Raw genomic sequence first — 489,226 nt, 5'->3', positions numbered from 1 at the left:
GTGGATGACCTCACACTTTTCGTTATTTAGGGTCAATTGCCACTTTTCGCACCATTCAGATATCTTTTCTAAATCGTTTTGCAGTTTCTTTTGATCTTCTGACGATTTTATTAGTCGATAAACGACAGCGTTATCTGCAAATAACAGAAGACAGCTGCTCAGATAGTCTCCAAAATTGTTTATATAGATGAGGAACAGCAAAGGGCCTATAACAATACCTTGGTGAACGCCAGAAATCACTTCTGTTTTACTCGATGACTTTCCGTCAGTTACTACGAACTGTGACCTTTCTGACAGGAAATCACAAATACAGTCACATAACTGAGACGATATTCCATAAGCACGCACTGCTTGTGTGGTACAGTGTGAAAAGCGTTCCGGAAATCCAGGGACACGGAATCGATCTGCAATCCCTTGTCAATAGCACTCAACACTTCATGTGAATAGTGAACTAGTTGTGTTTCACAGGAACGATGTTTTCTAAACCCATGTTGACCGTGTGTCAATAGACCGTTTCCTTCGTGGTAATTCATAATATTTGAACATAATATATGTTCTGAAATCCTGCTGCATATCGACGTTAATGATATGGGCCTGTAATTTAGTGGATTACTCCTACCACCTTTCTTGAGTATTGATGTCACCTGTGCGACTTTTCAGTCCTTAGGTACGGATCTTTCGCCGAGCGAACGGTTGTATATGATTGTTAGGTATGCAGCTAATGCATCAGCATACTCCGAAAGGAACCTAATTGGTATACAGCCTGGACCAGAAGACTTATTTTTAGTAAGTGATTTAACTTGCTTCACTACTCCGAGGATATTTACTTCTACGTTACTCATGTTGGCAGCTCTTCTGAATTCGAATTCTGGAATATTTACTTTGTCTTTTTTTGTGAAGACATTTCGGAAGGCAGTGTTTAGTAACTCTGGTTTGGCAGCACTGTCTTCTATAGTATCTCCATTGTTATCACACAGAGAAGGGATTGATTGTTTCTTGCCGCTAACATACTTTACATACGACCAGAATCTCTTTGGATTTTCTGTCAGGTTTCGAGACAAAGTTTCGTTGTGGAAACTGTTATAGGCGTCTCGCATTGAACTCCGAGCTTCTGTAAAGGATCGCCAATCTTGGGGTTTTTGCGTCTGTTTAAATTTGGCATGTTTGTTTCGTTGTTTCTGCAACAGTGTTGTAGATATTGTCAAGGTCAAGGTCTTCATTTCTTTGTCCACATGATTTGCGTAAAAGGTCACAGAGTTCGAGTTTTTTCTTTTGGTAGGTTTTCAGTTCGTAGAATTATTCTATTTGCTCAGTCGTGGGGCAACATATAGTGTCGCCCAATGTGTGATTCAGTGTTGTTGCCAGTCTTAGCGCAGTTTGAAAAACTCCTTTCTTTTCCAGTCGATTTAGGCGCAAGTTCACTTCTAGGTCATCATAATCTATTTTGTTTCTTACTTCATGGTTCTTCACGGTTTTGTAACTCTGATTAACTGGGTCGTGGTGCGTATCTCTCGGTGGAGTTTCCGCCTGGGGGGAGGGGGATGTGAGTCGAACGTTGTTGATAACATCGTCCTGTTGCTGATAGCACTGACAACTGTGATTTTCGACCACGAAATGTGTCGGAGTCAATGGCCCAAGAGAAGGGGTGGTTTCATTGACGCCGTTTGTGTCCCTCCCCCCTCCACTCAGTAGGTCATTTCGTGTCGATTCTAAAGGGTGATGTGTCTGAAGTGTTTTCCTCGGCCACCCACAGGAAAACCACGTGACTTCTGCGCTGGGCGTCGCATTTCTGACCACCACCGCAGAAGCGTCAGAAGAAGAGGTGAAATGTCTGGTAAGAGGGTTGTGACGACCTCCCCATCGTAGGACACATCCACGGTGGCGCTGGGCAGCACTGTGGAGAAATTTGGTGCAGATGTGACACCATTAACCCACGTCACGTGAACTTATGAGCTGTAGCCTTTTTTTTACATGTTTCGGCACCTTACTGTTTGAAACGTCGCCCACACCGAGGGCGACGCCGCAGGGGGCCACGCTTTGGCACCACCACGGAGGGAGATTGTACTCACCTTTGAGCCAAATTTCAAGCTTCTGCGTCGCAATGGCAGGCATTGACGGTGTTGCAGAAAGCGTGCCTTCAGTTGAATTGCACAGGGTAGTTTTCGCGGAGTCGTCTCCTCAAGCCTCGTTGCGAATAACCTCGAATTATGAATACTATCGTCTGTAAGATTCTATTCTTCTCTAAGTGGTCAAACATTTTTGTGGCTAAATACACTACTGGCCATTAAAATTGCTACACCAAGAAGAAATGCAGATGATAAACGGGTTGGACAAATATATTATACTAGAACTGACATGTGATTACATTTTCACGCAATTGTGGGTGCATACATCCTGAGAAATCAGTACCCAGAACAACCACCTCTGGCCGTAATAACGGCCTCGATACGCCTGGGAATTGAGTCAGAGCTTGGAGGGAGTGTACAGATACAGCTGCCCATGCAGCTTCAACACGATACCACAGTTCATCAAGAGTAGTGACTGGCGTATTGTGGCGAGCCAGTTGCTCGGCCACCATTGACCAGGCGTTTTCAAATGGTGAGAGATCTGGAGAATGTGCTGGCCAGGGCAGCAGTTCGAACATTTTCTCTATCCAGAAAGGCCCGTACAGGACCTGCAACATGCGGTCGTGCATTATCCTGCTGAAATGTAGGTTTTCGCAGGGATCGAATGAAGGGTAGAGCCACGGGTCGTAACACATTTGAAATGTAATGTCCACTGTTCAAAGTGGCGTCAATGCGAACGGACGGTGACCGAGACGTGTAACCAATGGCACCACATACCATCACGCCGGATGATACGACAGTACGGCTATGACGAATACACGCTTCCAATGTGCGTTCACCGCGATGTCACCAAACACGGATGCGACCATCATGATGCAGTAAACAGAACCTGGATTCATCCGAAAAAATGACGTTTTGCCATTCGTGTACCCAGGTTCCTCGTTGTGTACACCATCGCAGACGCTCTTGTCTGTGATGCAGCATCAAAGGTAACCGCAGGTATGGTCTCCGAGCTGATAGTCCATGCTGCTGCAAACGTCGTCGAACTATTCGTGCAGATGGTTGTTGTCTTGCAAACGTCCCCACCTGTTGACTCAGCGATCGAGACGTGGCTGCACGATCCGTTACAGCCATGCGGATAAGATGCCTGTCATCTCGACTGCTTGTGATACGAGGCCGTTGGGATCCAGCATGGCGTTCCGTATTACCCTCCTGAAGCCACCGATTCCATGTTCTGCTAAGAGTCATTGGATCTCGACCAACGCGAGCAGCAGTGTCGCGATACGATAAAACGCAATCGCGATAGGCTAGAATCCGACCTTTATCAAAGTCGGAAACGTGATGGTCCGCATTTCTCCTCCTTACACGAGGCATCACAACAACGTTTCACCAGGCAACGCCGGTCAACTGCTGTTTGAGTAAGAGAAATCGGTTGGAAACTTTCCTCATGTCAGCACTTGTAGGTGTCGAAACCGGCGCCAACCTTGTGTGAATGCTCTGAAAAGCTAATCATTTGCATATCACAGCATCTTCTTCCTGTTAGTTAAATTTCGCGCCTGTAGCACGTCATCTTCGTGGTGTAGCAATTTTAATGGCCAGTAGTGTAACTTAGTCCTTAGTGCGTCACACTGAAGCTAAATGATGCATAGTTTAAGTCATTTTGCTTACTAGTGCATCAGACAAAAAATTAGTCATCACCAGAAGACGTCACGCTTATACCGCGCAACACCGTCCCTGAGGTAGTTAATGTCCTGAACTCGGCGAGGAAGAGAGCCCACTAGTTTCTTCAGGTATACCACCCTCAGCTGAATCCTTTCAATGATGGTAAGATTCCGTAGAGCTACGAAATTGTGGGGACGCCGATTGCTACATTTCACCTGTCGTTCCATTCAGCCTCGAACATTTTCTTTGGGAATGAGATCGGGAGCTTCAGTGCACCAGTCCAGATGCGATCGCCTTCCTGAGTGTTTGTTAGACAGGGAGGTATGCTTGCAACTTTGTAGTCTTGTTAAGTTGGCAGTGTCCGTGAAAGTGCGGAAGAAAGAGCAACAGCTGGCCATCGAAAATATTGGAATGAACAACTTGGTTCATGTTCACAGCAACCTCGATGAGTACGTTTGTCACCACAGAAAAACACCACCAAAACAACAGTCAACTCCAGCCAGATTCGTACCATTTGCGTACAGTGGGTTGAACGCTTTTCTGGACCGTCGGTGCGCTCGACACGTCATTTGAACAGAGGGAAAATGGCGACGCATTGGACCGCAGTACACGCCTGTATTCAACTCCATCCAACTTAAAATTGAAACAATTACAGCCCTACGTTCCCGCAAATGAAGTGTTTTTGACCTAGGTTTCTGCCACTTAAGACTAGGTTAAGAAAACTAGATCAAAAGGACTTCATTTTCACGACCGAGGGCTATAATTACCTTGTAATGGTCGCTGACAACGCAGCCATGTTTAAATTTTCATCCAATTTGTCGTTTCTGCTCTCACGTGCAGTTTGAAGTGCCGCTGTGAATAATGGTCTTTTGCGCGGTACCGTACTCCAAATGTCCACAGCGGGCAGTTTCCTTCACATTGTTCCCTCTTAAATTGGGAGGTAGACCTGCATTCACTGACAGCGGCAATTCGTGTACGGTCTGAAACCGATTACCGATGACAGGGCGAGAGCGCCGCTGCCCGCCTCCTTCGGTGAGTGTGTGTGTTTTTTTTTTTTTTTTTTTTTTTACCGCTGTTCTTACGCCGTGTTACGCGGCTGTGATTGGCACAACGGGTACAACGTTGCTTGTAGACACGTTGGACAACCAGCGATGATACATCGACAAATCGGGCTTCTTCTTTCACGGCGAGTTCCTGGACACGTCCATATACCATGTCTCTTTCCTTTCATGCCGTCAAGTCTCCACACTGACACACCTTTACTGAACTGATTGCACTCAACCGACTGGAAGACACTCAGCACTACACTGTCGTGACCTAGGACTACTTTGGAGAAACACGTTACCATATAACAACCTGTGACTACAACAAATTGACTTTGTATGCTGAATCTCATAATCGAGAGCGTCAAAAGTTACCTAAAATTATTTAATAGGTTTGTTTATAGATAAATAAATCTTCTCCTGCCAGTCACGATTTTTCTTTATTTTACTATTCGCACGACGCGTTTCAAGGAATAATTCCCAATTTCAAGTGCGTTTTTTTGGTGTGTATTAAGCCATTTCTTTTGATGTTGTCAGTGTGTGTGAGTCTGCTTCATTTTGTTGACTTTTACTGTAATACATAAGAAACGCGATTTTTAGTTGGGTATCAATTCTTTTTGTGAGGTTAGTGGCTAAAATTTAGAACAATTTGTACTCACAGTTTCCTAATGGTCCATTTGTGTAGAGTCTCACACACACTTAACATCACACACAACTTGTTGTACACTTTACGCATCGAAAATATCTTATATAAAACAAAACAGTTACAAAGATCTTCTTACAGGTAGTTCACAGAGATAACATTACAGACTCAAAAACCATTTATAATGGATCAAATAAAATTATTTACTCGAATTCTGTTCTTACCCTGTAACGCTATAAGAAAATTGGGACCAAATTATATCTTTGATTTAGTCTCATTTACTTTCGTAAAAGTCAAGGATGATAATAATGCTATTAACTTTCATTTACTTTAAAACTGCAAAAGATGTATGGTCACAGTTATCTGAAACAATTCGTTTGCTAATTTACTGGCCGTCAAATTAAGTGAAGCTTCCTTTCGGAATATCGCACTCAGAAAAGTTATCGGACTTGGAGAAAAATAAGTGATTGCAGCTTCTAATGAATGTGATGTGCAAATAGTAACTACGCAGAAACTAGCTTTTGGCATAATCGTAAACCAAAGGAAAAATTTCATTATTCAATTATCTCACTTGAATCGAATAAAATTTAACTTTTCTTTTTATCTAAAATGAAAGAGGTTCTTCAGTTTCAGCATTTTGTTGACAGGGAACTAGCAACTTTATTAAATTTTTAAAGCATTTACTAACGATTCTGTCAATTGCAGCAGGTATGTTACGTGACTAGTTTCGAACCTTAGAGGTTCATTTTCAATCTAGCCTACTGACAGTGCCTAGTGACAGTGCCTTATCTTAATAATAAACGTCAAAGTGGCAAGTCATGCGTTATAAATGTTTGGAGAATGAGTGCCACAAACCACACATGCCTCTTGTGATAAACCTTTTGCATTTCCTTTATGTTTTCGTCTTCCTTAAGGGCAAAGAGACAAGATGAAGCGGTAGCCCATCATAGAGCCTATGGCTACCGTCATGTATTTTTTGACTTTCAGTTGTTAATAAACAGAGGATTTTTTCTGGTACCTGTAGGAGGAAGAAGGGGATTCGCGCTCAGCTAGTGAAAGAGTGAGAAGCACGTCAATTTTTTAGCGAGTAATTGTAGACCGCCATTTTGGGGTCGCTATGAATAAGTGAGGAGTGTGGATTTCATATGTGCACCGTTTAGAAAAATACAGTATTGTTTTATTAACAGAAAGGTCGTGTGAGTTGTTATTTCAAATAGTACAATAATTACAATAACTGAAGCCCACCTGTGTACTTTGGAAAATTACGAAGATCCGATAAGCTTAATAGGAACACGGTCAAGGCTTCAAAGGTGAACGCGGCGACCAAACGTAGTATTATAAAGAATGGTAAGCACAAATCTACAGCGGAGAAAGAAACTACTCCGCCCTGCAAAATAATATGAACTAATACGGACTTATTTCCAGGCATAGCTCAGCTTATTGTGCTTGTCATTCACGCCGAAAAATTAATCTCATTAATTCAATACATTTTAAAAAGCCACGCATTTTATTATCATCTATTCCATTATTTTATTATACTATACTCTTAACAACTCAAAATCAAGATGATTGACTTGGTGAGAGGCACTTGTGGATTTTGGCGTTCATTCTGCAGATATTTATGAGCCATGTGTTGCCACTTTGATGTTTATTATTAGGATCGGGCACTGTCTGGACTGCCTCAGTAGGCCAGGCTTCAAAATGAACGAAACTATTCGCCTCATGTAAATATTGCAACTCTTGATAGAATCGGTAATAAACGCTTTAAGGAAACAGGTCCTTCATAAGACGTGATCTTAACACAACAAAATACCTTTAATGCTTTTAATGACGTTCAGTGTACACACACATATAAGATTCGCATTTAATAATTCAGCTTAGCTACATCGATCAAGAAACACCTTATTCCAAACAATATCTAATCGCCTACGGGACTTAGTAGCAAGACAGCTTTTTTTACACCGGTCCATTACATTTCATAGCCATTAACATCTTTGTTCTTACAACAGATAATAATAACAAGTTTCACATATCGCTGTCTTTCACAGATGACAGATTTTCAGAAATTTAAATACTATTTTTACTGCGCATACTTGACGCCGTTACTCATTTGGAGAAAAGGGGGGAACCTTTAATTACGGGAGTGACGTCCAGTGTGGTTCTACGCCGTCTTTTTTTTTTTTTTTTTTTTTTTTTTTTTTTTTGGTCATCAGTCTACTGACTGGTTTGATGCGGCCTGCCACGAATTCCTTTCCTGTGCTAACCTCTTCATCTCAGAGTAGCACTTGCAACCTACGTATAATGCTTGACGTATTCCAATCTCTGTCTTCCTCTACAGTTTTTGCCCTCTACAGCTCCCTCTAGCACCATGGAAGTCATTCCCTCATGTCTTAGCAGATGTCCTATCATCCCGTCCCTTCTCCTTATCAGTGTTTTCCACATATTCATTTCCTCTCCGATTCTGCGTAGAACCTCCTCATTCGTTACCTTATCAGTCCACCTAATTTTCAACATTCGTCTATAGCACCACATCTCAAATGCTTCGATTCTCTTCTGTTCCGGTTTTCCCACAGTCCATGTTTCACTACCATACAATGCTGTACTCCAGACGTACATCCTCAGAAATTTCTTCCTCAAATTAAGACCGGTATTTGATATTAGTAGACTTCTCTTGGCCAGAAATGCATTTCTTTCCATAGCGAGTCTGGTTTTGAATTCCTCCTGGCTGCGTCCCTCATTGATTATTTTACTGCCTAGGTAGCAGAATTCCTTAACTTTATTGACTTCGTGACCATCAATCCTGATGTTAAGTTTCTCGCTGTTCTCATTTCTACTACTTCTCATTACCTTCGTCTTTCTCCGATTTACTCTCAAACCATATTGTGTACTCATTAGAGTGTTCATTCCGTTCAGCAGATCATTTAATTCTTCTTCACTTTCACTGAGGATAGCAATTTCATCAGCGAATCGTATCATTGATACCCTTTCACCTTGTATTTTAATTCCACTCCTGAACCTTTCTTTTATTTCCATCACTGCTTCCTCGATGTACAGATTGAAGAGTAGGGGCGAAAGGCTACAGCCTTGTCTTACACCCTTCTTAATACGAGCACTTCGTTCTTGATCGTCCACTCTTATTATTCCTTCTTGGTTGTTGTACATATTGTATATGAGAAGTCTCTCCCTATAGCTTACCCCTACTTTTTTCAGAATCTCGAACAGCTTGCACCATTTTATATTGTCGAACACTTTTTCCAGGTCGACAAATCCTATAAAAAAGTGTCTTGATTTTTCTTTAGCCTTGCTTCCATTATTAGCCGTAACGTCAGAATAGCCTCTCTCGTCCCTTTACTTTTCCTAAAACTGATCGTCACCTAGTGCATTCTCAATTTTCTTTTCCATTCTTCTGTATATTATTCTTGTAAGCAGCTTCGATGCATGAGCTGTTAAGTTGATTGTGCGATAATTCTCGCACTTGTCAGCTCTTGTCGTCTTCGGAATTGTGTGGATGATTCTTTTCCGAAAGTCAGATGGTATATCGCCAGACTCATATATTCTACACACCAACGTGAATAGTCGTTTTGTTGCCACTTCCCCCAATGATTTTAGAAATTCTGATGGAATGTCATCTATCCCTTCTGCCTTATTTGACCATCAGTCCTCCAAAGCTCTTTTAAATTCCGATTCTAATACTGGATCCCCTATCTCTTCTAAATCGACTCCTGTTTCTTCTTCTATCACATCAGACAAATCTTCACCCTCATAGAGGTTTTCAATGTATACTTTCCACCTATCTGCTCTCTCCTCTGCATTTAACAGTGGAATTCCCGTTGCACTCTTAATGTTACCACCGTTGCTTTTAATGTCACCAAAGGTTGTTTTGACTTTCCTGTGTGCTGAGTCTGTCCTTCCAACAATCATATCTTTTTCGATGTCTTCACATTTTTCCCTGCAGCCATTTCGTCTTAGCTTCCCTGCACTTCCTATTTATTTCATTCCTCAGCGACTTGTATTTCTGTATTCCTGATTTTCCCGGAACATGTTTGTACTTCCTCCTTTCATCAATCAACTGAAGTATTTCTTCTGTTACCCATGGTTTCTTCGCAGCTACCTTCTTTGTACCTATGTTTTCCTTCCCAACTTCTGTGATGGCCCTTTTTAGAGTTGTCCATTCCTTTTCAACTGTACTGCCTACTGCGCTATTCCTTATTGCTGTATCTATAGCGTTAGAGAAAATCAAACGTATCTCGTCATTCCTTAGTACTTCCGTATCCCACTTCTTTGCGTATTGATTCTTCCTGACTAACGTCTTGAACTTCAGCCTACTCTTCATCACTACTATATTGTGATCTGAGTCTATATCTGCTCCTGGGTACGCCTTACAATCCAGTATCTGATTTCGGAATCGCTGTCTGACCATGATGTAATCTAATTGAAATCTTCCCGTATTTGCCGGCCTTTTCCAAGTATACCTCCTCCTCTTGTGATTCTTGAACAGGGTATTCGCTATTACTAGCTGAAACTTGTTACAGAACTCAGTTAGCCTTTCTCCTCTTTCATTCCTTGTCCCAAGCCCATATTCTCCTGTAACCTTTTCTTCTACTCCTTCCTCTACAACTGCATTCCAGTCGCCCATGACTATTAGATTTTCGTCCCCCTTTACATACTGCATTACCCTTTCAGTATCCTCATACACTTTCTCTATCGGTTCATCTTCAGCTTGCGACGTCGGTATGTTTACCTGAACTATCGTTGTCGGTGTTGGTCTGCTGTCGATTCTGATTAGAACAACCTGGTCACTGAACTGTTCACAGTAACACGCCCTCTGCCCTACCTTCCTATTCATAACGAATCCTACACCTGTTATACCATTTTCTGCTGCTGTTGATATTACCCGATACTCATCTGACCAGAAATCCTTGTCTTCCTTCCACTTCACTTCACTGACCCCTACCATATCTAGATTGAGTCTTTGCATTTCCCTTTTCAGATTTTCTAGTTTCCCTACCACGTTCAAGCTTCTGACATTCCACGCCCCGACTCGTAGAACGTTATCCTTTCGTTGATTATTCAACCTTTTTCTGATGGTAACCTCCCCCTTGGCAGTCCCCTCCCGGAGATCCGAATGGGGGACTATCACGGAATCTTTTGCCAATGGAGAGATCATCATGACACTTCTTCAATTACAGGCCACATGTCCTGTGGATACACGTTACGTGTCTTTAATGCAGTGGTTTCCATTGCCTTCTGCATCTTCATGTCGTTGATCATTGCTGATTCTTCCGCCTTTAGGGGCAATTTCCCACCCCTAGGACAAGAGAGTGCCCTGAACCTCCATCCGCTCCTCCGCCCTCTTTGACAAGGCCGTTGGCAGAATGAGGCTGACTTCTTATGCCGGAAGTCTTCGGCTGCCAATGCTGATTATTTATCAAAATTTAGGGAGTGGTGTGGATCAAAACCGGGACCGAAGACGTTTTGATAATGAATCAAAGACGCTACCCCTAGACCATGCCGTCTGTAATGCTCCTGAATTCCTAGTGCGCTCTCTTAAATGCGTGAATAATATTTTGAGTGGTGCGCTTATTTGAACATTGCCTTCGTTTTCTAAGTGACACTGATATGGCAGCAAAAGCGTACTGTGAGGCTGCTGTGAGCACACCCAAATACTTAGTGGACACCACACATTATCCTACTTACACCCTTCTCTGCAGCAAATAGTTTATTCGTAACTGAAGGCTTTCCATTTGAATATGGCGTCACAAGTCGTTAGTGATAGAAAATAAAAAAATCAAGTTAACTTGTGATATTTTTGTCTACATCTACATTAACATGTATGCACATACTCCGCAAGCCAGCTTATGGTGCATGACGGGAGGTACCCTGAACCGCTTATTGCGATGATTACCTTTACTGTTGCCGTCGTAAATGGAACGACGGAATAACGACTGTCTATATGCCTCCGTACTAGTCCTTTTTTCTCTTATCTTTTTCCTCACGGACGTTACCTGAAATGTACGCTGGCAGTAGTACAATCGTCCAGCATTCAACCAAATGGCTCAAATGGCTCTGAGCACTATGGGACTTAACTGCTGAGGTCATCAGTCCCCTAGAACTTAGAACTACTTAAACCTAACTAACCTAAGGACATCACAAACATCCATGCCCGAGGCAGGATTCGAACCTGTGACCGTACGGTCGCGCGGTTCCAGACTGTAGCGCCTAGAACCTCTCGGCCACTCCAGCCGGCAGCATTCTACCCCTAGTTTCAAAAACTTTCTCAATAGCGTTTCGTGAGAAAGACAGCATCATTCCTCCAGGTATTCCTATTTTATTTCACGAAGCAAGTTCGAACCTACCGGTAATAGATCTATCGGCAGACCTCTGAACTGATTCAGTGTCTTCCTTGAATCTGAGCTGGTGGGGGTCACAAACACTTGAGCAGTACTGAAGAACGGGTCGCACCAGTGGTGGCGTTTTAGACGAGCTACACTTCCCTGAAAGTCTCCCAATAAACCCAAGTCAAACACTCGCTTTCCCTACTGCCGATATTACGTGCATCTCCCACTTCATATCTCTTTGCAATGTTACACATGACGTTTCAGCACAACACTAATATTGTATTCGAACGCTAATGGATTATTTTTTTCTACTCAACTGCATTAAGACCCGCCAGGTTGGCCGAGAGCGCCTCGGGTTGGCGCGCCGGCCCCAGATTGAATCCGCCCGGCGCATTAACGACGTGGACCGGTGTGCCGGCCACTCTAGATTTGGTTTTTAGGCGGTTTTCCACAACCCACTTGGTGAATACCGGGCTGGTCCCCACATCCCGCCTCACTTACACGACTCGCAGATATCTGCAATGCGTTCGCTCTATTTCATGGTTTACAGTAGATGCAGACAGCTGGGGTACACTGATTCCGTCCTGGGGTGGTATGGGGTGACGGCAGAAAGGGCATTCGGCCACCCATTTAAATTAACCATGCCAAATCCGAACCTGCAAAAACTGCGGGATAAAGGCACAAGTGAAAGAAAGAACTCAACTGATTTAAGTTACAGTTTTCTACAGTTAGAGCAAGATGTCATTAATCTCAACAAACATAAATTGTGTCTGACAATCAGATCACACTGCGGTCGGGTTTTTGTAATTTTTCATGTTTATGGTACGTCAAGTTCAGGCCTCAAATTTCAATTTCCCAAAGCAGTTTGATACATCTCTCAAAAATTATTTTTGCAAGCATCTTTAATACCATGAATCAAGCACACATTTTCGGTGGGTTCCGTGGCTCTGCCTAAGAATGCTCGGCCGTCTTATCAGCGGTCAGGGTTCGATACCCGCCCAGTGAATATTTTTAAACAAAGGTGTATGTTCTACGACCACCCTCGGTGAAGCGTAAAATACATAAAGGTCGAAAAAGAATCGGTAGCGCTCGAGACTGGTAAGCACTTCGTCGCTGGTTCGAGCCTCGTTTTGTTCATTGTTTTTCTCATCTTTTTCCTTTTCAGTTTGAATTCGTATACCTACATCATTTAAATACAAAATTCATCTATTGTATGCTAATCAAGTCATATGTAATTGTAATTTTTATGAAAAATCCACGTCGTTTTATTTACAATTACTTATCACACACAAAATTACCGTTGTCATTGGAAATATAAATTCTTAATTACCAATCAGTTATAAAATATTGTTAATGTAGGTTTATTTAGATTAAAATCATTAAAAATTACATTATTTGATATTTGTGTATGTTACGCTGTACGGAAATGATCGTAGAACATGTACCATTTCCAGAATGAGATTTACACTCTGCAGCGGAGTGTGCGCAGATATGATACATCCTACAGATTAAAACTGTGTGCCGGACCGAGATTAAAACTTGGGACCTCCGCCTTTCACGGGCATGTGCTCTACCGGCTTTTTTTGTTGATCTCATTTTGTGCTATATTGTTCGTTGAATTTGTTCGTGGCGGACGTCCGATGACACTCGTTCAGGTTTTTCGTTGATCCGTTCACTCAGTTTTTTTATTGGAGAGGGTAGCTAAACCCTCTGGCCGAACACGCTGAGCTACCGTGTCGACATAACATCCGCTAGGAAAAACGGCCATGAGAAATTTTCTAATCTCAGCCCAGAAAATTCACGTTCCCGTACCGGGAACTGAGCTACCCAAGCACAACTCACATCCCGTCCTCACAGCTTCAATTTTGCCAGTACCTCGTCTCCTACCTTCCAAACTTCACAGAAGCTCTTCTGCGAACCTTGCATAACTAGCACTCCTGGAAGAAAGGATACTGTGGAGACATGGCTTAGTCACAGAGTGGGGGATGTTTTCAGAATGAGATTTTCACTCTGCAGCGGAGTGTGCGCAGATATGAAACTCCCTGCAGATTAAAACTGTGTGCCGGACCGAGATTCGAACTCGAGACCTTTACCTTTCGCGGACGAGTGCTCCTTCTGTGAAGCTTGGAAGGTAGGAGGCGAGGTACTGGCGGAAGTAAAGCTGTGAGGACGAGGAGCTAGTCGTTCTTGGGTAGCTCAGTTGGTAGAGCACTTGCCTGCGAAGGGCAAAGGTCCCGCGTTCGAGTCTCGGTCCGGCACACAGTTTTAATCTCCCAGGAAGTTTCAACATGTACCATTGTTTGAAGATAAGCATCGACCGGGAAACAGACCAAGCCCGCCCACGGGGCAGGAATGCAATCTACCGCAAAGCCACCCTTCCGTAAGTTGAGCTTTATTTAGGTTGTCTACGACGTTCACAAAACTTCAAAGGAGATTTTCCCGAGAATATTTGAGTGATGCATCGATATGGTTGAGTAATTGATGTCTGAGGTCTGAATTTCACGAACCATAAATATGATTATAAAAATCCAAGTGTCACCTGATCTGCTTGTACGACACCATCCCGTGCACCACAGAGTCACCAGCAGACAGTCGCATACTGCCGGTTACTCGGTCTGTCACATTTCTCAGTGGCACTGCTGACCACCACTCGCCATTCAGAACGACGTACTGGATTCTGTTAATACACTATCTTCTGCCACTCACATATATGGAAGCCTCTTCCTTATGCTCGGACCTTCGTTAGCAATTTTCAGTCTGGCACCTGTCAGTTGCTCTCCATCTATAGTTCGCAGTATGCCCTGTGAGTAAAGGGCAAGCTGAGTTTCGCACGAGCGACGCTTTCTAAATCCATGCTGATTTCCGCATGAAGAAAATTTCTGTGTGAAGAAAATTTGTTACATCCGAACTTAAGAATATGCTCATTAGCTTTGTTGTTGTTGTTGTTGTGGTCTTCAGAGATTGGTTTGATGCAGCTCTCCATGCTACTCTATCCTGGGCAAGCTTCTTCATCTCGCAGTACCTACTGCAACTGACATCCTTCTGATTTTGCTTAGTGTATTCATCTTTTTGTCTCCGTCTACGATTATTACCCTCCATGCTGCCCTCCAGTACTAAATTGATGATCCGTTGATGCCTCAGAACATGTGCTACCAACCGATCCCTTCTTCTAGTCAATTTCTGTTACAAATTTCTCTTCTCTCCAACTCTGTTCACTACTTCCTCATCAGTTACGTGATTTACCCACCTAATCCTCAACATTCTTCTGTAGCATCACATTTCGAAATCTTCTACTATCTTCTACTCTCTTCTTGTCTAGACTGTTTTTGTCCATGTTTCACTTCCATACATGACCACACTCGATACAAATACTTTCAGGAAAGGCTTAGAGAAAGCTTTCGACAATGTTGACTGGAATACTCTCTTTGAAATTCTGAAGGGCAGCAGTGGTTGAGAAAGGAGTGACACCTCCATCTATACTTGATGTTAACAAAATTTTCTTCTTCAAAAATGCTTTCCTTGCCATAGACAGTCTACATTTTATCTCCTCTCTACTTCGACCATCATCAGTTATTTTGCTGCACCAATAGCAAAACTCATCTACTACCTTCTGTGTCTCATTTCCTAATTCCCTCAGCATCACCCGACTTAATTCGACTACATTCCATTATCCTCTTATATCCTCCTTTCAAGACAGTGTCTATTCCGTTCATCTGCTCTTCCAAGTCCTTTGCTGTCTCTGACAGAATTACAATGTCATCGGCAAACCTCAAAGTTTTTATTTCTTCTCCCTGGATTTTAATTCCTACTCCAAATTTTTCTTTTGTTTCCTTCACTGCTTGCTCAATGTTCAGATTGAATAACATCGGGGATAGGCTACAACCCTGTCTCACTCCCTTCTCAACCACTGATCCCCTTCAGAATTCCAATGAGAGTATTCGAATCAACATTGTCAAAAGCTTTCTCTCAGCCTACAAATGCTAGAAACGTAGTTTCGCCATTTCTTGATGTATCTTCTAAGATAACTCACAGGGTCAGTATTGCATCGCGTGTTCCAACATTTCTATGGATTCTAAACTTCCCCGACGTTTGTAAGAAATTCGTGTTAGTATTTTGCAACCAGACTTGTTAAAGTGATAGTTCTGTAATTTTTACACCTGTCAACACCTATTTCTTTGCGAGTGGAATTATTATATCTAACCCTACAGTAAAGCTGCATGCTCTCGGGAAAAATTACGGCTGTAGTTTCCCCTTGCTTTCAGCCGTCCACAGTACCAGCGCAGCAAGACCGTTTTGGTTAGTGTTACAAGGCCAGATCAGTCAATCATCCAGACTGTTGCCGCTGCAACTACTGAAAAGGCTGCTGGCTCTCTTCAGGAACCACACGTATGTCTGGCCTCTCAACAGATACCTCTACGTTGTGGTTGCACCTACGGTACGGCTATCTGTATCGCTGAGCCACGCAAGCCTCCCCACCAATGGCAAGGTCCATGGTTTATGGGGAGGTCGTGAACTTTATGTATTATGATCTCATGTCAGTAGTTAATTTCCATCAGCTTCTTTTGAGAGAGTTCAGCACAGACCTGAATATCAAAGTAACTGACTGCTGATATTTACATCTACACACGCCACAAGTCAGCGTACGGAGTGTGGCAGAGGGTACCCTATACCACTACTACTCCTTTCCTGTTTTCCCACTCGGAGAGGCAGCGAGGAAAGAACGGCTGTCTGTATCCTCTGTATGAAGCCTAATTTCTGGTATCTCATCTTCGTGTTCCCTACGCGAAATGTATGATAGCAGCAGTAGGATCGCAGCGCAGTCAGCACCAAAAGCCGGTTCTTGAGTTCCCGAAGCATCTTCATAACACCTGAGTGTTCCAGAATGAGATTTTCACTCTGCAGCCGAGTGTGCGCTGGTATGAAACTTCCTGGCAGATTAAAACTGTGTGCCCGACCGAGACACGAACTCGGGACCTTTGCTTTTCGCGGGCAAGTGCTCTACCAACTGAGCTACCGAAGCACGACTCACGGCCGGTCCTCACAGCTTTACTTCTGCCAGTATCTCGTCTCCTACCTTCCAAACTTTACAGAAGCTCTCCTGCGAACCATGCAGAACTAGCACTCCTGAAAGACAGGATATAGCGGAGACATGGCTTAGCCACAGCCTGGGGGATGTTTCCAGAATGAGATTTTCACTCTGTAGCGGAGTGTGCGCTGGTATGAAACTTCCTGGCAGATTAAAAATGTGTGCCCGACCGAGACTCGAAATCGGGATCGGTAGCTCAGATGGTAGAGCACTTGCCCGCCAAAGGCAAAGGTCCCGAGTTAGAGTCTCGGTCCGGCACGCAGTTTTAATCTGCCAGGAAGTTTCATATCAGCGCACACTCCGCTGCAGAGCCAAAATCTCATTCTGGAACCGCAGATCAAAAATGGTTCAAATGGCTCTGACCACTATGGGACTTAACATCTTAGGTCATCAGTCCCCTAGAACTTAGAACTACTTATACCTAACTAACATAAGGACATCACACACATCCATGACCGAGGCGGGATTCGAACCTGCGACTGTAGTAGCAGTCGCGCGGTTCCAGACTGAAGCGGCTAGAACCGCTTGGCCACCGAGGCCGGCCCCTTCATCCATAGTTCGCAGCATATCATGTGAGAAAAGGACAAGTTGATGTTCACGCAAGCGATGCTTTCTAAAATCTTGGTGATTCGTGAACATGAACTTTTCCGTCTCTAGGAAATTTATTATATTCTAAATCAGAATATTTTTCCTGGTCTGTTCTTTTACGCTTCGTATACACAGCGGAGTCACCTGCGGTTTTTTTTCCATTCGCTTGGGACATCGTTCTCGGCGAGAGACTTGCGATAAGTGCAAGCTAAGTAAGCGGCCAGGGCAGCAGAGTAGTCTTCGTAAAACCGAACTGGGATTCCGTCCTGACATGGCGACTCATTTGTTTTCATCTCTTTCAGTTATCAGTTGTTTCTCTGCGCCAGGGATGCTTACTACTATGTTGTCCAGACGGGAGTCTTTGCGATGGTCAAACGATGATATGTACGTTTGTACGATTCTCCTGCGCGTACGATCTCTTAAATGGGGTACGTTAAACTTCGACTTTGGTTTTGCTGTCTTCAACTGCCACTCCAGACTGGTCAACGAATGACTGTAAGCACAATAGCTACTTGGTGAGAAAATAATGCAGTGCGTCTAGACCCGCCAGGGGTAAAATGTTAGTAAGTGACCTTGACGTGGCTTCTTTTGTGTGGAAAGGAGTCAGTTTTACTTCTATGTGCGCGTGCCTCGGTTACCGGCTAAACACATCGGACTTTTACTGAAGAGGCAATACTGCGGCCTCATAGAAAGCTATAAAACCGTCCTGCTGAAGCGGTTGGAGTTATAAACTTAGAGCGGCCCCTCCTCCGCTTGTCCAGAGGTGGGTGGGGGAGGGCACTCACGGCCCGGCCAGCGCTACACGGGACCCCTCTCTGTTGACACTGCAGCGCGGCGTCTGGCAACAGGCAGGGACGGGAAGAGGTCGGCCTGCAGCGTGGAACCCATCAGCGCTCAATCAGCCAGATGGACCGCGCACGCCGCGGACGTTTACTTTGCCTTAATAGGGCCAGCCGATCGCGGGAGGGTATATAGGCCGCTGTGTGCGCCAGATGCCGCGTAGTCTGCCCGCAGCCATGGCACCCTCGACTGCAGCACTGGCCGTGGTCGCGCTCCTAGCTCTCTCCGCCTCTGCGAGCGACTCTCACCCGTCCCACAGGTATACTCTCTCTATCCTGATTAAAACGCAAGGCTTGAAACTGTAAGTCCAGCTTAGCGAAAGGCAGCGGACATCTAAACTTCTACTAAACTCGTCCCCGATGGGCCATGAAGGCCGAAAGGCACCAACCGACCACCGTGTCATCCTCAGCCCACATATGATGCGGATATGGAGGGGCATGTGTGGAGCACACCGCTCTCCCGGAGCCGCTACTTCTCGATCAAGTAGCTCCTCAGTTTGCCTCACAAGGGCTGAGTGCACTCGACTTGCCAACAGCGCTCGGCAGACCGGACGGTCGCCCACCCAACTGATAACCTAGCCCGACAGCGCTTAACTTGGGTGAGGACATAGAAGCATTTCACAGGCGGGCTGCTAGATTTGTTACTGGTAGGTTTGATCATCACGCGAGTGTTACGGAAATGCTTCAGGAACTCGGGTGGGAGTCTCTGGAGGAAAGGAGGGGTTCTTTTCGTGAATCGCTGCTGAGGAAATTTAGAGAACCAGCGTTTGAGGCTGACTGCAGTACAATTTTACTGCCGCCAACTTATATTTCGCGGAAAGACCACAAAGATAAGATAAGAGAGATTAGGGCTCGTACAGAGGCACGTAGGCAGTCACTTTTCCCTCGTTCTGTTTGGGAGTGGAACAGGGAGAGAAGATGCTAGTTGTGGTACGACGTACCCTCCGCCACGCACCGTATGGTGGATTGCGGAGTATGTTTGTGGACGTAGATGTAGATCTGACTAGAATAGGTGTTACAACTGCGGCAAGGTCGTTGACATCTAAACTTCTACTTATTTTTAATATTTTTTATGTCTGTCAATTGACCTGTTCTCTATGTATGTATATGTGACTTACACTTGCACCTGCTGCGGTGACACTGTCTATTTCTTTATTCTGCTCTATTTTGGAGTCAGAAAATGACTGGCTGAAGTTGACGAAATATGATTTTAACTGAAGAAATGCACTGAGATGACAAAAGCCATTAGATACCTCCTAATAAGGTGTCGGAGCTCCTCTCGCACGACGTAGTGCAGCAACTCAGCGTGGCAGGGACTCAACAAGTCGTTGGAAGTCCCCTGCAGAAGTACTGAACCATGTTGCCACTACAGCCGTCAATCATTACGAAAGTGTAGCAGGTGCAGGATTTTGTGCACAAACTGACCTTTCGATTATGTCTCATAAATGTTTCATGGGGTTCGTGTCGGACGATCAGGGTGGCCAAGTCACTCGCTCGAATTTTCCAGAATGTTCTTCAAACCACTCGGAACCAGTTGTTGCCTGGTGACATGGCGCATTGCCAGCCATAAAAAATCCATCGTTATTTGGAAACATGAAGTCCATGAAAGGCTGCTAGGGGCCTCCAATTAGCCGAACATAACCATTTCCGGTCAATGATCGGAACAGCTTGCACAGTGCCTTGTTGACAACCTGTGTGTATGGCTTCGTCAGATCTGCGCTACACTCGAACTTTACCATCAGCTCCTGCCAACTGAAATCGGCACTCATCTCACCAAGTCTCGATGTTCCAGTAGTCTACGGTCCAACCGATGTGGTCGCGGGCCCAAGAAAGGGGCTGCAGGCGATGTTAGCAAAGGAATTCGCGCCATAAGCCAATAATACCAAATTTCACCATACCTTTCATATTGATTTGTGCGGTTATTTCACGCAGTGTTGCTTGTCTGTTAGCACTGACAAGTGTACGCAAACGCATCTTCTCTCGGTCGTTTAGTGGAGGCCAACGGCCCCTGAGTCGTGAGACTTAATGCCTGAAATTTGTGTTTTTCGGCACACTCTTCGACACTGTGCATCTCGGAATATTGACTTCCCTAACGATATCAGAAATGGAATGTCCGATGCATCTAGCTCCAACTACCATTTAGCGCACATAGTCTGTTCATTCCTCTCATGCGGGCATGACTACATGAGTACAAATGGCAGGTCTGCCAACAGACAGCCGTTTTTACCTTGTGTGTGCGATGCTACTGCCATCTTTTTTGTGACGGCTCCATAACCCAGGCTCCTCGGCGGTACTTTTGGGGCAGCCACCACAAATTGTATAAAGCGTGGGTAGTGACCAGGACGTAGCTATGTCTTCTGGCCGAAAAATAATTAACGACAAGAATTGCGATAGCTAGAATGGAGAGGTAACTTATCTTTATTTCCGACGAAAAATGCACCAGCAATACAAGTAATTTCCGAGAGTAATCCGTGTAATGAGCCTAGTCGAATAGAATAGCAAATATCACACTGCAATCGTTCCGCTATAAACTCCACGAAAGGCTAGCAATAGACAATCGTCAATACACTGTCCGTCTCGGGGCCAGCGCTCCTCCTTACATGCAAAAGGCAGAGGGCGCTGCGGACCGGAGACCAGCCATGGCGCGACCTCTTCCGTCGGCGGTAACGCCCTGAGAATGCGACGGCCGCGACAGGAACTGTGGCCAGCGATGTCACGGTCTGGGCGCGCGTGCGCGAGTTGGTTGGTTGGTTGGGTCCGTGGATACAGGTCCTTTGTATGTACATATCGCTATTTCATGACTTTTGTCATCTCAGTGAAGAATGCAACAAGCATTATGAAACAAAACTCAAATTTCTTCCAAATAGGCCTTGCCGGCCCAAAGCTATTGACAGATCGCCGGTTTATCCACTAGATGCGCATATGGAGGGGCATGTGGTCAGTGCCTCTCTCTCCCGGAGCCGTTGTCAGCTTCTGTGACCAGTCGCTAATTCTCAATCAGGTAGCTCCTCAATTGGCCTCGCAAGGTCTGAGTACACCCCACTTGCGAACAGCACTCGGCAGACCCAGCCAGATGCTAGCCAAGCCCGACAGCGCTTAACCTTAATGGGAATCATTGGGACCACTGCGGCAAGGCCGTGGTCTACTTTCCACTGTCATATGTATAAAAATACATCCAGACTATTGCTGCGAGCTGCTACTACGAAATTATCACAGCAGAGAGAAGCTACATTTATCTCCTGACAGGGGTGTCGCTCACCGAGAAGTGACGTCTTTTTCCTCTTTATCTGCTGTGCTTCCTGACAGGCATTGTTGGAGTCAGGGATAAACTTTGTATTGTAGGGTATAATGCATACTGTAAGAGACAGCAAAGGACCTGGAAGAGCAGCTGAACGGAATGGACAGTGCCTTGAACGGGGGATAGAAGATAGACACCAACAAAAGCAAAACAAGGATAATGGAACGTAGTCGAATTAAAATGGGTGATACTGCGGGAATTAGATTAGGAAATGAGACGCTTAAAGTAGTAAATGAGTTTTGCTATTTGTGGAGCAAAATAACTGATGATGGTCGAAGTAGGGAGGATATAAAATGTAGACTGGCAATGGCAAGGAAAGCGTTTCTGAAGAAGAGAAATTTGTTAACATCGAATATAGATTTAAGTGTCAGGAAGTCGTTTCTGAAAGTATTTGTATGGAGTGTAGCCATGTATGGAAGTGAAACATGGACGATAAATAGTTTAGACAAGAAGAGAATGGAAGCTTTCGAAATGTGGTGCTACAGAAGAATGCTCAAGATTAGATGGGTAGATCACATAACTAATGAGGAGGTCTTGAATAGAATTGGGGAGAAGAGGAGTTTGTGGCACAACTTGACTAGAAGAAGGGATCGGTTGGTAGGACATGTTCTGAGGCATCAAGGGATCACCAATTTAGCATTGGAGGGCAGCGTGGAGGGTACAAATCGTGGAGGGAGACCAAGAGATGAATACACTAAGCAGATTCAGAAGGATGTAGGTTGCAGTAAGTACTAGGAGATGAAGCAGCTTGCACAGGATAGAGTAGCATGGAGAGCTGCATCAAACCAGTCTCTGGACTGCACAACAACTACTATGCACTCGCATCCTGTACAATCATAATGTGTAAGGGAACTGTACCCTTACGCCTAGCTGCCAACAGGTCATACCCCAACACTCTTTAAAGATTCCTGCCTGGATCAATAAAAAATAGAGAAAAGTTAAAATTGTGTTTTTTGAGTACAGTGCAAGGAACGTTCGTAAAACATATGAACAGTCCGGTTCCAGATGTTGTTCAACTTACGCATGAAAATCGACGTTGGTTGCGTCCTGGCGAACCACCAGAGGCGTCTTCTGCAGTTTCTCGTTTCGTGGAAGTTTCGTAGTTACATCATCAAGTCCTGCCATCGGTGATGATTTTTTCCGGGAAAGAATTTCCGCATCTTTCATTTCAGATTTCCACGTCTCGTCGTTTCTGTTGAGGAATCACCGTGTGCGGGACGCACTTGGCACAAACACGAATTTTTCTCTTCTTCAAAATGTTCTTGGCAATATTTTGAACGGATAATTTACAAACGTTCAGATCGTTGCTCCACTGCGGTTTGTGACACAACAACGTTAACATACTTCGGCCGCCCGTTCACTACTGAACGCTGCCTGATAATATAATGGGTATCCGTTGTTTACTGTTGTTAGTTCAAGCTGCCATCGTTGTTACTGCACTGACTACACTTACGTCTCTGCACAGCGCGACCCTCGCGTGTTTCGCTTTGCGGGTCGCGTGAGGTTGGGAGGACGTTCAAATCTCGCCTGCTCGTGTTCCGTGGACCCGCAGTAGTAGGTTGGAGGTAGTAGTGTTACGCGGTCACTGCAGCTGTTAGTTGTGTTATCGTCTAGTTCTTGTAAGACCTGAGTCTAGTGCGAATGCTTTCTGTTGCAGAGAGAGCGGTTTTAATGGAAGAGGTTTTCCGTACAGGAGATAACTTTGCGGTGTATGTCAGGCGGCAACTTAGATTGCGTTTTCCTGCTTCTAGATGTTCACATCGTGACACTATAAGTGATTTAATTTGCAAATTGCAGACAAAAGGTTCAGTTCTTGAATCACCACGAACTGGTAGGCTCACAAGTTCAACAGAACGGAAGTTTCACGATATTTCGGACGTAACGTTGCAGAGTCCATCAAAATTAGTGAGAAGGTTATCGCAAAATCCTAAAGGCTGCCGTACGGCAGCACAGAATGACGTAACCAAAGAGCTATGTATGTGTCCGTATAAAATTACTGCTGTGCAAAAGTCACGCTGTATGGACCATGCGAAGCGAATAGCGTGTCGTGAATCGTTTCAGGGGTTTATAAACCGACATGGTGTTTTAGATCGAACTTTTTCACTTTTTAGGCTTGATTTCACCTATCTGGTTACATTCCCAAAATCCACAAATATTGTCATCAGAAAATCCACATGCCTTAAGATAAAACGCCCTTGCACGGGATGTCGCAGAGAAATGTAGCCGCGTCGGCATGGCGGCAACCTGCCGGGCAGTCCTGCGTGTTGTGTTGCTGGGTCATCAGGCGCTCACCATACACTGTGTACGCAGGGCGGTCGTGAACTATCTAATAAGCTGAGTGCTGAGTAATAATAAGAAAAAAATCGATAAGTTACGCCGTTACCTAGTTATTTAGCATCGAAGTCAGCGAATCAGGTCGCCGTACGTGCAAGTTGCTGCAGCCTGCCGGAAACAGTGTCGTTCGCTTTCCGCAAATCGAACAAACGTATCTTTCGCTCAACTAGCTTAAATTTATCATTTTCAAAAAAAGGCATATTTTAGCTGGTAATGTGAATTGTGGTAACTCACAGACCATTAGATGTGTTACGCGCACGTGCGAGTGTATGAATTTGTGCACGCAACGACCTTATTGCCTAATTTCAATGCTAAATAAGTCGGAAACGGCGCATAAAAGAAACCTGTTTGCACGATATCACAGGTTTGTCAGCGCCTTCAGTTTTGTGTTTACTGCAGGCAGGGAATCAATCTGCGACATGTCGGTTAGAACAGAGTCTTCTACAATGGAGACCAGAGCTTTCAATGTGAATAACTACACACAGCATAATAGTAGACGCAGAAACGTATCTAGCAAAGCATATCTGAAAAAGCACGGGTACACTTCGAAGCGGACGGTTACACATCGAAGTGGTGTTATAGCCTTTCACGCCTTTTACAACTCAATAAAACACTGAAAGACAAGAGATGAAAGTAAAATCATCTGGCAATGCCATACGTGGATCAGTCTTAACTTACTTGAGAGTGCACAGCCAACGAAAAGTGATCACGATATCGGCACAGAAAAGAAGTATCTACATCTACATCTACATCTACATTTATACTCCGCAAGCCACCCAACGGTGTGTGGCGGAGGGCACTTTACGTGCCACTGTCATTACCTCCCTTTTCTGTTCCAGTCGCGTATGGTTCGCGGGAAGAACGATTGTCTGAAAGCCTCCGTGCGCACTCGAATCTCTCTAATTTTACATTCGTGATCTCCTCGGGAGGTATAAGTAGGGGGAAGCAATATATTCGATACCTCAGCCAGAAACACACCCTCTCGAAACCTGGACAGCGAGCTACACCGCGATGCAGAGCGCCTCTCTTGCAGAGTCTGCCACTTGAGTTTGCTAAACATCTCCGTAACGCTATCACGGTTACCAAATAACCCTGTGACGAAACGCGTCGCTCTTCTTTGGATCTTCTCTATCTCCTCCGTCAACCCGATCTGGTACGGATCCCACACTGATGAGCAGTACTCAAGTATAAGTCGAACGAGTGTTTTGTAAGCCACCTCCTTTGTTGATGGACTACATTTTCTAAGGACTCTCCCAATGAACCCCAACCTGGCACCCGCCTTACCAACAATTAATTTTAGATGATCGTTCCACTTCAAATCGATCCGCACGCATACTCCCAGATATTTTACAGAAGTAACTGCTACCAGTGTTTGTTCCGCTATCATATAATCATACAATAAAGGATCCTTCTTTCTATGTATTAGCAATGCATTACATTTGCAGCTAACTTTAAAAGATGAATACAGGGTGTTCACTTTAATTGAAGACACAGAAATATCTCAAAATCCACACAGCGGATTAAAAGAAGTTATAATTCCAATATGTTTAAACTCGGAGCCGGACAGCCAATGATACCACTCTCGACCCCCGCCGACGTCATCCCATCCCGTGTATCCGAGGCTCGTGGAAACTTTGAAATATACAATGGGACCCTCGTTTTTTATTGCAGATTACGATTCTACTGCAGAATCTACATAATTTTGTCTCAAGCATTTTCTTCGTTTCGTCACAGATGGCACTGTAATCGGAGGAACAGAAATGGGCACTCAATCGTAATTTAAAATATGCTACTCAATGGCCCTTGAATATCCAATGGGACGTGAGACTTTATCTCCATCCTACGAAGGTAGAAAAGGCCATTATTTCTTAACCGGAAACCCCATTCGCAACGCTGTATTCCTCAGACATATCGAACAGGGGACAACTCGACGTAGCACTGTGGTCATGGCTCGAGGCGAAAGCTACTCTGCTTTTCCAATTACAGTAACTGTTCAAACATAGCGCCGCCAACTTCAGTATACTTAGTGATCCGCTTTTCACATGACCATCGCAGGAGAGAAGCATATCTACGGAAATGCCTGCACACGTGTTTCTGATGTCCTGCAGTGGTACCGGTGGTTCCTTTCCAAAAAACAGTCGATATCTGCGTCTATTCAACGTGCCGTCTATAAAAGACGGACCATTAAGTTTGTTCCGCATCATGACACACCATACATTAACCCACCAAAGACGTTGATGGTCAACTTGCCGTAAGCAGTGGGGATTGCCTACACTCCAGTAATGCACCTTATGCTGGTTAACGCTACCATGGTTTGTGAATGTAGACTCACTGGAAAATAGTACCTCAGCAAAGAAAGTGGGGCTCTTTTACACTTGTAGACGTGCTCATTTATATGCTTGAGATCTGCAGCACCACCATGAGACACGGATACAGCACAGTTACATATGTTACATTTTGCTGAACAGTCATTGTCTGTAGCAGTGAAGCAAGGAAATTTCTTCTGAAGCTCTTCCGAAAACTTTGATTTTCGTTTCGGCATCACCACGACGTCCTACACGAAACTGATACTGAGTGCTGACAACAATGGCAAGCAAAAGCAAGAAACAAATAAGAGTACGCAACAATTACAGTGGTTAAGCTGTACACTATCAGGGGGTACCAACGTACGGAATGTCAGTTTCAATTGATGGTTTATAAAATCGACACTCAGAAATTATTTTAACCACTTTGTAAATGTCTGAAAATAATCCTTGAAAATCGGGACAAATTGCTTGTTTTAAAAAAAAAAGTCGGGAAAAACTTTTGAGCCTCAAGAAACGGGACAATTCCGATTAATCAGGTCGTATGGTCACCCTATATGTAAGGAGATCATGCATAAAATGTGAAGTGCAAAGGAATAAGAAATAATAAAACGAAAAGTATCAGGTAGTGTGTTGTCTAGAGTGAAGGAGCACTGTAAGGACTATCTGAATTATCTTGTTTACTCTCTGCGCAATACGCTCACACATCTACATCTAAAAAGACACGTGTAGCGACAGTGAACAAACTATTACAGATAGTACAGATAGCACAACATTACCCAGTTATGGAAATCGGCGTCATGTATTTCTTTATGCAGTAACACGTGGGTTGGATGATACTTATGACGAAGCGGTATTGTGACAACACCACCTACGAACATACCGGAATCACGGTGTAGTAGCCGGGCGTTTATCTGTGGGTTCTGCTACACTGCCGCTAGTACAGCTATTTCATTAGCTTCTCCTGTAGACCGTTTGCTTCGTTTCCTTTTCCAGGTGTGTACGCTGGCATTAGTCATAAAGGCGTTCACTTAAAAAAACCAACGAGAGAGAGCTTTCTCTGGAAAGCACTCGGCATACAAGGCAACAACAGTCTCAACATTTCTCCTACATCCTCCATAAATCAGCATTATTTCAATTTTTTCTTCTGTGATTGTAACATTTATCATCCCCTTGCACGTCTGTTCTCAAAATGATAAGTAGGTGTGGAGGCAATAAAAACTGGGCAAGTACTGTAATGTTTAGGGTCGCTACGTCTGCAGGATACGTGAGCTCCGGTCGCAGTGTACTGCCTGTTATGATAGTCGTAGTTGTCTACACGGCCACCGTGGCGTGACGAGTGGTCCCCTGTTCGATATATTGGAGTAATACAGAATTGCGAATGGGGTTTGCAGTTAGAAGATATAAAAAACTGGTCTGTCCTACCCTTGCAGCATAGAGGTGGTGTCCCACGTGCCACTGGATATTCAGTGGTCATTGAGTAGCATGTCGGAAATTACGATTGTGTACCCATTTCTACGCCTCCGATTACAGCGCCAACTGCGGCGAAACCAAGGAAATGCTTCAGACAAAACGGATGCAGATTTTCATGTAGAATCGTAATCTGCAATAATAATCGGGGGTTTCCAGTGAAGATTTCAAAGTTGGGACCCATCACCCACGCACAAGCCGGGTGTTGTATCGTTGCATATCGCATCCGAGACAAACAAATTGGAATTATTACTTTTTTTAATCCCAAGTGTAGTTTTCGATATATTTCAAAGTATTCAGTTAAAATGAACATCCTGTATGTCATAAGAAATATCAGTTTGTTTGGTATGTTCGCCAACGTAAGCATCTTTGCACACCCGAACACATGAGTTCTAACAATCTGCGTGGTGTCTGTTCTAAGTCGTGTCTCCCTACCACTTTCGCGCAACGACACTCTGAGCATATTTTTTTTATGGAATTGACTAGTTTGAACCTGGGACCTGTTGCTGGTAAGGAGACGCCAGACCACACATGACATGTAGAGTTCAGAAGAGATCAGTGAGACTAGCGATGATATAATCAAATACTTAATGATTTCAGTGTCAGCTCCACTGCACTCCCTGTAAAAGAATCTTAATACTAACTAAATTTAGTGGAAGGGGTTCAAGGCTTTCCTATTTTTAGTTAGCTGGTAAAATAACGTCGAAAAAGCAGTTAAGTTTCCCATTGGAATTTTTATTCTACCCACAAAACATTGTTTATAAATTGTACTATTGATAAAAGGAAATATTTTAATACAGGATGATAAAAACCAACTGCGTTCAACAAAAATGTGAACGAATATTCCCTGAATGGGTTTCCAAGGTCTATAATGGATCGAAGGATGACCTATGCCATATCACATCTATAAAGAGAAAACTATCAAAAATGGTCTACAGTGACCCTCAATTGTCTTTAATTACTTATTTAACTTTTCGTAAATTATAGTGGCTGATGTAGCTTCTCAATAATTATATAACAGAAAAATCATCACGTTTCAGATTTTAACTTCAAGTAACAAATGTGAATACCACGAAGTTTAATTGACGATCGACACTATTATTACGTAAAAAGGGAATGTAACAGATGAGACTTCTGCTGTTCTGAGTGAAGCCTTATGCACTCTTATGCGGCTGCGCGTGCATTCATTACCTCGTCGGTGGTTAGGCAGCGTCAGGGGCGACTGGCGGCGCAACTCCACACACCTCGCTGTCTCGGTAGAAACTCTCTCGAACTTATCCTTACTACTGTTTACCGAAGTTGGTTTAACAAAAAAGTGTCTGGCTGTGTTTTCAACTGACCAATCAGCATCTCAATGTTAACCTTAAGCTCTGCATACAAAAATTCTGTCTATCCAATGAGAAACGTTATACGTTTCATGGTGGGGCAATGTTTTTAATGTTTGCTATGTAACAGAGATGCGTATAGTCTCACGCGAAAACTTGCAGCTGGTGTGGCCCTTTTAGTGTTATCGTAAGATCTATACTGTTCTTCTGGAGGGCTGGGGGATGGACCTCTTGGCGGTCGGTCGGCGATGCGGGTGTCCCATTGTCCCGCTCTTATCGTAGAGCCTGCTAGCCTACACGGCTCTACTCTTGGCTTCTGTTCTCGTTTCTCCCCTCGGAACTGCGTCTGTTTAACTGTGGGAAGGTATGACATGCATTTAGGGGTTCTTGTGTTAGTCTGTGGTATTTCATTTGCTCACTCGTTGATCGTATTACTTTGGTTGATTTAATGTCAGGATTTATTCGGAGCTATGTGACATACTGCCAGATTTGCTATCATGTCAGGGTTTTCATGGAAGGTGTTGGATTTGCCTGACACCTTACAGAATGACGCGTATTCTTTGGCTGTCAGAGTTGCTGTAGAGTAAAGTTGTCATTGTGTTTAACAGTATTTACTACTTGGTATCCAGGGTGAATTATCAGTCATGTGTTCAGCATTCAAATTACCTTTCTACCTCCACTGTTAGTAAAAAATATTTCCATTAGGAAAGCAAAGAGTAAATCTTGCGTTACTTAATATCGTGTGTAAAAATAATTTTTGTGGTGTATGGCAATGTTGAGAAAAGGTTATAGGGCATGTTTGAACAAGTTACTTGTGTGTCATTAAAGGATTACGCACTTAATACTTTTGCAATACGCAGATAGAGTAGAGCCCAACTGTCCGTTGCGAGGTAGCAAACAACTGTAGGGTCTAAACGAATATTTGAGAGAAAATTGGAGTCAGCTTCCATCTGCAAAAGTTTCAAATAAATTCAGTAGAGCCGTTTTCTAACGGCGCTTAGTTTTTGATGTACAACAGTTAGCCATTGTGTAATTGTGACAAAGCCATTCAGAATATTATTGACAATTATTCTCTACATTTAATTTTATTTGCAGATAGCCAGATTCACTTTAGATTAAGTAGTATCACACATGTCGTGTTGAGAAGCATGATAGCTGTGACTATTCTAGACAAAAATATGTTGATCAGCCAGAACATTATGGCCTCCGACGTACTATTGACAGAAAACCGTCCAGACAATAGCAGCGTCACCTGTAGAGCAATGACTGCTAGTCAGACACACCTACGATGTATGCAGTGTCAGTGGGCGTGTTGTCCGTGTGTAGAATGGGGACGGAGCGCGATCCGTCTGAATTGGACCGAGGGCAGATTGTGTTGGGGTGGAGGCTCGGCAAGAGAATTTCCGAAACTGCACGACTTGTCGGATGTTCAAGGAGTGCTGTGGTGAGTGTCTTCAACACGTGGTGAAACCGCGTACAGATGTCGTGGGTTGGACGGCCACCCCTCATTACAGATGTCGGACGTCGGAGGCTGGGCAGACTGGTTAAATAGGACAGGCGGCGATCTGTGCGCAGCTAACATTAGACTTTAATGGTGCGTAGAATACAAATGTGTCTGAACACAAAGAGTAGCGAAGAGTACTAATGATGGGCCTCCGCAGCCGACGACCCATTCACGTGATAATGTTAATACGACTGCAACGGGCACGTGACAATCGGCACTATAATTTGGCACAGCGGCAGAGCGTTGGATGGTCTGATGAATCTCGATACCTACTTCATCGTGCCGACGGGAGACCACGATACACTCATCTTCCAGGGGAACAGCTCCTTAATACCTGTACAACTGGACAAGCTAGCGGCGACTCCATTATGATCTGCGAAAAATTCATGTGGGCATCCATGGCTCCAGCGGAGCCCATTCAAGACACCATGACGGCCAAGGAGTATCGTACACTGGTTGAAGAGTGTAATGGCATGGCTCGAGAAACACAGTGTCGAGTTGCCCCTCAGAGCCTTTTTAAAGGGACCAAAAATGTCGTAATCACAGGCAGAGAGGTCCGGACTGAACGGAGGGTGCCCGACAACATCCCTTTGGAATTTCTGCAGGGGTGCCTCGACTGTGTTGGCCGTATCAGGCTTTGCACTGTCGTGGAGCAGAATGACCCCACGGGTGAGTTTGCCTGCCCGTTTTGGTTTAATCGCTTGGCGAAGAGTGGTCAAGGATTGCGAGTGACGCTGGACGTTCACTGTTGTCCCGTGGTGCAGGAAGTGAATGAGAAGGGGGCAATTTTAGGTCCCCTTAAAAAGTCTCTGAGGGGCAAACGATTCACCTCAGACGACGACGTCCACCTGTACGTGCGGAACTGGTTAACATCACAGCCCCGGAAATTTTATGAGACAGCCGTTCACCGCCTCGTGACAAATTGGGACAAGTGTCTCAACAGCCAGGGTCAATACAGGTAGTGATTTCTGTAATTACACCTCCGGCTCGTTTCTTTTTGAACGCCCCTTATAGCTCTCAGTTTGCCTCACAGGGGCTGAGTGGATCCCGCTTGCCAACTGCGCTCGGCAGACCGAATGGTCACCCAACCAAGTGATAGCCCAGCCCGACAGCGCTTAAATTCGGTGATCTGACCGGAACCGGAGTTACCACTTCGGCAAGGCCGTGTTATTCAGAAATTAGTCCCAAAAATGTGTATTACAGTAAAAGATGTTTATATTAACGATTCTACTGTAAAACAATTAACTCAGTCTTAAAATTAATTTGAATACCCAGTGTACTGCAGAAAGGGAACATGTCCAATAAACAGATTCGTCTCTCTCTTTCCCCTTATGCCATACTTGACATTTACATGTACACTACTGGCCATTAAAATTGCTACACCACGAAGATGACGTGCTGCAGACGCGAATTTAACCGACAGGAAGAAGATGCTGTGATATGCAGATGATTAGCTTTTCAGAGCAATCACACAAGGTTGGCACCAGTGGCGTCACCTACAACGTGCTGACATGAGGAAAGTTTCCAACCGATTACTCATACACAAACAGCAGTTGACCGGCGTTGTCTGGTGAAACGTTGTTGTGATGCCTCGTGTAAGGAGGAGAAATGCGTACCATCACGTTTCCGACTTTGATAAAGGTCCGATTGTAGCCTATCGCGATTGCGGTTTATCGCATCGCGACATTGCTGCTCACGTTGGTCGAGATGCAATGACTGTTAGCAGAATACAGAATCGGTGGGTTCAGGAGGGTAATGCGGAACGCCGTCCTGGATCTCAACGGGCTCATATCACTGGCAGTCGAGATGACAGGCATCTTACCCGTATGGCTGTAACGGATCGTGCAGCCACGTCTAGATCACTGAGTCAATAGAAGGAGACGTTTGCAGGAAACCAACCATCTGTACGAAGTTCGACGACGTTTGCAGCAGCATGGACTATCAGCTCGTAGACCATGGCTGCGGTTACTCTTGACGCTGCATCACAGACAGGAGCGCCTGTGATGGTGTACACAACTACGAACCAAGGTGCACGAATGGCAAAACGTCATTTTTTCGGATGAATCCAGGTCCTGTTTACATCATCATGATGGTCGCATCCGTGTTTGGCGACGTGGCGGTGAATGCACATTGGAAGCATGTATTCGTTATCGCCGCACTGGCGTATCACCCGGCGTGATGGTATGGGGTGCCATTGGTTACCCGTCTCGGTCACCTCTTGTTCGCATTGCCGGCACTCTGAACAGTGGACGTTACATTTCAGATGTGTTACGACCCGTGGCTCTACCCTTCATTCGAATCCCTGCGAAACGCTACATTGCGGCGGGATAATGCACGACCGCATGTTGCAGGTCCTGTACGGGTCTTTCTGCATACAGAAAATGTTCGACTGATCTCTGACCAATTGAAAACGTCTGGTCAATGGTGGCCGAACAACTGGCTCGTCACAATACACCAGTCACTACACTTGATGAACTGTGGTATCGTGTTGAAGCTGCATGGGCAGCTGTATCTGTACACGCCATCCCAGCTCTGTTTGACTCAATGCCTAAACGTATCAAGGCCGTTATTACGGCCAGAGGTGGTTGTTCTGGGTACTAATTTCTCAGGATCTATGCACCCAAATTGCGTGAATTGTAATCACATGTCAGTGCTAGTATAATATATTTGTCCAATGAATACCCGTTTATCATCTGTATTTCTTCTTGGTGTAGCAATTTTCCTGGTCATTAGTGTGTATATTAAGGAAAATTACCTACATAAAGAAACCAGAAATGCATGTCAGGATATAAATTTCATTAAATTGGTTTTATTTAGTTTTTTTTGCCTGTAATTGATGGTAGGATATGTGGACACGTTGCCCTTCTGCAGTAAGCGGTCGCTACAGGCGGGCAGCTAGCTATGTAACGCTGGCGTCTGTTTGTGTGCTCAGGTGGAAGCGGCTGTCGGACCAGCGGCTGGCGGAGCTGGAGACTCTGGTGGCGCTGGAGGCGATGGGCCACACCGTGCCCGTGGGCGCGGGCGTTGTGGACCCCAGGGCCGTGTGAGTGCCGCGCCGATACTTTCAACGTTTCACGAGGAATAGTAAGCATCTTAGGAGGTTGTAGTGCAGACTAATAAACGAAAACGTTCCATATAACATGTGTTCCACTGTTACTGGTTACAGAGGTACAGCCGTCACAATATAACCTAAAGGAATACTCACAGTCCAGAATGAGATTTTCACTCTGCAGCAGAGTGTGCGCTGATATGAAACTTCCTGGCAGATTAAAACTGTGTGCCCGACCGAGACTCGAACTTGGGACCTTTGCCTTTCGCGGGCAAGTGCTCTACCATCTTTTTTTTTTTTTTTTTTTTTTTTTTTTGAGTCTCATTTTGTTCGTTTTTGTTCGTTGCATCTGCTCGGGGCGGACGTCGTGAGACATCCGTTGAAGTTCGTTGTTGATCGATTAGCTCAGTTTTTTTTATTACAGAGGGCTGCTAACCGTCTGACCGAACACGCTGAGCTACCGTGCCGGCAGCCATCTGAGCTACCGAAGCACGACTCACGCCCGGTCCTCACAGCTTTACTTCTGCCAGTACCTCGTCTGCTACCTTCCAAACTTTACAGAAGCTCTTCTGCGAACCTTGCAGAACTAGCACTCCTGTGAAGTTAGGAGGACGGGGCGTGAGTCGTGCTTGGGTAGCTCAGATGGTAGAGCACTTGCCCGCGAAAGGCAAAGGTCCCGAGTACGAGTCTCGGTCCGGCCCACAGTTTTAATCTGCCAGGAACTTTCGAATACTCATAGTGTCGTAGAGTTGTGTACGACTTCCTACACAACGGTAAGCATTGGTGGCCTACAAAGTTGTGTGGCAACCGTCGTAGTACAAAAGCTGCACAGGAGCAGAATAATTGTAACACCCCACCCGTTGCTTGTCCCACTTTTGCGTGTGTTCGCCGCTGACAAACAACTTACAGAGAAATTGGGAGTGGAACTATACGCAAATATGGATAACGCTAGATTAAAATGTGGCCCGGTCATCCCTAATTAATCTGCGGTGGTAGTGTTGACGATAAATCACACCTATTTTTACTTCCGAACATGAACGATGACGGACACTTAGGGTGTTCAATGACATCAAACACATACCCAAAATAAAATAAAGCAAAAGGGTGAATTCAGGATCAACTACTGAAAGTAAAGGCTCTACTGAATTTATTATAACCTTAAGATCAATGCTGAATAAAACATAATGAACAATTTACAAATTATCCTCCTATCTGGCATTGGCAGTAACTGTGTTAAAATCGGTCCAAAACGCGATCTCTTATAACACTCCAAAGTACTGTGAAACCTCTGTGGAAACAGCAATTCCAATTGATCCCACTATTTAACGTTACTCCTAACACAGGCTGAAGCGCGAGCGATCTCACCGTAACATTCCTGTTGTAACGCCGGTCTCCGACGGCGATGCGCAGCCGTGCGATCGGCGTGTGGCGTCTCGCAAAGTACAATCCTACTCTATTCGAACACCAGACTGCTGTCCGTAAACTTCCCTAATTGCGACAATGTTTCCGCCAGCAATGAGATGGCGCGGCTAACGTCCTTTCAGAACGAAAGACCAAGAGGGGAGACGACTTGGCTAACGTCCTTTCAGTACGAGAGCCCAGAACGGAAGATCTCTACCAAGAGTCCAGCAAGATCGCTCTTCATCCTTATTTTCTCACCTCAACTTTTACTGAGCGAATCACATCACTAGAAGCTTTCAAAATACCCAGTTTGCCAGTGCCGACCAATGTACGGCCTGCCACAATTCTTTTATTTCTACAAAATTTCACAAGTAAACTCCGCCCTCGTCGGCTGGGAAGAACCAAAGCTGTGGGTAATAACGCGTTTACTGGAAGTTTCCTCCCAAGAGACCACTCGAGATTCCCCATCGTAGCGAACACAGATTCTTGCATTGAATGTTTGTTATTCGCAACTCCTGGCCTGCTCCACTTGAGTTACTCGTAGGTGTAAAATTGGTGGGACATAGGCGAGAGCACGCACAGGAAAGCCCTTCCAGCTATCCACCGCTCTGTTTTGGTAACCACTTGAAGACCTGCCGCCGCACGTCCCTCAGAGGCCGACCGCTGTGGCCTCTCTAACGGATTACAGAAATCCCCCAGTTCACCATTCATACCGCCAAGCTGTGGACTTCGGCGGTTAGGCGGGGATGTAGCCGAGCTCTGTCTCGCGTACTGCCTTTCCGCAAAATCTTATAATTACAAAATCGCGGAATTCTCGCGTGCCGATGCCTTTCCACATAGATTTCCTACACCGTAATTTAAAGTATTACTCCAACAAAACCTAGTGTCACGTTAAATGGACTCATGTAAGGTGCAAGGCCGTTGCCATCTTACATAATCATTAAACGAGTTAACACAGTAAATATGAGATTTACTTAACTTGTCTATCTCCGAGTGTGCAAAGACTCAATACAAATAATGCAGCACAAAATAGGGTCCAGCTCTCAATGTCAACAAGTAAGAGGTACTACCAACCAAAGCACAAAAGGTGGGGCCCGCATCTCGTGGTCGTGCGGTAGCGTTCTCGCTTCCCACTTCCGGGTTCCTGGGTTCGATTCCCGGCGGGGTCAGGGATTTTCTCTGCCTCGTGATGGCTGGGTGTTGTGTGATGTCCTTAGGTTAGTTAGGTTTAAGTAGTTCTAAGTTCTAGGGGACTGATGACCATAGATGTTAAGTCCCGTAGTGCTCAGAGCCATTTGAACCATTTGAACAAAAGGTGGGGCCGGCCCTGGTGGCCGAGCGGTTCTAGGCGCTATTGTCTGGAAGCACGCGACCGCTACGGTCGCAGGTTCGAATCCTGACTCGGACATGGATGTGTGTATGTCCTTAGGTTAGTTAGGTTTAAGTGGTTCTAAGTTCTAGGGGACTGATGACCTCAGCAGTTAAGTCCCAAAGTGCTCAGAGACATTTTTGAACAAAAGGTGGTGTCGGAGTCGCGACTAGGCCGCGTCTGTCTAGCGTCAAGTAGCAAAGTGGCTCCGAGTGTGTGTGGACTGTGTGCTGCTGCTGGCCATTGTACACTCCTGGAAATGGAAAAAAGAACACATTGACACCGGTGTGTCAGACCCACCATACTTGCTCCGGACACTGCGAGAGGGCTGTACAAGCAATGATCACACGCACGGCACAGCGGACACACCAGGAACCGCGGTGTTGGCCGTCGAATGGCGCTAGCTGCGCAGCATTTGTGCACCGCCGCCGTCAGTGTCAGCCAGTTTGCCGTGGCATACGGAGCTCCATCGCAGTCTTTAACACTGGTAGCATGCCGCGACAGCGTGGACGTGAACCGTATGTGCAGTTGACAGACTTTGAGCGAGGGCGTATAGTGGGCATGCGGGAGGCCGGGTGGACGTACCGCCGAATTGCTCAACACGTGGGGCGTGAGGTCTCCACAGTACATCGATGTTGTCGCCAGTGGTCGGCGGAAGGTGCACGTGCCCGTCGACCTGGGACCGGACCGCAGCGACGCTCGGATGCACGCCAAGACCGTAGGATCCTACGCAGTGCCGTAGGGGACCGCATCGCCACTTCCCAGCAAATTAGGGACACTGTTGCTCCTGGAGTATCGGCGAGGACCATTCGCAACCGTTCCATGAAGCTGGGCTACGGTCCCGCACACCGTTAGGCCGTCTTCCGCTCACGCCCCAACATCGTGCAACCCGCCTCCAGCGGTGTCGCGACAGGCGTGAATGGAGGGACGAATGGAGACGTGTCGTCTTCAGCGATGAGAGTCGCTTCTGCCTTGGTGCCAATGATGGTCGTATGCGTGTTTGGCGCCGTGCAGGTGAGCGCCACAATCAGGACTGCATACGACCGAGGCACACAGGGCCAACACCCGGCATCATGGTGTGGGGAGCGATCTCCTACACTGGCCGTACACCACTGGTGATCGTCGAGGGGACACTGAATAGTGCACGGTACATCCAAACCGTCATCGAACCCATCGTTCTACCATTCCTAGACCGGCAAGGGAACTTGCTGTTCCAACAGGACAATGCACGTCCGCATGTATCCCGTGCCACCCAACGTGCTCTAGAAGGTGTAAGTCAACTACCCTGGCCAGCAAGATCTCCGGATCTGTCCCCCATTGAGCATGTTTGGGACTGGATGAAGCGTCGTCTCACGCGGTCTGCACGTCCAGCACGAACGCTGGTCCAACTGAGGCGCCAGGTGGAAATGGCATGGCAAGCCGTTCCACAGGACTACATCCAGCATCTCTACGATCGTCTCCATGGGAGAATAGCAGCCTGCATTGCTGCGAAAGGTGGATATACACTGTACTAGTGCCGACATTGTGCATGCTCTGTTGCCTGTGTCTATGTGCCTGTGGTTCTGTCAGTGTGATCATGTGATGTATCTGACCCCAGGAATGTGTCAATAAAGTTTCCCCTTCCTGGGACAATGAATTCACGGTGTTCTTATTTCAATTTCCAGGAGTGTATATTGGGGGGCGCTTATCGTACGGAGCCATTGGAGGAGTGGTTCAGTGAGCGTGCACCATTGGGTCCACCAGTTACTGCATGATCCCTAGCGGCATCTGACGTAAACTTGCGTTGCCCTTGCCAACTTTGAGACTCCAGTAGGTATCAACACGTAATATCACACACAGAAGGTGTTATGCAAATGATTAAGCTGCAAGTTGACTTTTGTAAATTCACTCTTCCAACTTCAATGAACTACTGCATTCTCTTGTCAATGTGTAGCTCTTCTGGCGTCGCCTGACGTCTTTTATCAAGGAGCAGTATTCATAATCCGAATCATAAGTTCGTTTGTCGCCTTTAAATTTTCTTCGCAAACTTCGCCTTTCAATCATCCTAACAGACACTGATATGAAAGGGTAAGGTCCGAGGACCTTGGCAGTCAAGAAACGTTACCATTTTTTCAAATACATCTTATGAGGAATGTTGGATTTATTCATTAGCTGACAACCAAAACGTGTAGAGGCCTGTTAGGCTGCAATAACATGCCGATTCTTGTAGCCAGAAATGCCTTCCCCGATAAACATGAGAACTCGTTTTTGAGGACTTCCGGATTACGGCGCCCTGTAAGACGACACGGTAACACAGCAGGCCGAATTAACCGATTGCCTGTCATATCACACAACAATCTTAAAGCAAAGTGCTCTCTATAGTACACTGGTGTCCAAAATTAAAGTAACAAACCGAAATTTAGCTAGGTTGCCACAAACAGTAAATCAGGTGAAATTAAAGCAGAATGAAAATAAAAAATGCATAACGGTGGACAAAAATGTTCTTCGTTTTAATCCAACCCAGCGGATTTACACACACATTCCGACAACTGGTTAATGCGCTCAGTATGGTGTGGGACCGCTTCTGGCAGCAGTGCAGACAGGGCATTCTGTGGCTGATGTGATGTCTCTTGTTGAGACAATAATTCAGCTTCTTTTTGTGTAGCTGCTCGCAAGTCTTGGAGAGTGGTTGGTGGATGCTGACGTGATGCAACCCGTGCTCTATGGGATTCAAATCAGGGGAGCGTGCAGGCTAAGCCCCGTGTGCAATATCTTCCGTTTTCAAGAAAACATCATCCACCCGTGCTCTATGAGGTTCAACATATCCTTCATCAATACGAAGTCTGGGTCTGCAGCACTTCACAACGACAGTACATGAAGTCCTAAATCTCGCCGGCCGGGGTGGCCAAGCGGTTAAAGGCGCTACAGTCTGGAACCGCGCGGCCGCTACGGTCGCAGGTTCGAATCCTGCCTCGGGCATGGATGTGTGTGATGTCCTTAGGTTAGTTAGGTTTAAGTAGTTCTAAGTTCTAGGGGACTGATGACCTTAGAAGTTAAGTCCCATAGTGCTCAGAGCCATTTGAACCATTTTTTTTCCCAAATCTCGTCACGATATCTGACAGCTGTTAAACCTTGTCGATTTAAACATAGAGTTTCATGAAGAGGAGGTTAAGTGGTCAACATAATCACCGCCCACACAATTAAGGATCATCCCCGATATCGGTCTCTTTCCATAATGACTGGTTCCAGAAATCGTGCTCCACGTTCCCTCCATCGTCGAGAGTCACTGTCCAGACCAAATCGGGATTCATTTGTGAGAAGAACGTTGGCCCCTGTCCGACAGTCCAGGTGGCGTAGTGACGGCTCCACTCTAGACGTTCCCTTCTGTGAAGACGCGTCAGAGGTACACATACAGCAGGTCTCTGAGAATAAAGGTCACTGCCGAAGCCTTCTGTACACCGTTTGCTTCGCTTCAACACGTCCAGTCGATGCTGTGAGCTCAGATGCCTGTTGCCGTGCACTACTAAGGCAGTAATGTCGTATCTTTACAACAAAATAACGGTTTTTTCTCTCTGATGTTACACGTAGTCGGCCCCGCTCGGTCTTCGGGATACAGTTACGATCTCTAAAAACTGTCGCCACATCCGAAAAACAACAGAACAATTCACATTAAGCCATCGGACTACATCAGTCTGCTACTGTCCTGCTTCCATTCTTCCCATGGCCCTCCACCGTAGAGAAACTCGTAAGCGTCTTCTCTGTGCCGTACAGCACTGTCTGTGACTGTGTACACAGTGGTGTGTGGATGTGGGAGTACACGGCAGACATAGGTGCCCTCACATCATTGTTGGCGTAGTTGCCCATTGACCAGAATCCCATCATCCGTGCAGGACACGATCGTACGGACTCCTGTTGGCAGTTTGTATGATTATATCGTGAGATAGACACCACACTGGGAAATAGCGGTTTGTTGTTTTAATTTTGGAACCCAATGAGTATGTCGACAAAGCCTCGTGGGTTTACGTCAGACTATAGATGTGCGTTACGAATGCGTTACGTGCGTTACGAGTGCGTTACGAGTCATGGGATACCGCCAGATATCGGTCGGATGTCCTTTTCCTCGCGTAGTGCAGTAACTCGACGTGGAATGGATCCACAGTTGTTGGGAGTACCCTGCAGAAATACTCAGCCGTGCTGCCTATATAGTCGTCCATAACTACCCAAGTGTTCACGAACTGACATCTCGATTGTGCCACATAAATGGGACTTATGCCCGACGATCTGGGTGGCCAAATCATTCGCTCGAGATGGCCAGAACGTTCTTCAAACAAATCGGGAACATTTTTTACCTGGTGGCATGGCACGTAGTTATCCACGAAAATTCCATCGTTGTATGGGAAACTGGAAGCCTATGAATGACTGCAAATGGTTTACAAGTAGCCAAACATAACCATTTCCAGTCAGTTATCGGTTCAGCAGGTCCAGAGCACCCAGTCAATTCCATGTAAACACAGTCTACAGTATCATGGATCTATCACCAGCTCGCACAGTGTCTTGTTAATAAATTGGGTCCATGGCTTCGCGGGGTCTTCGTCACACTTGAACCCAGCCGTCATCTCTCACCAGCTGAGATTGGGACTCAATAGACCAGGCCACGATTTTCCAGTCGTCTCGGGTCCAACTATGTAGTCACCAGCCCAGGAGAGGCGCTGCAGGCGATGTCGTTCTGTTAGCATAGGCACTCCTAACGCACACGTACGTCGTACGCTGCACACTGACTTCTGCGGTTACCCCAGGCTGCGTTGCTCGTCTGTTAGCACTGACAACTCTATGCAAACGCCGCCGCTCCGGATCGTTAAGGCCGTCGGCCATTGTGCTGGGAGTGGTGTGGGACAATGCTTGAAATTTGGTATTCTCGGTATACACTTGACGCTGTGGATCTCGGAGTATTGAATTCCTAACGATTTCCGAAATGCAATGTCCCATGCGTCTAGCTCCAACTGCCACTCCACGTTCAAAGTCTATTAATACCCGTCGTGCTGCCATAATCGCCCCGGAAACCTTTCCACATGAATCACCTGAGTACAAAAAACAGCTCCGCCAATGCACTGGCCTTTCGTACCTTGTGTATGCGATACTACCAACTTCTATAAATGAGTATATCACTATCCCATGACTTTTGCCATCTCGGTGTACATCAAACTATCTAAGTGAGTTATGGGTGTTATCGATAGAGTCAGGAGTGAAACTAGCTGTTGTGTACATAGTTCCGCGTAGTGAGCGCGTACACAACTTTCCCACTAGAGCACAACAGCTAAGCACAACAGCGCAGGCGCAGCGCTCGTCCGTCAATGCACTACGAGATGGCGCTGCCTTAGAGATGGACCAAATTCTGCTTCCGCCGATCTGTGTATTAATATGTAACGCAGCCAATGAGATTGCTGCTAACGTAGAACGTTTTCTCCTCGCGGATCACACTCGCACAGTGATACGTGAACGCATGAGGTATTATAACGAGTGTACAGACCTCTGATTGGCCAGTCTGCATTTGTCTGCACCAATCTGTACCAGTCTGCATTAGTCTGTACCAGTCTATAGTCAAGTTTCAGTCTGCGCCTAATAAGATTATCATATTCCTGTACATTGCCATGAAGATAAATGTAAACACTTTGTCAAGTTCAAAAAATGGTTCAAATGGCTCTGAGCACTATGGGACTTAACACCTATGGTCATCAGTCTCCTAGAACTTAGAACTACTTAAACCTAACTAACCTAAGGACATCACACAACACCCAGTCATCATGAGGCAGACACTTTGTCAAGTATCAGAGATATGTGAGAATATGATTAACGTACCAAGACCAAAGGAACTTCAGATTGTCAATTGTAAACAGCATCCAGAATCAAGTTACGTAACATCTACGTTTTTCTGTTATTTTAATAAATGTTTGTGAAACTTAATCAAGTTCTGTTTAAAGTTGGTCACCGCCAATCTGCTACTCTAAGCGTGCAAGTGGCATTTCTATCGTCTGACCTAACGGCAGAAGATAAACACGCCACGATAAGACCACGAGACATGTTGCTGACACTCGCCTACTTCGTTAGAGCGACAAGTCAAATAATCTGATGGTGTGTGTACCGAAGGTCTTACAGTATGCACACCACACTAGCCTCATTAGTTAGCAGTATTCATGAGACTCCTCAATGATTTACAACTAGGCACTGACAGGATCCTAATCGTCCTTTAAGTTCCTCTCTAAAGTTGTATGTGGAACACTGGTATGTCTAGCAGTTCTGTGTGTGGTTGTTGAAGGACTACGAGTATATTCACCCAATTGAACAACGTCGTCTGCTTCACGCACACCACGTTCAGGTGAGGTATGACTGTAGGGCAGTGCACCAACCTCACTCTAATTATCAAACTACGAGAAATCTGGTAGTCTGCCATAAGGAAATCATGTTTTGTATTATCTAAAAGCAGTGTTTCCACTGGAAAACTCGCACACATGTGACATATCTTGTGTTACATCAGCCAACACATAATTCTAAAGACACATGATATGCTTAAATGATACAGCAGAAGTGGCCAACAGGTCACAGTCACAGATGAAAAATCCTCTACTTAGAACTTAAAAACAAAAATGCCATTCCATAAATAAACCTATAACAAGAAACTTTCCTGTGTAACCAGCTGTATCTCTGTAACCAATAAAAATAGCACCACATGTTACATGTAATCTTTCGTTTGAATTAGTCTATAGTACAATTTCCTAAAATATTTACTCATCCTCGTGAAACGCTCTGTATAGGCATCATTGTCCTAAGAACTAAGGGATATTAAAAGAAATCATTCTTGCACCTTGTTTGATACTGTCCTGAATCTTTTCTTTATCTTCTGCTAAGCTTTTAGTCAGTATTTAACTATACTCTCAATATCTTCTAACAGTAATATGTTTTGAACATTTTACTCTCTACTCTACTTTTCTTATCTTGTGCTAAGCTTTCCTCTCTACTTTTCTACTACACGTCCCTGAAGCAGGGACTCATGAAACCATTACCCAAGAAGAAATCTGCCAAACAACTTCCCGACTCCAGACCCATTTACATTCTACCTGCATTATCCAAAGTTTTAGCATATACAGTGTACCAACAGGTTTAACATCAAATAACCTTGTAAACGTATACCAGTCGAGTTTCCAGAAAAATCGCAACATTACGATCACTCCTATAATAGTGACTGACGAACTGAAACAATCTATGAACGAACAACAGCTACAATTATGCACTTTTTTGGATTTCAGCGATGCTTTCACCACTGTCGATTTTGACGCTGTAATTGCTAAACTCACAAGTCAATATTTTTTTCTAGTGCTGTACAATGGTTTCACTCACACCTTACATATATACATACATACAGAATTAAAAGGTCGCAATATGGGGATGTCATATCAGAGTTTCCACAAGGATCAGTATTGGGACCATAAGTTTTCTCATTATACATTAATGATGTATTAACCATTCTCTCCTATTGCAGAATCACCTACACACTCACGACCTCCAGTTATATCTGAGTCCAACAAGTTCAATACAGCCATCCATCATGTGAATGCTGATTTACTTGCCTTATCTATGTGAGTGTGGAGAAAGCAAACTTAGTCCCTCACAAAAGACTTATTACCAGTTCAGAGAATGTTCTCCACCCTCACTTCAGGAATAACCTTTTACTCTTCTGCAAAGAACTTCGGGTTAATCCTGGACAATCACTTAGACTGCATTGATAATAAAACTTTAATTTGTATGAAGACTCAACATCACTTCGTTCACTACAGAAACATAAAAAAGTATTTTCTTTAGAACTTAAAAAGAAGATGGGTCAGTCGGTAATACCACTCAGACTTGACTATGATGATGCTATTGTCCAGGGAGTTCCCTACGAAAGCTGACGCAGGCTAGAATGGCGATGAATGCTTGTGTGCAATATAGTTGTGATGTGCGCTATTTCGAGCTTATCACCTCTGCCTATGAACCGTTACCATGGCTGCGTGCTGATAAGCGTAGAGACTATCATACGCTACGTTTGCTCTATCGTCTTCTCAACCATTGCCCTCGCTCTTATTTAGCTTCTGCTCTTACACTACTATCTGAACAATGTAAAATTCTCTCTGTACCATCACATAACACTGCCATGTTCTCTAAATCATTTTCTGTGTCAGGAACCCGACTTTGGAACAATATTCCTCAAAACATAGGAGAAATTAAATTCCTTCAAAACTTCAAATCGTAGTTAATGACCACCTTCTGCCACAACAGCCATCTCTCCAATATACTGGTCTGCTGCTTAGACTTGTGAATACCCCCTCCCCCACAGATCTTCCTTCACACATGTTGACAGAGTTCTTTATGTAAATTCTATTCTCTCCTAATAGTCGCTGTCAGTGTCATTCGACTCTTCTCCTCTTTCTTTCTCCCTTCCGCTTCTATAATACTGAACATGTATTCAGAGGTGTTAAAGCAATCTGTATCATTCTTAATGCCTACTGCTGTTGTTATCATGGTTATCATTAGTGTTATCTATTATTTTCATTAGCGTTATTATTGTCATTTATTATTTTTATTACTACTACTACTACTATTATTATTATTATTATTTATGTGAATGTTTGTGCAATATCTTTTGTGTTGTTCCTTGCCAGATGTAATGTAGCTGGGCCAAATAAGCCATAAATAAATCACTAAATAATACTTTGATACTCACAAACAAACCCAACAATAGCCGTAAGTCAGGGCGGCCAAGATTTCAACTCGCAGCCAGTGCCTTGGCATTTATGCCCGCTGCATATTTCCACCACTATCATGCCACGTTCCCTGAGCGATTGGAGAGCGGAGAAGGGAAAACAGCGAACGTGACGAATGTAAATGGCAGCGCAGTCTCACTACATAAGACTTGGTTTTACAGTTCACATCTCGGAACGACATAGAAGACAGTGAAAGAAATTTTCAATGTTATTTAATTATTTTTGGCGTGTAGAAGACATAATATAATTTTTATCTGGTTGAAACCGTCGGCATAGGACAGATGCAGACAATGTCGCAGACTATGGCACTTGAGTTGCCACGTAGTCATCACTTATTTAATTTCATAATCGAGAAAAGATCTTTCTCATAAATATGTCGATCGAAATAGTGCAACACGTTTGGAGCCTCATTATGGAGACGTGAAAACTCTGAAACGAATGCAGAAGTTCTGGAAATTTTTAATGTAAAAGAGTTTGACATTAAAACCATCAGTTCCATGTGCACATGTGTGGCGCGCTTTCACCTGAAACGGCGAGCGGTTTCGAAAACAGACTGAAAACAGATGTAAGACTGATAGTGTCCTCGTAACGTTTAGGGAACCACCGTTGTAATTAGGACAGGGTCACAATGAATTCTTTAAACGTAGTGTTTTGTTTTAACTGCAGTGAGATTAGGGAACTGGATTTGTTTGTCAGAATGCGTCGCTTCTATAATGCTATTTCTCAAGATCGAAGAAGACATCTACAAGCTGCTGTCTGTGTAGATTGTTGGATTTCCTTCGCTAGCAGGATGTTGTTTTCAAAGGTTGAACGATACCTCCGAAATCCACACTGGAAGCGACTAAGTAGGACCGATATCAGTTGACCATGTGTTCTCGTGTCTTTCCTATACATCTAGTGAGGGCCATTTTGCGATAACTATTGGCCAACATGTGGCCTTTCGCTAGTTTTGGAAGGGACACTAACCTCCACGAGTCAGGAAAGTCCCCGGTCAACCGAGTCGCATTAAAAAGGGACAAGAGTATTCCCTTTGAGTCCTGGTGCTATAACATGCTGTATCGGATTCGATCCTTACCTGGGGCAGTATCCTTGACCCGAGACAGGGTACAGTAAATCTCTCACATGGAGAAAGGGCGATTGTAATCTTCGGTGTCGGTAGAATGAAAATTTGAACCAGCTCTCTCCACCAATGCTCGATGGCGGCGGAAAGCTGGATGTCGATTTCCATTGGCAGTGATCGAACCACAGTAATCCGCTGTGGCATTCGCTATGTTTCCATGTGTAGATTGTAGATACCCCTGCCGAAATACAGCAGTTACAGGTCGTCTGGAACATTTGCCAAATATCCTTAGTATGGCTTCCCATACCTTTGAAGAGTTAGCGGAACGATTGATCGAGCCCAGAAACACTTGACTTGTTCTCACTGATTTTCTATCGTGCCTTTTCGCTCACGATTCAGAAAGCTGAGAGGTTCATAGCCCAAGGTTGACGTTTGAATCGTCACAGGGCCATGCGTCGCTCCCTGACGGTGGAACGACACTCATTGTTGCACCGTGGGACATGCCGCCTCCGAGGTCGGTTTGAAGACTTGGGGATGGACGCATCAGTAGCATGGTGGTGAGCCATCCAGTCCTGTACCCTACCTCGACGTTCAAAAACAGTCTCCAGTCCGCTCTGCTTCCTTTCAGGGACAGCTCTATCTGAGAGGTGAATCCAGATAGGGGAGTGGCAACTGGAATCCACGTCAGCGACCACTTTCCAGTGTGCAGCATCGACAAGGGCTGGAGAACAGAAAGCAAAGGCTATGGCCGAGAAGACCTCATGATAGTCCAAAAGTATGTACTACCACCAGCATTAAAATAGGCATAACTCCTCTGACATAGTAAGGCTTTCGACAACCCTACGCCTGGGGCATGTTGATGAAGATCCACATAGCACATTGTGAGCATTAAAATCTCCTACAAGTAGGAAGGGTGGAGGGAGTTGTGAAATCAGTTAAGAAAGACCGACCCTATCCCAAATTTCGTTGGACGGCGGATACACACTACAGATGGTAAGAGCAAATGGAATATGCACCGTGAGAATAACTACCTGAATAACTGCACTGAGGGAGAGAGAAGTGATGACATGTCATTCACAAAGATAGCCCCTCCATCTTCAGCCCTGTCTCCACCGCAGTAATCTTTCCGATGAGGACTGTATCCCTGAGCATAGGGATGTTTAAAGTGCCTTTCCTGTAGACGCAGACAAAGGGGCTCCTCCTGTGCCAACAGTCTCAGCTCCTCCGTTTGTGTTCTGTACTCGTTCATGTTCCACTGAAGCACAGAAGCCATTTGTCTGGGGGATTTATGTTTTCCTCTTGCTTGAACCCGCTTCAGAAGGTAGAAAACCGAGTAGACTCAAAGGTTCATCGAAGCCGTGTCGTCATCTTCTAAGTGTTCCTGGACCTGACGATCCATCTGCTTCGATTTTGCCTTCTTGTTAGTTCACTTAACCTTAGTCTTCTGCTTCAGATTCGACGACGCCGAGGTATGCTGTGTCGTCCCAATGTGTAGCACTTGCCCTGCCAACGTAGTAGCAGCAGCACCAGGAGAGGGAGCAGTGGTCACTGTTGGAGATCACGTGAAGACAGCAATATCAGGAGCGAAGTAGTGTTCACTGTTGGAGTTTGGATGGAGACAGCAACGGCAGGAAATGAAGCAGTGGTGACCGTAGGAGTGTGCGTGGAGACGGCAACAGATTCATCTGAACTGTCGCTGCCACAGATGTCCTTGCAAAAGCATTTCTTGGTATGAGGGTCCACAGGTGACGTCTGGGTGGAAACATTCATAGTCGAGGGTTTCTTCGAGAGTACTGCAGCAAATGATGTGAGGGGCTTTAGGTTTGAAGCGATTTGCACATCATTTTCGCTCCAGCGCATATACACGTTTAGTCACCTTTAACTCTTCGATTTTCTTTTCCTCCTTTTATTTTCCTCCTTGTACACCATACACTCTCTGCTCCAAGCTGGATGTAGACCTTGAACAATTGACATAAAGGGCAGGGAAGGTGTATGTAGTTCCATCAGCATCGGTGCCTGTACCACACTGTACCACGCGTAGCTCGTCTGTTACACGCGAGAGTCGTGTGCCCGAATTTCTGGCACATGAAACACTTCATAGGGTTGAGGAAGTATGGCATGGCTTTATTAAAAACCCAGCCTTAATATGATCCAGCAAAGACGGCGATCTCAACATCAGTGTAAATGAGTCTGATTTTCCCAGTTTTTCATCAACATGATGCATTAATTGCTTCACCTCAGTGACCCCATCGTCAGCCCATTCCTCCTGTTGCTCTGCAGTGTTCATGTGCATAATGTCACTGCATGTGATCACTGCCTGACAGTAGTTAGGGGCGCGGTGCTGTTCAGCTGCAGTTGTTGTAGTTGTGGTCTTCAGTCCTGAGACTGGTTTGATGCAGCTCTCCATCCTACTCTATCCTGTGCAAGCTTCTTCATCTCCCAGTGCCTACTGCAACCTACATTCTTCTGAATCTGCTAAGTGTATTCATCTCTTGGTCTCCCTTACTATTTTTACCCTCCACGCTGCCCTCCAATACTAAATTGGTGATCCCTCGATGTCTCAGAACATGTCCTATCAACCGATCCCTTCTTCTGGTCAAGTTGTGCCACAAACTCCTCTTCTCCCCAATTCTATTCAATACCTCCTCATTAGTTATGTGATCTACCCATCTGATCTTCAGCATTCTTCTGTAGCACCACATTTCGAAAGCTTCTATTCTCTTCTTGTCTAAACTATTTATCGTCCACGTTTCACTTCCATACATGGCCAGACGCCATACAAATACTTTCAGAAATGACTTCTTGACACTTAAATCTAAATTCGATGTTAACAAATTTCTCTTCTTCAGAAACGCTTTCCTTGCCATTGCCAGTCTACATTTTATATCCTTTCTGTTTCGACCATCATCAGTTATTTTGCTCCCCAAATAGCAAAATTCCGTTACTATTTTACATGTCTCATTTCCTAATCTGATTCCCTCAGCATCACCCGACTTAATTCGACTACATTCCATTATCCTCGTTTTGCTTTTGTTGATGTTCATCTCATACTCTCCTTTCAAGACACTGCCCATTCCGTTCAACTGCTCTTCCAAGTCCTTTGCTGTCTCTGATAGAATTACAATGTCATCGGCGATCCTAAGTTTTTATTTCTTCTCCATGTATTTTAATACCTACTCCGAACTTTTCTTTTGTTCCCTTTATTGCTTGCTCAATATACATATTGAATAACATCGGGGATAGGCTACAACCCTGTCTCACTCCCTTCCCAACCACTGCTTCCCTTTCATACCCCTCGATTCTTATAACTGCCATCTGCTTTCTGTAAAAATTCTAATAGCCTTTCGCTCCCTGTATTTTACCCCTGCCACCTTCAGAATTTGAAAGAGAGTATTCCAATCAACATTGTCAAAAGCTTTCTCTAAGTCTACAAATGCTAGAAACGTAGGTTTGTCTTTCCTTAATCTTTTTTCTAAGATAAGTCGTAGGGTCAGTATTGCCTCACGTTTTCCAACATTTCTACGGAATCCAAACTGATCTTCCTCGAGGTCGGCTTCTACCAGTTTTTCCATTCGTCAGTAAAGAATTCGCGTTAGTATTTTGCAGCTGTGACTTATTAAACTGATAGTCCGGTAATTTTCACATCTGTGAACGCCTGATTTCTTTGGGGTTGGAATTATTATATTCTTCTTGAAGTCTGAGGGAATTTCGCGTGCCTCATACATCTTGCTCACCAGATGGTAGAGTTTTGTCAGGACTGGCTCTCCCAAGGCTGTCAGTAGTTCTAATAGAATGTTGTCTACTCCCGGGGCCTTGTTTCGACTTAGGTCTTTCAGTGCTCTGCCAAACTCTTCACGCAATATCATATCTCCCATTTCATCTTCATCTACCTCTTCTTCCATTTCCATAATATTGTCCTCAAGAACATCGCCCCTGTATAGACCCCCTACATACTCCTTCCACCTTTCTGCTTTCCCTTCTTTGCTTAGAACTGAGCTTCGTTCTGAGCTCTTAATATTCATACAAGTGGTTCTCTTTTCTCCAAAGATCTCTTTAATTTTCCTGTAGGTGGAATCTATCTTACCCCTAGTGAGATAAGCCTCTACATCCTGACATTTGTCCTCTAGCCATCCCTGCTCAGCCATTTTGTACTTCCTGTCGATCTTATTTATGACACGTTTATATTCCTTTTTGCCTGCTTCACTTACTGCATTTTTTAAACTCTCCTTTCATCAATTAAATTCAATATTTCTTGTGTTAGCCAGGGGTTTCTACTAGCCCTCGTCTTTTTAACTACTTGATCGTCTGCTGCCTTCACTATTTCATCCCTCAAAGCTACTCATTCTTCTTCTACTGTATTTCTTTCCCCCATTCCTGACAATTGTTCCCTTATGCTCTCCCTGAAACTCTGTACAACCTCTGGTTCTTTCAGTTTATCCAGGTCCCATCTCCTTAAATTCCCACCTTTTTGCAGTTTCTTCAGTTTTAATCTACAATTCATAAACAATAGAGTGGGTCAGAGTCCACATCTGCCCCTGGAAATGTCTTACAATTTAAAACCTGGTTCCTAAATCTCTGTCTTACCATTATATAATCTATCTGATACCGTTTAGTATCTCCAGGGTTCTTCCATGTATACAATCTTCTTTCATGATTCTTAAACCAAGTATTACCTATGATTAAGTTATGCTCTGCGCAAAATTCTACCAGGCGGCTTCCTCTTTCATTTCTTATCCTCAATCCGTATTCACCTAGTATGTTTCCTTATCTCCCTTTTCCTACTGACGAATTCCAGTCACCCATGACTATTAAATTTTCGTCTCCCTTCACTACCTGAATGATTTCTTTTATCTCATCATACATTTCATCAATTTCTTCGTCATCTGCAGAGCTAGCTGGCATATAAACTTGTACTACTGTAGTAGGCGTGGGCTTCGTGTCTATCTTGGCCACAATAATGCGTTGACTATGCTGTTTGTAGTAGCTTACCCGTACTCCTATTTTTTATTCACTATTAAAGCTACTCCTGCATTACCCCTATTTGATTTTGTATTTATAACCCTGTATTCGCCTGACCAAAAGTCTTGTTCTTCCTGCTACCGAACTTCACTAATTCCCACTATATCTGACTTTAACCTATCTATTTCCCTTTTTAAATTGTCTAACCTACCTTCCCGATCAAGAGATCTGACATTCCACGCTCAGATCCGTAGAACGCCAGTTTTCTTTCTCCTGATGTCCTCTTGAGTAGTCCCCGCCCGGAGATCCGAATGGTGGACTATTTTACCTCCGAAATATTTTCCCCAAGAGGACGCCATTAGCAGTTTAACCATAAAGCTGCATGCCCTCGGGAAAAATTACTGCTGTAGTTTCCCCTTGCTTACAGCCGTTCGCAGTACCATCACAGCAAAGCCGTTTTAGTTACGGTTACAAGGCCAGATTAGTCAATCATCCAGATTACTGAAAAGGCTGCTGCCTCTCTTCAGGAACCACACGTTTGTCTGGCCTCTCAACAGATACCCCTCCGTTGTGGTTGCAAGTACGGTACGGCTATCTGTATCGTTTAGGCACGCAAGCCTCCCCACCAACGGCAAGGTCCATGGTTCATGGGGGAAGCTGCAGTAGGACTCCCAAAACTTCAAGAGGTTGTTAACTCACTGTGATGTGGCTGTTTCGAATAGCAATGTGCCGTTACGCAAATGTTTAACAGATTTGAGACTGCAGCCGATACATCAAGGTCTTTCTGGGTATAGAAGGGCGATACCTTCCCAACCATCTTGTCCCCTGATCACAACAGACATTTTGACACTCTGGGTGCTCCGTGTTACGACACAGTGCCTGAACGTTTGAGGGAGATTTCGCACGAGGTCTATCTCCTGTCTCGCTTTGAAGGATGATTGTGCGTACTACCTAACAGACAACCAAAATTTTCGGGAGGAAGTTCATAGAAAGTCGTGGATGCCATAGTGATCCCACCAGCAGTTGAGAAACGAACAGTTCGCCCAGACAAAGCATGACTGAGTAAACCTTATATAACTAAGGCGCGGCAGGTGCACCAGAGGTTGCCCGCTAATGACTGTTCCACCACAACAAGTATGTATCACACTGGCACGCAGGACATCGTAAGACTGAGAGTTTTTGTAATCCTCGCGACCTCGGAGGTCAAGCCAAGATCCCCATTCCCTGTGGTACACGACGTTCCACCGTCTCACCGGACAGTGATCGCTGAAACATGCCCAGAGCTTCGCGGTTTGCGAGTCCCCACCTCAGGAACCCTGGGGTCGCCAGAGCCCTTAACCAGCAAGCAAATGCTGAACTACTGAGGGTGATTTTAATTGTGTTGTACGTCCAAGCAATCAGACCTCACATTATAATTTTTGTCCCGATTTAAGTGAATTGGTTCAAAATCGCTCTGAGCACTATGGGACTTAACTTCTGAGGTCATAAATCCCCTGGAACTTAGAACTACTTAAACCTAACTAACCTAGAGAAAACATCACACACATCCATTTCCGAGGCAGGATTCGAACCTGCGACCGTAGCGGTCGCGCGGTTCCAGACCGTAGCGCCTAGAACCGCTCGGCCACCCTCGCCGGCCCGGATGGTCTTTCTAAGCAGTTTTATACCCACTTTTGGGCCCTCTTGGGTGCTACGTTTACGACGATGTTAAACGAGGTTACGCAGGGGAGAACTGTGCCTGTAGACTTTAATATTAATACCGAAGCAACACGGCCGTGTCTCTGTGAATTCTTTTCGTCCTCTCACTTTGCTTAATTTTAACTATAAAACTATAGCGACGGCAATAAATAGCAGGTTATCTTCTGCGTTGGCGAATGTGACTGACGAACATCACAGTCGTCTTTCTGCTCGCTCAATTTTGACTCCAGTATCGGAGAAGTGATTTCAGCTTGTGCAGCCATTTCTGCCCACTGTGCCCTGCTTTTCTAGATGTTAACATGGCATCTCACCATGTTTCTCATAGTTATTTTACCTGTGCGTTGCAGGTAATCGATTTCACCCTGAGGCTCGTGTAGTTCTCTCCCATCGTCGCAAAGACACTTGCCGGTGGTCAGCTGACGCCTTGGATCGCGTTTAGTCCATGTGTGCCCTAGGGCACCCCGCTTTCCTTACTTGTCCCGTCTCTGGAACTACTGCTTCGCCGTCTCCCATTACAGTTACGTAGAATGAGTGTTTCTGGTGCAACCATTACAGTTCAGGCGTATCCAGACGTGGTGGTCCTTCTCCGTCGTAGTGAGTTTCCAATGTAAAATTGTTGTTGAGTTCCTGACGGGGGCAAAAATAAAATTCTCGCACTAGCGAGCTTCGATGACGTTGCTGCCCGTGGGCTACTGCTGTAGGCTGGCGTACGCCATTGGGTGCCATCGTTGATTGTTACCCTCTTAAAATGGTGACACCTAACTGGAAAATTGACAATGTCTAGGGGGGAACAATGGGCCCCATGTTACAGTTCTCCAAGACGTTCGCATCTTGGATGCATATGTCTTGTGTAAGTTATTTTACATTGCCCAGTTGGTACGGATCCCTGCGATGATGGAAAAAAAAAATCCGCTCTTGTCTGGCCGGTTTTTATGGAGACGTTACACATTTAGGTTGCGCTATGCGATCACGACGCGAGAAACACTTACTATCTTACGGGGGTTTCCCTCTAGTTTATACATTCGGTACACGGGTTTGATTATTATCCAGGAATCATATAATTTCAAGACTTGCTATTCTGACATGTGCGCCCACCACGTCTTGCTCTACCTGTTAATATTGGTCGCCTTGATTTTAAACTACGACACGTTAGAGAATCTTACCTTGCCGTGGGCTGTTCGGGTTCCGATGTACTGCAGCGGCCGGTACCTGCGAGCTGGTCTCTGCTAGCTCGCTCGGAAAGGATTGTCTGTCCCACTCCCATAGAACTGCTGTCCTCTGGAAGACAGTGTGGAACAGTATTAGTTTCCCGTTTCTTTCCACGACAGTGGTCTCTTCTTTGTACAGAGCGGTAAATAATTTGATCCCCAATGATGACCGTTTGCATCGGACTGAATCGGTAACACAGACAAATGTAGCAGTAAATTTTCAGAGTGTTCGGAATAATGTTCCTGAATTTACTAACCTCCAGGAAGCGTGTGGCGCGCAAATTATTCTCGGGACTGAGACCTGGCTGAACCCTGAGATAGGAAGTTCTGAAATATTTAGTGAGGGTTGGAACGTGTATCGGAAAGACAGATTACACACCGTATGACGTGGTGTCTTCATTGCGGTTGACAAAAATATTGTGTCTACTGAGGTCGAAGTAGAGTGTGATTGTGAAGTTATCTCGACATGTTTAACAGGGCTAGAAGAAATAAAGTTAATTGTTGGGTGTTATTATCGGCCTCCAGGTTACACCGTGACAGTTCTAGACTCATTCAAAGGGAGTCTACACTCTGTACCCGGATCATGCTATATTAGTCGGAGGCGACTTCAACCTACCTAGTATAGACTGGGATGTCTATGGATTCATTACAGATGGTACAGACAAGCCGTCGTGTGAATTACTTTTGAACACATTGTCCGAAAACTGTCTTGAGCAGCTAAATCGACAGCCAACGCGTAATGGAAATATTTTAGATCTGGTAGCCACGAACAGACCAGACCACATCGACGGTGTCAGTGTTGACACAGGGATTAGTGATCATGATGTTGTCATTACGACTGTGGTTACGTAAGCTTAAAAGTCGGTCAAGAAGGCTAGGAGAGTATTCTTACTAGAAAGAGCAGATAAGCAGTTGTTTGCATTCCACTTAGTAAATGAATCGACTTTATTTACTTCCGGTACGATGGAGGTGGAAGAATTTTGGGCAAATTTTTAACACATTGTAAATCACGCATTGGAGAAGTATGTGCCGAAAAAGTGGGTTACGGACGGAAAAGACCCACCGTGGTTTAACAGTGCAATTCGGAGAATGCTCAGGAAGCAAAGACAGTTGCACTCGCGGTACAAGAAAGATCGGGAGAATGAGGACAGGCAAAAGTTAGTAGAGATTCGTGTTGCTGTAAAAAGAGCGATGCGCGAAGCATACAACCACTACCACCGTCATACTTTAGCAAAAGATCTTGCTGAAAGCCCAAGGAAATTCTGGTCTTACGTAAAATCGGTAAGCGGGTCGAAGGCTTCCATCCAGTCACTCACTGATCAGTCTGCCCTGGCAACGGAAGACAGCAAAACGAAAGCTGAAATTTTAAATTTAGCATTTGAGAAATCTTTCACGCAGGAGGATCGTACAGATTCCGGTATGGAGGACATAGTGATAGACATCCCTGGGGTTGTGAAGCAGCTGAATGGGTTGAAAATAAATAAATCGCCAGGTCCTGATGGGATTCCAATTCGGTTTTACAGAGAGTACCTACTGCATTGGCTACTTACTTAGCTTGCATTTATCGCGAATCTCTTGCGCAACGTAAAGTCCCAAGCGACTGGAAAAAAGCGCAGATGACGCCTGTATATAAGAAGGATAGAAGGACGGATCCTCAAAATTACAGACCAGTATTCTTAGCATCGGTTTGTTGCAGGATTCTCGAACATATTCTCAGTTCGAATATAATGAATTTCCTTGAGACAGAGAAGTTGCTGTCTCTGCATCAGCACAGCTTTAGAAAGCATCGCTCCTGCGAAACGCAACTCCCCCTTTTTTCACATGATATCTTGCGAACAATGGATGAAGGGTATCAGACGGGTGCCATATTCCTAGACTTCCGGAAAGCGTTTGACTCGGTGCCCCACTGCAGACTCCTAACTAAGGTACGAGCATATGGGATTGGTTCCGAAATATGTGAGTGGCTCGAAGACTTCTTAAGTAATAGAACGCAGTACGTTGTCTTCGATGGTGAGTGTTCATCGGAGGTGAAGGTATCATCTGGAGTGCCCCAGGGAAGTGTGGTAGGTCCACTGTTGTTTTCTGTCTACATAAATGATCTTTGGGTAGGGTGGATAGCAATGTGCGGCTGTTTGCTGATGTTGCTGTGGTGTACGGGAAGGTGTCGTCGTTGAGTGACTGTAGGAGGATACAAGATGACTTGGACAGGATTTGTGATTGGTGTAAAGAATGACAGCTAAATCTAAATCTAAATAAACGTAAATTAACGCAGATGAATAGCAAAAAGAATCCCGTAATGTTTGAAGACTCCATTAGTAGTGTATCGCTTGACACAGTCACGTCACAGTCACGTCACAGTCACAGTCACGTCGATTTGGGCGTAACATTGCGCCGGCCGCGGTGGCCGTGCGGTTATAGGCGCTTCAGTCCGGATCCGCGTGACTGCTACGGTCACAGGTTCGAATCCTGCCTCGGGCATGGATGTGTGTGATGTCCTTAGGTTAGTTAGGTTTAAGTAGTTCTAAGTTCTAGGGGACTGATGACCACAGATGTTAAGTCCCATAGTGCTCAGAGCCATTTTTCGCAACATTGCAGAGAGATATGAAGTGGGACAAGCATGTAATGGCAGTTGTGGGGAAGGCGGATAGTCGTCTTCGGTTCATTGGTAGAATTTTGGGAAGATGTGGATCATCTGTGAAGGAGACCGCTTATAAAACACTAATACGACCTATTCTCGAGTACTGTTCGAGCGTTTCGGATCCCTTTCAGGTCGGATTGAGGAAGGACATAGAAGCAATTCAGAGGCAGGCTGCTAGATTTGTTACTGGTGGGTTTGTTCATCACGCGAGTGTTACGAAAATGCTTCAGGAACTCGGGTGGGAGTCTCTGGAGGAAAGGAGGCGTTCTTTTCGTTAATCGCTACTGAAGAAATTTAGAGAACCAGCATTTGAGGCTGACTGCAGTACAATTTTACCGCTGTCAACTTATATTTCGCGGAAAGACCACAAAGAGAGATTAGGGCTCGTACAGAGGCATATAGGCAGTCATTTTTCCCTCGTTCTGTTTGGGAGTGGAACAGAGAGAGAAGATGCTAGTTGTGGTACGAGGTATCCTCCGCCACGCACCGTATGGTGGATTGCGGAGTATGTATGTAGATTTAGATGTAGATGTAATAAACGTGCTCTTATAGACAGCATCCAGTATCGACTTACCTGCATTTGGCAAACTGGAACTGGCTCCGTAACACTTGGCTTTCCATACCCGCTCTGCTGACCCCGTCTACACCACTGATATCATTCGGCGGCTTGTAACTTTATTTTTTCAGAAAACGAAAAACAATACAGTAATCTGGGTGCTCGGTTATTTTGTACATTCCGTGGTCTCTGGTTATGGGGAACCCTCACTTTGCGTTTCACCAGTACATGAATACCGCCTATTGGAGCAGCCAGCCACTTTAAGGACTCTTTTGACAACATGCTCACCCCTACGTTTCATCGGGAGGGCATAGGCTGAAGCCAGGTGCGAATGCTAGAAGCTTGTAATGCCATGCTCTGTAGCATAACTGTATACGAACACTCATGTGAGAGATGACTTGACTTACAGTGCTGTCTGATGGGTAGTGGATACATAACACTACAGATGTTCAGCATTAAACAATAAAATAAAATGAAAATAAATAAATGAAGTGTAGTGAGTAGAGATTTCGTTGGAGGGCTCGAGTTGGATAGTTCACTAACAGGTCTGGATGTAATGTTTTTTATTTTATAATTTGACTCTGCATAATAAACAAGGCAGCTTTGGCTCGATTAATAATAATATAATAATAATGAAAAGGACGGAAAAACGTCTGGTCAGAAGCCAATAAGTTGTAGGATCGAATACAGACTGTGTCAATTTCTTTCTCTCTGCTTTTTAACCTAGCATAGGAAAGCGGTAAAATGTCTGGCTAGGAAACGAAGGATTGTTGGATCGAACGCTACCTGGGTCACGTTTTTACACTCTAGCTTTCAACAAAAGAAAAGGCGGAAAAGGGCGTGCCTGTAAACTGAGATGCTGCTAGATCGAATCTCGGTCGAACCACGAATTTTTCAGTCTTCGTTTTAACCTAGCCTTCACCTCTCAACAATGTGAGACATCGCCAGCAACGACTCGGATTCCACGTTACTCTGTCAACTTTCACCACGTGGGCAACTGGCGTAGATTAAGGACTCGTAGGTCGCCGATGTCGTCTCCAACAGAAAAACTTGCATACTGGTCCACACGAAATTATAATAACAACAATAATGATTATTATTATTATTATCTATATACATACAATTAAGTTTGCACAGAACCCTCAGAGCACGAATCCTACTCGCAGTTGTCTGTTGTTTGTTTTTAATTAAGATAGTCGGAAGCAATCAATTTACAATTCGTTTCCTTAGCTAACTTTGCTAAAAAAATTATTCCTGTCTTAATCTACTACTATTTACCTTAAAACCAGCAAATGTAGATCAAGTGTTTGGTTCTGGGGAGGAGAAAGAGCGTTCATGCTTTTTTATTGTTTCTTTCCCCCTCCCCCATCGCGAAATTTATCTTGCTGTCATCCCCACATGTAATACGCTACATGCATACTATTTTAATAACAATATCAGTGCTGTATATAAGGGGCAGTAAAACGAAAAGGTGAAAGATTGAAAAAAATTAAGTAAACTGTGGAGTTCAGTGCCTTCATGGAAAAAGTTTGCACTTGTCTACCGAATCATGTTAGTCCCCAAGAGCGCTCTTTTTCGTCTGAAGCAAATCTATGGCCTCTAATGACCTTCTTGACAACTCTAAAAATATGGAAATCGAATATTGAGGTATGCAGGATGTGTAAGAGTTTCCCAGCGAAACATTTCTAGCATAGTCAAAACAACCTGCCAGCAAAATGTCAACCCACTTGTTGGCAAGATCGTTTCGAGTGTACTGGAAAAATTTCACTGCGAATCTTTTACACATTCTCCATACCTCACATATTTTTCCACGAAAGCAATGTTCTCCTCTTTTTCTTCTCTTTATTGCATTCCAACTCCCCATCTGAGTTGGCTGGCAGCAGTGTAGGCGCCGCTCTTCAGACGCGAGACACTAAGTACAGAAGATGGAGACATTTAAAACAACAAAAAGAGGAAATATGGTAAGACATAGGTTTAAAAAAGGGGGTTACATAATGGAATATAAAATACAAAGGGGATGACTGTAAAAATGGAGATAAAAATCTAAAATAACCACTCACTGTCACGATTAAGAAACACAAGGTAAAGTACAGCTGGAGCATAAAAGTGGCGACGGGTGGAATATCACAAAACAATCACAGACAGCAACACTATGTACAAGTCCAGCACATGATTAAAGTCATAGCACTTGATGTCATTGTAGAACAGCACCAGACACACCGATGACAAAGAACAAACTGGGAGGATCTCCTAGCAGTACGGATACAAGGGAGAAGGGAAGAAAGGTGGGGGGGGGGGTGTTAGAGGGGGAAGGGAGAGAAGGGGAGACGGGATAGGGGGCGCACTGAAGGGGGCCTGGGAGGGAAGAATGGGAGAGGGAAATGGCTGCGGAGGGGATGCAGAGACTCAGGGGAGGGGAAGGACGAGAAACAGCTCCAAGAGGAGGAGGGGAGAAGAAAGGGGGGCCCTAGGGAGGGGAGGGGGAACAAGGCCAGGCTACAGTTGGTAGGAAGGGTCGAGATCCTGGCAAGGTTCATCATACGTAAGTGAGAGGTGCTGGAAATTGGCCTTATGGAGGAGATGGAGGGTGTGGAGGTAGAGAGGGGAAGGAATACAGCGATAGAGGCACGGCAATGGGAGAGGGGCGGAGAGGAAGGAGGAATCCAGGTGGTGAGGGGGGGGGGGATGAAGGATGTGGACAGTGTAAAGGGTGCGGAAATGTAGGAGGAAAAGGAGGAGGTGCGGGAAGTGGATGAGGTCAGAGAGGAGTCATATGGGGGACGGAAGGCGGGTACAGAAGGCGACCACTTCGTCTCACTTTGGGATAAATATTTTAACAGTTGCGTCAGTTACTTTCAAAATAATGAAGAGTTGAGTTCCTGTTTTCGAACTGTCTTGTTTTCATTTTGCTGTCCCTAATATGTCTAAAGTACAGCAATATAAGAAAGTAATTCATTAACTAGAGGAAACTGAAAAAGGAGCAAATCAAAATTTTTGCAACATGGTGTGTAGGAACAGTATTATAGGATATATATCAAGACATCAGGGAGTAACCTCTATCGTAGTAGAGGGAGCTGTAGAGTGTAAAAATTGTAAGAGAAGACAGAGATTGTGACTTCCTATTATGTTTTCATGCGTAATTGTTCTCTGTTATGGTAACTAAGCATCACTGCCTAGCGAGAGTTTCACAAAGGATTACACGGAAAGGGTGAGGGAAACACGTGTCGTCACTTTAAGCTTCGAACACCATACACTGCTGTCCAAAATTAAAGCAACAGACCACTATTTCCTCGTGCTGTATCTAATTCGCGATATAATCATACAAACTGTCAACAGGTGGCCATACGATCGTGTCCTGATTGAAAGATGGCACTCTGGTCTACATACAACCAAGCCAGTGATGACGTCAGGGTAGCAATCAAACGGGATAGTGTTTGCCGAGAAGTCCCACATCCACAATCGCTGTGTATACAGTCACAGACGGTGCAGTATGGCGCAGAGAAGATCCCTACCAGACTTTCTACGGTGTAGAGCCATAGAATGCAGGGGAGCAGGACAGTCGCAAACTGATGAGGCCTGATCTGCATCTACATCTACATGGTTACTCTGCAATTCACACTTAAGTGCGTGGCAGAGGGTTCATCGAACCATTCTCATACTTCTTCTCTACCACTCCACTCCCGAATGGCGCGTGGGAAAAAGGAACACCTAAATCTTTCCGTTCGAGCTATAATTTCTGTTATTTTATTATAATGATCATTTCTCCCTACGTAGATGGGTGTCAACAAAATATTTTCGCATTCGGAAGAGAAAGATGGTGATGGAAATTTCGTAAATAGATTTCGCCGCAAAGAAAACCGCCTTTGTTTCAGTGACTGCCACCCCTATTGCGCGATAACACGAAACGAGCTGCCCTTCTTTGCACTTTTTCAATGTCCTCCGTCAATCCTACCTGGTAAGGGTCCCATAACGCGCGGCACTATTCCAGCAGAGGACGGACAAGTGCAATGTAGGCTGTCTCTTTTGTGGGTTTGCCGCATCTTCTAAGTGTTCTGCCAACAAAGCGCTGTCTTTGTTTCGCATTCCCCAGAATATTATCTACGTTGTCTTTCCAATTTAAGTTGCTCGTAATTGTAATTGCTAGGTATTTAGTCTAATTGACAGCCCATAGATTTGTGCGATTTATCGTATATCCAAAATTTATCGGATTTCTTTTAGTACCCGTGTGCATGACTTCGCACTTTTCTTTGTTTAGTGCTAATCGCCACTTTTCGCACCGTACGGAAATTCTCTCTCGATCAGTTTGTAAATAGAATTGGTCGTCTGGTGATTTTACTAGATGGTAAATTACAGCGTCATCTGCAAACAATCTAAGGGGGCTGTTCAGATTATCACATAGACAATTTATGTAAATCAGGAACAGCAGAGGGCCTATGACACTACATTGCGGAACGCCAGATATCACTTCTGTTCTACTCGATGATTTACCGTCTATCACTACTACCTGTGACCTCTCCGAGAGGAAATCACGAATCCAGTCACACAACTGAGACAATACTCCATACGCACGCAATTTGATTAATAGTCGTTTGTGAGGAACGGTATCAAAAGCCTTCTGGAAATCTAGGAATATGGAATCGATCTGATATCCTTGTTGATAGCACTCATTACTTCATGGGAATAAAGAGCTAGCTGTGTTGCACAAGAACGATATTTTCTGAATCCGTGTTGGTTATGTATCAATAAGCCATTTTCTTCAAGGCGATTCATTATGTTCGAGTACAGTATATACTCCAAAATCCTACTGCAAGTTGAGGTCAGTGATATGGGTCTGTAATTCAATGGGTTACTCCTATTTCCTTTCTTGAATATTGGTGTGACCTGTGCTACTTTCCAGTCTTTAGGAATAGACCTTTCGTCAAGTGAGCGGCTTTATACGATTGCTAAGAAAGGCGCTATTGTCTCTGCATACTCTGAAAGGAACCTGATTGGTATACCCATCTGGACCGGAAGACTTGCCTTTCTTAAGTGATTTGAGTTGTTTCGCAACACATAAGGTGTCTACTTTTATGTCACTCATGCTAACAACTGTTATGGTTTCGAATCGTGGAGTATTTAGTTCGTCTTTTTTCGTGAAGGAATTACGGAAAACTGTATTTAGTGACTCCGCTTTAGTGGCACCACCATCGCTAACATTTCCATCGCTATCGCGCAGTGACGGTATTGACTGTTTTTTGCCACTGGTGTACTTTACATACGACCAGAATCTTTTTGGGTTTTCTACCATATTTCATTGTGGAAACTATTAAAAGCATCTCGCATTGACGTCCGCACTAAATTTCGAGCTTCCGTGAAACTTAGCCAGTCTTGGGGATTTTGCGTTCTTCTGAATTTGGCATGTCTTTTTCTTTGCTTCTGCAACAATGTTCCGACGTGTTTTGTGTACCATGGTGGAACAGTCCCGTCTCTTATTAACTTATGCGGTATGAATCTACCTATTTATGTCAATACTGTATCTTTGAATTAGAGCCATATCTGGTCTACACTTACATAATTAGCTTGGAAGGAATGGAGACTCTCTCTTAGGAAGGCATCAAGCGAAATTTTATGTGCTGTTTTAAACAGATATACTTTGCGTTTATTTTTAATGGTTTTTGTTGACATGGTTTTGAGCATCGCTACAGTGACCTTGTGTTCACTAATCCCTGCATCCATCATCACGCTCTCTATTAGATCAGGATTATTTGGGGCTAAGAGTTCAAGTGTGTTTTCGCAACCATTTAAAATTAGTGTGGGTTCATGAGCTAAGTGTTCAAAGTAATTTTCAGAGAAAGCATTTAGTACAATTTCGGAAGATGTTTTCTGCCTACCACCGGCTTTGAACATGTATACGGAACGCCGTGCTGGATCCCAACGGCCTGGTATCACTAGCAGTCGAGATGACAGGCGTCGTATCTGCATGGCTGCAACGGATCGTGCAGCCACGTCTCGGTCCCTGAGTCAACAGATGGGGACGTTCACAAGACAACAACCATCTGCACGAACAGTTCGACGACGTTTGCAGCAGCATGGACTATCAGCTCGGAGACCATGGCTGCGGTTACCCCTTATGCTGCATTACAGACAGGAGCGCCTGCGATGGTGTACTCAACGAAGAAGGTGGGTGCACGAATGGCAAAACGTCATTTTTTCGGATGAATCCAGGTTCTGTTTACAGCATCATGATGGTCGCATCCATGATTGGCGACTTCGCGGTAAACGCACATTGGAAGCGTGTACTCGTCATCGCCATACTGGCGTATCACCCAGCGTGATGATATGGGGTGCCTTTGGGTACACGTCTCGGTCATCTTTTGTTCTCATTGATGGCACTTTGAATAGTGGACGTTACATTTCAGATGTGTTACGACCCGTGGCTCTACCCTTCATTCGATCCCTGCGAAACCCTACATTTCGGCAGTATAATGCACGACCGCATGTTGCAGGTCCTGTACGGGCCTTACTGGATACAGAAAATGGTCGACTGCTGCCCTGGCCAGCACATTCTCCAGATGTCTCACCAATTGAAAACGTCTGGTCAATGGTGGCCGAGCAACTGGCTCGTCACAATACGCCAGTCACTGCTCTTGATGAACTGTGGTATCGTGTTGACGCTGCATGGGCAGCTGCACCTGTAAACTGTTGACTCAATGCCCAGGCGTATCAAGGCCGTTATTACGGCCAAAGGTGGATGTTCTAGGTACTGATTTCTCAGGATCTATGAACCCAAATTGCGTGAAAATGTAATCACATGTCAGTTCTAGTATAATACACTCCTGGAAATTGAAATAAGAACACCGTGAATTCATTGTCCCAGGAAGGGGAAACTTTATTGACACATTCCTGGGGTCAGATACATCACATGATCACACTGACAGAACCACAGGCACATAGACACAGGCAACAGAGCATGCACAATGTCGGCACTAGTACAGTGTATATCCACCTTTCGCAGCAATGCAGGCTGCTATTCTCCCATGGAGACGATCGTAGAGATGCTGGATGTAGTCCTGTGGAACGGCTTGCCATGCCATTTCCACCTGGCGCCTCAGTTGGACCAGCGTTCGTGCTGGACGTGCAGACCGCGTGAGACGACGCTTCATCCAGTCCCAAACATGCTCAATGGGGGACAGATCCGGAGATCTTGCTGGCCAGGGTAGTTGACTTACACCTTCTAGAGCACGTTGGGTGGCACGGGATACATGCGGACGTGCATTGTCCTGTTGGAACAGCAAGTTCCCTTGCCGGTCTAGGAATGGTAGAACGATGGGTTCGATGACGGTTTGGATGTACCGTGCACTATTCAGTGTCCCCTCGACGATCACCAGTGGTGTATGGCCAGTGTAGGAGATCGCTCCCCACACCATGATGCCGGGTGTTGGCCCTGTGTGCCTCGGTCGTATGCAGTCCTGATTGTGGCGCTCACCTGCACGGCGCCAAACACGCATACGACCATCATTGGCACCAAGGCAGAAGCGACTCTCATCGCTGAAGACGACACGTCTCCATTCGTCCCTCCATTCACTCATGTCGCGACACCACTGGAGGCGGGCTGCACGATGTTGGGGCGTGAGCGGAAGACGGCCTAACGGTGTGCGGGACCGTAGCCCAGCTTCATGGAGACGGTTGCGAATGGTCCTCGCCGATACCCCAGGAGCAACAGCGTCCCTAATTTGCTGGGAAGTGGCGGTGCGGTCCCCTACGGCACTGCGTAGGATCCTACGGTCTTGGCGTGCATCCGTGCGTCGCTGCGGTCCGGTCCCAGGTCGACGGGCACGTGCACCTTCCGCCGACCACTGGCGACAACATCGATGTACTGTGGAGACCTCACGCCCCACGTGTTGAGCAATTCGGCGGTACGTCCACCCGGCCTCCCGCATGCCCACTATACGCCCTCGCTCAAAGTCCGTCAACTGCACATACGGTTCACGTCCACGCTGTCGCGGCATGCTACAAGTGTTAAAGGTTGCGATGGAGCTCCGTATGCCACGGCAAACTGGCTGACACTGACGGCGGCGGTGCACAAATGCTGCGCAGCTAGCGCCATTCGACGGCCAACACCGCGGTTCCTGGTGTGTCCGCTGTGCCGTGCGTGTGATCATTGCTTGTACAGCCCTCTCGCAGCGTCCGGAGCAAGTATGGTGGGTCTGACACACCGGTGTCAATGTGTTCTTTTTTCCATTTCCAGGAGTGTATTTTCGCTAACAAATCGTAGGTAGATTGAAGTATCCACCAATTATAGCTGTATGAGTGGGGTTCTAATTTGTAATGAGATTCAAGTTTTCTTTGAAGCGTTCAGCTATTATATCATCTGAGTCGGGGTGTCGATAGAAGGAGCCAATTATTATTTTGGTACGGATGTTGAATATAACTTCTACCCATAGTAATTTGAAGGAACTATCTATTTGAACTTCACTACAAGATAAACTACTACCAAGAGACACAAACACAACACCACCTACATTATTTAATCTATACTTTCAGAACACGGTTTGCACCTGTGTAAAAATTTTGGCAGAATTTATCTCCGGCTTTAGCCAGCTTTCTGTTCCTATAACGATTTCAGCTTCAATGCTTTCTATCAGCGCTTGAAGCTCTGGTACTTTCCCAACACAACTACGACAATTTACAACTACAACACCGACTGCTGCTTGGTCGATTCTCATCGTTTCTTTGCCCTGTACCCTTTGAGACTGGAGCCCTTTTTGATCTTTCCCAAGTCTGTCTAACCTAAAAAACCGCCCAGTCCACGCCACTCAGCCCACCTCCTGTGTGTAGTGGACACCTGACCTATTTAGCGGAACCCGAAACCCCACCACCCTATGGCTTAATGTGAGTCGTCCTGTTATTTTTCGGATGTGGCGACAGTTTATAACTAAACTATCCTGAAGACCTTGGACGCAGCCGACCACGTGCAACATCTGAAAGACAAAATCGTTATTTGGCTGTACGGACACGACGGTACCGCCTTAGTACTGCAGGGCAACTGGCATCTGACCTCCCAGCATCCACTGGACGAGTTGTAGCGAGGAAGACGGTGTACAGAAGCCTTCGGCAGAGTGCACTTTAATGTATGTGTACCTCTGACGCGTCTTCACAGAAGGGAACGTCTACAGGGAGCTGTCAACATGCCACCTGGACGTTCGAAGAGTGGGCCAATATTCTTTTCATGTCTAGTTGCTGCACTATTTCGGGCAAAAGGAGGTCCGACATGGTATTAGGGGGTGTCCCCTGTCTTTACTCAGCGCAGTGTAATGTGCATTATAATTTTCAATACACGATACTAATTCTGGCACCTTTCCCTGGATGCAACTGCAGTTTAGTAGTATAATAACAATCCCCTCTACGTCGGATCTGCAATGACGAGAATTCTCTGAGGACATTGTTGCGAATGTATTTTCGAATTAGGTAGGCAATTCGGCTCTAATCCGTAAAGGGGGATTTCTGTAACCCAAGAAACCTCCATGCGCACGCCACACGTAATCCACCACCCCAGTAGCCACTTTCTGCGTGCAGTGCACGCCGGACCTATCAAGGTGAACCCTAAAATCCTTTTCCTGATGGCGGAGATGGACTAATTCGCATCTGATACCAGCGTTGAATTGTCTCAGTCTCTGGATTAGACCTTGCAATCTGCTCCAAGGTCCAAACCAGACGGTCAGGTGAGTCTTTTACACGTTTAATTCTCTGCATCAAAGAGCACAGTGAACTGTTCGAGTCTCAGTCCGAAGCCTTTCCAGCCAAGTGGCAGACGAGCCGACGGTAAGGTAGGAAGTGGCTGGGAGGGGGAAATGTTTCGAAGGGGATTCCTTTTTCTGGCATTCACCTGTGCAATCAACAGAAACCTCCCAATTACGTGTTTGGAACTGCAGTGCTGAATCTTTCTTAGGTTTCAGGAACGATGCCTCTAGCTCCAAGTAGCATTTCGTCAAAGCCCAGCCCTTTTATACCTTGTCGTAGCCAAAGATATAAATGCTATTGTGTGTCTGCGAACGTGTTTGTTTCTTACACATGTTCATAGGGTCGATTACTTGCTTCGGATGTGTAGTGTGCTTGCTATTTCTGAATGTTGCAATTTTTACAAAGGAAGTGTAGGCAAGGTTTGTGTGTGTGCGTACGCGTTTGGGAGCCTGTGTGTGTGTGTGTGTGTGTGTGTGTGTGTGTGTGTGTGTGTGTGTGTGTGTGTGAGTGAGTGCGTCGAGGACTAAAGTTTATGGTTTTCTTGACTCTCACTAGAGTACTCAAACTTTCCGTTAGCTCTGTGTGCCATTTTATAAGTGTGTTCATATTTTTCGGCCGTCGCGCCATGTGTTTCAGTGGTCGCAAACGTTCTGATTGGGATGACACTTGGCGACCGCAAGGCGAAGCAGACGTGCCGCTGGCTCTGTACGGTGGAACCCAAGGAGTGTGGCCGGCGCAGCAGTAACTGCAAGACGAGCCGAGACACTGGCCGCACAAAACGGTAACTCACTCACTTCTTGTTACACGTCAATTGTAAGCTTAACATATTTATCACAATCGGTTTATCAGGCATTCGAGAAGAAAAATGAATGATTAAAATGTAGCGAGGGAGGAGAGAGAGAGAGAGAGAGAGAGAGAGAGAGAGAGAGAGAGGTGGGAAGTTTACTGAGAAGCAACGATCATAATACGATGGGCGTTAAATGAGTAATGCAACACTTTTTTTTCTGAAAGCAGGATCGCAATACTCCATATTATTATATTAGAACAAATAAGTCCTCGGTCACAAATATTAAGTCAAAATTGACCAGGTTTCGACGCTACTATGAGCGTCGTCTTCAGAATTAAACTAACTGTTCTAAAACGTAATAGGTATATAAGACATTAATAAACTAAAGTGTGTACTGACTAGAAAGAGATGCGGTATTTACTAGTCACATTCTAAAAAATCTGAGCCGAAGGGTGACCTCATGAAGAGTTGTAAATAAGATAAGATGGTGAGCCGCTAAGGGCTGCTCGTACCTGAGTGAACACGGGCTGCAACAAAACTGAGGTGCCCACGTTAGAAAGTGTGGGCAAGTAAACATGGTGTCGCTACAAGCGCCATCTAGTAGCCGCAGAAACAACTAGGCTACTGTACATTCAAAATTACACACATGGAATTGTAATGAAGCAGATTCAGGTATAACGTAAGCAATAATAATAATAGGATGAAGTTACATATTTATGTGCTTTAAACAGAGATGCATTTTGTAAAGTAAAAAAACCTCAGTTATGACATACAAGAAAACGGCAAAAACGTAACAGGAAAATAACATTTCGGCAAACTGCATGAGGAAATCTGAATCAAAGATCAAGCAAATGGCTTTATACAATCGAAAAAGTTTTTATTTCGCAGCTGCAGCTGTTCTTTGAGAATGAGGCCATCATGACGAGATAGAAGTTTGAAAATCTCCAATTCCTCCAAAACATCTAACCTACGTCCCTTCTTTTCGGTATGCAGAATATTGCTATCGCCAATGGCTTTAGGCACGTGTCCAGTAATTAAGAGATGATCGGCAAAGGATGAATTTAGGGGACTGGTGCCGTTCTTTCTCAAAAGATGTTCTTTATGTCTGATGGCGAAAGCACGTCCAGTCTGCCCTATATAATAAGAGGAGCAGGTATCACATATGATCTTATAAACGCCAGAACTTTCTGTAGGGGAGCGAATAGATTTCAGATTATGAATGAAGTTTCTCTTCAGATTATTATTAGTAGAGAAGGCAACATTGCAGTTGTATTTGTTACGAAGCATGCGCTGAATCTAATAGGAAATGGGTCCTACGAAAGGAATAGAAAAGCGTTTTTTTTGGGGGGGGGGGGGGGGGGGTTAACTTCAGCGCGTGAGGTGTTGAGCGTAGTAGTTCTTGCAGTTTTCTTTTTGTGGATATCGTCCACTATGTTAGGCGTATATTAATTATTGACTACTATGGTTTTAAGTAAATTAATCTCCTCATTAAACTTTTCTGTTGAAAGTGGTATAGAGGTGACTCGGCGGATGGCACTATTTTGGCTACAAAACCCAATTTTCCAGGATAATCTCCGTTCAATGCCTGGTCTTACGCCACCTTATTGTGGGGGCCTGCACGCCTGCATGGTAACTCCACAGGTCGACGTCAGGGCTGCTTGAATAACCTCTCCGTCATCCCCCTACTGCCCCCTGTGGCGAGCATACTTCATTGGGCCAAACAGATGGAAGGTGCGAGATCTGGGCTGTAGGGTGGATGAGGAAGAACTGTACAACGAAGTTTAGTGGGCTCCTCTCTGGTGTGCAGGCTTGTGTGAGGCCTTGTTTTATCATGGGGAAGGAGAAATTTGTTTGCATTTTTGCGGCGACGAGCACACTGAAGTTATTTCTTCAGTTTCCTGAGGGTACCACAATACATTTCGGATTTGATTGTTGCACCGTGAGGAAGGCCATCAAACAGAATAGCCCTTTCAGAATCCAACAACACCGCCGCCATGACATACTGGCTGAGGGTGTGGCTCTGAAGTTTTTCTTCCAAGAAGAGGCGGAGTGGCGCCGTTCCATAAATGACCGCTTTGGCTCTGGTTCGAGGCGATGAAGCCAGGTTTCATCGCCTGTAACGATGTCTGATAAAAAATTTGCACTATCTGCCTAGTAAACGTGCAAGCAATTCCGCATAGATGGTCATTCGTTGCTCTTTATGGTCTTCTGTTAGGCAGCGAGGAACTCAACCTACACACACCTGTGAGTACCCCCTCTGGTGGACGAGCAGTCCTGGCTGTTGTGTAAGAGCGCAAGAGCACGTGAGCACCCCAACTTTTACACCATGCTATTTTATTAGTTATTTTTCTTTGGATTCTGTTAAAAGTAATGTAGATTCTGCAATCTGAAAGATACAGCACTTAAATCTACCGCGCTACAGCTCCTCTAGACTCGGTGAAACTTCGCATCAGGGTCGTGAGCACACCTTCCCTTGTGCTCATTGTAAAGGAACCTGTGCACGTGCACAACTGACGTGACGTAATTGCCTTAAGGGCCAAATATACACGGACTTGATAAGCAATGTGCACGGTTTACGGCGGTCACAGCTAGCCCTCAACACTCAGCTACAAGTTTACGTCAGTGCCACCAGGGGGTAACATACTGCAGCAGACTTTTATCCACGTTCGCTTGGCATAAATCCCGCTAGGCAATAGCAAACTCCATAGATTTCCAATTCATTCACTACATAGTAACACTAGATGAGACATAAGTATATGTTACATTTATACTGATAGAGAAACCTATTTTGTGGGATTATGAAAGAGATGTAGCACAATAAGTTCTGAAAGTTAGCATACAGTAATCTATTTGGGGCGGTGAGAATCATAAAGCACATCATCGTCGATTGGGGGACTGTAGCATTTTTTCATGCTTCTGACATCTGTTGATCTTATGGTGGGTTAAGTTTGTCTGTACTGCAAATAAGCATGACTACCAGCGAACATTTAACAAAGAAGTGTATAGTAAACCTAAGTTCCTGTGTGGGTGCAATGTAAGAGCGCTCGATTTTCAACCTGGAATTTAATTCGTTAAGTAATACATGAATTAGAGACCTTGTACATTTTTCCGAAGAGATTAAAAAGCACTGCCAGGCACTTAAATGTGATTTGCAGAGTATCCATGTAGATGTAGATGTAGAAATATCGGCGGTATGTGTTGTGTATTTTGTTTGTAAACTGGGTTTTTACATTCAGATACTGTTGACAACAGTAATGCCCACTCTGTTCTTGGCCATGGAGCTCGTATTCAGTAGCCAATAACACAACTGTATTGCAGGTGCGTTTATATTTTTACAGATGTAATAACAATATGATTTTTACACCCATTTTTATTCTATAGTTAGGATGATTACTGTTTCCGGTATATTGTACATAAGGGTGTCTACACTATTTTTGTTCTTAACGAGACGACTGAACCCATGAAATTGTGTGATTCAAATTATTTACATACGTAATGACGACAGGATACTTGTATTTCCCTTTTTTATATCAAACAATCACGACCCGTATTATCGCAGTTACTGTTTTACTTGTGTAACGACTATACGACTTTTGGTAAGCACTGGTTTTTGTTCCTCTTGTGTTGTACATAGTCGTTCTGTTCTACTTTTGTTTGTACGAAGTTTCTGTTAATTGACTGAATAACTATATGGTGTCTTTTACGCTTGATTGTCATATCTGTAGTCCGTTCAACTGAATATTTCATTTATGTGTTCGCAGCGTAATAATTGTAAGTAATTTTTGCATTCTGCTGTTAAGGTGAGCTTGTATCTATAGGTATTTTTCAGTTCAGCCTCTCGCAGCTAAGTCATTAGCTTTGGTTGAAACGAATATGATAGCATACAACCGAAATACTGCAGTAGACAGATGCCGAGCAGGATGTTTACATGTTAACATCTTTGGTTAAGGGGCCGTGCCTGGACAGTCCAGTACAGCACAGCACGTTGGTTTGTTCCCTGAATCCACTGACGGCTGTGCTTCTGTGAGGCGATCGACGAGTGTTTAAATGTGTTCTTCGTGTTCCAGAACGTGTGTCTTTCGTTTTACGTATGCAATATTTCTCCGGAAAAAGTTCTGTTCAATGCTCCATGGACGAATTTCTGCCTAAAACTGATAGATTTTTAACCCTATGTGCGTCACATTTAGAAAAAAATTGGGGAAAATTGTTTTGCGATGAATATTTACTGTATATGTTGCACATATGCCATATCCATTGCAAAAGATCTTTTGAAGCTATTGGTTAATAAATAAAATAATGATTCCAAATGGCATCATTAGAAATTACATAATAATTACTCAAAAAAATGCCTACGTAACTGTACTGTAAACTTACCGTATTTCTTTCCCTTGCCCTTGAGGAACTACATAAAGTTGATTCCACAACCAAGAATTTCAGTTTACACAGAATAAAACTAAACACAACAGTTATTGTTCACTCACAAATGCAGTAGCACAACTCACGACACTTCTCTGTTCTGCACTTCAAACAAACGGCGAGTCATGAAAGGAAACGCCACTGTCATCTGTTGGCCAAACTTGGAACTACGTGAAGCGATGCCAAACGGTATCATTGAAGCATTGGGAAGCTCAAGAAAAAACCAGGAATATTTAATGATGCCATTTGGAATCGCAGACGCAGAAAGGGTTAAGTACGGATTCCTCAACAGGACGTAAATTCCCACTTACAAAAAAGTGCGAAACGGATAGTAATGAAAATTTAAAAATTATTTCGTTCTTGCATAAACCGTACTCAATTATTGAGCCATGGCTGGCTCGCGTCATGCCTTGTTTTTTAGCATTGGTTGCAGTCCAGTGGTGCCTTATTTCTTCTTCGGTTCCTGCCATAACGTTGCAGTCTTCTCTCCGTGAATGGCAGCTGCAGAGTGTATCGATGCTAGTACTGCTGTACTATCTTTGGTGTGGCGGATATATTTTCCGGGTGTGCTGTGTGTGGCAATAGGGATCTCAGTCGGGGCGCAGCATCAGTGAGGTCCAGATAGCCATGATTCGCCCGACCGTTGCCGACACACATAACCTGAGTGGCGATGGCCTTGCTTGGCCGTTCGGTCGGTCCTCTGATCAGACGACATGTATTTGGTCGCCGACCGACTATCGGCTCTGTGTGTGAGTCGACTTGTGATTAGCCTTTGTTGTTGTTCAGTGAAATCACTGGGCTAGCAGGACAGAGCGGATGCGGTTATATTTGTGGAAAGGGGCCAACATAAGTTACTGTCAGTTGCACTCAACATATAAACTTTATTTCTTAAAACACACAATCACACAAGCAAGAACCAAAACTCTCAAAGTTTTAACGAAAGACCTCCTTTGATTAAATTTAGATCAGCTGAAGGCCACATCGAAAATGCAAGGCACAAGGACTAAGCAAGGAACTGAGATACAGGAGTTCTTCTGGAGGTTTCACTTCTTTAGAATTTTTCTTTATCTTCAATGTAAATAGGCGGAAAGCCATAGCTTAAATTTTTTCCGTAGAACTCGGCTGAAGGCCTCACATTAATCACGAAATGTGTTACAGCTTAAGGCTGAGACAAAGATTTTCAAATTTTAAATAGGCTGAAAACTCGGCTAAAGGCCGCATATCAACAAAACAATTTAATGGCTTAAGGCCTAGGAAGAAGAGCTTTCAATTTGAAAAGGCGGAAAGCCTTATCTTGAAATATTTCGTATGAAATTCGGCTGAAGGCCTCATACTAAGGAATAAGAATCGTACGACTCAACGGCAATTAATTTAAGAGAGTTAAAACTCGGATGAAGGCCACATACCATGCTGAAAACAATTTTATGGCTAAAGGCCTAATGGGAAGAGCTTCTAAATTTCAACTAAAATATGCTAAAGGCCTTATCCTAAAATGCTTCACATAACTCTCAGCTCAAGGCCACATACGACACCCAAAAAATCTCATGGCTTAAAGGCCAGACAAAGAAATTTCCAATTTTCAATTTAAGCTGGAAACTTCGGCTGAAGGCCACATAAAAACTAGAAAATATTTCTTACGGCTTAAGGCCTAGACAAAAGTGTTCAACTTTAGAATTGAAAAGGCTGAAAACACGGCTGAAGCCCACATACGAAACTGAAACCAATTTACAGCTTAAAGCCTAGGCACGAGGAAGTTTCATTTTTAATTTTGAAATGCTGAAACTCGGCTGAAGGCCACATATCAAACAAGAAACAATTTTTTTTACGGCTTAAGGCCTAAGAAATGGTTCAAATGGCTCTGAGCACTATGGGACAACTGCTGAGGTCCCCTAGAACTTAGAACTAGTTAAACCTAACTAACCTAAGGACATCACAAACATCCATGCCCAAGGCAGGATTCGAACCTGCGACCGTAGCGGTCTTGCGGTTCCAGACTGCAGCGCCTTTAACCGCACGGCCACTTCGGCCGGCTAAGGCCTAAGAAGAAAAGCCTTGCAATTTTAATAAGCTCGGCTGAAGGCCATACAGAGTACTTAAGACTATAAAGGAAATCACTATGTGAAACACAAGGAGCGGCGCTCAGAAAGTTCGAAGGGTCGGCCTGGGAAAGTAACACTAACGCACGTTTAGGTAAGACAGGCAGCCAGACCGACAACCTCTTAATTGGAAGGCAACCCAACCGAAAGCCAGTCGACGAACCAACCAAAAAGATCAATTCTGCTCCACCAGACCAGCAAAACGACAACAAGATGTCAATAGCACAACGTTCTGGATACTGGTGCCCAATCCAGCCAACTCAGAATAAACGCCTAAAACTACCAAAAACACCTGAGCTGTCGAACTACATGCCGTGCTGGACAGCATCAACACGCCGAAGAAAATACACTGTCAAAAACTGCATCAACTACCAGGGCAGGTCACCGGAACGTCAACGGCCACAAGTCAAAAGAGACCGCTGGTATACTTCATTAATGAAGGAATGAATTAAATTAAGTTAAAAACCACACAGGAAGACGGCTGCAATTCTAGCCAACTTCAGTGCACACACGTTGTCGGTCGCGGGAATCTCCCAGAAAGCGACAACCAGACTCAAACGAAGAGATGTGATAGCAGCTGAGGCTTGATAGTAGGATGAGTGAGCACTCAACCTTAGTGTCCAGGATCGGTGGGCGACGATTTGTGTAACCCTCGCAAGAAGCGCCTCACAACTCCAACCGCGCGAGCACGCCGCCAGCGGCTCCGTCCTGACCACGCACCACGGAGACTTCCTCGCTGCTCTGCCCCAACCGACCGACTGTCACAGACCGCTCAGCCGGAAAATATATCCGCCACACCAAAGACAGTACGGCAGTACTAGTATCGATACACTCTGCTGCTGGCACTCACGGAGAGAAGACAGCAACGTGATGGCGGGAACCGAAGAAGAAATAAGGCACCACTGGAGTGCAACCAATGATAAAAAACAAGTCACGACGCGAGCCAGCCACGGCTCAATTATGTTCAAAACAACAGAATTCCACAAAACAATTCATTCTTTTTTTCAGACAAATTATAGACATTATTAACATTATTATTAATGTTATTATTATTATAATATTATTATTATAATATTATTATTATTATAATTATTATTATTGACAGCAGTTGAAGCTGTACAAATATGTTGATAAGCATAACTGTTATACAGCACTTGACAGGCCGCTGTGACCGAGCGTTTCTAGGCGCCTCAGTCCGGAAACGCGCTGCTGCTATGGTCGCAGGTTCGAATCCTGCCTCAGGCATGGATGTGTGTGATGTCCTTAGGTTGGTTAGGTTCAAGTAGTTGTATGTCTAGGGGACTGATGACCACAGATGTTAAGTCCCATAGTGCTTAGAGTCATATGAACCATGTAGAGCACACGCTAATTCAGAGTATACAACTATGAGCCGCCACTGTGGACGAATGTGTCAGCACTGCCAACAGAGACATCCAGTAGATCAGCGAGGTGTTTGGTCGTGATTAGTTGATCACCTCGAATGAGAATTGTCGCATATTTAAAAAAGGCAACTCCTGGAAGGTTGCCGAATAGCAGCCAGAACGAATAACTTACCTTGAAAGTTCTGAGAGTTCAAAGGAGACGCCACAGGAAAGGCGTGGGTTTGGGAATTGGCCGTAAATGTTATGTACACTCACGAGGTATCACGTGAGCTGACTTGTTGAGCCCCGAGGGCCGCAGTGCACTGGTTGTGACCATGATGTGGTCGTACCTGAGGCCGCACAGGGCAGTGTCCAGAGGCGCCAGCAGTGTGGTCTGCCCGCACAGTACAACGGCGGAGGTGGCGTAGCTCGTGGGACAGTTCAGAACAGACAGCGGTCCAAGAGGGACCTGTATAGCTCTGGCCTGCGAGCTGGACTTTTTGTATTTGCCCTGGCTCTCCTCACGCTCATACGTAGCCGTGTACCTCCCTCCATTGGACTTTGATATCAGGACTAGTGTAATTTCATCCAAGTCATTATCCAAAGTGACTCAGATGAGCAATTAAAGACTGCAGTTAATCAAGTCTTACCTTTGCTCGATTATTACCCGTCAGCGTTCTATAACTCTTTCAGACTGCCCGTTAGCCACCTCCACGTTAGTTGACTGGACGTACCTTCTCCAGTCTCCAGTGCACTGAGTGTCTGTACCGCTCCCTGGACGCGACACAGTGCCGCTCGTTCCAGCACTGCTGGAGTCAAAGCTGTGTGCAGCCGGCGGGCGCACGGGAGATGGACTGGTTTGCGCGACATTTTTTGCGATGACGACGTACGCCTCACCCAGCGGTTCACTCTGCAAGCGTCTGTGAATATCTGAGTGCTCTTGTTTTCCGCTGAAAGAAACACAATGACACGTCTCTGCTTGGAACGCACATCCGCTACAGACACTATTTTGAAAACCATATACAGGGTGGTCCATTGATAGTGACCGGGCCAAATATCTCACGAAATAAACATCAAACGAAAAAACTACAACGAACGAAACTCGTCTAGCTTGAAGGTTGACCCGCTAGATGGCGCTACCATATATCAAACGGATATTAAATGCGTTTTTTTAAAAAATACGAACCCCCATTTTTTATTATGTATTGTGTAGTACGTAAAGAAGTATTAATGTTTTAGTTGGACCACTTTTCTCGCTTTGTGACAGATGTCACTGTAATACTCACAAACGTATAATTACGTGGTATCACGTAACATTCCGCCAGTGCGGACGGTATTTGCTTCGTGATACATTACGCGTGTTAAAATGGACCGTTTACCAATTGCGGAAAAGGTCGTGTGCTATATATGCTGCTCGGTATCCTGGACGACATCATCCAACTGTCCGTACCGTTCGCCGGATAGTTACGTGATTTAAGGAAACAAGAAGAGTTCATTCACATGTGAAACGTCAACCACGACCTGCAACAAATGATGATGCTCAAGTAGGTGTTTTAGCTGCTGTCGCGGCTAATCCGCACATCAGTAGCAGACAAATTGCGCGAGAATCGGGAATCTCAAAAACGTCGGTGTTGAGAATACTACATCAACATCGACTGCACCCGTACCATATTTCTATGCATCAGGAATTGCATGGCGACGACTTTGAACGTCTTGTACAGTTCTGCCAGTGAGCACAAGAGAAACTACGGGACGAAGACAAAAAAAAAAAAAAAAAAAAAAAAAAAAAAAAAAAAAAAAAAAAAATCATATGTGTGTGAAATCGTATGGGACATAACTGCTAAGGTCATAAGTCCCTAAGCTTACACACTACTTAATCTAAATTGTCCCAAGGACAAACAAACACACCCATGCCCGTGGGAGTACTCGAACCTACGCCTCGACCAGTCCATGACTGCAGCGCCTTAGGCCGCTCGGCTAATCCCACGCATTTAACGACGAAGCGTCATTCACCAACAGCGGTAACGTAAACCGACATAATATGCACTATTGGGCAATAGAAATCCACAATGTCTGCGACAAGTGGAACATCAGCGACCTTGGCGGGTTAATGTATGGTGCGGCATGATGGGAGGAAGGATAATTGGCCCCATTTTATCGATGGCAATCTAAATGGTGTAATGTATGCTGATTTCCTACGTAATATTCCACCGATGTTACTACAAGATGTTTCACTGCATGAGAGAATGGCGATGTACTTCCAACATGATGGATGTCCGGCAGATAGCTCGTGTGCGGTTGAAGCGGTATTGAATAGCATATTTCATGACAGGTGGATTGGTCGTCGAAGCACTCTGACATGTTTCATTATTCACTTCTTTACAATAGTAATCTGTCCAAGGAAAATTGAAAATATGTAGGAGAAATAGAAAACACATTTTAACTCATCTTGATAATTTAATAATATTTTTATGCCGCCCCACCATGAACCACACATCTCATTGAGAGGAGTTTGTAACGCGCATCAATACAGACAGACGTACCGTGGGTGTAACCACAGTTGGCAGGAGTCGCAAAGAAACAGTCTTCATGAGTGACGCATGTAGCCTTGCAGCATTAACCAAAATCGCATTCAGGGGCGAACCTGCTGTATTTTGGCACCTGAAGTCGAGTTTAAAGTCGCCACCCCACTATCCTGCCGGCAACAATTGTACGAAAACATCATATGATAATTTTTTGGTTGGGTGCAAGCAATTTTCTGATGCAAATGATTAAATAAGGTTACATATTTTTAAATAGTTTTTGTCTATGGAAAAAAAATTAAAACACATTTTTGTAAATAAATCACTTACTTGATGATTAATGAAGCAATACAAAACCCAAACACTTTCTTACTAACAAGCGAATTCAACATGTAGCTTAGAAGTCCCTCTTATGGTTACTGGTTATAAGTTCCACCTGTTATACAAAAACACTATTTTTTATTATCGAAACATGTTTTGACAACTCTGTGCCATCACCAGTGAGTTTTGCTTATAGAAAACTGTAAAAAGTGATTTTGGCTTGTAACTGGTCTAACAAAGTGAGACCTAAAGAAAGGTTCTGTTCGCTTTTCTTCTTACCGCGATTTTACATTATATAGTTTTGCAGGACCATCTGTATGATGTCCTGCACTGATACCTTGTCGTCTGTAAACTTAAGCGATGTAAATGTGAATTTCACTGCAAGTTAACACATCCCTTGTTTTTAAGAAACGTTAGTTTGGAATGGCAAAATGCTTTGCGTATATATTCGTTATTACTCACGTTTTGTTGTGCCTGATCCTTCTTCTTTCGCATTCTGAGAGCACTGCACACACATATTAATGTACTTTGCGTAATTTCGGTTTTACAAATGCCTTTTCACTTCACAAACCGCAGTGAGCACTATGTTGTAGTGTTTCCCAATTCCATCGGCGTTCATTTGCTAGCGAGAGTGTTTGGCGCCGAATTTGAATTTTGTTTGCTTTTTTTTCTCTTTCTGCGGGCGCGCGCGCGCGCGCGCGCGCGCGCGCGCGCGTGTGTGTGTGTGTGTGTGTGTGTGTGCTCGCGCGCGCGTGTGCATGTATGTGTGTATGTGTGTGTGTGTAAGCTCCTTTAGCTGTTTGTGTTTCCTTTTCTGTAAAGTTCCTTCAGTGTGTTAAACATTGTGTCTTAACAGAGTGTAGTGTTTCATTTAAAACTTGTTTACCTTCTGCTGTTGCCTCTTATATGTGAAATTTCTTTTCTACTGTCAGTTTGTGGTGTAGACTGTGGCCGGACGTAAGTATTTTAAAATCTGTTGCTATTGTAATTGTGTGTTGGTTACGGACTGTTAGGTGGTCAGCAAACGTGCTCTAGGTACTGTTACTTTTTAGGGCTCTGAGGTGTTCTGAGTGTCTTGTTTAAAAGTTTTGCATGTTTTTTCTATCTCATTGGCAAGTGTTGCGTGTGAGTTAATATTTCCTGATCTGTTGAATTTATCTGCGTGTGTCTTCTGTTTTTTGAGTTTTTCTTTGTTGTGTTGTCTGTCCTGTATTCTATCTGAAGTCCGCGTTTCTTCAATATGTTGACTATTCTGTGGACAGCTCTGTTATTGTAAGCGAGAATGTGCCATTTTATTTTGTGTGTGTATTGTTGCAGTCTTGTATCTTGCATGTGGTCATTGTTTACAAATATTGCATCGCTTGGTTTGCAGATGATAAGGTATCAATGCAGGACACCATGCAGATGGTCCTGCAAAACCATATAATGTAAAATCACGATAAGAAGAAAAATGAACAAAAATTTTCTTTAGGCCTCACTTTGTTAGATCAGTTACAACCTAAAGTATATACACTTTTTGCAGTTTTCAATAAACGATACCCATGATGATGGCATAGAGGTGCCGAAACATCTCTGGGTAACGAAAAAATAACGTTTTTTTCATAAAAGGCGGAACCTTCATCCAATAATTTAACTGCAAACACGAAAAGAAATACAAGAGCTACAGATCCAAAAGATGAATCTCCCTTCCAACTTTGAAGCAAATTTTGAAACAGTGGGTAAAAATCGTCACCTGTAGCTGGATTTCTTTCGATTGTCAAAACTAACAAACTAGAGAGCACAGCCGGCCGAAGTGGCCGTGCGGATCTAGGCGCTTCAGTCTGGAACAGCGTGACCGCTACGGTCGCAGGTTCGAATCCTGCCTCGGGCATGGATGTGTGTGATGTCCTTAGGTTAGTTAGGTTTAAGTAGTTCTAAGTTCTAGGGGACTGATGACCACAGATGTTAAGTCCCGTAGTGCTCAGAGCCATTTAGAGAACAGAGCTTGACTCATACTGGACCTAAGATGATTCTTAAATGGTTCGAGTTTTTAAAAACTCATCTCTCATGATCCTACTAAACCACACAAAGTTAAGGTAAATCTCTATGTCAAAATGAAATTCTGAACGGTTTCGGAAAAATATTCAGTAACGAACAGTAAGACCCTTAAATATGTCCAACCATCAGGCTCTGTTTCTTAGAACTTTGGTAGCTAACAAGATACCTTGTTAGGCGTGGAATTTATGCGATGATACCATCTACAGAAATCTCATTATAATTGTAAACTATACTTTTTTCCAGTAGTGGGAAATTTACGCTTCACAGATTTGATCAGATAGCTGTGCTTTAAAAGAGCAGAACGTTCTGATATACGTTTCAGGATTTTGTAACGTGTACCGGTTTCTCGCAGAAACCTGTCGATGCACTCTGACGTTGACCTTCCCCGTTCCTGTTGCAAAGGCACTGTAGCCTTCTGTCCAGGCACAATTTTTTTTCTTGTTGATAGTTATACTTTTTTGCCACAGTATTACCCACCTAATCATACGTATCCTTCGCAAAACGAAGCTTTTAAGTTTCTTCGCGTATGTCCTATCTCTCTGGTTCTTCACTTTCGTGTGTTTTTACGTTGTGTACGTATCCACTCCAGAATTGAGGTAATTTTATACCTTCCGCATGTCGTTTTGGTCTGATGCTTTTTGAAAACTTGATGCTGTAGGGATGAAGGGTGTAGAAGGTTTAACAACATTCAGCACTCAGGTTACCTGCGACTGGTCTCTCACAACTTTGCCGCTCTCTTTTTTGACAACTGTGCTCCACTTGGGAGATGTTTTATGTTTATGTATATATTTTAAATTATATTTATGTAATTTTATTTAAAACTATATTTTTAGTCAATAAGAGCAATTGTTCGTTGATAAAAAGGAAATAATTAAAAAAACTGAGTTCTTTAAACACAGGCAGCATTTACTCATTGGAACTTAATGACACGTTACGTGCAAAATAAAGGAAATACTAGTACCGTACGTAAACAGTGTTTACGAATTATAGCCCAAAAGTTTTGTAGCATCAAAATACCTCAGTTTGATAAACATTTTTGGGAAGCGTTTCGCACACACTTCCCCTACAAGTAGCACACAATGTTAAGGGCAGTGTGACGTCACTTTATTTTCTGCAATATTTGGCCCAGTTCGTATCTCCGCGTGTTTTTGATGCTCCTCCTGCTATTGCTGATTTGGTGCTTTTGTTTCTGTACCCATCAGACACAACTTCATCCTCTCTAATAATGTGGGATATTTAGCTATTGCTAATTGCCTGAGAATCATTCCATTATATATTAGTATTAAGCTCCTTAAGAAATATGCTTTTACTTTATCTTTTTATTGGGACCATTTTGTAAAGAAGATAAGACTTAAATGAGCAGACGTTAAAAAATTAGAACATAGCGAGGGGCCATGTACTTATTTTGCGCGTTGCACAGATGTTCGCACACGTCCAGCTTTCCCTTAGTGCAGTTATAGACTCACATTTCTTTGGACACACCTGTATCTTCACATATGTCAACATTGCTTATATTAGAACTAAACAGTGAGACTTCATGGGAACGTAAAACACATAAACATTGTCTTGTTAAACAAAGCAAACTTGAATTCAACTTCTCTGTATTTATTGGGCAGGAGCTCAGGAGGAATTTCGCGTTTATTCTTGTTCAGTCTCGCTTTAATCAGTTTCAAGTTGATCAAGGGCCTGCCATGCCAGACACAACTATGCCAGCTGTCAATGGTTGTATCTCTTCCTGAGCCTTGTATGTGGGTAACAAGATGTTTAAGAACATTTGAAAGGCATATACCTTTAGCTGAAATGTGCGCGACAAGAAACTTCCGTTTCTACTACGGCAACCACCTTTAGTTCCAACTTTCTTTGTATTTTCAGGCAAATAATGGTTAAATGAGCAACACCCTCGAAATGGAGTTGCTTAGCAGTCATCAGATAGTCTTTAGGACTTGTAAGGTCCTGGGCCGAGACGCTTAGGGTTGCATGATTTCAAAGCGAGGAGTTCGGTGGTAAAGGCCTGTCCTGTTGGCGCTCTGCTCACTAATGAAATGGCGTGAGTGAGACATACATTTATTCCACTTAAGTGTTACCATAAAATCATCTCCGTGACCGTGAGGGCAGTGGGCGCAGCATGCAGCCTTGGAACACACTGACTCATCTACCCCAGCAAATTCTCGAGGTGCATTCTGGACTATTCAAACCCATGTCTGGCCATACTGATTTAGGTTTACCATGATTTCCCTAAATCGCTTGAGGAAAATGCCGGAATGGTTCCTTTGAAAGGACATTGCAGATTTCCATCCCCAGCCTTCCCTAATATGCTTGAGCTCTGTCTCTAATGGCCTTGTTGTCGATGGTAGGTTAAACACTAATCTCTTTCTCCTACTCTTCCTATTCTCAACGTTCTTGTCTCTGTTGTGGCTGCTCAAGATACATTGCGGTGCCATGCAGGGCTGCTCATGTTACACTGTGGCACCATGTAGGGCTGCTCACGTTACACTGTCGCACCATGCAGGGCTGCTCATGTTACACCATGGCGCCATGCAGGGCTGTTCATGTTACACCATGGCGCCATGGAGGGCTGCTCACATTACACTATGGTACGATGCAGGGCTGCTCACGTTACACTGTGGCACCATGTAGGGCTGCTCACGTTACACCATGGCACTGTGCCGAATCATTAGTTTAATTTGTCATGGGTGTAAAACGCTGAGACTAATTAATTATTTGTAGAAGAATGGGAAACCTGGCAGAGGCCGATTGTGGGCAACTTAGTTTGGGTTCTGGAGAAATGTAGGAACACATGAGGCAATACTAACCCTACATATTACTGTAGAAGATCAGATGAAGAAAGGAAAACCTACGTCTACAGCGTTTGTAGATTTAGAGAAAGCTTTTGACTTTGTTGACTAGAATGCACTCATTGAAATTCTAAATGTAGCAGGGGAAAAAATACAGGTTATTTACAGCTTCTACAGGAACCAGATTACAGTTATAACAATCGAAGTACTTGAAGGGGAAGCAGCGATTCAGAGAGCAGTAGCACTGAAATAAGGATGTAGCCCATGCAAGATGTTTTGAGTCTGTACGACGAACAAACAGTACAGTAACACAAGGAAAATTTGGAAAGGAAATTAAAGTTCAGGGAAAAGAAATAAAAACCTTGAGGTTTGTCGACGGAACTGTAATTGTGTCAGAGACAGCAAAGGACTTGCAGCAGCAGTTGAACGGAATGGTCAGTGTCCTGGAAAGAGGTTATAAGATGAACACCAGGCAGTTTAAAAGAATGTAAAAGAATGTAGTCCATATAAATCAGACAGTGACGAAGGAATTAGCTAGAGAATGAAATACTAGTTGATGAGTTTAGCTGTTTGGACGGTAAAAACTGATGATACTCGAAAAGAGGGGATATAAAAATATGTAAACTAACTATCGCAAGAAACGAATTTATGAAAAAGAGGAATTTCTTGACATCGCTATGTGTATGTAAACTGAACTTGCTTCCTCGTCCGCAAGTATCTGTGGAAACAAATATGGGGATTGTGATCCGGTTTCGATTAATAGATACCCTGATTCACGAGCATTGGTTTTGTATATTATTTATAAATATTTAGTTCAAGTTGAAAGAATTATGACGCATTATAGTTGAATTGTGAAAGTGATACCACTGGGGCCCAGCGAACTGCCGCCATTACTCGAGAGAGTAGCAGTGTCTTGTGGCAGTACAAAGCGTTACCAAATTCGCATTTCGTGTGATGGTCTGAGGGTAGAAGCTGAAAGGTTGTAGATTCGAATCCTGGCACGGTCACTTGTTTTTCACATTGCCTTTTAACCTAGTATTCACCTCTTAGCGATGTGGAGGTTCGCCAGAAACGAAACGTGGCTCGCATTCGAGCTCCCATTCGCCGGCTGGATAAGTGGTTAGGGACATGCAGGTCGACTGAGTAACATCCAGTTGATTACAATCGTTTCAGAACAACTGCAAAGCGAAAAAAAAACATATGAATCCGAAATCTGTGGTTTTCAATTATTTATGCGTAATGTTAAACGCAGCATGGTATGCAGTTTTATTTCGTACGTACAAAGAAAGTTTTCCAGCGGCGCAGCAAACGACTCAACTTCCAGATTTCTTTTTCCCTTGAGTCAATATCAAACATGCATGGGAACTCGATTCTTCGCGTGGTAGGGCGAAAGATGTTATTTTTTTGGATACTTCGATATAATTCAGAAGAGTGGTAAACGAGTCTTCACTAGCGAGAAATAGGTAAAGGTCTTTTAAAGATCATATAGACATGGACGTTACCTCCTTGAGCCGTCCGCGAATCGTGTTCGTGCCGTTTATTACTTGACATCTTGTCTTTGCGGTATTGTCGTCTCGTTTCTTATTCGATTTACGGGCGCCACTGAGTTGTTGGCTTGCCTGCCCGTGAGTGGCAGCAGCAGCGATTATCGATGAGAGCGCTGTCGTACTATCTTTGATGCGACCGCTAGTATTTCCGGGCCGTCGTGTGCAGTGAGTTCAGTCGGGGTTGAGTACCAGTGAGGTCTGGACAGCGAGTACTCGCCCGACCGTTTCCGGTCCCCTTCAGTTGGTCATCCTGTGGGACGTGGGTCGGTTCCTTGCTTGTGCGCAGATGTCAGGTGGCCAACGGCCAAGTGTTCCCTCTGCATGGTTGGGTCCTAGACAGTGTCTCTGGGTCGGTGTGCGTCCGAAGGGAGACGGGAAGCAGCAAGAGTGAGGTCCGGACAGCCATGACTCGCCCGACCGTTACCGACACACATCACTTGAGTGGGACCACCTTGGTGGGTCGTTCGGTCGGTCGTCTTATCGCTCGACGTGTATTTGGTCGCCGACCGTTTCTGGGTTCTCCGCGCGCGTCGACTTCTGATTCGTCCTTGTTGTTCCTCAGTGACTGCTTTTAGTATCGTTCGAGTTGTTTGTGGAAGTGTTCCCACGGAACCGTGTGTAGCTTGTGGTTTTGACTGACCAGTTATTGTAACGATGTCTGCGTGTTGGATGCAGTGAGTCGGTTGGGACGGAGCAGCAAGCAAGTCTCCGTGGCGCTAGGCCAGGTGAGGGCCGCTGGCGGTGTGCACACGCTGTCGGATCGCGAGGCGCTAGCTGCGAGAGCGACTAGTTCGTTGCCGACGGAACCTGGACGCTGAAGTTGAGTGATAAGTTAATCTGTTATGAAACCTCAACTATTGTGACACCTCTCCGTTCATTTGCGGGTTGTTGTCTCCTTGGTCATTCGGGCTAGCAGCGTCGTATGATGTGTTGGAGTCAGCGAAATCTTGCAGACATCTTCCTATGTCGTGACTAATTACTAAATTGACTGATACTTATCAGTGAAGTGAACTAGCAGTGTTTTCTGCCCTGTGGCCGTTAACGCCCCACTTTCCTGCCATGGTCGTTAGCGTAGTTTGTAGGCAGTGTCCCTTTTCCTCGTCGCGTTGTTGCAGTCCAGCACGGCTTGTAGTTCGACAGCCCTTTAAGTTGTTTGGTTCGTATTTGCTTAGAGTGATTATTGTTCCCCTGGCTGTTTTTAGACGCCAATTTCTAGAGGCGTAGTGCTGTTCGTATTCTCGTCCTCGGCCGACATTCTCCACCATCGCGCCGTTGGTCGGACAGAAGGAAATTGGTTAAATTGTTGGTCGGTCCTTGGGCCGTCCCTATTTTAGGTTGCCATCAGATTACCTAACTTCAACTCTTGACTGCCTGTCTCACCTCACGTTTTAGCTACCTTCACAGGCCGACCCTTGGAACACTTCTGAGCACCACTTGTTCTGTTTGTTTTAAATTTTGATTTTCATTTTAGTTTAACTATTGTACAAGGCCTATGGCCGCGTATTAATTCCGTTTTTTTAAATTTTACATGAAGGCGTTCATCCGTGTTAAATTAAAATTTTGACCACTGACTGTTCTAGAGAAAAATTTTTTTTCTTAGAAATTGTTCTATCTGAAATTGTTTTTAATTCAGGCCGTAAGCCGTTAGTTCTTCCATGTGTTATGTGTGGCTTTCAGCCGAGGATTGGCGTGAACCCCTTAATAAGGCCTTCAGTCACGTGTATTCTCTAAGGGAATTTTCTTTTAATAAGAAGCAAGGGGTTTATTCTAAATTATTTATCTGACTTGTTGTTCAGGCCTTTAGCCGTTGTTTCAAATTTGTTTGTGGCCTTCATCCGTGCAATAAGTTAATCAGGTTTCGGCCGTTTTAAAAGAAATTTTCTTGCTTAAAAAGATTGTTTATTAATGTGCCTTAATTATAGTTGTCCTTCAGACGTGTAGTGTAGGCCTTCAGCCATTAATTGTTTTTATTGCATGTTTTTACAATTTTTTCTACCTTCTACTTTTAATTGTTTTCGATTTCTAAGCCAGGCCTTTAGCCGTTCTTCGGTTTGCTGTATGGTTTTGGGCCTTCAGCCCAGAAAGCATCTCAAGTTTTTTTAAAGTAGGCCTTCAGCCGTATTGTTTAATTGTCATCTTTAAGCCAATGTGTAAATCAGTGGTTCTCAGAAAAATAAAGTTATATGTTTGATTGTGCAACTCACAGTAACTGTTTGCGGCCCCATCCACAACCTTAACCTTATCCTGTGCGCTCTCTGACCACCTACCCACCAGGTACCACTCCTTGAATGGCATACAGAAATTTCTTGAGGAGTAATATACAAAATTTTAAAACACTTGTACAGATCGTTGAGAGACGCATTTAGAAATATGACGACAATTTCAGACTGCCAATTTCTGCTTCCCTCAGATTAGCTGTCGTAATTCAGATTCTTAATTGACTGCAAATTATTCGAACAACGGGCAGTGAGTTACTCAGTTTTGAAGTATCGTAATAAAGATGAAGAATAACGAAATGATAACCACCTCGTCGTCATGCTGCGATATGAGACTTACAATTTGAAATAATCAAGCTTTTTAACCAATAGTTTCCCTGCAATCGTAAGTTATACGAGATGACATTCACTTACTTAATGTTATTCTCTGAATTTTATTCGCGGCAACCAAACAAAATACGCTACTCCAGTGAAGTAGTTGAGGGTATTTGTAGTGTAGCTTTGTACGGAAGTGAAACGTGAATGGTAATCAGTTTAGACAAGACGAGAATAGGTTTTAAACTGTAGCGTTACAGAAGACTGCTGAATATTGGATGGGCAGAGGGTATCACTTACTAAGGGGTGCTGAATCGAACAGAGAAAAAAAAGCAATTTGACGTACAACTTGAATAAAAGAAGGGGTTGGTTGACAGGATCAGATGGATGTAGGCTGCAGTTTTCAGAGATGAAGAGGCTTGCACGGGATAGACTTGTGTAGAGAGATGCATCAAATCAGTCCTTGTATTGAAGAGCACAACAACAACTACTACAACAACAATGTCGATACTTCAGAGACCCTTAACTTCAGTGAACATTGTACGTTTTGGTCCCACAAATGATACATTCATTTCTGTATACTTATAAGGCAGATTTTGTCTAGTTATGACACCAGCTTTTCTTTTTGAGATATAGAAAAAATATATTCGCATTTTAAATCCAATGAGCCACTTTTTACAAATATTTATATATTTTCATTTGGTTTTTAGTAGGGGTAAATGAAAACAGTCTCTTCATTTTTTCAGGTATACTACGACAAAGAATGCCCAGAAAGTTCCCAGCGAAATGATCAGCCGACCAAAGAGATTCCAGCTCCACCACTTCCGTAATGAAGATGGCTTCGCACACTGCGATTACTGCAAGACTCAGCCTCAAACATCGATACTAATGTTCGGAGCTTCTATGCTTCACGTAGCCCTCATAACTTCGTATTAAGTAGACTTTCTTCCGAAAATAAAGTTTAATCTAAATTACTGTTTCTGTGTGATTACTGTTTTCCTGCTGCTTCCCAGCCAGTTCACTTATGCTGTCTGATAAAGCCTCAAGTGTCATCCAAACTGTATGTTTTCTCCTATTCTTCGGTAAAGCGGTCAGGCAAAAGTTTCATTTGTCGTGACATAACAAAATATTTGCAGAATTACTAAAATATAAGGCAGATTAGAGAAGACCGACTTGATAAAATCCTTTTTCGGATGTACCAGTTTTATTTCTTGCTGATTACAATTTTGGTACGTTTCTAAGATCAGTCCACGTTCAGAAGATTTCTGGGTCTGACAATGAGATTTGTTTGGTTTAAAGTTCGCCCTCTTAGTAGCAGATCGATTTATATGATGGCTAGTTTAGATCAGTATTCAATAATCGATAGATCTGCTCAGCTGCATAAGCAACCAATCATATCCATATGGAACCACATATCAAAATATCACACATAAAATATCCCAGCGAAAAAACTGTATTCTGGATGCAAAAGGACAACAGAAATGCGAAATTTTTTTGTATTATATTGTAATTGTAACGCGGAATCTCTAATGACGAATATGTCGGCAATGATGATTTGATTGTTTATCTGATTTCAAAGAAAGAATAAAAACGTTGGTAAGTGTGTAGCAAGAAGACAGCCTATTGTGTTGGAAGTACCAGTTCAGAGATCTTTCGTACTGTTGTTGCAGTGGAAAGGTGTGCACAGCGTTAGCTTAATGGAGAAAAGTCCAAAGTTGGAAATATAAATAACATCACCATTTAAATAAGTAACTATTCTCTGCAGACGGACCATCTAACCATCATCTCATGCATTTATGTTGAATAAAAGAATGGCTGTAGTAAGAAAATAAACTATCCTTTGCGCGATCTTTCACTCGTTGCCAAGGAATACTGTTCTGATCGCTTGGCATTGACATATAACGTGTCGATCTCCTCAGAAGGGACTGAATTTGAGTTATTGCAGAATCAGTAACAGGAAGCAGCAGACTGGGGGAAAAATGTTGTCACTTAACGTAAAAAATCGTGGATCGTAATGTATTTCTCACCGCCTGTCCTAGAAGCATCGAAGTAATCAAGTCTGGAGATGGTTGCTCCAACAACAAACACTTGACCACTCATGTGAGTTATCAGAAAGTTACCTCACAGTAATCCGCTGTGGCTTTCTTTGCAGTAGATTTTCTCACAGTCTGAAATGAAGTAAGAGAAAAACTTACATTATCTCTATATTAAAATCGACATTATAATAAAATGAACATTGTTCACGTAAGTCGTATTGACAGTCCATCAGTGGCCATTCTAGTTCTTGTTACAGGCGTCTACTTGTTCATTCCTGCTTGGATAGAGGAATCCAGCTTTCCGACTAAACTTATGTACAGTGCTAACTGAATCTTTCACTTTTTATTCAGTCTTTTGTACTGTCTCACATTATTACAACGCATCATTAACACATACAAGTCTTAACCCACAACTCCTTTACAATGAGTCGTCATTTTACTTAGCTGAAACACGATAGTGCAAATCCGCATCGCCCAAGGCTTGCGAGTAACGTTACAAATAATGTACGACGGAAAAAAAGCAATTGAAATAGAATATTCTAAATTCTTTGGTGCTTATATTGGTGAGACTTTGAACTGGAAGTCACATGCCACATATCTTAAATGACTTAGTTCTGCAACTTTCGAATTTCGGATTACAGCAGATTTTGGAGATAAGTGTCAAAATACTGACTTTCATTTCCTGTCCTCATTCAGTAATGTTTTATGGCACCATATTCTATAACAACTCTTAGTCAAGAAGGAAGGTTTTGGTTGCACACGAGCCCTTTAAACAGTTGTGCATACTGACCAACTGTCCCGCAGTACATTTACTATTTTACGATTTTTGTTATCAGCGATCTATCGGTTTGAAAGCTACAGTAACAATCATAAATCCGATACTTGAAGTAGAAGTAACTGACACTGCCCGTCACCGGACCTTAGTGGTACACAGAGAGGAGTGACGTATTCAGCCATAAAAAAATCTTTGACCGGCTGCCAAGTTAGGTGAAGCATTTAATGGAAAATAAAATTAACTTCAAAAGCAAACTGAACTGTTCGGGAACTTCTTCAACTCCTTCCTAAACAGAAAGTTTTTCTTACTTAATATCAACAGGTTCAACCAGCGTAGACGACGTTTATAAACAAGATCAGATCTTGAAAGTTCCCGTCGTATTACAACTTAGTGTCGGACCGGGACTCGGACTCGAGGCCTTTGTCACGGGGCAAGTGTTTTACCTACGGAGCTACCCAAGAACGATTCACGAGACGTCCTTAGAGCTTTATTTCCTCCAGAATCTCATATGCTACCGGGTCGAGAATCGCGGTTGGGTAGCTCATATGGTGAGGCACTTGCCCGCGAACGACATAAATTCCGATTACGAGTCTCGGTCCGGCACATAATTTTAAACAGCTAGGAGATTTCGTTTCAGCGCACAGTCAGTGACGAGAGTTTAGCCGGCAGCAGATAGATGACATACGCACTGTTTTATGTCTGGCCCCTGAAGTGCATCTTCGTACCGTATCTTTCACGGGAATGGCCGAAGATCCACGAGACTTCCGATGAAAACACGCACTGTTCTGTTGCTTGATATCTGACGCCTTGTATTGTAACTGATCTCTTCTATACGCACCGACTGAGCAGTTTTCGTTGATGTCCTGTGATTTTGTTGCGAAGCAAGGTTCTTCTCCTTACTCAACCCGAACTAGATCACATTATCACAAACATGATGAGTGAAGGTAAAAAAAAAAATACATGTTCACAATGCGGAGAAAGCTACGATTAAAACAAGAATTAAAAGATAAACGGACAGTAGGCATATCAATTTAAGTGTATCGCCCGACAGTTAAAGGGGCAAATATTTCTGTAGTTTATGAGGAAAACAGTTTAACCGACATCGTAATTTAATGTTCCACGGAAGAACGCACAGGCATGACAGAATGCTTTTAGTAAGAAAATAAAATACCTATTGCGCGATCTTTCACTCACTGCCAAGAAATACTGTTCTGATCGCTTGGCATTGAGATATAACTTGTCGATCTCCTCAGTAGGGACTGAATTTGAATTATTGCAGAAAATCAGTGACCGGAAGCAACAGACTGGAAGAAAAATATCGTCACCTAACGTAAAAAAGCGTGGATCGTAATGTACTTCCCAGATAATATCACATGATACCTATACCGTGTGAAAACTCAAGGGAGCAACAAAATACAAAGTGCCTGTCCTACAAGCACCGAAGTAACCAAGTCTGGAGATGGTAGCTGCAACAACAAAAACGTGACTACTCATGTGAGTTATCAGAATGTTGTAAGTGATTTAGGCGTGACAGATACTGGAAGAAACTTGCTAGCTATTGACATAGCAAACGGAACTCGGTTCGATGAAATACATAACACAATAAGAGACACACTATCTGATTCCAAAATCTAGCAAATTCATGTGGCGACAAGATACATTTGTAACACATTCGGTTCCATGGAATACATAACACAATAAGAGACACACTATCTGATTCCAAAATATAGCAAATTCATGTGGCGACAAGATACATTTGTAACACACTGAGCAATATAATAAACTACATCGAGATGTCTTGAGACGGAACGACGATGGTACCAGTGTAGAAGCGTGGATTAACGAGAGCAGCACTTACGATAACCTGTGTGTGTCAAGCCACAAGACGTAAGCAGCCCAACGCGTTGACTCCTAGAAAGAGAAGACTTTGTTCTCATTATTACGGATAGTGTTCGACGCGAAATGTTGATAAAGTACCGCAATGACTGCATTTGCATCGATAGAACGAACTTCTATGGTTTTGAATGAATTACGCCTCGTAGGCTTGACGACGTGGGAGAATGTTTTCCTTGTGTTTTCTTTATTTGAAACAGATCAGCAGCTCAAGAGGGGCCATGATTGTTTTTTAATGAAATAACAGTAGAAAGTAAAACAGAGGGTCAGATGTGTAAATCAGATTTAGCTGAATCATTTTACAATGCTTGACTTCCAGTGAAAAGACCGTGTCAAAAGACCATTTTTTGGGTACAGAGACAAGGTATGGATAAAAAATATTTGCAAGGAAATTAAATCGGAAAAGGAGAAGCCGACGTGCACAATCTCAGGGGACGCCTGATTCAGTAAGGACAAGTTATTTTTTGTGAAGAGCTTCTACTTATTCTTTGCTCTCTGCAGCTCAGTACTGTACTTTTTTATATTTTCTGCTGATCTCAAAATTCAAGCCGTAAAAAAAATGATTTCCATAAAGAAGCGATTGTGTGTTGCATGAGTTTGGAATCAGCTCCTGCCATCAGCACAGAGCGAGTGCGTAACATAAAAATACCTCACTTTTGCAGATGCACTTAGTTTCAGAGAGTTTACTTATTCTTTCAAAGATAATAGAGTGTTATTTTCTGCTACCAAGATCAAGTTGACGCTAAAATCACCGAACGTCGTACACTACTGGCCATTAAAATTGCTAAACCACGAAGATGACGTGATACAGACGTGAAATTTAACCGACAGGAAGATGTTGTGATATGCAAATGATTAGTTTTTCAGAGCATTCACACAAGTTTGGCGCCGGTGGCGACACCTACAACGTGCTGACATGAAGAAAGATACCAAACGGCAGTTGGCCGGCGTTGTCTGGTGAAACGTTGTTTTGGTGCCTCGTGTAAGGAGGAGAAATGCCTACCATCACGTTTCCGACTTTGATATAGTTCGGATTGTAGCCTATCGCGATTGCGGTTTATCGTATCGCGACATTGCTGCTCGCGTTGGTCGAGATCCATTGACTGTTAGCAGAATATGGAATCGGTGGGTTCAGGAGGGTAATACGGAACGCCGTGCTGGATCCCAACGGTCTGGTATCACTAGCAGTCGAGATGACAGGCGTCGTATCCGCATGGCTGCAACGGATCGTGCAGCCACGTCTCGGTCCGTGAGTCAACAGATTGGGACGTTTACAAGACAACAACCATCTGCACGAACAGTTCGACGACGTTTGCGGCAGCATGGACTATCAGCTCGCAGACCGTGGCTGCGGTTACCCTTGACGCTGCATCACAGACAGGAGCGCCTGCGATGGTGTACTCAACGACGAACCTGGGTGCATGAATGGCAAAACGGCATTTTTTCGGATGAATCCAGGTTCTCTTTACAGCATCATGATGGCCGCATCCGTGTTTGGTAACATCGTGGTAAACGCACATTGGAAGAGTGTATTCGTCATCGCCATACTGGCGTATCACCCGGCATGATGGTATGAGGTGCAATTGGTTACACGTCTCGGTTCGCATTGACGGCACTTTGAACAGTGGACGTTACATTTCAGATGTGTTACAACTCGTGGATCTACCCTTCATTCGATCATTACGAAACCCTACGTTTCAGCAGGATAATGCACGACCGCACGTTGCAGGTCCTGCACGGGCCTTTCTGGACACAGAAAATGTTCGACTGCTGCCCTGGTCAGCACATTCTCCAGATGTCTCACCAATTGAAAACGTCTGGTCAATTGTGGCCGAGCAACTGGCTCGTCACAATACGCCAGTCACTACTCTTGATGAACTGTGGTATCGTGTTGACGCTGCATGGGCAGTTGTACCTGTAAACTGTTGACTCAATGCCGAGGCGTATCAAGGCCGTTATTACGGCCAAAGGTGGATGTTCTAGGTACTGATTTCTCAGGATCTATGCACCCAAATTGCGTGAAAATGTAATCACATGTCAGTTCTGGTATAATATATGTGTCCAATGAATACTCGTTTATCATCTGCATTTCTTCTTGGTGTAGCAGTTTTAATAGCCAGTAGGGTAAGTCTAAAGATCGGATGACTTTCAACGCTACCATTTCACGGTGTGGTACAAAATGGTGGAGCTGCTCAATGCTTGTATCGAGAATGGTTTTTCGGATCGCCTCAGTCCATCACATGGCATTTTCTTGTAACCACAACGACGGCAGCGACGAACTAGTACGTTCAGAATAAGGAAGGTTGACTAGAGTGCTGCCTGGATGCTCACCGAGTGTTGTGCGCCGAGTGTACGACAGCTTGCGTCACTGATACACAAGGCCGGCATCAAGCTCAAACTGCGCAAGCAGCTACTGGGGGAGCCAAGTTATGAGCAGTGCCAGAGGTGTCCTAGTCCAAATCTGTACATGAAATGGATGATGATTAGTAACGAAACCAACTCAGTACCACACCCAATAGATCTTGCTTTATTTTTAAATGCCTTAACAAAAGCGCAAGGAACATCAGCTAATGTAGGGTACAAGGTTCGGCCCCAAATGATTTGCTGCTCGTATGGAAAAATGTTCTACAAACTTTCTTGCAGATAATGTTGTGAAACGAATATCAGGCAGAAGAAATGCAAAAGTGATTCAGCGCCAGATCCACTCGACTAGCATGAGGCATGTAGGCTGCCTACATGTCAGGGGCAATGACGTCGTCAATTACCTTGGATGCCTGATGCCAGCAAGATGTTGGAGGCGGGAAATTTAAAAATTCAAGATGGAGCATCTAACACGGTATTTCTAATGAGAAATTGGGAAAAAAATAACAAACTGAAAAAATACAAGATTGCTGAACTAGCTCACATGTGCTAATAGCCTTTATGACACCTTGGTCGAAATTATACCATCTGTCTGTAGTTCGCGTTATGTTAAAAATAAGGAAAGATGTTGATAACACTGCGGTATTTCCAGGCCAAAAATATGTAAGCTTTACCTGAATTTTGCTTAAGTTGGCGCCATGTTTGAAAGAGTCCTATTATTAATCAAATACATAAAGATACTGATAATACCAGTGTAACTTGAGACAGGGGTATCGTCAGGAGTGTCCCAGGGAAGTGTTCCATCAAATGGATGGGGTGAGTAGCAATCCAAAACACTTGGTAGATGACGCCATGGTATGTGCAATAGTATCGCTATCGAGTGACAATTGAAGGATACAGAATTTATATTTCGATTAATGAATGAGAGCTTTCTTCAAATGTAGATAAATGTAAGATAATGCAGATGAGTAGGAAAAACAATCCTGTAATATTCGAGTACAGCATTAGTAGTGTGCTATTTGGCGTAGTTACGTCGATTAAATATCTAGTTGTAACGCTGCAAAGCAATATGAAATGGTATGAGCACGTAAGGACGGTAGCAGGGAAGCGAACTGTCAGCTCCAGTTTATTAGGAGAATTTTTGAGACGTGTAGCTCATCTATCCCATTGCTCGAGGTATCTCCACCATGTCGGATTAAAGGAAGACATCGAAGCAATTCAGAGGCGTGCTGCTAGATTTGTTACCGGTAGCCGGCCGCGGTGGTCTAGCGGTTCTAGGCTCGCAGTCCGGAACCACGCAACTGCTACGGTCGCAGGTTCTAATCCTGCCTCGGGCATGGATGTGTGTGATGTCCTTACGTTAGTTAGGTTTAAGTAGTTCTAAGTTCTAGGGGACTGATGACCACAGATGTTAAGTCCCATAGTGCTCAGAACCATTTTTTTTGTTACCGGTAGGTTCGATCAACATGTGAGTACTACGGAGATGCTTTATGAACTCCAATAAGGTTCACAGATGCTGAAGACAATGTTATTTTTGTGATACAAAGTAAGAAAATTTAGCGAACAAACTTTTGAAGTGGACTGCACAACATGTCTACTGCCACTGACGTGTATTTCGTGTAAGGATTAGAAAATCAAGATAAGGCAAATTAGAACCCGTATGGAGGTATATAGGCAGTCGTTTTTCCCTTCCTTTATTTGCGAGGGAAACAAGGAAGGAAATGAGTAGTAATGATACGTAGTACCCCCAGCCGTACACCATATCGTGGCTTGTGGAGTATGTGTGAAGATATAGATGTATGGACAATTAAATATTGTTCCATAAAACATATGATGCTTGTCGAGAGTTACAATGTTAATTCAACGTCTAACATATCTGCAAGAAGACTTAAACTTCAACATCAATACAATGTTTATGTCAACGTTGTTTTCGCATCTTATAAATAATATATCATCAATTCACACACACAGACACACACACACACACACACACACACACACACACACACACACACACACACATTTAAGAGTTACAATGATATCTCCACATCTAATGTGTATGTCAGACTACGTAAAGGAAATTGGCATTCCTGTCAAAGGCTAGGTTAGTGTTGGTACGAAGAACGAAGTATCAGCGCCTGTATCGTCTTCTCGTGTTCTATGCTGCAAAAATGCAATCGATGATATTGTCTGACTGTTATTACTTTTTATGGCATTTATTCTAACCCCACGAGAGATAAAGTACAAAACGAAGTTTTGCTGAAGGCTGCGACATTTACCAATCGGCCCAATGGTATCAAGGCTTTCTAATACATCTATAAAATGTATTTTCGCAACCAGCTACTACCTAATAACAAAACATAATTGTAATGCTCCCAAAAAAGAGATGTAAACACACAACATAACCAAAGATAAACAACCTGACCAAGAAACGTATGGGTAGAAGGCATTTTGATGAAATCTCTATTCCGTTGTTAACACTTTTGTATTGTATAGACTACAGAATGGCCAAAGACAATAGTGGAACAAGTTATCACACTTGATATTCCTTTGCACCACAGATCTCTGGTTGCAAACAAAAATTTGATTGTTACACCAAAATAAAATTGTTTATCAAAATAAGAAAAGATATCGAGTAGAAAAACTTACACACAGGTACCTTGCCATAATACGTAATTAAATATCTCTAATATCAAATGAAAATGTGTTCTTTGCACCAAAATAAAATTGTTTCTCAAAATAGTGAGATTTCGAGCACAAAACGTGCATGGTTCTACTGTCATAACTTCGTTGTTCTGTAACATATAAAACACATATGGCTTGCATATTGGCTGATTACACTTACACCTTAAGGTACACTGGCGACAGCCGAAGTTAGATTATTGTACATAGCTTTGCAAGGCGCAATAGACCCTCAAATTAAATATTAACACTTCTAAATTGTCTGTATTACTTATCAACATAGTAGTGCTTATTCGCACTACTGAAAGAATTATCGGTTTGTTGTCGGCTTGTCGACGAGCTTTGTTCGATCTTTGTGCCATGCATTAAATTTATAAAATAACACAAAAATTTGATCTCCAATATTACTAAACACACATGAGCACTGCTTCTGTTCTAACTTTCAGCTGAAAATGGACATATTGATGAGAACGGTTTGATATTTTTAGGAAAGTAAACAGTGGCATTCCTTTGCCTAAAATTGACAAAAACTTACTTAAGATAAAACCGTTATCAAAGTCAGCCAAACGTTATAGTGACTCCCATGGTAGGGTATTTAGTTCACCCACCAGTACAAAATGTTTTTCATCTTTCGCTTATACTGCTGGCTTACACTATCACACAATAAAGACTACACGACTCTTTAGCCTCCATACATCAGCACATTAATGAAAATTGTAGCAAACAGCCCAATATATAGCAACATTACACCAGAAATGCAACAAATTCACATTATAACAGCAAAATTATAACAAATTCTCCACAAACTGACATCACAGCAAAACTGTAACAAAAATCACCATGCAATGACATCTTCTATCAAAATCTGCCCCATTAGTTTAGTGATCTTGAATGGTAATGGGCGATCTATAATAATTTCTTGAGAGACGCCGAACTTCTTAACTAATATCGCCTGTAAACGACCTTTATTGTCGATTACCAGTTTCAGTAAGCATGGATACAATATCAAATTATACAGAGATAAAATTAAGTATAATAGCAGGTGCACTGTAATAACAAAACTGTGGTACAAGATACCTTGATGAAAGGTTATTACATGTCTCCTATACCAGCTGTCCAAGCACGCTTTTTTAAAAAAGTTCCGGGTATATGACGGACGAGGTGAATATCGCACAAGTGCGCCTATGTAGAAGCTACTTTACAATTTGGTGCAATTTCCACAAACTGATAAGCAATAAATTGCTGTTTGACGATATTTTGTAATTTATAGAAAGCTGCAGACATAATTGTAAACTTATTACAATTTTAAAAGTTATAAAAATATACAGAAGTAAAGTTACAAGTTGCGCTGCATATGACAACCTAAGTAGTTACCACATATGCAGGTAAAAAATAATTGCAGTGATAGTGGATAACACACTTAAGTCACATAGCAACAACGGTTAAACAATGTGACTGCTAATGTCAGCGTCACAGAATCTGGAGTCTAGTACTTAAAAAATATCGGCTCACCACGGTGACATTAACGGAAAGGCTAAAGTCGATGAGTTAACAACACATTAAATAAACGTAAAAACTCTAGGTAATGGACAACACAAATTCACGTGTAAGACACTTGACACAGCCACAAAATTCTCGTTTACTATGTTTCGTTAAGGGTATCTCACCATGAGCTGTATTTCCCGTACGACCATGTCGCAAGTATATCAGGAATCCGGTAAAACATCGACATCGGTGCGCCCGGAAGAAGATCCTGCAAGAACGGGACCAACGACTATAGAAGAGCATCGATCAACGTGACAGAAGTGCAATCTTTCCGCAAACTGCTGCAGATTTCAATGCTGGGCCATCAGTAAGCGTCAGCGTGCGAAAACTTCAACGAAACATCATCGATATGGGCTTTCCGGAGCCGAAAGCCCACTCGTGTTCCTTGATGACTGCACGTCACAACACTTTACGCCTTGCCTGGGCCCGTCAACACCGATGTTGGACTGTCGATGACTGGAAACATGTTGCCTGGTCGGACGAGTCTCGTTTCAAATTGTATCGAGCGGATGGACGTGTACGGGTATACAGACACCCTCATAAATCCATAGACCTTGCATGTCAGGAGGGGACTGTTCAAGCTGGCGAAGCGTCTGTAATGGCGTGGGGCGTGTGCAGTTGGAGGGATATGGGACACCTGGTACGTCTAGACACTACTCTGACAACAGGTGACTCGCACTTAAGCACCCTGTCTGATCACCTGCATCCATTCGTGCCCATCGTGCATTCCGACGGACTTTAGCAATGTCAGCAGTACAATGTGACCAACCTACACGTCCAGAATTGCTACAGAGTGGCTCCAGGAACACTCTTCTGACTTTACACATTTCTGTTGTCCACCAAACTCACCAGGCTTGAATATTATTGAGCATACCTGGGATGTCTTGCAACGTGCTGTTCAGAAGAGATGTAAACCCACCGTACTCTTACGGATTTATGGACAGTCCTGCAAGGTTCATTGTGTCTGTTCCCACGAGCACCCCTTTGGACATTAGTCGAGTCCATGCCACGTAGTGCTGCGGCACTTCTAGTGTACTCGCGGGGGTCCTACACGATATTAGGCAGGTGTACCAGTTTCTTTGGCTCTTCAGTGTAATATCTGAGTCTTTTTGGACAATGTTGTTAGGCGCTCGCCAGTGGACGCAACCGGAGCTGGCGCACTGAGTCAGTTTCCCACTGGCGCCACGGGCGGCGCTTTTGAGTTCGCCACCAACCGCAAGCACAGATCAATCAGCAAGTGGATGACTGGGCCGCACTTAGGTGGGCGGCGAACTTCAAAGAGCTGCCTGTGGCACCAGTCGGATAATTCCACTGAATATCTAATTAGGCATCCCTACAGTGATACTGGTAATAAATTGTCAGTGCTGTCACGACTGCGCAAATGCACATGTGTACGAGGCGAGCGTTTCCTTGTGGAAATATGCAGTGCTTTGATCAAAAGAATCATAGTTACTGCCAATTACAAAATTATCTGCCACAGCGTGATTATATTTTGTCCAGGATTGAATGCAAACCCCAGCCTCATACGAGATTGATCTCATAAACCACGCATTATCATCTAAGGACAACATCAAGTAACTCAACATCAATTAAGGGAGTTGACATATGGTGTTACACAAGGTGTAATAGAGTGACGTTTTAAAAATCTGGAAGATTGTAGGCGATGAAATTTTGAGGAACCTATAGCCGCAAATGTAAAATAAATTTTTACAGAACTACGCAGTTTCCATGCATTCGGTAGGCTACTCGAAATACTAGAGTATTGTAATTTCGAAAAGGTTTATCGACAGTAAAGTACGATCCAATACTATAAACCGAATCTGTGACTTCATTACTTCAGTATGGCGACCATGAACTTCGTTACACGATGTGGGACGACGCATTTTGTTTTCTCTAAGATCTCGCGCTCTCCTCTGAGGGTATCAAATGCTGTAAAGATGTGCTCAGTAAGCACAGGTATTGCTCCTTACTGGGGTTTACAACGCTATGCCCAGGCCTGACGATCATAGTGCGCTTGAGCACCATCGTTCTGAAACCGCAAACAACAGCTGGAAGGGAATGTCTGTAAAGTTCAGGTATGCATTGCTCAGAAAGTACAAATACCATTCGTTGTTCAAACGATCTGGTAAAGTGCGTGGTCCAATAAAGTGACCCCACGAATTCTAGCGCAAACGTTCACTCACAATCTCACGTTGGTAACTTCTCGGACAGATTGTGTAGAAGCTTTATTTTATGCTTCCATCTATATGTTTCTTATATGGAAAAGTTCAAAATTTCATCCTCTACAATGACCCAAATTTTTAAACCATGATTCTGTTGCAGTCTATATACTGATGAGTGAAAACATTATGACCACTGCATATGCTGAAGCAGGGGAAGTATGAGGGGCGTTCACTGAATAACGGAACGCACTGTTTCCTGTCGACCAGTTTCGGTAGAAAAATGCAGAATTTGTTGTGGGACATCGTGGAACACTCCCACTTCAGCCTCTATAGTTTAAGAAGTATCGATAGGTGGCCGAGCTTACGTAGCCTTCAAAATGGCGTCTGTACCGGAGGTGTGATCTGAACAGAGAGCTGTCATTGAGTTTTGACGCAAAACCAGACAGCAGATATCCATAGGCGCTTGAAGATGTCTAAAGAGACCTGACAGTGAACAAAAGCACGGTGAGTCGTTGGGCGAGGTGTCTATCGTCACAACAACAACTTCGCGCAGACCTTTCAGATATCCCGCGTGCCGGCCGGCCGCATTCGGCTGTTCTACCTTCAGGTAACTGAAGAAACTACTTCTGCGTGTTTGGCCCCACAAAAATGGAAACGAAATTCTCCATGACATAGCAAGGCCTCATACAAGTGTATGCACCAGAGAGGAGTTCACATAATTTCGTCGGAATGTTGTTGCTCATCCAACCTACAACCCGGATCTCGCACCTCCAGATTTCCATCTGTTTGGCCTAGTGGGTGATGCACTCCGTGGGCAGCAGTACGTGCATGTTGGGGAGGTTATTGTTGCAGCAAATCATTGGCTCCGACGTCAACCGGTGGAGAGGTACAATACTGACATACAAGCCCTCTCATTAAGGTGGCGCATGCTTGTCGGACTGAACTTAGACTGTGTTGAAAAATAGGATTTTGATGCCAGAAGAGTGGGAAATGATATGTTGTGTTGGAATGATTCATAAAACCAGCCTGCTTTTAGAAAAAAATGTGTTACATTACTTACTGAATTCTCCACGTATACAGGGTGGTCCATTGATCGTGACCAGGCCAAATATCTCACGAAATAAGCGTCAACCTAAAAAACTACAAAGGACGATACTTGTCTAGCTTGAAGGTGGAAACCAGATGGCGCTATGGTTGGCCCTCTAGATGGCGCTGCCATAGGTAAAACGGATATCAACTGCGTTTTTTAAAAACAGGAACCTCATTTTTTATTACATATTCGTGTAGTATGTAAAGAAATACGAATGTTTTAGCTGAACCCCCTTTTTCACTTTGTGATAGATGGCGCTGCGATAGTCACAAACACATGGATCACAATTTAGTTGGTAACAGGTAGGTTTTTTAAATTAAGATACAGAACGTAGGTACGTTTCAACATTTTATTTCGGTTGTTCCAATGTGATACATGTACCTTTGCGAACTTTCTGAGAACGCATGCTGCTACAGCGTGATTACCTGTAAATACCACATTAATGCAATAAATGCTCAGAATAATGTCCGTCAACCTCAATGCGTTTGGCAATACGTATAACGACATTCCTCTCAACAGCGAGTAGTTCGCCTTCCGTAATGTTCGCACATGCATTTACAATGCGCTGACGTTGTCAGGCGTTGTCGGTGGATCACGATAGCGAATGTCCTTCAACTTTCCCCACAGAAAGAAATCCGGGAAAGTCAGATCCGGTGAACGTACGGGCCAATCCACCAATCCACCTGACATGAAATATGCTATTCAACACCGCTTCAACCGCACGCGAGCTATGTGTCGGATATCATCACGTTGGAAGTACACCACCATTCTGTCAGGCAGTGAAACATCTTGTAGTAACATCGGTAGAACATTACATAGGAAATCAGCATACATTGCACCATTTAGATTGCCATCGATAAAATGGGGGACAATTATCCTTCCCCCATAATGCCGCACCATGCATTAACCCGCCAAGGTCGTGATGTTCCACTTGTCGCAGCCATCGTGGATTTTCCGTTGCCCAATAGTGCATATTATGCCGGTTTACGTTACCGCTGTTGGTGAATGACGCTTCGTCGCTAAATAGAACACGTGCCATCGTCCCGTAATTTCTCTTGTGCCCAGTGGCAGAACTGTACACGACGTACAATGTCGTTGCCATGCAATTGTTGGTGCATAGAAATATGATACGGTTGCAACCGATGTTGATGTAGAATTCTCAACACCGACGTTTTTGAGATTCCCGATTCTCGCGCCATGTGTCTGCTACAGATGCGCGGATTAACCGCGACAGCACCTAAAACACCTACTTGGGCATCATAATTTGTTGCAAGTCGTGGTTGACGTTTCACTTGTGGCTGAACACTTCCTGTTTCCTTAATTAACGTAGCTATCCGGTGAACGGTCCGGACACTTGGATGATGTCGTCCAGGATACCGAGCAGCATACATAGCACACGCCCGTTGGGCATTTTGATCACAATAGCCATACATCAACACGATATCGACCATTTCCGCAATTGGTAAACGGTACATTCTAACACGGTTAATGTATCACGAAGCAAATACCGTCACCACTGGCGGAGTGTTACGTGATACCACGTACTCATACGGTTGTGACTGTTACAGCGCCATCTATCACAAAGCGAAAAAAGTCCAACGAAAATATTCATATTTATTTACGTACTACACGAATACGTAATAAAAAATTTGGGTACCTATTTAAAAAAAAAAAAACAAAAAAAAACGCAGTTGATATCCGTTTGACCTATGGCAGCCCCGTCTAGCGGGCCAACCATAGCGCCATCTGGTTTTCTCCCTTCAAACTAGACGAGTTTCGTTCTTTGTAGTTTTTTCGTTTGACGCTTAGTTCGTGAGATATTTGGCCCGGTCACGATTAATGGCCCACCCTGTATAAGCGAAGCAGAAAAGAAAGGGAAATTGTTGTAACGATGATACGGATTCCATATGCGAATATGTACAGAGATAGGTGGCTTTGGGAGAGGGATGTTGGTAAGTGTCAGCTTATGGGACAAGCATATTAATCTTATCCTCCGGTCCAAACGCAATACGGCCCCTGGTCACGACTGTGTCACCTACCGCCACCATCGAGAAAGCCCCTATTCCTTCCTGACTGTCCTCGCCCATCTCTATAATGTCATCCTCTCTACTGGCTTCTACCCTGACCTGTGGAAGACCTCCTGTGTCCTCTTATTCCTCAAACCCAACAAGCCTCCTTCTGCCGCCTCTTCCTATCATCCCATATGCCTCACCTCCATCTTCAGTAAAGTCTTCGAATCCATCCTCTCCTGCCGTATCCGTCAGCACCTTACTCAACTCCACCTCCTCCCCCTTACCCAGTGTTGCTTCTGACCCTCCTTCTCCGATGAAGACCAACTCCTTAACCTTGTACACCTTCTGTCCCTCCAGATCAACTCCTGTTGCTCCACCATTTCTGTTTCCTTTGACCTCCAAAATGCCTATGACCATGTATGGCATCCCGGTCTCCACTTTAAACTCCAAACCTACGCCCTACCTATCAATTTTGTCCGTCTGGTCGCCTCCTTCCTCTCGCACCGTCCTTCCTATGTCACCCTCCACAACACCAACTCCCGTATCTTTTATCCCACTGCCGGTGTCCCCCAGGGCTCTGTCCTCTCCCTTCTCTTTCATCTCCTGTACACGGCTGATATGTCCAAGCCACCCCCCGTCGTCCTGGCTCTCTGTCCTACCCTTCAACGGTCCCAACGTACGCTCCAAACCTACCTTAACCAGTTCACCACTTGGTGTAACCAGTGGTTCCTCCATCTCAACTCCTCCAAAGCCCAGGCAATCATCATAGGCCGCACCACCTGCTCCTTTCGTCTCCATGATTTCTACCTCACCCTTTATGGTCGTCCAATACAGCTGACCGCCACCCTGAGATACCTTAGCCTCACCCTCAGCTGACGCCTCACCTGGACCCCTCACCTCCAGACCATCCAGCAGAAAGCCCATTCCCGCCTCCACCGTCTGAAAGTTCTGTGTGGCCGGACATGGCGATTGCATCCTCTACACCGACAAATCCCTCATCCGTCCTATCCTCTGTTATGCCAGTGTTGCCTGGATCTCCGCACCCACCCGATTTTACAAGGCCCTCCAAATTCTTGAATGCCATGCGCTTTGCCTTGCCTTCCATATCTGCCTTCCTTCCCCACACAGCTCCTGTATGAACTCATTCCCTTCCCCCACCTCCTCCTGTTCCTCCAACATCTCCACATCCTTTACATTGTCCGCAGGCTTGATCCCCCCCACCCTCTGGTTTCCTCGTTCCTCTCCACCTCCACACCCTCCATCTCCTTCATCAGGGCAATTTCCAGCGCCTCCCCATCCTGGATGATGATCTTCACCGTGACATCTACCCTTCCTTCCAACTATAACCCGGCCTTGTTCCCCCCCTATCCAGGCCCCCCTTTTTCCTCTCTCCTCCTTCTCCCAGAGCAGATTTTCCTCCCCCCCCCCCCTGAGACCCTGCACCCCATCCTTGCCTCATCCCTGGCCCTCTTCAGTATGCCTCCCACCCATCTCCTCCCTTTCTTCCCTTCCCTCCCTTCCTACCTCCCTCCCTTCTTCCGGTCTCCCTCACCTCCTTGCGCCTGGCAGATCCTTCGTTTTGATCATCATCAGTGTGCCATGTCAGTGTTCTGTTTAGTGCTGTTTCTCCTGTGTGTCAAGGGGTGTGATTTTAATTGTGTGCTGCCTTGAGGCTCGCTGACAGTGTTTGTTACATGCTACGCCATCCGTCAATACTTTTATGCTCTGGTCATACTGTGCCTAGTGTTCTTTTAATTGTGCCAGTGTGTGGTCTTTTGTGTGCGCTACTTTTTTACGGCTTTTATCTCCATTTTACAGTCACCCTTTTTTTGACTATTGCCTTCCATGATGTTCCACCTTTTTTATATTTATATTCATCATATTCTCTCCTTTGTATAATTTTAACTTCTATTGTTTGTTCTATGTCTTTCGGCTGAAGAGCAGTGCATATGCTGGTGTCAGCCTGCCCCGATGGGGAATTGAAATACAATAATGAAAAAAAAAAGAAGGAGGACAAGCATCTCAGGATAAGAGAAACCGGTATGCGACTGCCAGGAACGTCTGTGGGAAATGGCTGAAGGACGGTGAAACGACGCCTCATCACAGGGATCGGAGGCTTGTCCGCCTCGTAAAGCAGGACGGAGGGCGATCTATGGCAGACACTGTGCTGGTGCAGGCACGAGTGTTTCGTAGCATACCATGCAGCCCGCACCGTTGAACATGGAGTTCAACAGCAGATGACCCCCTCCACGCGGACATGTGCTCAATACGTGTATCGCGCCACTGGCAGAGGCCGGCTGTGGCAGTGGGGGACATTCACCTGAGCTTCCGTGGGACTTGTGGTAGTAATCGAAGGCGCCGTGATAGCTACAGGCTGCGTTAATGCAATATTTTATGAAATTTTATCATCTGACTATGTACGGAACGTAGCTCTCCTGCAATGCTGCTGTATTATTACAGTGGAAAGAGGCAGTTCCGACGAAGATATGTATACATGTCCGAGGTTTTAAAAGTTTGACATTTATTGAAGCAAAATGTACTACTGTATACATGGTATGTGCGTGCAGTTCTATTTGCACACTCTTCCTTCATTTTTTAATTATTAGGTTTTGCAGTACCACTTGATAATGACCTTAAAGCCGAGATTGTAATTGTGAAATAAATCATCTTTACACTCAACGGCGAATGAGATCTCCTTTAAAATGTTCTATGCGACTGTTAAGCCCAACAATGAGAAGTTGTATCGACTCGGTTTTAGGAGCAAGAAATTGGGTTCTTTAACGATCAGAGAGAAAATTGTTGATTGCCTTGAAGCGTTATATCCCCACAGCGAAAAAGTACAAAGGGGGCACTTGGTAGAGAGTTGCAAGTTAAGGTTTATCCAGCTGGACTTCACATGGTGACAAGCACACCAGCAAGCGGCGCCGACTGCAGCTCACAGCGAACGCTTAGGAAGCCAGGCTGTGCTCAGCTCGAGGGCAACATTGTTATCTCACTCGCGATGCTCCCGGAATTTTCCGTTCTCGTGTTGTGTTGGAGGATTTACGATTATTAGGAAGCTGAGGAGTACAGCATAAAAAAAAACAGCGTCACGGTTTATGGGCTTTTAATCGTCTCTCTAATAAACTTATGTATTCAGCAGCACTCAAAAAGGTTTCTTGTAACTACTGCCTGCAATTACCACATCCGGTACACTCTCTATTAGTATAGCGGCGGTAACGACTTCCGCGTGAAATCCGAGCTTCCAGGAGGGTTTCAAGGTTCTGATGTCGATGACACAGCAGCTAAAAAGAGCAGAAAACCAGTGGCCTTGACTCTTGTTGGAGAGGGAACAAAATTCAGGCTACTCGGAAACGTATGTGTAGTCACCATCAAAAGTATTCCTTTCACAGGTGGCTGGAACTGCAACTGTGGACTACCTTCTTGCTTTCTTTTGTCAGGACTCGAGCTTCCCTCAAACATCAACAGCTCTAGTAAGACGAGGAACAAAAACCGAGAAGGAGCCCCGTTCGTGTGAGGTAACTACTGTCCCGCACGGTCGCTGAGTGTGGACGTGGTCGCCTGTCCGCTGCCATTGGAAAAGCAATAGTTGTCTCAGAGGAAACACTGAACATGCACTGATGGGACAAAACATAATGATCACTCAAATGAAATGATTCGAGAGCCGGCCGGAGTGGCCGTGCGGTTCTAGGCACTACAGTCTGGAACCGCGCGACCGCTATGGTCGCAGGTTCGAATCCTGCCTCGGGCATGGATGTGTGTGATGTCCTTAGGTTACTTAGGTTTAAGCAGTTCTAAGTTCTAGGGGACTGATGGCCTCTGCAGTAAATTCCCATAGAGCCATTTGAACCATTTTGAACCATATGATTCGAGAGACTTTTTCAAGTCTCAAACATCTATGATGTACATAAGCAGACTGAAGCGACGAATAAAAATTTGCACCAAGGCCAGGAATCGAACACATGGGCTAACCGGACGAATCTAGCACGCCTCACTCGTCAGTGCAAATTCCCACTCACACCTCAGTCCAATTGGTACTCCTCCAATAATCAAACAGTATTACAGAAACTATCCAATTGTATTGGAACACCATCGAACGAAAATGGGAGATCCTTCCTGAAACCCAGGTTCAAATGGTTCAAATGGCTCTGAGCACTATGGGACTTATCATCTGAGGTCATCAGTCCCCTATAACTTATCACTACTTAAACCTAGCTAACCTAAGGACATCACACATGTCCACGCCCGAGGCAGGATTCGAACCTGTGACCGTAGCGGTCGCGCGGTTCCTGACTGTAGCGCCTAGAAGCGCTCGGCCACCCCGGCCGGACCCTGAAGCCCAGGCATAGGTGCTTTAAATCATATGTAATTATATGGTTCCAGAGTCTCAAACAACTATGATATGCAGTTTGAAGTGATGAATGAAAATTCGTACCAAGGTCCGGATACAGCTGGAGAGCTTCAGCAATCCTTTTAGAGTTTATGGCTGAGGCGTGAGTAGCTGTTTGAATTGAGGAGGACGCGGTGCTAGGGTAGTCCATGCACTTATGAAAAGCCACTTCGCCAAAGTGGTGTATTGGTTAGCGCATCTGCCTCCTGAGGCGCAGGTCTGCGTTCTAATGCCAGTCTTGGTAACATTTTTCATTATTCGTCAATTTATTTTGCATCACAATGAGCACCTGCTTAATAACGTGTTATTCCATCTCTGGAACGCAGTAGAATGGTAACTTTGCATCGCAGCATCTCGACAAGTCCGAAGGTCTGTGGCACCAGTTGTCTACGGACAGATCACGCAATTCGGTAAGTTACGGACAGGTGGAACGTGGGTGTGGAGATGAAGTCTACCAGAAGGGGTCCATCGGGTTCATATCAGGCGTTATTTCGTGATCTAGACATCTACATCTACATCCGTTCTCCGCAAGCCACCTTACGGTGTGTGGCGGAGGGTACCTTCAGTACCTCTATCGGTTCTCCCTTCTATTCCAGTCTCGTATTGTTCGCGGAAAGAAGGATTGTCGGTATGCCTCTGTGTGGGCTCTAATCTCTCTGATTTTATGCTCATGGTCTCTTCGCGAGATATACGTAGGAGGGAGCAATATACTGCTTGACTCCTCGGTGAAGGTATGTTCTCGAAACTTCAACAAAAGCCCGTACCGAGCTACTGATCGTCTCTCCTGCAGACTCTTCCACTGGAGTTTATCTATCATCTCCGTAACACTTTCGCGATTACTAAATGATCCTGTAACGAAGCGCGCTGCTCTCCGTTGGATCTTCTCTATCTCTTCTAACGACCCTATCTGGTATGGATCCCACACTGCTGAGCAGTACTCAAGCAGTGGGCGAACAAGCGTACTGTAACCTACTTCCTTTGTTTTCGGATTGCATTTCCTTAGGATTCTTCCAACGAATCTCAGTCTGGCATCTGCTTTACCAACGATCAACTTTATATGATCATTCCATTTTAAATCACTCCTAATGCGTACTCCCGGATAATTTATCGAATTAACTGCTTCCAGTTGCTGACCTGCTATATTGTAGCCAAATGATAAGGGATCTTTCTTTCTATGTATTCGCAGCACATCACACTTTTCTACACTGAGATTCAATTGCCATTCCCTGCACCATGCGCCAATTCGCTGCAGATCCTCCTGCATTTCAGTACAATTTTCCATTGTTCCAACCTCTCGATATACTACAGCATCATCCGCAAAAAGCCTCAGTGAACTTCCGATGTCATCCACAAGGTCATTTATGTATATTGCGAATAGCAACGGTCCTACGACACTCCCCTGTGCCACACCTTACTTCAGAAGACTTCTGCGTTCTGCTATCTAGGAACTCTTCAATCCAACCACACAATTGGTCTGATAGTCCATACGCTCTTACTTTGTTCATTAAACGACTGTGGGGAACTGTATCAAACGCCTTGTGGAAGTCAAGAAACGCGGCATCTACCTGGGAACCCGTGTCTATGGCTCTCTTGAGTCTCGTGGACGAATAGAGCGAGCTGGGTTTCACACGATCGTCTTTTTCGAAACCCATGCTGATTCCTACAGAGTAGATTTCTAGTCTCCAGAAAAGTCATTATACTCGAACATAATACGTGTTTCAAAATTCTACAACTGATCGACGTCAGAGATATAGGTCTACAGTTCTGCACATCTGTTTGACGTCCCTTCTTGAAAACGGGGATGACCTGTGCTCTTTTCCAATCCGTTCGAACGCTACGCTCTTCTAGAGACCTACGGTACACCGCTGCAAGAAGGGGGGCAAGTTCCTTCGCGTACTCTGTGTAAAATCGACCTGGTATCCCATCAGGTCCAGCGGCTTTTCCTCTTTTGAGCGATTTTAACTGTTTCTCTATCCCTCTGCCGTCTATTTCGACATCTACCATTTTGTCATCTGTGTGACAATCTAGAGTAGGAACTACAGTGCAGTCTTCCTCTGTGAAACAGCTTTGGAAAAAGACATTTAGTATTTCGGCCTTCAGTCTGTCATCCTCTGTTTCAGTACCATTTTGGTCACAGAGTGGCTGGACATTTTGTTTTGATCCACCTACCGCTTTGACATAAGACCAAAATTTCTTAGGATTTTCTGCCATGTCAGTACATAGAACTTTACTTTCGAATTCATTGAACGCCTCTCGCATAGCCGTCCTCACACTACATTTCGCTTCGCGTAATTTTTGTTTGTCTGCAAGGCTTTGGCTATGTTTATGTTTGCTGTGAAGTTCCCTTTGCTTCCGCAGCAGTTTTCTAACTCGGTTGTTGTACCACGGTGGCTCTTTTCCACTATCTGTACCTGAGACAAAACTTTTGTGTTGAGCCATCAGGTACTCTGAAATCTGCTTTTTGTCACTTTTGCTAAACAGAAAAATCTTCCTACCTTTTTTAGTATTTATATTTACGGCTGAAATCATCGATGAAGTAACCGCTTTATGATAGCTAATTCCCTGTTCTGCTTTAACTGTTTCAAATAGTTCGGGTCTGTTTGTCACCAGAAGGTCTAATATGTTATCGCCACGAGTCGGTTCTCTGTTTAACTGCTCAAGGTAGTTTTCAGATAAAGCACTTAAAAAAATTTCACTGGATTCTTTGTCCCTGCCACCTGTTATGAACGTTTGAGTCTCCCAGTCCATATCCGGCAAATTAAAATCTCCACCCAGAACTATAACATGGTGAGGAAATCTACTCGAAATATTTTTCAAATTATCCTTCAGGCGCTCAGCCACAACAGCTGCTGAGCCAGGGGGCCTATAGAGACATCCAATTACCATGTCTGGGCCTGCTTTAACCGTGACCTTCACCCAAATTATTTCACATTTCGGATCTCCGTCAATTTCCTTCGATACTATAGCACTTCTTATCGCTATAAACACGCCTCCCCCTTCACTGTACAGCCTGTCTCTGCGGTATACATTCCAATCTGAGTTTAGAATTTCATTACTGTTTGCATCTGGTATCAACCAACATTTTGTCCCTAGTACTATGTGGGCATTGTGACCGTTTATTAATAAGAGCAGTTCTGGGACCTTTCTATAGACGCTCCTGCAGTTTACTATTAGCAGATTAATATTGTTATTCCCTGTTGCATTTTGCCTACTCCTACCCTGCCGCGTCTCAGGAGGCGTCTTGTCGGGCCTGTGGAGGGAATTCTCAAACCTAAAAAACCCAGATGAGCACTCCACACGTACTCCGCTACCATTGTAGACAATTCCTGCGTGTAGTGCACGCCTGACCTATTCAGGGGGACCCTACATTTCTCCAACCGATAGCGGAGGTCGAGAAATTTGCACCCCAGATCTCCGCAGAATCGTTTGAGCCTCTGGTTTAAGCCTTCCACTCAGCTCCAAACCAGAGGACCGCGATCGGTTCTGGGAATGATACTACAAATAGGTAGTCGGGAGTTTACTATCCAGCTGCTACACCACGATTCTGACCTCGTGACACTGACAGTTAGCCTGCTGGACGAGGCTATCGCTGTCAGAGACGCATCAATCACGAAGATGGTTCAAATGGCTCTGAGGACTAAGGGACTGAACATCCGTGGTCATCGGTCCCCTAGAACTTAGAGCTACTTAAACCAAATTAACCTAAGGATATCACACACATCCATGCCCGAGGCAGGATTCGAACTTGCGACCGTATCGGTCACGCGGTTCCAGACTGAAGCACCTAGAACCGCTCGGTCACAACGGCCGGCCAATCACGAAGAGATGCAGGTGGTCCGCATTGGTGTGTACGTAGCCCACAGTTGTCTTTATGACCTCGAACTGCCAGAATTCCAAAGGGAGCCAACGGAAAGAAATAGGTGTTCATTCTTTCCGGGCGCTATACGAGATTGGAATAATTGTGAAGGTGGTTCGATGAACTCTCTGCCAGGCACTTAAATGTGATTTGCAGAGTATCCATGTATATGTAGACGTAGACGTAGATGAATGTCCCCCTTTCTCCCTCTCTCCACAGCATAATACTGCCAAAACCGACCTGGTCTGTAGAGCGGTCCACATTTTGACGTGAACCAGCCGAGTGCGTTTCCATTGATCCACGGCCCACTTTAGATGATCCTCTGCCCAATGAAATCGTAAATGATGGTGTTGGTGGGTCAACAGCGAACATACTGGGGTCCTGTGCTGCGGAGACACTTCTTGCAAAAAGTTGCGTTGAACAGTGTGTCCCGAAACACTTGCTCCTGCGGTAGCAACGTACTCTGCCATCGTTCACCGACTAGCCTACTTTACAGAGCAGGCTAGTCTTCGATCTCGAGGTTCTGTGATGAGGTGTAGATGTCGAAAACCGTGTCGCCTACAGGTGGATTCACAGTCCTTGAACTACTTTGCACAGATGCTCACGACAGCAGTATGCCAACACCTGGCCAACATAGTTTTTGCTTTTTGTATGTTTTAAATATCTAAACTACCAGTCAAAAGTTTTCGATCACTCGTGATAAAAAGTATATTCTTTATTTCAGTTGACATACATATCGCACGAACTAAATAGACAAACAAGTGTATTTTCTCTCTCTGTCATGAAGTATAACACAGTATGATTTATATGTTAGCTTCTTCGAAGTACTTGGTTGGTTGTTGTGGAGGAGGAGACCAGACAGCACGGTCATCGGTCTCATCGGATTAGGGAAGGACGGGGAAAGAAGTCGGCCATCCCGGCATAGGACGGGGAAAGAAGTCGGCCATCCCGGCATTTGCCTGGAGCGGAAATCACGGAAAACCTAAACCAGGATGGCCGGAAGCGGAATTGAACCGTCTTCCTCCCGAATGCGAGTCCAGTGTGCTAACCACTGCGCCACCTATCTCGGTCTTCGAAGTAGTCATCCTTTGCCCTCAGAGCAACGGCACAAACTCTTGGAGTTCTGGAGATAAGATTTTGTAGTCTTCTTGCAGATGCTGCAGTCCAAGAGTTTAGTGGGATTTAAGTCAGGTGACTGACTTGGCCAAATAATATTCTTCAGTTTTCGACATTTCTTTTCCTATTGACGTACCCTTTGTGCAGCTTAGAAGCGTTTTTGGGATCACTGCTCTGCAGCTGAAGAAACTCACTACCAGGTGCTACTGCGTTGTTCAGCAGTATCAAAATGGTTCAAATGGCTCTGAGCACTATGCGACTTAACTTCTAAGGCCATCACTCGCCTAGAACGTAGAACTAATTCAACGTAACTAACCTAAGGACATCACACACATCCATGCCCGAGGCAGGATTCGAATCTGCGACCTTAGCGGTCACGCGGTTCCAGACTGAAGCGCCTAGAACCGCACGGCCACAGCGGCCGGCTCACCAGTATCCTCTGATAGTCTTACTTGTTAAATATTCCATAAATCATCGATTTTATTACCGGCAAATCATCCCCACACCATGACCAACCCTCCGCCATGCTTTACCGTTTGCGTCACACCCTGACCACCCATATGTTATCCACGAAGTCGCCGAACGAACATTTGATGATGCCTTTCAGATACTTCAGGCTTAGATTCGTCCGTGAACGACAACTTGGACCATTGCTGCGCTCTCCAGTTTTTATGTTGCTCTGCCCATTGCGATCTTTTCACCTTATTTTGTTAGCGTATCAACGTTTTTGACCTCCATGCACCCATTTCAACCAGGTTCAGGTAGACGGCATTGCAGTGTTCATTGGAACTGCTCACATACTCATACTTCGTCGCGAATTTTAGGTGCAGTACGAGTCCTCTCACGTTTATTCTGAACTGACCTTTCCTGTGTGATGTTATTCGTGGTGTTCCAGATGGTGAAACGTTTGTGTTGGCACCAGTTTGCGTGAAGTGCTGGAATGTGTACACCACTGTAGATTGTGCTGTGGTCCTACTAGAAAAGCCTTTCTGATGCAGAGCTACAATTACAGGACGTTTTTCAATTCCAATGTCCCACTTCCGGCCCAGTAAGAGGTATGAAACTGATCAGCTATACAGACTCAATGCTAGATGGACACTATGTACTGTAAACGAATGTGAACTGGCTGCTAGGCAGACAGCTGAAGAAATGAGGCCCGTTCAAAAGGAACTGTGTTATGTAAAGGGGATTCATTGCTGTTGTGGACAATCATCAGCGCCGCTCCATGTGAACAATCAGTCAAATACACAAAAGAGGCGCTTGGTCTTTACATGTTATAATCAGAACGGCAGTACGATGTAATATTCAAATCCCTAACCCTGTTGTATCCACAAATTCTTACTTGTTATAAGTCACCAAAAATATTTTGACCTGTAGTGCTCTTTTCATATACCACATTTGTTGTTGTTGTGGCCTTCAGAGATTGGTTTGATGGAGCTCTCCATGCTACTCTATCCTGTGCAAGCTCCTTCATCTCCCAGTACCTACTGCAGCCTACATCCTTCTGAATCTGCACTCTCCCTCTACGATTTTTACCCTCCACGCTGCCCTCCAATACTAAATTGGTGATCCCTTGATGCCTCAGAACATGTCCTACCAACCGATCCCTTCTTCTAGTCAAGTTGTGCCACAAATGTCTCTTCTCCCCAATTCTATTCAGTAGCTACGCATTAGTTATGTGGTCTACCCATCTAATCTTCAGCAATCTTCAGCATTATTCGGTACCACCACATTTCGAAAGCTTCTATTCTCTTTTTGTCCACACTGTTTATCGTCCATGTTCCACTTCAATACATGGCTACACTCCATACAAATACTTTCAGAAACGATTTCCTGACACTTAAATCTATACTCGATGTTAACAAATTTCTCTTCTTCAGAAACGCTTTCCTTGCCATTGCCAGTCTACATTTTATATCCTCTCTACTTCGACAAGCATCAGTTATTTTGCTCCCCAAATAACAAAACTCCTTTACTACTTTAAGTGTCTTATTTCGTAATCTAATTCCCTCCGCATCGCCCAACTTAATTCGACTACAATCCATTATCCTCGTTTTGCTTTTGTTGACGTTCATCTTATATCGTCCTTTCAAGACACTGTCCATTCCGTTCAACTGCTCTTCCAAGTCCTTTTGCTGTCTCTGACTGAATTACATTGTCATATTGATACAATCTTATTTCTTAGATTATTCTACATAAAAATCAAACTGTGTACGTGGGACGTAATAAGTGGGTCGTAGCGCTAGGTCTAGATGGGTATGATGCTTTCCTTCAAAATGGATTGCATATTTTATTACATTAAAACCTTCCCTTAAAAAAAAACAATACCCATGGAGTCCCATAGTGTCACAATAAACAACTTTAAGCAGTTAAATGGATATACCTCCCCAACTTTCTGTGCAAATACAAATTTCAGAAAAAGCACCATAATAAAACAATATACTTAAAACTCATATTCTACAAATCCTTGATCTTCCACACACAGAAAATACTTCCACGAAATGAAATGCGCTAAACCTCTATAAAACTAATTTTTACATAGACAAACAACCACCCACATTTCTCGACATAGTTAATGAATGTTATACGATATTGATCATGACTTATCCCACAACCACAGGAAACCAGAAAGACGATATGGATCTGCACTCACAAACTCATAAATGAATGAATTTGCCTTAGGCTAGTGACACCAACGTTACCTGAATCATGATCAAAATCTTCCTGGATAATAATCGAGGCCGCCCAACACATCCTCCACATGCAGCGAGGTAGATCAAGGTCCAGAACCACAACATGTTGTCAGTTCGAATATAATAGATGTTATTGAAGCCGAGAATCTTATGTCCACGAATCAGCATGGTTTTAGAAAGCATCGGCCATGCGAAACTCACTCTTTACTCACATGATATACTGCGAACTGTGGATGAAGGGCAACAGACAGATGTGTTTGACATAGTACGTCACTGCAGGCAGTTAACGAAGATACGAGCATATGAAAAAAGTTTACAGATATATGAGTAGTTCAAACATTTCTTAAACAATAGAACCCAGTATGTTGTCCCCAACGGCTAGTGTTCATCAGCGACAAAGGTATCGTCAGGAGTGCCCTAGGGAAGTGTGATAGCACCGCTGCTGTTCTCTCTATACATAAATGATTTGGCGGGCAGAGTGGGCAGCAATCTGAGGTTGTTTGCTGATGATGCTGTGGTGCGCGGTAAGGTGTCCCACCGTGTAGGACGAACAGAATATGCCACCACATGTTCTGATTGACCGACGCATCATCACGTTATAGGCTGCCACTAGCTTTTTTTCATCATCCGGCAGACTTTTAGACTATTTGATGTCATGGCATACTCCAGATCTACTTATAACCAAAGAATCAACTTGATATGTACCATATTTTTAAAAATTATGCATTTGATATAAGTCACTATAAAGTCGAAAGTCTGTCGGATAATGATGTAAATTTAATTAAAGTAGTTGCGGAATAATAGATATTCCAACAGCATTGTGGTCGTGTTCATGAAAATGTGTATTAATATATTGTGGAATAGATTATTATGTATGTACCATTTTGAACGTTTACAATCATAATTACGGATTTATTTGTTTACACATCTAGTTCCGAAGGACCAAATACAGGAGCAAATCTCCAAAATCATGGAATGTGTCAGAACATGAAATTACATCATAAAAGTAATAACAGATAAAAATAAATATTTATGAACCCGAAAAAAGTGAGTCCATAAGATTAAGTAAATGCAATCAAGAATACAATAAGAACCAGCTTGATTTTTCAAGGAACTCCTCGACAGAATAAAAGGAATGACCCATGAGGAAACTCTTCAGTTTCGATTTGAAAGCGCTTGGATTCCTCCTTAAATTTTTGAATTAGGCCAATGTCAAAATGCCCAGACTCGTAAACGGGGGTCGACAAGAGGTTCGTGAACTTGCACCACTTATTGCCCGAACCGTCCGTTTCTGAGGCAAAAATATCATTTTAGAATGGGAAGATTACCCCAAAATATAATACCATACGACATAAGCGAATGAAAATAAGTAGACTAATTTTCGTGTCGAACGGTCACTCACTTCAGATATCATTCGAACAGTAAAAATCCCGAACGTGGGCTATCCACGAAAGCTTACTATCTATCTGAACACCTAGATATTTGAACTGTGAGGTTCACTAATCATATGCTCGTTCTGTGAAATTAAATCGTCAGGTTTTGCTGAATTGTTTGTTAGAAACTGTAAAAACTGAGTCTTACTGTGATTTAGCGTTTATTTTATACAGGCCACGAACTTAGGTCGTGTACTCCACTATTTGAAGCCCAGACAATGTTGCACACAACATCCTTTGCTACCAAGCTAGTGTCGTCAGCAAACAGAAACATTTGAGAGTTACCTTTAATACTAGAGGGCAAATCGTTTATATTATGCTGATTCTTATTGAATTGTTGACTGCATTTACTTAATCTTATTGACTGACCTTTTTTGGGGTTCATAAACATTTATTTTTATCTGTTATTACTTTTATGTTGTAATTTCATGTACTGACACGTTCCATGACCTTGGAGATTTGCTCCTCAATTTGGTCCTACGGAAGTTGACGTATAAATAATTATAAATCGTAGTCCATACTATACCAGATCAAGTTGAGTCCTCCAACATGTATGAGCTTCCACGGCAGTGGTGAGCTGAGGTGTGTTTCAGCAGCTTCAGACTGAGTCCACTCTTCCCACTTTCTGACAGAGACGCTCAGGAAGTATCCTCCGCTGCCTTTCCTGAACCACGACTGCGTGGAGCCCTACAAGATCCCGGACAGCGACGTCGTCGTGGACAAAGGAATTGCAGTCGTCGTCAGCCTGTTCGGCCTTCACTACGACCCGGAGCACTTTCCTGATCCAGAGCGCTACGACCCCGAGAGGTTCTCCGAGGAGCAGAAGGCCAAGAGGCACCCCTACGTGTACCTGCCGTTCCACGACGGGCCTCACATCTGCATAGGTCTGTATTGGCTACTGTTGTTAGTGATACACATTAACATAGGTATACAACTATAGTCAGAAGCCGGAGTAGAGTAGGCAACGAAACGTGGACGAAAAAGTATACTCTACAGTTAAGTGTAGTTTGTTAGGTTGTAAGGTGTCAGGCAATTCCAACACCTTCCATGAAACCCTGACATGATAGCAAATCCGGCAGTGTGTGACATAGCTCCGAATAAATCCTGACATTAAATTAACCAAAGTAATACGATCAACGAGTGAGCAAATGGAATACCACAGACTAACATAAGAATGCCTAAATGCATGTCATACCTTCCCACCGTGAAACAGACGCAGTTCTGAGGAGAGAAACGAGAACAGAAGCTGAGAGCAGAGTCGTGTAAGCTAGGAGGCTTTACGATAAGGGACACCCACATCGCCCGCCGACCGCCAAGACCACCCACCAGCCCATGTTAAAAGATAGAGCCCTCCAGAAGAACAGCATAGATCTTACGATAACACCAAAAGGGCCACACCAGCTGCAGGTTTTAGCGTGAGAATATACGCGTCTCTGTTACGTAGCAAACTGTTGTGTACATAGTTCCGTGTAGTCAGCGTGTACACAGCTTTCCCACTAGAGTGCGGCCCGCTGAGGACAACAGCGCAGGCACAGCGCACATCCGTGTCCGCACTACGAGATGGCGCTGCCTTAGAGACGGACCAAATTCTGCTTCCGCCGATCCACGTATTAATATGTAATGCAGCCAATGAGATTGCTGCTAACGTAGAACCTTTTCTCCTTGCGGATCACACTCGCGCAGTGATACCTGAATGCGCGAGGTATAATAACGAGTGTACAGACCTCAGATTAGCCAGTCTGCATTGGTCAGTACCAGTCTATAGTCAAGTTTCAGTCTGCGCCTAATAAGATTATCATATTCCTATACATAGCCATGAGGATAAATGAATAGACACTTTGTCAAGTATCAGAGATATGTGAGAATAAGATTAACATACCAAGACCAAAGGAACTTCCGATTGTCAATTGAAAATAGCATCCAGAACCAAGTTAAGTAGTTTTTAGGCTTGTTATTATTTTAATAAATGTGTGTGAAAATTAATCAAGTTCTGTTTAAAGTTGGTCACCGTCAATCTGCTACTCTAAGCGTGCAAGTGGCATTTCTATCGTCTGACCTAACGCCAGAAGATAAACACGCCACGATAAGACCACGAGACATATTTCTGACACTCGCATAGAGCGACAAGTCAAATAATCTGATGGTGTGTGTATCGAAGGTCTTACAGTACGCACACCACACAAACATTAAAAACATTGCCCCACCATGAAAAGCATAACGTTTCTCATTGGATAGACAGAATTTTTGTAGGCGGAGCTTAAGGTTAACATTGAGACCCTGATTGGTCAGTTGAAAACACAGCCAGATAGCTTTTCTTAAACCAACTTCAGTAAATTGTAGTAAAGAGAAGTTAGAAAGAGTTGCTTCCGAGACGGCGAGGTGTGTGGAGCTGCGCCGCCCGCCGCCCTCTGACGCTGACTAACTACCGACAAGGTAATGAACACACGCGACGCCGCATAAGAGTCATAAGGCTTCAATCAGAACTGCAGAAGTCTCATCTGTTACATCCCCTTTTTGCGTAATACTAGTGTCGATCGTCAATTACAGCTCATGGTATTCACATTTGCTACTAGAAGTTAAAATCTGAAACGCGATGATTTTTCTGTTATATAATTATTGAGAAGCCACATCAGCCACCGTAATTTACGACAAGTTAAATAAGTAATTGAAGATAATTGAGGGTCACTGTAGACTGTTTTGATAGTTTTCTCTTTTATGAAACTTAAACCTAGATTATAGATGTGATATGGCACAGGTTATCCTTCGATCCATTATAGAACTTGGAAACCCATTCAGAGAATATTCGTTCACATTTTTGTTGAATGCAGTTGGTTTTTATCATCCTGTATTAAAATATTTCCTTTTATCAATAGTGCAATTTATAAACAATGTTTTGTGAGTAGAATAAAAATTCCAGTGGTGAACTTAACTACTTTCTCGACGTTATTTTACCAGCTAACTAAAAGTAGGAAAGCCTTGAACCCCTTCCACTAAATTTAGTTAGTATTAAGATTCTTTTACAGGGAGTGCAGTGGAGCTGACGCTGAAATCATTAAGTATTTGATTATATCATCGCTAGTCTCACTGAACTCTTCTGAACTCTACATATCATGTATGGTCTGGCGTCTCCTTACCAGCAACAGGTCCCAGGTTCAAACTAGTCAATTCCCTAAAAAACAGGCTCAGAGCGTCGTTGCGCGAAAGTGGTAGGGAGACACGACTTAGAACAAACAGACACCACGCAGAATGTTAGAAGGTGTTTCCCTGGATAAAATACACTTTACAATGCGTTACTTTCATTAGCCTACTTGATTGCTACTTACACGGCTGTATACAGGCCCACTTATCATTGTTTGTGATGAGAAGTAAACCACTTCCAACGTTACGACAGAGGATATAATACCGTAATTTTTAAAAGAGATCATACAGGGTGGCGCACAAATGTGTTACCATTTTGTTTCTGAATATAAACTCTGTTGTCAATACAATCTGAAAGGAATATATACTGCAATGATGAGCCGTCCATGGAGATTTGTTCTAACTCAGCACATGCTCAATATGTCCAACATTTCGTTTCCTAACTTCCTTCAAACGAACACGGAAGTTAGTGATTACCCTATGGCACATGTCTTCCGTAATTTCACTGCAAGCTTGAAGAATAAGTCTTTTGAGCTCCATTAAATCACGTGGACGTTTCGGGAAAAATTTTTCCTTCAGGTACCCGCAAAGAAAAAAGTCACAGTGATTGAGGTCTGGACTATTGGGGGGCGAATTTTGTCTGTCATTGAAGCGACCTGGAAACCTGAGTGAAATGATCCGCATCTCGAAATGTTCGTGTAAAAACTCCAACACAGTGTTTGCAGTATGTGTCCTTGCTCCATCTTGCATGAACCACTGCGTGCTGAAGGGCAAGGCAGTAGCAAGAAGCTGTGGAATGAAGCTATTGCGAAGCATGCTCAAATAACGCTCGCTGTTCACAGTTTCTTCAAAGAAAAAGGGTCCAATAAGTCCGTGACTGGAAATTGCTGCCCACGCTGTAATCCACGGAGTATAATGTTGTCGTTCATGAAGCACTTGTGGGTTTTCAGAGGCCCAAAAGCGTACATTTTGTTTGTTAACCACACCGTCTAAATGAAAATGCGCCTCATCTGAAAACCAAACGTTGAGAGTTTCGTCCCTATACTCCGCCCACTGAGCAAACAGTAGTCTCTGCTGCTTGTGTTCTTCAGTGAGCTTCTGTGCACACGTCATCTTGTATGGGTACACATGAAGGTCACTTTCAAGAATGCATTGAACGGAGCTTCTGGATATTCCCAGTTGCACTAGCTGCCTTTCTTCACGATTTCCCGGGACTTCTCTGTACAGCAACTCGTACCGCTTCAATATTCTTCGGCGGCGAACAAACAGGCTTAGGCCGAGGTCGCTTCGCTTCCAATACTGTTCCTTCCTGTACAAATTGATCGCACAACCTGTGGATGGTCTTCTTGCAAGGGACCCATCGTGTGTTAAACTGTTGTCGAAAACAGTCACAACAAGGCCTTTCGTTTCATGAGAAAGTAACACAATTGCCGATCGTTGCTGTGTCGTCAGTCTTCCATTGTCAGCCATTGCTGCTTACTAGTCTTCTAGCGGCAGTATCGTGAATTACACGTCATTTCCTAACTCATTTGTTTTTTCAAGCTCTACTGGTACTGCTCTTGAGTTCCAAGAGGGATATCTGATGTGCGTCGTAAATTGTGAAAGAAACAATTGGTAACACATTTTGTGCGCCACCCTGTAAATTTACATGACTGTGTACTCCAACGATGAGAACTGGCACAGTAATAATATCATTTGTTAGAAATATTTTATGCAACAAGGACGCTGGGAAAAAGATCAGTCACCCCCTCAGAGACGTCGCGCTGTAATACCGTGTAACACCGGACCACGCCTGATGGTGACGTGTTGTTCGTTCTTAAGCTGTTTGAGATGGAAACGTTACAGTTCTGCGACCGATTGTCATTGACAAGGCGTGACATTCACCTCCTGTCTCTATCGGTTAGGATGTTCTCACGACCACTATTCTGAAGCCGTCTTCATATTCTGTGACTGGTACATCATTCATTGTAGACAGGTTCCACCGTCCGCGCTGAGCTACCAACAAATCGTGCAACCGTATACACGGTGTGGTCGCGATCACGTCAAAACACGATAGCTCTTCTCTGTCACTGTGTATCTCTCTGCTTCGATTTACAAGGAACTTCTTGACTGTGAGGTCGTAAAAGGCCAACAATATTTGCGGCATGCGACGCCCCACATATTGTCTACTACGCAACCACAATATTGACGGCTAATGGCAAAAGGGGCGGTACTGAAGGAATCCAATGGTGAGTGCAGCACGAGACGAGTACCTCACAGTGCTAGTGGTGTTCGTACAAAGCAGAGTGATGACAACGATAAAAAAAGCAAACATTGCATTTTATCTGTAATAACAGTTGCCGAAATTGACATTTCGTCACAAAGGAACCTGAGGAAACGCAGAGTGAGAAAGAAGTAGCAGATGAAAGATTAGCGTATATGTAAAATGAATCAGTGAAATGTGTGGTATCGTATATAATCGACTGTGGGGACAATGTACATGAGGAGTACAATGATGACGGTACGTGCTTAAGTGAGAGTGGTGTTGAAACAGGTAGTTCATCAAATGGTTCAAATGGCTCTGAGCACTAAGGGACTTAACATCTGAGGTCACCAATCCCCTAGAACTTAGAACGACTTAAACCTAACTAACCTAAGGACATCACACACATCCATGCCTGAGGCAGGATTCGAACATGCGAGCGTAGCGGTCGCGCGGTTCCAGACTGTAGCGCCTAGAACCGCTCGGCCACTCCGGCCGGCATCAGTGTCCAAGCAGCGAGTACTAAATGTAATCACGTACATGGAAGATCATCCGCTGCATAGAAAAAAAAAGGAGTAGTTTTCGAGTAAGTCAGCAGCAGTATCATCGTGTAGTATGAAAGGAAAACTACCGATATTCAAGCGAGGACAAGATGCACGTCTTACGAAACCCAGTGTTTCCGCTTTTCAGGGATGCTTGATACAGCTTACAGGATGTGTGTGTTAGTAATCTACAACTTTATGGACATCAGACTGCGCGCGTCACTGAGTGTAATGATTTCAAAGGAAGCAGTGAATGGTTGCATAACTTCAAACAGAGCTACAGAATGGAAAGACGTAACATCAAGAAACTTCAAAAAAAGCGTCAATTTGACGATGCACAACAAACTGCGGAATCACCCCAAAAATTTGTTGAAGAGATAAACAAATTTATCCCATTGATCATAAGGAAAGAGTTTTCAACTCTGACGAATTGGGATTTGAAGAGGAAATGCATATGAAAGGAGCCCTGGAAATCAGAGGTACAAGAGAGTTGTATGAAGATCGTTTAACATCAATGCCACAAAGCACTCGCATACAATTATGCTGACTGTTAATCTGGGTGGTAAATTGACTGCAAAGTTATTTATTGTGTTGAGAGAGGTTGGTGGTGCTCTGCCCCTACGATTCATTCTCGTGTACGTGAGCTTGCAAGGGCATTAGGGAATATTTACGTCACAGCAAGCAAGAGTGGGAAAATGGGCGTAAGAGAACTACAACTATGGTATGACCACTGTCTCTGACCAGTAATTGGTCAAAATAACTTGCTTCTGCTTGAATCCTGGTCTGCATATAAAAATCATACTCCTTAAGAGCAAACTATCCTTCCTGAAAAGTGTGTGACATTGCAATTCATACACCTGGCACCACTTGATAAATTCAGCCTCTGGATGTCTGTTTTTTCCGCACCTATAAAGCACATTATCGCATTGTCTGCAGCTGCGCCTTAAAAGATAGCCAGTTTCATGATACACTACAAGCCGTTTCGTATTCCGTTGCATGTCATCACATTCCATCAGTTCTCGTCACCCTGTTACACCAGTACGATTCTATATGCATTCTTTAAGAGTGGACACCTGGCTGAAAGTCCTCCTCGGTTTGTAACTCCCAAGGAGATCGCCTTCGAATCTGATGGTGCGAACCTTTGTGATCACTGTAGCATGTGACTTGATTCCGCGTTCATGGTGCAAGCTAATGATTTGTTTCGAAGATTTCTTAAGTGTCAACTATGTCCATGTTGTGAAGTGTGGTACATATATCCCGTAGAAGGTTGATCTCTGCACCTCCTGGACACTCATTTTCTGTCGCCCTCACGATGCACATGGTGAGTCATTGTCAGCTAATATTTTTCCTGTCATAACTGTTAACACAACAATTTCAAATGACACTTACCGAAGATTGAGCTTGCTACTTTGCACTCAAGAGCTTCCTTGGTTGTGCTCTAATCCAGAAAAGCGGCTCTAACGTACACATCACACCACTACCATTACTTATGTCGTGGGTCGAGGGTCACATGACTGCCAGGTATCCGGCCTACAGCACTCCAAAACGGGCAGTGCGCTGTTTTGTGTGGGCGCCAAACATCTAGTCTGGTGGGATTACATTGTAAAACAGTAACGACCCTTAACACTCGCTAGATGTACTCCCAAATTTACAGTCACATTTGTACATTTTGTTCCGTTAAGAACGACATGTAGTGATCTCTTTGCAACGAATCTCCGAATCTAGCCACTAATATGGTCTGAGTGTTGGTAGGCTCGTGTTATGATCGCTAAACGACACTGCAGAACTGTGACGAATGCCTCTCGGAAGGCAAGGAAAAGGAGATGGTGTGACAAGTAGTCTAACTATATTTCACAAGAAGCATTGGACCAAAGGTATTTGGGGAGACCTTGGAAGACACAAATCTGGATGTGCACATCTGTATTTGAACTACCGTCCTCCCATATGTGAGTACAGTGTCTTACTGCTATGCCACTTGGCACAGTGGGAGGGTAGGAGGACGCCGAAACCCCATCCCACTTGCCCTCGGGGCGCTGCCCAGCAGATTGTGGAGACAATCTGTTGTGGGAAACGACAGGTGTTGTCAGTGGGATCATGACGATCCTACCCTTGCTTCTCACCGGCGAATGATCATCTCACTATAATTTTTGTCGACTACTCAATTTCTGAAGATTAAATTTAGTATTTTAACATTCTCTCCGTCGACCTTCATTTTAGTGTATCTTCACTGAGCTACTGTATTCCATCAAAAGTTTTATCCTCCAGTAACAGCGCTAGAAAGTTCCTGAACTTGCACACAAACCAGACGGCGAAAAAAATCACCGGGAATGTCATCAGAACCTCTTGACGTGCACTGTGGTTAAGAAGTACAGTACAGTGAGAGTTCTTCGTATGGTAATGAATTCCCAAAATCACGGATCATGAACAGTTGTGTAACTCTAATAACTAGTTTTTCCCTGTACCTACTTCCTGATGTCAAGTGTACTTCACTCACATTTAGTCTTCTTAGTTCCGCAATTTTCAGAAACATTAATGTTCTTAAATATTTTACACTTTTCAGAATGTTAAACAAAGGCGAAATGTGCAATCTGAAGTGCTTCACTGTGAAACCCCATGGAATCTTGATCTGCTGTAATAAAGTTTTTGATAATCAGGGTGACACCCTCTTTTCGATTTGCAGGTATGAGACTCGGCTTGCTGCAGACCAAAGTGGGTCTTGCGAACATCCTGTCCAAGTGTTGCGTGCGACCATGAAGAACACAACCAGGCATGTCACCTACAACACCAGAAATGTACTGCTGCTGCCCACAAAGGAAATCGAGCTGCAATTTGTGGAACGATGCTAGGAGATTCACTAGCGCGATAACATGACATAAAGAGGATCTTTAAAGACTGTACATGGCTTAATCGCCTGCCTATTGTGCAGTAGTAACATATGATTGTTTCATTTTGTAATAATAAAGTTATAATACTTAGGAATCTTTTTTTCACACATTTACTTCCTTCCTCGCACTATGGACAGAGTATTGCCAAAATTCACAGTGATAACTACACAGCTCTCATCACAGGAAAGCCCCTCGTTTTATGAACTCTGAACTTTCCGGCTGCTTCCATCATGTCACTCTGGAAACAAAAACCCTGCCGCTCTTACAATTTGCATACCATGTTTTCAACCCATTTATGCGTCTACTGGCAGTTATTTATGGTATGTTATCTATTGGTGTAATTATCTACATAACATTACACTTTGTGGTCATTATTCAATTTAGCATCTGAAGCCATCTGATTTTTATAAATACCTGCTATTCAGTAAAATATGTGTAACATTTACAATAATATTGGTTATAATTAAAGTAATAACCATAAAAGGCATAGTAATAATAATAATAATAATAATAATAATAATAAACCCCGTGGAGGCCCGGGAAAAGAATAGGCCTCCGGTATGTTGTGCCAGTCGTAAAAGGCGACGAAAAGAACAAACCACTAATAGGGCTAACCCCCCTTTTAGTGTGATTAGTTGGTTCAGGACAGAACTAATGAAGCCTCGGACAAGCACTGTCATGGTCGGGGACAACACTTGAACCCTATGCGCATCCACAATGGTAACAACATGGAAAATGATTTAAATCCAAACAGAGATGTTTTGTAGGATATCCTTCCTGCAACCACTCTAGAAGGAAAACAAAGACAGAGGATGAGATGGTCAGATGAAGTTAACCGACGCATCATGTTCTGTTATTACCAAGCAACAAACTTAGGAACCAACACAACTGGATACAGATCACGAGTATACACAACATTTATTACCAGATACCCAGAATTAACATTTTTAACAGAACAATGACTAGTTGATCTGACCCGTGTAATAATCAAAAATAACAGGATACCCCAGAATTAGAAAACATCAAACAACAAGTACAACAAATACTGGAACAAAATAATGTGCAATCAGAAGAAGAAGAAAATACAGTAATGGACTCAAACATCCCAGAACAAACAGACAAAGAACAACACACATCAATTAAACAATTAGAGGAAAACGAAATCTTAAGACAGCCACCAGAACAAGCACAAATACACTCCTGGAAATGGAAAAAAGAACACATTGACACCAGTGTGTCAGACCCACCATACTTGCTCCGGACACTGCGAGGGGGCTGTACAAGCAATGATCACACGCACGGCACAGCGGACACACCAGGAACCGCGGTGCTGGCCGTCGAATGGCGCTAGCTGCGCAGAATTTGTGCACCGCCGCCGTCAGTGTCAGCCAGTTTGCCGTGGCATACGGAGCTCCATCGCAGTCTTTAACACTGGTAGCATGCCGCGACAGCGTGGACGTGAACCGTATGTGCAGTTGACGGACTTTGAGCGAGGGCGTATAGTGGGCATGCGGGAGGCCGGGTGGACGTACCGCCGAATTGCTCAACACGTGGGGCGTGAGGTCTCCACAGTACATCGATGTTGTCGCCAGTGGTCGGCGGAAGGTGCACGTGCCCGTCGACCTGGGACCGGACCGCAGCGACGCACGCATGCACACCAAGACCGTAGGATCCTACGCAGTGCCGTAGGGGACCGCACCGCCACTTCCCAGCAAATTAGGGACACTGTTGCTTCTGGGGTATCGGCGAGGACCATTCGCAACCGTCTCCATGAAGCTGGGCTACGGTCCCGCACACCGTTAGGCCGTCTTCCGCTCACGCCCCAACATCGTGCAGCCCGCCTCCAGTGGTGTCGCGACAGGCGTGAATGGAGGGACGAATGGAGACGTGTCGTCTTCAGCGATGAGAGTCGCTTCTGCCTTGGTGCCAATGATGGTCGTATGCGTGTTTGGCGCCGTGCAGGTGAGCGCCACAATCAGGACTGCATACGACCGAGGCACACAGGGCCAACACCCGGCATCATGGTGTGGGCAGCGATCTCCTACACTGGCCGTACACCACTGGTGATCATCGAGGGGACACTGAATAGTGCACGGTACATCCAAACCGTCATCGAACCCATCGATCTACCATTCCTAGACCGGCAAGGGAACCTGCTGTTCCAACAGGACAATGCACGTCCGCATGTATCCCGTGCCACCCAACGTGCTCTAGAAGGTGTAAGTCAACTACCCTGGCCAGCAAGATCTCCGGATCTGTCCCCCATTGAGCATGTTTGGGACTGGATGAAGCGTCGTCTCACGCGGTCTGCACATCCAGCACGAACGCTGGTCCAACTGAGGCGCCAGGTGGAAATGGCATGGCAAGCCGTTCCACAGGACTACATCCAGCATCTCTACGATCGTCTCCATGGGAGAATAGCAGCCTGCATTGCTGCGAAAGGTGGATATACACTGTACTAGTACCGACATTGTGCATGCTCTGTTGCCTGCGTCTATGTGCCTGTGGTTCTGTCAGTGTGATCATGTGATGTATCTGACCCCAGGAATGTGTCAATAAAGTTTCCCCTTCCTGGGACAATGAATTCATGGTGTTCTTATTTCAATTTCCAGGAGTGTAGAACACAAAGTGACACGCATGTTAGATATAGAAGAAAAATTATAGCTGACATATATAGAATACAAAGACACAAATACAGACATTAGATCATTCTTGCATAGACCACCAAATAACCCACAAGTCTAAACAACAATAATAACTATCAACACAATCATACACAACAAAATAATTGAAAATACAACTATGGAAGAGTTGCAACTAGTGGTTTATATAGGAGCACTCACAACACTAAATATACACAATAGGCAGAGATCAGAACCAACCAACACACAGAAGAAACTCACAAAACTAGCATGGTAACACAGACTACAGATCAGAATAGAGAAACTGAGAAAAGACATCGGACAGCTAACACAATTTATAAGAAATGAAATATCAGACAAAAAACGAAAAAGGCTAGGTAAAATTTCACAACAAGAAGCAATAGAGTTATTAGATGAAAAGAAGCAGAAATTACAAGCATTGGCCAAACGACTTAGAAGATACAAAACAAGTGAAAATAGAAGGAAACAAAACCAAACATTCAACACAAACGAAAGATGTTTTACCAGAGAATAGATAACAAACACATTAAAATAGACAATCCACCAAACATTACACACATAGAAAACTTCTGGAGCAACATATAGTCAAACCCAGTGCAACATAACACACATGCAAGGTAGATACAAGCAGAAACAGACACATACAAGATGATACCACAAATGCCTGAAGTGATAATTTTGGAACATGAAGTCACCCGAGCAATTAATTCTACGCACAATTGGAAGGCCTCTAGAAAAGATAAAATAGCAAATTTCTGGCTAAAGAAGTTCACCTCAACACATTCACATCAAACTAAATTATTTAACAGTTACATTACAGACCCATACACATTCTCTGATACACTTACACAAGGAATAACTAATCTGAAACCTAAAGATCAAGCAGACACAGCAAACCCAGCAAAATATCTCCCCATAAAATGACTTCCAACAATATACAAAATATTAACTGCAGTCATTACACAGAAATTAATGACACATACAATACAGAACAAAATTATAAATGAAGAACAAAAAGGCTGCTGCAAAGGAGCATGAGGATGTAAAGAGCAACTGATAATAGATGCAGAGGTGACATATCAATCTAAAACTAAAGAAAGGTCGCTACACTACGCATACATTGAATACCAAAACGCTTTTGATAGTGTACCCCACTCATGGTTACTACAGATATTGGAAATATACAAAGTAGATACTAAATTGATACAGTTGATAAAAATAGTAATGAAAAATTGGAAAACCACACTTAATATCCCAACAAATTCAAATATCATCACATCACAGCCAATACAGATTAAGTGTGGAATATATCAAGGAGACTCATTAAGTCCTTTCTGGTTCTGCCTTGCCCTGAACCCACTATCCAACATGCTAAATAATACATATAATGGATGTAATATTACTGGAACATACCAACACAAAATCACATATTTTCTATGCATGGATGATCTAAAACTACTGGCAGCAACAAATCAACAACTCAACCAATTACTAAAGATAACAGAAGTATTCAGTAATGATGTAAATATGGCTTTTGGAACAGACAAATGTAAGAAAAATAGCATAGTCAAGGGAAAACACACTAAACAAGAAGGTTACATATTGGATAACCACAGCGACTGCATAGAAGCGATGGAAAAACAGATGCCTATAAATATCTAGGATACAAACAAAAATATTAGTAGATAATACAAATATTAAAGAAGAACTAAAAGCAAAATATAGGCAAAGACTAACAAAAAAATTGAAAACAGAATTGACAGCAAGAAACAAGACAAAAGCTATAAATACTTATGCTATACCAATATTGACCTACTCATTTGGAGTAGTGAAATGGAGTAACACAGACCTAGAAGCACTCAATACACTTAGACGATCACAATGCCACAAATATAGAATACATCACATACATTCAGCAACAGAAAGAGTCACATTAAGCAGAAAGGAAGGAGGAAGGGGATTTATCGACATAAAAACCCTACATTATGGACAGGTAGACAATTTAAGAAAATTCTTTATAGAACGAGCAGAAACTAGCAAAATACACAAAGCAATCACTTATATAAATTCATCGGCTACACCACTGCAATTTCATAACCACTTCTACAACCCTTTGGATCATATAACATCAACAGATACGAAGAAAGTAAATTGGAAAAAGAAAACACTACATGGCAAGCGCCCGTATGATCTAACACAGCCACACATCGATCAAGACGCATCCAACACAGGGCCAAGAAAAGGCAATATATACAGTGAGACGGAAGCATTCATGATTGCAATATAGGATGAAACAATAAACACCAGATATTACAGCAAGCATATTATTAAAGATCCCAATACCACGACAGATAAATGCAGACTTTACAAACAACAAATAGCAACAGTAGATTTCATCACAAGCGGATGTACAATACTGACAAAGACAGAATACACCAGAAGGCATGACAATGGAGCAAAAATAATACATCAACAACTTGCCATACAACATAAACTAATAAAACAACACGTTCCCACATACAAGTATGCACCACAAAATGTACTGGAGAATGATGAATACAAATTATACTGGAACAGAACCATTATAACAGGTAAAACAACACCACATAACAAACCTGACATCAAACTCACCAATAAAAAGAAGAAATTAACACAACTAATCGAAATATCCATACCCAATACAACAAATATACAGAAGAAAACAGGAGAAAAAATTGAAAAATGCATCCAACTGGCTGAGGAAGTCAAGGACATGTGGCATCAGGATAAAGTTGACATTATACCAATTATACTATCAACTACAGGAGTCATACCACACAATATCCACCAGTACATCAACGCAATACAGCTACATCCAAACGTATATATACAACTACAAATGTCTGTAATTATTGATACATGTTCAGTTACCCGAAAGTTCCTAAATGCAATGTAACATATACCATACAGTTAAGAGGAAGTCACGCTTGATCAAGGTCTGCATCACTTTCCATTTTTAACCAGACATAACGTCTGAGAAAGGAAAGATAATAATAATAATAATAATAATAATAATATTGAGGGTTTTGCCATGCCAGTGCAAGACAGTGTGGTAAGTATACATAACAATTGGAAACATATTATTCAAGTGTAAATGTATGAAATATGTAGTAAAAATGAGTAATCGGGCTCATAGAAGTATATGCAGTGGCAGGCTGACCTGCTTAACAACTTACCACGTTTGGATGATAAACTGCCGGCCACTGAAACTGTAAAGTCAGTTTTGACGGGAAATACCTAAATTTTTATTTTATGAATGTACACTTTAGTAGGAAGAGTATATGATTAAATTTGTAGGGTATATACAGCGCAAAACGTGGCACCGACCTTACGTAGCTGTTTATGACCAAACAATCTGCAACAAACTGTATGACGTAACACGTGCACTCCAATAGTCAGAGTAGTCAGTCCTTTAACACTGCATCATAACTGCAGCCAATATTTAATACGGCCAGTGATTGCACATCTGATTACTTTTTATCTTCCCTCATCTTTTATGACAGTGAGAGGAACCTGTTATTTTCTGCAGCCTTGGAGCTCTTTCTAGCAGGCCCATGCAACACGATATGTTACTTAAAAGGACTAGGAGATGTCATAAACGTGCTCATGGCTGAAAGCTGTCTTCCTGAGCAGGAGAAGATGCAGAATTCACTATGTCCCATCTCAGCACTGCAGGAAATGTAGGGCAGCCTATCTGTCACAAGACTCTATTGTGTGAGACACTACGAATCCTTTTGGAAAGGACAACATATGAATCTACCTGTAGGCATCAGAGCGGGGGAAACGTAAGACTGGCCATTGACCAGTGATCGTGCCATGAAAGAATGTTCGCTTAAAATGTTAGTAAAGGGCACTCTGTTTGGCTCACAATAGTTATTTCTGTAGAAGGCACGCTTTCCCGCACGTGTCTACATATAAGTTCCTCAAATGGCCATGGTTCGAAAGCTATCGTGGAGTGGTAGAGATTTTATGGCTTCCTACTCACGTCAGACCACTACTGGTTAACCATGAGAAAGGGTCCGTGAGAGTAGGAGTTCAGCTTATTTAGATAATTATTATTGTTCTGAATTCGCAAGGTCTATTCCAATTGGCCAGTGAGGTTCCTACGCTGGCAGAAGCAGCGCAGTTTCAGAGAGCTGCCAGAAGCCGCTCGCTGGCAGGATGGGTAAATCCTTGCTACCACATGGTCGAAGAGAGGGCACTATTGCTGCTTAGGGATCTCGCAGATGGATGTCTCCATGTTAGAACTGAGCACATAAGTCGACCAGGACTCATAATTTCCAGCCAATACCGCCTCCGTCTTTCACATTAATACCGTATAGGAGTGGTAAGAGAAGGTAATGAGATCACAGAATCGAGGGGCAACCAAGACTTGTCAACTGAGGCTTTTTGGTACAATTTTGCCGTGAACAGCCAACTAGTTACTTCCACTACGCTTCTTTGTAATTCTTCTGGAGTCTGTACTTAATTTTTTCGGTTCTTTCTTTAACCTCCAATCATTCCCTCAGTCATTGGCCGTATCTGCAATAGAGTTTCATGTTATATTTTCACATGTCCATCCGCCTGTGTCAAGGCTATACTCCATAATTGCATTCTTTTGTCCACCTATTAAATGGTTACGTTCTTTTAAAATGGCTCTGAGCACTATGGGACTTAACTTCTATGGTCATCAGTCCCCTAGAACTTAGAACTACTCAAACCTAACTAACCTAAGGACATCACACAACACCCAGTGTTATGTTCTTACCTCAGTGGCTGATTCATTTGTTCGTTGCTTTATGGTAATAGTTTCTTTCGTAGTTTATATGAACCTGTAGTACATATATCCATGTGTGACGCAGTACCCATATTTTCGTCCTTACTGGTCCACCCTGAGTAGTCTTTCTGCAATACGATGTTTCTGCTACGTGATACAGTTTTTCTTAAATTTTCATAATCTTATGGGGAACTCCCCTTCCCTGTAAGTCATCAGGAATCAGATTTAGGGGAGAATCGTGCAGTATCAGCCGGCTTAAATTTTTTGACTTTACTGTGCTACTGTGGTAGTTAATCGAAATACTGAAGACATGTTCTATGAATTAAACAATGTATTTATTTTTATTTTTTATTTATGTCACTTACTAAACTGAAAGAGCTAAATTACTAGGCTGGTAGAAAGGTTGTTGCAGTGTCAATATCGGTTGTTAATGACTGATTGCACTGATAATTTTTGAATAATAGTAGAACCCGTAAGCATGGGTACTTATTGTTACTATTTCAACTCAATTCACCAATGTTTAGCTCTCTTGCGCCCTGCTGAAACCTACAGCTCTTTGGAAGCTTGTAGATTCTGGCTTCCCGGGAGAGAGACTGGATGTGTCGAAATGAGATGATACTGGTTTATAGCAACCTTGTTCGGTCTGCTATCTTCTAAGATAACTCATAGGGTCAGTATTGCATCGCGTGTTCCAACATTTCTATGGAATCTAAACCGATCTTCCCCGAGGTCGGCTTCTACCGGTTTTTCCATTCGTTTGTAAGGAATTCGTGTTAGTATTTTGCAACCAGACTTGTTAAACTGATAGTTCGGTAATTTTCACACCCGTCAACACCTGCTTTCTTTGGGATTGGAATTATTATATCTAACCATACAGTAGATCTGCATGCCCTCGGGAAAAATTACGGCTGTAGTTTCCCCTTGCTTTAATCCGTTCGCAGTACCACAAAAGCAAGGTCGTTTTGGTTAGTGTTACAAGGCCAGATCAGTCAATCATCCAGACTGTTGCCCCTGCAACTACTGAAAAGGCTGCTGCCCCTCTTCAGGAACCACACGTTTGTCTGGCCTCTCAACAGATACCCCTCCGTTGTGGTTGCACCTACGGTACGGCTATCTGTATCGCTGAGGCACGAAAGCCGCCCCACCAACGGCAATGTAAATGGTTCAGAGGGTGGTATCAAGTAGATAAGATTTGAGTTTTACCGCACCTCCACGTTTTTCACAAGACCTCTGCCCAAAAACTGCAAGACAAGCAGAAAATACACACATGTCTGTGGATACAGTTTCCATCCAAGTTTGTAACTCAAGTTACAGGCGTTCAATAAGGACACCTTTTGTGACAATACAGATGTCAATGTGATAGTCAAATTTTTGACACGGTCGACATTAGAGACTGCTCCATTATCCTTCCTTGGGACTCTTTCTTATTAAGTTGCAGTGGAGGCAGAAATGCACTATCTCTGACATAAGCTCATGTGCACATACGTCAGGTGACGGTGGGGGCAACCTAGGAAGAGGAAAGTCACAATAGGAATTTCGTCCAAACCAACAGTGAGGCAGTTCAGCAATAAGATAATCACTAGCGTCTGTGAGAAACTATGGTGGAGACCCTCCTGTTGTGGAACGAAGTATCCACTACCTTGCTGTATTGCTCGCACTATCCATTGCTGCAGCATGTTCATGTGCACGAAACAGCCAGAAGTATCTCCGCAAAGAAAAAATGGTCCGTAAATGTTTGAAGAGGACAGAGAACGGAAGATGTTAACTTTAGATAAATCACGAATGTGTTATGTGTCTGAAACAAAGCTCGTCAAGGCGATTTACTCTTCCGGACGGATGAAACTTGGCGACGTTACCGCAAACCCATTTCTAAGGAAAACCGTCTTCTTCCATTAGCCTATGCAGGCCACACGCAGCACCTTCTCTGCTTGCGATCTGATTTCTTCGCACCACATAAGCGGCCGGTCTCTACCAACCATAGATTGTTTCGTCTGTAGTACCTTTTACGTGAAATTGTTTTATGTGATACTTCGTTCGCAGTAGTCTCTGAACAGTCACAACTGACTAACATGTAGCGAATTTAAGGACACAAAAGAGACGCATCGCTACATTATAAGGAATATGACTGGATTGAGGGTTTTTTGATACAGAGGACCAAGCATATTGTTTCGGGTGGAGCATTGCCAGCAGATGTAGAAATAACTTCAGGTGTGCCCCGAGGAAGTGTTTGGGGCCACTGCTGTTCATGTTGTAAATTAATGAACTTGTAGACAATATTGATAATAACCTCTGACTTTTCGCAGATGATGCAGTTATCTACAATGAAGTATTATGTGAAAGAAGCTGCATAAATGTTGAGTCTGATCTTGAGTGCAAAGATTGGCAACTTGCTTCAAATGTCCAGAAATATAAAACTGTGTACTTCGTACAACGAAAAAAAAAAAACATAGCATCCTATGAGTGTAATATCAATGAGTCACTGTTGAAATTGGGCAACTCATACAAATACCTGAGTGTAACACATTGCAGGTATATGAAATGGAATGGCAACATGGGCTTAGGCGTGGGTAAAGAGGGAGGTAGACATCGGTTTATTGGTAGAATACTGGGGAAGTGTAATCTGTCTACAGAGGAGATTCCAAATTCCATACAAATCACTAGTGCGACCGCTTCTAGAATATTGCTCAGGCGTGTGGATCTCTTACCAATAGAACTAAAAGGTTATATTGAACGTATACGGAGAAGGGTAGCACGAATGGTCACAGGTTTATTTGATCCGTGGAAGAGTGTCACAGAGAAACTGAAGAAACTGAACTGGAAGACTCTTCAAAGTAGACGTAAACTGTCCCGAGAACTCCTGTTAACAAAGTTTCAAGAACCGGCTTAAATGACGATTCTAGGAATATTCTACAAGGCTTTTAACAAAGCTTTAAGAACCGGCTTTAAATGATGACTCTAGGAATATACTACATTCTCCTAAGAATCGCTCATTTAGGGATCGTGAGGAGAAGATTACAATAATTAGTGCTCGCACAGAGGAATTCAGACCGTCATTCTTCCCGCGCTCCGTACGTGAATGGAACGGGACGAAACCCTAATAAGTGGTAAGGTGGGACGTAACCTCTGACACGTACCTATGGCTGTTTAAAAAAAAAAAAGCCCGCCACAGCTTAGAAGTTCGTGTGCATCAGATCATGTTCACTGCGTTTGACGCCACATGGTGTCTTTAGAGGAGGGGATGTTATTTATTTACTATTTATTTACTTATTTCTCAAGTAAAGACATGCTGCTTGTTTTATATAGCAGTTCGTACATCGTGTGATTTTACATGTTATGTCATACAAATTCAGCTTCATTACTAGTACATTTTTTGATGAAAATTTTACAAAAGGACAAATTTAAAAAAAACAGAAAAAATATTTGTGTATAATAAGTACAAATGCATATACACAATTCTGTTTAAACTTGTGCTAACTTAGATTATGATAATAAATAAGATACATAATAGGTTGTGGATGTAGTTTAAATTTATTAAACGTGTATTTAATGGAAGGAACAGGAGATAGCAGTTTGACTTAGATATGATCCAACAGTTTTTCCCTTTATACCTTCTGCGTGTATGGTTACATCTGTTACACACGTTGTCTTAGTAGTGGTAAAGCTGAGTCCACTATATTGATTAGTTAGGTCATAATTTATTCCCGAGCTTGCGGTAACAGTGGGGATTTGGAGTAGATTTAAAAAGTCATAGTCAGCTACATCATCTCTCTAAGTCTTCCAAAGAGCGCCGTCCACCAAAGGTTGTCGAAAGCACCACCTACACTGTGTGATCAAAGCATCCGGACACCTGGTTGAAAAGACTTACAAGTTTGTGCCGCCCTCCATCGGTAATATGGGAATTCAATATGGTGCAGGCCCACCCTTAACCTTGATGGCGGCTTTCACTCTCGCAGGCATACGTTCAATCTGGAGCTGGAGGGTTTCTTGGGGAATGGCAGCCAATTCTTCACGGAGTGCTCCACAGAACTCAGTGCAGGTCAGTCCATTAAAGGGATTTTATTGTTGTGTAACCACTCCACTACAGGCCGTGCATTATGAACAGGTGCTCGAACGTGTTGAAAGATGCAGTCGCCATCCCTGAATTGCTCTACAAAATTGGGAAGGTGTTTAAAAAATCAATATAGGCCTTGCTGTGATAGTGCCACGCAAAACAACAAGAGGAGCAAGCCCCTTCCATGAAGAACACGACAAAATTATAACAACACCGGCTCCAAATTTTACACGCTGGCAGATGACGATCACCGGGCATTCGCCGCCGGCCGCGGTGGCCGAGTGGTTCTAGGCGCTTCAGTCGGGAACCGCGCGACTGCTATGGTCGCAGGTTCGAATCCTGACTGGGGCATGGATATGTGTTATCTCCTTAGGTTAGTTAGGTTTAAGTAGTTCTAAGTTCTAGGGGATTGATGACCTCCGAAGTTAAGTCCAATAGTGCTCAGTGCCATTTGAACCATTTTTGGGTGAATGCCATACACACACCCTGCCTTCGGATCGCCACATTGTGTACCGTGATTCGTCACTCCACACTGTTCAATCGTCCAATGTTTACGCTCCTTACACAAAGCGAGGCGTCGTTTGGTATTTGCCGGCGTGATATGTGGTGTATGAGCAGCCGCTCGACCATGAAATCCAAGTTTTCTCACCTCCCGCCTACCTGTCATAGTACTTGCAGTGGATCCTGATGCAGTTTGGAATTCTGTATGACGGTCTGGATAGATGTCTGCCTATTACACATTACGACCCTTTCAACTGTCGGCGGTCTCTGTCAGTCAACAGACGAGGTCGGCCTGTACGCTTTTGTGCTGTACGTGTTCCTTCACGATTCCATTTCACCATCACACCGGAAGCACAGGACCTAGGAATGTTTAGGAGTGTGCAAATTTCGCGTACAGGCGTATGACACAAGTGACACCCAATTACCTGACCACAGTCGAAGTCCGCGAGTTGCGCGGAGCGCCCCATTTTGCTCTCTCACGATGTCTACTGAGGTCGCTGATATTTAGTACCTAGAAGTAGGTGGCAGCATTATGCACCTAATATAAAAAACGTATGTTTTTGGGGTGTCCGGATACTTTTGATCTCATAGTATGAGTCAATTAGGATTACTACTATGTATTTGTCTTGTATTGTCTGTGTCATTTCTATGACCCTATTTACTGCCTCGTCGATGGATTTATGTGCTCGAAAACCAAACTGATGTGGCCTATTGGTCTGTATGTCTTAGAGTCAGTCGGGTCTTTGTCCTCCGTTTTCTTTATTATAACTGCATTTGCCATCTTCCATATGTTCGGTATTCGTCCTTCTAGAAGAGCATCATTCAGTAAGTCTGTCAGGTATGGTACGATAAGTGGAGCAGCTTGTTTGACGGTTACGGGGTGGATGCCATCAGGGCCAGGAGACATTTAGTTTTTTATTTTGTGTGTTGTCAGTGGAACTTCTTTGCGAGCAAAGGGGATGGTGATACCTTCGTTTTCATATTGGTGAGACAGTAGTCTGCACCCATACTCTAGAGGTAGCGTCTTTGATTCTTATTGAAAAAACGTCTTTCGGTCAGGGTTCGAATCCCACCACTGCTTAAATTTTGATTAATAATCAGCATTGGCGGCCGAAGACTGCCGACAATAGAAGTCACCCTCATTCTGCCAACGGCCTTGTCAAAGGGGGCGGAGGAGCGGACAGAGGTTCAGGGCACTCTCTTGTCCTAGGCGTGGGAAACTGCCCCTAAAGGCGCAAGAATCAGCAATGATCAACGGCATGAGAATGCAGAAGGCAATGGAAATCACGGCATTAAGGACACGTAACGTGTATCCACAGGACATGTGGCCTGTAACTGAAGAAGTGTCATGACAAGGCCGGCCGCGGTGGTCTAGCGGTTCTAGGCGCTCAGTCCGGAACCGCGCGACTGCTACGGTCGCAGGTTCGAATCCTGCCTGGGGCATGGATGTGTGTGACGTCCTTAGGTTAGTTACGTTTAAGTAGTTCTAAGTTCTAGGGGACTGATGACCTCAGAAGTTAAGTCCCATAGTGCTCAGAGCCATTTGTAGATGGCAAAAACTGTAGAGTTCTAGGGGACTGATGACCACAGATGTTTAGTCCCATAGTGCTCAGAGCCATTTGAACCATTTTTTTGTCATGACGATTTCGCCGTTGGCAATGGATTCCGGAATAGTCCCCCAATAGGATCTCCGGGAGGGGAATGCCAAGGGGGAGGTTACCATGAGAAAAAGACTTAATAACCATCGAAAGGATAACGTGCTACGAGTCGGAGAGTGGAATGTCATAAGCTTGAACGTGGTAGGGAAACTAGAAAATTTTAAAAGGGAAATGCAAAGGCTCAGTCTAGTAGAAGTCAGTGAAGTGAAGTGGGAAGAAGAGAAGGGTTTCTGGCCAGATGAGTGTAGGGTAATATCAAAAACAGCAGAAAATGGTATAACGGGAGTAGGATTCGTTATTAATAGGAATGTAGGGCAGAGAATGTGTTACTGTGAACAGTTGAATGATAGGGTTGTTCTTATCAGAATCGAAAGCAAACCAACACCGACAACGATAGTTCAGGTATACATGTCGCAAGGTGAAGACGAAGAGATAGAGCAAGTGTACGAGGATATTGAAAGGAAAGTGCAGTGTGTAAAGGGAGATGAAAATCATGGGTGACTGGATTGCAGTTGTAGGGGAAGGAGTAGAAGAAAAGGTTACAGGAGAATGTGGGCTTGAGACAAGGAATGAGAGAGGAGAAATTGAGTTCTGTAACAAGTTCTAGCTAGTAACAGCGAATACTCTGTTCAAGAATCACAAGAGGAAGAGATATACCTGGAAAAGGCCGAGTGATACGGGAAAATTACAGTTAGATTACATCATGGTCAGACAGAGATTCCGAAATCAGATACCCAGGAGCAGATATATAATCAGATCTCAGTACAGTAGTGATGAAGAGTAGGCTGTAGTTTAAGACCTTAGTCAGGAAGAATCAATACGCAAGGAAGTGGGATACGGAAGTACTAAGGAATTACGAGACACGCTTGAAGTTCTCTGAGGCTATAGATAGAGCAATAAGGAATAGCTCAGTAGGCAGTACATTTGAAGAGGAATGGACGTCTCTAAAAAGGGCCATCACAGAAGTTGCGACGGAAAACGTAGGTACAAAGAAAGTAAATGCGAAGAAACCATGTGTAACAGAAGAAATACTTCAATTGATCGATGAAAGGAGGAAGTATAAAATTTTTCCGGGAAACACGGGAATACATAAATACAAGTCGCTGAGGAATGAAATAAATAGGAAGTAAGGGGAACCTAAGAGTAAATGCGTGCAGAGAAAATATGAAGAAATTCAAAACGAAATGATTGTCGGCAGGACAAATTCAGCTCACAGGAAAGTCAAAACAACCTTCGGTGACACTAAATGCAAGGGCGATAACATTAAGAGTGCAACGGGAATTACACTGTTAAATGCAGAGGAGGGAGATGATAGATGGAAAGAATACATTGAAAGCCTCTATGACGGGAAAGATTTGTTTGATGTTATAGAAGAAGAAACAGGAGTCGATTTAGAAGAGATAGGGGATCCAGTATTAGAATCAGAATTTAAGAGAGTTTTGGGGGACTCAAGATCAAATGAGGCCGAGCCGATGAATAACATTCAATCAGAATTTCTAAAATCATTGGAGGAAGTTTCAAAAAAACGACTATTCACGGTATTGTGTAGAATATATGAGTCTGGCGATATACCATGTGACTTTCGGAAATGCATCATGCACACAATTCCGAAGACGGCAAGAGCTGACACGTGTGAGAATTATCGCACAATCAGCTTAACAGCTCATGCATCCAAGTTTCTTACAGGAATAATATACAGAAGGATGGAAAAGGAATTTGAGGATGCGCTAGATGTCGATCAGATTGGCTTTACGAAAGGTAAAAGCACGGGAAAGGCAATTCTGACGTTGCTGTTAAAAATGGAAGCAAGACTAAAGAAAGATCAAGATACCTTCATAGGATTTGTCGACCCGGAAAAAGCGTTCGAAAATGTAAAATGGTGCAAGATGTTCGAGATTCTGAAAAAAGTAGGGGTAAGTTATAGGGAGAGACGGGTCATATACAATATGTACAACAACCAAGAGGGAATAATAAGAGTGGACGATCAAGAACAAAGTGCTCGTATTAAGAAGGGTGTAAGACAATGCTGTAGCCTTTTGCCCCTACTCTTCAATCTGTACATCGAGGAAGCAATGATGGAAATAAAACAAAAGGTTCAGGAGTGGACTTAAAATACAAGGTGAAAGGATATCAATGATACGATTAGCTGATGACATTGCTATCTTGAGTGAAAGTGAAGAAGAATTACATGATCTGTTGGACGGAATGTACACTCTGATGAGTGCAGAGTATGGATTGAGAGTAAATCGACGAAAAACGAAGGTATGAGAAGTAGCAGAAATGAGAGCAGCGAGAAATTTAACATCAGGTTTGATGGTCACGAACTAGGTGAAGTTAAGGAATTCTCCTACCTAGGCAGTAAAATAACCAATGACGGACGGAGCAAGGAGGACATCAAAAGCAGACTAGAACTGGCAAAAAGGGCATTCCTGGCCAAGAGAAGTCCACTAATCTCAAATAGCGGCCATAATTTGAGGAAGAAATTTCTGAGAATGTACGTCTGGAGTAGTGAAACACGGACAGTGGAAAAACCGGAACACAAGAGAATCGACGCATTTGAGACGTAGTGCTAGAGGCGAATGTTGAAAATTAAGTGGACTGATAAGGTAAGGAATGACGAGGTTCTGCGCAGAATCGGAGAGGAAAGGAATATGTGGAGAACACTGACAAAGAGAAGGGACAGGATGATAGGACCTGTTAAGACATGAGGGAATGACTTCCATAGTACTAGAGGGAGCTGTAGATGGCAGGCCGGCCGGGGTGGCCGAGCGGTTCTAAGCGCTACAGTCTGGAACCACGCGACCGCTACGGCCGCAGGTTCGAATCCTGCCTCGGGTATGGATGTGCGTGATGTCCTTAGGTTAGTTAGGTTTAAGTAGTTCTAAGTTCTAGGGGACTGATGACCTCAGAAGTTAAGTCCCATAGTGCTCAGAGCCATTTGTAGATGGCAAAAACTGTAGAGGAAGACCGAGATTGGAATACATCCAGCAAATAATTGAGGAGGTAGGTTACAAGTACTACTCTGAGACGAAGAGTTTAGCACAGGAGAGGAATTCCTGGCGGGCCGCATCAAACGAGTCAGAATACTGATGACAAAAAAAAAAAAAAAAGAAAAAGTCTACGAAGCATTACAGGCGCTCCTGTCTGTGATGCAGCGTCAAGGGTAACCGCAGTCATGGTCTCCGAGCTGATAGTCCATGCTGCTGCAAACGTCGTCGATCTGTTCGTGCAGATATTTGTTGTCTTGGAAACGTCCAGCCATGCGGATACGACGCCTGTCATCTCGTCTGCTATTGATACGAGACCGTTGGGATCCAGCACGGCGTTCCGTATTACTCTCCTGAACCCACCGATTCCATATTCTGCTAACAGTCATTGGATGTCGACCAACGCGAGCAGCAATGTCGCGATACGATAAACCGCACACGCGATAGGCGACAATCCGACTTTTATCAAAGTCGGAAACGTGATGGTACACATTTATCCTCATTACACGAGGCATCAGAACAACGTTTCACCAGGCAACGCCGGTCAACTGCTGTTTGTGTATGAGAAATCGGTTGGAAACTTTCCTCATGTCAGCACGTTGTAGGTGTCGCCACCGGCGCCAGCCTTGTGTGAATGCTCTGAAAAGCTAATCATTTGCATGTCACAGCATCTTTTTCCTGTCAGTTAAATTTCGCGTCTGTAGCACGTCATCTTCGTGGTGTAGCAATTTTAATGGCCAGTAGTGTAACTTAGTCCTTACTGCGTCACACTAAAGCTAAATGATGCATAGTTTAAGTCAATTTGCTTACTAGTGTACCAGACAAAAAATTAGTCATCAGCAGAAGACGTCACGCTTATACTGTGCAACACCGTACCTAGGATCATTAATGTCCTGAACTCGGCGAGGAAGAGAGCCCACTAGTTTCTTCAGGTATACAACACTCAGCTGAATCCTTTCAATGATGGTAAGATTCCGTAGAGTTACGAAATTGCGGGGACGCCGATTGCTGCATTTCACTTGTCGTTCCAGTCAGCCTCGAACATTTTCTTTGGGAATGAGATCAGGAGCTTCAGTGCACCAGTCCAGATGCGATCGCCTTCCTGAGTGTTTGTTAGACAGGGAGATATGCTTGCATCTTTGTAGTCTTGTTAAGTTGGCAGTGTCCACAGCATATTCTCCGTGAAAGTGCGGAAGACAGAGCAACAGCTGGTTATCGAAGATGGAATCGACAACTTGGTTCATGTTCACAGCAACCTCGACGAGTACGTCTGTCACCACAGAAAAAAACACCACCTAAGCAGATTCGTACCATTAACGTACAGTGGGTTGAACGCTTTTCTGGGCCGTCGGTGCGCTCGACACGTCATTTGAACAGAGGGAAAATAGCGACGCATCGGACCGAGGTAGACGCCTGTATTCAGCTCCATCCAATTTAAAATTGAAACAATTACAGCCCTCGCTCCCGAAAATGAAATGTTTTTGACCTAGTTTTCTGCCACTTCTAAGAAACCTAGATCAAAAAGACTTCATTTTCACGACCGAGGGCTATAATTGTTTCAATTTTACCTTTTAATGGTCGCTGACAATGCAGCCATGTTTAAAGTTTCATCCAATTTGTTGTTTCTGCTCTCACGATGACGTTCAGTTTGAAGTGCCGCTGTGAATAATGGTCTTTTGCGCGGTACCGTACTCCAAATGTCCACAGCGGGCAGTTTCCTTCACATTGTTCCCTCTTAAATTGGGAGGTAGACCTGCATTCACTGATAGCGGCAATTCGTGTACGGTCTGAAACCGATTACCGATGACAGGGCGAGAGCGCCGCTGCCCGCCTCCTTCGGTGAGTGTTTTTTTTCTTTCTTTTTTTCTTCTTTACCGCTGTTCTTACGCCGCGTTACGCGGCTGTGATTGGTACAACGGGTACAACGTTGCTTGTAGACACGTTGGACAACCAGCGATGATACATCGACAAATCGGGCTTCTTCTTTCACGGCGTGTTCCTGGACACGTCCATATACCATGTCTCTTTTCTTTCATGCCGTCAAGTCTCCACACTGATCCACCTTTACTGAACTGATTGCACTCAACCGACTGGCAGACAGCACTACACTGTCGTGACCTAGGACTACTTTGGAGAAACACGTTACCGTATAACAACCTGTGACTACAACAAATTGACTTTGTATGCTGAATCTCATAATCGAGAGCGTCAAAAGTTACGTAAAATTATTTAATAGGTTTGTTTATAGATAAATAAATCTTCTCTTGCCAGTCACGATTTTTCTTTATTTTACTATTCGCACGACGCGTTTCAAGGAATAATTCCCAATTTCAAGTGCGTTTTTTTGGTGTGTATTAAGCCATTTCTTTTGATGTTGTCAGTGTGTGTGAGTCTGCTTCATTTTGTTGACTTTTACTGTAATACATAAGAAACGCGATTTTTAATTGGGTATCAGTTCTTTTTGTGAGGTTAGTGGCTAACATTTAGAACAATTTGTACTTACAGTTTTCTAATGGTCCATTTGTGTAGAGTCTCACACACACTTAACATCACACACAACTTGTTGTACACTTTACGCATCGAAAATATCTTATATAAACAAAACTATTACAAAGATCTTCTTACAGGTAGTTCACAGAGATAACATTACAGACTCAAAAACCATTTATAATGGATCAAATAAAATTATTTACTCGAATTCTGTTCTTACCCTGTAACGCTATAAGGAAATTGGGACCAAATTATGTCTTTGGTTTAGTCTCATTTACTTTCGTAAAAGTCAAGGATGATAATAATGCTATTAACTTTCATTTACTTTAAAACTGTAAAATATGTATGGTCACAGTTATCTGAATCAATTCGTTTGATAATTTACTGGCCGTCAAATTAAGTGAAGTTTCCTTTCGGAATATCGCAATCAGAAAAGTTATCGGACTTGGAGAAAAATAAGTGATTGCAGCTTCTAATGAATGTGATGTGCAAATAGTAACTACGCAGAAACTAGCTTTTGGCATAATCGTAAACCAAAGGAAAAATTTCATTATTCAATTATCTCACTTGAATCGAATAAAATTTAACTTTTCTTTTTATCTAAAATGAAAGAGGTTCTTCAGTTTCAGCATTTTGTTGACAGGGAACTAGCAACTTTATTAAATTCTTAAAGCATTTACTAACGATTCTGTCAATTGCAGCATGTATGTTACGTGACTAGTTTCGAACCTTAGAGGTTCATTTTCAATCTAGCCTACTGACAGGGCCTAGTGGCAGTGCCTTATCTTAATAATAAACGTCAAAGTGGCAAGTCATGCATTATAAATGTTTGCAGAATGAGTACTACAAACCACACATGCCTCTTAACAACTCAAATTCAAGCTGATTGACTTGTTTGTTTTTGACTTGGTAAGAGGCACTTGTGGATTTTGGCGTTCATTCTGCAGATATTTATGAGTCATGTGTTGCCACTTTGATGTTTATTATTAGGATCAGGCGCTGTCTGGACGGCCTCAGTAGGCCAGGCTTGAAAATGAACGAAACTATTCGCCTAATGTAAATACTGCAGCTCTTGATAGAATCGGTAATAAACGCTTTAAGGAAACAGGTCCTTCATAAGACGTGATCTTAACACAACAAAATACCTTTAATGCTTTTAATGATGGTCAGTGTACACACACACACATCAGATTCGCATTTAATAATTCAGCTTAGCTACATCGATCAAGAAACACCTTATTCCAAACAAGATCTAATCGCCTACGGGACTTAGTAGCAAGACAGCTTTTTTTACACCGGTCCATTACATTTCATAGCCATTAACATCTTTGTTCTTACAACAGATAATAATAACAAGTTTCACATATCGCTGTCTTTCACAGAAGACAGATTTTCAGAAAGTTATATACTATTTTTACTGCGCGTACTTGACGCAGTTACTCATTTGGAGAAAAGGGGGGAACCTTTAATTACGGGAGTGACGTCCAGTGGTGGTTCTACGCCATCTTCCTTTTTTTTTCTTTTTTAGGTCATCAGTCTACTGACTGCTTTGATGCGGCCCGCCACGAATTCCTTTCCTGTGCTAACCTCTTCACCTCAGAGTAGCACTTGCAACCTACGTCCTCAATTATTTGCTTGATGTATTCCAATCTCTGTCTTCCTCTACAGTTTTTGCCCTCTACAGCTCCCTCCAGTACCATGGAAGTCATTCCCTCATGTCTTACCAGATGTCCTATCATCCTGTCCCTTCTCCTTATCAGTGTTTTCCACATATTCCTTTCCTCTCCGATTCTGCGTAGAACCTCCTCATTCCTTACCTTATCAGTCCAGCTGATTTTCAACATTCGTCTATAGCACCACATCTCAAATGCTTCGAATCTCTTCTGTTCCAGTTTTCCCACAGTCCATGTTTCACTACCATACAATGCTGTACTCCAAACGTACATTCTCAGAAATTTCTTCCTCAAATTAAGGCCGGTATTTCATATTAGTAGACTTCTCTTGGCCAGAAATGCCTTTTTTGCCATAGCGAGTCTGCTTTTGATGTCCTCCTTGCTCCGTCCGTCATTGGTTATTTTACTGCCTAGGTAGCAGAATTCCTTAATTTCATCGACTTCGTGACCATCAATCCTGATGTTAAGTTTCTCGCTGTTCTCATTTCTACTACTTCTCATTACCTTCGTCTTTCTCCGATTTACTCTCAAACCATACCGTGTACTCATTAGACTGTTCATTCCGTTCAGCACATCATTTAATTCTTCTTCACTTTCACTCAGGATAGCAATGTCATCAGTGAATCGTATCATTGATATCCTTTCACCTTGTATTTTAATTCCACTCCTGAACCTTTCTTTTATTTCCATCATTGCTTCCTCGATGTACAGATTGAAGAGTAGGGGCGAAAGGCTACAGCATTGTCTTACACCCTTCTTAATACGAGCACTTCGTTCTTGATCGTCCACTCTTATTATTCCCTCTTGGTTGTTGTACATATTGTATATGACCCGTCTCTCCCTATAGCTTACCCCTACTTTTTTCAGAATCTCGAACAGCTTGCACCACTTTGTATTGTCGAACGCTTTTTCCAGGTCGACAAATCCTATGAAAGTGTCTTGATTTTTCTTTAGCCTTGCTTCCATTATTAGCCGTAACGTCAGAATTGCCTCTCTCGTCCCTTTACTTTTCCTAAAACAGATCGTCACCTAGCGCATTCTCAATTTTCTTTTCCATTCTTCTGTATATTATTCTTGTAAGCAGCTTCGATGCATGAGCTGTTAAGCTGACTGTGCGATAATTCTCGCACTTGTCAGCTCTTGCCGTCTTCGGAATTGTGTGGATGATGCTTTTCCGAAAGCCAGATGGTATATCGCCAGACTCATATATGCTACACACCAACGTGAATAGTCGTTTTGTTGCCACTTCCACCAATGATTTTAGAGATACTGATGGAATGTTATCTATCCCTTCTGCCTTATTTGACCGTAAGTCCTCCAAAGCTCTTTTAAATTCCGATTCTAATACTGGAACCCCTCTCTCTTCTAAATCGACTCCTGTTTCTTCTGCTATAACATCAAACAAATCTTCCCCGTCATAGAGGCTTTCAATGTATTCTTTCCATCTATCATCTCAGTCCTCTGCATTTAACAGTGTAATTCCCGTTGCACTCTTAATGTTATCGCCCTTGCATTTAGTGTCACCGAAGGTTGTTTTGACTTTCCTGTGAGCTGAATTTGTCCTGCCGACAATCATTTCTTTTTCGATGTCTTCACATTTTTACTGCAGCCATTTCGTCTTAGCTTCCCTGCACTTCCTATTTATTTCATTCCTCAGCGACTTGTATTTCTGTATTCCTGATTTTCCCGGAACATGTTTGTACTTCCTCCTTTCATCAATCAACTGAAGTATTTCTTCTGTAACCCATGGTTTCTTCGCAGCTACCTTCTTTGTACCTATGTTTTCCTTCCCAACTTCTGTGATGGCCCTTTTTAGAGATGTCCATTCCTCTTCAACTGTTCTACCTACTGCGCTATTCCTTATTGCTGTATCTATAGCGTTAGAGAACTTCAAACGTATCTCGTCATTCCTTAGTACTTCCGTATCCCACTTCTTTGCGTATTGATTCTTCCTGATTAATGTCTTGAACTTCAGCCTACTCTTCATCAATACTATATTGTGAACTGAGTCTATATCTGCTCCTGGGTACGCCTTACAATCCAGTATCTGATTTCGGAATTTCTGTCTGACCATGATGTAATGTAATTGAAATCTTCTGTATCTCCCGGCCTTTTCCAAGTATACCTAATCCTCTTGTGATTCTTGAACAGGGTATTCGCTATTACTAGCTGAAACTTGTTACAGAAAGTTAGTCTTTCTCCTCTTTCATTCCTTGTCCCAAGCCCATATTCTCCAGTAACCTTTTCTTCTACTCCTTCCCCTGCAACTGCATTCCAGTCGCCCTTTACATACTGCATTACCCTTTCAATATCCTCATCCACTTTCTCTATTTGTTCATCTTCAGCTTGCGACGTCGGCATGTATACCTGAACTATCGTTGTCGGTGTTGGTCTGCTGTCGATTCTGATTAGAACAACCCGGTCATTGAACTGTTCACAGTAACACACCCTCTGCCCTACCTTCCTATTCATAACGAATCCTACACCTGTTATACCATTTTCTGCTGCTGTTGATATTACCCGATACTCATCTGACCAGAAATCCTGGTCTTCCTTGCACTTCACTTCGCTGACCCCTACTATATCTAGATTGAGCCTTTGCATTTCCCTTTTCAGATTTTTTAGTTTCCCTACCACGTTCAAGCTTCTGACATTCCACGCCCCGTCTCGCAGAACGTTATCCTTTCGTTGATTATTCAGTCTTTTTCTCATGGTAACCTCCCCATTGGCAGTCCCCTCCCGGAGATCCGAATGGGGGACTATTACGGAATCTTTTGCCAATGGAGAGATCATCATGAGACTTCTTCAATTACAGGCCACATGTCCTGTGGATACACGTTACCTGTCTTTAATGCAGTGGTTTCCATTGCCTTCTGCATCTTCATGTCGTTGATCATTGCTGATTCTCCCGCCTTTAGGGGCAATTTCCCACCCCTAGGACAAGACAGTGCCCTGAACCTCTATCTGCTCCTCCGCCCTCTTTGACAAGGCCGTTGGCAGAATGAGGCTGACTTCTTATGCCGGAAGTCTTCGGCTGCCAATGCTGATTATTTATCAAAATTTAGGCAGCAGCTGGGATCGAACACAGGACAGAGAACGTTTTGGTTATGAATCAAAGGCGCTACCCCTAGACCACGCCGTCTGTAGCGATCCTGAGTTCCTAGTGCGCTCTCTTAAATGCGTGAATAATATTTTGAGTGGTGCGCTTATTTGAACATTGCCTTCGTTTTCTAAGTGACACTGATATGGCAGCAAAAGCGTACTGTGAGGCTGCTGTGAGCACACCCAAATACTTAGTGGACACCACACATTATCCTACTTACACCCTTCTCTGCAACAAATAGTTTATTCGTAACTGAAGGCTTTCTTCCGAATATGGCGTCACAAGTCGTTAGTGATAGAAAATAAAAAAATCAAGTTAACTTGTGATATTTTTGTCTACATCTATATTAACATGTATGCACATACTCCGCAAGCCAGCTTATGGTGCATGACGGGAGGTACCCTGAACCGCTTATTGCGATGATTACCTTTACTGTTGCCGTCGTAAATGGAACGATGGAATAACGACTGTCTATATGCCTCCGTACTAGTCCTTTTTCCTCTTTTTCCTCACGGACGTTACCTGAAATGTACGCTGGCAGTAGTTCAATCGTCCAGCATTCAACCAAATGGCTCAAATGGCTCTGAGCACTATGGGACTTAACTGCTGAGGTCATCAGTCCCCTAGAACTTAGAACTACTTAAACCTAACTAACCTAAGGACATCACAAACATCCATGCCCGAGGCAGGATTCGAACCTGTGACCGTACGGTCGCGCGGTTCCAGACTGTAGCGCCTAGAACCTCTCGGCCACTCCAGCCGGCAGCATTCTACCCCTAGTTTCAAAAACTTTCTCAATAGCGTTTCTCGAGAAAGACGGCATCATTCCTCCAGGTATTCCTATTTTATTTCACGAAGCAAGTTCGAACCTACCTGTAATAAATCTATCGACAGACCTCTGAACTGATTCAGTGTCTTCCTTCAATCTGACCTGGTGGGGGTCACAAACACTTGAGCAGTACTGAAGAACGGGTCGCACCAGTGGTGGCGTTTTAGACGAGCTACACTTTCCTGAAAGTCTCCCAATAAACCCAAATCATACATTCGCTTTCTCTGCTACCAATATGACGTGCATCTCCCGTTTCATATCTCTTTGCAAAGTTAATCATGACATTTCAGCACAACACTAATACTGTATTCGAACGCTAAAGGATTATTTTTTCTTACTCAACTGCATTAAGACCCGAGAGCGCCTCCGGAAGCCGCGCCGGCCCCAGATTGAATCCGCACAGCGCATTAACGAAGTGGGTCGGTGTGCCGGCCATCCTAGATCTGGTTTTCAGGCGGTTTTCCACAACCCACTATGTGAATACCGGGCTGGTCCCCACATCCCGCCTCAGTTACACGACTCGCAGATGTCTGCAATGCGTTCACACTATTTCATGGTTTACAGTAGATGCAGACAGCTGGGGTACACAGATTCCGCCCTGGGGTGGTATGGGGTGACGGCAGGAAGGGCATTCGGCCACCCCATGCCAAAAACCGATTGTAACAATGCCGGCCCAGAGAAAACTGCGGGATAAAGGCACCAGTGAGAGAAAGAACTCAACTGATTTAAGTTACAGTTTTCTACAGTTAGAGCAAGATGTCATTAATCTCAACAAACATAAATTGTGTCTGACAATCAGACCCCACTGCGGTCGGATTTTTGTAATTTTTCCTGTTTATGGTACTTCAAGTTCATGCCTCAAATTTCAATTTCCCTAAGCAGTTTGATACATCTCTCAAAAATTATCGAGAAAATCGACTTTAAAGTTTTGCAAGCGTCTTTAATACCATAAATGAAGCACAGATTTTCGGCGGGTTCCGTGGCTCTGCCGAAGAACGCTCGGCCGTCTTATAAGCGATCTGGGTTCGATACCTTCCCAGTGAATATTTTTAAACAAAGGTGTTCTACGACAACTCTCGGTGAAGCGTAAAATACATAAAGGTAAAAAAAAAAAAAAAAAAAAAAATCGGTAGCACTCGAGACTGGTAAGCACTTCGTCACTGGTTCGAGCCTCGTTTTGTTCATTATTTTTCTCATCTTTTTCCTTTTCAGATTGAATTCGTATACCTACATTACTTAAAGATAAAATTCATCTATTTTATGCTAATGAAGTCATATGTAATTGTAACTTTATTGCAAAATCCACGTCGTCTTATTTACAGTTATTTATCACACACAAAAATACCGTTGTCATTGGAAACATAAATTCTTAATTACCGATCAGTTATAAAATATTGTTAATGTAGGTTTATTTAGATTAAAATCATTACAAATTACATTCTTTGATATTCGTGTGTGTTCGCTTTACGGAAATGATAGAACATGTACAATTTCAAGAATGAGATTTTCACTTTGCAGCGGAGTGTGCGCTGATATGAAACTTCCTGGCAGATTAAAACTGTCTGCCGGACTGAGACTCGAACTCGGGACCCTTGCCTTTCGCAGTCAAGTGCTTCTTCTGTGAAGTTTGGAAGGTAGGAGACGAGGTATTGGCAGAATTGAAGCTGTGAGGACGGGTCGTGAGTCGTGCTTGGGTAGCTCAGTCGGTAGACCACTTGCCCGCGAAAGGCAAAGGTCCCGAGTTAGAGTCTCGGTCCGGCACACAGTTTTAACCTGCCAGGAAGTTTCGACATGTACCATTGTTTGAAGATAAGCATCGACCGGGAAACAAACCAAGCCCGCCCACGGGGCAGGAATGCATTCTACCGCAGAGCCACCTTTCGATAAGTTGAGCTTGATTTAGGGTGTCTACGACGTTCGCAAAACCTCAAAGGCGATTTTCTCGAGAATATTTGAGAGCTGCATCGATCTGGTTTGGGTAATTGATGTCTGAGCTATGAATTTCACGTACCATAAGTACTATTACAAAAATCTAAGTGTCATGTGATTTGCTTGTACGACACCTTCCCGCGCACCACAGAGTCACCAGCAGACAGCCGCAGACTGCCATTCACTCGGCGTGTCACAGTTTCCGGTGGCTCTGCTGACGACCACTCGCCGTTCAGAACGACGTACTGGGTTCTGTTAATACAAGATCTTCAGCCACTCACATATATGGAAGCCTCTTCCTTATGCTCGGACCTTCGTTAACAATTTGCAGTCTGACACCTGTCAGTTGCTTCAAATGGTTCAGATGGCTCTGAGCACTATGGGACTTAACATCTGTGGTCATCAGTCCCCTAGAACTTAGAACTAGTTAAACCCAACTAACCTAAGGACATCACACACATCCATGCCCGAGGCAGGATTCGAACCTGCGACCGTAGTGTCAGTTGCTCTCCATCCATAGTTCGCAGTATGCCCTGTGAGAAAAGGGCAAGCTGAGTTTCGCACGAGCGACGCTTTCTAAATCCATGCTGATTTCCGGATGAAGAAAATTTCTGTGTGAAGAAAATTTGTTACATCCGAACTTAAGAATATGCTCATTAGCTTTGTTGTTGTTGTTGTGGTCTTCAGTCCAGAGATTGGTTTGATGCAGCTCTCCATGCTACTCTATCCTGGGCAACCCTCTTCATCTCCCAGTAACTACTGCAACTGACATCCTTCTGAATTTGCTTAGTGTATTCATCTCTTTGTCTCCGTCTACGATTATTACCCTTAATGCTGCCCTCCAGTACTAAATTGGTGATCCCTTGATGCCTCAGAACATGTGCTACCAACCGATCCCTTCTTCTAGTCAATTTCTGCAACAAATTTCTCTTCTCTCCAACTCTGTTCACTACTTCCTCATCAGTTACGTGATTTACCCACCTAATCCTCAACATTCTTCTGTAGCATCACATTTCGAAATCTTCTACTATCTTCTTGTCTAGACTGTTTTTGTCCATGTTTCACTTCCATACATGACCACGCTCGATACAAATACTTTCAAGAAAGGCTTAGAGAAAGCTTTCGACAATGTTGACTGGAATACTCTCTTTGAAATTCTGAAGGGGAGCAGTGGTTGAGAAGGGAGTGATACCTCCATCTATACTTGATGTTAACAAATTTTTCTTCTTCAAAAATGCTTTCCTTGGCATAGACAGTCTACATTTTGTCTCCTCTCTACTTCGACCATCAGAAGTTATTTTGCTGCCCCAATAGCAAAACATTCTCATTTCCTAATTCCCTCAGCATCACGCGACTTAATTCGACTACATTCCATTATTCTCTCGGTTAAAGGCGCTGCAGTCTGGAACTGCAAGACCGCTACGGTCGCAGGTTCGAATTCTGCCTCGGGCATGGATGTTTGTGATGTCCTTAGGTTAGTTAGGTTTAACTAGTTCTAAGTTCTAGGGGACTAATGACCTCAGCAGTTGAGTCCCATTCTGCTCAGAGCCATTTGAGCCATTATTCTCTTTTTGTTGTTGTTGACGTTCATCTTATATCCTACTTTCAAGACAGTGTCTATTCCGTTCAACTGCTCTTCCAAGTCCTTTGCTGTCTCTGACAGAATTACAATGTCATCGGCAAACCTCAATGTTTTTATTTCTTTTCCCTGGATTTTAATTCCAACTCCAAATTTTTCTTTCGTTTCCTTCACTGCTTGCTCAATATACAGATTGAATAACATCGGGGATAGGCTACAACCCTGTCTCACTCCCTTCTCAACCACTGTTCCCCTTCAGAATTCCAAAGATTCCAAAGAGAGTATTACAGTCAACATTGTCAAAAGCTTTCTCTAAACCTACAAATGCTAGAAACGTAGTTTCGTCATTCGTTAATCTGTCTTCTAAGATAACTCATAGGGTCAGTATTGCATCGCGTGTTCCAACATTTCTATGGAATCTAAACTGATCTTCCCCGACGTCGGCTTCTACCAGTCTTTCCATTCTTTTGTAAGGAATTCGTGTTCGTATTTTGCAATCAGACTTGTTAAAGTGATAGTTCGATAATTTTCACACCTGTAAACACCTATTTCTTTGCGATTGGAATTATTATATGTAACCTTACAATAAAGCTGCATGCCCTCGGGAAAAATTACGGCTTCCCCTTGCTTTCAGCCGTTCACAGTACTAGCGCAGCAAGACCGTTTTGGTTAGTGTTACAAGGCCAGATCAGTCAATCATCCAGACTGTTGCCGCTGCAAGTACTGAAAAGGCTGCTGCCCCTCTTCAGGAACCACACGTTTGTCTGGCCTCTCAACAGTTACCCCTCCGTTGTGGTTGCACCTACGGTACGGCTATCTGTATCGCTGAGGTACGCAAGCCTCCCCACCAACGGCAAGGTCCATGGTTCATGGGGAGGTCATGAACTTTATGTATTATGATCTCATATCAGTAGTCAATTTCTATCAGCTTCTTTTGAGAGAGTTCAGCACAGACCTGAATACCAAAGTAAATGACTGCTGACACATCTACATACGCCACAAGTCAGCGTACGGTGTGTGGCAGAGTGTTCCCTATACCACTACTACTCGATTCCTTTCCCGTTTTTCTACTCGGAGAGACAGTGAGGGAAGACCGGCTGTCTGTATCCTCCGTATGATGCCTAATTTCTGATATCTCATCTTCGTGTTCCCGACGCGAAATGTATGATAGCACCAGTAGGATCGCAGCGCAGTCAGCACCAAAAGCCGGTTCCCTAAATTTCTCAATAGTGTTCCTCGGAAAGGACGTCGTGTGTCCTCCAGGGATTTCCATCTGAGTTCCCGAAACATCTTCATAACACCTGAGTGTTGTTCGACCCTACAAATCTGGTAGTCCGCCTCTGAATTGCTTGCATGTCTTCTTCTAATCCGACCTGGTGCTTGTCCCAAACACTGGAGCAGTGCCCAAGAATAGGTCGCACTAGCGTCTTGTATGCGGTCTCCTTTAAAGCTGAACCACTCCTGCCTAAAATTATCCCAATAAATCGAGTTGGACCATTCGCCTTCTGCAGTGCAATCCTCACATGCGTGTTCCATTTGAAATCGCTTTGCAATTTCTGGGCAGATATTTAAACGACGTGGCTGTGTCAAGCGGAACACTACTAATGCTTTATCCGGTCATTGCCCGTTAGTTTTTTCCTGCTCATCCGCATCAACTTACAGATTTCTACATTTAGAGCTTCCTGCCATTCATCACACCAACTATACATTTTGTGTAAGTCGTCTCGTATCCTTCTCCAGTCACCGCACACTACAGCATCATCAGCAAACAAGCGCAGATCGCTGCCCACCCTCTCCGCCATGTGTGTAGAAAATGAACAGCAGTCCTGTCGCACTTCGTTTGGACACCCGTGACGACACCCTCGTCGCTGAAAGCACTGGCCATCGATGACAGCATACTGCGTTCTGTTACTTAAGAAGTCTTCCAGACACTCACATGTCTGGCAACCTGTTCTGTATCCTCGTACCTACGTTAACAGTCTGTAGTGGAGTACCGTACCAAATGCTTTTCGGAAATCTAGAAATATGGAATGTGCTTATTTCCCTTCATCCATAGTTCGCAGCATATCATGTGAGAAAAGGACAAGTTGATGTTCACGCAAGCGATGCTTTCTAAATCTTTGGTGATTCGTGAACATGAGCTTTTCCGTCTCTAGGAAATTTATCATATTCTAAATCAGAATATTTTTTCTGGTCTGTTCTTTTACGGCTGGCCTTTGTGCCCGTGCGGTTCTAGGCACTTCAGTCTGGAACCGCGCGACCACTACGGTCGCAGGTTCCACTCCTGCCTCGGGCATGGATGTGTGTGATGTACTTAGGTTAGTTCCAGGGGAGTGATGACATCAGATGTCAAGTCCCATAGTCCTCAGAGCCATTTGAACCATTGTTCTTTTACGCTTCGTATACACAGCAGAGTCACCTGCATTTTTTTTTTCATTCGCTCGGGACATCGCGCTCGGCGAGAGATTTGCGATAAGTGCAAGCTAAGTAAGCGGCCAGGGCAACAGAGTTCTCTTCGTAAAATCGAACTGGGATTCCGTCTTGACATGACGGCTTATTTGTTTTCAACTCTTTCAGTTATCAGTTGTATCTCTGCGCCAGGGATGCTTACTACTATGTTGTCCAGACGGGAGTCTTTGCCATGGTCAAACGATGATATGTACGTTTGTACGATTCTCCTGCGCGTACGATCTCTTAAATGGGGTACGTTAAACTTCGACTTTGGTTTTGCTGTCTTCAACTGCCACTCCAGACTGGTCAACGAATGACTGTAAGCACAATAGCTACTTGGTGAGAAAATAATGCAGTGCGTCTAGACCCGCCAGGGGTAAAATGTTAGTAAGTAACCTTGACGTGGCTTCTTTTGTGTGGAAAGGAGTCAGTTTTACTTCTATGTGCGCGTGCCTCGGTTACCGGCTAAACACACCGGACTTTTGCTGAAGAGGCAATACTGCGGCCTAACAGAAAGCTATAAAACCGTCCTGTGGAAGCGGTTGGAGTGATAAACTAAGAGCGGCCCCTCCTCCGCTTGTCCAGAGGTGGGTGGAGGAGGGCACTCACGGCCCGGCCAGCGCTACACGGGACCCCTCTCTGTTGACACAGCAGCGCGGCGTCTGGCACCAGGCAGGGACGGGATGTCGGCCTGCAGCGCCCAATCAGCCAGATGGACCGCGCGCGCCGCAGCCGTTTACTTTGCCGTAATAGCGCCAGCCGCTCGCGGGAGGGTATATAGGCCGCTGTGTGCGCCAGATGCCGCGTAGTCCGCCCGCAGCCATGGCACCCTCGACTGCAGCACTGGCCGTGGTCGCGCTCCTAGCTCTCTCCGCCTCTGCGAGCGACTCTCACCCGTCCCACAGGTACAATCTCTCTCGATCCTGATTACAGCGCAAGGCTTGAAACTCTAAGTCCAGCTTAGCGAAAGGTGGTGGACATCTAAACTTCTACTAAACTCCTCCCGACCGACCACCGTGTCATCCTCAGCCCACATATGATGCGGATGTGGAGGGGCATGTGTGGAGCACACCGCTCTCCCGGAGTCGCTAATTCTCCATCAGGTAGCTCCTCAGTTTGCCTCACAAGGGCTGAGTGCACCCGACTTGCAAACAGCGCTCGGCAAAAAAACATGGCTCTGAGCGCTATGGGACTTAACATCTGACGTGATCAGTCCCCTAGAACTTAGAACTAGTTAAACCTAACTAACCTAAGGACATCACACACATCCATTCCCGAGGCAGGATTCGAACCTGCGACCGTAGTGGTCTCGCGGTTCCAGACTGTAGCGCCTAGAACCGCTCGGCCATCCTGGCCGGCGCTCGGCAGACCGGACGGTCACCCACCCAACTGATAACCCAGACCGACAGCGGTTAACTTGGGCTGATCTGACTAGAACCGGTGTTACAACTATGGCAAGGTCGTTACATCTAAACTTCTACTTATTTTTAATATTTTTTGTGCCTGTCAATTACAAGACCTGTCCCCTGCGTACGTGTACCTCATCCTTTTACACTTACACCTCCTGCAGTGACACTGCATATTTCCTTATGTTGATCTATTTTGGAGTCAGAAAGTGACTGGCTCAAATGATGAAATATGATTTTAACTAAAAAAATACACTGAGATGACAAAAGCCATGTGTTGTTGTTGTTGTGGTCTTCAGTCCTGGGACTGGTGTGATGCAGCTCTCCATGCTACTCTATCCTGTGCAAGCTTCTTCATCTTCCAGTATCTACTGCAGCCTACATCCTTCTGAATCTGCTCAGTGTATTCATCTCTTGGTCTCCCTCTACGATTTTTACCCTCCACGCTGCCCTCCATTACTAAATTGGTGATCCCTTGATGCCTCAGAACATGTCCTACCAACCGATCCCTTCTTATAGTCAAGTTGGGCCACAAATATCTCTTCTCCCCAATTCTATTCAATACCTCCTCATTAGTTATGTAGTCTACCCATCTAATCTTTAGCATTCTTCTGTAGCACCACATTCCGAAAGATTCTATTCTCTTCTTGTCTAAACTATTTATCGTCCATGTTTCACTTCCATACATGGGCACACTCCATACAGATACTTTCAGAAACGACTTCCTCACATTTAATTCAATACTCGATGTTAACAAATCTCTCTTCTTCAGAAACGCTTTCCTTGCCATTGCCAGTCTACATTTTATATCCTCTCTACTTCGACCATCATAAGTTATTTTGCTCCCCAAATTGCAAAACTCCTTTACTACTTTGTCTCATTTCCTAATCTAATTCCTCAGCATCACCCGACTTAATTCGACTACATTCCATTATCCTCGTTTTGCTTTTGTTGATGTTCATCTTATACCGTCCTTTCAAGACACTGTCCATTCCGTTCAACTGCTCTTCCAAGTCCTTTGCTGCCTCTGACAGAATTACAATGTCATCGGCGAACCTCGAAGTTTTTATTTCTTCTCCATGGATTTTAATGCCTACTCCGAACTTTTCTTTTGTTTCCTTTACTGCTTGCTCAATATACAGATTGAATGGCATCGAGGAGAGGTTACAGTCTCACTCCCTTCCCAACGACTGCTTCCCTTTCATGTCCCTCGACTCTGATAACTGCCATCTGGTTTCTGTACAAATTGTAAATAGCCTTTCGCTCCCTGTATTTTACCCCTGCCACCTTCAGAATTTGAAAGAGAGTATTCCAGTCAACATTGTCAAATGATTTCTCTAAGTCTACAAATGCTAGAAACGTTGGTTTGCCTTTCCTTAATCTTTCTTCTAAGATAAGTCGTATGGTCAGTATTGCCTCACGTGTTCCAACATTTCTACGAAATCCAAATTGATCTTCCCCGAGGTTGGCTTCTACCAGTTTTTCCATTCGTCTGTAAAGAATTCAAGTTAGTGTTTTGCAGCTGTGACTTATTAATATGATAGTTCGGTAATTTTCTCATCTGTCAACACCTGCTTTCTTTGGGATTGGAATTATTATCTTCTTCTTGAAGTCTGAGGGAACTTCGCCTGTCTCATACATCTTGCTCACTGAATTTTCCTTCCTTTTCCCACCTTTTTGTAGCCATTAGATCCTCCTAATATGGTGTCCGGGCTCCTCTTGCACGACGTAGTGCAGCAACTCAGCGTGGCAGGGGCTCAACAAGTCGTTGAAAGTCCCCTGCAGAAGTACTGAACCATGTTGCCACTACAGCCGTCAATCATTACGAAAGTGTAGCAGGTGCAGGATTTTGTGCACAAACTGACCTTTCGATTATGTCTCATAAATGTTTCATGGGGTTCATGTCGAACGATCAGGGTGGCCAAGTCACTCGCTCGAATTTTCCAGAATGTTCTTCAAACCACTCGGAACCAGTTGTTGCCTGGTGACATGGCGCATTGCCAGCCATAAAAAATCCATCGTTATTTGGAGACATGAAGTCCATGAAAGGCTACTAGGGGACTCCAATTAGCCGAACATAACCATTTCCATTCAATAATCGGTTCACCCCACAGGACACAATTATCCAGCCATAAACAGCTTGCACAGTGCCTTGTTGTGTATGGCTTCGTGGGATCTCCACTACACTCGAACTCTACCATCAGCTCTTACTAAGTGAAATCGGCACTCATCTGACCAAGCCTCTATGTTCCAGTCGTCTACGGGCCCAAGAAAGGGGCTGCAAGCGATGTTAGCAAAGGAATTCGCGCCATAAGCCAATAACACCAAATTTCACCATACCTTTCATATTGATTTGTGCGGTTATTTCACGCAGTGTTGCTTGTCTGTTAGCACTGACAAGTCTACGCAAACGCCTCTGCTCTCGGTCGTTTAGTGAAGGCCAACGGCCTCTATGTCGTGAGACCTAGCGCCTGATATTTGGTTTTCTCGGCACACTCTTCGACACTGTGCATCTCGGAATATTGACTTCCCTAACGATATCAGAAATGGAATGTCCGATGCATCTAGCTCCAACTACCATTTAGCGCACATAGTCTGTTCATTCCTCTCATGCGGGCATGACTACATGAGTACAAATGGCAGGTCTGCCAATAGACAGCCGTTTTTACCTTGTGTGTGCGATGCTACTGCCATCTTTTTTGTGACGCCTCGCTAACCCGATGTCCTCGGCGGTACTTTTGGGGGAGCCACCATAAATTGTATAAAGCGTGGGTAGTGACCAGGATGTAGCTATGTCTGTTGGCTGAAAAATAATTAACGACAAGAATTGCGCCAGCTAGAATGAAGAGATAACTTATCCTTATTTCTGACGAAACGTGCACCAGCAATACAAGTGCAAGTAATATCCAGGAGTAATCCGTGTACTGAGCCTAGTCGAATACAATAGCAAATACCACACTGCAATGGCTCCGCTATAAACTCCACGGAATGTTGACAATAGACTATAAGCGATAGACTGTCCGTCTCGGGGCCAGCGCTCCTCCTTATACGCAAAAGGCAGAGGGCGCTGCGGACCCGAGCTCAGCCATGGCGCGACCTCTTCCGTCGGCGGTAACGCCCTGAGACGCCGACGGCCGCGACGGGAACTGTGGCCAGCGATGTCACGGTCTGGGCGCGCGTGCGCGAGTTGGTTGGTTGGTTGGTTGGGTCCGTGGATACAGGTCCTTTATATGTACATATCGCTATTTCATGACTTTTGTCATCTCAGTGAAGAATGCAACAAGCATTATGAAACAAAACTCAAATTTCTTCCAAATAGGCCTTGACGACCCAACGCTATTGACCGATCGCCGGTTTATCCACTGGATGCGCATGTGGTCAGTGCCTCTCTCTCCCGGAGCCGTTGTCAGCTTCTGTGAGCAGTCGCTAATTCTCAATCAGGTAGCTCCTCAATTGGCCTCGCAAGGTCTGAGTACACCCCACTTGCGGACAGCACCTGGCAGACACAGTCAGATGCTAGCCAAACCCGACAACGCTTAACTTTGATGGGAATCATTGTGACCACTGCGGCAAGGCCGTGGTCCACTTTCCACTGTCATATGTATAAAAATACATCCAGACTATTGCTGCGAGTTGCTACTACGAAATTATTACAGCAGAGAGAAGCTACATTTATCTCCTGACAGGGGTGTCGCTCACAAGGAGGTGGCGCATTTGTCCTCTATAACTGCTGTGCTTCCTGACAGGCATTGTTGGCGTCAGCGATAAACTTTGTGTTCTAGGGTATAATGCATACTGTCAGAGACAGCAAAGGACCTAGAAGAGCAGCTGAACGGAATGGACAGTGTCTTGAAAGGGGGATACAGGATAGACACCAACAAAAGCAAAACAAAGATAATGGAACGTACTCGAATTAAAAGGGGTGATGCTCCGGGAATTAGATTAGGAAATGAGACGCTTAAAGTAGTAAATGATTTTTGCTATTTGGGGAGCAAAATAACTGATGATGGTCGAAGTAAGGAGGATATAAAATGTAGACTGGCAATGGGAAGGAAAGCGTTTCTGAAGAAGAGAAATTTGTTAACATCGAGTATAGATTTAAGTGTCAGGAAGTCGTTTCTGAAAGTATTTGTATGGAGTGTAGCCATGTATGGAAGTGAAACGTGGACGATAAATAGTTTGGACAAGAAGAGAATAGAAGCTTTCGAAATGTGATGCTACAGAAGAATGCTGAAGATTAGATGGGTAGATCACATAACGAATGAGGAGGTATTGAGTAGAAATGGGGAGAAGAGGAGTTTGTGGCACAACTTGACTAGAAGAAGGCATCGGCTGGTAGGGCATATTCTGAGACATCAAGAGATCACCAATTTAGTACTGGAGGGCAACGTGGATGGTACAAATCGTGGAGGGAGATCAAGAGATGAATACACTAAGCAGATTCAGAAGGATGTAGGCTACAGTAGGTACTGGGAGATGAAGAAGCTTGCACAGGATTCAGTAGCATGGAGAGCTGCATCAAAGCAGTCTCTGTACTGAAATCACAACAACTACTATGCACTCGCATCCTGTACAATCATAATGTGTAAGGGTACTGTACCCTCACGTCTAGCTGCCAACAGGTCATACATCATCACTCTTTTTGAGGATTCCTACTTGGAGTAATAAAAAATAGAGAAAAGTTAAAATGGTGGTTTTTGAGTACAGTGCAAGGAACGTTCGTTTATACATATGAACAGTCCGGTTCCAGATGTTGTTCAACTTACGCATGAATATCGACCTTGGTTCGGTCCTGGCGAACCACCAGAGACGTTTTCTGCAGTTTCTCGTTTCGTGGTAGATTCGTAGTTATACCACCAAGTCCTGCCATCGGCGATGATATTTTCCGGGAAAGATTTTCCGCATCTTTCATTTCAGGCGTCCACGTCTCGTCGTTTCTGTTGAGGAATCACCGTGTGCGGGACGCAGTTGGCGCAAACACAAACTTTTCTCTTCTTGAAAATTTTCTTAGCAATATCTTCAACGGATAATTTATAAACGTTCAGATCGTTGCTCCACTGCGATTTGTTACACAACAACGTCAACATACTTCGGCCGCCGGTTCACTACTGAACGCTGCCTGATAATATAATGGGTATCCGTTGTTTACTGTTGTCAGTTCAAGCTGCCACAGCGCGATCCTCGCGTGTTTCGCTTTGCGGGGCGCGTGAGGTTGCCAGCACGTTCAAATCTCGCCTGCTCGTGTTCCGGGGACCTGCGGTGGCAGGGTGGAGATAGTAGTGTTACGCGGTCACTGCTGCTGTTAGTCGTGTTATCGTCTACTTCTTGTATGACCTGAGTCTAGTGCGAATGCTTTCTGTTACAGAGAGAGCGGTTTCAATGGAAGACGTTTTCCGTACAGGAGGTAACTTTGCGGTGTATGTCCGGCGCCAATTTAGATTGCGTTTTCCTGCTTCGAGACGTTCACATCGTGACGCTATATGTGATTTAATTTGCAAATTCCAGACAAAAGGTTCAGTTCATGATGCACCACGAACTGGTAGGGTCACAAGTTCAACAGAACGGAGGTTTTACGATATTTCGAACGTAACGTTGCAGAGTCAATCAAAATTCGTGAGAAGATTATCGCAAAAGCCTAAAGGCTGCCGTACGGTAGCTCTGAATGCCGTAACCAAAGAGCTAGGGCTGTGTCCGTATAAAATTACTGCTGTGCAAAAGTCACGCTGTATGGACCATGCGAAGCGAATAGGGTGTCGTTCATGGTTTCAGGGACTTATAAACCGACATGGTGTTTTAGATCGAACCTTTTTGACTTATGAGGCTTGGTTTCACCTATCTGGCTACATTAATTCCCAAAATCCACAAATATTGTCATCAGAAAATCCACATGCCTTAAGATAAACGCCATTGCACGAGATGTCGCAGAGAAATGTAGCCGCGTCGGGTTGGTGGCAACCCGCCGGGCAGTGCTGCCTCGCGTGTTGCAGAGTCATCAGGCGCTCACCATACACTGTGTACGCAGGGTGGTCGGAAACTATCTAAAAAGCTGAGTGCTGAGTAATAATAAGAAAAAAATCGATAAGTTACACCGTTATCGAGTTATTTAGCATCGAAGTCAGCGAATCAGGTCGCCGTACGTGCAAGTTGCTGCAGCCTGCCGGAAACAGTGTCGTTCGCTTTCCGCAAATCGAACAAACGTATCTTTCGCTCAACTAGCTTAAATTTATCATTTTCAAAAAAAGGCATATTTTAGCTGGTAATGTGAATTGTGGTAACTCACAGACCATTAGATGTGTTACGCGCACGTGCGAGTGTATGAATTTGTGCACGCAACGACCTTATTGCCTAATTTCAATGCTAAATAAGTCGGAAACGGCGCATAAAAGAAACCTGTTTGCACGATATCACAGGTCTGGCAGCGCCTTCAGTTTTGTATTTACTGCAGGCAGTGAATCAGTCTGCGACATGTCGGTTAGAACAGGGTCTTCTACAATGGAGACCAGAGCTTTCAATGTGAATAACTACACACAGCATAATAGTAGACGCAGAAACGTATCTAGCAAAGCATATCTGAAAAAGTATGGGTACACTTCGAAGCGGGTGGTTACACATCGAAGTGGTGTTATAGCCTTTCACGCCTTTTACAGCTCAATAAAACACTGAAAGACAAGAGATGAAAGTAAAAACATCTGGCAATGCCATACGTGGATCCGTCTTAACTTACTTGAGAGTGCACAGCCAACGAAAAGTGATCACGATATCGGCACAGAAAAGAAGTATCTACATCTACATTTATACTCAGCAAGCCACCCAACGGTGTGTGGCGGAGGGCACTTTACGTGCCACTGTCATTACCTCCCTTTTCTGTTGCAGTCGCGTATGGTTCGCGGGAAGAACGACTGTCTGAAAGCCTCCGTGCGCGCTCGAATCTCTCTAATTTTACATTCGTGATCTCCTCTGGAGGTATAAGTAGGGGTAAGCAATATATTCGATACCTCATCCAGAAACGCATCCTCTCGAAACCTGGCGAGCAAGCTACATCGCGATGCAGAGCGCCTCTCTTGCAGAGTCTGCCAATTGAGTTTGCTAAACATCTCCGTAACGCTATCACGGTTACCAAATAACCCTGTGACGAAACGCGCCGCTCTTCTTTGGATCTTCTCTATTTCCTCCGTCAACCCGATCTGGTACGGATCCCACACTGATGAGCAATACTCAAGTACAGGTTGAACGAGTGTTTTGTAAGCCACCTCCTTTGTTGATGGACTACATTTTCTAAGAACTCTCCCAATGAATCTCAACCTGGTAGCCGCCTTACCAACAATTAATTTTATATGATCATTCCACTTCAAATCGTTCCGCACGCATACTCCCAGATATTTTACAGAAGTAACTGCTACCAGTGTTTGTTCCGCTATCATGTAATCATACTATAAAGGATCCTTCTTTCTATGTATTCGCAATACATTACATTTGCAGCTAACTTTGAAAGATGAATACAGGATGTTCACTTTAATTGAAGACACAGAAATATCTCAAAAGCCACACAGCGGATTAAAAGAAGTTATAATTCCAATATGTTTAAACTCGGAGGCGGACAGCCAATGATACCACTCTCGACCCCCGCCGCCCTCATCCCATCCCGTGTATCCGAGGCTCGGGGAAACTTTGAAATATACAATGGGACCCTCGTTTTTTATTGCAGATTACGATTCTACTGCAGAATCTACATACGTTTTGTCTCAAGCATTTTCTTCGTTTCGTCACAGATGGCACTGTAATCGGAGGAACAGAAATGGGCACTCAATCGTAATTTACAACATGTTACTCAATGGCCCTTGAATATCCAATGGGACATGAGACTTTATCTCCATCCTACGAAGGTAGAAAAGGCCATTATTTCTTAACCGGAAACCCCATTCGCAACGCTGTATTCCTCAGACATATCGAACAGGGGACTACTCGACGTAGCACTGTGGTCGTGGCTCGGGGCGAAAGCTACTCTGCTTTTCCAATTACAGTAATTGTTCAAACATAGCGCCGCCAACTTCAGTGTACTTAGTGATCCGCTTTTCAAATGACCATCACAGGAGAGAAGCATATCTACGGAAATGTCAGCACACGTGTTTCTGATGTCCTGCAGTGGTACCGGTGGTTCCTTTCCAAAAAGTCGATATCTGCGTCTATTCAACGTGCCGTCTATAAAAGACGGACCATTAAGTTTGTTCCGCATCATGACACACCATACATTAACCCACCGAAGACGTTGATGGTCAACTTGCCGTAAGCAGTGGGGATTGTCTACACTTCAGTAATGCACCTTATGCTGGTTAACGCTACCATGGTTTGTGAATGTAGACTCACTGGAAAATAGTACCTCAGCAAAGAAAGTGGGGCTCTTTTGCACTTGTAGACGTGCTCATTTACGAAACATTACCCAGTTATGGAAATCGGCGTCATGTATTTCTTTATGCAGTAACACGCGGGTTGGATGATACTTATGACGAAGCAGTATTGTGACAACACTACCTACGAACATACCGGAATCACGGTGTAGTAGCCGGGCGTTTATCCGTGGGTTCTGCTACACTGCCGCTAGTACAGCTATTTCATTAGCTTCTCCTGTAGACCGTTTGCTTCGTTTCCTTTTGCAGGTGTGTACGCTGCCATCAGTCATAAAGGCGTTCACTTAAAAGAAACCAACGAGAGAGAGCTTTCTCTGGAAAGCACTCGGCATACGAGGCAACAACAGTCTCAACATTTCTCCTACATCCTCCATAAATCAGCATTATTTCAATTTTTTCTTCTGTGATTGTAACATTTAACATCCACTTGCACGTCTGTTCTCAAAATGATAAGTAGGTGTGGAGGCAATAAAAACTGGGCAAGTACTGTAATGTTTAGAGTCGCTACGTCTGCAGGATACGTGAGCTCCGGTCGCAGTGTACTGCCTGTTATGATAGTCGTAGTTGTCTACACGGCCACCGTGGCGTGACGAGTGGTCCCCTGTTCGATATATTGGAGTAATACAGAATTGCGAATGGGGTTTGCAGTTGCAAGAGAAGAAAAACTGGTCTGTCCTACCCTCGCAGCATAGAGGTGGTGTCCCACGTGCCACTGGATATTCAGTGGTCATTGAGTAGCAGGTCGGAAATTACGATTGTGTACCCATTTCTACTCCTCCGATTACAGCACCAACTGCGGCGAAACGAAGGAAATGCTTCAGACAAAACGGATGCAGATTTTCATGTAGAATCGTAATAAAAAACGGGGGTTTCCAGTGAAGATTTCAAAGTTGGGACCCATCACCCACGCACAGGTCGAGTGTGGTATCGTTGCACATCGCATCCGAGACCAACAAATTGGAATTATAACTTTTTTAATCCGATGTGTAGTTTTCGATATATTTCAAAGTATTCAGTTTGTTTGGTATGTTTGCCACTGTAAGCATCTTTGCACACCCGAATTCATGAGTGATGCGTATTCTTTCGCTGTCATAGTTGTTTAACAGTATCTACTATTTGGTATCCAGGGTGAATTATCAGTCATGTGTTCAGCATTCAAATTACCTTTCTACTTCCACTGTTAGTCAAAAATATTTCCATTACGAAAGCAAAGAGTAAATCTTGCGGTATTTAATATCGTGCTTAAAAATAATTTTTGTGGCATATAGCAGTGTTGAGAAAAGATTATAGGGCATGTTTGTACAAGTTACTTGTGCGGCATTAAAAGGATTACGCACTTAATACTTTTGCAATACGCAGATAGAGTAGAGCCCAACTATCCGTTGCGAGGTAGCAAACAGCTGTAGGGTCTAAACGAATATTTGGGAGAAAATTAGAAACAGTTTCCATCTACAAAAGTTTCATATAAATTCAGTAGAGCCGTTTTCTAACGTCGTTTAGTTTTCGATATGCAACAGTTAGCCAATGTGTGATTATAACAAAGCCAGTCTGAGTATTATTGACAATTATTCTCTACATTTAATTTAATTTGCAGATAGCCAGATTAACTTTAGATTAAATTGGGAAGCGTGATAGCTAAGACTATTCTAGATAAAAATACATTGATCAGCCAGAAAATTATGGCCTCCGACATACTATTGACATAAAACCGTCCAGACAATAGCAGCGTCACCTGTCGAGCAATGACTGCTAGTCAGACACACCTACGATATATGCAGTGCCAGTGGGCATGCTGTCCGTGTGTACAGGATGAAAAGTATTTAAACCGATAAACTCTGGGAGATTGTAGGGGACATCAAAACAAATATTTTTCCCTGATGTCATTTTGTCCTATGAGGATTATTTAATCCGGTGGAGGTCGTGTTACGCTCTTCAGTTGTTAGAGTTCGTATTACGATCTTCAGTTGTTAGAGGGCGTATTAGGCTCTTCAGTTGTAGGCAACTGCTGTCCACCAGTATAGTAGTGCATTCTCTCTGTTTACTAATGGAGCGATACACCTGGTTCGTGCGTACTACTTAGCGCACCACAACGGACGAGCTGCACAGTGGGTTTGTCAACAATAATATCCTAATCGCCGTATCCCGCATCTTTGCAAAACAGTTTTTAGCATGGATAGGGACTGCAACTGCTGTGTTCGGATGCAGGCTGAGTTGGCATCCCTTCGCTCCCAGCTTCAGGCAGTGTTGGCTTCGGTCACACAGCTTGAGGCTGTTGGCAATGGGCATCACTGTGGGGGTCGGGATGGGGGTTTGTCGGGGACGGCCAGCTCGTCCCACGCATCCCCTGATAGGACTACGACTGTGGTTGCCCGGGATACTGCCCGCATTGAGGCTGATCCCTCACCTGTGGTAGAGTGGGAGGTCGTTTCAAGGTGTGGCAGGGGGCGAAAGACATTCCGGAGGGCTGAACGGAAAGCCTCTCCAGTTTGTCTGACGAACCGGTTTCAGGCTCTGTCTCAGGCTGATACTGATCTTCGGCCTGACATTGCTGCTTGTCCTGTTCCAGAGGTTGCCCCTCAGTCTGCAAGATCCGGGCAGTCGCAGAGGGTGGGCTTACTGGTAGTTGGGAGCTCCAACGTCAGGCGCGTAATGGGGCCCCTTAGGGAAATGGCAGCAAGAGAGGGGAAGAAAACCAATGTGCACTCCGTGTGCATACCGGGGGGAGTCATTCCAGATGTGGAAAGGGTCCTTCCGGATGCCATGAAGGGTACAGGGTGCACCCATCTGCAGGTGGTCGCTCATGTCGGCACCAATGATGTGTGTCGCTATGGATCGGAGGAAATCCTCTCTGGCTTCCGGCGGCTATCTGATTTGGTGAAGACTGCCAGTCTCGCTAGCGGGATGAAAGCAGAGCTCACCATCTGCAGCATCGTCGACAGGACTGACTGCGGACCTTTGGTACAGAGCCGAGTGGAGGGTCTGAATCAGAGGCTGAGACGGTTCTGCGACCGTGTGGGCTGCAGATTCCTCGACTTGCGCCATAGGGTGGTGGGGTTTCGGGTTCCGCTGGATAGGTCAGGAGTCCACTACACGCAACAAGCGGCTACACGGGTAGCAGGGGTTGTGTGGCGTGGGCTGGGCGGTTTTTTAGGTTAGATGGCCTTGGGCAAGTACAGAAAGGGCAACAGCCTCAACGGGTGCGGGGCAAAGTCAGGACATGCGGGGACCAAGCAGCAATCGGTATTGTAATTGTCAACTGTCGAAGCTGCGTTGGTAAAGTACCGGAACTTCAAGCGCTGATAGAAAGCACCGAAGCTGAAATCGTTATAGGTACAGAAAGCTGGCTTAAGCCAGAGATAAATTCTGCCGAAATTTTTACAAAGGTACAGACGGTGTTTAGAAAGGATAGATTGCATGCAACCGGTGGTGGAGTGTTCATCGCTGTTAGTAGTAGTTTATCCTGTAGTGAAGTAGAAGTGGATAGTTCCTGTGAATTATTATGGGTGGAGGTTACACTAAACAACCGAACTAGGTTAATAATTGGCTCCTTTTACCGACCTCCCGACTCAGCAGCATTAGTGGCAGAACAACTGAGAGAAAATTTGGAATACATTTCACATAAGTTTTCTCAGCATGTTATAGTCTTAGGTGGAGATTTCAATTTACCAGATATAGACTGGGACACTCAGATGTTTAGGACGGGTGGTAGGGACAGAGCATCGAGTGACATTATACTGAGTGCACTATCCGAAAATTACCTCGAGCAATTAAACAGAGAACCGACTCGTGGAGATAACATATTGGACCTACTGATAACAAACAGACCCGAACTTTTCGAATCTGTATGTACAGAACAGGGAATCAGTGATCATAAGGCCGTTGCAGCATCCCTGAATATGGAAGTTAATAGGAATATAAAAAAAGGGAGGAAGGTTTATCTGTTTAGCAAGAGTAATAGAAGGCAGATTTCAGACTACCTAACAGATCAAAACGAAAATTTCCCAGTCGGTTTAAATACTTTTCACCCTGTAGAATGTGGAAGGAGTGCGATCCGTCTGAATTCGACCGAGGGCAGATGGGCCGGAGGCTCGGCACGAGCATTTGGGAAACTGCACGTGTTGTCGGGTGTTCGAGGAGTCCTGTGGTCAGTGTCTTCAACACGTGGCGAAACCAGGGTGAAACCCCGTACAGATGTCGTGGGGATGGGCGGCCACCTCTCATTACAGATGTCGGACGTCGGAGGCTGGGCAGACTGGTTAAATAGGGCAGGCGGCGAGCTGTACGCAGCTAATAATAGAGTTTAATGGTGCGCAGACTACAAATGTGTCTGAACACAAAGTGTACCGAAGGCTACGAATGATGGGCCTCCGCAGCCGACGACCCATTCACGTGCCAATGTTAATACTACGACATCGGCAGCTACGACTGCAACGGGCACGTGACCATCGGCAGTATAAGTTGGCGCAGCGGCAGAGCGTTGGATGGTCTGATGAATCTAGATACCTTCTTCATCATGCCGACGGGAGACCGCGATCCCGTCATCTTCCAGGGGAACAGCTCCTTGATACCTGTACTACAGGACGGAGAGAAGCTGGCGGCGACTCCATTATGATCTGAGAAAAATTCACGTGGGCATCCATGGCTGCAGTGGAGCTCGTGCAAGACACCATGACGGCCAAGGAGTATCGTACACTGGTTGAAGAGTGTGATGGTGTGGTCCGAGAAACACAGTGCGAGTTGTTCCAGTTGATATGGTGCCTCCCCCCCTCCCCCCCCCCCCCCAGAAGGTGCTCACCGTTCCCCTCCAAGAAATTTACGAGAATTAGCAGACTTGTGTTTGTGTAGATGGAGCGCCAACTCCCTCCAGAGACCTACCAAGGCCTCACTGCTTCCAAGCCACGACGTTCAAATGGTTCAAATGGCTCTGAGCACTATGCGACTTAACTTCTGAGGTCATCAGTCCCCTAGAACTTAGAACTACTTAAACCTAAATAACCTAAGGACATCACACACATCCATGTCCGAGGCAGGATTCGAACCTGCGACCGTAGTGGTCGCTCGGTTCCAGACTGTAGCGCCTAGAACCTCACGGCCACTCCGGCCGGCAAGCCACGATGTGTCGCGGCTTGAATCCGAGATATGGGCTATTAGGTAGGAGGTGCTCATAATGTTCTAGCTGATTAGTGTACACTAACGACATTGTAGTCGGAATTTAAAAGTACTTGCTTTGCCATTGCTAGCGAGAGACCGAGCGAGGTGGCGCAGTGGTTAGACACTGGACTCGCATTCGGGAGGACGACGGTTCAATCCCGCGTCCGGCCATCCTGATTTAGGTTTTCCGTGATTTCCCTAAATCGCTCCAGGCAAATGCCGGGATGGTTCCTTTCAAAGGGCACGGCCGACTTCCTTCTCCGTCCTTCCCTAATCCGATGAGACCGATGACCTCGCTGTCTGGTCTCCTTCCCCGAAACAACCAACCAACCAACCAACCAGCGAGAGACTTTGTCACACGAAGTTTTAAGTTAACAAGTAAAATCATGTAAGTTTCAACCTTTATGTACAAATCATACGTAACATGTTTATGAAAAAAGAAGATGACTTCGTTAACAAAACTCTAGAAAACGGGAAGAAACTTTCTTATAAATATTTATGACTCTTTGCAATGTAAACTACGTCCTTGCTTTTGATAAATCTGTGAAGGATGCCTGTGTAACATGCGAGGAACTGAATTTAAAAAGTGGAAGTCTCTTTCCGGATGAGAATGTGAAAAGAGTGGCGTCGCCGAACTTCTGGTGCATAAGCGCAGAGCCAAAAAGTTTTAGACTTCCATTAACGATATCATTGCCAAACGTGTGTTGGAGCCTAAACAAAATGTTGGAAGTCTAAAACTTTTTGGCGCTGCGCTTATGCACTAGAAGTTCGGCGACGATCACTCTTTTCACATTCTCATCCGGAAAGAGACTTCCACTTTTTAAATTGATGCCATGGTTAACATCTCTTTACCTCACATTCCTGTTGAAGACACCTACTATTTCAGACAATTTACGTGGAAGTTTCTGCTGTGCTTAACCACACATCAGGGGATGACGGGATGACGGTAAGAGAGGAAAGAGTTCAAATAATGTGTGTGCGATTTTGAACTGGTGCATCAAAAATATGATAGGCAAGAATGTAAAAATGTTATACAGAACAAAAATTAATACTCTGGTTAGGATGATGACGGCACTGTGTGAGATCATATGATTCAATGAAATTAAAGTCTTTTCCAATTACTCGTTGATGCCGAATGATAGGGATCTCGGGATTGTTAGCAGGAAGCTAATGAAGGAGCAAAGATAGTATACAGTGGCAGACGTAGCTGAACTGGTGAAGCATTCCTAAAAAAATGATAAGTTATCTTCAAATGCAAGTGGATTAATTTACCGACTACGGTTCCTGATGGCCCACATTGCGTTGATTTGTACGGTAAAATCGTTCATAGACACCTGAAAAGGGTTCTCAAAATACCATGAGCTGTACAAACTTTGGAACTCCCTTCAGAGAAAGTCAACATATCTTTACTGCCTACATATAACAACAAAAGGGATGACATTGCGAAATATTTAGACTGTATCCCTCAAGACTAGATATAGTTTTAGAGTTCAGTCGCATCATGGCGAACAACAACGGCATCTCGTGATGTAGATGAAAATGATTGAGTAATGCAACCTTGTAAAACGTCTAGTATTATTCAGAAAAAAACTCCGTCCGAACAGGCCTTCGGAGGCCCAACGGTACCGACCGGCCGCCGAGTCTTCTCCAGACTACAGGCGGATATGGAGAGGCAAGTGGTCAGCACACCGCTCTCCTGGCTGTTGAGACACCAGTCCCACTGTGACACAGCCGGCCGGAGTGGCCGAGCGGTTCTGGGCGCTACACTCTGGAACCGCGCCACCGCTACGGTCGTAGGTTCGAATCCCGCCTCGGGCATGGATGTGTGTGATGTCCTTAGGTTAGTTAGGTTTAAGTAGTTCTAAGTTCTACAGGACTGATGACCTCAGCAGTTAAGCCCCATAGTGCTCAGAGCCATTTGAACCCACTGTGACACAAGGCGGTGAATGGCTGTCTCATAAAATTTCCGGGGCTGCGATGTTAACCAGCTCCGCATGCGAAGCTGGACATCGTCGTCCAAGGAGAATCGTTTGCCCCTCAGAGCCTTTTTAAGGAGACCAAAAATGTCGTAATCACAGACAGAGAGTTCCGAACTAAACGGAGGGTGCCCGTCAACATCCCTTTCGAATTTCTGCAGGAGCGCCGCGGCTGTGTTGGCCGCATCAGCCTTTGCACTGTCGTGGAGCAGAAAGACCCCACGGGTGAGTTTGCGTGGTCGTTTTGATTTAATCGCTTGGCGAAGGGTGGTCAAGGATTGCGAGTGACGCTGGACGTTCACTGTTGTCCCATGCTGCAGGAAGTGAATGAGAAGGGGGCCAATTTAGATCCCCTTAAAAAGTCTCTGAGGGACAAACGATTCACCTCAGACGACGACGTCCACCTGTACGTGCGGAACTAGTTAACATCACATTTTATGAGGCAGCCATTCACAGCCTTGTGTCAAATTAAGAAAGTGTCTCAACAGCCAGGGTCAATACAGGTAGTGATTTCTGTAACTACACCTCCGGCTCGTTTCTTTTTGAACGCCTCTTATAGCTCTCAGTTTGCCTCACAGGGGCTGAGTGGATCCCGCTTGCCAACAGCACACGGCAAACAGGATGGGCACCCAACGAAGTGCTAGCCCAGCCCGACAGCGTTTAACTTCGGTGATCTGACGGGAACAGGTGTTACCACTGCGGCAAGGCCGTGTTATTCAGAAATTAGTGCCAAAAATGTGTATTACAGTAAAAGATGTTTATATTAACGATTCTACTCTAAAACAATTAACTCAGTCTTAAAATTAATTTGAACACCCAGTGTACTGCAGAAAGGAAACATGTCCAATCAACAGATTCGTCTCTCTCTTTCGCCTTATGCCACTGATGACATTTACATGTATATACACTACTGGCCATTATAATTTCTACACTACGAAGATGACGTGCTACAGACGCGAAATTTAACGGACAGGAAGAAGATGATGTGATATGCAAATGATCAGTTTTTCAGAGCATTCACACAAGGTTGGCGCTGGTGCCGACACCTACAACGTGCTGACACGAGGAAAGTTTTCAACCGATTACTCATTTACAAACAGCAGTTGACAGCCGTTGCCTGGTGAAACGTTGTTGTGATGCCTCGTGTAAGGAGGAGAAATGCGTACCATCACGTTTCCGACTATGATAAATGTCCGACTGTAGCCTATCGCGATTGCGGTTTATCGCATCTCGACATTGCTGCTCACGTTGGTCGAGATCCAATGACTGTTAGCAGAATATGGAATCGGTGGGTTCAGGAGGGTAATACGGAACGCCGTGTTGGATCATATCACTGGCTCATATCACTGGCAGTCGAGATGACAGGCATCTTACCCGTATGGCTGTAACGGATCGTGCAGCCACGTCTAGATCCCTGAGTCAATAGAAGGAGACGTTTGCAGGAAATCAACCATCTGTACAGTTCGACGACGTTTGCAGCAGCATGGACTATCAGCTTGTAGACCATGACTGCGGTTACCCTTGACGCTGCATCAGGCTCGCCTGCGATGGTGTACTGAACGATGAACCTGGGTGCACGAATGGAAAAACGTCATTTTTTCGGATAAATCCATGTTCTGTTTACAGTGTCATGATTGTCGCATCCGTGTTTGGCGACATCGCCATGAATGCACATTCGTCATCGCCGCACTGACGTATCATCCGGCGTGATGGTATGGGGTGCCATTGGTTACACGTCTCGGTCACCTCTTGTTCGCATTGACGGCACTTTGAACAGTGGACGTTACATTTCAGATGTGTTACGACCCGTGGCTCTACCCTTCATCCGAATCCCTGCGAAACCCTACATTTCGGCAGGAGGTCCTGTACGGGTCTCTCTGGATACAGAAAATGTTCGATTGCTGCCCTGGCCAGCACAGTCTCCAGGTCTCTCACCAATTGAAAATGTCTGGTCAATGGTGGCTGAACAACTGACTTATCACAATACGCCAGTCACTACTCTTGATGAACTGTGGTATCGTGTTGAAGCTGCATGGGCAGCTGTACCTGTACACGTCATCCAAGGTCTGTTTGACTCAATGCCCAGGCCGTTATTACGGCCAGAGGTGGTTGTTCTGAGTACTGATTTCTCAGGATCTATGCACCCAAATTGCGTAAAAATGTAATCACATGTCAGTTCTAGTGTAATATATTTGTCCAATGAATATCCGTTTATCATCTGCATTTCTTCTTGGTGTAGCCTTTTTAATGGACAGTAGTGTATATAATAAGGAAAATTACCTACATAAAGAAATCAGAAAAGCATGTCAGGATATAAATTACATTAAATTGGTTTTATTTAGTTTTTTTGTTGTCTGTAATTGATAGTAGGATATGTGGACACGTTGCCCTTTTGCAGTAAGCGGTCGCTACAGGCGGGCAGCTAGCTATGTAGCGCTGGCGTCTGTTTGTGTGCTCAGGTGGAAGCGGCTGTCGGACCAGCGGCTGGCGGAGCTGCAGACTCTGGTGGCGCTGCAGGCGATGGGCCACACCGTGCCCGTGGGCGCCGGCGTCGTGGACCCCAGGGCCGTGTGAGTGCCGCGCCGATATTTTCAACGTTTCACGAGGAATAGTAAGCATCTGAGGAGGTTGTAGTGCAGACTAATAAACGAAAACGTTCCATATAACATGTGTTCCACTGTTACTGGTTACAGAGGTACAGCCGTCACAATATAACCTAAAGGAATACTCACAGTCCAGAATGAGATTTTCACTCTGCAGCGGAGTGTGCGCTGATATGAAACTTCCTAGCAGATTACAACTGTGGGCCGGACTGGGACTCGAACTCGGGACCTTTGCTTTTCGCGGGCAAGTGCTATACCAACTGAGCTACCCGAGCACGACTCACGCCCCCTCCTCACAGCTTTACTTCCACCAGTACCTCGTCTCCTACTTCTCAAACTTCACAGAAGCTCTCCTGTGAACCTTGCAGAACTAGCACTCCTGTGAAGAGCACTTGCCCGCGATAGGCAAAGGTCCCGAGTTCGAGTCTTGGTCCGGCCCACAGTTTTAATTTGCCAGGAACTTTCGAATACTCATAGTGTCGTAGAGTTGCGTACGAATTCCTACACAACGGTAAGCATTGGTGGGCTACAAAGTTGTGTGGCAACCGTCGTAGTACAAAAGCTGGACAGGAGCAGAATAATTGTAACACCCAACCGGTGCTTGCCCGATTTTTGCGTGTGTTCGCCCCTGACAAACAACTTACAGAGAAATTGGGAGTGGAACTATACGCAAAAATGGATAACGCTAGATTTAAATGTGGCCCTGTCACCCCTAATTAATCTACGGTGGTAGTGTTGACGATAAATCACGCCTATTTTTACTTCCGAACATGAACGATTACCAACACGTAGGGTGTTCAATGACATCAAACACATACACAAAATAAAATAAAGCAAAATGCTGAATTCAGGATTAACTACTGAAAGTAAAGGCTCTACTGAATCACAATAATTTTATTATAACCTTCAGATCATTGCTGAATAAAACATAATGAACAATTTACAAATTATCCTCCTAACTGGCATTGGCAGTAACTGTGTTAAAATCGGTCCAAAACGCGATCTCTTATAACACTCCAAAGTACTGTGAAACCTCTGTGGAAACAGCAATTGCAATTGATCCCACTATTTAACGTTACTCCTAACACAGGCTGAAGCGGGAGCGATCTCACCGTAACATTCCTGTTGTAGCGCCGGTCTCCGACGGCGACGGCGCAGCCGTGCGATCGGCGTGTGGCGTCTCGGAAAGTACAATCCTACCCTATTCGAACACCAGACTGCTGTCCGTAAACTTCCCTAATTGCGACAATGTTTCCGCCAGCAATGAGCTGGCGCAGCTAACGTCCTTTCAGAACGAAAGACCAAGAGGGGAGACGACTTGGCTAACGTCCTCTCAGTACGAGAGCCCAGAACGGAAGATCTCTACCGAGAGTCCAGCAAGATCGCTCTTCACCTTTGTTTTCTCACCTCAACTTTTACTGAGCGAATCACATCACTAGAAGCTTTCAAAATACCCAGTTCGCCAGTGCCGACCAATGTACGGCCTGGGAATAGAACTCTTTTCCACAGTTCTTTTATTTCTACAAAATTTCACGAGTAAACTCCGCCCTCGCCCTCTGGGAACCACAGCTGTGGCCAATAACACGTTTACTGGAAGTTTTCTCCCAAGAGACCACTCGAGATTTTCCCGGCAAGATTCCCGTCGTAGCGACCACAGATTCTTGCATTGAATGTTTGTTATTTGCAATTCCTGGCCTGCCCCACTTGAGTTACTCGAAAGTGTAAAATTAGTGGGACATAGGCGAGAGCACGCACAGGAAAGCCCGTCCAGCTATCCACTGCTCTGTTTTGGTAAACACTTGAACACCTGCCGCCGCACGTCCCTCAGAGGTTGGTGGCCGCTGTGGCGCCTCTAAACGGATTACAGAAATCCCCCAGTTCACCATTCATACCGTCAGGCTGTGGCCTTCGGCGGCTAGGGTTGGGACGTAGCCGAGCTCTGTCTCGCGTACTGCCTTTCCGCAAAATCTTATAATTACAAAATCGCGGAATTCTCACTTGCCGATGCCTTTCCACATAGATTTCCTACACCGTAATTTAGAGTGTTACTCCAACAAAACCTATAGTGTCACGTTAAATGGACTCGTGTAAGGTGCAAGGCCGTTGCCACCTTACACAATCATTAAATGAGTTAACACAGTAAATATAAGATTTACTTAACTTGTCTATCTCCAAGTGTGCAAAGACTCATTACAAATAATGCAGCACAAAATAGGGTCCAGCTCTCAATGTCAACAAGTAAGAGGTACTACGAACCAAAGCACAAAAGGTGGGGCCGGCCGGGGTGGCCGAGCGCTTCTAGGCGCTACAGTCTGGAACCGTGCGGCCGCTACAGTCGCAGGTTCGAATCCTGACTCGGGCATGGATGTGTATGATGTCCTTAAGTTAGTTAGGTTTAAGTGGTTCTAAGTTCTAGGGGATTGATGACCTCAGCAGTTAAGTCCCAAAGTGCTCAGAGACATTTTTGAACAAAAGGTGGTGTCGGAGTCGCGACTAGGCCGCGTCTGTCTAGCGTCAAGTAGCAAAGTGGCTCCGAGTGTGAGTGGGCTGTGTGGCTGGTGCTAGCCATTGTATATTGGGGGGCGCTTGTCGTACGGAGCCATTGGAGGAGTGGTTCAGTATGCGTGCACCATTGGGTCCACCAGTTACTGCATGATCCCTAGCGGCATCTGACGTAAACTTGCGTTGCCCTTGCCAACTTTGAGACTCCAGTAGGATGGTATCAACACGTAATATCACACACAGAAGGTGTTATGCAAATGATTAAGCTGCAAGTTGACTTTTGTAAATTCACTTTTACAACTTCAATGAACTACTGCATTCTCTTGGCAATGTGTAGCTCTTCTGGTGTCGCCTGACGTCTTTTATCAAGGAGCAGTATTCATAATCCGAATCATAAATTCGTTTGTCGCATTTACATTTTCTTCGCAAACTTCGCCTTTCAATCATCCTAACAGGCATTGATATAAAAGGGTAAAGTCCGAGGACCTTTGCAGTCAAGAAACGTTACCATTTTTTCCAAAAACATTTTATGAGGAATGTTGGAGTTAGACGATTCGTTAACTGACAACCAAAACGCTGGAAGAACATACCGATTCTTGTAGCCAGAAGCGCCTTCCCCGATGAATATGAGAGCTCGTTTTTGAGGATTTCCAGATTACGGGGCCCTGTAAGAAGACACGGTAACACAACAGGCCGAATTAACCGATTGCCTGTCATATCACGCAACAAATTTAAAGCAAACTGCTCTTGATAGTACACTGGTGTCCAAAATTAAAGTAACAAACCGAAATTTAGATAGGTTGCCACAAACAGTAAATCAGGTGAAATTAAAGCAGAAACAATATAAAAAAAAAACGGAGGACAAAAATGTTCTTCGTTTTAATCCAACCCAGCGGATTTACACACACATTCCGACAACTGGTTAATGCACTCAGTATGGTGTGGGACCGCTTCTGGCAGCAGTACAGACAGGGTATTCTGTGACTGATGTGATCAGTCTCTTGTTGAGACAATAAATCAGCTTCTTTTTGTGTAGCTGCTCGCAAGTCTTGGAGAGAGGTTGGTGGATGCTGACGTGCTGCAACCCGTGCTCTATGGGATTCAAATCAGGGGAGCGTGCAGGCTAAGCCCCGAGTGCAATATCTTCCGTTTTCAAGAAAACATCGTCCACCCGTGCTCTATGAGGTTCAACATATCCTTCATCAATACGAAGTACATGAAGTCCTAAATCTCGTCACGATATCTGACAGCAGTTAAACCTTGTCGATTTAAACATGCAGTTTCATGAAGAGGAGGTTAAGTGGTCAACATAATCCCTGCCCACACAATTAAGGATCATCCTCGATATCGGTCTCTTTCCATAACGATTGGTTCCAGAAATCGTGCTCCACGTTCCATCCATCGTCGAGAATCACTGTCCAGACCAAATCGGGATTCATTTGTGAGAAGCACATTGGCCCCTGTCCGACAGTTTAGGTGGCATACTGACGGCTGCACTCTAGACGTTCCCTTCTGTGAAGACGCGTCAGAGGTACACATACAGCAGGTCTCTGAGAATAAAGGCCACTGCCGAAGCCTTCTGTACACCGCCTGCTTCGCTTCAACACGTCCAGTGGATGCTGTGAGCTCAGATGCCTGTTGCCGTGCAGTACTAAGGCAGTACTGTCGTGCCTTTACAACCAAATAACGGTTCTTTCTCTCTGATGTTACACGTAGTCGGCCCCGCTCGGTCTTCGGGATACAGTTTCGATTTCAAAAAACTGTCGCCACATCCGAAAAACAACAGAGCAATTCACATTAAGCCATCGGACTACATCAGTTTGCTACTGTCCTGCTTCCATTCTTCCCATGGCCCTCCACCGTAGAGAAACTCGTAAGCGTCTTCTCTGTGCCATACAGCACTGTCTGTGACTGTGTACACAGTGGTTGTGGATGTGGGAGTACAGGGCAAACATAGGTGCCATGACAACATTGTTGGCGTACTTGCCCATCGACAAGAATCCCATCATCCGTGCAGGACACGATCGTACGGACTCCTGTTGGCAGTTTGTATGACTATATCGTGAGGTACACACCACACGGGGAAATAGCGGTTTGTTGGTTTAATTTTGGAACCCAGTGAATATGTCGACAAAGCGTCGTGGGTTTACGTCAGACTATAGATGTGTGTTACGAATTTTACTGATAACTTCACAAGTGAAACTGGTTTCGTCATTTAACAATATTCATGAGACAACTCGTCAGTTTCAAATTAGCCAGTGACAAAATTCTAATCGACTACCTTTATCTCCTTCTCTAAGGTGCTGAATCTGCTGTAAATGATAAGGACGGAGGCTCTGTATCCAATGTGTATGCCATATTCTTATACACTGAGGTGCAAAGAGTCATGGGATACCGCCAGATATCGGTCGGATGTGCTTTTTCTCGTGTAGTGCAGTAATTCGACGTGGGATGGACCAACAGTTGTTGGAAGTACCCTGTAGAAACACTGAGCCGTGCTGCCTATATTGCCGTCCATAATTACCCAAGTGTGCACGAACTGACATCTCGATTATGCCACATAAATGGGATTTATGTCCGACGATCTGGGTGGCCAAATCATTCGCTCAAGATGGCCAGAACGTTCTTCAAACAAATCGGGAACAATTTTTACCTGGTGGCATGGCACGTAGTGATCCACGAAAATTCCATCGTTGTTTGGGAAACTGAAGCCTATGAATGACTGCAAATGGTTTACAAGTAGCCAAACATAACCATTTCCAGTCAATTATCGGTTCAGCAGGTCCAGAGCACCCAGTAAATTCCATGTAAACACAGTCCACAGTATTATGGACCTATCACCAGCTCGCACAGTGTCTTATTGATAAATTGGGTCCATGCCTTCACGGGGTCTTCGTCACACTTGAACCCAGCCGTCATCTCTCACCAGCTGAGATCGGGACTCAATAGACCAGGCCACGATTTTCCAGTCGTCTCGGGTCCAACTATGTAGTCACCAGCCCAGGAGAGGCGCTGCAGGCGATGTCGTTCTGTCAGCATAGGCACTCCTAACGTACACGTACGTCGTACGTCGCACACTGACTTCTGCGGTTACCTCAGGCCGCGTTGCTCGTCTGTTAGCACTGACAACTCTATGCAAACGCCACCGCTCTGGATCGTTAAGTGAAGGCCGTCGGCCATTGTACTGGGAGTGGTGTGGGACAATGCTTGAAATTTGGTATTCTCGATATACACTTGACGCTGAGGATTTCGGAGTATTGAATTCCTAACGATTTTCGAAATGAAATGTCCCATGCGTCTAGCTCCAACTACCACTCAGCGTTCAAAGTCTATTAATACCCATCGTGCTGCCATAATCGCCCCGGAAACCTTTTCACATGAATCACCTGAGCACAAAAAACAGCTCCGCCAATGCACTGCCCTTTCGTATCTTGTGTACGTGATACTACCAACTTCTATAAATGAGTGTATCACTATCCCATGACTTTTGCCATCTCGGTGTACATCAAACTATCTAAGTGAGTTACGGGTGTTATTGATAGAGTCAGGAATGAAACTATCTGTTGTGTACATAGTTCCGCATAGTCAGCGCGTACACAACTTTCCCACTAGAGCGGCCCCACTAAGCACAACAGCGCAGGCGCAGCACTCGTCCGTATCCGCACTACGAGATGGCGCTGCCTTAGAGACGGACCAAATTCTGCTTCCACTGATCTGCGTATTAATATGTAACGCAGCCAATGAGATTGCTGCTAACGTAGAACGTTTTCTCCTCGCGGATCACACTCGCGCAGTGATACGTGAACGCACGAGGTATTATAACGAGTGTACAGACCTCTGATTGGCCAGTCTGCATTTGTCTGCGCCAATCTGTACCAGTCTGCATTAGTCTGTACCAGTCTATAGTCAAGTTTCAATCTGCGCCTAATAAGATTATCATATTCCTGTACATTGCCATGGAGATAAATGTATAGACACTTTGTCAAGTTCAAAAAATGGTTCAAATGGCTCTGAGCACTATGGGACTTAACACCTATGGTCATCAGTCTCCTAGAACGTAGAACTACTTAAACCTAACTAACCTAAGGACATCACACAACACCCAGTCATCATGAGGCAGACACTTTGTCAAGTATCAGAGATATGTGAGAACATGATTAACGTACCAAGACCAAAGGAACTTCAGATTATCAATTGTAAACAGCATCCAGAATCAAGTTACGTAACATCTACGTTTTTCTATTATTTTGATAAATGTGTGTGAAAATTAATCAAGTTCTGTTTAAAGTTGGTCACCATCAATCTGCTACTCTAAGCGTGCAAGTGGCATTTCTATCGTCTGACCTAACGGCAGAAGATAAACACGCCACGATAAGACCACGAGACATGTTGCTGACACTCGCCTACTTCGTTAGAGCGACAAGTCAAATAATCCGATGGTGTGTGTACTGAAGGTCTTACAGTACACACACCACAGTTCCTCTCTAAAGTTGTATGTGGAACACTGGTATGTCTAGCAGTTCTGTGTGTGCTTGCTGACGGACTACGAGTACGTTCACCCAGTTGAATAACGTCGTCTACTTCACGCTCACCACGTTCAGGTGAGATATGACTGTTGGGCAGTGCACCAACTTCACTCTAATTATCGAACTACGAGAAATCTGGTAGTCTGCAGTAAGAAAATCATATTTTGTATTCCCTAAAAGAAGGGTTTCCACTGGAAAACTCGCACACATGTGACAGGTCTTGTGTTACATCAGCGAACAAGTAATTCTAAAGACGCGTGATATGCTTAAATGATACAGCAGAAGTGGCCAACAGGTCACAGTCACAGATGAAAAATCCTCTACTTAGAACTGTAAAACAAAAATGCCGTTCCATAAGTAAACCTATAACAAGAAACTTTCCTGTGTAACCAGCTGTATCTCTGTAACCTATAAAAAATGCATCACATGTTACATGTAATCTTTCATTTGAATTAGTCTATAGTACCATTTCCTAAAATATTCACTCGTCCTCGTGAAACGCTCTGTATAGGCATAATTATTCTAAGAGCTGAGGGACATTAAAAGAAATCATTCTTCCACCTTGTCTGATACTGTCCTGAATCTTTTCTTTATCTTCTGCTAAGCCTTTAGTCAGTATTTAACTACTACTGTCAATATCAACAGTAATACGTTTTGAACGTTTTACTCTCTACTCTACTTTTCTTATCTTGTGCTAAGCTTTCCTCTCTACTTTTCTACTAAACGTCCCTGAAGCAGGGACTCATGAAACCATTACCCAAGAAGAAATCTGCGAAACAACTTTCCGACTCCAGACCCATTTACATTCTACAGGCATTATCCAGGATATTAGAATATACAGTCTACCGACAGGTTTAACATCACATAACCTTGTAAACGTATACCAGTCGAGTTTCCGGAAAAATCGCAACATTATGACCACTCCTATAATAGTGGCTGACAAACTGAAACAATCTATGTACAACAAGAGCTACAATTACGCACTTTTTTGGATTTCAGCGAAGTTTTCACTACTGTCTAAATGCTAAACTCACAAGTCAATTTTTTTATTCTAGTGCTGTGCAATGGTTCCAATCGCACCTTACATATATACAGTATATAATGATTGGAATTAAAAGGTCGCAATATATTGATGTCATATCAGAGATTCCACAAGGATCAGTATTGGGACCATAACGTTTCTCATTATACATTAATGATGTGTTAACCATTCTCTCCTATTGCAGAATCACCTACACACTCACGACCTCCAGTTATATCTGAGTCCAACAAGTTCAATACAGCCATCCATCATGTGAATGCTGATTTACTTGCCTTATCTATGTGAGCGCGGCGAAAGCAAACTTAGTCGCTCACAAAAGACTTATTACCAGTTCAGAGAATGTTCTCCACCCTTACTTCTGAACGGTATAGAAATAAACATTTGCTGTTCTGCAAAGAACTTCGGGTTAATCCTGGACAATCACTTAGACTGCATTGATAATACAACTTTAATTTGTATGAAGACTCAATAACACTTCGTTCACTACAGAAATATAAAAAAATATTTTCTTTAGAACTTGAAAAGAAGATGGGTGAGTCGGTAATACCACTCAGACTTGACTATGATGATGCTATTGTCCAGGGAGTTCCCTACGAAACCTGACGCAGGCTAGAATGGTGATGAATGCTTGTGTACAATATAGTTGTGATGTGCGCTATTTCGACCTTATCACCTCTGCCTATGAACCGTACCATGGCTGCGTGCCGATAAGCGTAGAGACTATCATACGCTACGTTTGCTCTATCGTCTTCTCAACCATTGCCCTCGCTCTTATTTAGCTTCTGCTCTTACACTACTATCTGAACAATGTAAAATTCTCTCTGTACCATCACATAACACTGCCATGTTCTCTAAATCATTTTCTGTGTCAGGAACCCGACTTTTGAACAATATTCCTCAAAACATAGGAGAAATTAAATTCCTTCAAAACTTCAAATCGTAGTTAATGACCACCTTCTGCCACAACAGCCATCTCTCCAATATACTGGTCTGCTGCTTAGACTTATTTTCATTAGCGTTATTATTGTCATTTATTATTTTTATTATTATTACTACTACTACTATTATTATTATTATTTATGTGAATGTTTGTGCAATATCTTTTGTGTTGTTCCTTGCCAGATGTAATGATACTCACAAACAAACCCAACAAAAGCCATAGGTCAGGGCGGCCAAGATTTCAACACGCAGGCAATGCCTTGGCATTTATGCCCGCTGCATATTTCCACCACTATCATGCCACATTCCCTGAGCGATTGGAGAGCGGAGAAGGGAAAACTGCGAACGTGACGAATGTAAATGGCAGTGCAGCCTCACTACATGAGACTTGGTTTTACAGTTCACATTTCGGAACGACATAGAAGACAGTGAAAGAAATTTTCAATGTTATTTAATTATTTTTGGCGTGTAGAAGACATAATATAATTTTTATCTGGTTCAAACCGTCGGCATAGGACAGATGCAGACAATGTCGCAGACTATGGCACTTGAGTTGCCACGTAGTCATCACTTATTTAATTTCATAATCGAGAAAAGATCTTTCTCATAAATATGTCGATCGAAATAGTGCAACACGTTTGGAGCCTCATTATGGAGACGTGAAAACTAAAACCAATGCAGAAGTCCTGGCAATTTTTAATGTAAAAGAGTTTGCCATTAAAACCATCAGTTCCATCTGCACATGTGTGGCGCACTTTCACCTGAAACGGCGAGCGGTTTCGAAAACAGACTGAAAACAGATGTAAGACTGATAGTGTCCTCGTAACGTTTAGGGAACCACCGTTGTAATTAGGACAGGGTCACACTGAATTCTTTAAACGTAGTGTTTTGTTTTAACTGCAGTGAGATTAGGGAACTGGATTTGTTTGTCAGAATGCGTCGTTTCTATAATGCGATTTCTCAAGATCGAAGAAGACATCTACAAGCTGCTGTCTGTGTAGAAAGGATTGTTGGATTTCCTTCTCTAGCAGGATGTTGTTTTCAAAGGTTGAACGATACCTCCGAAATCCACACTGGAAGCGACTAAGTAGGTCCAGCCATTCTAGGACCCAAATCAGTTGACCATGTGTTCTCGTGTCTTTCCTATACATCTAGTGAGGGCCATTTTGCGATAACTATTGGCCAACATGTGGCCTTTCGCTAGTTTTGGAAGGGACACTAACCTCCACGGGTCAGGAAAGTCCCCGGTCAACCAAGTCGCATTAAAAAGGGACAAGAGTATTCCCTTTGTGTCCTGGTGCTGTAACATGCTGTATGGGATTCGATCCTTACCTGGGGCAGTATCCTTGACCTGAGACAGGGTACAGTAAATCTCTCACATGGAGAAAGGGCGATTGTAATCTTCGGTGTCGGTAGAATTAAAATTTCAACCAGCTCTCTCCACCAATGCTCGATGGCGGCGGAAAGCTGGATGTCGATTTCCATTGGCAGTGATCGAACCACAGTAATCCGCTGTGGCATTCGCTATGTTTCCATGTGTAGATTGTAGATATCCCTGCCGAAATACAGCAGTTACAGGTCGTCTGGAACATTTGCCAAATATCCTTTGTATGGCTTCCCATACCTTTGAAGAGTTAGCGGAACGATTGATCGAACTCAGAAACACTTGCCTTGTTCTCACTGATTTTCTATCGTGCCTTTTCGCTCACGATTCAGAAAGCTGAGAGGTTCATAGCAGAAGGTTAACGTTTGAATCGTCACAGGGCCATGCGTCTCTCCCTGACGGTGGAGCGACACTCATCTTTGCACTGTGGGACATGCCGCCTCCGAGGTCGGTTTGAAGACTTGGGGATGGACGCATCAGTAGCATGGTGGTGAGCCATCCAGTCCTGGACCCTACCTTGACGTTCAGACATAGTCTCCAGTCCGCTTTGCTTAACATCACCTTGGCCGGCCGGAGTGGCCGAGCAGTTCTGAGCGCTTCAGTCTGGAACCGCGCGACCGCTATGGTCGCAGGTTCGAATCCTGCCTCGGGCATGGATGTGTGTGATGTCCTTAGGTTAGTTAGGTTTAGGTAGTTCTAAGTTCTAGGGGACTGATGACCTACGATGTTAAGTCCCATAGTAATCAGAGCCATTTTAACATACATCTTGGTGCTTTCCTTTCAGGGACAGCTCTATCTGAGAGGTGAATCCAGATAGGGAAGTGGCAACTGGAATCCAAGTCAGCGACCACTTTCCAGTGTGCAGCATCGACAAGGGCTGGAGAACAGAAAGCAAAGTCTATGGCCGAGAAGACCCCATGACAGTCCAAAAGCGTGTACTATCACCAGCAATAAAATAGCCATAACTCCTCTGACATAGTAAGGCACTCCACAACCCTACCCCCTGGCGCATGTTGATGAAGATCCACATAGCACATTGTGAGCGTTAAAATCTCCTACAAGTAAGAAGGGTGGAGGGAGTTGTGAAATCAGATAAGAAAGACCCACCCTATCCCGAATTTCGTTGGGCAGCGGATACACACTACAGATGGTAAGGGCAAATGGAATATGCACCGTGAGAACAGTTACCTGAATAGCTGCGCAGAGAGAAGTGGAGTATTACGTGTCATTCACAAAGATATCCTTTTCATCTTTAGCCCTGTCTCCACCACAGTCATCTTTCCTCTGAGGGCTGTATCCCTGAGCATAGGGATGTTTAAAGTGCCTTTCCTGTAGACGCAGACAAAGGGGCTCATGTTTCACTGAAGCGCAGGAGCCATTTGGCTGAGGGACTTGTGTTTTCCTCTTGCCTAAACCCGCTTCAGAAGGTAGAAAACCGTGTAGACTCAAGGGTTAATCGAAGCAAAGTTCTAAGTTCATGGCCGTGTCGTCATCCTCTAAGTGTTCCTGCATCTGACGATCTACTTCGATTTTGCCTTCTTGATAGTACGCTTGACCTTAGTCTTCTGCTTCAGTTTCGACGACACCGAGGTATGCTGTGTCGTCCCAATGTGCAGCACTTGCCCTGCCCAGGTAGTAGTGGCAGGAGAGAAAGCAGTGGTCACTGTTGGAGTTCACTTGAAGACAGCAACATCATGAGCGAAGTTGCGTTCACCGTTGGAGTTTGGGTAGAGACAGCAACAGCGGGAACTGAAGCAGTGCTGACCGTAGGAGTTTGCGTTGAAACACCCCCGTTTAAATTCCGTTATTGGGTTTTGCGTGATTTACCAAAGCCACCAAACAGTTAATTATTATAATTATATGACCGTGTGCTTAATGGTTGAAAGGCTATCGGTTTTTTCTGCTGTGGTTTCGGGGGTATTTCAACCGAGTGCGCCTGTTCTGAGACGGAATAGTTAATGATTGAAAGTTTGTCTATAACTAAAGACGAAAAAGGTTGCGATGTACAAACTGATATCTATTTTCTACTAACACACAAATTCTGAAGCAGTTGATACCTTCGCCTTACACTTTTAATTACGGTTATATCTTTTTATTGGTTGCTGATTTCAAGTACTTCGTCACAACAATCCTCACTGCAATCCATGGTTGTTGCTGGCCGACGCGGTTGACGTGAAACACGTAATTCAGCACTTGTCACTGTAGGTTTCATATCACTTGCGAATCGGTATCGATCAGGGTCCACCTCACGACAATCAGGGGGACGCGCTCATTTGTCATACTCACTCGACCACCATTATTGCCCGTCACTCCGGTACAACTCCTCACTCACACACTTGTCTCACTGCCTCCTGCAGCGCTCGACAATCGACTCCTGTCTGCTATCGACCTGGGTGTCGGATACTAGCATCTATGTTTGTGGGATCACGGACGCCTTACAGTGTGGAGACGGCAACAGTTTCATCTGAACTGTCGCTGCCACAGATGTCCTTGCAAAAGCATTTCTTGGTACGAGGGTCCAGAGGTGACGTCTGGGTGGAAACACATAATCGAGGGTTTCTTCGCGAGTACTGCAGCAAATGATGTGGCAGACTTTGGGGTTGAAGTGATTTGCACATCAGTTTCGCTCCAGCGTATATACACGTTTAGTCACCTTTAACTCTTGGATTTTCTTTTCTTGCTTGTACACCATACACTCTCTGCTCCAAGCTGTATGCAGACCTCATCGATTGACACAAATGGCAGGGAAGGTGTACATAGTTCCATCAGCATGGGTGCCCATACCACACTGTACCACATGTAACTCGTCCGTTACACACGAGAGTCGTGTGCCCGAATTTCTGGCACATGAAACACTTCATAGGGTTGGGGAAGTATTGTCTGGCTTTATTAAAAACCCAGCTTTAATATAATCCAGCAAAGCCGGCGAACTGAACCCCAGTGTAAATGAGTCTGATTTTCATCCACACGAGCATTAATTGCTTCACCTCGGTGACCCCTTGGTCAGCCCATTCCTCCTGTAGTTCTGCAGTGTCCATGTGCATGATGTCACTGGATGTGACCACTGCTTGACTGTAGTTAAGGGCGCGGTGCTGTTCAACTGCAGTAGGATACCCAAAACTTTGGACTTCAAGAGGTGGTTAACTTGCTGCGATGTGGCTGTTTCGATCAGCAATGTGCCGTTACACAAATGTTTAACAGGTTTGAGACTGCAGCCGATACATCAAGGTCGTTCTGGGTATAGAAGGGCGATACTTTCTCAAACATACCATCTTGTCCCCTGATCACAACACACATTTTGACACTCTGGGTGCACCGTGTTACGACACAGTGCCTGAACGTTTGAGGAAGATTTCTCAGGAGGTCTATCTCCTGTCTCGCTTTGAAGGATGATTGTGAGTACTACCTAACAGTTAACCAAAATTTTCAGGAGGAAGTTCATAGAAAGTCGTGGAAGCCATCCATAGTGATCCCACCAGCAGCTGGGGAAACGAACAGTCCGCCCATACAGAGCCCTGCATGACTGAGTAAGTCCGGCAGGGGTGCCCGAACGGTTCTAGGCGCTACAGTCTGGAACCGCGGGACCGCTACTGTCGCAGGTTCGAATCCTGCCTCGGGCATGGATCTATGTGACGTCCTTAGGTTAGTTAGGTTTAAGTAGTTCTACGTTCTAGGGTACTGACGACCTCAGCATTTAAGTCCCATAGTGCTCAGAACCATTTGAACCATTTTGACTGAGTAAGCCTTATACTTGTACAGCCGAGGAGTGGCAGGTTCCCCAAAGGTTGCCCGTTAATGACTGTTCCTCCTCAACAGGTATGTATCTTATTGGCACGCAGGACATCGTAAGACTGCTAGTTTTTTAAATAGACTTTTTACTATCCTCGCGACCTGGGCGGTCAAGCCAAGACCCCCATTCCCTGTGGTACACGACGTTCCACCGTCTCACCGGACAGTGATCGCTAAAGCATGCCCAGAGCTTCGCGATTTACCAGACCCCAGCTCAGGAACCCCGGGGTTGCCAGAGCCCTTAAGCACCAAACAAATGCTGAGCTACTGAGGGAGATTTTAATTGGACCCCACATTATAAGTTTTGTCCTGATTTAAGTGAATTGGTTCAATACGTTTGCGTGACGTGTGGGAGTAGAAATATCCCACATTGATTAGATTCACGTTTCTTACCGCCACTTATTGTAGTATCGACAAGTTTTATTTGATTATTTATGTTATCACCATTTCATATTGTGTCTATTGTGCTGTGGCTGCTATTGTAAACCTTGAACGGGAACCTCCGAACATGTTCAGGGCTCAATGGGTGCTGATCTTCCCCCATCTCACGGATAGCGCGTTGGATGATGGGGTCTGGCGCCGAGTGGGAACGTTGCCCTTACCGCTTGGCGTTATTCTTCACTGCTGGATTGGTGCACAGATCTAGCGAAACCGAAGCTCCGCCAGTCCTTGGTATCATACTGTGCTGCTCGAGGAAGGGACTTTAGGAAAACTTACGACATTTGTTACTTTCTTTCGCATCAATTATATAAAGAGGAGGGTTACACTCCCCTCCTGATCCAAGACGTTCAGCGAATTAAAGCTGCTGCAGGTCAAGAGGTATCAGATGGAGGGTTTACAGCTCAGGTCTAAGCGTCGGTCGCTGGTTGAATCGGCACTGACATCACTGTATCACCTGCTTCGCTACCAGTCGCGACGTCGTCAATCGTTCGTTACGCCCCTCACAGTTGCTGCAGGCCGTCAAGTGACTGAACGAGGTGAAGACGTTCGCTCTCTCCAACAGTACCTCTCAGAATTATGTGCAATTAATAACGATACGAGGCCCTTTCCCCATGATGCTTATGGAGCCCTGTGTGGGAGGATCATTTGGCCGCCCTTTAGGCAGATGAGGTGTTTACTTAAAAGAGCTGCTTCTTCCTCCCTTTAATCACCTCGGATGGTCTCCCTAAGCAGTTTTATCTCCGCTTTTGGTCCCTCTTGGGTGTTAAACGAGGTTACGCAGGGGAGAACTGTGCCTGTAGACTTTAGTATTAATACCGAAACAACACGGCCGTGTCTCTGTGGATTCTTTTCGTCCTTTCACGTTGCTTAATTTTGACTATAAAACTGTAGCGACGGCAATCAATAGCAGGTTATGTTCTCCGTTGGCGAGTGTGACAGGCGAACATCAGAGTTGTCGTTCTGGTCGCTCAATTTTGACTCCAGTATCGGAGAACTGAGATGTGATTTCAGCTTCTGCAGGCACCTCTGCCCACTGTGCCCTGCTTTCCTAGATGTTAACATCTGACCACGTTTCTCATAGTTATTTTGTCTGTGTGTTGCAGGCAATCGGTTTCACCCTGAGGCTCGTGTAGTTCTCTCCCACATAAGGCATCGTTGCAAAGACACTTGCCGATGGTGAGCTGACGCCGACGATCGCGGTCAACCGGTGTGTGCCCCAGGGCAGCCCGCTTTCCATTTCCTTACTTGTCCTGTCTCTGGAACTACTGTTTCGCCGTCTCCCATTGCAGTTATGTAGAATGAGTGTTTCTGGTGCAACCCTTACTGTATCCCGACGTGGTGTTCCTTCTCCGTCGTTGTGAGGAGTTTCTAATGCAAAAGGCGAAATTAGCTAATTACTGTTGAGGTCCTGACGGGAGCAAAAGTAAAATTCTCAAACCAGCGAGCTTCGATGATGTTGCTGTGCAGTGGGCTTCTGCTGTAGACTGGCGTACGCCATTGGGTGCCATCGTTGATTGTTACCCTTTTAAAATGGCGACACCTAACTGGAAAATTGACAAAGTCTAGGGAGGCACACTGGAACACGACTGGCCCCATGTTACAGTTCTCCAAAACGTTCGCATCTTGGATGTATATGTCTTGTGTAAGTTATTTTACATTGCCCAGTTGGTCCTGATTGCTGCAAAGATGGCAAAAAAATTTCCGCTCTTGTCTGGTTGCGCTATGCAATCAGGACACGAAAAACAGTTACGTATCTTATGGGGGTTTCCCTCTAGTTTATACATTCGGCACACGGTTTTGATTATTATCCAGGAATCATTTAATTTCAAGACTTGCCGCTCAGACTTGGGCGTCCACCGATTCTTGCTCTACCTGCTGATATTGGTCGCCTTGATTTTAAACTACGACATATTGGAGAATCCTACCTTGCCGTGGGCTGTTCGGGTTCCGATGTACTGCAGCGGCCGGTATCTGTGAGCCGGTCTCTGCTCGCTCTATCGGAAAGGATTGTCTGTCCCAATCCCATAGAACTGCTGTCGCCGCGGATCCTCTGGAAGACAGTGTGGAACAGTATTAGCTTCCCGTTTCTTTCCATGACAGTGGTCTCTTCTCTGTACAGAGCGGTAAATAATTTGATCCCCAATGATGACCGTTTGCATTGGAGTGAATCGGTAACACAGACAAATGTAGGAAACGTGCTCTTATAGACAGCATCCAGCATCGACTTACCTGCATTTGGCAAACTCGTACTGGCTCCGGAACACTTGGCTTTCCTTACCAGGTCTGTTGACTCCGTCTACACCACTGATATCATTCGGCGACTTTCAACTTTATTTTTTTCAGAAAACAGAGAACAATGCAGTAATCTGGCTGCTCGGTTATTTTGTACATTCCGTGGTCCCTGGTGATGGGGGAATCATCAATTTGCGTTTCACCAGTACATGTATTCCACCTACTGGAGCAGCCAGACGCTTTCAGGACTCTTTTGACAACATGCTCACCCCTACGTTTCATCGGCAGGGCATAGGCTGAAGCCAGGTGCGAATGCTAGAAGCTTGTAATGCCATGCTCTGTAGCACAACTGCATACGAACACCTATGTCAGATATGAATTGGCTTACAGTGCTGTCTGATAGGTTCAAATGGTTCAAATGGCTCTGAGCACTATGGGACTTAACATCTGTGGTCATCAGTCCCCTAGAACTTAGAACTACTTAAACCTAACTAACCTATGGACATCACACACATCCATGCCTGAGGCAGGATTCGAACCTGCGACCGTAGCAGTCGCGCGGTTCCGGACTGAGCGCCTAGAACCGCTAGACCACCGCGGCCGACCTGATAGGTAGTGGATACATAACAGTACAGATGTTCAGCATTAAACAATAAAATAAAATGAAAATAAAATGTAGTGAGTATAATTTTGCGTGTGATGGCTCGAGCTGAATAGTTCGCGTACAGGTCTGGGTGTAATGTTTCTTATTTTATAACTATGCATAATAAACAAGTAAAGGCTGCTTTGGCTGAAATAATAATAATACTGGGTGTTACAAAAAGGTACGGCCAAACTTTCAGGAAACATTCCTCACACACAAATAAAGAAAAGATGTTATTTGGACATGTGTCCGGAAACGCTTAATTTCCATATTAGAGCTCATTTTAGTTTGTTCTTACACCTACGCTCAATGGAGCACGTTATCATGATTTCATACGGGATACTCTACCTGTGCTGCTAGAACATGTGCCATTACAAGTACGACACAACATGTGGTTCATGCACGATGGAGCTCCTGCACATTTCAGTCGCAGTGTTCGTACGCTTCTCAACAACAGATTTGGTGACCGATGGATTGGTAGAGGCGGACCAATTCCATGGCCTCCACGTTCTCCTGACCTCAACCCTCTTGACTTTCATTTATGGCGGCATTTGAAAGCTCTTGTCTACGCAATCCCGGTACCAAATGTAGAGACTCTTCCTGCTCGTATTGTGGACGGCTGTGATACAATACGCCATTCTCCAGGGCTGCATCAGCGTATCAGGGATTCCATGCGACGGAGGGTGGATGCATGTATCATCGCTAACGGAGGACTTTTGAACATTTCCTGTAACAAAGTGTTTGAAGTCACGCTGGTACGTTCTGTTGCTGTGTTTTTCCGTTCCATGATTGATGTGAATTGAAGAGAAGTAATAAAATGAGCTCTAACATGGAAAGTAAGCGTTTCCGGACACATGTCCGTATAACATATTTTCTTTGTTTGTTTGTGAGGAATGTTTCCTGAAAGTTTGACCGTACCTTTTTGTAACACCCTGTATAATATTAATGGAAAGGACGGAAAAACTTGTGGTCAGAAGCCAGTAAGTTGTAGGATCGAATACGGACTGTGTCAATTTTTTTCTCTCTGCTTTTTAACCTAGCATAAAAAAGCGGTAAAATGTCTGGCTAGGAAACGAAAGGTTGTTGGACCGAACCCTACCTGGGTCACTTTTTTACACTCTAGCTTTTAACAAAAGAAAAGGCGGTAAAGGGCGTGCCTGAAAACTGAGATGTTGCCAGATCGAATCTCGGTCGAACCAGGAATTTTTCAGCCTTCGTTTTAACATAACCTTCACCTCTCAACGGTGTGAGACGTTGCCAGGAATGACACGTGGTTCGGATTCCACGTTACACTGTTAATTTTCACCACGAGGGCAACTGGCGTAGATTAAGGACTGGCAAAATGGTTCAAATGGCTCTGAGCACTATGTGACTAAACATCTGTGGTCATCAGTCCCCTAGAACTTAGAACTACTTAAACTTAACTAACCTAAGGACATCACACACATCCATGCCAGAGGCAGGATTCGAACCAGCGACCGTAGCAGTCGCGCGGTTCCGGACTGAGCGCCTGGAACCGCTAGACCACCGCGGCCGGCAAGGACTCGCAGGTCGCCGATGTCATCTCCAACAGAAAAACTTGCATACTGCTCCACACGAAATTATAGTAACAATAATAATAATTATTATGATTATTATTATCTATATACGTACAACTGAGTTTGCACAGAACCTTGAGAGCACGAATAAGGATTATCAGAGGCAATCAATTTACAGTTCGTTTCCTTAGCTGACTTTGCTAAAAATTATTCCTGTGTTAATCTACTACTATTTACCCTAAAACCAGTAGCCATAGATCAAGTGTTTGGTTCTGGGGAGGGGAAGGAGCGTTCATACTTTGTTATTGTTTCTTTCCCCCCCTTTGCCCCCTCCCACATCGCGAAATTTATCTTGCTGTCATCCCCACATTTAATATGCCACATGCATACTATTTTAATAACAATAACAGTGCATTGTGTTCCATCATCTTTCGGACGTGGTCTCGGGACAGCGACAATTCTTCTTGCGATATTTCGGCTAGAAACCTCCCAGCCATCTTCAAGGTGAGTCAGAGACAGTATATCTACATCTACATTTATACTCCGGAAGCCACCTAACGGTGTGTGGCGGAGGGCACTTTACGTGCCACTGTCATTACCTCCCTTTCCTGTTCCAGTCGCGTATGGTTCGCGGGAAGAACGACTGTCTGAAAGCCTCCATGCGCGCTCTAATCTCTCTAATTTTACATTCGTGATAAGGGGCAGTCAAATGAAAAGGAGAAATATTGAAAAAAATTAAGTAAACTGTGGTGTTCAGTGCCTTCATGGAAAAAGTTTGCACTTGTCTACGGATTCATGATAGTTCCCAAGTGCGCACATTTTCGCCTGAAGCAAATCTATGGCCTCAAATGTCCCTCTTGACAACTCTAAAAATATGGAAATTGAATATTGAGGTATGGAGGATGTGTAAGGGTCTCCTAGCGAAACTTTTCTAGTGTAGTCAAAACAACCTGCCAACAAAATGTCAACCCACATGTAGGCAAGATCGTTTCGAGTATATTGGAAATCATTCACTGCGAATCCTTTACACATTCTCCACACCTCACATATTTTTCCATGAAGGCAATGTCCGCTTCTTTTTTTTCTCTTTGTTGCGTTTCAACTCCCCATCTGGCGCACGCTGGCAGCAGCATAGGCGCCGCTCTTCAGCCGAGAGACAGTAAGTACAGAACATGGAGACATTTAAAACAACATAAAGAGAAAGTATGGTGAGACAGAGATATAAAAAAAGGAGGTAACATAACATAATGGAATATAAAATACAAAATGTAAGACTGTAAAAATGGAGATAAAAATCTAAAATAACCACTCACTGTGACTATTAAAAAACACGAGGTAAAGTACTGCTGGAGCATAAAAGTGTTGACAGGTGAAATATCGCAAAACAATCGCAGACAGAAACACTAGTACAAGTCCAGCACATGATAGAAGTCACAGCACTTGATGTCATTGTAAAACAGCACGAGACACAACAATGAAGTAGCCCCCCGATGACAAAGAACAAACTGGGAGGATCTCCCAGCAGTATGGATACAAGGGAGGAGGGAAGAAAGGTGGGGGGGGGGGGGGAATGGGTGGTGTTAGAGGGGGGAGGGAGAGAAGGGGTGACAGGATGGGGGGCTCGCTGAAGGGGGTCTGGGAGGGAAGAATGGGAGAGGGAAACGGCTGAGGAGGGATGCAGAGACTCAGGGGACGGGACAGACGAGAAACAGCTCCAAGAGGAGGAGGGGAGAAGAAAGGGGGCCCTATGGAGGGGAGGGGGAACAAGGCCAGGCTACAGTTGGTAGTAAGGGTCGAGATCCTGGCAAGGTTCATCATAAGTGAGTGAGAGGTGCTGGAAATTGCCCTTATGGAGGAGATGGAGGGTGTGGAGGTAGAGAGGGGAAGGAATACAGCGATAGAGGCGCGCAATGGGAGGGGGGTAGAGAGGAAGGAGGAATCCAGGTGGCGAGGGGGGGGGGGATGAAGCATGTGGAGAGTGTAAGGGGTGCGGAAATGTTGGAGGACAAGGAGGAGGTGGGGGAAGGGGATGAGGTCACAGTGGAGTCATATGGGGGACGGAAGGCGGATACAGAAGGCGACCACCTCGTCTCACAGTGGGATAAATAACAGTTGTGTCAGTTACTTTTAAAATAATGAAGAGTTGAGTTCCTGTTTTCGAACTGTCTTGTTTTCATTTTGCTGTCCCTTATATGTCTAAAGTACAGCAATATAAGAAAGTAATTCATTAACTCGGGAAAACTGAAAAAGAAGCAAATCAAAGTATCTGCGATATGGTATGAAGGGACAGGATTATAGTATATATATCAAGATATCAGGGAGTAGCCTCCATCGTAGTAGAGGGAGCTGTAGAGTGTAAAAACTGTAGGGGAAGACAGAGTTTGTGACTTCCTTTTATGTTTTCATGCGTAATTGTTCTCTGTTATGGTAACTAAGCGTTACTGTCTAGCTAGAGTTTCACAAAGGATTACACGGAAAGGATGAGGGAAACACATGTCGTCTCTTTCAGCTTCGAACAACATACACTGGTATCGAAAATTAAAGCAACAAACCAATATTTCCTCGTCCTGTGTCTAATTCACGATATAATCATACAAACTGTCAACAGGTGTCCATACGATCGTGTCCTGCACGAAAGATAGGATTCTGGTCTACATACAACCAAGCCAGTGATGACGTCATGGCAGCAATCAAACGGGATGGTGTTTGCCTAGAAGTCCCACATCCACAATCGCTGTGTACACAGTCACAGACGGTGCAGAATGGCGCAGAGAAGAGCCCTACCAGCCTCTCTGAGGTTGAGGGCCGTGGGAAGAATGGAAGCAAGGCTGTCGCAAACTGATAAGGTTACTCTGCAATCCACACTGAAGTGCCTGGCAGAGGGTTCATCGAACCATTTTCGTACTACATCTCTACCATTCCACTCGCGAATGGCGCGTGGGAAAAAGGAACACCTAAATCTTTCCGTTCGAGCTCTGATTTCTCTTATTTTATTATGATGATCATTTATTCCTCTGTAAGTGGGTGTCGACAAAATATTTTCGCATTCGGAAGAGAAAGATTGTGATTGAAATTTCGTAAGTAGATTTCCCCGCAAAGCAAACCGAATTTGTTTCAGTGACTGTCATCCCTATTGCGCGATAACCCGAAATGAGCTGCCCTTCTTTGCTCTTTTTCGATGTCCTACCTGGTAAGGATCCCATACCGCTCAGCAATATTCCAGCAGAGGACGGACAAGTGTAATGTATGCTGTCTCTTTAGTGGGTTTTCCCATCTTCTAAGTGTTCTGCCAACAAAGCGCAGTCTTTATTTCGCCTTCCCCACGATATTATCTATGTGGTTTTTCCAATTTACGTTTTTCGTAATTGTAATTCCTAGGTATTTAGTCGAATGGACAGCCCCTAGATTTGTGCGATTTATCGGATACCCAAAATGTATCGGATTTCTTTTAGTACCCTTGTGGGTGACTTCCCACTTTTCTTTGTTTAGTGCTGATTGCCACTTTTCGCACCATACATAAATTCTTTCTAGATCATTTTGTAATTGGAATTGTTCGTCTGATGATTTTACTTGACGGTAAATTACAGTGTCATCTACAAACAGTCAAACAGTCTCAGGGGGCATCCCAGATTATCACCTAGATCATTTATATAAATCAGGAACAGCAGAGGGTCTATGACACTAACTTGCGAAACGCCAGATATGACTTCTGTTCTACTCGATTTACCGTATATCACTACGAACTGTGACCTCTCTGAGAGGAAATCACGAATCCAGTCACACAACTGAGACGATACTCCATATGCACGCAATTTGATTATCAGTCGCTTGTGAGGAACGGTATCAAAAGCTTTCTCGAAATCTAAGGGTATGGAATCGATCTGAGATCCCTTGTTGACAGCACTCATTACTTCATGGGAATAAACAGCTAGCTGTGTTGCACAAGAACGATATTTTCTGAATCCGTGTTGGTTATTTATCAATATGTCATTTTCTTCAAGATGGTTCATAATGTTCGAGTACAGTATATGCTCCAAAATCCTACTGCAAATCGAGGACAGTGATATGGGTCTGTAATTCCTATTTCCTTTCTTGAATATTGGTGTGACCTGTGCTACTTTCCAGTCGTTAAGAACACACCTTTCGTCAAGTGAGTGGTTGTATATGATTGCTAAGAAAGGTGCTATTGTGTCTGCATACTCTGAAAGGAACCTGATTGGTATACCATCTGGACCGGAAGACTTACCTTTCTTAAGTGATTTTTGTTTCGCAACACCTATCTTCTTTTATGTCACTCAAGCTAACAGCTGTTCTGGTTTCGAATCCTGGAGTATTTACTTCGTCTTCTTTCGTGAAGGAATTACGGAAAACTGTATTTAGTCACTCCGCTTTAGTGGCACCGTCATAGGTAACATTTCCATCGCTATCGCGCAGTGACGGTATTCACTGTTTCTTGCCACTGGCTTACTTTACATACGACCAGAATCTCTTTGGGTTTTCTACCATATTTTGAGACAATATTTCATTGTGGAAACTGTTAAAAGCATATCGCATTGACGCCCGCACTAAATTTCGAGCTTCCGTGAAACTTAGCCAGTCTTGGGGATTTTGCGTTCTTCTGAATTTGGCATGCTTTTTTCGTTCCTTCTGCAACAGTGTTCTGACGTGTTTTGTGTACCATGGTGGATCAGTCCCGTCTCTTATTAACTTATGCGGTATGAATCTACCTATTTATGTCGATACTGTATCTTTGAATTTGAGCCATATCTGGTCTACACTTACATAATTAGCTTGGAAGGAATGGGGACTCTCTCTTAGAAAGGCATCAATCGAGTTTTTATCTGCTGTTTTAAATAGATATATTTTGGGTTTATTTTTAATGGTTTTTGTTGACATGGTTTTGAGCCTCGCTACAATGACCTTGTGTTCACTAATCCCTGTATGCGTCATGACGCTCTCTACTAGATCAGGATTATTTGTACCTAAGAAGTGAAGTCTGTTTTCGCAAACATTTACAATCAGTGTGGGCTCATGAGCTAATTGTTCAAAGTAATTATCAGATAGCATTTAGTACAATTTCGGAAGAGGTTTTCTGCCTACCACCAGCTTTGAACATGTATTTTCGCCAACAAATCGGGGGTAGATTAAAGTCTCCAACAATTATAACTGTATGAGTGGGGTACTAATTTGTAATGAGATTCAAGTTTTCTTTGAAGCGTTCAGCTATTATATCATCTGAGTCAGGGGGACGGTAGAAGGAGCCAATTATTATTTTGCTACGGCTGTTGAGTAAACCTATACCCATAGCAATTCGAAGGAACTATCTATTTCAACTTCACTACAAGATAAACTACTACCAACAGACACAAACACAACACCTCCTAATTTATTTAATCTATACTTTCTGAACACGGTTTGTACCTACGTAAAAATTTCGGCAGAATTTATCTCTGGGTTTAGCCGGCTTTCTGTTCCTATAACGATTCCAGCTTGAGTGCTTTCTATCAGCGCTTGAAGCTCTGGTACTTTCCCAACACAGCTTCGACAATCTACAACTGCTATACAGACTGTTGCGTGGTCGATTTTCGTCTTTTATTTGCCCTGTACCTTTCAGACAGGAGTCCTTTTTGATCTTTCCCGAGGATATCTTACTTAAAAAACTGCCCAGTCCACGCCACACAGCCCCTTCTACCCGCGTAGCCGCCTCCTGTGTGTAGTGGACACCTGACCTATTTAGCGGAACATGAAACCCCACCACCCTATGGCTTAATGTGAGTAGTCCCGTTATTTTTCGGATGTGGCGACAGTTTATAGAGGTCGAAACTATCCCGAAGACCTTGGACGCGGCCGACGACGTGTAACATCAGAAAGACAAAATCGTTATTTGGCTGTAAGGACACGACGGTACCGCCTTAGTACTGCAGGGCAACTGGCATCTGACCTCCCAGCATCCACTGGACGAGTTATAGCGAGGAAAACGGTGTACAGAAGGCTTCGGTAGAGTGCGCTTTACTGTGTGTGTACCTCTGACGCGTCTTCACAGAAGGGAACGTCGAGAGGGAGCTGTCAACATGCTAACATCCCACCTGGACGTTCGAACAGTGGGCCGATATTCTTTTCATGTCTAGTTGCTGCACAATTTGGGGCAAAACGAGGTCCGACATGGTATTAGGAGGTGTCCCATGTCTTTACTCAGCGCAGTGTAAATGCGCATTATAATTTTCAATACACGATACTAATTCTGGCACCTTTGCTTGGATACAACTGCAGTTTAGTAATATAATATCAGTCCGCTCTACATCGGGTCTGGAAGAGAAGAATTCTCTGAGGACATTGTTGCGGATGTATTTTCGAATTAGGTAGGCAATTCGGCTCTAATCCGAAAAGGGGGAGGGGGATTTCTGTAACCCAAGAAACCTCCATGCACACGCCACACGTAATCCACTACCCCAGTAGCCACTTTCTGCGTGTAGTGCACGCCTGACCTATTAGGGTGAACCCTAAAATCTTTTGCCTGATAGCGGAGATCGACAAATTCGCATCTGATACCTTGGTAGAATTGTCTCAGTCTCTGGCTTAGACCTTGAAATCTGCTCCAAGGTCCAAACCAGACGGTCAGGTGAGTCTTTTACACGTTTAATTCTCTGCATCAAAGATCAGAGTGAACTGTTCGAGTCCCAGTCCCAAGCATTTCCAGCCACGTGGCTGACGAGCCGACAGTAAGTTAGGAAGTGGGTGGGGGGAGAGTCACGATTGGAAATGTTTCGAAGGGCTTCCCTTTTCTGGCATTCACCTGTGCAATCAGCAGAAACCTCCCAATTACGTGTTTGGAACTGCAGTGCTGAATCTTTCTTAGGTTTCAGGGACGATGCGTCTAGTTCCAAGTAGCATTCCGCGTTCAAAGTCTGCGAATTGCCATCGTGTGGGCATAATCACGTCAGAAACCTTTCCACACTAATCACTTGAGTACAGATGACAGCTCCGTCTAAGCCCAGCCCTTTTATACCTTGTCGTAGCCAAAGATATAAATGCTATTGTGTGTCTGCGAACGTGTTCGTATCTTATACATGTGCGTAGGGCCGATTACTTGCTTAGGATGTGTAGTGTGCTTGCTATTTCTGGATGTTGCAATTTTTACAAAGGAAGTGGAGCAAGGTTTGTGTGTGTGCGTACACGTTTGGGAGCCTGTGTGTGTGTGTGTGTGTGTGTGTGTGAGTGAGTGCGTCGAGGGCTAAAGTTTATGGCTTTCTTGACTATCACTACAGTGCTCAAACTTTCCGTTAGCTCTGCGTGCCACTTTATAAGTGTGTTCGTATTTTTCGGCCGTCGCGCGATGTGTTTCAGTGGTCGCAAACGTTCTGACTGGGATGACACCTGGCGACCGCAAGGCGAAGCAGACGTGCCGCTGGCTCTGTACGGTGGAACCCAAGGAGTGTGGCCGGCGCAGCAGTAACTGCAAGAGGAGCCGAGACACTGGCCGCGCAAAACGGTAACTCACTCACTTCTTGTTACACGTCAATTGTAAGCTTAACATGTTTATCACAATCGGTTTATCAGGCATTCGAGAAGAAAAATGAATGATTAAAATGTAGCGAGGGAGGAGAGAGAGAGAGAAAGAGAGAGGTGGGAAGTCTACTGAGAAAAAACAATCATAATACGATGGGCGTTAAATAAGTAATGCAACAGTTCTTTTCTGAAAGCAGGATCGCAATACTCCATATTATTATACTAGAACAAATAAGTCCTCGGTCACAAATATTAAGTCAAAATTGACCAGGTTTCGACGCTACTAAGAGCGTCGTCTTCCGAATTAAACTAACTGTTCTAAAACGTAACAGGTATATAATACATTAATAAACTAAAGTGTGTACTGACTGGAAAGAGATGCAGTACTTACAAGTCACATTCTAAAAAATCTAAGCCTGAAAGGCTTCATTCAAAATTAGACACATGGAATTGTAATGAAGCAGAGTCAGGTATAACGTAAGCACTAATAATAATAAGATGAAGTTAATATTTATGTGCTTTAAACAGAGATGCATTTTGTAACGTAAAAAAACCTCAGTTATGACATACAAGAAAATGGCAAAAACGTAACAGGAAAATAACATTTCGGCAAACTGCATGAGGAAATCTGAATCAAAGATCAAGCAAATGGCTTTATACAATCGAAAAAGTTTTTATTTCGCAGCTGCAGCTGTTCTTTGAGAATGAGGCCATCATGACGAGATAGTTTGAAAATCTCCAATTCCTCTAAAACATCTAACCTACGTCCCTTCTTTTCGGTATGCAGAATATTGCTATCGCCAATGGCTTTAGGCACGTGTCCAGTAATTAAGAGATGATCGGCAAAGGATGAATTTAGGGGACTGGTGTCGTTCTTTCTCAAAAGATGTTCTTTATATCTGATTGCGAAAGCACGTCCAGTTTGCCCTATATAATAGGAGGAGCAGGTATCACAGATGATCTTATAAACGCCAGAACTTTCTGTAGGGGAGCGAATAGATTTCAGATTATGAATGAAGTTTCTCTTCAGATTATTATTAGTAGAGAAGGCAACATTGCAGTTGTTGTATTTGTTGCGAAGCACGCGCTGAATCTAATAGGAAATGGGTCCTACGAAAGGAATAGAAAAGCGTTTTTTTTTTTGGGTTAACTTCAGCGCGTGAGGTGTTGAGGGTAGTAGTTCTTGCAGTTTTCTTTTTGTGGATATCGTCCACTATGTTAGGCGTATATTAATTATTGACTCCTATGGTTTTAAGTAAATTAATCTCCTCATTAAACTTTTCTGTTGAAAGTGGCATAGAGGTGACTCGGCGGACGGCACTATTTTGGCTACAAAACCCAATTTTCCAGGATAATCTCCGTTCAATGCCTGGTCTTACGCCACCTTGTTGTGGGGTCCTGCACGCCTGCATGGTACCACTCCACAGGTCGACGTCAGGGCCAACATCTTGCTGCTTCAATAACCTCTCTGTCATCCCCCTTTTGCTCCCTGTGGCGAGCATACTTCATTGGGCCAAACAGATGGAAGTAGGAAGGTGCGAGATCTGGGCTGTAGGGTGGATGAGGAAGAACTGTCCAACGAAGTTTTGTGAGCTCCTCTCTGGTTTGCAGGCTTGTGCGAGGCCTTGTTTTATCATGGGGAAGGAGAAATTTGTTTGCATTTTTGCGGCGACGAGCACACTGAAGTTATTTCTTCAGTTTCCTGAGGGTACCGCAATACATTTCGGATTTGATTGTTGCACCGTGAGGAAGGCCATCAAACAGAATAGCCCTTTCAGAATCCAACAACACCGCCGCCATGACATGCTGGCTGAGGGTGTGGCTCTGAAGTTTTTCTTCCAAGAAGGGGCGGAGTGGCGCCGCTCCATAAATGGCCGCTTTGATTCTGGTTCGAGGTGATGAAGCCAGGTTTCATTGCCTGTAACGATGTCTGATAAAAAATTTGCACTATCAGCCTAGTAAACGTGCAAGCAATTCCGCACAGATGGTCATTCGTTGCTCTTTATGGTCTTCTGTTAGGCGGTGAGGAACTCAACCTACACACACCTGTGAGTACCACATCTGGTGGACGAGCAGTCCTGGCTGTTGCGTAAGAGCGCAAGAGCATGTGAACACCCTAACTTTTACACCTTGCTATTTTATTAGTTATTTTTCTTTGGATCCCGTTAAAAGTAACGTAGATGCTGTGATCTGAAAGATACGGCATTTAAATCAACCGCGCTACAGCTCCTCTAGACTCGATGAAACTTCGCATCAGGGTCGTGAGCACACCTTCCCTTGTGCACATTGTAAAGGAGCTTGTGCACGTGCGCAACTGACGTGACGTAATGGCCTTACGGGACAAATATATACGGATTTGATAAGCAATGTGCACGGTTTACGGCGTGCACAGCTAGCCCTCAACACTCAGCTACAAGTTTACGTCAGTGCCACCAGGGGGCAGCATACTGCAGCAGACTTTTATCCACGTTCGCTTGTCATAAATCCCGCTAGGCAATAGCACACTCCATAGATTTCCAATTCATTCACTACATAGTAACATTAGATGAGACATCAGTATATGTTATAGTTATACTGATAGTTAAACCTATTTTGTGGGGTTATAAAAGAGATATAGTACATTAAGTTTTGAAATTTATCATACAGTAATCCATTTGGGGCGGTGAGAACCATGAAGCACATCATCGTCGATTGGGGGACTGTAGCATTTTTTCATGCTTCTGACATCTGTTGATCTTATGGTGGGTCAAGTTTATCTGTACTGCAAATAAGCATGACTACCAGCGAACATTTAACAAAGAAGTGTATAGTAAACCTAAGTTGCTGTGTGGGTGCAATGTAAGAGCGCTCGATTTTCAACCTGGAAGTTAATTCGTTAAGTAATACATGAATTAGAGGCCTTGTACATTTTTCCGAAAAGATTAAAAAGCACTGCCAAGCACTTAAATGTGATTTGCAGAGTATCCATGTAGATGTAGATGTAGAAATATCGGCGGTATGTGGTGTGTATTTTGTTTGGAAACTGGGTTTTTACATTCAGATACGGTGCTTGCTGTTGACAACAGTTCTTGGCCATGGGGCTCGTATTCAGTAGCGAATAACACAACTGTATTTCAAGTGCGTTTATATTTTTACAGATGTAATGACAATATGATTTTTACACCCATTTTTATTCAATAGTTAGGATGATTACTGTTTCCGGTATATTGTACATAAGGGTGTCTACACTATTTTTGTTATTAACGAGACGACTGAACCCATGGAATTGTGTGATTCAAATTATTTACATACGTAATGACGACAGGATACTTGTAGTTCCCTTTTTTATATCAAACAATCATGATAGTTCTGTATTTTCGCAGTTACTTACTGTTTTACTTGTGTAACGACGATACGACTTTTGTTAAGCACTGGTTTTTGTTCCTCTTGTGTTGTTCATCGTGGTTCTGTTCTACTTTTGTTTGTACGAAGTTTCTGTTAATTGACTGAATAACTATATGGTGTCTTTTACGCTTGATTGTCATATCTGTAGTCCGTTCAACTGAATATTTCATTTATGTATTCACAGCGTAATAATTGTAAGTAATTTTTGCATTCTACTGTTAAGGTGAGCTTGTATCTATACGTATTTTTCAGTTCAACCTCTCGCAGCTAAGTCATTAGCTTTGGTTGAAACGAATATGATAGCATACAACCGAAATACTGCAGTAGACAGATGCCGAGCAGGATGTTTACATGTTAACATCTTTGGTTAAGGGGCCGTGCCTGGACAGTCCAGTACAGCACAGCACGTTGGTTTGTTCCCTCAATCCACTGACGGCTGTGCTTCTGTGAGGCGATCGACGAGTGTTTAAATGTGTTCTTCGTGTTCCAGAACGTGTGTCTTTCGTTTTACGTATGCAATATTTCTCCGGAAAAAGTTCTGTTCAATGCTCCATGGACGAATTTCAGCCTAAAACTGATAGCTGTAAAAAAAACTTTTTTAACCCTATGTGCGTCACATTTAGAAAAAAATTGGGGAAAATTTTTTTGTGATGAATATTTACTGTATATGTTGCACATATGCCATATCCATTGCAAAAGTTCTTTTGAAGCTATTGGTTAATAAATAAAATAATGATTCCAAATGGCATCATTAGAAATTACATAATAATTACCCCAAAAAATGCATACATAACTGTATTGTAAAGTTACCGTATTTCTGTCCCTAGCCCTTGAGGAACTACATAAAGTTGGTTTCACAACCAAGAATTTCAGTATACACAGAATAAAACTAAGCACCTCAGTTACTGTTCTCTCACAAATGCAGTAGCACAACTCACGACACTTCTCTGTTCTGCACTTCAAACAAACGGCGAGTCATGAAAGGAAACGTCACTGTCATCTGTTGGCCAAACTTGGAACTACGTGAAGCGATGCCAAACGGTATCATTGAAGCATTGGGAAGCTCAAGAAAAAACCAGGAATATTTAATGATGCCATTTGGAATCGCAGACGCAGAAAGGGTTAAGTACGGTTTCATCAACACGACGTAAATTCCCACTAACACAAAAGTTGCGAAACGGATAGTAAAGAAAGCTTAAAAATTATTTCGTCCTTGCATAAACTGTACTCAATTATTGACCCATGGCTGGCTCGCGTCATGCCTTGTTTTTTTATCATTGGGTGCAGTCCAGTGGTGCCTTATTTCTTCTTCGGTTACCGCCATAACGTCGCAGTCTTCTCTCCGTGAATGGCAGCAGCAGAGCGTATCGATACTAGTACTGCTGTACTATCTGTGGTGTGGCGAATATATTTTCCAGGTGTGCTGTGTGTGGCAGTTGGGAGCTCAGTCGGGGCGCAGCAGCAGTGAAGTCGGGAGTCGGGATGCAGCAGCATTGAAGTTCAGTCGGGCACGGAGTTCAGTCGAGGGGACGAAGCAGTCGGGGACGGAGCGCCAGTGAGGTGCGGACAGCCAGTACTTGCCGACCGCTGGCCACACACACGTGCTGTCCGACGGAAGGAGACTCGAGCGGGAACGACAGTTGGTTGGTCGTTGGGTCGGTCGTCTCATCGGGCGACGTGTATTTGGTCTTTTGTCCATTTCTGGGCCTCGTCAGTTGGTCATCTTGCCAGACGTGGATCGGTTCCTCCCTTGTGCAGAGATGTCGGGTGGCCAATGGGCCAGTGTTACCTCTGCATGGGGGTTCCGAGCCAGAGCGCCCGGGTCGCCGTGTCTCCGAGTTCCGAACGGACATCGAGTCGGGGCGCAGCATCAGTGAGGTCCAGATAGCCATGATTCGCCCGACCGTTGCCGATACACGTGAGTGGCGATGGCCTTGCTTGGCCGTTCGGTCGGTCGTCTGATCAGACGACATGTATTTGGTCGCCGACCAACTATCGGCTCTGTGTGTGTGTGTCGACTTGTGATTAGTCTTTGTTGTTGTTCAGTGAAATCACTGGGCTAGCAGGACAGAGCGGATGCGGTTATATTTGTGGAAAGGGGCCAAAATAAGTTACTGTCAGTTGCACTCAACATATAAACTTTATTTCTTAAAACACACAGTCACACAAGCAAGAATCAAAACTCTCAAAGTTTTAACGAAAGACCTCCTTTGATTAAATTTAGATCAGCTGAAGGCCTCATCGAAAATGCAAGGCACAAGGCCTAAGCAAGGAACTGATATACAGGAGTTCTTCTGAAGGTTTCACTTCTTTAGAAATTTTTTTTTATCTTCAGTGTAAATAGGCGGAAAGCCTTAGATTAAATTTTTTTCCGTAGAACTCGGCTGAAGGCCTCACATTAGTCAAGAAATGTGTTACAGCTTAAGGCTGAGACAAAGATTTTCAAATTTTAAATAGGCTGAAAACTCGGCTAAAGGCCGCATTTCAACAAAAGAATTTAATGGCTTAAGGCCTAGGAAGAAGAGCTTTCAATTTGAAAAGGCTGAAAGCCTTATCTTGAAATATTTCGTGTGTAATTCGGCTGAAGGCCTCATACTAAGGAATAAGAATCTTATGACTTAACGGCAATTAATTTCAGAGAGTTAAAACTCGGATGAAGGCCACACACCATGCTGAAAACAATTTTATGGCTAAAGGCCTAATGGGAAGAGCCTCTAAATTTCAACTAAAATATGCTAAAGGCCTTATCCTAAAATGCTTCACATAACTCTCAGTTCAAGGCCACATACGAAACCCAAACAATCTCATGGCTTAAAGGCCAGACAAAGAAATTTCCAATTTTCAATTAAAGCTGGAAAGCTCGGCTGAAGGCCACATAAAAACCAGAAAATATTTCTTACGGTTTAAGGCCTAGACAAAATTTTTCAACTTTAGAGTTGAAAAGGCTGAAAACACGGCTGAAGCCCACATACCAATTTGAAACCAATTTACAGCTTAAAGCCTAGGCACAAGGAATTTTCAATTTTAATTTTGAAAGGCTGAAACTCGGCTGAAGGCCACATATCAAACAAGAAACAATTTTTTTTATAGCTTAAGGCCTAAGAAGAAAAGCCTTGCAATTTTAATAAGCTCGGCTGAAGGCCATACAGAGTACTTAAGACTATAAAGGAAATCACTATGTGAAACACAAGGAGCGGCGCTCAGAAGGTTCCAAGGATCGGCCTGGGAAGGTAAGACTAACGCACGTTTAGGTGAGACAGGCAGCCAGACCGACAACCTCTTAATTGGAAGGCAACCCAGCCGAGAGCCAGTCGACGAGCCAACCAACAAGATCAGTTCTGCTCCACCAGACCAGCAAAACAACAACAAGATGTCATAGCTCAACGTTCTGGATACTGGTGCCAATCCAGCCAAATCAGAATAAACGCCTAAACTACCAACAACACCTGAGCTATCGAACTACACGCCGTGCTGGACAGCATCAACACGAAGAGGAAAATACACTGTCAAAAACTGCATCAACTACCAGGGCAGGTCACCGGAACGTCAACGGCCACAAGTCAGAAGAGACCGCTGGTAACTTCATTAATGAAGGACTGAATTAAATTAAGTTAAAAACCACACAGGAGGACGGCTGCAATTCTAGCCAACTTCAAAGCACACACGTTGTTGCTCGCGGGAATCTCCCAGAAAGCGACAACCAGGCTCAAACGAAGAGATGTGATAGTAGTTGAGGCTTGATAGTAGGATGAGTGAGCACTCAACCTTCGTGTCCAGGATCGGTGGGCGACGATTTTTGTAACCCTCGCAAGAAGCGCCTCACAACTCCAACCGTGCGAGCACGCCGCCAGCGGCTCCGGCCTGACAACGCGCCACGGAGACTTCCTCACTGCTCTGCCCCAACCGACCGAATGCCACACACCGTACCGTAGAAAAATATATCCGCCACACCGAGGACAGTACGGCAGTACTAGTATCGATACACTCTGCTGCTGGCTCTAACGGAGAGAAGACAGCAACGTGATGGCGGTAACCGAAGAAGAAATAAGGCACCACTGGACTGCAACCAATGATAAAAAACAAGGCACGACGCGAGCCAGCCACTGCTCAATTATGTTCAAAACAACAGAATTCCACAGAAACAATTAATCCTTTTTTCAAATTATGGACATTATTAACATTATTATTAATATTATTATTATTAATGATATTATTATTATAATTATTATTATTGACAGCAGTTGAAGCTGTAAAATATGTTGATAAGCATAACTATTATACAGCATATGACAGGCCGCTGTGACCGAGCGTTTCTACGCGCATCAGACCGGAAACGCGCTGCTGCTATGGTCGAAGGTTCGAATCCTGCCTCAGGCATGGATGTGTGTGATGTCCGTAGGTTGGTTAGGTTCAAGTAGTTGTATGTCTAGGGGACTGATGACCACAGATGTTAAGTCACATAGTGCTTAGAGCCATATGAACCATGTACAGCACACGCTAATTCAGAGTATACAACTATGAGCCGCCACTGTGGACGAATGTGTCAGCACTGCCAACAGAGACATCCAGTAGATCAGCGACGTGTTTGGCTCTGAGCACTATGGGACTTAACTGCTGTGGTCGTCAGTCCCCTAACCTAAAGACATCACACACATCCATGCCCGAGGCAGGATTCGAACCTGCGACCATAGCGGTCTCGCGTTTCCAGACTGTAGCGCCTAGAACCGTTCGACCACTCCGGCCGGCAGCGAGGTGTTTGATCGTGATTAGACGATCACCTCGAAAGAGAATTGTCGCATATTTAAAAAAATGCAACACCTGGAAGGCTACCGAACAGGAGCCAGAACGAATAACTTACCTTGAAAGTTCTGAGAGTTCAAAGGAGACGCCACAGGAAGGGCGTGGGTTTGGGCATTGGCCGTGGAAATGGAAATGAGCGTTTGGCGTCAATGGCCGGGAGGCCCCTCGCGGGGCAGGTCCGGCCGCCATATCGCAGGTCTTATTACATTCGGCGCCACATTGGGCGACCTGCACGCCGGATGGGGATGAAATGATGATGAACACAACACAACACCCAGTCCCTGAGCGGAGAAAATCTCCGACCCAGCCGGGAATCGAACCCGGGCCCAGAGGACGGCAATCCGTCACGCTGACCACTCAGCTACTGGGGCGGACAATTGGCCGTAAATGTTATGTACACTCACGAGGTATCACGTGAGCTGACTTGTTGAGCCGCGAGCGCCGCAGTGCGTTGGCGGTGACCATGATGTGGTCGTACTTGAGGCCGCACTTGACAGTGTCCAGAAGCGCCAGCAGTGTGGTCTGCCCGCACAGTACAACGGCGGAGGTGGCGTAGCTCGTGGGACAGTTCAGAACAGACAGCGGTCCAAGAGGGACATCTGTATAGGTCTGGCCTGGAACCTGGACTTTTTGTATTTGCCCTGGCTCTCCTCCCGCTCATACGTAGCCGTGTACCTCCCTCCATGGGACTTTGCAATCAGGACTAGTGTAATTTCATTCAAGTCATTATCCAAAGTGACTCAGATGAGCAATTAAAGACTGCAGTTATTCAAGTCTTACCTTTGCTCGATTATTACCCGTCAGCGTTCTATAACTCTTTCAGACTTCCCGTTAGCCACCTCCACGTTAGCTGACTGGACGGACCTTCTCCAGTCTCCAGTGCACTGAGTGTCTGTACCGCTCCCTGGACGCGACACACTGCCGCACGTTCCAGCACTGCTGGAGGCACAGCTGTGTACAGCCGGCGGGCGCACGGCACATGGACTGGTTTGCGCGACATTTTTTGCGATGACGACGTACGCCTCACCCAGCGGTTCACTCTGCAAGCGTCTGTGAATATCTGAGTGCTCTTGTTTTCCGCTGAAAGAAATACAATGACACGTCTCTGCTTGCAACGCACATCCGCTACAGACGCCATTTTCAAAGCCATATACAGGATGGTCCAGTGATAGTGACCGGGCCAAATATCTCACGAAATAAGCATCAAACGAATAAACTGCAACGAACGAAACTCGTCTAGCGTGAAGGCGGAAACCGGATGGCGCTATGCTTGACCCGCTAGATGGCGCTGCCATAGATCAAACGCATATTAACTGCGTTTTTTTTAAAATAGGAACCCCCTTTTTTTATTACAGTACGTAAAGAAATATCAACGTTTTAGTTGGACCACTTTTCTCGCTTTGTGGTAGATGGCACTGTAATACTCACAAACGTATAATTACGTGGTATCACGTAACATTCCGCCAGTGCGGACGGTATTTGCTTCGTGATACATTGTTGTTGTTGTGGTCTTCAGTCCTGAGACTGGTTTGATGCAGCTCTCCATGCTACTCTATCCTGTGCAAGCTTTTTCATCTCCCAGTACCTACTGCAACCTACATCCTTCTGAATCTGCTTAGTGTATTCATCTCTTGGTCTCCCCCTACGATTTTTACCTTCCACGCTGCCCTCCAATACTAAATTGGTGATCCCTTGATGCCTCAGAACATGTCCTACCAACCGATCCCTTCTTCTGGTCAAGTTGTGCCACAAACTTCTCTTCTCCCCAATCCTATTCAATACTTCCTCATTAGTTATGTGATCTACCCATCTAATCTTCAGCATTCTTCTGTAGCACCACATTTCGAAAGCTTCTATTCTCTTCTTGTCCAAACTATTTATCGTCCATGTTTCACTTCCATACATGGCTACACTCCATACGAATACTTTCAGAAATGACTTCCTGACACTTAAATCAATACTGGATATTAACAAATTTCTCTTCTTCAGAAACGCTTTCCTTGCCATTGCCAGCCTACATTTTATATCCTCTCTACTTCGACCATCATCAGTTATTTTGCTCCCCAAATAGCAAAACTCCTTTACTACTTTAAGTGCCTCATTTCCTAATCTAATTCCCTCAGCATCACCCGACTTAATTAGACTACATTCCATTATCCTTGTTTTGCTTTTGTTGATGTTCATCTTATATCCTCCTTTCAAGACACTGTCCATTCCATTCAACTGTTCTTCCAAGTCCTTTGCTGTCTCTGACAGAATTACAATGTCATCGGCGAACCTCAAAGTTTTTATTTCTTCTCCATGAATTTTAATACCTACTCCGAATTTTTCTTTTGTTTCCTTTACTGCTTGCTCAGTATATAGATTGAACAACATCGGGGACAGGCTACAACCCTGTCTTACTCCCTTCCCAACCACTGCTTCCCTTTCATGTCCCTCGACTCTTATAACTGCCATCTGGTTTCTGTACAAATTGTAAATAGCCTTTCGCTCCCTGTATTTTACCCCTGCCACCTTTAGAATTTGAAAGAGAGTATTCCAGTCAACATTGTCAAAAGCTTTCTCTAAGTCTACAAATGCTAGAAACGTAGGTTTGCCTTTCCTTAATCTTTCTTCTAAGATAAGTCGTAAGGTCAGTATTGCCTCACGTGTTCCAGTGTTTCTACGGAATCCAAACTGATCTTCCCCGAGGTTGGCTTCTACTAGTTTTTCCATTCGTCTGTAAAGAATTCGTGTTAGTATTTTGCAGCTGTGACTTATTAAGCTGATAGTTCGGTAATTTTCACATCTGTCAACACCTGCTTTCTTTGGGATTGGAATTATTATATTCTTCTTGAAGTCTGAGGGTATTTCGCCTGTTTCATACATCTTGCTCACCAGATGGTAGAGTTTTGTCAGGACTGGCTCTCCCACGGCCGTCAGTAGTTCCAATGGAATATTGTCTACTCCGGGGGCCTTGTTTCGACTCAGGTCTTTCAGTACTCTGTCAAACTCTTCACGCAGTATCGTATCTCCCATATCATCTTCATCTACATCCTCTTCCATTTCCATAATATTGTCCTCAAGTACATCGCCCTTGTATAGACCCTCTATATACTCCTTCCACCTTTCTGCTTTCCCTTCTTTGCTTAGAACACATTACGCGTGTTAAAATGGATTGCGGAAAAGGTCGATATCGTGTTGATGTATGGCTATTGTGATCAAAATGCCCAACGGGGGTGTGCTATGTATGCTACTCGGTATCCTGGACGGCATCATTCAAGTGTCCGGACCGTTCGCCGGATAGTTACGTTATTTAACGAAACAGGAAGTGTTCAACCACATGTGAAACGTCCACCACGACCTCAAACAAATGATGATGTCCAAGTAGGTGTTTCAGCTGCTGTCGCGGCTAATCCGCACATCAATAGCGGACAAATTGCGCGAGAATCGGGAATCAAGAAAAATTCGTTGTTGACAATGTTACATCAACATCGATTGTCGCCCGAACCATATTTCTATGCACCAGGAATTGCATGGCGACGACTTCGAACGTCGTGTACAGTTCTGCCACTGGGCACAAGAGAAATGACCGGACGATGACAAATTTTTCGCACGCGTTCTATTCAGCGACGAAGCGTCATTCACCAACGGCGGTAACGTAAATCGGCATAATATGCACTATTGGGCAACGGAAAATGCACGATGGATGCGACAAGTGGAACATCAATGACCTTGGCGGATTGATCTATGGTGCGGCATTATGGGACGAAGGATAATTCGCCCCCATTTTATCGATGGCAATCTAAATGGTGATATGTATGCTGATTTCCTACATAATGTTCTACAAGATGTTTCACTGCATGACAGAATGGCGATGTACATACAACATGATGAATGTCCGGCACATAGCTCGCGTGCGGTTGAAGCGGTATTGAATAGCATATTTCATTTCGTCGAAGCACCATACCATGGCCCGCACGTTCACCGGACCTGGCGTCCCCGGATTTCTTTCTGTGGGGAAAGTTGAAGGATATTTGCTATCGTGATCCACCGACAACGCCTGACAACATGCGTCATCGCATTGTCAATGCATGTGCGAGGACTACGGAAGGCGAACTACTCGCTGTTGAGAGGAATGTCGTTATATGTATTGCCAAACGCATTGAGGTTGACGGACATTATTTTGAGCATTTATTGCATTAATGTGGTATTTATAGGTAATCACGCTGTAACAGCACGTGCTCTCAGAAATGATAAGTTCACAAAGGTACATGTATCACATTGTAACAACCGAAATAAAATGTTCAAATGCACCTATGTTCTACATTTTAATTTAAAAAACGTACCTGTTACCAACTTTTCGAGTAAAATTGTGGATCATATGTTTGTGACTATTACAACGCCATCTATCACAAAGCGAAAAAAGTGGTGCAACTGAAACATTCATATTTCTTTACGTACAACACGAATATGTAATAAAAAAATGATTGTTCCTATTTAAAAAAAAAACGGAGTTGGTATCCGTTTGACCTATGGCAGCGCCATCTAGCGGGCCAACCATAGCGCCATCTGGTTTCCCCCTTCGAGCTAGACAAGTTTAGTTCTTTGCAGTTTTTTCGTTTGACGCTTACTTCGTGAGATATTTGGCCCGGTCACGATCAATGGACCACCCTGTATAGAACCGCCACCTCTCGGAACTCCGTGAAACAACAAGGGTGGAGGATGGAATATTCCACGACGTGCCACAACAAATTCCGCATATTTCTTATTGAATGCCAAACGTATGCAATATTCATTAAGCAAAGGCCACCCAAGACTACAAGAACTAACCTGGGACTTATTGCAATACCAAATAGTGCATCATAGTTGGAGCGGGACATTACGCTTTGGGCGAAGTGAATATTAAAGCAGTCATTAATTAATATATATGTGCCTAAATAAACTCTGACATGTTTCATTACTAACTTCTTTACAATAGTAGTCTGTGAAAGGAAAATTGAAAATATATAGGAAAAATAGAAAACATATTTTAACTCATCTTGATAATTTTTATAATATTTTTATGCCGCCACACCATGAACCACAGATCTCACTGAGAGGAGTTTGTAACGCTCATCAATACAGACAGACGTACCGTGGGTGCAACCACAGTTGGCAGTACTCTGCGTAATTTCGGTTTTACAAAAGCCTTTTCATTTCATAAAAGGCGGTAAGCACTAAGTTGTTGTGCTTCTTAACCCCGTCGGCGTTCATTTGCTCCCGAGAGAGTTTGGCGCCGAATTTGAATTTTGTTTACTGTTTCTCTCTCTTTCTGCATGTGTGCGTGTGTGTGCGTGTGCTCGCGAGCGCACACGTGCCTGCATGTATGTGTGTAAGCTCCTTTAGCTGTTTGTGTTGCCTTTTCTGTAAAGTTCCTTCAATGTGTTAAATAGTGTGCCTTTACAGAGTGTAGTGTTTTCATTTCAAACTTGTTTACCTTCTGCTGTTGCCTTCTATATGTGAAATTTATTTTCTACTATCAGTTTTTGGTGTAGACTGTGGTCGGATGTGAGTATTTTTAAATCTGTTGCTACTGTAATTGGGTGTTGGTTACGGACTGTTAGGTCGTCAGTAAATGTGCTCTAGGTACTGATACTTTTTAGGGCTCTGAGGTGTTCTGAGTGTCTTGTTTAAAAGTATTACATGTTTGTTCTATCTGATTGGGCAGTGTTGCATGTGAGCTAATATATTCCTGATCTGTTGAATTTATCTGTGTGTGTCTTCCGTGTTCTGAGTTTTTTCTGTGTTGTGTTGTCTGTCCTGTGTTCTATCTGAAGTCCGTGTTTCTTCAGTATGTTGCCTATTCTGTGGACAGTTCTGTTATTGTAGGTGAGAATGTGCCATTTTATTTCGTGTGTGTATTGTTGCAATTTTGTATCTTGCATTTGGTCATTGTTTGTATGTTGTGTTGATAAGGGTTGTGTAAGATTTTGTGTCTGTCTTGCGTTCGTTCCTTTTCTGTTTACAAGTGCATTGATTTAATTTCTCTATCGTATGAGGCTTGTAACCAGTTTCCTCTACTACACACCAAGCATTAGATCATTTGATGCCACATCATTGTAACTTGTTTTCCAATAAATGATATTCTGTTCAGTCTGCGGAGCATGATCTGAAGCTTCTTGTTTGTGTGCTACTGGGCGGTTCGACAGATTGTGAATGGTGATGCTTAGATGCTTATAGTTATCGATTTACAGAATATTGTGAAGTCATGGATGTTGCTCGTTATTCGTATGGGGATATCTATAAAATTTAGTGTGTTGTCTGTTTCTTTTTCTAAAGGGAATTGCAGTTTTGGGTGTAAGTTGCTTATTTCATTGTGTAGCTGTTCTATATGTATGTATGGTTCATTAGTCAGGCATATTATGACATCGATGTGACAGTACCAGTATATACGTTGGACTTTTTTGGTCTTATTATGTATCTGGAGATCCTGTTCTGTAAATTGTTCATGAATATGTTGACCACCAGGTAAATAATTGGTAATCCAATTGACAGGCCTTTATTTTGGGAATAAAATTTTTTGTTGAACCTGGGAATTTTGTGCTGTTACAGACTTAAATGTGGTTGCTGTTTCATTAATGTGTGGTACTGGTGGATACAGAAGCCAACCTCGGGGAAGATCAGTTTGGATTCCGTAGAAATACTGGAACACGTGAGGCCATACTGACCCTACGACTTATCTTAGAAGAAAGATTAAGGAAAAGGCATACCTACGTTTCTAGCATTTGTAGACTTAGAGAAAGCTTTTGACAATGTTGACTGGAATACTCTCTTTCAAATTCTAAAGGTGGCAGGGGTAAAATACAGGGATCGAAAGGCTATTTACAATTTGTACAGCAGAAACCAGATGTCAGTTATAAGAGTCGAGAGGCATGAAAGGGAAGCAGTGTTTTGGAAGGGAGTGAGACAGGGTTGTAGCCTCTCCCCGATGTTTTTCAATCTGTATATTGAGCAAGCAGTGAAGGAAACAAAAGAAAAATTCAGAGTAGGTGTTGAAATCTATGGAGAAGAAATAAAAACTTTGACGTTCGCTGATGACATTGTATTTCTGTCAGAGACAGCAAAGGACTTGGAAGAGCAGTTGAACGGAATGGACAGTGTCTTGAAAGGAGGATATAAGATGAACATCAACAAAAGTAAAACGAGGATAATGGAATGTAATGCAATTAAGTCGGGTGATGCTGAGGGAATTAGATTAGCAAATGAGACACTTAAAGTAGTAAAGGAGTTTTGCTATTTGGGGAGCAAAATAACTGATGATGGTCGAAGTAGAGAGGATATAAAATGTAGACTGGCAGTGGCAAGGAAAGCTTTTCTGAAGAAGAGAAATTTGTTAACATCGAGTATAGATTTAAGTGTCAGGAAGTCGTTTCTGAAAGTATCTGTATGGAGTGTAGCCATGTACGGAAGTGAAACATGAACGATAAATAGTTTAGACATGAAGAGAATAGAAGCTTTCGAAATGTGGTGCTACAGGAGAATGCTGAAGACTAGATGGGTAGATCACATAACTAATGAGGAGGTATTGAATAGAATTGGGGAGAAGAGGAGTTTGTGGCACAACTTGACAAGAAGAAGGGACCGGTTGGTAGGACATGTTCTGAGGCATCAAGGGATCACAATTTTAGCAGTTGTGGAGTGTAAAAGTCCTAGAAGGAGACCAAGAGATGAATACACTAAGCAGATTCAGAAGGATGTAGGTTGCAGAAAGTACAGGGAGATGAAGCAGCTTGCAGAGGATAGAGTAGCATGGGGAGCTTTATCAAACCAGTCTCAGGACTGAAGATCACAACAACAACGTGCAAAATAAAGGAAATACTAGTACCGTACGTAAACAGTGTTTATGAATTATAGCATAAAAGTTTTGTAGCATCAAAATACCTCAGTTTGATTAACATTTTTGGGAAGCGTTTTGCACACAGTTCGCCTACAAGTAGCACACAATGTTAATGTTTGCGCAAGGGCAGTGTGACGTCACTTTATTATCTGCAATATTTGGCCCAGTTCGTATCTCCTCGTGTTTTCGATGCTCCTCATGCTATTGCTGATTTCGTGCCTTTGTTTCTGTATCCATCAGACACAACTTCATTCTCTCAAATAATATGTGGTATTTAGCTATTGCTAATTTCCTGAGAATTTTTCCATTATATATTAGTATTAGGCTCCTAAAGAAATATCCTGTTATCTTATCTTTTTATTGGGACCATTTCGTAAAGGAGATAAGACTTTAATGAGCAGACGTTAAAAAATTAGAAGATAGCGAGGGGCCATATACTTATTTTGCGCGTTGCACAAATGTTCGCACACGTCCAGCTTTCCCTTAGTGCAGTTACAGAGTCACTTTTTTTGGAGACACCTGTATCTTCACATATGTTAACATTGCTTATATTAGAACTAAACAATGAGACTTCATGGGAACAAAAGCACATACACATTGTCTTGTAAAACAAATCAAACTTGAATACAACGTTTCTGTATTTATTGGGCAGGAGCTCAGCAGGAATTTCGCGTTTATTCTTGTTCAGTCTCGCTTTAATCAGTTTCAAGTTGATCAAGGTCCTGGCATGCCGGACACAACTATGCCAGCTGTCAATGGTAGTATTTCTTCCTGAGTCTTTTATGTGAGTAACAAGATGTTTAAGAACATTTGAAACCATATACCGTTACCGGAAATGTGCGCGACAAGAAATTTCCGTTTCTACTAACGCAACCACCTTTAGTTCCAACTTTCTTTGTATTTTCAGGCAAATACTGCTTAAATGAGCAACGCCCTCGAAATGGTGTGAGTCGCTTAGCAGTCATCAGGTACTCTTTAGGACTTGTAAGGTCCTGGGCCGAGGCCCTTAGGGTTGCATGATTTCAAAGCGGGGAGTTCGGTGGTAAAGGCCTCTCCTGTTGGCGCTCTGCTCACTAATGAAAAGGCGTGAGTGAGACATACATTTGTTCCACTTAAGTGTTACCATAAAATCATCTCCATGACCGTAAGGGCAGTGGACGCAGCATGCAGCCTTGGAACACACTGACTCATCTAACTAGAAACATGACGACAATTTCAGACTGCCAATTTCTGCTTCCCTAAGATTAGCTGTCGTAATTCAGATTCTTAATTCACTGCAAATTATTCGAACAACGGGCAATGAGTTACTCAGTTTTCAAGTATCGTAATAAAGATGACGAATAACGAAAGGATAACCACCTCGTCGTCATGCTGCGATGTGAGACTTACAATTTGAAATAATCAAACTTTTTAATCAATACTTTGCCTGCGATCGTAAGTTATATGAGATGACATTCACTTACTTAATATTATTTTCTGAATTTTATCCGCGGCCCCCAAACAAAATACGCTACTCCAGTGAAGTAGTTGAGGGTATTTGTCTGTAGTGTAGCCTTGTACGGAAGTGAAACATGAATAGTAATCAGTTTAGACAAGAAGAGAATGGAAGGTTTTAAACTATAGCGTTACAGAAGACTGCTGAATATTGGATGGGCAGAGGGTATCACGTACTAGGAGGTACTGAATCGAATAGAGAAAAAAAAGCAATTTGTCTTACAACTTGAATAAAAGAAGGGGTTGGTTGACAGGATCAGTTGGATGTAGGCTGCAGTGGGTTTTCAGAGATGAAGAGGCTTGCACAGGACAGACTTGTGTAGAGAGCTGCATCAAATCAGTCCTTGTATTGAAGAGCACAACAATAACTACTACAACAGCAATATCGATACTTCAGAGACCCTTAATTTCAGTGAACATTATACGTTTTGGTCCCACAAATGATACATTCATTTCTGTATACTTATAAGGCAAATTTCGTCTAGTTATGACACCAGCTTTTCCATTTGAGATATAGAAAAAGTATATTCACATTTTAAATCCTATGAGTCACTTTTTACAACATTTTATATATTTTCATTTGGTTTTTAGTGGGGGTAAATAAAAACAGTCTCTTCATTTGTGCAGGTATACTACGACAAAGAATGCCCAGAATGTTCCCAGCGAAATCATCAGCCGATCAAAGAGATCCCAGCTCCACCACTTCCGTAATGAAGATGGCTTCACACACTGCGATTACTGCAAGATTCAGCCTCAAGCATCGATGCTAACATTCGGAGTTTCTGTGCGTCACTTAGCCTCCACAACTTCGTATTAACTGCACGTTCTTCCAAGAATAAAATTTAATCGAAATTACTGTTTCTGTCTGATTACTGTTTTCCTGCTGCTTCCCAGCCAGTTCACTTACGCTGTCTGATAAAATTCCAAATGCCATCCAAACTGTATGTTTTCTCCTATTTTTCGGTAAAGCGGTCAGGCGAAACTTTCATTTGTCGTGACATAACAAAATATTTCCAGAATCATAAAAATATAAGGCAGATAAGAGAAGACCGACTTGATAAAGTCCTGTTTTCGGATGTAGTGCCAGAGTACCAGTTTTATTTCTTGCTGATCACAATTTTGAAACGTTTCTGAGATCAATCTAGGTTCAGAAGATTTCTGGGTCTGACAATGAGATTTGTTTGGTTTAAAGTTCGCTCTCTTAGTTGCAGAACTGTTTTTTTGATGGCTAGTTTACATCAGTGTTTAATAATCTACAGACTTGCGCAGCTGCATAAGCAACCAGTCGTATCAGTATGGAACCACATATCACAATATCACACATGAAATATCCCAGCGAAAAAACTGTATTCTGGATGCAAGAGGACAACGGAAATAACGACATTTTTTTTATTATATTGTAATTGTAACGTGGGATCTCTAGTGCCGAATATGTCGGCAAATATGATTTGGTTGTTTGTCTGATTTCACAGAAAGAATAAAAACATTGGTAAGTATGTAGCAAGAAGACAGCCTATTGTGTTGGAAGTACCAGTTCAGAGATCTTTCTTACTGTTGTTGCAGTGGAAATGGGTGAACAGCATTAGCATAATGGAGAAAAGTCCAAAGTTGGAAATAGAAATAACGTCACCATTTAAAAAAGTAACTATTCTCTGCAGATGAACCGTCTAACCACCATCTCATGCTATTATGTCGAATAAAAGAAAATTATATAGCAAACCTCACAGTAATCCACTGTGGCTTTTTTGTAGTAGATTTTCTCGCAGTCTGAAATGAAGTAAGAGAAAAACTTACATTATCTCTATATTAAAATCGACATTATAATAAATGAACATTGTTCCCGTATATCGTATTGACTGTCCACCAGTGGTCATTCTAGTTCTTGGTACAGTTGTCTATTTGTTCATTCCTGCTTGGATAAAGGAATCCAGCTTTCCGACTAAACTTATACACACTGCTAAATGAATCTTTCACATTTTATTCAGTCTTTTGTACTGTCTCACATCATTACAATGCGTCATTAACACGTACAAGTCTTAACCCACAACTCCTTGACAATCAGTCGTCATTTTACTTAACTGGAACACGATAGTTCAAATCTGTATTCCCAAGGCATGCGAGTAACGTTACAAATCATGTACGAGGGAAAATAAGAAATTGAAATAGAATTTTCTAAATTCTTAGGTGCTTATACTGGTAAGACTTTGAACTGGAAGTCACATGCCACATATCTTAAATGACTTAGTTCTGCAACTTTCGAATTACGGATTACAACAGATTTTGGAGATAAGTGTCAAAATACTGACTTTCATTTCCTGTTCTCATTCAGTAATGTTCTATAACAACTCTTAGTCAAGAAGGAAGGTATTTGTTGCACACAATCCCTTTAAACAGTTGTGCATACTGACCATCTCTCTTGCAGTATATTTACTAGTTTACGATTTTTGTTATCAGCGATCGATTAGTTTGAAAGCTACAGTAACAATCATAGATTCGATACCAGAAGTAGAAGTAACCATCACAGGTCCTTAGTGTGGCACAGAGACGAGTGACGCATTCAGCCATAAAAAATATTTGACCGGCTACCAAGTTAGGTGAAGCATTTAATGGGAAATGAAATTAACTTCAAAAGCAAACTGAACTGTTTAGGAACTTCTTCAGCTCCTCTCTACAGTTAAACAGAAGGTTTTTCTTACTCAATATCAACAGGTTCAACCACCATATACGACGTTTATAAACAAGATCAGATCTTAAGAGTTCCCGTCACATTAAAACTTAGTGCCGGAGCGAGACTCGAACTCGGGGCCTTTGTCTTTCGGGGGCAAGTGTTTTACCTACGGAGCTACTCAAGAACGGTTCACGAGTCGTCGTTAGAGCTTTACTTCCTCCAGTACCTCGTATACCACCTGGTCGAGAATTGCGGTTGGGTAGCTCATCTGGTGAGGCACTTGCCTGCGAAAGGCAAAAATTCCGAGTATGAGTTAAGCAGCCAAGAGATTTCGTTTCAGTGCACAGTCAGAGACGAGAGTTCAGACGGAAGAAGATAGATGACATACGCACTGTTTCATGTCTGGCCCCTGAAGTGCGTCTTCGGACCGTATCTCTCACGGGAATGGCCGAAGATCCACGCTGTTCTGTGGCTTCATATCTGACGCCTTGTATTATAAATGATTTCTATACGTATCGACTGAGTAGTTTTCGTTGATGTCCTGTGATTTTGTTGTAGAGCAAGGTTCTCCTCCTTACTCAACCCAAGCTAGGATTACATTATCATAAACATGACGAGTACAGGTAAAAAAAAATACATGTTCACAATGCGAAAAAAGCTACGATTAAAACAAGAATTAAAAGCAAAACGTACAGTAGGCATATCCATCAAAGTTAAGTGTATCGCCCGACAGTTAAAGGGGCAAATATTTGTGTAGTTTATGAGGAAAACAGTTTAACCGACATCGTAATTTAATGCTCCACGAAAGAACGCACACGCATGACAGAATGCTTGTAGTAAGAAACTAAAATACCCATTGCACGATCTTTCAGTCGTTGCTAAGAAATACTGTTCTGATCGCTTGGCATTGACATATAACGTGTCGATCTCCTCAGTAGGCACTGAATCTGAGTTATTGCAGAAAATCAGTGACCGGAAGCAACAGACTGGTAGAAAAATATTGTCACTTAACGTAAAAAAGCGGGGATCGTAATGTACTTCCAAGATAATATCACATGATATTATGCAACCGTCCAGGTCATTATGTATTTGAAAGCAAGCGCGTACCTACACCAAGTGAAAACGCAAAGAAGCAACCAAATACAAAGTGCCTGAGCTACAAGCACCGACGTAACCAACTCTGGAGATGGTAGCTCCAACAACAAAAACGTGACTACTCATGTGAGTTATCAGAATGATATAAGTGATTTAGGCTGGACAGAAACGGGAAGAAACTTGCTAGCTATTGACATAGCAAACGGAACTCTGTTCCATGGAATACATAACACAATAAGAGACACACTATCTGATTCCAAAATCTAGCAAATTCATGTGGTGACAAGATACATTTGTAACACACTGAGCAATATAATAAACTACATCGAGATGTCATGAGACGGAAAGACGGTGGTACCAGTGTAGAAGCGTGGATTAACGAGAGCAGCACTTACGATAACCTGTGTGTGTCAAGCCACAAGACATAAGCAGCCCAACGCCTTGACTCCTAAAGAGAGAAGACTTTGTTCTCATTATTACAGATAGTGTTCGACGTGAAATTTTGAAAAAGTACCGCAATGACTGAATTTGCACCGATAGAACGAACTGTTACGGTTTTGAATGAATTATGCCTCTTATGGTTGACGGCGTGGGAGAATGTTTACCTTATGTTTTCTTTATTTGAAACACATCAGCAGCTCAAGAAGGGCCACGATTGTTTTTTTAATGAAATAACAGCAGAAAGCAAAACAGAGGCTCAGATGTGTAAATCAGATTTAGTTGAATCATTTTACAATGCTTGAGTTTCAATGAGAAGACCGTGTCACGAGACCACTTTTTGGGTACAGAGACAACGCATGGATAACAAATATTTGCAAGGAAATTAAATCGGGAAAGGAGAAGCCGACGTGCACAATCTCATGGGACGCCTGATTCATTAAGGACAAGTTATTTTTTGTGAAGACCTTCTACTTATGCTTTGCTCTCTGCAGTTCAGTACTGTACTTTTTTATATTTTCTGCTGATCTCAAAATTCAAGCCGTAAAAAAATGATTTACAAAAAGAAGCGACTGTGTGTTGTATGAGTTTGGGATCAGCTCCTGCCATCAGCACAGAGCGAGTGCGTAATATAAAAATACCTCTTTTTCGCAAATGCACTTAGTTTCAGAGAGTTTACTTATTCTTTCAATGATAATACAGTGAAATTATCTGCTACCAAGATCAAATTGACGCTAAAATCACTGACCGTCGTATTTTGCGCCTAAAGTCGGCGTGGCTCTTCAGCCTGGAGACGCAGTTGCAGGTAGTGGGCTGGGCAGAAATAACGCAATGTCGTTCGCTCAGCGCGACTTGCCCTTAGGAAGGGCGTTCGAAAACAGAATCAGGCACCAGAGCTGCAAAGAGCGAAGTCCATTCCGCTGTTGAACGTGCTACTGTAGCCAAACGCCAGGGGGTAGGACTTTCCGTATACTGCGGCATCCCCCACTAGGTTCGTAGCCTCAAAAAATCATATTTTCTTACTCAAGCAAGCGTTTTCAGATGAAATAAATGTTGTGATTTGTAACTTAAAAGTGCAAGGGTAATAATAGAAATCGAACATCTCATACTTCAGTGATGTTTCAAAAGTATGAGAATCTGTGATAGGAGTAGAAAAAATCGGTTCAATGACGGAGATGCTATTGATAATGTTATGTGAATAAGAGCAGCTGTAAAACATAAATATTCCTTTTTTAACAGAGGTTTATCTTACCAGATATCGGAAATAGACTGCACCGCATTGGTCGTCTGGATCTTTGACTATTGAGCCCCGAGCCTCGTCAAGGTTTAGTCCTTGGGGACGTTTGAACATTATCTATTAGGGAGTTTCACAGTTTCTACTCTAGGCTCCGAGCGGTTGTAGAGGAGACTTAGCAGATAAAGGTTTGATATGGAACCCACTAGAGGTAAGACAGATACTGCCTACAGGAAAATTAAAGAGACCTTTGGAGAAAAGAGAACCACTTGTATGAATATCAAGAGCTCAGATGGAAACCCAGTTCTAAGCAAAGAAGGGAAAGCAGAAATGGGGAGCGAGTATATAGAGGGCCTATACAAGGGCAATGTGCTTGAGGACAATATTTTGGAAGTGGAAGAGGATGTAGATGAAGATGAAACGGGAGATACGATACTGCGCGAAGAGTTTGACAGAGCACTGAAAGACCTGAGTCGAAACAAGGCCCCGGGAGTAGACAACATTCCATTAGAACTACTGACGGCCTTGGGAGAGCCAGTCCTGACAAAACTCTACCATCTAGTGAGCAAGATGTATGAACAGGAGAAATACCCTCAGACTTCAAGAAGAATATAATAATTCCAATCCAAAAGAAAGCAGGTGTTGACAGATGTGAAAATTACCGAATTATAATAAGTCACAACTGCAAAATAGTAAAGCGAATTCTTTACAGACGAATGGAAAAACTGGTAGAAGACGACCTCGGGGAAGATCATTTCGGATTTCGTATTAATATTGGAACACGTGAGGCAATACTGTCTCTACGACATATTTTAGAAGAAAGATTAAGGAAAAGGCATACCTACGTTTCTAGCATTTGTAGACTTAGAGAAAGCTTTTGACAATGTTGACTGGAATACTCTCTTTCAAATTCTAAAAGTGGCAGGGGTAAAATACAGGGATCGAAAGGCTATTTACAATTTGTACAGAAACCAAAACAAAAGAAAGAATCGGAGTAGGTATTAAAATCCATGGGGAAGAAATAAAAACTTTGAGGTTCGCCGATGACATTGTAATTCTGTCGGAGACAGCAAAGGACTTGGAAGAGCAGTTGAACGGAATGGACAGTGTCATGAAAGGAGGGTATAAGATGAACATCATCAAAAGCAAAACGAGGATAATGGAATGTAGTCGAATTATGTCGGGTGATGCTGCGGGTATTAGATTAGGAAATGAGACACCTAAAGTAGTAATGGAGTTTTGCTATTTGGGGAGCAAAGTAACTGATGATGGTCGAAGTAGAGAGGATATAAAATGTAGACTGGCAATGGCAAGGAAAGCGTTTCTGAAGAAGAGAAATTTGTTAACATCGAGTATTGATTTAAGTGTCAGGAAGTCGTTTCTAAACGTATTTGCATGGAGCGTAGCCACGTACGGAAGTGAACCTTGACAATAACTAGTTTGGGCAAGAAGAGAATAGAAGCTTTCGAAGTGTGGTTCTACAGAAGAATGCTGGAGATTAGATGGGTAGATCATATAACTAATGAGGAGGTATTGAGTAGGACTGGGGAGAAGAGAAGTTTGTGGCACAACTTAACTAGACGAAGGGATCGGTTGGTTGGACATGTTCTGAAGCATCAAAGGATCACGAATTTAGCATTGGAGGGCAGCGTGGAGGGTAAAAGTCATAGAGGGAGACCTAGAGGTGAATACACTAAAGATATTCTGAAGGATGTAGGTTGAAGTAGGTACTGTAGATGAAGAAGCTTGCCCAGGATAGAGTGGCATGGAGAGCTGCATCAAACCAGTCTCAAGACTGAAGACCACAACAACAACAAAAACAACAACAACATGGAACCCACATCCTCAAATGCACCGCTTGGATATAAAATAAGTTTGAAGATCGGATGAGTTTCAAAACTACCACTTCACGGTGTGGTACATAATGGTAGACCTGCTCAATGGGTGTATCGAGAGTCGTTTTTCGGATCACCTCAGTCCATCTCGTGGCAATTTCGTGTAATCACAACGACGACTGTTAGGAACTAGTACGTTCAGAATAAGGAAGGTTGACTAGAGTGCTGCCTGGATGTTCACCGAGTGTTGGGCGCCGAGTGTACGACAGCTTGCGTCGCTGATACACAAGGCCGGTATCAAGCTCAAACTACGAGCAGCTGTTGGCGGAGCCAAACTATGAGCAGTGCCAAAGGTGTCCTAGTGGAAAATCTGTAAATGAGATGGATGATAATTAGTAACGAAACCAATTCAATACCACACCCAAGATATCTTGATTTATTTTTAAATGCCTTAACAAAAGCGCAAGGAACGACAGCTAATGTATGAAGCAGGGTAGAAGGGTCCGCCCCAAATGATTTGCTGCTTGTGTGGAAAAATGTTCTCGAAACTTTCCTGCAGATAATGTTGTGGAACGCATAGCAGGGAGAAGAAATCCAAAAGTGATTCAGCGCCACTCGACTAGCACGCAAGGGGACGCATGTGGACTGCCTACATGCTAGGAGCAATGACGTCATCAATTACCTTGAATGCCTGATGCCAAGAAAGATGTTGAGGGCGAGAAATTTAAAAATCCAAGACGGAGGATCTAACACGGTATTTATAATGAGAAATTGGGAAAAAATAAAAATATAAGATGGCTGAAGTAGCTCACATGTGCTAGCACCCATTATAACATCTTGGGCGAAAGTATACGATCTGCCTGTAGTTCGCGTTATGTTAAAAATAAATGAAGATGTTGATAACACTGCGGTATTTTCAGGTCAAAAATATTTAAGCTTTGCCTGAATTTTGCTTAAATTGGCGCCATGTTTGAAAGAGTCCTATTATTTATCAAATACATAAAGATACTGATAATACCAGTGTAACTTGACATTCGTGATCTAATTTATAGGTCAAGCAGCAAATATCAATGTCCACAGTTCCCTTTGCTCAATGAAAAGACCTAAGGAACTGGTAAAAAGAGCAGGTGTCTCCTATGTATGAAAAGGGTAAAAGAACGGACTCGCAAAATTACAAAGCAATATTCCTAACACCGGTAGGCAGCAGACTTATTGAACATATTCTGATTTCGAATACAATCAATTTCCTGGAGACGAAAAAGCTTGCGTCCACAAATCGGCACGGATGTTAGAAAGCACCACTTATGCGAAACTCAGCTTGTCCTTTCCTCGCATGATACCCTGCGAACTAGCGTTGCGGCCTCTGGATCACGGGGTCCAGTGTGCGATTCCCGGCCGGGTTGGACATTTTCTATGCGAGGGGTCTCGGTGTTTGTGTTGTCCTCATCATTTCTTCGTTATAATCACTGTCATTCGTGACAGTGGCTAGACTGGACTGTGTAAAAAATTGAACTGTGAAACAATTGGGAGTCTGAACGGGCACTGATGACCGCGTATCTGAGCGCCCCACAAACCAAACATCTAAAAAACATCCATCCTGCGAACTACGGATTAAGAGCAACAGAAAGATTCCGCATTCTTAGATTTACAGAGAGCTTTTGTCAAGATGCCCAACTGCAGACTGTTAACGAAGTTACGAGCATACAGAATAGCTTCCCAAATAGGTACATGTGACTGGCTTGAAGACTTCTTAGGTAACAGAACCCAATACGTTCTCCTCGACGGAAAATTTCCATCAGAGACAAGGGTATCGTCAGGAGTGCCCCACGGAAGTGTGACAGGACTACCCTTGTTCCGTATGTACATAAATGATCTAATGGATGGGGTGAGTAGCAATATAAGACACTTGGTAAATGACGCCATAGTATGTGCAAAAGTATCGCTCTGGAGTGACAATAGAAGGATACAGAACTTATATTTTGTATGACGAATGAGGGTTTCCTTTAAATGTAAGATAATGCAGATAAGTAGGAAAAACAATCCTGTAATATTCGAGTACAGCATTAGTAGTGTGCTATTTGACACAAGTCGATTAAATATCTAGGTGTAACGTTGCAAAGTAGTACGAGCACGTAAGGACGGTAGCAGGGAAGGCGAACTGTCAGCTCCAGTTTATAGGGACACTTTTAGAGAGGTGTAGCTTATCTACAGACGAGTCCCTGTCCCATTCTTGAGTACTGCTCGAGTGCTAGGAATCTCCACCATGTCGGATTGAATGAAGACATGGAAGCAATTCAGAGGCGTGCTGCTAGATTTCTTGACGATAGGTTCAATCAACATGTGAGTATTACAGAGATGCTTCATGAACTCCAATAAGATTCACAGATGCTGAAGACAATGTTGTTTTCGTGATACAAAGTAAGCAAAATTTAGCGAGCAAGCTTTTGAAGTGGACTGCGCAACAAGTCTACTGCCACTGACGTGTATTTAGTGTAAGGATTACAAAAACAAGATAAGACAAATTAGAACTCATATGGAGGTATATAGGCAGTCGTTTTTCCTTCGTTTTATTTGCAAGGGAAACAAGAAAGGAAATGTGTACTAATGGTACATGGTACCCTTCGCCGTACACCATACCGTGGCTTGTGGAGTATGCGTGAAGATATAGATGTATGGTACAATTAAATATTGTTCTATAAAACACATGATGCTTGTCGAGAGTTAAAATGTTAATTCAAAGTCTAACATATCTGCAAGAAGACTTAAACTTTAACATCAATACAATGTTTGTGTCAACGCTATTTTCGCATCTTATAAAAAATATATCATCAACTAACACGCACGCACACACACACACATACACACACACACACACACATTTAAGGGTTACAATGATATCTCCACATCTAAAGTGTATGTCAGACTACATAAAGGATATTGGCATTCCTGTCAAAGGCTAGGTTAGTGTTGACACGAAGAACGAAATATGAGCACCTGTACCGAGTTCTCCTGTTCTATGCTGCAAAAATATAATCGATGATATTATCTGGCTATTATTACTTTTTCTGGCATTTATTCTAGCCACACGAGAGATAAAGTACAAAACTAAGTTTTGCTCAAGGCTGCGACATTTACCAATGGGAACTATGGTATCAAGACTTTCTAAAACATCTACAAACTGTATTTCCGTAATTCAAATGCTAAAAGAAAAAGATGTAAACACACAACATAACCAAAGATAAACGACCTGACCAAGAAACATATAGGTAGAAGGCATTTTGATGAGATCTCTATTCCGTTGTAACACTCCTGTAATGTATAGAATACTGAATGGCCAAAGACAATAGTGGAACAAGTTTTCACACTTGATATTCCTTTGCACCACAGATCTCTGGTTGCAAACAAACATTTAATCGTTACTCGAAAATAAAATTATTTATCAAAATAAGGAAAGATATCGAGTAGAAAAACTTACACACTGGTAGCTTGCCATAATACATAAATAAATATCTCTAATAACAAATGAAAATGTGATCTTTGCACGAAAATAAAATTGTTTCTCAAAATAGTGAGATTTCGAGCACAAAACGTGCATGGTTCTACTGTCATAACTTGGTTGTTCTGTAACATAGAAAACATACATGGTTTGCATATTGGCTGATTACACTTACAGATTAATGTACACTGGCGACAGCCGAAGTTTGATTATTGTAAATAGCCTTGCAAGGCGCAATAGACCCTCTAATTAAATATTAACACTTCTAAATTGTCTGTATTACTTATCAGCATACTAGTGTTTATTCGCACTATTGAAAGAATTATCGGTTTGAAGATTACATTTATTAAATTTATCAACTTACACAAAGATTTGTTCTCCAATATTACTAAACACCCATGAGCACTACTGCTGTTCTAACTTACAGCTGAAACTGCACATATTGATGAGCACGGTTTGATCTTTGTAGGAAAGTAAACACTGTTATTCCTTTGTCTAAAATTGTCAAAAACGTAGTTAAGATAAAACCGTTATCAAAGTCAGCCAAACGTTATAGTGACCCCCAAGGTAAGGTATTTAGTTCACCCAGCAATACAAAATGCTTTTTCGTGTTTCGCTTATATTCCTAGCTTACACCATCACACAATAGAGACTACATGACTCTTTAGCATCCATACATCACCACATTAGTGAAAATTGTAACAAACAGCACAATATATAACAACATTACACCAGAATTGTAACAAATTCACATTGATGATGATGATGATGATGATGATAGAGTCCCATACTTCTTTTACAGAGCGTAGGGGAGCGACTCGGGAGAACCGCGCCGCCTTACTAGGCAAGGTCCTAGTGGAGGTGGTTTTGCCATTGCCTTCCTCCGACCGTAATGGGAATGAAAGATAATGATGAAGACGACACAATAACACCCAGTCATCTCGAGGCAGGAAAAATTCTTGACCCCGCCGGGAATCGAACCCGGGACCCCGTGCTCGGGAAGCGAGAACGCTACCGCGAGACCACGAGGGGCGGACAAATTCACATTATAACAGCAAAATTATAACAAATTCTCCACAAATTGACATAACAGCAAAACTGTAACAAATTTCACCATGTAATGACATCTTCTAGGAAAATCTGCCCCATTAGTTTAGTGATCTTGAATGGTAATGGGCGATCTATAATAATTTCTTGAGAGACGCGAACTTCTTAACTAATATCGCTTGTAAACGACCTTTACTGTCGATTACCAGTTTCAGTAAGCATGGAAACAATATAATATTATACAGAGATAAAATTAAGTATGATAGCAGGTGCAGTGTAATAACAAAACTGTGGTACAGCATACCTTGATGAAAGATTGTTACATGTCTCCTATACCAGCTGTAAAAGCATGCTTTTTTAAAAAAGATCCGGGTATGTGAGGGACAAGATAAAGATCGCGCAGGTGCGTCTATGTAGAAGCTATTGAAGCTACTTTACAATTTGGTGCAATTTCCACAAACTGATATGCAATAAATTGCTGTATGACGATCAACATCATCATCATCATTTAAGACTGATTATGCCTTTCAGAGTTCAGCTGTATGACGATATTTTGTAATTTATAAAAAGCTGCGGACATAATTGTAAACTTAGTTCAATTATAAAAGTTATAAAAATATACAGAAGTGAAGTTACAAGTTGCCCTGCACATGACAGCCTCAGTACTCACCACATATGCAGATAAAAAAATAACTGCAGTGATAGTGGCTCTGAGCACTATGGGACTCAACATCTGAGGTCATCAATCCCCTAGAACTTAGAACTGCTTAAACCTAACTAACCTAAGGACATCACATACATCCACGGCCGAGGCAGGATTCGAAGCTGCGACCGTAGCGGTGGCGCGGTTCCAGACTGAAGCGCCTAAAACCGCTCAGCCACTCCTGCCGGCAGTGATAGTGGATAACACGCTTAATTCACATAGCAACAACGGTTAAACGATATGACTGCTCATGTCAGCCTCACAGAATATGGCTACACTGTGTTCCTGGAGTCTAGTACTTAAAAAATATCGACTCACCACGGTGACATTAACGGAAAGGCTAAAGTCGATGAGTTACAAACACAGCAAATAAACATAAAAACTCTAGGTAATGGACAACACACATTCACGTGTAACACACTTGACACAGCCACAAAATTCTCGTTTACGATGTTTCGTTAAGGGTATCTTACCGTGAGCTGTATTTATCTTCACACACTGCAGTTCCTATTGTCGTTTGTTGGTACAGGCGAATGCGCAATACCTGGAGACTGTTAGGCACGGAATAATGTCTGCAAAGGTACCGCCACACTTTATTAGGGCACGTTATCTTCATAAGCCAACAAATGACCTGAAATCAGTAGCGCCTGGGAAAGTATCACAAGCTGCAGTGGTCGAATTCTGAAGAGGCCATCTTGGAAGACGTTGTCACACTGTGAGTTAAACAGCTCCCAGCACAAAATTTAACGTCCTGTTTCATCTGGTTAGCAAATACTAAAGGTATCTCTTGTATCAATCTCCTGAGCAAGCCAACGACACTATAAAGTACATACTGGGTCACGTATGCAATGAGATAAGTAATTCACCAGCTGATTAAAAGCAACATCACTAGACACGACATAGATGGTCCTCTGATTTCAAAAAACGTGCAGTGTATAGAGGGGGCTGACAGTTACACGTAACTCGTTTCAGAGGCCCCAGACGATCCTGATGCAGTGATTGCTGTACAGCTCGGCCTCAGTATATGGGAGTCGAGGTTGCACGCCGAACCAGCTGACCGCCAAACCGTCATATTCGCCATCTGCCAGCTACAGCGATCAACACTGTGGTCTGTTTAATTTCAGTTACCACGGTAACGTTTATTGTGTATGTGATCAGCAGAGAAGCCGTGCTTGAAGCGTACTGGTCCCGCATCGCTGTGTTTCAGCGCTCATCACTACAGCATCGACATTCACGAGGCCCTCGCAGCCTACTGTGCTACCTGGCACGACGCTATGATGCACGCCGCAACAGCGCACCCCGCAGCAGGTGATATCCAGCTGGCCACGTAGGCAGTTAGACAGACGTTTTAACGAACCAGAGTACAGTTGAAACTTCCCCTTAGAAAAATTTATACATGACTGTGCTTAAACTGACACAAAATATTTTTAGCGCAACGCAATCTGACTTTCAAAAATCCCTACAAAAGAATGGCCCTGACTAACATTAACCTATACCTTTCACAAATCACTTACCTCACCAAAAATCTTCGTTATTCGAACTACTGCAATACAGCGAGCGCCACTACTGCCAGCTAAATAAAAGATTCAAACTACTGAAGGCACTAACTACTAATAGGCATAGTTAGCAAATGAAAGATTTTGATAGAGAACAAACAATGTATTTACCTCAATAGTGTTTAAAAGTCATAATGTATATAGCAGTTCATGACATCCAGTCTTACAAATTTCAAAACTCCGCCATCTCTCTCCCCACATCCACCACTGCTGGCGGCTCACCTCCAACTGCGCAACGCTACGCGCTGTTCACATCCAGCTGCCCAACGCTACAATGGCAGACAACAATGCAAACTAGCCACAGACTGCGCACAGCACAGCCAGTGATTTTCATACAGGGCGCTACGTGGCGTTACCAATAAGAAAACATAAACAGCCTACTTACATAGCCCCATGCTCCCCACAAAAAATTTACAAATTGTTTTGGGCAGTGGCCAATAACGATTTGATAAAATTTTTCATAATTACAATAACAAAGATATAAAATGCACACACTTATTGATACAATGTTGGTCAAAAGCTAAAATTTTCTCACAGTCCATAAAGACAATCCTGATCGTTCATCACAGTAAAATAGCAGTGTTTTTCTCAAAGTCTGAGCAGCAGAAGAAAATGCACGCGGAAGTAGTGGATTTCCATGCAGTCTTGAAGAAGTAGTGTTGTCCTTCCAATGAAAAGACAGTGCTGACTCTTGACATGCAGACAGGTAATGGGCCACAACAGAGCAAACCCACAACAGAGTCATTCGAAGTTTTGAAGACTATTGGTAGGTAGGTCATCACAGAGCAGACCCACTGTAGTCCTGGTAGAGATTATGGTATTGGTGGGCCACCAGAGGTGCAGACCCACTGTAGTCCTGGTAGAGATTGTGGTATTGGTGGGCCACCAGAGGTGCAGACCCACTGCAGTCCTTGTAGAAATAATGGTACTGGTGAGTCAGCAAAGGTGTAGACCCACTGTAGTCCTTGTAGAAATAATGGTATTACTGGGTCATCAAAGATGCAGACCCATTGTAGTCCTTGTAGAGATGGCCAGCAGCCATCTGTTGTGACTGTGCAGGTGCACAATCACCATTGAAGAGTCTTGCGGATAATATAGCAAGTCCATAACCACCACTTGTGCACTCACAAAGTTTTTGGAATTGTCCTTAGAACCAGCAATGCTGTTATCCAGTCCCTTGCTGAATTAGTAACACACGTGCAAACACTAACAGTCCCTACTTCTCACATATTGTGCATTACTATGACCAACAGAAACGTGTGCAGTGAAATGTAACTTAATTTGAAGAACTGGTGTCTATACAATTACAACATAAGAATACAATTACAAAGGTACAAAATACACCATTAAAGAACATAACAGTACAGATAACATTTGTAGTAACACAGACTTTACAAAAGAATAGAAATAAACATATACATCAGTGTTACAGGAATTATGAAATAAGTAAATAAATAAAATAATGAGAACAGTTTTCGAAACATTAATTTCATCCATGATCATTAAAACAAAACAGAATAAATAATGTCTAAACATCTTTACGAAGAAAATAACATATTATCAGAAAAATTCTACATTGTAGCTCTCATCAGATAAACACATAAAGACAGGAAGAACACAAATACCCAAGGGTACACAAACACTTAGTGGGATAACACAAGGAAAGGACAGGGTTTGATTTACTGCAGTATTTTGCAAACAAGGCTTTCTTTACTTCTCGGAGATCTCCCTTCATTCTTCATTATTTCCAAGAAAGTCCTATCTATACCTGCTTTCTGTACTTTTTTCGCCTGCCGGTGTGGCTGTGCGGTTCTAGGCGCTTCAGTTTGGAACCGCGTGACCGCTACGGTCGCAGGTTCGAATCCTGCCTCGGGCATGGATGTGTGTGATGTCCTTAGGTTAGTTAGGTTTAAGTAGTTCTAAGTTCTAGGGGACTGATGACCACAGATGTTAAGTCCCATAGTGCTCAGAGCCATTTGAACCATTTTTGTACTTTTTTCATATAACTTCTCAATGCATTTCTTCCAATTCATCGCAACTCATTCTCTTATATAGTCTACCCCCTCTTTAGCTAACTTAAATCTACTGAGCTGAGATGCTAAACTAAGGGACGAGGCAATGCAGCAGCATAAAACAATTAATAAAAATAGCAATGAAAAAAAATGCAAACTGGCAAAGCAAGCACCAATATTACAACTAATACAAGGCAATGAGCAGCAAATGAGAAAAATAAATCAGTAGTAAAACTGGCTTAACAGAGTAATGTAAAGTGAAATTTAGTAGCACTATGCCTGGCAAACAGCAGCAGCAAATGCAGTAACTTATATCTAAACATGACAAAGCTCAAGCAGAAAAAATATTACAGTAAAGATGGCCATGTCTAATACCTATGTCACATCTTAGTGTCTATGTAATTAAACTGGTGCACCACAACAACTTATTGTAAAAAAAATATTACCATGTAATTGAAAAGTAAATTATGTATGCAGTTCCTGTGAAGGGAAATGTCTTTGTGCTCACTCATTTTTTTGGGAAGTGTATTACAAAATTAGTATTTACTGGATCTGTAGGCAGAAAATATTTATATTAGTACATCTATAAAATTCTATTTTAACCAATGCTGCAGTGCAGCTAGAAACTAGATATTAAACAAAATGAGCAAATCTCTCAACTAGAAAGACAGTAGATGTAAAATGTTTCTAATCATTTCATTAGGCATTTTAGTAAATATCATAAATTAAGAGCTCCACAGTGTAATTATATGTTTTCAAGTTTGAGTGTGTCGTATTTGCGATGCTTTCGACGAAGAAATGTCAATAGCGAGGATAATGGCCTCTTTCTTTTTCTACCTGTGCCTCTGAAAAGGCACACACTAATGGCTTTTTCTCCAGGTGTCTGACACAGCTGGCTGCTCAAGGCGCATTACGTCAAGGTCACTTGGCTTTCTTACCGAAATATTTACGAGACCAGTTTGCACTACAGTGACAGTCTCATATACAAAATTTCACAGGTCTAGAATTTGCGTTACAAATCTGTAGAAACAAAATCCTATTGATATAACAGTGTCCAAAAAATTTTCGTCGGCATTGTACTACATTCACCCATTTACATATATTTCATAACTCTTAAAGTATGATTCTTGGTGTCCAACAACCTTTTTCACAAACCAGAGTCCCTAACCACTACTCATTATTCCTTACCTTATTATACATATACATATCGTCGACACTTCTACAATATTTCATCATAACAGATACGTAGCATAATCAAATTCCTCATATAGCATCAGCTTATTGATCATAAACATACTGCAACAGCATAATACACATAGTCATCGTAATAATAACATCATAACACCTCAGTCAACTCTCAAAAACGTCATAGCTTTCTGCAATAATGTCAAAACCTAAAAAAGTCCTCTGCTCATTTCAATAGTGTCATCTACCTCAAACGTACTTGAAAAATCATGACCCCATACCAAATACATCATTCAAAGCTCTCATAGTATCACAATGGTTCTGAAAAAATATGAACAGTTCACTAAGTACAGACAAAAATACAATTCCATAAGTATGAAGTTTTCCAACTGTGTAATTGCGTAAACATTTGTCACTGACTTAGTAAAAAAATGTTTGTTTCTCTGTTAAATAATCAGATAGCTGTGTAATTTATGTGTTAGAGAAATATGGTACTGATGTGTAAAGTTGTATAAGCAAATACCATATTAGCTAGGGCTCCTTGTGCTTGCCAAACACATGGTACACAAAGTAGGCGTGTACCCCCTGAGGATTAATGTAATTATACCCGCAGGAGTTACAGATTACAGCAATGGAATCAAATGAATCACGGAAAACCTTTGTATCATTGTACTTCAAATATCTTTAAAAATAAATGATTTAAGTACAAAATTAATTACTCAAATACGTGTCCTGTAGCGCTAAATGTGCGTCTTGCTGTAAGATAATCTCTGTGGAAGTGTCGTAGTTATTGTCCTCCGAAAGCTAAGTTCTGCAGAAGTCAATGTACTTACCTCATGATACACAAAAGTGAAATGCTTTGCATATAGATATCTTAGTTATTACGCTTATTGCCGTGATGAAGAAAGTACTGTGCTGTAATGTATTGTTGTCCTACAGAAAAGGCTGTCTCCTTGTAGCTATACCACAAAAGTAAAACATGTTTTACTTTACAGAAGAATTCAGAAAAACTGTGCAGATATAAAACAGATACACATTAAAAACAACATTGGAAATTGTCACTCATTAGTAGCGTCGTGATAAAATCGTGTAGCTGTCACTTAAACTAACCACTGTGTCATCTGGTATCTCACAGAAAGTACTTTAAATCCAGAATGTATTTTCAAGTAAACCAAAATGTTGCATTAAAATCTCATTAGCAGTACTGGTAAATGTTCTAAGTATGTGAGCCTTATAGTCGTTACGTAATCGTGCAACTAACAAGCAAGAATGTACACACACAATAACCCTGTGTCGTCTGTTCACAATAACAATGCATACGTAATTTCTGTTTAAATAAGTTCTCTTGCTTCTTGACTGGATATTTAACTTCATTGTTGCATATTAACAGATTCTAAGTCTGACAAAGCATACTAGTAATGTAAAGTGAAAAGTTATATGGTAAAGACAAAGTTAAAAAGCAGATTATCTTTCAATAAACGGTTTTACATGTGAAATGTGGTGTAAACCTTTACTCTTCCTAGTATGCAGAGTTTTAACTTCAACGCATTTATCATGTTGTATACGTCGGATTCTGTAAGGTCCATTGTAAACTAGAAAGAATTTGTGACTCAAGTGTTTCTTCTTATGTGACAATGAATGAGCTTTAATGAGAACTTTCTGACCAATATATAATTCCTTTGGATTTGCTTTACCGTGTAGTTTTCTCCTTTTGTCTGCTACAGATTTTATATTTATAATAGCCAAATCAATTATGTCTTTGCGTCGAAGTTGACGTGTATTCGGGAAAGGTACAAGCTCTCTGATTCTGTTCGGTGGTTCTTCATTCTTCAGTACAAGAGTAGGTGGTAAAGCAGTGGAGTCATGAGGCATTTCATTCAGCACGTTTTGAAATAAGTGTAAATATCTGTCCCAATGCTGATGCTTTCTGTGACAATAAAGTCTGCAAAGCTTATTGATTTCTTTCATAATCCGTTCGGAGGTGTTACAATGTGGTGAATACAATGAAATAAAAACGGGTTTGATTTTATGATTCCGAAGCATGCGTGCCCAAACAGCAGATCTGAATTGCGGTCCGTTATCTGAAATGACTTTACTAACGTGTCCAACTTCACGTAAGAAATTTTTAACAAAGGCGTTGGATACAGACCGTCCAGTGGCTTTACGTAACGGTGTGAAAGAAACAAATTTTGAAGTAAGTTCAACAGCGACTAGAACATACGAAAATCCATTAGATGTTCTGACAAGTGGTCCCAAGAGATCAACAGCAGCAAATTCTTTTAATTTTGACGGGAGATAGTAGATGGTTTCGCCTTTTGACAAAGTTTACAAATAGACAAGACTCTTCGAATTCTCTTTTCCATATTGTTAAAATAACAAGTCGTTCGAAGAATATGATAACATTTTCGTGGGCCAAAATGTGCATAGCTGAAATGAATGTACCAAATGAGCTTATTAACAAAATCGTCAGGAATGCAAAGTACCCACAGCTTGTCAATTAACAGTGCAGCGTTTGAACAGTATGTTGTTTCTAACCAGATAATAATGCCGAATCTGTGTGTGTGTCTTTTCGTGCCATTTGCTCTTGATGCCTTTCCAATTCGGATATTTATCTTGTTCATGAGCAATGTCCTTTAAAGATGTGGTGATGAAGTTTTCAAAGGCGACTTTCTGAATGTAAAGAATACTGAAATTTTTCTCGAGGTTGCCTTCTGTGTTACTTTTCTCAAGCCCAGCCGGTGCGCGTGACAGTGCGTCCGCAACAATGTTCTCCTTACCGGGAATGTAGACTATTGTGAAGTGGAATTCTTGCAGAAACAATGCCCAACGTTTTAACCTGTCATGATTTAATTTTGAAGACATAAGAAATTGTAATGCACGATGATCACTGTATACTTTTACGTGCTTACCAGAAAGAAAGAAATGGAATTTGTTAAATGCCCAAACGATAGCTAAAGCTTCTAATTCAGTAACGGAATAATTTTTTTCAGATTTTGTTAGCACTCGGCTAGCAAAAGCAATGGTTTTCTGAATGGTAGTGTCATTTTCTGTGGCTTCTTGAAATAAATGGGCATCAGGACCGACTTTAGAAGAATCCGTGCTAAGGCAGAAATCTTGTGACAGATCTGGATGAGGTAGTATTGGCGCGTTAAGTAGCGATTCATTCAAACAATTGAATTCCAACTGTGCTTGTTCGTCCCAGTTCCAAATAGTATTTTTTCCAGTGAGAGAACAAAGTTTTGGTGTAACAAGAATTTGCATATTCAGAAAACGACGGTAAAAATTTACGAGACCTAGAAAAATGCGGACTTGTTTTTTTGTGGATGGAACTGGAATGGCTCGGATTGCTTCTAACTTTTCAGGATCCGGCTGAATGCCTTCAGAAGAAATAATACGTCCCAAAAATCTCACCTTTGACCTACCGAATTCAGACTTTTCCAAGTTAACTGTAATTCCAGATTTTGCAAAAATACGTAACAAACTGTTGAGGATGCGATTATGTTGTTCCCATGAAGCTTCTGCTATTAGAATATCATCCACATATAAGGTGATGTGACGTTTTAAGAACTCAGGTAGTATGGAATTTAGACCGCGAATGAATGCTGCCGAAGAAATGTTCAAACCAAAAGGAAGTTTCCGAAACTGATAACAAACGCCGAAACAAAGGAAAGCTGTGTATTTTCTACATTCTGGATGAAGTTCGATCAGATTGAAGCTGGATCTGAGATCAATGGAAGACAACACTTTTACACCATTAAAATTTTGAAGAAGTTCTTCCAACGTTTGCGGCCTGTCTGTTTCAGGAATAATGATAGTGTTGATTTGTCTCGAATCTAAGACAAACCTGATCGATCCATTTTTCTTCTCAACAACATGTAATGGATTGTTGTATGAGCTTACTGCAGGCTCAATAATGCCCTCGTCAAGCATAGATTGTATTTCTGTTCTAACACAGTCCCTATAATGTGCTGGAATTACGTATGGTCTAACAAAAAATTTAGTATGCTCACGAACACGAAATTGGTATTGAAATCCCTTGATTGTTCCTGTTTTGTGAGTAAAAACTGTGGAATGTGCTTGTAAAATCTCAAAAAGGTCCTGCCTATCAGTGTCATTACAATTCTCAAATGTTTGAATTTTATTCTGAATTAACTCATTGGTTTCAAATATGCCGTCGATATCATCCCTGTCAGTACTTGCAGAGTGATTGTTAATGTCTAGTTCCATAGAAAATTCCGAACTGTTGTCTAACAGAAGGTAAAGCCGATTAATTTCCTCGTCATGGTTTGAGAGCCAGTCTTCAAATTTTAAAGCTATTGACTTACCATCTTTCTCTAAACTTATTTCAGCATCGTGAAAGTTTAAGATTGCTTTGTATTCATTCAAAAAGTCTACTCCCAGTATAATTTCCGTCGACAATAATGGAACAATAAGAAAGTTCATAGAGAAGCTGTGGCTTTGACAAAAGAATTCTAAGTTGGTTTGTTGGCGTACATCTACACTTTTTCCAATGATTGCACCTTGTAATTTAATCTTACGTAACGGAAGTGTGGGGCAATCGTTCAATTTGTTGCATTTGCTAAAAGCTGTTTCACTAATTACTGAAATGGGACTGGCAGAGTCAAGTACTGCCGTAAATTTTACGTCATTTACAGTAATGTGAATCACAGGATATGCAATGTTGTTATGTTTTACGTCGTGTTCCTGGAGTAAGATGTCCATAATGTCTTCCATTTTTACGTAATTACTAGCTACGGCAGCTGCGTCGTCAGTTTCATAAGTACGTTTTGTGGCTGCCAGCGGTATGAGTCATTGCCTATTGTGTCTTCGTTGGCGCTCGTCGTTATTGGGATTTGGAGACCTAACTTCTACAAATTCACCTTGTCGAGAGGGCCCTGCTCTGTTTGAATCCCGCCAGTTCTGATGCAATTCAGGTCTGTCATTTTGATCATATCGTCTGTTGTCATGTCGGTAGATTCCATAGTTTCTTTCTTGTCGGTCACGTGGTGGAGAATTTCTTCCTGAATCGTAACTGCGCGCTTGACCGTTGCATCTGAAGTTATTCTGTCTCCCTTGATAATAATTGTTTTGGTTCCCATATTGTCTGTTTCTCTGATTGTCTCTGTGATAGTCATTACTGCGGAGAGGTGATCTTTCCCTGTAATTATTACTATTCTGCCAACGGTTGTCATACGGGTGGTGTCTGCTTTGGTCACGATTTACGTTATAAGAATAGCCTTGTCGTGTATTATTTCTGTCGTCGCGAAATTGTGACAGATGTGACCTGTAATTGTTGTGCTCCTGTTTTCGCGTTCCGCGATTGTCAGTGTCAATTTCCAGTTCTTGGAACAGTCCCTGAAAAGCTTCAATGTCGTCTTTGCAACGTCCTGCTAAAATAATATGTCGTAAATGTTCAGGCTGTTTGATTAAGCAAATGCAGATGAGTTCTAAGGGGCTGTATGGGTTTGAAAGATACTGATTCTTACGCAACATGTCTTCAAAATATTTCATAAGACTGGAAAATTCAGATTGTTCGAAACTTTTCATCATTATGATGCTATGTTTTACTCGGTGTTGTGTCGCTTGAGACCAATACGCTGAGAGGAAGGCATGATAAAATTCTCCTTCACTGTGACAATCGTGAATGACCAATCGCATTCTTACAGCTGGTTCATTCTCCAAATAGCCACACATAAATTCTAACCTGTGCTCCAATGACCAGTTGGGAGGAAAACAATGAGAGAATTGATGAAGACATGCTTGTGGATGAATGTCGTTGTCAGAATTCTTAAATGTTTTGAATTTACGTGTAGTAATGAACAGCTTATAGTCGAAATCATCGTGTCGGCGAGTCGCACATCGCTCATTGTTACTTCGTTTCGGCGGTTCCATCTCAAAATCCAATGCGCCTTGCTAATTTCTTTCATAATTTCCGAAGTGTCCTGTGTTATTATTTTGTGGTTGTTCCGTATTTCTATGTCCCTCTTCCCGTACTGGCGCGCGAGTGTCCTCTGAAATATGTAATTCTTGTATTACCTGTGTCAACTGATCTTGTACTTCCCGGATTTCTCTTTTGTACTGTGTATTGATTTGATTTTGTTTGAATTTTCTAATTTGTTCATACTCTTCAGTGTCCGTGAAGGCTACAGGTCTAGTGTCATTCAGATCATCATCTACCTTTGTAGATAAGTTAGTGAACTGATCCGAAAGTTCGGCTACTTTCTCCGATAGTGAACACATTTCCTCAGTGTGTTTTTATGAATCAAGTTTCAGAGTGTCCATTTGTGTTGAAATCGAATCTACTGTGTCCTTTAAGTTTTCCTGAGTTTTTGCAAGTTGCGTAACCGAATCAGTAGATGCAACTGAGTCAATTTTAGCCCACAAGGTCTCATGATTTTCATGAACAATGGTTTGTAGTTCTTTTATGGCTGCTTCGTGATTCTGTAATGCAAAAAAATAGGTTGAAAATGCTCACTAATTTGTGTTTTTACGTCATTACAGACTTTTTGACATTTCGATTCAATGTTATGTAACTCAGTAGTTAAATCTTCACGTGTTTGTTCAAGTGTGGTGTCTAACTTCCGAAGATTTTGTTCCATTGCGTCTAACTTTTGAAGCTTTTGCTGTGTTTGTCTCTGATTTTGTTCCATTGTGTCTAACTTTTGAAGCTTTTGCTGTGTTTGTCTCTGATTTTGTTCCATTTGTTGCATTAATTGCAATAATAATGTATTAGTGTCTGGAATCTGTTCCTCTATGCTTTTCGGCAGAGAATTTGCACCGGCAACATTCACATTTTGACAAGCAGAAAATGTGTCTTGACTTATTTGAGAAAACGGTGAGGACGCAAAACCTGAATCTACAGTATTTGCATGATTGTGTCCTGTCATTTCGGATTCCTGAGGCAAGCTGTTGCCGACCGAACGATCGATAATGCTTCCCTGTTCACTAATTGTTTCACTGCCTACAGCATTATTTGCAGCCCACTCCATTTCCCTATGCACAATTACCAGATTACTACTTTGAACATTAGTTAATTCATTACTGGCGGCGCTGATAAGCTACGCTCGTCGTCACTATTATTTCTCAGTTTACTTTGGAGCCTAGTGTTACGTTTTTCACACGCCATTATTGTCACAATATTTCACATGACAACACAGAAAAGCACAATTTGAAGAGCAAAATTAGAAAACACATTAACATTGCACTGAAAATGATATCTAGTTAATTGCAAGCGCAGCTGCGAAATACTTGGTGCAAATCTACATGCATGCCACACCTGTTTTACTGTACAACAATGAAAGACTGCAACTACAAAGGAGATTCTCTCTACAATTACACGCTAGCAATAAACAAAATCTACACTAATTACACAAACTACAAGAAAAAATCAGAAGATTCCAGTGAGGTTCCTCGGAGAAGTGTCGACATATGAAACTTCCCCTTAGAAAAATTTATACAAGACTGTGCTTAAACTGACACAAAATATTTTTAGCGCAACGCAATCTGACTTTCAAAAATCCCTACAAGAGAATGGCCCTGACTAACATTAACCTATACCTTTCACAAATCACTTACCTCACCAAAAATCTTCGTTATTCGAACTACTGCAATACAGCGAGCGCCACTACTGCCAGCTAAATAAAAGATTCAAACTACTGAAGGCACTAACTACTAATAGGCATAGTTAGCAAATGAAAGATTTTGATAGACAACAAACAATGTATTTACCTCAATAGTGTTTAAAAGTCATAATGTATATAGCAGTTCATGACATCCAGTCTTACAAATTTCAAAACTCCGCCATCTCTCTCCCCACATCCACCACTGCTGGCGGCTCACCTCCAACTGCGCAACGCTACGCGCTGTTCACATCCAGCTGCCCAACACTACAATGGCAGACAACAATGCAAACTAGCCACAGACTGCGCACGGAACAGCCAGTGATTTTCATACAGGGCGCTACGTGGCGTTACCAATGAGAAAACATAAACAGCCTACTTACACAGTCAACACCATGGACGAAGTTATATGTCTCGTTTACGCCATGCGGCCAAGCTGACATCGTCCCATGCTGTGGACAATCCGAGTGACACAGAAACCATTCAACACTGAGTAAGACATTTTTTTCCGCATGCGGGCACCTCACCTGCCTCACTGTCACGGCAGAAAGTCCTGTGGGAATCTAAATGGCGATATTTCAGTCTGTTTCGAAGAAACAAAGGAGACTCACGATTTGATACAAAGATGACCCAAAACATTACGACCATTACTGCTAGTAAACTTTTTGAGGTACAAGGTCGTGGTCCACGAAACTATTGTTCCTAACGTTTCGTCCAGAGCTGCGCTGGTCATCTTCAGAGGCGTTGCTCCTCTGCTGAGTCTTACCGACTGACGGGTCGGAAGTCTGAGAGCGACCTATGTACCGTAGAACAAGGTGTACACGTGATAAGCAGAAATTATCCTTGTCAAATATTTCAACTATCGATTGTCGTCTTGTCAAAGATAAAAAAAAAACTCTTTAGTGATTTTGTAGAGCTACTGTCCATATGTCGCTAAGTTTCATGCTCTCTTATTCCCTATTAAAATTATGCCAATGTTTACATATTTCAATGGCTTCAATGACTTCATCGATCCAAGAATACAGTTTCTCTCTCTTTTATTAAAAAAGCAAGAGATTAGATCGGAAAGATTTTACAGCAACTTGGTATTGGACCGGTTTTAGACTAACAAAGAAAATAGATCAAGCACTTCGACCTGTAAAGGATAAACCCCTGTTCTATCAGCGCGCACTTGTCGTAAATTTTATATCAGAACAACCAAAATAAGCGTGATTAGATGAGTATACAACGACGAGCTATGTTCCACGCTTATTTAGAGAAGGCATTGAAATGCATTGAAGCGCAAAAAAAAAAAAAAAAAAAAAAAAAAAAAAAAAACTGGCGTAGGCGTGCAAATTCAAATACAGAGATATGTAAACAGGCACAATATGGCGCTGCGGTTGGCAGCGCCTATATAAAACAACAATTGTTTGTCGCAGTTGTTAGATCGGTTGCTGCTGCTGCAATGGCCGATTATCAAGATTTCAGTGAGTTTGAATGTGGTGTTACTGTCGGCGAATGAGCGATGCGGCACAGCATCTCCGAGGTAGCGATGAAGTGGGGTTTTCCCATACGACCATTTCACAAGTATATCAGGAATCCGATAAAACATCGACATCGCTGCGGCCGGAAGAAGATCCTGCAAGAACGGGACCAATGACGATAAAAGAGCATCGTTCAACGTGAGAGAAGTGCAATCTTTCCGCATACTGCTGCAGATTTCAATGCTGGGACATCAACAAGTGTCAACGTGCGAACCATTCAACGAAACATCATCAATACGGCCTTTCGGAGTCGAAGGCCCACTCGTGTACCTTGATGACTGCACGACACAAAGCTTTACGCCTCGCCTGGGCCCGTCAACACCGATATAGGACAGTTGATGACTGGAAACGTGTTGCCTGGTCGGACGAGTCTCGTTTCAAATCGTATCGAGCGGATGGACGTGTACGGGTATGAAGATAATGTCTTGAATCCATGGACACTGCATGACAGGAGGGGACTGTTCAAGCTTGCGAAGCGTCTGTAATGGTGTGGGGCGTGTGCAGTTGGAGGGATATGGGACACCTGGTACGTCTAGACACTACTCTGACAACTGGTGACTCGCACTTAAGCACCCTGTCTGATCACCTGAATCCATTCGTGTCCATTGTGCATTCCGACAGACTTTAGCAATGCCAGCAGTACAATGTGACACTCCACACGTCCAGAATTGGTACAGAGTGGCTCCAGGAACACTCTTCTGACTTTACACATTTCTGTTGTCCACCAAACTCACCAGGCTTGAATATTATTGAGCATACCTGGGATGTCTTGCAACATGCTGTTCAGAAGAGATGTAAACCCACCGTACTCTTACGGATTTATGGACAGTCCTGCAAGGTTCATTGTGTCAGTTCCCACGAGCACCCCTTTAGACATTAGTCGAGTCCATGCCACGTAGTGCTGCGGCACTTCTAGCGTACTCGCGGGGGTCCTACACGATATTAGGCAGGTGTACCAGTTTCTTTGGCTCTTCAGTGTAATATTTGAGACTTTTTGGACAATGTTGTTAGGCGCTCGCCAGTGGACGCAACCGGAGCTGGCGCACTGAGTGAGTTTCCCACTGGCGCCACGGGCGACGCTTTTGAGTTCGCCGCCAATCGCAAGCACAGACCAATCAGAAAGTGGATGACTGGGCCGCACTTTGGTCAAAGAGCTGCCCGTGGCACCAGTCGGATAATTCCACTGAATATCTAATTAGAAATCCCAGCAGTGATACTGGTAATAAATTGTCAGTGCTTTCACGACTGCGTAGATGCACATGTGTAAGAGGCGAATGTTTCCTTGTGGAAAGATGCAGTGCTTTGATCAAAAGAATCATAGTTACTGCCAAATTACAAAATTATTTGCTACAACGTGATTATACATTGTCCAAGATTGAATGCAAACCCCAGCCTCTTACGAGACTGACATAATAAACCACGCATTTAACATCTAAGGACAACATTATAATCACAAAAGTAATTCAACATCAACTAAGGGAGTTGACATATGGTGTTATACAAGGTGTAATAGTGACGTTTTAAAAATCTGGAAGATTGTAGGGGATAAAATTTAGAGGAACCTATAGCCGCAAATGTGAAATAAATTTTTACAGAACTACGCAGTTTCCATGCAAACGAAACCAGAGTATTGAAGTTTCGAAAAGGTTTATTGACAGTAACGTACGATCAAATACTGTAAACCGAATCTGTGACTTTATTACTTCAGTATGGTGACCATCAACTTCGTTACACGATGTGGGACGACACATTTTGTTTTCTCTGATTGTAGGATCTCGTGCTCCCCTCTGATGGTATCAAATGCTGTAAAGATGTGCTCAGTAAGCACAGGTATTGCTCCTTACTGAGGCTTGCAACGCTAAGCCTAGGCCTGACGATCATAGTGCGCTTGAGCACCATCGTTCTGAAACCACAAACAACAGCTGGAAGGGAATGTCTGTAAAGTTCAGGTATGCATTGCTCAGAAAGTACAAATACCATTCGTCGTTCAAACGATCTGGTAAAGAGCGTGGTCCAATAAAGTGATCCCCACGAATTCTAGCCGAAATGTTCACTCACAACCTCACGTGGTAACTTCTCGGACAGATTGTGTAGAAGCTTTATTTTAAGCTTCCATCTATATGTTTCTTATATGGAAAAGTTCAAAATTTCATGCTCTACAATAACCAAAATTTTTAAAACATGATTCTATTGCAGTCTATATACTGATGAGTGAAAACATTATGACCACTGCATATGCTGAGGCAGGGGAAGTATGAGGGGCGTTCACTGAATAACGCAACACAGTGTTTTCTGTCGACCAGTTTCGGTCGAAAAGTGCAGAATTTGTTGTGGGACATCGTGGAACACTCCCACTTCAGCCTCTATAGTTTAAGTAGTATCGAAAAGTGGCCGCGCTTACGTAACCTTCAAAATGGCGTCTGTACCGGAGGTGTGATCCGAACAGAGAGCTGTCATTGAGTTTCTTTTGACGTAAAAACAGACAGCAGATATCCATAGGCGCTTGAAGAATGGCTAAAGAGACCTGACAGTGAACAAATGCACGGTGAATCGTTGGGCGAGGTGTCTATCGTCACCACAACAACTTCGCGCAGACCTTTCCGATATCCCGCGTGCCGGCCGGCCGCATTCGGCTGTTCTACCTTCTGGTAACTGAAGAAACTACTTCTGCGTGTTCGGCCCCACAAAAATGGAAACGAAATTCTCCATGACAAAGCAAGGCCTTATACAAGCGTATGCACCAGAGAGGAGCTCACAAAATTTCGTCGGAATGTTGTTCCTCATCCACCCTACAACCCGGATCTCGCACCTCCCGATTTCCATGTGTTTGGCCTAGTGGGTGACGCACTCCGTGGGCAGCAGTACGTGGATGATGGGGAGGTTATTGTTTGCAGCAAATCATTGGCTCCGACGTCGACCGGTGGAGAGGTACAATACTGACACACAAGCCCTCTCATTAAGATGGCGTATGGTTGTCGGACTGAACTTAGACTGTGTTGAAAAATAGGGTTTTGATGCCACAAGAGTGGGAAATGATATGTTGTATTGGAATTATTCATAAAACCAGCCTGCTTTTAGAAAAAAATGTGTTACATCACTTACTGAATTCTCCACGTATACAGGGTGGTACATTGATCGTGACCGGGCCAAATATCTCACGAAATAAGCGTCAAACTAAAAAACTACAAAGGACGATACTTGTCTAGCTTGAAGGTGGAAACCAGATGGCGCTATGGTTGGCCCTCTAGATGGCGCTGCCATAGGTAAAACGGATATCAACTGCGTTTTTTAAAAATAAGAACCTCATTTTTTATTACATATTCGTGTAGTGTGTAAAGAAATACGAATGTTTTAGCTGAACCACCTTTCTCGCTTTGTGATAGATGGCGCTGCGATAGTCACAAACACATGGATCACAATTTAGTTGGTAACAGGTAGGTTTTTTAAATTAAAATACAGAACGTAGGTACATTTCAACATTTTATTTCGGTTGTTCCAATGTGATACATGTACCTTTGTGAACTTTCTGAGAACGCATGCTGCTACAGCGTGATTACCTGTAAATACCACATTAATGCAATAAATGCTCAAAATAATGTCCGTCAACCTCAATGCGTTTGGCAATACGTATAACGACATTCCTCTCAACAGCGAGTAGTTCGCCTTCCGTAATGTTCGCACATGCATTTACAATGCGCTGACGTTGTCAGGCGTTGTCGGTGGATCACGATAGCAAATATCCTTCAACTTTACCAACAGAAAGAAATCCGGGAACGTCAGATCCGGTGAACGTACGGGCCAATCCACCAATCCACCTGACATGAAATGTGCTATTCAACACCGCTTCAACCGCACGCGAGCTATTTGTCGGACATCATCACGTTGGAAGTACACCACCATTCTGTCAGGCAGTGAAACATCTTGTAGTAACATCGGTAGAACATTACATAGGAAATCAGCATACATTGCGCCATTTAGATTGCCATCGATAAAATGGGGGACAATTATCCTTCCTCCCATAATGCCGCACCATGCACTAACCCGCCGAGGTCGTGATGTTCCACTTGTCGCAGCCATCGTGGATTTTCCGTTGCCCAATAGTGCATATTATGCCGGTTTACGTTACCGCTGTTGGTGAATGACGCTTCGTCGCTAAATAGAACACGTGCCATCGTCCCGTAATTTCTCTTGTGCCCAGTGGCAGAACTGTACACGACGTACAATGTCGTTGCCATGCAATTGTTGGTGCATAGAAATATGATACGGTTGCAATCGATGTTGATGTAGAATTCTCAACACCGACGTTTTTGAGATTCCCGATTCTCGCGCTATGTGTCTGCTACAGATGTGCGCATTAACCGCGACAGCACCTAAAACACCTACTTGGGCATCATCATTTGTTGCAAGTCGTGGTTGACGTTTCACTTATGGCTGAACACTTCCTGTTTCCTTAAATAACGTAGCTATCCGGTGAACGGTCCGGACACTTGGATGATGTCGTCCAGGATACCGAGCAGCATACATAGCACACGCCCGTTGGGCATTTTGATCACAATAGCCATACATCAACACGATATCGACCGTTTCCGCAATTGGTAAACGATACATTCTAACACGGTTAATGTATCACGAAGCAAATACCGTCACCACTGGCGGAGTGTTACGTGATACCACGTACTCATACGGTTGTGACTATTACAGCGCCATCTATCACAAAGCGAAAAAAGTCCAACGAAAATATTCATATTTATTTACGTACTACACGAATATGTAATAAAAAATTTGGGTTCCTATTTAAAAAAAAAACAAAAAAAACGCAGTTGATATCCGTTTGACCTATGGCAGCCCCGTCTAGCGGGCCAACCATAGCGCCATCTGGTTTTCTCCCTTCAAACTAGACGAGTTTCGTTCTTTGTAGTTTTTTCGTTTGACGCTTATTTCGTGAGATATTTGGCCTGGTCACGATCAATGGCCCACCCTGTATAAGCGAAGCAGAAAAGAAAGGGAAATTGTTGTAACGACGATACGGATTCCATTTGCGAATATGTACAGAGATAGGTGGCTTTGGGAGAGGGATGTTGATAAGTGTCAGCTTATGGGACAAGCATATTAAACTTATCCTCCGGTCCAAACGCAATACGGCCCCTGGTCACGACTGTGTCACCTACCGCCACCATCGAGAAAGCCCCTATTCCTTCCTGACTGTCCTCGCCCATCTCTATAATGTCATCCCCTCTACTGGCTTCTACCCTGACCTGTGGAAGACCTCCTGTGTCCTCTTATTCCTCAAACCCAACAAGCCTCCTTCTGCCGCCTCTTCCTATCATCCCATATGCCTCACCTCCATCTTCAGTAAGGTCTTCGAATCCATCCTCTCCCGCCGTATCCGTCAGCACCTTACTCAACTCCACCTCCTCCCCCTTACCCAGTGTTGCTTCTGACCCTCCTTCTCCGATGAAGACCAACTCCTTAACCTTGTACACCTTCTGTCCCTCCAGATCAACTCCTGTTGCTCCACCATTTCTGTTTCCTTTGACCTCCAAAATGCCTATGACCATGTATGGCATCCCGGTCTCCACTTTAAACTCCAAACCTACGCCCCACCTATCAATTTTGTCCATCTGGTCGCCTCCTTCCTCTCGCACTGTCCTTCCTATGTCACCCTCCACAACACCAACTCCCGTATCTTTTATCCCACTGCCGGTGTCCCCCAGGGCTCTGTCCTCTCCCTTCTCTTTCATCTCTTGTACACGGCTGATATGCCCAAGCCACCCCCCGTCGTCCTGGCTCTCTGTCCTACCCTTCAATGGTCCCAACGTACCCTCCAAACCTACCTTAACCAGTTCACCACTTGGTGTAACCAGTGGTTCCTCCATCTCAACTCCTCCAAAACCAGGCAATCATCATAGGCCGCACCACCTGCTCCTTTCGTCTCCATGACTTCTACCTGACCCTTTATGGTCGTCCAATACAGCTGACTGCCACCCTGAGATACCTTAGCCTCACCCTCGGCTGACGCCTCACCTGGACCCCTCACCTCCAGACCATCCAGCAGAAAGCCCATTCCCGTCTCCACCTTCTGAAAGTTCTGTGTGGCCAGACATGGGGATTGCATCCTTCTACCATCCTCTACACCGACAAATCCCTCATCTGTCCTATGTTATGCCAGTGTTGCCTGGATCTCCGCACCCACCCGATTTTACAAGGCCCTCCAAATTCTTGAATGCCATGCACTTCGCCTTGCCTTCCATAGCTGCCTTCCTTCCCCACACAGCTCCTGTATGAACTCATCCCCTTCCCCCACCTCCTCCTGTTCCTCCAACATCTCCACATCCTTTACATTGTCCGCAGGCTTGATCCCCCCCACCCTCTGGTTTCCTCCTTCCTCTCCACCTCCACACCCTCCATCTCCTTCATCAGGGCAATTTCCAGCGCCTCCCCATCCCGGATGATGATCTTCACCATGACATCTACCCTTCCTTCCAACTATAACCTGGCCTTGTTCCCCTCCTATCCAGGCCCCCCTTTTTCCTCTCTCCTCGTTCTTCCAGAGCGGATTTTCCTCCTTCCCCCCCACCCCCCCCCCCCTGAGACCCAACACCCCCTCCTTGCCTCTTTCCGTCCTATATCCCTCCCTACCTGGCCCTCTTCAGTACGCCTCCCACCCATCTCCTCCCTTTCTTCCCATCCCTCCCTTCCTTCCTCCCTCCCTTCTTCCGGTCTCCCTCACCTCATTGCGCCTGGCAGATCCTCCGTTTTGATCATCATCAGTGTGCCACGTCAGTGTTGTGTTTAGTGCTGTTTCTCCTGTGTGTCAAGGGGTGTGATTTTAATTGTGTGCTGCCTTGAGGCTCGCTGTCAGTGTTATATGCTACGCCATCCGTCAATACTTTTATGCTCTGGTCATACTGTGCGTAGTGTTCTTTTAATTGTCCCAGTGTGTGGTCTTCTGTGTGCGCTACTTTTTTACGGCTTTTATCTCCATTTTACAGTCACCCTTTTTTTGAATATTGCCTTCCATGATGTTCCACCTTTTTTATATCTATGTTCATCATATTCTCTCCTTTGTATAATTTTAACTTCTATTGTTTGTTCTATGTCTTTCGGCTGAAGAGCAGCGCATATGCTGCTGTCAGCCTGCCCGATGGGGAATTGAAATACAATAAAGAAAAAAAAAGAAGGAGGACAAGCATCTCGGGAGAAGAGAAACCGGTTGGGTGCTTGCATTCGACTGCCAGGAACGTCTGTGGGAAATGGCTGAAGGACGGCGAAACGGCGCCTCATCACGGGGATCGGAGGCTTGTCCGCCTCGTAAAGCAGGACGGAGGGCGATATATGGCAGAGCACAGTGCTGGTGCAGGCACGAGTGTTTCGTAGCACACCATGCAGCCCGCACCGTTGAACATGGAGTTCAACAGCAGATGACCCCCTCCACACGGACATGTGCTCAATACGTGTATCGCGCCACTGGCAGAGGCCGGCTGTGGCAGTGGGGGACATTCACCTGAGCTTCCGTGGGACTTGTGGTAGTAATCGAAGGCGCCGTGAAAGCTACAGGCTGCGTTAATGCAATATTTTATGAAATTTTATCATCTGACTATGTACGGAACGTAGCTCTCCTGCAATGCTGCTGTATTATTACAGTGGAAAGAGGCAGTTCCGACGAAGATATGTATACATGTCCGAGGTTTTAAAAGACTGACATTTATTGAAGGAAAATGTACTACTGTATATATGGTATGTGCGTGCAGTTCTATTTGCACACTCTTCCTTCATTTTTTAATTATTAGGTTTTGCAGTACCACTTGATAATGACCTTAAAGCCGAGATTGTAATTGTGAAATAAATCATCTTTACACTCAACGGCGAATGATATCTCCTTTAAAATGTTCTATGCGACTGTTAAGCGCAACAATGAGAAGTTGTATCGACTCGGTTTTAGGAGCAAGAAATTGTGTTCTTTAACGATAACGGCGAATGATATCTCCTTTAAAATGTTCTATGCGACTGTTAAGCGCAACAATGAGAAGTTGTATCGACTCGGTTTTAGGAGCAAGAAATTGTGTTCTTTAACGATCAGAGAGAAAATTGTTGATTGCCTTGAAGCGTTATATCCCCACAGCGAAAAAGTACAAACGAGGCGCTTGGTAGAGAGTTGCAAGTTAAGGTTTATCCAGCTGGACTTCACACGGTGACAAGCACACCAGCAAGCGGCGCCGACTGCAGCTCACAGCGAACGCTTAGGAAGCCAGGCTGTGCTCAGCTCGAGGGCAACATTGTTATCTCACTCGCGATGCTCCCGGAATTTTCCGTTCTCGTATTGTGTTGGAGGATTTACGATTATTATGGAAGCTGAGGAGTACAGCATAAAAAAACAGCGTCACGGTTTATGGGCTTTTAATCGTCTCTCTAATAAACTTATGTATTCAGCAGCACTCAAAAAGGTTTCTTGTAACTACTGCCTGCAATTACCACATCCGGTACACTCTCAATTAGTATAGCGGCGGTAACGACTTCCGCGTGAAATCCGAGTATCCAGGAGGGTTTCAAGGTTTTGATGTCGATGACACAGCAGCTAAAAAGAGCAGAAAACCAGTGGCCTTGACTCTTGTTGGAGAGGGAACAAAATTCAGGCTACTCGGAAACGTATGTGTAGTCACCATCAAAAGTATTCCTTTCACAGGTGGCTGGAACTGCAACTGTGGACTACCTTCTTGCTTTCTTTTGTCAGGACTCGAGCTTCCCTCAAACATCAACAGCTCTAGTAAGACGAGGAACAAAGACCGAGAAGGAGCCCCGTTCGTGTGAGGTAACTACTGTCCCGCACGGTTGCTACGTGTGGACGTGGTCGCCTGTCCGCTGCCATTGCAGAAGCAATAGTTGTCTCAGAGGAAACACTGAACATGCACTGATGGGACAAAACATAATGATCACTCAAATGAAATGATTCGAGAGCCGGCCGGAGTGGCCGTGCGGTTCTAGGCACTACAGTCTGGAACCGCGCGACCGCTATGGTCGCAGGTTCGAATCCTGCCAAATGATAAGGGATCTTTCTTTCTATGTATTCGCAGCACATTACACTTTTCTACATTGAGATTCAATTGCCATTCCCTGCACCATGCGTCAATTCGCTGCAGATCCTCCTGCATTTCAGTACAATTTTCCATTGTTACAACCTCTCGATATACTACAGCATCATCCGCAAAAAGCCTCAGTGAACTTCCGATGTCATCCACAAGGTCATTTATGTATATTGTGAATAGCAACGGTCCTACGACACTCCCCTGTGCCACACCTGAAATCATTCTTACTTCGGAAGACTTCTCTCCATTGACAATGACATGCTGCGTTCTGTTATCTAGGAACTCTTCAATCCAATCACACAATTGGTCTGATAGTTCATACGCTCTTACTTTGTTCATTAAACGACTGTGGGGAACTGTATCAAACGCCTTGTGGAAGTCAAGAAACACGGCATCTACCTGGGAACCCGTGTCTATGGCTCTCTGAGTCTCGTGGACGAATAGCGCGAGCTGGGTTTCACACGATCGTCTTTCTCGAAACCCATGCTGATTCCTACAGAGTAGATTTCTAGTCTCCAGAAAAGTCATTATACTCGAACATAATACGTGTTTCAAAATTCTACAACTGATCGACGTTAGAGATATAGGTCTACAGTTCTGCACATCTGTTTGACGTCCCTTCTTGAAAACGGGGATGACCTGTGCTCTTTTCCAATCCTTTCGAACGCTACGCTCTTCTAGAGACCTACGGTACACCGCTGCAAGAAGGGGGGCAAGTTCCTTCGCGTACTCTGTGTAAAATCGACCTGGTATCCCATCAGGTCCAGCGGCCTTTCCTCCTTTGAGCGATTTTAATTGTTTCTCTATCCCTCTGCCGTCTATTTCGATATCTACCATTTTGTCATCTGTGTGACAATCTAGAGAAGGAACTACAGTGCAGTCTTCCACTATCTGTACTTGAGACAAAACATTTGTGTTGAGCCATAAGGTACTCTGAAATCTGCTTTTTGTTACTTTTGCTAAACAGAAAAATCTTCCTACCTTTTTTAATATTTCTATTTACGGCTGAAATCATCGTTGAAGTAACCGCTTTATGATAGCTAATTCCCTGTTCTGCTTTAACTGTTTCAAATAGTTCGGGTCTGTTTGTCACCAGAAGGTCTAATATGTTATCGCCACGAGTCGGTTCTCTGTTTAACTGCTCAAGGTAGTTTTCAGATAAAGCACTTAAAAAAATTTCACTGGATTCTTTGTCCCTGCCACCCGTTATGAACGTTTGAGTCTCCCAGTCCATATCCGGCAAATTAAAATCTCCACCCAGAACTATAACATGGTGAGGAAATCTACTCGAAATATTTTCCAAATTATCCTTCAGGCGCTCAGCCACAACAGCTGCTGAGCCAGGGGGCCTATAGAGACATCCAATTACCATGTCTGGGCCTGCTTTAACCGTGTCCTTCACCCAAATTATTTCACATTTCGGATCTCCGTCAATTTCCTTCGATACTATAGCACTTCTTATCGCTATAAACACGCCTCCCCCTTCACTGTCCAGCCTGTCTCTGCGGTATACATTCCAATCTGAGTTTAGAATTTCATTACTGTTTACATCTGGTATCAACCAACATTTTGTCCCTAGTACTATGTGGGCATTGTGACCGTTTATTAATGAGAGCAGTTCTGGGACCTTTCTATAGACGCTCCTGCAGTTTACTATTAGCAGATTAATATTGTTATTCCCTGTTGCATTTTGCCTACTCCTACCTTGCCGCGTCTCAGGAGGCGTCTTGTCGGGCCTATGGAGGGAATTCTCAAACCTAAAAAACCCACATGTGCACTCCACACGTACTCCGCTACCATTGTAGACACTTCCTGCGTGTAGTGCACGCCTGACCTATTCAGGGGGACCCTACATTTCTCCAACCGATAGCGGAGGTCGAGAAATTTGCACCCCAGATCTCCGCAGAATCGTTTGGTTTAAGCATTCCACTCAGCTCCAAACCAGAGGACCGCGATCGGTTCTGGGAATGATACTACAAATAGGTAGTCGGGAGTTTACTATCCAGCTGCTGCACCACGATTCTGACCTCGTGACACTGACAGTTAGCCTGATGGACGAGGCTATCGCTGTCAGAGACGCATCAATCACGAAGATGGTTCAAATGGCTCTGAGCACTATGGTACTTAACATCTGTGGTAATCGGTCCCCTAGAACTTAGAACTACTTAAACCAAATTAACCTAAGGATATCACACACATCCATGCCCGAGGCAGGATTGGAACCTGCGACCGTATCGGTCGCGCGGTTCCAGACTGAAGCCCCTAGAACCACTCGGTCACAACGGCCGGCCAATCACGAAGAGATGCAGGTGGTCCGCATTGGTGTGTACGTAGCCCACAGCTGCCTTTATGACCTCGAACTGCCAGAATTCCAAAGGGAGCCAACGGAAAGAAATAGGTGTTCATTCTTTCCGGGCGCTATACGAGATTGGAATAATTGTGAAGGTGGTTCGATGAACTCTCTGCCAGGCACTTAAAAGTGATTTGCAGAGTATCCATGTATATGTAGACGTAGACGTAGATGAATGTCCCTCTTTCTCCCTCTCTCCACAGCATAATACTGCCAAAACCGACCTGGTCTATAGAGCGGTCCACATTTTGACGTGAACCAGCCGAGTGCGTTTCCATTGATCCACGGCCCACTTTAGATGATCCTCTGCCCAATGAAATCGTAAATGATGGTGTTGGTGGGTCAACAGCGAACATACTGGGGTCCTGTGCTGCGGAGACACTTCTTCCAAAAAGTTGCGTTGAACAGTGTGTCCCGAAACACTTGCTCCTGCGGCAGCAACGTACTCTGCCATCGTTCACCGACTAGCCTACTTTACAGAGCAGGCTAGTCTTCGATCTCGAGGTTCTGTGATGAGGTGTAGATGTCGAAAACCGTGTCGCCTACAGGTGGATTCACAGTCCTGTCCTTGAACTACTTTGCACAGATGCTCACGACAGCAGTATGCCAACACCTGGCCAACATAGTTTTTGCTTTTTGTATGTTTAAATATCTAAACTACCAGTCAAAAGTTTTCGATCACTCGTGATAAAAAGTATATGCTTCATTTTAGTTCACATACATATCGCACGAACTAAATAGACAAACAAGTGTATTTTCTCTCTCTGTCATGAAGTGTAACACAGTATGATTTATATGTTAGCTTCGTCGAAGTACTTGGTTGGTTGTTGTGGAGGAGGAGACCAGACAGCACGGTCATCGGTCTCATCGGATTAGGGAAGGACGGGGAAAGAAGTAGCCATCCCGGCATAGGACGGGGAAAGAAGTCGGCCATCCAAGCATTTGCCTGAAGCGATGTAGGGAAATCGCGGAAAACCTAAACCAGGATGGCCGGAAGCGGAATTGAACCGTCTTCCTCCCGAATGCGAGTCCAGTGTGCTAACCACTGCGCCACCTATCTCGGTCTTAGTAGTCATCCTTTGCCCTCAGAGCAACGGCACAAACTCTTGGAGTTCTGGAGATAAGATTTTGTAGTCTTCTTGCAGATGCTGCAGTCCAAGAGTTTAGTGGGATTTAAGTCAGGTGACTGACTTGGCCAAATAATATTCTTCAGTTTTCGACATTTATTTTCCTATTGACGTACCCTTTGTGCAGCTTAGAAGCGTTTTTGGGATCACTGCTCTGCAGCTGAAGAAACTCACTACCAGTAAGCCTCTTGCCAGGTGCTACTGCGTTGTTCAGCAGTACCAAAATGGTTCAAATGGCTCTGAGCACTATGCGACTTAACTTCTAAGGCCACCAGTCGCCTAGAACTTAGAACTAATTCAACGTAACTAACCTAAGGACATCACACACATCCATGCCCGAGGCAGGATTCGAATCTGCGACCTTAGCGGTCACGCGGTTCCAGACTGAAGCGCCTAGAACCGCACGGCCACAGCGGCCGGCTCACCAGTATGCTCTGATAGTCTTACTTGTTAAATATTCCATAAATCATCGATTTTATTACGGCAAATCATCCCCACACCATGACCAACCCTCCGCCATGCTTTACCATTTGCGTCACACCCTGACCACCCATATGTTATCCACGAAGTTGCCGAACGAACATTCGATGATGCCTTTCAGATACTTCAGGCTTAGATTCGTCCGTGAACGACAACTTGGACCATATTTCACTCTCCAGTTTTTATGTTGCTCTGCCCATTGCGATCTTTTCACCTTATTTTGTTAGCGTATTAACGTTTTTGACCTCCATGCACCCATTTCAACCAGGTTCAGGTAGACGGCATTGCAGTGTTAATTGGAACTGCTCACATACTCATACTTCGTCGCGAATTTTAGGTGCAGTACGAGTCCTCTCACGTTTATTCTGAACTGACCTTTCCTGTGTGATGTTATTCGTGGTGTTCCAGATGGTGAAACGTTTGTGTTGGCACCAGTTTGCGTGAAGTGCTGGAATGTGTACACCACTGTAGATTGTGCTGTTGTCCTACTAGAAAAGCCTTTCTGATGCAGAGCTACAATTACAGGACGTTTTTCAATTCCAATGTCCCACTTCCGGCCCAGTAGGAGGTATGAACCTGATCAGCTATACAGACTCAATGCTAGATGGACACTATGTACTGTAAACGAATGTGAACTGGCTGCTAGGCAGACAGCTGAAGGAATGAGGCCCGTTCAAAAGGAACTGTGTTAGGTAAAGGGGATTCATTGCTGTTGTGGACAATTATCAGCGCCGCTCCATGTGAACAATCAGTCAAATACACAAAAGAGGTGCTTGGTCTTTACATGTTATAATCAGAACGACAATACGATGTAATATTCAAATCCCTAACCCTGTTGTATCCACAAATTCTTACTTGTTATAAGTAACTAAAAATATTTTGACCTGTAGTGCTCTTTTCATATACCACATTTGTTGTTGTTGTGGCCTTCAGAGACTGGTTTGATGGAGCTCTCCATGCTACTCTATCCTGTGCAAGCTCCTTCATCTCCCAGTACCTACTGCAACCTACATCCTTCTGAATCTGCACTCTCCCTCTACGATTTTTACCCTCCACGCTGCCCTCCAATACTAAATTGGTGATCCCTTGATGCTTCAGAACATCTCCTACCAACCGATCCCTTCTTCTAGTCAAGTTGTGCCACAAATGTCTCTTCTCCCCAATTCTATTCAGTACCTACGCATTAGTTATGTGGTCTACCCATCTAATCTTCAGCAATCTTCAGCATTATTCGGTACCACCACATTTCGAAAGCTTCTATTCTCCTTTTGTCCACACTATTTATCGTCCATGTTCCACTTCAATACATGGCTACACTCCATACAAATACTTTCAGAAACGATTTCCTGACACTTAAATCTATACTCGATGTTAACAAATTTCTCTTCTTCAGAAACGCTTTCCTTGCCATTGCCAGTCTACATTTTATATCCTCTCTACTTCGACAATCATCAGTTATTTTGCTCCCCAAATAACAAAACTCCTTTACTACTTTAAGTGTCTTATTTCGTAATCTAATTCCCTCAGCATCGCCCAACTTAATTCGACTACAATCCATTATCCTCGTTTTGCTTTTGTTGACGTTCATCTTATATCGTCCTTTCAAGACACTGTCCATTCCGTTCAACTGCTCTTCCAAGTCCTTTTGCTGTCTCTGACTGAATTACATTGTCATATTGATATAATCTTATTTTTTAGATTATACTACATAAAAATCAAACTGTGTACGTGGGACGTAATAAGTGGGTCGTAGCGCTAGGTCTAGATGGGTATGATGCTTTCCTTCAAAATGGATTGCATATTTTATTACATTAAAACCTTCCCTTAAAAAAAACAATACCCATGGAGTCCCATAGTGTCACAATAAACAACTTTAAGCAGTTAAATGGATATACCTTCCCAACTTTCTGTGCAAATACAAATTTCAGAAAAAGCACCATAATAAAACAATATACTTAAAACTCATATTCTACAAATCCTTGATTTTCCACACACAGAAAATACTTCCACGAAATGAAAAGCGCTAAACCGCTATAAAACTAATTTTTACATAGACAAACAACCACCCACATTTCTCGACATAGTTAATGAATGTTATACGATATTGATCATGACTTATCCCACAACCACAGGAAACTAGAAAGACGATATGGATCTGCACTCACAAACTCATAAATGAATGAATTTGCCTTAGGCTAGTGACACCAACGTTTCCTGAATCATGATCAAAATCTTCCTGGATAATAATCGAGGCCGCCCAACACTTCCTCCACATGCAGCGAGGTAGATCAAGGTCCAGAACCACAACATGTTGTCAGTTCGAGTATAATAGATGTTATTGAAGCCGAGAATCTTATGTCCACGAATCAGCATGGTTTTAGAAAGCATCGGCTATGCGAAACTCAGTCTTTACTGACATGATATATTGCGAACTGTGGATGAAGGGCAACAGACAGATGCGTTTGACATAGTACGTCACTGCAGGCTGTTAACGAAGATACGAGCATATGAAAAAAGTTTACAGATATATGAGTAGTTCAAACATTTCTTAAACAATAGAACCCAGTTTGTTGTCCTCGACGGCTAGTGTTCATCAGCGACAAAGGTATCGTCAGGAGTGTCCTTGTGAAGTGTGGTAGCACCGCTGCTGTTCTCTCTATACATAAATGATTTGGCGGGCAGAGTGGACAGCAATCTGAGGTTGTTTGCTGATGATGCTGTGGTGCGCGGTAAGGTGTCCCACCGTGTAGCACGAACAGAGTATGCCACTACATGTTCTGATTGACGGACGCATCATCACGTTATAGGCTGCAACTAGCTTTTTTTCATCATCCGGCAGACTTTTAGACTATTTGATGTCATGGCATACTCCAGATCTACTTATAACCAAAGAATCAACTTGATATGTATCATATTTTTAAAAATTATGCATTTGATATATGTCAGTATAAAGTCGAAAGTCTATCGGATAATGATGTAAATTAAATTAAAGTAGTTGCGGAATAATAGATATTCCAACAGCTTTGTGGTCGTGTTCATGAAAATGTCTATTAATATATTGTGGAATAGATTATTATGTATGTACCATTTTGAACGTTTACAATCATAATTACGGATTTATTTGTTTACACATTTAGTTCCGAAGGACCAAATACAGGAGGAAATCTCCAAAATCATGGAATGTGTCAGAGCATGAAATTACATCATAAAAGTAATAACAGATAAAAATAAATGTTTATGAACCCGAAAAAAGTGAGTCCATAAGATTAAGTAAATGCAATCAAGAATACAATAAGAACCAGCTTGATTTTTCAAGGAACTCCTCGACAGAATAAAAGGAATGACCCATGAGGAAACTCTTCAGTTTCGATTTGAAAGCGCTTGGATTCCTCGTAAAATTTTTGAATTAGGCCAATGTCAAAATGCCCAGACTCGTGAACGGGGGTCGACAAGAGGTTCGTGAACTTGCACCACTTATTGCCCGAACCGTCCGTTTCTGAGGCAAAAATATCATTTTAGAATGGGAAGATTACCCCAAAATATAATACCATACGACATAACCGAATGAAAATAAGTAGACTAATTTTCGTGTCGAACGATCACTCACTTCAGATATCATTCGAACAGTAAAAATCCCGAACGTGGGCTTTCCACGAAAGCTTACTATCTATCTAAACACCTAGATATTTGAACTGTTCAGGTTCACTAATCATATGCTCGTTCTGTGAAATTAAATCGTCAGGTTTTGCTGAATTGTTTGTTAGAAACTGTAAAAACTGAGTCTTACTGTGATTTAGCGTTTATTTTCTACAGGCCACGAACTTAGGTCGTGTACTCCACTATTTGAAGCCGAGCCAATGTTGCACACAACATCCTTTGCTACCAAGCTAGTGTCGTCAGCAAACAGAAACATTTTAGAGTTACCTTCAATACTAGAGGGCAAATCGTTTATATTAAGCTGATTCTTATTGAATTGTTGACTGCATTTACTTAATCTTATTGACTGGCTTTTTTTGGGGTTCATAAACATTTATTTTTATCTGTTATTACTTTTATGTTGTAATTTCATGTACTGACACGTTCCATGACCTTGGAGATTTGCTCCTCAATTTGGTCCTACGGAACTTGACGTATAAATAATTATAAATCGTAGCCCATACTATACCAGATCCAGTTGAGTCCTCCAACATGTATGAGCTTCCACGGCAGTGGTGAGCTGAGGTGTGTTCCAGTAGCTTCATACTGAGTCCGCTCTTCCCACTTTCCGACAGAGACGCTCAGGAAGTATCCTCCGCTGCCTTTCCTGAACCGCGACTGCGTGGAGCCCTACAAGATCCCGGACAGCGACGTCGTCGTGGACAAAGGAACGGCAGTCGTCATCAGCCTGTTCGGCCTTCACTACGACCCGGAGCACTTCCCTGACCCGGAGCGCTACGACCCCGAGAGGTTCTCCGAGGAGCAGAAGGCCGAGAGGCACCCCTACGTGTACCTGCCGTTCGGCGACGGGCCTCACATCTGCATAGGTTTGTATTGGCTACTGCTGTTCGTGATACATATTAATATAGGTATACAACTATAATCAGAAGCAAAAGTAGAGTAGACAACGAGACGTGGACGAAAAAGTATACTCTACAATTAAGTGTAGTTTGTTAGGTTGTAAGGTGTCAGGCAATTCCAACACCTTCCATGAAAACCCTGACATGATAGCAAATCCGGCAGTATGTGACATAGCTCCGAATAAATCCTGACATTAAATTAACCAAAGTAATACGATCAGCGAGTGAGCAAATGGAATACCACAGACTAACACAAGAACGCCTAAATCCATGTCATACCTTCCCACCGTGAAACAGACGCAGTTCCGAGGGGAGAAACGAGAACAGAAGCTGAGAGCAGAGTCGTGTAAGCTAGAAGGCCTTACGATAAGGGACACTCACATCGCCCGCCGACCGCCAAGACCACCCCCCAGCCCATGTTAAAAGATAGAGCCCTCCTGAAGAACAGCATAGATCTTATGGTAACACTAAAAGGGCCACACTAGCTGCAAGTTTTAGCGTGAGAATATACGCGTCTCTGTTACGTAGCAAACTGTTGTGTACATAGTTCCGTGTAGTCAGCGTGTACACAGCTTTCCCACTAGAGCACGGCCCGCTAAGCACAACAGCGCAGGCACAGCGCTCGTCCGTCTCCGCACTACGAGATGGCGCTGCCTTAGAGACGGACCAAATTCTGCTTCCGCCGATCCGCGTATTAATATGTAATGCAGCCAATGAGATTGCTGCTAACGTAGAACCTTTTCTCCTTGCGGATCAGACTCACGCAGTGATACCTGAACGCGCGAGGTATCATAACGAGTGTACAGGCCTCAGATTAGCCAGTCTGCATTAGTCTGTACCAGTCTATAGTCAAGTTTCAGTCTGCGCCTATTAAGATTATCATATTCCTGTACATAGCCATGAGGATAAATGAATTGACACTTTGTCAAGTATCAGAGATATGTGAGAATAAGATTAACATACCAAGACCAAAGGAACTTCCGATCGTCAATTGAAAATAGCATCCAGAACCAAGTTAAGTAGTTTTTAGGCTTGTTATTGTTTTAATAAATGTGTGTGAAAATTAATCAAGTTCTGTTTAAAGTTGGTCACCGTCAATCTGCTACTTTAAGCGTGCAAGTGGCATTTCTATCGTCTGACCTAACGGCGGAAGATAAACACGCCACGATAAGACCATGAGACATATTGCTGACACTCGCATAGAGCGACAAGTCAAATGATCTGATTGTGTGTGTACCGAAGGTCTTACAGTACGCACACCACACAAACATTAAAAACATTGCCCCGCCACTTAAGTATAACGTTTCTCAATGGATAGACAGAATTTTTGTTGGCGGAGCTTAAGGTTAACACTGAGACCCTGATTGGTCAGTTGAAAACACAGTCAGATAGCTTTTCTTAAACCAACTTCGGTAAATTGTAGTAAAGAGAAGTTAGAAAGAGTTGCTTCCGAGACGCGAGGTGTGTGGAACTGCGTCGCCCGCCGCCCCCTGACGCTGACTAACCACCGACAAGATAATGAACGCACGCGATGCCGCATAAGAGTCATAAGGCTTCACTCAGAACTGCAGAAGTCTCATCTGTTACATCCCCTTTTTGCGTAATACTAGTGTCGATCGTCAATTAAAGAAATGATTTTCACATTTGCTACTAGAAGATAAAATCTGGAACGCGATGATTTTTCTGTTATATAATTATTGAGAAGCCACATCAGCCACTGTAATTTACGACAAGTTAAATATGTAATTGAAGATAATTGAGGGTCACTGTAGACCATTTTGATAGTTTTCTCTTTTATGAAACTTAAACCTAGATTATAGATGTGATATGCCATAGGTCATCCTTCGATCCATTATAGAACTTGGTAACCCATTCAGGGAATATTCGTTCACGTTTTTGTTGAACGCAGTTGGTTTTTATCATCATGTATTAAAATATTTCATTTTATCAATAGTGCAATTTATAAACAATGTTTTGTGAGTAGAATATAAAGTCCAATGGTGAACTTAACTACTTTCTCGACGTTGTTTTACCAGCTAACTAAAAATAGGAAAGCCTTGAACCCCTTCCACTAAATTTAGTTCGTATTAAGATTCTTTTACAGGGAGTGCAGTGGAGCTGATGCTGAACTCATTAAGTATTTGATTATATCATCGCTAGTCGCACTGAACTCTTCTGAACTCTACATGTCATGTGTGGTCTGGCGTCTCCTTACCAGCAACAGGTCCCAGGTTCAAACTAGTCAATTCCCCAAAAAACATGCTCAGAGCGTCGTTGCGCGAAAGTGGTAGGGAGACACGACTTAGAACAAACAGACACCACGCAGAATGTTAGAAGGTGTTTCCCTGGATAAAATACACTTTACAATGCGTTCCTTTCATTAGCCTACTTGATTGTTACTGACACAGCTGTATTCAGGCCCACTTATCACTGTTTGTGATGAGAAGTTAACCACTTCCAACGTTACTACAGAGGATATAATATAGTAATCTTTAAAAGAGATCATACAGGATGGCGCACGAAATGTGTTACCATTTTGTTTCTGAATGTAAACTCTATTGTGAATACAATCTGAAAGGAACATATACTACAATGAAGAGCCGTCCATGGAGATTTGTTCTAACCCAGCACATGCTCAATATGTCCACCATTTCGTTTCCTAACTTCCTTCAAACGAACATGGAAGTTAGTGATTACCCTATGGCGCATGTCTTCCGTAATTTCACTGCAAGCTTGAAGAATAAGTCTTCTGAGCTCCATTAAATCACGTGGACGTTTCGGGAAAAATTTTTCCTTCAGGTACCCCCAAAGAAAAAAGTCACACGGATTGAGGTCTGGACTATTGGGGGGCCAATTTTGTCCGTCATTGAAGCGACCTGGAGACCTGAGTGAAATGATCCGCATCTCGAAATGCTCGTGTAAAAACTCCAACACAGTGTTAGCAGTATGTGGCCTTGCTCCATCTTGCATGAACCACTGCGTGTTGAAGGTCAAGGCAGCAGCAAGAAGCTGTGGAATGAAGCTATTGCGAAGCATGCTCAAATAACACTCGCTGTTCACAGTTTCTTCAAAGAAAAAGGGTCCAATAAGTCCGTGACTGGAAATTGCTGCCCACGCTGTAATCCACGGAGCATAATGTTGTCGATCATGAAGCACTTGTGGGTTTTCAGAGGCCCAAAAGCGTACATTTTGTTTGTTAACCATACCGTCCAAATGAAAATGCGCCTCGTCTGAAAACCAAACGTTGAGAGTTTCGTCCCTACACTCCGCCCACTGAGCAAACAGTAGTCTCTGCTGCTTGTGTTCTTCAGTGAGCTTCTGTGCACAGGTCATCTTGTATGGGTACACATGGAGGTCAATTTCAAGAATGCGTTGAACGGAGCGTCTGGATATTCCCAGTTGCACTGGCTGCCTTTCTACACGATTTCCCGGGACTTCTCTGTACAGCAACTCGTACCGCTTCAATATTCTTCGGCGGCGAACAAACGGTCTTAGGCCGAGGTCGCTTCGCTTCCAATACTGTTCCTTCCTGTACAAATTTATCGCACAATCTGTGGATGGTCTTCTTGCAAGTGACCCATCGTGTTGTCGAAAACAGTCACAACAAGGCTTTTCGTTTCATGAAAAAGTAACACAATTACCGATCGTTGCTGTGTCGTCAGTCTTCCATTGTCAGCCATTGCTGCTTACTAGTCTCCTAGCGGCAGTGTCGTGAATTACGTTTCGTAACTCATTTGTTTTACTAAGCTCTACTGGTACTGCTGTAGAGCTCCAAGAGGGATATCTGATGTGTGTCGTAAATTGTGAAAGAAACCATTGGTAACACATTTCGTGCGCCGCTCTGCGAATTTACGTGAGTGTGAATTCCAACGGTGAGAACTGGCACAGTAATAATATCATTTGTTAGAAATATTTTATGCAACAAGGACGCTGGGCAAAAGATCAGTCACCCCCTCAGAGACGTCGCGCTGTAATACCGTGTAACACCGGACCACGCCTGATGGTGACGTGTTGTTCGTTCTTAAGCTGTTTGAGATGGAAACGTTACAGTTCTGCGACCGATTGTCATTGACAAGGCGTGACATACACCTCTTGTCTCTATCTGTTAGGATGTTCTCACGACCACTATTCTGACGCCGTCTGCATATTCTGTGTCTGGTACATCATTCATTGTAGACAGGTTCCACCGTCCGCGCTGAGCTACCAACAAATCGGGCAACCGTATACACGGTGTGGTCGCGATCACGTCAAAGCACGATAGCTCTTCTCTGTCACTGTGTATCTCTCTGTGTCGATTTACAAGGAACTTCTTGGCTGTGAGGTCGTAAAAGGCTAACAATATTTACGGCATGCGACGCCCCACATATTGTCTACTACACGATCACAATATTGACAGCTAATGGCAAAAGGGGCGGTACTGAAGGAATCCAATGGTGAGCGCAGCATGAGGCGAGTACCTCACAGTGCTGGTGCTGTTCGTACAAAGCAGAGCAATGGAAACGATAAACAAAGCAAACATTGCATTTTATCTGTAAATTGACATTTCGTCACAAAGGAACCCGAGGAAACGCAGAGTGAGAAAGAAGTAGCAGATGAGAGATTAGCGTATATGTAAAATGAATCAGTGAAATGTGTGGTATCGTACAAATCGACTGTGGGGACAATGTACATGAGGAGTACAATGATGACGGTACGTGCTGAAGTGAGAGTGGTGTTGAAACAGGTAGTTCATCAAATGGTTCAAATGGCTCTGAGCACTATGGGACTTAACATCTGAGGTCACCAATCCCCTAGAACTTAGAACGACTTAAACCTAACTAACCTAAGGACATCACACACATCCATGCCTGAGGCAGGATTCGAACCTGCGAGCGTAGCGGTTGCGCGCTTCCAGACAGTAGCGCCTAGAACCGCTCGGCCACTCGGCCGGCATCAGTGTCCAAGCAGCGAGTACTAAATGTAATCACGTACATGGAAGATCATCCGCTGCATAGAAAAAAAAGGAGTAGTTTTCGAGTAAGTCAGCAGCAGTATCATCGTGTAGTATGAAAGAAAAACTACCGATATTGAAGCGAGGACAAGACGCACGTCTTACGAAACCCAGTGTTTGCGCTTTTCAGGGATGCTTGATACAGCTTACAGGATGTGTGTGTTAGTAATCTACAACTTTATGCACATCAGACTGCGCGCGTCACCGAGTGTAATGATTTCAAAGGAAGCAATGAATGGTTGCATAACTTCAAAAAGAGCTACAGAATGGAAAGACGTAACATCAAGAAATTTCAAAAAAAGCGTCAATTTGACGATGCACAACAAACTGCGGAATCACCCCAAAAATTTGTTGAAGAGATAAACAAATTTATCCCATTGATCATAAGGAAAGAGTTTTCAACTCCGACGAATTGGGATTTGAAGAGGAAATGCATATGAAAGGAGCCCTGGAAATTAGAGGTACAAGAGAGTTGTATGAAGATCGTTTAACATCAATGCCTCAAAGCACTCGCATACAATTATGCTGACTGTTAATCTGGGTGGTAAATTGACTGCAAAGTTATTTATTGTGTTGAGAGAGGTTGGTGGTGCTCTGCCCCTACGATTCATTCTCGTGTACGTGAGCTTGCAAGGGCATTAGGGAATATTTACGTCACAGCAAGCAACACCTGGCTGAAATTCCTCCTCGGTTTGTAACTCCCAAGGAGATCGCCTTCGAATCTGATGGTGCGAACCTTTGTGATCACTGTAGCATGTGACTTCATTCCGCGTTCATGGTCCAAGCTAATGATTTGTTTCGAAGATTTCTGAAGTGTCAACTATGTCCATGTTGTGAAGTGTGGTACATACATCCCGTAGAAGGTTGATCTCTGCACCTCCTGGACACTCAATTTCTGTCGCCCTCACGATGCACATGGTGAGTCATTGTCAGCTAATATTTTTCCTGTCATAACTGTTAACACAACACTTTCAAATGACAGTTACCGAAGATTGAGCTTGCTACTTCGCACTCAAGAGGTTCCTTGTTTGTGCTCTAATCCAGAAAAGCGGCTCTAACGTACACATCACACCACTACCATTACTTATGTCGTGGGTCGAGGGTCACATGACTACCAGGTATCCGGCCTACAGCACTCGAAAACGGGCAGTGCGCTGTTTTGTGTGGGCGCCAAACATCTAGTCTGGTGGGATTACATTGTAAAACAGTAACAACCCTTAACACTCGCTAGATGCACTCTCAAATTTAAACTCACATTTGTACATTTTGTTCCGTTAAGAATGACTTGTAGTGATCTCTTTGCAACGAATCTCCGAATCTAGCCACTAATATGGTCTGAGTGTTGGTAGGCTCGTGTTATGATCGCTAAACGACACTGCAGAACTGTGACGAATGCCTCTCGGAAGGCAAGGAAAAGGAGATGGTGTGACAAATAGTCCAACTGTATTTCACAAGAAGCATTGGACCAAAGATATTTGGGGGGACCTTGGAAGACATAAATCTGGATGTGCACATCTGTATTTGAACTACCGTCCTCCCATATGTGAGTACAGTGTCTTACCGCTGTGCCACTTCGCACAGTGGCAGGGAAGGAGGACGCCGAAACCCCATCCCACTTGCCCTCGGGGCGCTGCCCAGCAGATTGTGGAGACAATCTCTTGTGGGAAACGACAGGTGTTGTCAGTGGGACCATGACGATCCTACCCTTGCTTCTCACCGGCGAATGATCATCTCACTATAATTTTTGTCGACTACTCAATTTCTGAAGATTAAATTTAGTATTTTAACATTCTCTCCGTCGACCTTCATTTTAGTGTATCTTCACTGAGCTACTGTATTCCATCAAAAGTTTTATCCTCCAGTAACAGTGCTAGAAAGTTCCTGAACTTGCACACAAACCAGACGGCGAAAGAAATCACCGGGAATGCCATCAGAACCTCTTGACGTGCACTCTGGTTAAGTACAGCGAGAGTTCTTCGTACGGTAATGAATTCCCAAAATCACGGATCATGAACAGTTGTGTAACTCTAATAACTAGTTTTTCCCTGTACCTACTTCCTGATGTCAAGTGTACTTCACTCACATTTAGTCTTCTTAGTTCTGCAATTTTCAGAATCATTAATGTGCTTAAATATTTTACACTTTTCAGAATGTTAAACAAAGGCGAAATATGCAATCTGAAGTGCTTCACTGTGAAACCCCATGGAATCTTGATCTGCTGTAATAAAGTTTTTGATAATCAGGCTGACACCCTCTTTTCGATTTGCAGGTATGAGACTCGGTTTACTACAGACCAAAGTGGGTCTTGCGAACATTCTGTCCAAGTGTTGCGTGCGACCTACGAAGAACACAACCAGGCATGTCACCTACAACACCATAAATGTACTGCTGCTGCCCACAAAGGAAATCGAACTGCAATTTGTGGAACGATGCTAGGAGATTCACTAGCGCGCTAACATGACATAAAGAGGAACTTTAAAGACTGTACATGGCTTAATCGCCTGCCCATTGTGCAGTAGTAGCATATGATTGTTTCATTTTGTAATAATAAAGTTATAATACTTAGGAATCTATTTTTCACACATTTACTTCCTTCCTCGCACTATGGACAGAGTATTGCCAAAATTCACAGTGATAACTACACAGCTCTCATCACAGGAAAGCCCCTCGTTTTATGAACACTGAACTTTCCGGCTGCTTCCATCACGTCACTCTGGAAACAAAAACCCTGCCGCTTTTACAATTTGCATACCATGTTTTCAACCCATTTATGCGTCTACTGGCAGTTATTTATGGTATGTTATCTATTGGTGTAATTATCTACATAACATTACACTTTGTGGTCATTATTCAATTTAGCATCTGAAGCCATCTGATTTTTATAAATACCTGCTATTCAGTAAAATATGTGTAACATTTACAATAATATTGGTTATAATTAAAGTAATAACCATAAAAGGCATAGTAATAATAATAATAATAATAGTAATAAACCCCGTGGAGGCCCGGGAAAAGAATAGGCCTCCGGTATGTTCTGCCAGTCGTAAAAGGCGACGAAAAGAACAAACCACTAATAGGGCTAACCCCCCTTTTAGTGTGATTAGTTGGTTCAGGACAAAACTAATGAAGCCTCGGACAAGCACTGTCATGGTCGGGGACAACACTTGAACCCTATGCACATCCACAATGGTAACAACACGGAAAATGATTTAAATCCAAACAGAGATGTTTTGTAGGATATGCTTCCTGCAACCACTCTAGAAGGAAAACAAAGACAGAGGATGAGATGGTCAGATGAAGTTAACCGACACATCATGTTCTGTTATTACCAAGCAACAAACTTAGGAACCAACACAACTGGATACAGATCACAAGTATACACAACATTTATTACCAGATACCCAGAATTAACATTTTTAACAGAACAATGACTAGTTGATCGGACCCGTGTAATAATCAAAAATAACAGGATACCCCAGTCAGAATTAGAAAACATCAGACAACAAGTACAACAAATACTGGAACAAAATAATGTGCAATCAGAAGAAGAAGAAAACACAGTAATGGACTCAAACATCCCAGAACAAACAGACAAGGAACAACACACATCAATTAAACAATTAGAGGAAAAAGAAATCTTAAGACAGCCACCAGAACAAGCACAAATAGAACACAAAGTGACACGCATGTTAGATATAGAAGAAAAATTATAGCTGACATATATGGAATACAAAGACACAAATACAGACATTAGATCATTCTTGCATAGACCACCAAATAACCCACAAGTCTAAACAACAATAACAACTATCAACACAATCATACACAACAAAATAATTGAAAATACAACTATGGAAGAGTTGCAACTAGTGGTTTACATAGGAGCACTCACTACACTAAATATACACAATAGGCAGAGATCAGAACCAACCAACACACAGAAGAAACCCACAAAACTAGCATGGTAACACAGACTACAGATCAGAATAGAAAAACTGAGAAAAGACATCGGACAGCTAACACAATTTATAAGAAATGAAATATCAGACAAAAAACGAAAAAGGCTAGGTAAAATTTCACAACAAGAAGCAATAGAGTTATTAGATGAAAAGAAGCAGAAATTACAAGCATTGGCCAAACGACTTAGAAGATACAAAACAAGTGAAAATAGAAGGAAACAAAACCAAACATTCAACACAAACCAAAAGATGTTTTACCAGAGAATAGATAACAAACACATTAAAGTAGACAATCCACCAAACATTACACACATAGAAAACTTCTGGAGCAACATATGGTCAAACCCAGTGCAACATAACACACATGCACGGTAGATACAAGCAGAAACAGACACATACAAGATGATACCACAAATGCCTGAAGTGATAATTTTGCAACATGAAGTCACCCGACCAATTAATTCTACACACAATTGGAAAGCCTCTAGAAAAGATAAAATAGCAAATTTCTGGCTAAAGAAGTTCACCTCAACACATTCACATCTAACTAAATTATTTAACAGTTACATTACAGACCCATACACATTCTCTGATACACTTACACAAGGAATAACTTATCTGAAACCTAAAGATCAAGCAGACACAGCAAACCCAGCAAAATATCTCCCCATAAAATGACTTCCAACAATATACAAAATATTAACTGCAGTCATTACACAGAAATTAATGACACATACAATACAGAACAAAATTATAAATGAAGAACAAAAAGGCTGCTGCAAAGGAGCACGAGGATGTAAAGAGCAACTGATAATAGATGCAGAGGTCACATATCAATCTAAAACTAAAGAAAGGTCGCTACACTACGCATACATTGAATACCAAACCGCTTTTGATAATGTACCCCACTCTTGGTTACTACAAATATTGGAAATATACAAAGTAGATCCTAAATTGATACAGTTCCTAAAAATAGTAATGAGAAATTGGAAAACCACACTTAATATCCCAACAAATTCAAATATCATCACATCACAGCCAATACAGATTAAGCGTGGAATATGTCAAGGAGACTCATTAAGTCCATTCTGGTTCTGCCTTGCCCTGAACCCACTATCCAACATGCTAAATAATACAAATAATGGATATAATATTACTGGAACATACCAACACAAAATCACATATTTTCTATACATGGATGATCTAAAACTACTGGCAGCAACAAATCAACAACTCAACCAATTACTAAAGATAACAGAAGGATTCAGCAATGATATAAATATGGCTTTTGGAACAGACAAATGTAAGAAAAATAGCATAGTCAAGGGAAAACACACTAAACAAGAAGGTTACAAATTGGATAACCACAGCGACTGCATAGAAGCGATGGAAAAACAGATGCCTATAAATATCTGGGATACAAACAAAAATATTAATAGATAATACAAATTTTAAAGAAGAACTAAAAGAAAAATATAGGCAAAGACTAACAAAAAAATTGAAAACAGAATTGACAGCAAGAAACAAGACAAAAGCTCTAAATACTTATGCTATACCAATATTGACCTACTCATTTGGAGTAGTGAAATGGAGTAACACAGACCTAGAAGCACTCAATACACTTAGACGATCACAATGCCACAAATATAGAATACATCACATACATTCAGCAACAGAAAGAGTCACATTAAGCAGAAAGGAAGGAGGAAGGGGATTTATCGACATAAAAACCCTACATTATGGACAGGTAGACAATTTAAGAAAATTCTTTATAGAACGAGCAGAAACTAGCAAAATACACAAAGCAATCACTTATATAAATTCATCGGCTACACCACTGCAATTTCATAACCACTTCTACAATCCTTTGGATCATATAACATCAACAAATACGAAGAAAGTGAATTGGAAAAAGAAAACACTACATGGCAAGCGCCCGTATGATCTAACACAGCCACACATCGATCAAGACGCATCCAACACAGGGCCAAGAAAAGGCAATATATACAGTGAGACGGAAGGATTCATGATTGCAATACAGGATGAAACAATAAACACCAGATATTACAGCAAGCATATTATTGAAGATCCCAATACCACTACAGATAAATGCAGACTTTACAAACAACAAATAGAAACAGTAGATTTCATCACAAGCGGATGTACAATACTGGCAAAGACAGAATACTCCAGAAGGCATGACAATGGAGCAAAAATAATACATCAACAACTTGCCATACAACATAAACTAATAAAACAACACGTTCCCACATACAAGTATGCACCACAAAATGTACTGGAGAATGATGAATACAAATTATACTGGAACAGAACCATTATAACAGATAAAACAACACCACATAACAAACCTGACATCATACTCACCAATAAAAAGAAGAAATTAACACAACTAATCGAAATATCCATACCCAATACAACAAATATACAGAAGAAAACAGGAGAAAAAATTGAAAAATACATCCAACTGGCTGAGGAAGTCAAGGATATGTGGCATCAGGATAAAGTTGACATTATACCAATTATACTATCAACTACAGGAGTCATACCACACAATATCCACCAGTACATCAACGCAATACAGCTACATCCAAACGTATATATACAACTACAGATGTCTGTAATTATTGATACATGTTCAGTTACCCGAAAGTTCTTAAATGCAATGTAACATATACCATACAGTTAAGAGGAAGTCACGCTTGATCAAGGTCTGCATCACTTTCCATTTTTATCCAGACATAACGTCTGAGAAAGGAAAGGTAATGATAATAATAATAATAATAATAATAATATTGAGGGTTTTGCCATGCCAGTGCAAGACAGTGTGGTAAGTATACATAACAATTGTAAACATATTATTCAAGTGTAAATGGATGAAATATGTAGTAAAAATGAGTAATCGGGCTCATAGATGTATATGCAGTGGCAGGCTGACCTGCTTAACAACTTACCACGTTTGGATGATAAACTGCCGGCCACTGAAACTGTAAAGTCAGTTTTGACGGGAAATACCTAAATTTTTATTTTATGCATGTACACTTTAGTAGGAACAGTATATGATTATATTTGTAGGTGATTGAGGGTATATACAGTGCAAAACGTGGCACAGACGTTACGTAGCGGTTTATCACCAAACTATCTACAACAAACTGTATAACGTAACACGCGCACGCCAATAGTCAGTGTAGTCAGTCCTTTAACACTGCACCATAACTGTAGCCCTTATTCGATATGGCCAGTGATTGCACATCTGATTACTTTTATCTTCCCTCACCTTTTATTACAGTGAGAGGAACCTGTTATTTTCTGCAGCCTTAGAGCTCTTTCTAGCAGGCCCATGCAACACGATATGTTACTTAAAAGGACTAGGAGATGTCATAAACGTGCTCATGGCTGAAAGCTGTCGTCCTGAGCAGGAGAAGATGCAGAATTCACTATGTCCCATCTCAGCACTGCAGGAAATGTAGGGCAGCCTGTCTGTAACAAAACTCTATTGTGTGAGACACTACGAATCCTTTTGGAAAGGACAACATATGAAGCTGCCTGTAGGCACCAGAGCGGGGGAAACGTAAGACTGGCCATTGACCAGTGATCATGCCATGAAAGAATGTTCGCTTAAAATGTTAGTAAAGGGCACTCTGTTTGGCTCACAATAGTTATTTCTGTAGAAGGCACGCTTTCCCGCACGTGTCTACATATAAGTTCCTCAAATGGCCATGGTTCGAAAGCTATCGTGGAGTGGTAGAGATTTTATGGCTTCCTACTCACGTCAGACCACTACTGGTTAACCATGAGAAAGGGTCCGTGAGAGTAGGAGTTCAGCTTATTTAGATAATTATTATTGTTCTGAATTCGCAAGGTCTATTCCAATTGGCCAGTGAGACTCCTACGCTGGCAGAAGCAGCGCAGTTTCAGAGAGTTGTCAGAAGCCACTCGCTGCCAGACCATTGATGGGTGAATCCTTGCTACCAGATGGTCGAAGAGAGTGCACTATTGCTGCTTAGGGATCTCGCAGATGGCTGTCTCCATATTAGAACTGAGCACAGAAGTCGACCAGGACTCATAATTTCCAGCCAAAACCGCCTCCGTCTTTCACATTAATACCGTATAGGAGTGGTAAGAGAAGGTAATGAGATCACAGAATCGAGGGGCAACCAAGACTTGCCAACTGAGGTTTTTTGGCACAACTTTGCCATGAACAGCCAACTAGTTACTTCCATTACGCTTCTTTGTAATTCTTCTGGCGTCTGTACTTAATTTTTTTGGTTCTTTCTTTAACGTCCAATCATTCCCTCAGTCATTGGCCGTATCTGCAATAGAGTTTCTTGCTATATTTTCACATGTCCATCCACCTGTGTCAAGGCTATACTCCATGACTGCAATCCTTTGTCCACCTATTAAATGGTTACGTTCTTTTAAAATGGCTCTGAGCACTATGGGACTTAACTTCTATGGTCATCAGATCCCTAGAACTACTTAAACCTAACTAACCTAAGGACATCACACAACACCCAGTGTTACGTTCTTACCTCAGTGGCTGATTCATTTGTTCGTTGCTTTATGGTAATAGTTTCTTTCGTAGTTTATATGAACCTGTAGTACATTTATCCATGTGTGATGCAGTACCCATATTTTCGTCCGTACTGGTCCACCCTGAGTAGTCTTTCTGCAATACGATGTTTCTGCTACGTGATGCAGTTTTTCTTAAATTTTCATAATCTTATGGGGAACTCCCCTTCCCTGTAAGTCATCAGGAATCAGATTTAGGGGAGAATCGTGCAGTATCAGCCGGCTTAAGTTTTTTGACTTTACTGTGCTACTGTGGTAGTTAATCGAAATACTGAAGACATGTTCTATGAATTAAACAATGTATTTATTTTTATTTTTTATTTATGTCACTTAACTAAGCTGAAAGTAAAAGAGCTAAATTACTAGGCTTGTAGAAAGGTTGTTGCAGTGTCAATATCGGTTGTTAATGATTGATTGCACTGATAATTTTTGAATAATAATAGAACCCGTAAGCATGGGAACTTATTGTTACTATTTCAACTCAATTCACCAATGTTTAGCTCTCTTGCGCCCTGCTGAAACCTACAGCTCTTTGGAAGCTTGTAGATTCTGGCTTCCCGGGAGAGAGACAGGATGTGTCGAAATGAGATGATACTGGTTTATAGCAACCTTGTTCTGTCTGCTATCTTCTAAGATAACTCATAGGGTCAGTATTGCATCGCGTGTTCCAACATTTCTATGGTTCTAAACCGATCTTCCCCGAGGTCGGCTTCTACCGGTTTTTCCATTCGTTTGTAAGGAATTCGTGTTAGTATTTTGCAACCAGACTTGTTAAACTGATAGTTTGGTAATTTTCACACCCGTCAACACCTGCTTTCTTTGGGATTGGAATTATTATATCTAACCATACAGTAGAGCTGCATGCCCTCGGGAAAAATTACGGCTGTAGTTTCCCCTTGCTTTCAGCCGTTCGCAGTACCACAAAAGCAAGGCCGTTTTGGTTAGTGTTACAAGGCCAGATCAGTCAATCATCCAGACTGTTGCCCCTGCAACTACTGAAAAGGCTGCTGCCCCTCTTCAGGAACCCCACGTTTGTCTGGCCTCTCAACAGATACCCCTCCGTTGTGGCTGCACCTACTGTACGGCTATCTGTATCGCTGAGGCACGAAAGCCGCCCCACCAACGGCAATGTAAATGGTTCAGAGGGTGGTTTCAAGTAGATAAGATTTCAGTTTTACCGCACCTCCACGTTTTTCACAAGACCTCTGCCCAAAAACTGCAAGACAAGCAGAAAATAGACACATGTCTGTGGATACAGTTTCCATCCAAGTTTTTAACTCAAGTTACAGGCGTTCAATAAGGACACCTTTTGTGACAATACAGATGTCAATGCGATAGTCAAATTTTTGACACGGTCGACATTAGAGACTGCTCCATTATCCTTCCTTGTGACTCTTTCTTATTAAGTTGCAGTGGAGGCAGAAATGCACTATCTCTGACATAAGCTCATGTGCACATACGTCAGGTGACGGTGGGGGCAACCTAGGAAGAGGAAAGTCACAATAGGAAGTTCGTCCAAACCAACAGTGAGGCAGTTCAGCAATAAGATAATCACTAGCGTCTGTGAGAAACTATGGTGGTGACCCTCTTGTTGCGAAACGAAGTATCCACTACCTTGCTGTATTTCTCGCACTATCCATTGCTGCAGCATGTTCATGTGCACGAAGTAGCCAGAAGTATCTCCGCAAAGAAAAAATAGTCCGTAAATGTTTGAAGAGGACAGAGAACGGAAGATGTTAACTTTAGATAAATCACGAATGTGTTATGTGTCTGAAACAAAGCTCGTCAAGGCGATTCACTCTTCCGGACGGATGAAACTTGGCGACGATACCGGAAACCCATTTCTGTGGAAAACCGTCTTCTTCCGTTAGCCGATGCAGGCCACACGCAGCACCTTCTCTGCTTGCGATCTGATTTCTTCGCACCACATAAGCGGCCGGTCTCTACCAACCATAGATTGTTTCGTCTGTTGTACCCTTTACGTGAAATTGTTTTATGTGATACTTCGTTCGCAATAGTCTCTGAACAGTCACAACTGACTAACATTTAGCGAATTTAAGGACACAAAAGAGACGCATCGCTACATTATACGGAATATGACTGGATTGAGGGTTTTTTGATACAGAGGACCAAGAATATTGTTTCGGGTGGAGCACTACCAGCAGATGTAGAAATAACTTCAGGTGTGCCCCGAGGAAGTGTTTGGGACCACTGCTGTTCAAGTTGTAAATTAATGAACTTGTAGACAATATTGATAATCACCTCTGACTTTTCGCAGATGATGCAGTTATCAACAATGAAGTATTATGTGAAAGAAGCTGCATAAATGTTGAATCGGATCTTGAGTGCAAAGATTGGCAACTTGCTTCAAATGTCCAGAAATATAAAACTGTGTACTTCGTACAACGAAAAAAAAAAAAAATAGCATCCAATGACTGTAATATCAATGAGTCACTGTTGAAATCGGCCAACTCATACAAATACCTGAGTGTAACACATTGCAGGTATATGAAATGGAATGGCAACATGGGCTTAGGCGTGGGTAAAGAGGGAGGTAGACATCGGTATATTGGTAGAATACTGGGGAAGTGTAATGTGTCTACAGAGGAGATTCCAAATTCCATACAAATCACTAGTGCGAGCGCTTCTAGAATATTGCTCAGGCGTGTTGATCTCTTACCAATAGAACTAAAAGGTTATACTGAACGTATACGGAGAAGGGTAGCACGAATGGTCACAGGTTTATTTGATCCGTGGAAGAGTGTCACAGAGAAACTGAAGAAACTGAACTGGAAGACTCTTCAAAGTAGACGTAAACTGTCCCGAGAACTCCTGTTAACAAAGTTTCAAGAACCGGCTGTCTAGGAATATACTACAAGGCTTTTAACAAAGCTTTAAGAACCGGCTTTAAATGATGACTCTAAAAATACACTACATTCTCCTAAGTATCGCTTATTTAGGGATCGTGAGGAGAGGATTACAATAATTAGTGCTCGCACAGAGGAATTCAGACCATCATTCTTCCCGCGCTCCGTACGTGAATGGAACGGGACGAAACCCTAATAAGTGGTAAAGTGGGACGTACCCTGTGACACGTACCTAGGGCTGTTTTAAAAAAAAAAAAGCCCGCCACAACTTAGAAGTTCGTGTGCATCAGATCATGTTCACTGCGTTTGACGCCACATGGTGTCTTTAGAGAAGCGATGAATCGTCTGGGGGGGAGGGGGGGTTATTTATTTACTATTTATTTATTTCTCAAGTAAAGACATGCTGCTTGTTTTATATAGCAGTTCGTACATCGTGTGATTTTACATGTTATGTCATACAAATTCAGCTTCATTACTAGTACATTTTTTGATGAAAATTTTACAAAAGGACAAATTTAAAAAAACAGAAAAAATATTTATGCATAATAAGTACAAATGCATATACACAATTCTGTTTAAACTTGTGCTAACTTATATTATGATAATAAATAAGATACATAACAGGTTGTGGATGTATTTTAAATTTATTAAAGGTTTATTTAATGGAAGGAACAGGAGATAGCAGTTTGACTCAGATATGATCCAACAGTTTTTCCCTTTATACCTTCTGCGTGTATAGTTACATCTGTTACACACGTTGTCTTAGTAGTGGTAAAGCTCAATTCACTATATTGATTAGTTAGGTCATAATTTATTCCCGAGCTTGCGGTAACAGTGGGGATTTGGAGTAGATTTAAAGCGTCATAGTCAGCTACATCATCTCTCTAAGTCTTCCAAAGAGCGCCGTCCACCAAAGGTTGTCGAAAGCACCACCTACACTGTGTGATCAAAGTATCCGGACACCTGGTTGAAAAAGACTTACAAGTTTGTGCCGCCCTCCATTGGTAATATGGGAATTCAATATGGTGCAGGCCCACCCTTAGCCTTGATGGCGGCTTTCACTCTCGCAGGCATACGTTCATTCTGGAGCTGGAGGGTTTCTTGGGGAAAGGCAGCCAATTCTTCACGGAGTGCTCCACAGAACTCAGTGCAGGTCAGTGCATTAAAGGGATTTTATTGTTGTGTAACCACTCCACCACAGGTGCTCGATCGTGTTGAAAGATGCAGTCGCCATCCCCGAATTGCTCTACAAAATTGGGAAGGTGTTTAAAAAATCAATAAAGGCCTTGCTGTGATAGTGCCACGCAAAACAACAAGGGGAGCAAGCCCCCTCCATGAAAAACACGACAAAATCATAACAACACCGGCTCCAAATTTTACACGCTGGCAGATGACGATCACCGGGCATTCGCCGCCGGCCGCGGTGGCCGAGTGGTTCTAGGCGCTTCAGTCCGGAACCGCGCGACTGCTACGGTCGCAGGTTCGAATCCTGACTGGGGCATGGATGTGTGTTATGTCCTTAGGTTAGTTAAGTTTAAGTGGTTCTAAGTTCTAGGGGACTGATGACCTCCGAAGTTAAGTCCCATATTGCTCAGAGCCATTTGAACCATTTTTGGGTGAATGACATATACACACCCTGCCTTCGGATCGCCACATTGTGTACCGTGATTCGTCACTCCACACTGCTCAATCGTCCAATGTTTACGCTCCTTACACAAAGCGGGGCGTCGTTTGGCATTTGCCGGCGTGATATGTGGCTTATGAGCAGCCGCTCGACCATGAAATCCAAGTTTTCTCACCTCCCGCCTACCTGTCATAGTACTTGCAGTGGATCCTGATGCAGTTTCGAATTCTGTGTGACGGTCTGGATATATGTCTGCCTATTTTACATTACGACCCTTTCAACTGTCGGCGGTCTCTGTCAGTAAACAGACGAGGTCGGCCACTACGCTTTTGTGCTGTACATGTTCCTTCACGCTTCCACTTCACTATCACACCGGAAACAGAGGACCTAGGAATGTTTAGGAGTGTGGAAATCTCGCGTACAGGCGTATGACACAAGTGACACCCAATGACCTGACCACAGTCGAAGTCCGTGAGTTCCGCGGAGCGCCCCATGTTGCTCTCTCACGATGTCTACTGAGGTCGCTGATATTTAGTACCTAGCAGTAGGTGGCAGCATTATGCACCTAATATGAAAAACGTATGTTTTTGGGGTGTCCGGATACTTTTGATCACATAGTATGAGTCAATTAGGATTACTACTATGTATTTGTCGTGTATTGTCTGTGTCACTTCTATGACCCTATTTACTGCCTCGTCGATGGATTTATGTGCTCGAAAACCAAACTGATGTGGCCTATTGGTCTGTATGTCTTAGTCGGGTCTTTTTCCTCCGTTTTCTTTATTATAACTGCATTTGACGTCTTCCATATGTTCGGTATTCGTCCTTCTAGAAGAGCATCATTCAGTAAGTCTGTCAGGTATGGTACGATAAGTGGAGCAGCTTGTTTGACGGTTACGGGGTGGATGCCATCAGGGCCAGGAGACATTTTGTTTTTTATTTTGTGTGTTGTCAGTGGAACTTCTTTGCGAGCAAAGGGGATGGTGATACCTTCGTTTTCATATTGGTGAGACAGTAGTCTGCACCCATACTCTAGAGGTAGCGTCTTTGATTCTTATTGAAAAAACGTCTTTCGGTCAGGGTTCGAATCCCACCACTGCTTAAATTTTGATTAATAATCAGCATTGGCGGCCGAAGACTGCCGACAATAGAAGTCACCCTCATTCTGCCAACGGCCTTGTCAAAGGGGGCGGAGGAGCGGACAGAGGTTCAGGGCACTCTCTTGTCCTAGGCGTGGGAAACTGCCCCTAAAGGCGCAAGAATCAGCAATGATCAACGTCATGAGAATGCAGAAGGCAATGGAAATCACGGCATTAAAGACACGTAACGTGTATCCACAGGAAATGTGGCCTGTAACTGAAGAAGTGTCATGACGAGGCCGGCCGCGGTGGTCTAGCGGTTCTAGGCGCTCAGTCCGAAACCGCGCGACTGCTACGGTCGCAGGTTCGAATCCTGCCTCGGGCATGGATATGTGTGATGTCCTTAGGTTAGTTAGGTTTAAGTAGTTCTAAGTTCTAGGGGACTGATGACCACAGATGTTTAGTCCCATAGTGCTCAGAGCCATTTGAACCATTTTTTTGTCATGACGATTTCCCCATTGGCAATGGATTCCGGAATAGTCCCCCAATCGGATCTCCGGGAGGGGACTGCCAAGGGGGAGGTTACCATGAGAAAAAGACTTAATAATCATCGAAAGGATAACGTGCTACGAGTCGGGGCGTGGAATGTCATAAGCTTGAACGTGGCAGGGAAACTAGAAAATTTTAATAGGGAAATGCAAAGGCTCAATCTAGTAGCAGTCAGTGAAGTGGAAAGAAGACAAGGATTTCGGGCCAGATGAGTATAGGGTAATATCAAAAACAGCAGAAAATGGTATAACAGGAGTAGGCTTTGTTATGAATAGGAATGTAGGGCAGAGAATGTGTTACTGTGAACAGTTCAATGATAGGGTAGTTCCTATCAGAATCGAAAGCAAACCAACACCGACAACGATAGTTCAGGCATACATGTCGCAAGATGAAGACGAAGAGATAGAGAAAGTGTACGAGGATATTGAAAGGATAATGCAGTGTGTAAAGGGAGATGACAATCATGGGTGTCTGGAATGCAGTTGTAGGGGAAGGAGTAGAAGAAAAGGTTACAGGAGAATGTGGGCTTGGGACAAGGAATGAGAGAGGAGAAATTGAGTTCTGTAACAAGTTCTAGCTAATAAGAGCGGATACTCTGTTCAAGAATCACAAGAGGAAGAGATATACCTGGAAAAGGCCGAGTGATACGGGAAGATTTCAGTTAGATTACATCATGGTCAGACAGAGATTCCGAAATCAGATACTAGATTCTAAGGTGTACCCAGGAGCAGATATATAATCAGATCTCAGTATAGTAGTGATGAAGAGTAGGGTGAAGTTTAAGACATTAGTCAGGAAGAATCAATACGCAAAGAAGAGGGATACGGAAGTACTAAGGAATGACGAGAAACGTTTGAAGTTCTCTGAGGCTATAGATACAGCAATAAGGAAGAGCTCAGTAGGCAGTACAGTTGTAGAGGAATGGACGTCTCTAAAAAGGGCCATCACAGTAGTTGCGAAGGAAAACGTAGGTACAAAGAAAGTAAATGCGAAGAAACCATGGGTAACAGAAGAAAGTCTTCAATTGATCGATGAAAGGAGGAAGTATAAAAATTTTTCGGGAAACACGGGAATACATAAATACAAGTCGCTGAGGAATGAAATAAATAGGAAGTAAAGGGAACCTAAGACTAAATGCGTGCAGAGAAAATATGAAGAAATTCAAAAAGAAATGATTGTCGGCAGGACAAATTCAGCTCACAGGAAATTCAAAACAACCTTCGGTGACACTAAATGCAAGGGTGATAACATTAAGAGTGGAACGGGAATTCCACTGTTAAATGCAGAGGAGGGAGATGATAGATGGAAAGAATACATTGAAAGCCTCTATGACGGGGAAGATTTGTTTGATGTTATAGAAGAAGAAACTGGAGTCGATTTAGAAGAGATAGGGGATCCAGTATTAGAATCAGAATTTAAGAAAGTTTTGGAGGACTTAAGATCAAATGAGCCGAAGCGATAAATAACATTCAATCAGAATTTCTAAAGTCATTGGAGGAAAAGGCAAAAAAAGGACTATTCACGGTATTGTGTAGAATAGATGAGTCTAGGGACATATCATCTGACTTTTGGAAAAGCATCATCCACACAATTCCGAAGACGGCAAGAGCTGACACGTGTGAGAATTATCGCACAATCAGCTTAACAGCTCATGTATCCAAGTTTCTTACAGGAATAATATACAGAAGGATGGAAAAGGAAACTGAGGATGCGCTAGATGACGATCAGTTTGCCTTTAGGAAAGGTAAAAGCACGAGAAAGGCAATTCTGACATTGCTGTTAAAAATGGAAGCAAGACTAAAGAAAAATCAAGATACCTTCATAGGATTTGTCGACCCGGAAAAAACGTTCGAAAATGTAAAATGGTGCAAGATGTTCGAAATTCTGAAAAAAGTAGGGGTAAGCTATAGGGAGAGATGGGTCATATACAATATGTACAACAGCCAAGAGGGAATAATAAGAGTGGACATTCAAGAACGAAGTGCTCTTATTAAAATGGGTGTAAGACAAGGTTGTAGCCTTTCGCTCCTACTCTTCAATCTGTACATCGAGGAAGCAATGACGGAAATGAAAGAAAGGTTCAGGAGTGGAATTAAAATTCAAGGTGTAAGGATATCAATGATACGATTAGCTGATGACATTGCTATCTTGAGTGAAAGTGAAGAAGTATTACATGATCTGTTGGACGGAATGTACACTCTGATGAGTGCAGAGTATGGATTGAGAGTAAATCGAAGATAAACCTCATACCTTCGTAGCAGAAATGAGAGCAGCGAGAAATTTAACATCAGGTTTGATGGTCACGAACTAGATGAAGTTAAGGAATTCTCCTACCTAGGCAGTAAAATAACCAATGATGGACGGAGCAAGGAGGACATCAAAAGCAGACTAGCACTGGCAAAAAGGGCATTTCTGGCCAAGAGAAGTCTACTAATATCAAATACCGGCCTTAATTTGAGGAAGAAATTTCTGAGAATGGAGTACACAATTGTATGGTAGTGAAACGCGGACTGTGGGAAAACCGGAACAGAAGAGAATCGACGCATCTGAGACGTAGTGCTACAGGCGATTGTTGAAAATTTAGTGGACTGATAAGGTAAGGAATGAGGAGGTTCTGCGCAGAATCGGAGAGGAAAGGAATATGTGGAGAACACTGACAAAGAGAAGGGACAGGATGATAGGACATCTGTTAAGACATGAGGGAATGACTTCCATAGTACTAGAGGGAGCTGTAGATGGCAGGCCGGCCGGGGTGGCCGAGCGGTTCTAGGCGCTACAGTTTGGAACCGAGCGACCTCTACGGTCGCAGGTTCGAATCCTGCCTCGGGCATGGATGTGTGTGATGTCCTTAGGTTAATTAGGTTTAAGTAGTTCTAAGTTCTAAGGGACTGATGACCTCAGAAGTAAAGTCCCATAGTGCTCAGAGCCATTTGTAGATGGCAAAAAGTGTAGAGGAAGACCGAGATTGGATTTCATCCAGCAAATAATTGAGGATGTAGGTTACAAGTGCTACTCTGAACGTAGAGTTTAGCACAGGAGAGGAATTCCTGGCGGGTCGCATCAAACGAGTCAGAATACTGATGGCAAAAAAAAAGAAAAAGTCTACGAAGCATTACAGGCGCTCCTATCTGTGATGCAGCGTCAAGGGTAACCGCAGTCATGGTCTCCGAGCTAATAGTCCATGCTACTGCAAACGTCGTCGAACTGTTCGTGCAGATATATGTTGTCTTGGAAACGTCCCCATCTGTTGACTCAGGGATCGAGACGTGGCTGCACGATCCGTTACAGCCATGCGGATAAGATGCCTATCATCTCGTCTGCTATTGATACGAGACCGTTGGGATCCAGCACGGCGTTCCGTATTACTCTCTTGAACCCACCGATTCCATATTCTGCTAACAGTCATTGGATCTCGATCAACGCGAGCAGCAATGTCGCGATACGATAAACCGCACTCGCGATAGGCTACAATCCGACTTTTATCAAAGTCGGAAACGTGATGGTACACATTTCTCCTCATTACACGAGGCATCACAACAACGTTTCACCAGGCAACGCCGGTCTACTGCTGTTTGTGTATGGGAAATCGGTTGGAAACTTTCCTCATGTCAGCACGTTGTAGGGGTCGCCACCGGTGCCAACCTTGTGTGAATGCTCTGAAAAGCTAATCATTTGCATGTCACAGCATCTTCTTCCTGTCAGTTAAATTTCGCGTCTGTAGCACGTCATCTTCGTGGTGTAGCAATTTTAGTGGCCAGTAGTGGAACATAGTCCTTACTGCGTCACACTAAAGCTAAATGATGCATAGTTTAAGTCAATTTGCTTACTAGTGTATCAGACAAAAAATTAGTCATCAGCAGAAGACGTCACGCTTTTACTGTGCAACACCGTACCTAGGATCGTTAATGTCCTGAACTCGTCGAGGAAGAGAGCTCACAAGTTTCTTCAGGCGTACCACTGTCAGCTGAATCCTTTCAATGATGGTAAGATTCCGTAGAGTTACGAAATTGCGGGGACGCCGATTGCTGCATTTCACTTGCCGTTCCTGTCAGCCTGGAACATTTTCTTTGGGAATGAGATCAGGAGCTTCAGTGCACCAGTCCAGATGCGATCGCCTTCCCGACTGTTTGTTAGACAGGGAGGTATGCTTGCAACTTTGTAGTCTTGTTAAGTTGGCAGTGTCCACAGCATATTCTCCGTGAAAGTGCGGAAGACAGAGCAACAGCTGGTCATCGAAGATGGAATCGACAACTTGGTTCATGTTCACAGCAACCTCGACGAGTACGTCTGTCACCACAGAAAAAAAACACCACCAAAACAGATTCGTACCATTAACGTACAGTGGGTTGAACGCTTTTCTGGACCGTTGGTGCGCTCGGCACGTCATTTGAACAGAGGGAAAATAGCAACGAATCGGACCGAGGTAGACGCCTGTATTCAGCTCCATCCAATTTAAAATTGAAACAACTACAGTCCTCGCTCCCGAAAACGAAGTGTTTTTGACCTAGTTTTCTGCCACTTCTAAGAAACCTAGATTAAAAAGACTTCATTTTCACGACCGAGGGCTATAATTGTTTCAATTTTACCTTTTAATGGTCGCTAACAAAGCAGCCATGTTTAAAGTTTCATCCAATTTGTTGTTTCTGCTCTCACGAAGACGTGCAGTTTGAAGTGCCGCCGTGAATAATGGCCTTTTGCGCGGTACCGTTCTGCAAATGTCCACAGCACGCAGTTTCCTTCACATTGTTCCCACTTAAATTGGTAGGTAGACCTGCATTCACTGACAGCGGCAATTCGTGTACGGTCTGAAACCGATTACCGATGACAGGGCGAGAGCGCCGCTGCCCGCCTCCTTCGGTGAGTGGTTTTTTTTTTTTTTTACCGCTGTTCTTACGCCGCGTTACGCGGCTGTGATTGGCACAACGGGTACAATGTTGCTTGTAGAGACGTTGGACAACCAGCGATGATACATAGACAAATCGGGCCTCTTCTTTCACGGCGAGTTCCTGGACACGTCCATATACCATGTCTCTTTCCTTTCATGCCGTCAAGTCTCCACACTGACCCACCTTTACTGATCTGATTGCACTCAACCGACTGGAAGACACTCAGCACTACACTGTCGTGACCTAGGACTACTTTGGAGAAACACGTTACCATATAACCACCTGTGACTACAACAAATTGGCTTTGTATGCTGAATCTCATAATCGAGAGCGTCAAAAGTTACGTAAAATTATTTAATAGGTTTGTTTATAAATAAATAAATCTTCTGCTTCCAGTCACGATTTTTCTTTATTTTACTATTCGCACGACGCGTTTCAAGTAATAATTCCCAATTTCAAGTGCGTTTTTTTGTTGTGTATTAAGCCATTTCTTTTGATGTTGTCAGTGTGTGTGAGTCTGCTTCATTTTGTTGACTTTTACTGTAATACATAAGAAACGCGATTTTTAGTTGGGTATCAATTCTTTTTGTGAGGTTAGTGGCTAAAATTTAGAACAATTTGTACTTACAGTTTTCTAATGGTCCATTTGTGCGGAGTCTCACACACACTTAACATCACACACAACTTGTTGTACACTTTACGCATCGAAAATATCTTATATAAACAAAACTATTACAAACATCTTCTTACAGGTACTTCACAGAGATAACATTACAGACTCAAAAACCATGTATAATGGATCAAATAAAATTATTTACTCGAATTCTGTTCTTACCCTGTAACGCTATAAGGAAATTGGGACCAAATTATGTCTTTGGTTTAGTCTCATTTACTTTCGTAAAAGTCAAGGATGATAATAATGCTATTAACTTTCATTTACTTTAAAACTGTAAAATATGTATGGTCACAGTTATCTGAATCAATTCGTTTGCTAATTTACTGGCCGTCAAATTAAATGAAGTTTCCTTTCGGAATATCGCAATCAGAAAAGTTATCGGACTTGGCGAAAAATAAGTGATTGCAGCTTCTAATGAATGTGATGTGCAAATAGTAACTACGCAGAAACTGGCTTTTGCCATAATCGTGAACCAAACGAAAAATTTCATTATTTAATTATCTCACTTGAATCGAATAAAATTTATCTTTTCTTTTTATCTAAAATGAAAGAGGTTCTTCAGTTTCAGCATTTTGTTGATAGGGAACTAGCAACTTTATTAAATTCTTAAAGCATTTACTAACGATTCTGTCAATTGCAGCATGTATGTTACGTGACTAGTTTCGAACCTTAGAGGTTCATTTTCAATCCAGCCTACTGAAAGTGCCTAGCGACAGTGCCTTATCTTAATAATAAACGTCAAAGTGGCAAGTCATGTTTTATAAATGTTTGGAGAATGAGTGCCATAAACCACACATGCCTCTTAACAAAATCAAGCTGATTGACTTGATTGTTTTTGACTTGGTAAGAGGCACTTGTGGATTTTGGCGTTCATTCTGCAGATATTTATGAGTCATGTGTTGCCACTTTGATGTTTATTATTAGGATCAGGCACTGTATGGAGGGTCTCAGTAGGCCAGGCTCGAAAATGAACGAAACTATTCGCCTCATGTAAATATTGCAACTCTTGATAGAATCGGTAATAAACGCTTTAAGGAAACAGGTCCTTCATAAGACGTGATCTTAACACAACAAAATACCTTTAATGCTTTTAATGACGTTCAGTGTACACACACACATCAGATTCGCATTTAATAATTCAGCTTAGCTACATCGATCAAGAAACACCTTCTTCCAAACAAGATCTAATCGCCTACGGGACTTAGTAGCAAGACAGCTTTTTTTACACCGGTCCATTACATTTCATAGCCATTAACATCTTTGTTCTTACAACAGATAATAATAACAAGTTTCACATATCGCTGTCTTTCACAGATGACAGATTTTCAGAAAGTTAAATATTATTTTTACTGCGCATACTTGACGCCGTTACTCATTTGGAGAAAAGGGGGGAACCTTTAATTACGGGAGTGACGTCCAGTGGTGCTTCTACGCCGTCTCTTTTTTTTTTTTTGGTCATCACTCTGCTGACTGGTTTGATGCGGCCTGCCACGAATTCCTTTCCTGTGCTAACCTCTTCATCTCAGAGTAGCACTTGCAACCTACGTCCTCAATTATTTGCTTGACGTATTCCAATCTCTGTCTTCCTCTACAGTTTTTGCCCTCTACAGCTCCCTCTAGTACCAGGGAAGTCATTCCCTCATGTCTTAGCAGATGTCCTATCATCCTGTCCCTTCTCCTTATCAGTGTTTTCCACATATTCCTTTTCTCTCCGATTCTGCGTAGAACCTCCACATTCCTTACCTTATCAGTCCACCTAATTTTCAACATTCGTCTATAGCACCACATCTCAAATGCTTCGATTCTCTTCTGTTCCGGTTTTCCCACAGTCCATGTTTCACTACCATACAATGCTGTACTCCAGACGTACATCCTCAGAAATTTCTTCCTCAAATTAAGGCTGGTATTTGATATTAGCAGACTTCTCTTGGCAAGAAATGCCTTTTTTGCCATAGCGAGTCTGCTTTTGATGTCCTCCTTGCTCCGTCTGTCATTGGTTATTTTACTACCTAGGTAGCAGAATTCCTTAACTTCATTGACTTCGTGACCATCAATCCTGATGTTAAGTTTCTCCCTGTTCTCATTTCGACTACTTCTTATTACCTTCGTCATTCTCCGATTTACTCTCAAACCATACTGTGTACTCATTAGACTGTTCATTCCGTTCAGCAGATCATTTAATTCTTCTTCACTTTCACTCAGGATAGCAATGTCATCAGCGAATCGTATCATTGATATCCTTTCACCTTGTATTTTAATTCCACTCCTGAACCTTTCTTTTATTTCCTTCATTGCTTCCTCGATGTACAGATTGAAGATTAGGGGCGAAAGGCTACAGCCTTGTCTTACACCCTTCTTGATACGAGCACTTCGTTCATGATCGCCCACTCTTATTATTCCCTCTTGGTTGTTGCACATATTGTATATGACCCGTCTCTCCCTATAGCTTACCCCTACTTTTTTCAGAATCTCGAACAGCTTGCACCACTTTGTATTGTCGAACGCTTTTTCCAGGTCGATAAATCCTATGAAAGTGTCTTGATTTTTCTTTAGCCTTGCTTCCATTATTAGCCGTAACGTCAGAATTGCCTCTCTCGTCCCTTTACTTTTCCTAAAGCCAAACTGATCGTCACCTAGCGCATTCTCAATCAATTTTCTTTTCCATTCTTCTGTATATTATTCTTGTAAGCAGCTTCGATGCAGGAGCTGTTAAGCTGATTGTGCTATAATTCTCGCACTTGTCAGCTCTTGCCGTCTTCGGAATTGTGTGGATGATGCTTTTCCGAAAGTCAGATGGTATATCGCCAGACTCATATATTCTACACACCAACGTGAATAGTCGTTTTGTTGCCACTTCCCCCAATGATTTTAGAAATTCTGATGGAATGTTATCTATCCCTTCTGCCTTATTTCACCGTAAGTCCTCCAAAGCTCTTTTAAATTCTGATTCTAATACTGGATCCCCTATCTCTTCTAAATCGACTCCTGTTTGTTCTTCTATCACATCAGACAAATCTTCACCCTCATAGAGGCTTTCAATGTATTCTTTCCACCTATGTGCTCTCTCCTCTGCATTTAACAGTGGCATTCCTGTTGCACTCTTAATGTCACCACCGTTGCTTTTAGTGTCACCAAAGAATGTTTTGACTTTCCTGTATGCTGAGTCTGTCCTTGCGACAATCATATCTTTTTCGATGTCTTTACATATTTCCTGCAGCCATTTCGTCTTAGCTTCCCTGCACTTCCTATTTATTTCATTCCTCAGCGACTTGTATTTCTGTATTCCTGATTTTCCCGGAACATTTTTGTACTTCCTCCTTTCATCAATCAACTGAAGTATTTCTTCTGTTACCCATGGTTTCTTCGCAGCTACCTTCTTTGTACCTATGTTTTCCTTCCCAACTTCTGTGATGGCCATTTTTAGAGATGTCCATTCCTCTTCAACTGTTCTGCCTACTGCGCTATTCCTTATTGCTGTATCTATAGCGTTAGAGAACTTCAAACGTATCTCGTCATTCCTTAGTACTTCCGTATCCCACTTCTTTGCGTATTGATTCTTCCTGACTAATGTCTTGAACTTCAGCCTACTCTTCATCACTACTAGATTGTGATCTGAGTCTATATCTGCTCCTGGGTACGCCTTACAATCCAGTATCTGATTTCGGAATCTCTGTCTGACCATGATGTAATCTAATTGAAATCTTCCCGTATCTCCCGGCCTTTTCCAAGTATACCTCCTCTTCTTGTGATTCTTGAACAGGGTATTCGCTATTACTAGCTGAAACTTGTTACAGAACTCAATTAGTCTTTCTCCTCTTTCATTCCTTGTCCCAAGCCCATATTCTCCTGTAACCTTTTCTTCTACTCCTTCCCCTACAACTGCATTCCAGTCGCCCATGACTATTATATTTTCGTCCCCCTTTACATACTGCACTACCCTTTCAATATCCTCATACACTTTCTCTATCTGTTCATCTTCAGCTTGCGACGTCGGCATGTATATCTGAACTATCGTTGTCGGTGTTGGTCTGCTGTCGATTCTTATTAGAACAACCCGGTCACTGAACTGTTCACAGTAACACACCCTTTGCCCTACCTTCGTATTCATAACGAATCCTACACCTGTTATACCATTTTCTGCTGCTGTTGATATTACCCGATACTCATCTGACCAGAAATCCTTGTGTTCCTTCCACTTCACTTCACTGACCCACACTATATCTAGATTGAGCCTTTGTATATCTGTTTTCAGATTTTCTAGTTTCCCTACCACGTTCAAGCTTCTGACATTCCACGCCCCGACTCGTATAACGTTATCCTTTCGTTGGTTATTAAATTTTTTTCTCATGGTAACCTCCCCCTTGGCAGTCCCCTCCCGGAGATCCGAATGGGGGATTATTCCGGAACCTTTTGCCAATGGAGAGATCATCATGACACTTCTTCAATTACAGTCCACATGTCCTGTGGATACACGTTACGTGTCTTTAATGCAGTGGTTTCCATTGCCTTCTGCATCCTCATGTCGTTGATCATTGCTGATTCTTCCGCCTTTAGGGGCAATTTCCGACCCCTAGGACAAGAGAGTGCCCTGAACCTCTATCCGCTCCTCCGCCCTCTTTGACAAGGCCGTTGGCAGAATGAGGCTGACTTCTTACGCCGGAAGTCTTTGGCCGCCAATGCTGATTATTTATCAAAATTCAGGCAGTTGCGGGGATCGAACCCTGGACCGAAGACGTTTTTGATTATGAATCAAAGACGCTATCCCTAGACCACGGGCTAGGTTGCACCTACGGTGCGGTTATCTGTATCGCTGAGGTACGCAAGCCTCCCCACCAACAGCAAGGTCCATGGTTCATGGGGAGGTCATGAACTTTATGTATTATGATCTTATATCAGTAGTCAATTTCCATCACCTTCTTTTGAGAGAGTTCAGCACAGACCTGAGTACCAAAGTAACCACTACTACCCGATTCGTTTCCTGTTTTCCCATTCTGAGAGACAGCGATGGAAGAACGGCTGTCTGTATCCTCCATATGAGTGCTAATTTCTGGTATCTCATCTTCGTGTTCCCTACGCGAAATGTATGGTAGCACCAGTAGGATCGCAGCGCAGTCAGCACCAAAAGCCGGTTCCCTAAATTTCTCGATAGTGTTCCTCGGAAAGGACGTCGTCTTTCCTCCAGTGATTCCCATTTGAGTTCCCGAAACATCTTCATAACACCTGAGTGTTGTTCGATCCTACTGGTAACAAATCTGGTAGTCCGTCTCTGAATTGCTTCGATGTCTTCTTCTAATCCGACCTGGTGCTTGTCCCAAACACTGGAGCAGTGCCCAAGAATAGGTCGCACTAGCGTCTTGTATGCGGTCTCCTTTAAAGCTGAACCACTCCTGCCTAAAATTATCCCAATAAATCGAGTTGGACCATTCGCCTTCTGCAGTGCAATCCTCACATGCGTGTTCCATTTGAAATCGCTTTCCAATTTTATGCCCAGATATTTAAACGGCGTGGTTGTGTCAAGCGGAACACTACTAATGCTTTATCCGGTCATTGCCCGTTTGTTTTTTCCTGCTCATCCGCATCAACTTACAGATTTCTACATTTAGAGCTTCCTGCCATTCATCGCACCAACTATATATTTCGTGTAAGTCGTCTCGTATCCTCCTCCAGTCACCGTACACCACGGCATCATCAGCAAACAACCGCAGATCGCTGACCACTCTCTCCGCCATCCTTTGGACACCCCTGACGACACCCTTGCCTCTGTAAGCACTGGCCACCGATGACAGCATACTGCGTTCTGTTGCTTAAGAAGTGTTCCAGACACTCACATGTCTGGGAACCTATTCTGTATCCTCGTACCTATGTTAACAGTCTGTAGTGGAGTACCGTACCAAATGCTTTTCGGAAATCTAGAAATGTGGAATCTGCTTATTTCCCTTCATCCATAGTCGGCAGCATATCATGTGAGAAAATGACAAGTGGGTGTTCACGCAAGCGATGCTTTTTAAAACCTTGGTGATTCGTGAACATGAGCTTTTCCGTCTCTAAGAAATTTATTATATTCTAAATCAGAATATTTTTCCTGATCTGTTCTTTTACGCTTCGTATACACAACGGAGTCACCTGCTTTTTTTTCATTCGCTCGGGACATCGCACTGGGCGAGAGATTTGCGATAAGTGCAAGCTAAGTAAGCGGCCAGGGCAGCAGAGTTCTCTTCGTAAAACCAAATTAGGATTCCGTCCTGACATGGCGACTTATTTGTTTTCACCTCTTTCAGTTATCAGTTGTTTCTCTGCGCCAGGGATGCTTACTACTATGTCGTGCAGACGGGAGTCTTTGCGATGGTCAAACGATGATATGTACGTTTGTACGATTCTTCTGCGCGTACGATCTCTCAAACGGGGTACGTTAAACTTCGACTTTGGTTTTGCTGTCTTCAACTGCCACTGCAGACTGGTCAACGAATGACTGTAAGCACAATAGCTACTTGGTGAGAAAATAATGCAGTGCGTCTAGACCCGCCAGGGGTAAAATGACGTGGCTTCTTTTGTGTGGAAAGAAGTCAGTTTTACTTCTATGTGCACGTGCCTCGGTTACCCGCTAAACACACCGGACTTTTACTGAAGAGGCAATACTGCGGCCTAACAGAAAGCTATAAAACCGTCCTGCGGAAGCGGTTGGAGTGATAAACTAAGAGCGGCCTCTCCTCCGCTTGTCCAGAGGTGGGTGGGGGAGGGCACTCACGGCCCGGCCAGCGCTACACGGGACCCCTCTCTGTTGACACAGCAGCGCGGCGTCTGGCACCAGGCAGGGACGGGAAGAGGTCGGCCTGCAGCGTGGAACCCATCAGCGCCCAATCAGCCAGATGGACCGCGCGCGCCGCGGACGTTTACTTTGCCTTAATAGCGCCAGCCGCTCGCGGGAGGGTATATAGGCCGCTGTGTGCGCCAGATGCCGCGTAGTCTGCCCGCAGCCATGGCACCCTCGACTGCAGCACTGGCCGTGGTCGCGCTCCTAGCTCTCTCCGCCTCTGCGAGCGACTCTCAGCCGTCCCACAGGTATACTCTCTCTCGATCCTGATTACAGCGCAAGGCTTGAATATCTAAGTCCAGCTTAGCGAAAGGTGATGGACATATAAACTTCTACTAAACTCCTCCCGGATGGGTCATGAAGGTTGAAAGGCACCGACCGACCACCGTGTCATCCTCAGTCCACATATAATGCGGATATGGAGGGGCAGGTGTGGAGCACACCGCTCTCCCGGAGCCGCTACTTCTCAATCAAGTAGCTCCACAGTTTGCCTCACAAGGGCTAAGTGCACCCGACTTGCCAACAGCGCTCGGCAGACCCGACGGTCACCCACCCAACTGATAACCCAGCCCGACAGCGCTTAACTTGGGTGATCTGACTAGAACCGGTGTTACAACTGCGGCAAGGTCGTTGACATCTAAACTTCTACTTATTTTTAATAAGTCAATTACAAGACCTGTTCCCTTTGTATGTGTGCCTGATCCTCTTAACACCTGCTTATTTCTTTATTTTTGTCTACCGGGTGATCAAAAAGTCAGTATAAATTTGAAAAATTAATAAACCACGGAATAATGTAGATATAGAGGTAAAAATTGACACACATGCTTGGAACGAGATGGGGTTTTATTAGAACCAAAAAAAAGGCAAAGTTCACAAGATGTCCAACAGATCGCGCTTGGCAGCAAAACTGCTACCGTCATGGTTGAGAGGTACGCCGATATGTTACAGAATCGCATCATCCCCAGCCTGGCTGATAAACACCTGCTGGAACGTACGATGTTTATGCAGGATGGCGCAACACCCCATATTGCTAGACGCGTGAAAGATCTCTTTCGCGCGTCGTTTGGTGATGATCGTGTGCTCAGCCGCCAATTTCGTCATGCTTGGCCTCCCAGGTCCCCAGACCTCAGTCCGTGCGATTATTAGCTTTGGGGTTACCTGAAGTCGCAAGTGTATCGTGATCGACCGACACCTCTAGGGATGCTGAAAGACAACATCCGACTCCAATGCCTCACCATAACTCCGAACAGGCTTTACAGTGCTGTTCACAACATTATTCCTCGACTACAGCTATTGTTGAGAAATGATGGTGGACGTATTGAGCATCTTTGATTTGTCTTATTTTGTTATGTTAATTATTGCTATTTTGATCAGATGATGCGCCATCTGTCAGACATTTTTTGAACTTTTGTATTTTTTTGTTCTAATAAAACCCCATGTTATTCCAAGCATGTGTGTCAATTTGTACCTCTCTATCTACATTATATCGTGATTTATTCAGTTTTCAAATTTATACTGACTTTTTGATCACCCTGTATTTTGGAGTCAGAAAATGACTGGCTGAAGTTGACGAAATATGATTTTAACTGAAGAAATACACTGAGATGACGAAAGCCATTAGATATCTCCTAATATGGTGTCGGAGCTCCTCTTGCACGACGTAGTGCATCAACTCAGCGTGGCAGGGACTCAAGTCGTTGGAAGTCCCCTGCAGAAGTATTGATCCATGTTTCCACTACAGCCGTCCATAATTACGAAAGTGTAGCTGGTGCAGGATTTTGTGCACAAACTGACCTCTCGATTACGTTCCATAAATGTTCGATGGGATTCATGTCGGACGATCAGGGTGGCCAAATCACTCGCTCGAATTTTCCAGAATGTTCTTCAAACCAATCGGTACCCATTGTTGCCCGGTGACATGGCGCATTGCCAGCCATAAAAAAATCCATTGTTATTTGGAGACATGAAGTCCATGAAAGGCTGCAAGGGGCCTCCAATTAGCCTTCTTTTTCCAGTCAATAATCGGTTCAAGCCACAGCACACCATTATCCAACCATAAACAGCTTGCACAGTGCCTTGTTGACAACTTGTGTGTAAGGCTTCGTGGGATCTGCGCTACTCGAACTCAACCATCAGCTCTTGCCAACTGAAATCGGCACTCATCTGACCAGGTCTCGATGTTCCAGTCGTCTACAGTCCAACCGATGTGGTCACGAGCCCAGAAGAGGGCGATGTTAGCAAAGGAATTCGCTCCATAAACCATTAACACTATATTTCACCGTACCTCCCATATTGATTTGTGCGGTTATTTCAAAAAATGGGGGTCAAATGGCTGTGGGAACTATGGGATTTAACTTCTGAGGTGATCAGTCCCCTAGAACTTAGAACTACTTAAACCGAACTAACCTAAGGACATCACACACGTCCATGCCCGAGGCAGGATTCGAACCTGCGACCGCAGCGTGCGGTTATTTCACGCAGTGTTGCTTGTCTGCTAGCACTGACAAGTCTACGCAAACGCCTCTACTCTCGGTCGTTTAGTGAAGGCCAACGGCCTCTGCGTCGTGAGACCCAATGCCGGAAATTTAGTTTTCTCGGCACACGCTTCGACACTGTGCATCTCGGAATATTGACTTCCCTAATGATATCTGAAATGGAATGTCCCATGGATCTAGCTCCAACTACCATTTAGCGCACAGTCTGTTCATTCCTGTCATGCGGGCATGACCACATGAGTACAAATGGCAGGTCTGCCAATAGACAGCCGTTTTTACCTTGTGTGTGCGATGCGAAGAGGGCCTTCTTTTTTGCGACGGCTCCATAACCCAGGATCCTCGGCGGTACTTTTGGGGCAGCCACCATAAATTGCATTAAGCGTGAGTAGTGACCAGGATGTAGCTATGTCTGTTGGCTGAAAAATAATTAACGACAAGAATTGCGCCAGCTAGAATGAAGAGACAACTTATCTTTATTTCTGACGATACGTGCACCAGCAATACAAGTCCAAGTAATATCCAAGAGTAATCCGTGTACTGTGCCTAGTCGAATACAATAGCAAATATCACACTGCAATGGCTCCGCTATTAATTCCACGAAAGGCTAGCAATAGACAATCGACAGTAGACTGTTCGTCTCGGCCGGCCGGAGTGGCCGAGCGGTTAAAGGCGCTACAGTCTGGAACCGCACGACCGCTAAGTCGCAGGTTCGAATCCTGCCTCAGGCATGGATGTGTGTGATGCCTTTAGGTTAGTTAGGTTTAAGTAGTTCTAAGTTCTAGGGGACTTATGACCACATCAGTTGAGTCCCATAGTGCTCAGAGCCATTTGAACCATTTTTTTTTGTTCGTCTCGGGGCCAGCGCTCCTCCTTATATGCAAAAGGCAGAGGGCGCTGCGGACCCGAGCTCAGCCATGGCGCGACCTCTTCCGTCGGCGGTAACGCCCTGAGACGCCGACGGCCGCGACAGGAACTGTGGGCAGCGATGTCACGGTCTGGGCGCGCGTGCGCGAGTTGGTTGGTTCCGTGGATACAGGTCTTTTATATGTACATATCGCTATTTCATGACTTTTGTCATCTCAGTGAAGAATGCAACAAGCACTATGAAACAAAACTCAAGTTTCTTCCAAATAGGCCTTGACGACCCAACGCTATTGACCGATCGCCGGTTTATCCACTGTATGCGCATGTGGTCAGTGCCTCTCTCTCCCGGAGCCGTTGTCAGCTTCTGTGACCAGTCGCTAATTCTCAATCAAGCAGGTGCTCAACTGGCCTCACAAGGACTGAGTACACCCTACTTGCGAACAGCACTCGGCAGACTCAGCCAGACGCTAGCCAAGCCCGACAGCGCTTAACCTTGATGGGAACCATTGTGACCACTGCGGCAAGGCCGTGGTCCACTTTTCACTGTCATATGTATAAAAATACATCCAGACTACTGCTGCGAGCTGCTACTATGAAATTATCAGACCAGAGAGAAGCTACATTTATCTCCTGACAGGGGTGTCGCTCACAACGAAGTGGCGCATTTGTCCTCTTTATCTGCTGTGCTTCCTGACAGGCATTGTTGGCGTCAGCGATAAACTTTGTATTGTAGGGTATAATGCACACTGTCAGAGACAGCAAAGGACCTGGAAGAGCAGCTGAATGGAATGGACAGTGTCTTGAAAGGGGGATACAAGATAGACACCAACTAAAGCAAAACAATGATAATGGAACGTAGTCTAATTAAAAGGGGTGATGCTGCGGGAATTAGATTAGGAAATGAGACGCTTAAAGTAGTAAATGAGTTTTGCTATTTGGAGAGCAAAATAACTGATGATGGTCGACGTAGGGAGGATATAAAATGTAGACTGGCAATGGCAAGGAAAGCGTTTCTGAAGAAGAGAAATTTGTTAATATCGAGTATAGATTTAAGTGTCAGGAAGTCGTTTCTGAAAGTATTTGTATGGAAGTGAAACGTGGACGATAAATAGTTTGGACAAGAAGAGAATAGAAGCTTTTGAAATGTGATGCTACAGAAGAATGCTGAAGATTATATGGGGAGATCACATAACTAATGAGGAGGTATTGAACAGAATTGGGGAGAAGAGGAGTTTGTGGCACGACTAGAAGAAGGGATCAGCTGTTAGGGCATATTCGGAGGCATCAAAGGATCACCAATTTAGTACTGGAGGGTACAAATCATGGAGGGAGACCAAGAGATGAATACACTAAGCAGATTCAGAAGGAAGTAGGTTGCAGCAGGTACTGGGAGATGAAGCAGCTTGCACAGGATAGAGTAGCATGGAGAGCTGCATCAAACCAGTCTCTGGACTGAAACCACAACAACTACTATGCACTCGCATCCTGTACAATCATAACGTGTAAGGGTACTGTACCCTCACGCCTAGCTGCCAACAGGTCATACCTCATCACTCTTTTTGAAGATTCCTACTTGGAGTAATAAAAAATAGAGAAAAGTTAAAATGGTGGTTTTTGAGTACAGTGCAAGGAACGTTCGTTTATACATATGAACAGTCCGGTTCCAGATGTTGTTCAACTTACGCATGAATGTCGACCTTGGTTCGGTCCTGGCGAACCACCAGAGACGTCTTCTGCAGTTTCTCGTTTCGTGGTAGATTCGTAATTATACCACCAAGTCCTGCCATCGGCGATGATATTTTCCGCATCTTTCATTTCAGGCGTCCACGTCTCGTCGTTTCTGTTGAGGAATCACTGTGTGCGGGACGCACTTGGCGCAAACACAAACTTTTCTCTTCTAGAAAATGTTCTTAGCAATATCTTGAACGGATAATTTATAAACGTTCAGATCGTTGCTCCACTGCGATTTGTGACACAACAACGTCAACATACTTCGGCCGCCCGTTCGCTACTGAACGCTGCCTGATAGTAGCTGAGTCGTCGAATGGGTATCCGCTGTTTACTGTTGTCAGTTCAAGCTGCCATCGTTGTTACTGCGCTGAATACACTTATGTCTCTGCACAGCGCGATCCTCGCGTGTTTCGTTATGCGGGGCGCGTGAGGTTGCCACCACGTTCAAATCTCACCTGTTCGTGTTTCGGGGACCTGCAGTGGCAGGGTGGAGATAGTAGTGTTACGCGGTCACTGCTGCTGTTAGTCGTGTTATCGTCTACTTCTTGTATGACCTGAGTCTAGTGCGAATGCTTTCTGTTGCAGAGAGAGCGGTTTTAATGGAAGAGGTTTTCCGTATCTTTACGGTGCATGTGAGGCGGCAATTTAGATTGCGTTTTCCTGCTTCGAGGTGTTCACATCGTGACACTATATGTGATTTAATTTGCAAATTCCAGACAAAAGGTTCAGTTCATGATGCACCACGAACTGGTAGGGTCACAAGTTCAACAGAACGGAAGTTTTACGATATTTCGAACGTAACGTTGCAGAGTCCATCAAAATTAGTGAGAAGATTATCGCAAAAGCCCAAAGGCTGCCGTACGGCAGCACAGAATGCCGTAACCAAAGAGCTAGGGCTGTGTCCGTACGAAATTACTGCTGTGCAAAAGTCACGCTGTATGGACCATGCGAAGCGAATAGGATGTCGTTCATGGTTTCAGGGATTTATAAACCGACATGGTGTTTTAGATCGAACCTTTTTGACTTATGAGGCTTGGTTTGACCTATCTGGCTACATTAATTCCCAAAATCCACAAATATTGTCATCAGAAAATCCACATGCCTTAAGATAAACGCCATTGCACGGGATGTCGCAGAGAAATGTAGCCTCGTCGGTATGGCGGCAACCCGCCGGGCAGTGCTGCCTCGCGTGTTGCTGAGTCATCAGGCGCTCACCACACAGTGTGTACGCAGGGCGGTCGCAAACTATCAAAAAAGCTGAGTGCTGAGTAATAATAAGAAAAAAATCGATAAGTTACGCCGTTATCGAGTTATTTAGCATCGAAGTCAGCGAATCAGGTCGCCGTACGTGCAAGTTGCTGCAGTCTGCCGGAAACAGTGTCGTTCGCTTTCCGCAAATCGACAAAACGTATCTTTCGCTCAACTAGCTTAAATTTATCATTTTCAAAAAAAGGCATATTTTAGCTGGTAATGTGAATTGTGGTAACTCGCAGACCATTAGATGTGTTACGCGCACGTGCAAGTGTATGAATTTGTGCACGCAACGACCTTATAGCCTAATTCCAATGCTAAATAAGTCGGAAACGGCGCATAAAAGAAACCTGTTTGCACGATATCACAGGTCTGGCAGCGCCTTCAGTTTTGCATTTACTGTAGGCAGGGAATCAGTCTGCGACATGTCGATTAGACCAGAGTCTTCTACAATGGAGACCAGAGCTTTCAATGTGAATAACTACACACAGTATAATAGTAGACGCAGAAACGTATCTAGCAAAGCATATCTGAAAAATTACGGGTACACTTCGAAGCTGACGGTTACACATCGAAGTGGTGTTATAGCCTTTCACGCCTTTTACAACTCAATAAAACACTGAAAGACAAGAGATGAAAGTAAAAACATCTGGCAATGCCATACGTGGATCCGTCTTAACTTACTTGAGAGTGCACAGCCAACGAAAAGTGATCACGATATCGGCACAGAAAAGAAGTATCTACATCTACATCTACATTTATACCCGCAAGCCACCCAACGGTGTGTGGCGGAGGGCACTTTACGTGCCACTGTCATTACCTCCCTTTTCTGTTCCAGTCGCGTATTGTTCGCGGGAAGAACGTCTGTCTGAAAGCCTCCGTGCGCGCACGAATCTCTAATTTTACATTCCTGATCTCCTCGGGAGGTATAAGTAGGGGGAAGCAATATATTCGGTATCTCATCCAGAAACGCAAACTCTCGAAACCTGGCGAGCAAGGTACACCGCGATGCAGAGCGCCTCTCTTACAGAGTCTGCCACTTGAGTTTGCTAATCATCTCCGTAACGCTATCACGGTTACCAAATAACCCTGTGACGAAACGCGCCGCTCTTCTTTGGATCTTCTCTATCTCCTCCGTCAACCCGATCTGGTACGGATCCCACACTGATGAGCAATACTCAAGTATAGGTCGAACGAGTGTTTTGTAAGCCACCTCCTTTGTTGATGGACTACATTTTCTAAGGACTCTCCCAATGAACCTCAATCTGGTACCCGCCTTTTCAACAATTAATTTTATATGATCATTCCGCTTCAAATCGTTCCGCACGCATACTCCCAGATATTTTACAGAAGCAACTGCTACCAGTGTTTGTTCCGCTATCATATAATCATACAATAAAGGATCCTTCTTTCTATGTATTCGCAATACATTACATTTGCAGCTAACTTTAAAAGATGAATACAGGGTGTTCACTTTAATTGAAGACACAGAAATATCTCAAAAGCCACACAGCGGATTAAAAGAAGTTATAATTCCAATATGTTTAAACTCGGAGGCGGACAGCCAATGATACCACTCTCGACCCCCGCCGCCCTCATCCCATCCCGTGTATCCGAGGCTCGGGGAAACTTTGAAATATACAATGGGACCGTGGCTTTTTATTGCAGATTACGATTCTACTGCAGAATCTACATACGTTTTGTCTCAAGCATTTTCTTCGTTTAGTCACAGATGGCACTGTAATCGGAGGAACAGAAATGGGCACTCAATCGTAATTTACAACATGCTACTCAATGACCCTCGAATATCCAATGGGACGTGAGACTTTATCTCCACCCTACGAAGGTAGAACAGGCCATTATTTCTTAACCGGAAACCCCATTCGCAACGCTGTATTCCTCAGACATATGGAACAGGGGACTACTCGGCGTAGCACTGTGGTCGTGGCTCGGGGCGAAAGCTACTCTGCTTTTCCAACTACAGGAACTGTTCTGACATAGCGCCGCCAACTTCATTGTACTTAGTGATCCGCTTTTCAAATGACCATCGCAGGAGAGAAGCATATCTACGGAAATGCCTGCACACGTGTTTCTCTGATGTCCTGCAGTGGTACCGGTGGTTCCTTTCCAAAAACAGTCGATATCTGCGTCTATTCAACGTGCCGTCTATAAAAGACTGACCATTAAGTTTGTTCCGCATGTTGACACACCATACATTAACCCACCAAAGACGTTGATGGTCAACTTGCCGTAAGCAGTGGGGATTGTCTACACTTCAGTAATGCACCTTATGCTGGTTAACACTACCATGGTTTGTGAATGTGGACTCATTGGAAAATAGAACCTCAGCAAAGAAAGTGGGGCTCGTTTGCACTTTTAGACGTGCTCATTCACAAAACACTACCTAGTTATGGAAATCGGCGTCATGTATTTCTTTATGCAGTAACACGTGGGTTGGATGATACTTATGACGATGCAGTATTGTGACGACACTACCTACGAACATACCGGAATCACGGTGTAGTTGCCGGGCGTTTATCCGTGTGTTCTGCTACACTGCCGCTAGTACAGCTATTTCATTAGCTTCTCCGTTTGCTTCGTTTCCTTTTGCAGGTGTGTACGCTGCCATCAGTCATAAAGGCGTCACTTAAAAAAACTAACGAGAGAGAGCTTTCTCTGGAAAGCACTCGGCATACAAGGCAACAAAAGTCTCAACATTTCTCCTACATCCTCCATAAATCAGCATTATTTCAATTTTTTCTTCTGTGATTGCATCATTTATCATCCACTTGCACGTCTGTTCTCAAAATGATAAGTAGGTGTGGAGGCAGTAAAAACTGGGCAAGTACTGTAATGTTTAGGGTCGCTACGTCTGCACGATACGTGAGCTCCAGTCGCAGTGTACTGCCTGTTATGATAGTCGTAGTTGTCTACACGGCCACCGTGGCGTGACGAGTGGTCCCCTGTTCGATATGTTGGAGTAATACAGAATTGCGAATGGGGTTTGCAGTTACAAGATATGAAAAACTGGTCTGTCTTACCCTCGCAACATAGAGGTGGTGTCCCACGTGCCACTGGATATTCAGTGGTCATTGAGTAGCATGTCCTGAATTACGATTGTGTACCCATTTCTACTCCTCCGATTACAGCCAAATGCGGCGAAACGAAGGAAATGCTTCAGACAAAACGGATGCAGATTTTCATGTAGAATCGTAATAATAAACGGGGGTTTCCAGTGAAGATTTCAAAGTTGGGCCCCATCACCCACGCACAGGTCGAGTGTGGTATATCACATCCGAGACAAACAAATTGGAATTATAACTTTTTTAATCCGATGTGTAGTTTTCGATATATTTCAAAGTATTCAGTTTGTTTGGTATGTTTGCCACTGTAAGCATCTTTGCACACCCGAATTCATGAGTGATGCGTATTCTTTGGCTGTCATAGTTGTTTAACAGTATCTACTACTTGGTATCCAGGGTGAATTATCAGTCATGTGTTCAGCATTCAAATTACCTTTCTACTTCCACTGTTAGTCAAAAATATTTCCATTAGGAAAGCAAAGAGTAAATCTTGCGTTATTTAATATCGTGCTTAAAAATAATTTTTGTGGCGTATAGCAGTGTTGAGAAAAGTTTATAGGGCACGTTTGTACAAGTTACTTGTGCGGCATTAAAAGGATTACGCACTTAATACTTTTGCAATACGCAGATAGAGTAGAGCCCAACTATCCGTTGCAAGGTAGCAAACAGCTGTAGGGTCTAAACGAATATTTGGGAGAAAATTAGAAACAGTTTCCATCTACAAAAGTTTCATATAAATTCAGTAGAGCCGTTTTCTAACGTCGTTTAGTTTTCGATATGCAACAGTTAGCCATTGTGTGATTATGACAAAGCCAGTCTGAGTATTATTGACAATTATTCTCTACATTTAATTTCATTTGCAGATAGCCAGATTAACTTTAGATTAAGTTGAGAAGCGTGATAGCTAAGGCTATTATAGAAAAAAATACATTGATCAGCCAGAAAATTATGGCCTCCGACATACTATTGACATAAAACCGTCCAGACAATAGCAGCGTCACCTGTCGAGCAATGACTGCTAGTCAGACACACCTACGATGTATGCAGTGTCAGTGGGCGTGCTGTCTGTGTGTACAGGGTGAAAAGTATTTAAACCGACAAACTCTGGGAGATTGTAGGGGACATCAAAACAAATATTTTTCCCTGATGTCATTTTTTCCTATGAGGATTATTTAAACCGGTGGAGGTCGTGTTACGCTCTTCAGTTGTTAGAGGCCGTATTACGATCTTCAGTTGTTAGAGGACGTATTACGCTCTTCAGTTGTAGGTAACTGCTGTCCACCAATGTAGTAGTGCTTTCTCTCTGTTTACTAATGGAGCGATACACCTGGTTCGTGCGTACTACGTAGCGCAGCACAACGGACGAGCTGCACAGCGGGTTTGTCAACAATAATATCCTAATCGCCGTATCCCGCATCATACGACATTTGCTGCTGTGTACCAACGTCTGAGTGAGACCGGGTCATTTAGCAGATTACCTGGACAGGGACGCCGTCGCTCGGTAAGAACGCTGCTTGCAGTGCATCAATCAGCACTGGTGCAATTGCACGTAACATGGGGACGAATCAGACGAATGTAAGAACAGTCCTTCGAGAGCAATTGTTACGTCCATTTCACTTACAGTGTGTCCACAACCTGAAACCAGTTGATTATCCACCCAGAGCACAGTTTTCGCAGTGGTACCTGGAACAGTGTGAAATGCATCCTACATTTCCATCCTTTCTGTTGTTTGCCGATGAAGCAACGTTCGGGCGTGATGGAGTCTTCAACATGCACAATTCGCATGTTTGGAGTGAGGATAACCCACATGCCACAATTACTAGCGCTCAAGTGCGGTTCTTCGTTAATGTGTGGATCGGTGTTGTTGGGGACTGTTTAATTGGGCCGTATCTGCTACCTAGACCATTAAATGGCAGACACTATTACAATTTTCCCGCCAGAGCATTGCCAGACTTGCTGGAAGACGTCCCGCTCTCTGCAACACAACGCATGTGGTTCCAGCATGACGGGGCGCCGCCACATTTCAGTCGTCGTGTGCGTCGATTCCTGGACCGACGGTTGCCAGAAACGTGGATTGGCAGAGGTGGTCCTGTACCATGGACAGCTCGATCCCCAGATATGTCCCCTCTGGACTTTTTTAGTGTGGGGAGAGATGCGCAACCTTGTTTACGCAACTCCTGTTGCATCAGAAGATGATCTTGTTGCACGGATAGTAGCAGCAGCAGGAATAATTCAGGATACTCCTGGGATTTTTGCCCGTGTCAGACAGAACATGATCCGACGGTGTAACCTTTGTTTACGTGTCAATGGAGACATTTTTGAAAATCTACTGTAATTGAAATTGGGTTGAGTTAATGTGTTGTCTCTTGGTGATAAAAAAAATGGAAAAGTGTTTGTTGGTTTAATTAATTTGCCGCCAGAGAAATCTTCCTCTACCGGTTTAAATATACCTCATAGGAAAAAATGACATTAGGGAAAAATATTTGTTTTGATGTCCCCTACAACCTCCCAGAGTTTGTCGGTTTAAATTCTTTTCACCCTGTAGAATGTGGAAGGAGCGCGATCCGTCTGAATTCGACCGAGGGCAGTTTGTGATGGGCCGGAGGCTCGGCACGCGGTGAAACCAAGGTGAAACCCCGTACAGATGTCGTGGGTCGGACGGCCACCCCTCATTACAGGTGTCGGACGTCGGAGGCTGGGCAGACTGGTTAAATAGGGCAGTCGGCGAGCTGTACGCAGCTAACAATAGAGTTTAATGGTGCGCAGAGTACAAATGTGTCTGAACACAAAGTGTACCGAAGACTACGAATGATGGACCTCCGCAGCCGACGACCCATTCACGTGCCAATGTGAATACTACGACATCGGCAGCTACGACTGCAACGGGCACGTCGCCATCGGCAGTATAAGCTGGCGCAGCGGAAGAGCGTTGGATGGTCTGATGGATCTAGATACCTTCTTCATCATGCCGACGGGAGACCGCGATCCCGTCATCTTCCAGGGGAACAGCTCCTTGATACCTGTACTAGAGGACGGAGACAAGCTGGCGGCGACTCCATTATGATCTGAGAAAAATTCACATGGGCATCCATGGCTGCAGTGGAGCTCGTGCAAGACACCATGACGGCCAAGGAGCATCGTACACTGGTTGAAGAGTGTGATGGTGTGGTTCGAGAAACACAGTGGCGATTTCCAGTTGATGTAATGCAGCCACCCCCTCCCCCCCGAGTCAGTGCTCACCGCTCTCCTCCAAGAAATTTACGAGAATTAGCGGGACGTGTGTTTAGGTGGGGCGCCAATTACCTCCAGCGACCTACCAAGGCCTCACTCCTTCCAAGCCACGACGTGTCGCGGCTTTTATCCGACTCGGAGGTGGACATACGGGCTGTTAGGTAGGTGGTCATAATGTGCTGGCTGATCAGTGTACACTGGCGACTTGTAGTCGGAATTTAAAAGTACTTGCTGGCATTGCCAGCGAGAGATTTTGTCACACGAAGTTTTAAATTAACAATTAAAAGCATGTAAGTTTCAACATTTATGTACAAATCACGCATAACATGTTTTGAAAAAGAAGACTTCTTTAACAAAACTCTAGAAAGAGGGAATAAACTTTGTTATAAATATTTATGGCATTTTTTCAATGAAAACTATGCCCTTGGTTTTCGTCAATCTGTGAAGGATGCCTGTGTAGCATGCGAGGAACTGAATTTAAAAAGTGAAAGTCTCTTTCTGTGTGAGAATGCGACAAGAGTGGCCGTCGCCAAACTTCTGGTGCCTAGGGGCAGAACCAAAAAGTTTTAGACTTCCAGTAACGATATCATTGTCAAACGTGTGCTGGAGCCTAAACAAAATGCTGTAATCTTCATTGATGTCATAATCAACATCTCTTTACCTCACTTTCCTGTTGAAGACACCTACTATTTGAGACAACTTACGTGGAAGTTTCTGGTGTGCTTAACCAAACATCAGGGGAAACGATAGTTTTCATCTACTATGAAGGAAAGAGAGGAAAGAGTTCAAATGAAGTGTGTACGATATTGAAATGGTGCATCGAAAATATGATAGGCAACGATGTAGAAAGGTTATATAGAACAAACATAATACTCTGGTTAGGATAATGACGGCACTGTGTGAGATCAAATGATTCAATGACCTTAAAGTTTTTCCAATTAGAGGTTACTCGTTGATGCCGAACGATAGGGATCTCGGGATTACTAGCAGGAAGTTAAAAGAAGGAGCAAAGATAGTATACAGTCGATGACGTAGCTGAACTGGTGAAGCATTCCTCAAAAAATGAGAAGTTTTCTTCAAATGAAAGTGGATTAATTTATCGACCACAGTTCCTGATGGCCCACATTCTATAAAATAACCTGCTTGAGCGTGCGTTGATTTGTACGGTAAAGTCGTTCATAGACACCTGAAAAGGATTCTCACAATATCATGAGCTGTACAAACTTTGGAACTCCCTTATCTTTACTGCCTACATATAACAACAAAAGGGATGACATTGAGAAATCTTTAGACTGTATCCCTCAAGACAAGATATAGTTTTAGAATTCAGTCGCATCATGGCGACCAACAACGGCATCTCGTGATGGAGATGAAGATGACTGACTAATGAAACCTTGAAAAAGTCTACCATTATTCAGAAAAGAAAACAGGCCTTAGACGGCCCAACGGTACCGACCGGCCGCCGTGTCTTGCTCAGGCTACAGGTGGATATGGAGAGGCATGTGGTCGGCACACCGCTCTCCCGGCCGTATGTCGGTTTACGAGACCGGAGTCGCTACATCTCAGTCAAGTATAAGGCTGCCGTGGCTGTTGAGACACTAGTCCCACTGTGACACATGGCGGTGAATGGCTGTCTCATAAAATTTCCGGGTCTGCGATGTTAACCAGCTCCGCACGTACAAATGGACGTCGTCGTCCAAGGAGAATCGTTTGCCCCTCAGAGCCTTTTTAAGCGGACCAAAAACGTCGTCATCACAGGCAGAGAGGTCCGGACCATACTGAGGGTGCCCGACAACATCCCTTTTGAATTTCTGCAGGAGTGCCGCGACTGTGTTGGCCGTATCAGGCTTTGCACTGTCGTGGATCGGAATGACCCGACGGCTGACACTGCCAGGTCGTTTTGATTTAATCGCTTGGCGAAGGGTGGTCAAGGTTTGCGAGTGACGCTGGAAGTTCACCGTTGTCCCGTGGTGCAAGACGTGAATTAGAATGAGGCCATTTTTCGTCCCCTTAGAAAGGCTCTGAAGGGCAAACGATTCACCTCGGACGACGACGTCCAGCTGTACGTGCGGAACTGGTTAACATCTCAGCCCAGGGAATTTTAGCCATTCACCGCCTTGAGTCACAGTGGGACAAGTGTCTCAACAGCCAGGGTCAATACCTCTAACATACAGATACTGGTTTCTGTAATTGTACCTCCGGCTCGTATCTTTTTGAACGCCCTTTATAGCTCCTCAGTTTGCCTCACAAGGGCTGAGTGGATCCCGCTTGCCGACATCGCTCGGCAGACCGGATGGTCACCTAACGAAGTGATAGCCCAGCCCGACAGCGCTTAAATTCGGTAATCTGACGGGAACCGTTGTTACCACTTCAGCAAGGCCGTGTTATTCAGAAATTAGTCCCAAAAATGTGTATTACAGTAAAAGATGTTTATATTAACGATTCTACTGTAAAACAATTAACTCAGTCTTAAAATTAATTTGAATACCCAGTGTACTCCAGAAAGGGAACATGTCCAATCAACAGATTCATCTCTCTCTTTCCGCGTATGCCATACGTGACATTTATATGTACACTAATGACCATTAAAAATACTACACCACGAAGATGACGTGCTACAGACGCGAAATTTAACCGACAGGATGAAGATGCCGTGATAAGCAAATGATTAGCTTTTCAGAGAATTCAACCAAGGTTTGGCGCCGGTGGCGACACCTACAACGTGCTGACATGAGGAAAGTTTCCCACCGATTTCTCATACACAAAAAGCAGTTGCCTGGAGAAACGTTGTTGTGATGCCTCGTGTAAGGAGGAGAAATGCTTACCATCACGTTTGCGACTTTGATAAAAGTCGTATTGTAGCCTATCGCGATTGCGGTTTATCGTATGGCGACATTCCTGCTCGCGTTGGGCGAGATCCACTGACTGTTAGCAGAATATTCAATCGGTGGGTTCTGGAGGGTAATACGAAACGCCGTGCTGGATCCCAACGGCCTCGTATCACTAGAAGACGAGATGACAGGCATCTTAACCACTTGGCTGTAACGGATCGTGCAGCCACCTTTCGATCCCTGCGTCAACAGATGGTGACGTTTGCAAGACAACAACCATCTGCACTAACAGTTCGACGACGTTTGCAGTAGCATGGACTATCAGCTCGGAGACCATGGCTGCGCTTACCCAAAACTCTGGATCACAGACAGGAGCGCCTGCGATGGTGTACTCAACGACGAACCTGGTTGCACGAATGGCAAAACGTCATTTTTTCGGATGAATACAGCTTCTATTTACAGCATCATGGTGGTCGCATCCGTTTTGGCGACATCGCGGTGAACGCACATTGGAAGCGTGAGTTCGTCATCGCCATACTGGCGTATCACCCGGCTTGATGGTATGGGGTGCCATTGGTTACACGTCTCGGTCATCTCTTGTTCACATTGACGGCACTTTGAACAGTGGACGTTACATTTCAGATTTGTTACGACCCGTGGCTCTACCCTTCATTCATCCCTGCGAAATCCTACATTTCAGCAGGATAATGCACTACTGCATGTTGCAGGTGCTGTACGGATCTTTCTGGATACAGAATATGTTCGACTGCTGCCCTGGACAGCACATTCTCTAGATCTCTCACCAATTGAAAATGTCTGGTCAATGGTGGCCGAACAACTGGCTCGTCACAATACGCCAGTCACTACTCTTGATGAACTGCGGTATCGTGTTTAAGCTGCATGGGCAGCTGTACCTGTACACGTCATCCAAGCCCTGTTTGACTCAATGCCCAGGCCGTTATTACGGCCAGAGGTGGTTGTTCTGGGTACTGATTTCTCAGGATCTACGCACCCAAATTGCGTGAAAATGTAATCACATGTCAGTTATAGTATAATATATTTGTCCAATGAATACCCGTTTATCATCTGCATTTCTTCTTGGTGTAGCAATTTTAATGGCCAGTTGTGTATAAGGAAAATTACCTACATAAAGAAACCAGAAATGCATGTCAGGATACAAATTACAATAAATCGGTTTTATTTAGTTTTTTTTGTCTGTAATTGATGGTAGGATATGTGGACACGTTGCCCTTCTGCAGTAAGCGGTCGCCACAGACGGGCAGCAAGCTATGTAGCGATGGCGTCTGTTTGTGTGCTCAGGTGGAAGCGGCTGTCGGACCAGCGGCTGGCGGAGCTGCAGACTCTGGTGGCGCTGCAGGCGATGGGCCACACCGTGCCCGTGGGCGCCGGCGTCGTGGACCCCAGGGCCGTGTGAGTGCCGCGCCGCCTCCCCACCTGGCACCGATACTTTCAGCGTTTCACGAGGAATAGTAAGCGTCTTAGGAGGTTGTAGTACAGACTAATAAAAGAAAACATTCCATATAACATGTGTTCGGCTGTTACTGGTTACAGAAGTACAGCCGTCAGAAAATAACCCAAAGGAATACTCACAGTCCAGAATAAGAGTTTCACTCTGCAGCGGAGTGTGCGTTGATATGAAACTTCCTGGCAGATTAAAACTGTGGACCCGGCCGAGACTCGAACTCGGGACATTTGCCTTTCGCGGGCAAGTGCTGTACCAACTGAGCTACCCGAGCACGACTCACGCCACGTCCTCACAGCTTTACTTCCGCCAGTACCTCGTCTCCTACTTTCCAAACTTCACAGAAGCTCTCCTGTGAACCTTGCAGAACTAGCACTCCTGTGATGTTTGGAGGACGGGGCGTGAGTCGTGCTTGGGTAGCTCAGATGGTAGAGCACTTGCCCGCGAAAGGCAAAGGTCCCGAGTTCGAGTCTCGGTCCGGCCCACAGTTTTGATCTGCCAGGAACTTTCCAATACTCATAATGTCGTTGAGTTGTGAACGACTTCCTACACAACGGTAAGCATTGGTGGGCTACAAAGTTGAGTGGCAACCGTCATAGTACAAAAGCTGGACAGAAGCAGAATAATTGTAACACACCACCCGTTGGTTGTCCGACTTTTGCATGTGTTCGCCCCTGACAAACAACTTATAGAGAAATTGGGAGTGGAACTATACGCAAAAATGGATAACGCTAGATTAAAATGTGGCGCGGTCATCCCTAATTAATCTGCGGTGGTAGTGTTGACGATAAATCGCACCTACTTTTACTTACAAATATGAACGATGACGATCACTTAGGGTGTTCAATGACATCAAACACATACACAAAATAAAATAAAGCAAAAGGGTGAATTCAGGATCAACTACTGAAAGTAAAGGCTCTACTGAATCACAATAATTTTATTATAACCTTCAGATCAATGCTGAATAAAACATAATGAACAATTTACAAATTAACCTCCTAACTGGCATTGGCAATAACTGTGTTAAAATCGGTCCAAAACGTGATCTCTTATAACACTCCAAGGTACTGTGAAACCTCTGTGGAAACAGCAATTGCAACTGATCCAACTATTTAACGTTAATACTAACACAGGCTGAAGCGGGAGCGATCTCACCGTAACATTCCTGTTGTAGCGCCGGTCTCCGACGGCGACGTCGCAGTCGTGCGATCGGCGTGTGGCGTCTCGGAAAGTACAATCCTACCCTATTCGAACACCAGACTGCTGTCCGTAAACTTGAGACAATGTTTCCGCCAGCAATGAGCTGGCGCGGCTAACGTCCTTTCAGAACGAAAGACGAAGAGGGGAAACGACTTGGCTAACGTCCTCTCAGTACGAGAGCCCAGAACGGAAGATCTCTACCGAGAGTTCAGCAAGATCGCTCTTCATCCTTATTTTCTCACCTCAACTTTTACTGAGCGAATCACATCACTAGAAGCTTTCAAAATACCCAGTTTGCCAGTGCCGACCAATGTACGGCCTGGGAATATAACTCTTTGCCACAATTCTTTTATTTCTACAAAATTTCACAAGTAAACTCCGCCCTCGTCGGCTGGGAAGAACCAAAGCTGTGGGTAATAACACGTTTACTGGAAGTTTCCTCCCAAGAGACCACTCGAGATTCCCCATCGTAGCGAACATTGAAAGTTTGTTATTCGCTACTCCTGGCCTGCTCCACTTGAGTTACTCGAAGGTGTAAAATTAGAGGGACATAGCCGAGAGCACGCACAGGAAAGTCCGTCCAGCTATCCACTGCTCTGTTTTGGTAAACACTTGAACACCTGCCGCCGCACGTCCCTCAGAGGTTGGTGGCCGCTGTGGCGCGTCTAAACGGATTACAGAAATCCCCCAGTTCACCATTCATACCGTCAGGCTGTGGACTTCGGCGGTTAGGCGGGGATGTAGCCGAGCTCTGTCTCGCGTACTGCCTTTCCGCAAAATCTTATAATTACAAAATCGCGGAATTCTCGCGTGCCGATGCCTTTCCACATAGATTTTCTACACCGTAATTTAAAGTATTACTCCAACAAAACCTAGTGTCACGGTAAATGGACTCATGTAAGGTGCAAGGCCGTTGCCATCTTACATAATCATTAAACGAGCTAACACAGTAAATATGAGATTTACTTAACTTGTCTATCTCCGAGTGTGCAAAGACTCAATACAAATAATGCAGCACAAAATAGGGTCCAGCTCTCAATGTCAACAAGTAAGAGGTACTACCAACCAAAGCACAAAAGGTAGGGCCGGCCGGGGTGGCCGAGCGGTTCTAGGCGCTATTGTATGGAACCGCGCGACCGCTACGGTCGAAGGTTCGAATCCTGACTCGCACATGGATGTGTGTGATGTCCTTAGGTTAGTTAGGCTTAAGTGGTTCTAAGTTCTAGGGGACTGATGACCTCAGCAGTTGTCCCATAGTGCTCAGAGACATTTTTGAACAAAAGGTGGTGTCGGAGTCGCGACTAGGCCGCGTCTGTCTAGCGTCAAGTAGCAAAGTGGCTCCGAGTGTGAGTGGGCTGCGTGGCTGCTGCTGGCCATTGTATATTGGGGGGCGCTTATCGTACGGAGCCATTGGAGGTGTGGCTCAGTGGGCGTGCACCATTGGGTCCACCAGTTACTGCATGATCCCTAGCGGCAACTGACGTAAACTTGCGTTGCCCTTGCCAACTTTGAGACTCCAGTAGGATGGTATCAACACGTAATATCACACGCAGAAGGTGTTATGCAAATGATTAAGCTGCAAGTTGACTTTTGTAAATTCACTCTTCCAACTTCAATGAACTACTGCATTCTCTTGGCAATGTGTAGCTCTTCTGGTGTCGCCTGAAGTCTTTTATCAAGGAGCAGTATTCATAATCCGTATCATAAATTCGTTTGTCGCATTTACATTTTCTTCGCAAACTTCGCCTTTCAATCATCCTAACAGGCATTGATATTAAAGGGTAAAGTCCGAGGACCTTTATAGTCAAGAAACGTTACCATTTTTTCCAAAAACATTTTATGAGGAATGTTGGAGTTAGACGATTCGTTAACTGACAACCAAAACGCTGGAAGAACATACCGATTCTTGTAGCCAGAAGCGCCTTCCCCGATGAATATGAGAGCTCGTTTTTGAGGACTTCCAGATTACGGGGCCCTGTAAGAAGACACGGTAACACAACAGGCCGAATTAACCGATTGCCTGTCATATCACGCAACAAATTTAAAGCAAACTGCTCTTGATAGTACACTGGTGTCCAAAATTAAAGTAACAAACCGAAATTTAGATAGGTTGCCACAAACAGTAAATCAGGCGAAATTAAAGCAGAAACAATATAAAAAAAACGGAGGACAAAAATGTTCTTCGTTTTAATCCAACCCAGCGGATTTACACACACATTCCGACAACTGGTTAATGCGCTCAGTATGGTGTGGGACCGCTTCTGGCAGCAGTACAGACAGGGTATTCTGTGACTGATGTGGTCAGTCTCTTGTTGAGACAATAATTCAGCTTCTTTTTGTGTAGCTGCTCGCAAGTCTAGGAGAGTGGTTGGTGGATGCTGACGTGATGCAACCCGTGCTCTATGGGATTCAAATCAGGGGAGCGTGCAGGCTAAGTCCCGATTGCAATATCTTCTGTTTTCAAGAAAACATCGATCACCCGTGCTCTATGAGGTTCAACATATCCTTCATCAATACGAAGTCTGGGTCTACAGCACTTCACAACGACAGTACATGAAGTCCTAAATCTCGTCACGATATCTGACAGCAGTTAAACCTTATCGATTTAAACATATAGTTTCATGAAGAGGAGGTTAAGTGGTCAACATAGTCCCTGCCCACACAATTAAGGATCATCCTCGATATCGGTCTCTTTCCATAACGATTGTTTCCAGAAATCCTGCTCCACGTTCCCTCCATCGTCGAGAATCACTGTCCAGACCAAATCGGGATTCATTTGTGAGAAGCACATTGGCCCCTGTCCGACAGTCCATGTGGCATACTGACGGCTCCACTCTAGACGTTCCCTTCTGTGAAGACGCGTCAGAGGTACACATACAGCAGGTCTCTGAGAATAAAGGCCACTGCCGAAGCATTCTGTACACCGCCTGCTTCGCTTCAACACGTCCAGTGGATGCTGTGAGCTCAGATGCCTGTTGCCGTGCAGTACTAAGGCAGTACTGTCGTGCCTTTACAACCAAATAACGGTTCTTTCTCTCTGATGTTACACGTAGTCGGCCCCGCTCGGTCTTCGGGATACAGTTTCGATTTCAAAAAACTGTCGCCACATCCGAAAAACAACAGAGCAATTCACATTAAGCCATCGGACTACATCAGTTTGCTACTGTCCTGCTTCCATTCTTCCCATGGCCTTCCACTGTAGAGAAACTCGTAAGCGTCTTCTCTGTGCCATACAGCACTGTCTGTGACTGTGTACACAGTGGTTGTGGATGTGGGAGCACAGGGCAAACATAGGTGCCATGACAACATTGTTGGCGTACTTGCCCATCGACAAGAATCCCATCATCCGTGCAGGACACGATCGTACGGACTCCTGTTGGCAGTTTGTATGACTATATCGTGAGGTACACACCACACGGGGAAATAGCGGTTTTTTGGTTTAATTTTGGAACCCAGTGAATATGTCGACAAAGCGTCGTGGGTTTACGTCAGGCTATAGATGTGTGTTACGAATTTTACTGATAACTTCACAAGTGAAACTGGTTTCGTCATTTAACAATATTCATGAGACAACTCGTCAGTTTCAAATTAGCCAGTGACAAAATTCTAATCGACTACCTTTATCTCCTTCTCTAAGGTGCTGAATCTGCTGTAAATGATAAGGACGGAGGCTCTGTATCCAATGTGTATGCCATATTCTTATACACTGAGGTGCAAAGAGTCATGGGATACCGCCAGATATCGGTCGGATGTGCTTTTTCTCGTGTAGTGCAGTAACTCGACGTGGGATGGACCAACAGTTGTTGGAAGTACCCTGCAGAAATACTGAGCCGTGCTGCCTATATTGCCGTCCATAATTACCCAAGTGTGCACGAACTGACATCTCGATTATGCCACATAAATGGGATTTATGTCCGACGATCTGGGTGGCCAAATCATTCGCTCAAGATGGCCAGAACGTTCTTCAAACAAATCGGGAACAATTTTTACCTGGTGGCATGGCACGTAGTGATCCACGAAAATTCCATCGTTGTTTGGGAAACTGAAGCCTATGAATGACTGCAAATGGTTTACAAGTAGCCAAACATAACCATTTCCAGTCAATTATCGGTTCAGCAGGTCCAGAGCACCCAGTCAATTCCATGTAAACACAGTCCACAGTATTATGGATCTATCACCAGCTCGCACAGTGTCTTATTGATAAATTGGGTCCATGCCTTCGCGGGGTCTTCGTCACACTTGAAACCAGCCGTCATCTCTCACCAGCTGAGATCGGGACTCAATAGACCAGGCCACGATTTTCCAGTCGTCTCGGGTCCAACTATGTAGTCACCAGCCCAGGAGAGGCGCTGCAGGCGATGTCGTTCTGTCAGCATAGGCACTCCTAACGTACACGTACGTTCTACGTCGCACACTGACTTCTGCGGTTACCTCAGGCCGCGTTGCTCGTCTGTTAGCACTGACAACTCTATGCAAACGCCACCGCTCTGGATCGTTAAGTGAAGGCCGTCGGCCATTGTGCTGGGAGTGGTGTGGGACAATGCTTGAAATTTGGTATTCTCGATATACACTTGACGCTGAGGATTTCGGAGTATTGAATTCCTAACGATTTTCGAAATGAAATGTCCCATGCGTCTAGCTCCAACTACCACTCAGCGTTCAAAGTCTATTAATACCCATCGTGCTGCCATAATCGCTCCGGAAACCTTTTCACATGAATCACCTGAGCACAAAAAACAGCTCCACCAACGCACTGCCCTTTCGTATCTTGTGTACGTGATACTACCAACTTCTATAAATGAGTGTATCACTATCCCATGGCTTTTGCCATCTCGGTGTACATCAAACTATCTGAGTTACAGGTGTTATTGATAGAGTCAGGAGTGAAACTATCTGTTGTGTACATAGTTCCGCATAGTCAGCGCGTACACAACTTTCCCACTAGAGCGGCCCCACTAAGCACAACAGCGCAGGCGCAGCACTCGTCCGTCTCCGCACTACAAGATGGCGCTGCCTTAGAGACGGACCAAATTCTGCTTCCGCTGATCTGCGTATTAATATGTAACGCAGCCAATGAGATTGCTGCTAACGTAGAACGTTTTCTCCTCGCAGATCACACTCGCGCAGTGATACGTGAACGCATGAGGTATTATAACGAGTGTACAGACCTCTGATTGGCCAGTCTGCATTTGTCTGCACCAATCTGTACCAGTCTGCATTAGTCTGTACCAGTCTATAGTCAAGTTTCAATCTGCGCCTAATAAGATTATCATATTCCTGTACATTGCCATGGAGATAAATGTATAGACACTTTGTCAAGTTCAAAAAATGGTTCAAATGGCTCTGAGCACTATGGGACTTAACACCTATGGTCATCAGTCTCCTAGAACGTAGAACTACTTAAACCTAACTAACCTAAGGACATCACACAACACCCAGTCATCATGAGGCAGACACTTTGTCAAGTATCAGAGATATGTGAGAACATGATTAACGTACCAAGACCAAAGGAACTTCAGATTGTCAATTGTAAACAGCATCCAGAATCAAGTTACGTAACATCTACGTTTTTCTATTATTTTGATAAATGTGTGTGAAAATTAATCAAGTTCTGTTTAAAGTTGGTCACCATCAATCTGCTACTCTAAGCGTGCAAGTGGCATTTCTATCGTCTGACCTAACGGCAGAAGATAAACACGCCACGATAAGACCACGAGACATGTTGCTGACACTCGCCTACTTCGTTAGAGCGACTAGTCAAATAATCTGATGGTGTGTGTACCGAAGGTCTTACAGTATGCACACCAGGCACATTAGTTAGCAGTATTCATGAGACTCCTCAATGATTTACAACTAGGCACTGACAGAATCCTAGTCGTCCTTTAAGTTCCTCTCTAAAGTTGTATGTGGAACACTGGTATGTCTAGCAGTTCTGTATGTGGTTGTTGAAGGACTACGAGTACGTTCACCCAGTTGAATAACGTCGTCTGCTTCACGCACACCACGTTCAGGTGAGGTATGACTGTTGGGCAGTGCACCAACTTCACTCTAATTATCGAACTACGAGAAATCTGGTAGTCTGCAGTAAGAAAATCATATTTTGTATTCCCTAAAAGAAGGGTTTCCACTGGAAAACTCGCACACATGTGACAGGTCTTGTGTTACATCAGCCAACACGTAATTCTAAAGACGCGTGATATGCTTAAATGATACAGCAGAAGTGGCCAACAGGTCACAGTCACAGATGAAAAATCCTCTACTTAGAACTTCAAAACAAAAATGCCGTTCCATAAGTAAACCTATAACAAGAAACTTTCCTGTGTAACCAGCTGTATCTCTGTAACCTATAAAAATGCATCACATGTTACATGTAATCTTTCATTTGAATTAGTCTATAGTACCATTTCCTAAAATATTCACTCGTCCTCGTGAAACGCTGTGTATAGGCATAATTATTGTAAGAGCTAAGGGACATTAAAAGAAATCATTCTTCCACCTTGTCTGATACTGTCCTGAATCTTTTCTTTATCTTCTGCTAAGCTTTTAGTCAGTATTTAACTACTACTCTCAATATCAACAGTAATACGTTTTGAACGTTTTACTCTCTACTCTACTTTTCTTATCTTGTGCTAAGCTTTCCTCTCTACTTTTCTACTAAACGTCCCTGAAGCAGGGACTCATGAAACCATTACCCAAGAAGAAATCTGCCAAACAACTTTCCGACTCCAGACCCATTTACATTCTACAGGCATTATCCAGGGTATCAGAATATACAGTCTACCGACAGGTTTAACATCACATAACCTTGTAAACGTATACCAGTCGAGTTTCCAGAAAAATCGCAACATTATGACCACTCCTATAATAGTGACTGACAAACTGAAACAATCTATGTACAACAACAGCTACAATTATGCACTTTTTTGGATTTCAGCGAAGTTTTCACCACTGTCTAATTGCTAAACTCACAAGTCAATTTTTTTATTCTAGTGCTGTGCAATGGTTCCAATCGCACCTTACATGTATACAGTATATAATGATTGGAATTAAAAGGTCGCAATATATTGATGTCATATCAGAGATTCCACAAGGATCAGTATTGGGACCATAACTTTTCTCATTATACATTAATGATGTGTTAACCATTCTCTCCTATTGCAGAATCACCTACACACTCACGACCTCCAGTTATATCTGAGTCCAACAAGTTCAATACAGCCATCCATCATGTGAATGCTGATTTATTTGCCTTATCTATGTGAGCGTGGCGAAAGCAAACTTAGTCGCTCACAAAAGACTTATTACCAGTTCATAGAATGTTCTCCACCCTTACTTCTGAACGGTATAGAAATAACCTTTTGCTGTTCTGCAAAGAACTTCGGGTCAATCCTGGACAATCACTTAGACTGTATTGATAATACAACTTTAATTTGTATGAAGACTCAATAACACTTCGTTCACTACAGAAATATAAAAAAGTATTTTCTTTAGAACTTAAAAAGAAGATGGGTGAGTCGGTAATACCACTCAGACTTGACTATGATGATGCTATTGTCCAGGGAGTTCCCTACGAAAGCTGACGCAGGCTAGAATGACGATGAACGCTTGTGTGCAATATAGTTGTGATGTGCACTATTTCGACCTTATCACCTCTGCCTATGAACCGTTACCATGGCTGCGTGCCGATAAGCGTAGAGACTATCATACGCTACGTTTGCTCTATCGTCTTCTCAACCATTGCCCTCGCTCTTATTTAGCTTCTGCTCTTACACTACTATCTGAACAATGTAAAATTCTCTCTGTACCATCACATAACACTGCCATGTTGTCTAAATAATTTTCTGTGTCAGGAACCCGACTTTTGAACAATATTCCTCAAAACATAGGAGAAATTAAATTCCTTCAAAACTTCAAATCGTAGTTAATGACCACCTTCTGCCACAACAGCCATCTCTCCAATATACTGGTCTGCTGCTTAGACATGTGAATTCCCCATCCCCCACAGATCTTCCTTCACACATGTTGACAGAGTTCTTTATGGAAATTCTATTCTCTCCTAATAGCCGCTGTCACTGTCATTCGAATCTCCTCCTCTTTCTTTCTCCCTTCCGCTTCTATAATACTGAACATGTATTCAGAGGTGTTAAACCAATCTGTATCATTCTTAATGCCTACTGCTGTTGTTATCACGGTTATTATTAGTGTTATCTATTATTTTCATTAGCGTTATTATTGTCATTTATTATTTTTATTATTATTACTACTACTACTACTATTATTATTATTAATGTGAATGTTTGTGCAATATCTTTTGTGTTGTTCCTTTCCAGATGTAATGATACTCACAAACAAACCCAACAAAAGCCATAGGTCAGGGCGGCCAAGATTTCAACTCGCAGGCAATGCCTTGGCATTTATGCCCGCTGCATATTTCCACCACTATCATGCCACATTCCCTGAGCGATTGGAGAGCGGAGAAGGGAAAACTGCGAACGTGACGAATGTAAATGGCAGTGCAGTCTCACTACATGAGACTTGGGTTTACAGTTCACATTTCGGAACGACATAGAAGACAGTGAAAGAAATTTTCAATGTTATTTAATTATTTTTGGCGTGTAGAAGACATAATATAATTTTTATCTGGTTCAAACCGTCGGCATAGGACAGATGCAGACAATGTCGCAGACTATGGCACTTTAGTTGCCACGTAGTCATCACTTATTTAATTTCATAATCGAGAAAAGATCTTTCTCATAAATATGACGATCGAAATAGTGCAACACGTTTGGAGCCTCATTATGGAGACGTGAAAACTCTAAAACCAATGCAGAAGTCCAGGCAATTTTTAATGTAAAAGAGTTTGACATTAAAACCATCAGTTCCATCTGCACATGTGTGGCGCACTTTCACCTGAAACGGCGAGCGGTTTCGAAAACAGACTGAAAACAGATGTAAGACTGATAGTGTCCTCGTAACGTTTAGGGAACCACCGTTGTAATTAGGACAGGGTCACACTGAATTCTTTAAACGTAGTGTTTTGTTTTAACTGCAGTGAGATTAGGGAACTGGATTTGTTTGTCAGAATGCGTCGTTTCTATAATGCGATTTCTCAAGATCGAAGAAGACATCTACAAGCTGCTGTCTGTGTAGAAAGGATTGTTGGATTTCCTTCTCTAGCAGAATGTTGTTTTCAAAGGTTGAACGATACCTCCGAAATCCACACTGGAAGCGACTAAGTAGGTCCAGCCATTCTAGGACCCAAATCAGTTGACCATGTGTTCTCGTGTCTTTCCTATACATCTAGTGAGGGCCATTTTGCGATAACTATTGGCCAACATGTGGTCTTTCGCTAGTTTTGGAAGGGACACTAACCTCCACGAGTCAGGAAAGTCCCCGGTCAACCGAGTCGCATTAAAAAGGGACAAGAGTATTCCCTTTGTGTCCTGGTGCTGTAACATGCTGTATGGGATTCGATCCTTACCTGGGGCAGTATCCTTGACCCGAGACAGGGTACAGTAAATCTCTCACATGGAGAAAGGGCGATTGTAATCTTCGGTGTTGGTAGAATTAAAATTTCAACCAGCTCTCTCCACCAATGCTCGATGGCGGCGGAAAGCTGGATGTCGATTTCCATTGGCAGTGATCGAACCACAGTAATCCGCTGTGGCATTCGCTATGTTTCCATGTGTAGATTGTAGATACCCCTGCCGAAATACAGCAGTTACAGGTCGTCTGGAACATTTGCCAAATATCCTTTGTATGGCTTCCCATACCTTTGAAGAGTTAGCGGAACGATTGATCGAACCCAGAAACACTTGCCTTGTTCTCACTGATTTTCTATCGTGCCTTTTCGCTCACGATTCAGAAAGCTGAGAGGTTCATAGCAGAAGGTTGACGTTTGAATCGTCACAGGGCCATGCGTCTCTCCCTGACGGTGGAGCGAGACTCATCGTTCCACCGTGGGACATGCCGCCTCCGAGGTCGGTTTGAAGACTTGGGGATGGACGCATCAGTAGCATGGTGGTGAGCCATCCAGTCCTGGACCCTACCTTGACGTTCAAAAATAGTCTCCAGTCCGCTCTGCTTAACATACACCTTGTCGCTTTCCTTTCAGGGACTGCTCTATCTGAGAGGTGAATCTAGACAGGGAAGTGGCAACTGGAATCCACGTCAGCGACCACTTTCCAGTGTGCAGCATCGACAAGGGCTTGAGAGCAGAAAGCAAAGTCTATGGCCGAGAAGACCCCATGACAGTCCAAAAGTGTGTACTATCACCAGCAATAAAATAGGCATAACTCCTCTGACATAGTAATGCACTCCACAACCCTACCCCCTGGGGCATGTTGATGAAGATCCACATAGCACACTGTGAGCATTAAAATCTCCTACAAGTAAGAAGGGTGGAGGGAGTTGTGAAATCAGATAAGAAAGACCCACCCTATCCCGAATTTCGTTTGGCAGCGGATACACACTACAGATGGTAAGGGCAAATGGAATATGCACCGTGAGAACAGTTACCTGAATAGCTGCACAGAGATAAGTGGAGTATTACGTGTCATTCACAAAGATATCCTCTCCATCTTTAGCCCTGTCTCCATCACAGTCATTTTTCCGATGAGGACTGTATCCCTGAGCATAGGGATGTTTAAAGTGCCTTTCCTGTAGACGCAGACAACGGGGCTCATGTTTCACTGAAGCGCAGGAGCCATTTGGCTGGGGGACCTACGTTTTCCTCTCGCCTAAACCCGCTTCAGAAGGTAGAAAACCGTGTAGACTCAAGGGTTAATCGAAGCAAAGTTCTAAGTTCACGGCCGTGTCGTCATCCTCTAAGTGTTCCTGCATCTGACCATCTGCTTCCATTCTGCCTTCTTGATAGTACGCTTATCCTTAGTCTTCTGCTTCAAATTCGACGACGTGAGGTATGCTGTGACATCCCAATGTGTAGCACGTGCCCTGCCAAGCTGGTAGTGGCAGGAGAGAAAGCAGTGGTCACTGTTGGAGTTCACTTGAAGACAGCAACATCAGGAGCGAAGTTGTGTTCACCGTTGGAGTTTGGGTAGAGACAGCAACAGCGGGAACTGAAGCAGTGCCGACCGTAGGAGTGTGCGTTGAAACACCCCCGTTTAAATTCCGTTATTGGGTTTTGCGTGATTTACCAAACCCGCCAAACAGTTGATTATTATAACTATATGACCGTGTGCTTAATGGTTGAAAGGCTATCGGTTTTTTTCTGCTGTGGTTTCGGGAGTATTTCAACCGAGTGCGGCTGTTCTGAGACGGAATAGTTAATGATTGAAAGTTTGTCTATAACTAAAGACCAAAAAGGTTGCGATGTACAAACTGATATCTATTTTCTACTAACACACAAATTCTGAAGCAGTTGCTACCTTCGCCTTACACTTTTAATTACGGTTATATCTTTTTATTGGTTGCTGATTTCAAGTACTTCGTCACAACAATCCTCACTGCAATCCATGGTTGTTGCTGGCCGACGCGGTTGACGCGAAACACGTAATTCGGCACTTGTCACTTTTGGTTTCATATCACTTGCGAATCGGTATCGATGAGGGTCCACCTCACGACGATCAGGGGGGCGCGCTCATTTGTCATACTCACTCGACCACCATTATTGCCCGTCACTCCGGTACGACTCCTCACTCGACACACTTGTCTTACTGCCTCCTGCAGCGCTCGACAATCGACTCCTGTCTGCTATCGACCTGTGTGTCGGATACTAGCATCTATGTTTGTGGGATCACGGACGCCTTACAGTGTGGAGACGGCAACAGTTTCATCTGAACTGTCGCTGCCACAGATGTCCTTGCAAAAGCATTTCTTGGTACGAGGGTCCAGAGGTGACGTCTGGGTGGAAACACATAATAGAGGGTTTCTTCGCGAGTACTGCAGCAAATGATGTGGCAGACTTTGGGGTTGAAGTGATTTGCACATCATTTTCGCTCCAGCGTATATACACGTTTAGTCACCTTTAACTCTTGGATTTTCTTTTCTTGCTTGTACACCATACACTCTCTGCTCCAAGCTGTATGCAGACCTGACCAATTGACACAAATGGCAGGGAAGGTGTACATAGTTCCATCAGCATGGGTGCCCATACAACACTGTACCACATGTAACTCGTCCGTTACACACGAGAGTCGTGTGCCCGAATTTCTGGCACATGAAACACTTTATAGGGTTGGGGAAGTATTGTCTGGCTTTATTAAAAACCCAGCTTTAATATAATCCAGCAAAGCCGGCGAACTGAACGCCAGTTTAAATGAGTCTGACTTTCCCAGTTTTTCATCCACACGATGCATTAATTGCTTCGCCTCGGTGACCCCTTGGTCAAGCCATTCCTCCTGTTGCTCTGCAGTGTCCATGTGCATGATGTCACTGCATGTGACCACTGCTTGACTGTAGTTAAGGGCGCGGTGCTGTCCAGCTGCAGTAGGGCACCCAAAACTTTGGACTTCAAGAGGTGGTTAACTTGCTGCGATGTGGCTGTTTCGATCAGCAATGTGCCGTTACACAAATGTTTAACAGATTTGAGACTGCAGCCGATACATCAAGGTCGTTCTGGGTATAGAGGGGCGATACTTTCTCAAACATACCATCTTGTCCCCTGATCACAACACACATTTTGACACCCTGGGTGCACCGTGTTACGACACAGTGCCTGAACGTTTGAGGAAGATTTCTCAGGAGGTCTATCTCCTGTCTCGCTTTGAAGGATGATTGTGAGTACTACCTAACAGATAACCAAAATTTTCAGGAGGAAGTTCATAGAAAGTCGTGGAAGCCATCCATAGTGGTCCCACCAGCAGCTGGGGAAACGAACAGTCCGCCCATACAGAGCCCTGCATGACTGAGTAAGTCCGGCAGGGGTGTCCGAACGGTTCTAGGCGCTACAGTCTGGAACCGCGGGACCGCTACTGTCGCAGGTTCGAATCCTGCCTCGGGCATGGATCTGTGTGACGTCCTTAGGTTAGTTAGGTTTAAGTAGTTCTACGTTCTAGGGTACTGACGACCTCAGCATTTAAGTCCCATAGTGCTCAGAACCATTTGAACCATTTTGACTGAGTAAGCCTTATACTTGTACAGCCGAGGAGTGGCAGGTTCCCCAAAGGTTGCCCGTTAATGACTGTTCCTCCTCAACAGGTATGTATCTTATTGGCACGCAGGACATCGTAAGACTGCTAGTTTTTTAAATAGACTTTTTACTATCCTCGCGACCTGGGCGGTCAAGCCAAGACCCCCATTCCCTGTGGTACACGACGTTCCACCGTCTCACCGGACAGTGATCGCTAAAGCATGCCCAGAGCTTCGCGATTTACCAGACCCCAGCTCAGGAACCCCGGGGTTGCCAGAGCCCTTAAGCACCAAACAAATGCTGAGCTGCTGAGGGAGATTTTAATTGGACCCCACATTATAAGTTTTGTCCTGATTTAAGTGAATTGGTTCAATACGTTTGCGTGACGTGTGGGAGTAGAAATATCCCACATTGATTAGATTCACGTTTCTTACCGCCACTTATTGTAGTATCGACAAGTTTTATTTGATTATTTATGTTATCACCATTTCATATTGTGTCTATTGTGCTGTGGCTGCTATTGTAAACCTTGAACGGGAACCTCCGAACATGTTCAGGGCTCAATGGGTGCTGATCTTCCCCCATCTCACGGATAGCGCGCTGGATGATGGGGTCTGGCGCCGCTTGTGAACGTTGCCCTTTCCGCTTGGCGTTATTCTTCACTGCTGGATTGGTGCACAGATCTAGCGAAACCGAAGCTCCGCCAGTCCTTGGTATCATACTGTGCGGGTCGAGGAAGGGACTTAAGGAAAACTTACGGATTTTATTACTTTCTTTCGCATCAGTTATATGAAGGGGCGGGTAACACCCCACTCCGGTTCAAAGACGTTCACCGTATTAAAGCAAAGCTGCTGCAGCACAAGAGGTATCAGATGGTGGGTTTACAGCTCAAATCTAAACCTCGGCAGCTGGTTTGAGTAGGAACTGACGCTACTGTATCACCTGCTTCGCTACCAGTCGCGACGTCTCCACTGCCGGCCGGAGTGACCGAGCGGTTCTAGGCGCTAAAATGTGGAACCGCGCGACTGCTACGGTCGCAGGTTCGAAACCTGCCTCGGGCATGGATGTGTGTGATGCCCTTAGGTTAGTTAGGTTTAAGTAGTTCTAAGTTCTAGGGGACTGATGACCTCAGAAGTTAGTCCTATAGTGCTCATTTGACGTCTCCACTGATTCATTGCGACCCTCACAGTTGCTGCAGGCCGTCAACTGACTGAACAGGGTGAAGACGTTCGCTCTCTCCAACAGTACCTCTCAGAATTATGTGCATTTGATAACAATACGAGCCTCTTTCCCCATGATGCTCATGGAGCCCTGTGTGGGAGGATCATTTGGCCGCCCTTTAGGCAGATGAGGTGTTTACTTAAAAGAGCTGCTTCTTCCTCCCTTTAATCACCTCGGATGGTCTCCCTAAGCAGTTTTATCTCCGCTTTTGGTCCCTCTTGGGTGTTAAACGAGGTTACGCAGGGGAGAACTGTGCCTGTAGACTTTAGTATTAATACCGAAACAACACGGCCGTGTCTCTGTGGATTCTTTTCGTCCTTTCACGTTGCTTAATTTTGACTATAAAACTGTAGCGACGGCAATCAATAGCAGGTTATGTTCTCCGTTGGCGAATGTGACAGGCGAACATCAGAGTTGTCGTTCTGGTCGCTCAATTTTGACTCCAGTATCGGAGAACTGAGATGTGATTTCAGCTTCTGCAGGCACCTCTGCCCAATGTGCCCTGCTTTCCTAGATGTTAACATCTGACCACGTTTCTCATAGTTATTTTGTCTGTGTGTTGCAGGCAATCGGTTTCACCTTGAGGCTCGTGTAGTTCTCTCCCACATAAGGCATCGTTGCAAAGACACTAGCCGATGGTGAGCTGACGCCGACGATCGCGGTCAACCGGTGTGTGCCCCAGGGCAGCCCGCTTTCCATTTCCTTACTTGTCCTGTCTCTGGAACTACTGTTTCGCCGTCTCCCATTGCAGTTATGTAGAATGAGTGTTTCTGGTGCAACCCTTACTGTATCCCGACGTGGTGTTCCTTCTCCGTCGTAGTGAGGAGTTTCCAATGCAAAAGGCGAATTTAGCTAATTACTGTTGAGGTCCTGACGGGAGCAAAAGTAAAATTCTCAAACTAGCGAGCTTCGATGATGTTGCTGTGCAGTGGGCTTCTGCTGTAGACTGCCGTACGCCATTGGGTGCCATCGTTGATTGTTACCCTTTTAAAATGGCGACACCTAACTGGAAAATTGACAAAGTCTAGGGAGGCACACTGGAACACGACTGGCCCCATGTTACAGTTCTCCAAAACGTTCGCATCTTGGATGTATATGTCTTGTGTAAGTTATTTTACATTGCCCAGTTGGTCCTGATTGCTGCAAAGATGGCAAAAAAATTTCCGCTCTTGTCTGGTTGCGCTATGCAATCAGGACACGAAAAACAGTTACGTATCTTATGGGGGTTTCCCTCTAATTTATACATTCAGCACACGGTTTTGATTATTATCCAGGAATCATATAATTTCAAGACTTGCCGTTCAGACTTGGGCGTCCACCGATTCTTGCTCTACCTGCTGATATTGGTCGCCTTGATTTTAAACTACGACATATTGGAGAATCCTACCTTGCCGTGGGCTGTTCGGGTTCCGATGTACTGCAGCGGCCGGTATCTGTGAGCCGGTCTCTGCTCGCTCTATCGGAAAGGATTGTCTGTCCCAATCCCATAGAACTGCTGTCGCCGCGGATCCTCTGGAAGACAGTGTGGAACAGTATTAGCTTCCCGTTTCTTTCCATGACAGTGGTCTCTTCTCTGTACAGAGCGGTAAATAATTTGATCCCCAATGATGACCGTTTGCATTGGAGTGAATCGGTAACACAGACAAATGTAGGAAACGTGCTCTTATAGACAGCATCCAGCATCGACTTACCTGCATTTGGCAAACTCGTACTGGCTCCGGAACACTTGGCTTTCCATACCAGGTCTGTTGACTCCGTCTACACCACTGATATCATTCGGCGACTTTCAACTTTATTTTTCTCAGAAAACAGAGAACAATGCAGTAATCTGGCTGCTCGGTTACTTTGTACATTCCGTGGTCCCTGGTGATGGGGGAAACATCAATTTGCGTTTCACCAGTACATGTATTCCGCCTACTGGAGCAGCCAGACGCTTTCAGGACTCTTTTGACAACATGCTCACCCCTACGTTTCATCGGCAGGGCATAGGCTGAAGCCAGGTGCGAATGCTAGAAGCTTGTAATGCCATGCTCTGTAGCACAACTGCATACGAACACCTATGTCAGATATGAATTGGCTTACAGTGCTGTCTGATAGGTTCAAATGGTTCAAATGGCTCTGAGCACTATGGGACTTAACATCTGTGGTCATCAGTCCCCTAGAACTTAGAACTACTTAAACCTAACTAACCTAAGGACATCACACACATCCATGCCTGAGGCAGGATTCGAACCTGCGACCGTAGCAGTCGCGCGGTTCCGGACTGAGCGCCTAGAACCGCTAGACCACCGCGGCCGACCTGATAGGTAGTGGATACATAACAGTACAGATGTTCAGCATTAAACAATAAAATAAAATGAAAATAAAATGTAGTGAGTATAATTTTGCGTGTGATGGCTCGAGCTGAATAGTTCGCGTACAGGTCTGGGTGTAATGTTTCTTATTTTATAACTATGCATAATAAACAAGCAAAGGCTGCTTTGGCTGAAATAATAATAATACTGGGTGTTACAAAAAGGTACGGCCAAACTTTCAGGAAACATTCCTCACACACAAATAAAGAAAAGATGTTATTTGGACATGTGTCCGGAAACGCTTAATTTCCATATTAGAGCTCATTTTAGTTTGTTCTTACACCTACGCTCAATGGAGCACGTTATCATGATTTCATACGGGATACTCTACCTGTGCTGCTAGAACATGTGCCTTTACAAGTACGACACAACATGTGGTTCATGCACGATGGAGCTCCTGCACATTTCAGTCGCAGTGTTCGTACGCTTCTCAACAACAGATTTGGTGACCGATGGATTGGTAGAGGCGGACCAATTCCATGGCCTCCACGCTCTCCTGACCTCAACCCTCTTGACTTTCATTTATGGCGGCATTTGAAAGCTCTTGTCTACGCAATCCCGGTACCAAATGTAGAGACTCTTCCTGCTCGTATTGTGGACGGCTGTGATACAATACGCCATTCTCCAGGGCTGCATCAGCGTATCAGGGATTCCATGCGACGGAGGGTGGATGCATGTATCATCGCTAACGGAGGACTTTTGAACATTTCCTGTAACAAAGTGTTTGAAGTCACGCTGGTACGTTCTGTTGCTGTGTTTTTCCGTTCCATGATTGATGTGAATTGAAGAGAAGTAATAAAATGAGCTCTAACATGGAAAGTAAGCGTTTCCGGACACATGTCCGTATAACATATTTTCTTTGTTTGTTTGTGAGGAATGTTTCCTGAAAGTTTGACCGTACCTTTTTGTAACACCCTGTATAATATTAATGGAAAGGACGGAAAAACTTGTGGTCAGAAGCCAGTAAGTTGTAGGATCGAATACGGACTGTGTCAGTTTTTTTCTCTCTGCTTTTTAACCTAGCATAAAAAAGCGGTAAAATGTCTGGCTAGGAAACGAAAGGTTGTTGGACCGAACCCTACCTGGGTCACTTTTTTACACTCTAGCTTTTAACAAAAGAAAAGGCGGTAAAGGGCGTGCCTGAAAACTGAGATGTTGCCAGATCGAATCTCGGTCGAACCAGGAATTTTTCAGCCTTCGTTTTAACATAACCTTCACCTCTCAACGGTGTGAGACGCTGCCAGGAATGACACGTGGTTCGGATTCCACGTTACACTGTTAATTTTCACCACGAGGGCAACTGGCGTAGATTAAGGACTGGCAAAATGGTTCAAATGGCTCTGAGCACTATGTGACTAAACATCTGTGGTCATCAGTCCCCTAGAACTTAGAACTACTTAAACTTAACTAACCTAAGGACATCACACACATCCATGCCAGAGGCAGGATTCGAACCAGCGACCGTAGCAGTCGCGCGGTTCCGGACTGAGCGCCTGGAACCGCTAGACCACCGCGGCCGGCAAGGACTCGCAGGTCGCCGATGTCATCTCCAACAGAAAAACTTGCATACTGCTCCACACGAAATTATAGTAACAATAATAATAATTATTATGATTATTATTATCTATATACGTACAATTGAGTTTGCACAGAACCTTCAGAGCACGAATAAGGATTATCAGAGGCAATCAATTTACAGTTCGTTTCCTTAGCTGACTTTGCTAAAAATTATTCCTGTGTTAATCTACTACTATTTACCCTAAAACCAGTAGCCATAGATCAAGTGTTTGGTTCTGGGGAGGGGAAGGAGCGTTCATACTTTGTTATTGTATCTTTCCCCCCCTTTGCCCCCTCCCACATCGCGAAATTTATCTTGCTGTCATCCCCACATTTAATATGCCACATGCATACTATTTTAATAACAATAACAGTGCATTGTGTTCCATCATCTTTCGGACGTGCTCTCGGGACAGCGACAATTCTTCTTGCGATATTTTGGCTAGAAACCTCCCAGCCATCTTCAAGGTGAGTCAGAGACAGTATATCTACATCTACATTTATACTCCGGAAGCCACCTAACGGTGTGTGGCGGAGGGCACTTTACGTGCCACTGTCATTACCTCCCTTTCCTGTTCCAGTCGCGTATGGTTCGCGGGAAGAACGACTGTCTGAAAGCCTCCATGCGCGCTCTAATCTCTCTAATTTTACATTCGTGATAAGGGGCAGTAAAATGAAAAGGAGAAATATTGAAAAAAATTAAGTAAACTGTGGTGTTCAGTGCCTTCATGGAAAAAGTTTGCACTTGTCTACGGATTCATGATAGTTCCCAAGTGCGCACATTTTCGCCTGAAGCAAATCTATGGCCTCAAATGTCCCTCTTGACAACTCTAAAAATATGGAAATTGAATATTGAGGTATGGAGGATGTGTAAGGGTCTCCTAGCGAAACTTTTCTAGTGTAGTCAAAACAACCTGCCAACAAAATGTCAACCCACATGTAGGCAAGATCGTTTCGAGTATATTGGAAATCATTCACTGCGAATCCTTTACACATTCTCCACACCTCACATATTTTTCCATGAAGGCAATGTCCGCTTCTTTTTTTTCTCTTTGTTGCGTTTCAACTCCCCATCTGGCGCAGGCTGGCAGCAGCATAGGCGCCGCTCTTCAGCCGAGAGACAGTAAGTACAGAACATGGAGACATTTAAAACAACATAAAGAGAAAATATGGTGAGACAGAGATATAAAAAAAAGGAGGTAACATAATGGAATATAAAATACAAAATGTAAGACTGTAAAAATGGAGATAAAAATCTAAAATAACCACTCACTGTGACTATTAAAAAACACGAGGTAAAGTACTGCTGGAGCATAAAGTGTTGACAGGTGAAATATCGCAAAAAAATCGCAGACAGAAACACTAGTACAAGTCCAGCACATGATAGAAGTCACAGCACTTGATGTCATTGTAAAACAGCATGAGACACAACAATGAAGTAGCCCCCCGATGACAAAGAACAAACTGGGAGGATCTCCCAGCAGTATGGATACAAGGGAGGAGGGAAGAAAGGTGTGGGGGGGGGAATGGGTGGTGTTAGAGGGGGGAGGGAGAGAAGGGGTGACAGGATGGGGGGCTCGCTGAAGGGGGCCTGGGAGGCAAGAATGGGAGAGGGAAACGGCTGAGGAGGGATGCAGAGACTCAGGGGATGGGACAGACGAGAAACAGCTCCAAGAGGAGGAGGGGAGAAGAAAGGGGGCCCTATGGAGGGGAGGGGGAACAAGGCCAGGCTACAGTTGGTAGTAAGGGTCGAGATCCTGGCAAGGTTCATCATAAGTGAGTGAGAGGTGCTGGAAATTGCCCTTATGGAGGAGATGGAGGGTGTGGAGGTAGAGAGGGGAAGGAATACAGCGATAGAGGCGCGCAATGGGAGGGGGGTGGAGAGGAAGGAGGAATCCAGGTGGCGAGGGGGGGGGGATGAAGCATGTGGAGAGTGTAAGGGGTGCGGAAATGTTGGAGGACAAGGAGGAGGTGGGGGAATGGGATGAGGTCACAGTGGAGTCATATGGGGGACGGAAGGCGGATACAGGAGGCGACCACCTCGTCTCACAGTGGGATAAATAACAGTTGTGTCAGTTACTTTTAAAATAATGAAGAGTGGAGTTCCTGTTTTCGAACTGCCTTGTTTTCATTTTGCTGTCCCTTATATGTCTAAAGTACAGCAATATAAGAAAGTAATTCATTAACTCGGGAAAACTGAAAAAGAAGCAAATCAAAGTATCTGCGATATGGTATGAAGGGACAGGATTATAGTATATATATCAAGATATCAGGGAGTAGCCTCCATCGTAGTAGAGGGAGCTGTAGAGTGTAAAAACTGTAGGGGAAGACAGAGTTTGTGACTTCCTTTTATGTTTTCATGCGTAATTGTTCTCTGTTATGGTAACTAAGCGTTACTGCCTAGCTAGAGTTTCACAAAGGATTACACGGAAAGGATGAGGGAAACACATGTCGTCTCTTTCAGCTTCTAACAACATACACTGGTATCGAAAATTAAAGCAACAAACCAATATTTCCTCGTCCTGTGTCTAATTCACGATATAATCATACAAACTGTCAACAGGTGTCCATACGATCGTGTCCTGCACGAAAGATAGGATTCTGGTCTACATACAAGCAACCCAGTGATGACGTCATGGCAGCAATCAAACGGGATGGTGTTTGCCTAGAAGTCCCACATCCACAATCGCTGTGTACACAGTCACAGACGGTGCAGAATGGCGCAGAGAAGAGCCCTACCAGCCTCTCTGAGATTGAGGGCCGTGGGAAGAATGGAAGCAAGGCAGTCGCAAACTGATAAGGTTACTCTGCAATCCACACTGAAGTGCCTGGCAGAGGGTTCATCGAACCATTTTCGTACTACATCTCTACCATTCCACTCGCGAATGGCGCGTGGGAAAAAGGAACACCTAAATCTTTCCGTTCGAGCTCTGATTTCTCTTATTTTATTATGATGATCATTTATTCCTCTGTAAGTGGGTGTCGACAAAATATTTTCGCATTCGGAAGAGAAAGATTGTGATTGAAATTTCGTAAGTAGATTTCCCCGCAAAGCAAACCGAATTTGTTTCAGTGACTGTCATCCCTATTGCGCGATAACCCGAAATGAGCTGCCCTTCTTTGCTCTTTTTCGATGTCCTACCTGGTAAGGATCCCATACCGCTCAGCAATATTCCAGCAGAGGACGGACAAGTGTAATGTATGCTGTCTCTTTAGTGGGTTTTCCCATCTTCTAAGTGTTCTGCCAACAAAGCGCAGTCTTTATTTCGCCTTCCCCACGATATTATCTATGTGGTTTTTCCAATTTACGTTTTTCGTAATTGTAATTCCTAGGTATTTAGTCGAATGGACAGCCCCTAGATTTGTGCGATTTATCGGATACCCAAAATGTATCGGATTTCTTTTAGTACCCTTGTGGGTGACTTCCCACTTTTCTTTGTTTAGTGCTGATTGCCACTTTTCGCACCATACATAAATTCTTTCTAGATCATTTTGTAATTGGAATTGTTCGTCTGATGATTTTACTTGACGGTAAATTACAGTGTCATCTACAAACAGTCAAACAGTCTCAGGGGGCATCCCAGATTATCACCTAGATCATTTATATAAATCAGGAACAGCAGAGGGTCTATGACACTAACTTGCGAAACGCCAGATATGACTTCTGTTCTACTCGATTTACCGTATATCACTACGAACTGTGACCTCTCTGAGAGGAAATCACGAATCCAGTCACACAACTGAGACGATACTCCATATGCACGCAATTTGATTATCAGTCGCTTGTGAGGAACGGTATCAAAAGCCTTCTCGAAATCTAAGGGTATGGAATCGATCTGAGATCCCTTGTTGACAGCACTCATTACTTCATGGGAATAAACAGCTAGCTGTGTTGCACAAGAACGATATTTTCTGAATCCGTGTTGGTTATTTATCAATATGTCATTTTCTTCAAGATGGTTCATAATGTTCGAGTACAGTATATGCTCCAAAATCCTACTGCAAATCGAGGACAGTGATATGGGTCTGTAATTCCTATTTCCTTTCTTGAATATTGGTGTGACCTGTGCTACTTTCCAGTCGTTAAGAACACACCTTTCGTCAAGTGAGTGGTTGTATATGATTGCTAAGAAAGGTGCTATTGTGTCTGCATACTCTGAAAGGAACCTGATTGGTATACCATCTGGACCGGAAGACTTACCTTTCTTAAGTGATTTTTGTTTCGCAACACCTATCTTCTTTTATGTCACTCAAGCTAACAGCTGTTCTGGTTTCGAATCCTGGAGTATTTACTTCGTCTTGTTTCGTGAAGGAATTACGGAAAACTGTATTTAGTCACTCCGCTTTAGTGGCACCGTCATAGGTAACATTTCCATCGCTATCGCGCAGTGACGGTATTCACTGTTTCTTGCCACTGGCGTACTTTACATACGACCAGAATCTCTTTGGGTTTTCTACCATATTTTGAGACAATATTTCATTGTGGAAACTGTTAAAAGCATATCGCATTGACGCCCGCACTAAATTTCGAGCTTCCGTGAAACTTAGCCAGTCTTGGGGATTTTGCGTTCTTCTGAATTTGGCATGCTTTTTTCGTTCCTTCTGCAACAGTGTTCTGACGTGTTTTGTGTACCATGGTGGATCAGTCCCGTCTCTTATTAACTTATGCGGTATGAATCTACCTATTTATGTCGATACTGTATCTTTGAATTTGAGCCATATCTGGTCTACACTTACATAATTAGCTTGGAAGGAATGGGGACTCTCTCTTAGAAAGGCATCAATCGAGTTTTTATCTGCTGTTTTAAATAGATATATTTTGCGTTTATTTTTAATGGTTTTTGTTGACATGGTTTTGAGCTTCGCTACAATGACCTTGTGTTCACTAATCCCTGTATGCGTCATGATGCTCTCTACTAGATCAGGATTATTTGTACCTAAGAAGTGAAGTCTGTTTTCGCAAACATTTACAATCAGTGTGGGCTCATGAGCTAATTGTTCAAAGTAATTATCAGATAGCATTTAGTACAATTTCGGAAGAGGTTTTCTGCCTACCACCAGCTTTGAACATGTATTTTCGCCAACAAATCTGGGGTAGATTAAAGTCTCCAACAATTATAACTGTATGAGTGGGGTACTAATTTGTAATGAGATTCAAGTTTTCTTTGAAGCGTTCAGCTATTATATCATCTGAGTCAGGGGGACGGTAGAAGGAGCCAATTATTATTTTGCTACGGCTGTTGAGTAAACCTATACCCATAGCAATTCGAAGGAACTATCTATTTCAACTTCACTACAAGATAAACTACTACCAACAGACACAAACACAACACCTCCTAATTTATTTAATCTATACTTTCTGAACACGGTTTGTACCTACGTAAAAATTTCGGCAGAATTTATCTCTGGGTTTAGCCGGCTTTCTGTTCCTATAACGATTCCAGCTTGAGTGCTTTCTATCAGCGCTTGAAGCTCTGGTACTTTCCCAACACAGCTTCGACAATCTACAACTGCTATACAGACTGTTGCGTGGTCGATTTTCGTCTTTTATTTGCCCTGTACCTTTCAGACAGGAGTCCTTTTTGATCTTTCCCGAGGATATCTTACTTAAAAAACTGCCCAGTCCACGCCACACAGCCCCTTCTACCCGCGTAGCCGCCTCCTGTGTGTAGTGGACACCTGACCTATTTAGCGGAACATGAAACCCCACCACCCTATGGCTTAATGTGAGTAGTCCCGTTATTTTTCGGATGTGGCGACAGTTTATAGAGGTCGAAACTATCCCGAAGACCTTGGACGCGGCCGACGACGTGTAACATCAGAAAGACAAAATCGTTATTTGGCTGTAAGGACACGACGGTACCGCCTTAGTACTGCAGGGCAACTGGCATCTGACCTCCCAGCATCCACTGGACGAGTTATAGCGAGGAAAACGGTGTACAGAAGGCTTCGGTAGAGTGCGCTTTACTGTGTGTGTACCTCTGACGCGTCTTCACAGAAGGGAACGTCGAGAGGGCGCTGTCAACATGCTAACATCCCACCTGGACGTTCGAACAGTGGGCCGATATTCTTTTCATGTCTAGTTGCTGCACAATTTGGGGCAAAACGAGGTCCGACATGGTATTAGGAGGTGTCCCATGTCTTTACTCAGCGCAGTGTAAATGCGCATTATAATTTTCAATACACGATACTAATTCTGGCACCTTTGCTTGGATACAACTGCAGTTTAGTAATATAATATCAGTCCGCTCGGATCTGGACGAGAAGAATTCTCTGAGCACATTGTTGCGGATGTATTTTCGAATTAGGTAGGCAATTCGGCTCTAATCCGAAAAGGGGGAGGGGGACTTCTGTAACTATGCACACGCCACACGTAATCCACTACCCCAGTAGCCACTTTCTGCGTGCAGTGCACGCCGGACCTATTAGGGTGAACCCTAAAATCCTTTGCCTGATAGCGGAGATCGACAAATTCGCATCTGATACCTTAGTAGAATTGTCTCAGTCTCTGGCTTAGACCTTGAAATCTGCTCCAAGGTCCAAACCAGACGGTCAGGTGAGTCTTTTACACGTTTAATTCTCTGCATCAAAGATCAGAGTGAACTGTTCGAGTCCCAGTCCCAAGCATTTCCAGCCACGTGGTTAACGAGCCGACAGTAAGTTAGGAAGTGGGTGGGGGGAGAGTCTCGATTGGACATGTTTCGAAGGGCTTCCTTTTTCTGGCATTCACCTGTGCAATCAGCAGAAACCTCCCAATTACGTGTTTGGAACTGCAGTGCTGAATCTTTCTTAGGTTTCAGGGACATGTGTCTAGCTCCAAGTAGCATTCCGCGTTCAAAGTCTGCCAATTGCTATCGTGTGGGCATAATCACGTCAGAAACCTTTCCACACTAATCACTTGAGTACAGATGACAGCTCCGTCTAAGCCCAGCCCTTTTATACCTTGTCGTAGCCAAAGATATAAATGCTATTGTGTGTCTGCGAACGTGTTCGTATCTTATACATGTGCGTAGGGCCGATTACTTGCTTAGGATGTGTAGTGTGCTTGCTATTTCTGGATGTTGCAATTTTTACAAAGGAAGTGGAGGCAAGGTTTGTGTGTGTGCGTACACGTTTGGGAGCCTGTGTGTGTGTGTGTGTGTGTGTGTGTGTGTGTGTGTGTGTGTGAGTGAGTGCGTCGAGGGCTAAAGTTTATGGCTTTCTTGACTCTCACTACAGTGCTCAAACTTTCCGTTAGCTTTGTGTGCCATTTTATAAGTGTGTTCATATTTTTCGGCCGTCGCGCGATGTGTTTCAGTGGTCGCAAACGTTCTGACTGGGATGACACCTGGCGACCGCAAGGCGAAGCAGACGTGCCGCTGGCTCTGTACGGTGGAACCCAAGGAGTGTGGCCGGCGCAGCAGTAACTACAAGAGGAGCCGAGACACTGGGAGCACAAAACGGTAACTGACTCACTTCTTGTTACACGTCAATTGTAAGCTTAACATGTTTATCACAATCGGTTTATCAGGCATTCGAGAAGAAAAATGAATGATTAAAATGTAGCGAGGGAGGAGAGAGAGAGAGAGAGAGAGAGAGAGAGAGAGAGAGAGGTGGGAAGTCTACTGAGAAAAAACAATCATAATACGATGGGCGTTAAATAAGTAATGCAACACTTCTTTTCTGAAAGCAGGATCGCAATACTCCATATTATTATACTAGAACAAATAAGTCCTCGGTCACAAATATTAAGTCAAAATTGACCAGGTTTCGACTCTACTAAGAGCGTCGTCTTCCGAATTAAACTAACTGTTCTAAAACGTAACAGGTATATAATACATTAATAAACTAAAGTGTGTACTGACTGGAAAGAGATGCAGTACTTACAAGTCACATTCTAAAAAATCTAAGCCTGAAAGGCTTCATTCAAAATTAGACACATGGAATTGTAATGAAGCAGAGTCAGGTATAACGTAAGCACTAATAATAATAAGATGAAGTTAATATTTATGTGCTTTAAACAGAGATGCATTTTGTAACGTAAAAAAACCTCAGTTATGACATACAAGAAAATGGCAAAAACGTAACAGGAAAATAACATTTCGGCAAACTGCATGATGAAATCTGAATCAAAGATCAAGCAAATGGCTTTATACAATCGAAAAAGTTTTTATTTCGCAGCTGCAGCTGTTCTTTGAGAATGAGGCCATCATGACGAGATAGAAGTTTCAAAATCTCCAATTCCTCTAAAACATCTAACCTACGTCCCTTCTTTTCGGTATGCAGAATATTGCTATCGCCAATGACTTTAGGCACGTGTCCAGTAATTAAGAGATGATCGGCAAAGGATGAATTTAGGGGACTGGTGCCGTTCTTTCTCAAAAGATGTTCTTTATATCTGATTGCGAAAGCACGTCCAGTTTGCCCTATATAATAGGAGGAGCAGGTATCACAGATGATCTTATAAATGCCAGAACTTTCTGTAGGGGAGCGAATAGATTTCAGATTATGAATGAAGTTTCTCTTCAGATTATTATTAGTAGAGAAGGCAGCATTGCAGTTGTATTTGTAGCGAAGCATGCGCTGAATCTAATAGGAAATGGGTCCTACGAAAGGAATAGAAAAGCGGTTTTTTTTTGGGTTAACTTCAGCGCGTGAGGTGTTGAGCGTAGTAGTTCTTGCAGTTTTCTTTTTGTGGATATCGTCCACTATGTTAGGCGTATATTAATTATTGACTACTATGGTTTTAAGTAAATTAATCTCCTCATTAAACTTTTCTGTTGAAAGTGGTGAGGTGACTCGGCGGACGGCACTATTTTGGCTACAAAACCCAATTTTCCAGGATAATCTCCGTTCAATGCCTGGTCTTACGCCACCTTATTGTGGGGGCCTGCACGCCTGCATGGTAACTCCACAGGTCGACGTCAGGGCCAACATCTTGCTGCTTCAATAACCTCTCCGTCATCCCGCTACTGCCCCCTGTGGCGAGTATACTTCATTGGGCCAAACAGATGGAAGTAGGAAGGTGCGAGATCTGGGCTGTAGGGTGGATGAGGAAGAACTGTCCAACGAAGTTTTGTGAGCTCCTCTCTGGTTTGCAGGCTTGTGTGAGGCTTTGTTTTATCATGGGGAAGGAGAAATTTGTTTGCATTTTTGCGGCGACGAGCACACTGAAGTTATTTCTTCAGTTTCCTGAGGGTAGCACAATACATTTCGGATTTGATTGTTGCACCGTGAGGAAGGCCATCAAACAGAATAGCCCTTTCAGAATCCAACAACACCGCCGCCATGACATGCTGGCTGAGGGTGTGGCTCTGAAGTTTTTCTTCCAAGAAGGGGCGGAGTGGCGCCGCTCCATAAATGGCCGCTTTGATTCTGGTCCGAGGTGATGAAGCCAGGTTTCATTGCCTGTAACGATGTCTGATAAAAAATTTGCACTATCAGCCTAGTAAACGTGCAAGCAATTCCACACAGATGGTCATTCGTTGCTCTTTATGGTCTTCTGTTAGGCGGTGAGGAACTCAACCTACATACACCTGTGAGTACCACATCTGGTGGACGAGCAGTCCTGGGTGTTGCGTAAGAGCGCAAGAGCGTGTGAACACCCTAACTTTTACACCTTGCTATTTTATTAGTTATTTTTCTTTGGATCCCGTTAAAAGTAACGTAGATGCTGCAATCTGAAAGATACGGCATTTAAATCAACCGCGCTACAGCTCCTCTAGACTCGGTGAAAATTCGCATCAGGGTCGTTAGCACACCTTCCCTTGTGCACATTGTAAAGGAGCTTGTGCACGTGCGCAACTGACGTGACGTAATGGCCTTACGGGCCAAATACACTACTGGCCATTAAAATTTCTACACCAAGAAGAAATGCAGATGATAAACGGGTATTCATTGGACAAATATATTATACTAGAACTGACATGTGATTACATATTCACGCAATTTGGGTGCATAGATCCTGAGAAATCAGTACCCAAAACAACCACCTCTTGGCCGTAATAACGGCCTTGATACGTTTAGGCATTGAGTCAAACAGAGCTTGGATGGCGTGTACAGGTACAGCTGCCCATGCAGCTTCAACACGATACCACAGTTCATCAAGAGTAGTGACTGGCGTATTGTGACGAGCCAGTTGTTCGGCCACCATTGACCAGACGTTTTCAGATAGTGAGAGATCTGGAGAAAGTGCTGGCCAGGGCAGCAGTCGAACATTTTCTGTATCCAGAAAGGCCCGTACAGGACCTGCAACATGCGGTCGTGCATTATCCTGCCGAAATGTAGGATTTCGCAGGAATCGAATGAAAGGTAGACTCACGGGTCGTAACACATCTGAAATTTAACGTCCACTGTTCAAAGTGCCGTCAATGCGAACAAGAGGTGACCGAGACGTGTAACCAAAGGCACCCCATACCATCATGCCGGGTGATACGCCAGTATGGCACGCTTCAAAAACGTTCAATTGTGTGTGAAATCTTATGCGACTTAACTGCTAAGGTCATCAGTCCTTAAGCTTACACACTACTTAACCTAAATTATCTTAAGGACAAATACACACACCCATGGCCGAGGGAGGACTCGAACCTTCGCCGGGACCAGCCATACACGCTTCCAATGTGCGTTCACCACGATGTCGCCGAACACGGATGCGACCATCATGATGCTGTAAGCAGAACCTGGATTCATCCGAAAAAATGTCGTTTTGCCCTTCGTGCACTCAGGTTCGTCGTTGAGTACACCATCGCAGGCGCTCCTGTCTCTGATGCAGCGTCACGGGTAACCGCAGCCATGGTCTCCGAGCTGATAGTCCATGCTGCTGCAAACGTCGTTGAACTGTTCGTGCAGATAGATGGTTGTTGTCTTGCAAACGTCCCCATCTGTTGACTCAGGGATCGAGACGTGGCTGCACGATCCGTTACAGCCATGCGGATAAGATGCCTGTCATCTCGACTGCTAGTGATACGAGGCAGTTGGGATCCAGCACGGCGTTCCTTATTACCCTCCTGAACCCACCGATTCTATATTTTGCTAACAGTCATTGGATCTCGACCAACGCGAGCAGCAATGTCGCGATACGATAAACCGCAATTGCGATAGGCTACAATCCGACCTTTATCAAAGTCGAAAACGTGATGGTACGCATTTCTACTCCTTACAGGAGGTATCACAACAACGTTTCACCAGGCAACGCCGGTCAACTGCTGTTTGTGTATGAGAAATCGGTTGGAAACTTGCCTCATTTCAGCACGTTGTAGGTGTCGCCACCTGCGCCAATCTTGTGTGAATGCTCTGAAAAGCTAATCATTTCCGTGGTGTAGCAATTTTAATGGCTAGCAGTGTATTTACGGATTTGATAAGCTATGTGCACGGTTTACGGCGTGCACAGTTAGCCCTCACCACTCAGCTACAAGTTTACGTCAGTGCCACCAGGGGGTAACATACTGCAGCAGACTTTTATCCACGTTCGCTTGGCATAAATCCCGCTAGGCAATAGCACACTCCATAGATTTCCAATTCATTCACTACATAGTAACATTAGATGAGACATCAGTATATGTTATAGTTATACTGATAGTTAAACCTATTTTGTGGGGTTATAAAAGAGATATAGTACATTAAGTTTTGAAATTTATCATACAGTAATCCATTTGGGGCGGTGAGAACCATAAAGCACATCATCGTCGATTGGGGGACTGTAGCATTTTTTCATGCTTCTGACATCTGTTGATCTTATGGTGGGTCAAGTTTATCTGTACTGCAAATAAGCATGGCTACCAGCGAACATTTAACAAAGAAGTGTATAGTAAACCTAAGTTGCTGTGTGGGTGCAATGTAAGAGCGCTCGATTTTCAACCTGGAAGTTAATTCGTTAAGTAATACATGAATTAGAGACCTTGTACATTTTTCCGAAAAGATTAAAAAGCACTGCCAAGCACTTAAATGTGATTTGCAGAGTATCCATGTAGATGTAGATGTAGAAATATCGGCGGTATGTGGTGTGTATTTTGTTTGTAAACTGGGTTTTTACATTCAGATACGGTGCTTACTGTTGACAACAGTAATGCCCACTCTGTTCTTGGCCATGGAGCTCGTATTCAGTAGCGAATAACACAACTGCATTTCAGGTGCGTTTATATTTTTACAGATGTAATGACAATATGATTTTTACACCCATTTTTATTCAATAGTTAGGATGATTACTGTTTCCGGTATATTGTACATAAGGGTGTCTACTCTATTTTTGTTCTTAACGAGACGACTGAACCCATGAAATTGTGTGATTCAAATTATTTACATACGTAATGACGACAGGATACTTGTAGTTCCCTTTTTTATATCAAACAATCATGATAGTTCTGTATTTTCGCAGTTACTTACTGTTTTACTTGTGTAACGACGATACGACTTTTGTTAAGCACTGGTTTTTGTTCCTCTTGTGTTGTTCATAGTGGTTCTGTTCTACTTTTGTTTTTACGAAGTTTCTGTTAATTGACTGAATAACTATATGGTGTCTTTTACGCTTGATTGTCATATCTGTAGTCCGTTCAACTGAATATTTCATTTATGTATTCACAGCGTAATAATTGTAAGTAATTTTTGCATTCTACTGTTAAGGTGAGCTTGTATCGAGAAGTATTTTTCAGTTCAACCTCTCGCAGCTAAGTCATTAGCTTTGGTTGAAACGAATATGATAGCATACAACCGAAATACTGCAGTAGACAGATGCCGAGCAGGATGTTTACATGTTAACACCTTTGGTTTAGCGACCGTGCCTGGACAGTCCAGTACAGCACAGCACGTTGGTTTGTTCCCTGAATCCACTGACGGCTGTGCTTCTGTGAGGCGATCGACGACTGTTTAAATGTTTTCTTCGTGTTCCAGGATGTGTGTTTTTCGTTTTACGTATGGAATATTTCTCCGGAACAAGCTCTGTGCCATGCTCTCTGGACGAATTTCAGCCTAAAACTGATAGCTGTAAAAAAAACTTTTTTAACCCTATGTGCGTCACATTTAGAAAAAAATTGGGGAAAATTTTTTTGTGATGAATATTTAGTGTATATGTTGCTCATATGCCATATCCATTGCAAAAGTTCTTTTGAAGCTATTGGTTAATAAATAAAATAATGATTCCAAATGGCATCATTAGAAATTACATAATAATTACCCCAAAAAATGCATACGTAACTGTATTGTAAAGTTACCGTATTTCTTTCCCTAGCCCTTGAGGAACTACATAAAGTTGGTTTCACAACCAACAATTTCAGTATACACAGAATAAAACTAAGCACCTCAGTTATTGTTCACTCACAAATGCAGTAGCACAACTCACGACACTTCTCTGTTCTGCACTTCAAACAAACGGCGAGTCATGAAAGGAAACGCCACTGTCATCTGTTGGCCAAACTTGGAACTACGTGAAGCGATGCCAAACGGTATCATTGAAGCATTGGGAAGCTCAAGAAAAAACCAGGAATATTTAATGATGCCATTTAGAATCGCAGACGCAGAAAGGGTTAAGTACGATTTCATCAACAGGACGTAAATTCCCACTAACACAAAAGTTGCGAAACGGATAGTAACGAAAGCTTAAAAATTATTTCGTCCTTGCATAAACTGTACTCAATTATTGACCCATGGCTGGCTCGCGTCATGCCTTGTTTTTTTATCATTGGGTGCAGTCCAGTGGTGCCTTATTTCTTCTTCGGTTACCGCCATAACGTTGCAGTCTTCTCTCCGTGAATGGCAGCAGCAGAGTGTATCGATACTAGTACTACTGTACTATCTGTGGTGTGGCGAATATATTTTCCAGGTGTGCTGTGTGTGGCAGTTGGGAGCTCAGTCGGGGCGCAGCAGCAGTGAAGTCGGGAGTCGGGATGCAGCAGCATTGAAGTTCAGTCAGGCACGGAGTTCAGTCGAGGGGGCGAAGCAGTCGGGGACGGAGCGCCAGTGAGGCGCGGACAGCCAGTACTTGCCGAGCGATGGTCACTCACATGTGCTGTCCGACGGAAGGAGACTCGAGCGGGAACGACAGTTGGTTGGTCGTTCGGTCGGTCGTCTCATCTGGCGACATATATTTGGTCTTTTGTCCATTTCTGGGCCTCGTCAGCTGGTCATCTTGCCAGACGTGGGTCGGTTACTCCCTTGTGCAGAGATGTCGGGTGGCCAATGGGCCAGTGTTACCTCTGCATGGGGGTTCCGAGCCAGTGCCCCCGGGTCGCCGTGTCTCCGAGTTCCGAACGGACATCGAGTCGGGGCGCAGCATCAGTGAGGTCCAGATAGCCATGATGCGCCCGACCGTTGCCGACACACATAACCTGAGTGGCGATGGCCTTGCTTGGCCGTTCGGTCGGTCGTCTGATCAGACGACATGTATGTGGTCGGCGACCAACTATCGGCTCTGTGTGTGTGTGTGTGTGTCGACTTGTGATTAGTCTTTGTTGTTGTTCAGTGAAGTCACTGGGCTAGCAGGACAGAGCGGATGCGGTTATATTTGTGGAAAGGGGCCAAAATAAGTTACTGTCAGTTGCACTCAACATATAAACTTTATTTCTTAAAACACACAGTCACACAAGCAAGAATCAAAACTCTCAAAGTTTTAACGAAAGACCTCCTTTGATTAAATTTAGATCAGCTGAAGGCCTCATCGAAAATGCAAGGCACAAGGCCTAAGCAAGGAACTGATATACAGGAGTTCTTCTGAAGGTTTCACTTCTTTAGAAATTTTTTTTATCTTCAATGTAAACAGGCGGAAAGCCTTAGCTTAAATTTTTTCCGTAGAACTCGGCTGAAGGCCTCACATTAGTCAAGAAATGTGTTACAGCTTAAGGCTGAGACAAAGATTTTCAAATTTTAAATAGGCTGAAAACTCGGCTAAAGGCCGCATTTCAACAAAAGAATTTAATGGCTTAAGGCCTAGGAAGAAGAGCTTTCAATTTGAAAAGGCTGAAAGCCTTATCTTGAAATATTTCGTGTGTAATTCGGCTGAAGGCCTCATACTAAGGAATAAGAATCTTATGACTTAACGGCAATTAATTTCAGAGAGTTAAAACTCGGATGAAGGCCACACACCATGCTGAAAACAATTTTATGGCTAAAGGCCTAATGGGAACAGCCTCTAAATTTCAACTAAAATATGCTAAAGGCCTTATCCTAAAATGCTTCACATAACTCTCAGCTGAAGGCCACATACGAAACCCAAACAATCTCATGGCTTAAAGGCCAGACAAAGAAATTTCCAATTTTCAAATAAAGCTGGAAAGCTCGGCTGAAGGCCACATAAAAACTAGAAAATATTTCTTACGGTTTAAGGCCTAGACAAAATTTTTCAACTTTAGAGTTGAAAAGGCTGAAAACACGGCTGAAGCCCACATACCAAATTGAAACCAATTTACAGCTTAAAGCCTAGGCACAAGGAATTTTCAATTTTAATTTTGAAAGGCTGAAACTCGGCTGAAGGCCACATATCAAACAAGAAACAATTTTTTCTTACAGCTTAAGGCCTAAGAAGAAAAGCCTTGCAATTTTAATAAGCTCGGCTGAAGGCCATACAGAGTACTTAAGACTATAAAGGAAATCACTATGTGAAACACAAGGAGCGGCGCTCAGAAGGTTCCAAGGATCGGCCTGGGAAGGTAAGACCAACGCACGTTTAGGTGAGACAGGCAGCCAGACCGACAACCTCTTAATTGGAAGGCAACCCAACCGAAAGCCAGTCGACGAGCCAACCACAAGATCAGTTCTGCTCCACCAGACCAGCAAAACGACAACAAAATGTCATAGCTCAATGTTCTGGATACTGGTGCCAATCCAGCCAACTCAGAATAAACGCCTAAAACTACCAACAACACCCGAGCTTTCGAACTACACGCCGTGCTGGACAGCATCAACACGACGAGGAAAATACACTGTCAAAAACTGCATCAACTACCAGGGCAGGTCACCGGAACGTCAACGGCCACAAGTCAGAAGAGACCGCAGGTACACTTCATTAATGAAGGACTGAATTAAATTAAGTTAAAAACCACACAGGAGGACGGCTGCAATTCTAGCCAACTTCAAAGCACACACGTTGTTGCTCGTGGGAATCTCCCAGAAAGCGAAAACCAGGCTCAAACGAAGAGATGTGATAGTAGTTGAGGCTTGATAGTAGGATGAGTGAGCACTCAACCTTCGTGTCCAGGATCGGTGGGCGACGATTTGTGTAACCCTCGCAAGAAGCGCCTCACAACTCCAACCGCGCGAGCACGCCGCCAGCGGCTCCGGCCTGACAACGCGCCACGGAGACTTCCTCACTGCTCTGCCCCAACCGACCGAATGCCACACACCGTACAGTAGGAAAATATATCCGCCACACCAAAGACAGTACGGCAGTACTAGTATCGATACACTCTGCTGCTGGCTCTAACGGAGAGAAGACAGCAACGTTATGGCGATAACCGAAGAAGAAATAAGGCACCACTGGACTGCAACCAATGATAAAAAACAAGGCATGACGCGAGCCAGCCACTGCTCAATTATGTACAAAACAACAGAATTCCACAGAAACAATTCATCCCTTTTTCAAATTATGGACATTATTAACATTATTATTAATATTATTATTATTACTGATATTATTATTATTATAATTATTATTATTGACAGCAGTTGAAGCTGTAAAATATGTTGCCCGCATCTCGTGGTCGTGCGGTAGCGTTCTCGCTTCCCACGCCCGGGTTCCCGGGTTCGATTCCCGGCGGGGTCAGGGATTTTCTCTGCCTCGTGATGGCTGGGTGTTGTGTGCTGTCCTTAGGTTAGTTAGGTTTAATTAATTCTAAGTTCTAGGGGACTGATGACCATAGATGTTAAGTCCCATAGTGCTCAGAGCCATTTGAACCATTTGTAAAATATGTTGATAAGCATAACTATTATACAGCATATGACAGGCCGCTGTGACCGAGCGTTTCTAGGCGCCTCAGACCGGAAACGCGCTGCTGCTATGGTCGAAGGTTCGAATCCTGCCTCAGGCATGGATGTGTGTGATGTCCGTAGGTTGGTTAGGTTCAAGTAGTTGTATGTCTAGGTGACTGATGACCACAGATGTTAAGTCACATAAGGCTTAGAGTCATATGAACCATGTACAGCACACGCTAATTCAGAGTATACAACTATGAGCCGCCACTGTGGACGAATGTGTCAGCACTGCCAACAGAGACATCCAGTAGATCAGCGAGGTGTTTGGCTCTGAGCAGTATGGGACTTAACTGCTGTGGTCAACAGTCCCCTAGAACTTAGAAGTACTTAAACCTAACCTAAGGACATCACACACATCCATGCCCGAGGCAGGATTCGAACCTGCGAACGTAGCGGTCGCGCGTTTCCAGACTGTAGCGCCTAGAACCGTTCGGCCACTCCGGCCGGCAGCGAGGTGTTTGATCGTGATTAGACGATCACCTCGAAAGAGAATTGTCGCATATTTAAAAAAATGCAACACCTGGAAGGCTACCGAACAGGAGCCAGAACGAATAACTTACCTTGAAAGTTCTGAGAGTTCAAAGGAGACGCCACAGGAAGGGCGTGGGTTTGGGCGTTGGCCATAAATGTTATGTACACTCACGAGGTATCACGTGAGCTGACTTGTTGAGCCGCGAGGGCCGCAGTGCGTTGGCGGTGACCGTGATGTGGTCGTACTTGAGGCCGCACTTGACAGTGTCCAGAAGCGTCAGCAGTGTGGTCTGCCCGCACAGTACAAAGGCGGAGGTGGCGTAGCTCGTGGGACAGTTCAGAAGAGACAGCGGTCCAAGAGGGACCTGTATAGCTCTGGCCTGCGAGCTGGACTTTTTGTATTTGCCCTGGTTCTCCTCACGCTCATACGTAGCCGTGTACCTCCCTCCATGGGACTTTGCAATCAGGACTACTGTAATTTCATTCAAGTCATTATCCAAAGTGATTCAGATGAGCAATTAAAGACTGCAGTTATTCAAGTCTTACCTTTGCTCGATTATTACCCGTCAGCTTTCTATAACTCTTTCAGACTTCCCGTTAGCCATCCCCACGTTAGCTGACTGGACGGACCTTCTCCAGTCTCCAGTGCACTGAGTGTCTGTACCGCTCCCTGGACGCGACACACTGCCGCACGTTCCAGCACTGCTGGAGCCACAGCTGTGTACAGCCGGTGGGCGCACGGGAGATGGACTGGTTTGCGCGACCTTTTTTGCGATGACGACGTACGCCTCACCCAGCGGTTCACTCTGCAAGCGTCTGTGAATATCTGAGTGCTCTTGTTTTCCGCTGAAAGAAACACAATGACACGTCTCTGCTTGCAACGCACATCCGCTACAGACGCCATTTTCAAAGCCATATACAGGATGGTCCAGTGATAGTGACCGGGACAAATATCTCACGAAATAAGCATCAAACGAATAAACTGCAACGAACGAAACTCGTCTAGCTTGAAGGCGGAAACCGGATGGCGCTATGCTTGACCCGCTAGATGGCGCTGCCATAGATCAAACGCATATTAACTGCGTTTTTTTTAAAATAGGAACCCCCATTTTTTATTACATATCGTGCAGTACGTAAAGAAATATCAACGTTTTAGTTGGACCACTTTTCTCGCTTTGTGATAGATGGCACTGTAATACTCACAAACGTATAATTACATGGTATCACGTAACATTCCGCCAGTGCGGACGGTATTTGCTTCGTGATACATTACGCGTGTTAAAATGGACCGTTTACCAATTGCGGAAAAGGTCGATATCGTGTTGATGTATGGCTATTGTGATCAAAATGCCTAACGGGCGTGTGGTATGTATGCTACTCGGTATCCTGGACGACATCATTCAAGTGTCCGGACCGTTCGCCGGATAGTTACGTTATTTAACGAAACAGGAAGTGTTCAACCACATGTGAAACGTCCACCACGACCTCAAACAAATGATGATGTCCAAGTAGGTGTTTCAGCTGCTGTCGCGGCTAATCCGCACATCAATAGCGGACAAATTGCGCGAGAATCGGGAATCAAGAAAAATTCGTTGTTGAGAATGCTACATCAACATCGATTGTCGCCCGGACCATATTTCTATGCACCAGGAATTGCATGGCGACGACTTTGAACGTCGTGTACAGTTCTGCCACTGGGCACAAGAGAAATGACCGGACGATGACAAATTTTTTGCACGCGTTCTATTCAGCGACGAAGCGTCATTCACGAACGGCGGTAACGTAAATCGGCATAATATGCACTATTGGGCAACGGAAAATCCACGATGGATGCGACAAGTGGAACATCAATGACCTTGGCGGATTGATCTATGATGCGGCATTATGGGACGAAGGATAATTCGCCCCCATTTTATCGATGGCAATCTAAATGGTGATATGTATGCTGATTTCCTACATAATGTTCTACAAGATGTTTCACTGCATGACAGAATGGCGATGTACATACAACATGATGAATGTCTGGCACATAGCTCGCGTGCGGTTGAAGCCGTATTGAATAGCATATTTCATTTCGTCGAAGCACCATACCATGGCCCACACGTTCACCGGACCTGACGTCCCCGGATTTCTTTCTGTGGGGAAAGTTGAAGGATATTTGCTATCGTGATCCACCGACAACGCCTGACAACATGCGTCATCGCATTGTCAATGCATGTGCGAGGACTACGGAAGGCGAACTACTCGCTGTTGAGAGGAATGTCGTTATACGTATTGCCAAATGCATTGAGGTTGACGGACATTATTTTGAGCATTTATTGCATTAATGTGGTATTTATAGGTAATCACGCTGTAACTGCACGCGTTCTCAGAAATGATAAGTTCACAAAGGTACATGTATCACATTGTAACAACCGAAATAAAACGTTCAAATGTACCTATGTTCTATATTTTAATTTAAAAAACGTACCTGTTACCAACTTTTCGAGTAAAATTGTGGATCATATGCTTGTGACTATTACAACGCCATTTATCACAAAGCGAAAAAAGTGGTGCAACTGAAACATTCATATTTCTTTACGTACAACACGAATATGTAATAAAAAAATGATTGTTCCTATTTAAAAAAAAAACGGAGTTGGTATCCGTTTGACCTATGGCAGCGCCATCTAGCGGGCCAACCATAGCGCCATCTGGTTTCCCCCTTCGAGCTAGACAAGTTTAGTTCTTTGCAGTTTTTTCGTTTGACGCTTACTTCTTGAGATATTTGGCCCGGTCACGATCAATGGACCACCCTGTATAGAACCGCCACCTCTCGGAACTCCGTGAAACTACAAGGGTGGAGGATGGAATATTCCACGACGTGCCACAACAAATTCCGCATATTTCTTATTGAATGCCAAACGTATGCAATATTCATTAAGCAAAGGCCACCCAAGACTACAAGAACTAACCTGGGACTTATTGCAATACCAAATAGTGCATCATAGTTGGAGGGGGACATTACGCTTCGGGAAAAGTGAATATTAAAGCAGTTATTAATTAATATATATGTGCCTAAATAAACTCTGACATGTTTCATTACTAACTTCTTTACAATAGTAGTCTGTGAAAGGAAAATTGAAAATATATAGGAAAAATAGAAAACATGTTTTAACTCATCTTGATAATTTAATAATATTTTTATGCCGTCACACCATGAACCACAGACCTCACTGAGAGGAGTTTGTAACGTGCATCAATACAGACAGACGTACCGTGGGTGCAACCACAGTTGGCAGTACTCTGCGTAATTTCGGTTTTACAAATGCCTTTTCATTTCACAAAAGGCGGTAAGCACTAAGTTGTTGTGCTTCTTAACCCCGTCGGCGTTCATTTGCTCCCGAGAGAGTTTGGCGCCGAATTTGAATTTTGTTTACTTTTTCTCTCTCATTCTGCGTGTGTGTGTGTGTGTGTGTGTGTGTGTGTGTGTGTGTGTGTGTGTGTGTGTGTGTGTGCGCGTGTGTGTGTGTGCGCTCGCGTGCGCGCACGTCCCTGCACGTATGTGTGTATGTGTGTAAGCTCCTTTAGCTGTTTGTGTTGCCTTTTCTGTAAAGTTCCTTCAATGTGGCAAATAATGTGCCTTTACAGATTGCAGTGTTTTCATTTAAAACTTGTTTACCTTCTGCTGTTGCCTCTTATATGTGAAATTTCTTTTCTACTGTCAGTTTGTGGTGTAGACTGTGGCCGGATGTAAGTATTTTTAAATCTGTTGCTATTGTAATTGTGTGTTGGTTACGGACTGTTAGGTCGTCAGTAAATGTGCTCTAGGTATTGTTACCTTTTAGGGCTCTGAGGTGTTCTGAGTGTCTTGTTTAAAAGTTTTGCATGTTTTTTCTATCTAATTGGCAAGTGCTGCTTGTGAGTTAATATTTCCTGATCTGTTGAATTTATCTGTGTGTGTCTTCCGTGTTCTGAGTTTTTTCTGTGTTGTATTGTCTGTCCTGTGTTCTATCTGAAATCCGTGTTTCTTCAGTATATTGCCTATTCTGTGGACAGTTCTGTTATTGTAGGTGAGAATGTGCCATTTTATTTCGTGTGTGTATTGTTGCACTTTTGTACCTTGCATTTGGTCATTGTTTGTATGTTGTGTTGGTAAGGGTTGTGTAAGATTTTGTGTCTGTCTTGCGTTCGTTCCTTTTCTGTTTACAAGTGCATTGATTTAATTTCTCTATCGTATGAGGCTTGTAACCAGTTTCCTCTACTACACATCAAGCATCAGATCATTTGATGCCACATCATTGTAACTTGTTTTCCAATAAATGATATTCTGTTCAGTCTGCGGAGCATGATCTGAAGCTTCTTGTTTGTGTGCTACTGGGTGGTTCGACAGATTGTGAATGGTGATGCTTTGATGCTTATAGTTATCGATTTTCTGAATATTGTGAAGTCATGGATGTTTTTCGTTATTCGTATGGGGATATCTATAAAATTTAGTGTGTTGTCTGTTTCTTTTTCTAAAGGGAATTGCAGTTTTGGGTGTAAGTTGCTTATTTCATTGTGTAGCTGTTCTATATGTATGTATGGTTCATTAGTCAGGCATATTATGACATCGATGTGACGGTACCAGTATATACGTTGGACTTTTTTGGCCTTATTATGTATCTGGAGATCCTGTTCTGTAAATTGTTCATGAATATGTTCACCACCAGGTAACTAATTGGTAATCCAATTGGCAGGCCTTTATTTTGGGAATAAAATTTTTTGTTGAACCTGGGAATTTTGTGCTGTTACACTCTTAAATGTTGTTGCTGTTTCATTAATGTGTGATACTGGTGGATTTCCTTGTTGACTGAGTCGAGGTTGATTGTTTAATTTATTGGAATACAATGTGCCATCAAATTATATGATGCTTGGTGTGTAGCAAAGGAAAATTGTTACAAGCCCCATTTGGTAGAGAAATTAAACCAACATATTCGTAATCAGTAATGGAACGAACATGCGACACAGACACAATATCTTACACAGCCCGTATCAACACAAAATACAGACAATGACCACATGCAATATACAAGAGTGCAACAACACACACACAAAACGAAATGGCACATTCTCACCTACAATAACAGAACTGTCAACAGAATAGGCAACATATTGAATAAACATAGACTTCAGATAGGATACAGTACAGTCAACACAACACAGAAAAATTCAGAACACAGCAGATACCCACAGACAAATTCAACGGAGCAGGAATACAAGAACTCGCATGCAACGCTTGCCAATAAGTATACATAGGACAAACATGCAGGAACTTTTAAACAAGATACTCAGAACACCTCACAGCCATAAAAAGTAATTGCATCTATAGCTCATTCCCTCACCGCCTAATAGCCCGTAACCAAAACCCAACTACAATAGCAACAGATTAAAAAAAAAAAAAACAAACAAACTTAAATCTGGCCACAGTTTATACCACAAACTGACAGTAGAAAAGGGCTTCCGCGTACAGAAGGCATACAAATTTTAAATGAAAACACTACACTATGTAAAGGCACATTATTTAACAAATTGAAGGGACTTTACAGAAAAGGCAACATCAACAGCTAAAGGAAATTAAAACACACACACACACACACACACACACACACACACACACACACACACACACAGAGTGAGAGAGAGAGAGAGAGAGAGAGAGAGAGAGAGAGAAAGACAGGAAAGAGAGAGACAAAGTAAACAAAATTCAAATTCGGCGCCAAAATCTCTCGGGAAGTAATGTACACCGATGGAATTAGGGTACACAACAACGTAGTGCTCACAGCGGTTTGCGAAGTGAAAAGGCATTTGTAAAACCGAAATTACGCAAAGTACATTAATATGTGTGTGCAGCTCTCTGAATGCGAAAGAAGAAGGATCAGGCACAACAAAACGTGAGTAATAACGAATATATACGCAAAACATTTTGCCATGAAAAAATAACGTTTCTTAAAAAGCAAGGGATGTGTTAACTTGCCAATGAAATTCATGCTTGCATCGCTTGGTTTGCAGATGACAAGGTATCAATGCAGAACACCATACAGATGGTCCTGCAAAACCATATACTGTAAAATCACGGTAAGAAGAAAAATGAACAAAAACCTTATTTAGACCTCACTTTGACAGATCAGCTACAGCCTAAAATATATTCATTTTTTACAGTTTTCAATAGACAAAACCCATGATGATGCCATAGAGGTGCCGAAATATCTTTGGATAACGAAAAAATAACGTTTTTTTTTTGCATAAAAGGCGGAACCTTTATCCAATAATTTAACTGCAAACACGGAAAGAAATACAAGAGCTACAGATCCAAAATATGAACCTTCTAACTGTGAAGCGAACTTTTAAATTTTGGGTCAAAATTATCACCTGTAGCTGTACTCCTTTCGATTGTCAAAACTAGCAAACTAGAGAGCAGAGCTTGACTCGTACTAGACCTAAGGTGATTCTTAATTAGTTCGAGTTATGAAAAACTCATCTCTCATGATCCTCCCGAGAAATCTCTATGTCAAAATGAAATTCGGAAAAATATTCAGTTACGAACAGTAATACCCTTAAATGTGTCCAACCAACAGGCTCTGTTTCTTAGAACTTTGGTAGCTAGCAAGATATCTTGTTAGTAGCAAGATATCTTGTTAGGCGTGGAATTTCTGCGAAGATACCATCTACAGAAATCTCATTATAATTGTAAACCATTCTTTTGTCCAGTAGTTGGAAGTTTCCGCTTCACAGATCTGATCAGATAGCTGTGCTCTAAAAGAGCAGAGCGTTCTGATATACGTTTCACGATTTTGCAACGTGTACCTGTTTCTCGCAGAAACCTGTCGATGCACTGTGACGTTGACCTTCTCCGTTCCTGTTGCAAAGGCCCTGCAGCCTTCTCTCCAGGCACAGTTTTTTTTTTCTTGTTGATAGTTCCACTTTTTGCCACAGTATTACCAACTTTGTCATACGTATCCGTTGCAGAAATAAGTACTTTGGCAGCAAGATAATTCCTTTGAGATTTTCAGTTTCTTCGCATACGTCCTCTCTCTCTGGTTCTTCAATTTCCATGCGTGTGGCTGTTTTTGCGTTATGTATGTATTCACTCCAGAATTGAGGTAATTTTATATCTTTCGCATGTCGTTTTGGTCTGATGCTTTTTGAAAACTTGATGCTGAAGGGATGAAGGGTTTAGAAGCTTTAACAACATTCAGCACTGAGGTGACCAGTGACTGGTCTTTCACAACTTTGTCCCTCTCTTTTTTGACAACTGTGCTCCACTTGTGAGATGTTTTATGTTTATGTATAATTTTAGATTATATTTATGAAAAAATAAATAAATTTTACTTAAAATATATTTTTTAGTCGATAAGGACAATTGTTAGTTGATAAAAAAGAATAATTAAAAAAACTGAATTCTTTAAGCACAGGCAGCATTTACTTATTGGAACTTATTGACACGTTACGTGCAAAATGAGACAGGCGAAATACCCTCAGACATCAAGAAGAATATAATAATTCCAATCCAAAAGAAAGCAGGTGTTGACAGATGTGAAAATTACCGAATTATAATAAGTCACAACTGCAAAATAGTAACGCGAATTCTTTACAGACGAATGGAAAAACTGGTAGAAGACGACCTCGGGAAAGATCATTTCGGATTCCGTATTAATGTTTGAACACGTGAGGCAATACTGTCTCTACGACTTATCTTAGAAGAAAGATTAAGGAAAAGGCATACCTACGTTTCTAGCATCTGTAGACTTAGAGAAAGCTTTTGACAATGTTGACTGCAATACTCTCTTTCAAATTCTAAAGGTGGCAGGGGTAAAATACAGGGATCTAAAGGCTATTTACAATTTGTACAGAAACCAGATGGCAGTTATAAGAGTCGAGGGACATGAAAGGGAAGCAGTGGTTGGGAAAGGAGTGAGACAGGGTTGTAGCCTCTCCCCAATGTTATACAATCTGTATATTGAGCAAGCAGTAAAGGAAACAAAAGAAAAATTCGGAGTAGGTGTTAAAATCTATGGAGAAGAAATAAAAACTTTGACGTTCGCCGATGACATTGTAATTCTGTCAGAGACAGCAAAGGACTTGGAAGAGCAGTTGAACGGAATGAACAGTGTCTTGAAAGGAGGATATAAGATGAACATCAACAAAAGCAAAACGAGGATAATGGAATGTAATGCAATTAAGTCGGTTGATGCTGAGGGCATTAGATTAGCAAATGAGACACTTAAAGTAGTAAAGGAGTTTTGCTATTTGGGGAGCAAAATAACTGATGATGGTCGAAGTAGAGAGGATATAAAATGTAGACTGGCAGTGGCAAGGAAAGCGTTTCTGAAGAAGAGAAATTTGTTAACATCGAGTATAGATTTAAGTGTCAGGAAGTCGTTTCTGAAAGTATCTGTATGGAGTGTAGCCATGTACGGAAGTGAAACATGAATGATAAATAGTTTGGACAAGAAGAGAATAGAAGCTTTCGAAATGTGGTGCTACAGAAGAATGCTGAAGATTAGATGGGTAGATCACATAACTAATGAGGAGGTATTGAGTAGAATTGGGGAGAAGAGGAGTTTGTGGCACAACTTGACTAGAAGAAGGGACCGGTTGGTAGGTCATGTTCTGAGGCATCAAGTGATCACAAATTTAGCAGTTGTGGAGGGTAAAAGTCGTAGAAGGAGACCAAGAGATGAATACACTAAGCAGATTCAGAAGGATCTAGGTTGCAGTAAGTACAGGGAGATGAAGCAGCTTGCAGAGGATAGAGTAGCATGGGGAGCTGCATCAAACCAGTCTCAGGACTGAAGATCACAACAACAACAACGTGCAAAATAAAGGAAATACTAGTACCGTACGTAAACAGTGTTTATGAATTATAGCATAAAAGTTTTGTAGCATCAAAATACCTGAGTTTGTTTAACATTTTTGGGAAGCGTTTTGCACACAGTTCCCGTACAAGTAGCACACAATGTTAATGTTTGCGCAAGGGCAGTGTGACGTACTTTATTTTCTGCAATATTTGGTCCAGTTCGTATCTCCTCGTGTTTTTGATGCTCCTCATGCTATTGCTGATTTGGTGCCTTTGTTTCTGTATCCATTAGACACAACTTCAGTCTCTCTAATAATATGGGGTATTTAGCTATTGCTAATTTCCTGAGAATTTTTCCATTATATATTAGTATTAAGCTCCTAAAGAAATATCCTTTTATTTTATCTTTTTATTGGGACCATTTCGTAAAGGAGATAAGTAATGAGCAGACGTTAAAAAATTAGAAGATAGCGAGGGGCCATATACTTATTTTGCGCGTTGCACAAATGTTCGCACACGTCCAGCTTTCCCTTAGTGCAGTTATAGAGTCACATTTTTATGGAGACACCTGTATCTTCACATATGTCAACATTGCTTATATTAGAACTAAACAGTGAGACTTCAGGGGAACGTAAAACACATACACATTGTCTTGTAAAACAAAGCAAACTTGAATTCAACGTCTCTGTATTTATTGGGCAGGAGCTCAGCAGGAATTTCGCGTTTATTCTTGTTCAGTCTCCCTTTAGTCAGTTTCAAGTTGATCAACGTCGTGGCATGCTGGACACCAGTATGTCAGCTATCAATGGTTGTATTTCTTCCTCAGTCTTTTATGTGAGTAACAAGATGTTTAAAAACATTTGAAAGCTGTATATCTTTACCTGAAATGTGCCGTATCCTACTACCGCTTCCACCTTTAGTTCCAACTTTCTTTGGATTTTGCGGCAAATACTGCCTAAATGAGCAACACCCTCGAAATGGAGTTACTAAGCAGTCATCAGATAGTCTTTAGGACTTGAAAGGGCCTGGGCCGAGACCCTTAGGGTTGCAGGATTTCAAAGCGAGGAGTTCGGTGGTAAAGGCCTGTCCTGTTGGCGCTCTGCTCACTAATGAAATGGCGTGAGTGAGACATACATTTATTCCACTTAAGTGTTACCATAAAATCATTTCCGTGACAGTAAGGGCAGTGGACGCAGCATGCAGCCTTGGAACACACTGACTCATCTACCTAGAAATATGACGACAATTTCAGACTGCCAATTTCTGCTTCCCTTAGATTAGCTGTCATAATTCACATTCTTAATTCACTGCAAATTATTCGAACAACGGGCAGTGAGTTACTCAGTTTTCAAGTATCGTAATAAAGATGACGAATAACGAAAAGATAACCACCTCGTCGTCATGCTGTGATGTGAGACTTACAATTTGAAATAATCAAACTTTTTAATCAATACTTTGCCTGCGATCGTAAGTTATATGAGATGACATTCACTTACTTAATATTATTTTCTGAATTTTATCCGCGGTCCCCAAACAAAATACGCTACTCCAGTGAAGTAGTTGAGGGTATTTGTCTGTAGTGTAGCCTTGTGCGGAAGTGAAACATGAATAGTAATCAGTTTAGACAAGAAGAGAATGGAAGGTTTTAAACTATAGCGTTACAGAAGACTGCTGAATATTTGATGGGAAGAGGGTATCACGTACTAGGAGGTACTGAATCGAATAGAGAAAAAAAAGCAATTTGTCTTGCAACTTGAATAAAAGAAGGGGTTGGTTGACAGGATCAGATGGATGTAGGCTGCAGTTTTCAGAGATGATGAGGCTTGCACGGGATAGACTAGTGTAGAGAGCTGCATCAAATCAGTCCTTGTATTGAAGAGCACAACAACAACTACTACAACAGCAATGTCGATACTTCAGAGACCCTTAGCTTCAGTGAACATTGTATGTTTTGGTCCCACAAATGATACATTTATTTCTGTATACTTATAAGGCAGATTTCGTCTAGTTATGACACCAGCTTTTCTATTTGAGATATAGAAAAAATATATTCGCATTTTAAATCATATGAGTCACTTTTTACAACATTTTATATATTTTCATTTAGTTTTTAGTGGGGGTAAATAAAAACAGTCTCTTCATTTTTGCAGGTATACTACGACAAAGAATGCCCAGAAAGTTCCCAACAAAATGATCAGCCGATCAAAGAGATTCCAGCTCCACCACTTCCGTAATGAAGATGGCTTCACACACTGCGATTACTGCAAGACTCAGCCTCAAGCATCGATGCTAACATTCGGAGTTTCTGTGCGTCACTTAGCCTCCACAACTTCGTATTAACTGCACGTTCTTCCAAAAATAAAGTTTAATCGAAATTACTGTTTCTGTCTGATTACTGTTTTCCTGCTGCTTCCCAGCCAGTTCACTTGCGCTGTCTGATAAAATTCCAAATGCCATCCAAACTGTATGTTTTCTCCTATTTTTCGGTAAAGCGGTCAGGCGAAACTTTCATTTGTCGTGACATAACAAAATATTTGCAGAATCACAAAAATATAAGGCAGATAAGAGAAGACCGACTTGATAAAGCCTGTTTTCGGATGGAGTGCCAGAGTACAAGTTTTATTTCTTGCTGATCACAATTTTGAAACGTTTCTGAGATCAATCTAAGTTCAGAAGATTTCTGGATCTGACAATGAGATTTGTTTGATTTAAAGTTCGCCCTCTTAGTTACAGATCTGTTTTTTTGATGGCTAGTTTATATCAGTGTTTAATTATCTATAGACCTGCGCAACTGCATAAGCAACCAGTCGTATCAGTATGGAACCACATATCACACATGAAATATCCCGGCGAAAAAACTGTATTCTGGATGCAAGAGGACAACGGAAATAACGAAAATTTTTGTATTATATTGTAATTGTAACGTGGGATCTCTAGTGCCGAATATGTCGGCAAATATGATTTGGTTGTTTGTCTGATTTCACAGAAAGAATAAAAACATTAGTAAGTATGTAGCAAGAAGACAGCCTATTGTGTTGGAAGTACCAGTTCAGAGATCTTTCTTACTGTTGCTGCAGTGGAAAAGGGTGAACAGCATTAGCATAATGGAGAAAAGTCCAAAGTTGGAAATAGAAATAACGTCACCACTTAAAAAAGTAACTATTCTCTGCAGATGAACCGTCTAACCACCATCTCATGCTATTATGTCGAAGAAAAGAAAATTATATCGCAAACCTCACAGAAATCCACTGTGGCTTTTTTTGCAGTAGATTTTCTCGCAGTCTGAAATGAAGTAAGAGAAAAACTTACATTATCTCTATACTAAAATCGACATTATAATAAATGAACATTATTCCCGTATATCGTATTGACTGTCCACCAGTCGTCATTCTAGTTCTTGGTACAGTTGTCTATTTGTTCATTCCTGCTTGGATAAAGGAATCCAGCTTTCCGACTAAACTTATACATACTGCTACGTGAATCTTTCACATTTTATTCCGTCTTTTGTACTGTCTCACATCATTACAATGCGTCATTAACACGAACAACTCCTTGACAATCAGTCGTCATTTTACTTAACTGGAACACGATAGTGCAAATCTGTATTTCCCAAGGCACGCGAGTAACGTTACAAATCATGTACGAGGGAAAATAAGCAATTGAAATAGAATTTTCTAAATTATTAGGTGCTTATATTGGTAAGACTTTGAACTGGAAGTCACATGCCACATATCTTACATGACTTAATTCTGCAACTTTCGAATTACGGATTACAGCAGATTTTGGAGATAAGTGTCAAAATACTGACTTTCATTTCCTGTCCTCATTCAGTAATGTTTTATGGCACCATATTCTATAACAACTCTTAGTCAAGAAGGAAGGTATTTGTTCCACACAAGCCCTTTAAACAGTTGTGCATACTGACCATCTGTCTCGCAGTATATTTACTACTTTACGATTTTTATTATCAGCGATCTATTAGTTTGAAAGCTACAGTAACAATCATAGATCCGATACCAGAAGTAGAAGTAACCATCGCCGGTCCTTAGGGTGGCACAGAGACGAGTGACGCATTCAGCCATAAAAAATATTTGACCGGCTGCCAAGTTAGGTGAAGCATTTAATGGGAAATGAAATTAACTTCAAAAGCAAACTGAACTGTTTAGGGACTTCTTCAGCTCCTCTCTACAGTTAAACAGAAGGTTTTTCTTACTCAATATCAACAGGTTCAACCACCATATATGACGTTTGTAAACAAGATCAGATCTTAAGAGTTCCCGTCACATTAAAACTTAGTGCCGGACCGAGACTCGAACTCGGGGCCTTTGTCTTTCGGGGGCAAGTGTTTTACCTACGGAGCTACTCAAGAACGGTTCACGAGTCGTCGTTAGAGCTTTACTTCCTCCAGAATCTCATATGCTACCGGGTCGAGAATTGCGGTTGGGTAGCTCATCTGGTGAGGCACTTGCCGGCGAAAGGCAAAAATTCCGAGTACGAGTTAAACATCCAAGAGATTTCGTTTCAGTGCACAGTCAGAGACGAGAGTTCAGACGGAAGAAGAAAGATGACATACGCACTGTTTTATGTCTGGCCCCTGAAGTGCGTCTTCGGACCGTATCTCTCACGGGAATGGCCGAAGATCCACGAGCCTTCCGACGAAAACACACGCTGTTCTGTGGCTTCATATCTGACGCCTTGTATTATAAATGATTTCTATACTATCGACTGAGTAGTTTTCGTTGATGTCCTGTGATTTTGTTGTAGAGCAAGGTTCTCCTCCTTACTCAACCCGAGCTAGGATTACATTATCATAAACATGACGAGTAAAGGTAAAAAAAAAAATACATGTTCACAATGCGAAAAAAGCTACGATTAAAACAAGAATTAAAAGAAAAACGTACAGTAGGCATATCCATCAAAGTTAAGTATATCGCCCGACAGTTAAAGGGGCAAATATTTGTGTAGTTTATAAGGAAAACATTTTAACCGACATCGTAATTTAATGCTCCACGAAAGAACGCACACGCATGACAGAATGCTTGTAGTAAGAAACTAAAATACCCATTGCACGATCTTTCAGTCGTTGCTAAGAAATACTGTTCTGATCGCTTGGAATTGACATATAACGTGTCGATCTCCTCAGTAGGGACTGAATCTGAGTTATTGCAGAAAATCAGTGACCGGAAGCAACAGACTGGTAGAAAAATATCGTCACTTGACGTAAAAAAGCGGGGATCGTAATGTACTTCCCAGATAATATCACATGATATTATGCAACCGTTCAGGTCATTATGTATTTGAAAGCAAGCGCGTACCTACACCAAGTGAAAACGCAAAGAAGCAACAAAATACAAAGTGCCTGAGCTACAAGCACCGACGTAACCAAGTCTGGAGATGATAGCTCCAACAACAAAAACGTGACTACTCATGTGAGTTATCAGAATGTTATGTGATTTAGGCTGGACAGAAACGGGAAGAAACTTGCTAGCTATTGACATAGCAAACGGAACTCTGTTCCATGGAATACGTAACACAATAAGAGACACACTATCTGATTCCAAAATCTAGCAAATTCATGTGGCGACAAGATACATTTGTAACACACTGAGCAATATAATAAACTACATCGAGATGTCATGAGACGGAAAGACGATGGTACCAGTGTAGAAGCGTGGATTAACGAGAGGTGTACTTGCGATAACCTGTGTGTGTCAAGCTTACGCAGCCCAACGCGTTGACTCCTAAAGAGAGAAGACTTTGTTCTCATTATTACGTATAGTGTTCGACGTGAAATTTTGAAAAAGTACCGCAATGACTGAATTTGCATCGATAGAACGAACTGTTATGGTTTTGAATGAATTATGCCTCTTATGGTTGACGACGTGGGAGAATGTTTACCTTATGTTTTCTTTATTTGAAACACATCAGCAGCTCAAGAAGGGCCATGATTGTTTTTTTTAATGAAATAACAGCAGATAGCAAAACAGAGGCTCAGATGTGTAAATCAGATTTAGCTGAATCATTTTACAATGCTTGAGTTTCAATGAGAAGACCGTGTCACGAGACCACTTTTTGGGTACAGAGACAAGGCATGGATAACAAATATTTGCAAGGAAATTAAATCGGGAAAGGAGAAGCCGACGTGCACAATCTTATGGGACGCCTGATTCATTAAGGACAAGTTATTTTTTGTGAAGACCTTCTACTTATGCTTTGCTCTCTGCAGCTCAGTACTGTACTTTTTTATATTTTCTGCTGATTTCAAAATTCAAGCCGTAAAAAAAATGATTTACAAAAAGAAGCGACTGTGTGTTGTATGAGTTTGGGATCAGCTCCTGCCATCAGCACAGAGCGAGTGCGTAATATAAAAATACCTCTCTTTCGCAAATGCACTTAGTTTCAGAGAGTTTACTTATTCTTTCAATGATGATACAGTGAAATTATCTACTACCAAGATCAAATTGACGCTAAAATCACTGACCGTCGTATTTTGCGCCAAAGTCGGCGTGGCTCTTCAGCCTGGAGACACAGTTGCAGTTAATGGGCTGGGCAGAAATAACGCAATGTCGTTCGCTCAGCGCGACTTGCCCTTAGGAAGGGCGTTCGAAAACAGAATCAGGCACCAGAGCTGCAAAGAGCAAAGTCCATTCCGCTGTGGAACGCGCTACTGTAGCCAAACGCCAGGGGGTAGTACTTTCCGTATACTGCGGCATCCCCCACTAGGTTCGTAGCCTCAAAAAATCATATTTTCTTACTCAAGCAAGCGTTTTCAGATGAAATAAATGTTGTGATTTGTAACTTAAAAGTGCAAGGGTAATAATAGAAATCGAACATCTTATACTACAGTGATGTTTCAAAAGTATGAGTATCTGTGATAGGATTGGAAAAAATCGGTTCAATGACGGAGATGCTATTGATAATGTTATGTGAATAAGAGCAGGTGTAAAACATAAATATTCCTTTTTTAACAGTGGTTTATCTTACCAGATATCGGAAATAGATTACACCGCATTGGTCGTCTGGATCTTTGAGTATTGAGCCCCGAGCCTCGTCAGGGTTTAGTCCTTGGGGACGATTGAACATTATCTATTAGGGAGTTTCACAGTTTCTACTCTAGGCTCCGAGCGGTTGTAGAGGAGACTTAGTAGATATGGAACCCACATCCACAAATGCACCGCTTGGATGTAAAATAAGTTTGAAGATCGGATGACTTTCAACGCTACCATTTCACGGTGTGGTATATAATGGCGGAGCTGCTCAATGCGTGTATCGAGAATGGTTTTTCGGATCGCCTCAGTCCATCACATGGCATTTTCTTGTAACCACAACGACGGCTGCGACGAAGTAGTACGTTCAGAATTAGGAAGGTTGACTAGAGTGCTGCCTGGATGCTCACCGAGTGTTGTGCGCCGAGTGTACGACAGCTTGCGTCGCTGATACTCAAGGCCGGTATCAAGCTCAAACTACGCAAGCAGCTATTGGGGGAGCCAAACTATGAGCAGTGCCAAAGGTGTCCTAGTGCAGAATCTGTACATGAAATGGATGATGATTAGTAACGAAACCAACTCAATATCACACCCAATAGATCTTCCTTTCTTTTTAAATGCCTTAACAAAAGCGTATGGGACGACAGCTAATGTATGAAGCAGGGTAGAAGGGTCGGCTCCAAATGATTTGTTGCTTGTGTGGAAAAATGTTCTCGAAACTTTCCTGCAGATAATGTTGTGAAACGAATATCAGGGAGAAGAAATGCAAAAGTGATTCAGCGCCAGATCCACTCGACTAGCATGAGGCATGTAGGCTGTCTACATGTCAGGGGCAATGACGTCATCAATTACCTTGGATGTCAATTACCTTGGATGTCAATTACCTTGGATGCCTGATGCCAGCAAGATGTTGGAGGCGGGAAACTTAAAAATTCAAGATGGAGCATCTAACACGGTATTTCTAATGCGAAATTGGGAAAAAATAACAAATTGAAAAAATATAAGATGGCTGAACTAGCTCACATGTGCTAGCAGCCTTTATGACACCTTGGTCGAAATTATACCATCTGTCTGTAGTTCGCGTTATGTTAAAAATAAATAAAGATGTTGATAACACTGCGGTATTTCCAGGTCAAAAATATGTAAGCTTTACCTGAATTTTGCTTAAGTTGGCGCCATGTTTGAAAGAGTCCTATTATTTATCAAATACATAAAGATACTGATAATACCAGTGTAACTTGAGACAGGGGTACCGTCAGGAGTGTCCCAGGGAAGTGTCCCATCAAATGGATGGGGTGAGTAGCAATCCAAAACACTTGGTAGATGACGCCATGGTGTGTGCAATAGTATCGCAAACGAGTGACAATTGAAGGATACAGAATTTATATTTCGTGTGATGAATGAGAGCTTCCTTCAAATGTAGATAAATGTAAGATAATGCAGATGAGTAGGAAAAACAACCCTGTAAAATTTGAGTACAGCATTTTTAGTGTGCTATTTGGCACAGTTATGTCGGTTAAATATCTAATTGTAACGCTGCAAAGCAATATGAAATGGTATGAGCACGTAAGGACGGTAGCAGGGAAGGCGAACTGTCAGCTCCAGTTTATTAAGAGAATTTTAGAGAGGCGTAGCTCATCTATCCCATTGCTTGAGGTATCTCCACCATGTCGAATTAAAGGAAGACATCGAAGCAATTCAGAGGCGTGCTGCTAGATTTGTTACCGGTAAGTTCGATCAACATGTGAGTATACAGAGATGCTTTATGAACTCCAGTAAGATTCACAAATGCTGAAGACAATGTTATTTTAGTGATACAAAGTAAGAAAATTTAGCGAACAAGCTTTTGAAGCGGACAGCACAACAAGTCTACTGCCACTGACGTGTATTTCGTGTAAGGATTAGAAAATCAAGATAAGGCAAATTAGAACTCGTATGGAGGTATATAGGCAGTCGTTTTTCCCTCGCTTTATTTGCGAGGGAAACAAGAAAGGAAATGTGTAGTAATGGTACGTAGTCCCCCCAGCCGTACACCATATCGTGGCTTGTGGAGTATGTCTGAAGATAGAGATGTATGGTACAATTAAATATTGTTCTATAAAACATATGATGCTTGTCGAGAGTTACAATGTTAATTCAACGTTTAACATATCTGCAAGAAGACTTAAACTTCAATATCAATGCAGTGTGTATGTCAACGTTATTTTCGCATCTTATAAAAAATGTATCATCAATCAACACGCACGCACGCACACGCACGCACACACACACACACACACACACACACACACACACACGCACACACACACACACACACACACATATTTAAGGGTTACAATGATATCTCCACATATGAAGTGTATGTCAGACTACGTAAAGGATATTGGCGTTTCTGTCAAAGGCTAGGTTAGTGTTGGTACGAAGAACGAAGTATGAGCACCAAACATTTTAGTAGTTTCTCGGTAACGCGTGACCTTAGTAAACACCATTTTAATGAAGAAGGAGATAATGTATCATGTTCTCGTGTTCTATGCTACAAAAATATAATCGATGATATTATCTGGCTCTTATTACTTTTTATGGCATTTATTCGAGGCCCACGAGAGATAAAGTACAAAACGAAGTTTTGCTGAAGGCTCCGACATTTACCAATCGGAACTATGGTATCAAGGCTTTCTAAAACATCTACAGACTATATTTCCGTAACCAGCTAGTAGCTAATAACAAAATATAATTGTAATGCTCCAAAAAAAGAGATGTAAACACACAACATAATCAAAGATAGACGACCTGACCAAGAAACATATGAGTAGAGCATTTTGATGAGATCTCTATTCCGCTGTAACACTTTCGTAATGTATAGAATACAGAATGACCAAAGACAGTAGTGGAACAAGTTTTCACACTTGATATTCCTTTGCACCACAGATCTCTGGTTGCAAACAAAAATTTGATCGTTACGCGAAAATAAAATTATATATCAAAATAAGAAAAGATATCGAGTAGAAAAACTTACACACAGGTAGCTTGCCATAATACGTAATTAAATATCTCTAATAGCAAATGAAAATGTAATCTTTGCACCAAAATAAAATTGTTTCTCAAAATAGTGAGATTTCGAGCACAAAACGTGCATGGTACTACTGTCATAATTTAGTTGTTCTGTAACATATGAAGCCGACCGTTGTGGTCGAGCGGTCTGGGGACTGCACATATTGATGAAAACGGTTTGATCTTTTTAATAAAGTAAACAGTGTTATTCCTTTGCCTAAAATTGTCAAAAACTTAGTTCAGATAAAGTCAGCCAAACGTTATAGTGACTCCCATGATAAGGTATTTAGTTCACCCAGCAGTACAAAATGTTTTTCATTTTTCGCTTATACTGCTAGCTTACACCATCACACAATAGAGACTACATGATTCTTTAGCCTCCATACATCATCACATTAATGAAAATTGTAACAAACAGCACAATATATAACAACATTACACCAGAAATGCAACAAATTCACATTATAACAGCAAAATTATAACAAATTCTCCACAAATTGACATCACAGCAAAACTGTAACAAATTTCACCGTGCAGTGACATCTTCTAGCAAAATCTGCCCCATTAGTATACTGATCTTGAATGGTAATGGGCGATCTATAATAATTTCTTGAGAGACGCCGAATTCTTAACTAATATCGCCTGTAAACGACCTTTATTGTCGATTACCAGTTTCAGTAAGCATAGATACAATAACAAATTATACAGAGATAAAATTAAGTGTAATAGCAGGTGCACTGTAATAACAAAACTGTGGTACAAGATACCTTGATGAAAGGTTATTACATGTCTCCTATACCAGCTGTCCAAGCACGCTTTTTTTAAAAAAGTTCCGGGTATATGACGGACGAGATGAACATCGAGCAAGTGCGCCTTTACAATTTGGTGCAATTTCCAAAAACTGATATGCAATAAATTGCTGTATGACGATATTTTGTAATTTATAAAAAGCTGCAGACATAATTGTAGCCGGCCGGAGTGGCCGAGCGGTTCTAGGGGCTTCAATCTGGTTCGAATCCTGCCTCGGGGATGTATGTGTGTGATGTCCTTAGGTTACTTAGGTTTAAGTAGTTCTAAGTTCTAGGGGACTGATGACCTCAGACGTCCCATAGTGCTCAGAGCCATTTGTACCATTTGAACATAATTGTAAACTTATTACAATTTTAAACGATATAAAAATATACGGAAGTAAAGTTACAAGTTGCACTGCATATGACAACCTAAGTAATTACCACATATGCAGATAAAAAATAATTGCAGTGATAGTGGATAACACACTTAATTCACACAGCAACACCGGTTACGCGATGTGACTGCTCATGTCAGCGTCACATAATGTGGCTATATTGTGTTCCTGGAGTCTAGTACTTAAAAAATATCGACTCACCACGGTGACATTAACGGAAAGGCTAAAGTCGATGAGTTAACAGTACATTAAGTAAACATAAAAACTCTAGGAAATGGACAACACAAATTCACATGTAAGACACTTGACACAGCCACAAAATTCTCGTGTACTACGTTTTGTTAATGGCATCTTACCATGAACTGTATTTATCTTCACAGACTGCAGTTCCTATTTGTTGGTACAGGCGAATGCGCAATGCCTGGAGAATGTTACGCATAGAATAATGTCTGCAAGGGTACCGCCACACTTCATTAGGGCACTTTATCTTCATAAGCCAACAAATGACTTGAAATCAGTAGCGCCCGTGGAACCAGTCGGATAATTCCACTGAATATCTAATAAGACATCCCAACAGTGATACTGCGTAGATGCACATGTGTACAAGGCGAACGTTTCATTGTGGAAAGATGCAGTGCTTTGATCAAAAGAATCAGTTACTGCCAAATTAAAAAATTATCTGCTACAACGTGATTATATATTGTCCGAGATTGAATGCAAACCCCAGCCTCTTAGGAGACTGATCTCATAAACCACGCATTTAACATCTAAGGACAACATTATAATCACTACCTCAACATCAACTAAGGGAGTTGACATATGGTGTTATACAAGGTGTAATAGAGTGACGTTTTAAAAATCTGGAAGATTGTAGGCGATGAAATGTGAAATAAATTTTTACAGAACTACGCAGTTTCCATGCATTCGGTAGGCTAAATGAAATACCAGAGTATTGTAGTTTCTAAAAGGTTTATTGACAGTAAAGTACGATCCAATACTATAAACCGAACCTGTGACTTCATTACTTCAGTAAGGCGACCATCAACTTCGTTACACGATGTGGGACGACGCATTTTGTTTTCTCTGATTGTAGGATCTCGTGCTCCCCTCTGATGGTATCAAATGCTGTAAAGATGTGCTCAGTAAGCACAGGTATTGCTCCTTACTGGAGTTTACAACGCTAAGCCTAGGCCTGACGATCATAGTGCGCTTGAGCACCATCGTTCTGAAACCACAAACAACAGCAGGAAGGGAATGTCTGTAAAGTTCAGGGAATGTATTGCTCAGAAAGTACAAATACCATTCGTCGTTCAAACGATCTGGTAAAGTGCGTGGTCCAATAAAGTAATCCCCAAGAATTATAGCCCAAATGTTCACTCAGAATCACACATGGTAACCTCTCGGAGAGGTTGTGTAGAAGCTTTATTTCAAGCTTCCATCTATATGTTTGATATATGGAAATGTTCAAACTTTCATCCTCTACAATGGCCCAAATTTTTAAAACATGATTCTGTTGCAGTCTATACACTGATGAGTAAAAACATTATGACCACTGCATATGCTCAGGCAGGGGAAATATGAGGGGCGTTCACTGAATAACGCAACACAGTGTTTTCTGTCGACCAGTTTCGGTCGAAAAATGCAGAATTTATTATGGGACATCGTGGAACACTCCCACTCCAGAAGTTTCGATAGGTGGCTGCGCTTACGTAGCCTTCAAAATGGCGTCTGTACCGGAGGTGTGGTCCGAACAGAGAGCTGTCATTGAGTTTCCTTTGACGCAAAACCAGACAGCAGATATTCATAGGCGCTTGTAGAATGCCTACAGAGACCTGACATTGAACAAAAGCACGGCGAGTCGTTGGGAGAGATGTCATCATCATCATCACCACAACAACGTCGCGCAAACCTGTCCGATGTCCCACGTGCCCGCCGGCCGCAATCGGCTGTTCTGCCTTAAGGTAACTGAAGAAACAACTTCTGCGTGTTCGGCGCCACAAAAATGCAAACGAAATTCTCCATGACAAAAAAATGTTCAAATGTGTGTGAAATCTTATGGGACTTAACTGCAAAGGTCATCAGTCCCTAGGCTTTCACACTACTTAACCTAAATTATCCTAAGGACAAACACACACACCCATGCTCGATGGAAGACTCGAACCTCCGCCGAGACCAGCCTCACAGTCCATGACTGCAGCGCCTTAAACCGCTCGGCTAATCCCGCATGGCTCCATGACAAAGCAAGGCCTCATACAAGTGTATGCACTAGAGAGAAGCTCACAAAATTTCGTCGGAATGTTGTTCCTCATCCACCCTACAACCCGGATCTCGCGCCTCCCGATTTCCATCTGTTTGGCCTAGTGGATGGTGCACTGCGTGGGCAGCAGTACGTGGATAATGGGGAGCTTACTGATGCAGCAAATCATTGGCTCCGACGTCGACAGGTGGAGTGGTACAATACTGGCACACAAGCCCTCTCAGTAAGCTGGCGTAAGGTTGTCGGACTCAGACTATATTTAAAAATGGGGTTTTGATGCCAGAAGAGTGGGAAATGATATGTTGTATTGGAATTCTTCATAAAACCAACCTGCTTTCAGAAAAAAAGTGTTACATTACCTACTGAACGCTCCACGTATATAAGCAAAGCAGAAAAGAATGGGGAATTGTTGTAACGACGATACGGATTCCATATGCGAATATCTACAGACATAAGTGACTTTGGGGAAGGGATGATGATATGGGCCGGCGAATGGGAACAAGCATCTCGGGTAAAGAAAAGCCGGTTGGGTGCTCGCGTCCGACTGCCACAAGCGTTGCATGGGGGCTTAATTAAATACAATGCAAATAATTTTAATTTTAGTAGCTGACTGTCCGATTACAAAGTCTCGTAACCGGTTGGCCCTGATTAGTATTAGTACGCAATCTGACTGCAGAGAATAACAATAAAGAATGAAAGGAAATTTCTGTTACCACAATTAATTAATTAAGTCCCAAGCAACTATAAAAGCTACGAAACAAAAACTACAAACAACAAGCACAAGTGTAACTGTTCTGTGTGTGGAAGTGTGATTCAACGTACACATCTGGCACGGTTCTTCCTCAATAAGACAAGATATTTTAAATACCATTTACACTGAATTAATTAAATAAAATTGAAATACTATAATTGCACATAGAAACCCGAATTACAGTCTAATACATGAACACAAGCCAGATGCTTTGTTGACTGAACCTGTGACCAACAGGCATTGTTAGTTAGGAAATAAAAAAAAAAAAAATTAAAAAAATGTTTTTACCTTCATATATATTGACTAAAAATACACTCTGTTCATTACAACATCTCCATTCGAACAACCTCTGCTGTCTAGCCCATCAAAACAACTGCACACGACATGGCCTCAAATAATATAGCTATCAACATCCTCTCAGCAAAGCACTAACCACCACAACTTCTGAACGAGCACTGCCAGTGGAGGCGGCGGAATAAAACTCTTTGGCGCAATCTCTGGCGCTGTGACTCAGTGTAGCTACCTTTCATATGCCCCTCCTCCACGGGCTAGAATTTGATGGTAATTTTGCCAGCATTGGTGGTGAAAATACCACCAAATTCGTCAAAAAAAAATACAGACAAAAATAAAAATAATATTAATAAGTAAACATCACATAACTAAATAAATTTTGGCTTTGCACTGACCCTTCAATAACCTAATATATAAAATACAGTAAGGAATACAAATGCTTGCATACATGTGATTTTACATAATAGTTTACACAAGTATCATTCAATCAGTGGCACCAGCAATGACGAATAGGTGTAGGTAAGAGTCTCATAACATTTCATAAATAGTAAATATACAAAAAATCAGTTTATACAAACATTCACATAAAATCCTTTCAATAGTTCAATAAACAGATAGCACTTCTCAGAGTAGTTGACAGTTCCAACAGTAGCACCCAGCAATGGTCAACAGGTGCAAATAGCAGTCTCATAATATTTCATCAGCAGTATTTAAACAGCTCCATCAGTGGCACCCAGCAATGTTGAGCAGGTGCAGACACCAACAAGTGACATCATTTCAGTAGAAGCAGTTCCATTAGTGACACCCAGCAATGTTGAGCAGGTGCAGACAGCAACAAGTGACATCATTTCAGTAGAAGCAGTTCCATTAATGGCATCCAGTAATGTTGAACAGGTGCAGACACCAACAGGTGACATCATTTCAGTAGAAGCAATTCCATCAGTGGCACCCAGCAATGTTGAGCAGGTGCAGACACCAACAAGTGACATTATGTCAGTAGAAACAGTTCCATCAGTGGCACCCAGCAATGTTGAACAGGTGCAGACACCAACAAGTGACATCATTTCAGTAGAAGCAGTTCCATCAGTGGCACCCAGCATTGTTGAGCAGGTGCAAACAGCAACAAGTGACATCTCATCACCAGTTGAGCAGTTCCAACAGTGGCACCCAGCAATGTTGAGTAGGTGCAGACAGCAACAAGTGACATTATTTCAGTAGAAGCAATTCCATTAGTGGCACCCAGCAATGTTGAACAGGTGCAGACACCAACAAGTGACATTATGTCAGTAGAAACAGTTCCATCAGTGGCACCCAGCAATGTTGAACAGGTGCAGACACCAACAAGTGAAATCATTTCAGTAGAAGCAGTTCCATCAGTGGCACCCAGCATTGTTGAGCAGGTGCAGACAGCAACAAGTGACATCTCATCACTAGTTGAGCATTTCCAACAGTGGCACCCAGCAATGTTGAGCAGGTGCAGACAGCAACAAGTGACATTATTTCAGTAGAAGCAGTTCCATCAGTGGCACCCAGTAATGTTGAACAGGTGCAGTCCACAGCTCGTGGTCGTGCGGTAGCGTTCTCGCTTCCCACGCCTGGGTTCCCGGGTTCGATTCCCGGCAGGGTCAGGGATTTTCTCTGCCTCGTGATGACTGGGTGTTGTGTGATGTCCTTAGGTTAGTTAGGTTTAAGTAGTTCTAAGTTCTAGGGGAGTGATGACCATAGCTGTTAAGTCCCATAGTGCTCAGAGCCGTTTGAACGATTTGAACAGGTGCAGACACCAACAAGTGACATCATTTCAGTAGAAGCAGTTCCATCAGTGGCACCCAGCAATGTTGAACAGGTGCAGGTAACAGTCCATAATATTACTAATTAGACAGTTCATCAGAGTTCATCTGCAGAAATTAAACATCTCCTAGTGGCACCCATCATGTTGAACAAGTGCAGGTAAGAGGCCATAATATTCACTATCACTAATTAGACAGTTCATCAGATTTCATTATCACAAATTAAACATTTCCAAGTGGCACCCATCAGTGTTGAACAGGTGCAAGCACGAACAACAGTTTGAATGCACACACAATTGCTTTTACAAAATTATCATCAATGCTCTTACACTAAACATAAAAATAATAATAAACACACAAATGATAGCAGATAATTGTCATATTAAATATTAAAAATACACAAATATCAGTAACCTATAATATTTATGGGTGTCAGTGCAAGCCACAACAAACAAGTAAAATAATATTTGGGAGATAGGTTGGTACCAATTATTTGGGATTAGGAAAGGAAAACACACAAAACACACTCACTCACCTTTCATCCACATTAAGTACTACTGTGTAATTGAATAGTGTTAACTGTGTAAATGCAATTCTGTCAAAGATTTGATGTTCGACATGTGTATCAAGTAGTAGTGGCAGCAATGTATAACAGTCAATAACAGTTAGTCAGCGTCATAGTCATCATGTCAAGACTAATGTTTGCCAAGCCAAATCAAAATGTACGGTTTCTCAACAACTGTCAGTGTGCGAAGATATGCAAATGCTTCCTCTCTCCAAAAAAAAGTATATACCGCTTAGTGATTTAACAAAGTGTGTGTGTAGACAATCTTCCTTCCACTTGAGTGTTCTAGTCTGCCATCTTAATCCTCCTTGTTCCATATAAACCAACAAAAAAAATATGCTCCTCACTTACTTTACCTCTTATCCACCAAAACTCCAATAATCATCAGCATCACATAATCTTATTACTTCAATAATACCTCTTACGTCGATACATATAAACCTTATCATGAATATCATTTACCTTACCTCTTGTCCACCAAAACTCCAATAATCATCAACTTCACACAATCTCAATGCCTCAATAATACCTTTTCAATACGTCGACACATATAAACCTTATCGCCAATATAATTTCACTTCCATAACAACTCTTTCCTCTAGTCAGTCTCCTCGCACAAGTACAGATAAAATCCTAGTGCAAACTTCAATTCATCGTCCCATACAATCCGAAGACACAATGCCCACACACAACCACTGTGTAATCCATCTGACCCAAATCTTCTACTCATTATGAGTCATAAAATACATTTTGGTTACCTTGTCCATCATTAAATAAAAGAAATGCCTACATGACCTCTAACAGCCTTTAGTTTGAATAACTTTCAGTAAGTAAGTACGAGTACGGAGTGTGAATGATAGTAATAATTCACAGTGTGTACACCACTTTAAGAATCATGGCAAAACAGAAGCAAACATATGGAGTATTTCTTGTGTCAAGTGTCACTTGCTATTTCAATTGCTCACGAAGAATGCAGTGTAATAACTGTCAATGGTCTAAACCTAGTGTTGGTATGTCATGTCGTTAGCTTCCTTCCTATTAGCATAAATTTACACAGCTTCCATAAAACCTCCAGCTCATGTGACTTCTATGAAGTTTCTTGTACTAATGTCGTTCGTCGAATTATAGCAGTTCATTTTCTTATCTTAAAAATATAAGGCACTGAGCGTAAGCAAAACATGCAATAGCGAGTAAATATACCAGTGGAGAACAGACTGTCAACAAGTGGATGCAGCACAATTCCTACAACGAGGGTCTGCCAAGCGAACAATCTATAATTAATACCATAGTGTGACCTAAACTCCATGTTCGTACACCGCATATCAGCATTTCTATATAGCAAATTAAAGAGTAGTTATGACAACAAACAGAAATGTATAAATATGCAATCCATACGCAAAGCAGCAAATATGTATCTTACATAATAAACAGGTCATTAGCATCATATTAGCGTAAGCAAATAAATGTTCATATGTAATCTTAAGTAAACATGAAGGCGCAACCAGATAAATCACAAAGTGTAACCTACATACATAACCACATCAGCACAATTAATCAGGTGACAATTATAATTTAAATAAATAAGCACAGCAGGTACATAATAGAAAAATATGACATCAGTGAAAAAGCAGTGCAGCCAAGCGATGCATAATATACACAAGTAACAACCCTGTTCATTAATCAGTCATTGTCAATATCAGTTAACACGAAGTATGAATCACGTAATCGCGAGCAGCAAATTACGTCTAAAGTACGCACCAAGTGGAAATATGTTACCTGAAAAATAAATTCAATTAATATTTACCTTTTTAGTTTATTACTTTCTTCTTCGAAATTACATTCTTCCTGAAATTTTCTCGATAGCAAGTCCTCTTAACGTCGGACACACACAGAATTTACCTGAAGGTCTTAAATATTTTATACAACCGTATCCTGGAAAATACTGAACATTAATAACATAATTTATCAAGTCACTATAGCTTTATACTGAATTTAATCGGAGAAATTAGACTGTGTATTTGTTTACGGCTGTCAGTGCATTCGCACTGAGCGCTCGATCAGCTGTAGGTACGCGTGACGTAGGAAGTAATTGTTTGCGGTCAACGACTGCCTTGTGCGGCGCGAAGACTTGACTGTTGCTTTGAGTTTGTGCCGCCGCCAGAAGGCGGCGCAGTGTCTTTGTACTCTCCGTGTGTTTACGTATAACTGTTAATTTCTCAAAAGTACGTCATTCCACAAAAATTTTAACGTTCGATATATGATGTATTCCCTTAGAGCGCCGAGATTCAAGAGTTTCTACTTCGACAGTGTTATCATGAATGATTTTGCGAACCCTATATGGACCGTTATCAATCAGAAAAAAATCGCGACACAAGCCTTTTCCTTTGCGAGACAAACGGTGAGACTTAATTAACACCTTTTGACCAACTGACAAAGTTTTTAAACGACCAGGACGCTTAGCTGATTTCTCTCTTCTAGCAGCCGCAGACGCAATATTTTGTAGAGCCAGGTTGACAACTTCAGAATGCCGCAGCTTCCGTGAAGGCGGAAAAGGAACGATTTCAGAAATGCGATTTGTCGATGCTTTATTTTTTAATATCAATATCGGCGGTAAAGAAGTTGAATCATTAGGGAGTTCATTCAGAATGTTTTGAAAAATATGAAGATACTGATCCCAAGTTCTGTGATTCTGATGACAATAAAGTCGACACAATTTATTGATTTCCTTCATCCATCTCTCTGAAGCGTTAGATTGAGAGTGAAAAAGTGAAATGAAAATTGGTTCAATCTTACGATGCCGTAGAGAACGAAGCCAAATTTTAGAGCGAAACTGTGATCCATTATCTGATATAACCTTATCAACATGACCCACTTCTTTAAGAAAATGTTTGATGAAAGCATTAGATACTGAACGAGCTGTTGCTTTGCGTAAAGGTGTAAAACACACATATTTTGATGTCAATTCCACTGCTACCAAAATGTACGCAAAACCATTAGTAGAACGAACCACTGGACCGAACAAATCGACTGAAGCCATCTCCTCTAATTTCGCTGGAATGATAGGAAACAACGGTGCTCTGTGAGAAATAGTTTGCGGCTTAGCCTTTTGACATAATTTGCATTTGGCAAGAACAGATCGGCAATAGTTTTCTGTACTACAACGCCGTTCTTCTATCTCTTGAAATAAGCGTGCACCTAGGCCTTTGTATGATGAGTCTGTCGCCAAACAAAAATCTTTAGATAAATCTGGATGTGAAAGAAGTGGAGCAGCAACTAAAGCATCACGAAGTTGTTCAAATTCTGATTGAGCTTCCTCATCCCAACACCAATTAGAATTCTTTCCAGATAGTTGACATAAACGAGGTGTGGTCAAATCGTCCAATTTAACAAAGCGTCTAAGAAAATTACAGACACCAAGAAAACTACGAACATCACGTTTTGTAGTAGGAACAGCATAATTACGAATAGCGTCTAGTTTCTCTGGATCAGGAAGAATAGCTTCTGTAGAAATAATATGACCAAGAAATTTCACCTGAGAACAACCAAATTCAGATTTTTCCAAGTTCACTGTAATGCCAACCCTTGCAAAAATACGTAATAATGAATCCAAAATTTTGTTATGCTCACTCCAAGAACGTTTAGCAATAAGAATATCGTCAACATATGAAGTAATATTGTCACGAAGATAAACAGGTAAAATTTCGTTTAAACTACGAATTAATGCTGCAGAAGACATAGTAAGTCCAAACGGTAATTTCCGAAATCGCTTTTGGGTAAAATAGTCATATCCGGTTATTCTTTACTGAGTCCTTTTCTAGATAGATTGATAGTTGAAGAGTCGTTCTGATAGATACAAAGAATAGTAAAAGAGTAGGCAGCAGTGCAGGAAACTAAAAGGGAAATAGCACTACTACAGTTCGGGGCCCTGTGCACGCTACGGCACATATTCACTTAGTGTAGCGAATCCCCTGAGGACCTAAATAGCCGCACATAAATTCCAGTTTGTGACTTAGTAGCCAATTTGGTGGAAGTGCGTACATAAATTGATCTAACCATGAACATGGATGTATGTCATTCTTAGAATTGCGAAAGATCTTAAATTTCCGAACAGTTAAAAAGTGTTTATAGTCAAAGTTTTCGCCTTGTGGCGACAAAGACCTACCGCGTCTGTCCCAGTCCGAATGTCGATTATTGTCAAGTTCGCGCGCCTGGCGCTCTCTCCTTGCATCTCGTAAATGAAATAAATTATTTTCTTCAAAGCCCTCTGCTATCTGTGATTCTAAATTTCTTCTGCTGTCTCTTCCTACGATTTCGCTTTCAATTTGTTTGACTTGCTTTCGTAACGCCTCAAATTCCCTTTTAACGCGTTCATTAAATTTTCCCTGATTTTCAACATGTTTATTGATGTTCTGGTACTCTTCGGTTTCTGCAAATTGCAATGGAGCTGTATCATCTGAATCTCTGTCCCCATTTAAACTAAGACTTGTCAATTTATCTGAAATCTCCTCAACTCTTTCCGGTAAGTCACCTATTTGTTCCTTCTGTTTATTTACGTCCTCCATAAGTGTCGCGACTCAGGTTTCAGTATTAACACATTTAGTAATTAACTGTTCATATTGTTGTGTTACGTTATTTATTCTGTTATTTGGTATGGATTCCTCGATTCTTTCAAATATTTCTTCCTTATCGTGTGCACGTTGTAAATTTAACTCCGAAAATTTTTGTACTATCATGCGATCTCTTTCTTCCTGTTCTCTATCGTGTTCCTTTTGTTTGATTTCTATTGCAATTAATCTATTATTGTGAGAATTCAAAATCGCTTGTACTTCTTCTCTAATTTCTTTCTTTAATTCATCTTCCATCTTTTTGAAACATGTCCCTATTCGTGAGTCTAACCGTGTTTCCATTGTTTCCATCTCTGTTTTAATTGTTCCTATTTGTGAGTCTAGCCGTGTTGCCACTGTTTTTAATTCAGATCCTAACTGTGATCCCAGTGAGTCTAACCGTGTTTCCATTGTTCTCATATCAGTTTCTAACCGTGTTGCCACTGTTTTTAATTCAGATCCTAACTGTGACCCCAGTGAGTCTAACCATGTTTCCCTTGTTCCCATATCAGTTTCTAACCATGTTGCCAATGTTCCCATATATGTTTTAAATGTTCCTATTTGTGAGTCTGACCGTGATCCCAAATTTAATATTGCACTCATCAACTGCTCCATGTTAACTTGTTCGAAATTCTTTTCGGCCCTAACATTTCCCGCAAAATCAACTTCTTCCGTCAAAGCTGTAAAGCTATCTGTGTTCGACACTATTCCAGAATCTTCTGTCGTTAATCTCGTATTCTGAAAATTTTTTGATTGTGAAAAATTTTGAACTGGTTCCGGACTATTTTCCCGACTTATTAAATTGTTTTCTACTTCATTAATCATCATACTGTTCCCCTGTGTTGGCGAGTTCGCCATGTTACCAATTTCGTCATTCTCCCTATTCATCATTTTTGCCTTTTTCATCAATCGCGTAATCATTTACAAAATATACAAAACTTGTCACTATATGAAAATTACACAGACTATGACACTTTATCACCAACAATACCATTCACAAGAAATGCTTCCCTCAAACACGATTAACGAACAATTGAAATCTTCATAATTGCACAAAATTGTCAAATGTGTATACAAGACATCAAAAATTAAATTCTGCAAAAATACCATTAGAAGAAAGACAAGACAACTACAAATGTTCATTACCAAATCTACACATGCAATATAGACTACAATTACTAATCTACAAATTATTTCACAATACTACTGTCTGCTATTTTACTATCAGAAGATTTCCAAAGGACGATCCTGGCAGGGTCGCCACGTGCATGGGGGCTTAATTAAATACAATGCAAATAATTTTAATTTTAGTAGCTGACTGTCCGATTACAAAGTCTCGTAACTGGTTGGCCCTGATTAGTATTAGTACGCAATCTGACTGCATAGAATAACAACAAAGAATGAAAGGAAATTTCTGTTACCACAATTAATTAATTAAGTCCCCAGCAACTATAAAAGCTACGAAACAAAAACTACAAACAACAAGCACAAGTGTAACTGTTCTGTGTGGAAGTGTGATTCAACGTACACATCTGGCACGGTTCTTCCTCAATAAGACAAGATATTTTAAATACCATTTACACTGAATTAATTAAATAAAACTGAAATACTATAATTGCACATAGAAACCCGAGTTACAGTCTAATACATGAACACAAGCCAGATGCTTTGTTGACTGAACCTGTGACCAAGAGGCATTGTTAGTTAGGAAATTAAAAAAAAAAATAAAAAAATGTTTTTACCTTCATATATATTGACTAAAAATACACTCTGTTCATTACAACATCTCCATTCGAACAACCTCTGCTGTCTAGTCCATCAAAACAACTGCACACGACATGGCCTCAAATAATATAGCTATCAACATCCTCTCAGCAAAGCACTAACCACCACAACTTCTGAACGAGCACTGCCAGTGGAGGCGGCGGAATAAAACTCTTTGGCGCAATCTCTGGCGCTGTGACTGAGTGTAGCCACCTTTCAGCGTCTATGGGAAATGGCTGAAGGACGGTCATACGACGAGCAGTCGACAAAGGTATCAGGCATCCACGTATCATCACAGGGATCGGACGCTTGTCCGCCTCGTAAAGCAGAACGGGGGGGGGGGGGGGGGCGACCTATGGCAGGTGTAACGACAGACCACAGTGCTGGTGCAGGTGCGAGTGTTTCGCAGCACACCACGCAGCGCGCACTGTTGAACATGGATTTCAGCAGCACATGACCCCCTCCACGCGGACATGTACTCAAATCGTGTGCCGGCCGCGGTGGTCTAGCGGTTCAGGCGCTCAGTTCGGAACCGCGGGACTGCTACGGTCGCAGGTTCGAATCCTGCCTCGGGCATGGATGTGTGTGATGTCCTTAGGTTAGTTAGGTTTAAGTAGTTCTAAGTTCTAGGGGACTGATGACCACAGATGTTAAGTCCCATAGTGCTCAGAGCCATTTGAACCATCAAATCGTGTATCGCGCCACTGGCAGAGGCCGGCTGTGGCAGTGGGGGACATTCACCTGAGCTTCCACGGGACTTGTGGTAGTAATCGAACTCACCGTGATAGCTGCAGGCTGCGTTAATGCTGCTGCAGTCCACCTGCCAGTCAACCGCTAATATACACCGACGAGCCAAAACACAATGATCTCCTCTTTAATATCGTGTTGTTCTATTTTTCGGACACAGTACAACAGAGATTCTGCTTGGAATGGATTCTACATGTCCATGACATGATTCCAGAAGTATGTGGCACCAAATGCCAAAGCACAGGTCAAGCAATTGCCGCAAAAAACGGGATGGTGGTTTACTAGCACGCAGCTGGCGCCCGAAGTCTGTTGCAATCGGTACAGATCAGGCACATTTGATGGCCAAGACACCAGTGTGAGTTCTCTACAATGACCGTCAAATCACTTACAGCACGATTCTGACCTTGCAACACTGACTGTTATCCTGCTGGAAGATGTCGTCGCCAGATTTCAAGCATGAAGTGACGATGCCTTCGACTAGCACCACAGATCCCATGGAAGTCGAACTCAGTGTACCACACAGCGTACTTCTGCCCTCACCAGCTTGCATCTCTGGCGCGGTGCACGTTCCGTGCAGCTATTCGCCTGGAATGCGTGCGTGTGAGGACACAACCATGGATCTGGTAAAACAGGAAATGCGATTCATTCGACAGGTGTCACGTTTATATATACCACATAAATTAATAAGTATTGGTACTGATCCCCCATGGTACACAAAACGGGTCAGATCGCTGTTGCAGAAGCAATGAAAAAATAAAACCATGCCAAATTTAAAAGAACGCAAAATCCCCAAGATTGGCAAAGTTTTACAGAAGTTCGAAATATGGCGCGTACTTCAATGCGAGATACTTTTAATAATTTCCACAACGAAATTCTGTCTCGGAATCTGGCAGAAAACCCAAAGAGGTTCTGGTCATACGTAAAACACACCAGTGGCAAGACACAATCATACCTTCACTGCGCGATAACAACGGTGAAGTCACTGATGACAGTGCCACTAAACACAGTTTTCCGAAACTCCTTCACCAAAAACGACGAAGTAAATATTCCTGAATTCCAATCAAAAACAAGTGCCAAGATGAGAAACATAGTAGCAGATATCCTCTGTGTAACAAAGCAGCTTAAATCACTTAATAAAGGCAAGGCCTCCGGTCCAGATTCTATGCCAGTCAGGTTCCTCTCATAGTATGCTGATAAAATACCTCCATATTTAGCAATTATATACAACCACTCGCTCACAGAAAGATACGTACCTAAAGACTGGAATACCCAAAAAGGGAAGTAGGAGTAATCCGCTGAATTACAGGCCTGTATCACTAACGTCGATTTGCAGTAGGGTTTTAGAACATATACTGTATTCGAACATTATGAAGTACCTCGAAGAAAACGATTTATTGACATATAGTCAGCACGGATTCAGAAAATATCGTTCTTGTGAAACATAACTAGCTCTTTATACTCATGAAGTAATAAGTGCTATCGACAGGGAATGTCAAATTGATTCCATATTTTTAGATTTCCAGAAGGCATTCGACACCGTTACTCACAAGCGTCTTCTAATCAAACTGCGTGCCTACGTAGTATCGCCTCAGTTGTGCGACTGGATTCGTGATTTCCTGTGAGAAAGGTCACAGTTCGTAGTAATAGACGGAAAGTCATCGAGTAAAACAGAAGTAATATCCGGCGTTCCCCAAGGAAGTAATATAGGCCTTCTATTGTTCCTGATCTATATTAACGACATAGCAGACAATCTGAGTAGCCGTCTTACATTGTTTGCAGATGATGCTGTCATTTACCGTCTTGTAAAGTCATCAGATGATCAAAACGACTAGCAAAATGATTTAGATAAGATGGTGCGAAAAGTGGCAATTGACCCCGAATAGCCGGCCGCGGTGGTCTAGCGGTTCTAGGCGCTCAGTCCGGAACCGCGCGACTGCTACGGTCGCCGGTTCGAATCCTGCCTCGGGCATGGATGTGTGTGATGTCCTTAGGTTAGTTAGGTTTAAGTAGTTCTAAGTTCTAGGGGACTGATCACAGATGTTAAGTCCCATAGTGCTCAGAGCCATTTGAACCATTTTTTTGACCCTGAATAAAGAAAAGTGCGAAGTTATTCACGTGAGTACTAAAAGAAGCCAGCTAAATTTCGATTACGCGATAAGTCACACAAATCTGAGGGCTGTAAATTCAACTAAATATTTAGGGATTACAATTATAAATAACCGAAACTGGAACGATCACATAGGTAATATTGTGCGTAGAGCAAACCAAAGACTGCGATTCATTGGCAGAACACTTAGAAGCTGCAACAGGTCTACCACAGAGACTGCTTACACAACCCTTGTCTGCCCTATTCTGGAGTACTGTTGTGCGGTGTGGGATCCGCATCAGGTGGGACTGACGGACGACATAGAAAAAGTACAAAGAAGTGCATTGTATTATCGCGAAATAGGGGATACAGTGCCACAGACATGATACGTGAACTGGAGTGTCAATTATTAAAACAAAGGAATTTTTCGTTGCAACGGGATCTTCTCATGAAATTTGAATCACCAGTTTCCTCCTCCGATTGCGAAAACATTCTGTTGGCACCCACCTACGTAGGGAGAAATGATAATCACGATAAAATAATAGAAATCGGGACTCGCACGGAAAAATTTAAGCGTTCGTTTTTCCCGCGTGCCGTTCGAGATTAGAACGGTAGATAGACAGCATGAAAGTGGTTCATTGAACCATCCGCCAGGCACTTTATTGTGAATAGCAGAGTAATCGCGTAGATATAGATGTAGATGTAGATCCACTGCAATCATAGTTGACCATGTCGTTGGGTCAACGCAGGAACGGGTAGAAGTCGTGTGATGTGGAGCTCAATGTTCGACAATGGCCTTTGGAGGTTGTGCTCTGGAACACTTGTGTCTGCACCAGCACTGTACTCTGACGTCACATCTGCCGCAGATCGCTGTCTATTCTGGGTTACACAGTGGGGAATCCTCATACCCTTACGTTTTGTAATGCGACGTGGTGGTCCAATGCCGTACGGCCTACTCGTTATTTCACCAACCTTCAACCACTTTTCATAGGTGTTTATGACAGTAGTATGTCAACAGACGATCATCTTCGCCATTTACGAGATTCTGATTTCAAGCACAACAATGTGCCCCTTGTCAAAACACCCTGTCTCGAAAACTGCACATCGAATCAAAAAAAAGTTTTAATTACAATTTGTTTATGCCGGAGCGGGATATTTAATAATACCACACTCGACCCCCAGTCCACACCGTAATTGGGTGGCACGAGCAACTTCGAAATCTTCAATGGGAACCTTAGTTTTTATTGTACATTACGATTCTAAGGCGACATCTAAATACGTTTCGTCTGAAGCATTTTCTTCGTTTCACCGCAGATGGGGCTGTAATCGGAGGCATAAAAGTGGCTACGTAATTTACGATATACTACGTAATGGTCCTTGAATATCCAACGTCACGTGGGACCCCACCTCCATGCTACTAGTGTTCTATAGGTAAGTATTTCATAACTTTTAATTGGAAACCCCATTCGCAATGTTGTACTGCTTTTTGGGCCTTTCTCTATAATATTCTAAGCACCACGGAATTGTATGATTATAGTCAAAAGCGTTTTTGCATAATTATATCACATTTCACATATCAGAGATTGGTAAAAAGTGACATTTCCTGTATTTGCTAGCTACTATCTCGTTTTGTTAAAGAGATTAATGAGAGAGCACCTTGTACCTTCTGTATTGTTTCATCAGGTGTAGTCTACAGCCATGCGAGGTGATGTGTAAGATTATTGTAGCCATGAACGCCCTAGCCATTTTCAGCCCTAAGGACAGACAACGTATTTATTTTTACGTTACTCTCTTATGAATAAATTTTCCGTTTCAGTCCCTCTGCCTTGCACGACTGTATAATTACATAGAAAATTCTACTTTATCAACAAACGTAAAATTGTTTTATGAAACTAAGCTTACAATCGTTCTTCCTGGAATATACTATTTGTGACAAGAGCAAAGAAATATGACTTGTGAATGTATGTTCACGCCAGATTCCTCATTTCACCTCTACAGTGTGTAAGAACATCGGTTTATTGCGATTTGTGTTACGGATGTTAACACTGGCAATAGTTCACGTAATTTATATCATCTGCCTATGTACGGAACGTCGCTGGCCTGCAATGCTGCTGTATTCTTACAGTGAAAAGAGGCAGTTCCGAGGAAGATATGTATACATATCTGAGGATTTAAAAGTTTGACATGTACTGAAACAAAATGTACTGCTGTATACATGGTATGTGAGTGCAGTTCTATTTTTACACTCTGTGATTTATTTTTTTTAAATTATTAGCTTTCGCAGTACAACTTGATAATGACCTTAAGGCCGAGATTGTAACTGTGAAATAAATAATCTTTACACTCAACGGCGAATGAGATCTCCCTTAAAATGTTCAACACGACTGTTAAGCCCAACAATGAGAAGTTATATCGACTCGGTTTTACTAGTAAGAAATCGTGTTCTTTAATGATCAGAGAGGAAATTGTTGATTGCCTTGAAGCATTATATCCCCTCAACGAATAAGCACAAACGAGGCGCTCGGTAGAGAGTTGCAAGTTAAGGATTATACAGGTGGACTCCTCACGAAGACAGGCAGTACCAGCAAGCAGGCGCAGTTTGCAGCTCACAGTGAACGCTTAGGGATCCCAGGCTGTGCTCAGCTCGAGGGCAACAGCGTTATCTCGCTCGCGATGCTCCCGGAATTCTCCATTCTCGTATTGTGTTGGAGGACTTACGATTATTATGGAAGCTGAGGAGCTTCACATTAATTGTAGTCCCGCATCAAAAAAACCACGCAAAGTCACGGTTTATGGGCTTTTAATCGCCTCTCTATTAAAGTTATGTATTCAGCAACACTAAAAAAGGTTTCTTGCAACTACTGCCTGCAATTACCACATCCGGTACACTCTCAATTAGTATAGCGGCGGTAACGACTTCCGCGTGAAATCCGAGTTTCCAGGAGGGTATCAAGGTTGTGATGTCGATGACACAGCAGCCAAAAAGAGCAGAAAACCAGTGGCCCTGACTCTGCTGGAGAGAGAAAAAAGTTTAGGACAGGCTACTCGGAAACGTATGTGTAGTCACCATCAAAAGTATTTCTTTCACAGGTGGCTGGAACTGCAACTGTGGACAGTCTTTCAATTTGCTTTCGTTTGCCAGTACACTCGAGTTTCTCTCAAATATCAACAGCTCTAAAAAGACTAGGAATAAAAACCGAGAAGGAGCCCCCTTGGTAACTACCGTCCCGCACGGTCGCCAAGTGTGGACGTGGTCGCCTGTCCGCTGCGATTGCAGAAGCAATAGTCGTCTCAGAGGAAACATTGAACATGAACTGATGAGACAAAACATAATGATCACACAAATGAAAATATATGATTCGAGAGACTTTTTCAAGTCTCACACATCTGTGATGTACATTTGCAGACTGAAGAGACGAATAAAAATTTGCACCAAGGCGAGGAATCGAAGCCAGGTGCTAACCGCTACGCCACCCTGGCGCTGTGGATTTTCCCACCTGCACGGATGAATCTAGCACGCCTCCCTCCTTAGTCCAAATTCCCATTCACGCTTCAGTCTATTTGGTATCCCTCCCAAACTCTAACAGGATTACAGAGAGTATCCAATTGTATTGGAATAGCATCGAACGAAAATGGGAGATCTTTCCCAGGCATAGGTGCTTTTAATCATATGTATTTATATGGCTACAGAGTCCTTTTCAGGTGACAAACAACTATGATATGCAGTCTGAAGTGATGAATGAAAATTCGTACCAAGGTCAGGATACAGCTGGAAAGCTTCAGCGCACCTATTCGAGTGTAGGGCGAACAGATGTGGGCTGAGGCGTGAGTAGCTGTTTGTATTGAGGAAGACGCGGTGCTAAGGTATGTGCATGCAGTTATGAAAAGCCACTTCACCGAGGTGGTGTACTGGTTACACATCTGCCTCCTGAGGCGCAGGTCTGGGTTCTAATGCCAGTCTTGGTAAAATTTTTCGTTATTCGTCAATTTATTATGCATCACAATGAGCACCTCATTAATAACGTGTTAGTCCATCACTGGAAAGCAGTAGAATGGCGACTCTGCATCACAGTATCTTGACAAGGCCTCGGTAGGTTTCCGAAGGTATGTGGCACCAATTGTCTACGGACAGATCACGCAATTTCGGTAAATTACGGACAGGTGGAACGTGGGTGCGGAGCTGAAGTCTTCCAGATGGGGTCCATCGGGTTCGTATCAGGCATTATTTCATGGTCTAGACATCGACGGGAGTTTACTATGCAATTGCTATAGCACATTTCTGACCTCGTGACACTGACAGCCTGCTGGAAGAGGCTATCGCTGTCAGAGATGCATCGATCACGAAGAGATGCAGGTGGTCCGCAGTGGTGTGTACGTAGCCTGCAGCTGCCATGGCGTCCTCGAACTGGCAGAATTCCAAAGGGAGCCTAGATGAATGTCCCCACTTCCCCTCTCAACTCCCCCTAACCCCTCCGCAGCATAATACTGCCAAAACCGACCTGCATCTGCAGAGCGGTCCACGAATTGATGTGAACTGGCCGAACAGGCTACGCGTGATTCACAGTACTTGAACCACTTTGCACAGATGGTCACGACAGCAGTATGTAAACAACTGGCCAACTTATTTTTTGCTTTTTATATGTTTTAAATATCTAAACTACCAGTCAAAAGTTTTCGATCACTCGTGGTAAAAAGTATACGCTTTATTTCAGTTCACATACGCATCGCACGAACTAAATAGACAAACGAAGTGTATTTTCTCTCTCTATCATGAAGTACAACACAGTATGATTTATATATGATTTATATATTAGCTTCATCGAAGTATTCATCCTTTGTCCTCAGAGCAGGTCCACAAACTCTTGGCATTCTGGAGACTTTTTGCAGATGCTGCGGTCCAAGACTTTAGCAGGGTTTAAGTCAGGTGACTGACTTGGCCAAATCATATTCTTCAGTTTTCGACGTTGCTCTTTTCTATTGGCGTACCCTTCGAGAAGTTTAGAAGCATTTTTGGGATCACTGCTCTGCATCTGAAGAAACTCACGACCAATAAGCCTCTTGCCAGGGGCTACTGCGTTGTTGTGTTCTTCTTTAAAATTCCATAAGTCATCGATTTTATTACCAGAAAAACATCCCCACACCATGACCGACCCTCCCCATGCTTCACCGTTTGCGACACACCCTCACTACTCATATCTTCTCCACGAAGTTGCCGAACAAACATTCGATGATGGCTTCCAGATAGTTCAGACTTAGATTCGTCCGTGAACGACACCTTGGACCATTGCTGCACTCTCCAGTTTTTATGTTGCTCTGCCCATTGCGATCTTTTTACCTTATTGTGTTAGCGTATTAAAGTTCAACCAGGTTCACGTAGAGGCTCTCGTCACACGTCATTATTATTATTAGGTAGACGGCATTACAGTGTTAATTGAAACTGCTCACATACTCGTACTTCGTCGCGAATTTTAGGTGCAGTACGAGTCCTCTCACGTTTATTCTATACTCTCATGAACTGACCATTCCTGTGTGATGTTATTCGTGGTATTCCACATGTTGGCACCAGTTTGCGTGAAGTGCTGGAAAGTGTACACCACTGTAGATTGTGCTGTTGTGCTACTAGGAAAGCCTTTCTGATGCAGAGGTACAATTACAGCACGTTTTTCAATTCCATGTCCCACTTCCGTCCCAGTAGGAGGTATGAACCTGATCAGCTATACAGACACAATGCTAGATCGACTGTACTGTAAACGAATGCGAACTAGCTGCTATGCAGACGGCTGAAGCAATGAGGCCTGTTCAAAAGGAACTGTGTTATGTAAAGGTGATTCATTTCTGTTGTGGACAATCATCAGCGCAGCACCATGCGAAAAATCAGTCAAATACACAAAAGAGGCGCTTAGTCTTTATATGTTATAATCAGAACGGCCGTGCGATGTAATATTTAAATCGGTAACCCTGTTGTATCCACAAATTCTTACTTGTTATAGTCACCAAAAACTTTTGACCTCTACGAGAGCTGGTTTCTCAGGATGGGGCAGGATAAGGTTACGATTGTGGATGAGGCCGTAATCAGTTACTCTCGGTTGCACAACAAATACGTAAAATTTATTTAAAGAAATTAAAATTTGAAAACAAACTCTTAAAAACACAATTGACTGTATGACGGGTCAAGGCCTTATCACAAAAAAGAATTCCACAATTTTAGGGCCGAACGCCACCAACAATAGCCTCAAACAACAAACGGCTGAAGACCTGAATTAGAAGTCATAAGAACAATTCCAAATAGCACATATTAAGATAAATACTTCGTTTTAAAACATACTGTAACATGGCTGAAGGCCTTATTATAAAGGAAGTGAAATTAGCACTCGGTTGAAGGCCACAAACAAATTCAAATAACAATTGGGTGAAGGCCTGAATTAGAGGTCAGGAAAACAATTTCAAATAGCACACATCTCAACAAATACCTTGCCTTTAAAACAAGTTTGCTTTAAAAAAAAACTTATTGTAACACGGCTGAAGACCTTATTATGAAAGAAGTAAAATTATTGCTCGGCTGAAGGCCAGACACAACTTCAAATCTCAGATGGCTGAAGGTCTGAATTAGAAGTCAAAAGAACAATTCCAAATAGCACATATTAAGATAAATACTTCATTTTAAAGCAAACTGTAACACGGCTGAAGGCTTATTATAAAGACGTGAAGATATTACTTGGCTGAAGGCCACAAACAATTTGAAATAACAAACAGCTGAAGACCTGATTTAAAAGTCGGGAAAACAATTCCAAATACCACTTTTAAAATAAATCCCATGCTTTTAAAATATGTTTGCCTTGAAAAGACGTACTGTGACACGGCTGAAGGCCTTATCACCGAAAAAATGAAATTATTTCTCGGCTGAAGGCCACACCAACAATAATTAGAAAATTACAAATATGTTTAAAACAAGCATCACAATCTAACGAATCAGGACAATCGGTTCTCAGCAAGTGTCCCAAGGGTCGGCCTGGGCAGGTAACTCAAACATAAGGTAAGGTCAGACAGGAAGCCAAGAGTTGTACCCACGTAACAGGATGACAACTCAAACTAGGGGCAGCTGAAGCACCGATCGAACGACTAACCAATCCGCCTAACGTCCGATTACCGGTACATCGATGGAATATTTTTGGGCAAGGGCGAAGAGACAGACAGCCCTACGTCTTCAGAAAACACCCAAGGCCGAAGGAAACACTAGAACCAAGGTAGACCTCCCAGAAAAAATATGCACAGTACAATACAAGAGGCTGTCTAACTACACGCCGTGTCGGACAGCGTCAACACGACGAGGGAAGGTATACTGCCAGAAAAGTACTCTGACCTCCAGGGCAGGTAACTGGGGTGTCAGCGGCCACAAGGCAGAAAATACTGCTGGTTGCACTTCACTAATAACAATAATACTAAATTCAATGAGGAGTAATGAATAGAGAAAGACGGCTGCAATATTTCACAGCCTCGAAACACTTCACTCGTTGCCGCCAGGCTCAGTGGCCCTGGGAGCAACAACCCGCCGGCCAGAGGCGAGATCTCAGACTAGTCGAGGTTGCATTAGCAGTTAACTCTTCACTCATCTTAGCATCCAGGGTTCAGTGTGCAACGAAGTCGTCGCTCTCACAGCTACCCCTCCTCGATCCGGCAGTGGCAGCAGGCCACCAGGGGGGGCTGCACGGACCTTCTCGCTGCTGCGCCCCCAACCAACCCGATGTCCGTTCGCAACTGCCCACTGCACACAACGTGACCCGGAAATACTAGCAGTCGCTCCAAAGATAGTACCACAGCACTTGTATCGATAAGTGCTGCTGCTGCCACTCAAGGGGAAAGGAGAGCCAGCAACTTAGTGATGCCAGTAAATCGAATAAGAAACGAGATGCCATAACTGCAATGGCAAGATGCCAAGCAATAAACGGCATGAACACGAGCTATGCACGGCTCACTGTAGTGTTCTTTTCATATACCATATTTATATAATTTTATTTTTTAGATTATACTACGTAAAAATGTAATAAGTGGATGGTAGGGCTAGGTCGAGATGGGCATGATGCTTTCCTTCAAAATGGATCGCATATTTTATTACATTAAAACCTTCCCTTAAAAAAAAATAGTCATGGAGTCCCATAAAGTCACAATTTAGGAGAACAAATAACTTTAAACAGCTAAATGGATATACCTCCATAACTTCCTCAGCAAAAACAAAATGCAATGTTGTGTACATAGTTCCGCGTAGTCAACGCGTACACAACTTTTCCACTAGAGCGCGCCCCGTTAAGCACAACAGCGCAGGCGCAGCGCTCGTCCGTCTCCATACTACGAGATGACGCTCTCTTAGAGACGGACCAAATTCTGCTTCCGCCGATCCGCGTATTAATATGTAACACAGCCAATGAGATGCTGCTAATGCATAACCTTTTCTCCTCTCGGATCACGCTCGCGCAGTGATACCTGAACGCGCGAGGTATTATAACGAGTGTACAGACCTCCGATTAGTCAGTCTGCTTTTGTCTGCACCAGTCTGTACCAGTCTGCATTAGTCTGCATCAGTCTGCATTAGTCTGTACCAGTCTATAGTCAAGTTTCAGTCTCGGCCTAGTAAGATTACCATACTCCAGTACATAGCCATGAAGATAAATGAATAGACACTTTGTCAAGTATCAGAGATATGTGAGAATAAGATTAACGTACCAAGATCAAAGGAACTTCCGATTGTCAATTGTAACTAGCATCCAGAACCAAGTTAAGTAGTTTTTAGGCTTGTAATTATTTTAATAAATGTGTGTGAAAATTAATCAAGTTCTGTTTAAAGTTGGTCACCGTCAATCTGCTACTCTAAGCGTGCAAGTGGCATTTCTATCGTTTGACCTAACGGCAGAAGATAAACACGCCACGATAAGACCACGAGACATATTGCTGACACTCGCCTACTTCGTTAGAGCGACAAGTCAAATAATCTGATGGTGTGTGCACCAAAGGTCTTACAGTACGCACAGCACATGCCACTACATTAATTTCAGAAAAAGCAGCATAATAAACCAGTATACTTAAGACTCATATTCTACACACGGAAAATACTTCTACGAAATGAAATGCGCTAAACCTCTATAAAACTAATTTTTACATAGACAAACAACCATCTACATTTATCGACATAGTTAACGAATATTATAAGACATTGCTCATGACTTACCTCACAGCTGAAGTTAAAATACAGCAAACCAAGAATCTTTTGTCCACGAATCAGCATGGTTTTAGAAAGCATCGCTCGTGCGAAACTCAGCTCACTCTTTACTCACATGATATACTGCCAGCTTTGGATGAAGGGCAACAGGCAAATGTGTTTGACATAGTACCTCGCTGCAGGCTGTTAATGAAGATACGAGCATATGAAATAAGTTCACAGAGATATGTGTAGTTCAAACACTTCTTAAATAATAGAACGCAGTATGTTGTCCTCGATGGCCAGTGTTCGACAGCGACAAAGCTAACGTCAGGAGTGCCCTAGGGAAGTTGATAGCACCGCTGCTGTTCTTTCTATACATAAATGATTTGGCGGGCAGAGTGGACAGCAATCTACGGTTGTTTGCTGATGATTCTGTGGCGCGCAGTAAGAAGAGTGACTGTAGGAAGGGAGAGTACGACTTAGACAAAATTTCTGGTTGGTGTGATGAATGGCAGCTAGTCCTAAATGAGGAAAAACGTAAGTTAATAAGGATGAATAGGAAGAATAGACCTGTAATGATGGGTTACAGTATTACCAGTGTCCTAGTTGACACTGACTTCAAGAAGAATGTAATAATTCCAATCCCAAAGAAAGCAGGTGTTGACAGATGTGGAAATTACCGAAATATCAGTTTAATAAGCCACGGTTGCGAAATACTAACACGAATTCCTTACAGACGAATGGAAAAACTGGTAGAAGCCAACCTCGGGGAAGGTCAGTTTGGATTCCGTAGAAATCTTGGAACACGTGAGGCAATACTGACCCTTCGACTTATCTTAGAAGAAAGATTAAGGAAAGGCAAACGTACATTTCTGGCATTTGTAGACTTAGAGAAAGCTTTTGACAATGTTGACTGGAATGCTCTCTTTCAAATTCTGAAGGTGGCAGGGGTAAAATACAGGGAGCGAAAGGCTATTTACAATTTGTACAGAAACCAGATGGCAGTTATAAGAGTCGAGGGACATGAAAGGAAAGCAGTGGTTGGGAAGGGAGTGAGACAAGGTTGTAGCCTCTCCCCGATGTTATTCAATCTGTATATTGAGCAAGCAGTAAAGGAAACAAAAGAAAAATTCGGAGTAGGTATTAAAACCCAAGAAATAAAAACCTTGAGGTTCGCCAATGACATTGCAATTCTGTCAGAGACAGGTAAGGACTTGGAAGAGCGATTGAACGGAATGGACAGTGTCTTGAAAGGAGGATATAAGATGAACATCAACAAAAGCAAAACGAGGATAATGGAATGTAGTCGAATTAAGTCGGGTGATGCTGAGCGAATTAGATTAGGAAATGAGACGCTTAAAGTAGTAAATGGGTTTTGCTATTTGGGGAGCAAAATAACTGATGATAGTCGAAGTAGAGAGGATATAAGATGTAGACTGGCAATGGCAAGGAAAGCGTTTCTGAAAAAGAAAAATTTATTAACATCGAGTATAGATTTAAGTGTCAGGAAGTAGTTTCTGAAAGTATTTGTATGGAGTGTAGCCATGTATGGAAGTGAAACATGGACGATAAATAGTTTGGACAAGAAGAGAATAGAAGCTTTCGAAATGTGGTGCTACAGAAGAATGCTGAAGATTAGATGGGTAGATCACATAACTAATGAGGAGGTATTGAATAGAATTGGGGAGAAGAGTAGTTTGTGGCACAACTCGACTATAAGAAGGGATCGGTAGGTAGGACATGTTCTGAGGCATCAAGGGATCACCAATTTAGTATTGGAGGGCAGCGTGGAGGGTAAAAATCGTAGAGGGAGACCAAGAGATGAATACACTAAAGAGATTCAGAAGGATGTAGGTTGCAGTAGGTACGGGGAGATGAAGAAGCTTGCACAAGATAGAGTAGCATTGAGAGTTGCATCAAACCAGTCTCTGGATTGAAGACTGAAGAGAGAGAGAGAGAAAGAGAGTTGGCACTGTCAAATGGGAATCCCTGGAGACTCACTATTAACACTATTGAGAAAATTTAGAGAACCGCCTTCTGAAGCTGACTGCCGACACGTTGTACTGCCGCCAACATACTTTGTGCTTAATGTCCACGAAAATGAGATAGGAGAATTTAGATTTCATACGGTGGCACATAGACAGTCGTTTTTCCATCGCTCTATTTGCGAGTGGAACAGGAAAGGAAATGACGGGGTACTCTCCGCCACGAACCGTACGGTAGCTTGCAGGAGTATCTATGTATATGTAGATGTAGAACAGACAGCCTTAACACACTGGATGACTCGACGGCAGCTGCCGCCGCTGACGATACAGGGCCAGGGAAACAAGCAAGTCCAGGTCGTAGGAGCAATGTGATCTGGCGAGTTGGGAAGCTGACGGCTAAAGAAGACCCCCCCCCCCCCCCGGCAGTCGTCCGTCCCCGGCGGGCAGCTTCCTTTCCGGAGTGTCGGCGCTCAACAGGGCGCACACTGGGGAAGCAACGCCGGCCACCCTACGTTGACACAATATGTCTACATTACATTCGGACCTAGAGCGTGTTTCAGTTGGTGTTTGCCTTATTTTGATAGCAACACGTTAGGATACATACTTGAGTCTATTATTTTACTGTTCCTTCATTTTATTACTGTTATACTCGTACTTGACAAAATCTAAATTATTATTTAGGACATTTGTCAAAGTAAACTCCCATGTTTTTCGAACAACTTCTTCTTTTAAAAGTTCGGCAGCCGTACATCGGAGGAGTCAGTTTTCCCAGTCTTTGCAGCAGCTTCAAGTGGTAGGGCCTTTAACAAGTCACTCATATTCTTATGAACGTTCAGAGTCCCAAAAAGACGTCCCTTGAACACATTTTTCAATTTACGAAGAAGAAAAAAGTTACAATCACAGATCAGGTGCAAAGGAGGGCTGTGGAGCAACAGAAACGCCTTTTGAGGTCAAAAATTCCATGATGGAAGTACCTGTGTCACATGTGGCGTTATGATGATGCAAGATCCAGTTCTATGCACTGATCAGTCTGACTAGATTAACTCTTTCATGCCCCTTGCAAGGACATCTTTGTAAAACACTTGGCTGACAGTTTGTGCTGGAGGAACAATCTCACAAGACGTTTCCGTCGGTTTTCCAAGTTGAAAGTCTCCCTGAACGAGGTTCGTTTCCAACGTCTTCTCGGCCTTAAAAAAATAATTTGTACCATCCTTGTGCTCTTGATAAGGAATGTTGCCCACAGGTCTGTTTCAACTTTTCAGAGATATCTCTCTTGGATTCCCCAAGTTTAACTCAAAACATCATGCCATAACGTTACTCTAAATTCCGCTGTTCCATGTTCGTAACACCAACAAAATCACAACTTGTGCTCTTAAAGATCACACGATGGCTGTACGGAGCTGACCGACTATTTGGAAGGGACGAACACACCGGTCTACACAGGTAGAGCAAAATAGTGTTGCCAGATCTCTCGCACTGTTGTCAGTCTCATTGCCTTTCCCTCACACATCTCGTATTTGCACATCATCCCCATATTACCATATTTCTCGTAGAGGCTATTCAAGTGTGAATTACAGTTCCTGATATTTGTTCTAACGCAACTGTTAACTGAGGAATTTTCTGGAAGAAAGGCTAATAAGACCAAACGATTGTTTGACATTGACAGTTTAAATACTTACTTTTAATACACTTGAATAACAACCAGGTTCTAACATACAGTTATATTTTAGTATGATGAATACTACTATTAAGTAAGTATTTCCACAATACTAGATATTTTAACGTATGTTACTAATGTAAAAAATAATATTTCTGATAAACATTTATCGGCCATCTTCCCATAAATCAGTGTCAGTAGGTTAAAACGAGCAAAAATTTCTGTCATCAAATATTGTTTTAACCCTCACAGCACAGTAAAACATAATAGTAATATTATTAGTAATAACAGATACGACCAGGAAATCCTCAAAAGAGAAGAAAAATAAAATAAGAAAGTAAATTCATAATAAAATACAATTATAGAAAAAAATCCACTGTTTTCTCCTGTCTCCATACCTGACGATGGAGAGATACTGACATAATTTTTAGTTGCTGATGGACCTTTTGTTTCTTCTCTTTCCTGAATTGGTGTCTATTTTCTGAACAGCGTTTGACAGCTGGTGACTGTCTTCAGGCACATTGTTTAAACACAAACTTCTTTCATCATCCGTCTACTTAAATAAATTCCTGGCCTACTTTCCTCTTTCTGGCTTCATTGGATCAAATGCCACTGTTGATAGTCTCACGCCTTTCAGTACTCCATTATTGTATTTCTGCTTTCAAACACGGAATTATCTGAATGGAACTTTGTATGTTAGTGAGCCTGTTACTGAACCAACTGCCGATGCTCAAAGTAAACTGACGTGCATAGTAAGCACTCACTACAGAAAACTGAATGAGAAGCGCTGAGTGTACGCGCACCAAGGAAGCGCTGACGTGATCTTTGGCGTTCAGATAATGAAACAAGACATTGGTAGAACATTCTACATAACACGATGATTAATCTTAAACAATGTGCCGAAAAAGGGCCTCTATTCCGGGAAATGTATCAATGGCAGTTCTTCTGGTATATTTGCTGTAATAAATATAAACTGGTATTCATAATGAAGTGAGTATTTGAGCAATGATTGAAAAGAGCTGCAGTAAAAGTTAAATATCAAACGGTAACCACTGTATGCGCGCTGAAAATTACGCCACCACTTTCAAGACAAGAAAGATTGTGTGCTCAGCCTTGAAAGTAACATCTGTTAATTGGTTATTAGTGAATGAAATACCACAAATTTCTCATTTACGACAGAAGTGGGGGAGACGAGTATCCTAGCGTCAGAATGCTGACATCAGACAGGAATGCTGCAGATTTTTAACGACGCCACTGTCCTGAGAACAGGCTGTTAGGTAACGGCTAATAGCCACCACTGTAAACATTTAGGACCTCTAGCTATGTAATTAGGCGGGGATTGTGGAAAGCATCCAGTGACACGCGGTGAGCGAACGAGCTGCCCCCCGCCTCGGTTCTCGACATCCTCAGGTTCCCGCTTCCGGCTCGTTAGCAGCACGCGATCCGGGCCAGCTGACGCCGTGGTTAGGGACCCTCTGTCTCGAGGACTCGCGTTCGAAACCCTGTCTGGCAATCACGATTTACGATAGTGGTGAGGTTATTCAGCTGAACAGGCCATTTCTTTCTAGAACCTTGTTCCATCGAGTTATATGGTCATAAAGGTTTTGCCTGATTATAAAAAAATGTTTCTGAGGAGAAGCTATGTGGTTTGTGGAAAATGGTGTCTTAACTCATAGAGTTTTTTGTGAAGACACTTCCACACGTGCTCCATTTGTGATCCACGGAACATCTAGATGATGCTCAATTTCTCCCAACGGCTTTTCCAACATCTTATCTCTCATCGCCTCTGCAGCACCTCGTATTCGTGAGTTAAGAGATTGTACGGCAGGAACTGGTGAACTGAACACTTCATATTTCACGTCAAGAGAGGTTACGTCCGATGAAAGAAGTGGCCGCGATGTTGTACAATCTCTACCGATCCATCTAACCGGAATTATATCATCCAAGAACTGGCGAACATGTAAGTCCCCGCGTGACGATGCACCATCTTGTAGAAACACTACCTGTGGTTAAAATTCTGGTATCTGAGGTGCAACGTAGACTTCCAACATGTCCAGGTAAACTGTTGCCGTAATGGTGGGCTCAGTGAGAAAGAACGATCCAGTAATTGTGTTGTGCATTAAGCCAAGCCTGCCGCTGTGGACGAGCTGTTCTAGGCGCTTCCCTCTGGAACCGCGCTGCTGCTACGGTCGCAGGTTCGAACCCTGCCTAGGGCATCGATGCATGTGATGCCGTTAGGTTAGTTAGGTTTAATTAGTTCTAAGTCTAGGGGACTGATGATCTCAGATGTTAAGTCCTGTAGTGCTTAGAACCATTTGAACAATTAAGCCAAAAAACACATTTACTTTTGGGCTGTTCCTTGTCTTCTGTACCACGATATGTGGGCTCTCTGACCCCCAAACCCTGGCTTTATGCTCGTTTACTTTCCCAGAGATCTGAAAAAGTACGATACTGCAGAGGCTGTGTTATTCCGATTACGATACAAAGTTCCTTTGGCCATGCATGCGTGTCCAAAGGAACTTTGCATCGTAATCAGAATAATGCAGGCTGTGCAGTATCGGATTTCTCTGCCGATACCGGGCAAGCGATTTTCAAGTGCTGCGTCTGACCTGTGAATGAATATACGTAATGGATGTACGACTCCATGTCGTAGACGCGTGGTTGACGACATATGGAAGTTTGTGTACGGCCGTTATTCGTGCACGGATAGCCTAAGGTAAGGCGACCGCTCGCGATAAGCGGGAAGTCCGCGTTCGAGACCCGGTCCGGCACAAATTTTCATTGTCATTACATTCTACAGCTGATGGTTGTTATTATTCGCAGTTGAATTTAACGTATGTCAAAATGTCGCTTTATCGTAAAAGCAAACTTTATTAAGGTAGTCATTGCCTGCATCGGTCCGTTCCAGCATGTTTTCAGCAAACTCAGCACGTCTGAGCCTATCAGTTGGCTGCACAGCTTTCAGGAGTTGCACATTATATGCATTGATATGCAGCCGTTTGTGTAAAGAGTTTACGTTAGTGCTCTGAAGCAACCCTGTTTTTCTGCAACGACAACGCACCGCGTCGATTGCCACGGGCTGCAGGGTGTCAACCGTGGCCTCCCTCACTTCACGTCTGCCACTTCTTGCATTTTCACCAACACCGCCAGTTTCTTTAAACTTTGCGTATCATCCTTACATGTGCTTCACATCAGGTTCATTTCGACCAAAGGGCGCTTCGCAGCTTTCGCTGAACTGTAATAGGCGAACGTGATACATGAAACCAAAAAACACGCTATTTAGACAGCAGCACTCCTGTATTAAGCTGCGTGTTACGAGAAAGAGAGAGAGAAAGAGAGAGAGAGAGAGAGAGAGAGAGAGAGAGAGAGGGAAAAGAAATCAAATGCTATCAGAGCACATGCAGAAGTATATCCATAAAAACTCATGACTTAAGCTAAAATAAAGCAGCGTAGACATGTGGAAGTGTATCCATAAAAAACCGTATGAGCTAAGCTGCCACCCGCAACAAACAGTATACTTGTACCTGGCATACATCCATAGAAATATCTTTTTAAGTCGAGGAAAGACTGTATACTCACCCTGAATAAGGAATGATACGCAAAGTGAAATACGAAAAATAAGCTATATCCATCTTTAACACAGGCAATTTTTCCAGACAGGCTAAATTATACCCTTTTTAAACCTTCTTGTAAGAAAAACGAGAGTACAGATTTTGATAATTATTATCCAATTTCCTTACTGGCATCATTTTCCAAAATATTATAGAAACTAACGTACCCAACATTAGTGTCACATTTTCGAACAAATAACATAATTAGTATGGTGCAGTACCGACTCCCCGTTTGAAAATTTTAGGTTTGTATCTAAACCTTTTGATTGAGAAAATAGTGACATTCTTCTACAAAAGTTTGAGTACTGTGCAATTCAGGGTGTTATAGAATATCAGTTTAAAACATACTTAGCAAAAAGAGTACAACGTCTTGTGTTGAACAGTAAGAACCATTATGGGATAGGAGAAAATTTTAGTGACTCTGTTTAAAGCCTTACTGGCTGATATTGGACGGTGGTTGCGTGTGAAAATTTACAAACGGCGTTTTCCGCGGCTGCTACCCGGTACGCCGAACTCTGCAAGTCCCATTTCCAGAATTTTAGTTACGTGGTGGAAACTGCGAGTTAAGTCTCGCGTATTCCAGTTTTCTTCCCATCCATATTGCAAATATTACGATATAACAAGCGGACTTGATGACTTGGCGCTTCTTCACAGATGAAAGAGTTATTATAGTTAATCATTTCACAGAGATGGCAACACAATTAGTTGTTCACAAGTAGTTGTTCACAAAATTTTGTTAATAATTATTATGTGGCCCTCTGCAAATTGAGTCTCTCTTCGTTCGAGTGCAACATACAGAAAACCCACAACAGTTAATGTATAACGTGAACAGTAATCGGACACCAGGCTGAAAAGATTCAAATTTTAGAATTTTCATATTAAGGAAAATTTGGTATGTAAACAAAGTTATTGAGCTTCTTAAATAACTACTTTGGTCAACTAATGCTTTTCGCATAATTGCTGATTTCAAAAACAGATAAATCTATGTACTTTATATTTTATACGTTTGCACTCAAAGGGCTGAAGCCATAACTCTTGTGTGGCAAGCCAGGCCTGCCACCAGCTCCTTTTGCACCTGCTTGCGGAACATTCCCCTCACTCATCCTCTTTCCTAAGACTAGATTCGTGTAAACGTCTTTCAGTTTTCTCATTTAAAAGCCTGTAAGTAAGGCAAAGAAACACTTTTCGTTCTCAAACAATTTATAGTCATTAATATGTTTGAGGCGTGGCGGCTTTAATTTTGGCATGCATGGCACTCCGCTGGTGCCACTAACATCTTAGGCTTTCGTTATCGATCCTGATCATGTGTCGGGAGTTAGGATCTTTGGTTGAGGGGTGTGTTGTTGACAAGACATTCAAGTGGTTCAAATGGCTCTGAGGACCATGCGGCTTAACTTCTGAGGTCATCAGTCGCCTAGAACTTGGAACTAATTAAACCTAACTAACCTAAGGACATCACACACAGCCATGCCCGAGGCAGGATTCGAACCTGCGAACGTAGCGGTCACGCGGTTCGAGACTAAAGCGCCTAGAACCGCAAGGCCACACCGGCCGGCGACAAGACATTCCTGTCAGGTATAATTTGTTAGGTATTACCTATAACTAGGGTGGGGTAGCAGAGATTCTCCTTCGAAAGGGCTCGAGATTTGCCGATACGCCGCAGCGTTCGACACAGCACCTAGCTTGTCTGAACGTAACATTTGAATAGCATGGCGCTGGTCCTAGGGATACGCAAGGAACTACGAACTACCCACAGTAATAAGTTATGGCTCTGCTTAAAATTTGACCATTTCGTAAAACACTGAAGGAAATAGCACTAAATCCTACCACTGCACCAACTCCTATTGCGTTTGAACAAATTTACAAAAAAGAGTTTTCATATAGCACAGCTGTGTATAGATATCTAAACATTGATGCTGATTTTTAAGTAAAGGTAACAGACCAAGACGAAAATTATGTCCCCAAAAAATGTTACTCGATTGCACCCAGTATACATTTTGTTTTATGAGAGGCGGTAATGATTTACCAGGTGGGTTGCAAATGAGCAGTTCAATCCCTGTTCACATTATAGAATAAGAGATTTAAACGATACCATATCATAATGAGATTTTCACTCTGCAGCGGAGTGTGCGCTGATATGAAACTTCCTGGCAGATTAAAACTGTGTGCCCGACCGAGATTCGAACTATGGACCTTTGCCTTTCGCGGGCAAGTGCTCTACCATCTGAGCTACCGAAGCACGACTCACGCCCGGTCCTCACAGCTTTACTTCTGCCAGTATCTCGTCTCCTACCTTCCAAACTTTACAGAAGCTCTTCTGCGAACCTTGCTCCTGAAAGGAGTGCTAGTTCTGCAAGGTTCGCAGAAGAGCTTCTGTAAAGTTTGGAATGTAGGAGACGAGATACTGGCAGAAGTAAAGCTGTGAGGACCGGGCGTGAATCGTGCTTCGGTAGCTCAGATGGTAGAGTACTTGCCCGCGAAAGGCAAAGGTCCCGAGTTCGAGTCTCGGTCGGGCACACAGTTTTAATCTGCCAGGAAGTTTCGTTACCATACCATGTTTTAATCAGTCGGAAAAAAAGACGGCAACATTTATATGAAACAATCAGGAATTGAATGTTGAACTAACGAAATGTATCGCAGTTCAGTGACTGTAATTTTTATAGCGAGAATGAATTACAGCGGCAAGACTCGTCTTTGTGAAAGTACCATTAGACGTCCCCACACCGCGGGATGAGTGAAAGCTCGAAAATTGGACAGAATCATTATTGCAATCTTTTATTCATTTATTAGTTTCCGTCGTTAGGCATGATCTGCAGCATAGAATATATTTTATTCCGTGTTTCACAGTAATTTTTGTTTCCAAATTCCACAGTGCATTAAAAAAAGCTAAGACAAGTCGTTGTGGTAGTACTAACGAAAATCACTACATCGCGCGCCGATCATAAGGTCGAACAGAACCCGACATTTCACAAACTGTGCCGTAAGCTGCTCGAACAGTTCATATAGTGTTCAAACACAGCTCTGCCTATAGCTGAAAACTATTAGTTTCCCAAATCCGAGAATATCATAGTTTGTGTATGTTTGCTGACTTAATTTGTGAATCAAAGTTGGTTCAAAATTGTTCCGAGCACTATGGGACTTAACATCTGAGGTCATCAGTCCCCTAGAACTTAGAACTACTTAAACCTAACTAACCTAAGGACATCACACACATCCATGCCCGAGGCAGGATTCGAACCTGCGACCGTAGCAGTCGCGCGGTTCCGGACTGAAGCGCCTAGAACCGCTCGGCCACACCGGCCGGCGAATCAAAGTTGGTTTAAGACCGAAATATACTTACACAAATTGAATTTTTCTTGCTTTTATATTTGCAACATCTTGTATTATCTGCCTAGTTTCCAAACTGTCTAACATCTCATGTTCTATTTAAAATAATAGCTACATTAGTAAGTCTTTGCTGATGCATTTTTGATCTTAAATATTTTTAAGATTTTTAGTTCTGAGAAGCTCTTTCACCAGACGGAATTATAACTGCCGGAGTAGGATATATTCTTATTGTTAATGCTGTGTTGGAGAAAGATGGTATCAGATCATCTGCAAAAAGATATTACACACTGGTTTGGTGATCAGAACACTGATTTTGCAGTTTTAAAGAGTCACTTTCAGTTTCAGTCCTCCTTTTGTCTTCAAGTTTCACATCTAAATATTTATAATTTTTCACTAATTCTTCTCTGTAGTAGCTAAATAATTTACTACTGAAAAAGCTCGTCAAATCTCTCAACGAAATTAATGTCTGATCTAGAATTGAAAAGGATCTTGACACTGTAATTGTTTTGGGGTCTATGAAAACTTCATCACAATTTTCATGCTGAAATTGTGTCAGTTCTCTTCTTGGACGAAGTATGTCTACTGCTTCAACATTTAGTTTGAGTGCCACTTTGACAGATCAGATTACACTTTTAGCAAACATTTTACAATAGAAACAATCGATTGAATCTTTTGAAACAGACTATCTCTATCAACTTTTTTCGTCATTGGAAAGGTTTCTGTAATAGTAAGTGTTTGACAAAATCAGAATTAATACTAGCAGGCCACAACGCTGCGTCATTACTAACCATCAAACTGTTACAAACGGCTTTTGTGCTGCTTGAAGATTCGTCAGCAGTACGTTCGCTTGTATCACTGCAACGTGTCTTTTTGTCTCGAGATACTTCCACATGTTCAGGTCCTGACGTCGACGATGTAACACAGCCAAAAATTTCTTGAAATTCCTTACCAGACATCGTTAAAAATTTCCCTGTAGAACCTGTCAGTTTTACTTTGTCGCTTCTTCTCTCGCTCCTGGTGACAAAATTGAGCCCTAGACAGTTTTTTCCTCTTTTGTTGTTCCTGAAACAATTTTTTAGTGAAACTAATGGAATTTTTCGACTGTGTTTGTTTGAATAAAGTTAGCAATCAACGTAACGCGCACGTTGTTCCGCTCTATAATACTTCATATCGCGTTACTGTAGTCTGTTAGGCTGGCCAGATGTGACGAAAGGCTCAGCGCGACATTCAAACATTAGTGTGTCCACAAAGTGGGCGCATCGACACGCAATCTGCGGTGTTCGCTTGCGGTTCCCCACGAGTGCACTGACAACGTATCGAATAAAACTTCCTCTACTTGCCTGCGTTTGCTAACAAGGGAAACTACACACCCCTCACCTCCCAGATTTAGTCGTAAGAATGCCCAGTGGATAGCCCTTAAAAAATTGAACGCAGGTTAAGCAGGTCTATCCACTGGGTCACATTACGACTAAATCTGAGGGGGGTGCGACAGGGAGTTTCTCTTGTAAGTACGTGCGTGCATGGAGTAAGGCTGCCCGTCTGAGGCTTGCCTAAGTTTTTGCAGCATGTGGGAAAAAATTTGCCCGTAGGGTTGGCGGTAAATGATTAACTACTGAATGAGCATATCTCAGCCTGTAAATGGAAATTCTTTGAGTAAGGAAAACTAGCTGCGGATGAAAAGAAGATTTGCTGGCAACAAGGTATATGATATGGACATTCTGTTTGTCACTGTGATATACAGGTTGTATCAAAAAGAATCATTCGATTTGGCACGTCTATATTTCTGAAACTAATGAACATATACAATGAATTTTGTTTTTTAATGAAAGAGAAGCTAAAAAAAAGTTTTTTTTTCATATCTTTTCATAGGAGTTCAATATGCCCCCCTTGAGATGCACGTCAGATGTCAGTGCGGCATTCAGATTGTTCCCACACGGCAGAGAGCATGTCTTGAGTTACAGCTTCCACAGCTGCTGTTATGCAATGTCTCAGTTCATTCATTTGGTTGTTAACGCAGACACAGTAACAGTCTTTTGTAAACCCCCACAAGAAATAATCACATACAGTCAGGTCTGGTGACCTTGGAGGCCAGTAATGTAAGGCTGAATCATTTCGCCATGTGCGACCGGTCCATCAGTCAGTAATCGCTGGATTTCAAAAGTCCCGCACTTCCAGATGTCACAGTGGCGGTGCCCCATCCTGTTAGTAACTGAAATCGTTAGAATCAAATGTGGAAATAGAAAGTTCTCAAGCACATAGAGTTATCTGCTTCGTGCAACAATGTTCTCGGCAAAGAAAAATGAACTATACGCCTTTTACCGTGAAACTGCACAAAACATAAAATTTTGGAGAGTCCCTTTAATGTTGTACAACTTCATGTGGTTGTTCCGTACCCCATATTCTGACATTATGACGGTTCACCTTTCCAATTAAATGGAATGCGGCCTCGTCACTAAACACTAAGCGTGGAAGAAAACTGTCATTCTCCATCTTTCCAAGAACAAAATTACAGAACACCATACGTTGTTGTCACCTTCACGAAGAGCTAGAAGTGACTCGATTTTGTATGGTTTCATGTGTAAACGTCGACGCAACACACGCCAACGAAGTCGGGAGCATGTTGAGCTGTCGAGCTGTACAGCAAACGGATTTCTGCGGACTCCTTGTGAAACTATGGCGGAAGCGTTTCACGTCTTTGTCAGGCACTCGGGGACGGCCCAGCGATTTGCCTTTGCACAGACAACCCGTTTCTGGGAATTGTTCATGTCATCGTTTAATGCTCTGCCTTGTAGGAGGATCCACACCACAGCTAGTACGAAAGTTACGCAGAACAGCTATTACTAACCCGCACTGCGCAAAACGTACAAAACAATACGCTTTCTGTTGTCCAGACACCATTGTTACTAGAACAGAAGTGGGTGCACACTGCTGCTACATAGCGGGAACCATGTAAAACGCGAGAGTTTGCTATTTCTAACAGTACGTTGCTCATGCACATATCCAAATAGCATAATAGTTACGATGTTATAAACTTGGATGATTTCTTTTGATGCACCCTCTATTTAATGATGGACATTAATCGACTACTGTGAATACACCAGTGATAGTTATTTGATGAAGAAAGTGTAAATACGGTAATAATTTAAATACAGTGTACTCCGACGTCCATCGTACCATCACCCAGTAAGGTACGCATTAGATATTTCTTGCTTTATGTATTTTTGCTGGAACAAAATATATCTACCACCGTCTTACCTTAGCAACAGATCTTGCCGAGAACACGAGAAAATTCTGGTCCCCCGTAAAGTCGCTAAATGAGTCTAACGCTTCACAGCAGAGACTTTAGTATGGAGAACGTTGTAATAGGCAACAGTGATGTAAAGAAACAACTGAAAGAGTTGAAAAGAAATAGTTCTATTTTTGGGAGGTAGCGTTGCTCACGTCCGTAGGTTTAACCTTAAAATACCCTACACGTGCCTCCTGGGTGGTGCTAATTGAGCAACAGTGATTACAGGCAGCCAGACTATCCATAGGATCTCCTGGCAATGACATATCAACTAAATAGCAGAAACAGTTCTTTTCAGAGCTCATTAACAAGAAACATTGGACCAACTATCAGACTCCTTCAACTGAATATCGAAAGCATTAGCAGGGCAAAGTGTGACTACCTGTCAAAATTTTTGCTGGACAACAATATCGATGTCGTCGCCATTCAAGAAACTCGTGTTTCCAGCGAAGAAATATTCCGAAGCCGAGGTCGAATTCCTGGATATTCTGCACTTGGTGTAACTTACCACGAGGTGTATGGAATTGCTACGTATGTCCGTAACAACATAAACGAAGCTTCGCTGATTTCTGTAAGTGTGGAGGCAGATATACATACAGTTGTCATACAATTGCACGGCATTACTATTACAAATGTTTACAAACCACCCAAAACAACATGGCCTGATTTTGTCCTACACACAGCAGAACATCCTGCAATTTACATAGGAGACTTCAATAGTCACCATGAACTTTGGAAGTACTCTCAAAATGATGAAAATGGGAGCATGCTTGCAGAATGGATCGAAGAGAATAATCTTCATCTAGTGTTTGATGCCAAAGATCAAGGCACTTTCAGGTCAGCTGCTTGGGACAAGGATTCAAATCCTGACTTATGCTTTGTTAGCTGCAACGAAACTGGCTTTCCCATCAACACCACAAGGAAAGTGATAGATGCCTTTCCTCACAGCCAACACTGACCTGTAATAATACAAATTGGCTGCACTGTTCCTGTCATACGATCAACTCCGCATGCTCGATGGAATTTCCAGAAAGCCGACTGGATGAAGTTTTCAACAGAACTGGATAAGACCATTCGATGGATACCTCCATCACATAATAACTATCAACGCTTCATTGGTGCAGTAACAGCAACAGCTAAAAAGTGTATGCCAAGAGGATACCGAAAAGAATATATTCCAGGATGGAATGAGGAAAGTGAAACACTGTACCAATACTTCCAGCAAAGTGGTGACCCAGAGATAGCTACGGAACTATTGTCCAGCTTGGACATGTCTCGGAGGCAGAAATGGGCAGAAACAGTCAAAACTATGGACTTTACCCACTCGAGCAGGAAAGCATGGAGTCTTCTGAGAAAACTGGGAGGAAGTGCACCAGCATGCAGAAAAAATTCCGAAGTAACACCAGACCAAATTGCTTCCCACATCATTACCACCTCAAGAGTACCTCCTGACAAGAAACATACAAGACATATCAGACGACAGCTTCGTGACCTTAAAAAGAAGGCATCTCCCTCATCTGAGTATACCCATCCCTTTACAGTTTCAGACATTGACTCTGGACTGAAGGACCTCAAACCTCTTAAGGCACCTGGATTCGATGGTATCCACCCAGAATTCCTGATCCATATGGGAGGAAAAGCTAAGAAATGGCTGGCAGAATTCTTCACTGACATCCTGCTGACTGGTCAACTTCCATCTGAGTTTAAAAAGGTGAAGATAATATCTGTTCTGAAACCTGGCAAACCCAGCAACAGGGTAGAAAACTATCGCCCCATTTCCCTACTCAGCTGCTGCTACAAGCTTTTTGAAAGGCTAATATATAACAGAATAAGTAGCGCTATCTTAGAGAACGTTCCAGTTGATCAGGCAGGCTTCAGACCAGGGCGTAGCTGCTGCGACCAAGTATTGTCTCTCACATCCTTCATAGAGTCAGGATACCAAATGAAGCAGAAAACATCTGTGGCATTTGTTGATCTAACTGCCGCCTTCGACACTGTGTGGAGGGAAGGCCTTATCTACAAATTTCTCCGCATCATACCCTGCAGAACAATGGCTCGACTGATTAACAGTATGCTAAGTGATCGGAAGTTCCAGGTAATCACTGGAAGCAACATAAGTAAGGAGAGGAAGCTGAACAACGGATTGCCTCAAGGATCAGTTCTCTCACCCTTACTGTTCAACCTATATCTATCTGATCTACCTGACACTTCGTCCAGAAAATACTGCTATGCCGATGACCTGGCTCTAGCTGTCAAACACCAGGAAATGAAGACAACAGAAGAGATTTTAGCCAATGACCTGTCTGCATTAGACAATTACTTCAAAATCTGGAGACTCCAACCCAGTGTGAGTAAAACAGAAGTGTGTTGCTTCCATCTAAATAACCAGTTGGCGAATGTAAAACTGGAGGTAAGTTTCAGAGGCAGAATTCTTCATCACAACTGGAACCCAAAATATCTTGGTGTCATCCTGGATCATACACTATGCTTCAAACAACACCTTCTTAACTTAGCTCAAAAGCTGAGGACTCGAAACAACATCCTCCATAAGCTATGCGGAACTACCTGGGGGTCTTCAGCAACCACCCTGCGAACTTCAGCTCTGGGCTTGGTATACTCAAGTGCTGAGTATTGTGCACCTGTTTGGATGAATAGTTATCATACAAGGCTTGTTGATACCCAGCTGAATACAACAATGCGCATAATATCTGGCACAATCAGATCTACTCCAGTTTATTGGCTTCCACTGTTAACCGGTATAATGCCTCCTGATCTACGCAGATGTACTGCCCTTATGAGAGAATTCCACAAGATCTCCAGGAATTCTAACCTACCCGTGCATAGCGACCTGCCACTTTTAAATCGCAAGAGACTGAAATCACGTCATCCAACTCTGTGCGATGCTGCTGACATGGTTGCTAAGAATTTCAAACCGCTTGAAGAATGGAAAGGTCGGTGGGAAGCAGTGACAGATGTGCACCTGCATAACATCTTCTCAGGTGCTAAACTTCCAAGTGGATTCGACTTACCACGCAAGACGTGGTCTACTCTCAACAGAATCCGTACCAGCCATGGGCGATGCAGGGATGCTCTCTTTAAGTGGAACAAGCTGCCTGATCCAGCTTGTGACTGCGGGGCTCCATACCAGACTGTTCACCACATTGTCAGTGAATGCAGGATTCGAGCCTATCAAGGCGCCAAAGAGGACTTCCTGCTAGCAACTCCAGATGCAGTGCGCTGGATTGAAGGACTGGATATTCAGTTGTAAAGACAAACTTCAGTTTCTTGTGTGTCAATATGTACATATGTATATGTAATTTCATGATATGTCTGTATTAGCCATACGCTAAATAAAATAAATAATAAAAAGTTCTATTTTACAAAAAGTACTCCACAGCCTTGGCCCCTTCCCTAGCTTGCATTTATCGCGAATCTCCCGCACAGCGCAAAGTTCTAACCGACTGTAAAAAAGCGCAGGTGACTCCTGTATATAAGAAGGGGGTCCGACAAACTTACCGGTCGATATTTTTAATATTTCTTTGGTGCAGCGTCCTTGAACATATTCTCGGTTCGCATATAATACGTAGAAAATATTCTGTCCACAAATCAGCACGGTTTTAGAGAGCATCGCTCGTACGAAACTCAGCTTGCCCTTTTCTCACATGAGATCCTGTGAACTATGGGTGTCGGGCAACAGGCGTGCTCCATATTCCTAGATTTCTCTAAAGCATTCGTCGCGGTGCTAAAGTGCCGACTGTTAACGGAGATACTAACTTACTGAATGGGGTGACAGCTGTTTGAGGGTCTCGAAGACTTCTCAAGTAACACAACTCAGCATTTTGTCCTTGACGGCGCGTCTTTATCACAGACAAAGGTGTCGTCAGGGGTATCCCAGGAATGTGTGAGAGGATCCCTGTTATTTTCTATATATATATATATATATATATATATATATATATATATAAATGTTCTGGGGGACAGCGTGGGCAGCAGTCAGCGTTTGTTTGCTGATGAAAGCGTGATGTGTGGAATGGTGTCATTGTTCAGCGACTGTGGGAGGATACAGGATAACTTAGGCAAAATTTCTAATTGGTGTGATGAATGGGAGCTAGTCCTAAATGTAGAAAAATGTAAGTCAATGCAGATGAGTAGGACAAACAAACGCATTACCTTCGACTACGCCATTAGTAGCATCCTGCATCACACAGTCACGTCGATTAAATATATAGACGCAACGTTTCAAAGCAACATGACATCGAATGAGCAAGTAAGGATTGCAATAGGGAAGCCAGAGAAGGCGACATTCCTTTCGAGGGGCACTGTTGAGAAAATTTAGATAACAGACATTTGAGGAAGACTACAGAAAGATAAGATTAGAGAGATTACGACCCGTACGGAGACATGTAGACAGTCAAATAACTTCCGGGAATTCAGCCAGGTAACACTTTCAGTGACCCCGATATTTCGGCGGGAGAGCTTCCCGCCATTTTCAAGGCGAACTGCAACGGACAGGCGACGTACATGCAAATTTAAAACCTCTGTTCTCGGACTGATGCAGGAAAGATAACACACACACTGAGCACTAGTGCCACCAAAGATGACCAAAGTCAGAGCTCTCGACAGTGATACTACGAACTTGCAGGTGAGGTGGCATTGATTCTGTCCCTCTGTTTATTGACAAGAGAGAGAGCCGGATTCCAAACAGAGTTTAAACAAGAACCTCCATCCCTGTTAACGAAGTTGCTCGTTAATTTAATCTCAACTGCCACCTTGATAACACTGTCCCAATAGCTGGACATGCATGCCAATATCTCGGTGTTATTATATAACATGGGGTGACCAGTATCCAAGCAATGTTCAGCAATAGCAGGTCTACTTGGCTGCTTTGCCGTGCCGGCCGAAGTGGCCGAGCGGTTCTAGGCACTTCAGTCTGGAACCGCGCAACCGCTACGGTCGCAGGTTCGAATCCTGCCTCGGGCATGGACGTGTATGGTGTCCTTAGGTTAGTTAGGTTTAAGTAGTTCCAAAGAAGTTAAGTCCCATAGTGCTCAGAGCCATCTGAACCATCTGCTGTGCCGTGTGCCGTTTATGCTCAGTCCATCGGTCCTCCACGGTCCTGATAGGTTGACCAATATATGCCATGCCGCAGCTACAACCAATGCGATATACATCCGCCTTACGCAGACCAAGCTTATCCTTAACAGAACTCAAAAGAGCTCTAATTATAGATGGAGGTCGGAAAACACATTTCACATCGTATTTCCGTAAAATCCGACCGATCTTGTTGGAAGTGTTTCCTACGGAAGACAAAAAGGCAGTAGACTTAGGTGTCGACGCAGAATTATCATCAATCACCCGATGTACAGTTGGTCGATAACGCAACGCACGTTCAATCTGTCTATCACTATAACCATTTTGACGAAATGTAACTTCAAGATGGGACAGTTCAGCTGGCAAAGTCTCAGCGTCAGGAACGACATGTGCCCTGTGTGCCAAGAACGAAGTACCCCTTCACGCTGAGCCGGATGGTGACATCTATTAGCCTGTAAGTACAAGTAGATGTGAGTACGTTTCCTGTAGACTACATGTCCCAATGATCCATCATCCTTCCTCCTAACCAACACAGTGAAGGCAACCATCCTCTTCCACCTCCATCGTAAAACGAATGTTCGGGTGGATCGAGTTCAGATGTTCTAGAAAGGCATTCCAATTCTCCCTACTATGAAAGTATTACCTGGCTGAATTCCCGGAAGTTATTTGAAAGTTCTATACGCCAAGAGGAACTCAGGTCTCACACAGACAGTCGTTTTTCCCTAGCTCTATTTGTGAATGCAAAAGGAAAGGAAATGACTACTGGTGGTCATGCACCATGCATTGGCTTGCAGACTATGTATGTAGATGTCGATGCAGGAGTGCTGTGCCGAGGTTGTGACTGCGGAAAGGACGCTGGAGAGGAAGTTTTGCTGAGGCTCAAATGGGCTGAGAAAAGAAAGGGTCTTAAAAGTTCATTTCCCCACAAAATGAAGTGATAATCGGATTTATTGAAATATATTGGCAGTCAGTCGCGTGGTCTCTGTGAACCCTGCACGGTGATTAATTAGTAGCAAGAGTACTTCATCCCCTATCGTTGTGCCACTCAGTACTTCGCAATAACTACAGAAGACCTTGACCTACTTTCTACGAGAAATGAGTATTTTGAGTCTATTGTACACATAGCCCTCAATAACAAAAGTGTTGAAGTTTTTAGTACAATTATTTAAAACTTCAGAAATAATGGATAATTAAACCAGTAGTTTGATATTTCTTGATGTTTTAACAGTTTGCTACTAAGTAGAGTACATGTAAATAAGTGGATATTGAAGGTAATAGGTAAAACAACAAATTTGGTCAAAAATAACTAAACACTAATTTATGGTCGCAGCACTTACGAATACGTATGGGTGAAAGAAAGTGTACGTATGTGCAGGTGTATGGTAAAAAAAATAAATTAATGTCGTGTGACTATGGCCGCCCGTCAGTTAGACCGTTAGCTGGGTGCAAGTTTTTCGATTTGACGCCACTTTTTTTTTTCTCGATATAGTGCGTTGCGTTTGGTCTGGGCGGACGTCACAAGACATCCATTCAAGTTGATCGTTGATTCTTTGTGTGGGGTGAGTACTGTAAGACCTTCGGTACACACACCATCAGATTATTTGACTTGTCGCTCTAACGAAGTAGGCGAATGTCAGCAATATGTCTCGTGGTCTTATTGTGGCGTGTTTATCTTCTGCCGTTAGGTCATATGATAGAAATGCCACTTGCATACTTAGAGTAGCAGATTGACGGTCACCAACTTTAAACAGAACTTGATTAATTTTCACAAACACTTATTAAAATAATAACAACATAAAATTACTTAACTTGATTCTGGATGCTATTTACAATTGACAATCTGAAGTTCCTTTGGTCTTGGCATGTTAATTTTACTCTCACATATCTCTGTCTATACATTTATGTTCATGGCTATGTACAGGAATATGATAATCGTACTAGGCGCAGACTGAAACTTGACTGTAGACTGGTACAGACTAATGCAGACAAATGTAGACTAATGCAGACTGGTACAGACTGACTAATTGGAGGTCTGTATACTCGTTATAATACCTCGAGCGTCCAGGTATCACTGCGCGAGTGTGGTCCACGAGGAGAAAAGGTTCTACGTTAGCAGCAATCTCATTGGCTGCGTTACATATTAATACGCGGATTGGCGGGAGCAGAATTTGGTCCGTCTCTAAGGCAGCGCCATCTCATAGTGCGGAGGCGGACGAGCGCTGCGCCTGCGCTGTTGTGCTTAGCGGGGCGCGCTCTAGTGGGAAAGTTGTGTACGCGCTGACTACGCGGACCTATGTACACAACACTTTGACAGAGAGCACCCAGCCCTCTGACTGAACACGCTGAGCTACCGTGGCGGCTGTACTTCGGCGACTTGCGTGTCGTGCAGTTTCCCTTTATTTCATGCGTAAACTCATAACAAGTGCAAATAACGTCGTACTGAGGTGCGGTCTGTCGGTGGTGGGTGGCGCATTTCGTGCTCTGGCCTAATGGCCACATGGACAGTTCAGTACGAAAGGTGTAACCGCAAGGCTCGCTCACTGTAACACTGCCGCTGACTACTTCAATATTTTTAGCTTTCAAGTAATTGTTAAGTGTAATAGGATTAAGAAGGAGCGATTCTGGCTTCAGTCGTGCATGAAGATGGACGTGTTCTACATTGAAGTATTTCTTGTTAACTGCCGTGCGCCATCATAGGCACTCTTTCGTCCGTAGGCCGTCGTAATTTAATATATTATTATTACGTTGATTGTTGCCGACTTACGTGGTGGGCCTTAATAAAAATTATATTTCATTTTATTTTGATTTACAATTAAATGCTTTTGTGAAGTTCTCCCTTTTTTAACAACGTTTACCTTCAGTATAAATTATTTGTTACATTAATGAATGTTAGACTCGCTGAATCTTAAAACATGAGCATATAAGTTGAACAATGGAATAAACTTTTCATATTGATTTCCTCGCCGAGTCAGTTCACTTTATAGCAAAAAATCTTTAGTTATTAATTACAATTGCGGCCCACACACGCGCGAGAGTATTTCTTCCTACCTCCGTTAACCATTGCATTGTAGTCGGAGTCCTGGCTCTGGCTCTCGGCTGTGGTACTGAAAATAAGAATCTTAAAGCTACGTATTTTCTGCAACGTCGGGCGGCTGTGGAGGAAAATGTATATGTTAATAGCGGGCGAGTTTTTCGCTTCCGCTAAATTTTATAAGTGAATCTCGCCACGTAAAGGCGTCGTTGGCTGCATCGGCCGCTGCGATTGTTGTACTGTACATTACTCGAATGCAGGTTAATTTAAGGAAGGCGGACATGAAATCGGGATCACCTCTTACAAATTAAAAGTGAACAATAATATTAAATCAATATATTATCTGCTTAATTCGTACAAATATGCTTACATTTGCCAGCACACGCAAGATGTCCGTCTACACGCAATCAAGTCAAGACAAGCAGTGACGACGACTAAAAATTAACAAAAGAGCGTATCTTGTCGTCTGTTTAGATCGATCATTTTGTTATATTTCTTTGCACTCGAAACTTACACAGAGAAATTATTATAATATGGGTACATGATAAAAAATCTATATTATTCAAGTTTTAAATGTCTCTTCTTTACAAATACCGTTTTTTAAGTCTTTTCGTATTGTTTCACTGGGGACGCTATAGCACACACGAGAAATTTCACGTTTGAAGTTAAATAGAAATGAAAGTGTAATGTCAAATGTATGAAGAGTTCTGTAAGAAGATTACTCAACACATGTATGAAATTCAGGTGCGTCTCCGAAATTAATTTTTGACTTATCAAGAAGCGTTATCATTGAGTGAATGCTAAGCTATAGACTGAGGTTGCATATAACTCTTTTGCGTGGAAGATTTTGCCGTTTCTACGACTGTCGTAATATTCTTATTGTCATCAGTGAGCAATTTAGCTTGCAAATCGCATTCGCTTCTCTCCACGAACTCCTAATTTATCTGTCACAGTTCACCGTTGCAACCACGTGAGTCCGTGATCTACCCGCACGGCGCAGAAACTATTTCCGTGTTGCCATACTAGAGAATTTCAGGGGTCGCAGCAGTTTCCTGAGATCAAATAGAAGGTAACTGAATTTCTTCAATCAACTGAAATTTATTTGTGGGGCGTGGGTGAGTTAAAAGTTATATAGACGGGCTAAGCAGTTAAAGAATTAAAGAACGATAATTGCGTCTTTATATCAGTTCAGATTTTTATCATTGGACATTTGTGATTACGATCACTTAAAAGTCGAACTCGTAGTCAAAAGCTACTTAAAAGTCAAATCTGTTAATTAGTAGTAGCAGTTAGTCACCTATTGATTCAAGAGCTGAAGTATCCATCAAATTCGAACTTTCTGATTTTCTCAGCATTAAATGGAGGGTCCATGTGAGACTGTGCAGTGTAGACCGAACTCAGTAGACTGCACCACTTGTTGTCCAGAACACTCGGCCTTATGCACCACGTGTAGTTCGTTATGGAGATACACAGTTCAGTTGTCAAATAACGAACTAATAAATAAGCAGACACATACATTCACTTTTCGATAAGGAGGGAGATAACGTATGGGTATATTCCCGGCAGTCGAATGTATTGCCGATTTTAATAACCGCACGTGCAGAACGCGTGAAAAAAATTAAAATGACCTGTGGAAAGATCCCCGGATCATGGTCGGGATAACAATTTGTTTGAGGTTAGCATCTTATTTATTCTTATATATTCTTATATATTCTCTAAAAACAGATGTCTATATGTCCTCTGTTTTTAATATCAGAAGAAGTATCTTTGCTTGTGGATTGTAAGGAGAAAGATTACAAAACAACTTTGCACTAACAAGATTTATGCGTCAAGAACTGGTTTAGTGGTGGACTCGCTGAGTTGCTGATTCATGAACTTGTTTGGTACAAGAAAATTCCGCAGGCAGTAACTCGAGTTCGTTTGATGACTGTACGGCGTTATTTCTGTGCTGCGATTCCACTCCACTCCGTGATACAATCATCTAACGATTCGAGCTCTGCGCCTCCAAGGAAACCGACTAACTGCACTCTTTTTGTTTAAAAAAAATACTGTAAACGTTTTAAGTGTATGAACGTAGCTCAGAAAGGAATTGTATGTATGGTCGAGCTGTGGCATTTATGTCTTATCACATTATTTGTTCTGTAGATCGTTAACACTGCAGCTAGATTTTCGTTCTGTCCCTTCCGTTTCGTCTATTTCGCCAGAAGATTAAATTTGCCCTTATATGTCTCCAAGTAGCACGCCACGTTTTTGTGCTGTGGATGACATGTAGCGCCGGCCAATGTGGCCGAGCGGTTCTAGGCGCTTCAGTCCGAAACCGCGCAGGTGCTACGGTCGCAGGTTCGAATCCTGCCTCGGGCATGGATGTGTGTGATGTCCTAAGGTTAGTCAGGTTTAAGGGACTGATGGCCTCAGATGTTAAGTCCTATAGTGGTTAGAGCCATTTGATGACATGTAGCGTACGAAGAAGCATTTTGAGCACTAAATACGAGAGCCACTCTAATTCATGTACCATGTTGTTGTTGTCTTCAGTCCTGAGACTGGTTTGATGCAGCTCTCCTGTGCAAGCTTCATCTCCCAGTACTTACTGCAACCTACATCCTTCTGAATCTGCTTAGTGTATTCATCTCTTGGTCTCCCTCTACGATTTTTACACTCCACGCTGCCCTTCAATGCTAAATTTGTGATCCCTTGTTGCCTCAGTACATGTCCAACCAACCGGTCCCTTCTTCTTGTCAAGTTGTGCCACAAACTCCTCCCCAATAGCATCTACCATAACAAAAATACGAGTAATAACAACGTCGTGTGGCTTACGAGCCTGGTGATGTCTTTCAGACGTATGCCAATTGGGCGACCAACGTGTTTATAACGTACCCCAGTACACTTCCGGGCTTAACAGGACTCACAATTCAACGTGTAATCCAAACCATAGCTGTTAATAGCCATTTCTCAACGCTGAGAAGTAAAGGATACGTCCACACGAAAATTTCCACGACCCGACCAGAATTCGATATGAATTTTCAGCCAAGTGCTTTAGCCGTTACGCATCCGGGCTCGACTGTTCCCCAGTTAGTACAAGCATGCACTTGGCGTACTTTGCAGAAGATCACAAGCTGTCTGCTGCTCGCCATGGTTAACAGCAAGTCAGCGCGGCGCTCGCCTTTTGTTTGAACTAGCGGCTAAGCGATGCAGTGCAACACGCTGCCCACGGGATTTGTTCCTTGAGGCCGCCCACACTCTGACTCAAGTACGAAACTGCCAGGTTCGTTTCTCAAAATTGGCGAACCGCAACAGACCCCTTCAAAATTATAGCCTCTTCAGCAGATTTCTTTGTTACTACGGAGAAGCAAATTCTCTAAGCTGGAAATAATCTTGCTACAGGTTAACGTCGTGCTATTTTTTTGTTACGGGAGGACACTTTTCTGCAAAATGCGTGTAAAAATTTTGAATTACAAACGGAAAAGTCAGGCTCAATATATATGCTGCAAACAATTATAAGCAACAACAGTTGTTTATTCATTTAACTTCCAGTATTCTGTTTCTATATTTTAAATGTCAATTGTTGTGCTAAGCATTACGGAAGAACAACAAAAGGAACAATTCTTTTCACTTTTGAATATAAAGGTTAATTCTTGCTCTTACATTTATGTTTCACTCAGCAAACTTTTTAATTGGTTGACTGAATACGTTTAGCATACAAGCAAGGGGGGAACAATTTTTTTGAACTCTTCGATAAAGTGATGCGTACAAGGAAATGAATCAGAGTAGTGTTACAGGACATTTTTTCACACCTGTACAGATTTGACTTTTAACGCAAAATATATCACTATTTATTGATATTTTGTAATAATAAATGCTATCGAAGGTATTAAATTTTCATCTATTAATGAAATTATTGTTAGTAAAATATAGACTTTGTATATAGATAATTTAAAACACTGTTCTAAGAAAGTACATTTAATAAAGTAACCTTAAAAATGGTTTATAAACCTCACAATAATCGAACATTTAAAAACTATGTTCTTAACTATAACTACTTGTTTAAAAAAGCATCAGTAATGATATTGGGAGCTTTTTTACAAACAAAGTACTGGGAAAAATCTTTTGTTTAGTTATTATTAATAAACACAACAGGATCTGAAAATTTATAGGGAAGACTTTTAGAACTAACATTAATATGTACTTCAATTAACACAGAAATAGTGTCACCTTGACAAACATTAAAGATATCATTCTGGACAATTTTAAATGTGTTTGTCTGTTGACTTCATTGTCACCACTTCGTAAATCTCTTTATCAGTATGAAACCCTGAGAAATGCATGCGTACAACAGTTGCATCACTAAACACTTTGCAAGGTAAAAATTACCCATTAGTCAAGACTGAATCACTTGTGAACTTCCTCAGAATTAATCGGTCCTTGGGCTGCTTGAAAACATTTGCACACTGAATAATTCTATAGGTGCTACCACTCCTATGCTGCTCAGAATAAACAGAATTTTCCCAAAGAGTGAAGGATTGTGCGAAATAATATTTTCGAAGGTCACTTATAGCCAAGCAGCTATTCCTCCGGTTTTCCAACATTATCTTTACTACTTCAGTTCTTGACTCTGAAACGTAAATCACAATAATGCTTTTGTCAAGATCTTTTTCAGCTGTCGCAAATTCCTCTGGATTGGTCATTAATTTTTTTCTGGAGTATGAAAATAAAATTGACTTTTCAGTTCTCCTCCGATACCATCATGTGGATCTTTTCCCCAAGCATTCTCGAAGTAACTTTCATCAGCTGTTACACTAAAATCTTCTCCGTGAAAGAGATCACAAACAGAGAGCCGGCTTTTGAACTGACTGGCAGCTCCATCACTAAATAGTGAACATGTGAAATTGGAAATTCCATTTATGTAAAATTGGAAATTCCATTTATGTTTTCAAATGTGTTAAAATTCCCTCACTGAAAGCACAGACACTGTCCTTACTGTGTCCTAAAGAACCAGATACAACGCAGTATTTTATATAGTTAATGTCAGGGCACAGGGCACAGTACACTATTACTATAAAAGTTGAGAGACTGGAGAACGCCTGTGAGCCTACATGATTTCAGACTGATGTTTTATTGAACAATTTGCGGATAAGTCTTCTAATATAAGAAAGTTAGTTTCAGGAAGGATGTGTCTTAACATGGTGGAATCACAAACTGTTTTCTCAAATAAATTCTTCACATCAGTTTTTTGGAATGTTTGACACGTGCTTGTTGAAAGGGCTTAATAATAAAGCAGCATTTTCATGCAAAGTGCACACAAGCTTCTTGACCTCTGAGCGTTATAGGTACAACATGCTTTGTGCGTGATTCTTTAAATTTTGAAAGGTCGGTGGTTAACTCTCCACACTATTTTCAAAAAGGTAATTTTTTTAATGTTCTACCATAAAAAGCCCCTTTGCACGTAATCTTCACCACGTTTAATAGAAATAAATTCCTTTCTACCTGGGAACTGCCAACTTATATCGTCTCTTTCATAAAACTCTACAATCTTTGTTGTCAGATTTGGCAAAAAACCTTTCTTTCAAATTCTGTACTGGTTTTACATCCTAGTAGTAAAGCCAGCAACTTCAAAAATTTTTAAGAAGTTTTTGAGGTGAAAAGAATTCAAAGATCTTTTGCATGCCTGGAAGCAGATTTTTGGAGATATCTCTTGACCCTGGCTGTAGCTGTATCTAACGTGCTAGGTAACATTTTTTATGTTGGGTTATCAGTTGTATGGTGATAAGTGCTCGTTGAATCTTTTTCGTTTCTTTTGTATTTTTGTAAAAGACGTATTTTTCCCTCAGCTATTAACTTATGCAGTTTTGCTTTCTTTCTTTCCCAGTCTTTTTGACGATGCAATTGTTGTTCTTGGATCATTCATTTCCGTTGTCTGCACTCCTTAGCACGACGGTCACCAGTTTTGGCCATCGCACTTGCACGTGAATTGAAGAAATATGTTAAGTCTATAACTGAATCAAAGAAAAAATTGTATTTACACAAAAACGTCATATTAGGTCATTGATTCCATATTATTAACGTTTTAAAAGAGTGGACGTATAATCAGCTCAAAGGAGATGTGACATGTTTGATTAGAAAATAAATAAAAATTTAAAAATTAAGGAATTATTATTTTCACAAGTTTTTAAAAGTGTTGTACATAAAGGCACACAATCTTCAGAGAGCACGCTATAACATTCCTTCACTTTAAATCATTATAAAAATGTTTGCAAATTGTGAGACAAATGCTAACAACATTAAAAAGACAATTCTGTATGTAAAAATTTGACACATTTGCTTATATAGTACAGGGAATTATAGCCAACATTCTTCTCTCAGGCCTTTGAAGTAATCAGGCTCATTCAAAAGTGTTAAAGATTTATGCAATAAAAACTATTTTCAAACTTGTTTACATTAAAATAATGCTTACTTTCAAATGTTCATATCCTTTATAAATATCAAATTTACACTTCATAACAGGAATAGGGTTGCAGTAGGTACTGGGAGATGAAAAAGCTTGCACAGGATAGAGTAGCATGGAGAGCTGCATCAAACCAGTCTCAGGACTGAAGACCACAACAACAACAACAACAGGAATAGCCACTTGCGCCCCATACAACAGAGGAGAGAGAACGAAAAATGGAGAGAAAAATGTGACAGACTTGCCTCACTGGCTACGTAGATAAATTCGTGCTGTGAGTAGTGACTGGTTTCATTTTTAAAGGGAAATTCAACTAGAGATTTATAACTAATGTGATTCCATAACAAAAAGTATCCTTGTGTAAGAAGTTTCACAAAGTAAATCTTTGTTAAATAGTCATGTTTCTTGTGGATCGTTGGTATTGAAGACATTATAATACTCGTATTTTATGAATTTACGGGTAAAAAATATATGAATTGTTCATACTCTTTATAATGAGATTATGTCAACGATTTGTTACGAAAAGACATTTACGGGTTTGGGGGTGATTTTATGTCTTTAATAAACACATCAGATTTCTTCTTTTTAGGCTAACTTAAGTGCTGATATAGATTTTTAGTAGAAAGGCGAAAGTGCCTAATAAAAATAATGAAACTGTGGTTTTCAGTGGCTACAGGCAGATAAAAGTGTTGTGTCGGTATCGGGGCCGACACCGTGAAGTTGAGATGGCTGAAAAGGCAAGCTAGACTAACGCAGACGGGCGTGAAGTACTGGAACAGGATACGAAATTAATGTTAGGAAGAAAAGTACGGAGCAGGTTTAATACTTAACTTTACTCATTCCTTGTGGTACATCGATCTTGACGATACACAGAAGACTTTAAGTACAATCACTGTATGGCTAATGGCGCCTTGCTAGTTCGTAGCCATTAACTTAGCTGATGGCTATTCTGTCTCTCGGCTAATGAGAGAGAAAGGCTTCGTACATCTGGTCGGTAGCTAGGTTCTCGTACAACTGGGGCGAGTGCTCTCTCGTATCACGAGACCTGCCTTGGTGGTGGCGCTAGGTCTGCGATTACACAGTGGCGACACGCGGGTCCGACATGTACTAAATGGACCGCGGCCGATTTAAGCTACCACCTAGCAAGTGTGGTGTCTGGCGGTGACACCACATTCCTCCCCCGCAAATCGGCGAACGGTCGTGTAATAAGGCTTCCGCCCGCCGTGGGGAGGACCACATGTTGACGTATGCGATGAGGTGGGGAGCCTAACAACAGGCGAGGCTGTGCCACCCGCACCCGGCCATTCGGTCCGAGGGGAGCTAGGAAACGCCTGAAAAACTAGTCCAGGGTGCACGTCAACATGCGGTGTATGCGCCCGTAAAGAGACAGGAGGGACCGAAGGATCAACCTCCATTGCGTCGGGGTAGCCGACGCGCGATGACGTCATGTGGTCCGGAGCGGGCGGGAGTTCCATGGCGGAGGACAGCTGGTCACGGGAAGCGATCGGCGGCGCGTGACCCTGGGAGGCGCTTGGCGGCTGCAACGAAGCGTCGAATGCGGGCGGCGCCGGCGGGAGAACAAGCGGCGGCGGCGGCGGCTGCTGCTGCTGCGGCGGCGGCGGCGCGTCGCCATGGGGCAAAATGGAAGGCATCGTCGGTAACACCTGGGGATGAGGCGAGCCAGTAGATGGGTCCCCAGGGCGCTGACCGGACGGCACCGTCGCTGAAAGCAGACGGGGAGCGGCAGAACCCGAGCGACGACAGAGGCGCAGCTGATTGAGATGCCGACGCACCTCACCAGAGGCCCCCAAAACCAAATACATCGCGCGGCCGAGGCAGCGAAGAATGCGCCCTGCGAGCCAACGCCGTGAACCTCGATAGTTGCGATAAAATACAACGTCGCCTGGAGCAAAAGCAGGAGTCTGCCGCTGCACAGGAACCGGATGCGGCGGATGCAGCAAAGACATCAAGGTGCGATGAGGACGACCGTGGAGCAACTCAGCCGGCGAGCGACCATCTCGGGGCTGAGAGCGATACGAAGACAAAAAGAGCAACAATGCGTCCTCCCGAGAATGCGACTCTTTCAATTTCAACATCTGTGACTTGAAAGTCCGGACCAATCGTTCAGCGGCACCGTTGGACTTAGGCGAAAACGGCGCGGATGTCAGATGTTGAATACCATTGGCCTGGCAGAATGACTGAAATTCTGCGGACATGAATTGTGGGCCATTGTCGGAAACAATAGTCTGCGGAAGACCTTCAATGCAAAAGATAGCAGACAACGCTTGGATGGTGGCGGAGGACGTCGTGGAAGACATCCGGACAACAAAAGGAAAATTACTGAAGGCGTCGACCAGAACCAACCATCGAGCATTCCAGAATGGACCAGCAAAATCAATGTGCAAGCGTTGCCAAGGGGAAGTGGCTTTTGGCCACGCAAAGACTTTCCGCGGCGGTGCGGACTGTTGTTCGGCACACGCCATGCAAGAAGAACACATATGCGTAATCGCAGCATCGATTCCGAACCAAGTACAGTGCTGACGAGCAAGTTGTTTCGTTCGCACTATACCCCAATGTCCTTGGTGAAGAAGCCGTAAAACAGAGGACTGTAACGAACGTGGGACCACGACTCTGGACTGATCATTTTCCGAACGCAACAACAAAACACCACGTCGAACAAAAAGTCTCTCCTTGTGAGCAAAAAATCGGCGAACCAACGGATCCTCGATCCGAGACTTTGACAAAGGCCATTGCGTAGCAACAAAACGTAAAACAGTAGCAAGGACAGGGTCAGCAGCTGTGGCTGTAGCGACACGACGAAAATCAATCGGAAACGATTCGACCACTTCATCGGTTTCCGAATCAATGAACATGCAAGCAAGTTCGGAAGAATCGAATGCTTTATCCTCAGCAACAGGCAAACGGGACAACGCATCGGCGTTTCCGTGCTGAGCAGTGGACCGATACAAGATATTGTAGCGGTACTGCGAGAGGAAATTAGACCAGCGAATGAATTTCTGCGCTGTACGTGGAGGTACAGGCTTGGTCGGATGAAAAAGCGATGTCAAAGGTTTGTGGTCTGTGATGATGGTAAAGTGACGACCATACAAGAAATCATGGAACTTAGTAACACCAAACACGAGAGCCAAAGCTTCTTTCTCTATCTGTGAATAATTTCTTTGCGCAGACGAGAGCAATTTGGACGCAAAGGCAATAGGGCGATCATGGGAGCCAACTTTGTGCGCAAGCACAGCACCGATCCCGAAATCCGATGCATCTACCATCAACAAAAGGGGTTTCTGGGGATCGAATGGCGTAAGGCAAGTATTAGAAAGCAACGCCGATTTCAACTGGCGAAAGGCGCGTTCGCATTCCGTCGTCCAGACGAACGGAACACCTTTACGGCGTAAGCGATGAAGCGGAGCTGAAATGGAAGAGGCATTGCGCACAGTCACTTACACCTTGTGAGTCTACATTGGTCAATGTTCTTGCGACCGCCTGACGCAATGCGTGGGGAACATTGCGCGCTCTGAAAAATTTCGGTTGCGCGTTTCCTTCCAGTTCCAAATGTGCTTCATAGTTTTTAGCGCAACCTAAGCCCGGTGCAAAAATGTCTGCAAATTCTTCACATACACTAGAAACACTGTCTGAAGGCACAGTTTGATTCACTGATAGCACCTGATTTACAATAGACATGTGAAACAACTGAAAGAAATCGAGACCGAACAAGTTCACTGCAGAAGAAGAACGAAGAACGTAAAATGACACAAGTTTTGTTTGTCCCTTGTATGTTGCAAGAAGGCTGCACTGTCCTAACACAGGAATTGTCTGTCCGGAATATGTAGTTAGCTTAACATTTGCGGAACGCAACGGAGGTTTGCCCAGTTGTTTGTACGTGTCATGATTGAGCAAGGAAACTGCAGCTCCGGTATCGAGCTGGAATGGTATCACTTTGCCTTCAAAGTCTAAGTCCACAAAAAGTTTATTGTCCTGCTGACGACAAGAGCGACTGTTTTGTGCAATTGGAACAGCGACTGGTACAGAATCACTTGCTAATTGACGTGATTTCCGGCGACGTCGACGCACAGTGTTTGTGGGACGATCACAGTCACTGTTAGAGAAAGTGTCACTGGACGAAGCGGAATTAACGACATGAATGTCCATAGGCGAAGGTCCACGAGCCTGAGTGTCCTTGGTTCGATTCCGGCGCGAAGCAAAGGGCCTGGAATGATTGTGATTGTCTGATCTGAGCTTTTTCTGGCAAACACTTTGAACATGTCCTTTCTTATTGCAGAAAAAGCAAATAGCTTGGCGTGACGGGCAATGTTCACGCGAATGTCTAGTAGCACACCGCGGGCACGATTTCACTACATTTGTGGGCTGGCGCGGCACACGTGGCTTAGCGCGCGGCGGCAGCTGTGCGGACGTGCGCGAGGCCCGGTTACCGGGCCGCGCAGCGCGTCCAGCGGGCCGGTTAATGTTACACACGGCTGGCGAAGTTTCAAAAGATTCCTGAGCACAGTCAAGTGTGTCCTGTCTATCCAATATGTCTATCACTTGTTGAAGGGAGGGATTAACTAGTTTCAAAATTTGCTCCTGTATGCGAACATCAGAAACGTTCTGTGCAATTGCATCACGCACCATTGTATCTGAATAAGAAAGACCACAGTCACATTCAAAGGCACAGTCCCTAGTAAGTCCTTGCAATGTTGCTACCCACTCCCTATTAGTTTGACCGGCCGTACGTTTTGTACGAAAGAACGTATACCGTTTTGCAACCACATTAACTGTTTCTTTGAAATAGGCATCTAATGCAGACAAAATTTCCTCGTAGGACAGAGTTGCTACGTCGCGTCGGGGAAACAATTTCACTATCACACGGTATGTGGACACACCGACACAAGAAAGCAAAAACGGCTGCCGCTCTTTACCTTGAATTCTGTAGGCTGCTAGATGAAAGTTGAACTGGCGAGACCACTCGTGCCAGGTCTCATCGGCTGCCACGTATAGTCGAAAGGGAGGTGCAACAGCGTTTAGTGGCAGCGGTAGCGAAGAAGCGGCGGCGGCCGCATCGGTTTGAATGGTACGTTGACCCTGGACGAGCTGTCCAAGGGCATCCAGTAACGCCTGCGTCTGCTGATTCTGCAAGCGATAAAATTCGGACAGTACATCTGGAGAATGTGGCGAAGCCATGACACAATTAAATGTAAGCAATCAGAAAGAACTCTTTTATCTCGTCGCCAATGTTGTGTCGGTATCGGGGCCGACACCGTGAAGTTGAGATGGCTGAAAAGGCAAGCTAGACTAACGCAGACGGGCGTGAAGTACTGGAACAGGATACGTAATTAATGTTAGGAAGAAAAGTACGGAGCAGGTTTAATACTTAACTTTACTCATTCCTTGTGGTACATCGATCTTGACGATACACAGAAGACTTTAAGTACAATCACTGTATGGCTAATGGCGCCTTGCTAGTTCGTAGCCATTAACTTAGCTGATGGCTATTCTGTCTCTCGGCTAATGAGAGAGAAAGGCTTCGTACATCTGGTCGGTAGCTAGGTTCTTGTACAACTGGGGCGAGTGCTCTCTCGTATCACGAGACCTGCCTTGGTGGTGGCGCTAGGTCTGCGATTACACAGTGGCGACACGCGGGTCCGACATGTACTAAATGGACCGCGGCCGATTTAAGCTACCACCTAGCAAGTGTGGTGTCTGGCGGTGACACCACAAAAAGCACATTATGTAGACATAGGCAGCAGATCAGCTACTTCCTATTTTTAATGTAAACTATGAACGAATTGTTGTTAAGCTTTTTTTTTATTTTAAAAATTCTAAAAATAAAAATTACTCGTTTTCTAAAAAAAGGTTTGTTAAGCGACGAACATAATTAGCACTGCGGGTATGGGGAATTGATTTTCGGTGTTCTACCCGGTTATTAGTAAAAAATATAAAACACCTATTCTAACTGATGCCGAAAAATTTCAGTTATAGAGAACTGAAATACCGGTATTGGTTTTAACTGGTAGCTTTTTCCCATCCATAATTGTAACCTGGAACATAAACATGGTGCGCATTTTACAAACGTTACCCTCTCATATGGAAACTATAATGTGTTTCTTTCAATGGTTTATTCATCCACATGTCCTTATTGATGTTGCCACAAAATTTCATTGTCCTACAATCACTCACTTGCCATTGGGGCCCCACTCAAGTAGCGAGAGTTTAATTACTGATTAATTAATTATTTATAATTAATGTTAACCTTAGTATCAAGCTAAGCGTTCATAGAGACCAATAGTGGTGAGGAAAACTACTGCAATCACGAGATGGCGTTGTCAGATATTACAGAGCATAAATGAGTATCGCAAAATTGTACCAACTCGAGATAATACACTGAACCTTGATTATGTATTATACAGTTAGAAAATCACAGAATAGTGTTTAAAAGAATTGTGTAATGTGCAGAATTAAAAGTAATTAATACCAGGGACGTTCAGTAAGAACTGTAAAACCTTTTTTGGTCAATTTCTGTTGAAAAATGCGGAATTTGTTATGAGACATCGTGAAATATTACTTCAGCCCCTATAGATTCACGAAGTTCCGATAAGTGGCGGTGCTATACGCAGCCTTAAAAGTGGTGTCTGTAACGGAGGTGCGTTCCAAGCAGAGAGCTGTCACTGAGTTTCTTTTGAGGAAAACCAGAGCATAACAGACATTCATAGGAGCTTGCAGAGTGTCTATGGACACCTCACAGTGAACAAAAGCATCGTGGGTCTTCCGACGAGACGTGTGTCATCATCGAAAGGTGGTCGCGCAGACCTGTCCGATCTGCCACGAGCCAGCCGCCCGCACACTGCTGGTAACTCCTACAATGTTGGAAAGTGCGGACACTCTCACTCGAGCTGATCGACGGATCACACTCAGACACCTCACTACTCAGCTGGGCTTCTCTACTGATAGTGCCGACACACTCGTCCACCAGTTAGGCTTCTCAAAGGTGTGTCTGCTGCTTTCGTGGCCTCCAAAGAGCTTCTATCTCCGACGTCGGCGGGTAGAGCTGTACCTTGCTGGCAAACGGCCGCCTCCCCTACACTACGACTTGCTCTGAACGAAGATTATCTTGAAAATTAGGGTTTTGTAGCCAAAAGAATGGGGCCAACTTGATGTACGGGGATCCTTAATAAAACCAACGTGATTTCAGAAAAAAAGTGTTGCATTATTTATTCAACGGCCAGCGTATAACAAAATACACAGATATCATATAAGATTTTTGCTGCTGTAATTACTAAACCAAGTGCAAATATCATCTAAGATGTAAATTATAGTTACGTGCAATATACGCAAATACATAAACAATGTCTTAGATTTATAACAGAGTACACTGAGAGTGTGGGATGTGACATAGCTTTGCATTGTAGCCATACAAATGAAACACACACACACACAAAAAGTTTTGCATCACCTTGGTTCCGAGAGTTCCGGAACCTGTACAGAAAATTGGAATAGAGATCAACATAAACTTCATTTCCGTCCTTTTTATTGCTGATAAAAACCACACATTGCATGTTGTACCACCACACAGAGATGGTGGTCCAGACTGCTGTACACACCGGTACATCTAATGCCCAGTATCACGTCCTCTTTGCATTGATGCATGCCTGTATTCGTCGTGGCATACTATCCACAAGTTCATCAAGGCACTGTTGGTCCAGATTGTCCCATTCCTCAACTGCGATACGGCGTAGATCCCTCAACGTGGTTGGTGGGTCACGTCGTCCTTAAACAGCACTTTTCAGTCCATCCCGAGCATGTTCGACAGGGTTCATGTCTGGAGAACATGCTGGACACTCTAGTCGAGCGATGTCATTATCCTGAAAGTCATTCACAAGATGTGCACGATGGGGGCGCAAACTGTCGTCCATATAGACGAATACCTCGCCAATATGTTGCCGATATGGTTACACAATCGGTCGGAGGATGGCATTCACGTATCGTACAGCCGTTACGCCGCCTTGCATGACCACCAGCGGCGTACATGGGCCCCATATAATGCCACCTCAAAAGAACAGGGAACCTTCACCTTGCTGCACTCCCTGGACAGAGTGTCTTAAGGCGTTCAGCCTGACCGGGTTGCCTCCAAACACGTCTCCGACGATGGTCTGGTTGAAGGTATATGAGACACTCATCGATGAAGAGAACGTGATGCCAATCCTGAACGGTTTATTCGGCATGTTGTTGGGCCCATCTGTAGCGCGCTGCATGGTGTCGTGGTTGCTAAGGTGGACCTCACCATGGACGTCGGGGAAGAAGTAGCGCATCATGCAGCCTATTTCGCACAATTTGAGTCGTAACACGACGTCCTGTGGCTGCACGAAAAGTATTATTCAACATGGTGGCGTTGCTGTCAAGGTTCCTCCGAGCCATAATCCGTCGGTAGTGGTCATCCACTGCAATAGTAGCCCTTGGGCAGCCTGAGCGAGGCATATCATCGACAATTTCTGTTTCTTCTCCATGTCCGAACAACATCGCTTTGGTTCACTCCGAGACGCCTGATCCCTTGTTGAGGGCCCTTCCTGGCACAAATAACAATGCGTTCGCGATCGAACTGCGGTATTGACCATCTATGTATGGTTGAACTACAGAGAACACTAGCTGTGTATCTCTTTTCTGGAGAAATGACTGGAACTGATCGGCTGTCGTACCCCCTCTGTCTAATAGGCGCTGGTTTTGCATGGTTGTTTACATCTTTGGGCGTGTTTAGTGACATCTCTGAACAGTTAAAGGAATTGTGTCTGTGATAGAATATCCACAATCAACTTCTATCTTCAGGAGTTTTCGGAACCGGGGCGATGCTAAACTTTTTTTGATGTGTGTAATTTCAAAGCAAAAGGAACAGAACGACATACTGTCGGCGGATCACAAAGTAAAAGGAAAGACAGACATACCTGCATCATAAACGTATACAGCGTATCATAAACGTTAAAACATAAAATGATAGAAGAAATTGAAAGATAACATGTTAAAACTGCCAGCCACGCTGTAATAAAATAGTTTACACGATGCTACGCTGAACCTAATTTTACAACAGGAAATGTTATGAACCCGTGTGTTATCAGTAAAGTTAATGTGCCATGAAATAACGTGCATGTTGTATCGTTCGTAAAAACGCATAAAACGCCATCAGCGATGACTGTGTAGTCATGAGATTGCGTGAGAGCAAAATCTAAAAGTAAAACCAAAGTATCATAGGAAGTACAGTGTGATATCGACGCACATACAGTGCAAAGTGAAAAATACTGTTTCTAATACGCGGCCTAATGTCAATCCGTAAAGGACTGCAACAAAATACATGGTCAGAACGTTGCAGGGTATTATCAACTAACAAACGAAAACTCTGTCATGACAAAATGGCGCAGAAATAATGCCGAGTCAAACTGACGAAAATTAGGACGCCATATGAACAAAACCGATGCTTGCAATGTTAATTTGTAAAAGAATCAAAAGAGATGGACGGAAAAGTTTTGCAGCACATACTCTTCTTTTGCAACTTTCCCCGTCCATGATTTACTACCATACTACGCAGCAGAAAACGTACATGGTCAGAATCTTCTTCCTCAAATTAAGGCCGATATTTGATACAAGCAGATTTCTCTTGACAACGGATGCCCTCTTTGCCGGTACTAGTCTGCTTTTTATGTCCTTCTTGCTCCGTTCGTCATGTGCTATTTTGCTTCCAGGGTAGCAGAACTTCACAGCATCGCTTACTTCGTGGTCCCCAGTTTCGATGTTAGGTATATCGCTAATCTGATTTCTGCTACTCTTCACTACGTTCGTCTTTCTTCCGTTTACTCTTAGTTCATACACCATAACACTTTGGTGTATTCTTATTAGGCTGTTCATGCCATGTAACTCTTCTTCACTTCCACTCTGGATAGCATCGTCTTCAGCAAATATTATCATTAATATCCTTTCACCCTCAATATTATTCCCAATCTTGGATTTTTCTTTTATTTCCGTTATTGCTTCCTCGATGTATAGGCTGAACATCAGGGGTTAAAGACAAAATCTTTGTCTTAAAACTTTGTTCTTGGCCTTCCATTATTGGCTCTTGTACATACTGTATATTATTCATCTATCTCTACTCTTACACCAATTATTCTCAGAAATACAAACATCTTGCACCATTTACATTGTCGAACGCTTTTTACAGGTTTTGTTTCCATTATGATGGAAACTGATAATTATTAATCACAACCCCAGAACAGTCTCTTTGGTGTCCACGCCCTTCCCGAAAGCCAAACTGATCGTCATCTAACAAATATACCAATTTACTCGTTTTATCCATTTTTCTGTGTATTATTCTTGTTAGCATCCTGATGCATGAGCAGTTAAGCCGATTTTGCGACATTTCTTACACTTATCCGCTCTGACTTTCTTCGCGATAATGTGCATGATTCTTTTATAAAGTCTGAAGGTACATGTCAAACTCATACAGTAGATTCTACGCAGCAGCTTGAATACTTGCGTGGTTGGACACACGGTTCACTTTGAGTGTGTCCAAGCCACAGCAATATAATAGGCCACAGTGTTTATAAACGAGTAGGAGAAAACCTTTAACTATACAAAAACACGTCTGGTATATAAAAACAAACTTGTCACACCTAGGGACTTGGAAAATACTACAACGATTACGTGGGCTACTACTCTAAACCTGCTGCTAATTTTGGTTGGCAGCAATAGGAGACACACCATGTAAAATAAAAGGCAAATATCAACAACAAAAAAGGTCACTGAGGATGCCACAACTGTGGTGCAACATGTTTGAGCGATTAAATGAAATAATAATTTGTGTACTTGCAAGAAGGTGGAACCATCCCTACTTCACAACTTTTTTCTGCAAGCACGATAACTGTTTTCAAAATTCCAATTTTATAGCTAACAGGTAGAAAGCAAACCCAATAGGCGGAATCTGTGTTACAGCAACAAAAATAATAGGCAGACTCAGTGCTACTAAAAGCAAACTTAACAAAATATATGTTACTGAAAGTAAACCTATTAGGCAGAACATGTGCTAGTGAAAGCGAATGTGACAAGCAGAGTCTGCATTACTGAGGCTAGTTTAATACCTTGACGGTCAATGCTGATAATACTAGAAAGAAGGTTACTGCGCCTAGGAATCTAATGGACACCAGCAGCAACGAACGGCCATTTCTGACATCGTCATTGTTAAACAACAAACACCACTGGCACACAAAATTTTCACTAACAATATAACAATACGTAGATGGCGTGGATGGGTATACAATGGTTGATAATGACAGAAAGTTGCGGTATAACACACATATAGTGTGAAATATATACGCACAATTGGGCTGATTTTACCAAAGCACTTAGTGAATCTTTTAGAAGTTACAGTATCTGGTATGCTTTAAATTTGCGCGATTTTTCGATTATTATCGTTATAGGCGTGTTAAAAGCAGCTACAAGACTTCGACTGAAATTTTTGACACTATACTCGTCGTATATACATCGAATTAAAAGCATCTGAGTCGTTAAGCATCTTTAATTGAATGTGCTTATGAAAAGAAGTTCAGTAACTGACGTCATTACGAATCTCTAAATTTGTGAGTTGACATTTCAGTAAATTATCATTAAAAAAATTGAAAGACAATAGTCGTTAAATATTGGCAAAAAGTTATAGAACAGGTTAGTCTTAAGAGTCTTGTTTCTTGAAAGGACAGCCTTGTCGGGAACGGAAATTTCTGTACTGAGTAGCGTTGCGTACACGTCAAAGTGAAATGATTCATTTCCGAGGCGAAGTGCCGTGTACGTGCAAAAACTTGGTTCGGCATTCGCCGCGCTGGAAGCAAAACAATTACGTAACGGTGGAGAGTCCTTCAAAAGCTTTTTTGTGAGTCGCGATTACGAAATTTTTCTTCAAGGTGACCCACCAATACAAAACCAAGTTGAAAAAAACCTTCATAATCACCTACAGACAGTGGTTCCCCGACTACATTCCTCCATTGTTGAAAAACAATACCTCACAACATGTTCAAATCCTAAAGACGTATAGATAACCAAAAGGAGTGTAACTCAAAACACAAACCCTGTTGCACCCAGAAAAAGCACTCTTAGGGCGTAAGGAAGTTCAGAGAAAGCCTTACGATGTAGAATATTTTCCAGGATTCAAGGAGATTCTATGATTCCGATGAAAAGTCTTTGCAGCTATGATTAGATCTATAACGCCAGATGAAAGAGTAATCGCTATATATAAAAAGAAATGTCCTGATTGACTGAAAGACTCATCATCGCCCAACCCTAAGCGTTAACGACAGACACTTGAATTTTGGAGAGGGTATTAATATTATACAGTAGGCATCTTTTAAGAACTATTTTTCGAAATTCCACCATTAAGTGGGTTAAATAGGAAATGATAGATTTGTTTGACACTATGTCGCTAATACGGCAATTTTGAAGCTAGAATTACGAAAATTGATACTTGGTTTCTCTGTCAGAAATTAAAACATACGTGTTCCAGTCCCGAAGGGGGTGAAAGAGTGGGTGAAAGTTTTATCAAAATAAATCATTATTAAAGAACTACTAAAACATTTTAAAGCTACATCTAGGAAAATGGACATTTGACTTCTACCCTAGAAATAAAAAAAAAAAGTTTGTCAGTGCTTTTGGAAATTCAGTCTCTAAGGGAGTCGAATGGGGGAGCGGATGGTGAAAAGTTTTATGAAATATTTCGTTATGAAAGCAGAATCTCTTTTTGGTGAGAAGTACGAAATCCGAAAAGACCATGCTTTCACGGGTTTAATTACGGTGAAAAGTTTAGAAAGTGTTGAAATCTGTGACCTAAATCAAAGAAAGCTATTTAGCAGTCAGCACGACAAACCGGTTTTGTCAGAACTGCATAGAAAAAGAAACTGATCATTAATGCATTAATTTTTCAGGAGGCCTAATATATGTCTGCAAAATTATCTTTATTATAATTGCTATGCAAATTAATCACTATAGACGTGCAAATAGACACCACGTTTATAAGCGATTCTATATACTAGGATTTAGAACCGGGCGAAAGACTGGCGCTGTTAACTATAGAACCACGAAATATACTTGCAGTTGCAAATATAGGCAACCTTCAGCTATATAATGGACTGAAAATGAACATCAGTGCTGAACCGCGACCTGAACCCTCATCTCGCATTTAACGCGAGTGGTCCCCTTACGACCAGGCTACTCGTGCGCGCTTCTCAGTCAGACCCGAACTTCCATCATTTGTTTACAAGAGGTTCAAGTACCGGTCCGGCACAAATTTTCATTGTCCTTATTGTATTATACTGTACATACATGAATGTTGGAGGGAACATTGCGTCTTACTGGTGAACAACACAGGTACTGGCAGCATCGAATCGTCATAACTGCAGACCACTTACCTGATTTGCTCTTACTCTTTTTAACTCGCTATACGAAATAAAATTAAACCCGTCGGAACACTTTAATTATACAAATGTAATTATACAAATATGTATTGCGAATACATAGAAAGAAGGATCATTTATTGTATGATTATATGATAGCGGAACAAACACTGGTTGCAGTTACTTCTGTAAAATATCTGGGAGTATGCGTGCGGAAGGATTTGAAGTGGAATGATCATATAAAATTAATTGTTGGTTAGGCGGGTACCAGGTTGAGATTCATTGGGAGAGTCCTTAGAAAATGTAGTCCATCTACAAAGGAGGTGGCCTACAAAACACTCGTTCGACCTATACTTGAGTATTGCTCATCAGTGTGGGATCCGTATCAGATCGGGTTGACGGAGGAGATAGAGAAGATTCAAAGAAGAGCGGCGCGTTTCGTCACAGGGTTATTTGGTAACCGTGATAGCGTTACGGAGATGTTTAGCAAACTCAAGTGGCAGACTCTGCAAGAGAGGCGCTCTGCATCGCGGTGTAGCTTGCTCGCCAGGTTTCGAGAGGGTGCGTTTCTGGATGAGGTATCGAATATATTGCTTCCCCCTACTTATACCTCCCGAGGAGATCAGGAATGTAAAATTAGAGAGATTCGAGCGCGCACGGAGGCTTTCAGACAGTTGTTCTTCCCGCGAACCATACGCGACTGGGACAGTAAAGGGATGTAATGACAGTGGCACGTAAAGTGCCCTCCGCCACACACCGTAGGGTGGCTTGCGGAGTATAAATGTAGATGTAGATGTAGACTGGTAGCCATCTAAAGGGCCATCGACCGTATTATATTGTGCAGATGGTCGTAACAGCATACAAATTCGATTAAAGGAAAACAAAAAATTTCTCAGGCTATGCAGTCTACGAAACTGAAGCAGCGGGCGCTAAGCTGGTGTTATTATGTTTGGCTTAGAGCCAGGAAAAGCTTCATGAGCCCTGCTTTCTGCTTGTGGGTTTAGGCTAGGAAAAAAACGTAGCTGTCCATTTGTAAAGATCAAGGACAGGTTAGGTGTACTGCGTAGTCCTTTCCTGTGTAAGTACTGTCCGCCTTCCCCTATAAAACGTTGTGGCGAGTGCCCACCACGAGATCCAATGGGGCTGGCTGGCTGGCGGTGCGGGCCTTGATAATGTGTGGAAGCTATGTAAGCAGAGTAGAGATGTCTGGAGAACTGTTGTAGCGATGATACGGACTGCAAGTGGAGAAATCCGCTGGTGTAGGTGGCTCTGAGAAAGGGTAGCTTATTACGAGGATGTGCAGAGAACGTCCTCGGCTGTTCGCTTGCTGCTGTCGTGGGCATCCATGGAGAGCAGCTGAAGCAGTATTAAACCACGACTAGGCGACAAAGTGTTTGACGAGCACGTCACACCACAAGATGCGGAGGTCGGGGGCGTGTATCTCTGTAAATCTGGGTAGCCGCGTGTTACGGCAGACCTGATCACAGAGTACACTGCAGTGTAGACACTGGTGTTTGGCAGCACATCACTCAGCGCACCTTGCTCACTCTTTGTAGCAGGTGAACGTTACGTGTTCCGATATTGACCAATGTAAACTTATCGATCGGTCGGGTGAACCACGTTTCCTTTTAGAATAGATCGATAGTAATGTTGTGGTAAATCGATAACCATGCGAGCAGCTACTCTAAAATGCTCTAGGCTACAGTCGCAGACCGGTGGAGGACTTACACCTGTGCTTCCACTGGACCGGTGGTAGCAAATGAAGGCACCATCACAGTTGTGGATTACGCGCACACTATTGCGGTCCACCTTCATGTTTGGCGTCTTTCCTGACGGCGATGGCATCTTCCAACAGGATAACTGTCCGTGTCACACGGCCTGAATCGAGCTCCTGTAGTTTCAGGAGCATGGTACTGAAATGACGTTGATGTCTTGGTCACCAAATCCACCTGTCCTGGACCCAATTGAATACACCTAGGACACCACCGGGCGCCAGTTCGGCGTTCTCAAACCACCCCTCCGTTATTTACGTGGATTGCGCGATCTGCTTGTAGAAACGCAGTGCCGTGCCTTAGGAAAGCTACCAAGGATTTGTGGATCCCGCTCCACGCAGAATCGCTTCGGTACTGAGTTCTGAAGGCGGACCAACAGGCTATTAAGCATTTGGTAATAATGGTTTGGCCAGTCAGTGTACGAGCTGCCTGCGCTCGCTGTATTGCTTCATGCAGAAACGATAACGCCTTTTAGAAGCACCAAAAGTACAGTCTATTACAAACAGACGAAATTCTTTAAGCTGTGAAAGAACCCCCCTCCCCCCCCCCCCCGTAAAAAAATGGCTCTGAGCACTATAGGACTTAACTTCTAAGGTCATCAGTCCCCTAGAACTTAGAACTACTTAAACCTAACCAACCTAAGGACATCACACACATCCTTGCCCGAGGCAGGATTCGAACCTGCAACCGTAGCGGTCGCGCGGTTCCAGTCTGTAGAGCCTAGAACCGCTCGGCCACCCCCGCCGGCTGAATGACCCCAGTCTTAATCATCTATTCTCCAGAATTCTTCTGGTTTGATGTAGCTGACAAGGATGAAACAGTAAACAGTTGGAAGTTGCCACACTTTTGCACGAGCACCAGCTCTGTGTTCGGAGGAAGAGCGCTCCTGCGAGTGGAGCAGCTACGCGCTCCACGTGATTTTTTTTTTTTTTGGCGGTGGGGGGGGGGGGGGGATGTAGGTCGTCAGACGGCACGCTGGCCGTCATGCTAAGGCCACAGAATGGGGCTGACGTGTGATCTGGGGGCAGTCGGCGGGGTCGCGTGGGTGGCTCTGGCCGAGCCCCTGACAACCTCAGAGAGTCGCAGCGGTAATCGAGCAGTCACGGACTGGGGCAGCTTCCCGACGCTTTTGGTGTCGTCAGTGCCACCGAGGCCAAAGGGAGAGTTACAGCCCACTGTAGTTATCTCTAATTAAACTACCCATCAACACACAGCGTCTTTCCGTCATATACTTTCCAGGCTGAGGAAAATGGTTCAGATGGCCCTAAGCACTGTGGAACTAAACATCTGAGGTCATCAGTCCTCTAGAACTTTAGAACTACTTAAACCTAACTAACCTAAGGACATCACACACACCCATGCTCGAGGCAGGATTCGAACCTGTGACCGTAGCGGTCGCGCGGTTCCAGACTGAAGCGCTTGGCTGAGGAAAACGACCAATTTGTCTGTTCGAAATGTTGTATTGATGTGATACCGTGGTCTAGACATTGCGTCTTTGACTAGTTAGCAGAACATATTGGACCCCAGTTTCGATCTCGACCACTCATTAGACCTTGAATAACGATTATCACTAATGGCAGTGAATAGCCTCCCGTATAGGCAGCCATCCACGTTCTACCATTCGCCGTGTCAAAGGAGTGGAGGAGAACAAAGGGGCTCTGGGCAACATCCTGCCCTCGGGATGATACACTGCCCCTAAAGTAGAGGAGAATCAGTAACTGCATTAGAGACACATCAGACGTATCCACGGAACAAGTTACCTGCAGCTGAAAAAGTGGCGTGATGATCTCTCCATTGGCAAAATAACCCAGTTCAGTCACCCATTCAGATCCTGAAGGAGACTACCAAGTGGGAGGTGACTGTGGCGAAAAGAGTGCATTAACAAAGGAAGGGTAACATTCTGTGCGAGGGGATCAGTAAAGTGGAATGAAGAGGAGTAAGAGTTTCTGGTCAGACGAATCTATCACAACGTCAGTAGCAACAGAAAATGGAGTACGCCGCGTTATGAATAGGAACGTAGGGCTGGGAGTGAATTATTCTTCTTCTTAATAGTCGCTTTGGCCTAGAAGACCATATGCGCTCTCTACATTACTTTATCAGTCGTTTATAGCCCATTGTTCTTTTCTCGGACCTACCCAATATATTCTTGTTGATATCATCCTTCTATCTCTCTCCTGGCCATCCTCATCCTCTTCTGGCTTCCTCAGCTGCTGAGAACCCTACTCGCAGTACTCTTTCCTCTTCCATCCTAATCAGCTGCCCTTTCCTCATCAGTCTTCTTCTCTTCGTTCTTCGTCCAGTGTCAGTTTGTGCATACAGCTCTGCCAGTTCCTAGTTTTCAGTATCCTACAGTCCCGTGACTGATGGTCCCTCTTGAAACCAAATATTCTCATTAACAACTTATCTTCTTCTCGACGAAGAGCAGTTTTTGTTCACCTGCTTTCCTTAACGTAAATGTTTCAGACCCATTTAGAGCTACCGGGAGAACTGCTGTCTGGTATAACCTGATTTTAAAACTTGTTGAAACGGCTCCACCGCGCAGCACGCCCCATGGGCCAAAATGTGCTCTACTTGGAGCTGCGATTCTTAACTTATTCTTAATTTTCATTCCCTTCTGTTCGCTAAAGTCGTTTTCCAAATACGTAAACACGTCTAGTCATACAAAATGAAACTCGCCAACTGTCAATAGGGTAACATTACTGAGTACCATGCTCACGACCATCTATTTAGTTTTTTTTATTCTTTGATCTGTAACCTTGCTTACCTTGCAGTTTTTCTGTAAGAAGTTGTCATGGACTGCAACTCTTCTTTGCTATCACTTATTACAACAAAATCGTCCAAATCTGCAAGCCGATTAAATATTGCCCAGCCTTAGTGCAGCGAAACTTAATTTTCTGTGTTCACTGGCAATTTTTTCCACAATTAAATTAAAAATATCAGAGATAATTCATATCCACATGTAATCTCAGTTCTGAGCTCAAAATGATGTGACATTCCCGTACTAATCTTTAATGTGTCATAGGTTTCCTGTAAACACGTCCGTACAATGGACAGCAAACCAACCCCATCAGCAATAGTTTCAGTATACATGACGAAGTCACAAGCAGAACACGAATATGTAGAATAATATGTGAGGATACTGAAAGTGGAGTTAAGTACATAAACAGAAATGAAAATCTAATACTCATTTGTGATTGAAGAGTGGTAGTAGTGGAACGAATAGAATGCAGGATTACGAGAACATGTGGGGTCGAATAGTAGGAATGAAAGAGGAGAAAGGCTAACAGAGTTCTGCAGTAAACTTCAAATGGTAATAGTGAATACACTCTTCAAAAATCACAGGAGGAAGAGGTGCACTTGAAAAAATCCTGGAGACACAGGAAGATATCAGCTGGGTTACATTATGGGCAGACGGTGATTACAAAATCTCATACTGAATTGTAAGGCATACCTGGAATCAGATCTAGACACAGACCACAATTCAGTAAACGTATAGAACAGGCTGAAGTTTAGGAGACTCACCATAACAATCAATGTGGGATGAAGTCAGATACAAAAGTGATGACGAACGTCGGGCCCTGTGACAGCCAACAGTGCGGCTGTAATCCCACCACTGTTTGGGTGTCTCCAGATACGGCTTCTCCTGGGACCTCATTTACTGGAGTAGAATTGTCTCCAGTAGTGAGTTCCACTTTGGACTAGTCCTGATGACCTGTGAAGAGGTGTCTGGAGATGCCCCAGACAGTGGCAGGATACCAGCCTGACTGCCCACCTGCTTGTCTGAGTGGTAACGTGTTTGCCTACCATGCAGTGGGTCTGTATTCGATTCCCGACAAAACGAACTCCAACCAAAAAAAAATTGATAACAATGCAGACATTGCACCCACGAAACGTAAAGGTATCTTCATCTGTACCAGTGTATTTGTTAACTAGTAAATAAAAGTTTCTTACGTTACAAGGAAAAAAAAATACACGCAAATCGCCCAATGTGTCGTCATCTGAAATAAGACTTGTAACCCGGCGGCCGAACTTCGCCAATGGGGCCTCTCCACCAACAATGCCATATGATCATTTCTTTCTTACGAACTTGACTGTCCCCCGCCATGGGGTCTGTGAACCAGCAGGGATGGTATGGGGTGTAATTTCACTTCATAACAGGATCCATTTGGTTCTCATTCACTGAACCCTTATAGCACAGCGGTATATCAATGATATTCAAGGCCCCGTTTTGTCCCCGTCAATGGCGAGCCCTCCTGAGCATACATTTAGCAAGATAATGCCTGCCTGCATATGGCAAGAATTTCTACTGCTTGTCTTTGTGCTTGATAAACCCTACCTCAACCAGGAAGGTCTCCAGGACTGAATCAGCAGACACAAATGTTGAAACAACATTCAGTGAAGTTAAAAAAAAATGAATGAACATTAATTGTGCAAGAGGAATTTGACAGTTAAACACATAGGAAAGAGCGGACAGAGGAAAAAATACACTGAAAGACTCTAAGAGAGGGGAGGAATGTCTGACATGGTAGAAAAAGAATTATGATTTATGTGGAGGACATAGGGGCCCAGTATAACAACAGAGTTTTGTGCTAGCATAAGCTGGTACCAGCGTACCGTGCAGCAAAGAGGTTGCAAGACGACAAATAGAGGCCAACAACAGACTCACAGGAAACGTGCCGCCAACGCCTTTTCCGCCACCAGTAGATCGCCGGTGCAGACCGGAGGGCGAATCTGTCACCGTCTGTCGCACCGAGTAAGTTCCAATGTCATCAGTCGCAGCCTAGTGGGAATAGCAGTAGCAGTTAGCTCCGTCGCTAACTCAGAGGCAGGCAGCACATAGCAACCATATAGTGTACATAGCGGAGTTTGTACTTCACCAGCAGTGAGGCTAACGTGGACTATACAGAGAGCTTGTATCACAACGACTATTGTGGGATATGTAAATTTCTATTTTTATGAATAAAGAAGCCAGTTAATCTACACATGGAGTTTGTGTTATAGAAACAGGATCTACAGAGACAACTAGATGATATAAAACGTGGCGACGAGAATCTTTTAGTGAAGAAGATTTTGATTGCTTCTCTTTTGTTTCAGATTGCGGGGGTGATCGTATTCAAGTGTTTGCTAAATTTTTGTTGTCTTCCTGCATTTATTCCAAGAGGGGTGCCACAGAACTATATCAAATTTCTCTTTTCAGAGACTTTGCCTGCTTTTCTTTTTTGCTATAACGTATTTGTGTAAACCATGGCCACCCCATCCCTCCACCTCATGCCCCTGTGCTTCAGCCATAGACAGCCAATGTAATGGATCTAACACTTTTCAGTTTCAGAACTAGAGAATTGCCACTTTACTGAAAACGCTACAAAAACTACTGGTAGCACTGGCTGCATCAGCCACCCTACTGACCAACCGACTCAGCCCAAAAAGTGCCACTGACTAGCACATTACTGTTCCGGCAATTTAATGACACTGACGAGGAATGGCTCGAATACCTGACACAGTTCGAAGCTCATTGTGCAGTTCATCACATTCCAGGAACTGTGAAGCTACAATATCTTATTTGAATTTTAGGGTCCTCACTGTTCTGGTTAATAGAAAAACTATTCTCAACTGCACCTTCCGACGAACTCAGTTGTGGCCAAGTAATCACTACATTAACTCAGTACTATGATCAGCGGGCTTAAGTAGCTGCAGTCAGCTATCATTTTTTCGTTTCCAGAAAAAGCTGGAACAGAATACAGAATTAACGAGCATGACTAGAAACTGTAACTGTAATTGTAAATGTGGCAACTTTTACAGTGGCTTAACGATTAAAGATGCAATAACATTCAATCTCTCTGAGAGCAGAATACAGAAACACATCCAAAAATACTCTGATCCTACACTTCCTCAAATGTTGCAAATCTTATAGAAATATGATTCGGGTTCCAAAGTGACCGACAAGTTTGACCAGGATCGAGTCTACAGGTGATGTACAAAGTCTGCTATGTATGCTACACTGCTTGTTATGTGCTGCCTGTTTGTAAGCTGGAGGCAGTGACTGTGGCTCTGACTCAGTGACACGCCAGAATGCACTCGGCGTAACAGACTCTAACTGGAACTAACTGGGCTCCACCCCACAGCGGCAATCCTAAATACTGCCAGCCGAGAGGGAATTGGCGGCACGTTTCCAGCGAGTCTGTCATTGGCCTCGATCAATCTTCTTGTGATCTCTATGCTGCACAGTGTGCTGGAGTCAGCTTATGTCAGCACATTACAAAGCTGCAGCTAGATATGAGTTCTTTCGCTTGCAGAAAAAGCTGAAGTATATGTACCGCCAGTGGTACACAGAATTAATGGGCACAACTAGGAAGTGTAAAATTAGGGGAGTTGTTGCAACTTTTAGTGGCAACTTTTACAGTGAATGATACATGATACAATAACATCCAGTGTCCCAGATAGCAGAATACAGGAACAGATATTAAAAGTACTCTGATCCATCACATCCCCAAGTATTGCAAATCTTAGAGCAATATGATTCGGGTTCCATGGCGGCTGATACGTTTCACCAGGCCCAGATTTGTCGCTTCGAGTCACTCCTTGTTTGCAACCGCCCCAAGCAGCCACAACAACGATCGACCACGCGGACAGCGATGTAGACATGTAAACAAACCTGTGAACTTAGTCAAGTCATGCCCTGGATGTTTTGCTCGCCATAAAAGAGAGGATTGACCATCATGTAACGCAACGTGTTATACGTGTGGAAAAAATGGCCATGTCCAAAAAATTTGTTTGCAACGGCACAAAAACGTCAATTTTGCCCTCTCCCAGAAAAAAATTCTCCTGCACGTGCAGTGAACGCTTTGTTTCGAAAACCTACAACAAGTTCTGACAAATGTAAGATTAAGGTTTTCCCTCCTTCTCGCCATAGTGCTGTGCAACGACTTGCTAACGAACTGTTTCTCTCACTACGAACTGCTGGCCGTCATGTAAATTTTCAGTTAGACACTAGTGTCTCAGCAACTTTGCTTAATAGTAACACGTAAAAACTGTTAATCTCACAACGACTCTCTGAATGTAGTAAGAACCTCACTGCTTACAACATACAGGAAATTCCAGTGCTTGGACAGTGTAGTTTGCCTTATAAAGTCACATTTGCATGCCGTGCGTGAGTTTCCTCGGAAACGCGAAATCTTAATTAACTAATTAATCTCTGACAAATAAATAAAGCCTATGGTACAGAACTGCAGAGCTATGTCGCTGATAAAACAAAATACAATTAGGACACTCTTATGTTTGATTAAGAAGGGACAGGTCTTGCAGAACAACTGGTGCGGGAAGCACGTATGTTTTATTAACTGGCACACCGCCATATTTGAAGTTATATAAGAACACTGCGAGTTGCAATCTTACTAGGCACTAGATTCTGTAAAGAATTTATATTTATGAAAGTAAGTAGAATTATTTAACTGTAGGCTTATTCGTTGAATATATCTGATTTAACTAACTGTGTAAACTTTTTTATGTTTAGTAGACAGTCACCTCTGTACGACGTATTGACATGGCTGGCAAATTATTCTAATATTGAGATTTAGATCTTGAGTCCGCACCTACCGCAGCAGTCTTTGGAAACGATTTAAATACGAAGTCCGATTATTTGAATTACATTTCACGGTCAACTACGAATAACATTGCATTTACGAAAAAGCCATTGTCAAGCGTCTGATACCAAATAATTAAACGTCCACGTACCAGATAAGCAAATATTAATTAAACCAATCACTATCATACATATACAATAATTAATATTTTATTTATGTTATACCTGCTAATTACAAACCTCACATTAGGAGGGTAAATATTAGTGTGTTTAAATCAAGAGACAGTGAGAACAGTTTCCGTTTAAAAGCCTTTGTTTGTACTTCTACTTTCATGGTGTGCTTTTGAACCAAAAGACAGCGTAGCTAGCTTGCTTAAAGAAATTCTTGAACTATTTTCATTAGGAACACTACAATGAAAGACAATGCACAGTCTAAGTTTTTCTCTACCCGCCCCATTCCAAGTGCTTTAAGAGACAAAGTAGACAGTGAATTGAAAGAATTGCAAGATAATGACGTAATTGGTCCCACTGAAGCTATTCAATGGGCAAGACCTCTTGTTTTGTTGCCTAAGCCTTCTGGTCGCATTCGCACAATAGATCCGCAGCTGTCTGAAATACTGTAATCGTTTCTCTTGCACCACAGAAAAATTGCACAGGCCACGGAAGCAGACCCGGACCTCAAGATTATGTTGCATTACATTCGCACGTCTTGGCCTCGTTCATTTTTCAGAACTCAGTTGTGTGCCGATATTACGCACGTCGGCGAAGCCTTTCAGTTGAACAGGGTTAGATTCTAGTTCAAAATGACTGTGGACAATCCCCTGTGTTTACTCCCAATGCGTTGCAAAAGAATGTTTCGCGATTGCTCTATCGAGGACATAGGGGAATTGTTCACACTAAGCAGATAGCGGGACGGCACTGCACTTGGAAGGCATGGACGACCATACTGAACAGATGACATCACAGTGTCGCAAATGCGCGGAAAACCAATCCGCTCCGCCACAGACATCCTCAGCTTGTCCTGAGACTCAGTCGCTATGGCAACGAGTGCACATTGATTTTGCAGGATCCTTTTGGTTCACTTGTTTGCTAATTGTCGTAGACTATTGTAGCAAGTTCCAATTTGCGGTGCCTATGAATTCTACCACTCAAGCTATGTCTTCCATATTTTGCATAGGTTTTCAAGTACTTCTAATGGAAAACGGGCAACTTCACATGATTTTGAATAGTTTTGTAAGTGAAGTGGCACTCATAATCTAACAAGTGCTCCGTTTGACCGCCAATCCAACGGAGAAGCAGAAGGCACTTTTAAACAACAGATGTCTAAGCTTTGCACCACTCACACACTGGAACAGGCGCTGCAACTCTTTCTCGCCACCTACCGCTCTTATCCACGAGACGGACCATCACCGGCGCAACTTCTGCATAGCCGCGGCATCGGACACCGCTCCACTTGCTGCACCCACCGCAGCATCCGGCGCCGCCAATGGTCCCCAAGTATCGCTTTGCCCCGCTTGTACTTATCAGGGTTTATGGAAACTGGGGGCGCTGGGAGAGAGGCGTGATCCAGGAACGCATTTCATCTTTTATGTACTTCATTGGAGATCCCGATGGTTTGCAGCGCGCCACCAGATCCAAATTCGTGAGTGTCATTTGCCCCGTGATTCTGCTGCTTTTCTTCCCCCAGATTCACAGCCTTATGGGGCCGCGCGGCTTTGGCAGCCTCTCGCTGGTGTCACCAGGGCACCCCACGATGAGCGGATGGTCGATGCGCCCTCACCCCCACCGTGACCGTCACGGTTATCCCCCCAGGACACGCCCTGAGGCCTGTGGACGTGTGCCTCCGGAGGATGTTCCTGTAGCCTTGGGAGCCAAATTGCAGGGTACAGTCGTGAGGACGTCTTTCTCCACAGTCTCGGCTCCCAACTCATCTCTGTGTCCAGCGTTCTGCCTCCCCTCCCCCTCCCCCCTCCTGTTGTCGTCGTTCGCATTATCTCTGCACGACAACGGTGCGGCATTTCAGGGGGGAGGTTCAAATGCTTCAAATGGCTCTGAGCACTATGGGACTTAACTTCTGAGGTCATCAGTCCCCTAGAACTTAGAACTACTTAAACCTAGCTAACGTAAGGACATCACACACATCCATGCCCGAGTAACGATTCGAACTTGCGACCGTAGCGGTGTTTTGGCGTATGCTGTCACCAGCACACCGGTCGGCAAAGATGAAGGGCGAAGATCGATTGATTAGTAGACGCGGGATCAGGGGCGCTTATCATGAAAGAGGGCAGAGCCACACCTGCAAACAACATGCCACCAACGCTCTCTCGAGTGCATGTAGTTAGGCCGCCATCGCTGACCGGAGAGCCTCACTCACTGAGTCAGCCATCCAGTTTGGCGTCTGTAAATATACTCGCAGAGTGGGTTTAGTTCGGCACGGGCTACGACAGTACATAGCAACCAGATAACTAACTATAGTGGGACTAGTTTACCTAAACCAAAATTGTACTTTACTAGCAATGAATATTTTACTTTACATCAGTCTGTAAGAGGACGATTACTGATGAGTTTGCACCATAACACATGGTCTATATTCAAGTTAAAAAAACTTTCCATTTCATATAAATAGAGCCATATTAATCCATGTCTATCTTTGTGTTGTAGAAAGAGGGTACCCTCCACCCTTAACAAGATCCTCTTCCTTGCTTCCTTGCGGTACAAGACTTTACATTAACTGTCAACATCTTTATTCTTCATATTTACATATCAACAGCGCCCTGCCACTAGAAGACTCCAAATTGTAACGTATAGCGTTGCGGTATGTTACGTAACAATCTCGGCGTCTGAGAATCAGCGTGCTGTAATCGAGTTTCGAATTTGAAGAGCTCGTCCACACTTGCAACGCCCTCTTCTTCACCGTGAAAATGCCAGACTAAGTGCGAGCGCTGCGACATCTGCAACTATCATCATTCTCTATACAGTCCCGACTTGGCCCCATACGATTATAATCTTTTTCCGAAACTTAAAAGCACTTTGATAGAGATGAAGCGGTGCAAGCAAAGGTGAGGTTGCGGCTCCATCAACAATATGAAACTTCTACAGTGACGGTCTCAACAAACTGGTCTCATGTTGGGAGAAATGTGCTAGTCGCCAGGGTGACTGTTGAGAAATCAATTTGTAGACATGAAGAATAAAGATGTGCAGTGCTAATAACATTTGTTTTATTTAAAAAGCTTTATTTAAGAAGCTTTATGAATTCGGAGGACCGAGCGAGGTGGCGCAGTGGTTAGCACACTGGACTCGCATTCGGGAGGACGACGGTTCAATCCCGTCTCCAACCATCCTGATTTAGGTTTTCCGTGATTTCCCTAAATCGTTTCAGGCAAATTCCGGGATGGTTCCTTTCAAAGGGCACGGCCGATTTCCTTCCCAATCCTTCCCTAACCCGAGCTTGGGCTCCGTCTCTAATGACCTCGTTGTCGACGGGACGTTAAACATTAACCACCTACCCCCCCCCCCCCCCTACCTCAATTCTGAGGCATTACTTTGCAGCATGAATTTGTGATGCATCTAACTAAGACTCTTTTTCATCCGATAATACCGCGCATTCACCAATTCCTTTCCAGACCTTGTCAGAACTATTTATTGAAAACGGGATTGAAGTATATCAAAACAGGGAGGAAAGCCTAAATCTATAGAAAGACCATGTGAATAGTCTAAAAAACACGATGTTGTTTAACGTAGTCGTGGTCCCACTCACATTTGAACGACACTAAATATTTAAGGAAGTGAGTGCTGTATTGACCATCAACAAATAAACTGTACTGCTTCTGCTGCTGGTTATTTGCATCTGACGGCGACACCAACAAAAACCAATTTATTTCTGGCTTCTGTCAGTGGTGCAAATTTAATCCAATAAAATCAAAGCATGCGATATCTGTCAAATTTTGGAAAATAGAAGACACTCTTTGTGGTATTTAAACTTAATAAAACTTTTGACAAAGACCATCAGAAGACTGTTAATGTTGAGACCAAAAAATGGAGAAACATCGCCTTTTAGATATCACAGTATTTTTATTTTGTGTCGTTTCGTTGTTACTGTAGGTATGTACCATGGGAAGCAATGAGAGGATGTTGTCTGGTGGCCAGTATCCATTTTCTGTAACTCAAGTTGCACACATATATTAACTGAATTTAAGAATTTTTAACATTGTGCAGCCCTGTCAGCATCTGTGATAATTGAACAAGTAACACATAAGGCTCAGTTGCAAATAGAAACCAAGCTTTACCCAGGTTTCAGCCAAAATAATTTGGCCTTCTTCAGAAGCGATTGACATGCAGTAGTTTAGTGTCATTCGCTTCTGAAGAAGGCCAAATTATTTCGGCTGAAACCTGTGTAAAGCTTGGTTTCTATTTGCAACTGAGGCTGACGTGTTACATGTTCAATTAACTGGGTTCTTTGTTCATAAGAATAGAAAGTTACTGAACTCAAGGTAGCCCCAGCGTTGTGGTAAAAGCTCTCTGTGATACCATATTAGCCTCACTGCTGGTGAACTACAAGTCCGCTATGTACACTCTGGTCGCTATGTGGTGCTTCCGACTGTGTGCGACTGCATGTGACTGGTCTGCGACTGATGTCGCGGTGAGTCACTAGATGACAGACTGGAAATAAATAGGCCTCTGGTCTGTGGCGGCGATCTAAATCCTGGCGGTGGAGAGGGCGGTGGGGGGCGCGAGTCTTCTCGCAACCTCTTTGCCCCTTGGTGTGCTGGTGATACCTTACGCCAGCACCTTCCCCCCCCCCCCCCCCACTTCCCCCCTCCCACCACCACCTCGCTCCGGAAATGCCGCACCATTGCCTTGCAGTGAGGCTGTGAAGGTCAACTGGGAGGGAGGCAGGACGCTGGACGCACAGACGAGCCGGGAGCCGAGACTGTGGAGGACGGTGTACTCCCGACCGTACCCCACGATCTGGCCAGCAACAGGAACATCCTCCAGAAAACTGCTGCCATGGCACATGTCCACGACTGAGGGCGCGTCCTGGGGCGATGACTGCGGCGGCGACGGCGATGAGGGGTCCAGGTCCATGGCGTCGGCGTCCAGGGATGGCAGGGACGAGGGTGCATCGTCCATCCGCTCCTCCTGGGCTGCCGTGGTGGCACCAGAGGGAGGCTGCGAGGGCCGCGTGGTCCTGTGTGACACATGGTACTTATTGCAACTAAGGAAAATGTCGAAGGGAGAACCCACCGATATAACTTTCTTTTCACACAACCTTCTATTTAACAATATACAGGGTTAGTCACTTAACATTACCGCTGGATATATTTCGTAAACCACATCAAATACTGACGAATCGATTCCACAGACCGAACGTGTGGAGAGGGGCTAGTGTAATTGGTTATTACAGACCATAAAAAAATGCACAGAAGTATGTTTTTTTACACAAACCTACGTTTTTTAAAATGGAACCACGTTAGTTTTGTTAGCACATCTGAACATATAAACAAATAAGGAATCAGTGCGTTTGTTGCATTGTAAAATGTTAATTACATCCGGAGACATTATAACCTAAAGTTGACGCTTGAGTACCACTCCTCCGCTGTTCGATCGTGTGTATCGGAGAGCACCGAATTACGTAGGGATCCAAAGGGAACGGTGATGGCCTTAGGTACAGAAGAGACTGGAACAGCACATTACGTCCACATGCTAACACCTTTTTATTGGTCTTTTTCACTGACGCACATGTAGATTACCATGAGGGATGAGGTACACGTACACACGTGGTTTCCGTTTTCAGTTACGGAGTGGAATAGAGTGTGTCCCGACATGTCAGGCCAATAGATGTTCAATGTGGTGGCCATCATTTGCTGCACACAATTGCAATCTCTGGCGTAATGAATGTCGTACACGCCGCAGTACATCTGGTGTAATGTCGCCGCAGGCTGCCACAATACGTTGTTTCGTATCCTCTGGGGTTGTAGGCACACCACGGTACACATTCTCCTTTAACGTACCCCACAGAAAGAAGTCGAGAGGTGTAAGATCAGGAGAACGGGCTGGCCAATTTATGCGTCCTCCACGTCCTATGAAACGCCCGTCGAACATCCTGTCAAGGGTCAGCCTAGTGTTAATTGCGGAATGTGCAGGTGCACCGTCATGCTGATACCACATACGTCGACGCGTTTCCAGTGGGACATTTTCGAGCAATGTTGGCAGATCATTCTGTAGAAACGCGATGTATGTTGCAGCTGTTTGGGCCCCTGCGATGAAGTGAGGACCAGTGAGGTGGTCGCCAATGATTCCCCACCATACATTTACAGTCCACGGTCGCTGTCGCTCTACCTGTCTCAGCCAGCGAGGATTGTCCACGGACCAGTAATGCATGTTCCGTAGATTCACTGCCCCGTGGTTTGGGAAACCCGCTTCATCGGTAAACAGGTAGAACAGCAACGCACTCTGTTAATGCCCATTGACGGAATTGCACTCGATGATTAAAGTCATCACCATGTAATTGCTGATGTAGTGATACATGAAACGGATGAAAGCGGTGACGATGCAGTATGCGCATGACACTACTTTGACTCAGTCCACCGGCTCTCGCAATGTCCCGTGTACTCATGTATGGGTTCATGGCAACAGCAGCTAACACACCAACTGCACCCGCTTCTCCTGTAATGGGCCTGTTACGGACCCGTTTGCGTGCTACGACCATACTCGTTGCATACAGTTGGCGGTAGATGTCTTGCAATGTGCGGCACGTTGGATGCTCTCTGTCCGGGTACCGTTCTGCATACACCCTGCAGGCTTCAGCTGCATTTCGTCGACACTCGTCATAGATGAGTATCATCTCCACCTTTTCAGAGTTCGAATACACCATGGTCACAGATCCTACAACACTACACTATCACAGACGTCTGGTAACACGATGTACTACAGTTGGTCTGCGTGCGGAGACGAATGCAGAATAACAATAGCAGCAAGCGTTACATGCGGACACTGCGACAGCTAGAGCAAACCACAACAGTGCACTACAGCCACACTCGTAAACACGGTCGTCATCGTAAACATGTCCCTGCAGATGCTGCTCGCCAACCGTGGCCCGTGTTTGTCACAACACGCAACCGAACGTCGGAGGTTTCAAGCGTCAACTTTAGGTTACAATATCTCCGGATATAAATTTTACAATGCAACAAACGGCACTGATTACGTATTTGTTTATATGTTCAGATGTGCTAACAAAACTAACGTGGTTCCATTTAAAAAAAACGTAGGTTTGTGTTAAAAAACATACTTCCGTGCATTTTTGTATGGTTTGTATTAAAAAATTACACTAGCCACTCTCCTCACGTTCGGTCTGTGGAATCGGTTCGTCAGTATTTGATGTGGTTCACGAAATATATCCAGCGGTAACGTTAGGTGACTCACCCTGTATATACTGTGTTTTGTAGATAATCGAAGCATTAAACCATAAATTTTTTTAACAAAATGAACAAATTTGGAAAACTCGTTTGACAATAAACCTTAAGTTAAATAAGTTTTTAATTTTTGAAAAAGAAATCTGAAGTGCTGTAATGCAAAACGGCAACCATATGACAATGCTTACAAGACAGCCGGACCTGCAGCCCGCCCGTTATCGGCTGTAGCAGCTGTGTTTACTACCGCGCTGGACACAGTCTGTCTTATCAGCTGCCCTTGTGAAACACATGAAAACTATATAAGCACCATTGATGACAAGAGTGATTCAATCACTCAAAACAAATAACTTAACTTTTAATTTGAAAGCTGTGTGTCGAACGGTTCAGAGTTAAGATGCGCACCTGTGCTTAAAGGTTAAACAGATTAACAAACAATATGAGGATGATAGGATTACTTCAAAGCAACCAACCTCTCAATTTCAATCGGCAACCAAGGTGCGACTTGACCCCAACCCGTCCATTCTGACTAAAGCCCTGGTCACAGTCGGCTGTTAATATTTTCAAGGTTAAACTTATTGTTAGACATTAAGACCACTCTGAAGGAACGGCTTACAACATCACTTCTGAATACTTGTTACAAGAAACCCACTTGCCGGAACCACTAGGCCCAGCTAAAATACATCAATAATGATCAAATCTTTCAAATACAGCAACGAACAGCTTAGAACAACAGGATGTTCAGATTATAACTAATGACTAAAAAATGTAATTGCAATCAAAGAATTGAGCCGGTTAACATCTTAATCTAACCACAAGATCCCTCTTTTGTTTAACGTCAATCTGTGCCATGGTACAATTGTTCCAGCTGTATTTACGACCAGGAACTGATTCATTAGAAGATAAATGATCGGATACAAACCATAAAGGAAAGGCAATATAATAGCGGGACAAATCCTCCAACGACAACTAGTGTCTTAGTAAAATACTACGGCCTGTATTTACGATCAAAGAGCCGACCGAGTAAAACTCTGAAGGTCGGGTACAAACCAGAAAATGAGGACAGGTAAACAATGACACAAATCACCACGAGGATTACACAATGTTACTACCCATTATCAGCAAGCAGTTCCTTGAATCCACGGAGCGTCGCAGCGGTTACTGCGCGGTGCCGATGATAGCCAGGTAGAAGAGAGCAGCCAGGCCACGAGCGGCCGTCCGACACGAATGTTGCCAACCAACCGACAGGATGTCGGCCTGAAGCTTGTACTCGACGCTGACCCCTCTGAAGTACTGCGGTATCTTTGCTCCGTACAGGCCCTCCTTGCGCAGCTCGGGGCTTCGGCCACTCGGATTTCGTGACCATCTCTTGTCGCGTCGCTACGAACCCAGTATATATAGATACCAACTCTTCCTCATAGATATTAGCAATGGGGCCGCAAGAAAGGTAGATGGTACTACACCTGAGCCAGTGGTGCCACATAGAACAGTCTACTAACTCAATGGCGCTACGGCTCACCGTGAAGCCATAAATGTTGGGAAAAAAGAGCAGAATCGCGGAGAAAATGACATGCGCAAATTTGATTCTGGCGGCGGCGCTGTAAACCATCGGCACCTGCAATCAAATACATATAAGGGACAATGCGTTCCTGGATCACGCCTCTTTCTAGGGGGCCAGTGTTGCGACAAACCCTGAAAAGTACAAAATCGCGAGGCGCAAAGCGTTGCTTGCGGGCCATTGGCGGCGCCGGATGCAGAGGTGAGTGCAGCAAGTGTAGCAGCGTCCGATGGCGGCAGCCGTGCAGAAGTTCCGCCGGTGATGGTCCGTCTGGTGGGTTAGAGCGTCAGGCGGCGAGAAAGAGTTGCAGCGCCTGTTCTCGTATGTGGGAGCACTGGTTAGTTGTCGAATGCCGTTGCGTACACACTGTACAGAGTCACGTGAAACGAAGTGTGGGCCGTTGTCCAACACAAGTACTTCTGGCAGACCTACGCATAATATGGAGCACAAAGCTTGACTGGAGCTACCTGACATGGTAGAGTTCATAGGGACCGCAAATGGGAACTTGCTAAAAGAGTGTACCACTATGAGCCAACGAGTGTTCCAAAAACATCCTCCAAATTCAATGTGTACCCGTTGCCATGGCAACTGAACCTTAGGCCACGCTAAAGATGTCTGTGGCGGCGCGGATTGGTTTTCCTCGCATGTGCGACACTGTGATGTCATGTGCTCTGTATGGCCGCCCATGCCCTGCCGAGTGCCGTGCCGTCGAGCTAACTGTTTAGTGCGAACAATTCCCCTATGTCCTCGAAAGAGTAATCGCAACACATCCTTTTGAAACGCTTTGGAACACAGAGGATTGTCCACAGTCATTTTGAACTAGAATCTCACCCTGTTCAACTGAAAGGCTACGCCGACGTGCCAAATATCGGCGCACAACTGAGTTCTGGATAAATGAACGAGGCCAAGGAGTGCGACTGTACTGCAACATAATATTGAGGTCAGAGTTTGCTTCCGCGGTCTGTGCAAATTTTCTGTAGCGCAAGGGAAAAGATTGCAGCAATTAAGAGTCCTGTGCATCGATATGGCAACAAGATGCGGCAGAAACAACAAAATCAGGTTCTGAGCCAATCGGAAGGCGAGATATGGCGTCTACATTGCCATGCTTTGTTCTAGGGCGGTACACAATTTCACTAAAGCAATAAATCCCACCCTTGCAATTTCTGAGCAGTTCGTGTAGGAACCGGCTTTCACAGATGTATCAAGGAGAATGTGGCAAATTTGATAAAGGACTAAGGAAAATGCTTGGCAAATGTTTTGATTGTGGCACTATATGGGGCAGAAACATGGACGCTTTGACGAGAGGATGAAAAAGGTTAGAAGCATTTGAGATGTGGATGTGGAGGAGAATGGAGGGAATAAACTGGATGGAAAGAATGAGTAATGAAAGAGTATTGGAAAGGGTTGGTGAGAGAAGATGTCTGCTGAAGGTTGTAAGAGAAAGGAAAAAAAAACTGGTTTTGACATTCACTGAGAAGGGAATGTTTGCTAGTAGATGCTTTGGAAGGATTGATTTGTGAGAGAAGACTGAGAGGAAGAAGGAGATACAAGATGATAGACGACATAAAGGGAAGAGGAAATTACGCACACCTGAAGAGGATGGCAGGAGACCGGACAGACTGGAGAACTACCATGTGAAAACCTGCCTTTTGGCAGAACACTGATGATGATGATGATGATGATGATGATGATGCACTGAGTATGAGTGAGCAACTGAGGCAAAAGCAATAGGATTATCTTGGGAACCAATTCTGTGCGAAGGCACAGCGCCGATTCCGTAGAAAGAAGATTGGAGTTGCAAAACTAGTGGCTTGGTAGGGCCAAAATGCACTAGACATGTCACTAAGCAAAGCAGTTTTGAGTTCCTGAAATGCAATGCGATGCAAGGGATGCAAGGCAGCCGCAATCTGACCAGAATCAAAGTAGTGTGTCATTTTGCCTAATACTGACTGCAGTTCACACACATTGCGAGGAACGGGTAGGTCACGGATTGAAAGCAAATGTGATTCCAGGGGGGTTCACGCCCTGACTGTTTATCGCACGACCTAAGTACTGTAGTTGAGTTTGAAAAAAGTCACACTTTTCGAGATGACACTTGAGTCTTGCAACACTCGAAAAACAGCACGGAAATTGGCAATGTGTTGTATGACCTGAGACCACAATATCGTCAAGGTAATTTGAACGAAATGGTCCTTTTGCAGTCAGCTGTTCCAAGTAACGTTTAAAACTGGCGGGTGCGGAAGCACTCCCGAAGGGCAAACGCAAATACTTCAACAGTCCGAAGCGTGTATTTACAACAGACACTTTCTGTGATTCTTTATCCAACGGAATTTGCAAATAGACATCGCGGAAATGTATCTTAGAAATGTGTAACGTCCTGCACCAAGCCTGTCCCTGAGTTCTTCAGGGCGAAGTAACGCATAAGTGTCAGCTACTGCCTGTGTGTTGACTGTAGCCTTGTACTCAACACAAATGCGAGTGCGACCAGAAGGCTTACGCAACAAAACTAGTGGACTTGCCCATTGACTAGCCTGAATAGGAGCAATTACACTGTTATCCTGAAATTCTTTCAATTCACTGTCTACTTTGACTCTTAAAGCAATTAGAATGGAGTGGCCCTCAAAAAACTTAGGCTCTACCTTTACTTTCAATGTAACATGCGCTAGAAAGTCATTAAATTTTCCCGTTACTTTTTTATTTTATTTATTTATTTATTTATTTATTGTTCCGTGGGACCACATTTAGGAGAAGTCTCCATGGTCATGGAACGAGTCAATACATGAAATTATAACACGATTGTAGAAACAGATAAAATGAAATATAAGAAACATATTCAGGCGACAAGTCGTTAGTTTAAATAAAGAAAATCAAGAATGTAACACTGGAATTTGCTTAATTTTTTAGCTCTTCCAGGAGCTCCTCGACAGAATAGGAGTGAGCCATGAGGAAACTCTTCAGTTCAGACTTAAAAGTGTTTGGGCTACTGCTAAGATTTTTGAGTTCTTGTGGTAGCTTATTGAAAATGGATGCAGCAGAATACTGCACTCCTTTCTGCACAAGAGTCAAGGAAGTGCATTCCACATGCAGATTTGATTTCTCCCTAGTATTAACTGAGTGAAAGCTGCTAACTCTTGGGAATAAGCTAATATTGCTAACAACAAACGACATTAAAGAAAATACATACTGTGAGGGCAATGTCAAAATTCCCAGACTATTGAATAGGGGTCGACAAGAGGTTTTCGAACTTACACCATACACAGCTCGAACAGCCCGTTTTTGAGCCAAAGATACCCTTTTTGAATCAGAAGAATTACCCCAAAAAATAATACCATATGACAGAAGCGTATGAAAATATGCGAAGTGTACTACTTTTCGTGTTGAAATGTCACTTATTTCAGATACTGTTCTAATGGTAAATAAAGCGGCATTTAGTTTCTGAACAAGATCCTGAACATGGGCTTTCCACAACAGCTTACTATCTATCCGTACGCCTAGGAACTTGAACTGTTCCGTCTCGCTTATAACATGTCCATTCTGTCTGATTAAAATGTCAGTTCTTGTTGAATTGTGGGTTAGAAACTGTAAAAACTGAGTCTTACTGTGATTTAGCATCAAATTATTTTCCACAAGCCACGAACTTATTTCATGAACTACATTATTTGATAATGTTTCAATATTACACACAAGATCCTTCACTACCAAGGTGGTGTCATCAGCAAACAGAAATATTTTTGAATCACCTGTAATACTAGAAGGCATATCATTTACATAAATAAGAAACACCAGTGGCCCCAGCACCGACCCTTGGGCAACGCCCCATTTAACAGTGCCCCATTGGGACTGAACATCATTACCACTCTCAATATTGCGGAGGATTACCTTCTGCTTTCTGTTCTTAAAGTAGGAGGCGAACCAATTGTAAGCTACTCCCCTTACTCCATAATGTTCCAACTTTTGCAGTAATATTTTGTTTTCAACACAGTCAAAAGCCTTCGTTAAATCAAAGAAAACACCTAACGTTCGCAACCTTTTATTTAATCCGTCCAAACCCTCACAGAGAAAAGAGACTATAGCATTTTCAGTTGTTAAGCCATTTCTAAAACCAAACTGTACATTTGACAGCAAATTATGTGAATTTAAATGCTGCAGTAACCTTGTATATACAACCCTCTCGATAACTTTAGCAAACACCGATGGCATAGAAATAGGTCTATAATTGTCAACATTATCCCTGTCTCCCTTTTTATAAAGTGGCTTCACTACCGAGTACTTTAATCGGTCAGGAAACCGACCACTCCTAAAGGAAAAGTTACAGATATGGCTAAGTACTGAGCTAACATACGTTGAACAATACTTCAGTATTCTGCTAGATACCCCGTCATATCCATGAGAGTTCTTGGTCTTTAGTGATTTAATTATTAACTCAATCTCCCTCTTGTCAGTATCATGGAGGAGCATTTCAGGTAACAGTCTCGGAACACATTTTCTAAGAGCGCTATATGATTCCCTGTTGGGACTAGGTTTCTATTTAGTTCACCTGCTATATTCAGAAAGTGATTATTAAGTACTGTACATATATGCGACTTATCAGTAACACGGACATCCCCACTACGCACTGATTCTATATTCTCGACCTGTCTCTGCAGACCAGCCACTTCCTTTACGACTGACCATATGGTTTTAATTTTATCCTGAGACTTAGCTACTCTATCTGCATACCACATACTTTTTGCCTTCCTAATAACTTTTTTAAGCACCTTACAATACTGTTTGTAATGGGCTGCTGCATTTAGATTTTGACTGTTTCTAACGTTTTGATATAATTGCCACTTTGTTCTACAAGATATTCTTATCCCTTTAGTCAGCCACCCAGGCTGCCTGTTTGTGCTAGTACCCTGTTTTGAACGTTCTAACGGAAAGCAACTTTCAAAGAGCACGAGAAAAGTCTTGAGGAAAGCATTATATTTATCGTCTACTGTATCAGCACTATAAACATCTTGCCACACTTGTTCCTTGATAAGGTTTACAAAAATCTGTACAGCAACTGGATCAGCTTTCCTAAAAAGTTGGTAACTATATTTAACATGTGTTGCAGCACAAAAATCTTTTAGACTTAAAATTTGTGCATCATGATCTGAAAGGCCATTCACCTTTTTGCTAACAGAATGCCCTTCTAATACTGACGAATGAACAAAAATATTGTCTATGGTTGTTCTACTGTTCCCTTGCACTCTCGTTGGAAAGAATACGGTTTGCATAAGATTATATGAATTAAGGAGGTCTACCAGCATCCTTTTCCTTGCACAATCACTTATACAATTAATATTGAAGTCACCACATATAACTAACTTTTTGTATTTCCTATAAAGTGAACCAAGAACCTTCTCTAGCTTTGGCAAAAATGTTGTTAAATCGGAGTCTGGGGATCTATAAATAACAACAGTAAGAAGTTTAGCTCCACTAAATTTAACCACACCTGCACAACATTCAAACACCTTTTCAGTGAAGTACTTTGAAACATCAATTGACTCAAATGGGATACCGTTTTTCACATACATGGCTACTCCCCCACACCGCAAAGAGCTCCTAGAAAAGCTGCCAGCCAACCTGTATCCTGGTAAAGGAAGCCTCTGAATTATCTCCTTATTTAAGAAGTGTTCAGATATACCAATAATTTCAGAGTCAACATCTATAAGCAGTTCACTAACTTTATCTCTAATACCTTGTATATTTTGATGAAATATACTAATTCCCTCATTAATCGGATACCCAAGCTTTGTAGAAAGTGGTTTCTTTGTTAGAGAGACTTCCCTTAAGCAGGAATACCTATCAGCTGACTTCAATCTAAAAAAGGTACAGCTCTAACACCCACAACTACCGGAATTTTCCCGTGAGTGATCCCACCACCCCCACCTATGCTGTCACCTATAAGTTTTGCCAACCTCCCCTTCCCATACCTGTTGAGGTGCAGGCCATGCCTAGTGAAACCCGTCCTACTGATGGACTCCACCGACACCACTGAAATGTGACTCATGCCTTCTGTCATCAGCGCACCCCCAAGTCTCATGTTATTACGCCTGACGGCTGTATTAAGATGAGGCCGATCTTGACGCTGAAACAGTTCCACGAAATGCACATTCGTGTTGCCAGTCTGAGTGGCTATCTTTTCCAGGTCACCATCTATGTCATACTCCCCATCCCTATCAATACTATTACTTGCCCCACCCACAATCACTACCTGATCCTCTTTAGTAAAATCCCTACATAACCCCCCTATGTTAAAAGTCACCTGAGCCAATCCTGCAATAGGCTTCACAATGCTGGTGACCTGGTACTCACTCCCCAAAACTTCCTGCAACTGCTGGCCTACGCCTCTACCATGAGAACTACCTAACAGCAGAACCTTCTTCTTTCTCTTAGACTTTGCAACTGTCCTAGCCACCGTAACTGCTGAGGTCTGCTGCATACTTCCTACATCTACAGCTACTAGAGATTCCTCTCCACTAGACTCTGACAGTTGGTCATATCTATTACAAACACCAATAGTAAAACTATCTGAAAATCTCCTTCTCCTAGCAGATCTCTTGCCAACAGCCAGCTCCCATTCCTCAACCCCCTTCTCCCTCCTCATCCTATCTAGCTCCTCCTGTGCGTTTTTCAACTGCACCTGAAGGGCACAGATCTTACGCTCCTGCTCCTCTATCAACTTACTCTTGCTACATAACCTGCAGTTCCAGGAGAGGATCTCACCAGAATGCCCACTGGCTTCCCCACTGCATTCCTCCCAGTGAAAATACTACGAACAAGTCTCACACCGCAATCCACTACTCACGAACCTACGGCAAAGCCCACACTTCTCACTCATGGTAAAATTTTACAATTATTGAAACAAGAAAACAACTTTATCTAAGTTCCGCTACTACAATAAGAAGATGTTAAAAACTGACTACAATTATCACAAACTTGCTCTACAAGGGAAGTAACTACTATTATTGACAGTATTAATCAACAACAAATGAGAATATAACAAAATACTAACACAGAAAGAAAATCAAACGTCTAATGACAGTAACGAAACTGAAAGCAGTTCGCAAAAATTTCTTCTGAAGTTATTTCACCGGAAAACACCAAGAACACCGGTTGAAGACTACTAAAGTTCCTAAATAAACTACTATACACAAACAATTAATTAGTACTTAGCTTTCGATGCGCCGCTACAGCTGCAACTGGTCAGCGCGGAATGTAAACACGGGTAAGAGGTTAAGTTGCTCGATACGAAACACTCACAAATATCAGGCCACAAAACAAGAAATGCAGAGGTGAATGAAGAAACCACTAATAAGTCACTTATATAGTAAATATTATCACAAAAACAGTTAAAATATATATATCTGAAACCTAAAAATAGATGAAAACTTAGAGAGCGATCTCACACGCAGTCACGCGCTTATGACGTCACACCAAAGACTTCTGAAAATAGTTCACGAAATTATTTAAGGAAGCTGTCTACAATCTCTTGGGGTACAAATGTAGGGGCCGACAGCACATTGTCGTGGATGCTAAGGCCAAAAACTGAAAAGCATCTAAACCGAAAATGTTTTCATTGTCTCTTGACTTCAGCACAGTAAAATTTGCTCTCCTAGTGTGAGATTTGTAAGTGGTAGCCAAACTACACTGTCCAAGCACTGGAATTTCCTGAACGTTGTAAGTAGTGAGGTGCTTGCTAGATTTAGAAAGGCGAGGTGAGGCTAATTTTTCGTGGGTGGCACGATTAAGCAAACTGACTGAGGCACCAGTATCTAACAGCAAGTTGACAGCCGGCCGAAGTGGCCGAGCGGTTCTAGGGGACTGATGACCTCAGAAGCTAAGTCCCATAGCGCTCAGAGCCATTTTTTGAAAGTTCACACGACGGCCAGAAATTCGTAATGAGAGAAATGGTTTGTTAGAACGCCGTTGCACAGCACTAGGGCGAGGAAGAGGCACAGTCTTAATCTTAATTTTCTCAGAGTCTGTTGTATGTATGGAAAATACAACGTTCTGTGCATGTGCACGAGCCTTTTCTTATGGTATCAGGTAAAATTGGAGTGTTTGTGCTGTTTCAAACAAAATGTTTGGACATGGCCTTTTTTTCACATGTATAACACGTTGCGTTACAAGATGGGCAATCCTCTCCTTTATGGCGAGCAAAACTTCTAGGGCATGACTTGGCTAAGCTCACATTTCTATTTATCTGTCTACGTCGCCGTCCACGTGGCTGTGTACACGATCGTTGTTGTGGCTGGTTGGAGAGGTTGGAAACAAGGAGCGACTCGATGCGACAAATCTGGGCCTGGTGAAACGTATCAGCCGCCATGGAACCCGAATCATATTGCTCTAAGATTTGCAATACTTGAGGAAATGATGGATCAGAGTACTTTAATGTCTGTTCCTGTATTCTGCTATCTGGGACATCGAATGTTATTGCATCATGTATCATTCTCAGTAAAAGTTGCCACAACTACCCTTAAATTGACACTTCCTAATCATGCCTATTAATTCAGTGTACCAACAGCTGTACATATGTGACAGATTTTTCTGCAGGCGAAAGAAATCATATCTAGCTGCAGCTATGTAGTATGCTGGCATAAGCTGGCACCATACACTGTGTGCCATAGAGATCACAGGAAGATTGATCGAGGTCAATGACAGACCTACTGGAAACGGGCCGCCAACGCCCTCCCGGCCAGCAGTATTTAGGATCACCACCGTGGGCTAGAGGCCAGTTAGTTCCAATTAGTTGAAGTGTGTTACACCGAGTGAGTTCCAGTGTGTCACCGAGTGAGAGCTATAGTCACAGCCTCTATCTTAGGCAGCACATAGCAACCAGTATAGTGTACATAGCGGACCTTGTGCTTCATCTGCAATGAGGCTAAAGTGGACTAGGATAAAGAGCGTGGAAAAGCACATGGAAGCTTAAGTATGTCTTCGTTTATGTTAATATAGAACACGGTTAATAATTGTGTGCAGTTTGTGTTGTATAAGGGACTTTCAAAAAGCTACGAGTTGGAGGTATAATTAAAGAAACCAGTACTTTTATGTTAGAAATACTGATCCTGGGTTTTGAGACGTTTGTCCCACGATGACACAAGGTGGTGAATGACTATCATAAAATTCCTGGGCCTGCAATGTTAACCAGTTCCGCACGTACAGCTGGACGTCATTGTCGGAGGTGAATCGTTTGCCCCTCAAAGCCTTTTTAAGGGCACCAAATATGGTATAATCACAGGGACAACAGTGAACGCTCAGCGTTGCTCCCAAACCTTAACCACACTTCGCCAAGCGATCAAATCAAAACGACCAGGCAATCTCACCCGTGAGGTCGTTCTGTTCAACGACCATGCAAAGCCTCATACGCCCAACACAGTCGAGGCACTCCTGCAGAAATTCAAATGGGATGTTCTCGGCCACCCTCCATACACTCCGGACCTCTCTCCCTGTGATTACGCAATTTTTGTTCCCCTTAAAAAAGGTTTGAGGGGCAAACGATTCACCTTGGACGTGCAGAACTGGATAACATCGCAGCCCGGGGAATTTTATGAGACAGGCATTCACCACCTTGTGTCACAGTGGGACAAGTGTCTCAACAGCCGGGATCAATACTTCTAACAAACAGGTACTGGTTTCTGTAATTATGCGTCCGGCTCGTTTCTTTTTGAACGCCCCGTATAGAAAGAAGATACCGACCACCAAACAACGTCCTCTCCTGGCTTCCCACGGCACAGCTGTACAGAGACAACGAGACAACATAAAAGATGGCTAACGATGATTCAGCATGTGGACTTGCTGGTCGAAGTATTGAGTTAATGCAGCGATTACTTGGTCATAGCTGTGTTCGTCGGGAGACGCGGTTAGGAATGATTTTTGTGTTAACCTGGACACTGGGAATCCCACAATCTAAAGGAAGTATTGCAACGTTGAGCACCTTGAACACGATGAACTTGACGATGTGCTTGGAACTGAGTCAGGTATTCAGTCCATTCCTCCTCTGTTTCCTTAAATTGCCGGAACGTTGGTGTACTGGTTTGCGGCACTTATAGGGCTGGTTGGTTGTGCGGCCGCCGCAGCTCATGCAGCTAGTAGTTGTTGTATTGTCATCAGTAAGGTAGCAATTTGTTGGTTCTGAAACTGAAAGGCCTGTGTTACATCCCTCACATTGGCCGTCTGCGGCTGAAGCGCGGGGGACAGCGGCTGGAGGGGGCGGGTAATTCATGTTTTACACAAATAGGCTACGTTATATCAAAAAGCAAGCAAAGCCTCTGAAAACAGAAATTTGATTAGTTCTCCCTTTCTGGAATACGTGCAACAACAGAACAACAAGTAAGCAAATAGAAACACATGAACACGGTCATCCCTGCAATCTAAAACATAAGAGAAGCAAGCAAAAGCTTCGGCCAAGTTGATTAACTTCGATGGCCAGTGAATTATCCTCGTTCGCCACTGTCGACCGCAAGGAAGCAAGGGAGAGGATGTTGTTATTGGTGGTCGGTATCCTCTTTCAGCAACACAGTGGCTAACGTCCATTAACGTGGTTCTTTATTTACATGAGCTGGAAGCTTTACTTTTCTTGAATAGTGTCCATGTGTTGTGCTACAAGCTCATCAGTAATAGTCGTCTTTCAGACTGATGTAAGTTCAATATTCACTGCTGGTAAGGTACAATTCTAATTTAGGTAAACTAGTCCCGCTATAGTATCTAATCTGGTCTCTATGTACTTTAGTATGTTATCTACTCCCTCCTTCCTACATGCAGCTATCTACATCTACATCTACGTGATTACTCTGCTATTCACAATGAACCACCTTCAAGCTGTCTCTCTACCCTTCAAAAATTGTTCAAATGGCTCTGAGCACTATGGGACTTAACTGCTGAGGTCATCAGTCCCCTAGAACTTAGAACTACTTAGATCTAACTAACCTAAGGACATCACACAAACCCATGCCCGAGGCAGGATTCGAACCTGCGACTGTAGCGGTCGCTCGATTCCAGACTGTAGCGCCTACAACCGCTCGGCCACTTCGGCCGGCCTCTACCCTTCCACTCTCGAACGGTCCAGGTGAAAAACGAGCACTTAAATTTTTCGGTGCGAGCCCTGATTTCTCTTATTTTATCGTGATGATGATTTCTCCTTGTGTAGGTGGGTGCCAACAGAATGTTTTAGCAATCAGAGGAGAAAACGAGTGATTGAAATTTCATGAGAGGATCCTGCCGCAACAAGAAACGCCTTTGTTTCAATGATTGCCACTCCAGTTCACGTATCATGTTTGTGACACTATCTCCCCTAGTGCGCTTCTTTGAACTTTTTCAACGTCCTCTGTCAGTCTCACGTGATGAGGATCACACCGCACAGCAATACTCGAGAATAGGGCGCACAAGCTTGGTGTAATCAGTCTCTTCAGTAGACCTGTTGCACCTTCCAAGCATTCTAACAATAAATCGTAGTCTTTGCTTTGCTTTACCCACAAAATTATCCATGTGATCCTTCCAATTTAGGTTATTTGTAATTGTAAACCCTAAGTATTTAGTTGAATTTACATCCTTCAGATTTTTGTGACTTATCGCGTAATCGAAATTTAGCGGATTTCACACGTTTCTTTATTCAGTGTAAACAGCCACTTTTCGCACCATACAGATATCTAAATCATTTTGCAATTCGCTTTGGTCATCTGACGACTTTTCAGGACTGTAAATCACAGCCGGCCGGAGTGGCCGAGCGGTTCTAGGCGCTACAGTCTGGAACTGCGCGACCGCTACGGTCGCAGGCTCGAATCCTGCCTCAGGCATGGATGTGTGTGATGTCCTTAGGTTAGTTAGGTTTAAGTTGTTCTAAGTTCTAGGGGACTGATGACCTCAGAAGTTAAGTCCCATAGTGCTCAGAGCCATTTGAACCATTTAGCCATCTGGTAAATCACAGCACCATCTGCAAACAATCTAAGACGGATACTCAGATTGTCTCCTGTTGTTAATATAGATAAGGAACAGCACTGGGCCTATAACACTACCTTGGGGAACGCCAGATATTTGTTCTGTTTTACTCGATGAGTTTCCGTCTATTACTAGGAACTGTGACCTTCCTGACAGAAAATCACAAATCCAGTAGCACAACTGAGGCGATATTCCATAGACACGTTTGGTTAGAAGACGCTTGTGAGGAACGGTGTCGAAAAACTTCTGGAAATCTTAAAATATGGAATCGAGACTATTGTCCACATTAATCTTTCATGAAGATTTGAGAGAAGCGATGATTACAGTGAACTTTCTAGTTTACTTACCTTTTCAAGTAGAGTTGGCTCCTTCTTGTCTAGGAAATTCTCACATTTGAAGTCCTCATGGTTGAATTGATCTAAATAAATTTGTTCATTGCTGTTGCAGAATTTTTGTTGTAACGTTAATATATTTTGTCACATTTTAATATATGATACAGTCTTTTGATTTTTCACATTAACAAAGCCGAAACTACATTGATCGCACAAAATACAAAATACGTCAGTTCACATCAGAGGCATGCTTACTACTGTCTCACTCAGCGGAAGTAAGAATGTTCCAAAGGGATTACAATTTTTCTTGACAAATGAATTTCTATGACTTTTGATTATTATTTCATAAATGAATCCAGAAATAAACATAGTAAACAGTACTAGATTGCGCACTTAATGACAGAAATTTTAAGTGTGCCAAATAATTCGTAATTTCAAATGTTTCTAAAAAAATAATTTCAACTGTACATTCAGAACTAGTATTTATCGATTATAACATCCAAAAATAAAGTAATTCCTTTCCATAAATTTTAGCTTGAAATATAACATACTGTGCATAAAATTATATGAAAGTTTTCAGAAAAGCAGCTGAGTTAATATTGACCTGTCCAAAATTCGCCGCGCGGGGTAACAGCGGGGTCGTGGTTGCCTTGTCACGGTCCGTGCGGCTCCCCCCGTCGGAGGTTCGAGTCTTCCCTTGGGCATGGGTGAGTGTGTTGTCCATAGCATAAGTTAATTTAAGTTAGATTAAGTAGTGTGTATGCTTAGGGACCAATGAGCTCAGCAGTTTGGTCCCAGAAGACCTTAACACAATTGTTTTTTCCAAAATTCGAAAAATACTGGTGGAGGAAAAATAATGCTAGAGGAGGACGTGCCATAGCACGTAGCCTGTGATGAACCAAACCCTCTCTCTGAGTAGCTGACAGACGCCAAACTGAATGACTCGATGAGTGAAGCCCTCAGGTCAGCGATGGCGGCCAAACTACATGCTGTCGCGAGGGCGTTGGTGGTATGTTGTGTGTGGGTGTGTCTCTGGCCTCTCTAGCCATAGGCGCACTTGATCCAGCCTCTGATAATCGAAATTCACGCTTCATCTTTGTAACCGGTGTGCTGGCGACAGCTTACGTCAGTACAGTCAATAGGTTATTTTATTCAAAAGCTTTAAGATTTTCTGCATACAAAATTTAGAGGCATTACTTTTCAGCACGTAATCGTATGTTCATTTTTAGCAATTTTCTCATCATTACTATCTTTATTGTATTTTTATCAGTGTGACTTACGTCAAAGTATTCATTAGAATCACACATTTCAGGCTTTTCATTTCTGTTTGTCGCCTCAACATCAATAATAATCTGTACGCGGGAGCCAGATTCAACAGTCTGATGACTCTTTCCTTTGCCATCTTTATTTTCTACATGAGCGGGAATGTGTTTGAATAAAGATCCAGCGAGTGATCTAGCCTTTACAGTCTTTGCTTATCTTAGCTTTCTATTATGAGAATCAGATAGGTGAATTCTTGTCACTAAAAGAAAGGATTTGCAAGATTATTTCGGTGACACATCATAGCCTAAAATCCATTAACAGTAATTTTTTCTCTACCAATAGCCTGTAGGCTCGTAGTAGGGAATAGATAGTTAGCATTGGAATCATAAACGCATGGTCATTTTCAAATGAATGTTGTCTGTAGCGATTTTATTGCGGCTGACAATAAAGCCAGACTGTGTGTGGATAAAAAGATTATTTATTTTTCTGTTTGATAATACATTTTTTGTTTGTTAAATTCACGATTCTGCAATTTGCAACACATTTTGAAATATCAAATATCGTTTAATGCAGTATAACTAGATTCATCAGACAACTGGTTACGATTCTACAGTTTTTAAATTTCATGCTATCTTTTACAAAAATTCTAAAATTCTAAATACAACCTTGCCATGGCTTGATAATGGGTAAGCAGGTATCTACACTTACTTTTTGCGTGTGTATGGGACCTCAGGCTACAAATTGCATCCTATCTACTGAACTTATTTTAGCCTTTCACAAGCTTCTACATCGTCGCGGAGAAACAGTGATCCGTGTATGTAGTAAGTTTCCTTTAATTTACGTCTAAGGTCACAAACTTTTTGTTAACAGATTACCGATTTCGGTCTTTAATGACCATCATCAGATCTGTTTCATAAAAACATTAGAACTTTGTTTTTATGAAACGGATGTGATGATGGTCATTAAAGACCGAAACCGGTAATCTGTTAACAAAAAGTTTGTGACCTTAGACGTAAATTAAAGGAAACTTATTATTTTAGTCTTGTTCGGGATTTGATTAAAAATTGCCTGGTCCTACAGGTTTCCAGATCTTAAGGCCATCAACAGCTGGAGGCCCCTCCATGAGCAGAGACCCGGGGCGGGTTTGCGTCATCCCCCCCCCCCCTCCTCCCCGCCCCTAGCCACCATCCCATCCCATCGCTTAGTTTGCCAATGATCCTGTGTATAAAACACTTTCAAGCGTGTGACTACTCTATAAATGAGTTAATGTGTTAAATATATGATGTTGGAAGATGTTAAGTGCTCTTACTGTTCATCTACGTCTACATGTATACTTTGCAGATCACAGTTAACTGCCTGGCAGAGAGTCCATCCAACCACCTTCACAATAATTCTCTGTTATTCCACTCTCGAACAGCGTGTGAAAAAAAAAAAAAAGACATTGCACCTATATCTTTCCGTGCGAGCTCTGATTTACATTATTTTATTATGATGATCGCTTCTCCCTATGTAGGTCGGCGTCAACAAAATATATTCACATTTGAAGGAGAAAATCTGTGAAAAGATTTCGCACCAAATTCTGCATCATGTCCGTGACACTCTCTCCTCTATTTCGCGATAATAGAAAACGTGTTGGCCTTCTTTGAAGTTTCTGGGTGTACTCTGTTAATCCTATCTGGTAATTATTTAAGTAAAGGTATTTGTCTCACACATGTCAATGTTTATGACATCTCCTAAAGTGTGTGTCGCACAACGATATAATTGTGTGTGTACATTCAGTAGTATGTAAGGATACTGTGTGCAAATTGATTGCGAATAGGTATAGTAATAAAGAGGCAATAAATTAAAACGTCATAGTTTATGCGATTTTACCGCGTAAGTAGCGAAAATTTAGTTAGTCATTAAATTTTTTTCCTTTCATAATTTTGTGCGGGATGTGAGATAAAAAAAGTATGAAAAATGTTTGCAAATACTTGTGAAGTTTGTTGGAAGTTGCTTCGTGCACTCATTTTCGAATAGTGGATAAATATAGTCTGGGGTGTTTCACGCGCCGTGAGGTACCCTGCCTCAATACGTAAAATTTCTAACTTTAAACATTTTCCTTTATTGTATTTTTCAATTCCCCATCCGGGGCAGGCTAGTAGGAGCATAGGCGCTGCTCTTCAGCCGAGATATGTTACGAGTGGTTATGAGGACATTTAAAACAGTAAAAGAAGAAAACATTTTGGAACATAGATAAAATCACACACTGTGAGGATTAAAGGACACAAGGCGAAGTACGGTAGGGGCATAAAGAGTCACAGAACGATTAAAACGGCCACGCGATGAGCGGCGTAGCACGGAACCATCATGGACAGCAAAACTATATAAAATTTGATCATACTGTAGAATGGCACCGAGCACAACACTCAGCACACTAAAGCCTCACTTCCTATGTTACAACTTTAGCGTAAGATTGTACCACTTCATGAGCATAGTATGACTTTACATTTCCACATTTGCTGAATAATACTCCCTTTGTCAGAAAAGTTCCAGGACAGTTTCTTTTGTTTTTGAGTTTTTCAGTTGTGAAAAGGAACAAATGTTTTCATGTTACTTCCTATGTGTGAGTCTTTGAAATGACTTCGGCCACGTTTATGTGCAAACTCACAGGTGGCAGGGCTGTGCTTAGCAACACACTGTTTAGGTTCTTGGCGCATTAGGTACGGTGGCTCAATGGTTGCTGACTGTGAGCAAAGAGTGAACATTAAGTTCTGTGTTAAGCTCAGTAAAACGCCTAGTGAAACATGGACACTGATTAGGCAAGCATATGCAGGCGAAGCGTAGTCAAAGTGACACCTTTTCGGGTGGCACAAAAACTTTCTAGAAGGCGGAGATTCAGTGTAAGACGATCTGGTCGCCTGTCTACATCACATGGAGCGTGTAAGGCAATTATTGCAGGAGGGCCGTCATGTTACTGTGCGTATGATATCAGAACAACTCAATTTTAATCGTTAGGGAAACGGAAATCTAATGCTAAACTCGCCCCTCGCATGCTAACGGATGAACAGAAAGAGGAAAGACGAAGAATTTCTGCTGAACTACTTGATAGACCCAGACGTGATCCCACATTTATCTCACAGATTATTGTTGGGGATGAAGGTTGGTTCTCCCTGTATATGACCCTCACACGAAGCGTCAATGTCCTGAATGGCGGCGTCCAGGCTGACCAGCCTAGAAAAAAGTCAAACGACTACCTTCGAGTACAAGTCAGTGTTGATGGCATTATTTGATAGTAAACGATTAGTTTTCTCCAGATGGCATTCTCAGGACAGTTTCTTACTGCATGACAACGCAACACCCCATACCGCTTTTTCTGATACCAAGTATCTGGCTGGACATTCTGTTATTGACATCCTTCGTCCGCCATATTCGGCTGATATGTCACCTTGCAATTTTTTTTATTGTTTCCGTGAGTGAACAGGTGAATGAAAGGAAAGCTTCGTCAAGATATTGCAGACATTCAGCGGACTGCGAGAAATGAGCTTAAAGCATAGCAGTTTACAATTTCCCTGCTTGCTTCGAAGACCCCCAGAATCGTTGGCAACTGTGTATACAGGGTGGTCCATTGATCGTGGCCGGGCCAAATATCTCACGAAATAAGCGTCAAACGAAAAAACTACAAAGATCGAAACTTGTCTAGCTTGAAAAGGGAACCAGATGGCGCTATGGTTGGCCCACTAGATGGCGCTGCCATAGGCCAAACGAATATCAAGTGTTTTTTTTTTGAATAGGAACCCCCATTTTTATTACATATTCGTGTAGTGCGTAAAGAAATATGAATGTTTTAGTTGGACCACTTTTTTCGCTTTGTGATAGATGGCGCTGTAATAGTAACAAACATATGGCTCACAATTTTAGACGAACAGTTGGTAACAGGTATGTTTGTTAAATTAAAATACAGAACATAGGTACGTTTGAACATTTTATTTCGGTTGTCCCAATGTGATACATGTACCTTTGTGAACTTGTCATTTCTGAGCTGTTACAGCGCGATTACCTGTAGATACCACATCAATGCAATAAATGCTCAAAATGATGTCCGTCAACCTCAATGCATTTGGCAATAAGTGTAACGACATTCCTCTCAACAGCGAGTAGTTCGCCTTGCGCAATGTTCGCACATGCATTGACAATGCGCTGACGCATGTTGTTTGGCGTTGTCGGTGGACCACGATAGCAAATATCCTCCAACTATCGTTACAGAAGGAAATCCGGGAACGTCAGATCCAGTGAACGTGCGGGCCATGGTATGGTGCTTCGACGGCCAATCTACCTGTCATGAAATATGCTATTCAATACCGCTTCAACCGCACGCGAGCTATGTGCCGGACATCCATCATATTGGAAGTACATGGCCATTCTGTCGTGCAGTGAAACATCTTGTAGTAACATCGATAGAACATTACGTAGGAAATCAGCATACATTGCACCATTTAGATTGCCATCGATGAAATGGGGACCAATTATCCTTCCTCCCATAATGCTGCACCATACATTAACCCGCCAAGGTCGCTGACGTTCTACTTGTCGCAGTCATCGTGAATTTTCCGTAGCCCAATAGTGCATGTTATGCCGGTTTATGTTACCGCTGTTGGTGAATGACGCTTCGTCGCTAAACAGAACGCGTGCAAAAAATCTGTTATCGTTCCGTAATTTCTCTTGTGCCCAGTGGCAGAACTGCACACAACTTTCAAAGTCGCCGCCATGCAATTCCTGGTGCATAGAAATATGGTACGGGTGCAATCGATGTTGATGTAGCATTCCCAACAACGACGTTTTTAAGATTCTAGATCCTCGCGCAATTTGTCTGCTACTGATGTGCGGATTAGCCGCGACAGCAGCTAAAACACCTACTTGGGCATCATCATTTGTTGCAGGTCGTGGTTGACGTTTCACATGTGGCTGAGCGCTTCCTGTTTGCTTAAATAACGTAACTATCCGGCGAACGGTCCGGACACTTGGATGATGTCGTTCAGGATACCGAGCAGCATACATAGCACACTCCCGTTGGGTATTTTGATAGCAATAGCCAAACATCAACACGATATCGACCTTTTCTGCAATTGATAAACGGTCCATCTTAACACTAGTAATGTATCACGAAGCAAATACAGTCTGCACTGGCGGAATGTTACGTGATACCACGTACTTATACGTTTGTGACTATTACAGCGCCATCTACCACAAAGCGAAAAAAGTTGTCGAACTAAAACATTCATATTTCTTTACGTACTACACGAATATGTAATAAAATATTGGGGTTCCTATTTAAAAGAAAACGCAGTTGATATCTGTTTGACCTATGGTAGCGCCATCTAGTGGGCCAACCATAGCGCCATCTGGTTTCCCTCTTCAAGCTACACAAGTTTCGTTCTTTGTAGTTTTTTCGTTTGACGCTTATTTCGTGAGATATTTGGCCCAGTCACTATCAGTGGACCACCCTGTAGATACCCGACGGGATTACACCGACTGGAGCAAAGGTCTTTACTTCGTAAGTGCAGTTTTCTATTATTAAAAGGTCTTGTCCTGGAGCTTTGCAGACAAAGAGTGAAAAATCGTATTTTTGTAGCCCCTGGAAGCTGTTATATAGGCAACCTGCAACTGTTTCGTTGTGACCGAATGTCTGTTCAGCCATCTGGTAGTGTAGACAAGGGTTCGTAGCACCGTTCCCCGGCTCTCGTAAGTTCCAGCGGTGTGAAGGGGGAGCGGCTGACGTGGGGACGCCGCGTGACCTCGAAGTGCCGAGTGCGGCGGTCTGCTCGCCGGCTGCCCCGTGTAACGGTCGCCGCTGGTGGAAATCCCTGGCCTCGCCACCGCCTGCCGGCCAGACACGTCTCAGCTCGCCAATCGCAGAACCTCCCATTACTGGCCAGTAATGACGGAGCTGACCCGCAGCTGCGTCACTCACCGGGAAGGAGGCGTCGGAAAGTCCCAACGGCCGTCCAGCTACCAGCCCGCCTCCCTGTCTTCCAGTCTCTCGACTGACGGTGACTCCAAAGAAATCGATATACGTATAGGGGTGTTCCTTTTAACTGAAGACATTGAAATATCTCAAAAATCACACCCCGTATAAAAAATTGTAATTCCTTTCGACACATCGAAATTAAACACGTAACCAGTTTGTAGTTGCCATACACTTCTTTATTACAAACACATGCTGTTAATGAAATTAACACTAACAACGTACTCACAGACACCTTCCAGGTCCTTAAATTTCCCTCTTCCACCATGATACCCAGACCGGAGTTTGCTCGCGTCGACCACTGCCAATTATCTGAAACTTGAACTCATCAATGGCAGACAACATTCTGGCGCATCAGATACACAAATCATATCTGCCCAACTCGTTATAAATAAACCTTTAATTATGCAGGGCACAAATGAACCCAAGCAGAAATAACCTACTTGTTGTGGAGCGAGTTGTTTGTCAAATCTTATGTGACTTAACTGCCAAGGTCATCAGTCCCTAAGCTTACGCACTACTTAAACTAAATTATCCTAAGGACAAACACACACACACCAATGCCCGAGGGAGGACTCGAACCTCCGCCGGGACCAGCCGCACAGTCCATCACTGCAACGCCCTAGACCGCTCGGCCAATCCCCCGCGGCCTAACCTACGTGACCATTTACCCAGTAACGGCTCTTAAAAGCTGATTAGCCAATTCTTTAGAACAAACAACTAAAATAGTAACATAGAAACAGGATATAGGGAAAATTATTTCGGCCCGCTCTCGAACGCCAGGGACAGACTTACGCACTACTTGGCATGACCTCTAGCTACGCATTAAGCACGCCTTCATGTCTATTTGTTGTCCGTAGCTAGCACTCCCTTAAATGCCGTCAACATATCACGCGGCCAGACCAAATACAGTGACAATTAACTTGAGTAACATCTAACAGACGCGAAGGAAATCTGTTATTCAAATCTCAAGGAATTCCCAGTCACCGTCGGCAGCGGATCAGCACTCCAAAGGCTAAAGACGCCCCAGCAGCTGGCCACGCTCCTTCGTCGTACCGACTCGGTCACTCGCTAGCACCACACGTCACTGCCGCTCACACAGCTGACACCCGAACTCAAGCCCGTGCAGAGCGCGCGCGCCGCCGTTACATAGCCATCCGCCAAAGATGCGAAGACGACAAGCACGCATCGAAAGTCGACTCACAACCATCGGGATGACAATCGATGGAGACTGGCGCCAGGAGCGCACCAGTCCACCAACTGGCTAGTCTGCGTGGGTGCGTGTGTGGGTGGCGGGCGGCAACTTTGAAACCTTCAACGGGAACCGTCGTTTTTTTTGCAGATTACGATACTACAGCAATATCTACATACGTATGTCTGAAACATTTTCTTCGTTTCGCCACAGATGGCGCTGTAATCGGAGGAATAGAAATGGCCATACAGTATTAATTTACGATACGCTAGTCAATGTCTCTTGAATTCCAATGGCACATAGGACCCCGCTTCCATGCTGTAAGGGTAGGACAGGTCTAGTATTTCATAACTTCTAATTGGAAACCCCATTCGCAGAGCTGTGTTCCTACGGCACATCGTATAGGGGACTACTCGACGCGTCACCGTGGCCGTGTAGCGGACTGCGACTCATCATAACACTGCGACAGGAGGTCACGTGTCGTGTTGACGTAGACGAGATAGCGCTTCTAAACGTTACAAAACTTGCACCAGCTGTGACACAGTCGGGTGTATGAACAGTGATCCAGTACTGTCAAATGTTTTATATTCCATTCTTTGATCACAATATCAATTCTTTTGACAATGACCAATTTTAGTCAGTAATGACCATCCTCAGATTTTTCTACACCATGGAAATGGAAAGCAACAAGACACTAAATTTCTTGGCTCTTACAATCACAAGAAACAACCACCAACATGACTTCTCCATCTACAGAAAACCAACATCCGCAAGCACTGTTATCCACAGCCGGCCGGTGTGGCCGTGCGGTTCTAAGCGCTTCAGTTTGGAACCGCGTGACCGCTACGGTCGCAGGTTCGAATCCTGCCTCGGGCATGGATGTGTGCGATGTCCTTAGGTTAGTTAGGTTTAAGTAGTTCTAAGTTCTAGGGGACTGATGACCACAGAAGTTAAGTCCCATAGTGCTCAGAGCCATTTGAACCATTTTTTGTTATCCACAGCTCATCCAACCACCCGACAGTGCATAAATATGCCAGTTTCACATACATGCTCCACAGGATAAACAGAACACCTCTTAAACCAGGAAAATACACCCAGGAACTAAATATAATCAAACAAATTGCTGTTGATAAGGCCGTAATGGCATCGTCAGAACATATAAATATGTATGTTTTTACGATCAATTTAGGACATGGTGCAGAAAAGATCTGAGGATGGTCATTACTGACTGAAACCGGTCATCGTTAAAAGAATTGACATTGTGATCAAAGACTGGAATAAAAAACATTTGACAAAACCTGCACACTATACGAAAGCATAGTTTCGCGCCGATTTATACTGATAAAATTTTCCCAGGCTTCCAGCCGCGTCCAGTAGTTTAAAATCCACGAGCTTTCTGCCGAGCACTCCTCGGCCATTGTCAAGCAGTGATCGTCGAATGATTGCTGCCGCCGTCCTTATATAGCCGCCCTGTCTTCAGTGACGTCACTGGTGCTCGCTCCAGATCCACATATGGTAAAGTTTTCACTCCGCGCTTGCTACCCCCGCTTCAACTTTCCGATGGCCGGATTCCAAGCTATGCTTACCTGCTCGCCGCCGTCTTTATTGAGGGTCTTGTCAGAAATTTTTAACTCGATCTCTTCTTTTTATGACACGGTCCCAAAAAACTAGTAGTCCGCGTGATAACACATGTCTCAGCAAATACTTGCACACACACTTGCCTACACACCTAGCTATCATTTGCAGAACAGACTTGCGAGTGGTCGATGAATGTTGTAACCACAGAAGAAAAAACTGAAATGGTCTTGATTTATGGAGAATGTAGGAGAAATGCTGAGGCTGCTGCTGCCTTGCATGCTGAGTGTTTTCCAGAGAATCCTAGTTCTCGTTCGTTCTTTTATACGGCTGTGACCGCCTTTATGTCTAACGGCAGCGAACAGACCGGCAAAACGAAACGGAGGAAATGTTTACATGAGAAGTTAATGAAATAGCTGTACTAGCGGCAGTGTACCACAACCCACGGATAAGCACCCGACAACTACACGGCGATTCCGGTACGCCCGTAGGTGACCCAATTCTGCATCGTCATAAGTATCATCGATACCACGCATCAATGCATCAAGAACTTCATGGCGCCGATACCCATAACCGGGTAGTGTATTGTGAACGGCCACGTCAACAAATGTAAACGACTCCCACGTTTTTGCGGAGATACTGTTTTCCGATGAGTCTACATTCACGAACCATGGTAGCGTTAACCGTCATAAGGCGCTTTACTGGAGTGTATACAATTCCTACTGGTTAAGGCAAGTTGACCATCAACATCCTTGGTTAACTTGTGGTGTGGCATCATGCGGAACAAACTATTCGTATTTTAACGAGAGCACTTTGAATGGACGCAAGTATCGAATGTTCTTGGAACATTCCAGTACTACTGCAGGACACTGCCCTGGACGTTCGAAAACTTATGAGGTTTCAGCATGACTATTGTTCAGAGCATTACGCAATTGAAGCACACCAGGTATTTGGCCGTGTTTACACTTGTCAGTGGATCGGCAGAGGTGGCCATATTAATTGGCTCGTTAGATCGCCCGAATTCTTTCTGTGGGTATATTTAAAAGATAAGGTGTACAGGGCATGAAGACAAGGTCGACCGCATCACAAACGCCTGTGCTGACACGCGTGTCAGCGCTTGACTTTACGCCATAACAAAATCATATTTTGTAACATTTATTTTAATTTTTTATGTGAACGGAACGTTAGAATCTGAAATCTGTAGTACATTCAGAAAGTACACTACTGGCCATTAAAATTGCTACACAAAGAAGAAATGCAGATGATAAACGAGCATTCATTGGACAAATATATTATACTAGAACTCACATGTGATTACATTTTCACCCTATTTGGGTGCATATACCCTGAGAAATCAGTACCCAGAACAACCACCTCTGGCCGTAATAACGGCCTTGATACGCCTCGGCATTCAGTCAAACAGATCTTGGATGGTATGTACAGTTACACCTGCCCACGCAGCTTCAACACGATACCAGAATTCATCAAGAGTAGTGACTGGCGTAATGTGACGAGCCAGTTGCTCGGCCACCATTGACCAGAAGTTTTCAATTGGTGAGAGATCTGGAGAATGTGCTGGCCAGGGCAGCAGTCGAACATTTTCTGTATCCAGAAAGGCTGGTACAGTACCTGCAACATGCAGTCGTGCATTATCCTGCTGAAATGAAGGGTTTCGCAGGGATCGGATGAAGGGTAGAGCCACGGTTCGTAACACATCTGAAATTTAACGTCCACTGTTCAAAGTGCCGTCAATGCGAACAAGAGGTGACCGAGACGTGTAACCAAGGGCACCCCATACCATTACGCCGGGTGATACGCCAGTATGGCGATGACGAATACCCGCTTCCAATGTGCGTTCACCACGATGTCGCCAAACACGGATGCGACCATCATGATGCTGTAAACAAAACCGGATTCATCCGAAAAAATGACGTTTTGCCATTCGTGCACCCAGGTTCGTCGTTGAGTAGACCATCGCAGGCGCTCCCGTCTGTGATGCAGCGTCAAGGGTAACCGCAGCCATGGTCTTCGAGCTGATACTCCATGCTGCTGCAAGCGTCGTCGAACTGTTCGTGTAGATGGTTGTTGACTTGCAAACGTCCCGATCTGTTGAATCAGGGATCGAGACGTGGCTGCAATATCCGTTTCAGCCATGGGGATAAGATGCCTGTCATCTCGGCTGCTAGTGATACGAGGCCGTTGGGATCCAGCACGGCGTTCCGTATTACCCTCCTGAACCCACCGATTCCATATTCTTCTAACAGTCATTGGATCTCGACCAACGCGAGCAGCAATGTCGCGATACGACAAACCGCAATTGCGATAGGCTACAATCCGACCTTTGTCAATGTCGGAAACGTGATGGTACGCATTTCTCCTCCTTACACGAGGCATCACAACAACGATTCACCAGGCAACACCGGTCAACTGCTGTTCGTGTATGAGAAATCGGTTGGAAACTTTCCTCATGTCAGCACGTTGTAGGTGTCGCCACCGACGCCAACCTTGTGTGAATGATCTGAAAAACTAGTAATTGGCATATCACAGCGTTTTCGTCCTGTCGGTTAAATTTCGCGTCTGTAGCACGTCATCTTCGTGGTGTGGCAGATTTTAATGGCCAGTACTGTACGTTGATAAGGCTGTTTGCGATTGTTGTGGCAGGTGTAAGATCACCCTCTTCCTCGTTTTCTTGCGGTCTGTGTCGCAGTTGGTGGTGTCTGTACTGGTTATATAGTGGGTTACGACTACGGAATTCAATAATTTCTGCACGTCCCCTTTTCATATCTGCTCCTCCGTTATTCTGACCAAATTATTCTGCATTGTGGTTGCTCACCAGATTTTTTCCAGCATTCGGTGCCCAGTTATAATTTTTTTTACTAATCCATCATCAGTTTTGACACCCGTAATTATTCCTCTTCTCGATATTCCACCCGCCATCATTTTGTCCTTGATTGTGTTCGAAGTCTCTTTTACCTGTTGTATCTGGAGTGGTATCCATTTTCTGAGTGCGCACTTCTCTGGTTGTAGTTATTTTGCTTCTGGCGATGCGGTGCTCATCCAGAATGGATTTTGCTGTGGCGCCTTCCTTCTCTGCTGTGCAGTGCGCAGATTCTAACGTGCAGAGTGTTGTGTAAAGTGTCTATACACACGTCACATCTTCTGGAAAACACTTGCAGTCCTTGCTCCCTGTGGCGGTGCCTAATGATTTCTCTTGGCATGTGCTGTACGTCTAGAAACTGGTTTTTCTTAATCTTTCCTTTTCTTGTGTCTTCTGCAATAATCATCTTGTGCTTTATTCTGTCCTGACTTTCCTTCAGCCAGTAACTTCCAATCTCTAAATTCTTCATATGAGCCACATGTGGTTGCTATGCCTCTCATTTTCACTACTGCCATTCCTTCCAAATGCCTGCAAATAAAATAAAATTTGTACTGTAGAGACGAAGACAGCGGCAACGATAAACTCATTTGCCAAATCCAAGACTTTGGTTGCAATGCGTTCCCTTCACCCTGCTTTGGAATTTCCTGACTTGCAGGTAGTCCTTGTAGACAAACGCTATCTGGCCTGTCATGCTCTTCCTGGCACTCGTTTCGACTCTTCTTACTTTTTCCTGCCCCTGCACCTTGTGCAAGCTCCCGCTATTGCTAATTCGAAGCACAATTCGCTGTCAGCATGATCGTGACTCCTACCTAATGATACACAGTTATGTGACTGCTTCCATAAACCGACCTCACAGACGTCGCCCTGTCCTTTCGTTGCACTTTCAAACACTTTTTAAACCCCTACACTTTTTTTTCTTCTCCATCCGCGAACTGATAACTTCTTGCTGAGTTTTGAAAATAAGTAGCGCCTGTACTTCTTCACCTTTCGCGGCCAGTACCGATTCTGTACTGAGTTCTCCGATTTCATTCTCTGTCACTTCTCGATTCTCGTTCCCCAAATGATTTTTGACTTCTTGGAACCTCTTGTTGATAAGTTTCTCTGTTTTTTCTTGTTGCGACTCCACGTTTTCAGTTGTTTTTCAAACTTTTACGATGGGCTCCTACTATTCCTATATGTTTCCCTCTTCTTTCGCTTTATAGCTTCTCCCTTTCGCTGTTTGCGCTTCGTCCTTCGTCTCCTCATCTGTTTTATTAGTTTCCTCAGCCAATTTAGTAACTTTTTCCGTCTCTCCCTTCAATTCTCGCATTTAGTTCTGTATCCTCTCTCCCATGTCCTCATTTTTTTCCTTTTTTTTCTCATGTTTCTATCTCCTTCACCTGATTATTTTTCCTGGTCTTCATTCTCTTGTCCGACTTTCTTTTGTATTTCTTCTCCCATGTCTTTATTTTCTTTCCTCTTCGCTTTTAAAAAATTATGATACTGAACTAATCGTCACATGTTTCGCTAGTTCTGTCTGGTGAAGCTGCTAGTTTTGCCGTCAGTGTAATGTCGATCCCTTCCTGGATCGACTTTCCGCTTTCCTCTTTCTTCCGGCTACGAATTTTATCACTATCGCTTCCTCATGTTGTGGACTGACCTCTTCTGTTTCCTCGCGAGTACTGCCGTTCACTGCACTGTTTACATTCTCTAATGGAATGCTGTCTGTTACATTATTCTCGTGATGACTACCTATCAGACTTGACATCTCCGCGGGATAAGTCACATGATACTCTCCTAACTCACAAAAATCTTTACTTTTATATTGCTCCATCACACTATCTGTTTCGTAAGTATCCTAAGTTAATACACGTCATTCTTTGCCTCGTATTAATGTTCAACCTTGACTATGTACCTATACGTGATACACAAGCTGACGTACCTACTATAGCACTTATATTATTACTGATTGTGGCATACCATAGCTTTCCTCAACATAGCACATTCCCATCCAAAAGTTTTGTAAACTCTGATTTGTAACGCCGTTATATCATCAAGTGTAGAGCAGAATCCACAAAACTATGAACATGGACCGAGATAAAATACATAAATTATTAATTCTTGTCAGCAAGTACTAGAAATTACCATGGTACGATGTTTCGTCTCTTGTGTAGTCACAGCAAGAACGTAGAGGCTTGGGTCATAAGGACACGTTGAAATAACAGTAGTAGTCCGTTGTAGTTGCCACACACTTTATTCAGTCATAAAGCATTACAAATCACAATCACAATAATCTACATCTACATCCATACTCCGCAAGCCACCTGACGGTGTGTGGCGGAGGGTACCTTGAGTACCTCTATCGGTTCTCCCTTCTATTCCAGTCTCGTACTGCTCGTGGAAAGAAAGATTATCGGTATGCCTCTGTATGGGCTCTAATCTCTCTGATTTTATCCTCATGGTCTCTTCGCGAGATTTACGTAGGAGGGAGCAATGTACTGCTTGACTCCTCGGTGAAGGTATGTTTTCGAAACTTCAACAAAAGCCCGCACCGAGCTACTGAGCGTCTCTCCTGCAGAGTCTTCCACTGGAGTTTATCTATCATCCACGTAACGCTTTCTGCGATTACTAAATGATCCTCTAACGAAGCGCGCTGCTCTCCGTTGGGTCTTCTCTATCTCTTCTATCAACGCTATCTGGTACGGATCCCACACTGGTGAGCAATATTCAGGCAGTGGGCGAACAAGTGTACTATAACCTATTTCCTTTGTTTACGGATTGCATTTCCTTAGGATTCTTCCAATGAATCTCAGTCTGGCATTTGCTTTACCGACGATCAACTTTATATGATCATTCCATTTAAAATCACTTCTAATGCCTACTCCCAGATAATTTATGGAATTAACTGTTTCCAGCTGCTGACCTGCTATATTGTAGCTAAATGATAAAGGATCTTTCTTTCTATGTATCCGCAGCACATTACACTTGTCTACATTGAGGTTCAACTGCCATTCCCTGCACCATACTTCAATTCGTTGCAGATCCTCTTGCATTTCAGTACAATTTTCCATTGTTAGAACCTCTCGATATACCACAGCATCATCCGCAAAAAGCCTCAGTGAACTTCCGATGTTATCCACAAGGTCATTTACGTATATTGTGAATAGCAACGGCCCTACGACACTCCCCTGCGGCACACCCGAAATCACTCTTACTTCGGTTCTCTCCATTGAGAATGACATGCTGCGTTCTGTTATCTAGGAACTCTTCAATCCAATCACACAATTGGTCTGTTAGTCCATATGCTCTTACTTTGTTCATTAAACGACTGTGCGGAACTGTATCAAACGCCTTGCAGAAGTCAAGAAATACATCTACCTGTGAACCCGTGTCTATGGCCCTCTGAGTCTCGTGGACGAATAGTGCGAGCTATGTTTCACAAGATCGTCTTTTTCGAAACCCATGCTGATTCCTACAGAGTAGATTTCTAATCTCCAGAAAAGTCATTATACTCGAACATAATACGTGTACCAAAATTCTACAGCTGATCGATGTTAGATTATAGGTCTACAGTTCTGCACATCTGTTCGACGTCTCCTCTTGAAAACGGGGATGACCTGTGCACTTTTACAATCCTTTGCAACACTACACTCTTCTAGAGACTTACGGTACACCGCTGCAAGAAGGGGGGCAAGTTCCTTCGCGTACTCTGTGTAAAATCGAACTGGTATCCCATTAGGTCTAGCCGCCTTTCGTCTTTTGAGCGATTTTGTTTCTCTATCCCTTTGTCGTCTATTTCGATATCTTCCATTTTGTCATCTGCGCGGCAATCTACAGAAGGAACTACAGTGCAGTCTTTCTCCGTGAAACAGCTTTGGAAAAAGACATTTAGTTTTCCGGCCTTTAGTGTGTCATCCTCTGTTTCAGTACCGTTTTGGTCACAGAGTGTCTGGACATTTTGTTTTGATCCACCAACCGCTTTGACGTAAGACCAAAATTTCTCAGGATTTTCTGCCAAGTCAGTACACAGAACTTTACTTTCGAATTCATTTAACGCCTCTCGCGTAGCCCTCCTCACACTACATTTCGCTTCGTGTAATTCTTGTTTGTCTGCAAGGCATTGGCTATGTTTATGTCTGCTGTGAAGTTCCCTTTGCTCCTGCAGCAGTTTTCAAACTCGGTTGTTGTACCACGGTGGCTCTTTTCCATCTCTTACGATCTTGCTTGGCACATACTCATCTAATGCATATTGTACGATGGTTTTGAACTTTGTCCACTGATACTCAATACTATCTGTACTTGAGACAAAACTTTTGTGTTGAGCCGTCAAGTACTCTGAAATCTGCTTTATGTCACTTTTTCTAAACAGAAAAATCTTCCTACCTTTTTAAATATTTCTATTTACGGCTGAAATCATCGATGCAGTAACCGATTTATGATTGCTGATTCCCTGTTCTGCGTTAACTGTTCCAAATAGTTCGCGTCTGTTTGTCACCAGAAGGTCTAATATGTTATCGCCACGAGTCGGTTCTTTGTTTAACTGCTCAAGGTAGTTTTCAGAGAATGCACTTTAAAAAATTTCACTGGATTCTTTGTCCCTGGCACCCGTTATAAACGTTTGAGTCTCCCAGTCTAAATCCGGCAAATTAAAATCTCCACCCAGAACTATAACATGGTCGGGAAATCTTCTCGAAATATTTTCCAAATTTTCCTTCAGATGCTCTGCTACAACAGCTGCTGAGCCAGGGGGCCTATAGAGACACCCAATTACCATGTTTGAGCCTTATTTAACCGTTGCCTTCACCCAAATTTTCACATTTCGGATCTCCGTCAATTTCCTTCGATACTATTGGACTTTTTATCGCTATAAACACGCCTCCCCCTTCACTGTCCAGCCTGTCTCTGCGGTATACATTCCAATCTGAGTTTAGAATTTCATTACTGTTTACATCTGGCTTCAGCAAACTTTCTGCCCCTAGTACTACGTGGACATTGTGACCGTTTATTAATGAGAGCAGTTCTGGGACCTTTATATAGACTCTCCTGCAGTTTAGTATTAGCACATTAATACTGTTATTCCCTGTAGCGCTTTGCGTACTACTACCTTGTAGCGTCTCAGGAGGCGTCTTGTCGGGCCTAGGGAGGGAATCATCTAACCTAAAAGAACCACATGTGCACTCCACAAGTAGTCCGCTATCCTTGTAGCCGCTTCCTGCGTGTAGTGCACGCCTGACCTAATCAGGGGGACCATACATTTCTCCACCCGATACCGGAGGTCAAGAAAATTGCACCCAAGATCTCCGCAGAATCGTCTGAGCCTCTGGTTTAAACCTTTCACTCGGCTCCAAACCAGAGGACCGCGATCGGTTCTGGGAACGATACTACAAATAGTTAGCTCAGATTCCACCGCACGAGCGAGGCTTTCCGCCTTCACCAACTCCGCCAACCGCCTGTACGAACTGAGGATTACCTCTGAACCCAGACGGCAGGAGTCATTGGTGCCGACATGAGCAACAATTTGCAGTCGGGTGCACCCAGTGCTCTCTATCGCCGCCGGTAGAGCCTCCTCCTTATCTCGGATGGGACTCTCCGGCAAGCAGACAGAGTGAACACTGGCCTTCTTCCCCGACCTTTCCGCTATCTCCCTAAGGGGCTCCATCACCCGCCTAACGTTGGAGCTCCCAATCACTAATAAACCCCTCCCCTCGTTTGCCTGCTCGGACCTTGCTGAAGGAGCGGCCACATGTCCACTCACAGGCAGAGCGGGCGATGCCACACGGCCAGCCTCCACATTGACCCTCCGCCTCGTGCGACGTGAACGCCGTTGAACCCGCCACTCCCCTTGGGGAGAGGGTGGCCCAACCGCGCCCGGTACCCGCGAAGATGTCTCGACAGCAGGGACAGTGGGTGAAGCATGTAACACCTGGGGTGTACCATGCGACGCACCAGACTCCCGACTGCCGCTACACTCCTCGGCAGCAGCCTGAAGACGACTGACCGCGGCCATCAGCACGCTCAGATGTTTACGAACAATGGCCTGCTGCTCCCGCGTCCGTACACAGCAGTCACACATCCTATCCATCCTAAGAAATAAATTTACTGTAGAGAGTTAATCAACTTTTAACTAGACTTCAATAAAATTCTTCAGGGTATCAGACCGCATCGTCATAATTTAAAATGCGCCAACGTTTCGGCCTGCGTTGCAGCTAGCCTTCATCAGGGCCTTACGTTTACGTAAGGCCCTGATGAAGGCTAGCTGCAACGCTGGCCGAAACGTTGGCGCATTTTAAATTATGACGATGCAGTCTGATACCCTGAAGAATTTTATTGAAGAAGACAACGGCCGCGGAAGCCTACGCTTACTTTTAACTAGACTGCTAAGTCACTAAAGGTGGCTGATAGCTGACTAAACTGTGGTTACTAGACACTCATTGTTCAAAACAATGAAAATAAGCACTATCTGTCACTGGACTGTATTCAAAACGGACACTAGCACTACTAACACTACAGCTGACTAAAGGGACTCTCTCTGACTGTATTCAAAACAAACACGAAATAATAAAGGCGATTGCCTTGTAAAGCCATATCACTTGGATAAATAACGAACAAATTTCTTTAATTAGAACAAGACCCATAAAAATTTGAAAATTGAATATAACTAGTTAATCTAACTCAGATAAACTTCATTACCTAGATGGAACTAAGATCCACACGATTGCGATCAGAACTCTAATTACTTACAATCAGCTAAAGAATACATTATGTGACAGAACGCGGATCTTGTAAGATTTGGCTAGTCAACTTTCCTAAATAAAACACTATTCCTAAAAGCTCTATTCCAATAAAATCAGTTCGACGATTCAGGAGGTGCTTCAATTTGACCAAACAAATTTTTAAGTTTACTTAACTCAGTAGATTAATCAACAATGTTATTAAAATCATTGCTATTAGAACATGGCCATATGACAATAGCCCCTAAAATGAGGCCTCTTCAATATGGTATGTGAATTAGTGATAGATGCGAACACACCAAAGGATTTTAATCATAAGTACAAGAGATCGACAAGACAGCAAATGAAATACAAATGTCCTCAACTTTGCACTGCAATTTAACTTTAGACACCATAACTCTTCACGGGAAGGACAGTAACAACATAACCCGAGATGTAAGGGGGGGGGGGGGGCAGGACCTTAAATATCACTCTGCCACCGTGATACTCTGTTCCCAGTTTGCTCGCGTCGACCACTGCCAGTTATCTGTATAGAGAACAGGTGATCAATACTTTCAATAAAATCAGCCTCCGTGAGTTACTTGGCCAGCCATGGCCCATAAAATATGATTAGGACATTATTTTAGTGGTTCTTTTGCGAATTGGTTAAAGAACCACTAAAATAATGTCCTAAAGTTAAAATGACAAGAATTATCTCGGCACACACTTAAACGCCTAACTACACTAATGAACTACAAGGTAAAATGGAAGAAATATCTCGGCATGGCTTGGAATGTCACACTTCATGTCGGTTTGTTGGACGTAGCGACACTTCCTTAACTTCCATCAAGTATCAAGTCACGACACGGAGTTGCGTGATAAACAACTAGAACAATTCCAAATAGTTTTTAGTACACTGGCATGTTAGTTAAGATGCACGCAACCCACCGAACCAACCCGACGACTCCAATTCATTTGGCCTGTGTAGCTTGTTACACACTCGAAGGAACTTGTCCTTCCAACCTCTAGGAAAACCAAATCACCATGGAAATGGATCGGCTCTGCGCGATTCAACACGCCATAGCGGCCGGGCACGCTCCTCCGTCCTGCCGACTCGGCCTCTCCGCGTGCTGCCTACGTACACAGTCCCACGTCACTGCACCGCACACCGCCGATACCCACACAAGAGACCCAGCAGGACGCACGCGCTGCCGTTCAATGCCCGCCGCCAAAGATATGAAGAAGAGCAATCAACATCGAAATCGATTCAAAGATGAAAATGAGAATCGATAGCAACTGGCGCTAGAAACGCACCAGCTCAAATGCGAAAACTAGTATTAATGACTCTGACTGCATATCAGAAAATCCAAAAGGGACGCAAATCCTGAGCATGGATTCACCAATTTATGCAAAAAAACTACGTCTGGAGAGTCACACCAGCCCAGAAAACTGTGAGCAGGCCACCCCTTTAAGGGCTGCGCTATGAGTTTAATTTGCACAACTTAATTAGGTAACGCTAATTTTATTGTCCCTAGCTATAGATCCTAAAGCGGGAATTTACATGTAGAATATTAAATTTGAAGGCAAAATGTATAACAGAAAGAATATTTTGTATGAACACATTAATTTATTCACTAAAAACATCAGTCAGTCACATGTATAAAGCACGAGAAAACGTGGAATGGTTTACAAACACAAATTCTAGGAATTTCAATTAGTGGATTTAACTGATTAGCAGCCTTACACGACTGGACGACAAGGTATGATCTGCTGACAAAAATGTCGATCGGAAAATCAATGGCAAACCTTGTTAATACCACACGAGAAGTCCACTCCTGGTAGCTGAGTGGTCAGCGCAACGGAATGTCATATCTAACGGCCCGGGTTCGATTCCCGGCTGGGTCTCCGCTCAGGGACTGGGTGTTGTGTTGTCCTTATCATCATCATTTCATCCCCATCGGCACGCAAGTCCCTAGCCACACGGCTACTACAAGGACCAATTACTTTAGTTGGTTGCAAGATTCAATTTTCTTGTACTACAACAGAAGTAGTCAGTGGCAATTCATGGTTAACAATTGCTATTGTGAGAGGTACTGGCTGTGTGCTCCGCCATCTAGGCAGGTGACCTTGAGCGGGACTTAGCCGCTGAGCGAGGCAGCCGGGCAACACGGGCCCTAGTATTACTAGGCCCGTGTTGCTGGAAAATCAAAATTGCGCAACACTGATAAGGCGCGCTGGCGCTGTGCGCGCGAGTGGGGGGCAGGAAGTACATCCTGTTCTGAGGCAGCAGCATGTTCATTCGACTCGAGGCAGCCGCACGAAGCACACAGCCATGCCTTACCGTCGTAGAAGATACATGAGGAGGAGCAGACTTCCAGTGTACAAGACAGTGGATACGTTTTCAATTACGCCAAATGAGACTGGTCAACAGGAGCTACTGCAAGGACCAATTACTTTTGTCGGTTGCTAGATTCAATTTTCTTGTACTACAACAGAAGTAGTCAGTGGCAATTCATGGTTAACAATTGCTATTGTGAGAGGTACTGACAATGAGAGGGACATTATTTCTTTTCGTACTTTTGCAGTTGGAGTTATACCTAACCGGAATTATGGAACATGTGTTGTTACAACAGACAAGCCATTTTCACTTTACACAAGGAATCGTAGGAGGCTTAATGCAGATTAAAGAGCTACAAAGCTCAGTCCCACACCGAGG

General features: G+C 43.3%; 3 protein-coding genes across 4 annotated transcripts; all 3 read left to right on the top strand.

The window, feature by feature from the left end:
- Positions 1-18,440: 18,440 nt before the first annotated feature.
- LOC126418523 (uncharacterized) lies at positions 18,441-221,286 on the top strand. Of its 2 annotated transcripts, none has more exons than XM_050085326.1 (4): positions 18,441-18,525; positions 33,432-33,542; positions 67,568-67,712; positions 221,151-221,286. In XM_050085326.1, the coding sequence occupies exons 1-3, from the start codon at positions 18,443-18,445 to the stop codon at positions 67,674-67,676; spliced, it is 303 nt and encodes a 100-aa protein (XP_049941283.1). In that variant the 5' UTR covers positions 18,441-18,442; the 3' UTR covers positions 67,677-67,712; positions 221,151-221,286. The 2 variants fall into 2 exon arrangements, with proteins under 2 accessions (XP_049941283.1, XP_049941282.1); XM_050085325.1 differs by lacking the exon at positions 221,151-221,286 and adding an exon at positions 88,091-88,256.
- LOC126419731 (cytochrome P450 6k1-like) lies at positions 117,942-126,064 on the top strand. Its single transcript, XM_050086910.1, has 3 exons — positions 117,942-117,960; positions 118,021-118,272; positions 125,991-126,064. The coding sequence occupies exons 1-3, from the start codon at positions 117,942-117,944 to the stop codon at positions 126,062-126,064; spliced, it is 345 nt and encodes a 114-aa protein (XP_049942867.1).
- On the top strand, positions 157,703-361,464 carry LOC126419730 (uncharacterized). Its single transcript, XM_050086909.1, has 4 exons — positions 157,703-157,809; positions 313,368-313,478; positions 340,253-340,397; positions 361,330-361,464. The coding sequence occupies exons 1-3, from the start codon at positions 157,703-157,705 to the stop codon at positions 340,359-340,361; spliced, it is 327 nt and encodes a 108-aa protein (XP_049942866.1). The 3' UTR covers positions 340,362-340,397; positions 361,330-361,464.
- Positions 361,465-489,226: the final 127,762 nt, after the last annotated feature.

The sequence above is a fragment of the Schistocerca serialis genome, chromosome 9 (assembly GCF_023864345.2).
Source record: "Schistocerca serialis cubense isolate TAMUIC-IGC-003099 chromosome 9, iqSchSeri2.2, whole genome shotgun sequence".
Classification (NCBI taxonomy): domain Eukaryota; kingdom Metazoa; phylum Arthropoda; class Insecta; order Orthoptera; family Acrididae; genus Schistocerca; species Schistocerca serialis.
This window is presented reverse-complemented; position numbering and strand designations above follow the sequence as displayed.

What these genes read in the sequence shown, in the direction of transcription:
- LOC126418523 (XM_050085326.1), top strand. Translation starts at nt 18,443, where the DNA reads ATGGCACCCTCGACTGCAGCACTGGCCGTGGTCGCGCTCCTAGCTCTC. An exon ending in GACTCTCACCCGTCCCACAG is followed by an intron (nt 18,526 to 33,431) that starts GTATACTCTCTC and finishes TTGTGTGCTCAG; the next exon opens with GTGGAAGCGGCTGTCGGACC. An exon ending in GTTGTGGACCCCAGGGCCGT is followed by an intron (nt 33,543 to 67,567) that starts GTGAGTGCCGCG and finishes CATGTGTTTCAG; the next exon opens with TGGTCGCAAACGTTCTGATT.
- LOC126419731 (XM_050086910.1), top strand. An exon ending in CGGGCCTCACATCTGCATAG is followed by an intron (nt 118,273 to 125,990) that starts GTCTGTATTGGC and finishes TTCGATTTGCAG; the next exon opens with GTATGAGACTCGGCTTGCTG.
- LOC126419730 (XM_050086909.1), top strand. Translation starts at nt 157,703, where the DNA reads ATGCCGCGTAGTCCGCCCGCAGCCATGGCACCCTCGACTGCAGCACTG. An exon ending in GACTCTCACCCGTCCCACAG is followed by an intron (nt 157,810 to 313,367) that starts GTACAATCTCTC and finishes TTGTGTGCTCAG; the next exon opens with GTGGAAGCGGCTGTCGGACC. An exon ending in GTCGTGGACCCCAGGGCCGT is followed by an intron (nt 313,479 to 340,252) that starts GTGAGTGCCGCG and finishes GATGTGTTTCAG; the next exon opens with TGGTCGCAAACGTTCTGACT.